The following is a 576716-nucleotide window of genomic DNA, read 5'->3' as shown; positions in this document are numbered from 1 at the left end:
GTCATGGAGAATCCCCTCTTTAAGTTTTGCTCCAACTGCCACCATACGTTTATGCAGAGTGTTAGAATCCGGGTTCTCTGGTTGGTACAGGTAGGTACTTGTGACAAGCAGGGAACCTTTCCTCCAGTCAGGGTAAGGGGTTACACTCCTGAAATAACCCCTGCTCACCCTCTAGGTAGCTTGGCGCGAGCAGACAAGGATTATCTCAGAGCGTTATAGGTTAAGCATTTGTGAACACATACAGTAACCAAGTGACAATACTACAGATGGACACCACACAGGTTTTTATATTAAAAATAAGAATTCTTTATATAGAGTTACCACAAGACCATTAAACGACAAAAATACACAATACTGTTACTTTAGATGGTAGAAGTTTGCTTAGCTCTCTTTAGTTATTAAATGCGACACTTTAAGTCAATGTACCTTAGATGCGACATGCAGGGCAACGAAAGTGTTGCAACAACGCTGATGCGATGAAGTTTTTGGTGCAAAGAAATAAAGACGTGAAGATCTTCCAGATGCGTTACGCTTCTCCGATGTTGCAAGAAGACTCGATGCGTCAGCTACAGCGGCGTCACCCCTTTACGCGATGCGACGACAGCGGCCTTGGCAGCGTCACTCTTCTCCGACGTTTGCGAGACGCTTCCGCTCGATGCGATGCTGCAGCGGCGTCACCCCTTTACGCGATGTGAAGACAGCAGCTCCGACGGCGGCATGCTTCTCCGTGGATGCGAGGTGCTTTTCTTGATGCGGTGCAATGCGACAACTGCGATGGCGACACGCTTCTTCCTCGATGCGAGACACTTCCGCTCGATGCGATGCTGCAGCGGCGACACCCTTTGCGAGATGCGACGACAACAGCTCCGACGGCGGCACTTTTCTCCTTCTCGAGTCGCGCTTCCAGCTCCTTGCGACACGCAGTCCCTTAGAAGGCCCAACAACAGCCGTAGGCACTTCCAAAAGATTCTGGGGAGCTGGGGGGTGAAGTCCACTGGTCCTGGGACTTCGTTCAGGGGGCAAGCTCAGCTCAAGCCCTTGGAGATCTTTTAAGCACAAGTTGAAATAAAGTCTTTGTAGTCTTTTCTCCTCTCCTTTCAGCAGCAAGGCAACCACTGCAGGCCAATCCCCCAGGTCAGGGACAGTACTCCTCCTTACAGCTTTCCCAGTTCCTTCTCCTCAGGCAGAGGTTCTTCTTGTCAAGCAGGATCTAATTTTTTGGGAGCAGGGTCCCAATACTTATACCCATAATTCCTTTGTTCCTCTGGGGTAGAGGGGCCTTTGCCCAGTCCAAACCAGTTCTTAAGCACTTTGTTGACATGACTCTGCCTTTCTATTCAGGGTGCAGGGCAGAGACATCAGCCGCTCCACAGGAGGTGGAGCCAGTATTGTGGTGGCAGAGCACAGCCCTATTCAGAGTCCAGGTGCACTCCTTCCACCCATCTGGATGTCAATCTCTCTATTCACCGCCAGGCTACCTAGCCCTGCCCCTCTGGGTTTCCCCAGCCCTGTCACTCACACAAACCAGACAGGCAGATACACATCATAGCAGAGGCGGGCTGAAATGGTTAGGCAAGCAAATACCAACTTTCTAAAAGTGGTATTTGCAAACACCGAATATTAAAATAAACTTAACTAAAAGATGTATTTTATTATTCTGAGTTCAGGCATACTAAACTCGATTTTCTACCATGTTCCCTGGGTCTGTTAGGATCATAGGATGTAACAATTCTAACAGCCCATTCTGGCCTATGGAGAACAGGTAGCCTTACAATAGTGAAAAACGAAAATGGTTGTAATTCACTATTAGGACATGCCACACACATCAGAGCTTGTCCTACCTTATGCTTACAATGCACCCTGCCCTTGGGCCTACCATATGGGTGACTAACATGAAGTTAAGGGAAGGTTTAGGGACTGGGAAGTGGGTGCACTTGCCCAGTCAGCATGACAGTACCAGACTGCACGCAGGTTCTGCAATGGCAGACCTTAGACACATTTTACTAGGCCGCTTCTGTGGGTGGCACAACCTGTGCTGCAAGCCCACCAGCAGCATTTGTATTTACAAGCCCTGGGCACTCCTGGTGCACTTTACTGGGGTCTGACAGTAAACCAAATAAGCCATTCATGGAATCCAACCAACATATACATTTTAAATAGGGAGAGCATATGCACTTTAGCACTGAACAGCAGTGGTAAAGTGCCCAGAGTCATAGAATAGCCAACAACAGGTCAGAAAAAGTACAGGTGGAAGGCGAAAAGTTTAGGGACCATCCGGCCAAAAGGGCCAGGTCCAACACAGAGGGATCTACATGAGGACTGCAATCTGTATCTGCCGAAACCTTGAGGACGAAAGTTGTGAGGCCTACACCAAATTTGTTCCAAAGACACTGACGGGAACGCTCAGACAACAATTAGAGCACCATGGCATAGCTAGCACCCACAAGCCACAGAAATCCCTCAGAGACCTTTGTCTCTCCAGCAAGGATGAAGAGAACCTCGAGGAAGCCGAACAGCGCAGGGAGAGGAGGTGGACGCCAAAGGAGACGCCACCAACAAGATGGCGGCGAAGAGGAAAATGGTGACAGATGCCGAAAGAAATCTGCAGAAGATAAAGGTGACAGAAGGCCCAGGCACTAAGTCTTCGGACTCGCAAGTCATCAAAAGATGCCTTGGCATGGAAGCACCCTTCGACTAAAGGCCAGCACAAACATAAGGAGTCTCATGAGTCCTAACCGAAGGACACCAATGGAGGCAAACATTTGCACCAACCCTCAATGCAAGCGGGTGCACGAGAGGGACTGAAGGAAAAGGACAACAAGTCAGAGGCAGGAGAACCGCCTGCTCTGCAAAGGAAGACTCCTCCTACACCTGATGCCAAACAAAGCACTGTAGGTTGAATGCAAGAACTTAAGACTAGGCTGAAATGGCAGCCTTCCTTCAGAGAAAAAAAAGGAGTTTGACAACTCCTTGAAGGACTTTTGCGTCCTGGCAAGCTCTTAAAGGACCGCAGAGACGGAGGATGAGCAGGCGTACATTGAGGTGTCCTCAACCTGGAGCCACACTAGGAAGAACGGGAGGTTTCTTCAAGTTCAAGGATGGCGATTCAGCAGCGTTTGAGGAACATGGCCAGTTCGAGGACATGACACGATCTTGGCGCGGTCTCACCCAAGAAAGGCATGTATAACTCTCCGTCGAGGACTTTACCACCATATGACTTGTCCTTGTATAACAGCCTCATCAAAGGGCGGTAATTGCATATCGTGTCCAACTGAAGGAGGAAAAGGAAGACACTTGCTTCCTACTGGAAACCATAATTCCCTCACAGAAGGCAAATCTTTACCTGCCTATGCTCTTCAGCATCCTTGATCAGGTTGCTGGAAGCCTTTAGAGAACCATCCATGGCAAGTTCAATAACCCCCCTGTGGAGAAGTGCAAATATTCCATGCAAGACCCACAATTCATTAAGAGGAATGTCCCCACGGACTTCATTATTGTAGCGACCGTAAGAAAAGGAATAACGCCCCCATATCAAGGTAGTCCGCACCAGAGAAGCAGAGTAAGAGATTGGATCTGGTAGGCAGGAAGATGGAAAGAGAAGCAGCCACACAATGGAGGATAGCCAACTCCAATGCCCTCCTCAACCGCTATGAGCACCAACAGTGGACGAGAAGGAGGGGCTGATGCAATACCTCCCGGAGGAGCTCAGTAAGCAAGCCAAGGCCATATCAGGAAGAAACATTGCCTACATATGTCTGCGCTGTTTGCGGTGGACGCAGCCAGCAGACAAATGTGCACGTGCACCACACTCAGAAGGCACCCCTGGCTGAGGATCGCAGGCTTCAAACCAGAAGTACAGGCATTAGTTATCAATAGGCCTGCAACAAATCAAAAAAAGATAACCCTACAAAAACTTTGGGGGCACTGCAGAGACTCCCTCAGAAGAGGAGAGACAGCTACCAGGAGGCCAACAGGCAGTATGAGTTTCTCAACAGATATCCATCATCACCAACAATAGCTTCAGCCAACAGACGACACAGCATGTGGCAAGCCAACAATGGCAACACCCAGCAAGGCAGCCCTTTTGAGGAAGGGCAAGAGTAAGAGGACAGTCCCCAAGAGGAGTGGGGACCAGCAAACAAGTGTCTCCCTTGCCCCACAGCCCCACCAGAAAAACCCAAGCGGGGACAGAATAGGAGGATTCCTCCAGGAGTGGAGGTCAATCACCTCAGACTATTTGATCTTAATCATAATAAGACACGATTACTGCATAGAACTCACAGGTTCCTCCAAGAGCAAGAACCTTAAGAGAAGAGGAACCTACAATTGTACTAGAGGTGAAGGAATTTCTACAATCACGAGCCATAGAGGGGGTCCTACCAAGGGACCCTCAGTGTAATTCCTAGTGCTAAAACACGACTTGACATGGAGACCGATCATGGACCTTAGATATCTAAACAAGTTTGTACGAACGCAGCACTTCAAAATGACAAGGTTACAAGAAGTAATCCCACTCCTAAAAAAGATGTATTACAAGGCCACCTTAGACCGAAAGGACGCCTAGCTGCGTATACCAATGAATTGTAGGCACAATAAGTACCTCACCTTTGTTGTGGACATGGTACACTACCAATTCACAGTACTACTTTTTGGCATAAAATCTGCACCAAGAGTGTTTACGAATTGCCTAACGGCAGTGGCAGCACACCTGTGAAGACGGGGTATACATGTCTACCCATAGCTGGACGATTGGTTGTTAAAGGCAATCTAAATTAAGATGCTGCCAAGACATGCAAACAGTCATTAACGCGCTACAATGTCTCTGGTTTACCATAAACCACAAGAAATTATCACTACACCAAGAGCGGGTGAAGTTGCTCTCTGGGGACAAGCCTGAATTTAAAAAGGGCATGGGTATACCAGTCCCTACAAGGGCAACAGCAATAGCAGATCAATCTCGCCTCTACCAGGAGAGGCAGTCTCTCACAGTGGACTGTCATGAAAATGATGACATAATGCATCCCCTCGTACTGCATGCAAAACTACATATTAAACCCATTCAGGTATGCATCCGCAAAGGAGCTGGGAGGATCTAGTGGTTGTCAAAGCAAGAGTGCAAAAGGAGATACAATGGTGGAACCCGACAAACATGAGGATAGAGAGACCTTTCGTCTCCCAGCTCCCACTGTGACCATAACGACGGCACATCCCAAAAGTCATGGGGAGCACACATGGACAGTCTGAAGGTCCAGGGCCTCTGGAGTCCTGTGAGACGCCATGAGGCACATAAACTACCTGGAACTAAAGACGGTCTTCTTAGCTCTGAAAGCATTCCAGGCGCACATAAGAGGGTTAGACAGTGCTTATCCAAATGGATAATACAACGTCTAGGTTCTACCTCAACAAACAGAGCCACAAAGTATTTCCTGCTGTCGAAACGCGCATGAGATATGAAAATCGGTGCTCCAAAAGAAGACCTTGACAATGCACCTTCCACGGAAACGAAACACAGAGACAGACAAGAAAACACCTCCCACAAATGGGAAATAAAGCAGGAAGTATTGAACAGCGTATTCAGATGCTGGGGCACACCAAGTATAGACCTTTTCAGAAGCTCATAAAATTCCAAATGCCAAGACTTGCACTCAGGTTCGTAAATCACCAATCCAAGTGGAATGTTTAGTCGCTAGACTAGTCGGGGAGATTTGCATACGCCTTTCCACCTATTCAACTGATCCCAAGGGTACTGGACAAGGCCAGATTACTGTGAACATCACTTGTACTTATCGCACTGAAGTGAGCCAGACAGGCATGGTATTTGCACCTACTAGCGATGTCTAAAGGACAGATCCCAAACAAAGCAACATAGTTACCTGTTCACTATGCAAAACGGAAGAGTGTGCCAACCACCCTCAACCAAGCAGCGTGGCTCCTGAATACCTACAGTTTGGATACTTACAGCTGCCGCCCCAGACAATGGAAATCCTGAAGGAGGCTAGAAAGCAAAACGCTAGGAATTGCTACATGGACAAGTGGAACAGATGCATACACTGGTGCTGGGACAACAGAAAAATGGATACCAGGACAGAACATAGTACGATACTAACATACCTCAACCAGCATCCTGACCTAATCCTCACTAAATGTCCACCTCGCTGCCATAGTCGCATGCACAAGAGTAACAACTGGTAACAGTCTCTTGACACTACCGGTAGTGAAAAGATTCCTGGAAGAATCCTAGAGAGTGGTGCCCCCAAGATCAGCACAAATGCCATTGTGAACCTTAACACAGTACTCACACAGCTAATGAACCATTTGGGCCAATACACAAAAGGTTTTTAACACTAAAAGACAGCACTCCTAGTAGCGATCAACTCACTTTGCAGAGTCAGCTACAAACACTCACGATCCAGAAACCATGCCTTCAAATCCACACAGACAAGATTGTCCTGCAAACAAACTCTATGCAGAGGGCACACCCTCCTAGGAGGTTTATACCCACGTCCCCTCGGATACCATGCCTGGCTGTACATCTCTGTTTAAGCCAGGGGTCAAACAGCATCTTCTCAACATCCCATTCGATGAGGAAACCTCTTTGCAGCAAAGGTTGCCGAGTTGCTGGAGAAGATCAAGAAGGGCACCATACATCGCGAAATAAATGGGTATCCACCAGATTCCAACTTCCCCCAAAGTGTCTGAACTGGACCGGGCTGGACTGTTCCCATGAGACACAGGGTCAAGACTGATTTGCATATGGCCAGGTCTAAACTGGGGTGGCATGGTGAGCAAAAGAATGAAGAATTTAACCCAGATCTCTTGACTGGGGGTCAATGTTTTGATTTGTTCTGCATTCTGTCCCATCAATTGTGTCTTTTGCTTTGTTTTACACTCCGATGAGAAGCAACAGAAGTCCTTACACCAGCAGGTGTGCAAGGGATACACCAGAAGCACCTACAGGGGTAATGAAGCTAGGAGTAGAGAAGGCTCTGGTAAGGGGTCCCCCACAGTTGAATACTGACTTGCCCCGCCTTCCCCCCCCAATCACGTCAGGGTAAGACTAGAAGATTTCAGCTCCAGCTGGAAGGAAATCACTTTAGATCAGTGGGTTTTGGCAATACTCTGTCATGGCTATTACCTATATCTCCTCAGCACCACCCCAACATCCCACCCCAGACACACAACCTCAGCAGAATACATATTTGCCTTCTACAGAAAGAAGCACAAGTGCTCCTCCACAAGGTTGCAATAGAGAGAGTGCCCCTTCACCACCAGGGCAAGGGTGTCTACTTTCTCTGCTTCCACATTTCCAAGAAGGGCGGTTCCCTCAGGTCAATCTTGAACCTCAGGCCCCTCAATAAATTCATCTTGTCGGAACAATTTCACATAACAACCCTACGGTACGCCATTCCTCTGCTCCAACAAGGTAAGTACATGACTGCGTTAGACATAAAGGATGTTTACTTTCACTTACCATTCTTTCAAGCCCACTGAAGCGACCTCTTTGTGATGAGTGTACAGCACTACCAATTCAAACTACTACCCTCAGGTTATCCCTGCCCAAAGAGTCTTTGCAAAGTTCCTGGCAGTGGTGATCACTCATTTAGCCGGGAGAGAGGCAGGTCTGCTTCGCCATGCCTGAGTGCAGCAACAGAATGTGAATATTCTTATATACTACAATGAAGAAATCTAGAATGTAATATATTTCCAATAGACTGTATGACTTCGGAATATCACAAGCCTTGAGAAAGCCATGGCTCAATCTGCCACATAGGGCGAAACACGTGCCGGCTGTCCCATTTTTAGGTCTCGCCTGGCGTTAGCAGCGCATGCGGTGCCCTCGCCATGCGAGGGCCTTTTGCAATCAATTCAGATTTGAAAGCTACATGTGCACGCGTACGGATGGACAAAAAAATGTAACGCGTATGGTGCCTTGGTGCCTCCTGTTCCTTTCATGGCACGGACAAACAGATGTGGATGCGCGCTCGCCTTGTTGCCTTCTCTTCCTTTCCTGCACGTGCAAACAATCTCCTTTCAAATCGGTAAACAGTAGCTGACAATGGCGAAGAAGCGCGATCCAAGAGGAAACACCAGCCGCTCAAGAAGGAATCACCCCGGGTTCTGGCCTGCCTAACGCGGATATATCACAAAAGCCTGCACTAAGCACTCCGGGACGCTGAAGTGTGAAAGGCCCACACCCAGGACTAAGCTTTCACAATAACCCCACTCTTAATATATCACAAAGGCCCGCACTAAGCTCCCTGGGACGCTATAGTGTGAAAAGCACACACCCAGCACTAAGCTTTCACAATAACCCCGCAGAGTATGTGTCGTTTTAAAGTTAAAAACATTTAACATGTGTTTGTGATTCACGCTTGAGGAAGAACACATTTTTAATATAAGCAATATACAAACGTGCACAGTGCCTCAGGTCAATTATAAAAACATTTTCCTGCACACAATATCAACACAATAACCCCACTCTTAGAACCCCGAAACCAGGCACTGGGGCTTCCCTCAAGCACTTAAAGGCCAGCAATAAGCTTTCCGGGATGCCGTAGTGTCACATGCCTGTACACGGCTGCTCTTAATAATTCACAGCTCATCTAGGACCTAATCTGCACAGGGGTCCTCCTCACACACACACACTGCATGGTGCACACAGACGTGCCGCACACCATATGTACACCTGTCCTGCTCTCAAACACCTAGTTCAGAGGTACAGGGCCCAAGTTTACTCGCACACAATTCTAATCAGCTCGCCTCTGTACTCATATGCCATGTTGCGCACATGCATTTCCCTGTGTCAGTCACTAAAGGAAAGAGATACCTTGCCTGCACCCGTAGACACCTCAATGCTGCACATAACCCCCCCCCCCCCCCCGACTGTAACTGCTTTTACAAGCACCATATTCTGCACAGGCACGTCTCCTTATTATTTATTATGTTACTCTCACACACATTAATTTGCGCAGATGCATGTCCTCCTCTCATATTGTGCACATGCGTGGCCCCTTTTCTTTAGAGCACCTATAACCACCATACTCTGCATACACACACCTCTGCACGATTCATGCTGTCACAAGATACAGTATTCCGGGTGCACTCTCTGCCGTTTCCAGGCCCTATAGGTCTTGCCTTTCATTAAGTTAAAGCCATTTGTTTTGCTATACAATACTATTAGCAAAGCAAATGGCTTTAACTTAATCTAAGGTGAGACCTATTGTATTTTCAATGCTTGTTCTGAACATCCTGCCATAAAACATGATTAAAAAATGAGTGGAATGGCTTTAAAACGTGATAAATGGAAATAAAACATCTTCCTTCACTAAACTCTAACTGGACTACTGTGTTGTGTCACAAAATAAAGGAATGAACCTAATAAAAAAACAGACCGACTGAAGGGAGGAACATATGCTTATACCCCTACTCTCACTTGTCAATACGAGGCTGAAAGGTCCAGAGCCAACACCAGGATGTCTGGACCGATCTTTTTCTTTGAGCTCATTTAAGAAGTGGTGGCACTCATCTATTTCCCTTTGTCGACGACTGGCTGATCAAAAGCGCAGATAGGCAGGCAGGGATGTCCAGTCCACGCTAGCTGCAACATCCCTGCTCTACAGCCTCGGATTCACCAGAATAGCCACAAAGTCCTACCATCAACCCATGCAGATCCAGCTCCTCCTGGGTTCCATCCTAAACACCATTACAGGCAAAGGCTACCCCACCCAGAATATGGTGCTGTCATTTCAGCAGCTGCTATCTCTTTTTCAGCCCAATTGTCTGCTTACATACATGTTGCCCAATTTTAGGCTCCACATCTATGCCTGTGGCATGAGTACCTTTTGGTGCTGGTGCAATGGTGGCAAGTGGATGGTCATTGGAAGGATCGCGTGTTGTTGAAGGCCAGCTCCCATTGATCTCTGTTAAAGTGGAACAGCAACAACCTATTGTAGGGAAGCACTTTGGCAGACTTCATCCCACAGGTGATCATTACCACAGATGCCTCTCGCTCGGGCTGGAAGGGAGTGGGGGGGCAGGTTAGTGTTCATCTAGACAACATGACCACACCAGGGGTACTACATCTACTAGCTCAAGCTACTGGTCATATGCCTAGCTCAAAGCCTTCTTTCAGGGCAAAGTAGTCCTCATCAAGACAGGCAACATGACTGCCATGTAATACCTCCAGAAGCAAGGTGGTATCAATTATATCCAGCTGTCAGCACTACTGTAACAGATGTAGCACTGGCCATCTGCCACCTCATACACCTGGCAGAGTACATTTCAGTGATAGACAATGACTACGCCAACTTGCTCAGCAGGATCCATCAACAAGTCCACGAGTGAGAACCACAAGTTCTATTGACGTTCCTCATTGGAACTCCCACAGACAGACCTGTTTGTCAACCACAACAATGCAAATGCCCACACTTTGTCTCCAGGTACCCACACTCAGTCCATGTACAATGCTGTATGATGAACTGGTCAAGGGCCCTTGCCTACACTTTTCCTTCTCCATCCATGCCTTGTAAGGAAGATGCCCCAACCATTCCTCATACTAATCCTTATGTCTCACACTTGGGCCAGGCAGCCTTGATACTCTTCGCTCTTTGATATGTCCATCGGCCCCCACAAGAAACTCCACAATAGGCTGGACCTTCTCACGCAAAACCAAGGCTGAATCGGGCACCCGGACCCCAGACAGCTCAACCTGGTGATCAGGCACTTTGTCTTTTAGAGTTTGACTAGCTTAGCCTCCTGCAGAAGTGTATAACTATCCTGACAAAGTCCTCAGACCTACTTCCTACGCATGTTATGCTGCAAAGTGGAAAAGGTTTGTCTAGTATTACTTCCACCCAGCATCTAGACCCTCTAAAGCCTATCGTCCAGTACATCATATGTTACCTCTTGCTCCTACAAACGTCAGGGCTCTCTTACACTTCCATACCGCTACACCTGGCTGCTATTGACACCTGCATATAAAACGGGGAACATGTTCCTTATTTTGAATCCCTGTCATCAATGCATTCATGGAGGACCTCAAGAGAATCTACCTTACTGTTGCGCTCACCAGACTCTGGTCCTCCCTTCAAGCCCTTGCGCTCTTGCCCTTTACACTTCTTGTGACTTTCATCGTGGCCATAACTTCCTTCAGGTGCATCAGTGAGCAGCAGGCACTTACCCTACAAGAGTCTTTCTTTCAGGTTCACAGGGACAGAGTTCTTCTCAGAATTAATCCCTAGTTCTTACCCAAGGTGTTATCCCTTTTCTACCTCAATCAGACTAAGACCTCCAAGTCACCTGGTCAACTCCACATGCATTTACCAAGCCCTATTCTGTGGATATCTTAGCTGTCAGCAGGCTGTGGTTGGCCAGACAGTACTAGGAACCAGGCATCTGCACCATCCATTGGCTGACCACCACTTATAGAGAATAGTGCTTTACAGTCTAAGCAAATCATGTCTACAGCCACACATGCTAAGAATAGAAAATGTTATCTACCTTTTTTGAAGCATGTAGTGATGTAGGTTCACATGCATCCACCTTCTTTGCTGCAGATATCTATTTTTGTCACAACTCGCAGTGCAGGCATAGTGTGTATGTATGTATATGTATATATATATATATATATATATATATATATATATATATATATATATATTATCTACTGGCGGTCGCCAGTAGATAGTTATAGTTAGGACCGTGTTTCCATAGGAAATCTGAACATTCTATTTTGAATAACTTTGGCGCCGGTTGATGAATCCTCGCGAAATTTTCAAAACTAATGGGGCGCTCAGCTCCTACCCTGAAAGTCTCGGGGTGATTCGTCAAGCGGGGGCATTTTTCCATAGGACCTTTAGTCGAAGGTACAGCCCGAACGGCTGAACAGAATTACTTGAAATTTGGCAGAGAGGTAGTCCTCAGGTCAGGGAAGTGCCTTTTGCAGGTCTGGTGTCAATATGTTCAGTAGTTCCTGAGAAAATAGCATTTAAAAGCATATACATATATATATAGCCGCGCACCGTGCGAGCACTCTAACGTGCGCGAGCGTAATTCTGATTGGTGGTTACATGTTAGTCAACGTTCGAATCGGTCAAAATCAGGAAGTGTCGGCCGCCATTTTGTTTGTTTTCAGTGCGAGAGTGAAAAAGGATGGTGGCGAACGTGAAAAGGGGGCAGGGTAGAGAGTTCCTGACCCCCTAGCCTTTGTCAGGGAGTCCCTGAAGGACCCCGAAGGCAAAAAAAAATTGTAAATTTTTTTTTTTGTTTTTTAAATCGCGGGGGTGCGCGCACCGTGCGCAACCAAAAAAAAAATAATACATACATAACTTAGCATTTAAAAAACCGTACAAATTCACTGAAAAAACCATAGAGAGTTATAGTTGCCTGCACTAACTATAACGGGGGAATTTCATTGGTTTTTTACGAGTGAAATGTCCAGCTAACTATAACATGTGTGAAACCTATGGTTTTTTCAGTGAATTTGCAAGGTTTTTTAAATGCTAATTCCTAACTATAATGTGTGTGAAACCTATGGTTTTTTCTGTGAATTTGTACGGTTTTTTAAATGCTATTTTTTTTTGGAGATTTTTGGTAAACCTAATATATGTACTATATCCTGCATTATGGAATGGTTAATTTTTTTTTTATGCATTTTTTTCCGTGCGCGTACGGTAAGCTGACGCTACGCGCTCCGTACGTCATAAGTACAGTGCGCTTACGTGATACGTACGTGACGTACACGCATGCGCGTTGCGCGGAAGCAACGTCGCGGTTACGCAGGGGCGTGTAATGCGCATGCGCGAGTGCGTCTTACGTACGCGCTCCGTAAGCGTCACATTTGCGCATGCGTACTTGTTTACGAGCGCGTACCGTAAGCTTACGGAGCGCGCACGGTAGGTCATGTGATCCACAAAGAACACTTTTCATTGGTTGAAACTACTTTCAGTTCCAGAAACTTCCCACACCACACCCATTCCCCTCATTACTGCTTGAGATCCCCTAGGAGAAGGAGCTGAATTGACATTGAGATACAATGGCAGAGCAGCAGACCTCTTCTGAGAGTGAGCCTAGCAGCACCATCATCAGACAGAGAAGGAGGAAACAAAAGGATTCTTTTGTGTGGGAGTATTTTACTTTTCCAGAGGGGCAGAAAAAGGTCAATGCTCCATTGGTCACTTGCACACTTTGTGACCGTGTTTTATCTAGAGGAGATCCAAGGAAGAAGTATTCCTTTGGTAATCACTCTATGAAGAGACACCTTAGGGATAAACATCCCAGGACCTTAGTTTGACATACTGAAGAACTCTTCAGTAAGTCACCGGAGCCCAACCTCAGAAGCTCAGCCGAGTACATCATCGGCAGCTCAGCTGAGCCCTTCCTCTGAGGTGGGAGCATCACCTTCTTCTGCTCCTCTGGACATTAACCCTCGATTTCGGAGGGTTTCAATGAGGTGTACAACGTTTTGTGGTCTTATTGTTTTTGGGGAGACCAGTGTTTCCCTTATTAACAATAAGATAGACCAGCACGTTTGTAGACGCTCATAATATTCCCATTCTTTCTTTCCTCCATCCCTGTATTAACCCAACGGCTCTTTTAAGAGCCAACCCTACCTCACAATTTTTTTTTTTTTTTTTTTTAAGATTTCCTTTTTGAAAAAAATTTACAGCCGTGCGCGCACGGTACGCGTAATCGCGGAATAGTTACGCGAAGTTCGCGTATTTTTCCTCGCGGAATTTCTCGGTTTACGCCGTGCGTGTACGCTACGCGCATTCGGCGATTTTTCGAAAAAAAATTAAAATTAATTTTTGCCCTTGGGGGTCCTTCTGGGACCCCCTGACAAAGGCTAGGGGGTCAGGAACTGTCCACCCTGCCCTCTTTTCACGTTCTCCACCTTTGTTTTTCACCCCCTCAGACTGCGAGAGACAAAATGGCGGCCGACACTTCCTGGTTTCGACCGATTCGAATGTTTACTGAGATCTAACAACCAATCAGAATCGCGCTCGTGCACGGCGGCGTGCGCGTACGGTAAGCCTACGGTACGCGCTCGGAGCGCGCCCATAGATATATATATTGATTTAAATGCTATTTTCTCAGGAAATACTGATCAGATTTACACGAGACCTTCAAAAGGCACATCCCTGACCTGAGGGCTACCTCTGCCAATTTTCAAGTAATTCTGTTCAGCCGTTCGGGCTGTAGCTCGGACTAAAGGTCCTATGGAAAAATGCATGGGGAAAACGCGTTTTGGGACCCCCCCTTTTTCTCAGCCCCCGCTTGACGAATCCCCCCGAGACTTTCAGGGTAGGAGCGGAGCGCCCCACCTATTTTGAGAATTTCGCGAGGATTCGTCAATTGGCGCCAAAGTTATTCCAAATAGAATGTTGCGGATTTCCTATGGAAACACGGTCCTAACTATAACTATCTACTGGCGACCGCCAGTAGATAATAGATATATATATATATATATATACTTTTTTTAATGGCATGTTTTGCTGTATATACACATGATTAGCATACTCCTGCCATCTAGTGTTGACAAGGTGTTTTTCTTCAAAGAAGTCTTTCGAGTCACAAGGTATAGCAACTCCTCCCTTGGGTGGCAAGGTGCACAGGCATTGACTCCATGTTAGATTGTGTTTTTTCCCACCATCAGATTCGGACATTTACAAACTGGGCTCCATGATCTTTGTACCCTCAAGGACTTTCATCGATCCTGAAAATTTCAGAAAAGTCTTTGAACAACCATCTTGTTCTCTTCACACACAGCAGATGCCAGCACACCTCAGTGCCTAATCATGAGGTCCTTAGGCCCCTGCCGGGTCTTTTGCCTCAGACTTCTAGACGAAAATACAACTAGAGGGATGAAAAGAACACCTTTCCAAAAACTGCCCACAGTCTCATGCAAAATATCCTTGTACTACCACCATCCGATCTGCAACCTGTGCCTCTCCCCTAAGAACAATGAGACCACCTGGAAGGCTGGCCTCTGTTATAAGAAAATCCTTTGCTACAGACAGGAGCCCAGGTGAGCCCATCGAAGGATGCAGTCACAGAACATACAAACCCCAACATCTTTGGCTAACAGGACGTGAGGGTGAGGGACAGTATCAACCCGAGACATTCACCATGGAAGCTGCTGAACTATCTGCAAGTGCGGAGGCAGAGCTCTCCTCTGAATCCAAAGAGGTATAACAGCAAAGCTGTGTGAGGCCATTATGACCAGGAAGACAGCAACTGTAAGTACTATGGCCTCCGAGGGTCATATTGGTCTAGCCCAGAGGCCCTGAAAGAAGATTGATCAGCAAAGACATTGGGCATTCAACCTAGCCCCAAAAAGACTTTCTTCCGGACCACCATGGGTGCTGTGCACAAACTTCAGAGCGGATACCAGTCGCTGTGTCAAACCCAAACCACTTTGAGCTCGAAATACCACACAAGCCATTGAAGCCGAAAGACTGTGTGGCTCCGGCCTCGAAATCCAGCCAGGCACCGAAACCGGTATCAATACCAAAAGCTCCATCGCTGGCCAAGGTTACAGCAAAACCAACAGAGGCCTTCACATGGAAAAGGAGACTACCCTTTGGGGTGCAAATTGCTCTGGAGCAGACCCACCAAAGCAAATAAAATTCGAAGACAGGGACACTAGGTGGCGTGGCTTGCCAATGTACGAAGATGGCTGTTTCCTGAAGCAACTCCGCAAGTCTACCTCCCAAAACCACCTTAAATCCGTCATAAATCCGACTGAAGTCTGCTGGAGATGGTGGTAAAAGGTGGCAAAAAAGCGGACCAGCTGCGGAGCGCATCGGCTGGCAGTTCGTCGACTGCCTCTGTGGGCTACCGAGCTGGGGCCTAGTTGTCTTTCTGGATACTCTGCCTAAATTTCAGAGGAGCGGTGTGCTCCTAAACATCCCGAGGCTTCGGAGGTGACGAGACAGCAGATGCAACAGGGGATGTAGCTGGTCCATTAATCGGGGAGGGCCTCGAGGTTTGCCCTTCTCTGATGATTCAGGTGTAGGATTATTGCTGAGATGGTCCCCTGGGTGCTGTGCCTGCCCTGGCATCAAGAGGCTGTACCCCCCCCTCCTCCCAGCAGCCGAAGGTAACCTGGAGCCACTGCCGGGGCGGTTGAGAAGAGATACATCCAGTCATGACCGGGGGCAGGAATAGCTGGAGGTGTTCTGCTGTTGGTGGGGGGAGACGCTATGATCCGGAGAGGCGGACCACTGAGGCAGTGCAAGAGATCACAAAGTGTGAAGTGCTAAATCCCTGGCGTGGTTGGGATAGCTGGTCGGGCTGCCACTGCCTAGGCTACAAACCCCAGCGCCACATAAAAGCTCAGGGAGCAAGTGGGAAAGTGCTGAATGCCCAAGAACCACAAGGCAAAACAAGCGTACCTCCATCGATACAGCACCTCTTCAAGAATATCTCCACTGCTCCCAAAAACACACCTAGTGATCATATTTAAATAAGCCATGAACTAGTCCACGAGCCTCCTGTAAGGATCCTCCAAGTCACGAGAGTCCCAAAGCGGCGGCCAAACCTGTGGCAGCATTGATAATATAACTAGAGGTGAAAAAACAAGTAACAGCACCAATTGAGATGCTCTGTGTGGGATTGACCAGACCAACCAAAAGCTCGGGGAGGGGGGGACATCTGAGACACCTTGACCAGCTGCAGTGGTTACCTTTGTGACTCCTGGCAGGCGGCAGCAGCTGACCCTGTGTCCTATACGACTCGCACCACAAAATCAACTGAGGTCGCACTCAGGGGGAGACACGAAGATCAGCCACCTAATGAGACTGGATAAATTCACTCTCCAGAAAGGAGCGGAGGCCCAAGAAATTCACCACGAGCACCTGCCCCTCGAGTCACCGTAAGCCCCCACTGAGGGTACACTATCCCTCCACGACATCATGTAAGCCAATACGAGGGGTGCATACGGCTTTGGAGAGCCGGATAGACTCAGTCACGATAGAGGTCTCGTTGATCCGAGCAGACCTACGCAATATCGGGGCGAGAGTAGAAGGCTCCACTAAGACTCTACTCCACGATACCACAGTGCTCAAGGCTCAGATGGAGGAAATGTAAACACTCGAATCTAACCTGGAAGCCAGACTCGAAGATCAAGAAGGTCGGTCACGACACAATAATGTTCGAATTCTGGGGATCCCTGAAGGGGCAGAGGGACCAGCAACAGATCTATTCGTTCAAGACCTTGTCTGCAAGTATCTCCAACCGAGGGGGCTCTCAAAATTGTTTTCAGTGGAAAGGGCCCATTGGGTGCCGGAGGGGGCGGCCCAGACCTGGGGCCCCGCCTAGACCCATCATAGTGCGTCTCTTTAATTATAGAGACCGTGACGTGATACTCCAGACAGCCCACACTGCTCCTCCAGTCCTATTTGAAAACGCACAGGCCACCTTCTGCCCGGATTTTACCCAAAGACACAGAGGCTGAGATGCAGTTTGTTAGCAGTTAAGAAAGCACTTAGAGATAAAGGGGTAAAGTACTCGATGCTCTTTCCGGCACGCCTACAGGTGGAATCAGAAGGGAAGGTTTTGATCTTCACAACACCAGAGTCCTCGTCGGAATGGCTTGAGGGTTGGAGGACAGTGGAAGGCCCCGGTGTTAAGGCTCACCGCGGGAGACTAAGGAAAACAATGGTGCCTGGAGATCGAATAACAGAGGACACCTACCTCGGGAAAGAAGCATAGAAGTGTTCGCTATCGATATACTGACTGTCACTGGGGTAGGGGGAGGGCATGTACTCTACCTGAATCCCATAATGGACTCAAGCCTAAACGGGCCTTGAAGAGGAGAAACATATTGAACTAGATGGCAACTCAAACTCCATCCTTTCTGTAGGGGAAATAATCATAGGGCCGAAGGAGGGAGAGAGAGGGGGAGAGTTAGAGGGTAAGCCTACATTCCCGATGTCCGTTCGGTTGGGATGGGTCGACAGGCTCTCTGCTGAGTTGGGGGGCGGGCAGTTGGAGCACCGTCGGGCAGGGATGCGGCTTGGGCAGTGGAACAGGAAAAGGAAATGAGGGGGGTGTTCAGAATCTTTTAGCAGTTTTGCTGTGTATTTTTCTATGTTTAATGAGACAAGCAGTAGACATTCATTACCACAACCCGAGCATTGCAGTCAACACCAATATTTTGACAGTGACTCACGGGGGAGGGAAGGATCTGAATGGGCCACAAAACAGGGCTAAAACAGATAGGATGCTAGCCACCACATGACAGGACAATCTCCTGCTGAACCTAAATTAATGGCCTGGAATGTAAACCGGTTAGGGAATAAAGTCAAACTGGGTATAGTACTCCACTTTATAAAAAGACACTCCCCTGAAATTGTTTTACTGCAGGAAACCCATCTCATGGGCAACAGGTGTAATGCTCTGAACCAATGGGGATACAAAATGAAAGTACACGCAGGGTACACGTCTGGTGTCAAGGGGCACAGAGATTCTTCAAGACAGGACTCCTTATAATTGAAAGGACTTGGTCGGATAGTCTGGGTAGATATGCGGCACTCTCTGGGACCTGGGCAGGCGAGGTGATAAATATCCTGTCGATGTCCCCCCCCCCCCCGACTCTAAAGGGCTCGAATTTGGCTGACTTGGGGGCTCTTATGCTTGATCTCCCAGTGGGACGTCTTTACATAGGAGGCTATTTTAACATGACAGGATTGGGTTACTGGATCGCTTACCACCTAGGGTCCCACACCCCACCCAAACACGCCTGACGGAGTTTCTCTCGGCGCTAGGCCTGATTGATATTTGGAGATCACTGAATCCCAACACATAAGAATACACTTTTCACCCAGAGGGACATGGGAGCCACTTGCGAATAGACTTTTTAATATCCCTTGCTTCACATGACCCCATTTCACGGATGTGAAACACCTGGCGAGAGGGATCTCCGATCATTCCCCCTTATCGGCAAGATATAAAGTGGGTGACCCACATCGATCGGGCACAGTTGCTATTAACCTTTGGTATGTTAAAGTGCCGGCAATAAGGAAAGAACTTATTGAGGCCACTGAACACTACTTTCAAGACAATACACATTCAGCTCCATCAGCGCAGGTACTGTGGGAGGCATATAATGCAGGGGTCAAGCCGTCTCCCTGATTTCAGGGTACAAATAAGAAAAGAGAGCAAAAGTGACTGAGCTCGAGCAAGACATTATGGACCTCGAAGTTCAATTAGTGAGAAAGGGCGATGACAACCTACAACATTAACTAAAACTTAAACAACAAGACTATAGAGATTGGGTGACAGAAGAGGCCAGGAACAAACTTAAAGTGACTACTCCACAGATTCGGTATCTTTGGAACAAGACTCTCTAGCGTTCCTTGCAGATATCCCGCTCCCGGTCCTGACTGCGGAGGAAAGGCCGCTGCTAGACAACGACCTTATTGAGGACAAAATAATTAGAGCTTTAAATTCGGGTAAGGCATTGGGTCAGGATGGTATCCCAAAAAGAACTATATAAGCTCACAGCACATTTGCTGGCAAAGTTTGATGAAAGCAGGACACTCCGCAAGCTCTTGATAGATCAAAGTCAAAGGCTAGGCACTATAGTAGTAATACATAAGGAGGGAAAGACATGGGACCAATGTATCTCCTACCGACCTATCGCATTGCTCAACGCGGAAGCAAAGTTTCTAGCAAAATTATTAGCCCTACGACTTCTTCCAATGCTTCGCACCTTAGTTCATCCAGACCAATCTGGCTGTATGCCACGGTGCAGTACAGCCCTAAATCTTGGACGCCTCCATGGGGTGCTGGGACGTACCAACCGGATCCGAGAGGATGCTGCGGTTCTATCTCTTGACATGCACATGGGTTTTTGACACCATTGATGGCCTACTATTTTTGCGGTGCTTAAGCGAATGGGCTCCGGACCGCGCTTCCTGGATTGGCTCAGTCTCTTATACACGGAGCCCCTAGCACAGGTAGAGGTCAATGGGAAGACATCAAAAGTGTTTCCCTTACAACGAGGCAGGGCTGCCCCTTATCCCTCTTAATATTTGCGTTAATGATAGAACCGGTGGCAACCTGGATCTGAAGAAATCCACTAGTACGAGGTCTTCGCTGGAGAGAGGACTGGAAAGACAAAATATCCCTGTATGCCGATGATATCCTTTAATACGTTGCCTCTCCCTGTTCCTCTATCACCAGAATACTAAACATCTTTGCTACTTTCAGTAGGTATTTGGGTTACACAATGAACTGTTCTAAATTGGTGGTGTTTGTAACCTGCGGGCAGAGGCCCTCTCTCCCCACAGAATGTGAGGCGCAAATAGCTATGGAGGGATTCTGATATCTTGGAATTTGTAACAGCTGACCCAGCGCGTTTTCAGGACCGCAATCTGCAAGGCCCCCTGACCGACTTAAAAATGATGACCAACACTGGCGGTCTCTCCCCCTCTCCCTCCTGGGTAGACCGGCACTGTGTAAAATGATGGTCCTACCGCGATTTCTATACATTCTGCAATATACACCATTTTGAATTCCTGATACATACTTTAACTCAATAGATAGTGCTGTCCGAACCCTCTTATGGGATCAGCAAACTGACCAGTAGCTGGTACTAGGGAGGAACTGCATTACCCAACGTTCAAACTTATTATAGGGAGACTCAACTAGCAACTATAAATCAATGGATTCACCAACCTAAATCAGAACCTGCTTATCGGATGGATTGGCTGGTTCTCCAGCAGAGGGGATACCTCCAAGCGCTCTATACTGATCCGCGGCGCCTCTCGCTGGAAGGGCCCACGGCACTAACAATCTGCTTATGGCACTCAACCCTTTCTAAGCTAGGATGGAAGAACAAAATCACCAAGGTAACGCCCTTCTGGGAATCCCAGCAACTGGATGCATTGGGAACTAGAAAAGGCTTTAACAAATGGGACTTGATCGGAATCTCACAAGTGGGCGACCTACATACGTGGATGGATAGTATACCATTCGAACAGAAACAAAGAATTTATGAACTGGCCCACACTGAAACTTTCCATTATCTACAGATCCGACATGCCATAGAGGCAGAAGTGCCCTGGGGCAATGACCCTACCTGAATTGTCACCATTGGAATGCAGGCTCCTAGAAGAACACTTAACCCTTAGGGCGATTTTACTAACATATCAGAAACTCATTAACCACTTCCCCGACACTCTTATAACCCTGAGGGACTGCTGGGGACATGACATCACAGACCTACAAGACGAAGACTGGCTGGAAGCCCTAGCGTCCCCAAGAAAAGTAGCCATTAGAGCCTGCTTCAGATTGGTCCAGCTTAAAATCCTCCATAGAGCCTACATCTCCTGTAGTAAAAATGGGTAGAAAGACAGACGCACTTTGTTACAGAAGTTGTGGGGAGGAGGGGTCGTTCTACCATACCCTGTGGGCATGTCTAAAAATTCACGACTAGTGGAATGCTGTATAGTTGGAGAGGTGCTAACATTCTTTGACCAAATGGTGTCTCCTTGATGTTTGGGAAGATGCGGTTCTGGGACGAGCAGATCAAACCTGGATTACATTAGGTCCAATGTTAGCGAAACATAACATAGCCCGTTATTGGGGGGTATATGTCCCACCAACCTTTTGGGACTGGAATAGAGACATGGATTGGTGTATGGTGGCAGAAAAATCAGTTTATGTGAACAGACGGTGCCCAAGAAAATTGGGGAAAATATGGGACAAGTGGAATGCATAAAGAGGGAATCCATGCACTGCCCCCATGGGAGGGATAATACATTCCCTGACTAATCTGGATACTGATTAAAAGTTGTAACAGATCAGACAAAGGTGAATAGATTTCGCTCTAGTACCCGGTAGGCGCAGATTAACCAACATTATACTGTAATATTCTATTGTCATGTTTTTCATAATTGTGATGCGGCGCTTGTCTCACTGCTCGGTGCTAATAAAAAGATACATTTGTTTTAAAAGATAGGGACGCTAGCCCTTAACCTGCTATTCTTGCTTCTCCTCCCTCTGCAACCACTTCCTCCAACCCCACCACCTCCCAACTGCAGAGGGGCCTCTGGGAGGAATACAGTAGCGAGCTATCTGAGTAGACCCAGATGCCTACCCGGCTAGACCCTTCCCACCGGATGGCACCACCTCCTATCACAAGGTGATCCAAAGGGCACTAGCTATTACAAAGTAAGCAATCATGTCCTATAGAATGATGATGTCTTCCTTGTAGAGACGTTATCGAAGACACAACGCTCAGTGTAATTCTTACCGATGCTCAAAGGAATGCATAAAACACCAACTTTAAAGATCTGGGTGGATGAAAGCTCTAAAGCATCCCCTAGTGATCCCATTTACATCATGGGACGACTACTGCATGACTTTTTAGTGGTGCGTACTGCACGTAAGCATGTAAATGTCCAGGCCAAATGGGGCACACTGCCCCTGGACAAAGAAAATCTATGCTGCAGGATAGAGGGTCGCTGTACAGGCAGCAACACATTGGAGAATTGCCAACTTGGTGGGACTGCTCTGGCGGTATGACAGGGTGCACATGGATGAGGTACAAGATCTCAGCAAATTTCTCCCAGAAGAGTACAGACAGGGGGGGGAGGAGCTGGTGACTGAGAGAAAACCATCTCCAATGCAGCCATTCGATGTGCCCTAGATGCTGCGTACACTGCAGCACGAGGTATTTACACCAGTATCCTCATTAGGCGGCATGCTTGACTGCGGGTGTCAGAATTTAAGCCAATGGTCCAGTAGCATTTGTTGAACTTGATGTTTGATTGGGAACACCTCTTTGCGCTACAAAAAGATCAAATGTTGGAGAAGTTGAAAAAGAACATAGAGACGGAAAGAAATATGGGTGCCATTCAATCTGCACTTCATAGAGGGTCCATTCAGAGACCGCACTAAAGGGCAGGCAGCAAAAGTAACTCTCCAGACACATCTGCACCCTACGATGGACAACAGAATTAGTATTAACAAGTCACCTAGGGACTACTCATGAGGAGGGTTCTGTAACAATAACATGGGTAGAGGCTAAGGAGCTGCAGGGAAAGGTGGCTTTGCCAACAGTGACTCCCCATCCCCCCGCCCTGACCGCTTAACATCTGTTGGTGGAAAGCTCCAGTACTTTCACCCTGCATCACATCAGACGTTTGGGTGCTGCTACTGCCTAGAACTCAACACAGCACCAACAAACATCCCCTACGCAAGCGGCATAGGTATCATCAAGCCGGTGCTTCGCTCTCAGTGGGGCAAAAGAGTTTACCCAATATATTTCTTCGTACACAAGAAAGAGGCACGCTCAGATCCAGTCTAGATCTGAGATGTTAGAAGGCGACCTCAGAGGGGCCCGGAGGGGGCCCTGACTGCCCTGAGACCCACCCTCGAGGTATCGTAGCCGGGCACTGGCGGGAGACTCCTCAGGGGAGGAACCTCATATCTAGGATCGCACACTCAGCACCACACGACAGAGAGACACCACATGAGGAGTTCTTAAGAGCAAATCTTTATCAGATTGGAGTGGTAGGATCTTTATGATCGGCACGGCAAATATATACAAGCAGAGCGTGGGCTCTCAAAGTCTTGGAGGGGAGTAGGAGGGAGCGGGACAGTCTTTGGGGATATGGATCAAATGCAGGAGCGTACCCGTCGCACAGCTCACAATCCTCGAGCTGGGGGATACGCTTGTCGTCGTGGGGTCCGGCGGGACCAAGAGAGTCTGTGGGAGCCGCGAGTCACTCAGCAGGGCTCGGTTACAAGTTCGGTGGTCTTACGATCTTCGAGGAGCCGCGAGTCACTCAGCAAGGCTCAAGCACAAGTTCGGAGGTCTTACGATGTTCAGGGAGCCGCGAGTCACTCAGCAGGGCTCAAGCACAAGTTCGGAGGTCTTACGATCTTCAGGGAGCCGCGAGTCACTCAGCAGGGCTCAAGCACAAGTTCGGAGGTCTTACGATCTTCAGGGAGCCGCGAGTCACTCAGCAGGGCTCAAGCACAAGTTCGGAGGTCTTACGATCTTCAGGGAGCCGCGAGTCGCTCAGCAGGGCTCAGGTGTTCCAAGGCGAATCTGCCGGAGAGTCCCAGAGCACCCCTTGTTATAGGGCGACCCTTCTTTGATGTCCGGAGCCTGTGCAGGCAGGGGTCTTGTCACCTGGGGGTCGCTTGTTGGGGGTTTCCTGCCATTGTCTTTTGATCCGTTCAGGGCCGGGTCGGGAGGAGTCCCAGACACCCAGCAGGCGTGGAGCCAGCCCTCGGGGAGGCCGGCAGGTCGATCGAAACCCACCGTCCCAGGGAAGCGCAGAGGTGTGATAGAAACTGCTCCTCCCTCTCTCATCCCAAGGGGAGCGTGATGTCCTCCAGCCGGAGTGGCGCCTCTAGGCCAGGGTCGCGCTGGGGCCGGGCGGCCATCTTGTTGCATGAAGTGGGCACGCGGGCCCGGTGTGGCCGAAGGGCAGAAGGCCACGGACGGGGAAGTCCGGGTTGGGTGCGTGCGAGTTCTGGTGGGAAGGGTCGGCTAGGCTGTGGGTTTGGGGGCTGGTGTGAGGTGCAGGGGTCAGGTCTAGCTATGTTACGAGGGCCGGGTCTAACATGAGACCTCTCAACAGATTATTCTCAGAATACTTTCATATGGTGACATTGCAGAATGCCATAGCTCTCCTCCAACAAGGTGACTACATGGCAGAATTAGATCACAAACACCCCTACTTCCACAACCCAGGCCACGCAACCCATTGGCGGTACCTAAGATTTGTGGTAAGTGATCAGCATTATCAATTGAAGGTGTCACCACTGCCCCAAGGGTCTTCACAAAGTGCCTGCGGTAGTTGCCGCACATCTGAGGGGCATTCCCGTGTTCCCCTACCCCGACAACTAGCTAATCAAGAGTGAGTGCAAGCTGCCAACAGTGCCTACAGCACACCCAAGAGACCATCTCACTGCCCCACAATCTGGGCTTTACCATAAATACAGTCAAGTCTCATTTGAAACCAAGATCCATCCTTTTCTAGAAGCAGTCGTTAACGCACAAACGGGCAAAGCCTACTCAAGCCCCCAAAGTGTGGCCACAATGTCATCTCACTGTTAAGACAGTAATGCGCCTTTTAAGCATGGTGGCTTCTTGAATTGCGATAGTTCCCCATGGTCAGTTGCACATGCATCTGCTACAACCGTGTTTAGCAACACAAAAGTGTCAACCAGAGGGTCGCATAGAAGATCTAGTGCTGGTAACGGCCAATGTCAGCAACAGCCTATTGTGTGGCAGGCCTTTCCTCGACCCCATTCTGCAGACTACCATTACCACTGACACCTCACAAGCCGGGTGGGAAGCTCACCTCATTCCCAGCACAGTTCATGGTCTCTGCACCCCTGCTCAACACATTCACCATATGAACTACCTAAAAGTCTAGGTGATTCACCTTGCTCTCAAGGGTGTCCTACCACTCATTCAGGGAAAGGTAGTCTTCATTTGGATGCAAAACATGACTGCCGTGTACTACCGTCAGAAGCTGGGAGGTTCAGACTTGTTGCCTCTTTGAAACCTAGCCCAGACAATCTGGCATTGGGTCATTCACTACCACTCATTGAGACTTCACTCCGCAGTGATGGCTGAGTATAGTTGTGTTTTGCAACAAACTAACCACTTTGCTTAGACCTCTCTACTTTGTGATGAATGAGTGTAGTTTGCAATAAATTCATCTGTTCACCAAGACCTCTCTCTAGGGTGTTGGCTCAGTGTCTTAGTGGTTTGCAGCAGACTGACGTCTCTGCCGACACCTTTCTCCAAGAAGAAGAATTTTACTAGTGATTTGTGACACAGTGGCCTCTCTACTGGGTGTGTGTTTTAGGGGTTTGTGTAAAACTGACTTCTGTACTAAAATGTCTTTCCAGGTTGACGAATGGTGATGTTGTGGTTTGTGATAGAATAGCCTGTACTGTTAGACGTCTTACTTTGGTCATTAGTGTTTAGAAAAGACTGGACTATCCACTTAGAACTCTCGCCCAGGTAATAAGTGAGTGTAGTAGTTAATAAGGTTACAGTGAGCTTTCTGCTATATGCCTCTCACCCATCTCCTTTTCTTATTTCAAAAAATATAAATGTCATTTTATGAAGTATATTGAAGTTTACTTTGCTGGATGATGTCATCAGTGCTGTCATTTGAGATGTCATCAGTGATGTCACTGACCATGTCATGAGTGATGTAATATGTGAGGGTCATAAGCAGTGCATTGCGGGGGCCGTAAATTATAGTTCGCTCGGATAAATATAACTGCTGAATTTCTGTGGTGTCGTGTATATACTTTGTCTAAACCGAACTATGACGTCCCTGTAACCTTTGTTTTTTTTCTTCAGGTAATTTCTAAGGTTTTTTAAATTCTATATCCTAACTATATATAGTCCCTGTAACCTTTGTTTTTCAGTGAATTTCTATGTTTTTTATTGCTATTTCCGAACTATAACGTCAGAGTAACATTTGTTTTTTTAGCAAATGTCAGTTTTCTTAAATTTAAATGGTACTACAATTTGACCCATACGTTCAATTTACTAATATACATTTTCACAAGTTTATTAAATATATTTTATTCACAGATTCATTCTTATTACATATTTTAAAATTAAAATTAAAAAATGTGTGTGAGGTAGCTTATGCAGTTCTCTTTTTTTAAATTCATTTTATGGGTCCATGGATCCCTTCGCAGCCAAAAGCACGCATTAAATACTTGTACAACTCAGGTAATTCATACATATTCTATTGAAATTTCCATGTGTATCACTGCCTTCTGCGTGGTTGTGTGAGTAGCTGCGGGAGCGTATAAGTGCATGTGGGAGTGGCTATATGGGTGTGTTAGTGACTGTATTAGTGTGTGAGTGGCTTTCTGGGTGTGTGAGTGGGTCTGTGAGTGCATATGTCTGTCTGTCTGTGTGGGTCTGTGAGTGGGGGTGTGAGTAGGTATATGTGTTTTTTTCAATTGGGGTTTGACTCCGCAGATCCGCCACAGAGCATATGGGATCGCACTGAGCGCCACAGTGGATCCGCGGACCCTTGTGCATTAAAAAAAAAATGTTTTCGACAGTTTCTTGCCCACGAGGTGTCCCTCACAGACCCCTCCATCAGTCCCATGGTACCTCTACCCTGACCCCTTCTATCACTTTAAATTTTTATTTTTCTCCCTGGGAACTGTGAGAAAGTGGCTCTGTATATACTGTTCCCAAATAGGTACAGGGTGTACAGAGTCCACAGTCCCCAGAGGTTTGGCAGAGGCTAAAGTTAGATATAACCTTACTCTCTAAAGTGGTAGCTTGGTCGAGCAGTAAGGCAGTATCAGAGGACAGTGTAAAGCATTTGTTGCACACAATCAGACAGCAAATGGTCTCACAAACTCAATAACTGAACTCCAGGCCAATGGTTTATATATAACAAATATATGCTTGTTTTATTTTAGAACCAACAATAGGTATTAAAATACACTTTCTCAGAATGAGATGCTTTAAATAAATACTTTTGCAATATGCAATTGACTTTTGTAGAAAGTTACAAGTGGTTGCAACAGGCAACACAATTTTAAACACAATAATGCATTGAGTTCAATGGAAGTTTCAAGTTATTTGCCACAGATTACTTTTAGGATTACTTTTGGAATTCCAGGACTGGATCCTAGATTCAGTCCTGGGTCAGTACTTGGAATCAAGTGATGAAAGTCGACTTAATTACTGTGATGATTTTTAGACAATATTTTGCTATTTTAAAAGTTGACACTTAGAAAATATTTGATAGAAAACAGTCAATGATTCTCTATGGCAGAAAATTCAAGTTGCAGGTATAGTATGATCTCGTTACTTTTGTAATCCAGTACTGGGTGCCTAGACTCAGTACTGGGACCTTTATCCAAAACAGGTAAGTAATTAAGTTTTCAGAAATTATACGATTTTTAAAGAATATTTAAAGATTGCAGAAATTGACAGAAGAAAAACAGTCAATGATTTCCTATGGGAAAAAATTGGGTTACTGGTAAGTACAGTTGTAAGTATTTTTCAGAGTCAGTGCTGGGCACCAAGATCCAGCACTGGGAGCTCACCTAAGAGCAGGTGAGTATTTTTGTTTTCGTTACTCGGTTGATTTTGGGCGAATATTTTAAGTTTTGAAAAGTCCACACTTAGAAGAAATTTCAGGAAAAGTCAGTCAATGTTACCCTATGGAGAAAATATCGGTTTAAAGGTAAGTTCTCGACTGGCAGAGTTAAGGTTCTGGGCATAGACTCAGGGGTCTCCCAGGGTCAGGTAGGTACAGTTGGTTCACCCTCAGCGGCACAAGGGCAGCCGGGTGCAGAGAGAGTTAGGCCCAATGTTATCCTATGAGAGGTAGGGGGGCCTTGGTTGGTGGCTGCTGACTAGCAGGCCACGCGGCTGTGGGAGCTGGGCTCCTAGTCACTTACTCAGGGCAAGTGGGGAAGTAGATAGGTGTAGAGGTTACACTGCCAGGGCGGCTGGGTGCAGGGTGCTTTTGAGCCTTCGGGCGCTCAATTGATTTCAATGGGAAATCTCCGGTTTAGAAAAAGACTACAAGCTCGGGGACGAAGATTCTTCAGGCGCCACCAACACTTTGAGAGGTAAGTTGGGTAGTTGGAGGATAGGTAGGTACCCCCTGATTGGGCACAGGGGGCCGGGGGGCGCCGGGTGCAGGGGTGGCTTTTAGTGTCGGGAATCTTACCCTCTGTTGATCGCGGTTGGGGGGGGGCACCTGGTTCTGAGGCTGCAGGCTTCTTCAGGAGTGTCGAGGGAGGTCCTTGGTGCCGGACTCTGGGTCATAGTCGCCGTGGGGTCGTCCTCATAGTCTTTGTTCACTCCGGCACAGGCCTTTTGAAGGTTCCCCCTGCCCATCCTGGGGGAGGAGATTTAGCACCTCGCCCAGGATGTGCATTGTTGCAGACCCAGGAGAGCAGGGGCTCTCCTACCCAGGGGTCCAGCAACATGTCTGCTGTGTGGCAGCCTAGTCAGCCTCAGAACAGACGTGGATTGTAGGTTACGTTTCAGGGGGCATCTCTGAGATGCCCTCTGGGGTGCTTGGTACATTAAATACCACACTGGCATCGGTGTGGGTTTAATGTGCTGAGCTGAGAAGTTTGATACCAAACTTCTCAGCCTTCAGTGTTGCCATTATGGTGCTGTGGAGTTCGTGTTTGACGAGCTCCCAGCACCATATACTCTTAAATGGCAGCACTGCACTTACAGTGCCCAGGAATGGACCTGGGTACTGTAGGGGCACAGGGCTCCTGCTCCTGTGCCCACACCATTGGCATAGGGCACCCAGCTGAAGGGGTGGCTGATGTATGCCATGGCAGTGTAGGTGGTGGGCATGGCACACAGGGATGTGTGCCATGTCGACTCTTTGTTTTTTTTTTTTTGTTTTTTTTTTTTTTTTTAAATTTTTATTAAAACAATAAATCAGTTACAAGCATGGGCCTACAACCACCAGGGCCGGCCGCTAGACTCAGAAAGGATCGTACATTAGTTAAAGCAGTAGGCGACACCTGGGGCCCAGCCCCGGAAATGGCTCAGGATAGCTCGAGAGAAGCAGGAGACATACATTTAACATAGATAACAACAAAAAACAAAAGGCGAGGCATACGGGCAAAAAGCGTGGGTCAGGCTACATCCGGGGGACTTTACTCCAAACCTTCAATTAGCTATCAACAGGAGGGAGTACTGAAAGATCGGGGGGGGGTAAAGGGGAAAGGAACATCTATATTCGATTATTACAATCAGTTGCAAGGAACCATCAAGGGTCAGGGGGACAAGGCAATATCGGTGTCCACTAGGGGGGGCGTACAGATACTCCCACGGTACACGTTCCATTGCCCCCAAATTTTACCCCATGCCCCGGGTTTACCGCGGGCCACATATACAGTCTTCTCCCTGAACATACACCAGTCCATGTTTTCCTTCCATACTGACACGGTGGGTGGCCGCTGGGAGCCCCAAAGCTGCGCTATATCCCTCTTAGCAATCATGTAGCCCAGGGCCGCCCACCGAGTCTGCGCCGCGTTATAATCATTGGGCTCCCACACATTCAAGACACAGCGACGCACCTCCGGCAGCAGCGCCACCCCGGTGACTTGTCCCATGACCCCATGAACCCGACGCCAGTACTCCGCCACCTCCCGGCACTCCCAAAGGATATGGAGAAAGGTGGCACTGAGCCCACACCCCCGCTTGCAGAGCCCATCTTCCGAGAATCCCATCGAGACCAGACGGGGGCCCGTCACATACACCCGGTGGAGAATCTTTAACTGGACCAGGCGGAGACGGGCTGGAATGGCGACTTCCTTGGGGGACGATAGTGCGGACTGCCAGTCCTCGTCGTCTAATTCCACCCCGTCCCCCGTCCACGTCTCCCGAAGGCGCACCAATAGGTCAGCCCGATTATTAATGAGTTTTTTATAGATTAAGGAGATAGTACTGTCGGGAACATGACCATCAAGTATGCGGTCCTCGAGGGGCGAAGAGGCCGGGATCTTGGTCCCCTCCCCAAAGACAGAGAGCAGGGCATGCCGAACCTGGGCGTATCGGAAGAACTCCTTTTCCGTGAGTTCGTATTCGCTCTGGAGCGCCGCGAAGGTCTTAACCGCGCCCTTCATCCATAGGTCTCCCACTCTACTAATGCCAATCGTGTCCCAACGGTCAAACCCCTTCGTTGTCCAGAGGCTTCCCAGTCGGTCGGAGGCAAATAAAGGAGTAGCGCATGTTAGTCGCTCACTCCAGCCCATGGCTACATTGGCCGCCTTCCAAATCCGTACCGCGATCTTAGTGGGGCCCGTCAGGGTCCGTCCAGCCGAGCGGGAGTAAAGCGCCCTGTTATAGTTACCGCCGGGAAGCAGGAATTTATCCATCTCATACGCCGGGTTCAAGCCAGGCGCATACGTGGCATGGTTAATGGCTGATAGCTGTGAGGCCCAGTAATACCTGCGAATGTCGGGAAGCGCGATGCCACCGTCGTACCAGGGGAGAGTGAGTTTGGCCAGGGCAATACGCGCCCGTCCGTCCCACACCAGTCTCCCCTGCAGGCTCTCTACTTCCCGAAAGTAGGCCACTGGAATGATGTCGAAGGAGTTCTGAAGTGCATAGAGAAACCTGGGAAGGGACATCATTTTAAACAATGCGGCCCGACCCAGTGGGGACAAGGGCAGCCTACACCACCGAGCCGTGTCTTCCCTCAAACGCCGAAGTGGAAGCAGGAGATTGTGCTCATAGCGAGCTACCGGGTCCAACGAGATGTGTATCCCCAGGTATTTAAAGCCGGACAGAGATATTTGGATCGGAAGCCGAGGCGGCAGGAGAGGGGGGCCACCGGAGATAGGATAGACACAGGATTTAGACCAGTTAATCGTGAGACCCGAATTTCTCCCGTAGGAAGTCAGAACATCGAAGAGAACGTTAAGCGACTGCCGCGGCGAGGTAAGATACAGGAGGATATCGTCAGCATATAACGAGACCCGATCCTCAAAGCCCGGGGCCCACCGGATCCCCCTGATCGAGGGCTCCCAGCGGAGCCAAGCGGCGAGTGGCTCCAAGGCGAGAGCAAAGAGCAGAGGGGACAACGGGCACCCCTGCCTCGTACCCCTACCGAGAGCGAAGGGCCGAGAGACCCGCCCATTAACCACCACCTGAGCCATGGGTCCCGTGTAGAGAAGCTTCACCCAGCCAAGAAATCCCTCCCCAAAGCCGAATTTGGTCAAGACAGCCCAGAGGAATGGCCACTCGATGGTGTCAAAGGCCATCGTGGCATCTAAAGAAACCAGCACGGCCGGTTCGGAGAGGTACTCTGCCCTGGCGAGGGCGCCATGGAGACGCCGCAAGTTGAGGGCGGTGTTGCGATGTGGGATGAAGCCGCATTGATCAGGATGAATCAAATCGCAGATGACGCTCAACAAACGATTGGCAAGGACTTTAGCCAGGATTTTAGGCTCTGCATTTAGCAGTGAGATAGGCCTGTAAGAGGCACAGCGGTCCCGTGGCTTACCGTCCTTGGGGATCACGACTATCGTGGCCAGTCGCTGGTCGACCGGAAGGGAACCAGCCTCAAGGGACTCCTGAAACATACGACGGAGGAAGGGCGCTAGTTTATCCGGGCGCAACTTATATAATTCGATAGGTAGACCGTTGGGACCCATGGCCCTGCCCGAGCGAAGGGACCGAATCGCAGTCGCGATTTCATCTACCGACAAGGGAGCGTCCAGCTGCTCACGGTCCTCGGCAGAAAGGCCAGGCAAAGCAATGTCCCTCAGGAGAAGGCGAGAATCTTCCTCATCCCTATCAGTCACCGGGGAGTACACAGTCCGGAGGTGGTCGGCAAAACATTCCACAATCTCACCAGGCTCAGTCACACACACTCCATCCGAGACACGCAACTCCGGGACCACACGATTCACTCTCTCCTTCTTGTCCAGCCACGCAATCAGCTTTCCCGCCTTGTCCCCGGCATCATACAACCGACCCTGCTGCTCCCTATACATAGTTTTGGCAGCGTCGGTGACAAGAGATCTGTATTCAAACTGTTTCAGGCTGAGGGCATGGAGCCCGTCCGGAGTGACACCCGCCTCCAAGGCCGACTCCAGCCCCGAGATGTCAGTCTCCAGCTTCACCACCGCCTCACTCCTGAGCTTCTTAGCCACCACTATCTGGGAGAGGGCGTGTCCGCGGATTACGGTTTTAAAGGCTTCCCACAGGGACATTGCAGACAACACAGACCCCTCGTTTTCAAGAAAGTATTGGTCCATAGCCTTAACCAGACTCTCGCGGGTCGTAGGGTCTCGCAGGTACCACGGGTTAATGGGAGCGATCCGCCCTGCTGACCGCGACTCGGTGTCAAAGAGAAGCCACAGCGGGGAATGATCGGAGATACCCCTCGCCAGGTGCCTGACCTCTCGAATTCGACCCGTCTGCGCCGCGGGCATAAGGAAATAGTCTAACCTAGAAAGACTCCCATGTGCCCCAGAGTGAAAGGTGTATTGACATTGGGTCGGATGCATTAATCGCCAACTATCCACCAGGCCGAAGGTCTCCAACAGACCACCTAGCCAAGCCTGGGCAGCGGGGAGGGCCCTGGGTGGGTGACGATCCAGGTCACCCGAAACCACCGAGTTAAAATCCCCGCCCATAAGCAAAAGGCCATCCGGAAGTTCAAGCAGCATTCGACCCAAGTCCGCGAAGGTGGAGTTCTGGAGGCCCGGTGGGACGTAAATTGAGACCAGGGCAAGGGGATGCCCCTCCCACCTCCCAGTCAGACAAACATAACGCCCTCTGTCATCTGAGACCACCCTCGTGATCTCCAACGGAAGTGAGGATCGCAGGAGAATGCCCACCCCCCTGGAGCCAGTTGTGAAACCAGAGTGAGCCACGAGGCGGTATCCCCCCCTGTTCATTGCATGGCAGACATTGCCAACCAAATGCGTCTCCTGGATAAACACCACATCAGGAGTCAGACGACGCAAATACTGCAGAACTACACCCCGTTTGATACGGTCCCCCAACCCATTGACGTTCCATGACATCAGCTTCAACCCGTCCCCCCCCCATCCCCTCCAATAGATCAGAGGTCCCCCCGCAAGTAGCACAAGTCCCAAAGGTGGCAAAAAATCAATACCTCGCCCTGCAAACAAAAACCACACTACAAAACAACCCCTCCTTCCCCCCCACCCCCCCCAACACCCAACTCCCCCCACCCTGCACCCCTGCGGGCCAAAAAACCCCCCCAAATTGCAGTGTGCCTGTCGCCCAACTAACCCCAGTCTACAAAAAGACCCCGGAGGAGGAAAGGGACCCGTCCCCGCCCGCCCCCCATACAGGTACTAGCAAAACACACTGAACCAAAGAAGTACAACCCAGCCGAGCAGTGCAAATTGGCAAAATCAAGGACCAAGAGTCACTCCAAAGGGGACCCGTCACCGCTGGCACCTGCAGAGGGCCCGGGACGGCCACCTCTGTCCGGCAGCGAGTCCAACCAGTCACTCACGGCCACAGGAGAGTCAAAGAAGGCAGTCCGATCCTCATGTTCCACTCGGAGTTTGGCAGGGTAGAGCATAGAGTACTTTAGGCCCAGCTCACGAAGACGACGTTTCACCCCCTGGAATCCCATCCGCTGTTTCTGGACAAGTTGAGTAAAGTCCGGATAAAAGTTAATGGATGAGTTCTCATGTCGAACCGGGCCATGGACCCGCGAGGCCTGCAGAATCGCATCCCGGTCTCTGTAGTAAAACAGTTTGGCCACGATAGGCCTCGGGGGGGCCCCTGGCCGTGGCCGCCCGCCCGGAACTCGATGAGCCCGTTCAACGGCAAAAAATTTACTCAAGCCCGCAGGGGTCAGCTGTTGGAGGATGAGTTCCTCGACCAGGAGATCAACCGGGTGGTCGTCGGAGGACTCCGGTACGCCGATGACACGGATGTTGTTGCGTCGGGCCCGTCCCTCGAAGTCCTCCAGCCGCCGGGCCATCTGCTCATTGACCACCTTGATGTCGCCAAGCGCGGCCTGCAGGTCCGACACATCCGCACCCAGGGTGGTGGTCCGCGCATCGAGAGTTTGAACCCTCTCGTTTGTTTTGGAGAGGTCCGCCCGTATTAAGGTGACATCGATCGCCACCGTATCGATCTTGCGGGCCAGGGCCTCGTATTGCGTGGCGATGGTCTCCCTGATGCCATCAATGGCGCCCATGATGTCCTGTAGGGAAAGTTCCGAAGAGACGGATGTGCCACCACCGGAGACGTCTGAGGGGGGACCGGCCGTTCCAGGAGAGCCTCTGCCCTGAGTGTAGCGGTCCATGTTGTTGGTCTGGACCGATCCTCCACGGAGGGAGGATTTAGTCTTGCGCCCCTCGGGGCCCCCCTTGCCCCCCATGCGGCCACGGACTCCGAGGGGGACCGCCGATCAAAAGTAGTTGGGATACCGGCCCTGGAAACCAGCGCCTCACCCGAGGCCACAATATGGCGGTGCGGGGGGACCCAAGGCGATAGGCACTCTAGTGGCAGGTGGTAACAAAGCTTTGTGCAGAGGTCAGGGAAACACCCCGCCACCTCAATCGCTCCACCGGCCAGCCCCCTGAGGTCTGAAAGTGAAACCGAAAGTGGCCGATCGGCCCCTGGCACCGCGCCGCAGCCGTTGTTGTTCAACTGCGACACGGCCCCACGGCCCACCTTCGCCCCGGGCACCTCCGTCGGGTGGGTCCCAAAAGTTCAAACAACGATAACTCAGGATCCCCGGGTCCAATTAAATTTCTGAAAAGAGATACGTGCTCAGCCGGTCGTCATCTCCCAGATTCCATAAACCAAATCAGGATATTGTCAGGATAAATTCCGAGGAGCAGCGAGGGTCCGGGGAGCCCTGTGCTCACGCGACCATCTTGGATGCGCGCTAGGCTCCTCCCCCGACTCGACTCTTTGTTTTGTCTTGTATCCAGACACCCAGCCTGCAAGGTGTGTGTGTGTGTGTGTGTGTGTGTGTGTGTGTGTGTGTGTGTGTGTGTGTGTGTGTGTGTGTGTGTGTGTGTGTGTGTGTGTGTGTGTGTGTGTGTGTGTGTGTGTGTGTGTGTGTGTGTGTGTGTGTGTGTGTGTGTGTGTGTGTGTGTGTGTGTGTGTGTGTGTGTGTGTGTGTGTGTGTGTGTGTGTGTGTGTGTGTGTGTGTGTGTGTGTGTGTGTGTGTGTTACTATCCTTGTGGGGACTTGGGTGTGATAACACACTCACGCTGTGGGGACTTGAGTGCACTGTGGGGACCTGAACCCAGGTCCCCACAAGGCAATGTCTTCTAAATGATAAAAAATGGCTTCAGGAACATCTGTGTCGATTTTTACAACTTTTGAAAAAATTGCCTTGTGGGGACCTGTGTTTCATCAAGTGTGTTTATATTTGTGCTCAGCTCTGCCCCCGTAGACTGGAGATGGTACTGCAGTCTTAAACACACTTTGCATTTAAACACACTTTGCTCACCAGAATCTCATGCTAGCAGCAGAAAGGGCAGATATTTCAAAGGGAAAGCTGCATAGCCATGTGATTATTCAATTATTTTAATGAAAATTAACAATTTTTCTATTTATTAAAATAATTTTTTTATTTACATGAAGCAATTTAATTTAGACTTTTTGTATCTGAAAATTGTTTGTGGTTTTATAAATATTGCTAAAGGCAATTAGGGTCAGTTTCTAACCCCAGAATACTTCACAATTGTCTTTTGATCTGTATCTGCAATTAAAGAATGATGGTGCACTGCGCTGAGATAGGATATAAACTGATCTGAGTGTTTTTTGTAAATAACCTTGAGGCATAAATGCCTATTGTTACATTTTAATGCTTCTATCAGGAATTCTGAGTTTTTATGTTGCGTTGCCTTTGTTCACATACTATGATGCACTATGGAATATGTTCTTTGAGTTGATGGCTAGATGTGTGAGTGACTAGCGCTGTATTGTGCTAAGGGCTACGTTCTTGCATACAGTGAACGGAAGCAATGTTATGCACGCAGCGTGTGGAAGTATCTATTTAAAAGACAAGGGATGCTCTTCTAAAATTAATTTACTTCTTAAAAGATATATTTGATTTTCAAAATAATATTTATTTTGAGTTATTTAAAGAGCAGAACAATATGCAGAGAATAAAGCTAGCACCAGAAATTTGTGACAAGGGACAGTGTGGGATGCACAAATTGCCATTGTGCCAAGTTGTTTGATACCTTTGCAGTAGGTCAGCGCACCTGAGCATCTTTTTTATGACTAGAGAGTTAAACAGAATGTTCGAATTTCTGCCTTTACATGAATTGTGAAAATTATGGGTTTCTTTTGTAGGAAATGGGTTGATTACATGCACTTAAACAAATAGGATTAAAAGATGTTGATTGGCCGAGTATACCACATTTATGATCAGCCAGACTACAAAAATGCACTGCTCTGTCATGACATATTCATACACAAAAGCCAAGCCATAGAGAAAATTAGATTCCTACGATGGAACTTTACATTTCACATTGTATGAAAACTGCCAATTATTTAACTAAGTTACTGTTTGCATAGCGACTTGTCGGGAGGGGGCAGTGAAGAGACGTAGACCAGGTTTGCTCGTGTAAGGTTTTATTCCCTTATATTTACTTTTGCCATATAAGAGCTTTTGTTTGTTCAGTTCTAGGTAGGGGTCCGTCTTCCTTCACTTCTTGATTTGTTACACAGTCCTTTCTCAAAGGTAGCGTTGATTTTCGGCCGTCCTTGGATCGTCTCGTCTGCCGGTCGATCCCTCACGAGGTGTAACCCAGAGAAAAAAAACAAACGGGAAAGGGTCAGTGGACGGTGTATACTATCTCTAAAAATACCCAAGGGACCAGGATTGAGAGGATACACCCGAAGTGGACAACTCTTTTCTCTCGTGCACGGAAGTTATCAAACGGAGTTGTGAGCGCCAAATTCTAATCGGGAAGGGAAGGAGAGATGGAACAAGGCACTGGCGCAACTCTTAATAGTGTATATTTATTTCGATTTGTAACTCCGAGACTCTACTGATGCGCTGTCCCGCCTTCCCAACACCCTTGCCATTCGCTCCCGTACCTGTAGAAGCCACGCACCCCTTGGTACGTGGCTCGGGGATTCGCCGTGTCGTTGGCCTCCTGGCTCGCCGTCCGCTGCTCCCTCTTCCTCGGGGATTCCCGTCCGCGTCCTCACCACGGTAGCCCGCTCCTCTGATTTCCGACTCTCCACCTCCTCTGTGGTCTTCTCTTCCGGTTTCCTCGCTCTCGGTGTACGCCACACCTCCTTCAGGGAATCCCGATCTTTATCCAATGCCAGTGCCATGACGCTGCTGGCAGGCGGTGCTTCGTATTGACTCTGAGTCTGGTTAAAGGGACCGCTGCTCCACTCGTGGGGAGACGCCGTCTCCCATTCGTCCACATTGTCTCTCCAGTCCTCCTGATGGGGAGAAAACAGAGGGGCTAAAGGTGCATATGCAGACCACCAGTCGTTAGAACGGGTAGGGGTAGTGTCTGGCGCGGCCCCCGTGTTACATACCTCCCCCCTTGGACTCTCCCGTTCGGGGAGAGAAGGAGTTCTGGAGAGATAATCTGCATTCCCATTCTCCTTTCCTTTTTTATGTCGCACTTGAAAGGAAAATGGTTGAAGGGACAAAAACCAGCGAAGTACCCTGGGGTTCTGAGTCTTATTTCTGTATATCCACATTAGTGGAGCGTGGTCGGTGTATAGAAGAAAGGGGCGACCCTCGAGGTAGAACCTCAATTTATCTATAGCCCATTTTACTGCTAGGCATTCCCTTTCTATGGTGGAATATTTACACTCCCTAGGGAATAACTTTCGGCTTATGAAGAGTATAGGGTGTTCCATCCCATCGTCTCCCTCCTGCGACAAAACCGCCCCCAGCCCTGTGTTAGAGGCATCTGTAGTGAGAATAAACTGTTTGTGAAAATTGGGGGAAATAAGAATCGGACTGGTGGTTATCAGGTTTTTCAGGGAGGTGAAGGCTTCCTGCATTTCTGGAGATGGGTTTACAAGGTGTTTGACGTGGACCTCTTTCCGTAATACGTCAGTTAAAGGGGATGCTATGTCGGAAAATCTGGGGATGAACCGGCGATAATAGCCTATCAACCCCAGAAAGGAACGTAGCTCCCGTTTGGAAGTAGGAAAAGGGGTACTGGTGATGGCTCTTATTTTCTCCGTTTGCGGGGCTATCATACCATCCCCCAAGACGTAACCCAGATATTTCACCGTGTGAAAGGCCGCCCTTGATTTCTTGGAGTTGATATGTAGTCCCGCACGTTGGAGGGCTTGTAGGATGGTGTTCAGATCCTGTAGGTGTCTTGACCAGGTTGGACTGAAAATGACAATATCGTCCAAATAGGCAGAACAAAAAGAAGAAAAAGGCAATAAGATGGAGTTCATTAGCCTTTGAAAAGTAGCGGGAGCGCCATGTAAGCCGAAGGGCAAGACATTGAACTCGAAGAGACCCTCATCAGTTGAGAAAGCTGTCTTTATTCGGTCTTCTTCTTTCAATGGCACTTGCCAATAACCTTTAGTAAGGTCCAATGTGGTTATGAACTTGGCGTCTCCTAGTTTTTCGACTAGATCGTCTACCCTTGGTATTGGGTAGGCGTCAAAGCTTGAGATGGCATTTAGGGCTCTAAAATCCATGCAAAAGCGTGTGCTTCCATCGGGCTTGGGTACCATAACAATCGGGGAGGACCAGTTACTGTGGGACGGTCTGATCACACCCAGGCGAAGCATGTCTTGCACTTCTCTCTTTACGTCCGCACGTCGGGCTTCCGGTATCCTGTAGGGCTTTTGTTTGACATGTTTTCCTGGTTGCGTTTCTATATGGTGTTCTGCCAGAGTTGTTCATCCTGGTAGATCTGAGAAGATAGGTTCGTACTGCCGGAGGAGACGTTGTAGGTCTTCTTTCATCTCTGCTGTCAGTTCCTCGTTTATGGGAAGCTGAGATAACGTGGTGTTTCCCGAGGTGGAAGGTAGGACTAACTGGGCTTCTTTCGGTGGGGGTCCTAGCCATTTTTTTAACAAATTAATGTGAAAGCACTGCGTCCGAGTGGGGGTCATCAGTAGTCGGTACGTTGTTTTTCCTATTGTACTACGTACTAGATAGGGGCCGGACCACTTGTTGCGAAACTTCTGTGTAGTGGTTGGTAACATGACTAGGGCCCAATCACCTATCTCCAATGTTCGCCATTTTTTTCCTTTGTCATAATTTTTCTTCTGCCTCTCTTGGCTTTTTATCAGGTTACAATGGGCCAGGTCACGTAGTTTTCCCAGCTTCGCTTTTAGGCGGCATGTATATTCCAAAAGGGATCTTCTGTCCGTCTCGACTTCGTTTTCCCACGCATCCCTGGTGATTTCTAATAATGAACGTGGTAGTCTCCCGTACAGGAGTTCAAAGGCAGAGCAGCCGAGGCTACTCTGTTCCTGGGCCCTTATCACGTATAAAGCTAAGGGCAAGAGCTGGTCCCACTCTTTTTTTTCTACCTCCAACATTTTCTTCAAAGTGCCTTTTAGCGTTTTGTTGTACCTCTCCACTAATCCGTTGGTTTGTGGATGGTAAACCGAGGTTCGAAGATGATTCAGGTTCAACGTTTTGCATATCTCTCCCATGAGCCGGGATGTAAATGGAGTACCTTGGTCGGTTACGATAGCCTTTGGAAACCCTACCCTTGAAAACAGCTCGACCAATTTTTCACTAATGTTTTTAGTGGTAGGGGCTTTTAACGGGAAGGCCTCTGGGAACCTGGTGGAGTAATCCACTATAACCAAGGCATACGTGTTGCCCTTTGAGGTCTTAGGGAGGGGTCCTATTAGGTCCATACCCACTCTTTCAAAAGGGGCTCCGATTACAGGTAACGGTTGTAGCGGTACTTTTGGGGGTCGTTGAGTATTCCCCTTTTGACAGATTTCACAAGTCTGGCAGTATTGTAGGGTTTCTCTGTACACACCAGGCCAATAAAAGAAACGGAGGAGGTGTTTTGTCATTTTCTCTGCTCCTGAGTGTCCTGCTACTTGGTGGGCGTGAGAATAGAACAGGATCTGTTCCGTCCTTTGGTCCCAACAATTGCAGGGGTTCGCCTGCCTTGGCTTCTCGGTATAAGAGGTCATTACGGATTACAAAACGAGGGTACACTGGGTTTGGGTTGTCTTGGGTCTGGTGGGCTGTTTCCCAGGCATTAAAAAGGGTGGGATCATTGGCTTGTGAAAACTTAAAGCTACCATCCAAAACCCAGGGCTCTGAGGATGTAAGAGCTATTGTCTTTTTTTCCCTCTCTAACTGCCTTTGCACCTCAGAGTGAAAGACAGACAAAAAATGGGGCTTGTCGATTCCCAATATCAGGTCTTCAGGAAGCGATTCAACCACCCCCACCCTTACAGTACACGGTGAGTGGTCTGTGGCGTTCACCGTCAACTGCACCACGGGGTAGACCTTGACGTCTCCGTGGACGCATTTGATGTGTACCTTTGCAGACTGGAGGATCTGCTCGGGCTGCACTATGTCTTTCTGGACCACCGACTGTCTACACCCCGAATCTAGTAGGGCCTTTACCAGTTTTTTATTAACCCAGACACTCACGTAAAAAGGGGGCCCCATTTCCGCCGAGTATAACACCGCCCGTGGAATGTACCCAACCTCCATGGGTTCCTCCGCTGGTTTTCGGCGAGGACACATCCTGGCGATATGGCCCCATTCCCCGCACTCGAAACATTGGGGACCCTTTATTGGTAGGGGCTCTAGTCTACCAAAACGAGGTTTGGGGACCTCGACAGTGGGTTTTATTTTCCTGTCGGTTCTGGTGTGGGAGGCTCCACCTTTGCCTAATTTGTCCATGTCCCAGGGTGTCATTCTTGGTTGTGCACGGGAAAAAGTAGTCGCCATGTCGACTGCTTGTTCCACTGACAGAGAAGAGTGCTGTCTGAGCCATCGTTGGGTACCATATGGCAGAGCCTCTATGAATTGTTCCATATAGACCATGTTCATTATTTCTTCCTTTGTACTAGTAGCGGGTCGAAGCCACTTGTCTGCGGCCATCTTCAGTCTAATGAATAAGGTCTTGGGGTTTTCTCCAACGTTGCCCTTCTCCTTTCTGAAGCGTACCCTGTATGCTTCGCGGTCAAGTCCCAAGTGGTCCAGTACAACTTCCTTCACCAAGGCGTAAGGGGTATCCCCTGTGCTATTGGCCACTTGGTATGCAGCCTGTGCTTCTCCACTCAGGAGAGGGGCTAGAAAGAATGGCCATTTCTCCTCCGGCCATCCACACGCTCTGGCAACGCGTTCAAAGTTGGAAAGAAAGGCGTCGGGGTCTTCTCCCACGGTGTATTTCTGCAAAGAGACCCCGGAGTGATATGTATGGGCTGACCTCCCCTCTGGCGGCTGTAATGGGGAGACCGGTTGTATGGCTCGCTGTAGACCATCTATCTGGGCTGTAACAGTGTCCCGAAATGCCTCTCGGTCTGCTTGGGCCAACGTCAATTGTTGACTCACTGCCCACTCCAGCTTTTCTTGCCCGACTATTAGTTGTTGCACGACGGCCTCCATCACGGGTGTACTGATGGATGTTGGTAATGATCCCACTTCTGACACCAGTTGTCGGGAGGGGGCAGTGAAGAGACGTAGACCAGGTTTGCTCGTGTAAGGTTTTATTCCCTTATATTTACTTTTGCCATATAAGAGCTTTTGTTTGTTCAGTTCTAGGTAGGGGTCCGTCTTCCTTCACTTCTTGATTTGTTACACAGTCCTTTCTCAAAGGTAGCGTTGATTTGCGGCCGTCCTTGGATCGTCTCGTCTGCCGGTCGATCCCTCACAAGGTGTAACCCAGAGAAAAAAAACAAACGGGAAAGGGTCAGTGGACGGTGTATACTATCTCTAAAAATACCCAAGGGACCAGGAGTGAGGGGATACACCCGAAGTGGACAACTCTTTTCTCTCGTGCACGGAAGTTATCAAACGGTGTTGTGAGCGCCAAATTCAAATCGGGAAGGGAAGGAGAGATGGAACAAGGCACTGGCGCAACTCTTAATAGCGTATATTTATTTCGATTCGTAACTCCGAGACTCTACTGATGCGCTGCCCCGCCTTCCCAACACCCTTGCCATTTGCTCCCGTACCTGTAGAAGCCACGCACCCCTTGGTACGTGGCTCGGGGATTCGCCGTGTCGTTGGCCTCCTGGCTCGCCGTCCGCTGCTCCCTCTTCCTCGGGGATTCCCGTCCGCGTCCTCACCACGGTAGCCCGCTCCTCTGATTTCCGACTCTCCACCTCCTCTGCGGTCTTCTCTTCCGGTTTCCTCGCTCTCGGTGTACGCCACACCTCCTTCAGGGAGTCCTGATCTTTATCCAATGCCAGTGCCATGACGCTGCTGGCAGGTGGAGCTTCGTATTGACTCTGAGGCTGGTTAAAGGGACCGCTGCTCCACTCCTGGGGAGACGCCGTCTCCCATTCGTCCACATTGTCTCTCCAGTCCTCATGATGGTGAGAAAACAGAGGGGCTAAAGGTGCATATGCAGACCACCAGTCGTTAGAACGGGTAGGGGTAGTGTCTGGCGCGGCCCCCGTGTTACACGACTAAAACTGGAGGACAACCAGGCTTCCTACAACCAGACACACACCTTTCCATCATAGTGCAAAGGGGTCTGTGTCATGTCTAGCATAGGTTTCCAGTAAAAGATCTTTGCCTAGACAAACTTTAAAAATTTACCCACTTTAGATGTGTGCTGCACTGTAAAGGCTTTGGAGAAATAAAAGTATTCCTCTTTTTTACCCTTTCCTCCAGGATGCATTATTTTTTGGGCCAAACCGTGCCTAATAGTGATAGTAGATAGGGTTTTACATCAAAAAACATGGGTGGTTGCACACGAATGTCGATGTACCTCCATGGCACTCTCCTTTGATGCAGTGATGCAAAACACTGCATTGCGTTACTTACAGGCAAATTTCCATGACAAATCACTTTTTGAGCAGGATAGTAAATTCAAAATAAACATTTTGTACTAGATTTCCTCATTTTTGTAAAGCAAACCCAGTGCAAAATGTTGGTACATCTGCCCATGTCTTCAAAAAGCAGCATAGTCGATTTGTTAAAAAACAAATCCTAACCAGACTTAATCAATAAAACTAGAAGAACTAGTAATGGCAAAATTCCCCTTCGATTATATCTTTCTAAAGTTGCAAATAGTTCACACACAGTAACTACTTAACCATGTTAGAATAAGTATAAGTAGCACTGCTTTAGAAATCAAGTTTTCACAAGATTTTTATACATTTTTAAGTCACTTTTGTCATTGGTTTCTTCCTCCTACACATTTATTGGTTATATTTCCAAATGCGTTTATGTTTAATATCATTAACCATAACCTAAAATATCAAAATAAAACAAAATTATAAAAAAAATGCTGTCTTGGCAGTGCACTACACCTGTCATTTAGAAGATGGTTAAAACTGATCCCTGATTTCCCTCAGTAGAAGTATGCTGTTTCTTACAAATTGCAAAATTGTATTTCTTCTAATGCAGTAAAGTACATAGGCAATTTAGCACTGATGTTTGCATTGAGATAAAGCACTGCAAACTCAAGTGATTTTGGTAAGTAGTAGACTACTTTCCGAATATTTGTCCTTTTATTTAGTCAGTTTCATGAATAATAATTAATAGAATGGTATGTGAGCTCAGTGGTTGAACATGTGCTCAAGAGATTATAATGTAATGTGCATTTCCAAGTTTACATGTGTGGCATGGCTGGCGCCACCTTTTCCCCTTGATACCATTGACTTATGTCATGCAGTCATGTTTCATAACCGTGCTGAAAGCTGGATGCACTTTGGGTAAATATCTATTTAAAAAGAGGTATTAGTAATCATATAATAAAGTTATATTTTCAAATGCATTACTCCTTGTAAACCTTGGCCAAGACTGACCAAATTTTGAAAAACAAAAACTGGGGCATACCATAAACATAAAAGGAAAGCTACAATTTGGCAGCGACCATGGGCATAGAATGGATTTCTGTGTAACACTCACCAATATAGAAAACGGATGACTTAGAGGCACTAAGCATAAATTAAATGTAACTTTTACACACCATATCATATTTAATTACATAATTTCTTATAAGGACTCTTAACTATTCTTGCCCTGGTGCACATTAAGACATGCTTCCTGTGTGTTTAGTTGACCATCTTTAAAAACCAGGACATATGCTGAATTCAAAGAAATTGCCAGGACAGATGCTGAAAAAACATAACTGTCCTTGCAAATTGTGATTTCTGGGCACTGTACCTAACCTACACCCAGTAGCGGCTCGCATAGGGCGTGCTGTGGGGTGGTGGGGTGGGGTGGGGAATGGGTAGGGTGGGGGAATGGGAAACACGGACATAGGAGGGAACGGAGGACAGTAATTATTACGTTCCTCCGAACTGTCGTATGTCCGTGTTTGCTTCCCCCAACCTGCCCCTCCCCCGCCCCTTCGCCGTGCAGCACACCCTATGAGAGCCACTACTGCCTACACAGATGTTTCATACAAACTGACAGTGATGTTCCTTCTTGCATAAACATTCTTATTTATAATAGATGCCAAACTCCTCACTTTCAACAACATGCATGTCCAAATGTAAAATATAACTGTTTTATTAAGATTCATAGTGGTATTGGACTGTAAGTAAAATGTTGCTGTTTGTCATTGATGCTGATGTTTGCCAATTTTAGACATTGGTTTCTTACATAAGAGACAGCACCCCAGGCTGAATCATTGCTAAATATTCCCAATGTAGAAACAGTAATTTGTCACAAAGTCCACAAAAGTATGGCCGCCACAGCTGGGCTCCTAGCACACAATCTTTTGTAGGAACTTGTTGATACTTTGAAAAGTAGAGCTACACAATTATGTTGAGACAGTCTGTACAAGAGAGTAGGCCTGAACAAAATGTTGTTATGCCCGGCATAATCTTTTCTGCATTTTGCTTTATGCTTTTTACCTGAAATTAGACTGCTATGCCACTGTGATATTTTCCATTTATTTGGGGAGAAAAATCCTATTGTGGGAGTACTGGAATAACATGAATGAATCGAAAGAGAGCAGCTGCTGCTCAAGTCATGTGCAATGTGCATGTCAAAGTGGACATGAGGATGCATTTCACACTAAAAGATAGCACTAAATACCAGCTTTTCAGCTCATGTAATTGTGTGTAATTTCATATAATTTTCCATAAAGTCGTCATAATTATGCAAATGGGGAATTATGTGAATTTCACACACCTCTACCATCAAGGGAAAGACATCCATTAGGTAAAATATAACTTCCTTACAATACAAGTCAGGCTGCAGCCCTGTAGTTAACTCCAGCTACAGCCCTTCAGCCCTTAAGCCCAGGTGAGACTATATCCCTGTGACCAGCTCAAACTGCAATCCTATGCCTACCTGAGACTTCAGGTCCTTGTCCAGCTCAGGCTGCTTGTATATGTTCAGTTGAGACTGCAGCCCTGTGCTCAGCTCTGACTTTTTTTCTGTGCCCAGCCTGTAGAACTATGCTCAGCTCAGAATTCATTCCCATGCCCAGCCCTGACTAAAGGTTGGTGTCCAACTCTAACTGTGGCCACGTACCAAACTCTTCCTGCAGACCTGCACCCTTTGCAGGCTGCAGACCTGTTTCCAATCTGAAACCGCAGGTCTGTGCTGAGAAGAAACTGCAGGCCTGTGCCCAGCTCAGACTTCATGCCTGTGCCTATCTCTAGCTATATGTCTGTGCACAGCTCTGACTGCAGCTCTGTACCAAGGGCAAACAGCAGCCCTGTGTGCATCGTTAACTGCAGACCTGGCCCCAGATCATCCTGCAGCCCTAGGCAGAACTGAGACTTCAGGCCCTTGACCAGCTCAGATTGCATGCTCTTGACTAGGTCAGACTGAAGAGCTGTGCCCAGGTCAGAAATGTAATTAAGCAGAGTACGAAGAATAAGGCTCAAAGACGGGATGAAGCACCAATGTACATATTTGGTAATAAAATCACTCTTTGGGCTCCACTTATCACGAACATACTAAGAAGTGCCGCTGCCATTGGTCCACTTAAATCCTGGTCCAATTCTATTATCGTTCCCATCTTTGAAAAGGGCGACAGATCACATACATGTTTCTATCGCCCTATTTCCTTGATTGATTCCACATGCAAGCCGATGTCAATATGAATAATGGCACATTCATGTATAAAAATGAAATCGCATCTTTGTCAAATTTATCGTTTGTGAACTACACGTCAACCCTGACTCAGAAATACGAAGTTATTAGGCCCTGAGACCCAGGCCAGAGGTCACTAATTGGCAGGTGACAGGTGGGGTGGCACATAGCAGATCAATCCCACAGATAGGTGCAGAGACACCACAATGAGCCAGGGAGATTGGCCCCAACCTTGATTGATTCCACATGCAAGCCGATGTCAATATGAATAATGGCACATTCATGTATAAAAATGAAATCCCATCTTTATTGTCAAATTTATCGTTTGTGAACTCCACGTCAACCCTGACTCAGAAATACGAAGTTATAAGGCCCTGAGACCCAGGCCCGAGGTCACTAATGACAGGTGACAGGTGGGGTGGCACATAGAAGATCAATCCCACAGATAGGTGCAGAGACACCACAATGGGCCAGGGAGATTGGCCCCAATAAAGCGCACATTGCCAGAGGGGTGCGTGTGTTCCCAAAACACCATAAAGGCAGATGCCACATGAAGTTAGGAACACATAGCCAAGCAGGACACAGCACACACAGTACACACAGTGGTCATGCTCTCCCCTTGCTACACATCTAGACACATTACTCACTGGCCACATTGTGTCTACGCAAGTTCAAAGCCCACCTGGATTCCTCCTCCAATACATTAATTTATGTCTCCAAAGATAGAGGTTCACATTCCTTACCATAAAAGTATCACCAGAACTGTTTTATTGCATTCAAGGAACTGTATAAAAATCCATGTTCTACCAATTGTAAATTGAGACAGTCCTCAGACCCTACGTCTGTGGCAGTTAGACCGGTTGCATTGTTTAATAAAACAGACTGTTCTGTTTTGCCAAAAGCTTCTTGTCTCTTGTTTTTTCAAGGTATTTCATGTTCAAGCAACAAAGGTTTTGGGAAGGATCGTGTTAGCTCATTTGGAGGCCTGGGTAGCCGCAAAAGGTAGCTTGTCCCCAATACAGTACAGGTTCAGAAGGGTCTCGGCACGACAGAGCAGTATCTAAATCTGCGGTTGATAATTAGTAAATATGCACAGGCTAAGAAGAACTGTCTCTCATTATCTTTATATACCTTACTTCTGCCTTCGACTGGGTGGATATAGGCAAGCTCTAGGGCGAAATGTTTGTCATGGGAATGAAGGAAGCTTTGGTTCACTTTTTGGTGCAAATGTACGAGGATTTGCCTGCACATATTAGGCATGGCACTTATGGGAAATATACGGACCCTATCAAAATGCAGAGAGGTATGCAAAAAGAGTGTGTGCTGGCTTTGTTCTTTTTTTGTCTATATATAAATGATTTATAGGCCTCGTTGAATCTGGGAGAGGCAGACACTCCCAGGGTGGGCTCAAGAAGACTCCTTGCTCTGCTATATGCAGATGATTGTGTCCGATGTCAAGGACAGGGATGGGCTTATAACTCTTGTTAAATAGATTTGTCTCCTACATGAGCAAACTGGGCCTGCAGACAAATATTGCTAAATCTCACAGAGATTTTAGGGTGCACTATCTTGAAAACCAGAGCTCTCTATATTATTAAAGAAAAACTTGCCTGTGTAACTATATTTATTTATATGGGCATCACATCTTGTTCGCACTTAATTAAAGTCCGCCATGCCCATTTTAAATAAACAACAGAGGCCCTATTCCGGTTTGCTGGGAGGCTTGAGTGCAAGCCGAAGGATGCAAGAAGAAAAAACTATACGGCTCGAGGTAGCTCTGCTATGGTCTATCACACTGGGGTGTGGGGTATTTGTGACACTGGCCCCCTTCAGGTGACTGAAAACATGTTTGCCAGAAAGCTTTTTTCTGTCCCTAAGTCCCTGCACTCGTTCATTTGTCACACGGAACTAGGCCTGTTAAACCTAGAAGACCGAATTAAGCTGGCACCACTAAAGCTCTGGCACTCGGTGTGGGAAAAAGATGAAACTGCCTAAAACAAGGACATTATAAAAGATTGTCAAAGTTTAGAAAATGCCCACTGTATATCCTGGCCTTTTGCTGGCAGCGACGGCAAACCAGGGAGTTGGGGAAGCAAAGAGTGTCCACCTATATTCCGCTAGTGACTATGGACCAGATGAAACCTGATCTATATTTTCCTCTACAGCACTTCCTGGTCTCATATCCTAGCGAAGCTTTTCCGGAATCCAAGCTCATGTCCTATCCTTGTGACTTAAGCTCTTCCCAGAATACACTTAATTTATTTTTATTTCGCAAGTTACATATTATTCCTACGGAAAGGTTTTTACTCCCACTCTTCAGGGGCCAAAATCCTAGGTTATGTCGGCCCACGCTGCACCAACTGCAGCTGCTATCATCTCAATACACCTGTTTGATGGTGCATAAATTCATCTCTGCTTCTGTTGACTGAGAAAAATGGTGGGAAAGTTAACTGCAGATTATATTCTGCTGCTATAGGTGTGGGGGGGATGTTGATTGATTAACAGTGAAACATGATCAAATTGTACCTTTTTGTATATTTATTGTGGTATTTAAAAAAAATGTATAAGCATGTTTTAATGAAAATTTCTTTTAAGTTGTATAATGTATCATATTCAGTATTTTAAACATGAATCATGGCTTGGATGACTTTGGTTTTATGCTTATCTGGTTTTTTATCAACCGAATAAAGCTTCTTATGACTGACTGACTACAAAGAAGTGACACACTTCTGCTCTTTCCCTGCATTGGCACAATTTCAGCAGCCATGCTCTAATGCAGACACCCTTACAGTGCAAGGGTGTCTGCGTTGTGGTCAGCATAGTTTTTGTGCACGAAAGGGTCCCTTTCTGCAGAAAAAATTTGCTTTACGGTAATTTTCTCTTTGGATGTGTGCTGCAGAATTATTTCAAGAGACAGCAACTCATTGTATGTAATACATTTTTTTAACAGAGAAGGCACCTAATTTCCTTTATAAGATCATTTTGTGCTAACCATGCACACCCATGCTTAATAGAAAATAGTAAAGTTCTTAATGTGTTGCTCTCTAAGGATGGCATCACTTGATGATGGCTAAAGTAACATTACTCAGAGTTGACTGAGTTGTGATTACCAAAGAGCAATTTTCTTTTTATTTACAGGGAAATTAAAGACAACCCACTTTATTATGGAACAATTAATTACTCTGTAAATATTAGAAGTGATGTCTATATACTCTTTTCTACTGGATTTAACTGTACTGTTTATGGACCTCTCAAAAGTTCTACATTGCCCCTTGGACGATGTCAGACAAAAAAAATATGTGAATGGAAAAATAATAAATAAATAAACTGATCTTAACTACAAAAATGTTAAGTGCACTTTAGGATATTCTCCGCAATATCATTGTTTTCATACAAATATATATGTGCACTCTCTTTCTCTGGTGCCTTTTAAAAGCTTGCAGTCATTTTCTAGTTTACAGTGACAATCACTTTGCCTTGTGAAAACTTTATAGAACTTCGACACATAACATTGGGTTATCCATACTTTGAAATCAGGGTGGTGTTTTATGGGTAACAACCAAACAGACATAGATAAGGAGGCGCAGAGCCTGTGCGGGCTGGAGAAGGTTCTCACTGTCTGACATCTTTATAAATGGCATCCATGGTAGGTAAGGAATGCACTGCAATGTAAAGATGGGGAAGCTGCGAAGCCTCGCACCAGCAGCGAAGCAGAAGCTGTGTCAGACACAATACCAAGGAGTTCTTGTTTGATAACAGTAGAACAAGCCGCCATGCAGTGCATCCTGAATGTTCTCCAATACAGCAGTGCACTGAGGCACAACCTTTTTATGTGCAAGCATAAGTCTCTGTTGCTTTGTTGCTTTCTGTTTACCACAAGCTGAAACAATAGGGTGAGGCGGAGCCTAGGGCTGGATAGGTTGGTTGACATTATGCTGCATTTGTCTAGTCTGCTACACTATCTTTTATGCCTGCTTAATGCCTCAGCTTCAGAAGGAGGGCCACCTGATGAGAATGTTTTTGCACATTAAAGCCAAAGCAAAAGCAGTAGTTCTGGCTTACAGCTGAATATGCAGGCCAGACCGATTGGCTTTGCCAATGCTTGTTGCATTGTGAGGCTTATTGTTCTGCATTTGCAATTGGAAAAGCTAAACTGCAAATTACATAACTTGAAGGGTAATAACAAGATTTTATAGGCTACTACTATGAAAGCCCAGTGTGAACATGCTCAGCTTCCCATTTTAAAGGGAGAGACTTGCTACTACCCAGTGCTGAGAAATCGCACATACAGCACAGAATGAAAGCCAAACATTATCACAGAGGAAATTCAAACCAGAAAAAAAATGCACGCACATCCAAAGCTTTCAAAGTGCTCTGGAATCTCTCGCAGTAATGCATGGGTTGAGATTGCCTTTAAAAAGAAAAATATATCATACATGCCAACATTTCAGAAGAGCAAAGTAGGAGATACTTTAAATAAAAAATCGGGAGAATGGGGACTTGAATCGGGTTACTGTCATGTATGGGCTTTGAAAGTGTGCTGCTGCAGGATCAGACATTTGAAACGCAAATGCACGTTTTTTTCTTACCTTTCAGAAGCATGGAGCGCAATGGCAGGCAGAGAGAGGGTGATGCAAGTGTTCTGCACTCACTGGCCTGGCAGGTTGCTGGCAGTGCATATACCAACACCACCCCCACCTGTGTGGCAGCCCAGGCACACACACAGCCGCCCGAGTACTTTACAGGTCTTTAAAAGATCATTCGCTTGTTAATGGGGCTTTGTTGGTTTTTCACCCCTTCTAGAGCCCCCACATCGCCAGTGGCAGGTCTGAGACACAATTTACAAGCTGCTTCTGTGGTTGGCACAACCCAGTGCTGCAGGCCCACCAGCAGCATTTTGGTTCACTAGCCCTGGGCACACACAGGCCACATTACTAGGGACTAACAGGTAGACCAAATAAGCCAATCAGGGATACATCAATTCATATGTCATCTTTACACAGGGAGCATCCGCGCTGCGGCACTGAATGGCAGTGGTGCAGCGCCCAGAGCATCTATCACCAGAAAAAAAGAGGAGGCACAGCAAAAAAATGGAAGGGAGACTCACGCCAATGGTGCCAGGTCTCACAGGTGGTATTCCTAACTTTTTCTATTGCTCACTGGATCATCTTCAATTGTATCACTTTGAAACAAGCGGTGCTTTGTATAACAAAGCTGCGTGAATATGAGACATACTTTTTCAGTGAGTGTTAACTTTACTAGAATAGAATATCATACTTCGTACCTTTACCCAGCTTTGACTACAGGTCTGTGTCACCCATGACTGCTACCCTGTTCACAATATGAGACTGCAGGCTTCTAGACTTTTCAGACTACAACCCTGTGCCCATCACAATCTGCAAACTTGTTCCCAAACTGAAACTGCAGGCCTGTGCCCAAATGAGATTGCTGCCATGTGCCCACATCAGACTGCAAGACTGTGCCCAGCTGATGCTGCAGTCGTGTTCCCAGCTCAGACTGTAGCCTGCAGCCAGCTTAGACTTATAGCCTTTGTCAAGCTCCAACTACATGTATGTGCCCAGCTCCGAATACTGGTCTGAGCCCAACTGAGACTGCAGTCTTGTGCACACATCAAACTGGCAACCCTGTGTGTTTTACTGCATACTAGTTCCCAGCTGAAACTGCAAATGTGTGCTCTTCTGAAACTGCAGGTGCATGCCCAACTAATACTGCAAGCCTGTGCTCAGTACAGGCTGCAAAGCTGTGCCCAGCTCAGCCTTCATGCCTGCATCCAGTTGTGACTACAGGCCTCTGCCCACCTTCGAATATAGTCTTGCGCCCAGGTCAGACTTTAAGCCCATGCTGAGCTCTGACTACAGGTCTGTGCACAGATCTGATTACAGTCTTATGCCTGGACTAAACAGATGCCATGTGCCCCTTTTGACGTTTCAGGCTTTTGGCCAGCTCAGACTTCAGACCCTTCACTAGGTCAACTGGTCTGTGCCCACATCAGATTGCAGCCTTGAGCACAGCTTAAAGTGTAGTCCTGTTTCTAGCTCAGACTCTGTCCAATGACATACTGAGACTGCAGGCTTGTGGATACTTCAGACAGCAGACCTCTGTCCATCACAGACTGCAGACCTGTTCACAAACTGAAACTGAAGACCTGTGCTCACATGAGACTGCAGGACCGTGACGAGCTCTACTTGCAGTCCTATGCCCAGCTGAGTCTGCAGTCCCTATATCCAGTTCTCAGCTCAAGGAGCAAGCTGGGCCCAGCTCAGGCTGCTGGCCTGTACCCGGATAAGACTGTAGCCCAGCAGCCAGCTCAGACTTCATTCTTGTGCTCAGCTTCGACTATAGGTCTGTGTCTAAAAGAGACTGTAGTCTTGTGTCCACTTCAGACTGGCATCCTGTGCCCAGCTCAGACTGCAGGCCAGTCCCTAGAATAAACTGCAGGCCTGCACCCAGTTCTGACTAGATTATTGTGCCTATCTCTAACTGCAGCAGTGGTCGAAGTGGGCGGGATCGGCAGGGCACGTCGTGCCCCTACTTCTGTAATTCTATAGATTCTGTTCCCCTACTTTTTTATTTTGAACATGCGTCCCGGGACGTAAGAAATATCCAAGGCCTGCAGAGAAGGCTCGGCATTAGTGGCTGTTCGGGGAGGGGCGGGGAGCAGAGCAGGAAAAGGTCTTCTTCTCTTGCTTCCTGCCCAGACGAGACAAGGAAGGTGTCCGCTTCTGCTCTGCCGCTGGCAGTTGCCCCGTTACCCACCCTCTTTCTTACTCCTATTCCCTCTGTCTGTCTAACTCCTCCTCACTTACCGAAAACCATGACTCAAGAAATGGTTCTCATCCTCTTTCTTCCTATCGTTCATTTGTTCGCCTGTGGAAATGGATGCAAAAAAGAAAACTTTTGCTGGAAATGTCGTTTTTACATTTTTCTATTCAAAAGTGCAGCCTCGGAAATAAAAGATTCATAATATGAAAAATCAATTAAAAAAACAAGACGGAGTGTTAAAGTGGCCAGATTTGTTTTATTCAAACCCCAAAAACATTAGCGTCACTTTACCGAGTTTGCCAGTGAAGCGCTGTTTTCCCCTGGTGGGGAGGTGCGCCAAACCTGGAGGTACTGCAATACCTGGTTGATGGGTGGATTGGAAAAAAAAAGTAAACGGCTGCTTTGTATTCACGAATGTGGTCTTTTTAAACCATACTGCTTACGTTTTATAAGCATATAAGCAGTGGACATTGAAATGGGTCCTTTCTGGGCCCTGTAGTTAATCGTTAAATAATCATGTGTATCCATTGGTTGAATTACATAACATAATAAGCTGTAACTGGTCAGTGAAATGCCAAACAAATACTAAAGATCGGGATGTTTTGTCAATCCCGGCCACACCTCTAACTCCGCCCACTGACCCCATCCTCGGGTTATTCCCGCCCTCTGCTTCTCCGCCCACAGTTCCTTACTTTTTTTACCCCACTTCGACCACTCAACTGCAGTAGTGTGTGCAGCCCAGACTGCAGATCTGTACCCAGATCAGACTACAAGCATGTGCCCAGCTGCAAGTACAGGTCTGTGCCCAGCTTTGACTGAGGCCCTGTGCTCAATTGAGAAACCAGGCTTGTGTCGACCTCAGACTGCCACCCTATGCCCAAGTCAGATGTCAAGCCTAAGGTGAGTCGTGCTCAGGTCCAACTGCATGCTCTTCCCAAGCTCAGCTAGCTGGTGTGTGCCCAGCAAAAATGTTAGGCCCTTGACCAGATCATATTGCAGGTCCTTGAATAAATCAGACTGTAGGTCTGTGCCCAGATCAGTTAGGAGTCCTAAAGGCTTCAAGCCAGTGGCTGGCTAAGGATGCAACTATACGCCCAGCTCAGTAATCAAAGGTTAAACACATTGTAAACATGTATGATGAATTCCTGGATCTGTGTGAGTACGAGGACTATTTAATTCTGAAGGACCAGAAAAAGATAAAAAAAGACTGAACTGTTTCTAATTTGCATATGATAAACAGAGACATTAATTGCGAGCTTGATTTTGAGTTTGAGCAAACCTGGCTCAGTCCCAGTTACAATGGTCATGTTTACCCAAATGAAGCCTTAAATGAGCTATTTTTACAGGAATTCTAAGATATAAGCATTTTTCATTAACTAAAGATAAAGTTATCCATTACCAGTCACTCATCCTTCCTTTTTTGCTTTCTAAGGCTGGTTGTCCTTAATTTTCAATGTGTTAATCTAAACTACTAGTTCCTTAAAGAATAAAACCAGCATTTCATAGGCTACTCTTTGCAAGTCGAGTGCGTATGCGCTAAACTTACTTTTTAGGAAGGGTAACCAGTCCTTGGTGGAATTTAAGTTTCGCCGCTATCCTTTTTGGAATTTCTGGAATGCTGTATTATGCCTGGTATGCAAAAGTCCTAAAATTATGCTACTTTGTGTAATTGCATGCAATGTGCTGTTAATATTTACTGTGAGTGCGCAGTTTGCAGTAGAAATGTATAGCGAATGCATAGGACCAACCGATTGTAAGTTGCTGATGTTTGAGGTGCTTGTTTAAATGCATCCTCTTGCCCAATATTTTTATGTGAGGATGCATTTTGCACTAAAATGTAATGACAATTGTGAGATTTGCATTTATCACAATTACTCCCAATTTCACTTAAGTTTGCCATAATTTTTCGCAATGACCCAAAAGCTAATTTCACTATTCGACTATTTCCACACACCCCTTGCTAGACCCAAGTGTGGGGAAATTCGATATGCATCACCCAATAGAATATCTTTAAAGCAAACCCAAACATTATATAGATAACATTCAGATCACAGGAAAGGCGCAACTACATCCAGAGCAGGTGAAAGTGTGCGTTTTCAGAAAAAAACTTCAACAATAATGCAGGAGCAGAGCTTTTCTTAAAAATAAATATATTTAAATATTTGAAATAAGGCATCTTTTGTTTTGCTTGGGGTGCACTCCTATTTTTAAGATTTAAAAAAAAAAATTCCATGCCAGTCTTTCAATATGCTGAAATGCGCCTTCGCACAGTCTAACATTGCAAGGTCTCTTTCCCCGTTCGTCAAACTAGAGAAAAATACACTTCTGAAGGGAAGAAGGGAAGAGCTTGATCCCACCTCCGTCCTCTGTAACAGACCCTTCCCCCTCCTGCTGATGTGCAAGGTGCAGGCTTCCTTTGTAATCCCAGTGGCCGAGGAGGAAGAGGTGCGAATGCGCGCTGTCCCAGGCACCTCTGAATGACAAAGGGCTAGACCTTGACACTCCCAGCTCCCGCCGAGGCAGCCCAGCCGCTTTCACCCCCTGGCCCCAGTGTCATTAGATTACTATGAACTGCAGTGACCTCTCAGATGCGTCAACTCACATTAGAACAGCATGCTTAAAGTATACTCAACAGTGGAAAAAAAGTTCAAAGCTGCAACAATTTAAAGTTCTTTAATTTAAGTTGAAAGGCTGGGCTCCACAAAGGCAATTGCCCTACAAAACAAATGTATATTGTAATTTGGCATGATTACTTTTTTTCGGAAGCAGAAGCAAAGCCAATAGCTCTGACTTAAATATGCATTTATACACAAATGTTGACTGTGCGCCAATGTTTGTGTAATTTTTTACGCAAGTCCTTTGCAATGTAATCAAGTTTAACTGAGCTAATGGTCTTCTTTTAAATATAATAAAACCATGACAAGAACACGCTTTAACAGCATTTTCTTTTAGTTTGAAATCTTTCAGTGGACTAGTCTTTTCACATCTCATGGAGTTCTGCCCCATTGCCAATAACAATTGTACAGTAATAGGTAGAGCGCAGGCCTTTATAAAAGTGCATGGCTACTGCTCATTTCACCAACTCCCATTCTTGCCGATTTGGCATCATTTTACAGGATTTTTGCCTTGTGCATGTTGCCAATATTATTACCAGAACTCCGATTATAGCACTTTTTGAGATATATGCATTCAGCAGCCTGCTGTCCCTTTGAGTAAGCTAAGACTTTGTTGCTGCCTATATGTTTCAGTCCGAACTATATTAACATTTACCTATCTCTCACAGCTCCTGTCTATCCACAGGCACTGCGACCCAAGACAAGATAGGGAATGTCTATGATCACAATAAATGCAACATTCTGCCAAAGACACACTCTCATGGCGCAGCAAGCTACTCTCCAAAATTGTGCTTCTGCACCCCACATAAGGCTATGCAGCACTGTGTAAATGCTACAGTACAATCCAATATAATGATAGCAGCATCTTAATACTTAATGCCTGAACCAGGCTGCTGTTTGCTCTTCCCCCTGCAGGTGTCCAGTACCACTGCACCTACTGCACTAATGATAATCGTACATTTGTGGGCCATGTTTGGTTTTGGAGGGCATGTGGACTTTAGCCAGTGCTTAATTTGTGCAGGTACTTTCCAGTGCTTAGCACCTGCACTTATTTGACAGAGCAGGGTCTACATAACACCACCCGCATCTGCAACTCTGACTCTGCATGTCATATAATTGGTCATATGGCAGGCAATGTGAATGTCAGTCAGTATATAAAATTAAATTACCTCAGACTCGGTGTGCGGCACGCATCACATATGAAATAATGTAAATGATTCATATTACTGACTCCAAAGACCGTCCGTCCGACTCATTTTACTTATTACAATGATGCAGATGATGATGCATTTCAAATTTGCTTTAGGCTGCACGGTGCCGCGGCGGATGGCCTGCGGCCCTTCAGTGCTGCTGTCAATGGGCAGGTGGCAGCCACGGGACACCGATTGGGCAGGGGGCTAGGGCTGTGCTGTGCGGCAGGCAGGGTGTGCATGTATTTTATTCAGTTTGCCATGCACACCCGCCTGCACGCACATCTTCGCCATCACTCATCAGCTGTTCACCGGCAGGTGATTAACCCGACGTCAAATGCAGGCAGCAGCAGGCCTAGGCCGCCTATTTAATAAAGGCAGCAGGCCAGTGCCCGGCTGCCCACCACCACCAACAGTAACCGTAAGTAGCAACGCTGCTTTTTTAATTTTGGACTGGAGCGTGGTGGGTGGTGTGACACTGTCTGCGACCGACGGTCAAGGGTGTGGTAGGCGTAGGCTAGCTCCGACTCCCGCTAATTGATGAAGTGCAGCCCTCCGGGGTTAACTTTAAAGACCCTGCAGGCTGCACTCCTCCTGGCACTGGCAGTCAGTAGAGTAGACCTTTGCAAATTTCCTTCACATGGGCCAGTGGCTGGCTTCCAAATCCCTGCAGTTTTTACTTCCCTTTCTCAGATTTTGTTTCTTGAATAATATGGGTTACACGGGAAAGGCTCTTCACCTCCTTCTCCTCCGGTGCCACTGTACTTTCTGAACTAATGATAAATAAATCCTAGTGCTCTATACTAGAAGTAGGTTGCTCTGGAATCTACTCACCCATATGCCCCTGTTACTGCACCAGCTGCACTAATACTAGCTGTCTGAATTCCCGTGCCTGAAGCATGCTGCAGTGATCTCCTCAAACATCTGAGCCCTGGTGTCACTGCACCTGCTCAATTGTTATCTCTAAGGCTTCCCAGTAGTACTTCTTAAAAGAAAACATTTTAGGAAAAGTGGTGATTTTGGTATTGTCTTTACATCAGTCGCCATAAACATTATTATAATTGTTAGCAACTTGTTCTAACTATATTAAAATTTGCGTGTCTATCTCTCACATCTCCTGCTCCACTCGTAGGCACTGCGCCCCAAGACAAGATAAGAGCATCTCTGTGGTTACTTATCCATGAAATCAAAACACTTTCTGTATCAAATGATAATAAATACAACACTCTGACAGCCACACACGCCCTCAAGGTGTAGCATGCTACCTGTCCAAAAAGGTGCTGTGGCACCACACATGAATCACTATACAATACAATAGCAGCTCCCCAATCCCTAATGTCAGTAGCAGGCTGTTGTTGGAATTTCATCCTGGCTCTGCCTGGCACCACCGTACGTGCTGCAGTACTGATAGCTGTGTCCTTATGCTCCATACTTGGACTTTGACTAAAGTGCTGAGCGCTATTCGCCTCCTTCAGCTCAGGTGCCACTATGCCTGCTGCACTAATGATGTTTGTACCCCTCTGCTCTGTCCTAGGAGTAGTTTGCACTTTGATACTCATTCTTCTGGGCCCTGGTAGTGGGTTGCTCTGGGCTCTTCACACCCATACGCCCTAATGTGACTCCATGCTATCTGCATTCTCATGCTGGGAGCAGTCTGCAGACGGCTCCTCAAACAAGAGCCCTGGTGCCACTTAACCTGCTCAATCCCTATCTCTAGGGTTTCAGAGCTCTTCTCACAGATGAACAGAGTTTAAGAAAAGTGGTGATTGGGTATTGCCTTTACATCAGTCGCCATTAGATCATCATTGAAAGATTGCATGGCAGATCCAGGGGTGGCTTCACTAGCATTCTTCTCCTTGTAACTGAATATACTCTCATAGATGTATCAATTAAATTTGGGGTGGACATAAGTTGTGTAATTTCCTTTCTTGAAACTACACATAATTACACAATATGCAAATCCAGCATTTAGCATTATATTTTAGTGCAAATTGCTTCTTCGTGCAAAAAAAGAAAAGTTCCGCGAACAGCTGCTGGCGCTCTAGTTGTTTGACAACTTCCCACGTTCACGTAATATGGTTTTGGTATGAATGGGTGTAGGAGAGTAGGGTCTGCTATCCTATGGTCACCCCAAATTTTTGCTTTTTGCTTCACTGGTTTTTGACATATTGAGGCTGTGGGCCTGCCAATCGGACCCCCAGCCTGCTGTTCTCTCTACTAAATTAAAACTATGCACCCTAGGTGCATAACCAATTGGAAGTGGATCACCCTGTCAGCCCCTGTACCAGTGTACACTAGGTACCCAGGGCATTGGTGTACCCAAGGCCTGCCAAGGGCTGAAGCATGTATTATGCCACCCCAGGCTTGGCCTAACAATTTGACACAACTGGCTGATCACTCAGCTGGGGTAAGTTGGTGTAATCACCTCTTACTTAGGTGTAGTATACCTATACCTAACCTTAAATGGGACACCTGGTAACCTATAAGTCACTCCTATGGCAGGCCTTAACAATCCTGAAGGCAGAGTGCGTGGTTCCATGTGAGATGGTGCTCTGGCATGAGCTGAGCCTGTCTGCAGTGGTCGGAACAACTTCCTTCTACTGTTTCCAGATATCGTCATACCATATACTCTTAAGTGCATTATGAACCTCGCGGTTAAATGCTATCTTTGGTTTGGCTTTATCAAAACATGTCGAGTAAGGTGTCATACGAATTGGAATACTAACCCCTCGCCAATTCTGGCGACGGGGTTAGCATTCCACCCTTCTAGAGGGACACGACATGTACAGTACCTGAAACCCGGGTAAAATCAGACATAGCCTCAGCTCCACAAAATGGATGCTGCCACCACAGACACAAGTCTGCCCTCCTGCTGCTGGGAGTCCTTCCAGCTTGGGAGGTGTGGACAAAGGGTTTCCTGCCAGGGGAGGTGCGTGCACCACCCCAGACAGGATTTTGTGTATTGGTCAGGTAGGGCTTGAAAGAAACCAGACATGCCTGTGGCTCACAAGGAGCCTCGGTGCATATGCCAGTTCAAACCGGTCCTGGGGCACACCAGTCCCGGGCCTGGGGCGAGCTGGACAAAGGATTGGGGGTGTAACCACCCCCCTTCCTGGTCCCACCCATAGGGAGGGACCTAGCAGGTAGTCCGGCCCCTAGAATCCGAATAAAGGTAGGAGCTGTGTCCTAAGACTTCAGACATCCTGGAATCAACTTAAAACTAAGAAGAAGACGGGAACTTCGACGCTCTGCTGCACAGAGGACTGAAGCCAATCTCCCCTGTGGTCAGGGAGTGACCACCTTGCTAACGCAAGCACCATCCAGCGAATCAACGTCTGCTTTGCCGCCGCCTCCCGCCGGAGCCCGAGCCCAGAGACTGACAAGACCTGGACCTCCAGACCTCTCACCGCCCGATCCACAGTCCCTGCAAAGAGGAGACCCGTGGAGGCACCGAGACACGTGGAGCCAGCCATCTTGAAACGACTACGACAAGCTGACCAGTGCAACCACCGAGGCTCCCTCCAAGTTGTGCTTTGGGTCCTGAGAAGCCCAACCCTCGAGCAGCATCTGCACCAAAGGTGAGCCCTCCAGCATCTCCACGATCTGCGTGGGGCCCTTCTGCATTTTGCCACTCGACGCGCCTAACCGGTTGCTGGCCCGCTGGCTAGTGGCCATCTTGGCGACGAAATCTACAACAAACACCGCTGGTCTGGTTGCTCCAGACTGGCCCTTGCTCCCCTCCAAAGGAGCAGTTCCTCTGACCTTGCTGGTCAGAACCATCAGCTTAAACTCCTTGCCTACAACAATTGCTTTTGCCAAGGCTTGTTTGCTTCAATCAAGTCGCCGACACCGCCGACAGCGAGAGCCTGCGTGGGACAGCTCGTGACTCGACTCCTGGACGTCGTCGACCTTCAGGGACCACGTGGCTGCAGAGTCAAGCTACATCTGCCTTCCTGTTTGCACCCGACATCGCCTGGTACCCACCTGGTGCCACGCTGGTCACTGGCTAGTGACTGTGAACACTGTCCCCTCTGCTTACAGGTCTTCAACATCTCCGATCCACTCTTGGATCCACTGCATCTCTTCCCGACCGACCGCCTGCAGCACTTTTGTCTACAGGCCCCACGGAACAGATAGAAGAAACCCGACGCACTTCGAGGCCTATGCACCCGCTTCCTGTGGGTGAGGTAAAGCTGGCACTCCTGTGCCCAAGTGTAGTATTACATCTCTAGTGCCTGTGTTCCAAATCTTAAGTTCCTAGGTCATCCGGAAGATTCCTTTTGCAGTAACTTTGTACTTTTTACGCACCCATTGAAACCTATGGGAGCACGCGTGTGACTATTTGCTCTGCACACGCCACCCGTGGACCTCCTGGTCACTAACTGACGTTAGCTCCTTGTAGGCCCAGCGATTCTAGAGGCCCTAGGCCTTTTCCCTTTTCTGTTCGTGGTACTTATACCACTATTTTAGTATATGGTTTGAGTGGCCACCAGGGCCTATCCATATAACGTGCAACTTCTGTGTATTCTGTGATAATCTTGTTTGACGATTTGTGCTCCTGTGCTCATAAAGAGACTAGGGGTTACTTTGATAAATAAATACATATATATTTTGAATATATATCTGTGTGGTGTCCTTTCATTGGTATAAAAGGGGGTTACTATTGGTAAAACAGCTTGCTTAACACGCTTCACGAGTTTAGCCTCAAAGACTGCTTAGCCTACGCTACCACTAGGGCAGCTAGTCCGAAAAGGTTGACTTACAACCACACCATAAGGGTTGCTTGGCATGGTACAAGGTGATCACTTTAACTAGTGAGCATCATATACCAGGCCAACTTCTCACATTGGTGAGCAGCGGTTGGATTTGAGCTTGCTGTGTTTTACCATTGTAATCTCTTGGTTACCAATTGAAAGATCACATAGGTACCTGTAGGTACATATAAAACAAGATTAGATATACTTAAGTTCTACTGAACTTAGTTGTTGTAGAGCAAAGGGAGTAGCACACCCTGACTACAACTACTAGATAGGTTTAGTAGGTAAACCCAAGTGTAGGTAGATTGCAACACATCCACCCACACTTAAGAGCAATGGCCGGGGCAGAGGGGTCCACTGTACCCATCTCTGTCGAGAGTGACCCCCAGAGGGCACCAACCAGCTTTGCTACCCTTAATCAGAATGAGCTCAGGCATTTGGCAACTCTTAGAGGCCTTAAACAGCCCAAGAACCCAAACTCTGCTGAGCTCAGAGAGCTCTTACAGAATGATGAGAATCAGAGAGCACTCAAGAAAGCTTCCCAGTTAGCCCCCTTAGGGTCAGGAACAGGAGGCCCCCCTTCTGAAGATGCCACTGAAGTACCCCTTCCCAATAGTCACCCCTTAGATGGGATGCCTACCACAGAGGAGGAGAGTGAAAAGGATACTGACAGTAGTGAGGATGAAGGGAGAACTAGCCCAGTGCCAAGTGTTATACTTGGCCCAGCTAAACCAAGGCTATTGGGGACTGACAGTGGGTTCAACCCACTGGATCTCCCCAGTGGACTTAACACAGGGCTGGGAAGGCAAAGGAATCGCTCAGGTGACTCCAATGCTTCCCATGGCTCTAGAGGCTCTCAAGGTCACTCCAGGAGAAGGATGACCACCCCTCAGAGGAGGGAACATGAGGCCAAGATGCAAGAGGCTCAGCTGAGGATCAGGAAGCAGGAGCTAGAAGTAGCCCTGATGGAAGAGAAACTTAGCAAGGCTAGACAGCATAAAGAGAGTGGGTCTATACCCACTGGTGGCAGCATTGTCCCTAAGGACAAAGATAGGGTTTTCGACAATAGAAACCTGTCTAAGGTTGTGCCCCCCTACAAAAGTGGGGATGACATCCACAAGTGGATAACTGCTCTTGAGAGAGCCTGCAAAGTACAACAGGTTCCTGAAGACCAGTGGGCAGCAATCCTCTGGCTCTCCTTTGAGGGAAGAGGCAGAGACAGACTCCTCACTGTTAGAGAAGAGGATGTCAGAAACTACAGAGTCCTGAAGAGTGTTCTAGTTGATGGGTTAGGCTTAACCACTGAGCAGTACAGGTTAATGTTCAGAGACACCCAAAAGACACAGACTCAGGACTGGTCTGAATACATTGAATGTGCCACTAAGGCTTTGGAGGGTTGGTTGCTGGGAAGTAAGGTATCTGATTTTACAGGATTGTATAATTTGATGATGAGAGAACAGATTTTAAATAACTGTCAAAACCAGCAACTGCATCAACACTTGGTTGACTCTGATCTGACCTCTCCCCAAGAATTGGGAAAGAAGGCAGACAAATGGGTCAGAACCAGGGTTAAGCAAAAGAACCAGAACCAGGGCCAAGGGGGTGATCAGAAGAAAACAGACCAAAAGGGTGGAGATCAGAAATCTAAAGACCAGAAGTCTTCAACAGGGCCCCAAACTACTGCTAAGGAGGGTGGGTCCCAACAACAGTCCAAAAAGAAGAAAGAAGGTCAAAAGAAACCCTGGTGCAATCATTGTAAAAATACAACTCACTGGACTAGTGATTGCAAAAAGGGTGGAGCCCCCAACACTGTTGCCCCTAAGGCACCTGCTCCCAGTACTACTGTTAGCAGTGTTGGTCCCCAGACAAAGGGTGTAGTGGGAATCACTATGGGAACTGAAGGAGATTCTGACTTAGACAGAACCCTGACACAGGCAGTCTTGATCTGTGATGGGGACATTGATTTGTCCCTGACTGTGAGCCCCAGTAACCTGGGCAAGTACAGACAGACTCCTTTAATTAATGACAAAGTGGCTCAAGCCTACAGGGACACATGTGCCAGTGTCACTATGGTGACATCAGGCTTTGTGGACCCTGGACAGTACATACCAGGTGAGAACTACCTGGTGACCAATGCCAGCAATGCCACTACTTCACACAGTGTGGCAGTTGTTAACTTCTCATGGGGAGGGGTAACTGGCCTCAAAAGGGTTGTGGTTAGTGCAGACCTCCCAGTAGAATGTTTGTTGGGCAATGACCTAGAGAGTTCTCTATGGTCAGAAGTGGAGTACAGGACTCATGCAGAGATGTTAGGTATATCATCACATGTCCTTGCTGTGACCAGGTCACAGGCCAAAAAGTGCCTCACTGAACCTCAGGTCTTGGATCCTGGAACAATGGACCAAGCACCTACCAAGAAGAAGAACAGGAGGGTCAAGGCTGTGCCTTCCCCCCTGCCTCAGAGTGATGATCAGCCTTCCCAGGAAGCTGATCTAGAGGACCCTGAAGGAACTGTCCCTGAAGAGCTTGAACCTGACCAGGTTGAGTTTCTGGGGACAGGGGGACCTTCAAGGGCTGACTTGAGGCAGGCTCAGTTATCCTGTCCCTCTCTTGAACCCCTCAGACAGCTGGCTGCTGCTGAGGCTGCTGGGAATGCTCAAGGTACCCATAAAGTGTATTGGGATGAAGGGCTCCTTTATTCAGAGGCTAGAGACCCCAAGCCTGGTGCTACCAGGAGGTTGGTCATACCTCTGCAATTTAGGGGCTTCCTTCTTACCTTGGCCCATGACATTCCTTTAGCAGGACACCTAGGCCAGAATAAGACCTGGGACAGACTTGTCCCTCACTTTCACTGGCCTCACATGAATGAAGATACAAAGGAGTTTTGTCGCTCCTGTGTTACCTGCCAAGCCAGTGGCAAATCAGGTGGCACAACAAAGGCCCCCCTAATACCACTACCTGTGGTGGGGGTCCCCTTTGAAAGAGTGGGAATAGACATAGTGGGTCCCATGGATCCTCCCACTGCATCTGGGCACAGATTTATACTGGTGGTAGTGGATCATGCCACCAGGTACCCAGAGGCAATTCCCCTTAGGACCACTACAGCTCCTGTTGTGGCCAGGGCCCTGCTGGGAGTATTCTCCAGAGTGGGGTTTCCTAAGGAGGTAGTATCTGACAGAGGTACCAACTTTATGTCAGGATACTTAACAGCTATGTGGAAGGAATGTGGTGTCAACTACAAGTTCACCACCCCTTATCACCCACAATGCAATGGGCTTGTTGAGAGATTCAACAAGACCCTAAAGGGTATGATCAAAGGATTACCTGAAAAGCTCAGGCGAAGATGGGACATCCTTCTACCCTGCCTTCTGTTTGCTTACAGAGAGGTCCCACAAAAAGGAGTTGGCTACAGCCCCTTTGAATTGTTGTTTGGGCACCCTGTGAGAGGCCCACTGTGTTTGGTGAAGGAAGGCTGGGAGTTACCTCTCAAAAAGCCTAAGCTAGACATAGTGGACTATGTACTTGGTCTCCGCTCCAGGATGGCTGAGTATATGGAGAAGGCATCCAAAAACCTTGAGGCAAGCCAGGCCTTACAGAAAGCTTGGCATGACCAAAAGGCTGTCTTGGTTGAGTTTCAGCCAGGACAGAAGGTATGGGTGTTGGAGCCAGTGGCCCCAGCAGCACTCCAAGACAAATGGTCTGGACCCCATACAATCCTGGAAAAGAAGGGAGAGGTCACCTACTTGGTCGACCTAGGAACTCCCAGGAGTCCCCACAGGGTACTCCATGTTAACAGGCTTAAAGCATATGTTGACAGGGCAGACATGGGCTTGCTCATGGCTACAGATGAGGGGCAGGAGGAAGAGAGTGACCCTCTCCCAGACCTGTTGTCTCAGAACCCTGAAGATGGCTCAGTTGAAGGAGTGACCCTTGGAGGCAACCTCACTGCCCATCAGCAGACTGAATGTAGACAGGTTCTACAATCATTTTCACATATGTTTTCCTTGATACCTAGTCAAACTGACTGGTGTACCCATGTTGTGGACACTGGTGACAGTCTGCCTGTAAAGAACAAACTTTACAGACAACCTGACCACGCCAGGGACTGTATAAAGGCTGAGGTACATAAAATGCTGGAATTAGGTGTCATTGAACCCTCAGAGAGCCCCTGGGCTAGCCCAGTGGTTCTGGTCCCCAAACCTCACACCAAAGATGGCAAGAGAGAGATGAGGTTCTGTGTGGATTACAGAGGACTCAATGCTGTCACCAGGACAGATGCACACCCTATTCCAAGGGCAGATGAGCTCATAGACAAACTAGCTTCTGCAAAGTTTTTGAGCACATTTGACTTAACAGCTGGCTATTGGCAAATCAGATTAGCTGAGGAGTCTAAGGCCAAAACAGCATTCTCAACCCCAGGTGGGCATTATCAGTTTGTGGTGATGCCCTTTGGTCTGAAGAATGCACCTGCCACCTTCCAAAGGCTGGTGAACCAAGTCCTTACTGGGTTGGATGACTTTTGTGCAGCATATCTTGATGACATTGCTGTCTTTAGCTCCACCTGGGAGGATCACCTGATCCACCTGAAGAAGGCTCTTGAGGCCTCACTATCAAGGCTACTAAGTGCCAGATAGGGCAGAGTAAGGTTGTATATTTGGGCCACCTTGTAGGTGGAGGCCAAGTTCAACCACTGGAGAGTAAGATACAATCCATCAAGGACTGGTCCCCTCCAACCACCCAGACTCAAGTTCGAGCTTTCTTGGGCTTGACTGGGTACTACAGGAAGTTTGTTAAGAACTATGGGTCCATTGTGACTCCTCTTAATGATCTGACATCCAAGAAGATGCCCAAAAAGGTTCAGTGGACAGTAAGCTGTCAAAAGGCATTTGATGACCTGAAGAAGGCCATGTGCTCTGCACCTATCCTGAAAAGTCCTGACTACTCCAAAAAGTTTATTGTCCAAACAGATGCTTCTGAGTTGGGTGTGGGAGCTGTGCTGTCACAACTTAATGTAGATGGTCAAGACCAACCCATTGCTTTTATTAGCAGAAGGTTGACCCCCAGAGAGAAGAATTGGTCAGCTATTGAGAGGGAGGCCTTTGCTGTGGTGTGGGCCCTGAAGAAGCTGAGGCCATACTTGTTTGGCACTCACTTCAAGATTCAGACCGACCATAAGCCCCTCTTGTGGCTAAATCAGATGAAGGGTGAAAACCCCAAACTGCTTAGGTGGTCCATTTCCCTACAGGGGATGGACTTTACAGTGGAGCACCGGCCAGGTACTGACCATGGGAATGCAGATGGTCTCTCCAGGTACTTCCACTTAGGACATGAAGACGAGACTGGTCAAGGCTAGTTTAATGTCCCAGCGTTTGGGGGGGGGTTGTGTAGGAGAGTAGGGTCTGCTATCCTATGGTCACCCCAAATTTTTGCTTTTTGCTTCACTGGTTTTTGACATATTGAGGCTGTGGGCCTGCCAATCGGACCCCCAGCCTGCTGTTCTCTCTACTAAATTAAAACTATGCACCCTAGGTGCATAACCAATTGGAAGTGGATCACCCTGTCAGCCCCTGTACCAGTGTACACTAGGTACCCAGGGCATTGGTGTACCCAAGGCCTGCCAAGGGCTGAAGCATGTATTATGCCACCCCAGGCTTGGCCTAACAATTTGACACAACTGGCTGATCACTCAGCTGGGGTAAGTTGGTGTAATCACCTCTTACTTAGGTGTAGTATACCTATACCTAACCTTAAATGGGACACCTGGTAACCTATAAGTCACTCCTATGGCAGGCCTTAACAATCCTGAAGGCAGAGTGCGTGGTTCCATGTGAGATGGTGCTCTGGCATGAGCTGAGCCTGTCTGCAGTGGTCGGAACAACTTCCTTCTACTGTTTCCAGATATCGTCATACCATATACTCTTAAGTGCATTATGAACCTCGCGGTTAAATGCTATCTTTGGTTTGGCTTTATCAAAACATGTCGAGTAAGGTGTCATACGAATTGGAATACTAACCCCTCGCCAATTCTGGCGACGGGGTTAGCATTCCACCCTTCTAGAGGGACACGACATGTACAGTACCTGAAACCCGGGTAAAATCAGACATAGCCTCAGCTCCACAAAATGGATGCTGCCACCACAGACACAAGTCTGCCCTCCTGCTGCTGGGAGTCCTTCCAGCTTGGGAGGTGTGGACAAAGGGTTTCCTGCCAGGGGAGGTGCGTGCACCACCCCAGACAGGATTTTGTGTATTGGTCAGGTAGGGCTTGAAAGAAACCAGACATGCCTGTGGCTCACAAGGAGCCTCGGTGCATATGCCAGTTCAAACCGGTCCTGGGGCACACCAGTCCCGGGCCTGGGGCGAGCTGGACAAAGGATTGGGGGTGTAACCACCCCCCTTCCTGGTCCCACCCATAGGGAGGGACCTAGCAGGTAGTCCGGCCCCTAGAATCCGAATAAAGGTAGGAGCTGTGTCCTAAGACTTCAGACATCCTGGAATCAACTTAAAACTAAGAAGAAGACGGGAACTTCGACGCTCTGCTGCACAGAGGACTGAAGCCAATCTCCCCTGTGGTCAGGGAGTGACCACCTTGCTAACGCAAGCACCATCCAGCGAATCAACGTCTGCTTTGCCGCCGCCTCCCGCCGGAGCCCGAGCCCAGAGACTGACAAGACCTGGACCTCCAGACCTCTCACCGCCCGATCCACAGTCCCTGCAAAGAGGAGACCCGTGGAGGCACCGAGACACGTGGAGCCAGCCATCTTGAAACGACTACGACAAGCTGACCAGTGCAACCACCGAGGCTCCCTCCAAGTTGTGCTTTGGGTCCTGAGAAGCCCAACCCTCGAGCAGCATCTGCACCAAAGGTGAGCCCTCCAGCATCTCCACGATCTGCGTGGGGCCCTTCTGCATTTTGCCACTCGACGCGCCTAACCGGTTGCTGGCCCGCTGGCTAGTGGCCATCTTGGCGACGAAATCTACGACAAACACCGCTGGTCTGGTTGCTCCAGACTGGCCCTTGCTCCCCTCCAAAGGAGCAGTTCCTCTGACCTTGCTGGTCAGAACCATCAGCTTAAACTCCTTGCCTACAACAATTGCTTTTGCCAAGGCTTGTTTGCTTCAATCAAGTCGCCGACACCGCCGACAGCGAGAGCCTGCGTGGGACAGCTCGTGACTCGACTCCTGGACGTCGTCGACCTTCATGGACCACGTGGCTGCAGAGTCAAGCTACATCTGCCTTCCTGTTTGCACCCGACATCGCCTGGTACCCACCTGGTGCCACGCTGGTCACTGGCTAGTGACTGTGAACACTGTCCCCTCTGCTTACAGGTCTTCAACATCTCCGATCCACTCTTGGATCCACTGCATCTCTTCCCGACCGACCGCCTGCAGCACTTTTGTCTACAGGCCCCACGGAACAGATAGAAGAAACCCGACGCACTTCGAGGCCTATGCACCCGCTTCCTGTGGGTGAGGTAAAGCTGGCACTCCTGTGCCCAAGTGTAGTATTACATCTCTAGTGCCTGTGTTCCAAATCTTAAGTTCCTAGGTCATCCGGAAGATTCCTTTTGCAGTAACTTTGTACTTTTTACGCACCCATTGAAACCTATGGGAGCACGCGTGTGACTATTTGCTCTGCACACGCCACCCGTGGACCTCCTGGTCACTAACTGACGTTAGCTCCTTGTAGGCCCAGCGATTCTAGAGGCCCTAGGCCTTTTCCCTTTTCTGTTCGTGGTACTTATACCACTATTTTAGTATATGGTTTGAGTGGCCACCAGGGCCTATCCATATAACGTGCAACTTCTGTGTATTCTGTGATAATCTTGTTTGACGATTTGTGCTCCTGTGCTCATAAAGAGACTAGGGGTTACTTTGATAAATAAATACATATATATTTTGAATATATATCTGTGTGGTGTCCTTTCATTGGTATAAAAGGGGGTTACTATTGGTAAAACAGCTTGCTTAACACGCTTCACGAGTTTAGCCTCAAAGACTGCTTAGCCTACGCTACCACTAGGGCAGCTAGTCCGAAAAGGTTGACTTACAACCACACCATAAGGGTTGCTTGGCATGGTACAAGGTGATCACTTTAACTAGTGAGCATCATATACCAGGCCAACTTCTCACAATGGGGTATAATTGCATGATGTGGTATTCTGAAGTAATTCCAGAGATGAATTCCACATAATAAGTATAACTTGAAATTCCCCAAAATATGTGAAGTTACACAGGCGTGCTGAAAATTTCACCCAGGCCTAGAGTAAATAAAAGAGATTTAATTGCAGACATCAGGAAGATTATTTTATGCCAAGATTCATTCAAAGAAGACGAGTAGGAGGCAGAGGTTAGGTTGCAGTCCTGCATCACAGAATCTTACTTCCTAGGTAGTACTACAAGGAATGGAGATTCATCCCTCGATTTGTAGACCAAGATGTAAATTCAGGGCCTGAATCACATGAGTTAATAAATATTTTACAATTAAGACCCTGATTACAATGCGGTTCGGACCACAACCGACGGCTTGTCGATTGCGGTCCAAACCACATCAACTGCTGCGTTCTGACTGACGCATTATGATGCGTGCGGTCGGGGGCAGCAGTCGTAGGGTCTGACTTATACAAACCGCCCATCGGTTGGTCAAAAAGGCCTCATAATCCCTTAAGGACGGTATTTCTGCTGTTGTCTTGTTTCCGACAGCCTTTCCATGTTGGCCTTTCCGACATGGAAAGGCTGGTGGAAAATGACAATGGGAGCCTCTAACAGGGCCCCTTTGCCCCCTGGCCCCCTTAACATCCCTGTACCGTGTGCCAGACAGAGCAGGGATGTTTTAAATCTTCCATTTTCAATGGGAGCTTTTGCTGTGGGCAGCTTTGGCCCGCCGCACAAGCTCCCATTAAAAAATGGAAGTTTGCAACCGCACCATGTGTGGTCACATCCTAATTGCGGAGTCAGAACCGCCGACCCGCAGCATCCAATTTACGCACACCTCCGCGGCTCACCGCACCCAGGCGCGCATAGATGCGATCTTTGTCACCGTGATGGATTGTTCCCTGATTGTTTATGTCTGCATCCTTCATAGAGGAATTTCCAATCATTCCCCGGTACTTCTTAGCTCAGGGTCCCCTCCGCTCGTGGCCCGTCAAACATGGAGGATGAACGCCTGGTTTCTTCAAGATAAAGATTTTAAGCAAGCGGTGGGGAAGGAACTCACACAATACTTTGCCACCAACGAAGGCTCGGTAGCTTCTCCGTGTACCCTATGGGAGGCAGGTAAGGTGACCATACGGGGTTTCGCCAAACGGCAGCTTAAGGTCCAGAGGCAGTCACAGCTGCAAGAGATTTCCTCCAAGGAAGCACAGGCGCTTCGCCTGGAACAACTGTTATCCATGACCGAGGACGCAGCCCAGGCCCGACGCTTGGCGATCATCCGGGAGGAGATCAAACCGCTCTCTCTGGATGCGGCTAGACTCCTCTGGCAGTCCTCGGTCGCACAAGTCTACGGTTGGGGGCACAAGAATGGTGTGATCCTGCATAGGTTGGCCACATATCGATTTGGGAAAAAGGGGGTGGTGATGGACAGAGTTTCTGAATGATGCAGAATACTCTTACCAAGTCAAGAGATCATGGTTTTAATCCATCACCGTTTTTTAGCTCACTGCACCATCCCAGCTCAGAACCTGGCTACATGCAAATTAGTCTGTACCTGTCCCAGTGCATGATGGGAACAGGGCAAACCAAACTACCAAGCCAATTCTTATACTGGGAAGGAAACAAGCTTCCGGGGACCGGTTTCTGGCATCACAGCCTTCGTCGGCCCGGCTTGCCTGAATCCTGATGGTGCAATGAGCAAGGGACTCACGTCTGAGCATACCCTCCCACACTGAGTGTGGATAAAATCGATTTGGGAAAAAGGGGGTGGTGATGAACAGAGTTTCTGAATGATGCAGAATACTCTTACCAAGTCAAGAGATCATGGTTTTAATCCATCACCGTTTTTTAGCTCACTGCACCATCCCAGCTCAGAACCTGGCTACATGCAAATTAGTCTGTACCTGTCCCAGTGCATGATGGGAACAGGGCAAACCAAAATACCAAGCCAATTCTTATACTGGGAAGGAAACAAGCTTCCGGGGACCGGTTTCTGGCATCACAGCCTTCGTCGGCCCGGCTTGCCTGAATCCTGATGGTGCAATGAGCAAGGGACTCACGTCTGAGCATACCCTCCCACACTGAGTGTGGATAAAATCGATTTGGGAAAAAGGGGGTGGTGATGGACAGAGTTTCTGAATGATGCAGAATACTCTTACCAAGTCAAGAGATCATGGTTTTAATCCATCACCGTTTTTTAGCTCACTGCACCATCCCAGCTCAGAACCTGGCTACATGCAAATTAGTCTGTACCTGTCCCAGTGCATGATGGGAACAGGGCAAACCAAACTACCAAGCCAATTCTTATACTGGGAAGGAAACAAGCTTCCGGGGACCGGTTTCTGGCATCACAGCCTTCGTCGGCCCGGCTTGCCTGAATCCTGATGGTGCAATGAGCAAGGGACTCACGTCTGAGCATACCCTCCCACACTGAGTGTGGATAAAATCGATTTGGGAAAAAGGGGGTGGTGATGGACAGAGTTTCTGAATGATGCAGAATACTCTTACCAAGTCAAGAGATCATGGTTTTAATCCATCACCGTTTTTTAGCTCACTGCACCATCCCAGCTCAGAACCTGGCTACATGCAAATTAGTCTGTACGTCTGAGCATACCCTCCCACACTGAGTCCCTTGCTCATTGCACCATCAGGATTCAGGCAAGCCGGGCCGACGAAGGCTGTGATGCCAGAAACCGGTCCCCGGAAGCTTGTTTCCTTCCCAGTATAAGAATTGGCTTGGTAGTTTGGTTTGCCCAGTTCCCATCATGCACTGGGACAGGAACGGACTAATTTGCATGTAGCCAGGTTCTGAGCTGGGATGGTGCAGTGAGCTAAAAAACGGTGATGGATTAAAACCATGATCTCTTGACTTGGTAAGAGTATTCTGCATCATTCAGAAACTCTGTCCATCACCACCCCCTTTTTCCCAAATCGATTTTATCCACACTCAGTGTGGGAGGGTATGCTCAGACGTGAGTCCCTTGCTCATTGCACCATCAGGATTCAGGCAAGCCGGGCCGACGAAGGCTGTGATGCCAAAAAACGGTGATGGATTAAAACCATGATCTCTTGTCTTGGTAAGAGTATTCTGCATCATTCAGAAACTCTGTCCATCACCACCCCCTTTTTCCCAAATAGGTTGGCCACATATCCCAGGGCGAATCGTATCATTCAAGAGGTAGCGGATGAGATGGGAGCGGTGCAGCCTGCTCCCGTGGCGATGGCGAACACCTTTGCGGCATATTATCGGAGGCTGTATACAGCGCGCACCCCTGAGCTGACCGTTGCGGCCCTCCTTGACCAGGAGGAGGTGCGTCTCCCTGTGTTGGACCCTGCGGCTCGGATAGACCTGGAGCGTTCCATCTCCCTGAAAGAAATTGAGGAGGCGTTCACTCTGGTCTCTCCGGGTAAAACCCCAGGTCCGGATGGCCTCCCACAGGAATATTATGCGGCCTATCGGGGCATCCTAGCACCCCAACTAGCCAGCCTGTTTGACGAGGCCGTGGAAAGAGGTGCCTTTCCACCGGAAATGGATATTGCTACCATTGTAGTTCTTCCGAAATCCCAGCCTCCCTCCCGACTCTGCGCAGAGTACCGTCCCATCTCCCTCCTTAATACTGAAATTAAACTTTATGCTACCATCTTGGCCCAACGGCTGAAGCCCTATTTGGCCCTCTTGTCCATCCGGATCAATGCGGGTTCATGCATCAGCGTGGGACCCGTCACTGCCATAGACGGCTGCAGACGGCCCTGGCGCATCGGCATCTGCTTACCCCATACTTGGCACTCCTATCCATCGACTTCGAGAAAGCCTTCGACTCGGTGGACTGGACGTACCTGCGGGACGTGCTGCTTGAGATGGGGTTTGGGCCCTACTTCTGTTCTCTGGTCCGGGTCCTCTACGCTCACCCGAGAGCGCGAGTGCTGGTCAACGGGGTGTTGTCGGAGGCCTTCCCCATCGCCAGGGGCACTAGGCAGGGATGTCCCCCCTCCCCATTATTATTCGCCCTGGCGATGGAGCCCTTGGCATCCCTGGTGCGGGCGGAGGACCGTCTACACGGATGGGAGTGGCCCCATGCGGTCGCGGACAAGACTGCATTGTATGCGGATGACGTCCTTGTCTTCCTGTCTGTTCCAGCCTCCTCCGGACCACAATGCCTCCGGATTTTGCAAGCATTCGAGCAGGCCTCGGGGCTGCGGCTAAACCCCGGGAAGTCAGTATTGGTCCCCTTGCATCTCTCTAGAGAATGCTTCGATTTGCAGTCTGCCATACCATTACGGAGGCAGTCGTTTAAATATCTGGGGATCTGGGTCGCTCTTCTTCCTGAGCTGGGCTCGTCCCTTAATGTGGCCCCGTTGGTCAAGAAGGCCAAGGCAGACCTTCTCAAATGGAAGGCGTTGCCTCTGAACCCCTGGGGAGGGTACCTTGTTTAAAATGATGATCCTCCCCAGGTTCCTTTACGTCCTACAGAACACCCCCTTTTGTTTTTCCAAGGCATGGTTCAGGGAACTGGGCAGTCTAATCACCAAGTTTCTCTGGAGCGGAGGGCGAGCCCGCGTGGCTCTGTCGACTTATCAGATTCTCTCTTATGATGGAGGAATGGGGATGACGTACCTGTATTTGTATTTCCTGGCGGTGCGTCTACTGGTCATCCATGACTGGTTCAATGGGGGATGGTCAGATCCAGCGTACAGGCTGGAACTCAGCGAACTGGGGTTTGTGGACATCCATTCCATGATGTATGGGGGGCCCATTCCGACCCGACTGCCAAGTGTAACGCGCTCCATGTTCTTAGCCTGGCGGGCAGCGCTCCGCCATATCGGATGGACGGGGAAGGTCACCCAATGTACCCCCCTCTGGCATGGGGCGTGGCTCCAGGAGGTTAGTGGGGTTCAGAACATGGGCTTCAAATGGAATTCCATAAAGCATATTATCAAGCCCATTATCGCCGTTTTAGCGGCAGTTTTCTGCCGCTAAAGCGGCGATAATTTTATCGCCTGTCTTGATAATATGCCCCCTGGTTGTTAGTAATTTCTATGGTCATTAATTTCTCTATGCATCTCAAAAGCTAGCAACTAGACAGTATTTGTAAAGCGCAGCTGCTACCCAAGGATATTTTCATTTTATTTCCATACAATGCAGCAAACAAGCAAAGCGGGGAAAATATTGGGAAATGTAAATATTTTTCCACGTTAAGCCTGCCCCGAGGAGCCATATTTTTGTGGGGCTAATTCCTCTCCACAAATGTTAGTAGATAGGGATTTGTGTCAAAACCCATGGTTGGTTGTGCCTGGAAATGCCCATGTACCACCCATGGAACATTCCCTTGACATAAAGCAAGAAAAACTAACCCATAGCACAACTTTGCATTACTTTAGGATACTTTGCAATGCAAATTCTGGTTTGAGTTGGATAGCATATCCCAACACTTTGAGCTGGGTTTGCATCATAAGAGGCACAAAGCCTGTGCATTGTGTTAATAAATCTGGGACTCAGTGTACTTCATTGACTTATTTAATTTACCTATACGTCCCTAGTATAAGGCACTAAGTGTACCCAGTGCCTGCAAGTTAAATGTCACAAGTGGACTCTAGCACATGTGCCATCACTAGAGTGAGAATGAAAAACATGGTTGACGCTTGCCACCAGTAAGTAACCTGACTGCGCAGGTTCAAAAATGCAAATTCAACCTTTCTAAATAACCCCTTTTAATGGACCTAAACCCTTCTGTTTAGTGAAACCACAGAATAAAATGACAGTTAATTTCTCAGTTCATATCATGACTATTGAGATGGTTAAACTATATCTGTGCAAACATTTTATTTAGTGATTCCTTGTTGCACTAATTAGTAAAATTCAGTTGTTTGAGACTGCATAGATGATATCTCACCCATGAGACTGTTTCTGCTGGAACCTTTTATTAAAAAAAAAAAGTCAGTGGAAGTATTTCTTTTTGTGAGAATTTCACTCACAATAAAAGCAAACCAAAGTTTGCGCAATTTATCATAATTTCCCATTCTTTGGGGTGGAAAATTACGCACTTTTGCGTGCTCCTAGAATTAATTTTTTACTGCGGCAGTCAATCACCTTGTGGTCCTAGCTATATATATTTTCTAGATAAAGGAATGGTAGGTGAGCAATGTAAATGTGAACTATCGGCAATGAATTATGTGTCTGTTTTGAAATGAATTAGTCAGAGGTAGCACAGGTTATATTAATAGAACAGAGTTTCAGAGGAAAAGCAACACACTACTTATATTACAAGACTATAAATGTCAGTGTCAAAGTTCACTAAACGCTCAATGTTGGCAGATAAAGCGCATTCAATCATTTTCTCAGATTCACTTGATGTTCTGAACTGAGAAAAGTGGGACTATAAGTTAACCAGATCCCTAAAAGTAACAGCACAAAAGCGTGCATCAGAGAAAGAAAATGTTGCAGGAGGAAATCTGAATTATTTCCTTACAAGTGTTTCTAGTTACTGAGAACACACCCAAATCAGCTGTTTAGAACAGACAGCAAGAGAGGTGCTTAATCGCGGATAACAAAAGCTTCATTAGCATCACTAGAGAGGCCGGTGCAGACTTCCAGACTGGGGGATGGGCCTAGCTGTAACAGAACACACCTTTGTATAGTTGAAAGCAGGCTGCTGTATGGCTGCCTGAGGAAAGAAAGAATAGAGACACCTGAACGGAAGCGCTCCTTCAGCAAAGCTTCCAGCTTTAAGCTATGTTTCGCGCAACAATTAAATGCCATGCAAAGTTCTATGTGCACAGGCACACAGTTTTTGTGAAAAATATGCGTTTTATTTCTAAAGAAACCACTTCTCCTGTCCAAGGACATGCTTTAATGAAAGGGATACATGACTTTCAGAGACCCTTTCACGCATGGCTTTTGGCGATATTCACATTATTTTTAAACAGGTAATTCTCTGGTACCTTTCAAATAACCTGCCCACAGCTGAATTAGCTGCTCCTTATTTATATTAAATCCCATGAAGTATGAGTGTACAACGTCAGCTCCTCTTCGAGGCTGTGGGAGCTCAGCAGGATTATTCTTTAACAAATTAAGAACACCACAGAACTTTATTGGCGAAACTACATTACAGTAGTCTTCCTTCTGCTAGGAAAAATGTTGCCTCATCTGAAAGAGGCTATGAAAATAGGTGACACTAAACGTAAATTGTAGCTAAATGGCTTTATCTTTTGTTTCTGATACTTGTGGAACTGCATTTAATATTGGAAAACAAAAAATTGACAGATCGTGACGCAAATAAATACATCAGAGCTGAGCGAACACTCTTTCAAGTACAAGTCGGGAGCTGTTAAAATGCAGAGAACAAGCAGGATGAAGACACTATTGAGGATATTCCGCCACCAGGAAAACTGAGGAGAACCGCATTTCACGGGGACAAATGCATGGAGAGCAGGGCCGGACTGGGATCCAAAACCGGCCCTGGCAAAGTGCTCGGCCGCCCCCCTTCCCCTGCGGGGGATTGGGGGGTGCCGCCGAGCTCTTTGCCAGGGCCGGTTTAGGGCCGGTTTAGGGCCGATTTTGTTACAGGGACGATTTTGCAGCTATGCTGCAAAAACGGGCCCCCACCAGTACGGCGTACCGGGGGATTGCCCGGTGCCCACTACGGCCAGTCCGGCCCTGATGGAGAGCAGGAATTAGTGTTGCATTTCTAACTGTTTTCCTGCCTCATTACACACAATACTTAAGTGTCGACACTAGTGACTCTTTTTAGTTTGTGACACTGCAGCCCCGGGCAGGTGTCTGTAATCTGGTGAAGGGCAGCAAACGTGCCCTCTTTAGCGAGTGTGACTACTGTGAGCTTCACCTGAAAGTAGCAGTGGTGCATATGTATTTATTAAACGCACCGTAAGGGTATTCCGGCGCTGAGCAGCTGTGTGGGCCTAGCCCTGCCTGCAAACTTCTGGCCATGGGTAAATTGTCTACTGGCCTTGCCATGATATTGTTGCCCAGCCTCATGTAACCAGGGGCCAGGTGTACGACCATTCAATTTTGCGAGTCATAAATTGAGACATTTTGCGTCAAGGAAAACGGGATGCATTTAAAAAAGAAAAATGAAATGTTTTGGTTTCATTTATTAAGTGCATGCAGTAGTCCTTGGGACCACTTCCTGCTCTTAAAAAATAATTTTACTACCAATCACAAAGGGAGAGGGTCTCCTGAGGACCCCTTCTCGTTTGTGAGTGGCTTACCACCTACTTGAAGTAGGAGGTAAACTGCGAGTGTTTTGCGACTGCAAATGCGGTCGTAAATCAATGATACATACTACTCTGACTCGCTATTAGGGAGGGGCGCCCTTGGCACGCCCCTTCCTAATAGCGACTCGCAAACACTATTAAATAGCAACTGTACATACCAACACCCTTTTAGCGGTTGCAAACAGGCTGATTACCCGTTTGTGACTGCAAAAACGGTCATACATCTGTCCCCAGGACTTTTGCTTCTTCAAGCTTATATGTGGCATGTGTGTGTGGAGCTGGTGTCTGGTAGTGTGAGCCAGATGTTCCGTTTGACAGTGGCCCCATGGAATTCATCTTGGATAGCCATTAAAAGACATGCTATACAAACTTGTACAAGTGGATGTAGCTTACCAGGCGAGCAAAGTGTTTTGTTTAACTTCCTATACTTATTGATTGGGAGAATGGAGACAGTTTGCTCTTTAGAATTTTTCTTAGTTTCTTTGGAACTACAAGGTCTGTCCTGTGTCAGCACTTTTGTTCTTCTCCAGATGTCACTCCCAAGCAGTTGAGAGGTGCACCTGCGAAAGCTGTTCTCTCTTTTGCACTTATGTTCTAGGAGTATGTAGGTAGTGCCACCCTTCCTTTAGCATCACCCAAAGACACAGAATGTGTCTGGATTGAACAAAGTTGGATACACAAACCGATCGTCAGGCCTGATTAGTTTCAAAGTACAGATGAGGGGGCTACAATCCCTGTCTGGATTATGAGTATAAGAAGAGAAATGAAGCATGCAGTCATTGTTCCAGGACTTCACACTTACAAGTATTGCTCCACAGAGTTGTGCAGGAATCCTTGAAGACCAGGACTAGTGTTCCTGATAACCAGTTTGCCAGTTAATCGAGGTGTTAACACCTGAAATATCCTTCTGGAGAAATTGAGGACTGGAGTGGGGTTAGAATGGAGTAGAGTATGGAGTAGTGACATTTAGTGTAATAGTGAAGGGTGGAGTGGTGTAGATTGGAGTGGCATAGAGTGGAGTGATGCAGAGTGAAATAGTTTAGAGTGTACTGGCATAGAATGGAGTAGCATTTACTGGAGCAACATGGAGTTGAGTGGTGTAGAGTGGAATAGCATTGCCTGCAGTGGCATACATCAGACTGACATAGAGTGGAGTGCCATATAGTGGATTAGTGTGGAGTGGCGTAGAGTAGAGTGGAGTGGCGTAGAGTGCAGTGGCATCGAGTGTAGTGACAGAGTGGAATAGCGTTCAGTGTACTGGCTTAGAGTGGAGCTGCTTACAGTGTAATAGCGTAGAGTGGAAGAGCATAGAGTGGACTGGCATAGACTGGAGTGTCATAGAATAGAGTGTAGTAGCGTACAATGGATTAGCTTAGAGTGGCGTGGCATATAGTGGTGTGACGTGGAATAGTGTAGAGTGGAGTGGCATAAAGTGGAGTGGTGTACAGTGTAATAGCGTAGAGTGGAGGGGCTTACAGTGGAGTGGCATAGACTGGAGTGTCATAGAATAGAATGGCTTAGAGTGTAATAGTGTGCAGTGGAGTGATGTAGAGTGGAGTGGCGTACATTGAAGCGAGGTACAGTGGACTGGTTTACAACAGATTAGCATACAGTGGAGTAACATAAATTGGAATGTCATTAAGTGGAGTGCAGAGTGGTGTGGCAGAGAGCGGAGTGTGGTATTTTAACAGATGTAGTGTGAAAGTGGGTGAACCCATGTAGATGTAATGTGGCCAGAACATAGATTAAGGAGTGTAAATATTCATTTTTGGTAGTAGGTGTAAATAATTTAAGTAGTGTTAAAGTTTTAACTCTACCGATACTTACTTATATATTGTGCTGGTGTACACTATGGTAACTTTGCGGTATAACGTTGTGAAAACAAGGTAGCATATGACTGGCTAATGGCTGTGTTTATAAAACCTATTCGGCATCCATGTAGTTTTTAGCACACTTTGGCTCCGTTCTGTGTTAGGGCCTTAGATATATGTAAGAATTAATTTTTTATTGTTGTACTCTACCTATTCCCACTATATTAAGGTAGATAAAGGTACTAAAAATGTATTTATAATTGTTGCTATATTTTAAAAACAGTTTACATACCACAGTAGTTACAGGAATAATAAAAACAAAATTAAAAAATACAATGTAGTACACTATATTAGTGAAATTTAATGTAATACAGTGTATTTATACTTTTTTACCCCAAAAACGTTTTTTAAAATGTTTATGTAGAGTGGTAATTTGTATGTCTTACTGTGGTACTCTGTACATTATTTGTAAAGAATTTAATATTTAAAAAAAATAAAAAATATACTGTAGTATACTTAGGCCCTTATTGGGAGGTCGATCGGAAAGCCTCTGACCGCAGGTCGTAGGCTTTCCGACCAACATCCTTTGTTTGAATTCTTACTGCCGTATTAGGATTACGGCAGTCAAATTCAAACCGTTGGGTCATTCCGGCTTGCTTCTGACGGGCTCATGGAGCTCGTCGGCCAGTCGGAAAACCACCATAATCCCGTGCTGATGGCTTTTTCCTCTGTCGGGATTATGATGTTGGTTTCCGACAGGCTTTCCATGACCGGCTTTCAACATGGAAAGCTGGTCGGAAAGTGACATTGGGGTCCCTAGCAGGGCTCCCTTCTCCCTGTGGCCTAGGGTTGGGGGCCGAGGGGGCACCTATGGTGCTCCCTTGTAAATCCGTGCACTGTATGGCAGGCACCATGTGGTGCCTGCTACGCGGTGCAGGGATTTACACAAACTCCCATTTCTCTATCGGAGCTAGTGCTGCCGGAGGTTTCCGCTCGGCGCACAAGCTCCTGTGGAGAAATGGGAGTTAACGACCGCACCATGTGTCATTCCATCGAAATATGGTGTTTGGAACCACCAACCTACAGCTGGTCGGTTCCCACACCAAGACTGTGTCGATTGGAGGACACTCTGACCGACATCGTAATAGGTGCCTATATGTGTACTACAGTGTAGTGTTACGTTTGTTACACATTTAATAAAAAAATAAAAAGTACTGCCGTTATGCCTAAGTAGGCGAAATAAAGTGGTAATAGGTAGGGAAAAAGCACTTTTAATATGGGAAAAAGTGACGCACCAATGGCGCAAAGGGCTTGTAGATAAGCCCCTATATTTTTTCTCTACCTATTACCACTTCATTACACCTACGTAGGCATAACTTATTTGTAGTTAAAAATCCAAGGAATTTCTATCTTTGGGAATCAAATCACACAACCTTTATGCCATAGTGCAACGGTATGTGCATTTTTCAAAGCATAGGCTGTGCAAAGGAAGGGAACCCGTTCTGTACATTGACTTTATTTTAAAACTATTTCCACTTTTTATGTGTGCTATACAAAGATGCACACATGCAAAGTGGAAAAAATAAGGTAAATGTAAATATTTTTCCTTGTTAAGCCTGCTTCGAGGAGGCGTACGTATGTGGGGCAAATTCCTCTCTACGAATGTTAGTAGATAGAGATTTGTGTCAAAACCCATGGTTGGTTATGCATGGGAATGCCCATATACCACCCTTGGTACAGCCCATGATGCAAAGTAGATCAAAGTAGCTCATAGCACAGCTTTCTGTTACTTTAGGATACTTTGCAATGCAAATTCTGGTTTGCTTTGGATTGCAAATACCACCCCAAAATTTTGACCGGGTTTGCATCATAAAAGTGACACAAGGCCTGTGCATTGTGTTAATTAATCTGGGCCTCAGAGTAATTCATTGATTTATTTAACTTACTATAAAGTTAAATGTCACTAGTGGACTGTAGCACGTGTGCCATTACTACAGTGAGAATGAGAAACATGACTGACGCTTGCCACCAGTAGCCTGGCAGTGCAGGTTTAAACTACAAATTGAACCTCTTTAAATAACCCCTTTTGACAGACCTAAACCCTTCTTTTAAATATTACTAAGTCACCTATAATTTAGCCTTAATGCCCAATATGGCCCGGTGCATGTTATTCAAAGGTAGGACATCAAAAGGTTTAATGTAAAACAAGTCCTTACAGTGACAAGTACCCCAAAGCTAGTTTCACTGTGGCAAGGTTAACTGTTCAAAGGAAAGCATTAGGAGTTTTAAAATTAAATGTTATCTCATGACTCGCATTGCACACGATCTCTAAGGACACTTGATCATGACTGTCACCTCACACTATCTCAGTGGGAACCTGAACATGATTATATTCACACACTATTTCTGTGGGGACTAAGGCATCACTATCATAACATACCATCTCTAGTGACTTCTAAATGATTATCATCACACACTATCTCTGCGGGTACTTGAATATAATTATAATCACATAGTATCTCTGTGGGGACTTGGGTATTGATATCATCCCATACTATCTTTGGGATGCCTTGGCAACACTATCATCTCACACTATCTCTGTGGAACATGGACATGACTGACATAACACATTATCTCTACAGAGACTTGATCATGGCTATAATCCCACACTATCTTTGTGGGGCCCTAGTTGTCACTGTCATCAAACACTATCTCTAGTGACTGCAACATGATTATCATCACACACTAGCTCTATGAACCTGAACATGAATATACTGACACACAATTTCTGTGGGGTCTTGGGTATTGCTGTCATCACTCACAATCTCTTTGGAGACCCGGGCATCACTATCATCAGACACTATCTTTGTGGGACATGGACATGACTGACATCACACACAATCTGTACATAGACTTGCCACCCAAATACCCACACAAACACTAAACCCTAAAAGATTAATTACCACCCAAAAACCCATACCCATCTTAAATTCTAAAGGTACCCTTGCCACCCAAAACCTACACCAATCCTGAACCCTAAAAATTCAACTGCCACCCAAAAACTAATATCCACTCTAAACCCTAAAATATCTCTAACTATTCAAAAACCCATACTCACCCTAAACTCTAAAACTTCCCTTGCCACTCTAAAACCAATACCCACCCTAAACAATTCCTTGCCACCCAAAAACCCATACAAACACTAAGCCCTAAAAGATTCATTATCACCTAAAAACCAATACCCGCCCTAAACTCTAAAGGTTCCCTTGCCACCCAAAACCCATACCCACCCTCCACCCTAAAAATTCCTTATCACAGGAACACCCTAAAACATAAAATTTCCCTTGCCCCCCAAAAACCCACATCCACCCTAAACCTTAAAAATTCTCTTGCCACCCAAAAACCAATACACCCCGTAAACCCTACAAAATTCCTTGCCACCAAAAATCCCACCCGCAGCCTACATGATAAAAATACCCCTGCCACCCAAAAAACCCATACCTATCCTAAACCCAAAACAATATCTTAACACTCAAAAATCTACACCCATCCTAAACCCTAAAAATTCAATTTTCACCCAAAAACACATACCCACCCTAAACCCTAAAATACCCTTACCATTCAAAAACCATTACTCATCCTAAACCCTCAAAAATCCCTTGCCAGTCAAAAACCCATACCCACCCTAAAGAAAATTCTTGCCACCCAAATGCCCACACCAACACTAAACCCTAAACAATTAATTACCACCCAAAAACCCATACCCATCCTAAAACCTAAAGGTTCACTTTCCACCGAAAACCTATGCCCACCATAAACCCTAAAATATCCCTTACCACCCTAAACCATAAAAAATCCTATACCCCCCAAAAACCTATCACCCTAAACCCTAAAAATGTCCTTACCACATAAAAACACATACCCACCCAAATCCCTTAGGCTACCCTTGCCACCGAAAAACCATACTCACCCTAGACCCTTAAAATCCCTTTCCACTCAAAAACCTAAACCCACCCTAAACCCTAAAAATCCCTTTCCACTTAAAAACTCATGCCCACCCAAAACACTTAAAAGTTACTTAAAACCCAAAACAAATGCTAAACCCTAAAAAAACCCTTGCCACCCGAAAACCCATACAAATGCTAAAGCCTAAAAAAATCATTACCGCACAAAAACCCATACCCAACCTAAACAATACAATTTCCCTTGCTCCACAAAAACCCACACCCACCAAAAACCATAAAAATTTCCTTGCCACCCAAAAACCCATACCCAAATCCTACAAAATCCCTTATCACCAAAAATCTCACACCCATTTTAGATGATAAATATTCCCTTGCCTACCAAAAAACTCATACTCACCCTAAACCCTAAAAAATCCCTTACCACCCAAAAACCTACACCCACCATAAACCCTAAAAATTCACTTGCCACCCAAAAATCATACCCATCCTAAACCCTAAAATAGCTCTTACCACCCAAAAATCTATACCAACCCTAAACCACCAAAACTCCCTTTCCACCCAAATACCCATACCCATCCTAAATCTAAAAAATTCAGTTGCCACCCAAAAACCCATACCCACCCTAAACCCTGAAAAATACCTTACCACCCAATGACCCATACCCACCCTGAACCCTAAAAAAGCCCGTATCCCCTAAAAACCTATACTCACCCTAAACCCTAAAAAATACCTTACCACCCAAAAACCCATAGCCACGCTAAACCCTAGAAATTCCCTTGCCACCCAAAAATCAGTACACACCCTAAACCCCAAAAAAGCCTATGTCACCTAAAAACACATTTCTGTTGTAATTTGATGGCATAACCTTTTTCCCCAGAAACAGTAAAAAAGCCTATAGCATTAACTTATTTTTACATTTAGGTACAAATGTTGACTGCCAATGTTTATATATGTTTTTTTATATATATATATATTTAGAAGCAGGTCCTTTATAGTGCAATTGCCTTCTTTTTCCTATAACATGTCCTACTCTTTATAAGATCATCGTATGAGCAGCACTTCTTTTAGTTAAAAATCTTTCAGAGCATCAGTCTTTCCACATCATGTTGTTCTACCCCAAGTCAACGACATATAATCGTACAGTACTAGTCTGTGTCATTGCTTTTAAGAAAGGTGCATTGCTAATTCTCATATCACCAACTCCCATTATTACGGTTTACCATTATTTTTAGACCACAACAAATTTAAATAAAGCAGCGAAAGTCACATCATTTTTGGAACTTTGCTCTACACTTGCTAAGCAAAATTTCCAAAATTGCACCACTTCACATACTATTGCCATTTGCAGCAACATTTTACTGCAAGCACATGAGAATAATGCAAATGGTCTGAACATGAAGGGCGGTTGCTTGCGCTGCCTGTGTTTTTTCATGCTATCTTTTTATAATGGCACGTATTTTGTTCACCAATATTGCACTCAATGATGGATTCTCATTTTGAGTAATTGCATGTGATTTCGCATAATTTCCCAGAAAATTCGCATAATTGTGTGAAAACAAATTTATCCACAAAGACACAATTAATAATGCAAATTATCCTTAACTGAAACATCAATGTCAATAGCAACAATAACCCTACTATTGAGAGCCGTCTGTCTAAGGCTGCAACAGAACATCCCCAGCATTCTTTGTGCTTTTAAATCAAGACTCACTCTATGGAGCTGAATTATGGGGCTTCCTGCAGCCAAGTGGTCTCACTTTAATTGAAAACACATTTTTGAGATTCCTGATTAAATTTCCCCAGAGCACCCACTAGCTTCATTCCTTTAGACATTGGGATGAAGAATATATCTTCAAAGACAAACATCAGAAACCTGCTAGCTTGGTGGAGGTTGTGGTGCACCCAGGAACTATTTCCATATCGTGCAGTCCTAGAAGAGATCATTTCTCTTGATAGGTAATGTAAAATCATGTGGTTTAGAAGTGTGTGGTCAATGCTAACGCTACTTAACTTTGAAGTGCAATACAAAGATAGGATGTACTTCCAACCACTATCTAAAGAACACTATCCAAAATGCATTGGAATACTGTACCAAAGAAATGACTAATTCCTGACTCAAAAATTACTAACTGCAGCCTTTCTGGATTTTAAATGTACTGGTTCTTATGAATGCTATTTTGACTTTATTACTCTCCTAGTCATCCACCATATTTAACATGTACCCATTTTTAAAATGTCCCTTTTCTCATAAAAAGTGCAGTTAGAGAACTATTAGTCATTTTCTCTACTCCAGCACAAAGGGAACACAAACCTTATTGCAAAATGAGGAGCTTATTTATGAGCCCCTTGTTACACTTTGGCCCGCCGTTGCGTCACTTTTTGTGACGCTGCAGCGGCATAAATAAAGCACCATGTTGCACGATATTTAAAAAGTGATGCGTCAGGTATAATGTATGTAGGGTGGGTGTTCCCCTGCAAAAAGCCTCATAGAAGTGGCACAGTGAAATTTTTGATTTTTTTCTACTCTTGCACAAAGGACTGCAAGCTCCATTCTGGAAATCCACTTACAGAATTTGTGCCCCCAAACACAGTTAATGTTTAAAGATTGTTAAACAAGGTTTATGTGCAAATAAATATATATATTGCAAACTGGGTTTGTGGATTCTGGATTTCTTCCTAATCGCCAGTGGTGCTGGTTTGAGGCGATGCCACATCACGCCTCTAACAATCCAAAAATTCCACTTCTCACAACATGAAGAATGGACCAGCACTCAAATCTCTGGAATAATCCAATTTAATTCAAAGTCAGCATCCCTGAGGGGAGATATATATGTATTTATAGAGTGTGAGCATGGTTGGGAGAAAGAAAGAAGAGTTTTGTGAGGAGAGGACCATTTCATTCTTGAATTATTTAGAGACAAAAAGTAGAAAGATGTGCCAGTTCTTAAATCAATTTCTCTATTGTAATAATCCTAAAGTGTCAGAACAAATCAATATGGGGAGTTTATTACAATCAGAAATACAGTTTTATCTTCTTAATGGAAACTAGAGTTGATAAATGGGGGCTAGAAAAGAAAATGAGAACTCTGATACTTGGATTTGTAAGGAAGTGTAAACCTTCCTGAATGAACACAGTTTAAATCAGTTAATGCTGCATTTGAAGTGGTATTCATATATATGGGATAATTCCAGTCTATCTCTAGTGGTGGCTTGAGCACCACTATTATCACATCATATACTCTCATGTGCATATATAAAGTGCATATTCACACCTGAGGGTATCTTGTTGCTGAATACCATATGTTTCTGTTATCCAAGTAAATAATACTTATTGTATAGACCTTGAAAGGAATAAGTGGTAGCACCAGGATTCAAACCTGTGAGAGAGTGGTCAAACACATATCCCTCAAGTGGATTAATTCATTTAATAAGCCACCTGACTAATATGATCTGTATGGGTTGTTCAACATACCTATCATTACACACATTCCTGTGGAGACTTGAATATGAATGTAATCACAGATTATCAATGTGGGGACTTAAACATCACTATAATCTCACAATATATCTGTGAGGACTTTTACATGACTATAATCATGCACTAGAACTGTATGCTATCCCTGTGCATCCCGTTAATTACACGCTCTGTGGGAACCTGGGCATGTCTATAATCACACACTATCTCTGTGGGGAACTGGGCATGTCTGTAATCAGACCCATTCTCTTTGGCAACCATGGCAATACTATAGTCACACACCATCTCTGTGGGGACCTCAACATCTCTATATTCACACACTATCTCTGTGGGGACCTCGAGATCTCTATAATCACACACTATCTCTGTGGGGACATGGGAATGTCTATAATCACACACTATCTCTGTGGGGACCCTGACATCTTTATAATCACACACTATCTCTGTGGGGACCTGGGCATGTCTTTTATCACACACTATCTCTGTGGGGACCTGGGCATGTCTATAATCACACACATTCTCTTTGGCAACAGTGGTAATACTATAGTCACACAGCATCTCTGTGGGGACTTGAGCATTCCTGTAAATTACACGCAAGCTCTGTTTGGGTTTGAACACCATCAGCTCCGCATTCTCTGTATGGGGCTTTGTGAATACTGATAAGTAGCAAAGTTAGAATTTTGGTCTAAGTTTACATTGTTGAAACTGAAAAGTAAAAAAGTTAGATTTTTTTTAAAGTTTACCATTGTGATTCGGGCCCGATTTTAATGAGGACTTAAACACAATCATCTTCATGCACCATATCTGTGGGGACTTAAACATCACTATAATAACACACTATCTTTGTGGGGGAATGAAAAAAACTATAATAAAACACTATCTTAGTGGGGACTTGAACATCACTATAAAAACATATCTCTGTGAGGACTTGAGCATTCCTGTAATTAAAAGCAAGCTCTGTTTTGACTTGAAGCACCAGGGGGTGCCATGAGGCGCAGGGTTAAGACTGATTTGCATATAGCTGGGTCTAAACTGGGGTGGCAAAGTGAGGTAAAGAACGACGATGGATTCAACCCATATCTGTGACTGGGTGTGAGTGACTGGAAAGTTTCAGCACTCTGTCCATAATCTCCTTGTGTTTGCTTTGTTCGCCCTAAGTTAGCAGGGTATGCCCAGATGTGGGTCCCGTGCTCACTTTGCCACTGGATTCAAGCTAGCCTGGCTGATGAGGGGGTGTTACCTGAAACCGGTCCCAGGATGCTTGTTTCCGGTCCAGGGAAGACCTGGCTTGGCAGTTCGGGTTGGACTGTTCCCATGAGGCACAGGGTCAAGATTGATTTGCATATAGTTGGGTCTGAACTGGTGTGGCGAAGTGAGCAAAAGAACGATGATGGATTCAACCCAGATCTGTGACCATCATCACCTTATGTTTGCTTCGACTTGAACCTCATCAGCTTCACATTCTCTGTATGGGGCTTTGTGAATATTGAAAAGTAGTAAAGTTAGACGTTTGGTCTAAATTTACCTGTGTGAATACTGAAGAAAGTTGTAAAGTTAGACTTTGTGTCTAAGTTTCCCTTTGTGAATAGATCCCTATTTTATTGAGGACTTAACACAATCACCATCATGCACTATCTCTGTGGGGACTTAAACATCGATATAATAACACACTATCTTTGTGGGGACTTGAACAACACTGTAATAACACACTATCTTTGTGAGGACTTGAACATCACTATAATAACACACCATCTCTGTGGGGACTTGAACATATCTATGATAACACACTATCTGTGTGGGGACTTAAACTTCGCTATAATAACATACCATCTCTGTGGGGACTTGAGAATTCCTATAATTACACACAACCTCTTTGTAGACTTGAACATCATTAGCTTCACACTCTTTATAATGGGATTTAAGCTTTGAATGTACACACTATTTCTATGGAGACTTAAACACAATGATCTTCACCCACTATCTCTGTGGGGACTTGAACATCTATTTTGGCAAACATGTAAGCAGCTAATCAAGCTCTGGGTTCCACTTGACCATATTCCTTGGTTCCATAAGTTAATTTCTTTGTGTTAGTTCCCTTATCTCCTTAGATTTTAAGCACTAATAAATAGGTTAAATACAGCTTTAAGTCTCTTTCTTTAAACAAGATATGATATTTTCGGGCACATTAACTTAATCTGTCTTTAATGTCTACCCCTAGTATATATGCAGCAATTCATATATGCTTATATTGTAATGTTGTTTGTGTATATTGTTGATAAATTAAACATTTAGCCATGTGCCTTTGACTGTATTCAATCACAAATAGTGTTACGGACTAGGTCCCCACAAGGATGGTAGCACGTGTTCAAGTCCCCACAAGGATGGTGCTGTGCGCACGATTAAATAACAATATATTTGCAAATTTGAAGCAGGATCCTGTATAATGAATTTTTTCTTAACATTTTTCTGTTATTAGTGTGTTGTAAAAACATTAGGAAAGGTTAGTCCCCACAAGGCAGGTATTCACACATAGTCCCCACAAGGATGGTAACACGTGTGTGTGTGTGTGTGTGTGTGTGTGTGTGTGTGTGTGTGTGTGTGTGTGTGTGTGTGTGTGTGTGTGTGTGTGTGTGTGTGTGTGTGTGTGTGTGTGTGTGTGTGTGTGTGTGTGTGTGTGTGTGTGTGTGTGTGTGTGTGTGTGTGTGTGTGTGTGTGTGTGTGTGTGTGTGTGTGTGTGTGTGTGTGTGTACAGGGCCTCTAAGGGTGGCACAATGAGTGCTGCAGCCCTTAGAGGCCTTTCCTGGTCACAAGGCCCTGGGTACCATTTACCAGGGGCTGACATGTGGCCAGGGCTTGCCAATTTGTGTTTTACGGAAGGAACATAGGCCCTAGGTACCTGATTGGCATGAGTCCAGGGCACACTCAGTCAAAGTACATTCAGCAAAAAGTGGGGGCATACCATGCAAGAAAGATGGCACTTTCCCACAGGAACCAAGTCCCTATGCACGAAATGGCAGGCGCAACATTCCTCTCCGGTTGCGGCCAGCCAATCACAGCATTTCTGTTGGCACGTGGATCCTCTGATTCTCCGCCGTAGATCTGTGTGTCTGGATATACATAAATCCAAAACTATTTAACAGATTTACACCAAATTACAACAAGCATTGGCATAGCCAATAGGTCTTGCCTTTGGGACCTTATAAGTGTTTAGCCATGCAACAGTTGCATAACTAAATACTTATAAGGTCCCAAAAGCGAGACCTATTGGCTATGCCAGGCAACCGTGCGGCTGCGAAAGTAATTGCGATAAACCGCGGCGCCCGCGCACTGTAGCTCTAGGCTAGCCTGGTAGCACTTTTTGGAGCCCTCTCAATAAGTCTCGCCAGACCAGCGCATGCGCTGGGTCAGGCGAGACCTAAAAAGCACTCTTTGAGGACCAAGATCTACCTTTCAGTCAAATTTGGTGTAATTCCATTCAGCGGTTCAGGCTATAGTCTTGTCATTTGAGATGTCATCAGTGATGTCACTGACCATATCATGAGTGATGTAATATGTGACATCATCAGCAGTGCATTCATTGCGCGGCACGAGTTATAGTTAGCTCTACTAACTTTAACGGCCGAATTTCTACGGTTTTGTACGAGTGAAATGTGCAACTAAATATAATGTCCCTGAAACCTATGTTTTTTTTCAGTGAATTTCAAAGGTTTTTTAAATGCTAATTTGTAACTATAACGTCCCTGAAACCTATGGTTTTTTCAGTGAATTTCAAAGGTTTTTAAATGCTAATTTCTAATTATAATGTTCATTAAACCTATGTTTTTTTCAGTGATTTTAAATTATCATTCCATTTTCAACCTGGTGAAAACAGGCGATATTGCCAGTTTTCCAGCAATTGCTTCGTAAATTTGCCACTAATGAGAGCAACAACTAACGCAAATAATATGCAGAGTAGGCGTTCCTGTACAAAAATAACACGAAAACACCACTTCCCGATATTTTCAACGTGGACCTTGCAAAAACGGCATGGCCCCTCCGACACACAATAGCTGAATGTTGCGAGATGTGGCAACCAAACGTGTGAAGGACGCAAGTCACCCACCAATAATAATGCCCACAATACCGAGTGTAGCGGTGATGTGCTGGACAGACCTCACTATGCAGAGTACACACCTCTCCATGTGTACATATACTGCTGGTGCTTGTAGTGTTCTGGACAGTGGATGCAACCATGTTACCTCAGGCAGTGGGGAAGATCTCGGTCATGTACCTGTATTGTCGTCCCCTGTAAGCGGAAGCGCAGTGGGCTGGTCCAACATATGCCACTCCATCGTAGAAGTGTGAATAAATAGGCCGGGACTCTGTGTGTTGTTCACTTGTGTGAAGGCCAACGCGTCTGCCAGAGCAGCGGCCCTCACCCTGCCACGTGGCTGCCACCATGACCGCGAGCCTCCTCGACACAGACCCCCTGCGAACACAGTGGCACAGCACCGCAGACTTATGCCTGTACAGACTTCGATCTACACTGCGGATAGCAGGGCTCACAATTCAGATGGAGTGGCAACTGCAGATGACGCAGTCCAGTAGGCAAGACACATTGCTCCCAGAGCGGCCTGCCCGGACCACGCATCATCGCAGGCTGCGTACACGCTGAGCGCCAGAGGTACCACTAACTCAGTGCACCACAAGTCAATGCCACGTGGCCTTATTAAGGCAGAATTTATTAGACAAAAGACATTGCTACCAGTGCAGTCCGCCCGGACCACGTATCATTGCAAGAGTCCAGTAGGCAACTAACTACAGCGTCCCTGAAACCTACACAATATCCTTTTAGTATCCTTGCTTCAAGAACTTCTTTTATATCAGTTATAGCTTTACTACAATGTCCAAATTCATCTTGCAAGTCCAAATGAACACTGAATGGCAGTCTACACTGCGGACAGCAGAGCTCATATTTCAAATTCAGTTTTGATTTATTAATTGCAGAGTGAACTGTACTCTGTCCTCTGATTTTGTCAGGAGGAAGTGACAAGAGCATTCCTCGATGTCTGAGCTGACTACTGCCTTCGATCTATACTTCGGACAGCAAGGCTCACAATTCAGATCAAGTTGCGATTGCAGATGACGCAGTCCAGTAGGCAAGAGACATTGCTCCCACTGTGGCCTGCCCGCACTACGCATCATCGCTGGCTGCGCACATGCTGAATGCTTCTGATGCCCCTACCTCAGTGCACCACATCTCATGGACCCTTTATGATAGAATCTTTTGTGTGTTATTTCACATCTGGTGCCCCTACCTTAGTGCAGCACAAGTCATGGACCCTTTATGATTGAATCTCTGTGTGTGAACCAATGATTACTGTTATACTTGTTGCCAGCACCAACCATTCCCGAAGGGCTGGCTTACACTCAACCCACACGCATCCAGCACAGACGTCACTGGACATGTGACCCTGGTAATAAAAAGGAGTCAAGCGCATGTGCCCGTACCCAGTTCCACTATCTATCTGTGTCCGTGTGTTGATTATGTATGCAACATGCTGCCCCTAGGCCCTACCACATTACATAGTGCTCTGGACAGCGTATGCAACCATCTTACCTTTGACAGTGGGGGAAAACTTTAGTTATGTAACTTTGTCTCGGTCATTATACAAGTACGTTCGTAGAGACTGCATCATTAGAGAACTGCAAGAAGAGTGTATACTGAATTTATAAGTGCGTGAGGATCGTCAGAGTGATTGTATAAGTACATATGTTGGCGCAGCCTAACTCCGACAACAACATTGTCTCTAATTGGCTGCCCTCCATGTGCCAAAAACTGAAACTTCAACTTTCCATATCCCTGTATTGCTACAGCTGCAACACTCCACTGAATGTGCAATAAACATTCATATCTACACAGATATCTCATGTCCACCATCTATCTTGTGTGGAACTATGGATGAATATAAGGTCAGTAATTCCGTGTACCTTCCATGTTGGCCATATTGTGGGACTTGGCTCACAGAGTGACACTTTGGCTTTTGCAACCCGGGTGACGGTAGCACTCCAACACGGACACCTGCATCCCTCATGGCTGGTATACAACCACACCCATCCAGCACAGGAGTCACAGGACACGTGACCCTGCTAATAAAAAAGACCGGGCGCACGTGCACTACGCCATTTTACAGTTTAGAGTACATGGCCTCACTTCTCACTGAGTTAGTAGCACCGCAAGCACTGAGCGGATGTACAACCTGCGATGATGATCGGTGCACTAGTGTGTCCTCTGCCATGGCCATATCAAGACTCAGTACCAAATGTGAGACCTATTACCTTCCAGAATGGAACTGCATGATGTGGAGGGTGCCGTGACCGCGAAAAGGTGAGCAGTGAGGCCTGGGTGCGCAGCGGCGGGCAGATACCTCTGGGTGGCGGGAGTGGATGGGGTGCAGCAGCCTGAATGCAGAAAGGCTGCACAGCGATTTACGTGTATGCCAGAGGCGCAACTAGAGCCAAATTTCGGGGGGGCTAAAAAAAAAATTCAGGGGGGGCTGAATCTTTTAAGCCATAGGCAGAGTGGAGCTGCAGGTGCTCTTATAAGGGGTGAAACACCAGCGAGGCCTCATCAACATGCAAATGGTCTTTTAAAGACCTGTGAAGTGCTCGGGTGCGGCTGTGTGTGCGCTGGGAAGCTGTCTCATCCCGGGCTGCCACACACAACGGGGGGGGGGGGGGCTGAAGCCCTGTGAGTCCAATGGGTGTTGTGCGCCTGGTGTATGCAGTTGTATATACCCTGCCATTACCCTTTCTTATTGCATTTTGAACAAGTTTTTACAGTCGGAAAAATGTCCGTCGCTACCATATCTGTAGCAACGTAGTTGAGTATTTCTTTTCATTCTTTGTACCCTTAAATTTACCATCAAATTTTCCTTTCTCTGTCTTTTTTTTTTTTTAAGAGGTAAGGTGTGTTGGGAGCATCGAAGCATGCAGACACGAGCGTGACATTCCTCTCACAGCTCGTGGCTGACTCGCGTCGCTTTGGGAATGTTATGTTTTGAATTTGAGAAGGTTGGGAGGTAGAAGTTAACGGGAGTTCAGTCATTCTTGCTTTATGCTTGCTGCTTACAAAACATGTTCTGAGGATTAAACCACATCAAGAGAATTACCGTCTGTCTTTTCATTCCTGAATACTGGTCTTTCCTACAATTACTAATTCTGTACTATCATTCAGATGTGGGAGTTTGAGGGTGCACTATGTCCCTGCACGTGGTTGGAGACACACTGTTGACACAAAGGTGAGCTGCGAAGATTTTCTCTAGTGTCACTCTCTCACTCTTAATCTCTCTCTCTCTCTCTCTCTCTCTCTCTCTTCCTCTCTTCCTCTCTCCTTTTATGTATGCATGACGCACAATCTTATCTTGCTTTTTATATAACAGACTCTGATTCCTAAATTGACGTTCCCCCTCCCCCAACACAACCAGAGCTGAACATGTGTAGAACCTGCGATGTTGTGTGGCCATCCTGGCAATCAACACTCATTCTGAATTGTGAGCTCCGTTGACCACGTGTACTGAGGCTGAGAAGGTTGACTGTCTTTGACACACGCCGGTGGCGGAAGGTGAGCAGAGAGGCTTGTTTGCGCAGCAGCGGCCACTCACCTCCGGCCAGTGGGAGTGGATGGGGTTCAGCAGCCTGGATGCGCAGCGGCAGGCAGTCAACTCCGATTAGTGGGAGTGCATGTGGTGCAGCAGCCTGGGTGCACAGCGACTGTTATACACCTCTGGGCAGTGCAAGTGTATGGGCTACAGCAGACTGGGGACCATAATATCAAGAACGGCGATAACATTATCACCGCTTTAGCGGTAGAAAACTGCAGCTAAAGCGGTGATCAGTGGCTTGATAATATGCCCTTGAGAATTCCCATAGAAGCTCAGGTTCTGGTGTGAAGGACATCAAACCTGGGCTCCTATGGGAATTCACAAGGGCATATTATCAAGCCCCTTATCGCGCTTTTACGGCAGTTTCCTGCCGCTAAAGCGGCAATAATGTTATCTCCGTTCTTGATAATATGGCCCTGAGTGCGCAGCGGCTGTTAGACACCTCTGGGCAGTGGAAGTGGATTAGATGCAGCAGCCTGGGTGCGCAGAGCCGAAACAGAGAATTACGCATGTGCAGTTGTATATAGTCTGCAATTACTAATTCTATACTATCTTCAGATAACTAAACTTGAGGGTGCAGTATGTCCCAGCACGTGGTTGGAGACACACCGGTGACACAAAGGTGAGCTGCGAAGATTTTCTCCAGTGTCAACACTCCCTCTCCATCTCTTCCTTTCTCTCTCTCACACTTTCTCTCTTTCTCTGTCTCATCCTCTCTCTCTCTCATTCTTTCTTTCTCTCACTTCCTCTCTGTCTCTCTCTCTTCCTCTCTCTCACACTGGTTGTCTCTTGCTCTCTCTCACACTGTTTTTCTCTCTTCCTTGTATCTCACTCTTTCTTTCTTTCTTAATATTTCTCTCTTCCTCTCTCTCACTCTTTCTCCCTCTCTCTTCCTCTCTCTCACACTGTTTCACTCTCTCTTCCTCTCTCTCACACTGTTTCACTCTTTCTCTCTTCCCGGCCGAGAGGGAGGTCGTGGGACCGGTCGCGGAGTCACCACCAGCATTCTTTGTCGAAGTCTTTTTCTTCGGGTAAGTATAAGCACCAAAAAAGGCGAAGAATCACCGTCGCTCTTTGTGTTCTCCCCATCCGTCGGCCGACGTGGGATGCGGAAGGTCATCGTCCTTTGGCTCCTACTGCAGAGCCTACTGGGACGGCTACGAGTTTCCCTCCCTTTACAGGAGCAGGAGCGTCCCCTGCCCAGCTTAATCAGTTTTACGAAGCTCTCCACTCTATCTTTGGGCAGCCTGACTCTGCCGGCGCGCCTTTGGGCCCTGCGGACTCAGTTGGGGGGGTCTAGGCCTTTGATGCTGGCGGCTCTGGTGCCGCAGGGCCCCCAGGCCAGGATCTGGTTCGGTGCCGGTCGACCTTACGACACCTCCTCCGGCACCGAGACCTCTGATGACACCTCAGCCGATTCCAACGCTGGTTGTGTCCCCGACCGGAGTCGACCCCAGCCTCCCCCTTGCTTGGACATGGAGTGGCATCGACCAATGCCAGTACCGGCGCCAACAGGTACTTTTGTACCACTGTTATCCCCTGTCATTCCCTATTGCCCTGAGTGGCAGCCAGAGGAAGGTGAGGAGGACTGGAAGGGGTCTGTTGACCCTTTGCCAGATCAACTCAAGGAGCCAGACTGGAGAGAGCAGTTGGGGGAAGCCAGTGGTCTGGATACCTCCCCAGATCTTGGCATGCCATCTCCCCACTACCGTGGCCACAGAGGAGGGAGCCTCTTACGCTGTGGTGTTGCATAGGGCTTGGACCTTGAGCTTCCTAAGGTAGCAGGCAGGACAAATCTCCAGACCGAGGTGCTGCAGCTGGCAGCGGCCTCTTTAGAGCCCCTGCTGCGGTTCAATAAGGCCTTCAGGGACATGCTTCTAGGCACCTGGTCCAGGCCTAGCACAGGGGCCCCTGTGGATAGTATGATTGCCCAACGCCACAGCCCGGCCCTGGGCGACCCCATTTTCCGCTCCCAACACCCTACCCCTGAGAGCTTGGTGGTCCAAGCCTCAACACCTAAAGGCGCGTTCCCTTCTGCTCCCACAGATAGGGAATCCAAGAAGCTGGACCATCTTGGGAAGAAGATGTTTTCCTCCACCAGCTTAGGAGTGTGGTTGGTGAACACTGCATGTCTCTTGGGCTGCTACACCCACTCTGTGTGGGATACGGTTGCGCAGGTGCTGCTGCAGTGCCACTCTCCCATGCGGTCACAGACGGGAGAGAGCCAGCAAAGTTCACCATCCGCTGTGGGCTGGACACCGCCGACTAGCTGGTTAGAACGGTTTCTATGTCAGTAGCTCTACGACACTACGCCTGGCTGAGATCCACTGGCTTTTCTGAGGATGTCCAATCAACCCTTGTGGACATTCCCTCTGATGGCCGTCGCCTGTTTGGCAATAAGGCAGACAGCGCGATCGAGCTTTTCAAGGACTCTAGAGCCATGGCCAGATCCTTGGACCTCGCTACCACCTCTCGCCCTGCGCAGTCTGCTTTTCGCCCCTTTCGTGGCTACGAAAGGGGTTCCCACCACGATCGGCCCAGGGCCACAGGCAGACGCAAGCTACCCAGCTTTGGGCGGCCGGGGACGTGGGTCCCAAAGCCGTGGGTCTGGGGGCCAGTGGGCGGGCCAGTCCACCAGTGCCCCTCTGCAGCAGCCTCTAAGCCTTCCTAGTCTGACCTTTCAGGGCCACCAGTTGCCAGTGGGCGGCAGGATCCGCCATCACCTCCCCTACTGGCACAACATCACGTCAAACAGGTGGGTTTTGCAGATAGTCCGAAGGGGCTACTCCCTCCCCTTCGAGATGACCCCTCCCTTCCTGCCATCAACACTCCATCGCATGTTGAAGGATCACTTGACCCTTCTCCGTCAGGAACTCACAGCTCTCTTGGTACAAGGGAACCATCGAGCGGGCCCCCATTGCAGAAGTCGATCGTGGTTGCTACTCTCACTACTTCCTGGTGCCCAAGAAGGACAAAGGCCTGTGTCCTATCTTGGATCTCAGGGACATCAACCGCTTCCTATGGAAGGAGAAGTTCAAAATGTTGTCTGCCCTCGACCCTGGAGACTGGATGGTAGCGTTGGACTTGCAGTATGCCTATTTTCACATCCCCGTCCTGCCTGCCCACCGGCGCTACCTATGGTTCATGGTAGGCCGCGAGCATTTTCAGTTTACCGTGCTCCCCTTTGGCCTTACCAGTGCCCCTCAGGTGTTCACCAAAGTGATAGCGGTGGTCTCGGCTCATCTGCGCAAGTCAGGGGTTCCAGTCTTCCCCTATCTCAATGACTGGCTGTTGAAGGCGGGCTTGTCCCAGGCTGTTGTCTCCCACCTCCAGACTACGGGGGACCTCTCACATTTGCTGGGGTTCACTATCAACGTGCCGAAGTCACATCCGATTCCCTTCCAGAAGCTCCTTTTCATCGGAGCAGTTCTGGATACAGCGCAGTTTCGGGCTTATCCTCCCGAGCAGCGAGTCCAGGATATTCGGGCTATGATTCTGATGTTTCAGACTCTATACCGGATTTCAGTGAGATTGACCTTAAGGCTTCTGGGCCTCCTGCATTCTGCTGGTGGACCATGCCAGGTGGCACATGCAGGTTCTGCAGTGGGACCTGAAGTTTCAGTGGGCACAGCATCAGGGGAATCTTTCCGATGTCGTCCAGATCTCGGAGAGCACTGCACACCAATAGCAGTGGTGGCTAACGAACCAGGATTGGGTCAACAACAGATCCCTCTCCCTTCCCCAACCAGACTTCACAGTGGTGAGAGATGCGTCCCTTCTGGGATGGGGCAGCCACATGGGAGATGTGGAGATCAGAGGCCTCTGGTCGCCGGCGGAGTCCGGGCTCCACATCAACTGAGCTCAGGCGATTCATCTCGCACTGAAAGCATTCCTTCCTTCTGTCAAGGGAAGAGTAGTGTAGGTGTTCACGGACAACACCACCGCCATGTGGTACTGCAACAAACAGGGCAGGGGGGTTTTGGACCCTATGTCAAGAGGCCCTTCACCTCTGGACATGGCTGAAACATCAGGGCATGTCCCTGGTGATTCAACACCTGGCAGGTTCACTGAACGCCAGGGCTGACTAACTCAGTCGCCGGTGCTTGATGGATCACAAATGGCGTCTTTACTCTGAGGTGGTGCAAGGTCTCTTTCAGCAGTGGGGAGAGCCTTGGTTAGATCGGTTTGCCACCGAAGAGAACGCGCAATGTCAGCAGTTCTGCACGTTGGAATTTCCAAGGCGGCACTTGCTCAGCTACGCTTTTCGTTGTGAGTGGCGTTGCGGTCTTGTATATGCTCTTCCGCCTATACAACTTCTGCTAAGAGTGCGGAAGAAGATCAAGCGCGACAGGGCCCAAGTCATTCTTGTGGCTCCGGACTGGGCACGAAGAGTCTGGTATTTCGAGCTCTTGAACATGGCCATCGATCCTCCGATCAGACTGCCTCTTCAGGAGGATCTTCTGTTGCAGCAACTGGGGACGGTCCTCCACCCGAACCTATCCAGCCTCCACCTCCTGGCGTGGAGATTGAGTGGCACAGTTGACCGCTTTCGACTTTCCTCCCAAAGTCTGTATTGTAATCTTGGCAGCCAAGCCTCCCTCCACTAAAACGGTATACATCTGTAGATGGAACAAATTTGTGGCATGGTGCGCAGCAAAGGATGTGGATCCCCTTTCTGCCCCCCTTTTAGAGGTTCTCTTTTCATTCTCTCTTTGGCCCAGAAGGGCTCTGCTCTGGGCACCCTTAGACTATATTTTGGCCATTTTGGCCTTTCTTCGCCTTCCTGATCAGCCTTCTCTTTTCAAGTTCCTTATTGTAAATAGATTTCTTAAGGGCATTATTCACCTCTTTCCTCCTATTACTTTTGTAATGCCCCAGTGGGACTTGAATCTGGTTTTAACGTAGCTTATGTGTGCTCTTTTCGAGCCATTGCATAATTGTCCTCTCAGACTCTTGACTCTAAAAGCTGCTTTTCTGGTTGCCATCACCTCTGCTCTCAGGGTGAGTGAGCTTTCAGGCTCTGTCTTCTAAACCTCCTTTCCTTGCTGTTCATCTGGACAAGGTTGTCCTTCGAACTCGACCTTCCTTTCTTCCCAAAGTGGTTACCTCTTTCCACATAGGACAGACCATCACTTTGCCCACCTTCTTCCCGCCCCTGCATCCATCCAAGGAGGAAGAGACTCCACCGTCTGGATCCAAAACGTGCGTTATCATTTTCTCTGGATCGCACAAAACTATTCCGGGTGGATGATCAACTCTTTGTTGGCTATGTGGGTGCCAAGAAAGGTTGGGCAGTGCAAAACCGGACCATCTCTCGATGGTTCGTCCTTTGCATTAAAATCTGCTATTCCTTGGCCTCCAGTAGGGTTGCGCACCCATTCCACCAGGGCGACGGCATCCTCTACTGCTTTGGGACGTGGAGTCCCCCTCAGTGACATCTGCCAGGCAGCCACATGGGCATCACTGCACACGTTCACTAAACATTACTGCCTGGATTGTCAAGTCCGGAGAGACGGCTTCTTTCGCCGTTCAGTTCTCCAGGATTTTCTGGTGTGAACTTAGTTCGCAGACCCACCTTCGGGGTTGGTATTGCTGGGGTTTCTATTCAAAGGTAAGGAAACTATAACTAATAATCTCTTTCAGATGAACAAGTTACTTACCTTTGGTAACGATATATCTGTAAGAGACATATATTAGTTATAGATTCCTTACCGCCCCACCCATCCTCCTCGTTCTGTGAACTGACTTCTAGGGTAAGGGACTCCCTTTCAGGGCCCTAGTTTTGTGCACCAGTGGTCAGTGTCTTGCATGGCTCTGCGATTCCGGCGTGGAATGTCGTGTAAAGACCTGACGTTAGCACGCAGGGACGGCGTCTAAGTAGATACCGCGACGTCATTCCGGCGTAAACTATGCCAACGACGGACGTGGAGTGGACAGACGCCACCTACTAAAGCGCCGAGGTACTGCTAAAGAAAAGTTCTCCGGATCCAGTCTGACGCCTGGGGGTAATTCTAAGGTAAGGAATCTATAACTAATATATGTCTCTTACAGATATATCGTTACCGAAGGTAAGTAACTTGTTCCTATATGATATATCTCTCTAACTACCTGCTCCTCTTCTGTGTCTATGAGCTAGACAGCCTCAAGAATCTTTTACCCAGCCGCATGGTCATCTCATCAACTATGGCTTGTTTGTCTAAGAAATGGTGCACCTGAGGGAGGATGGTCTATACAGTCTTATGAGAATAATATGGGCCTCGGCGTGAATTGAGTAGAATGATGAGCAGTGCTACCTCTCCACCATCAATTGGTCTCATATTCTCAAAACCATGGAGGACAACTTCATTGATTCCATTAAGGATGTGAAGGATGGTAGGGACATGTGTCTTAGCACCGTAAAGGGTAAAAGCTACTGTCCCACCACCATCTTGAACGATTTGTACCTCAACCGCTGCTGGAAGCAAGACTAATCCCAACAAGCATTGGCATAGCCAATAGGTCTCGCTTTTGGGACCTTACAAGTATTTAGTTATGCAGCACAATATCCTTGGTGCAACAACACTATCTGTTGCATGGTTAAACACTTATAACACTTCTTAATAAAAATGTTGAGAAAGATCTTTCCTTTCATTGGGCAGGAATTACAAAAGACAGTGGTGGTGGCTCTCCTACTATCTAAGCTTGATTACTGTAATGGCTTGCTGCTGGGATTAATAAAACCCAGATTAATAGGCTGCTCTCACTGCAGAATGCCGCCGCGAGGCTCCTACTAAATATACCTAGAGGCCAACCAACCTCTGCTGGAATTAGAGCATTTCACTGGCTTCTCATAGAGCAACGTGTGGAATTCAAGGCGCTATGCCTGGTCCACAAAGCACTTTTGTGGAGCTAAAGACATCCCAAAAATGTTCAGGCTCTATACCCCAGCTCGTGCCCTAAGAGCCAGTAAGTTGGGTCTTCTCCACATTGATAGGGTTAGGAGAGTGAGATGGGGGTGGAAGAACCTTTTCCAACTGTGGAATAAAATGCCAACAGACATGCGATTTCAGTCTAACAGACAATCTTTTAGGAAGGAACTAAAAACCTGGCTGTTTACCTCAATATAGCCCTTGTAATGTAGGCTGCACCACTTCCACATACACCAGCGACAAGACGCCACGGCATTCGAGCGCTTTATAAACACATATCCTATTCTATCCTATAAGGCCCCAAAGGCGAGACTTACTGGCTTTGCCAATGTGTTTTAGCCATGTTGTATACCAGCATGGCTGCTATTCAGTATGAATAGAAGTTAGTGGCATGGAGTGTCAGAGTGGAATGGCAAAGAGTGGAGTGGACTGGTGTAGAACACATAGGCATAGAGTGTTGCAGAGTATAGAGGCGTGGAGTGCAGTGGCTTAGGGTGCAGCGGCACAGAATACACCTTTGTAGATTAGAGTGTTGCATAGTAGAGTGCAAGGCATACAGTAGTGTAGAGTGGCGCAGAGTAGATAGCAGTGGCGTAGAGTATGCATGGTGTGGTAGCCTGCGACTATTACAGACAGCACATTTAAAATTGAAATGATTATTACATTTGCACAAGCATCCAGATTTACTAAGAAAACGATACAGTTTACAAATACTTAGACAGTTCATTTAAATGTGTGCTAGAAAATAAATTACTACCCCCAGTATCCAGCAAGATTGTCACATAAATATTCTCACTTTGAAGTCAGAGAGAGAGTGAGAAAAGTAACCATTAATCTCACTCGAAGAGAGAGCCTGACATTTTACCTTGGTCTTTGAAAGAACAGAAAATGTGACAAGATAAGAACAAGATTTAAAGGCCTGTTTACAGAAAAGAGCACTTGTGGAACACTACAAGGAGGTAGTGTGAAAAGGATTTGCTCCTTGGGAGAGACAAACTCACTCTGGACAGCCTAAAGCATAAAAAGCCATCAAATAGAAAGCCTAAAATGTGAGTTACAAACCACAATACCAATGGTAAGCAGAACACAAACCCAGGGAAGCTTTCTGAATGCCCTGAAGATATTTTTAGCAAACCAGACAGCTGGAACGTTTTAAGTACGGCCATTGTTTTCAAAATAACAAAAACATTTCACCTTTCTTGGTCTCTTCACAAAAAATCACCTTCAACGAAGATTAATAAAACGTGGGTCATTAGAGTGGATAAAGTACAACAGTTATGATGTTGCTGCAAATTTAGACCGTAAGTAAACTAACACTTGGATAAATTAAAGTCCTTGTACAACACTAGGATGGACAGCCTAGACCCTGCAGAGCTGAGTTGGATTGGGATAAAAAATAGGCATGGGCACTATAAATAAAAAAGCGGCCCATATTTGCGAATTGCGCATTTTCGCAAAACAATGTTTTTGTTTTAAGTATTACAAAAAGAAGGGGGTCTCTAAAAGAGGCATGTTTTCTTAACTTAACTGAGATAATAAAAATGCAGATATTACCAGGGCTCTTTGTACACAGATGAGTTCACACTGGTGAATCACACCTGAATATACACGCTCAGGGACCCCGCTCAATCTGAATACATTTATGGGACGACCAAGCGAGAGGCTAATTGATACCTACTCCCTGCTGGTAAAAGCGAGGTAATAGAGTCCCATCGGCCTCCGGAAAGGGCGCTCAGGTCCGCGCTGGGGCATTTTAACAGCACAAACACAGCCAGAGGCCCACAGCTTCAACTCCGATACCAGCCCATCGCTCGCCTTACCAAGCCAACCCTGCTACAGAGCAGTTACTGTGCTAATGCTGGGGTAACAGGACGGAATTCACTAACAGAGGTATTTTCAGAAAATCTTTAAAAGGGGAGAATGCTCTATTGTAATAAAAACATCTGCATTGTCACAATCGCTTAAATGAATGTAGAAACAGAAAATGAACTTAGTCTGAGCAAAAGGGTCAGTAAAGATGAAGAACAAGGGCGGTCCGTGTTATCTGATATTTATGAATAGCTACGGTAACAAGGTGTAACAAAGGGAGGCTGCGAGAAGAACAGGTGGATAGTGCAACAGAGGAGGAAGGTTAGGAAGGAGGAAACAACTTGGATGCAGAATAAACGGATACCTTGAACGAATCCGAAATCTACTTTAACCGCCGAAAAGCATTGCAGGAAGCAAAGGGAGCGCGATTAAGCACCCTCCCAGATACGGTGCTTCGCCGTGATCTCCGGTGCCGGAAAGGGGGAAGCGCTTGCATGATGTCACAGGAGCACTGATAGCGCAGGACGGCTGTGAAAAATGTTACTTCACGCTGTCAGCTTTCATATCAGCCAATGTTCAGAAGTGCGGGGGGCAGAGGGAAGAAAACTGATAGAGAACAGAGTAGAGAAAGTTCAAGAAAAGAAGAGGAAAGACAACGAGCGAGGGAAGTGGGAGAGAAGAGGAACAAGCGCGCTTTCAAGAACCGTCTTCCAATGCCAAAGAGAACAGAGTAGAGAAGGTTCAAGAAAAGAAGAAGAAAGACAACGAGCGAGGGAAGCAGGAGAGAAGAGGAACAAGCGCGCTTTCAATTACCGTCTTCCACTGCCAAGTAAGGGAGCCAGAGAGAAGGAGCAACAAGACCCGCGGCCGCGCTCTGTGGTGGGGGAGGGGCGTTGAAGCACGAGGCAGAGAGGCGGAGCGAGGCGTGCGCACTTGGGAGAGCGAGAGGAAAGCCAGATGACGCCTCTGCTTGTGCCTGTGCGCATAACCGCACGCAGTATGCCACCCAAAAAGCTGTGGTAGGCTTTTAAAGCCCACTCGCTAAATGTCTCGCCAGAGCAACGCATGCGCTGGCTCAGGCGAGACCTAAAAAGTAAGAAGAAAGGAGAAATTGTAATTTTTGCTTTGCTGTGCATTATATATAGCCTTGCAGTTTTGCATGTTGTGCATTAATGTATCATTGTCTTGATTTAAGGTGTCCTAAGAGGTACTTCTTTTTAGAATAATTTTTCTAAACATAACTGGTACTCTGATACCAGCTGATGGATTAATTTTTTTCACTCTGCATCCTGTTTCATTCAGTAGAATTTCCCTGGGGGAAACATTTGGTCAACGTTTTTATCTAAGCTTCTTCCATTGTTATAGATTCCCCCTTCCCAGAAAAACCCTGACTTGTATGCCGTACCAGGATCCAACTTATGATGCTATGTGACTTGTGATCGCAAATATCACCACTGGAAGATCCAAGGATCAGAATTCACTGTCACCAATCTCAAGTACTTAAACCCTCATTTAGTTTGGTAAAATGTGATGCCAAGTCGCTCTTTCTGAAGCTTCACCAATGTCACCACCCACTTCACTGGCTCGCCGGAGATGGGAAGCATTGTACCTGGGTGTAGGTACTAGAAATACTCTGCACTCATAAGGCTAATAGGATAGCAGCAAGTACTGGAGGGTTGTGTGGTTACTTGAGCATAAGTATTGCAGAACCAGCCATATCTTACCTGCCCAAAGATATAAGTAGTTACTTTAAACAAGGTATGTAAAGTGCATGTATATTTATGTACTACATATACAGGTATGAATGGGCCTGAAAATATTATTACATGTATATACATATGGGTGTAGATATGAGTTTACGCATCAGAGATGTGACTGTGTATAGGTGTGCATGTATATATACATCTGTGTGTCTATATACATTTTCTATATTAAGAGCATCTCCCACGTCACTTTCTCTCAATTCTGACTCATACCAAGCATTTCAGACTACAATGGCCTCCCAAACATGCTTTCAAAACTCTTCTCTCTTTCTACTTACTCATTCAGCTAACCAGCATGCATGTCCACCACTCCCAATTACATCTCACATCTTCCCTTTAATAATCCACTTCTATTAATATATCCCTGTTCAAAACACTAGAGTAAATGCATGACATCTCATGAGGCCAAACGTAACACAACTAATGCTACAGGGAAAAGGAAGGACGTATTGCTAATCTACTATCATAAATTCTTTATTTCGACTTAAAGTCATCAAAGTTCACATACAGTACAATGATGTTATTAAGAAAGTACAACAGAGTGCAGATCTTAAGCTAGGGCTATCTAAGACAAGCAAAAGTGCATCAATAGTAGTGAGGATTCTGCCATTGATAAAGTGGTTCATGACAATCAACAATCCATAGAATTATATACTTCAACCTTGAAGCTTTGCGAAAGAGAAGTAAAAACCTAAGTTAATGACACTACATAAAATACACATTACAATTAGATACAATCAATATTATAAATAAAGGGCAGCAATTGTACGCGTCTGCTCCTTAAAACCAATAGCATTCAGAGGTAAACTGTTAAAGGTCAGCCCTAATAAATATATTAAGAGCAACAAGTCTGTAATAAAAGTACATCAAATTTAAAATTCATTAAATACAATAAAACTATGAAGGATCCATAGAATAAGATCAAAGTACCAGTGTGCAAAGTGCTGCCTTAACAACCCTGAAGGGGCGCCATCTACAAGGGACTATTAGTATTATTATGGCTCATAGGATTTAAATAAAGTATCACCTATTTAGCCAACCTTTGGGCCCTCCCTCTAATACCCTACATTTGACCCAATAATTTTGCCACCGCACAGGCGAATAGAGGCCTAGCATCGGTCTTCAGGATCCTCAATGCGATCCGATAATTGTTTGTTCCTAATATCTTACAAATCAGGATAAGCCAATTTTTCCTTGGTGTTGTATAAAGTGGGCAGGCAAATATTACGTGGGTTAGAGTTTCGTTGTAGTTTTCCCAACCCGGGCAACTAAGGGTGGCTTGTTCCTGCGAACCAAATTGCTAGTGAAAACATTAAGGGGCAATGTACCAAGCCTAAACTGGGTATATAATTTCCTATCTCCTGGATGTTCTATGAAGTCAATTTATCCTTCCGGGTAACGAGTTAATTTATGAGTCTGAAAGTCTACTGTAAGCTTCCCCTGTGTCCTGCTCAATTCCTCCTGGAGCACCCATCCCCAATAAGCATTCTTCAGATCACATTTCTGAGGAAACAAGGTGGGGTCGTTAACTTCCCATACCTTGCCCATCCCGATTGCTATAAGCAATTTCTTAAACCCTCTCAGCCAGCTGATTTTACTGGCTGTGTCCCTACACTTTACATCCTCCATAGCACGAGCATACAGAAAAATTCAGGGGTTGTCTTGATCTTAAGCCAAAGTAGCAAAGGACGTAATCTCAGTTTAGAGGTACATGAGTGTGTACCCAAATCTAGCGAGAGGGTAAGAAGGGGGTGCTCTTAGGTAACATTCCTAGGCCTCTTGAGTACTTAGAGTCTAAGGTACTAAGCTCCTCTACACATTCCAGGCCCCATAACTGCACCATATAACACAGAGCTCACCACTTTGGCATCATATACCTAGAGTGCAGAACTGATCGGTTTGCTATAATACAACCGGTTTTCTCTCCCTAGGAACCCGGACAGCAGTGCATGCTTCAAAACCATCTTGCTAATATGAGGTTTCCAAGAAAGATTTTCTGCAATCTTTAATCCTAGGTAATTAAAGGCACGGACTCTTTCAAGCTGGATACCTCCGAGCTTCAGACAACCCCAAAAAGATTTTTTGTAGGTTCCGGGCCATAAATTTGGTTTTTAGTGTATTAATTATTTTGGTATCGCAGAATTCTTGGAAAATGTATAGCAACTGTTGAAGCCGTCCAGGTGTTTTAGATACCAACAAGGTATCGTCTGCAAAAAGAAGAGAAACTACCTTTCCCTGCCTAACATAGGAGCGTCTGTTGGTTTCACACTAAGAGACTGTACCACACTGTTAATGAACAATGAAAAAAGTGTTGGGGCCAGAACGCAGCCTTGGCGAACATCCTTGGTGACAGAGATTGGGTCTGTAAGTTGACCTTGCGAACCCCATTGCACTCTGGCAGAATTTCCATCGTGCAGGCGAATGAGCAAAGCTACGATTTCCTCCCACAAACCTAGATCTCTAAGGGTTTGCCACAATTTCCGCCTTGGCACGAGAGCGAATGCTGTCTTGAGGTCAATAAATGCAACAAACAGACTGCCTTTCCCAATTAGCACTGTTTCCCAGGAGAGAGAGAGAAAGCGGAATACTTGGTCAACAGTCCCAGTTTTAGCTCTAAATCCAGCTTGGTATGGCATTAAAATTTCGTTATCAGTAGCCCAATGCTGGATTTTATTCAAGAGCACCCTGCTGAAAACCTTCTGCAGCGCATCAATGAGACTAATTGGTCTATAATTACTTGGAAGTGACATATCTCCTTTTTTAAATATTGACACAACTTCTGCAATTTTCCAAGAATCTGGAATAGGGGGCCCTTCAGCAATTGTGTTAAATAGTATGTGCATATATTGTGACCAACCAGGGATATCTCAGAGGAAAAGGTCACCTGGTATACCGTCATGGCCTGGTGCCTCGGCCAGAACTATAGCACTAATTGCAGCCAATATGTCTTCCACAGAGACAAAGTCCCCAGTAGATGTACGGAGTTCGCTCAATTGTACAGACGACAGTTTGGGCGCTTCTTCATCGGTCATATATAAAATAGAAGAATGAGCGTAACAAACGGCAGACGGAATATGATTTCCCAAATCAATATGCCCTAGATCGGCAACCCGAGCCAGTAATGACCAGAATTATTTGCTCTCTCTGGCTTGGCAAGCTACCTTGAGTGCCTGCCATCTAGCTTCATCCCAGTCCTGCTTTGCTTTCCACAAGTTCCAGCTTGTAGATCTTCCTTGCATTTCTTATTCCCCCGAGGTCCCTAGTTTTAACTGCTTGTACTAATGATAATTTGGAGTGCCTACAAGCCTAATTATACCACGACTACCGTGTATACCTGGGGTGTTTATTAGCTAAAAAAGAAAATAGTGGCTCAATTGCATGAAAAAGGCAGTGGAGCCTTGTTGCTGCAGACCTTCCTTCCCCTGAAAGCTCTACTGCAGCAGTGTCAGCTGTGACAATCACTAAGTCGCTCTGAATGCTCCTTGTCCTGGTCAGTAACCAAATTATGCCACTTAAGGCGGCGCCTGTCGTTAGTGGGGCACATTTCTTTTGTGACCATACCCTGGCTCTTTGGCAGGGCATCCATGGAGCCCCATAAAGGTAACAAAGTGAGGCAAAGAGGGTTGTGGTCACTATCTATTGTATCACCGACCACCATGTCTTTGACCAGATACCACAGCCTTAGATCCAACAGAATATAATCGATGCGACTTTGCCCCCCCGGTTCTATTAAAGGTGCTAGCCCCAAACAGATCTGATTTGGTCCTGCCATTAACTGACCTAAGACCAAATTACAGTGTCATCGCTTTAACTTGCAGAACTATTTGGGTTCACTTTTGAACAGGCTTCAGGTCCACTGGTGGCACCAGCCATTTTTTTCTTCTAGTGCTTCCAATATCTCATCCCCATCTAATGGTTCGAAAGTTATAATAAAATCCCCTGCTATAATTAGTGGTGGCGAAGGGTTTCTCAAGTTTAAATATTCCTCCAGTAGAGTAATGGGTGGCGAAGGTCTACCTCCTCTTGTCCCTCTCACGTAGGCATTAAAAATATCAATAGTGGTATTCATGGGGCCCTTAAGGCGAATTCCTATGATATCTGGGTTATTCACAGGTAGCTGTGAAATACTTCTGCAGAGACCAAGCTTGACCCACACTAGAAGACCCCCGCTTGGCAGCCCATTTTGTTTTTACTAGCAGGTACGAAAAAGTAGCAAATCCTACAATAAAAGCTGGAGTAGTACTCCAGGTCTCTTGGAATAGGCATATATCAAAGTTGTCCATGAGCTCGATCCAATGCGGTAGCAGCAACTTAGTCTTGATGCCCGCCTCATTCCATGAGATCAGTGAGGATGCTTCTTCGCTCAACTGGTTATTTATCCAAGGCATTACCCAGTTATAGTTAGTACTATCTACGGGAGTCTGAGAATTTGAATATGTGATCTCTGTTGAGATTCCCAGTGGATCCAAAGATACCTCCTTATCCCTTAGGCCCACGAGACAACTAGCTGCGGATGGGGGCTCTAAAATATCCGAAGTGGCCAACAGTAACATAGTGGGTTCTATATTAGCGCTGGGGGTAACCATCCTGCCACTTTGCCCTGCAATTCAGTTGACCTACCTCAATGGTGACTTGGGTGGCGGCCCCTTCAGGTGGCCATTGGGGGATTATCTGCAGGCAGTGAACTAATCTACACTGGATAGCCGAAGGGGCAGGTGAGGGTGTTCTAAACTCCTAAGCAACTAAATCATCGGCCAATTTCCCATTAACCAAAGTTGGCTCCAAGCAGTCGGTGCCAGAATGAGGGATCACATGCCTTTTGACTCTTACAATACCTTCCCTAATTAGGAATCTGCACCCTCTCATTTGCCGTATCCAGTGTGTCACCTTATTTCTCAGGGAATCTTCGTTCTCAAAGCCTCTCTGTGGTGCAAGCTTTTGAACGCAAGTCATAAATACTTTGCAAGGGTTATAATTTGTTGGACACCAGTGGGAGGAGGGTCTTAACTCCATGCTTGTGCTGCTGCTGGGTAGCCCAACCTTCCGAGGTCTAGGAACCTGCTCTGGGGCATGCCCTCCCGAAGTGCTTATTTTGTTAGGATAATGCTCTCTCCCTGGCCTCCATGATGTACCATATCCCTCTGGTACAGTATCTTGGTCAGGGACAGAATGCAAGGTAGGCTTTCTAATGCCCACATGTGGTACATGCATGTTCTTAGCAGCCGGTCGATTAGTTTGAGCCTCGAGACATGGGTGCACCAACTTTTTGACAGCCATTAATTCCCCCAGTAATAACAATAAGGTCACCTATCATAGAATTTAAAGTAGTAAACTCAGCTTTTAAATCACTAACAATATCGTTACTGCTAGGAGTTGTGGTTGGGATATTTTTTGAGATATTGTTACATTGGCTTAGGGTGGAGACTTAGTGCAAATAACTCTATTTTTAATGGGGATCTCTAGAGGCGCAAAACGATTTCTGCATGCAATTGGCGAATTCATTATGCTGTTAAATTGTACATCATGATCAGTAGTAACTACTATTTCCTGGCGTGTATTTGACTGTTTAGTAGTGGGTGCAAGGTCCTTTTTCTTCCTAGGCATCAAAAACATCTTGGGTATAGTCCGGGTTGTGCCAAGGTTAGGGATGTCAGAGGAGCCAATACGATCACTTAAGCCAGCCTCTCCCCCATTGGGATCTAGGATGTCCTCGCACTCAACTAGTAGTGTGTCAATGCGATCAAGGACGCAATTACTTCCTACATGCTTGACCAATCTCTCCTTTTTTTAGGTTTCACTGCATTTGGCCCACCCTCTATCACCTTCCTTTTGGCCATTACAATAAAGAGCGGAAAACAAGCCTGTCACAAATAGCAGCCCCGCCAAGCCACTACAATCACTAGTAACCAATTCTAAAGCCAATGGGCCAATGTGCATCTGCTGCCCCTGTAAGCCCTCAAAAAATGTAGCAAGCAGACAAGTAGAAGTATGCAACAGAGATGACCCCTTATAGTCCAAAAGGTGAAAAATGTTAGGGGGGTGACCCAGCCCAGCCTTCTCCGGGCACAGATGAGCCAGCTTGTGTGCATCCCGTGCTACGGGAGAGTTCCGGCACCTTCATGGCGCGTCAGGAGCTTGGCCCTGCCCCCTTCCGGAGATCGTGCTGCACTGGGGGACCGAGTCCCACCCCAGCAATGAGGAAGCGAAGAAAGGAGCAAGGTGGATCGAGGCGCGGCAGCAACGCCACACAGCAGGTAAGCTTGTGGCCTCCACTGGCCCAGTCAGTCGTCTTACTATCTATTTACCTCTAATCTTGCGTTCCGAAGTAGCTTGCTACTCACTGTAAAGGTTTTCAATGCCTCAAACGTGATAATAAGCGCTATATAAATACAATTTACGATTACTATATATTTCTTTTTTACAACAAAAAAAAAAAGGTTACGTTGACATTTTAGGTTGGTGTTGTAATAGTACAAAAACTGTTGAAAAACAAAAACTGAAATTCACCAATTATAGTTTACTGAGCTAACTATAACTTGCATCCCTGCCATGCACTACTTATGACCTAAACTATCACACATGAAATGTTAAATGACATTGATTACATCATTAACTTTAACCTTTGTATTTTTCAGTGACTATCTGTTTTTTTTAAAATCCTATTCACTCAACTTTCCCGATCAGCAAAGATTTAAACTGTGTGGTGGGGAGTTGGACGCAGAGCCTGGCATGTAGCCTCGCCCTGTGTCCAGCCCTCCGGCATGTACCCAGTCCATGCGTAGCAAACTACCTCTGCCCATGAGCTGTGTAGTGTTGGCCGCAGGGTCTGGCCTGTGGCCAAGTCTCTGCGGACAGCCAACACCTGCCACGCACTGCCTTTACACAGCATGATGTTCGCCACAAGGCCTGCTCCCACTGTGGGCTTCCAACTCTCCACCCTGCATTTTACATGTTTTTTGTTTTTTGTCAGTACGGCCAATCAGCACAAATCCCGTACCTATGAGAGCAAGTCACCACAAGTCTGTTCAAGAAACGTAGTCTACCTGCATTATTCTTTGAGAAAAAAATTCAATAAAATAATATTACTAATAACAATTGAATAAAGTTGGTGGGCTACGTAAACTGAACAGATTTATGTTAACTCGCTCTTATTGGATTTATGCTGCTTGTTTAAAGGTGAAGTCCTTGGCATGTATAAAATTTATCGGATCCATTTGGTTTTCTTGAAGATATGGAATAAACATAGATACAGTGCAGTACAAATTACTAAAGGAGCTACGTCTTGTATGTATATATCATATGACCCACTCATTTTATATGGTGTTCACTGGGACAACTGAAAGTACTTACCAAGCCCTGAAGAAGCAGGCCTGTTGGCTACACGCTACATATATCCACTCCCAAAGGCTGTACTTGGTACTTAACTCCTTCATTCTTGGAAAACCTGTGTTCCACTATGGCTCTTCTTTTCAGGGCTACAAGCTGCATATACCGCCTCCAATAGGTAGCAAATTGGTCGCAGGCTACGAACTACACCTATCAACTTCTTAAAAAGTGCCCTTGATGCTAAATCCTTTGCCTTCATTCTTGGAAACCTTGTGTTCTACAATGGGCTCTTCGTTTTGGGGACAACAAGCTTCATATATTAATTCCGACAGGTTGCAAATTGGTCTCAATTGCGCTCTGGAAATTGTGGGTTGCTGTGGACTCTTTTAATCAGAATTAACTACACTGAAAGATTATATTGATGAGGAACTTTATTCTGATGAATAATTAATCTCTATTGCAATCTGATTTTATGGATTTTTGTTTTTGAATTGATAAATTATATTTTGCAATATCAATGAGCACTGGTTATATGAAAATGTGGGTATTTCTTTATATCTTTCTCCTTGATTAATAAACATTTGAAACCAAACTCCTGGAGTGCTGCAATTTTGTGATATTAATCCTACCTACTGGCGATAACCAGTAGGTAGTTATAAGTAGGACCAACTTTTCACACAGAAAAAACGTTTTTTGTTTTGTTAATAACTTTGCTGCTGTTTGACGAATCATTACACGATTTTCAAAACTAGTGAGCCAGTTACTTTATCTGCTGCCTGGAAGATTTCAGGGTAATTTGTCAAGCGGGGCCAAGAAAAAGGGCTGGTCCCACAGTGCTTTTCTCCCCCATGCAATGTATATAGGGATTTTGCAATTTTTAGGCATGACTGCAGCCCGAACCGCTGAACAGAATCGCACCAAATTTTGCAGAAAGGTACCTCTTGGCTAGAAAGAGCCCTTTTTAGGTCTCGAGCCTAGCATTGCAGTGCGCAGCGCTGCTCGCGCAGCGCGAGACCTCATGTAGGGGGTTCTAAAAGCTAACCACACGCTCCCGCGTGTGGTTTTGCTTTCGCCGGCTGCCATTGGCTTTAGCGTGTTTTTTTTTTAAATAAGGCACGCAATTGGGCAAAGGTGGGCGCATGTCCCGCCTTTGCTCCGCCCATTCCATCGGTGTCTATTACGCGCAGCAGAGCGCGTTCGCCTCGCTGCCGCACTCCCTCGCCCCCACTCCTCTGTGGTGCACGCACCACTGGCGGGCTTGTTCTTTTTTGGATCCATTTCACAGGTAAGCAACTATCCGGTTTCATAAACACCCTGGAATTAATTGATGTCTTCCGCTGTGGGGCAAGAGGTGGGCACACACATAATCACGTCACATGCTGGCAGTGGGAAGTGACTCTTTAAAAGATAACCCATACGGGGCATACGCCATTCCTGACTTCCAGGCGAACTTCCCTCCCCAAAACACCAAGACATGCCAATGTTCACTGTCAGGCCTTTTAGGCCTGCGCCCTGTTGCCTGCTTCAGCCATCCAGTGTGGAACCTACATTTACAACACCGCTGTAGAGAAGCGACCTCCGAGCCAAATGTAGCACAGATTCCTTCGGCTCCGGACCTCCGACAAAGTACAACTTCACGCCCAGAAACAAAACAGACATTCCCTGCCAGCCGTGCCTGCTTGCATCTAGACACCCTGTAGTTTTCTGAGAATTGTTTTAATTCCTTCCAGCTTTGGCCCCGTTGCACTCGAATGTGGCACCTGACTTAGCTTCCTATCGGCGCTTTGGTTGTTTGCTTGCTTCATTTACATTATTTTGTTACTTTCAGTTATCAGGTTTATCTTTCTGTAATATTTTCATTACACTGTTTTGTTTTTCATTTATTCAAATGCATTCTTCAGATTTTCTAATGAACTTGCGTTGTCTTTTAATGGACTGACTACTCGTCCATCCATTTGCATTACATTTGGAAATCCAATTCACTAAAAAAGAATATACTGGCAAGGTACCAGAGTTTGGGATCCATGCCAATTTTTGTGTACCAAAAATCCCGGTAGGCTAAAGGAGTTAAAATTAATTACCTAGAAAAATGCATCTATTGTGGCTATTATAAAAATAAAACCTGGTCTCCGCCTTCCTGGACCTACTTTGGGCACCTCTGCAGTAAAACCATTCAATGCATAATTTTCACTTTTAAACATTGAACGCGTCTTCTTTGTTCCTAAACCCTTGCTACTACTATATGCAAGTTCATATTAAAAGACAGGCAAAGGGAAAAGACGTGGGTACTAAGATCGGAGAAGGTTGGTAACCTGGTTGTCATTCTTTGGAGAGATCCCATCCCAAGGCTGTTCTTGAACTCGCACAAGTCCACAAGAAAGGAGATTGCCTGATGAAGCCTGACTGTCTTCAGTTTAGAGGTAGTGTGGCCAAGAAAAACTCTATATGACCATTTATTTTTGGTGTGTATTAGGCTCTGAAGTTTGAAGTAGTACCCGGTTTATAAAGCTCACAGGAAAAGAATGAATGGAGTATTTATTGTAGCGTATTCACCATAGGGGCAGCTTGGCCCTGAGAGTGAAGGAAGGATTGAATACAGAGGCACACTTCTCAAAAACTGTAAATCCCCCAAAAATGTAAAGCTTAGCAAGTGTATCAAAACATAGCATTAAAAATCATTGCCTCCCCTTATCATAAATATCCCTGTACTCACATATTAATTTGTTTATAACTCTTAGGAAAGACATTTCAAATCAATGTTTTCAGTACTACAGTTACATTTATCAAATTTTACTGAACTAAGAGACTGAATACAATCGCAACATCTAGCATCATATAATGCTCCTGCTGTTATCCTTCATACCCAGAACTCTCACTGCACTTGACACAACCATAAATAATTAATTACTCAACGTCCTTTTCATTGCCCCCTCCAAGCTGAAAGTAATATGTGCCACAGGCCTCCCTTGTGTTTGTTGCCTATGATCTCGCTGAAGGACTCTGCTTCCTAGCCAGTGGTTAATTTGTGCCGGTGCTTTCCGGTGCTTAGCACCGGCACTTCTTTATCAGGGCCGGGTCTAGACATACCTGAGCGCCAACTCACATAGTGGCAACGTGTGTCACACAATATCGGCACTTCATTGCAGCCTCCGGTGAAGAGCCAGTTGATATATCACAAACTAAAATAAATCCATGCCTTCAGTCAGTGTTGTGCTGGGTGGGCCACTGACTGGGCAGGATTTGGTCTTGTGTGCTGCAGTGTAACATTTTAAAAATTCAACGCTTCCCTCCTTGTCATGACGCACACACGCAAGACGCACTATTCAGTCAGTCAGGCAGTTCAGTTGAAGCAGGCAGCAGCGTGTTGTGCTGTGCAGCAGATTGCAGGCCTCGGAATCAGATTAATAAAAGCAGTAAGTAATTCTGCTTTTTCTTGAGCTTGCCGGCCATTACAGTTTTATGTCAGCCAGGTGAAGTGAAAATAATTTGTACCCACGTCGCTCCTCCTGGGAATAATACCCCGTCATTCATAGCAGCTAAGCTGAAATATGGGAGATTTCATTGGAGACAACTAGTTTTGTCGTGCTCTAGAGACGACTCTCTAGCTGATCCTCACTTCCGGGCTATACTTAGGAATATTTTTTTACTGGATGCTTGTTTTGGCTTCTGATGTTCTAAACCAAGCATTGCCATTAAAAATTAATATAGTGTGGATAGCTGAGTTGATTAATGTGCATGCTTTTTATAACAACACATTTGTATGACGTTTTCATCTTCCAACAGTGACAACTCTTTCCTACTGCGTGCCCCTCCAAAACAGTTCATTTAATTTGGTATGTGCTTCTCTTTAAATTGAATCAGAGTGAGACCAATTCGTGATTGGGTGGGAGGCAGGTAAATTGCTACCGAGAGTTAAATCTGTATGAATTAATATGTTGGGATCCCTCCCTACTAATCCATACATTTATATGACGCCTAACCAGCAGACTCTAGAGATTCTCGTTTTATGATGTTGTGTCCCAAGCTTTAAGATCAGCAGTTTACACATGTTCTGAATTGCCTGAATGGTTGTTTTGCCGCCTTAAAAAAACGTTTTGAGTGCAGAACTGAGGGGTTGTGGTGCAGCCCTTGTGAATATTCAGCCAGCAGCGGGCCCCTGCGGGGCTGGTTTAAACTGTTGATAAAGGTGATTTATTTAAAGTGTGCCATGTCTGGGTGCAGAGTTCAGTGGGAAGGAACCAGTAGAGCAGAGGGAATGCGCCTGAAAGGCAGGGCCAGACTGGCCGTAGCGGGCACCGGGCAATCCCCCGGTGCGCCATACGGGTGGGGGCTGGTTTTGGACCCCTGGGTGCTGGTTTTGTTACAGGGCCGTTTTTGCAGCATATCTGCAAACTCGGCCCTGTAACAAAATCGGCTGAAAACCGGCCCTGGCAAACAGCTCGGCGGCACCCCTGCCGAGGGGTGGGGGCCGGCCGAGCACTTTGCCAGGGCCGGTTGTAGTTCCCAGTAAGGCCCTGCTGAGAGGCCTTGCAGCAATGAGCACGTCTAGTGAGGCTGCTGGTATTGTAACTTGTGACTGACAAGCAATCACACTTGAATGCAGGATACCGGGCAGACCCCCAGGAGGCTGGAAGGTCGGGGCCATTTCTGAAACAGGGGGCTGGCTTTGTTACTGGAGGCCTATTTTTATTTTAGCAAAATCGGCCCACAAAAATCGGAAGGCCACTGTGACAGGCTAGTCTGCACTAAGCACATGATGCTGCCAGCCTCCTCTTCTCCTTCCCGACCGGCACCAGCAGCAAGCACATTGTAGAGCGCAGGCTCAGCGTGCACACGCTTCACACGGTATGACCTTGCATTGCTTTTTTCCCTTTTTAAAATAAACATCACCCCATCCATATGGGGCATCATTCAATTGGGTAGCGCAAAAGCGCTTCAAATTGAATTGCTCTAGTGTGGTTGGTCTGCCTTGTCCACGTGGCATCTGCCCTCACAGTCATCATGGAAAGCATTTGCATATTGTATAATGCTTATGCTCGCACAGAGCATAAGCTTTAAATAATATGGAAATGCGTATCTGGAGACCCCAGTAGTTCATCTCTGCAATATGCTGGAGCTCCTCCCTTCTGATATGTAATCCCTTTCTGGTTACCCCCTGCCATGCACACGTGTACAGGGCTCCCTGGGCGCTTCTGTTCTGAGGCAGAGTGACCTCAAGTTTTGGACCAAGACTGTGTGGCACTTTCTCCAGTGTCGTCGGGCCAGGAGGGTAGAGGGCGGCACAGACAGAGCATACTGGTGGTGGTGAGTATAACCTGCTAAGTTTGCATTGTCTGAACTTAGTGTGTGCCATTTCAATGCTTTCTGGCCTGGGCCATAGGTACTGGAAATAGGGTTGTGGATGCTGCAGCAACTCCAAAATAATCAGGGTAGATGGGGGAATGGATAATATAATGCCTTTACGTTGTTCTCTTTTCATCTTGTAACATTTGCTGTGCATTCAAAGACAGGTCAAATGGCAGGCAATGTCATCTGACAAAGTGCTGTTTATGCTTTTTAAATGGATAGTGGTGTTTACTTTTATTTTTGTGACTGTAAAGTTAGTGGCTTTTGTAAAACAAACTATCTGTAAAGGAACTGCATTAACATTTCAAAAGTATATCCGCATTTCGAGAAGTGAATCACATTATTTTGTTAATTCTGAAGTGCAATGAAAACAATGATTTTAATAGGAACAACATTAATCAAGACACCTTACTTGGTGATGTGCAAATTGTAAATATTTTCTAAAGCCCAATTTCCATTCACTACTGTTTGAATGGCACATCGTTTTATCAGTAAAATTGCATGTCAGTGGGACTTTTTGGCAATTTGAATGGAAAATTTGCTGTCAGTAATTGACAGAGAGCTGCCACAGCATGTTTTAGTAATATTTTTGCAACAGTGGTTTCCAAAATGCCCCACTGCTTACACACCCTCACCACCTCCACCGGAATTTGCAAAGCTCATTTGCTATGCTTGTTCTTTGTGTGATACTTGGATTTTTCACAATCCTACCACTTTAGTGATGTCATTTTCACTTTAACCAATTTCTTCCAAAATTATACTTTAAATGCACTTATGTTTTCATTTTCAAAAGTGGTCATGGGTTAGAGGAACCTCCTATCAAAACGTTATTTGAGGAAGGCTCCCTTGCTGAAATTCAGATCGGTTATTACATCTGCCTTTCAGCAGTGCCAGTTGAGGATGTGGGTGGAGCCGATAGAGTAAGAGGGTGGGGCCAGTGGAGGTAGTGGGTGGAGCCGGGGAAAGTGGGAGTGGTCTCTTAACACAAATTTGAGCACCTGGACTTAATATTTTACAAATTAAGCACTGGTGATAGGGAGAGAAGATGTCTGAAGAATGTGAGGGAAAGGGAATGGCAGTAGTCCCCATCAAATGTTACTCCGGTGGGAACCTTGAAAAAATACAAAAATACCTGCTTTTAATAAAACCGAGTTCTAGAATGGATCTGCCTTTGATGTCAGCCTGGCCCCAACTTGGGTGTCTTCTCTTACTTGGATGCCACAAAGAAACAGAACTAGTTTATGTAAGCTTTTCACTGGTAAGCAGGAAGAGGTGTATCATTCGAACTGATCCAACTGTCTGCACTACTACAGTTTGAGCAGGCGTTTACCTCTTGAAAAAGCCCTGAAATGGTAATTCTTGAGATTGTTTTACCAAATGTTGAGGAAAGGGTTGGAAAGGTAGGCTTAGGCCCTCCATCCAACACTACCTAGGTACGATGCTGGGCTTTCACTTGGGGCTTCCCAACAAGTAGACATCAGACCACTACATGATTTGGAACAAACAAGCAGAAATAAATCGTCTGTTGTACTCAGGGAGCAGACGTGGGCCTTTGCCTGCTGTGCCTTGTATCCAGCCAATAGAAGCATATCTCAGAGGATCAGGGAAGCTGGCCTCTGTTAGTCTGCTGATACATCCTGGACAAGAGAGGGCATCTTCGAGGCAGGACTCGGCAAGCCCAGTAGAACTGAATTCTGGACTGAGGTCCTAAGGAGCAGTTGTGACTTTCCCTCGGATCTGTAACTGGAGACTCCCAGCAGAGTCTATAGAATTTGGAAAATGTTTGGATATGTTAATCATAGGGTTTTTGCAAATAATCCAATTTCCTTTCAGTTCATATATACATCAACCTCATGTTATTGTAATATATGTGTTGCTGCAGACGTTTACTGTCAGATTCAGTTTGGGGCCAAGGGGCAAGGAGGGCCTACAGGGCCTCAACCCTGGGATGGAGGTTGTTTGCCTGTTATGTCCTGTCTGTTCGACTATGGCTCTGCAAACTGAGCCAAGTACAACCCCTTCAGCACTTGACTCTCATTGGTATCGATGGTGAGTATTCACAGGCTTCTCAGGGAGGTAGCATGGCTCTGCACAAGCTCAGGACTCAAAATCACATATCAAACACAGTAGTTGATTGTGCATTCCGGGGGAAGCCGCAATAACGACGATGGCTGAACCATGTATTGCCTTTGCAACGTAGTTGGAACAACAAATGCGCCTTAACCTTGCATTCCTTTACCACGCATGTCATTACAACAACATGCTTTTGGCAGAGAGGCATTGGACTTTAAAGTCCAACATTTTTCTCACTGTTGCACAGGCTGGAGTTAGAATAGTAATGTATACTGTTCCAAAGTTCAGTGCTTACTCTAAGGCAATTCACTGTACAGACTTGCGCGGTAAATGAATGTGTGGTTAAGACGCTTCATTGTTCTGACTTCTTTGTTAAGGCACGCATGGTTTAGCCATGCGTGGTTCTGTAATACAACCGCATTCATTCCGGTGCTTCATTTTCTGGAAAAATATTTTAATGCATGCTAAAACACGATACCACACACAAAATTAAGTGAAGCTGAATTTAGTGCCCTGGGCACTATCTCTCTCTGGTTCACCACTTTCTGTTCTTGGAAGTTCTCCCCAGGGACTAAGGCAATAGCATGATTATAAATTAGGTGCAGATCTCTCCTCCATTATATTTTATGCTCAGTATCTCACAGTTCAGTATGCTCAGTTCTTACTCTGCCCGGTTGGAGTTTGGACTGCAACAGCAGTATCTGCAAAGAAGGTATGTATCAATACAAACATGATACAAAATCTGGATTAGTCGACAAAACACACTTAACAATGGTCTCTGGAAGGCACAAGAAGGTAACCCCCAGTTAGTCTACACCAAATACCTACACTCATCTTTAAAGCTAACGAACATGAAAGACCTAGGCAACAGAACGTACCATTCTCGTCTTTTCAGCAAATACTGAAGAATGCAGCAAGAATGCACTCATTAAAGGCTGACAAAATCATTTTAAGCAAGCGTGCTCATGTATGGATGGTCTTGCAATCATACACGAAACTGAAATCTGCAACATACTGGGGCTTGACATACTCCCCCTTCTTAAAAACAAAACTGCTAGCTATACGATTCGGTTCGCTACCGTCCAATGCTGACCAACCAAGCTGGAAATATAACGGTCAAAGGCATGTGGCCTCTGTGGAGCATCAAAGCAGGACTTCATCCATCTAATATGCATTTGTCCAGGTTTAAAATCATACGGACGTTTACTATTAAAAAATCTTTTTTTTTTCTCAAAGGTGTTTTTTTATTAAGATATAAAACAAGGGAAGGGAAAAAAAAAGAAAGAAAAACACACGCGGCAATCCCGCAACAATTCCCACGCAGGGGAAACGCACAAATTGGGGGGGGCCGCTATGACTAGCAAATGTCCTGCTGTCCGGCCCAGCTAAGCTATAAGTCTAAAGGAAAATAAGAGGGTCCAAGTCCAGGCCTCCAGCACAGATGCAATACGGGCGGCGGAATCCTGCCCACCAAGAACGTACAACAGCATTGAAGGTACCGGGGCCGGACCAGCCAATCCCAGTACTGCGGGCTCTCCCCTCTTGTCGTTTAGGACTGTCACAGTAACCCAAAGAGAAACTAAAATGCAACCCGGGAAAAAACCCTACGCTGCCCAAAACGGACCTTGTACCACTTTTTCAATTTTATGTATTATTGAAAACTCAAAATATTTTTTTTTATTTAAAAAAAAATAATAATTTTATTGAGATTTTTATGCACACAAAACTAAAACATTTAGTCGTACAAAAACATAAAACATGCACAAAATCTGCGATTTCTAAGATCTGCAGTACCTTCCGTAACATTCAATTTTCTTTGTAGCCTGCCTTCCCCTTCTACTCTAATAACAGTTCTCGGGTGTGTAGGTGGGGGGAAGCTACCTGTTCTGCGGTGGGTTTAAAGGAGCACCGTGAGAGATAGAGGGAGCTTGGTGTGTTATTATAGAAGCTAGGCGGCAGGTGTCAGTCACGCCTTCTTCAGGGGGGTTCAAATGGGCCTAGGTACTTATCCATGGATGTCCACATCCCTCTGTTAGGCTGTCTCCACGGTGAGTCTCGTAGGGACAGTGCGTCTGCCCCCCTAAGGTATGTTACCCAGTTGAGCCACCCTTTGAACGATGCCTTGAATGTGTCCTTCCACTTGTTTAGGATCAGTTTAATCCCGGCAGTTAGCAAAAGGTCAAGTAGATCCCTATCTCTTTGAGACAATGGGTCTGTAGTGATAGGTGTAGTTACTAGGATTGCGAACTCTGGATTAAGGGAACATCCTAGCATGTCTGTTAGAAAGCTGAAGATTTTCCCCCAGTAGTTTTTAACTTTAGGGCAATAAAAGATGAGGTGTGCAAGATCTCCCTTCTCGCTGTACAGTTTCAGCATAGGTCGCATGTGTTTATGCCCAGTTTCACCAGACGAGCAGGAGTCCAGTATAGTTTATGTAAGATCCAGAATTTTGTCTGAGCCAGTACCGGGGTAATTTTACTGTGTGGGGGGGAGGGCCATAGTGTTTGGCTTTCCTTTTCATTTCATCTGGTTCAACTCACCTAGCTTTACTGGTATTGTTATGGTTCTAATTAACTTAAACTATAAAAAATGCTCAGTTTTTACCCCCAGCTGCACGGCTTTATTGCTGCAAGCTACTCCTCACTTCTGGGTTGTCTTCTCATCTCTGGGAAGCTGGCTGTCAGGCAAAAACAGCTCAGTGCTGCACAGCAGTCCCATGAGTACTCTGTGGAGCACTCCATTCCTTGGCAATAGAGGTCTTGGAATCGGAACAACAAGTGGGCTTTTGGAGTACCAGTTTCATACAGGAAAAGCGACAGCAGCTGTGCATCCACTGTGTTCACTTTCAGAACCAGTTTCACTGCTTCTCTTTTTAAGTGTCCTTTCCAGGCTACTTTACAGACACATTAAACAATAGGACTGTGTTGGCGTTCCTTACATGGGCGCACTGCGTTGAGATTCAATTGGTACTGATTTCCAGATTTCCACAAACTTAATCAATGTACTCCAAAATGTTATTTTAACTTGATTTATTTTTCAAATGCTAAATCACACGTGAGATGGTAAGTCTTAAACTGCTTCTCATGCCTCAGATCTGCTAATCCAAGCCTTTTTCTGGGCACGCCACTAGACAAAACACATCTTCAGAAGTGAATCGTATATTACCCGATGCATTTCGAGCTCTAAAAAGCTCTTCTTCTGGGGTTTCACTACAAATGAAAGAACATGTGCCAATGACTTGCAACTCAAAAATCATTAAAACATGCACAGTAAGCATCGTTTTTGTTGGAAAAAACAATACATTAGAGAGTTTTTAAATCTATATCGTGAATTACAGCTAGCCAAAAAACAGCGTTTTCCCTCTGCAACCGTAACATTGAAGTTACCCAAACAATGTCCTAGGAATCCCTTACTCTGAGTCAGTCACATTGCCCTGCCAATTCACAAAAAAGCAAGAGCGGTTACATGAAAGATGATGAAGGTATGTTTACAGAAGGTTGTTCTCGCGAGTTTGGGCATCGCGCCACAGAAGTATTGTGTGGGTTGATGTTTATGCTTGTTTGAACATCAGTATTGTCGAGCAGAGAGGGCAATGTGACTGACTCAGAGTAAGGGATTCCTAGGACATTGTTTGGGTAACTTCAACTTCAACATTATACAAACAAGGAAATTAATTACAGACGGAGCTCAAAGTCTTTAATTCTTGAATGTCCGCCATGGAGAATGGCGCCTGCTGCTTTTAATCGGCAAGCTGAAGGTCCCTGTTGATCAGCAGGGCATCTCGCGCTTATTTATTTGTGGGCTTGTCCCTTATATGTTGATTTAGAAACTCCTTATTGACTGCCAACTTGAGCTTCTCTCTGGCCCCTCAACAACTCTGAGGGGCTGATGAGTTTGGGCTAGCAATTGAAAGAGACCAGCTAACCAGCTGAGCAGTATTTCTGACAAATAATAAGGTGCCCAGACCTGTATATTTTCCTCAATTTCAAAACCCATCCTAAAATTATCAAAAAGTCAATTGTATGAGCCCTATACTTTTCTGTAATAAGAGCTACTTATGTACAGTGAAAATCATACCAAGCTACTGATGAGTTTATCTTGGTAATAGTGATAATGTCAGGCACGTTTACGTAAGTGGCCTCCCCATGCAAGATTAGTAGCAGTGATCACCTCAGTGCATCAGGCAGGGTTACCAGCAGTAATGGGAAAAGGGCTTTGTCAATTTGGAATGCCTATTTATATATAATACATAACAGATATGGCTACAATGCCCCTGGCACCAAGGTAATAATAATATTATTAGGCCTTCCAATGCCTCATGATTTATCGCTCAGATATCAGCTTTAAAATATATGGAAATCCACCCATTTTTCTCCAAACGTCAGGTTTTGGGTTCTGAAAAATAACACATTTTTGTCTTGAATACACCATTTTTTATTTTGGTACACATGCGTTAATTGAACCAAGTAAAAATGTCTAAATTAGTAGGCTAAGCTGCTCTATACTATTAGGTCAGACATTTATTAAACCCTTTTGGCAGTGGCCCGTATTTCCAGCCCTGCAGTTTCCAGGCCAGCTGGGATACCATCTTATTAGTTTGGGAATGATTAAGAGTGCAGTATTAGTAATGTATTGGGATGGGTGTAGTTGTAATGGACAACTGCACATGCATTGACATGCTTGCTATGTTTTACATGTCATATAGATTGCCATAGCATCCATGTACGACTTGCTCATCTCTTTGCAGTCAATTGAGGGCCATAAACACCAGGGTGATTCTATAATTTCGAAATCAGATGCAATAAGTTCTTACAAGTTGAATACAACATGAACCTGTTTCAGGGCCGGACTGGCTGTAGCCGGCACCGGGCAATCCCCGGTGCGCCACACGGGTGGGGGCCGGTTTTGGTCCCCTGGGGGCCGGTTTTGTTAAAGGGCCGTTTTTGTAGCATAGCTGCAAAATCGGCCCTGTAAAAAAATCGGCCGAAAACCGGCCCTTGCAAAGAGCTCGGCACCCCCAAGCCCCGTGGGGGGGGAAGAGGTGAGGGGGGGTGGTTCTGCCGGCCTTGCACTTTGCCAGGGCCAGTTTTGGTTCCCAGTCCGGTCCTGGCCTGTTTACGGGGTTTAGACTGTCAGAAATGTGGGTTAATTTGAGAGGCTTCCCCAACTAATTAAATAAACCCACTATGGTTGGGTCAAAACACATTTCTTAGAGACTCTGTACTCAACCCCTGGTACCTGTGGCACAAGCAGCAGGGAATTCACAGAGAAGTGTGTGTTAAATGTAAACAGTACCAATATTCTAAAGTAAAGAACTTACTTTTCTGCTTAAGTTATCAAAAAATCTTATTTCACTATTAAGTCAGATTATGAAAACTATGCAGGAAGCATTCTTTTGGCCCTTTACTAAGCTGTGGAGGAAAATGAAGACTTTAATCCAACCTAGGCCTATATAGGGAAACGTCTAGCCTATAGAGAGAAATAGATTTTGTTTTTTATTTCACTGTGAGGGCATACTGACCCCCAGGGCTTTAAGTGGGCTGGGTCCCACCGGGTCTGAGCACTGCCAGTTTTTTAAAGGAGACCTCGAAACAGGTCTCTGTCGGGCTCTCCATTGTGCCCTGGCACAGGCGGTTCGATTTTTCCGGACTGTAGTGACAGCAGGCACATCGACGTGCGCTGCTCACTTCTCACTAGTGGAGAAGTTATGGCATGACGCCATGCCAGGTGAGCGTTGTAGGGGAAGGGAAATCCTTTAAAGAGTAATTTTCTCTCTGGATTTCCCTTCTCTTTTTGAAACTCAGGAGCAGCAACATTGTTGTGGTGTCACTAGGGCTGTAAGTGGACGCTTTTTCAATATTATATACAAGCTATAGTTGCTGCTTATTTATCTTATGCAACTATTATTTATCTTATGAAATTAACAACCATTGACATAGCCAACAGTCCTGACTTGCTGTATGTATGATGTTACTTTTTGTATCATACCTGGATGTAATGACAGAAACAAAAAAATAAAAGCCGGTAAGCCCCCTATGCTAAAGACAGATTTTTTGGCTTATGTGTTTTAAGCCACGCCCTTAATCACATTGCCCACGCCCCTTTAGGAGACCCCCCCCAGTGTTTCCATTCTACTTAAAGCCCTGCTGACCCCAATATGGAGTGTGCTTTTTAGTTCAAGCCTGGGCAGCGCATGCAGTGCTCTGCGGCATGCTGTATTGGAGTTTGGAATAGAAGCCCTGCCCATTCCCCGCACATATTTGTAATTGGCTTGTATCATTATCCTTCATAAATGCAGGCTTCTGATTCATTAATAGGCTTGTTAGTCCCTCCTTAGTACTGCCTTGTCATTTGTAACCTTCCATAAGGACTGGCCTTTTTACTTCGGTTGTTACACGGTTCGTCTTTTTTAGCATGTAAGCACTATTTTCTTTAATGAGTTTCTCCAACTGCATGCACAACATGCTTTCCTGCAACATTCAGCGCGCCATGCACGCTTTCACTTTCCGAGCAGCCGGGACAATGGCGGCCGCTTCTTTGAATAGGTCTCACATTTACAAGAGTTTGCGCTGTTGCTATTGTAAATGACAATGCCTTTTATTTTTACGTTAATTAGCTAAACAGATAAATAAAAGGCATTGTCATTTACAATGCAATAGCTTAAACTCTCGCAAATGCGAGACCTATTCAGTGGCGGTGCGTCCATTAAGGGCGCTGGGGCGTTGCCCAACAAGCCGCCCGCAGCTCCCTCGGTGTCTGTGAACTTAAGTAAACTGACTCCTTTTACTTAAGTTCAGAGACGCCGAGGGAGATCTAACAGTCATGTCAGTCAGCATGACGTCGGACCGCCCACCCCCTTCAGAGTCTGAAGGGGGTGGGCGGTCCGACGTCATGTTGACTGACATGCATGATGCATTGTCAGACCAGGGGCAGGCAGCACCAGAAGTGCGCATGACTGGTGAAGGTCGGTGAATTTTTCCGCCGTGCCCAGGCATGAGCACTAGTGTCTGCTCTGGCTGGCGCATGCACATTAGGAGAGCGAGGGTTGATCAAAGGCTCAACCCTCGGTCTCCTAATGGGCAGCGAGTAACCCTGCTCTAAGCCAATCCTGGCGCTGCTGGAGCAGCGTCAGTATTGGCTGAGGGGTTGCCACTCCAGTGAAGGTGCCAAGGGCCCAGCAGAGGCGACGCAGACCGGCGGTCAGGTAAGTTTTCTTTATTTTTTTTATTTTTATTCCTCGGCTCCCACCCCCGCGCGACCCCCCCCCCAACACGAGTCCTGCGATGCGAGCTGCGACTGGTCTTAGCCCCAGGGCTCAAAAAATGTCAAACCTGAAAAGGCAAGGAACATAGTAAATATACAAAACAAAGACTAAACTCACTCTTTTAAGTACAAATAGGTCAGGAGACTCCACTCAAATCCAATGATACAAGTTTTGAAGCTCTGTGTTTAGAGGCCGGCTATTGAATGGGCACACTATAGGTCGTTTCTCGTCCATCGAAAAACTGAAATACTTCTGCAGCCCACTTTGGTTTGGCCTTGGAGTGCGCATTCAGTCACCTTGTTTCGTCAACACGGTATGCACCCATAATCATAATTTGCTCTCTGTAGATTCGGCTGCTCAACAGTAACATCCTGGGTATCATTTATAGCGTAACTTCATGGGTACATGACATTAAATTCTTAGGGCTTGACGACCTGCTACTGTATTTAGTTATAAACAGTGATATTTTGGATACGGAGCCCTGCCAATGTACACAACTCTACTGTAAAGCTGTGGCAGGTAGATTTGTTCTTTGTTCCGGGCTACACAGTAAATTATTGTGGTATAAAATACCACGTACGTACTCATATCTGTACAGTGAACACGTTTCGTTATGGGTTAGACCTGCTCCTGACCTTCGTGCTGTGCAGTAAATCAGTGCCCAGCATACATAAGTGTATTTGTGCTCCGTGTACAGCGAAACAGCATTAGTGATACAGCGCTGCACTTGATCGCAGTTCAGTTCAGTTCATAAACTTTATTCGGGTAACTTAATACCCATAAAAGAACAACATCATAAAAAATGAATAGCAAAATGGAGGATTGACAGTACACGATAATCAAACATTTATAATACTATAACTATAACATTTGATAAATTTGATGACAAATAAAAAAATAAAAAAAACTTCATTGGTGATAAATAAATAATTTACTCTTAATAAAACATTATATCAGAGTCTTGCAGTTAAATAAGTGCCATTTATTCAGAGTTGTAAAGTGCAGCAGTATCAGGTAAAGTGCTGCCCATGGACTCCGTATAGATTGATACGGCGATGTAGATGCGCTTGATACTGAACACTGAAACATGTTAATTTTAAAAAGTGATATCTATGTTCTCTCTGTTGTACAGCACAAATCTAGCAGTGTATACAGTGCTGTAAAGTAGCATTATAATATATTTCGTTCACCACTAGCACCGTACTTGGCCCTAAAGCACGTAGGGGACACTTAACTCTGGGCATGTTCCTATCGATGTTGTTACACAGAATTAGGTACATGTCTCGTTGCGCATGAGGTCATCTGTCCCCATTGACGACAGATGGAGCACGCGTGCATGCGTAATATTTTTTCCTCGCCCCTTGAGGAGAAATTACTGCAGTTACTAAAATTAAGTTTTAAATTTCGTCTTCCACTTATTTTGCATTGCTCTCACCTGTAATATGAAAGGGTGTTTTTTATTTTATTTTATATAAATAAATTGAAGCGCAGTGTCATCTTGGTTTGGCTGGTTTGCAAATCCCCACGTTCAGAAACACTATGTTTAGTTCGAAGCATCATTGGAGTTCTGAAGCATGCATGCTCCTGTGAATGCTGTCAAGTTATATCCGAAATGTCCCTGTGCACGTTTTCTCTTATTTTGCTCAGCTGGTTGTGGGGCACTTTGCTCTTAGTTACGCCTGTGCTTAGATCTAAACTGTTTAGGTTTTCACAGATATTTCCGTCCAACCTGTGAGAGCCTTACTTGCAGGGACATGTAATAAACACGATCATTACGGTGTCGCAGACTTGTCTGTAATCACGGAGCCTCTCTCTAATATATTTTCCGTGTAGATTTAGATGCCCCGGCACGTTAGGATAATGTGTCTGGCCCCATGGGGATTGAAAACGAGCGTTTAGTAGCAGAGGGTGATGGATTATATCCCTTGCCTGCAGGAGCTTCCCATTCGTGTGCCCATCTTGCTCTTGTGCACACACAATTACAGCAATGTTATTTCCTCCTGTCACAAATGGGAATAAAGTATTACATTATAGACACTGACCCCAGTCTTCCAACGCACTGAAGCACTCGGATGCCGATCAACCACTCATCCAAAACTTTTACACCTCCCCACTTTCAAATGTCACCAGCCACCACTGGACCTATTGCATTGCAAATGCTTGTTTGTATATGCACTCTGAGTTTTGTGATTACAAGACACATTTTAGGGGTCACTTATGAGGTTTTTAATTGGCAAGGGTATTTTTCAGGGCATTTAAACTGCAGCCCAGCCAGAGAGCAGTGGTGTTCCAGCCAGACATATATTTTTGTCACATATATGGCCAGTGGACACACTGGCGCCAACAAATGACATATAGCTTTCCATGCCACGGATGCACTAAGGCACCATTTACAATAGATTTGTAGGGAATTTAAATAGGACAAGTAGAGATTTCCAATGCACAGCATATGTTTTTGAGGGAAGCATATGCAGTTTATTAATGTTTAGCAGTGGTGAAGTACACAGAGTGCTAAAGCCAGCAAAAATCGGGTTAAAAAAAAGGCAAAAATTCTGAAAAGGCGGGTTTACAACACAGAATATGCACAGAATGTATGTGCAAAAACAATAAAGCAAATGGAATACAGTGCGGTTTTACAGGTTACAATGACATTATTCCTATTCCCCAGTCCCACCAGGGAAACACAGAGTCAGGTACAGAAAAGTGCCTGACGAAATCTCTTGACCAGGTAGATTTACTTCGAACGTCTACAGTTGCAGTCTGTGAGGCCACATCAGTGCTGATTGCTATCACAGGTGAGAAATTATCCTATTCCCGAGTTTACTAGATTTGCCATCTGCAGTCCTCCATTTTCAGTAGTCCCAGCAGGGATAGACAAGAAGTCACCTGGGTGGATCAAAAGCTATAAAAATGGATTTACATGTCATTACATAAAGCCATTTGGTCAACATGGTTTGGTGTGGTCACTCAGTGTTTTGATGTGGCCACTCAGTGTTTTGATGTGGCCACCCAGTGTCTGCACTTGGATAGGTGGGTGGCACTTATCTGCACTCTGAGAAGTCACGTTTTGGGGTCCTTAAAAGGCCAACATTTAAATTATTTCGAAACCCTCTTTGGTAATTCATAAACTCAATGGCCTTTTTTTACCATCAATAGGAGGATGATACACAAATGTACTTTAAGATTAATACCTACACTGCACTTATGTCTTTCCTTGTGCTGGCCACTTAATCGCCCTTTTTCCAGGCTGCAGTTTTCCACATGTTGTAGGGTCATTTGGTGATGCACGCCTTTCAGCATTCTCTTCTTCAGAATGAAGTCTGCCAACTCCAGCTAGACCCTGGAGCCATTTGGTATCTGGCTTGACCGTGACCTTCACTAGTGACACTTCCATCTGCTCTGCCCAGCTCGTGGGAGCAAGCTAGGATCAGCACAGTCTCAAGCTTTTGGTGAAGCTCTCAGAGTACAGATGATTTACACCCTTGGATGACCAGGGCATGCATTTCCTTTGCCGCGTTAGTGCGTATGATCACCAGCTCACGCAGGCAGGAGTGTGTAGAATTGATCAGAAGTCTTGCCCTCTCTCCGCTTGGCGCAATTTGAAATGATTGGGTTTAGTTTGAGGTTGAAGTGTGCAAAGAAGGCTGCAACCCTGCGTCCAAGCCATGGGGATCATCTCTAGTGTTTAGCAGGTTTTCATAAAGTTTGTAAATTGAGTCCCCAGCGAAGTGCAGTAAATGAGACCGCTTCATCGTTGGGTCTGTCTCTCTTGTGGTTCCAAAGTAATTAGTGAGTCTACTGAGCCAGGTCTTCCATCTCGGTACAGCAGTTGCCGGATCATCCAGCTCACTAAATGGCGGGAGGGCCCAACGAAGAATGAGCAGTCATGCCTCGGGGGTTGTTCGCTGCTGTGCCTTGTGGGGCTGGTGGGTAACTCCTCGGTGTGGCTGGTCATCAGCCCTGGTGGGGGGGCAGGACACTGCACCATCACAGTTCTACAGTGTGTCCACAAAATCACTGTGCAGGGAAGATTTAGTCACTCTACCGCCCTCTGCGCTGCAGGGGCTGCTCATGGGGGACACTGGCACCGGGGCCTCCCGAGCGCTCTGCACGGCTCCTCAGTGCAACACGGGACCTTGTAGTGAGGGCAGCTGGCTCCATGTTCTCATCGCCAGTGTAGCATCCTGCTTCCGGCTTAAACCCTGAGCCAGAGAGCAGCGCAGACAGACACGCACCTCACACTGCATCTATGTGGGCTGGAACCATGAACCGTCCCCTGCCTTCTAATTTACATCCATTGACCATGCCATGGGTACAGGCCACACATGGGTCCCCCTCCGGGGAGGCAGGTGGCTCACTACTCCAGGTGGCGCTTTGATGCACCATATTCATGCTATTTTGCACAGCTTCAATGCGCTCACTGGCGCGGACACGGTGCAAACGTTATCAGGTTGTACACCACGTGCTTCAGTGTACAGGTTGCATGCATCTGTCACCATTTTCTGTGGCTTCCACCACATCTCCTCTAATACCTGAAGGGGAATCCTTTGAGATAAGGGCCTGCAGGATGCTGGGCCTAGGTGTGTGCATCCTTACTTTACTGCTCTTGCAAACATCGTGAACTAACATATAGCCTGGCATCATTCTCAAAAGTTCTGCAGCAAGGCACTTTTCATTTGGTTATTTTCCCTTCTCTACAGCTTGTTGATTTCGGCCCATCCATAAAATAACGACTACTTGAGTGATCATGACAACCAGATCGTTATCACTGCTAAAACGGAAGCTAAACAACACGAGAGGGGCTGTTATCAACAGATGCGCTTCCTGCGAAGAGGCCGTACAGTAGAAGCGAAGCTGAAAAGGGTTAAAGGAGGAGTAGGCGAAACCTACTTCCTTCTCAACCAGTCCCTTCCCCTCTCCGTGACGACGAGTGAGCGAGAGACGTGTGCGTGAAAACAAGTCTGTTCTGCCCACCAGAAGGAGAACACGGAACGACCGCCGGAGCTCTGTAGGTGCCGGCCTGCTGCAGAGGGGACCCCAGGAGGCGTCAAGGAACGTCACGAATCACCATGCCTTTCCGGAGAGGTACGATTTCGTGTGCGCGAGCTAGCTTCAGACTGGGAGGTGTGTGGCGGGCTGGGCTGGAGTGAAAGCATGGAGGTGTGGCAGGCCGAGCCCTCCAGCGACTGCGTTTGAAAACAAACGCCACTTTTTGCAAGCCTTCCGCACGTTTTATTTTTTATTTTGTTTAGGACTGGACGTCCTTATATGGACCTCTTTCTACAGCATTATGAAACAAGCATTTGCAATGCAATAGGTCTCGCATTTGCGAGAGTTTAAGCTATTGACATTGTAAATGACAATGCCTTTCATTTATATATTTTGATAATCCACACATTCCCAGTGACACAATTTGGGCACAAAAACGAGATTTATGCATTGTGTCTTGTGAGGTATTAGTGCTAAGGGAGTAAGGCGTGAAGAAAACTGATGCAGTGTCCTGTGAACTATTTGTAACAAGAAAGTGAGGCGTGAAGAAAACTGATGCACTGTGTGACTTGTGAACTATTTGTAACAAAAGAGTGAGGCGTGCAGAAAACTGATGCACTGTGTCTTGTGAACTATCTGTAACAAAAGAGTGAGGCGTGAAGAAAACTGATGCACTGTGTCTTGTGAACTATCTGTCTGTAACAAGAGAGTGAGGTGTGAAGAAAGACTGATGCACTGTGTCTTCTGAGCTATCTGTAACAAGAGAGTGAGGCATGAAGAAAGACTGAGTGAGTGTAATAAAACAATTCATCTTGGGTAATAAGCACTACATAAATGCTAACACCGTACCATCATAGTGTGTGACATCGCAGTGCACTAGCAGCAAAATCGACATTTGTGCCATGCCCTGAAGACATTATGCTTACCCCTCAGGGAGCAGGCCACCGCTGCCCTGAAATCCACCGGTGGCACAGAGGACTTGTGTTGGTGAAAACCTGTGTCTGACACTTTATAGCGTCAGTTATTGAACCCCTTACACAGGTCCATGAATGCCAATATACCGAGGTACACTGTTGACCCTTACTCTTAAGAACTAAATATACCCGCACTCCAAACCTACGTGCACGTGATAAGTGAAACATGGGCACTTCCTTTCAACAAAACTTCTGCACGACCACCATTCACCAAACGATGTCCAACACGCGTGCTTTCAGAGTACACAAATTTCACAAGTCGACCGGTGTACTATCTTCCACAGCCAGTGGTCGAAGTGGGGGGAAAAAAAGTAGGGGAACTGTGGGCGGAGAATCAGAAGGCGGGAATAACCGGAGGATTGGATCAGTGGGCGGAGTTAGAGGTGTGACCAGGATTGCAAAACATCCCAATGTTTAGTATTTGTTTGGCATTTTACTGACCAGTTATACCTTATTATGTTAGGTAATTCAACCAATGGATACACATGATTATTTAACGATTAATATGAGTTATTGACATTAAAATAAATTCACAAAGTGGGATATGTTTCTAATCACAGAATGTCCCAAATATGCTTAAAAGTGGAAGCACAAGCCATTTGTTTCCGAGCCATGGATTTTCTGTCGTCAGCAATATACACAGAGACAATCAATTTTACGTGTGTAAATCACTGTATGGGAAATGTTACATAAGACAAAGGACTACAAGGTGTAGAAGTCACATGACAACCATATTAGTAGGCAGTATAGTTTAATAGTGATTGATCTGGAGAAACACAAACTCAGAATTTAAAACTTAATACCATGATTGGAGGTCACTTTAATAATCTATATTGATTTCTATCCAAATGAACACTTTTTGCAACATCAGGATAATTAAAGGCTTAGGGAAAAAAAAACATAAAGCTCTAGTTTATACCTTGCAGTTTGTATGCAGCTCTAAGGTGAAAGTTAATAGCTCACTGTTCTTTGTTAGGATTTTAACTTATAAACTGCAAGTAGCAAAAGGATCTTACTGACAAAAGCAGTAACCCACTGACCTATTTACAATATGTGCACTTTGTGATGGGCATGGTACATGTTCTTAGCAGCAGGCACATTAACCCTCTGCTCTATCTATGCTGAGGAATTGCCTAGTACTTCCAAACCTCGTGATATTTGGGGCCTGCTCACTGCATAATCCAACAACAAAAACCTGGCAGTAAGCGGCACTTTTCATCAGTTCTTAATATAAATACGTAGGATCACTCATAGGGTAATGTATGTATCTATTTCCCCTAAATCAGTAATTCTTTTCATGAACTCTGAAATAATCCCCTGTGCCTTACAAATTAATATTTAATCCCACAACGTGAAGAAAAACCAGCCAAGAATTGAGTCACTCAACCAGCACCCATCAATTTTGAGAAGTGTTATATCACAGAGATTGTGATGTGCCAGAAAAAAGTGTGGAGGAATGAGAAAGTAGCTCACGTGCGCACCACCAGAGGAGCTACTGGCAGGTACTCACCAGCTTGCCCACGTACTTATCATCATTGATAACTTTCTCATGAAAAAAAAATTGTGTCCAGTGTAAGAGAAGTGTGAAAGGTTTTGAAAAAATAAGCAAAACCCCAAAGAAAGAGACAAGTATGAAAATGATGAATTTGCCGTTACCTTTGAAATAGGCAATGAAACATGTTGGCCATCCTTGATGTGGTTAACAACATGCTGTGTTTTTAACCTTGGGATAATTCACGTAGTGAAATAAAGACGTTGAAAGTATATACGTGAGTTGAACCCAATTTTACTTGAGACTTTACTTGTCTCTTCTTTCTTTGGGGTTTTGCTTATTTTTTTAAAAAATGTTCACACTTCTCTTACACTGGACACAATTTTCTTTTAATGAGAAAGTTATCAATGATGATAAGTACGTGGGCAAGCTCGTGAGTACCTGCCAGCAGCTCCTCTGGTGGTGCGCACGTGAGATATTTTCTCATTCCTCCACACTTTTTTCTGGCACATCACAATCTCTGTGATATAACACTTCTCGAAATTGATAGGTGCTGTTTGAGTGACTCAATTCTTGGCTGGTTTTCCTTCACGTTGTGGGATTTATTACATATTAATTTGTAAGGCACAGGGGATTATTTCAGAGTTCATGAAAATAATTACTGATTTAGGGGAAATAGATACATACATTACCCTATGAGTGATCCTACATATTTATATTAAGAACTGATGAAAAGTGCCGCTCACTGCCAGGTCTTTGTTGTTGGATTATAATGTCAGTGGAGGGTGGCCTGGCATTCATTACCCCTCTGTAGCTCCTTGTTGGATTATAGCCTGCTCACTGCATACCTGTTGACTATCACTGATGTCTGATTGCTCATGTCATTAATGTACTGTAATCCTCTACTGCCACATTGTATACCTGATTGATTACTATCAAGTGTTTCTGTCTACGATTGTCATCTAATTCATTGTAGCTATCTCCTGCCACCCCGAGTGTACGAACTGTTAATGTGTCATCAATTGCTACAGCATAACCATCTGTATGTGTTCTTTTTTAATCTGAAATTGAAATAAATTAATTTTAAAAAAATTAAACCCTCTGCGCTATCTTTCCATGAGTCAGAACTTCCACTAGACAAAACTCCGAACTTGCTCAAGGAAGACTTTTATTCACCGGAATTATCATGTCATTTTTATTATTGACGAAAATTGCTGTAGGCCAGGAAGGAGGCAGCAAGTGCTTTTAAAACCATAATATACAACGCCCCCACTCAAAGTCAGCAACCGTTGCGGTCACACCGGTCGCACCGCCTTAGAGCCAGCTCTTCTGAGGGGTCCTTTAACCTCAGTGACAGAGTCACTGTTGCTCTAGGGTCTGCTACTTCGTAGGCCTGCCTGCAAGACTGGAGGTGAACTTCAATATGGATTGTGGTGGGCAAGCCTTCAAGGTGAACCCACACTTGCCACTGCTAGGGTCCACCTGCTGGTGTTAAGACACCAGGGCTATTCCGGATTTGCGGGGACTTCTAAGGTCTAGCATGGAAATGTGCTCCCTCAGGAGAGTGGTCTGGGGGACTGCTCATGAAGGCTGAACCTGGTTCCCCCAGTTCTAAATTCGGCATCTCTGCCCCCAGTGCTACATCCGCTCCCTCACTGAACACCATACTGCCCCACTGAGAGAAAATCACACTGCCTTCAACTACAATCCAATTTGGCCTTCTATAAAGAACTGGATGCGACTCAATTCAAATTACGCACTAGGCAAGAGCAATATGGTCCCTAAAGGAAAAAGTAACAACATCCTGGAAGAAGCAAACAGTCATAGGGAATGAAAGATTAAATAAAGCATGTGAAATGTAAGCAGGAACAACATGGTGAACTTAATGCTTTTACACTGACTAGTCAGAAATTAGTGAGTGCTTCTGCCTGAAAACTACAGGGCCCAGAAAGGATCCATTTCAATGTCCATATGTTTACAAAACGTAAGAAGTATGGTTTAAAAAGACCACATTCGTGAACACAAAGCCGCCGTACACATTTTGTTTTCCAATCCACCTATCAACCAGGTATTGCAGTACCTCCAGGTTTGGCGCACTTCCCCACCGGGGGAAACAGTGCTTCACGGGCAAACTCAGTAAGGTGACGCTAATGTTTTTGGGGTTTGAATAAAACCGATCTGGCCACTTTAAGAACACCTCGTCTTGCTTTATTTAGTTATTGATTTTTCATATTTTGAACCTTTTATTTCTGTGGCTGCACTTTGGAATGGAAAAATGTCAAAACGGCATTTCCAGCAAAAGTGGTTTTCTTTTTTGCATCCATTTCACAGGGGAACAAAATGAGAGACAGGAAGAAAGAGAGGGTGAGAACCATTTCTTGAGTCACGGTTTTCGGTAAGTGAGGAGGAGCTAGACAGACAGAGAGGGAATAAGAGTAAGAAAGAGGGGGGGGGGCAGCTGCCAGCAGTAGAGCAGAAGCGGACACCTTCCTTGTCTCGTCTGGGTAGGAAGCAAGAGACGGAGACCTTTTCCCTCTCTGCTCCCCGCCCCTACCCGGACAGCCAATAATGCAAACCTTCTCTGCAGGCCTTGGATATTTCTAACGTCCCGGGATGCATGTTCAAAATAAAAAAGTAGGGGAACGGAAGCTATAGAATTAAAGAAGTAGGGGCACGCCGTGCCCTGCCGTTCCTGCCCACTTCGACCACTGTCCACAGCACACAAGACCCTTCCTGGGACCACAGACAGTTGGTAAATTGTGCAGTCAGGGTTAAGTAACGCCTCAAAAGTGAAAGCATCAAAATACAACTCGCACCACGCCATAGTGCAAAGAAATAAAAAGAGGGAGTGCAGAGCACACACACCGTGTGTTCTTCAACACTCAACATACACATCAAACACAACACAACCTTTCAGAAGCAAAACCGGCGAGCAATCTCCCAGCTGCTTGTATGTACACAAGGACGGTATGGCACCCGGGCCGTGCACGAAACCTGCGTGCATAGAGCCGATCAAAGGGAGCCAGGCTAGAGGGGCGGCCTGTGTAATACACTGCCACCGTGGTGAGCAGGAGGGTGGGGGCACCTCTGTGGAAGAGTCAAGACAAGGGGGGCGTGTGCTCTTCAACACTCAACAACATAACATCAAACACCACACAGCCTTTCAGAAGCAAAACCTGCGAGCAATCTCCCAACCGCTTGTGTGTACATAAGGACGGTATGGCACCCGGGCCGTGCACGAAACCTGCGTGCACGGAGCCGATCCAAGGGAGGGAGAGCAAACAGACACAACAAACACCGGGACACAGAGACAGCCTTTCAGAAGCAAAACCGGCGGGCAATGTCCCAGCCGCTTGTGTGTATACAAGGACGGTATGGCACCCGGGCTGTGCACGAATCCTGCGTGCACAGAGCCGATCAAAGGGAGGGAGAGCAAACAGACACAGCAAACACCGGGACACGAAGCGGAGGGCGAGTGCACTGCTGGGAGCCAAGCTAGAGGGGCGGCCTGTGCAACACACTGCCGCCGTTGTGAGCAGGAGGGTGGGGGCACCTCTGTGGAAGAGGCAAGACAAGGGGGCTACAAATTAGCCTCTGACACAATAAAACAAGCACTCACCATCTGTTTTCACTCAGCCCCGTGTTTACGGGGCTGAGTGAAAACATATGGTTCCCACAAAGATAAGAAATACCTTCACCACAGAAGGAAAGCAGACGAGCCGGTCTGGGTGAGCCGGACAAAAAAATGAAAAGGAGGCAACAAAGAAAGTTTATTTCCAATGGCAGCCCACCGTTTACCATAAACGGTGACGCAAGCCAATGGAAATAAGGGGCGGGGCTTAAAGCCCTTCTCTCACAGTCCTCCTTGACAATAAATCTCGCCAAGCGAGCTGAGCTTGTGCGCAACAACGCTAGGCGAGACCTAAACACGTGTACACCTTTGGTACACGAAGAAGTCAGCATACATGCTATTATTTTGAAACAAGAAAGAGGGAGATTTAGAAAGAAAACGAGGGACTTCATTTTCTCCATTGATATACATTAAAGCAAAGTCACTTTCAGACCTGAGAGAACAAAAATGAGACCATTTTGGCTTTAAAGAATTGTGCTAATCCGGGAGCTACATTATTTTTTAAAAGACTTTTAATAAACTGATTAAATTGGATTGTAGTGTCAATTTACTGTAACGTGCAAGTACTAAGGCCAGGACAGAACAAAATGTATCAATAATACGAGTCACCTGAATAATCAAGCGATTTTTAAAATGTTATTTATTGTTCACATCTTATTTTACAAATTTGATCTAGAGTAGTGCGAATGCTGCAGCTGTAGAAGTCTTTTAGTTCCACATCTTAGGAGTTTCACATGTCCCATCTCAGCAGGAGTACCTTTATCCAGGTCTTATGAATGAATGAAAGGAATGAAAGGCAATTTGTATCGCGCAAACTAAGCCCGAAGGTATTTTTCCATTTTACAAATGTGGGCCTGCCGGCCACCATGTGTTGTTTATAAAAGCCAGGGCTGGATAAAGGTCCACCTGATCACATGGGACCAGTTACATTTCTGCGCCTGCGCATCCTAATAGGTCATCTTAACCCTCTCGATTTAAGGGCAATTGATAAAACACAGAGACTGACACAAAGGGTTTGTCACCTCCTCATCAGGTAAAAACTTTTCTTTACAAAGCTGTCAAGTAACCTACTTTGATGTGTGAGTAGCTCATGCCGTTCAGGTATTTTTCGTTGCATTTTGGGATTTGTAGTCCTTCTAAAGAGGCATGCCCCTTTGTGGATTAGGGTGACCAACAGGCATGTGTGCAAATTCAGGATGGTCAGTGTAAAAATTCAGGACAAGGGGTCAGAATTCAGGACAAAAATTCAGGACAGAAGGTCAAAATTCGGGACAAAAATTTGTGACAAAACATACGTTTTACAGACATATCAGAGGAGGTCGCACAATAGTATATAAGTAAATAGACAACCAAAATAAGTACAAGTCAAAATAAGTTTATATAAGGTTGAGACAATCGTGCATTTCACTGTTTTTCAGTATGCATGCAGCTTTGCAAAGGCCTTTTCTGCAATCAAGATATGTGCAGGAGAAGGCACACCACATGCTGTCACTATAATAGGGCCAATTGTCATTCTATCTGTGATAATCGTCTGCAGTCTCAGAATGACAATGGGCCAGTCCACAGTCTGTGCGAGGTTCGGGAGGGGCTGCTGCAGGTAGCCTCAGTCTACAGATTAAAAGATAAGTGCGTGAGGCCCCGAGTGGAATCTTTTAAACTCATGGGGCCTCTCGCAGGGGAACAGCATAGCTTCCTTAAATTCCCCAATTTGATTTTAGTATGATGTCTGGACACCTTACAGACATCATACTTAAATAACGGACGGTCCGTGAAATTTACGGACGGTTGGTCACTCTATTGGGGATTCATGGGAAGAGGGAACAGTGGTAGGTGGTAGAGCTCGTGAAAGGTTGAGAAGTCAGCCTATCTGAGGTAGTAGTCCTTGTAGGGGCGCGTTTTTGGTTTCTTCCTGAACTGTAGGCTCTAATGTCGTACAAGATGTTTGTTGTTCCAAAACCCAGGGGCGTAGGCTGAGTGGGCTTGATTACTCTTTCCTACACTGCATTAGTGATGTCATGAGTGATGTCACTGACCATGTCAAGAGTGATGTAATTTGCGAGGTCATAAGCAGTGCATTACGGGGGTATAAGTTATAGTTAGCTCAGGTAACTATAACTGCTGAATTTCACTGGTTTTGTACGAGTGGATTCTGAGCCATCCTATATATATATATATATATATATCTCAAAATCCCAGAGGAAGACCTCGCCGGGTCAAATAAAAGGGCACAGACTCCAGTTGTAGTGCTCAAGATGTTGATTTATTAGACAAGCATGGCAAGAAGATGCGTTTCGACCGCAAGCCTGCGGTCTTGTTCACATAACGCGCTGCGATGAATGACAAGCTCTATATAAACACACACAAACATATGCCTAGGAATAGTGAGTGACTTTTTCATTTCCATAGTGAGTAAGGCAACAATGACGTGGCTGACATACAAGTGCTGAAAAATCCAGAGTCATACATGTGAAATGACATCATTGGCAACCACAAAGCAAAACAGAGACTAACATAAATAAAAGACTGCCGTTTTGTAAAAATAAATTACCTAGATCCTCGCAACATATATTAACAGTGTATTGACAACTAAACATAAGGCTCGAAAATATGGTACACACTGCGCTGTTATGCCACAGGCATGGACAAATAAAATTAAGAGGCACGGAGGTGTCCTGTTGAAGATGTCGAAGCTGTGTACGTGGAGGTCCTATGGTGGACTGTTGCTGTCCTCTAGTGTTGGTCTGCGGACAGGGGAATCTCATTTGCCGCGGGTTAAGTCAGACTCCCATGCGAAGGGCGGTTTGTGAAAAGGTGCCGTTGGTCTAGATGAACCATTGAGGATGGAAATGGCCAAGGAATTAGTGCAAAACCGTCCCCAGGATAGCTCTGACGGGTGTTAGAGGGCTGAACCGCAGAGTGAGTCATAATAGAACGTTGTTGGGGGTATGTCGGCAAGGAAAATTGGCAGGTGCAAGCTTGTGCATGCCCCGTAGGTTGCCTTGTGGGTGGCGCGGTGATACAGTAAATTCGTCAGTAAAAGGTCAGCACAGAGGTAGTTGGTGGCCTATCCGGATGAAAGTGATATCGGGCTCCTAGAACATTCGTTTGATGAAAATGGGGGTGTAAGGGAAGGTGTGCTGGGCGTGTGAGTGGGTGATATGACAAAGTGGTAGTGTTCCCATGAAGGCAAAAAAGGCTAAAAGTGGCCTCAAGTGTGTTAGGTAACGTGTGATAAATGTGAGTGCGTTAAAAAAGTTAAATAAAGTTAAACAAACAACCAACCAGCCAGCAGTAACACATGAGACTCATTGTGTGGTACAAGTTGGAACTGACTAGAGTGATCGACAGCAAACATAGCGGTCATAGTGATCATACTGATCTTCCTGAGGTGAACTGCGAAATACTGTTGTAGACAGGTAGGAAACGGAGCAAAAATAAATGCAAAATATCTACAGTGCGGGTTAAAATCACATGATACACAAGGTATATAGTACAGGTCACAGGAAAATAGGCAAATAGACAGATGGTACATCATGACCTTACGGGTAGTGTGGAAGTATGCATGATGGTGTTTAAAGGAAATTGTGGAGATCTTCATTCATGTTGAGCCCTGCCGGTGTCTTGGTATTAAGCTCAATGATGTATCTCAATTCAAGTTGCCTGAGAAGCTTTTCCCAGTTGCCACCCCGCCTGAATGGTGGTATGTGGTCAATGACAAAGTATTTGAGATCACTCAGGAGGTTGTTGTGAATCTCCTTAAAGTGTCGTGCTACAGGGTATGTGGCATCGTTGTTGACTATGGCCCTGAGCTGTCGCAAGATATGTTGGTGTACTGGCAACTTGGTGCTGCCTACGTATCTAAGGCCACAACTACACTCAAGCACGTAGACTGCGAATTCCGTTCTGCAGGAAAATTTGTGTTTGATTTTCAGTGTATCAGTGCGAAAGGGGGCTATTTATACCAAACTTGCAGGCCCTGCAGCTAGTGCATTTGACAAACCCGGTGATGTTAGAAAGCCAGTTGGTCTTGGAGGAGTCCTCAGGGCTGCTCCTGACTAGGGCATCACGCATGGAGAAAGCTCTCCTGTAGGTGATGTCCGGGTGTTGACGACAATGTGACCTAGGGTGTGGTCGGATTTGATGATCCCCCAATGCCTGTTGATGATGGACCTGATAGCCCGTTCCTCAGTATTGTGGGTGATGATGAGACGGGTGCTGATAGGCCCTGTGTTGAGTTGGTCAGTGTGTATCTTATCCTCCTCGGTGACAATGAGGGTGTTGCCATGTAACAGAGACTCTCTAGAGGTGGGATTAGCTTTGGTAATGGCATTGGTGATGGTTTTGTCTGACTACCCCCGTACTTGGAATCTGGCATGTGCCTCCCCATTGACAGGTGATACGGTCAGTGTTGGAGTGCAGACTCTGCATAAGCGCAGCATTTCTCCATAGGGAATGCTGGAGATGAGGTGTTTGGGGTGAAAGCTTGAGGCGTGGAGGGTAGAATTGCCAGCAGTAGCCTTTCTGTGAAGTGTGGAATTCAGAGTGTTATTAGTGACATATAGCCTGACATCTAGGAAATCAACCGTAAGTTGTCCATGTTGACATTGAACTCTAGGTTGAACTCATTTTGGTTGATCTCGGCAATGAACTCCTCAGCACTAGCAATGCTACCCTGACAGATGACAAAGACGTCGTCCATGTAGCGGAGCCAACATTTAATGTTATTGTTCCATGCGTCCGAGTGATTCACCATGAGAACCTGCTCCTCCCAGCATCCTACATGCAAGCATGCATTGCTGGGTGAAAAGCAAGCTCCCATGGCGACACCTCTGAGCTGCTGATACACCTTGTTGTCGAACATGAAGAAATTGTGTGTCAGACACCAATCAATTAGAAACAAAATCAATTTGTTGTGTTATATATACACATACTATACAAATACTACTTCCTAACTACAACATCCCTGTAGCTTTTGTTTATTTAAAGTGAATTTCTAAGATTTTAGAAACAGTGTTTTTCACACATTTTATGGATTTGCTGTATTTTCCACATAATCCATCATCAACTGCATAATCTGCAGATAAAAAAAAAAAAACAGTTTTTAGACCAAACGGTTCAAAGGTTATTGAAAACACTGTGACGTGTTGCCGCGCATTGGAATGCTCTTTGCCAAGTTTGACTGGTTACCTTACGGTTGCTTATTGCTATCTTTGGGTTTTGAACTGGTACCTATGAGACGGGGGCCGTGTTGAGGGGGGCTTGCAAGGGTCAGTTAAGGAAAGATCTTCAGACTTGCACTTGATTGTATTGGACTGTGAATGCTGGGAATACAGTGGACACAATGTTACCAAACATCTCCAGCCTAATACGCTGTACAAAAGCAAAGCGTTTGAAAGGACACTAGCTCACCCATTGGATTTTATGCAGTTAATCTGTAGTTTATGCGTAACCTTTGTGGTGCATAACACTAGGAAGTATGGCAATTACAATATGATGCATTTTACAGTCTAACCACTCATTAGACCACTTGCAAACATATAGCAAGAGCCCTCTAAAAGGTTTATTCCTGCACACATCAGCAGCCTTTACCTGTAATTTCAAGTGCTGGAGGTCAGTGCAAATTTAGAGATGGACACCTCCTCCAGCAGGCACATGCATCCTTGCTACACCTCTGCAGGATGTGCTTGAAGCACCCTCAGTCAGACAGCTGAAGAAAGCAAAGCTCGGAGTAAGAATGTAATGTCTTGGATGGGACGTAATGGCCAGAGCGGGCAACTTTGGAGTTGGAGAACCAGGTTTGAGTCTCAGCGTTGGCTCAAAATCCTGTGTTTCTGAGAAAATAACTTAATCTCCCCATGCCTACCAAAAGAATGTATGTGTCGTTGTGTAATATAACTGGTGCTCAAATAAAGTGCTCCAATACCTTCAAGCCTTTTGCGCTGTCTAAAAAACACAAGCAAAGAAACCTGGGAAAAAACATGTTGTGAGGGGTGGGAGGTGCTGTTGGGGGAACGGCTCGGGGAGATTAACTGACCTGGGAGCAGTGCCAGAGAACTGCATAAAAAACAAGCTGCGAGGGGTGGGAGGTGGTGTTGGGGAGGGGCTTGGGGAGATTAGGTAACCTGGGAGCAGCACCGTGTGCCAGCGATCCCTGAGGAAAGAACAGAAGGAAAAAGTAGTGCACTGAAACTAAAACATATGGCCAATAGTGAAAGGATCCATGTAGCAGCGGCAGTCTGCATGGCGGAACAAAACAGCCAAAAGGCGGGATACTATTAACCAATAAAAATGAAGGCATTTATAAAGGCAGACGAAAGAACCAATGGTAAGCGCTAGACGTCTTCAAAGCCGATAGCACTGAGTACCACATGTGTTGAAGACAGTGCATGTGCTGCCTAGGCCCCCCTCCTGTGGCTGGTTTGAGCCCCAGGGACCACCACTTCCCCAGGGCGTTATTACAAAATTGGATGGGGGCAGTGCGGATACCCCTCTTGTGATTACAGCAGCCATGGGGACTACAGCTTCCCTGGCTCTTTAAAACAAAATTGGAGGCCTAGTAAGGCCCCAGGGACCACCACCTCCCCGGAGCCAGAAATAGAAACTAAAGAGGGAGGGGGCCATATTCAGCCCCGGGGACCACCACCTCTACAGGGCAGGCAATTGAAAATGAAAGGAGGGGGCAGCGCCCCCCCCCCGCTTCTAAGGCCACTAATGGCCCTGTGGACCCGCCAACCCTTGGAAGATAGCAGTTTGCTCTCGCTTGGCGTATGTCAGCTCCCAGCTGCCGGAGGCTGGAAAACTGCTCCTGACCGCTGGGAGCAGACTTTTCATCTGTTTGTGAGTGGACGTACAAGAGGTTGTATGGGGGTGTGAGTAGGGGTGTGAGAGAGTTTGTTGAAGTCATCAGTGATGTCATTTGAGATGTGATGAGTTTTGTCATCAGAGGTGTCACTGACCATGTCATGAGTAATATGTGAAGTCATGAGCAGTGCATAGGGGGGTGTAAGTTATAGTGAGCTCAGGTAACATTAACTGCTGAATTACGCTGGTTTTGTACGAGTGAAATCTGAGCCTAACTATAATGTCCCTGTAACCTTTGGTTTTTTTCAGTGAATTATACACACACACACACGCACACACACACGCACACACACGCACGCACACACACACACCTATATATACACACACACACCCTGCACACCTATATATATACAGACACACACCTATCTATAAATATATATATTTCTTGTCCCCTGAATGCCTCCTTACACCTCCACTCAATTATCCTAGTTGCTCCCATCCTCTGCAGCTCCTTCTCTTTTCGCTCTCCTTTGCTCTCTGTCCACTCTCAAAACCTCAAAAGATATCCTTTGTCCTATGTCTTATCTTTTATTTAATCAGGCTGTCCTCGGCTCTCACTTATTTATTTATGCTTCTTGCCACCACCTATTGCTTGAATTTTGTCCCCATTACCTTACAGTGTCTCAGATAAATGTTTTGTCTTAACCCCTTCAGCGCTGCGCGGATTTCCGCGCAGTGCTGAAGGTTCTGAGCGCGGGCGGGGCCATGACGGAACGGTTCCGTCATAAGCACAGCCCAACCGACGTGCATGACGGAACCGTTCCATCATAAGCGTCGAAGGGGTTAAATCCATCAACATAGCAAACTCCCAGAAGCACACCCACATACTCTACACACACAATGCAGTTATTATTTTCTGTATTTTTGTATCAGACCTCCCTGTGGCTGCAGAAATCACAAATTCAGAGTTGCAGTTCCATGAGCTGTGCAGTTTCCTTTCTTGTGTTGTCTTGTGCACTAGGTTAATAATTACACCACAGAATAGTGGGTGAAAGAAGCATACGCTAGACATAAGATTAAGTCACCTTTGGGATTGATTTTGTTTCAGTGCAAAGATCATCACTCGTGAGAGCTCTTCCATAGGATTGTGTCCAGTCTGGCACGGGTACCTCGAAGAGGGACTGGATCCAGTTGAGATGGGGCTACAGAAGAGCCCAATTCATACACGGTCCACCTCACCTCCACAAGAGTGCGCTTTCATTTTCTCTAAAACACAAAGGAACAGAAACAAAATCTATTACGGTGACATCTTACTTTTCAGCAGAATCGTCAGCACTGTCTAATGAGCGGGCCTTGGCCAACAAGCCTACCCTGGAAGGCAACACGCAGCTGCTACAGTAGTTAAAGCTCCATATAGACCACTCGTGTCTTGGGGAGGAAGGGAACGATCCTCGTGGGATTTCAGTAAATAGCTACATTGTGATGCTTAACCATTTGTTGTCCGGATGATCATGCTTCTGGTTAAACAAAACAGAAGAACGTTAACAATCAGCATTTTACCCTAACAGTTGTGGAGGAAAACTAAATCTGGCCTAAACTTAGGATCCGACCTAAAGACTATCCTGTCTGGAAGGAATTTTAGACCGAGAGAATCGTTCACAAAAGAGCCCAGATTGACTAATATTTTTGCCGATATTATGGCTATCAAAAAGCCATTTTTGTCGATAACCACGAAATACCTGCCGAATCCCAGGGTTCAAATGGTTTCTCCTGTAAACCCTTAAGCACAACAGACAAATCCCAGCTAGCAGTTGGATATGGACTACTGGAATTTTTAACCTGAAGCTTTTCAAATGTTTGAAAACTAACAGAACGACCTTGGAAATATCCCCAGATGCCTCTCTAAAACCTCTAATTAACACCATGAGTTCTAGGTAAAAGGGGGTAATGCCAATAAAAAAATCCCTCAGAAAATCTAATCTGTGGAACTGGTTGCCTGACTTCGCTTCATTTATTTTGTCATAAAATCTAAAACTTTTACCAATGTCTTAAAAAAAGTTGCAAGCCTTGCCAGCTTTCTACAAGCCTCAATGTCAATTGCAACTTCTTTACAACAACCTATCCCTTGAAGGGCAAGGTATTCTTGAATATCACCTTCTTTAAGGATAGTATTTGTGACCCTTTATTTTGTAAGGATTGAATCTTGTTCTCTGGCAGGCGCGCCTGTTCTTTCCAAGTGTCTATGATGCCCCAATGAATATCTTCTTCTGCTTAAGTACAAAACTGGACTTCTGATGAGCCCAAGAGATACCAGGCAGGCACCAACTTTCATTACACTGGACTTCACCTTAAACAAAAAAAAGAAGAGCCCGAAATGAGAGTTATCAAGGAATGAAAATAAATGTAAATCCTTTTAATGTAGGGATGCCAGAACTGGTGGCAGTACCTTCCTAAGTACATTGTCATGCTGCCAGCCTGAAAGGGAGGACTCTGAACCAAAAGTGTTGCCCCTGTATTGGCAATCTGTCCTCTTTTATAGGCACATGGAAAGATGCATCTTGTAAACCCAAGGTCACAGGCAAGTCTCCTATTGACAGCATTGGAATTACCATCTGAAGTGTCAACATTCTGAAGGGTGTGTAACAGATACATTTGTTGTGCTATTTCAGGTCCAGAACGGGCCTTTAATTTCTGCCTTATTTTAGTAGCTAAAACTTTATCGAGTATACACTAGACTCTCTCTGCTAATGTGGTACTGGGATTTTTGCCCCCTTCTGTAACAGAGTTTTCACTGCCAAAACCACTGCTTGTCTCTTGGTTGGGAACTGGAGTGGACTGAAAATGATGACCTTGAGGGCGACTTGAAAACTCAATGGGATAGCCCTCTCTTATGAGGTCCAGAACTCGTTCATCTGTTTTAATACGTACCCATTTTGCATAGTAAGTTCTTTGTTAGCAGACCCCCAGCCGTCACCCCGACATAGTCTGGATTTACTGAATTGCTGATGATCTGACTGTGTTCATGATTTGGAGAACAGCATGCTTTCTCCCTTGAAAGGGATGATTCTTGTCCTGTAGTGTTTTGAACAGGATTTCTTTGAAGGAAAAAACGTTTGTTTGATATAGAGGTAATGAATGGATGCAGCTTTTTCCTTTCATCAATTGATTTCTTCACTATTTCATCAAATTGAGAATCAAATATCTGATCATCTTTTAAGGGAAGATTGTGAACGAATCATCTCTGTGATTGTTCACCTGCCTGAGCTTCAGCTGCAGTAGTCTCCTGCCAGCTGCTTATATGCCAGTCGAAGTTGCAGCTGCCCATAAAGAGACAAAAGGGACCCTTTGCTAACAATAGGAGAACGAGTGCAGGGCACCGTGGGTATTTTGCCATTTGGGACCTTCACTTTGCTACTTTGGCTAAATACTGTGCTTTAAGACATTTTTGAAAGCCCTGGGGCTCTCTCGTTCATTCGCTAGTTGGGACCCCATATACATTTTATGAGGAATTAATTTATATACATTTCTCTCATAGTCCTGGGTTCGCAACAGCAGATGACTGTGCGCAGTCTGGAGTTTTCCAGGTTTTGGGGACACACAATATCCTTTAAATGAATCCAGGGTAACAAAGGTACAGTGTTCGCATGGTGATACACGCTCTGAACAATTACGGTTTGTAGGAGTAAACTATATTCAAGATCGTAATGGATCAAACCTTGGAGACTATACGTTTTTTGAGACACTGCACACTGATGACCATCGGTGTTGCTCTCGGGCCACATACGTCCTGATATACTACCAAGAACCCCTGATGCAGTTCCCGTGGCACTAGGGAACGAAACGCGTTGGCTGTGTGCCGGTTTTAACTAAACTACACCAATAAAAAGTAGGTTTTTGGATAACGTTCGCTTCCTGATTAACCTCACTTAGAGTGCACCTTCCTTTCTTGTAAAACGTGAAAAGTCTTTTAACATCGCCTGCGTGGCATATGATGAGTGTTGGCCCCGACAGCAAAATGTGCTGCTGAAGATCCTATTTACATGGCACTTTTGGCCTCCCTGCCCACCATAACCAGAAGGGATTACTCCTCTTATTCCAAAAAGGATGTTGATGCCATACTAACCTAGGCGACTTGAGACTGTCCTCAACCTGCTCCAATCGATACTACCTTCCCATAAGAAACCTCGCAAATTATGCTTTTTCCAGTTCTGTTCACACCTTTAGCACCATATTTTTGATAACCTTATGAAAGGGCAGGGCTTTAGTTTGAAGTGCACAGTCCTGTGCAAATAAACTGTCCTCCTCTAGGGTTTTATTGGAATTTAGCACCTCTCTATATGTGCTGTAACCACGAACGACTGTCTCCAGGACTTTAAGTTGGATGAAAAAACTGGGGGGAGGGGGTGGTGTGTCATAAAGGGGCGTGGCCAATGTATTTAAGGGCGTGGCTTAAAACACATAAACTCAAAATCTGTGCTTAGCAAAGTGTGCACCCGACTGGTATTTTGCTGTTTCTGTCATTGCACATAGATATATGATACTTCAAGTAACATTATACCTACAACAAGCCAGGACTATTGGCTTTTTCAATGGTTGTTAGTTCATAAGATAAAAAAGCAGCAACTATGGCTTGTATATAATATTGAAAAAGCTTCCACTTAAAGCCCTGGTGACACCACGACAATGTTGCTGCTCCTGTGTTTCAAAAAGAGAAGGGAAATCCAGAGAGAAAATTACTTTTTAAAGGATTTCCCTTCCCCTACAAACTCACCAGGCATGACGTTATGCCATAACTTCTCCACTAGTGAGAAGTGAGCAGTGTGAGCACGCGCATATGATGTGCCTGCTGTCAGTACAGTCTGGGGAAAAAAGGACCGCCTGTGCCAGGGCACAATACAGCCCGGTAGAGACCTGTTGCGAGGCCCCCTTTAAACAAGCATTGGCATAGCCAATAGGTCTCGCCATTGGGACCTTATATGTATTTAGTTATGCAGCACAATATCCTTGGTGCAACAACATCAACTGTTGCATGGCTAAACACTTATAAGGTCCCAAAGGCGGTAGAGAGGTAGAGAGAGAGAGGTAGAGAGAGAGAGAGAGAGGTAGAGAGATAGCGAGAGGTAGAGAGAGGGGTAGAGAGAGAGGTAGAGAGGTAGAGGTAGAGAGGTAGAGATAGAGAGATAGGTAGAGAGAGAGGTCGAGAGGTAGAGAGAGAGAGGTAGAGAGAGAGAGGTAGAAACACGTTTATGTTCAAATCTGTCTCGCTCTGCGAAGAAAAGATACAAAAGACAGATTACGTTTTTTCAGCATGATACAGACAAAACAATGACTTGAGAGCTAATTGACATCCACCTATTGTGCAGCTGATTACACATAGTTCACAAAATACCACAATAAAATAATTAATACTTTCAAACTTATAAAATTGCTCGAAGATGTTGAGTTACAAGTAGGCCTCCAAGTTTTCTTACTGGTTTCTTTCAAAGAAATACAGACGGAAAACAATGTGCTTCTCAACTCCAGGGACCCCCGTGACGGCTAACAATAGTAATAATGCAGAAACTGGGTTATTTATCTTTCAATTTCCCCAGGGGCTGTGAATGTATTGAATGCCACCTACTAAGTCGTGAGATGAGATTTTAGGATTAAGCTGTGAAACCTTTAGGGGCAGAGTAATGAAAAAAATAGTTTAAAAAACTGAATAATACAAAAACAGGACTTCTTTGAGTGACTGCTAAGGTAATATCTATACAGATTGAAAGCACAGGGAGATAAAAAGGAGCCAGATTTACTTAAAATACTGTTCATGTGCTTAGTATTTGCATTACAATGCTTACGTTTACAGGAGTGTATTTATTTTATATACAGCTTCTAAAAGCCTACAGGCAACCAATTATAAATGCACATTTGTCATTATAAAATGTGGATATATGCTAGCTGCAACAGTTTTCAAACATCACAAAATACACATAAATACCAATTAGATGAGAAAAAAAATTAAAATGCCTCAAAACAGACAGAAATGTTAAACAAATACTGGTAAGGAATACATAGGAAGAGGACGTACATGAACGGACTCCGCGCAGTTGCCTTTGTTGAACTGCGTGTTATTTATTTTACGGAAGGGAATGGCTAATAAAAGGCATCAATTGAAAACAATTATGAAATCGCAGGCACTTCAAAACAGTAAAGGAATTGCCACACAACGTTGTAAGCCATGGCCGCTTGCGTTTTCGTTTAACTAAAATGCACAGAAATAAGAGTTAGTGGAAATTTTCACAAACGCGCAGCGAGGATAGTACTGGCGTGAGCATGCAGTGCACAGAGCAAAGGACTGTGTTTGAAGATGGCCTCGAGGCGCTGGCAGCAGGGAGGCAAACATTTTCCAAGTGATGAGCGTGAATACATGGCAGAATCATAAGTGTGTTCTATAATTTATTCCGCACTTCTCTCGGCGCTAAACACATTAGATTTCCTTTGAAGGTGGGCTCTAAATAATAATAAGCGTTAACAAAGTAAATTGTCTTTATTAACAATGCGCATGTGCACGGTCGGCAGCAACGACGCTAGTTTCGCTCATATGAACTGACATGACCGCATCTGTGAAAATTCCTCTCACGGAGCAAGTACTGCAGAGGCAGCTGAATTTACTGCTTCTTCGCACACAGGGCTTGGAGCACAGTCATCAGTGGGTGAAGATACACGGAAGCGCATGCACAAAAGGATTGGTGGCTTGCAAAGGGAGAGATCATGAGAGCAGTAGTAAAGAGCAGTCCTATTAAAACTGTATAACTGTACAGTGCACGTCTCAATAGTATGATGTTCTCCCATGCATTGTGGAACAGAGATCTACAGATCCATAAACATGGGAGAACGTCAAACTATTGAGACGTGCACTGTACAGTTATACAGTTTTAACACAACTGCTCTTTGCTTCTGCTCTCATAATCTCTCCATTTGCAAGCCACCAATCCATTTGTGCGTGCACGTGCATTCCGTCGCTCTGCTTATTTTTAGAAGCACATACTCGTGCTTGTGGCTCGCCGCTGCGCACTCCCGCAAGCTGTATGCTGCCACAAGCGCAAGTATGTGCTTCTAAAAAGAGCTGACCGCCGGCTAAAGGTCTCCAATGCAGTGCATGCGCACTGCGTAGGCGAGTCCTAAAAACTGCCAGTGCTTAGCACCGGTGAGACCCAGCCCACTTAAAGCCCCGACTGTCTCCCTTGAATGTATTTTCCTTTTGGCCCATTATCGAGCTCATTGTCTGCATCCACGTGCTGCTCTAATCAGGCGGTTGCACAGTGCTGTGTTCACCGCCTCCTTAATCAGACATTCCAGCTCTGACGTAGATAAAGAAACCACCTCTCCCATCTCTAATTCTGTTGCTGGGACTGGAAGTTCCTGATGATTTCTCTTCTGTGAACTCTTTCCGTGCTCTGAATCGATTCCTTCATAAACCGAGGAAGTGTTACCACCAAGCATTGGTTGTCAAATGAGCTGCTATCTTGACTTACTAAATATGGGGAAATTATTTAAGAAAAAAAACATTGTGAGTGCTATTTAAAACTATAATTACACCCCGCTGGCTATTTGCCTTAATCACTACACTCGCTCTGTTTGAGCAGCGAGCGGAGACCAGGACGTGGACATGGACGTCGCTCTCAACTGGGCACAGAGTCCCTCCTGCTGTGTTACCCGCCCTAGACGTGAGCAAGGAGCGCGACAGGCACTTTATCTCCAGGTATGCTCCCTGCCATGATCATCAGCAAAAATATAAAACTAACGTCTTAAAAAACATTGTCCTTCACGTTGGGCTTGTTGGACAGAAACCAGCGGGAAACGTCAGCGGGAGGAAAGGGTCTAATGGGAAGCCCGAAACAGTAGTAGGACTAACTCTTACTTACATCGAACTGACATGTAAAATGGCTGACTGGGGGGCAGGGTCGCCTCAATAAAACATGATGACTGGGACGAGGAGGGCTGATAAGGAGGTAATGGGGTGATGCATTGTACAGCTGAGCTTTCCCTTTTCTCTCCAGGGCAAACTAGCAGAACGTCCCCGCTCCTCACTTCATTTGTTTCACTGACACAGGCACGAAAGCAAATGAAGGTTTGATTTAGACAGAATGTATGGGGTCTTTATTTGTTAGGCAAGCATAGAAAGAAAGGGAGGGATTAAAAGCAAGGAGGGGGAGGGAGAGAAGCAAGGAAGAAATGAGTGGAAAGACAAGAGAGCAGAGAGACAGGCAAGTACACAAAAATGGTTGGAGAGAAGGATGAAAGTGATCTGGGAATAAAGATGGGATGAGGAAAGGAAGTCACAGACGGAGAAAGAACGGAAGGAGGTGATGAACGAAAGAGAACTGGAGAGTGAGAAGAAAGACAAGCGTACAAGTATGAAGGAAGGTATCGAGGAAGGAATGGGGAGGAAGAAACCAGGAGAAACGGAAAGTGCAATGGAAGCAAGGGTAGATGAAAGTGTGGGTAGGGCGAGGAGTCGGAGGAAGGGAGTTGGGAACAGGTGCGCAACTCCAATTGGTTTGAATGGGCTTTACTCCACCCCCTGCCGTCGCGTATCTCAGCCCAGGCTGCTGCAGCTTGAGCTGCTTGGGGCTTGGCTGGGCAGTGTCTGGAGTCTTATCTCCACACGCCCACGTTTTTCACAGGTCTTTAAAGACCATTTGTATATTTACATACCTTTGTAAACTGGTTACCAAGGCTTAGTTTTTAGGTTGAGCCTAGCGGCAGTGCGCATGCGCTGCTCACTCTGCGAGACATGCTGTAATAGAGTATGCAGTGGAAGCCCTGCCCACTCTCCGCCCATATTTTTAATTGGCTGGTGTCATTGTCCTTCATAAAAGCTGAATTCCAAATCATTATGAGGCTTATCTAGTGGGTGAGCACTATTTTGTTTATTGACACTGATGCGGATGGCCTACTCCCTGCACTTCCCTCTCGCATCAACGTTTTTTTTTTTTAAAGTAGGAATCTACCCGATCCTGGCATTTGCATGTCTTTCATTTTTGCTCATCAGACGTCAATGGCGCCTGCTCCATGCACTTCCCTCTCCCATCCCTATATTTTTTTTTTGTTTAATCATTTTTTTATTAAATGTTCAGAAAAAGAAAAACATATATTAGTCAAATAAATACAATATAAATGAAATATAACAATTAATATAAAGAGAAAAAATGAGCAAGCTATTCAAAAGAGGAAAAGATATAAAGGAGGTAAAAAAAGATAGAAAAAAGAAGAGGGAAGAAAGATATAGAGGAGTGGAGGAAAGGAAAGATAGAGAGAAAAAGGAGGAATAAAGAGGAATACAGAGAGTAGGAGAAAAAAGAAAATTAGGATGCAGGTGCATGAGTAGAAAGATAAGAAGTAAAAGGTAGCCAAATAAGGTCAGTTTTAATTTTCTGAGAAAGAGTAAGAGAAGAAACAGTAGCAAATTCGTCACAAATATAGTTCCACCTAGTTAATATACATAATTTAGAGTTATCTTTCCGACAGGATAAAATCACTTTAAAAGCTATAGCAAGAAATAAATCAAACAACAAAGTAATATGATTAGGAACATCAAAATCAGGTGAGGAGGAACCTAGAAAAACATTTTGTATTGTTAATGGAATATTACATTGAAATATTGTCATACATTTAGACCAAACAGATTGCCAGAACTTTAATACATTCGAACAATCATACAGTTGATGAATTAAAGTCCCATTAGATTCAGAACAAGACCAACAGAGGGAAGAGGAAGTAGGGAAAAACTTGGATATATGAAGAGGGGTAATAACAGCTCTACTATAAATAAAGTAAAGAGATTGGGTAATACGTGCGGCAATAGAAGTTTTAAATAACTTGAGCCATATTTTATCCCAAGAGGAAATAGGGAGTGACAGAGATAAGTCAGTTTCCCAAAGTAATTCAACAAGGGATTTAGGTTGTTCAGTAATAGGTGATAACAACATCTTATAAATAAAGGCAGTCTTAGGCCTATGCTCCTTAGAAAAACTATATAACGTGAGGGTGAAGTGAGTAAGGGAGAAGATAAGGGGAAATTATTGGAGGATAAATAAGACTGCAAAGCTTTTGATATTAAAAGATACTCATTAAAAAATTAATCAGGTAAATTATATTGTAATTGTAATTCATGGAAGGGAATAACAGAGTTGTGTTGGATTAATTGATAAATAAAAATAATTCCCTTCTCCTTCCAGTGTTTGTAATAAAATGATTTACGTTTATATGTGATAAATTTGTTGTACCAAATAGATGAAGACCAAAAACATTGATATCAATCTAGACCAACAGAAAAGATTTTATTTAATAATTGTCTGGAGTATTTTAGAATAGGATTATCTGATATGAAGGTGCAATTAGACATATATATTATATCTCGAAAAGAAAAATCTTTTAATAGGGGACGCTCAAAAAGAATCCAGCGAGGGATAGGGATATCAGCAAAATCATAAGTTAAGGCAAAGAATTGACGAATTAAAAATGCAGAATGATAAGATTTAAAGTCTGGAAAACGTACACCCCCTTCTGTTTTGCGTCGTTTGAGTTTCATAAGAGCAATGCGGGGGTGTTTGTTATTCCATAAAAACTTTGTACAAATGGAATTAATCTGCGAAAAAAATGAAGCAGCAATTCGAAAAGGTAACATGGACAAGGTATAAAGGACATGGGGCACTATCATAATTTTAATAGGATCAAATCTACCCTACCATGACAAATAAAGGGGAGACCAAGTAAGAAGAAGTGATTGTATCTTGGTAAATAGGACATTAAACGTATAACTAATGGTGGAAGCTAAGGTAGAGGAAAACCAAATACCAAGAAATTTAATTTTGGTGGGACACCAACTAAAATTAGTATTATTAAACATATATTGATAACAAAGAGAATTTAAGGGTAAGACTTCTGTCTTAGAAAAGTTCAACTTATAACCAGAAGTACTAGAATATAGCCGAACTTCTTCCAAAAAGGGAGGGAGGGAAGTAATAAGGTCAGACATATAAACCAGAATGTCATCAGCATATGCTGACAATTTGGTTTCAATAGAATGATGAGAAAAGCCAGAAATACTTGAATTAATTCTAATACGCTCAAGGAATGGTTCAAGGCACAAAACAAATAACAAGGGTGAGAGGGGACAACCTTGGCGAGTGCCTCTATATAATGAAAAAGTTTTTAAAAAATGGTTATTAACAAAAATACTAGCACGAGGAAAAGAATACAACAGTTTAATATAAGAAATAAAATTAGGACCAAAACCAAACCATTTGAGTGTACTGAACATATATTGCCAGTTTATGCGATCGAAAGCCTTTTCGGCATCTAAGGACAATGCTGCAAGTGGGAGCTTAAATTTTCTCCCGAAGGAGATAACATTTGCAAACATGCGAGCATTGTCCGAAGCCAGTCTGCCCTTAACAAAACCAACTTGATCTGTCTTAACTAAAAGTGAGATGGTACTCTCAAGGCGAGTGGCAAGGATTTTAGCAAATACCTTACAGTCATAATTGATTAATGAAATGGGGCGATAGTTTTTACAGAGAGATTGATCCTTATCAGATTTGGGAATAAGGACAATCAAAGCCTCCATGAAGGAGCCAGAAGCTTTGGAGTCAGCAATAAATGAGTTAAAAAGGGCAAGAAGTTTTGGAGCAAAGATAGAGGCAAAAGTGGAAAAAATATTCAACGGCAAGACCGTCAGGACCTGGTGCTTTCAATTTTTTTAAGAATTTAATGGCTTCCGTTATCTCCTGAAGAGAGATCTCTCTTTCAAGTAATTCAAATTTATCAGGAAGCAGAGGTGGACTAGGGAGGCCCGAGACAAAAGGTGTGTAAATTTTGAACAGAAGGGTTCGTATCATCAGAATATAATGATTGATAATATACATAAAATGCAGTAGCAATATCTTCATCAGGGGATGCCTAATTGTTGGTAGATTCGTTTAAAATAGGACCTATACTTTTACGTTCAGCTTTAATTTTTAAGAAATTGGCCAACATCTTGCCAGCTTTATTTTGGCCTCTGTGATATTTAGATTTCATTTTAAGAAGAACATTGCATGCATCAATTGTGGCGAGCTTGTTAAGAGCAGACTTGGCTTTAATCAATTCATGAAGAACAGAGGAGGAGCTAGAAGTAAAGTAATTATGTTCTAGCAATTTAAGTTGTTGAAGTAAAGTAGCATACTTGGCTTTAGCGTTTTTCTTCTTTTTTGCTGAATATGAAATGACAAAGGCATGGAAGGCGGCCTTAAAGGCGTCCCAATTGTTAGTAATGGAGGTGTCCAAAGGGTTGTTGATAGTAAAAAACTCATTAATAAATGTTGTAGCTTCAGTAACAAAAGCATTGTCTGACAACAAAAAATTATTACATTTCCAACTACCAAATTTTGGAGAACTCATGGATAAATCCAAAACAGAAAGAACGGGGGCATGGTCAGAAATAAAAATAGATCCAATCTCAGAGGATTGAATAGATGGGAGTAGGGGTTTGCTAACCAAAATATAGTCAATCCTAGAACGAGTATGGTAAAAATTAGAAAAAGAAGTAAACTCAATGGTATCAGGGTTATAGGTCTTCCAAACATCGTATAATGGACGAGAAGTAATGGCAGACTGAAATGATTTATGAGTTTTATCAGGATTAAATTTACATTTGGATTGTCTATCAGAATATGGGTCTAACCATTGATTAAAGTCCCCAGCAACAATAATATTTGGACCATCAATAGAGGATAGTAAGATCTTAATACTATTCCAGAAGTCTGGGTCTGGTTTAACAGGGCCGTAAATATTCAGCAAAACAACTTCTTTATTCTGTATAACAACTTTAGCCATTACCCAGCATCCATCACTATCTCATTGCGTAGATACATTTTGTACATGGATCGTTTTATGAAATAATATGGCTACACCACCTTTCCGATTAGAGGCAGGAGAAAAAACAACTTGACCCACCCATTGCCTCTTCAATTTAAGAGATTCTACATCATTACAATGCGTTTATTGAATAAATGAAACATGAGAATTCAATTTAGACAAATGAGAGAGTACCTTTTGTCTTTTGACGGGGTGTCCAAGACCACGAACATTCCTTGTGACAACATTACACATAATGGAGGGAAGGGAGGGTACGACATGAATGGAGATGATACACTTCAGGTGAACAACTGGAGCAGAAGAAATACCACTTATTAGTTGAGTACAAAAAGCAAAATGTACAACAATAAGTAACATTAATAAGCACAGGCATCAAGCAACATATTAAAAAAGGATACGCACTGAAAAAGATATAATGGAATACATTAATATAGACAAAAGATTGATAATGACAATGCACCTTAAAAAAGAGGTAAGAAAACAAAAGGATGCTAGACGAAGAAAGAAAGAGTGGAGAGCGAAAAACAGAAAAATAAGGAAAGTAAGCAGATCAAGGAAAATAATCCAGATCTGAAGGAGAACAAGCAACAAGACGAAAGGGGCATGGTGACGACAAAAGCAAAGACAGAGCAACGTGTAAATAAAAGGTGATCAGCCTCAGAAATAAGTAAATTAGCAACAATAATAAGAAATAAAAACAGAGAGACACAAAAATAAAATAGTTTAAGGGAAGAGCAAACAAGAGAAAGAAGGTAACGGTATAACTATAGGAGAAACAGCAACAATGAACTAGTAAAACTAAGCAAAAATTAGAACATTAGTTTTCCATATTTCGAGAAGAGATGTTACTGAGAAAGAGTTTCAATTTAGCAGGATCATCAAAAGAACGTGACCTTCCTTCATGAGTAACTTTGCAGAGACATGGATGAAGAATACCATATTGAATGTTCAAATGTCTCATCTGGGAACAGAGAGCCAGAAATTCCTTACGGTGTGCATTTGTAGCATTTGAAACATCTTGTGAGATGAAGATATTATGACCTGACAAAGTGAGACGTTGTTTGGATTTAACTGCCTTAAAGACATGCATCAATTCAGTAAACTCTAGGAAAAGCATGATGATGCCACGTGGTTTGTTAGAGTTAGGTTGAAGATGACCCAAACGATGCGCCCGTTGTAAGTTAAGTGTTGATGAGGATTGAAGATCTAAGTGTTCCGGCAAGAGTTTTTTCAGAAAGGATAACATGTCAGGACTTCAATATTTTCTGGCAAGCCATAAAGGCGGAGATTGTTCCTTCGGTTGCGATTTTCCAAGTCTTCGGTATGTAGCTTAAGTTTATGAATTTCTTGTTCCAACAAGGGAATTTTAGTAGAGATATTTTGGAGGTCACCAACACGCTGTTCGAGTTCCACAACCTTACCCTCCATGGTTATCCAGTGGTCTTCAATTTGTTTCAACTTTGCGTTAGTGGTGACCATAAAGGGGTTGAAGACCGCGTACCTGCTCCAAAATAGAGTCGAGAACAAGATTTTGTGAGGTATGAATGGGAGAAGGTGGATCATTTTTCTGTCTTTTTGGTTTAGCGCCAGAAGATGATGATCTAGATGATGTGTGAAGGTCATTCGCATTCTTGAGTTGAGAAAAAGATCGATGGGTAGTAATTAAGAACGGGCGAGTGTGACCCATGCACCGCAGGAGAGGAAGGCAGGAATAGTGACCATCCAAAAATAATAAGCACTGTAGTAAAAATACTTTTAGAGAACAGAAAAAAGAAGAAAAAAAATGGATGGTACGTATTTAACGCATGGCAGCGACAGCAAGGAGTTCTTCAACATGCACATTCCAATATAATTGTCTCAACTTGGGAGAAACAAGCTGCTTTGAAAGGCTGCATCCGAAGCAAGCAACAACATGAAGGAATCTTCACTGTGTTTTTTTCTTTTTTTTCTTCCTCTTTCCCCTCTATGTACCTCCTCAATAACATTCAGAAAAAGGAGGAAGGGGAACAGCCAATAAAAGAGGGAAAGAAAAATCTTCTCTGACACGCCCATTTTATCCTCTCTTAGTGCCAGATATAAAGAGACACAAAAGTAATAGGAGCAGCATTTAGTTATATGTGAAGTAGCTAGTTGTGCTTCACATAACAGCAGCAAAATACCCAAATCGGCAATTCTGACTGAAGAAAATTAAACGCGGGCGCCGCAATACAAAATGGCGAACGCCCACGTTTCTGTGAAAAAAAAACGGCACCGCAGCGGCTTCCAAGCTTCGTGCTGCACTTACAGACAAAAACAAGCTGCAACAAGACGCACAGGAGTGTCAGAAGCTCGGGGCCATCATCCTCACCGAGAAACTTCACAGGCTGAGACAAATATTATGCAGAAGGCTCCTCGATGCGGCGGAGCTCACACGCCGTCCGCCATCTCGCTGCGGCGTCCAAGCCACGCCCCCCCATCCCTATATTTTTGTACAGCCGGAATTTACCTGATCCTGTAACTATATTTTTAGGTCTCGCCTGGCGTTAGCAGGGGGCATGCGCTGCTCTCGCCATGCGAGACCTTCTTGGAATCAATACGGATTCCGAAGCCTGTCTCAGCTCCGCCTCCAAATTAGATTGGTATGCGTCGTTTCTCGTCACTTATTATTCCAATCCGACTTTGTTGATTGTCCCGGACGGTTTGTAGCCCCTCCTGGTTGCCACCCTGTCCTTGTTAGGCCATGCCCAGCGGGATTGGCTCTCTTACTGGCGGCGTGACACAGTAGGCTTAATATTGACTTGCTGCACTTTTTTTATAAACCATTGCATGCGTTTGTCATGTTATGTTATGTTAAAATAATTTTATAATGCGCACAGCTACCCAAAAAGGGTTTCCCAGCGCAGACCTGAAGGAACTAAGACAGTGAGAGATTATTAATTAAACAGCCAGGTTTTTAATAGTTTCTGTGTGGAATGGCATTGTATGCTTGTACGCTACTTTGTTTTTTATTATTACTCTACTTTGTTGCTGCCCCAAACCGGCACTCCGACCACAGAGGAAAACACCAGCGAGTCCGGCTCCCTCTTCCTTCCTGACTATCTCTTTCTCTCGAACTGTGAGGCTCCCCTCCCATGTCCCAAACAGCATCAAGCAGCAATCGCGCCGGTGGCTTTTTTATTTATTTATTTTTTCAGCACGTGTTGTTAAGTGGTGCATGCTCGTATTCCTAGACTCCTGCTGCCTGCTTCACTGTAGGTGCTGATGTTTTCCGATGCGTGCAGCAATAGCATTTCTCCTAAAAAATCCAGTGCGTCTGCTAACACGTTTAGACTGTTGTTGCAGTGCCTGCAAGGATTTTCAGCCCTCTGCAACACCGTGGCTTCCCTCCCATGTACCAAACAGCATCAAGCAGCAATTGCGCCGGTGGCTTATTTATTTATTTATTTATTTAGTAGAGCGCCGTAATGCCTTTCTGCACAGATCACCCCTACCCCCTCCCAAACGTCAACCAGAGCGATGCCGTGGCTGGTTTCACTTTCTTTGTGGTCTATTTCCAAGCTGCTTCCTCCCCCTCCCAATCAGTCATGGGGCTCCATCAGAGCAGCGGAGCCAGGGGGACGGAGAAGGTGAGTTATACTGCCGCCTTAGAGCACGGGACACTGGTCTTTGTCTGCTCCTAGCAGCTGACCCAGTTGTGGGCTTTACAGTTTAGTACCCTCCTCCAAGCTGCCCTCTGATTGCCCACTCGAACTCGCGATTGGCGTACTTGTTGACACCGTGTTGTTACTGGTGCCGCTGTGCAGGATCACATAGGAAGCAACTGGGGGCCAGGAGCAGCAGCAGGCGACAGAGTAACACGGGCTCGTCTGACCGTCGCACACCTCGCAGAGCAGCACTAGAGCCACATTGAGTTATGCAGGCAGAGGACCTCCATCTCTGCACTCATACAACCCTGATTTTTTAGATTGCATCTTTCCGACTTTTTTCAGGTGAACCAGCAGCACGGGTTAAAAGCATTTCATTTAACTTTCCAAGGGGGATGCACTCTTCGCAACTCAGCGCTTTTGGAGCAGCCCCCAATTATTTTTCTTTGAGGCACGCTCGCCGTGAACCAGCGCTGTGCTGAAGATAAAATGCCACCCCTCGCTGTGCTTTTGAGCCACGCTGCAGGTACAGAGTTCATTGGGGGCGAAAAGGCTTATGGTGACTAGTGGGCTGAGGCTCTGCTTTCGAACCCCTCCCCCCTTAGAAAGTGTTGGGTACTCTTCGCAACTCAGCGCTTTTGGAGCAGCCCCCAATTATTGTTCTTTGAGGGACTCATTGAGTTAAAGCCATTTGCTTTGCTATACAATCCTATTAGCAAAGCAAATGGCTTTAACCTAATCAAAGGCGAGACCTATTGCATTTTCAATGCTTGTTTATTATATTTTAATGTAATTGATATCATCCCCATGTGTTTTGAGGAGGCAACGCGGAGACTTAAACCCGGATCCCCAGGCACAAAGTCCTCAGCTCTGCTTGTTAGGCCATTTAGCTAACATGTTCTGCTTTCCCTCCTAGTCAGCGGGCTCCAGCAGAGCAATGGAGCCAAGGCCGAGGGAGAAGGCAGGGTATGCTTCTGCCTCCCTTAGAGCAGGGCGGCACTGGTCTTTGCCTGCTTTTCGCAGCTGCCCAGCCGTGGACTGGCTCTGGTCTCTGGGGAGAACGGCAGGTCTGAGCTCTTTACATGAGCTCTGTTTATCAGCGTGGCGCCTGTTTTACGAGAGCCATGCTGGTTTTGCTTTCACTGGCCTGTATTTTCAACTAGCTCCTCCACTGTCTCTGCTCTCCCCCTAGCCCTCCCTTACAATCACTGACGGGTACCCAGCTTGCGCCTACCTCAGAGCAGAGTCGGGGAAATGCAGATGGAGGGCTGAACAGTAGTTGATCAAGAGTCGGAAATGTAGCAAAACTTCTTTAGAGCGCATCCAGTTATAGTATTTTTATTTTTGATCATTGTATGTTGCCTTGCTTGATAAATCCTTCTGTGCCGCTCCCCCAGCTCCACGATGTAGTGATGAGCTGTGGTACGGGGAGCAGCGCCTTATACTCCCCCCACAGTTTTCTTTCCTGCCACAAATGGGCGGTTGCTGCCACTGCGGGAGGTTCGAACATCACCTGCCCCCCCCCCCCCATTAGTAAGGCGGGGCCGGCATCGGACCTGCCGATGATATGGCGGTCCTGCCGGCCCCGACGACACCGGAGGCGGGCTTGTCGCGTCCCTTGTGACGCCACGGGCTCGCCCTCCAATACGCCCCCAGTGAGACATGGTCCGGAAGTGGAAGTTCCACTTCCGGGTCATGGAAGTCGCCAGGGCCCGCCCCTCTCGAGGGGCGAGCACTCGCCACTAATAAAAGGCTGGGGAGCAGAGGAATCTTCCTCTGTTGCCTTCCGTGCTCCCCAGCCTTATTGTGTGACCTCCTTAGGAGGGCTTTTGATAATATTTGCCCACCCACCATCCCCTAGAGCGAAAGGTTGTGTTATGTACATATAATTGTCTTATTGTTTTCCAGATTGTAAGGTGTGAATATCTTGTGTTTTCCCCTTTTTTAGGTAAAAAATTGTCGTATTTTAGTGCATTTCCGTGGTCAGGCGGTAAGGTCATGATTGGTGAGCAGTAAATTTAAGGTCCTTAGGGGGGGCGGCACCATTCCTTGAATGGGGTTGCCCAAGGGAGTCCACTCCTAGAACTCTCCAGGAGCAGTTACAGCCGTCGTGGCTGTATGGGCGCGGGGGAGGGGGGAGTTACGCTTTTCCTAGGCTGTTGGCCATCCCGCACGTGCACAATGGCACCAGTAAAGGGCGCAGAACTGCAAGGGCCCCCGATGGAGAGAGTATACAGGGCGTACGGGGGTAACTGGGGGGGGAAGTACCCTCACGGTGAACGGGCCCTCTGCGCATGCGCACTCAGGCTGGAGGGCGGGGTTTAAGGGATAAGGATCTGACACCAGTTATTGACCTTGCCGTAGGCTCAAACATGGATACGCAGAAAATGATTGCCATTATGATTATGATGATGTATGCTTAGATTCGGATAGGAAATAACTTGTATTAGAGCGATGTTAAGGTTAGCCATCTGATATCTGTACATATCAATGTAATCGAATGTCAATAATATGATTGTCTGGGTAAAGACGAAAATTAATATTTAATGTTTGATGAATTTTGTTAATAAAAATACGGCCGGGGGTTATCTACGACCCCCTTTTCCAACTAAACCACCCGTGTCCTTGATATTTTGTGGGGTGGAACAATGGAGGAGGGGGTATAGGTAGTACCAGGCCAAATGGCCAGGTGACTAAGCGCCTTTCTGGAACGAGTTTTGCCGTGGCAGAAGCACCCCTTCTGCTTCGGGGCGCTGACCGTCGGCTAGAACCGGATCCTTCCAGCGCTCTGGCGTCCGATATGGCGCCGGCCCTCGAGGCCCCCTTCGGGGGTGGCCTCTGCAAGAACATTAGTTGATCAAGACTCGGCAATGTAGCAAAACATCTTTAGAGCGCATCCAGTTATAGTGTTTTTATTTTTGATCATTGTATGCTGCCTTGCTTGATAATTCGATTTTTTTTCACCATGCAACACTTTTTCATGTGGGAAGAGGTTGGCAGAATAAAGTTTGTTTTATCGAGATAGGTGCAAATACCTGCAAAATAATAATATTCTATCGCAAGGCAGACACTAAAATGAACAAACCAGCAATGAAATCGAAATACTCAGGGTCAAAAGCAGAGCACGTGAAAAAGTGAATGTGAAAACGGTTCAAGAAAAAAGAATGCATTTAAATGTTTGTATTTATTCCAGCGTGTAACCGTCTCAGCATTATTTTTCCTCACCACAAACCGCAACGACTCCCACGTCCCCTCAGAAGTAGTTCAAAATTAGATTTATCTGAATTCTTCTAGGTTGTTTTTACACTGCTCTCTTGTAGACGTGATCACATGTTAGGAAATTTACAAGCCGCCAAGGTCATTTGTTTGTATTGACATACTTGTTTTCGATCCCCTGTGACACACACTCAGTATTTGCGATTGGTAAACCTTTGAGTGTTAATTTAGCATTTTTTTCTTTCAATCTGCCGTTGATAGATTGCGTGTGCCGTTAATAAGTTTCCCACTTCGCTAGTATTTTTGTAAATATGCTCCTTCCCCCTTCAGCACTTGTGCGCATGTTGTAGTAGATAATAGTGAAATCCGACTATTGTTTGCCTGCGGATAGCCTGTAAACAGTTTGATACCACATGTTTAGTGCATTTTCTCACTCGTTGAGGGACGGTCGTTGCACACAAGTATCTCATGGTAACAGCTCCTTAGGTAAGCGCCTTCGGGTAATCAGCTAGATAAGCAGCGCTTGTTGATTTTACTTTTTGTCACTTGTTAGTTAGCGTATATCTTTTTATCAGTCAGCCCCAAAAGCAGTGAAAAGTGATGGAGTCTGAATTATTGTTGCCATTTGTGACAGTTATTTTATTTTAACTTTGCTATTTATAGAGTTCAAATTAATCCCTGTCACCACTGCAATTGCACCACAAAAACAAAGAGGTACAGAACACGCACTGAATAGCCTCTAGGCACTGCTGCTGTTTCTGTTGTTCTGACCTACTGCACTAACTTCACCCACTGGATTTTTAGGTCTCGCCTAGCAAATGCAGCGCATGCGCTGCTTCGCCTTGGCGAGACTATTGTTGTCGGTTTTGTGCGCGAAGGGAGACAAAACATGTGCGCGCCCGGACAGCTGATGTGCACGCTCACGGCATCTGCATCAGCTTGTACCCGGACAGCACATGGGCATGTCTTTCAGCTTGTTATTTTGCCGTCTGCTGATTCAAGCTGGGATTACATTTGTCATGATTTGAGGCAGACAGGACACTGCCTGATGATGAACAAATCAAAACAGCTGGCAAGTTCTGAAAGCTTTCTTCCAAGTCGGCTCCGATTTACTTCAACAACTAAATCCTGACCAAGCCCTAATAAAAGCGGCTGGTGCGGCGTTGCCATCAGCCAGGCAGGGGGCCAGGGCTAGACGCAGAATGCAATCAACTGAACCGAAAGCTACTTTGTGTCTAGCAGAGCATTTCAAATGCTAGTGTGTGCTAACTTCCCACGCCGCCCATTTCTTTACCATCACTGGAAGGAACGCACATATCGGACAATTTTCGAGAGCATTGGGAAACCACAAATAAACAGCCACAGGCATGCGCACGAGGGACTGTTGACACTGTTAGAACATTATATGAACTATAAAATGAAGAAAACTCAAACAAGGTTACCTTCTCCACCTTTCCGCCATTGATGTCAACCGGTAGGAACTTCCTGCCAATATTTCTTCGATCTGTCTGAAATTAAAATAATACACAATTATTGTCTATGCGATTTCTAATTAAGAACTTAAGTGTATGAATAAAAAAATAACCTATTTACTGTGTTACAAGTATATCCAGGTTAAATTAAACAATGCCCATGGCCTATGGAATTAAGTGTCGGGGGAGGAAAAAATTATGCGGCACAAAAAGCCAACTTATGCAGCGTAATGAGGTACATTTTGTGACAGTATTATTTTGTCATTTTTAGGTGGAGCCTGGGCAGCACATGCGCTGCTCTGTGAGGCATTCTGTATTGGATTATGCACTTGAGATCACACCCACTCTCCGCCCATATTTGTCATTGGCTTGTGCAATTGTGCTTCGTAAATGCTGGCTTCTGATTCGTAAATAGGTTTGTTAGTCCCTTCTTAGCACCGCCTTGTCTTAATTTGTAACCTGCCATGAAGACACCCCCTTTTACATATGCTGTTGCTCGGTAGGCTTTAATTAAGCCTCTTAGCACTATTTTGTTTAATGGTTTTCGCATGCCTGCTATAGAAGGCAGGGCACGCTTTCTCGCAAAAGCTTTTTTTACATAGCACGGCACGCCACGCTGTTAGTGGCAGACGTGCCTTTGCTTTGCTTGCTGCGCCAAACGCGGCTGCAGGTTTTTTTAAACTTTTTTTTTTTAAATTCCCCATGCCGCAGATACACTTTAATGTCAGCTGCGCCCCTTTCCTTAAAGGATCAGAGTCTAAGGAAAGGGGCATAGCCGCCTTAAAATAAAAGTGCGGCATGGGTCGCATATACAAAAAAAGCATTTGTCAACATGACAAACACATTATTTTTTTTTAAAAGCACCCCATACCATGCTTTCACTTTAATGGCGAACACGCCACTTTCTTTAGACACCTCTTGTCTAAAGAAAGGGGGGTGGACGATATTAAAGTTAAAATGCCGCATGGGATTTTTTACAAACTACCATTTGTAATGCAATAGGTATTACATTTACGAAACTCTTGTAAATGCGAGACTTATTGCATTGCAAATGCTTGTTTAAGTGTGAGCTGCAAGTTAAACCACATACAGATATGTGGTCTAACTTGCAGCTCACACTTAAACAAGCATTTGCAATGCAATAGGTCTCGCATTTACAAGAGTTTCGTAAATGTAACACCTATTGTATTACAAATGGTAGTTTGTAAAAAATCCCATGCGGCACTTTAACTTTAATATCGTCCATCCCCCTTTCTACAGAGAAGACGCTCAACCAACTGACATATCTCGTCTTCACAGTTATTACATTTTTTCCAGCCAGTCCTTTCCTCAGAGCCAACCAAACACCACCAACTCAGCCTGCCAGAAAGTCTGTAGAATCATAATACACTATGGCCAAATTGGAAGTGGAGGAGAGGCTGGTAAAATATTGCTTCTCCAAAGGCAGCTGAAATTCTAGTGCAAGCTCCGCCTTTTATCTGTTGACACGTGGAGCTGGCTGAGCAATTGCTCCCTGCATACAGTGGAACTTCCACCACGCTTACGTGTTAGCCGCAGCAGGTTCTTTAACCTCCTCAGTGTTATGTACGAGAGGAGGGAGATGCATCTGGCTATTACATCACCAGGCCTGGAACCAACAAATAAAGATTTATTCCATTCTTCCTCATTTTACAAAACTAAATGCGTGACCATTGCCAAGTCACTGTTTCTGGTGAACCCATTTCAGGTACCTGCTTAGTTAAACAACATTTACAACACATTGTTTACAACGCATGCCATTACAACGCAAGTCGTTACAACGATGCGTTGTTACATTGCATGCCATTACAACGCAAGTCTTTTCAACAACTTGCTGTAGGGGGCAGAAGCTGTTGGATAGGTTGGATTTTCAATCCAACACCTTCCCTAGTGTTGCACACACTGGAGTTGGAATAGAAAATTATACTATTCCAAGCTCCAGCGCTCCCCCCCTCTCCCTTAGCAAGTCGTTGTAACGACTTGCGTTGTAATGGCATGCGATGTAACAATGCTAAGTTGTAACGACTTGCGCAATACATTGTAACAAGTGCTAATCACCTGCTAACATTGGAGCAGCTTGGGGATATACATACTAACTATTAAGGTTTGTAGAAAAACATGCACAATTGCTTGCATAATAAAAAATGCACATTTATATTTTTTGGCAATAGTCTCAGATGTGAATGGCTGTGTTAAGAAGCCCGTTTGATAAAAATGCCCCCTGCACACTCTCAAAATGTGGCCCAGACGGAGTGAATACCGTCTGCAGGTCGACCATCCTTTATGTAGAGAACTGACACGCTGTTTCTAGGCTCTTGCAGACATATCGTCGGTTAATGTATATACGAGTCAAGAATCCACCCCTCTTTGTTTCCATTTGTTTGCAGGTAGAACTGGTGCGCAGTACCCCTACTAATGCTGGTCACACCCATGTGCCCACTATACCACTCCTTAGAAAATGTCTTACTCATCAGGTGTGACAAAGCTTCTATTTTCACGTTTCGCGCCCGCCTACCACTGAAAAGGCCGACTTGACCATAGTTGTTAAGGCAGTAAGATAGGATCATGGCAGACACAGACTGACATTCCAACGAAGGCAACACAGAAACATGTACATCAGAATGCAAAGACACACATATACAAACATATCAAAACAGACAAAGATGTAGGCCCACAAAGGCACATAGTTACAAAGGCACACTCTTTTTTGAGGTCGAGCTACACAGTTTGAGAGTTTGAGCTATTACATTGTAAATAACAATACCTTTTATCTATGTGTTTTGAAAACCTGCAAGTGGAGCGTAAACACACACTTTGTACTTATAGTCCTTGCTTACAAGAAGCAAGGCTGGCCGTAAAAGAGGCGCAGTTACTGTCAGCTTTGCTTCTCGTAAGCAACGACTATAAGTACAAAGTTCTTTTGTACGCACCGCTTGCAGGTTTAAAAAAAATAAAAATAAAAGGCATTGTCATTTACAATGTCAATAACTTAAACTCTCGCAAAAAATGCGAGACCTATTGCATTGCAAATGCTTCTTTTTTGGTTCCAGTACCCCCTGGGCCCCCACTTTGCCTATTCCTTACATTGTATTTTACATTTACTGTGTAGTGTGAGAATGCATTTCATAAAAAGGAATATAAAGTAGGGTTGCCAAAAAATAAAATGCCAGCCATGTGTTGTTTAAAGCGCCTGCGCAAACCTTGTCTTGACACTAAATAGGGTTATACATAAAAAGCATGTATTCATTTGTAAAATGACATCTCTGTCTTTGTTCCCTTTAATAATTAGTCATGGATCTTCAGGCAGCCCTAGAACACAATTAAAAGTGCTTTCTATTTATATTTGCTGTTCGAAGTATGCACAGAGACGTGCTGAAAATACAGCTTTAGGTGGCTGTTTAATTTTGTACCGGCTGGGACATCAGAATAATGAGCTGGCAACCCTAATCCTAAAACTGGAAGTTTGTTGCAGGATCAGCACATTATTTATTTCCTCTAACCTTGATCCCTGATTAATTCCATAATAGCAGGGCTTTAAGTGGGCTGGGTCCTGCTTGTGCTCACCACCAGCAGTTCGTACAAGCAGCCGCCTTGACGGGTCCCTATCGGGCTCTCCATTTTCACTCAGACTGGAAAAAAAATCTTAACTCTGCAGCAGTTCACTTTTTTTATAACTGTTTTGATGTAACTTTTATTTTTTTGCAGTTCTGTATTGCTAAACTTGAATGCTTTACATGAGCACCAAAAATGACATGTTCATTTATTTTTTGGTAGGCAAGGACGATTAAGTGATTTGCCAAGAAACACAGGATATTGAGCTGACGCTGAGACTCAAACCTGCTTCCTCAGCTCCAAAGTTGACAGCTCTAGCTATTATCCCACAATCTCTTGCACAAGAACTAAAGCATTTTCAATATTATATACAATGAAGCCATAGTTGTATGTATGCTTGTAGTAAATGTATCTTATGCAACTAATAACCTTTGACAAGCCAATAGTCCTGGCTTGTTGTAGGTGTAATGTTACTTATGTGGAGGCAATAACAGAAGTAGTGAAATACCAGTCGGGCGGCACATTATGCTGAGCACAGATTTTTAGCATGAATGTTTTAAGCCACACCCTTCATTATATTGCCCCTTTGAGAGGCCCCTTGTAGTAAGCTGGCACTGTATATAGTATACCAAAATGAGGTATAGTGTGCACCGAGTCCAGTGGAACCCCCAAGGTACGCAGAGGTAAATGTAGATGGCACCTAACTCTCTATTTGTGGTAGTGTGGGCGAGCAGTAAGGCTTTATCAGAGGGTAGTGTTAAGCATTTATTGTACACACTCAGGCAAGAGATGATTGCACACAGTCAAAGACTGATCTCGGACCAATTTGTTTGTATAAAAATATTATTCAGTTATTCTATTTCTGAAACCAAGCCAGACCTGGTGCAGATAAGTAAAATAATATTTTGCAAAATATTATGCAGTGATTTACAGCTGAATGCAGGTTCAAATGCAGTTTGTTGATTAACAGGTAAGTAAACAGTTTGAAATTACTTTTCAGTTACTCTACAGATTACAGTTCACGTTACCTTTTAGATTACTTTTTAAATTACTTTTGCTAATCAGTGTGATATGCCTAGATATCACACTGAGACATTTACTAGACAAAAGGTAAGTAATTCTGTTTTTACACATATGCATTTTTTCAATGTTTCATACAAACCAACTCCACACAAAATAATTTTCAAGGAAAAGCAGTCAATGCAATCCTATGGGAGGAAATGAAGCTATCGGTTTGCAGGTAAGTACTGGTTAGTGGGAGTTGATATTCAGGGTTAGAATCAGGGTTCCCCCAGGGTGAAGGATGCACTATCAGAACACCCTCAGCAGGACTAGGGCGGCCGGGTGTAGAGTGCTGAGGCCCAATGTTATCCAATCAGGGATGGAGGCCACCGGTTGGTGGCTGCTCACAAGCAGGCCACAAGGTTGTGGGAGTGAAGCTCCTGGTGTTAGACTCAGGGCAAAGGTGGGTCTGAGTTAGCATACAAGGGGCACCCACAGCGGCACAGGGGCGGCCGGGTGCAGGGTAATGTTTTGGCGTTGGGTGCCCTGTTGTTTTCAATGGGGATTGCCGGTTTGGGTTTTTGGCTGCAGGCTCGGTCTAAGAAGACTTTCCGGAGGAACCAACAGCTGGGCAGGTAAGTTGGAGGGCTTGGCGAAGTAGATACACCTCGGTTTATCTTCCTCCGGGCGTAGGGGTGTATTTTGAGGTAAAATATCACCTAACCGGGACACTCGCTGTTGGGGGTCTCCGTGCAGAGGCTGAAGGCGATGTCGGAGGGTCCAAGAGGGGTCAACCCACAGTGGACGCGGACTCTGGGGTACTGGGGGACCTCGCTAGGACCCGTGTGCCACCCAAATTCGGGCTGTAGGGGTCGCGTGCAGTGATGGTTCCAGGCGTTGGGTGTCTTTGTCCTCAGCAAGTTCAGAGTCTTTCTTGGGAGTTTCTTTTGAACAGAGGTGCTGTTCACAGGAGATCTGGTCTTTGTTGAAGGCAGTCTGTCCTCCCAAGGGTTCTGGAGGTCGCTGGCTGCAGGACAAGGTGACTTTTGGCACAGGATCTCTGAGAATTGCAGATGGGCCGGTAGGGCTGGGGCCAAGTCAGTTCTTCTGTGCAGTCTCCTCTGCTGGGCATCTTCTTTTGTGGAAATGTACCTTTTTAGGGGTACACTGGTGCAGGGTCACCCTTTTGTCCATGGGTTCAGAGACCAACAAATAGAGATCAGCACTGGAGTTGGAAATAAATAACAAGTTTATTAATCACTCATGAGTGGGACCACATCCACACAGCACTCTCAAGTGCTGCCTGAGGTAGTACACTGAAGTCACAGAACACAGGTTTATACAGGTTTTCTTTACTGTAAGCATTTGAACAGAAATAGGAAGAACAAGTTTTAGAAATAGTTATCATCAAACAAGGGTAGATGAATAACCACTTGGTCAGCAAAGTGGGGAGGGGGGAGCAGGAGTGCTTATGGCAGCAGTAAATGGTGGACAGTTAACATCTGAGACCAGGTGCTCTGGCAGCTACAAATCCTCAGCATTTACATTGCTTTTAGCTAAGTCAGGAAGTCAACTAAAATAGATAGCACAAGCAGAGTGAAAAGACAAAAGAATTACGAAGGAAACTTAAATGGACACCGCAGCCAAAAAGGCTGTCGCTTATGCCAAGTAAAATATTACACGTTTTCCACAGACGGCCCATTTGGAATAAGCTAAGACATTTTCTTATGGTTTAAAAGGGGTACGATAAATATCATGTATATCAATCAGCATCATATCGCTGACTTCTCGGTCTATTGCTAAACAGGCATTTACATTTTGGACATTCATTTTAGATGGTAGATAAGTAGTACAAGTGGAAATACAGAGGGAACAAAGCATCGGCCCACATTGGATACATAAACAACAAGAGAAGAGAATTGCAATAATTATGAACAAGGCGGATAATATTTTTAAGCCCCATTCAGAAAATATGTTCCACAACCATCCAGCCCAAGTCCATGTTCCTGAGTCTTGATGTACCTTAGTAGCTATTTTGTGTAGTTTGGAGATGACCGTACATACAGAAGGTGAATTGTTCGATTTGAAGACACAACAGCTGGATCCGATGATACAGCATGCTCCAGTCTACATTGTTCCCATGTGATCTCTGTCTGGTTGACTACAGAGACATCGATTGCACGTTTTCCTCTACAACCAACATAGTGATCGAACAATTGCAAGTCTTGATGGTAGGTTGGGGGAGCTAAAAACACAGGTGGTAGAAGGAAGGCTATGTAACAGGTACCAGACCAGCCTGGAGGTAGGAAGCAGTATGCCTTAGTTCCACAAACAAAATAAGTGTGACGTGATGCAAGGAAGCTGCTTCGGCCTCTCGTAGACATCTGCAACACAGTAGTACAGTTACTGTGGCGCACTGGCACAAATCGCTTGTACTTTGGACACAAAGGGGGCCAGTGGTCAGGGCAACAGAGATAACAAGGGGTCCATTTCCTTTAGCCGACCTAGAATTTGGATACACATAGTTTGTTGCTGCACTTCCTTTACTATATTCTTCCATTTCTAAAGCAGTCCCTTTTGCTTATGGGTCCCCATCTTCGTTGGGGTAACAGACTTTGTTCATTAGAGGCATATAGAAGTTTGAACCAAGCTGGGCATGAGCCATTGTGAGAGAATGGCAGCAGTGACAACGGGATTCCTTTTATGTTCTGATGAGGAGGAATCTTGCCACAAACCCAAAAGTTAGTAGCATTGCTTAGCAGGTGTGTCTGATGCAACATTTGAAGAAATGAATTGTTTCTCAGATTTTGCCGGTATCCCTGTTCATGTTGCGGCAAATCAAAATGATGGTGCTCTTTTGCAGCAAGTGATGTAACAGTAATGTTAGGTAAGGAGGCTCCAGGCATTACTTCCTCCACATTACAGTAGCGATGATGGCAACAGTCAAAGTCAGACCAAGGATGCAGATTATACAGCCGTTGCATGTTGTCGCAGCGATCTCCTTCTTCTTAGGTGAGCTCATTTTCATCGGCAAACAACAAAATAGATGATGCCCTAAGGTCCTGGGCAGGCATTGGTTTCTTCACCTACGTTGAGACGAGTAGTCCCTAATAGGATACCCCCCTTTGTAGTCAGTCTATAACCACCCAGGACAGTGGCTCAAACAGACTCTTTCTGCAATGAAATGTCTTTCTTCCTGGATCGAAGCAGATATCTAGATGTATCAGGGATTGTGTGGTCCGGGAAGACTTCCTCAGGTCTATCAGGTGACACAGCTCGTCCTCTCTCGGTGACCAAAATGTCACAATGATCTGTCAACACAGCAGGGCTCACGAAGGAAGAGCTTCCTGCACCTGCTGATAAATGGAAGACAAGCTGTCAGTTAACTGGGACAAATAGTCACTCATCAACATATCTGGGGTACCTAATACTGGTGCAGAACAAAGGGCTTGGCGTAACTATTGGAAGGCGCTCTGGCACTCTGCAGTCCATGGGAGGGGCATCGCAGTGTCTTTAGTCAAAAGGGCCAACAAAGGTATAATAATGTGTGAAAACTGCCTACAAAAAGAAGTGAGGCCAATCAGTGCACGAACATCCTTCTGAGTGCGGGGTACAGGAGAGTCTAGAATGGTCTGAATGCGGTTTGGTGTGAGTGCACATCCCTCCCTAAATAGGTAACCTGCTGTCTACAATATTGCAATTTCATTCACGAGACTTTGTGATGATGGGAGGCAGGAAATGATAACAATAACAGTGTTCCTTCTTCACACTAGGTAAGGACGCCAGAGCGGCATCCTCATTGATAAGACAGGATATCTCAACCATTGGATAATTGTTATTTAAAATAACACGCGCACCTTCCGGAGAACAACGTTTTATAGCACGAAAATATTTAAGCATATCGATACCCACAATGTTGTCCGGCGTGTTAGGGGAAAGAAAAATGAACATGCTGCAGTGAATTTGTCAAGTCCAAATTCAAGTCTGTGAAAGCGGGCTAGGTGTAGGTGTCCCATCGAATCCTATTGATGTTATCATTGTGCCGGACAGGGGAGCCCTAGGAACCAATTTTTTAGACAGAGCACTACGGGTAGCCCCTGTGTCAACCAGAAACCGATCAGTAAATCCCAAGATGTTTGCCTCAATATAAGGACCCATTTGATCTACTGGCACCTCAACCGGTTCCTTACTCCATTCTAGACATCCCTATGCATAGTTGGAATCCGCAAGGGCATCATCAGAATAATCAGACATTTGATATTGATTTCGTCTATCAAAGGTATTAGAGTAATTTGGTCCTTGTTCAACTGATTCAAATCTGGAGTGAGCTCCTGTACCTCCCCTGTTTCCTGAATTCCCTGGGCGTCCTCTCATACTTCCCCTTCCCCGCTGATACTGCTGACCTTGCAAAAGAGGGTACTCAGAACGCCAATGCCCAGTTTCTTTACAATAAGCACACTGTTCAGGGGACAAATTTGCTCGAGGGAGAGGGGGTACTCCAGGTGTATACATTGCCTGTCTGCCTCTTCCACTTCCCCTAAACGGTGGACCATATATTTGAGCCAACATAACTTTTGTCTTTAAGGCTTTATCCTTCTTATCCTCCCTGCCTTTTGCTTCCTGGTCCTGTCACTCATAATATTGTGCCATAGTCAAAAGGGAAACTGGGGAAGACGTGGTCCAAGAACTCTCGCTGGTCTTCAAGCGACTAGCTATTTCCGGTAACATGTTAGCGACAAATTTATCGACAAACAAATGCTGACCTGTATCATCAGCCAATGACTGACCACTAAAATCATGGAATGTTTCTTCAAACCTTAAAAAGAAATCAGAAACTAACTCACCATTTTTCCGTTTACAGGACGCTAACGTAGTCCAATCTATTTTCTTAGGAGGTATGAGAGTCTTTAACTTAGTCACAATAGCTTTAGGAAGATCTAATATCTCCTTCTGAGGTTTCTACGCAGGTTCCCTTTCCGCATCTATTTTTCTAAATGTTCCCAGGTATCACCATATGCTACATTGTCATCTATTTTATCTATCGTTCTCCACATATCAGGGGGCAAAATAAGCCCGAAGAACATATCAATATCTGGCAAGGTCATTGTGCAGGAGCTAATGGCTCCTTCCACCTCCTTATAGAAGGCGGCAGGATTTTTCCGGGGGTCGGGCAAAGCAGCTTTAAGAGCCATCACGTCAGCTGTACTCCAAGGAGTGTAAACCCAATTATATATAAAATAACCCTTTGCATCATCTGAAGTTTTATCATCATTTGTTCCCGCACCCTGAGGAGGAACATAAAGGGGTGCAGCTTCATGCATAGGTTTTATAGCAACTTTACTACTAGCAAGTGCAACCTCATTCACCGGAGCATCTACTTTTTGTGCTGGGGATTGAACTGTTTCTACACCTTTCTGTTTTCTAGCTAATTCTTGCTCCTTTCGTAAACGCAATGTTGCGTCTCGTATTGTAACCACTCGTCTAATCTTATCAGATAAGGCAGAAAAAGGGAAAGCCCCCTCTGTTAATCGTTTATAATCAGTATTTATATCCTTTGGCTCTAATTCCTGAGAAATTTGTCTATAATCAAATATTACATCCCAAACAAATTTTTCTACAAAATAAAATTGCTCCATATTTTGCCACCGTTGAACCATAGTTACAATGAGCGATGCAGCGTGAGGCCGGCGAGCCTCCTCCCTAGCAGCGGTTTTTAATTTATCTTTTTCTGCTCTAGTCAAAGTAGAGCGAGTCTGTCACCCATTTTGTTTATCTTGTTCTTTGTCGTCTGAAGACAAATGCTCGTCGTCAGAAACCTCATCAGGGGCACTTGGAGTGGGAAATTTATACGGGGTGGGGGGCGTTCTAATAGGATGCAATCATCCTTAGATTTATTTAGTATGGGATAAATAGGGCGCGTAATAGGGTTCTGGCCATTTACCTGTAATCGACGTTCCCTATCTTCTTTTTCTGTTTTTTCCTTCTTTTCTTTATTTTTTAATTCTAGCTGTTTTTGATATATCGTTTTTCGTTGTTCTTTTTCTGCTAAAGCTCCTGCTCTCTTCACTCTCTCTCGTACTTCTTTCTCCCACAAACGCACACAATCAAATATATCCTGTCTACTTTTTCATTTAAGTAAACACTGCTCTACATATTGAACCTTTTTAGAATCGAATGACCCATTCACTGGCCATTGCAAATCAAAATCTTTTTTGTGTGTATTTGTTCCACAGTGGACCGTACATTATGGAAGAAATACCATATTTGACGTATATGGCTCTATCAGGTATCCCCTCTGGGGGAGCCGACTGACTTTTTTTTTCAAGTTTACTTTGGTACCACCAGAGCAGCAACACCACCTACAGAGTGTGCTGGGAAAAGGCATGCTTTACCAATATGTGTAAAATATTACTACTTCAAAATATTTCAAAAGGAGAAAAATCTCCACATTACCTGCCTTCAAACTTTGCAAAGATTGAACAACAAATTCAAACATAAAGCCCAGGCTTAACAAATCAAGAGTGCCGCTTTAGCGACCTTACCAAACAGAAGACTCCAACTCCCACCTGCTGATCTCCGGTTGACCTAATGGTCACTTCAAAATTGCGCCAAAGAAAACCCCAGTTGAGACCGGCCATCACCTGGAGAGTCAAATTGGGAAAACCGGAAAAATCACGTCGGCCTGCAAAGACAAAGGTCTCCTCGTGCAGTGCGCTTTCTCAGTGAGATTTTGATCCTCCGTCAAGACCACTCCTTCGGACGGCCGCGTCTCCAATGGGGCCCCACGAGTCGGGGGCCAACTGTGGAAATGTACCTTTTATGGGGAACACTGGTGCAGGCTCACCCTTTTTGCCACGGGTTCAGAGACCAACAAATAGAGATCAGTACTGGAGTTGGAAATAAATAACAAGTTTATTAATCACTCATGAGCGGGACCACATCCACACAGCACTCTCAAGTGCGGCCTGAGGTAGTACACTGAAGTCACAGAACACAGGTCTTTTATACAGATTTTCTGCACTGTAAGCTTGTGAACAGAAATAGGAAGAACACGTTTTAGAAATAGTTATCAGCAAACAAGGGCAGATGAATAACCACTTGGTCAGCAAAGTGGGAGGGGGAGCAGGAGTGCTTATGGCAGCAGTAAATGGTTGACAGTTAACATCTGTGACCAGGTGCTCTGGCAGCTACAAACCCTCAGCACGTCCATTGCTTTTAGCTGAGTCAGGAAGTCAACTAAAATAGATAGCACAAGCAGAGTGAAAAGACGAAAGAATTACGAAGGAAACTTAAATGGACACCACAGTCAAAATGGCTGTCGCTTATGCCAAGTAAAATATTACACGTTTTCCACACTTTTATCCTTCTTCTTCTTTGGTGGTTGCAGGAATCTGTCTTCTTGGTTCAGGGTTGCCCCCTAAGTACTGAATTTAGGGGGTGTTTTAGGGGTCGCAAGGTCAGTAGCCAATGGGCTACTGACTGAATTTTAAAAAAATTTAAACTTCTGCTGTATAACTTGGGATCTATGGATGCTACTGTACTTTTCTGGTTTGTGCTTATTTTGTATGTTATATTTGTATGTGCTTTTTAAGATATCTTTTTATCGAAATAAAGCTTATTTCAATTCATACTGACCTTAGAGTGACTACACCCTTGGTGGGTTCACCCCATGTGGGGGAGTGGGCACAATCCCTAATCCTGATTGGTGAGTGCCTGCCATCTGCAAGATGGCGAGCACTGAAGAGTGGGCTTTACCTTGCCTCCCCCACCTGAGGGGTGGGATTGAGAGAGGTGGGCACGCCTTCTGGGCTTGGCTAATCTTCCCACCGAAAAAGAGGGGAGACAGGAAGGGCGACTGCTCCTGACAGCAGGAGAGGCTGGGGGACGCGTTACAAAGGTAGCAAGGCCTTTGAAGCTCCCTTGCCACAGATGGCTCTTCCTGGCCTGGGGGAGGTGTGACCACTTCTACCCAGGAAAGGCTTTGTTTCTGGGCTCAGGAAGTGAAGGCTCCCACCCCAGGGGTCCAGAAACCTGTCTCTTGGTGGCAGGCTGGTGTCTGCTAGTCAGCGGAACACACCAGAGGCTGGTCATTTTTCAGGGGGAATCTCTAAGATGCCCTCTGAGTGCATTGTATAATAAATCTGACACTGGCATCAGTGTGGGTTTATTATGCTGAGAGGTTTGCTACCACACTTCCCAGAATTCAGTAATGCCAATATTGTCCTGTGGAGTTTGTAATGACAAAGTCCCAGACCATATACTCTTTATGACTTTACTGCACTTACAGAGTTTAAAAGTGGACCTAGACACTGTAGGGGTACAGTGCTCATTCAACTGTACCCTTACCAGTGGTATTGCACACCCAGCTAGAGGGGTGTCTTACCTATACCATAGGCAGTGGGTTGCAGGCATGGCACACAGGAATGTGTGCCATGTCGACTCTTCACTTTTATCTGCACCAAAACACGCAACCTGCAATGGCAGTGTGTGAGTGTTAAGGTACAGGACCTCTAAGGGTGACACAATATGTGCTGCAGCCCTTAGAGGCCTTCCCTGGTCACAGTGCTCTTGGTACCCATGGTACCTTTTACAAGGGACTTACATGTGGCCAGAGAGGTGCCAAAGTGGGGGTACAAAGGTACAGTTTTGGGAAAGAACACCGGCCCGTGGAACCTGATTGGCAGGGACCTAGGGCACATCAAGGCAAAGTGCATTAGAAATCTAGCAAAACGTAGGGTGGGTTACTGCAACAGAAACCCAGCTTTCTAAACTCCCCAGATTGTTCATCCCACTTAAAGCCCTGCATAATAGCAATAGTTTAACTTATATTTGAAACTCTATGCCGTCGTCAATAGCATACCGAGTTGCTTCAAGTCTTAGAGATGTGCCAGGATAAGTAAGAAAAGTCATAGTCTATAAGGAATTAGATCCATTTATTACATCCAGTATTCTTTGTGTATAGCTGGGACTCTTTAGAACTTCAGAGTCTTTTACAGCAAAGAAAAAGTAAAAATCAAAGGTTTATGACGCAGCCAACACATGTTTTGCCCCCTAACAATGGCCTATTAGCCTTGGGCCTCCTCAGGGCTGCCAGGTTCAATAAGGTAAACACAATTTCCGTCCATAAATAGAGCATTATTATGTTTCGCATCATAGAAAAAAAATATATATACAAAGAGAGGAGTTTTTTTTCATCATAGCGAGAGAATTGAGCCATCAGAGTTAGGTTAATAGATGGTAGAGGATAAGATCAGTTAAATGGTGAAGTAAAAGGAAGGTAAATAAATTACAGGAAAGTCATTGTAAGAATCATAATGAAGCAGGGGTATGATACATACATGTAATATTTAAGTAAGCGAAGCATGTACATATGTTATGTCGTATTGTTTTGTAGAACGGTAGACATGGATCCTTATATAGGTACAAATGACATATAGAGGTGCCACAACATTAGCATATATCGCAGTAGGCAAATAATTACATTCCATTAAGTATGTGAAAGAATGTGTGCTCATGAGTGGTGTAACAAAGGCCACTCTATTCGGTGGTGAAGTTAAGTAAATTCCAAAATTAGTATTTATACCTGCAAGGTTGACTAATCAATTTTAATATTGCCCTGATATGATCTACTATATGGGAGTTCTGTCCCTCTAAATAAGATATTAGCCACGCAGTGATGGGGTGATGCCGTATTATGTGGAGCCTGGTGGACTTTAGCCTTTTCTAGAGTCATGTTCTTAAAAATGTGGCCCTTCACCGTTGGTAATGTGTGATTCGGCTTACGTTAGTGCACTCAAAAGTTATAATCAAGTAAGGGGTTGTCAGGGCTCCCAAAGGAACATCCACTACGAGTTAAGCTGGAGGGGTTTAGTTCTGGGGAAGACAAGATCGATAGTACGATAAACATAATTAGAAGAAATCGTAAGGGATTGGGTAAAAATTATGGAATCAAAAAGGGTAGGAATTATGTAGTACGCGATTTTTCAGCGGTCTTACTTCTAAGCATGGTCTTCAAGTGTCTGGGAATGCACCCTGCATTCAGACAACTCACTCCTCATTCTCGCCCTTCACTTTCACACTCACCCTGCACTCACAGCAATCACAATGTACTTACAGCGATCACAATGCACTCACACTGATCACCATGCACTCACCCTGATCACCATGCACTCACCCTGATCACCATGCACTCACACCAGATCACCATGCACTCACACCATTCACCCGCTACTCACAATGCACTTGCGCTGTTCCTGCTGTAGTCACACGAACACACTACTCACCAGCACTCATGTGACACTTCACTCACCTGTACCCCTCACTGCTCAATCTGCAGTCTCACTCAGAAAGGCCATCACTAACCATGCATTCATTCATCCCACTCTGCACTTACACCTGCACCATATGGTCTCCTCACTCACCCTGCAGTCACTCCTCTTACCCTACTCTCACACTGTCGCATCACTCCCCGTGCACTCACATGGGCACTCCTGCCACCCACACAGTGCAGAGGATTAATGTGCCCGCTACAAAGAACATGTACCATGCAGATCACAGAAATGAGTGTGAGTGTAATATGAGTAGTGCTATAAAAAAATGAAGTGCTTGTCAGAAAGGTGCTATAGAGAGATGAGGTGCATTGTTGGTGAGTGGTACTGAGGGAATTCGTGAAAAAGGAGGAAATGGGGCACCAAAAACAAATGTTGCACCGTGTGCGACCAGTGCTAGGGCCAGCCCTGGCTGGGGGTGTTAGCCCCCCAACCCCGAAGTTTGGGTCTAGTTGCGCCCCTGGTTGGAAAGAAATGGTTTGTTAATGAAAAACAACAAAGAAGCTAGTCAGGAGAGAGAAAATGAAGGAAGGACCCAAGAAACCATAATGACGAATGTACAGCTGGCGGAGCGCACAGTAATGAAGTGCAGCCCAAATACAGCTCCTGCACTGATCAGTGATGCCTTCTTCACTAGCATCTGGAGCACCGAGTGCAAGAGGAGATGGTGTCGGTGCATTTAAATTGAAAACATAATGAAAAATGAAGAGACGTCCTGTGTTTTGGTATGATATTGCACTGCACAGCGGGTTACTTTATTACCATCAGGAGGGTGGAGGTCAGTTCTCCCGATAACTTAACTGAAAGAATGAAAGCCCACAATAAAATAAAACCTGCTATTGGCCCAGGAGCCTGAGCACTAAAATGCATTACACTGGATGTGCACATGTAAAATGCTGTCACCTGCAGTGAGGGGGGGGGATTATTGTAGTGTGCTGAGTCATTGCCTCTGCTGTAGCTGTGGTAGGCGGAGTCAAATGGTGATTGACAGTTTAACAGACCAATAGACAAAGACGGCTGACTAAAAGCAACTATATATATATTATTCTTAAAAAGAAAGCAACAACTAGCTAGTCTAGTGAGACAGCTGAAGCTGTCTCAAAGACCCGCCACAGGAAGGAGAGACATGATTATGTGTAAACTACTTTAAGAGTGCATGAGAATTTCAGGTACAGAGGCCGGCATCAGCCAGGGGGTAATAGAAGAAAAAAATAAAAGATACACATCTGGCGATCTACCTGGATCTGGGAACTTCTCTGTCTACAAGTGTAATCTGATAGAAGTGGCCAATATTGTAGCCATCTTTGGAATTTCTAAAGTCTCATATGCAGATGACATCCAGCTGTTGGCTTCTCTTGTCCCAGACTCGGCCACTTTAATATCTAATCTTGGACCCTGTCTGGAGCAGGTAGCTAGCTGGATGATAGGTTCTGCCTGAAATTCAGTGGATCAAAAACAGAATTAATGAGCCTTGGGAATAACTGCAACAGACAACAGGGTCTGGGCTGGCCTATCAGCCTTGGTCCCCCGCCAACAACTAAATCTATCATAAAAAGTTTAGGGATGTGGCTTAAATGTACTTTGACCACAGAAGCCCAGGCCACAAAAATGGCGGCTCTCTGTTTTGGAATGATAAGACTGCTACGCAAGATCTGACCCTTGCTCCACCAGACTTCGAGACAAGTGGTAATTCAAGCCTTGACACTGTCTTGTTTGGACTATGGTAACTCCTTATATTTGTGGGTCCCAAAAGGAATTATCCACAAATTACACGTGGTGCAGAATGCGGCTGCACGCACACTGCTTGGAATCCCTAGATCACAGTCAGTTAGACAGGTCCTGAGGGATCTTCATTGGCTCCCCATTGCCCAAAGAGTAGAATTTAAATCATTGTGCATTGCGCACCTGGCTTTGCAAGGCTATGGTCAACCTATCCTTCACCAACTGATCACTCCCTATACTTACAATGGACCACTCCAGTCTGCAAATTTACATCTGGCTTCTGTCCCAACTATGAAAAAAATGAGAAGAGGTGGTCGGCCCTTCAGTTTTATTGTAGCAATGCTTTGAAACACCTTACCAACAGCTATTGGTATGATAGAAAATGAGCAGCTTCCGGAAAGCGATCAAAACCTGACTCTTCAGATCGCTTAATCCTTGAGAGGCTCGGTCCTCCTAGTTGGTTGGGATGCTGCCTCTTACTCAGCAGTGAGATAGATGCCTTTGGGTCACCATGCGCTCTATAAATTATGTAAATAGAAAATGAAGTAGCTTCAAGTTATTTTTGTAGGATGAGTTTATAAAGTATTTCCGCAAAACCTCAGGAATCGGTGAATCAATCACTACTAATAGCGAAATGCATTGCCCAGGGGTGCAAATTACAAGCCCCATAAAATAATTATGTTTTGAAAGGTTTTACAGCACCGTTTATTGTTGAAACAAAATCGCTACTAACCAATTTTCTAGTCTCAGCTACAAGAGTCCGCGGATCTGCAGGTGGCGGCGACGCTCAGCTCTTTCTCTCTCTCACTCACTCACTCACTCTCTCTCTTCTCGCGCATGTATCTGGTTTCTAGCTTTATTACAACGGGCACGCAGCAACCTGCCTTTCATGGTCACATGTGGAAAGGCAGCACAGTGCGTGTGAACGGTTGTCAGCCAGGACTGATCGAACCAGCACTAATCATGTGACATGCTGCTTCACCGGGAGTATCCGAAAAGCATGTGCGGCACTCCCTGAGAGACGCTTTTAATTTAGGCAAGTAAACTTTGTAACATGACACATAAAGTTTGGTGCCCAGCTTGTCTTGAGAAAATACAGCGATAGCAAGCATTATTAAAGCCAGTAGGTCTCCCCTAGGAGAGCTATTTATTGGCCTTACAATGGCTTTTACAAAAATAACAGTTGATGGACAGAATGCAGAACAATGTCTTACATTCACCCCAGTACAGAAATCTGGGCCTAAATCCATCGTTTTTTGCTCACCATGCTGTTCCAGTTTGAACCCAGCCATATGCAAATCAGTCTTGACCCTGTGCCCCATGGTTACAGTCAGTGGTCGAAGTGGGGAAAAAAAAGTAGGGGAACTGTGGGCGGAGAATCAGAGGGCGGGAATAACCCGATAATGGGGTCAGTGAGTGGAGTTAGAGGTGTGGCCAGGATTGGCAAAACATCCCAATCTTTAGTATTTGTTTGGCATTTCACTAACCAGTTACAGCTTATTATGTTATGTAATTCAACCAATGGATACACATGATTATTTAATGATTAATATGAGTTATTAACATTAAAATAAATTCACAAAGAGGGATATGTTTCTAATCACAGAATGTCCCAAACATGCTTAAAAATGGAAGCACAAGTCATTTGTTTCCAAGCCATGGAGTTTCTGTCGTCAGCGACATACACAGCGACAATCAATTTTACGTGTGTAAATCACTGTATAGGAAATGTTACATAAGACAAAGGACTACAAGGTGTAGGAGTCACATGACAACCATATTAGTAGGCAGTATAGTTTAATAGTGATTGATCTGGAGAAACACAAACTCAGAATTTAAAACTTAATACCATGATTGGGGGTTCTCTTTAATAACCATTATTGATTTCTATCCAAATGAACACTTTTTGCAACATTAGGATAATCAAAGGCTTAGGGAAAAAACCATAAAGCTCTAGTTTATACCTTGCAGTTTGTATGCAGCTCTTAGATGAAAGTTAATAGCTCACTGTTCTTTGTTAGGATTTTAACTTATATACTGCAAGTAACAAAAGGATCTTACTGACAAAAGCAGTAACCCACTGACCTATTTACAATATTTGCACTTTGTGATGGGCATGGTACATTTTCTTTGCAGCAGGCACATTAACCCTCTGCGCTATCTTTCCCTGAGTCAAAACTTCCACTAGACAAAACTTCGATCTCTCTCTCGGAAGAAGTTTATTCACCGGAGTTATCATGACACTTTTATTATTGCAGAAAATTGCTGTAGGCCAGGAAGGAGGCAGCAAGTGCTTTTAAAACTATAATTTACAACGCCCCCACTCAAAGTCAGCATCCGTTGCAGTCACACCGGTCGCACCACCCTTGAGCCAGCTCTCCTCAGGGGTCCTGTGACCTCAGTGACAGTCACTGTTGCTCTAGGGTCTGCTACTTCGTAGGCCTGCCCACAAGACTGGTGGTGAACTTCAGTATGGATTGTTGTGGGCAAGCCTTCAAGGTGAACCCACACTTGCCACTGCTAGGATCCTCCTACTGGTGCTAAGACACCAGGGCTTTTCCAGTTTTGCAGGGCGTCTAGCATGGCAATGTGCTCCCTCAGGAGAGTGGTCTGGGGGACTGCTCATGAAGGCTGAACCTGGTTCCCTAGTTCTAAATTTAGCAGCTCTGCCTCCAGTGCTACATCCACTCCCTCACCGAACACCATACTGCCCCACTGAGAGAAATTCACACTGCCTTCAACTACAATCCAATTTGACATGCTATAAACCACTGTATGCGGCTCAATTCAAATTGCGCACTCGGCAAGAGCAATATGCTGCTTAAAGGAAAAAGTAACAACATCTTGGAAAAAGCAAACACTCTTAGGGAAAGAAAGATTAAATAAAGCATGTGAAATGTAAGCAGAAACAACATGGTGAACTTAACGCTTTTACATTTATGCAGAAATCAACGAGTATTTTTGCTTGAACACTACAGGGCCCAGAAAGGACCCATTTCAATATCCACTGCTTATATGCTTACAAGACGTAAGCGGTATGGTTTAAAAAGACCAAGGGGCATATTATCAAGGACGGCGTTAAAAATTATTGCCGGTTTAGCGGCAGAAAACTGCAGCTAAAGCTGCGATAATGGGCTTGATAATATGCCCTTGAGAATTCCAATAGAAGCCCATGTTCTGGTGTGAACCTGGGCTTCTATTGGAATTCTCTAGGGCATATTATCAAGCCCATTATCACCGCTTTAGCGGCAGTTTTCTGCCGCTAAAACGGCGATAATTTTAAAGCCGTCCTTGATAATATGCCCCCCAATTCGTGAACACAAAGCCGCCGTACACATTTTGTTTTCCAATCCACCCATCAACCAGGTATTGCAGTACCTCCAGGTTTGGCGCACTTCCCCACCGCGGGAAAACAGCGCTTCACTGGCAAACTCAGTAAAGTGACGCTAATGTTTTTGGGTTTTAATCAAACCAATCTGGCCACTTTAAGAACACTCTGTCTTGTTTTTTTTATTGATTTTTCATATTATGAACCTTTTATTTCCGAGGCTGCACTTTGGAATAGAAAAATGTAAAAATGGCATTTCCCGCAAAAGTTTTCTTTTTTGCATCCATTTCACAGGCGAACAAATGAACGACAGAAAGAAAGAGGGTGAGAACCATTTCTTGAGTCATGGTTTTCGGTAAGTGAGGAGGAGCTAGACAGACAGAGAGGGAATAGGAGTAAGAAAGAGGGTGGGTGGGGGGGGCAGCTGCCAGCGGCAGAGCAGAAGCGGACACTGTCCTTGTCTCGTCTGGGCAGGAAGCAAGAGACGGAGACCTTTTCCTTCCCTGCTCCCCGCCCGTCCCCGAACAGCCACTAATGCCAAGCCTTCTCTAAGGCCGTGGATATTTCTGACGTCCCGGGACGCATGTTCAAAATAAAAAAGTAGGGGACTGGGTACAGTCCAGCCCGAACTTCCAAGCCAGGTCCTCCCTGGAATGGAAACAAGCATCCTAGGACCGGTTTCGGGGTTTCACCCCTCTTCAGCCAGGATAGCTTGATTCCAGTGGCATGGAGAGCACGGGACCCACGTCCGGGCATACACTACCCACTCGGGGTGACAAATGCAAAAACAACAGTTGATGGACAGAATGCAGAACATTGTCATACATTCACCCCAGTACAGAGATCTGGGCCTAAATCCATCGTTTTTTTGATCACCATGCCGTTCCAGTTTGAACCCAGCCATATGCAAATCAGTCTTGACCCTGTGCCTAATGGATACAGTCCAGCCTGAACTGCCAAGCCAGGTCCTCCCTGGACTGGAAACAAGCATCCTAGGACCGGTTTCGGGGTTTCACCCCTCTTCAGCCAGGATAGCTTGTTTCCAGTGGCATGGAGAGCACGGTACCCACGTCTGAACATACCCTTCCCACTCGGGGTGACAAATGCAAAAACAACAGTTGATGGACAGAATGCAGAACAATGTCATACATTCACCCCAGTACAGAGATCTGGGCCTAAATCCATCGTTGCAATGGCTTTTAGCCATGTTGTACATCCATGCGGCTGCTGTGTTAAAATATGTTCAAAACAGCACTATGAAATGGCCATCCCGAATGTGTTTTTTCTTTTTTTTTAACTTAAAAAACAAACAAGTGGGGGTGGGTTGGAGGAATGAGATAACATGGAGAGAGCATAGGTTGGATAGAAGAATGCGGTGAGGGAGAGGACACGCGAGAGACAATTGGAAAGCCCATGCACAACTGAGAGTGAGAGGGGCTGGTTATGCAAACGGACAATCGAGGGTGGGCGGGAGGGGCTGGGAAAGCAAGCTGACAACTGAGGGCGGGCAAGAGGGATTGGGGAAGCAAGCTGACATTGGGCAGGAAGACTAGGGTACCAAGCTGACATGGAGGATGGGCAGAAGGGGTTGTGGCACCAAACTAATAATTGAGGGTGGGAGGGGCTGTGGTAGCAAGCTTACAACAGAGGGCGGATGGAAGGAACTTAAGTAGCATGGTAAAAATAGTTGGGGGGCGGGAGGGGCTGTAGCAGCAAGTTGTCAAAGGTGTGCTGGGCTGGGCCATACTGGCCGTAGCAGGCATCGGACGTTTGCCTGTGAGGCTGGAAGAGTGGAGGCCAGTTTTGGAGCAGAGGGGGCAGTTTTGGAGCAGCGGGAGCCAGTTTTGCAGCAATTCTGCGATATCGGTGCCCAGTAACAAAAGCAGCAGTGCTGGGGACTGGTTTTGTTAAGCAGCTGTGCTTCATGCTTCATGCTTCCTCGTCTTTCTCCCCCTCATGGGTCGGGGCCAATCCAACAAAATTGCCAGGGCTGCTTTGGGTTCCCAGTCCGGCCCTGGTGCTGGGGAAGCTAGCAGACAACAGAGTGTGGGCGGGAGGTGCTGAGGATGCAAGGTGACAATGGAAGTTTTAGCAAGCTTGCAACAGAGACACGTGCAACAAACTGAAAAGTAGAGGGCAGACAGGACAGGTTGTCAACCGAGCTGACAAGGGAGTGGCAAGGGAAGCAAACTGAGGAAGCAAATGGAAAATGGAAGGAGGGCAGCAGCACCAGGCTGACAATGGAGGTTGGGCAGGAGGGGTTATGTCAGCAAACTGACAACAGAGGGGCTGGAGAAGCAAAAAAACAATCGGGGGTTGGTGGGAGGGGCTGCAGCAGGAAGCTGACATTAGAGGGAGGGCAGGAGGGGCTGATGAAACAAGCTGACTTGGGAGATATTGGGCAGGAAGCTAAAACAGTGTGGATAGGATAGGATGGGTTGGTGAAACATGCTCATAATAAAGGACGCAAGAGACAGAAGCAAGCTGACAACAGAGGTGGTGCGGTTGGGGCTGAGGAAGCAAGCTGACAACAGAAGGCAGGCGATTGGGGCTGAGGAAGGAAACTGACGACAGAGAGTGGGTGTGAGGGGCTGAAGCAGCAAGCTGACAACAGGGAGGGCATGAGGGACTGTGACACCAAGCAACAAGCATTGGCATAGCCAATAGGTCTCGCTATTACATCAACACTGTGGGGAAAAGGACATGATTCTGAACAACAGAACTCTTAGTGCAGAGGCTGTGACAACTCTTAAGTTATGAGAAAATGGCTTATGGCACCCTGGACTTGGACAAATTCAATAAAAGTTGGGGTTTAGTGCTTACCTATCTTAATAAAGACTACAGGGGACTGACATACCCGAAGATGCTGAAGGTGTTAAGCCTTTTAGAAAACAAAATGTATGGGACCTGATGGATAACGAAGATAAGCCCAAACAGCGGGAATTAAGCCAACACTGAACAGTCTTAGGAAGGCATCCTTTGGAGCATAAGGGAATCTGTGCTAGGAAGCGACTAGAGATAAAGACATGTGAACTAGGAAGTTCATGGGAGGGAAGGTGAGAAGGCAGGCTTGGTGGGTGGATATGGTCTCCTTGTATTATTGTACTTTTTAAAATTCCAATAATATGATTGAAACTAAAATACGCTTTTACCTGCACTTCTCAAACTTTCCAGGTCAAAAGTAGGCCATCTGACAGATTCATCTTGCCCAATGTATTTGACATAATGAGCAACACTATGTTTCGTATTCCAGGTACATTATTTACTAACATAACCCACTTTGGTGTTTCTTCTTTAGTACAAATAAACAAAAAACTAGGTTGCACCAGTATTGGACCTCTACAGTAATATATGTCGGGCATACCGAGACATCCTTTAATTGCCACAATTCTGCAATTAATATGTAGGTTCTTCCCCTGCTACATTAATTTTCTGATTCATTTTTCAATGTCCATAAACTTTTCTGGATTTAGTAAGACACAGACTACTTACTACATATATAGATCTTAGCAGAATATTTATTTTAGGATGTTAATTCTTCACTTTACATCAAATTTTACAACGTAAAGCCTATTCATACCCACTGTGAAATGGTCTATTATTGGTTTAAGGAGAAGTGAGATATTTTCTATGGATGAGTATCCCAAAACAAATTTATGGTCTCTTTCATTGCCAGTCCATCATTATCTGGCTCGATCACATCTGCCTATTAAAGCTAATTTCTTTAGTTTTCTGATGACTGGCTTGATAGCTTGAAAATATGCCAAAGTGATTAATGAACAGATATGTCCAGGTAAGCATTAAAGGATCTGGGCATATCTGTTCAATAGTTCTTGAAGTCACCATGGATAATGACCTTATATTCTCTTCAAAATAGTGAGAGACCGCTATAATTCTCATCTTTTCATAAAACTTCTGACACTGAAAAGTAAATCGGAGCAGAAGCAGACTTGTTTTGTACCTCTTCCAAAGTGACATTTAGATGATAACTTTATATTATATGAACTCTAGCTTCAGGACTGACATCTAAAATGTTTACACTAAATACTAGTGTTGTAATCTTAACTATGTAAATGCTCTCATGGCATGGAGTGTAGAGCACTGTGTTTAGTGCATTCCACGTTCCACCTGAACCAAGAGATTCTGTGCAAGGCAGTTGAAGACTAGCTGGCCTAGGGGGAGCATCGCTTTCCACGCAGGTTGTCACCTTTAATAAAAGAATCTTCTAACCTCATCTCCTGTGTTCCTCAGATGATTAGAAGTACCCAACTTAACATTGGCGACGAGTTGGCCAGCGTTCCTGCTGTGGTAGCGGCTCAGAATCCACGCTGTATGCGACCTTGAGGAGGACTAGTATCGGACCAGACGTGGCGCGACCTTCGGGTATCAAGACTCCACCAATGTCTCTCCGGATGTTGAGCGTGAGCTAATTGCAGAGATCCTGTGTGTTTGGAGGAGTAGACGGCAGTTGGTTGGTGCTGGTGCTCGAGCCACTATTCGCGCGTGCACTGCGGCGCGTGAAGCTTCGATTGCTTCTTGCACTCTCCTGTGTGCCCAACTTCCTCGTGAAACAACGACTCAAGCACGTCTGGTACGTTTCTGAAACAAGCTCTATCGCCTCTAGAAAGCACATTTAAACGACGTCGGCGGACATCTTAGTAAAGTACATCTTCGAGTGTTCCTTCAATCGTTTTACCTGTATCACAACCGCAACTCGTTTTTTTTTTCTCGGCGATCGCAAATTAAGAACTTTTCTTCACCTTGAGGTACTTTTTGATTTTGAGTTTGTGTGACAGTGTCTTCTTCTCAAGCTTTAAAAGTAAAGTGCTTGCTAGACTGTTGGTGATTTTCATGAACTTGTGTGAGCTCTACTCATTTGTGATTTAAAAAAAAAAGAGGGCTTTGTTCATATTAATTGAATTTAAATCATCTTCATTTTAACAGCATTTCAGCAATGGAATCACAGGGCTCAATCATTTCACCGCCCATTTTTCTAGCTTCTTCGGGACCTTTACCCATCGATTGGGAAGATTGGCTACCCATGTTTGAAAACTATATTGATGCACTTGACGGTGCTAAGTTCAGTGCTACAAGGAAAAAGGAACTTTTATTGAACAACCTTGGCAAGGAAGGTCAACAAATCTTTAAATATCTTCCTCTTGCTACCTTACCTAATGGAAATGCCATTGAAGATGTTTTCATTGAAGCAAAGAAACGTCTTGAGACCAGATTTGCTAAAGAAATCAATATAGTTATGAATAGGTATCATTCTTATACACACAAGCAAGAAGAAAACCAATCTGTTGATGATTTTGTATCCAAGCTTCATGAACCATCGTTGAAGTGCAACTTTGGTGCAATGACGGATGAACTAGTTCGTGACCAACTACTTGTACAGTGCAAATGAAAGAAAACGCAAGAGTCCTTGAACAATCTCAGTATTGTATGCGTGAATTAACCAAAAGACAAGAAAATATTTTAGACAGTGTATCTATCGTACCTAAAGATGAATCAGATGTTACTGCTGTATTTAAGTCAGGTAGAGCTCCACAAAAGAGTAGACAACAAATTAGGCAGTGTTATAGATGTGGAAGCTCGTTTCACAATGCAGATTTTCGCAAATGTCCTGCATTAGATAAAATTTGCAAAAAATGCAGACGCAGGGGACATTTTACTAATATGTGCAAGCAGTCTTTCAAACAAAGGGTTGCCATAATAGAAGATAATACCATTGCAATGTCTCCTAACACTGATCCATCTTGTATAAGTAATGCACCTATCCAACATATTGATAAGATCTTAAGTGTAGATGATCCTACTGACAACATATTAAGTATTAATGAGCAAGAAGGTAGAAAGAATAGACCCAAGGCAGATTTTTTAATTAATGGGAAACCAGTACAATTGATGGTGGACTGTGGGTCCATGTACACCATCATTCCAAAGGATACATACAATATGTCATGGTCTGAAGTTTCTCTGTTACCCAAAGATATTAATCCTGGGGGCTATCAAGGAGAAACAATAAACTTGTTAGGTTACATGAATTCCACTATAGAGTTTAGTGGCAGATCCATACAAGGTAAAGTATATGTTGCCACTGATGGTCCACCTATTCTAGGATGGGATGCACCAATATGATCTCTCAATCATAGTTGATCCCAGAGCTCCTACTCAAGTAATGGTAATTGAGAACCCATCGTTGGGGAAAATTTTAGAGGAAGCAAAAGATGTATTCAGAGATGAACTAGGCTGTTTCAAAGGATATGTACACAAAATAATCCTAAAGTCCAATGCCATTCCTGTGCAACATAAGGTGCGTAGAACACCCTTAGTTGCCAGAGAAGCTGTTAAAGACATGTTGAAGGACATGGTCACTTCTGGGGTGATAGAACCAGTGGAGAGCTCTTTGTGGGTTTCTCCGGTGGTCATCACTGAAAAATTGGATGGAAAATTCAGATTTTGCATTGACCTGAGGTTGCTTAATCAAAATGTAGTAGTTGATACATTTCCCCTACCGAACATCAATGAGTTGATTCTGGCTATAAGTGGTGGTTCATTTTTTTCCAAATTGGATTTAAAAAATGTGTATCATCAGATTAAATTACATGATGAATCCAAGCCACTCACAGCCTTTATCACTATGGAGGGCATTTTTCAGTGTACCAGGATGCCATTCGGTCTTTGTTCTGCCGCTAGCATCTTTCAAAGAATGATGAATGTTTTGTTTAAAGATGTTAAAAACATTGTTTACTTTCTAGACGACATCCTAATTTTTGGTGACACTGTAGATCAACACAATTATGCACTCAGAGAAGCGCTATGCAAAATCAAAGAATCTGGCTTAACCCTTAGACGTGAGAAATGTAAATGTTTTGTTGATAAAGTTGACTATCTAGGGTATGAGATTTCGGATCTTGGGGTAAAACCCAAACAAAACCTATTAGATGCCATTCGCCTAGCTCCCATTCCCTCGGATAAGGACAAACTGAGGTCCTTCCTAGGACTCATTGAATATTATTCAAAGTTTGTCACGTACTTTTCTACCAAAACAGCCAGTATGAGATCTTTGTTAAAGAAAGGTGTTGTCTTTGTTTGGGGTACAGATCAACAAATAAGCTTTGAAGACATAAAGAAAAGTATTTGTGAGGCGGTTATTCTCACACCCTTTGATACTAAACGCCAATCTGTACTGACAGTAGATGCTAATGCCACTGGTTTAGGTGCAGTCAGCTCAACTGCACAATGGTCATGAGAAGACAGTAGCATTTGCATCCAGAACACTGACTAATTCTGAAAAAAATTATTCGGTCATAGAACGTGAGACATTAGCGGCTGCTTGGGGTTGCGAGTATTTTAGAACCTATTTGTGGGGTTCCAAATTTACTCTTAAATCAGATCATAAACCTCTCATCAAAGTATTGTTACCGGGAGGCGCCGCCAAGTGCTCAGCGAGGTTAGCCAGGTTCGCATCTCGTCTACAAGAGTATTGCTACAGTATAGAGTATATCCAGAGTTGGAGAAATGTGCAAGCCGACTGTTTGTCGAGATTGTCTCTTGACTGAGAGACAGTTGACAGAAGTGCAGTTCTGAAGAGACAGAGAGAAGGAGCAGTTGTGTCTGTTCAGGATGTATTAAGTGTTTTTGATTCTCAAGCCTTAACCAAAGCAGATTGGATCAAGGAGATGTCTACAGATAGTTCCATGTTAGATCTTAAACAATTAATCTTACTAGGTAATAGGAGAGAAAGCTCAGTTCCTCCTTCCATCAGACCGTACGTTAAGGTTCTAGATGAGTTATCTGTTTGTGGCGATGTTATTGTCATGCGAGAGGAGTTGTTCATTCCACCTGTAGCTTTAAGACGCAATTTAATCAGCCTAGCTCATGAAGGACACTTAGGTCAAACAAAAACAAAGAAAAGATTGAGAATGAATTGGTGGTGGCCTGGTATGGATTCTGATGTAGATTCTTGGGTTGTGAAGTCTGAAATTTGCAAGGAAAGTGACAAGCGTTTGAAGGTAGGAGCTCAAGCTTCCATGGGTCACATAACCGATCCAGGTCAACCATGGCATACTATTTGCTTAGACTTCATTGGACCTATGAATGGTCTCAAAGAAAGTTTGCGCTTTGGTTTAGTAGTGGTAGATGTCCATACTAAGTGGCTAATAGTTAAGTTTTTGAAAGATATTACTTCCTTAACTGCCATCAACACCTTGAAGGAAATTTGTGGGGAGGAAGGCATACCATCAATATTGATTACAGATAATGGTACTCAATTGACGTCTGATGAAATGCAAAAGTTTTTGGGTTCTTTTGGCATTAAGCACATTCGTACCACTCTGTATAACCCACAAGGCAACGGTATGGTTGAGAGGGCTAACCGTCTTGTCAAAGGTGCTATTCAAATGGCAAAGTCCAGTGGGAAGGAGATCAGTTATTTGGTGTCGGAAATGCTATGGGCCTATCGCTCAAGTGCATGGGGTGACTGTTAAGACGCATTTTGAAATGATGCATGGTAGACTTCCCAATACCAAACTTGTTCCCACTTGGATAAAATATATTGTCTTGAGAGATTCCACTCCCATTGACATTCCTTCTGTTGACCCTCAACAAGGTAGGGGTACTGATAAGAAAGCAGAGAAGCGTATCACCGCTGGTGATTGGGTGAAAGTACGTAGTGGTAGACCGGGTACACGTTTCTCGAAATCTTTGGGACCTTACAAAGTCAAACACACTTTACCTTATGGGGTTATTCTAGAGAATGGGGACAAATGGAATTATAGACGTGTCGCTCTGTACCAGAAAGATTGTGCAGGTGCTAAGGTTAGGGCTGATGTGCAAAATTCTAGTTCTAGCAATATCTTTTTATCGATGTCAGACAGTGACCTCATGAGTAGTTCTTGTGCTAGCGGTTCCACTCATATGGGAAGGCAAGGGGGTGGTGATGCTTCTGTCTCTCCATCTGAGGTGGAACCAAATGTCCCTGCTGCAAGAGAAGTGAGGCATGTTAGAGGTTGTTATCCTCCAAGCTATTTGAAAGATTACATATGTACTTAACTTAATCTTTTATTCATTAGTTCTTTTAAAATTGTTAAATGATAACTTATGCTTGAAGCACCATTTGTACTGTGTAGGTTGAAAAGTTTTAGACTATGTACTTTTTGGTTTCTTTTTTCTGTTTCTATCTCATCATACCTTATTCACTCTAGTCCCTTTTGTTTCCTAGGTGTGTTCTTATTTCGTTCTCATTTGATTGTATAAGGGGGAGGATGTGTTGTAATTTTAACTATGTAAATGCTCTCATGGCATGGAGTGTAGAGCACTGTGTTTAGTGCATTCCACCTGAACCAAGAGATTCTGTGCAAGGCAGTTGAAGACTAGCTGGCCTAGGGGGAGCATCGCTTTCCACGCAGGTTGTCAACTTTAATAAAAGAATCTTCTAACCTCATCTCCTGTGTTCCTCAGATGATTAGAAGTACCCAACTTAACAACTAGCTTTGCACCAACGTTTATTTATTCAATCGGCAGAAACAGATCATCTCACACAACACTACTGAAAGCTTTCTCTGCATCTAGACACATAACAATTCACAGAGGTTATGTTTAGTAAATCTATTAAGAAGCCTGGTGAAATCTTGTTCCGTCCTACCATTTCTGCAATGACATTGATCATTGTTAATCAGTTTTATTATTTGATCTTTAATGCTCCTACAACAGACTTGAGAGAATATTTTACATTTCACATGAATTATTAATATGGTATGAAACTTAAAACATGAGGGATATCTACCTGATTAACATATTATATCAATGACCGGCTTTCATTTTACATCTAAACTTCTCTTTACTAATACTTTCATTCTAAACTCTTAACAGTCGTTATTAACTCCTTGTTAAAGATACTCTAGAACGCAACCAGAAATTCATAACCTGCTTGATTTGTCTCATAAGCCTTTTAATTGTAGTATTAAATCTCTTCTCAGTTATGTTCAAATTGAATTTAATTATTTCCACTGAAGAAAAACTGCTATCTGTGCTATCTAATAGATAAAATCTGCAGTGATTCATTACCCCGATTTTGCATGTCAATACTGACTGACCACGTTAGTTGGATGCCTATAAAAATATAGAACATTTACAAAAAAAGGGATGGGTCAATAATAACAAGATACAAAAATACGACTCACATGGAGGATTCGTGGGGGAATTTCACAGCGGACTCGCACACAGAGCTCACAAAGGAGAAAGAACTCCACGGAGGGCTAGCTTAAACTAAGCACACGCCGACTCCGAATAGTTACACTAGACACAAGACTTACACAACAAGCATGAGCCACCGGGCCAAAGCGAAAGTGATCGCGGGGGAAGCATGCGAGTGGTGCGCGCTCAGCAGTAATCACGCCATATGGCGCCTCTGCTCAAGCGCGCGCCCGTGCACATGCACTGCAAGCTGTGGCCGGCGGTAGCATTTTTTGAAGCCCTTACTTAAAGTCTCGCCAGACCAGCGCAAGCGCTGGGTCAGGCGAGACCTAAAAATGGAAGGCGGGCAGGAGGGGCTAGGGCACCAATCTGATAACAGAAGGCGAGCAGAGGGGTTGGGGCAGCTAGCTCTCACTGTAAGGCAGGAAGGAAGGGGGCAGCCAGCTGACAAAGAAAGGTGGGCGGGAGGTGCTGGGTCAGCAAACTGACAATGAAAGGTGAGTGGCAGGGGCTGGGTAAGCTAACTGGCAATAGGGCAGGGAAGAGAGGCTGGGGAAGGACATGGACAATGGACAGCAGGCAGAAGGGGCTGGAGAAGGAAATGGACCACAGAGGTTGGTTGCATGGGGAATGCGGTGTAAACTGAGAATGGAGGGTGGGTGGAAGCAGCTGGGGGTGCAAGCTGACAATGGAGGGTGGTTGGGTGGGCACTGGGGGAAGCAAGGTTACAACAGAGGGTATGGGGAAGCAAGCTGACAAAGGATGGTTAGTTCGAGGGAATGGAGACGCAAGCAGAGGATGGAGCGTGGAGCGTGGGCGGATGGAGGATGGGCCGCAAACTGACAACGAAGGGTGGGTGTGAGTGAATGGGGAAGCCAGCTCAAAACAGTGCATGGGAGGGGCTAGAGAAACACATGGACAATGGACGTTGAGCGGGAAGAGCTGGGGAAGCAAGAAGACAATGATGGGTGAGTGGCGGCGCAAGAGGACGAAATGGACGAGGGGTTGGTAGGGAGCAAGAACAGCAAGGGAAGGTGGGCGGAGAGGGCAAGAAAGAGGAACACAGTGGGGGAGAAGTACATGGGGAGACAGCTGGAAAATGCACAACACACACTCTCGTATGCTTAAACAGAAAACAGGAAGGAAGTGGAAGGACACAAGTAATGCGTCCATGCTCCAGGGGGAAGACAAGCACATGAAGAGGAAGGCACACTTATGGAAGCTGTTGAATAAGAAACAAGCAAGCGAGACAATAAAGCCAAAGAATACTAAGCACTGGGTGAACTCTAAGTACATGGGCTGTCTTAGTCAAGACCTAAAAATAGACGATCCTGTGCAGAAAGGAAAAGAGTATCAGAAGGTCCAGAAGCTTTGTGTATTTTTATATTTTTGAGTAGCTTGTCATTTCCAAAGCCAATATCTCAAACTCTCGCTAATGCGAGACCTATTGCATTTCAAATGCTTGTTAATCTGGGGTGGGGACAATACAGAGGGGCAGGTGGGCAGTTAACACGGACCTGTTGGCTATGCCATTGCTTGCTTTTTTCTTCTTCTAGACGTTGTTCCCGAAATGCTTCTTGACCTTGGGAGCTTGTTAGCGACGAGGGAGACCAGCCCACCTGTGTGAAACTTACAAACCGTGAGAGTGTTCGAGGACGTGAATGCGGGCCCTTTGTTATCGCTCTGTATTTCCCAAGAATGTCCCAGCCCCCACCTCTTCCGTTTGCTGGAGTCGCAAAGCTGTGGGTTTTAAGAGCGGCTTACCGTGGCGCTCTGCGCGCTGACGGCCTCGCATGGGGGTTTAAGTGGATTTTCAATTTATTTTAGAATAATGTTTTTGAATGTGTTGCTGATGGTCTCAGAGGACTTATTTCCTAAGAGGTAGGAACCCGGTGGGCCTTTGCCCAGTGTGGAAAATAATGAGCGCATGTTGCCTGAAGTGGTGAAACCTCCGTGCACTGCTAAAGAGCAGCTGCACATTTCCACACACTCGCGCGCTCTGCCAAATAATGCAGGCTTTCTGGTTGTTTTTTTTATTATTGTTTTGCTTTTGCACAGGGCACGTTTAAGTGTATGTTATGTATCTGGGACGATTGTTTTGAAAACAGCCCTTCTCTTATTTTGAATCGCAAAAATGTATCCTCCGTTCCCAAATTCCCCATATTCTTTTAATACAACCTTTTCTTTGAGCTACGTTAGCAGTCCCCGCTTAAACAGGTTTATCCAAATGCAACGAAGGCATATGAAGAACATGTATGGAACAGACTGCCATTTCATTTCTGTGCAGGAAGGATGCGAGAGAAAACAGTCTTTCATTTGTGACTTGTGGATGTTGGCATTCTGCTGTTTCGCTATTTGCCATTTTTGGTGCAGAGCTACAGAATGAATCGCACGTAGGTTATCTTCGCCGTGTTTCAAGGAAATAAATCTTTTATTTACTATCCTTGACTTTTTTGCCCACAGGCGTCACGTTGCAGGATTACACGTATTTGGTTCCGACAAAGTGCAAAACGTATTTTTTGTTTCAAGTTGTTCTCGTCTATATTAGTGTTGCTACTGCCTTTTGCTCCCCGTTGCATGAGCTTCGTTAGGTTTTGTATACCGTTGGTATGCACAATTGAGTGCGTTTTCTATTGTTGTCCATCCAACAACACACCTGCCACTGACAGCGAGTTACAAAACAAAGGTGTTTTAGTTCGTCATAGTTCGCCACATTGTACTCTTGTCTTTATTGATGTGATAATAGTATCCAAGTAAGTCAGTTTGCATCTAGTCAGTTTGCTGTCACTAAGGTGCAGGCCGAGAGAACCTATAGACTGTGATGGTTCCTCAGTGCTAAGGAAAGAATGCTGGGCCCATAAACAGAAGGGACATTTATATTTAAAACAAGCGGCAGTGAAAGCGATCGTTAAAGCGATCGCTATTGTAAAACAAACACGCCCGCGAGTGGTGCGCACGCACGCGCCACAGCAAAACATGTGGTTTCAATTATCGTGCCCGTGTCTGGGCATGATAATTGAAACCACATGGCCGGCGGTGCGCGTAATTGACACCAATATGCCATGGGTGGAGCAATGCGCCCGCCTTTGGCAAATTGCGTGCTGTCTTTAATAAAAAGACGCACGCAAAGGCAAATAGCATGGCCCAAAAGGAAAAGCACACGCACGAGCGTGTGCGATTCCTAGGGTGATTTTGAAACCCCGTACAAGAGGTCTCTCGCTGCACGAGCAGTGCTGCGTACTACAACGCTAGGCGTGAGACCTAAAAATGGACAGTTCCATGTAGTCACACATGGAAATGTGAAGTTGTAGACATCGGACTGTAAGTTGAGAGGCCTGGACATTTTTGTGTGCATCAAACAAGGTTACCCTGTTTTAACACCTAATTTTGACTCATTCATAATGTCTAGTAGAATACCATAGTAAAATAACTTGCATGTTTTTTTCACATTTCCATTTGGTATTGTAGTAGCAGTAAAACATTATTTGATTTTTCTTGAAAATCACAAAAGTATACATTTAAAATACATAACATAGAAACCTTCACACTGCACAAACTCCATTGTAAATGATAAAAAACGGAGAAGGACAGAAGACAGCAAAGCGTCAATAATAAGTCTAAAAAGGTCACAACATTATAAAAACAAGTAAAAGATAAAATAAACCCAATTGTTTAAAAAGGGGAACAGATAGATACAGGCTATCACCTCCCATTGAGAACCACAGATAAAAGGCGAATCAGATAAAAACAGAAGGTAGGTGAAGTTAACATCTGCAAAAAAAGATGGGCCCGCCTAACTTAAAGTTCAAAGGCAAAAGGAGTAGACAAATGAATTTAAAATGCAGATGGTTGAATTGAGGGCATAGCATGACAATATGGAGAGTATCAGGGTGATAAACACCGTCACAAAGGCAGGGCAGAAGATCTGAGACTTTATACCAGGATCCCTTGGGTAATAAAAGCTGATAAAACATAATAAATATTGGCAGCCAGGGGGCCCATAGCCGCATCACTTAAGCCAAGTTGCCCACCTCAAAATGACCAGCTACCAATTGGCCATACATTAGACACTTTAGAGCATAGATTGATGGGCAATAAAAACCAAAATGTAGTAGACAACAATTTGGACACAGGACTAGAGGAAATCTCTGCTTGTAGTTTTTTCTTTCTTTCTTCCATTCCTTTTCAATAAGCGCAGCCAGCGCGCTTCGCCTAAACATAGGCTTCCTCAGTGCTGCAAACATGCAAAGAACATATAACAGACATAACTAAATGTGATAACCAAATAATATACATTTTCATACAAAAAGATATACCACATAATACCACGAATATAACTGTCCATACAAAAACATGCGATGTCACAATTAAATATTTAATAAAAATAGACTAGGGACTTGAGACACCATGGTTAACAATCACTCACACATGCTGACCACAATACTAAACAAAACATCTAAAACTTATTATACTAAAAAAGCAGTTGAAAACGTGTCTGACATTTTTTCAACTTTCCTCTTCAATTGCCTACTTTTTTATATGTTCAGGTGGGCCCTAACTTAAGGGACTACGCAAACACAGATCTCAATAGAAAAACATAGGGCTCCTGCTCGGATAAGCATACCCTTAAAAGTGCATCCAGCAATGAGTTATCAAGAAGGCATTTTTCCTCTCAACACAGTTAGTGTGCGGTTACTGGACAGTGGCATTGATTGTTTTTGGAGGTACAGCACAGCTGCTCCAGAGGAAAGAGGTATACCACTCATCCTATGTAAAATAGCCTCTGAAGCGGGGGTGGGGGGGGGTGAGTGAAAGCGTAAAGAAAGCTTTGTGCCGCTTTTGTTGCTGGGGGACGATTGCAAAACCACCCCCCAGGGGTCTAAAGCTGGTCCCACCCTGGCGGCCCACCGGCGAAACGCCTGGTGCCAGCTATTGGGCCCTGCTCCAGCCAGATTCATCCGCCACATCTTTCCATTTTCATTTCATCCAGCAATCTACAAATACTCCACTCAGCAATCTACCTTGAAAATGAACCCATGGAATATGGAATTCATCACTCATGGCTTCCCCAATGATGTGCGAGAAGCACAGCCCTGCTCAGAATGTCCCATAAGGCCTACCAACAGTAGAAGAATGCCTATGAAGAAGCAGTTTCATCCGAAAACCTTGCACACAACCTGACGGGCAATGTGGTGATTCCCAAATGCCAAGAATTTAGAATATAACCAGGCGATCCACTACAACAATCCAATGAATGAATGAAGATTATTTATATAGTGTATCTACTCCAAGATTGTCCCGGCGCTTATGCATCAGAGGCAAAAACAGAGAAGAGAATATAGCCGGTGTCCCCAGTACCCTAATTGCTAAAGAGGTATGTTTTTAGCCTTTTTTTAAACTGACTTTCTTAATCAATAATCTCAGAAGTGTAGGCAACTGGTTCCACAGGCCTGCAGCCAGGACTATGCTGCTTTTTAAAGCAGGGTACTGTTAACAGCCAAGTCTGACTGGAGTGCAGCATTCTCTCAGTTGTGTAAGCGTTGATGCTTTAGTTCAGATACGAAGAACCCCTGTCTTAGAGACTTGGTGTGTCAAGGTTAATGCGTTGAACATTACTCGCTTGTATACTCGAAGCCAAGGAAGCTTCTCACTAAAAAGTCATACAGGTGAGTGCCTAGGTAGCTTGTACAGTAAGCAGACCACCCTATTTTGCACTACCTGTAGACGATAGATCAAATATTCTGAGGTGTCCATATACAAAACATTGCTATACCCCAGCTGTGATAGTATAAACATCTTAACCACCGTGACCTGTGCATCCTGAGGGATCCGAGGCAAAGGTTCCTGAGGAGACAAAGAACCCAGAGACAGGATTTAACCATGATGAGACCTGGCCCATAAAGGATAGATTCAAATAGAATAGAAAGCCCAGGTTTCTTGCTACCTCCATGGGGAAGGGGGGGAGGGAAGGGTGTAAGTGGTACATTATCCATCCCAGTAGGGTCGTTAGGCCTAAAAAATATACTCGGTCTTGTCTGGGTTACACTGAAGTTTGTTCTTCCTGAGCCAGTCAAGCAGCACTTTTAAGTGGAGAGAAAAATCTTCTTTGCCACTGAATCTCCTTCGTAGGTTAGTAGTAGCTGTGTATCATGCGCATAAATAATGATCTTAATATCGAATGATTCCACAAAGTATGCCAGAGGGGACAGGTAAATGTTGGAAAGGGTAGGGCTCAGGGCAGAAACCCGAAAGAGCCAACCTTGAAGAAGACTTGTGACGAACTCTTAGTGCTGCATGAACTAGAGCTGTGCAGAGCCTATCTTTTCAATGCTGTACCCAATTCTTAGGTTTTGGCCATGACTGCTGCTGTCTGTTTGATGGCTAGAATGCTGGCCTACAGTAGGCCCCTGGTCAGCCACAGGAGACTTGAGGACCTTCCCAGGCCCACCTGAAATCCATAAGAACACACTTACTAGAGATGACGATAAACTGCAGGTGAGTGGATCTACTGGTGTGGTTATTCAGCATAAGCTCCCCTGAATGACACGGAAATGCCCCTCCACACTTTATCACCCCAGACCCAAAATCCCTCTAGCCCCTGTCAAGTATGGCATAGGAACAAGCTTAGACCAGCCTTGGGCCAATGTGTATCCCTGAACCCCACTAGGGGTTTCCCTGCTCAGCCATAGAGAGACAGTCCTGGGTGTCCAGGTCAGCCAGAGGCAAGAAAGTAGTTACTTAAAACACTATTGGTAGGCCGAGGGAGGCAAAGTGGAGGAGGCGCAAAGTGACAAATCCGAACCAGGGGCCCAAGATCCCCGCAACAGCGGTTTGGTCAACCCTGTTCTTTTGTGCCGCCATTCCGGAGTAAAATGCAAAGGTGTGTAAAAATAACCCAAATGTAACAGAAGAATATTCCAATCTTGTCCTGTGTCATCCTGAAAGTAATGTAGTAAAACGTCTGCCTGCCAGTTACTTGAGAATTTAATAATCACGCAATCCCCAACGAAAGACTTAGAAGAGTGGCCCAGCCAAACCAATCTCCTCACCATGATGATATCTCTTGCGCAGTGATGATCAATCTTGAACTTCATGGAGAGCCAAGGCAGAACTTTGTTTTTCAAATGCGGGTAGCTCTATGTGATCGAATTCTTTAGAGGAGAGACACTGCCCATAACCACAACATAAGGAGCTGCCGCAGGGGGGAGATGAATAGTCGCCTTACTGGAAATAATGCCGGTATGAGGGGTGAGGGAATTCAGCTCATCCTTCTCTAGTCGAGAACTACCGAGCTAGACTGAGAAACATTCTCACTCTAAGGATTGTGAGGGTGTGTGCTAAGACGGTCAACATGTTTCTTACCTATTATCTATTGATGGCAATTCCTCAGGACCAGACTAAATACTACCTACACTTTTTTGGTGGTGGTCAAGACCTCAATGAAGTATAAATAATGACCACACGTACAGCACCCTAAAAAATGTGTGGTACCAGTAGATCTACACCAAGACCCAGGTTGGGTCAGTGGTTAGCGGCATCGAGTACCGGTAGAGGTAAGCACTAAAGTGTAGTGACAGTTACGATGTGTGGAACCTCCCGTATTCCTACCCATTCACTCTACCGGACCGGGCTGCTTCAAACAATCAGAAGGCCTGTTCGAGGCACCAATAAATACATCCTGATCATAAACCTCTTACTCCCCTGCGCATGATATGACAATATGCACTTTACAGCGTGGTGGGTGCTACACAAAATGTATGCATACGTTGCTTACTTATTGTTCTTGACTTGGTGTAAGTTTTTTCCTTCCAGGGTCTTTTCCATCAGCCATCATGCATATGAGTAAGGGAATCCTGTTACGCATATTCGTCTTCCTGCCTGCCAACGGAAGTACTCGCATGAACTGGACCCCGCCAATAGTTTGGTGAACCTGGAGGTTTCCCGGAAGTAGATTAACCTAGTGGCAATGTGGAATGGCTGCACGTGTCAACTGTTAACAGTAGGGGAAACTGAAAGAAAAGGCAAAATAGAGGCAGAATTGTGTTTTCTTTGTGTGGAATTATGGTTTTGAAAGGTAGTTGTTTGAAGTGAACAGTTTTGTTAAAAAGGTTTGTGTATGTAACACAGAAAACCAGCTTGCTGAAACATGTATTAAGAGACATTTTATAATAAATTGATGACCAGGGGTTTCAGCAGCGACCACATTAATGCAAGGACAGTAAAGGTGGGTGAGCCACTAAAAGCTTGATGCCGGGCTGTCACTCGTCTCAAGATCTTCTTGGACCCTGTAGCTCGAAAGGAGCCGAGCATTTGTGTGCCTTCCGCCTGCCTCGCTAAAACGCTGAATGCTAAACCCACTCGCCCAAAATTAAAGACAAGCATAAACATTTGATGTAAAATAGGAGAGAGAAGGAGATACCCATCCAGTGGCCTAGTTGCACAATGTGGAACCACTAAACCTAGGATCAAGTCTGGCAACCCTGCTTGACCAAATTGTGTGATTCTAGGCAAATATTTTATTTCGCAGAGCCTCCTTTCCCTTCATTATCACTTACGAGGGAACATTCAAATACAGGGATTCAGGATGAGTGCTGTATACAAACCTCTAGTGTTTGTTTAATAGACTGAAATATCGCTCCTCCACATATAGGGTACACATGACTGAGGGCTTGCCTCTTAGTTCATTAATGGCATAGCTCGGGGGTAGTTGTTGGGGGTTCACAAATGTTTTAAAGTTGATGTTTGAAAACTATCACTTTAAATAAAGATCTCTCAATTAAGTAATATAATCTGATGTACTAAGGTGACACGCTTCTCGATGTTAAAGAAATACATTTTTTATTACTTTGAAGAGACTTTTTTTTTTTACAGGATTTTTGTTGCTTGAATTACGTGGCAAATATTTTTGAGGCTTGACGTGTGCGTGGGCTCCTAGAGCGGAGCGAGACCCTCTGTTGATTTGTTGACTCGTCTGCCTCTAAAAGACAGAGTTGGGGACTCATGTGGTTTTGCTACCGAATTTTGACCGAGCCGAATCTATTGACTTGAAGGGTTCACTCCAATGCTATGTGCGTCTTTATTCTGAATGGACAAATTCTGGTTGGTGTATATAACTGATGTCATTAGGGTTGGCCTTAGTACCTGGAGAAGTAATGTAAATGTATTGGAGGAAACAAGTAGGATCGCCTTAAACACAGAATTCAATTTCCAATACTTTAGCATATGTACATCTGATTAGTTGAGAAATTGCATCCTTTTATTCATTGTATCCAAAACTGCATTATTTCCAAGTAAAACCGAAATATGCTAACACACGATTCACCCCTCAATGGCCAGTTTCGCGGCAAGCTTTCTCAATGCTGTCTATTTTGAGGATAATCCATTTATTACCGTAACAGGCCATTATTACTTTGGGCTCATTACAATGTCAGTGGGGCAAGTGCCTGACCGACATCGCAGTGGAAGTGAAACCGCCCAACTAGTTGTAGGCGGTTCCACTCCTGGTATTCCAATGTAACCGCCAGCACGGTGGTCAAAGTATGCTTTTCCAAATGCAGCTTGTGCCACGGCCTGAAAAAGGGCTGCAGCTCAAGCTGCAATTGAAAAAGGCATAATTTACACATCCATGGCCCTTGTGCCAGGCACCACAAGGTGGCGGGCACACACACTGTGCATAAATGTGCGGAGGGGCACCACATGTGCCGCCCAACCCCCATAGCAGAGGCCCATGGAGGAGGGTGGCCCTGCTAGAGGCCCCCAAAGTCCCTTTCTGTCTGCCATTTCATGACGGTTGGACTGCCATGAAAAGGCAGAGGGAAACAGGCATTGTAATCCCTATGGCGGTTCCTGAGCAGGCACCGCCCCTATTGTAGTCCGTACTGTCAGTCCACTGCACCGACTTTCTCCTAGAGCACTTCGGAAAAGCAGTGGTCGGTCCCCCCGCCCAATGACTCAAACCGCCGGATTCTGATCGGACCGCTCATGTAGATGTCAGTGGGCCCGCCACCGACATTGGAATAAGCCTCTGAGTTTCATTGTAGTCAACTTCCAGAACCAGACAGAATTGAGACATGCGAATATTGGACTGTTACTGTTTAGAGACCTGAATAAAGGGCCTGGTGGTCTAGATATGTCTACAATAGCTTTTGGTCTCAATGTATAGAGATGCTTCTTTGCAGCCTTTTCAGCAAATATGATCTTTGTAACTGATTTCACAATCTATAAATCAACTGTTCTAGTCACACACTGTACAACTGCGGCTTTGGTCTGACCTCTTATTTATTGTTATCTTTCAAAGACATTTATTACTCCCTTCTGTAAGTCCATACATGCTGAGTAATGCACTAATTTCCCAATGAGCCGACAAGAGAGCTTGCACATTGCTGAGGGAGCCACAATCTCTTTGTATTATTGTATTATCTGAAGACCACTGATACCAGAGAGCCAAAGCCGTGTTTGACCGGACTCAAACAATCAAAATTTAGGTTTTTTAATATTAGGACTTCATGCTATGCTCTGGATTTGGTACAAATCGAATACAATCTTAGGGCAGCTGATTCAAGAAGTATGTTTATTTCCAGGAGAACACAAACTTAAAAAATATTATTTATATTACTTATGTTTCAAGTTTTATATAGCCTGACCATTCATGTTGGAGAAGGGATTTAAAAACATAGGCAACCTATGTATATCCCCCTTGCCGTTTTCTAGATTATGTTCTGGAGCTTAAATAATAGGAGCTGCCTTCCAACTAAAGACAAAATCCTTACGTTTTGTTCCATAAAATTGGATTCTGGCAGTACGATCTAGCTCCCAGAATGGCTAGAAGTAAAATATTTTACGCAGAGATCATTTGCACGAGCTTGAATTACCTCTGGCAAACAACGCATAGAATGTTACCATAATTAACCAGAGCCCAAGTACAGTCTGGCGTCTGAGACTTGAATAAGCAGAGAGAGAGCAATATCTATCTGCCCTGTGGCAGGACCAGCTGTAAAATGCATCAAGTAAAAGTGCTTCTTGTGATAAATGGAGCTTTACATAATCTCTGCATGTAAACAAGCAGGAGAGGGGGCCAGGTGTTACGCCCACTTGTAATTATAGGTTACTAGATGGTTTAATGCTACGTTTTACCTTGTATAGATCTTTAAATGCGTAAGTATCAGCTAGTAAGCTGCAGACTTTACAGCACGAGATCTTTTGGTGTCATTTTCCTAACCTTTTTTGTCGCTGTTGCAGCTACGACCCAGCTTCCAGATCACCTAAAATATATATTAGGCCTTGAAGCTGAATCACTTGCTCCTGGAACTCAGTGTACATGCACTAGTCGCTGTCTGGGCGTTTAGTATATCACTGTTGGAACCGCCAGTACCGAAGCCACCATTGGAACGTCTGACTATGGTCAGTACTTTCTGTACACTATCCAATGACATCAAGAAAAGCATCAAAAAACATTGGCGGATATTGAACAGTTGCCAGGAGAAGATAGCGATGCCACTCTTTGCCTTTAAAAGATCAGGCAATATAAAGGACCGATTGGTCCATACACGACCACCAAGTGGGCCCAGTAGACCACTGGGCACTTTATGGGACCTACCAGCTGTGACAGGACACCACCCCTGCGGGGGATGTTCGGTGTGTCCACAAACTACTCACAGCTCTTCAGTGGATATTGGGACCAACAGACCTTGGATGCAGACCCACTTTACCAACTGCAATAGCAGTAATGTCATCTATCTACTCACATGTCCGTGTCAGACTAGGTATGTGGGTATGACTACCCGTAAGGTGAGGCTACGTATGCTAGAGCACAAGAGCACCTTCAGGTGCCGCAAATCTAACACAAGACTCACCAGGCACTATACTGAAGTCAATCATACTGCAGATGAGTTTCACTGGACAATACTGGAGAAACCAATTATTCCACAACATATCAGCGATATCTCCAGGTATCTGTTCACCAAAGAACAAAAATGGGTTCACAGGCTCTGTTGTGACACTTTGGGACTAAATGATGATATTCCTTGGACCAGCATCCAGCATTAAGCATTAGCTTTCCTAAACTATGAGGGTAAGATCCCTTAGGCATTTTGATACTCTGGGTCATAGTTGATAACACATGCAGTTTATTGATGCAACGGATGATGAACTAACCTAAGCTCTTCGCTTTATTACTGTTTTGACTCTTAGTACTGCGAGAGGGTGAGACAAGATTATGAGCTGCCAATCACCCAAAACTAAAAATAAATATAAAAACTATTAGACAAGAGCCAATTAATTATAAATCCCTGCGGTACACCAGCATGTACGGAACACCATAGAATACACTAAGTCACTACAGTCATTACTAGATACAACGTAGGTATCGTGACATTTATGATATTAGCTGAAACTCGACATTCACAGTGTGTTTCCCTTTCTATAGCTGCTTTGCAATAACATCAGATTGTATATGGCTTATAGCTATAGTTTTAAGTACATTAAAATCGATAGAGGAACTTGCTAACTCGTTATTGACTACATTACCCATAAGGCATCTTACATATAGGAGCCTTCTTCCCTCTGCAACGTTACAATGCCACTGCTCGGTGGTTTCGCCACTCAAATGGGACTTCCGGGTTTGTCTTATAATGGATTGGATAAATAGACAATACTAATATTTGGAAAAGATTCAAAGGGGGCAACGAAGCGGCAACCTTGTACTAGAAGTGTATTGCCTTCCCCCGGCATTGCGCGTATATATTTTTGATGCGCTCTTACATGCTGACTACATTTCCCATGAGGCAGGCTACTTTTCCGTAGTTTCGTAAAACTGTACACGGCGCCCTCCGTAGTGTCCGGTTACGCAGCGTGAGGCGTGTTCCGTGAAGTTACGGTATTTCAACACACCCCCTGATCCTGCACGCTGCCTCCCACCCTGCTTAGGAAAGCTTGGGGCAACGACGGACAGGTGAGAGGTGCTGCTAACCGAGTGTTGAATTCTCGGTGTTTTTTCTGTCTCTTTTTTTACTCGTTTCTAGCAGATTTAGCTGAGACGTGTTTAGATGCCAGCCTCACTCGTTTTAATAGAGGCACCTGACAAGTGCAATTAGGCAGACTGGCAGTCATTCTTCTGCATTCGAGAACTGTGAGATGCAGGCAATGACAAGATAGATATTCGTTCTCTTCACAATGGCCAAATTATGCACTTTTGTAATTTTAATGGTACCACCTCTGAGAGTTGGGGTACTGGGATGGGGGATTTGTACTGAAGGGTTGAGTATACTACTAAAGCGTTAGGAGTTTTTTTGCGTTTAATTAAACGCGAAAGAGCAATGGGGAGTGATTTTGGCTCTTTGTTGTTCCACATAAAAAATAAAAAATAAAAAATAAATAATAATTTTGTCTTTTCACCCACGATTTAGAGCGGGGCCTCCTTAACCTGAGCCAGGTTCCAGGGTAGGTGAGGTGAAATCCCTGATCACGCTGGGTAAGCATTGCGTAGATTCCTTCACAGCAATCAACCAGGCATATTTAATAGATTTGCCTGCTTGCAGACGGCACATTTTTTCTGAATTGGTTTATTATGTGTGTTAACTGTCCTGTCTCCTCAGGTGATGCTAGCACCCAGTGATATAGAGGATTAGGACAACGTGAGGTTGTATTTATTACTACTTCTCTTGTTATGTTAAGTTTCACATTTTTTCACATGCACGATTTGAATTCCATCAATTGAATGCAGTAGCATAAATGTATATAGGTCCTGAAGAAAGCCGTGGGCTATAATCCCGTGAAGGCTGAAACATGTCGACCCTCACCTAACAGTGACTAGTTAGCACTGCTTGGTATTTTTGTTACACACTTTTTTAATTGAGATGTGCGGAGTGAGTTGAATTACATCGTACTCTTCACACAATCTCTTTTTAAAATGCACATTTTCCTTTTTGCACTGCCCTTCCACTTTGTCTGGTGGTCACAGTTTGTCACGTGCCTTCTGGACTTTTCTTTATCAACCCAAGGGAGCAATAGAGCCTTGAATTAATGGGGCAGTCTCTATGATCAAGAGGCATACCTCAGCTCTAGTTGGAGACCATATGATATAAACTGATCATGAGAGGTGACTTTGCTCTCAATATTGGTTTCATTGGTTGAGTCAGTTTGATGGTTTTCCGTGCTCTGCTTTGACAACGTATGGGTTGATATTTCACACACTCTATTCCCTTTCTTTATCCTTGTGCTGTCTACTATCAGACCCCCTATTCTGTTATGTGTGTATAGTCTTATAATGGGGATTAGAATTTGGGCAGGTCTTTAAAAAATGTTTTCCCTTAGACCCTTCTTCCAGGTGATAGTTTTGACGTTTAGTATATTGCCATTCTATCGTTTTAGTAATAAACAATAACACTCCCCACTAAACCTATCTATATTTAGCAGTGGAATTGATCCAATGTGGAAAGACCTTAACAAAATGTTCCATTTACACTTTGCTTGATTTGTTTTCTAACAATATTTTTTATTCTCATATATATCATTTTCACATAAACTTTTTTATTTACATCAATACAGTGCTTACAATGCATACACCACTACACAAAATACAAAAACAAAACCATACAATACTTCCTAATGAAATGTTATAATTACCCCATTCGCACGTCACACAATCACGCTTACACCGCCATGACACTCCCCGCAGGGCCACAACTCGATCCACCTAACACTCCGCATAACTGTTGCCGGGTGCACCTGACAGACCCCTACACTACTTCGAGTAAAGTACACCCTTTTACCCCACCCTATCCTTGACCCTCTACTGTCATGTAACTTCTTGACCTCTACCCCCCACCTCCTATTAATAACCTGTTCAACGAGGGTAGCTGCTAACTTCCCCCCAGGCCCCTTGTCACTATGCGATCTTTTGTGAATGCGATACGAATCAGATCACAACGTGACCCAGAGTCTGCATGTTATGTTTGGTACTTAGTGAAACATTGTATGGGTTGTAGTGCTTTAAATGTTATGTTCTACTGTTATGTTCTATGGTTGCTATGGTATGTTTCACAGATGTGTTCCGTGACTGGCAGTTGTATGCTGGCTGTATTGGGAATACCAACGCTACTCTTGTGCTCTGAATAAAGTACTTGATCAAAAGAACTTCTTACTGATTGCTGTGACTATCTTTGGATTACAACACTGCACCATTATACCTGCTGTTCTACCCCCTTTTTAGAACCACTCTTTGAATACTGAAACCGGCACACCGATGACCTCCAACTTAGAGCTGACCCTGGAAAACAACAATAACATTTTTAGAAAACGGCCTGTCTTAGCAAAACCCCCTCCCTCCCTGCCTGAGCACATAGCTAGCTGCGTTTGCTATCTCTGACCCCGCGCTCCTCATGTCTCTGACCAGCCACCGTGAATACCGCAAAATGGTGGCTGGCCGAACAAAATGGAGGGATTAATATCCCTTGGGCTTCAAAATAGCCCAATCAGCCCAACGAGGGCGGAGAAGGCACCTGAGCTGCTTCCATTCCCCAAACACCCCCCGGGGGACAGACCTCACTACGCCGGCTGCCCCCAAGACCCCCTACAGCTTTGCCTGGTTGTCTGCTCTTAGGTTGCCTTTTAATCCGACGCACCTGCTGCCCCCACTGAAATTGAACAGCAGTCTGGTGTCCAGTGCCTCAAATCTCCTTCAGCCCCTGTGGCTTCACTGGGCATTTTGATTCTTTGAGACTGGCCTGCATTTTTCACCCTTTGCATCTCTTTTGGCGCCTTACACTCCCTTTGCTCCTTTTAAGGGGGATCACCTCTTCACTTCTAGCTCCCTATGGTCCTCTGTGGACCCTCTCTTTTTGGCAAGCTGCCATTTACTCCATTCTCCCTCACTCTCCACGCTTTTACGCAGGGAAGTTGTCAGACCATATTTTGCTGCATTTTATTATGCGACACTTAACACGCACTTGACTGCCTGTCCATAGATTAATCTGCCTTTCAGAGGGTTTTGTGTGCCTATACTACAGACAAGTCAGCCTCTGACGGTGATGAGGGTGTCTAACTTGTCTGTGGGGCACAAGCATCTGCTTCTCTGCTTTACTCTCATGAAGCCTTAAAATGAGTGTTGCTAACACTAAAATATGCCTCATTGGATAGGTTGTGTCCACTGACATTTGTAAACTGAGATGGCGAGTAGGTCTGTGGTAGACCAGGCATGAATGAGTGAGAGTGCATCAGCCACATGCAGCCTTCTTCCTTAGCAGGTCCTGGAACTTGTTGTGGCCCCTGAGCACAAGAGGCCTAAGAGTAGGGATGCAGTAGTGTTGTACTGAACTGACCCTCTGGTGACCTCAGCGAAAGGGTGGCCGCAGTCATAATCGACTACGGATAGAGAGACGTGTTGAGGAGTTACTTAGCGCTCAGCTCAGAAGAGGTGATGAATGCCTCAAAGATGAGACCCCACCTAGCGTACATGCCAGGACCCAATGGCAGTTAATGTATTATATTTTAATTCTATTTATATAATACTTTTGTTGGACTTGGCCCTTTTTGCAGGGTCATCCCTAAACCTTTTGCCTTCCTCCTGCATTTTTTCTGACCTGTTTTTGGCTGTTTTATGACTCTGGGCACTTTACCACTGCTGTTCAGCGCTAAAGTGCATATGCTCTCCCCATTGTAAAATGTACATGTTGGTTGGATTCCATGATTGGCTTATTTGGTTTACTATCAGACCCCAGTAAAGTGCACCAGGAGTGCCCAGAGCTTGTAAATACAAATGCCGCTGGTGGGCTTGCAGCACTGGTTGTGCCACCCACAGAAGCGGCCGGGTAAAATGGGTCTAGGTCTACCATTGCAGAACCTGCGTGCAGTCAGATACTGACATGCTGACTGGCAAGTGCACCCACTTGCCAGTCCCTAAACCTTCCCTTAACTTCATGTTGGTCACCCCTATGGTACGCCCAAGGGCAGGGTGCATTGTAGCATAAGGTAGGACAAGCCCTGATGTGTGTGGCATGTCCTAATAGTGAATTACATTTTCGTTTTTCACTATTGTAAGGCTACCCTGTTCTCATAGGCCAGAATGGGCTGTTAAGATTGTTACATCCTATGATCCTAATAGACCCAGGGAACGTGGTAGAAAATCGAGTTTAGTATGCCTGAACTCAAAATAATAAGTTACATCTTTTAGTAATGTTTATTTTAATATTCTACGTTTGCAAATGCCACTTTTAGAAAGTTGGCCTTTGCTTGCCTAACCATTTCAGCCCGCCTCTGCGTGATGTGTATCTGCTGTCTGGCTTGTGTGAGTGACAGGGCTGGGGAAACCCAGATCGGCAGGGCTAGGTAGCCTGGTGGTGAATAGGAAGATTGACATATAGATGGGTGGGAGGAGTACACCTGGACTCTGAATAGGGATGTGCTCTGCCACCACAATGCTGGCTCCGCCCCCTGTGGAGCGTCTGATAGCTCTGCCCTGCACCCTGAAAGAAGAAGCCTGCATCGCATCAACAAAGTGCTCCAGAACTGGACTGAACTAGGCAAGGCCCCCCCTGGCCTGAGAGAACAAAGGATTTGTGGTATAAATGTAGGAGCCCTGCTCCTAAGAAACTAGATCCTGTCCTGCCAAGAAGAAACCTCTGTCCAACCTGAAGGTACTGGAAAAGCTGCATGGAGGAGTACTGTCCCTGACCTGGGGGATTGGCCTGCAGTGGTTGCCTTGCTGCTGAAGAAGCGGAAGAAAAGACTCAAGGAACTTTTATTTGACTTGTGCTGAGAGATCTCCAAGGGCTTGTGAGTGAGCTTGCCCCCTGAACGAAGTCCCAGGACCAGTGGACTTCACCGCTGTGAGATCGCCTTGGAAAACGGACCGTTTTCTCTGCATCTCCGACTCGAACTGCTGCGTACGTCTCGCTGATCGCAGCGTGCCCCCTGAAAGCTGGTATCCCGCTGTTCGGCCCGAACAACGTGACTAAGGCCCCTCTACGAGCCGTAGCTCGCACCGCAAAGGAAGGTATTGTCCGGCCTGAGCAATGCGACTAACAGGCCCCTGGAGCCGTAGCTCGCACGGTAACGGAAGGACTACGAACCGTACTTGATACTATCCCCTACGAACCGCACTGCCGGCGTACGCTCCTTTCCCCTGCTTTGGAAAGGCTGCAGTGCGTACGGTAGTCGCGTACATCTCCCCTGTGCGGAGCGTACTGTTCGCTAGTACCCAGCACTTCGAATCAAGATTGCTGATCGCATGGTACGGCACGAACGCTGCGACGAACATTGAACGTACCATACCTACGCACCGTCCCCTAAAGCCCTGCACGCCCGAGGTCTAACATACCGTAGTACGCATCGCACCAGGAGGACAACGCACCGTACACCGCGCTTGATGTCAGCGCAGCATCCGTGACGAACTCACCAAGTAAAGGTACTGTGCCTGTTCGCACCGTAGGGTGTACGCTTCAGCCCGAAGCGCCTACAGTGCGTGTGAGACCCGTTCACAAGCAGTGTTTACCGCGTACGAAGCGTACGGACAGGAACGAAGCGCACAGAACTTTGAAACTACGCTAAAACCAAGAACTCATTGTCTAATAAGTATTGTGGGCCGTTTAAACGTTATCTGGTCTTGTGCTAAGCCTAAACTATATATATAAAGTATTATTTTTCTATATCCCAGTGTGGAGTCCATTTGTGGGGTTGTCACCGAGTTACTGTGTGTGTGTTCACAAATGCTTAACCTAAACGCTCTGAGATAGGCCTTGTCTGCTCGCGCCAAGCTACCTAGAGGGTGAGCAGGGGTTATTGTTGGAGTGTACCTCCCTACCCTGACTAAAGGAAAGGTTCCCTGCTTGACACAAGTACCTACCTGTGCCAACCAGAGAACCCAGATTCTAACAACTTTCTACATGTGATGTGGCATTGGTGTGATTGACGTTGAGTTGCACGCTACCCCAGTAGGCTTAAATGAACTATGTGACACACTGCTCCCCGATAATGTTGTGAATTATACAGCACTGCTTTGGCAATCACAGCTTTAAATAAAATGTTTAATCGTGTCCTGTACATCGATCATTAGTGTAGGGGGCATAGCCTAGTAGGCTTTCTTTGCGGAGGGGTGGATACCCTTAAAGGTTTTCACAATAGCTATTGCTCGTTGTCTACTCCCTAGGTAGTGTCTTCTCAGTATTCACTGCCCAATCACTACTACAGATACTGCAGTTTGTTAGGTGTTCTGCCTTCTGTATTTCCATTCAGTAAACTCTTTACGTTCCACTGCAAGCTCTTCCCCCTTCTCTATTTAAGTCAGCCTTGGCGCTCTTTACGTCTCTGGCTGCTGGGGGCAGTATTCTACACTAAAAACATGTATGTATGTATTCTTCTACAACAAAAACATGAAAAGTGCTTTAGACAAAGGTCAAAAGCTCAAATCACTCGCCTACTAGATCTGTAATAATAATTTCCATTTAGTGTTCTTGATCTAAATGAACAATAAGCTTTAAGTCTGTAGTTGATGTGGCCCCCGGAAAGACTGTAAGCCACATCCCTACTTATACCACGTGCTGCCACGATTGCTGAGTTCCTGAGTTTTGTGTTCAGCTCCGAAGATGTGTACAGAAGCAAAAGGGGTCTAGAAACCTTTCATAGGGAAGCTATAGAGACAAAGTATCCAGCGAGTATCACACGTTTTATGAAGACCAGGGACTAATGCCCAGATTACCAGATGCAGAAATGTGGTGCAGGGAGGCGTCAGACTTGAGCCAAAGAAGTGGATGTGCTGAGAATCCATGCCCTCCCCAATCTCTGCAGAAGTATTGAGCACACTGATACCTCACAAGAGAAAGAAGGTGAAAACTTGGAAGACGAAGAGAAAGCACAGATGCGCTTGCTGTGAGGCCGTTGGTAAGATCCTCTCTGGGCTGTGTCTGTTAGCGGACTGGTATGCTGACTGATGGTAAAAGGCACAGTGTATTCTGGATAGAGGTGGTAAGCGCCAGAAAATCTGCCAACATGTAATAGAAAGTATAAAAGTGTACAACTTAATATCTTTCACTGCCAGGGTGAATATCTTGCCCTGATCCAGAGTGGGAGAGATGGTAATGAGACCAGATGCCAGCCAGGATAACAGAGCTGATACCCAGGATGTGAAATAGCAGAGACATTTTCAAACAGCAGCAGCCAGATGGTAGACAGACAGCTCATAAGCAACAAGAACAAAGCAAAGAAGCACAAGGACAGAGACTAACTCGAAAAAGGTGAACCAGGAAGTTAAAGAAAAGAGGTGCTGGGATGCAAAGTTGAGTTAACAAACTAAGAGTGGTTAGCCCACGCTTCTACAAATCATCACTAGGCAAACAGCCATGCGTGCAGTGTGGTTAAGCATGCTCGAATACTAGTGACCAGAAGTAGAACCCTCTTTTAGGAAATTCCTACACGTGCGGTGGTTAGAGGTCTAGCACATCCAAGACTCCATCACAAAGCCCCCCAGAGTTTCCAGTCTTTTCCCTGCCGTGGGGTGATGATGTGATAATGATGTTTATGTCAGGTCCCAGCAGATCTTATGCTGTGCAACTGACTCCATGACCCATTATCAGTGTATTTCTGGACTGAAATCCTGATACTGGGAGGCTGGACAAGCTGAATCCAGTTGGTATTTCAAAAATTCCGCAAATATGTTCTTTGTTTGGAGAAAGAGGAATAACCGCAGACACATTTGCAAGCTACTACGAGAGACTATGTACTCCCACGAAAGTCAGGACAGGTGAAGACTTGAAGAGTTTCTGGATGACCTTGCCCTACAGACCATTGCCAAAACAAAAAAAAGTGACGAAAGAGAGGCCATAGAGGCAGAGCCGACTACTGAGGAACTGGCAGTAGCTAACTGGAACCTTCGAACTGGAAAGGCTGTGGGGCCTAATGGCATGCCCATAGAGTTACTCAAGGGTCTGGCTGACAAGGTAGCTAAGCCCATGCTGGAGATGTTTGGGGTGGAAGGCGAAAACAGCTGCCTTGCCGAGGACAAGCGAACATTCAAGATTATGCTTATACACAAAACAAGGAAAACTCCGACAGAATGTGGTTCATAGCAGCCTATATCCCTACTCAATGTAGAGGCTAAAGTGTTGGCAAAAACTCTGGCAACACAGCTAAGTAAAGACATCGCTACCATTGTGCATCCAAACCAATCTGGTTTATTGCCACATAGGAGCACTCATCGTAACCTGACACGTCTCTATGGTGTGCTCCACATGACTGGACAGCCTTGAGCAGAGCAAGTGGTGCTAATGGCCCTGGATGCGAAAATGGCATTTAATAGCATAGACCAGATTGGGTTTTGGGCCAAACTGCTGAAGTTCTGCGGGTGGGTTAGACTTTTATATCAGGCCCCCCTGGCCAAGGTAAGAGTTAATAGGACTGCGCCTCGGGTCTTCACTCTACAGAGGGTGACTAGGCAGGGGTGTCCTCTCTCACCCATGATTTTTGCCTTGGCACTCGAATGGCTTGTGACTTGGATCTGTCAGGATCCACTCATTTGGGGAATTAGGGTGGACTGAGGCTGGGAGATGTAGGTCTCCCTTTATGCCAATGATGTCCTACTATATGTCACAAAACGCTACTTCTCAGTAGCCAGAATCTTGACACTCTGATCTTTTCGGCAGCTACTCTTGCTGTCGAATAAACTGGACTAAGTCCATGATATACCCCTTATTGAGCCAGCAGCATGACTTCTTACTGACTGTATGGCACCCGTTATGACGGAGGGATTTCAATCTTTGGGTATCTGTCACCAGTGACCCACATGTATTTCTGCATCATAATATCTTCTCCTAACTTGACAGACTCTGCAATGATGTTGTGGCATATTGGTGCACTCCATTTTCATTAATGGGCAGAGCTACCCTCTAGAAAATGATGACCCTCCTGCCCCTCCTGTATGTGCTCCAATACACGCCATTCTGGGTAGCGCCGGAATACTTCAGGAAAGTAGATCAGGAGCTGTGTGTGCTCCTGTGCAATGGAGGAGCTCCGTACATAGCCCTGGGTAAACTGCAACGGGGAGTGTATGATGGGGGTGGGCTAGCAATCCCAGATATTAGGAAATACTATTGGGCATCAGAGCTGTTGGTGATTAATGACTGGGTCTTCACAGATAGGCAGGATCCAGCTTACTGTGTTGATAGATACGTGATAGGTCGTGGTGACTGTGAGGTGATTCTCTACTGTAAGAGAAGGGAAAAAACACACAACCACCACACATGGGGACAGTGTGCGAGTATAGAGGGAAGACCAAGGATACTTGGGTTTGAAAGATAAACTCACACCTCTAACTCCATTGTGGCACAGTGACTTTCTCCGAGAGATTGGTACCCTGACGGGCTTTTCAAAATGGGCAACAATTGGCATAGATCATGTGGGGGATGTGTGGAGGGATCAATCCTACATTAAATTTAAAGCTCTCCACCAGGAATTTAGGATGGCAGAGACCGAGAATTACCGCTATCTCCAGCTGGGGCACGCGTTGGGAAGACACATCATTGAGGAAGAGCAGCTGCCAGAGGCCTCCCCTCTGGAGGATCGTGTGCTCATGGAGACAAATGGGTCCCCACAATCTATAGGAACCTGGTTAATAATTCCCCCGACCTTCTGGGACCCCTGAGAAGCACCTGGACTGAGGACTTGCGGGACATGGACAATGAGGACTAGGCATGGGCTCTCCAGAGCCCATTGGAAATAGCCAGTCAAGCTGGGTTTAGATTAGTCCAGCTTAAAATTCTAAATAGAACATATTACCCAAGGACTCTCTTACTTTAAAAAGGTACGGTCGAAATGCTGTTGTGCCCTACGGGCTGCAAACAAGAGGGCACATCCCTCCACGTCCTCTGGGCCTACCCAATGGTTTAAGAGTCTTGGCACAAGGTGACGTAGGTAATGTCCCGAGTTATTTCCCTAAGGGTGCCCCTTGGTGCAAAATGGCTACTACTGACAGTGCAAGGGGAACAAAACGGGCCCAAATATGACAAGATTTGGGTGATAATTGCGACTGGTGTGACCAAATGCAATATAGCTATAAGATGGGGCTCAAATGCTCCCCTGAGCATCATAGTGTGGGAGTCAGACCTTGACTGGTGCCAGAGGGCATAAGAAATGCTCTATCAGAGCCGTGGCTGCGCCAAAAAATGGGGAAAAGTGTGAGGGACCTGGAGAGATTTTAGGGGGACTGATGGGTGGTTCGGCTAAAAGGATTAGGGACAGGTGTTGCATTTTTGTTGTGTTAAAAGCAATGATGATCTTCTGTGAAAAAACAGGACGTAAAAGCTCTGTTTGTGATCTGCACTTGGGGAGTTGGAACTGTACAGCCTTTAAGTAACAACTTTTATTTTGATAACAGCTGTACTTATCTCTGATATGCAATGTTTAATGAGCAATGTTTAAATAAAAAGAGTTTTTTTTAAAAATTGAAAAAGAAGAATAACCACATGATCCTGGGAATTCAGGTTCAAGTCTGTGTATTTTTCTCCAGTTCTGGGAAAGAAATTTACACCCTTAGCTGTCTGCTCAGAGAAGGTGGCAGATGTCACAGGGAGTGCCGTTGGTAGCTTGGGTGGGCATAAACAGCTTGCGGTGGGGAAGTAGGCAGCTTGGGGTCATGGCAAGACATGGTAAGGCCAGGAAGAGTGCTGTATGCACCACCATTGTGCTGTTGTACCAGATGAAACTGGGCCAGACACTGTGTCTGTAGGCCTGGAAATATTGGTCCCAAAGACATTTGGTTGCTCATAAAGGTCTGGGGCATTATAAAACAAGCATTTGCAAAGCAATAGCCCTCACCTTTACGAGACTTTGAGCTATTTGCACTGTAAATGTCAATAGCTTAAATTCTCGCGAATGCGAGACCTATTATATTGCAAATATTGTTTGTTTCTAAGCACCCCATGCCACGCTTGCACTTAAAAGCGGCCACATCCCTTTCTTTAGACGAGCCTTGTCTTTAAAAAGGGGCGTGAGCACTATTAAGTGCAAGCGTGGCATGGGGTGCTTCGAAACAACCCACAAAAAAAATTTGTAAAGCAATAGGTGTCGCTTTTGCGAGAGTTTAAGCTATTGTCATTTACAATGCCAATAGCTCAGACTCTCCTAAATGCAAGATCTATGGCATTCCAAAGAAGCGGCCGCCACTGTCCTGGCTGCTTGGAATATGAAAGCTCGCATAGCGTGCTAAATGTTGTTGCAAAGCACGTTATGGCTGCAGTAAGACAAAACTCACTAAAGAAATATTGTTTACAGACGAAATAACACAGACGGTGTAACAACAGAAGTAAAAGGGACAGTCCTCATGGGAGGTAACAAATTAAGACTACGCGGTGCTAAGGAGGAACTAACAAGCCCATTACCGAATCGTAAGCCAGTATTTACAAAGGACAAAGACACAAGCCAATCAAAAATATGGGCGGTGGATAGGGTGGAGCTTCAAGTGCATACTCTAATACAGTATGCCTTGCAGCGCATGCGCTGTCCAGGCTCGACCTAAAAATTTGTAATGAGGTGCTAAGTAGAGCTCACTCTGTTAATTTAGTTGGTGAGCTTGATAGACCAGAGGGGCTGCTTATCGGTCATCTAGTCCTATTTAATTGCCTGTCGATGCGGTTATACCGCAAAAAAAAGTTTGATCTTAACAAGCCCTGTCAGGGTGGTGGGGGAGGCGCACATCCATATAATGCTATGGAAGGAGAGTGCATGCTTACTTATGACTGGTTGGACAGCTCCATTTGTTGGGTCGAGTCAACCAGTAGTACTTACTCGCTCTTGTCGCTTGACTTCTTGTATGTTCTCTGTTTGCCCTGCTTAATCCTTGGGACAGGGCTATGCGTAGGAATGTTGTGTCTGCCATGACGTGGTGGGCGAGTGGATGTCCCCTGAAAATTCGAACAAGTGCATGGACCCTGCCCTTGTCATGCTCAAGCACTAGCCCATCTGCATGACGAAAACTCCACCCCCTTGCCTATTACTTGTCGTCCTCTCCTGGATGTACAGCTGATTGCATAGGCATATAATGTACATCTGTGCTGTTCTATGTGACCCTGGCGTCATTCAAAGCTGTGGCTGGGAATTAACGAGATTAATGCAAAGGTCAGATGCAGGCTCTGCTGCTCCCAGTGTGCCTGGAAGCTCTTCAAGCTGAGATGGATGAAGGGAGTTCAAAGCACTGCAGGGGGAGGGGGGTGGGTGCCAGGTCACTCCTCACCAGCATTAGATACAATGCAGCACATCCATACCCCTGCACTGCAAGTATTTTACTGACAAAGATAAACCCATGGTTTTGTGTAGTTTTGCAAGTGTGTATCTTATTATTGTTTGGCCATTCATTTCTTTTACCCCGGTATGGCACGTTGTGATTTGTGTAAGTAAATGTATCTCATTCGAATCCATTGGATACTTACATCTTATTCACTGATCCTGCTTCTGCGTTTTGCTCACATCAAGCCAGAACCAATGGGAAATTCCGTTTAAAGTTCTTTGTTCTTCGTGTACCGTCAACAATTTTACTAAACATGGCGCCGCTTTTCACACGCCCTGGAGAAAATGTTGTACAGATTGTTGTGGTTTTCGAAGGTTTCTTGATCCATTTGGGTGCAAGATAGATGCCACCTTATTGTAGGATACTGCAGACGCACGTGCTTCTATATACTGGCAAAGTACCACTTTGTGGGTGATCTCTCTGTGGACCCCCACCTTGGTACAGCCACTTTCACATGGAATTCATTTTGGTGGTCTTAAAGTATTGTTGTTAGATATATGAAACACTTCACATTCCCATCATACATTCACAGATTATATGTGCACTGTGCCCGTTTCAATGATGTGTGCAAAACGCATGGTTACTTTACAGTTTTTTTCAGTCGTGTGTCAGACATACGCTTGAAGAAACGTTTAGGAAACCAGCAGAATGCATACTTTGGCTTATATCCAAATAATCCGGATTATGTCACTAACACTCTTAAATTCTTATAAAATACATTTCATGCATACTCCATAGAAACACTTTTGTTCTCTTACCATTTAATTCGTGGTTGCATAAGATACTTTCCTACTAAGAAATGTACACAAATGTAGAAGTTTTGTTAATTACTTGAAAGTTGCATGTGTGGAGAAATGAATACTTTACTGTCCAAAATGCTGATAAGCATAGCTTTATAATACATGCAGCTATATGGTTAGATTAATTCCTCTGAGATGCATTCAGACAAATGAACGAAGACCGCTGTTTGAATGTAGGATTACACCCACTCTGCTCATCCGTCATTCTTAAAATATACCATCTGATTTTAAGCCAGTTTGTTTTAATCTTCTGTACCCCACTTCTACATTGGTGAAATGCGACCTTTTGCACTAACTACTTCAACAACCAAACCACACCTCATAACTGAATCACTAATTGAGGCTACTTGGTACCTGATTTAGCAGTACTCCCCTTCAGCAGTAAGCACCTGACTACCTGTATCACTAGGACTAGGCCATTTGTTGGGATTGGAATGTCCCCTGCATTGTGAACGGGAGTACCCCATCCTTGATTGATCGACTGCATGTGAAAGTGGTTTGCTGACTTTTCGTTTGGCACTGTCATCATGTGAATCTAGCATGCTCAAAGGCCTCGGCTTGTGTCTGCTAATGCGAGGTCCAGAACCTGTTCTGTAATGTGCAAGGGCCCACAAAGCATGCCCTCGTAGACGGCATAGGTCAAATGCCCATGCCCTGGGTAAGTTGCATAAAATGGCGGCGGCAGCTTACTGAGTTTTTGTGAGTGTTTAGACCTTTTTCTCTTGACAGGACAGAGTGCAGTCAACTGACCCGAAGTCATAAAGTTCAACTTTAATGCGAAAACAGGATCATGTGCTATCCTTCTGTGTGTGTGCTGAGTGTATGTATGTGCAGCGAGTGTACTGGGAACTGGAGGGCCCTAGTTTAGTATGCCACAAGATGGAGGGTGGATACAGCTTACCCATACAGTGGAAGTGTATTGACTGCACTCTTGTGACGGGAGGGTGGAGACGCAGACACTGATGTGAGGAGGATGGAAACAGGGGCACAATTAAATTCAATGAGTACCCTGTTAGCAAAGTGCTGCTAAGTAGTTGTTCCTGAGCACTACCATTTAGTAGATGTTAGGGGTGATTGGTGGGACTGCAGTTTCTGTTAAGGGCCTGGTGGTTTGTTTTTCCCTGATTACTGCTGATCAAGGATGATTCAGAGATGGTACACTTTAGTATGTTCTTGTTTTGGATACTCCTATTTGACGTAGCATCATCCGTACCTGCTCTGATAGCCGTCACCTTGCACAAAGGCTGGTTCAGAGAGTCAGCCAGAAAATCATATTTGCAACAAAAACCAGCACAAACCGGTTCTGAAACCTAAGTTAATGTATCCGCATCCCTCTGTCTGGAACATAAGTGTAAAAGTCAGATCCAGACTACCCTACTTCATCCCAGTTCCATGTTCTTCTTGACCAGTCACCAAAGTTCTCCACAGAGTACTCAAAGGCCTGCTGTGTTCCCAGATCTGGTGTAGGCATGATAGACAATATCTCATGGGTGAGGGGACATCACTGAAGTCTGCATTTTCTGCTGGAGGAGCTGATGGTCTGCCTTGAGTATATAAGTTGGCCTGCCTGTTTAGTGAGGGAAGAAGAGTGCCTCACCCTGCAAGAGGAGAAACTGCTCAGGAGGAGAAGCCCAGCATCTTCCTGGCATGAAGAACACACAGAGGAAGCAGACTTTCTAAAGAGGGAGAAGCCAGGAGCAACCTGATTTGTGAAGGGGTCCACCTTCACCTTTCCACCCAAGTTTTTCCTGTTGTGAGCTGTGCCAAAACATTTAAGTGCCAAACATCACTACTTTGTTCGTTATCCTACTGTGTGCCTGAGAGACTGCTGCTGATGCTGCCAACAACATAGTCAGAGTTCTTTTGATGCCATGGATAGGATGAGTGACTGAAAGTACAGAAGAACTCTTTGGTACGAATGTTAGACTTGCCAGGGGAAATCAAATTGGCGAAAGTTAACTGAACTGGTTTGTTCATCTAAACAGTCGGGTACCTTTGAGAGAACTGCACTTTTACGTAATCGGTGCCCATAGCCATGCTATACACCAAGGCCAGTAGACACTAGAAAACTTCTATAGTGAGGAGAGGATACCGCAAGGAGTGTAGACCCTTGCTGAAGATTGCAAATAAGATTACACAACCAAAATCCTTTTGAACCATGTGCTATTTTGTTTTGTCGAGAGAATAAATTACTTTCTTTTACCTAAAAGATAAGTACTTGGCTGGACAATGCGTCTGTTGGTTGACTGTTGAGATCTGAGCTCTTGTCCCCCATCCTACCTTTCTGAGGAGCCTGTGACTGCTCTTCCTTGCTACTTTGAGAGTAAAGTGTGCATAGGGTGTACTTGTCCTAGTTTGAGTGGTATTGTATGGTGGAATCAATGTCGCCATTGGAAAGTAATATCAACCACACAGTTGGAGCCCAAAGTCCCTGTGTGCCCAGTGACCCCCTGAACAGGGTCCGACACCCCACCACCTACTTGAATCATCAGACTTCATATTACTCCTCTATACAAGAGCGCATGTCAGGCTTCTTCCCAGCTTTTGACATTATATGGACCGCCTGACAGTATAAAAAGTGATACTCATTGTGTGAGGAATATGCTAAGTATTTGGTCTGAGCAGTGCTTAATTTGAGCCTGTGGTTTTCAGTGCTAGGCACTTAATTGTCAACACTGGTGCTTGTGAGAGTCTGCCACAAGGTGGCGCTTTCTGGCACATTTAGAGAGGACCACAACAACATTTAATTATAAATTCAATATACATTAAAAATTACTGTTACCTGCTGCCCAAACCATTCGTATAGTTTTGGGGATCTGATATAGTCTGGAGTGGCACACTTGGAGGAGTATGATGCTTAGTAGCTGTGTTGGTACTGTCATTGACAGAGGCAATGTGTGGTGCAAGCTGCAGTGGCCTCCTGATGAGAGCCCTGGCACTTATTTGTATTTGTTAACAAATCAAGCACTGGTCTAGTGGGGGACAGGGATACTCATAGGACTAAGACTGGTCTAAGCTTGCTCTCATGCCATGCTTGACAGGGGCTAGAGGGATTTTGTTGCGGGGTTCATAAAGCGTGGAGGGGAATTACCTTGACATTCAGAGGAGCCTATTCTGTAAGCAGAATAACCACACCAGTAGATCCCCTCACCTGCACTTTATCGTCATCTCTAGTAAGTGTCATCTGATGGACTTCAGGTGGGCCTGGGAAGGCCCTCAAGTCTCCTGTGGCTGACCAGCGGCCTACTGTAGGCCAGCACTTCCAGCCATCAACAGACAGCTGTAGTCATGGGCAAAACTTCATAATTGGCCACAGCATTGAAAAGATAGGCTCTGCACAGCTGTAGTCCATGCTGCACTTAGAGGTTATCACAGGTCTTCTTCAAGTTGGACTCTTTCGGGGTTCTGCCCCGAGCCCTACCCTTTTCAACATTTACCTGTTCCTTCTGGCATACATGGTGGAATCGTTCGGCATTAAGATTATTTCTTAAGCGGATGATACACAGCTACTACTAACCTGTGAAGGAGACGCAGTTAGCACCAAAGAAAATGTTGCTCTCTGCTTATAAGCGTGGCTTGACTGGCTCATGAAGAACAAACTTCAGTGTAACCCAGATAAGACCGAGCCTATTGAATAGGACTCCCAAAACCCCGTACCGGGATGTACAGGAGACGGGCTGAATGATATACTGCCTCTGCTGCTCCCCATGGAGGTGGCAAGAGACCTGGGCGTTCTGTTCAATTCTAATTTAACCTTTAAGGCCCAGGTATCATCGGTGGTGAAATCTTGTCTCTCGATTCTTCTAGGTCTGCTCAGCAACTTTTGCCCCTGATCCCTCAGGAAGCACAGGTCACAGTGGTTAGGATGTTGCTACTATCACGGCTGGATTATATCAATATTTTGTATGAGGGCATCCCAAAATATTTAATCCAGCATCTACAAGTAGTGCAAAATATGGCGGTCCGCTTACTGTTCAATCGCTTTTTCGTGAGACGCTTCATTGGCTTCCAGTGCGCAAGCGTGTAATGTTTAAAGCATTAACCTTGACACACCAAGCCCTCTATGACAGGCGGCCTTTCCATCTGAACAACAGGAGCAAGGCTTACAGAACTGGGAGAAAGCTGCACTCCAGTAGGGCTGGGCTGTTAACACTACCCTGCAGCATAGAGGGGTGTTTTCCCTTATGGTCCTGGCCACAGGCCTGTGGAACCAGTTGCCTATACATCTGAGGTTAATGATTGAGGAAATCAGTTTTAAAAAAGAGCTAAACACATACCTCTTTGGTGGTTAGGGTATTGGGGACACCGGCTAGGTTCTGTTCTCTGTTTTTGCTTTTGATGCTTTAGCGCTGGGACACTCTTGGAGTAGCTGATCTATATAAATAACCTTCATTCATTCATTCTTTGGATTGTTGTAGTGGATTGTCTGTTTATATTCTAAATTCTTGGCATTTGGGCATCACCACACTGCCACTCAGGTTGGGTGCCAGGCTTTGTTGTTTGCCGATTAAACTGCTTCTTCATAGGCATTCTTCCAATGTTGCTAGGCCCCATGGGTTTTGTAGAGGCGCAGGCATTCTGAGCAGGGCTGTGCTCCTAGCACGTCACCGGGACCGCCCCTGAGTGACGAATTCCATATTCCATGGGCTCCTTTTCGAGGTAGATTGCTGATTGGAATATTTGTGGATTCCTGAGTGAAATGAAAATAGGAAGAGGTGGTGGATGGAGCTGGCTGTCTTGCAGAAAGGCACTTATCGACCATCTTTCACAAACAGCCCGCATTTATAAAGCAAACTCCAACCACATACTCAGGACTGTCACACACTGTAGAAAAGGGAACTGGTTTCTCATACAGAGGCTACTTTACATGGGATGGTTGGAATACCTCACTCCTGTGGAGCAGCTGTGCTGTACCTCCAAAACCAAACAATACCACTTTCGAGTAACCGCACACTAATGTTGTTGAGAGGAAAAATGCCTTCTTGATAACTCATTGCAGGATGCACTTTTGAGGGTTCGCTTATCCGAGCAGAAGCCCTATGTTTTTCTACTGAGGTCTGTGTTTGTGTGGTCCCTTAAGTTAGGGGCCACCTGAACATATAAAAAAGTAGGCCCACAGCGAGGAAAGTTTTTTTTATTTAAAAAAGACAAAATGGAACAGCTGGTGCAAACGTGAACTTCCTTTTCTATACTATATCACTTACCTCAACCACCAGAGCACATATCTTGTGCCACTCACTAGATCCCATCTCTGTGCAAATAACTACACCGAACCCACCACCCTACAGAACATGCCTCTTGCTCTAAATGGCAAACTTAAATGTGTGCCTTAACCACAATTACCTCAATCACCAATCCACATTCATAGCCTAAACAATCAAACCTCACCTCCTGCCTCAATAACCATGGCATAAAGGACAGAAATAAACCCAGGGGAATATGCAAATACTTTTGTTATACAAATGTACACATTTTGTTGCTGCACAAAAATAAAATTCTTATGTACTCTGCCAAGTCATGAAAAGAGACTCATACCCACATATTCGCAATCATTACTTGCTTGGTGCGATATGTGGCCTACATTCAAACACTTTCCAAGGTTATATATTGCAATTGCAATTATATAGCGCTTACTACTCCTGACGAGACGTCGAAGTGCTTTTCGGCGAGCAGCACAATACGCCAGAAACGTAAAAGGATTAGTGGTGGATTGGTATAGTGAAATATGTGTTAATTTGAGTAGCATACATGCAAGTCTGTTAGTTGGATTGAGTAGGATAATGGCGGGATAGAAGAGGGAAGAGTATGCAAAGTGTTATTTGGGAGATCATAGTAGTTAGATGAGGTTTGGGATGAGTGAAAGGAGATATGGAGGAGGGAAGAGTCTCTAGAAAGGGATTAGGGGGATCATAGTAGTCAAATGAAGTCTGGGATGAGTCAAAGGATGAATTCATAAGGAAAGAATTCAGAAAAAGTTATTTGGGAGATCATAGTAGTGAAATGAGGTTCGGGTGAGTCAAGGAAGGACAGAGGAGGGAAGAGTCTAGAAATTGTTATTTTGGGCGTCATAGTAGTAGAATGAGGTTTGAGATGAGTTAGAGAGCGGAGGTAGAGGTATGGGGCGAGACAGAGTAGTGCATTTCAGAGTCTCAAAGATTTTTTATTTTTATTATTTTTTCTACTGTAGAAGTAAAGTAATAAATATATAGTTGCATAACTACCTAGAATGCGCATACATGTGTAAGGAAGATAACATATAGACATTGAGTGCTACAGGGAAAAGTAAATGAAACGCCTGAACACAGGTGTTTGCCTTGACAGCTGGCCACAGGGGCAAGCCTTTTGCATACATCGACTGTACTTTTATGTTAAAAGAGAAATAAAAGGGGAGCAAATGTCTTCTGGCACTGACTTGTAACAGTGTATAATCACTAAAACGTGCCTCACTATGGTACTAAGATCATTGCGTGAACATTAGTACTTTGAGGAAATTATCTAGTTGTAGTGAAATTAAGTGTGACAAAAGAAATGTGTATGTTCTTGTACCTAAATAGTGACTTCATTTCTGCTTTGTTGTTCAGTCAACCAATAAAAGTTCAACAAAGCTGCATGGATAAAGACACAGGACTGTGGGGTGGGGTACTGCAATAGAGAGTATCAATCTGCAGCCCCCAAGTCACTGCCATCAAAAAGATTGGTGTCATTCTTCGTTTTTTTCCCTATTCTTCTTCTCTTATTCTTCCATGTTAGTCGACATAAAGACTATTGAAAGTGCAGTGTATACAGGAGACCCCATCCTCTGAGTACTGCTGTGACTCCGAGCTCAAAAAACAGAATAGAATGCATGTAAACAGAGCATGCACTAATGGGGATATTAAGATTTCAATGCAGTGAGCGGAGCCAGGGGTGGCAGCCTGCACCCGCATTCCCTCGGAGGGATCTCTGCTTGGACAGGGATTGGCTGGCCCTTACTGCTCCCATCTCTGCATCAATAGAAGACACTGGAGCCCTCGAGGCACCTCACCACCTGTCCAGAAAACGACGCAGGGGAGGAGGCAGCTCTTTATTTTCATATTGTTTTCATATTTTAGCCAGGTTTTTTTTTAACATTATATGTCTGCCAAAGGCAAAAATTTCAAAAAAGGCCAAACGTTTCTTTTGAGATCTCACATAGACAGTACATGCATTGTCTCTTTCAGACATTTTATGTTATAAACAGTTGACTTAGAGCTTACCCATTGCTTGACTTGATTGTCACTCGTATTTCCTTCCTTCTTATTGGTCAGCTGCTGTTGGCTTCCTTCCACTTCATGTGTTTGTCCCTCCCTTGGATCATGGATGTATTACTTCTGTCCTTCTACAGTAGGTTTTTCAGACGCTGCTTTTTTCTTCGTGTTTAAGCACTCTACAAGTGTTTATGTTTCCCAGCTGTCTCCTTCGTGTACTTCTCTCCCATCCCTTTGTTTGCCCCCAGCTCTTCTCTCCTGCCATTGTCCATCTCCTTGTCCCCAGCCCTGCCATACAACTCTACATTGTCCCTCTGCCTGCCCCATCCGGCGTTCTTGCTCACAGCCCTTCCCACCATAACTCCATTGTCTATCTGCTTGTGCTTGCTCCCAGCCCCTCCCTCCCTTGTTCATGTTGTCTCCTGCCCCTTCCCGTCCCACAATAGAAAAAAGTGCTATGACACAGCCAGCACTAGCTGTGTCATAGCACTTTTTTTTAACCAACAACCTCCCTTGTCACTGTTTCCCCCATTCACCCTCCCTTCTTCTGTGTTGCCTCGTGCCCTACCCTCCCTCCAGCAATAAAAAAACACAAGCAATGGCAGTAATTCTCAACTACAAGAGAGCTATTGGATTTTATAATAACTTCAGCAACTTTGTAGGCAGCTATATGCTTTGCCATAAAGCTGTAAGTAAAAAAAAAAAAGCACTATGACGTGACCGCTGCTGGCTGTGACATAGAATCTCTTTTACCTGCAGACCCTGCGATCCATACACAGGTGTATCGTTAGTGCCTCTTTGCATTTCATCCTTTGGAGGCTTGTTAAACGAGCACCTTTAACTGTTGGGTAATAATAGCAGTCACTTTTGAGTGACATTAACTTTGAAGTGCCAATAGGCGTTTCCACCTGCAGTGCAGTGAATGACTTATCTTGTCTTATTAAGACCCAGGAAGTCTAGTGGCCGTATTTAGCCAAACTGTGCAAATGAAAACCTGCCAAAGCGAAAAGGGTCCGAGCTCTGGTAACGTCATAGCTTTTTTTTAGGTTTTGCCTGCACAGCTCTTGCACTGTGTGCTTGTGAAATCTATTGTATTTAATATAAATCTTAAAAGGAGCTTTCATCCTGTCCCCTTGATTTCCTTACTTTTCATTGGTTCCTGTGCTTTCCACTTACTTTTTCTCTATTTCTATTGGCTGTAGCATACTGTTTCTGGTTGTTTTTCGTGATTTCCTTGTGTGCTTCTCAGATTCTCGGTGACCAATTACTGTTTTAATCCGCTTTTGTGGAACTATTTTTGAAGGTTTTGCATGCACAGCTCTTGTTTATTTTTTTTTATTGGCCAACGCCTGCACACCATCTGCATCCCCGAGCCCCACCCTCGTCCGACTCTCGGCTGTGCGTGCATTCTTTTTTCTCCCATGTAGGTTGTTGCTGTGATGTTCTCCGTCTCGCAGGCAGGCTATAGGTGTGCTACCTTCCCCAGTGATCCATGTGCTCTCCCTGAAATGAGCCGGTTGGCCTTGTGCGCACACCGCTTACTCCCCACGGCAGATGCGGCCATGGCGAAGAAGGGCTCCGGGGCGGTGCAGGACAAGTTATAAGGCCGACGAGTGTGCGTGCTGCTGACTACGGCACCCTAGAACTGGCTGTGCACTGAGTGGGGCTCACATGGTGTCACCTACGTGGACAACAGTGAGGGCAACTTCGTGTGCACCTCCTGCTCCGGCGACCTGTAAGTAGTAATGCCGTCCGGTTTGTGTGAGGACTCTCAACTACTTTATGCTAAATTATGAGGCCGCAAAAGGCAAATAATGCGGCACATTGTGTTAGCATTACCTTATTATTTTGCCTTTTTTTAAGACCTGTAAAACCTTTCTGTTCAACTGATTTACCTAATTATTACTTATTTGACACCAAAATACAGAAATAAGCAACGGAAAGGTGCCCAGTCAAACTTAGGATGGACATCCACTGTACTTCAACACATGATGCTGCATTTTAGGTTACTTTTGTTCCGTGGGAAATATTTTTTTTGTTGTTTTTGAAGTCCACAGTTGATGGGTTATTTGGAGAATGCAGCAAATCTGTAATTATGAGCAAAACGCTGCAGACGCAAAAATGCATAACTCCGGTGGCTCTGGTTCGAGCATTGGCTTGCAACGTGGTTTCGTCATGGGCGTAGCTTCAGGGGAGGTGTTTGGGGTTTTAAACCCTCCTAATAAATGTGTTCTCTGGTGAATAGTTGGGTACAGGTGCTTACAGTCGGGTATGGTGAACAGCCTTTCAGATTTCACCTAGGAGTTTTGCATGCATGCACTGACAAAAACACAGACACACTCTCTCTCCCCTCTGTTTTGAAAGTTCTCAAAATGTTGATTATTTTACAAAATATTGTGTTTCGCTCACTTAGCACTCCTATTAATCTGCATTCCTCTTCCTTTCCACTGCCCTTTAAATTCTTCTCAAGCAGCCTGCTTGTCGTATAATGTATTTTAATATTATATGCCAGCGTGATTGTTCGGAAAGCTGACCTCTCACACCCCCAATCTTACCGACTAAGCTACAACACTGGGCTTCACCAAGCACATTAAACCCAAAGATAACATCCTTTTTAGTCATGAGTATGGCCTAGAAAGTTGTTACAAACAGCGAACTACCCACCATCGTTCCTTAACAATGTGAAAGAGGTACGTGTTTGTGCTTTCATAATGACTAAACACAACTGCGGGAAAGAAATGCAAGAAGACCAAACACCTCTAAAAGTACACAATCAATATGTTGTCAGCAGAAGCACACTGAGCTTAAGAAAATGTGTACTTTACAAATAAGAGGCGTGTCCTGCGGTGTGTTGTTTGGACTGATACAGGCTAGTAACACAGTTTAGAAATACTTCTTATCAGTGGCGGCTGGTGACATTTGAAAGCAGTGGGGCGTAAAAGTTGGGCATGATTTTAAGCCCCAAGCAAAGCGAGTAAGCGAAGCTAATAAAAGTGGGTACAGGTTTTGTCCTCCTCCAAAGAGAAAATTGGAAAAAGATTGGCAAATGGTGATTTTTAAAGCAAAACTATTCTGCTGTTAAGTGGCTGAAGAAGATTTGCTTTCAATGCAGGAATTCCTCCCTGCCAAGTAATAAAACCTTCCTACTGAACAAAAGCCACACTTTACATTATCAATACCGACTCAATGGCAAAAAACACTGCTGGCATGGAAAAGCTATTAATTTAACAGTATGACGTATGGGTGCAACACAAGCTTGGCTCACACCCGCTTTAAACACTTATGTGACTATAGGCGCCTCAGTGCGGGGATTGAGTGACGGCAACGGGTGTGCATCACACGCTCATTGCTACTGCTACTGACATCATCTAACACCTGCAAGACAGTTGGCACTGCTTGGCAAACACGGTGGCAGCATTAGAGGCCGACAGCAAAGTTAAGGAATAACCCCAATCAATGACCTCTGTGGTTTTTAAGGCCCGCTGCTCGTGAATCTGGGTTAGAGCTGCCAGGGAACCTTAAGGGGGTGAGTCACTTAGAGGCTCTTAACATACCAAACAGAGCTGAAGACAGCCCTCTCAGGGCTCCAGAGAAAGCTCGCTACGTCTGCTCGTATCAGCCAGCAGGCAGGGTTTAAGGCAGTACAAACAATGCAGTCCCTACAATCTGTGGTGCCCAAGTGTTGCTAAAATATAGCGCCTCTGTCTTCACTCTCCGAGGCAGGTTCATGACAAGAAGCTCTTACACTCGAAACCACTGGACTTCAAACACAAACAGTGCGCACTCCACCCTGTGTGAGAAAAGACAGCCCACTCGCACGTCACGTGTTCCAAGAGACACGAGTGTGCATTAGCATTGAGCACCCTATGCGACCTCTGTTTCAAACAACTAAGAAACAGACCCCGGGCTGCCTGAATAGCACACCAGGGGTGTTTATGTAGGCAGGTGGGAGGCGGGGACACAGGGCCAGAAGTCGCTTCTGGTGTCTAATGCTACAAGCAGCCTCCAGCCCTCCCTTTAACAGACCAGCAGTGAGAGCAAAAACTGCGCTGGTGGTAACTGTGGACTCTGCAATTAGCGGCTGTAATCTCACAGCTGATGTATAACACTCAAAGTCCTCAAGTCTTAAACTCCTGGAAACCAAAACAGCGCGAGATTAATGTCACTAAACAAAAAAGACAATGAGCGCGAGATTAATGTCATTGAACAAACAAACAACACAGCAAGCAATTAATGTCAGAAAATTGAAACACAACACAGCGGGTTAATAATGTCATTAAACAGACACTGAAACGCCTCTTCCATAGCACGGGCGGAGCAGGAAATAAAATGAGCACAATCCGTGGTGAGACTGAGAGCACATACTGCCACCCTTCACTTTTCACTGTGATACAAACTCGCAGCACCAGTGGTTGCGGGTCCACTCACTATAGTGCACTGTTCACCACACTGCGAGCCTGCTTTGTGCTCCCGCTCTCTCAGCACCACGGGTTGAGAGACAACTTAGTGCTTGGCATTACCCCAGTCCCCAAACTAAACACTCGCGCAACACGTGAGTGTGCACACTTTTTAACTCACGCTGCCAACCAAAATGCCATGTGCTATAGAAGTGTTAAGTGTAGATACCGTTATTGAGAAGGGCCGGTACATTTCCATTAAAAATATTGAACGCCCACTAAGAAGTGTAGGCACCAGCGGCGGCCGGCCTGCTCGAGGGAGACGGGGAAGGGGGGAGTGGGGGGGGGGGCCGGCCGGGTACCGCAACGCCTCCGCTCCAGGCCAACGGTTTAAATGCAAAATGTGCATTGCCTAGTCAGGAGGTGGTAGTGGGACGGGGAGGGAGGAAGGAGGGGGTTAAAAAAAAGTTCACTTACCTGTCGGCTGCCTCCGTCCTCTCCCTGGTTCTCGCTCGGCCATCCCATCATTCATTCCCTATGAGGGCTCCTCGTGCTGCCAATTCTTACATTACTCGCGAGTCGCTTTTCTTCATGTCCAGGCCCGCGTTGGCGCCTCTCTGCGACTGCCCCTTCAAACGGCCCAGAACACCACGTCCCCGTGACGCAACCCGGCCCTCAGCCAATCCTGGCGCTGCAGCAGCGCCACTGATTGGCTGACGGCACAGCCTACTCCTCGCCCGCCGCCTGCCCATTTAGGAGACCGAGGGGCTCCTAATGGGCATGCGCAAGGCAGCAAAAATACAAGTACGCATGACTGGGCACGGAGTAAAAAATTAAGCTCCATGCCCACTCATGCGCACTTGTGCTGCCTTTCCCAAAGGCGTCTGACAATGATGTCAGTCAACATGACACCCGACCGCCCACGGTCCGACGTCATGCTGACTGACATTCACAGAGGGAGGACTCGGGAGCTGCGGTTGCGGTCGGACATTCACAGTCACAGAGGAGGGAGCTGCAGCTGCGGGCGCGGCGCGGGCGGGGGGGCTACGCCCCCACGCCCCAATGGACGCACCGCGCCTGCTTCTTATGGTCTACACTGAATCTGTCATGACTTATTTGGTAGTCAATGACTGTTTGTGTGCTGTGTGAACCCTTTATATCAAAGCTGTGCTTTTGGCGGTGGCTCAGGCCTCAGCAAGTAGGACCCAGTGCTTGGAAGGGGGTGGGAAGGCATGGACACACAGTGCCATATGAGCCCTTTTCACACACATGAAGCTCTAGGGCCCGCTGATGCTGCTCGGTTTGTACTCAATTACATCAGTTCTTTGCACTGAGATCTGGTACTGGGTTGAGTGGCACGGGAGGGCTTGTTCCAGTTTGAGGACATTTTGTTGTGCAGTCTTTAAAAGCGGCCTCTTTCGCTGATTACTGTATGTTGTAGTGTTCAGAGCAGCACACACAGGACGCGCTGAACCCATTGATTCCTTGTTATGATGTGATGTGAAATCTAATGAGTACATTTAGGTTAGAACATAGTGATATATGGATTTTCGTAGGGCATATCTTCTCTGTAACATCTGAGGAATTAATTGTGTGCCCAAGATCAAAAGAAGTGTTGTTGACGACTGGGCAGAGAAATCTCAAAAGGTGAGGCTTGGAAGTCCTTCCTTGCACGAATCAACATTCTCTACTCCATTCATGTTTTATTGTGGTGTGGGAACTTCAAAAATGGCCCCGTCCCCTTACATTTGTTTTAACACTTGCTGCTGTCGTGTGTTTCTGTTAAATTCTTGAAAGTTTTAGTTTGGGGCTCCTGCCTGTCCCTGCAAACAGCTGAAAATGACAGGGCTGTTGCTTTTTGCTTGGTCGTAACCCTAGCCTAAGCAAATATTGTGTGCACTCGAAGAATGCCCGATTATTCACCTGTAATATTCATTACTCCGAGTCCTGGTCTTCCAGTCCCATTCCTTATCAGTGAGCAGCTAGTCTGCGCCCCAGAACCCTATACCTAGAAGAACTTTTTAACACTTCCCCCAATATGGCGCCACCAATCAGGTGAGCATATAGGGGGAAGTGCGTCACACAACTACCTGAGAATACCAAAGAAACCCAGAAATAAAAACAATCACCCCCCCCCCAAAAAAACAGGGAGGGAAGGGCTCATGAATGGGACGGGAAGACCAAGACTCAGAGTAATGAATATTACCGGTGAGTAACTGGGCATTACCTCCTCGTCAGGTCTTCCCGTCCCATTCCTTATCAGTGAGCCCATACACAAGCACACGGTGATTGAAAAAACAAAGACCATAAATTGAAGCAAAACAGGTCAATTTAATCAAATGAAAGCAGTACAAATCGAGCATCATGTACAGCAGACAAAACATGAGAGCCAAAGGCAGCCGAGGCCGCCATCCCCAACTGAAGATGGTAATGAGAAACAAACGTATGGTAGAGGCCCAAGTGGCAGCATTACAAATGTCACGCAAGGAGGCACCCTTGAGCATGGCCCAGGAGGAGAATACACCCCGGGTAGAACGACCCTGAACCGAAGAAGGGAGAGGACAGTGAGCCGATTCATAAGCGGAAACCACAGCACATTTCACCCAACGTGACAAGGTGGATAAGGAAGGACGATGCCCCTTCCCTGAGGTCCCGTAGGTAACAAACAAAGAATCAACCTTACGAAAGGCACTGGAGCGATCCATATAGATGCGGAGAGCCCACAACACATCCAAACTATGCAGAACCACCTCCTCCGGGGAGGAGGGGTCCGGAAAAAAGACAGAGAGGACAATATCCTCCGGACAGTGGAAAGTAGACAAAACCTTGGGCAGAAAGAACTGAGAAGGACGAAGAATTGCTTTGTCCAAGCAGAAGCGCAAAAAAAAAGGAGAGGTCATCAAGGCACCAATCCGCCGACCAGAAGAAACAGCCACCAAAAAACAACCTTAGCCGTAAGGAACTTAAGGTCCACCGAAAGCAAAGGCTCAAAGGGGGGCCCAGTCAAGGCCTGCAGAACAAGGGGAAGATCCCAGGCCGGGACAGGAGAGCGAGAAACAGGTCGCTGAATCAAAAAACTCCGCAGAAGGCGGGCCACCAAAGGGGAGACAGAAGACACATTAGAACCCCGAAAAGCAAGAATGGCAGCCCATTGCGCATGGAGCGTCGAAACAGTGAGCCCCAGGACAAACCCATCACGCAAGAAGTCCAGCCCCCGAGCAGCCGCACAGGAGGAGGATGAAAAAAAAACCCCTTCCCAAGGCACCAGGAGGAGAAGTTATTCCAATGACGGTCGTAAGACCTCAAGGTGGAAGGACGTCTAGACAACTGGATACTCTGGGCCAGTTCGTCAGAACAACCCTGGACCAACAAATTTAACCTTTCAAGTGCCAGACCCCCAGCCGGAGGCGGCGCAGAGAGGACACCCGGAGAAGAGGAATCCGCAGAGGGGACGGCCACAGAGGAAACTGCCAATGGGGGCAAACCAACAAGGACAACAGAAGGGGAAACCAAGACCGCCGGGCCCACTCCGGCACCACCAGAAGAATCTCCGCCCGATCCAACCGAAGTTTCCGGAGGACCCGGGGGATCAAAGCAAAAGGCGGGAAGGCAAACAGAAGACCCAGGGACCGAGGAACCGTGAAGGCGTCGATCGCCCACGCAAGCCGAGAAGGAACCAGGCTGCAAAAATGGGGAAGAAGGGCAGACTCCTCGAAGGCAAACAGATCCAGCCAGGGAAGGCCGAACTGGAGGACAATCTGACGGAACAGAAGAGGGGACAGACACATCGCTCCAGAGGAAGGGAACACCCTGCTCAGGCCCATTCTCCGTCCCTGGAAGATACACCGCCATCAGAGACAACAGATTGTTCTCGGCCCAAAGACCGATTGTCCTGGAGAGGAGAAACAGAGACTGGCACATGCCCCCTTGGCGATTCACATAAGCCCGAACAACCTGGTTGTCGGTCTGCACCAAGACAGCACGACCCAGAAGAAGAGGAGCAAACCACAAGAGAGCCAACCAAACCACCCTCAACTCCTTCCAGTTCGACGACGAGACTCGAACAGGAACCACCGACCCTGAACCTTGAAAGGACCCATGACCGCCCCCCCAACCAATGGCACTGGCATCCGTTGACAAAACAGCCACAGCCGGAGGTGGAAGCAAGTCGAAGCCCCGGGAAAGAGACTGAGGTGACAACCACCACTGGAGGGCAGCCTGAATCCCCGGGGTGACAGGAATAAGAGTCTCGTAGTCCTGAGAGGCAGGATCCCAGTGGGCCAGAACGTGATGTAGGAGGGTATACAAATGCAGCCGGGCCCAAGGGAGGAGATGCAGAGTGGAAGCCATCTCCCCCTGACTCTGCAACCAGAGCCGGGCAAACACCGTGGATTGGGACAGAACCCAAGAAAGGTGACGGTACAAAGTCAACTGCCGCTCCTTGGAAAGGAACACCATCCCCAGATCCATGCGGAACAGAGCCCCCAGGAACTTCAGAGACTGGGTGGACATCAGGGACGACTTCCGGTGGTTGATGAGGAACCCAAAGGACCCTAGAAGATGACACACCTGGTCCACATCCGACAGAGCCTGAGAATAAGAAGGAGAAACAATCAACCAATCGTCAAGAAAGGGAAAAACCTGAAGACCTCTGGAATGGAGAATACCCACCAGAGAGGCCAAGAGCTTCGTGTAGCTCCTGTCCGCCCTCCTTCTCGGGGACATGGTTTTGGCTACCGCCGTGCCTTTGGGCCTGCTGCTTGGGGTGCTTCGCAGCCCTTTCGTGGCCGACTGCTTGATCATGTCCTCCAGCTGAGGCCCGAACACCTTGGACCCCACAAAGGGCAACTTAAGTAGGACCGCCTTCTGAGAAGACTCAGCCTTCCAGGAACCCATCCAGATATGATGCCTCGCAGCAATCGAAGCACCAGAAGCAGCCGCAGCAGCACTCAAATTGACAAAGGAAATATCGGACAAATAGTGCACCTGCAACTCCATGAGGGCCAAGAGAGATCAGGCATTCTCCCCATCCTGCAAAAGAAGAGCCAGGGACTGGAATTCCTTCAGCAGGGATTGGACCATGTAATTAGAATAGGCCGTCGCCCTGACAGAAAAGTTGGAAGAAGCGTAGGAACGCTTCACTGCCCCCTCAACACGTTTATCCACAGCGTCGGAAAGAAGGGCGTCATCAGACAGAACCAAACCCTGTGAGGAAAGACCAGCCATCAAATTGTCCACCTTGACGGCCTGCGGAAACTCAGCAGCAAACCCCTCCAAAGGATAACGTCTGGATAAAAAGCGCGGGAAGGTGGACTTATCAACCTCCTTCCACTCATGATCCAGCACCTTGCGCACAGCACCATGCAAGGGGAAGGATTCTGGAGTCGTTGGTGATACTGGGTAAAGAAGTCATCCTCCAGGACCTCAGATGCAGGAGACGCGAACCCAAAATTATCACGCAGATGGGAGAATAAATCAGAGAGCTCTGCACCCTGAACAAAACGCCCACGCACACACTCCTCCTCCTCAGTCAAATCGTCAGCAGGAGCGTCAGGTGGATCAATAGACCCACGAGGCACCTTGGCAGGAGGGCCAGCAGCCTCCCGAGCCCGGAAAGCAGCAGAGACAGCCTCATTAATAATGAGGCGCAGGGCATCCAAAGTTGGAGCAGCAGAGCACGAGGCACCCTGGTTCATGGAAGCAAGGATGCAAAAAGCAACACAAGGCACTCCAACAACCAGTAAAAGGTCGGGGACCAACAGAAAAAAGCCCCCATTTAAAAGGAACGAAGTCCCGAGGCCCCCGACCTCTCGCGCAACTAACAGAGAGGGCGGAAGTTGAAAGGGAGAGACCCAGCTGGCGGAAATCCCATAATGAGGCGGGGAACCCAGGAGGACGCTCCATGCTGCAAGGAACCACCGAAGACCCCCGCCCGCTATAGCAGGGCGCAACGGGAGAGCCAGTAGGTGAGCGGCCGCTACAGCATGCCGCACACCACACGTGAGAAAACGGGCACAGGCGGCCGTTAGAGCGAGCCGCGCAAACAGCACAATCCACACAAAGCAAAAAGCAATAAAAAGCATAGAAGAAGGCAGCCGCTACAGCAGGCCGCTCAAAAAAATTATTAAAATGAAAGGAACGATACACTTACCGGACCCACGTCCTGCTAGGCAAAGAGACTGCGAAGGCAGAAAAAAACGAACAGGTAGTTGTGTGACGCACTTTCCCCTATATGCTCACCTGATTGGTGGTGCCATATTGGGGGAAAGTGCTAAAATGTTCTGCTAGGTATAGGTTTCTGGGGAGCAGACTAGCTGCTCACTGATAAGGAATGGGACGAGGAGGTAATAAGTACTAGAGGACGGACAGCTCGGTTCTCCTTTGGAGGGTGGGTTGTGTTGGTTGGCCTGCATATAGTCACTTTTAAGAGTTTGTTTGCATCAGCAAACATTAGCTTTGCCTGCTGGCACCTTATTCTTTTTTTTTTCTCTGAATGAATTTAAGGTCAGTGGGTCGAAGGCCAATGAATATTCAGCTTCCAGTACCACCAGGCATTTGTTTGCAAAGGTTAACTGTTTTTTACACATGTCGTACTTTATTTTGGCTGGACGCTGAGGCACCGGGAGATACAATTTGCTCTGGAGCTTACAAAGTAACGAAGTAAAAAGCCTGGCGTTATAGCTCTGGTTCTATAATAGACAGCGTGGACACCATACCAGATTTCTTACTGAAGACAACACTCTTTAAAAACATAACTAAAGTGAATTTAGGGCAAGGTTAAAAAAGAAAGAATGGAAGCCATATTTTGCTCTGTCTAGCCCCATGTCTCGTAGATGTGCCGCGGGCCATCACTCCTGCGCTCCACCAGTGCTCCTTCTCGGGCCCTATTCTCTGTTCAGGCTTCACTTGCAATGACTGTAGAAGGTACGTGTGATGGCGTGCACGGGGAGCGGGTTGTCTGTACCTGGCCTCACGCTCACTCTGCATGTTGCATCATCACAGCAGGCAGTCTGTATAAAGCCTCCCAGAGGTCTGCTCTTTCAGTTTATTCGGTTATTTAACCCCTTCGGTGCTCATGACGGAACGGTTCCGTCATGAGCCACGGTTGAGCTGTGCTCATGACGGAACCGTTCCGTCATGACCACGCCCGCGCAGAAAAGATCAGCACAGCAGGGGAATCCGTCCAGCATGGAAGGGGTTAAACATTTCCTGTTGCAGGATGTAGTTATCGACTCTGTTCCTCATTACAAGTAGTCTTTTAAATTCCAATGGGACCAGTAACAGCAGTTACCTGCCCCTTTGAATACTGTAACATAAACCCATAATTGTTCCCAGCTGGAGGGACCAAAGAATTCTTATCGAAAGCAGTCCTTCCCCCTGTAAGATGATATTTACCTTGATTGTTAAGTATGGTCAGTCCATGGTTGGGGATGTGGGAATGCTGTTTTTTTCCCCAGTATCATGTACACCAGTGCCAATCCACCTGTTATGCACAATATATTGCCTTTCTCAATAAACAAGTCATAACACTTTTACGGAGTTCCTTTAAATTATATTGCACAACTGCTTATCAAGCTAAAACTTAATAAATAGATATTATTAATCACATAGGCGAAGCCTAGTGCATTTACCAAATGCTTGTTTTATTAGTGGCTGAGGGGACTGGTGGAACGCAACAGGAATGGAGGGGAGGTGCAGGGGAAGGCAACACGGACAAGTGACAGTGTGGGGAAAAAGTGACTTTCCTCCCTCTGTGTTGCCTTTCCCCCTAAGCCCCCCACCCCGTGTTGCCTCCTGTCCCACAGTAAACAATGCCCTGACTCATAGTATTTTTTTAAGATTGAAGAAATGATCCTTATTAAAAAGTGATAAACCTTTCTCCAACTTTGTGGCTGGCCACCTCTAAATGAGACACTTAGGGGCATATTTACCAGCCCCTATCGCCACCACATCACTTTCAGTGACAATGGGATGGCGATAGGGGCCTCGCCTTATTTACGAGGCAGCGTTAAGCCATTTAACATGGCTTAATGTTGACTTGTAAATAAGGCACCCTTTCACGCTGTGTTTACCGTGAAAGGGGGGGGGGCAATGGGTGTTGTGGTGGGCGTTCCACCGCAACACCCATTGATTTTGACATTGCCTCCTGTTTAAAGGGTAGTGTAAACAGGAGGCAGCGCCAGAATTAAGCCCAGGGAAAACCTGGTCTTAAAAACGAGGAGAAATGCTTTATTTCTCCTCGTTTTTGCTGTTTCCGTGTGTGCTGCCTTGTACAGCACACATAGAAACAGTAAATTGCCTCTTATTGTTCATGTGTAGGAAGGTCTCCCTTCCAGCACATAAACATTCATTTTTTAGGTCTCGCCTGACCCAGCGCATGCGCTGGTCTGGCGAGACTTATTGAGAGGGCTCCAAAAAGTGCTACCAGGCTAGCCTAGAGCTACAGTGCATGTGCGCGGGCGCGCGTGCCGCGCTTTACGCGATTATTTTCACTTTTACGGCCGCTTTGATGTTTGATCGCGATCACTTTCACTTTCGCGGCCGCACAGCCGGTTTGCATAGCCAATAGGTCTCGCTTTTGGGACCTTATAAGTATTTAGTTATACAACTGTTGCATGGCTAAACACTTATAAGGTCCCAAAGGCGAGACCTATTGGCTATGCCAATGCTTGTTTTAAATGCTGTTTGCAACTACTATGTGTTCTGCATTAAGCAGCACACATAGAAGTTACAAAACCGCATTTAAAGATTGTTTATGTGCAGGAATAGGTCCCTATTCCTGCACATAAACAATCTTCCCCTCAACACAGGCCCCCTTGCATTATGGTGAAAGGGTGCCTGCGCTGGCGCTAGGCAGCTAAAGTTAGTGCCAGCGCAGGGGGAAACGCAGGGCTGCACCATATTCTAGCAAATATGGTGCAGCCCTACGTTTCTAAAGTGACGAAGCGTGCCGTTAGCCTTCTTGGCTTAACAACACGCTTTGACACTTTATTGTAAATATGCCCCTTAGTTTCTAGCTCAACCAGTTTGCTATTAAAGATATGTGGTAGGTGGAATAGCTTCCTCTTGGTGGCACAAAAACGTATTTTTTTTAATTAAAGGTGTGGGAAAAGCATTCCAAACGTACCTTAACTTGAATAGATTCCAATTTCCTGACTGGGACAGTAGTTTGTCAATCTCATACGGTCATTTTCGACGGCCAGAAATTGTGGTGGTTACTATGTTATAGTGAAAAAAAAATCCAAGCTGTTCTAGGAACACGCTCTTCCCTCCCAGTTGTATGTAAGCGTGTAACTCGAGTCTTGCTGTATTCCCACACGTCACAATATCGGAGCCGGAGTGTATTAAGTAAGATCCGTGACTACCTGTTCTCCAGCGTGTTTTCCCACTTCTCCTAATGTTGTTTCTCTGGGAGAGCGGATGTCGCTGCCCTGTAACTGCAGAGGTAGCAAACAGGTTTTCGTCTCTGGCTCACCAGGAATGCCGCTGACCGCGGCCCCCGCAGGGGGCCAATCGGCGGTCGGCGCCTTAGTGGCCCCGGGGCCCCGGTCACCCCTCCCCACTCCCTACGTCGGGGGGGGGGGGCGGGAGCAGGGATGCTGATTGTGCCCCCCCTCCTTGTTGGGGCCGGAAGTGACGCGAAAGGCGCGTCACTTCCGGGCCCAGGTGTGAGGGGAAGGCTATTTAGCCTTCCCCCACCCTCACTGGCGACCTCTTTGTCGCCCACCTCGCCTTTTGTGACGACGAACCGGACGCAGCGTCGTTTCGCGGGGGCGTCGTCGTTGCCTTGCTGAGGGACTTCTAATATTCGCGGTGAGTTGCCGGATTGCCCCCTCGCCCCGGCCCTGTCCCTGGGCAGTACCAGGAGACGGGGCCCTGTGGTCGGAGTGCCACGGGCGGGGGGGGACCGTGCTCGGAGCAAGGCTCGTGTTTTATTAACGTTGACCGGGGCGTGCGATGGTTGGGGAAGCTGTGTTTTGTTCGTCTCCCTGCCACGATGCCTAGCGCGGGTGGGCGCGAGGAGTCGATCGCAGGACGCAACCGGCAGGGAATGCGGCGTCCATCTTGCGTGTGGGGGCATATTGGCTCCCATCTTGGTTGTGGGGTATAACATGTTTCTCTTTGCGGCCAGGGGTCAGTGTGAGCCCTTGTCCGGCCCCGTCCGGTCGCTTTATCTCCCCGTGCTTGGATGTGTCTAAATACGGTGCAATAAGATCGAGTTCTCTTTAGAGGAAGCTTGTGCGTAAAAGTTACCGTAGTTGGGGACCAAGGCTCCGGGCTTCATAGGCGTATGAGTCGGTGCTTTCGAGTCTCGGGGCCGCGTTTGCTGCCTGCGATGCGGGGTATGTCCCTCATTCTTCCCGTGCTTATATGGGGGGGAAAGAGGCGCGACGGGCTCCAATATCTATGGGTTGGGTTCGCTCTAAATATTGAAGTTATGCTTAGGAACTAAGCGTACAAAGGGCCGGGGCTCGGGTCCACAATATCGAATGGTTTGGGCGTTGTTGAGTCGCGGGGCAGCGGTCGCATTCCTGTGATGCGGAGTATATCACATATTCCCCCCGTGCCGATATTTATGTGGATGCGGCGCGATGGGCTCCAACACCTCCGGGTTGATCTCGCGCTAAAGGGTGAAGTTACGCTTTATAAATAGGTGGGGGTGAGCCGTGGCCCGCGTGTGCGCCAGGGCACGGACATCTGGTATCGGGGGTACAGCTATAGCGCTTTAAATAACCTTCGCGCTATTTAAACAGGGTAGGGTGTTAACGATCGACCTCGCATAAGTGGTGCCATTTCACGGGGGTCGCGGTGCTCAACGGTTTTAGGGGGGCCAGGCTTACGATTTGCCCGTTGAAGTCGCGAGTAAACCCACTTTCTTGAAATCTGTCGCCGCAGCGATCGCGGAGCGGCGTCTGTCTTCACGCGGTGAGCCTGGGGAGAGGTAGGGGATGCAGGCTGGTCTGCCGTCTACGGCAGGAACCAGCATTTGACCCCCGGGGGCGCGTCTGCTCCGGCGCCCGGTTGGGCAGGGTGTCGCGTCTGTTCCGTGTGATCCCGGCCAAAGCTTTTATTGTCTCCCGGGGCCTGAAGTGCAATGTACATGCGGTGCCCTCATGCAAGCACTGACTATATACGGGCCAAATCTGTATACATACACATGCAATTGTATCCCTCGGCGGCCTGCCACTGCTAGGTTTGATTTGTCTAGTGGGATCGGCGGGGGGAACGGCCCCCAGCAAGCGTAGCCAAACAAGGGTTTGGGGTGCAGCAATGCCGCGCGCGGGTCACCGGCAGGGGATCGCGTAGTTGCCGGGATGTTAAGGGCGGGCCCCGTGGCTGAAGATGTAATGTAAAGTGCGCCAATAATTGCAAGAGCGCTCGCAATATAAAGGCGAATCAATGATTTTGGACATGTGCACTTCACGTGAGACAGTGATTTTGGGGCTAAATGGCCACCAGGCTGTAGTATGGGGGTGGGGCGCCAGCGAACTCAATGCTGCTGGCCAGGTTCGAAGTGGGGAATGGTCCAAAAGCGAACGGGGTGTGCATGGTAAAGTAATTGTACGAGCACCCGTGTCCTTCCCCCCCCCCCCCCCCCCCCCTCCCCCTATTTTTCTGCGTTTCAGTCTCGCCCTTTTGTGTACGCATATTTCTGGGGCTTATTCTGGTTTTTTTTCTTTCAGTACATTCCACGCTTTCGGTGACTGGAGGTTTTATTAATTGCCGACTGAGAGACGCGAGCCAAAAAGATCATTCGTACTCGGGGGCTCGGAAGGGAGTAAGTACGGGCAGTTGGGGGAGGGGGGTACCTCTCGGAGTAGCATGTGGTACTCAGGAGCGAAGAACTAACCTCAAAGGGGACGAACAGGCGGTTAACTTTCTCTCTTTCCTGATTACAGATAAGAGAGAACAACTGCTAAGTGATGGACAGCCAAGGATTATCCCCCCCCCTTTTCACACCAGGGACTCAGGTTGAGGAGTCCGCGACGGACACTTCGGAGGAAGCACGGATTGCCGCTTTCCTGGAGCTGACGAGGGCCAAGGGTTTAGCTTGGGCGACGGAACTATTGAAAGCCAGTACCCCCCCAGATTCTGGGATAGCGATGGAAGGTCCGGCTACGGATAAGGATGTAGGGGAGGTTGCGGGCCCGTCACGGTCAAAAAGAATCCGCCGCCCCACGAGCAAAGACTTTCCGGTCGAACAACCACCGGCTCGGAATAGAGCGGCCCCTCCGCACAAAGCCCCAGCCCCCCCCCATGCGACGGTTAGCTTGGGGACGGGGGCGCACAACGGACTGCCCGGCCCGCCCCAGGCGACATTTGCCTCGGCAGAGGATTTGGGTAAGCTTTCAGACACTCTAAAAGACTTCATGGCTGAGGTCAGATCCGGTCTGCTGTCTGCCAGGTCACCCCTAGGGGTTGGTCCGCTCGCCCCACCGCCGCCGACTGCCCCCCCGGCGCCGGGGGGCTTCACGCAGGTTTGGTGTCCGCCGCAGGCTGCGTTGGAACCTCCTCCGCGGCCCACACCCCCAGCTGCTGCGGTGGCCGAGAGCGCGGCAAGTGCGTTTGACTCTGCAGTAGTGGTTCCCCCAGTGGTACCGACGCCGGCACCAACGCCAGCAGTAGCACCTAAGCCTCTAGTTACCACGGCCCCGCTGGTATCGGGCCGCTGTTCTCTCGCTTGGATGGTCCCCCTAGTGGCCAAAGAAGGGATTTGGCGCAGGGAATTTATTGATATTTTCACCCTTCTGATGCATGGGGCGGAAGGGGTAGATACTAGGAGGATGGGCAACAAGGAAGAGGACAAGCGGGTGCGGTACCATGTGTATCCCACCAAAAATATTGTGACTTGGGGTCAGGCCTTTGCCATTTTTGCAGCAGTGATAGTGGAGAAATTCCCAGATGAAGGGCCTGGCCTCTTCCACTATGCAAGTGTGATTACTGAGGAGGCTGCGAAGGGTGGGGGCATGGGATGGTACCACTATGATTGTGACTTCCGCAGACAGAGAGCAATCTGCCCAGATCTTGAATGGGACCAGTTGGAGGTCCGCTTATGGGTAAAACACATGGGCAAGCATACTGAGGGGTCTACGACGAAGTCAGGTGCAGAGAGCGGGGTGAAGAGCAAGGAGAAAGAGGATAAAAAAGAGAAGAAATGGGAGAGCAGGAAGTCCTTTCGGGGTGGGCGTGGGGGGGGTCGCAGGCCTGGCTTTCGGGCACGGTCTCCTGGAACTTGCAGGCTCTTCAATGCAGGGTTCTGCTCTTGGGACAAATCATGCCGTTTTGCCCACAACTGCAGCGTGTGCGGGGCTCCCCACGCCGCGACCGCATGCTCCAAGCGCGACACCCCCGACAAGCCTTCATCGAGCAAGTAGCCCGGGGGTTTCCCCCCCTCCTGCGCTTTGGCCCCCCGCGTACTCAGCTGCCAGCGCGCTTGACCTAGCCCCGCACGATCATGTGAAAGGCCCCTCTCCCATCTGCGTAAAGAACCTCCTCAGCGCACTTCGCGGTTACACTAGCAAGGAAGGGTCCCTCATTTCTGAGGGTTTCTTAGACGGTTTCCGCATTCCTTATCAAGGCCCCTTAGTGAGCAGGGATGCGGAGAATCAGAAATCAGCTAGGGAACACCCGGAGGTAGTGCTGGATAAAATAGCAAAGGAGGTGTCTTTGGGCAGGGTGGCGGGCCCATTTTCCTCACCCCCTATGCCCCATTTTGTGATTTCCCCACTGGGGGTGGTACCTAAAAAGGAGCCGGGGGCTTTCCGGCTTATCCACAACCTTTCACACCCAGAAGGGGACTCCGTGAATTCCTGGTTGGACGAAGGTAAATGCTCAGTGTCCTACTGCTCCCTAGACCTGGCAGTCGACATGATCAGGAGGGCAGGGAAGGGAGCCTGGTTGGCTAAGTCTGATATCGAATCTGCCTTCAGGCTCCTGCCAGTACACCCGGACAGCCAACACCTTCTGGGCTTCAGGTGGGGGGACCAGGTCTTTTATGATAGGTGTATGCCCATGGGATGCTCGGTGTCTTGTGCGTACTTTGAGGCGTTCAGCTCCTTCCTACAGTGGGCCTTAACAAACAGGTATGGCATTGAGGGAGTGACCCACTACCTGGATGATTTCCTGTTCATCGGGGGAGCTGATTCGCAAGATTGTGCACGGGCGCTGCAATGTTTCAAGGAATTGGCAGGACACTTGGGCGTACCTTTAGCTCCTGGTAAGACCGAGGGTCCGGCGCAGGTTTTGGTATTCTTGGGCATCGAGTTGGACACGGTAAACGGCGTGTCCCGACTCCCTGCGGATAAGGTACAGGCCCTGCGTCAGGAGATCTGCGATCTACTGGGTAGGGACAAGGCTACTCTAGGTGAAGTCCAATGCCTGCTAGGAACCCTGAATTTTGCGCTAAAGGTCATACCCATGGGGAGGGTCTTTGCACGCCGGCTGGCTAGGGCGACGGCTGGTGTAAAAAAGAAACATCACTGGGTCAAGCTGGGGACAGGGCTGAAGCAGGATCTGGTGGTATGGAGCGAGTTCCTCGCCTGCTTCAATGGGACGGTTATTTGGAAGCAGCCCTGGATTGATAGTCAGGAACTTTGCCTTTTCACAGATGCCTCAGGCAGGGAAGGTTTTGGGGCTATCCTGGGCGAAGAATGGTGCGCGCAGGGATGGCCCAATGTTTGGCGCAGGCGTGGGATCACCAAAAACATTACTGTGTTGGAGCTTTACCCGATTGTTGTTGCATTACACCTCTGGCCGGCGGCAATGGCTGACAGAAAGGTGGTTTTCTGGTCCGACAACTTGGCGGTCGTTCAGGCAATTAACAACCAGTCCGCCAGGTGCCGGCTGGTGCTGTGCTTGCTAAGGGAGTTGGTCCGGGCTTGCCTGCGCATCAATGTAGAGTTTAAAGCCAGGCACATTGAGGGGATTCAAAATGTGGCAGCTGACGCTCTTTCTCGTTTTCAGTGGCTCCGATTCAGGGAGGCCTGGCCGCGGGCGAGAGCGCAGATGACCCCATTCCCGGACCATCTATGGAGGATCCTGCAGTGGGACTGAGCCTGAAAGCGATGGGAGAAAGAGCTCTGGCCCCAGGTACCAGGAGGCGTTACAGCGCCCACATGGCAACATTCAGAGCAACTTCTGTAGCACTGGGTACTTCAGGGGCTGCGATGGTGTCCCAGGTCCGAGCATTTCTGGTGTGGGCGAGGGGACAAGGGAAGAGCCGTTCATGGGTGGGCAGTCACTTGGCAGCCGTAAGCCACGACACTAGGTTGTCTGGCGGGGCGGATCCCACTAACTCCTATCCCATCCGGGCCGCCTTGAAGGGTTGGGCTAGGGAGGAGCCCAGGGCCCCTGATAATCGAGCGCCCATTGATTTTGAAATCCTGAAAGGCATGCTAGGGGCCCTTGAGTCAGTCACCTACTCTCATTACGAAGCCACGCTGTTTTCAGCCACATTCTGCTTAGCGTTTTTCGGGGCTTTTAGAGTCAGTGAGTTAGTGGCTAGGTCCAAGGTCGACTGTTCAGGAGATGCGCTGGGAATTTCAGATGTGTCTATCTCCGGGTCACTGACCATTCTTTTACGCAAGTCCAAGACCGATCAGGCGGGGCGGGGGATCAGGGTGGTTCTCCAGCCTCTAGGTGACCCCAGGTTCTGCCCAGTACAATGGGTAAAGGCATTTTTGGAGCACAGACCGCCTGGCCCGGGTTATCTCCTGTTGCATTCAAATGGTACCCCTGTAACTAGATACCAGTTCGAGCAGGTAATCAGGGCTAGTTTGGCCAGGGCGGGGCTCGCACAGTCGGACAGAAGGTATTCCAGCCACTCCTTCCGCATTGGCGCTGCCACCGCCGCTCACCTGGCGGGATTAGAGGCCGCGCAGGTGAAGAAACTGGGGCGTTGGGAATCTGATTGCTATAAGTTATATGTTCGCCCGTGAGGCAGCATTTGGTAAAATGTTTGTGATTTACGGTGTGTATCGTGGAAATCACCCTTTCTGATTAAATAACTTGTGTGCACACCATGTCTCTTCTTTTATTAGGACGAGTGGTGTGGGTGATCGGCCATTCATTTGTCGCCCGGGCGGCCCAATGGGCACTGCACCGACAGTGGATGCGACACTTCCCTCAGACCAAAGTGGAATGGATGGGGGTGCCGGGGATGAGATGGTTCGAACTCAGGAATAAGATCGAGCAGAGACTAAGAGCACACGGGTCCACCTTGCCCCACCTGTTGGTGATACACCTGGGCGGTAACGACCTTGTTACCTTGGGGAGACGGTTGCTGTTATTAGCCATGAAAAGAGACTTAGGGGAAATATGCAAACGTCTGGGCGAGTGTGAGATCGTGTGGTCAGAGATCATCCCCCGCAGGTCTTGGCGGGGAGCTAAATCATTAGAGGCGGTAGAGCACTCCAGGAGGCGCATTAATGGAGCAATGCGTAAGTTCACAGCCCAAAGGGGTTTGGGCTTTATTCGCCATGAAATGATTCGGGGGAATGTGAAGGGGTACTTCGACATGGATGGGGTACACCTCTCCCAAATAGGCATGGACCTGTTTTTATTGGATTTAGGCGAAGCATTGGTGAATAGCGGGTGCAGGTAAAGATCTAGGTTGGTGGGGGGCCCTGGTTGCGACGGTTAGCCGCCTCCAGGGCTGTGGCGGAGTTACAGGGCGATCTGGAAGCAGGCCGGTACAAAGGGTACCTCTGCGCGGCACCACGTGGTGCCTGAGCCGAAACGAGGAGCCTCCAGAGAGGTCCCGGAAGCCGGTCGGCGCCCCGCTAGGCCTGTGGGCGGTTGTGGGCCTGAACAACCGGGGGTTTGCTATGCGACGCTCCGCCCCGAGAGGGGGGGCGTGAGTAGAATGACAACGGCACGTGATCGAAAAAAGAATCACTTGGGGGGCAGCGCTTGCGGGTCGTTCCCGTGCTGCCCGGCTCATCAGGCGGGGCAGGTGAAGTAGATGGCCGCCTGCCCCTGGATCGCCCGTAAGATAACCCACCTATTACATATCCTGGAATTATGTAATAAATCCTGCAGCATTTGTTACCCAACTACAACTGTTTCTTGTGTCTTCTTTGGGGTAACCTAATTTGGGGGAGGGGGGGCAAGCGGGGTGCCCCTGGGGGTACTATGCCGCTGACCGCGGCCCCCGCAGGGGGCCAATCGGCGGTCGGCGCCTTAGTGGCCCCGGGGCCCCGGTCACCCCTCCCCACTCCCTACGTCGGGGGGGGGGGGCGGGAGCAGGGATGCTGATTGTGCCCCCCCTCCTTGTTGGGGCCGGAAGTGACGCGAAAGGCGCGTCACTTCCGGGCCCAGGTGTGAGGGGAAGGCTATTTAGCCTTCCCCCACCCTCACTGGCGACCTCTTTGTCGCCCACCTCGCCTTTTCCCCCCCTTCCGCTTACCCGGCGTGGTGTGGTGGGGTGGGGTTTTTGGCTGAACGTTTTAATGTTTTCTTTTCGTTGCAGGCGGAGTTACAGGGCGATCTGGAAGCAGGCCGGTACAAAGGGTACCTCTGCGCGGCACCACGTGGTGCCTGAGCCGAAACGAGGAGCCTCCAGAGAGGTCCCGGAAGCCGGTCGGCGCCCCGCTAGGCCTGTGGGCGGTTGTGGGCCTGAACAACCGGGGGTTTGCTATGCGACGCTCCGCCCCGAGAGGGGGGGCGTGAGTAGAATGACAACGGCACGTGATCGAAAAAAGAATCACTTGGGGGGCAGCGCTTGCGGGTCGTTCCCGTGCTGCCCGGCTCATCAGGCGGGGCAGGTGAAGTAGATGGCCGCCTGCCCCTGGATCGCCCGTAAGATAACCCACCTATTACATATCCTGGAATTATGTAATAAATCCTGCAGCATTTGTTACCCAACTACAACTGTTTCTTGTGTCTTCTTTGGGGTAACCTAATTTGGGGGAGGGGGGGCAAGCGGGGTGCCCCTGGGGGTACTATGTAAAACTCCCCCGAGCAGCTAGGAATAACTTGAGGCCAAGTAAAGGCTGCTGTGCTTCACGTTGTTGTGAATCGCGATCTGAGCTCCAGTTTCCAAGAATCGCCTGAACAAAGACATGAGCGCACGCGCCGTGTTTTCGTTATTCTATTGGACGAGCCAACGGAGAAGGCGCGAGGCCACGTGTAAGCAAGTTTTACCCACCTAATGATGGGGCTATTTGTGAACAGCAATGGGGTGGACTGCAGGACACGATGGAAAGTTCAGCTGACCGGTTACAAATAGTTCCCACCGAACCCAGTTTTTGAAATATTTTACAGAACAGCTGTGCTAGTAGTGGAAACAAGAACACCCACCTAAGTACAACCATCTTGTTGTGCTGGACATAGCAGAGGAGCCAGGTTTATCGCCCTTGTTACTACATGCCTGCTTCCTTTGTGAAACTTCTTGTGTTCGCCGCTCTGATCTTTCCTTCCCTACTAACAATGACAGTGAAACCGCCTGGCAGGGTCATGGATGGGGCCGGAAGGAGGATTCCACCTCGTTCACGCGCTACACTGCAAACCAGGCCACTGGAGGCTGCAATAAGGGTTTACACTTGTATGGAGGGGCGAGGACGGCAGTATGATTGATTTTTATTTTTAATGCTCACGGTCGGTTTATATACTGGCATGAATGGATTGCCAACAAGTTTGTCGCTCACCCTGGCATGTGAAGTGTGTTTGTATTTGTAAAGGTTTATGAAGTTGCAACGTCCATGGACTTGCAACTTTGCAAATTGCACTAAAAATGAAGAGCTTACTAGGTGCACAGCTCGTGCTCACGAAGGAGGCCCTTTGTGGTAGCGGGAAACAGTTCTCACTGCTGCGGGGAGTGGGGAGGGCAGTGGCTGTATAGCCCCCCTTCTGAGCTCCCTTCCCTGGCATGTACCTAGAGTTCCCCTCAGAGAGACCCGTGCCAGGTGAGACCTCCCTCCTCTCCCCGGGTCTTGGCGTGCACCTCTCCTCCGTGCACCTCTCCTCCGTGCACCTCTCCTCCGTGCACCTCATGATCACAACAAGCCATGTCCGAGGTTTTAAGGACATGGCAGTGTGTTCCAGTAGAATACACAATTGTTACTGGATTTCAATCGTACTCTAGCGACTTACTGCGGCAATCACACAGTGTCTTGCACACTCATCAACATAGTCAGGCTCACATTAACATGTCACGTGCACATTTTTTCTAATGCCGGCGAGGGTGTGAGAGCATTTAGCACCTGCACTGGGGAATCTGCTGTCTCCTTAATTCTTGTGCTGTACCCAGCATTGCATCCTCCAACTTTAACTTTCTCAAAACTTAAGCTTTTAGGAGAATCATTATGTAATTGAAAAACATATGGTAGGGAATGTTACGTTATGTTACGGTTGTGACATAAGAACTAAAAACCTCTGCAAGTGGGCTGTTATGCCTGTCTTCACCCTGGTGCACCTTCAATGTATGCTTTTTTCTGTGGTAGTTTGCATATGACCATGCATGCATTATGACTCTAGAGAGGTTAACCATGATTGTCCAGTTGCAAAGGATATCTTATACATTATAATAACATAAGATATCCTGATTTATGTTTATGGTTGGGGTGGAATAGTATACTCCGTATAGTCAGTCGGTGCCACCGGAATTTGGAATCAATTCAGGAGCATATTATGGAAAAGATTGTGTGACTTGTGCACTCATTATAAGTGTGTGTGCCATCGGGGATATTTTAACATTGAATAGCTGTGTGCAGACAGAATAATCAAGGCCTACATCAGATATTACAAATTCTCATTAGAAACACTGGAAGCTAAAGCAAACATAGCAGCGGCAAAAGGAGCATATTAAACAGCACTATTTCCGTCAACAAGTGCCATGACATAACTGTCATTCGTTTATCAGAAAATTGAAATAAAGTCACCATAAGTGGCAACGACTAGTGAAGAATGAAGATTACCCAGTGTTAAAAGGAAGAGAAAAGCAAGTGAATACTTACACGTGACAAGCACACGTGGAAAGAAGTGTGGGCGTTTCAACCAGGAATTAAAAACCTACTGAGTGGTGGTGTACCTTTATACTCCATGTTGCATTTATCGCTAGCAAATATGTATTTCGACCCGCTCATGGCGAGGCATCATTGTAATGTGTAACATGCTGCAGTCAGTGTAACCCATAGGATATACTTGAAAAGGCAGCTTCAATGAATGATGCTCTGCATAGGGCAATAACCTCACCTCCTCAGTGTTTTTATTGTCAAGGTTTGGTACAATTTCCCACACATACATGCATCATTGGTGATAAAGGCGGTGTGCTACTACTTCAGAACATCACAATACTCAACTTACCTGTACAAGCAGCGATAGAGCACTATTGCTGGTGTGTACCTCCTACTGCGCGTCTGTGCGATTCATGTAAACTGTATGATTCCTAACGTTCACAGCGTGATACAGGTGCTATGTTGGATACCTACATGGAAGTCGTTTCAGCATCTGATGCGATAGCAGCTCTAGGAGTCCAATGCATGTAGTTCTAGTTGTTTTCTTCTGTTGCTTGCGCTTTGGCATCTTGTAATACATCTTATACTATTAATAGCGGAGGCCTACAAGTATCAGGTTGCAAACTAACACATGTATCAAATGAGCCACCGGAGTATGTTTACACCAATGGTGCACACCCAGCAAAACGTAATTCTGTTCCTGGTGATGGAACAAGGTGGCAACCACCATCAATCTTTCCAAGTCTGCAGGCGGCGCCATCGTCTTAAGCGGGGTCTCCTTCTTAAATACTGAAGATCAGCCAAGAGCAGAAGAGGAGGCTATTTGTCTGTTGCAGGATCCATTCGAGGGAGCGCAGCTCGTTCCGTACTTTGAATCTTGGCACAGATCACACATTGAGCAGGACCTGGTATGCCAGTGTATGAGAACAAGAGTTCTGCTCTTCCGGTCGCTCTGCATGTCCTCAGGCATGTCTGGCATGTGGTGCTGGCATCAACAACACATTTCTGTACTAGCACTGCAGTGCTGACTGGGCACAGACGCTCATCAATGTTTTCAAAGGATCCAAAGGATGTCCTGCTGATGCAGACAGACTCAACTTCCTGGACGCATTCCGGTACAGTAACGGAGCTGGTCAGTTAATACGCTGGGGACGTTTGTGTCCAACCAGAAAGTCACAGGTTGACCTTCGGCTGGGCTGATGCAGCCCTTCGCCTCCTTAAGTTGATATACAAAGTAGCTTTAAGTTGAATGAATATTTACTGTAAACTGATCAACTCTAGATTTTCCCAGATTTGTAAGAAAAAGATCCTGGATCGTGTGGCAATAAAGCGATTTATCAACAATCACACAATTTGACCAGCCGGTAATCACAATTGTGCCTCCTGCTTCTGAAACCTGTTATTTGGTACAAAGAGGCAGCTGTATTTCGATGATGTGGTATATGGATTGTCAGTGCCTATTAATAATTATAAAGTAACTATGTCAAGGACCTAAAGTTGCAGGGCCGAGGAGAAGGGCAGCATGGTAGAAACACTTAAATTGCTAGAGGTTTAAATGCAATGTACGAAACAAGCATTTTTGCACCTTAGGTATCATCGCAGAATTAATACATCTATTGTGGCAGCAAAACCACATAAATAGACAGGGGTGTAATCAGACTTCATAGGCCCTACTGCATAATATTTACGGCATCCCATTAAGTGACGGACTCTGTGGCCCGCATACTGGCAGAGGAATGGGACACTAGAGTATGTCCACACACCCTGGTGACTTCATCACATTCCATCTAAAACGAGAACTGCAGAATGTTGAACAATTTTAGGTGGTGGTGGGGCCTTAGGAAAACATAACTTGCCCCCTTACCCTGCCAAAACTCTGGAAAAAGCCATCAACCGCCAACTAACCAACTACCTAGAGAACAACCTCCTGGACCCATCCCAATCTTGGTTCCGCTCGAATCACAGCACAGAAACTGCCCTAATAGCAGCCACTGACTGCATCAAGACTCTCCTAGATGAGGGAGAAATTACCACCCTCATCCTCTGCGACCTCTCGGCAGCTTTCAACACTGTGTCCCACAACACCCTAATAAAAAGGCTCCATCATGAATCACAGCACAGAAACTGCCCTATTTGCACCCACTGACTGCATCAGGACTCTCCTAGAAAAGGGAGAAATTGCCACCCTGATCCTCCGTGACCTCTCGGCAGCTTTCAACACTGTGTCCCACAACACCCTAATAAAAAGGCTCCATCAGATGGGGATTCAAGGGGATGACCTCAAGTGGATCGCATCCTTCCTCACAGGAAGAATCTAGAGCGTCCGCCTTCCCCTCTACACTTTGGGCCCCAAAGTTATCATATGCAGCGTCCCCTAAAGGTCCTCACTCAGGCCTACCCTGTTCAACACTGATATGACCCCACTGGCCATTTTGGTCAGGACCTATGGAATGAACATTATATTATGTGCTATTGACACTCAGCTCATCCTCTCTCTAGCTGCAGAAGCCGCCACCACCAATGCCCCCTTCCACCTGTGCATGACCAGCGTCTCCCACTGGATGCAAAATAACTGCCTCAAACTCAACACCAAGAAAACAGAGGTACTCATCTTTGGGAGCAATACATCCCCTTGGGATGACTCCTGGTGACTGGCAGAACTGGGACTCTCACCCACACCCACAGAACACGCCAAAAAGCAAGGCATCATACTGGACAGCAAACTCACCATGAAAAACCAGATCAACGTAGTATCCTCAGCCTGCTTTCTCACTCCGAAAAGTAATGAAGAGGCTCCCTGCCTACACTAAACGCACCATCACCCCGGTCCTCGTCACCATCTGCCTGGACTACAACAACACAGTCTGTGTAAGAATCATCTCACACCTTCTAAAAACACTACAGAGCATTCAGAACTCAGCCGCCAGACTCATCGTCGACCTCCCAAGAAGGGCCACATCACCCTTCACCTCAGAAAGCTTCACTGGCTCCCCGTCCTCAAGCGATGCCAGTTCGAAATGCTTACCCATGCCTAAAACGCCCTTCACGAACAACCACCAGCATACATTAATCACTGGGTGAAGTTCCACCCACGAGCCCCTGACAAATGTGCTCTGCCTCACTCGCCCAGATTACCCGCATCTACTGAAGCAAGAGTGGTGGTCACTCCTTCTCCTACCTAGACGCCAAGACCTGGAACAGCCTCTACCTCTGGACCGCTGGACCCTCCTTGCAGGAATTCAGAAAGAGTCTGAAGACCTGGCTATTCGACTGGCTACACTCAGCAGCAAAAAAAAACACTGTCTGGATACCCTCACATGTGAAAAGCAGCCCTATACAAATCCTATTTGATTGATAGCTAGGCCTGTAGCAACAAACACACTGTTAAACCTCAATTTAAGTGTAGGTACTGGGACAGGAGGCTTTTGAATATTGACTACAGGATCATAAAGTATCAGAGTCTCAGAACCATTGTAGAACATGTCTTTGTGTGCTTTCCTGTTGACTTGGAAGCGATCCAAAAGAACATGCAACCCCCCAAATGTCTTTGCAAATCAGGCAAAGCATCACAACACTTAAATAAAGGATACCCAGTTTGGCATCAAATATGCCTTAGTGGCCCACACAGTGCTTAATGGCATGAGAACTCCTTCATAATGTGTCTGCCAGCCTGAGAAATGCAGTGGGATATATATCATATATAAGCCATTGCTTGTGGGACATTTTGGGGGCTTAGAGCCTGCCCATTGCTTATTATTGGTTGGCTTCACCTTCACTCTCATTTCGTAGCTTCTTTCTGGTTAGCCCCCTCCTGAACTGAGTCCTAGCTTCCCTTGTATCCTTAACCCCTCCCTCTGTCATTTCTCGCCCGTCTCCCCATTTACCTCTCCCCAGTCATTGCTTGCCACGTACCCTGCCACTGCTTCCCCTCCACTCATCGTTGCTTGCCACATACCCTGACACCCTCCCCCATTATTGCTTGCCCCTTTCCCTTTTCCCTCCTGCCTGAAAAAAGTGATACAACACTGCTAGTATTGCCATGTAATAACTTTTTTCCCTAACGTTTAGCCTTGCTGCACAGCAGTCCACTGCTGTGCAATGTGGATAAAGCACTTTGACAAACCAATAGCTCTTGCATAGGTGAGACCTATTGGCTTTGCCATTGTTTATTGACTTTGTTAGAGGTGATAAAACAAACACTATTTTGGAGGTACAGCTGTGTATTCAGCAAAAAACAGTATATATTTGGGACTTTTGGTTTATTAAGGTAACACTTTGTAATGTGGATTTCATCCTCTAGAAGCAATTACTTTCCCCACCATGTTTTTCATTGCACCATTTATACATGGGACATGATCACTCACTTTATACGGTGTAGTGCCCTACAGATTACCCATATTAACCATAAGGTGTAAGCCTATAAGGTCTAACAATATTTTGTTGTGTGTGTATTGTCAATCGCTGGCAGCGTCCAGTCGATTAGCTGAATTGCCAGGTCTTCAGTAACTTTCCGAACTCAGGAAGACATGGGGAGGTCATAGATGAAAGGGTAGCTCATTCCATGTCTTGGCTGCTAGGTAGGAGAGACCTCCGCATTTGTTATGATATGACGGATGTGTGGGGTGTGGGTTAGAGCAAGGGACGCAGAGTAGAGGTGTCTGATGAGTTAATGGAAGTTCAGGTGTTGGTTCAAGCGGGTGGGTCCGCAGTTGTGCAGGGCCTTATATGCATGGGTCAGGAGCTTGAACTGGCATCTGGTCTGTACAGGGAGCTGGTAGAGTTCCCTGAGGTATGGGGTGATGAGGGTTTGTCTAGGGAGATCCAGGACTTGTCTGACGTGTTCTGTATGGTCTGTAGTCGTTCGAGGAGGTGAGCTGCGATCCTTGCGTAGAGAGCATTGCTGTAGTCAAGTGAGCTGGAGTTGAGGGCCTGGGTGATGGTGCGTCTTGAGCTATGGGGTAGCTATTTGAATATCTTACGAAGCATGCACAGGATGAAGAAGCAGGAGGAAGGGACAGAGTTGACCTGAGTCGTCATGGTTAGATTGTTGTCCAGAATGATGCCTAGGTACCTATTGTCATGATGCTATGGTTTGCGTAACACAATGTTTCTTAACAAAAACTATATAAACAGCTTGCGTACAGCGATAATAATAATAATGTATGCAATTCACTAAAGGCTTTTTTTAATGGAGTTTTATATAGCCCAAACTTGACCCGAAGGTATCGGGTATCGGAGCGCTTTACGTGAGCACCAGTTGCGCTACATGAGGACACATTTTATGTTGCGTGCTCTCTATGATAAGTGGTTGTCATTCCACCATGCCCAACTGCAGGTCACTAAGTGATTAGCCCAGTAACTTGTAACTAATTACATCTAAGTGTTACTGAGTGCAGCCCCCAGCAAAGGATTTCCTTGCCATCTTTACCAAGCAGACACTGTTTACAGGTACAAAGTCTACATAAACCTGTCTTTTTTATGAGAAGGGGAAGTTCCAACTACAAATGTGCAAACCATTCTCATCCCAAGGGCATTACTGCCGATGAGCCCGTGGCCCAGTCACCCTGGTCACACCAAAGTATATACGTATATGTTTTGAATAGCCTGGGAAGTCTGAGAACACGCATAGGCTAGGATTCTCCCAGCTGAGCAATAATGTCTGGGGTTTTTATTCTTTTTGCTCTGGTTTTGTTTGCCTTTGCTAGTGTTTTGTATTATAATCGTAATCCCTATTTTCTGTAAATAGTATAGGGTATTATAAATCTGTTGAAGTTACTCCTAAAGAATCACAAAGGGAGACGCTGTTGTTCCAAGAGTTTAATACAGTAGAGAAATAGGATTTCAAAGACCACCAACTCAACTTGAGGCTTTAACCACTCTAGCTCTCCAGCTTGGAACCTTTGTATAGAACACCTATGACTTCCAATAGATTGCTAATGACATAGGTACCAAGCATCAGGACAATACATGTCCTTGTGAACAAGCCAAGTACTATTGCAAAACCACCATTCAGATCCAGACCTTACAGGAAATAGCAGAAGTTCCTCAATCTCACTGCTCTTCCTCGGCCTAGAACTCCCCAAATTCTTTCAACGTGCTACAAATATGGTTACTATAGACAGATAATCCTTAAATCGTGGAAGCATAATGATAAGGAAACCTCAAACCTGAGTGACTGCCTGAGAGTTAGTGTCCTTTAAAATCAATGCCTCAAAAACAGCGACCCATGTTCTGATCCATGGGATGCATGCATCTCTTGGGCACCGGTCTTGCACAGTGATGCAGTGCCCAGAGCCCTGTGTGGGTCAGGCCTAGAAAGAAGCTCCTCATCCGGAGGGATGCTCTACGCTAGACACACGCGTGAAGAAAAGAACGATTCAATGTTCCTTGGAGCCACAGGACTCTCATGAGACTTGGAAATGGTGGCAGCCATCCTGAATGTATGCAGTTCTTCTCGGCCCATAGCATCCTTGCTATGCAGGTGTGATAAAGTTGCAGCCCAGACTTAGTTGTCAAAATTCCTGAAACGGGACGGTCTCTTGTTGCTTGGAAATCGATAAAAACCCGAACTAGAGCCAGAGAAGTATTCTAGCGGAACACTCATGTTTAAACATATAGATTGCACTTTAATTTTGTTTTCAGAAGTCATCCATTAAATACTATGAACTCTTATATTTGCATGTTTTCTTCTACAAGAGGAGTGAAAAGGATACTAATCTATGGTAAATATCGTATTCAGTTTATGAACCTGTTATATTGAAAGGAATCTGGACAACCGAATATTATTGCATACTTTTGAAGTTCTAGGAGACACCATTTTATTCAACTGTAGAGGAAAAGCAACACTTTATCTTCCACAATTATGTGTGGACGTAATCATTCAAATGATGTGTCATTTTCAGGATAGTCACCGAGGGACATTCCCCCTCACGCTGCTCGATTATCTAAAGTTCAATAGACCACAATGGTACTGCATACTATGGTTGGTCCTTTCAGCTGTATCACCAGATAGGTCCAGGCATCTGGATGTTGATGGTAAAATACCTGTCTGTAGAACTTTATACTACTGTGTGTCTTCCTGACTGCGGCACTCTGTGGTCCATCGGGTTCAGCGATTGGATTGTGATATGGAGTCTTGAGACCCAGGGGCATATGTATCAAACTATTTTTTAATCGCAAACGCTGCGATTCGCAAAATAACAGCGTTTGCGATTAAAAAATCACTAATCGGAATGTATGAGCCAATATCTCATCGCAAAATTAAGGAATTGCTAATTTAGCGATTTCTTAATTTTGCGTAAGCATTTAAGAAATCGCAAAATGCGATTTGTTAAATGATATGTAACACGCACCCAAGTTGTGCGAATTATCCTTAAGAAATCGCAAATTACCACCAACTTCTAGTTGGTGGTAATTTGCGATTTCCTTTAAAAATGCACTGTTTTGAATTTTACAAAGTGCCACGTGCGGCACATACATGCCCTTGGGGCATGTATGTGCGCTATATGCGCACACATGCTCATTTCAGGGGTGCATCAGGGTGTCATCATGACACCCTTGCACCTTTGAAATTATTCTCAAATTGCGATTAGCGAATTGCGAATCGCAATTTGAGAATTACTTCACATTCATTCCTATGGGTCTCCTGCCCCTAGGAATGAATGGGAAGGTATTCCTTAATTGCGATTTCGCAATTTGCTAATCGCAATTAAGGAATTTTAAGAAATCGCAAAAGTTTTGCGATTGTTTAAATACATCCCGTTTTGCAATTCTCAAATAGCGATTCTTTAAAAATCGCTATTTGAGAATCGCAAATGGAGATGTTGATACATATGCCCCCCAGTGTCCCTGCCCCGTGTCATGGAGTATAGAATTGATTACATATGTTGATTTCATGTGCTCATGTGTGCCGTACATACCTTTCAGTAAGCTCCACTTTCAAAATGGTAGCATGCCTCAAATGTAAGAAGCATGTGTATTGCCTGGAAACTTGTCTGGCAAGTTTTGGAAGCAGTATTTTGTATCACAGAGTGCCTGCATGTTTATGGAGTGCATGTTTCCTGTTTCTTCCTGTAACCATGTTCCATGTCAGCAGGTTGGACACATGTGAGGTGTGTGCCACATATGACACAAGGGAAATTAGCATTAGCATATTGAATTCTGGTTTGGAGAACGTTAGCAGGTTTTGTGTGAGGGCCTAGACTGCTTCCAAAGCACGTGGCAAAAACGAAGAAAAGCAGTTTTTGAGACTTCAGCTACTGCTGCACCTTTGCTCTGGAAGTATCTAGAGGACATCAGCAGAGTACAATTACTTTTAAGTGCACTGGTAGTGCATGTGACCTGTTGTAGGCTGAAAGATAATATAGCTTGTTCAAGGAGGTTTAATATAATTATATTGGTTGATATCATTTTACTTCTTAGTCTATGTCTTTGCTCTGTGATGCCCTCTGATCTGTCCCACCTTTGCTCCCCAGGCAGCCTTCCCCTGGGTTCATTTGGTTCCAGTTGCAGCAGCTTAGGTCTCTGTTGGTGCATTACACCTTCAAGTGCATCTTACTCAGGGATAGTGGGAGGACTTTTATATGGGCCTCATCATAGTCCATTGGTTGCCTCTCTTTATGGCTGGTGCAACGATTTGGTGCTATGTCCACGTGCGCTGTGTAGTAGTAAACATGACATTAGGGCATTTTACTTGCTGTTAGTGATGTTGACACTTTTCAGTGTATCAGCCCAATTACACTCACTTTATATATATTATTGGGACATTGAAGCAATACAATTGTATGTTGTGCAATGACTAATGGAGTTTGGACACTGATGTGATGTTGTGTTCCAAAGTTAGTTTATGCTAATGTGGCACTGTTTTTGCGCAGCACTGTATGTTAGTAGATCGGGACCTAAAAGTGCTGTGGTCTGGAAAGATCTACCCAGCCATCACTCATCTTTGTTTCTTCTAAGGGTAAAAATAGTGATGTCGGGGACAGGGGTACAAGGAGTCCTGTGCCCCAGCTGCATTACTCCCGTTTACTGTGCTCTTCCCAGTACTCCCACACCATGACTGATACTAAATATATGCCACTGCACATACGCATCTGCATTGACTAGTTGTACCCACAATTTTTATCTGTGGACCCGCGTGTGCCTCACCACTCCTTCATGCCCATGCCCTATAAAAGCGCCTATGAAAAATCATGTCTACAGATGTGCACAGATGAAGTCACTGCCAATTAAAGCCTTCTAATGGCTACATAAAAAACGCACTGGCAAAGCCAATAAGTGCCGCCTAAGTGAGAGCTATTGGCTTTGCCAATGTCTTTTATCCACGTTGTACAACAGCGTGACTGCTGTTCAGCATGGCTAAAAGTTAGTGGTGTGGTGTGGTGTAGTGTAGAGTAGAGTGACGTAGAGGAGTAAAGTGGTGTGAATTCGAGTGGAGTACAGTGGAGTGGAGTGGTGTACAGTGGAGTGGCATAAAGTGGAGTGGCATAAGGTAGGGTGACATAGAGTAGTGTGGTACAGTAAGTTTGTGTCCCAGTGGAGCTCAATTAGAACAGACCAATCAGTACAGTAGATTAATCAATAGTGAAATACCACCATATAGTCTTTCCAACAATGGATGTGCTTTTATTGCATCATAGTATTTGAATTAATCAATTTATAAAGTACAAAACAAATCCTAAATGGATATATTCTTTCAGAAACAGGTGCACAGAGGAGTGAGGTGATAGGTGTATGGGAAGGATTGTGAAAAAGGACATTGGTGCGTACATATATACATCAATAAGATAATTGCAAACTATCCTGACAGTGTTTACTGTCCAATCATTAAATGGCAAGTCATAACACAGTTACAGATAAACATTCTCTGTCGTATATGTCTAACAAAAATATAAACAGAAGTGTTGACGTTTCGACCCCTAAACGGAACAGCCAATTTCATGCATTGTGGGCGGGATCTTCATCAGGACAAAGGTGAGGGTAGGGGAGTGGGCACCTACGGATAATAACATAAGGTTAGTCGGGTGGTGTGTACAAATAAAGAAATATATGTATAATAAAACGTCATAGGGATTTACCAGTAGAAATAGCTATATTGCTTCAGGCTGTAATTGAGAAAGGCTGGGCTTTTAGGCTCCTGTGAAAAAGAGAGGAGACGGTACACTAGCACCTTTGTTCCCAGGGCTACTGAGGTGTAACACTTACAGGCAAAGAATATATATAGGCTCAAGAAACGAACGTACTCAGACTTCTTAGAGATGATCCAATTACTCGAAAAGGAAAAGGGCCCAGGTTGATAAGTAACCTGTGGCTGAGAAAGGTAATAACCTATGTCACACACTATACCTCTTGCAGAGGTCGAGTTTAACAGGGCATGCTGGGTATGAGAGCGACCCATTATGTGCCAGAACAAACAAACTGGCATATTAGAATAAACAAAACCAATGATTTATAGGTTAGTGTATAATACATGTGACATGCCTAGCCAGCATTTAAAGACCACTACATGCAAAGTGGTATTGAATAGGTGTTATCTATCCACTACTAGACTGTCTCCATGGCTAGTGAAGAATAAGATGGTAATTACACTAGAATCGTGCTTGGTTAAAATCAAGACCGGTATTAATTCAAAAATTGTATAAAACATGCACATATTCTGCTCATGTCCCTGGCTAGTGAAGAATAAGGCACTCAGTATCATAAATGGTAATTACACTAGATTTGTGCTTGGGTTAAATTCAAAACCAGCATTAATTCACACATTGTATGCAACATGCACATATCTGGCGCGTGTCCTTGGCTAGTGAAGAGTAAAGCACAATTTATCATAAATGGTGAGGGCGGCAGGGGAAGCGCGCTCTATTAAGCGTCCCAACTATGATTTAATTGGTCCCCATTAGCGCTATTTCAAGTGTCTCACATGCGATTTTGTTAAAGAACGGAATAAATAAATAAATCAAGAGGCCGCGCCACTAAAAGCTTAAACCAACATTAACATAATTAAAACACGAGCGGTGTGCGGCCAATTGAACTTGATATATTACGGCTCCCTTGAGCCACCGGGCTGACGAGTCCTGGATCAGCACCCGCGCGCCATGAGAGGTACTCTACCTGTTTTTAATTTTTGGCAGTCCACGCGGCACCCCTTTACACTTACCTGCTCCCTGCTGACGAGAGGCAACTACCTCGAAACACGTGTCCAGGGATGGCTAATGCGACACATACTTTTTTTTTACACACACCGTGGCATAGGCGTACTCGCCGTCGCCACTACATTGACCACAGTTCCTTGGGGCAACTTGCTGGTGTGACGAGCGGTGTGCGGCCAATTGAACTTGATAATTAAAACATTGGGAGTCAAACCGGACTCAGTTTCCCTATCCTAGTACAGTAGAGTGGAGTGGAGTGGTGTAAAGTGGAGTGGCATAAAGTGGAGTGGCATAAGGTAGGGTGACATAGAGTAGTGTGGCATGGAGTGGTATTAAGTAGAATGGAGTGGTGAACAACACAGTGGCATAGAAAAGAGTGGTGTACAGTAAAGTAGAGTTGCATAGACTTCAGTGACGTAGAGTGAAGTGACGTAGAGTAGAGTGGCAGAGTGGAATGTAGAGGCTTACCGTGGAGTGGTGTGCAGTGCAATAGAGTGGCGTAGAGTCAAGTGGTGTGGAGTACCATATACTGGCATTGTGTGGAGTGTAGTAGCATAGAGAAGGGTGGCATAGATTAGATTGATATACAGAGGAGTGTGGTGGGGTGGCATAGAGATGAAAAGAGTAGAGTGGTGGTATAGAGTGGAGTGGAGTAGAGTGGTATGGTGTAGACTAGGATGGCGTGGTTGGAGTGGCTTTCAATAGAATGGTATAAACTGGAGTGGTGTAGAGTAGCGGTCACTAGAGTGCCGGAGAGTACACTGGAGTGATGTAAAGTAGCATAGAGCAGAGTGGAATAGAGTCATGTGGTGTGGAGTACCATAGACTGGAATTGCGTGGAGTGGAGCAGCATAGAGTAGAGTGGCATAGATTAGATTGGTGTGGAGTGGCATAGAGAAGTAAAGAGTTGAGTGGCGGCAGAGAGCAGAGTAGAGTCGAGTGGCATAGAGAGGTGTGTAGTGGCATAGAATAGAATGACATAGAGTGGGGTGAAGTAGAGAAGAGTGGAGTTGCATAGAGTGGCGTGGAGTACCACAGTGTGGCCTAGGGTGGCATTGTGTTAAGGGTAGTGGTGTAGAGTGGAGTAGAGCCAAGTGGCATAGAGAGGTGTGGAGTGGCATAGAATAGAATGGCATAGAGTGAGGTGGCGTAGAGTGGGGTGAAGTAGAGAAGAATGGAGTTGCATAGAGTGGCGTGGAGTGCCACAGAGTGGCTTAGGGTGGCATTGTGTTGAGTGGAGTGGTGTGGAGCGGCATGGAGTAGAGTGGCGCGGAGTGACGTAGAGTGGAGTGGCATAGAGGGGTGTGGCATGAAGTAATGTGCTGTGGAATGCCATAGATTTGCTGTGTCCCATTCCAATAGATAGCCAGTATGGCCTGTCCACCACCACTACAAATGTATCACACCTTTTTGTTTTTAAAGACAAGTGGATGCCTCCTGTAGGTTATAATTGTGCAAGAAATTATTAATTTTGGAACCAACAAATTGGTTTGTGCCTCAGGGCATAGCAACAAATAGGCAGACACGTTAAATGAACATGTGACAAAATGGTACACAACCAATAACTAGGGCAGGTGTATGAGCCAATGACAGCAAATCACCCGGAAGGCATGACAGCACACTCAGTGCAAAATAAAATGAGAAACTGGCACCAGCTAGTTATTCTGCGACTTTGGCATCTGATTCTGGGTGTTCTCATTTTCCGAGTTGTTTCTTTTTTATCTCCGTTCATGTCAGTCCTGCTTTCTACCCTCCTCTTATTGAGGCAGAACGTTGTGAAATTAGTTTCTCGGATATTGTGAGCCAGTAAGATGCAGAAAAACAGCCATAGTTGTAAAAGAGAAATATGCAAATATGTCTGCATTCAGAGATGAGTAGTTTTAGGGATTAATGATGTTTAGTTGTTAGGTAGTGCTTGTCTGAGGGTATCCGGCCGCTATTTCTTTCTAAAATGATTTGATTGTGTGATATCTGGAAGTAAGGGGTGTATTTACAAGCGCATTGTGCCACCAAAACATCACTTTTTTCGACTCTCCAGTGGCGCAATGCCCTGCTCCATATTTACAAAGCTGCGTTAAGCCACTTTGCTTGGCATAACGCCTCTTTGGAGAAATCGTCCCCTTTCACGCAGGTATCTGCGTGAAAGGGGCGCGCAATGGATATTGCTGCAGGCATTTCAGTGCAAGACTCATTGCTTTTTGAGGCTGCCCCAGATTTACAAGGAGCAGTAAATCTGATAAAGCACCAAAAACTAACGCCACTGAATAGCAGGCGTTATATTGGTGCACTGAGGAGAAATACTTTTATTTCTCCTCGTTTTTGCTCTTTCCGTGTGTACAGCACACATAGAAAAAGCAGATCGCCTTTAAAGATTGTTTATGTGCAGGAAAGTGTCCCTTCTTGCACATAAACAATCACCCCTGCAACACAGACACCCTTGCACCATAGTGCAAATGTGTCTGGGTTGGCGCTAGGCAGCCCAGGGGGAGACTCAGGGGTGCGCCGTATTCTTTGAAATATAGCGCATCCCTGTGTTTTTTAAATGGCGCGGCGCTGCTAAATTGCGTGCAGCACCGTTTTCGCCATTTCCTTGTGAAAATCCCTCTAAGATACTTGTGCTCTATTTGAGGAATTTGCTGAATATGTTTGGTTGAGTAACACAGTCATGTAGCCTTCAGAGTAAGTGATGATGCTTTTCTTTCATTTGTGGATGATCTGCTTGATCAGATGCTGGATGACGGCAGTAAGGGAAGGAAGTGTTTCATTTCTATCAGTGGTCCTTGTGGGTTTTGGTGTATTGTTTGTTTTGCAGTAGCAGAGGTCCTCAAAGATTCTTCTGGAATAATTTGCTGTGTGTAAGGGGGAAGGTGGATTTACAGATTGTGGGATTATGTTGATGTATTTGAGGAGCATCTTTTACACTGGTAAACTGCAAAGAAGGTAGACTTTGTAAGCCTTAAAATAGTATTGTGCTGTTCAGAAAAAATGGCAATGGAGGGTAAGATATTTTTTGGGGTGGCGACATACATTTTCTGGTGGATTTCAGCCCTTTAGACACTGCATTTGTGAATTCAGTGTGTTGTTGTACCTACTATTGCTTTGTGGATCAGTGGGATGGTATTGTGTATGCTTTTTAGGGTGTGAGTATTTACTGTTATCTTTATAGAGCACATTCACCATCCATACGGATCCCTACAGTCAGCTGCGGGCTTTACATGCCCTTCTACATTCCTCTGCAGAGCGTATTTGCCGTATAATATGAAAACGTGTTTAGGATATTGTATTGAATTGTGCTGCATTGTATTGATTATTAAGTGGCTCTTTAGCCCATGTGAGGCCCAAAGCACTTTTTAGATTGTGCAGTTGTATCATTTACATAATGCTTTATAATCAAGTGAAGGGCTGCGTTTTGCGTCCCATTCCCAGATGCCCTTTAGAGCACTGGGTGCAAACGGTGTTCATTGTAGTTTGGCATTCTATGGGACATGTTGGATGTGGTGCGGGAGGAGTGACAAAGTGGTGCAAGTGTGCGAGTTGCATGCCACTGCACATAAGCATGGCATGCTGCTGGGAGTGTGGGAAGAGATGCAGTGCCCCAGCAAGTACTTACCATCTCTATGGGCGGACAGTGTATGTGAAAAGGGTCATGGATGTGCATCAATGAATTCCAGTAGCCAAGACCCAACTGATGAGCGGCACTATTAAAGTACCAAGGGAATACTATATGGAATCCTCTCAGGAGTAACAGAATACCAACCCTACTGCAGGCAATGTTCGGCCACCAGGGAGTATTGGACGGTGTCAGCTCGAGAGCGACCGGGCATTTCTTAACTCACTAGTACACACTGTAGAGAGGGGGATGGTCCAGACCGAGCCTAAGGGAAGCACGTGGTGCAACACTGAGGGTTTGAAGATCAGACTTGAAGCTGGTGAAAATAAATAAAATCTGATTTTGTTAGGGTCAAACAGCACCAGATGCAATCACTGGCATGCACATCCTATGTCTGACACTTCTCATATACACCAGGGTTTCACTTTCAACTGATGCTGCAGCAGGGAGCACCTAACTTAAAAGCCTACTTCAATTGTTGAAGCACTGTGCCACAACTGTACAAACTCCACAACCAAGGCCTGAGAGGGGTGTGAAGCTCCAACATTGTGCCATAGTCACATATCTGCTCTCATCATCCCTTGTGACCAGTGCTTTAAGAGGGATGGGTGTAACTAGGCGTCCCTTTCAAGAGGCTGGGCCTACGTAATTAAGGCTGTGACCTAAAACATGAAATACTAAAATCATGTGCTTTACAAAGTATGACACCTGACCAGTATTTGGGTGCCTCTCTGTTAATTTTGTTACGGCATCCAGACACATAACACAACATACAAGTAAATCAAGCCACACCTATTGACTTTGCCAATGCTTGTTAGCAGTATGAAATAAACGGGTAACAACAATGATTGTGTTGGAAATAATTAAAAGTGAAAATGTTTCAATTCTGAAAATGTGAGCCTGAATTAAACATTGCTAAGATCTGTGGGAGGGGAGGTGGTCTCTAAAGTGTTTCAATCACTTCTGCTTCCCTTATGCCACTTTCCTCTGCCGTTTCTCGGTATTAAACATTTACTCCCTTTTTTCTCCCCGCATATTTTGAACATTTTGTTCTCCATCTGCTTATCTCACACATCATAATTTTTAAGGGGTCTGTGGAATTTGTGGAATTTGCTTTCGCTTAGTTGCACAAAATGAAAATCTATGATTTAGCGCTATATTTTAAAGTGAAATGTGTCCTGGTGCCAATTTATCATGAAACCCTAATAAAACGAAAAACACAATTGCTGCAAACAGCAGCTGCTCGAGTCCTGGTTGTTTGCATTGTTCCTGCACTACATTTTTACAACGAATGGCTGCGTAATTACGTGACTGGTGCAACATGAAGTTCCCCAATTTACAAGAATTATCTGGCGTAGTTTAAATAATTTTCGTCTGCACAACCTCTTGCCACTTTCTTCATCTGTCATCCACTTTATCGCCACCCCTACACAGCCAACCAACCAGTGGTCGAAGTGCATTAAAAAATGTATGGTAACGGTGATCCTGTGTGCGAAGGGGGTGAAGTCAGTGAGCGCGGGGCAGGGACAAAGGGCATGGCAAAAAAAATATTCTGTAACTATTTTGTTGGTCTTTCACCTTCAGGTAGGTAACTGCCCTCTAAAATACTTCACATCTTAAATTAATAATAAATGCAAGTTAAAGTAAATAGTGGGAAATGCAGTATTTCATGTGATGAAACCTCTACGGGTTAATGCGATCACTGACCATGTCTGTGTGTGTAACCTGAGACCCACAGACCTGAATCCTGGTTGGTGCAGTGGGGAATAGTAATGCATTTTTAGTGCTACGAGGTCCCAGCTTGTGACAGAAAGAACTAGGAGTGTGTAAGGCATTATTTTAAAAAACTTGCGTGACACACAGTATCGCATAGGCTGCCACAAAATGCACAACAAGATTTAGGTTCAAGATAAAACCAAAAATCCTTCCGAAATATAGATTTTAGCATACACAGACTATTGCACACATTTTTATAAAATTTCACTAAAAGCAAGCATTTCACAGCTCGGCGATTAACACCCTTACAATACCTCTCAATAATAACAAACATTTGTTATTCAAAGCTTCAAGCGATAACATCAATAAACCCAATCCCAGCTTCCTAGCAGCCTGTACATGTGGAGTTGACCAATTGCACATATGTGCCTTTCTTTCAGGCACCAATCATCCTAGCAAGAAGGCCTATTTCTTGTTTTGCTTTCTGTCTCTCCCTCTCTTCACAGCCTAGTAGACTTCCTCCCTTCCATTAAAACTGTGTCAGAATTAACCAAACCCAGGACGGTTGTCTTTTAAAAACAAAAAGTAGGGGAACTGTTTTTGTTAAATTAAAAAAGGGAGGGCACTTTGTGACCCACAAGTCCCACCCAGTTCGACCTCTGCCACAACTCATCTTTACGCACTGCATTTTTCCTATGGCACTGTTAGTATTTCAACAGCTGCTCACCTCCTTCACACACTGTTCCATAGAATAACAATTACAATTGACACCTATGTGGCCATTGGTCTGTGCAGTCTGCAGTAAAGTCGAGAGTTGCACATGCATGAAGTCTGAACACCTTTATGACATACTGACAGGCACTGTGTGAGAAATTCACACTTGCTTCAGACTCCTCTCCAGAGCTGTCATTTGTACCTCTTCACCAGTGCTTAATTTGAAATGAATAAGTCCTAGGGCCTAAAGTTTTCCTCAGAAGCCTAACAGCAAAACTGTTGAATGTTCGTGTGCCGAATACCAAAGCTGCCTAACCTTGATTTTACCTCATGCCTCATATGCCCACCACCCTACACAGCCTTTCCTTTTTATGGTCTGGCTTGACAGTGCAGCGGTCGCCATACAATTATGCGGTCATTACTAGGAAGGGGCATTGGCTCTGTTGGGAGCGAGGAGTACATGTTTTTGGGTGGAAGTTCACAACTTCTGCCCAATCAAAAGTGTTTGCTCTCCACGCAGTTGTAATCATTTTGATTATTTATCCATCTGGCGAAGCTTGAACTTTCAGGGATACACACATGACATTGAAATGCTGTAAAAGTGTCTTGGATAGCTAGATAGGTTGTGGTGTTTGTCTTTCTTTGGCAGCAGCACAGATGGGAGGACAGTCATTAACCGACACAGATTTTTTGGTCTGGCTTGATAGTGAAACTGTCACTCAACTTTTTAACTTACAATGACATTACTATACAGCTCTTTGCTTCCACACAAACACATATTAATTCCCATTCTATGTATTTGTAGTGGTTCATATTACCACACACCATTCCTTTAAACCAAACCTATTGGCATTGTCAATGATGTTAAGCTCGAGCCTAGCAGCGCGCATGTGAGGCATGCAGTATTTAGACAGGTTGGTTAGGCCACGCCCACAGCTTTCCATTTGTTCCTTCCTGTGTCTTTCTTAATTCCTTTGTTCTTATTGGCAAGACGTTTCTCTTTGGCCCCCTTTGGGTGTGTTTTTCACTTTGTGGCGACCACCCATTTTACACGTCCCCTTACATTTTGATTGTATTTCCCGTGTTTGCTGCACTCTTTTTTTCACTCATTTGAACCCGTGCTGTGAACACAGCAGCTCTTTGTGTCTTCCCTGCCACGCACCTTTCAAAAGTTCCTCATTTATTTATGTTTTCCCTCCCCTGCCGCGCACGTTTCAAAAGTCCTATTTCTTTACATGCTAAAAGCGGCTGCCCGCCATTTACTTTCGATTTCATTACTTTTGATACAATCGCGGCACCCGCGCGGGTGCCCCGATTGCATCAAAAGTACGAATTAGAAAAAAAATGCTTTTCTATTGCTTACTTTTTATGCAATCGCTGCACCCGTGCAGTTGACGCGATTGTAACAAAAGTAATGAAAATGAAAGGAAATGGCTGATGGCCGCTTTCAGCATGTAAAGAAATAGGAAACGAGCATTTGCAATGCAATAGGTCTCGCACTAAGTAAGTTTAAGCTATTGGCATTGTAAATGACAATGCCTTTTATTTATCTTTCATAAGCCAAAACATAAATGAAAGGCATTGTCATTTACAATACCAATAGCTCAAAGTTGTGTAAATGCTAGACCTATTGCATTGCAAATATTAGTTTCTCACTGTTGCAGGTCCCTTTCCAGCCCTGCGTTCTCCCTTTATCATATGTGGAGAAGTGTGGCTCACTGGTTAGAGTAGGCAGACCTGGAAGCAGAGGTCAGCCCGGGACCAGGGTTCAATTCCCGGCTCGGCTGGGTCTTGAGTCCATAAATTGTCCATGGACTCGATAATTCTCGCTCCAGTGCATACTCAATTCATGGGTTCACACTCTGCGACTCTGGGCAATAGCTTGCTTAATCTCCACAATGGCCCCTCGCGGCGGGATGCCTGGCTTTCACCTTGTGGATGCCCTGCTGGGTTATCTCACAGGGGAATACCAGGACGGGTTCCCTAAGCAAGCGCTTAGAGACCGCTTGGTGATTTGCGCTATATAAAATATCTGCACATTTACATTTACATAGTTTTTCTGTCTTTTAATTCCTCCTCATTTTCTGCTTTGCTGCTTTTCTTTGTCTTGTTCTTGTTAAATAATTATGATGATGAAAAATAAGTACTCTTCCCCAAAAAAGAGTGCCGGTGGACCCCACCTGCAACCATTGGCTCAAACGAGTTGAGTTTAAGGCAATGTGCACCAGTCACAAACTCATCAATGGTGCCGGCCCTGCCGCCCTGAAAGACCTTGTCGCCCCCTACAAAGCCCCTAGGGCACTGCGCTCGGACGACGAGCATTTGGCCATCGTCCCTAAATTTAAGAAGGCTCGGACCGGTGGCCGTCGCTTTTCGGTCAAAGCCTCCTCAGGCTGGAACGCACTGCCTCGCCATTTGCGTCTGGAACCCTGCCACGCTCTCTTCCGGAAAAAACTAAAAACTTTCCTATTCCCCAAATAATCATCCGGTCCCCCCTCCTCTTGGGTTATCATAGCTACATAGCGCGGGGATGCCTCCGGGTCACCAGGCGCTTTATAAATTTATAAATAAATAATAATAATAAATAAATAAATGAAGCACTGACACTCACCCACAACCAGGACTCACTCCAACTCTTGGTGTGACTCGGATCACAAAAAGAGTCATATATTGCATGAAAAAGTACAGAAATTCAATATAAAAAAACCCACTTAAAATGCAAGATGAAGTAAAAATTAAATGTAAACAGGAACTGCAGCATTGTTATGGATTACCTCTTTCTACAGTCGTTAAGAATTGTTTTTCCCTGTAAGGGACATGAATTTAGAGCCCACTAGGTACCCATTTCAAAACTAGTTTTGAAATACTGCCCAGTCAGATTCAATACATTGGGCCCTGCCTACTTATCACACATATATTCAGAGACAATGCTACCATCCCAGTACCAGTCTGCAGAAACAGTGCGTTAATGTAACTTTTGCTGCAGACTGCCGACCCGAGTTTGATCGTTAGGTCATGACCTAAGAAATTATTATGGGGTTGTCCTACTCCTTACAACCCCCTTTAACGAATGACAGTGGTGAGCATGACGTCTAGATGTGTAGAAGAATGTTAGTAATTTTCTATATATAATAAGCTATAACTGACTTTTCATGTAAAGATCAGGGGCTTGATTATGAGTTTGCCATGGTGGCGCAGGGGTTGCAGTGGGGCTACCGCCATACTGGCAGTCTGACCACCGTATTACAACTCTGGCGGTTGAACCGCCATGGTACCGCCGCAACCGCTGGGGAACTGCAATCCCTGGCGGGGAGCGGTGGTGTAAGGCAGCAATATGCTTGGTGGTGTCGCTGCGGCACTGCTAAGCATATTACAAGTTTCCTCACCACCAGCGCCCTCCTGGCGGTGCATACACCATGAAAATGCTGGCGGTGTGGAAACTAAGGGGGGCCTGCAGGGCTCCATGTTGCCTCTGGGCCTGCAGGGGGCACATGGTTGTCTCCCTGTGTCCATGCACCCCCTTTCCTGCACAGCATGGACTGCACAGTCCATGTCGTGCAGGAACGGACTTGGGCACTCCCATTGCCGTGTCTTTCTAATAGGCACCGCTGTGTGACCGCTAAAGGGCCGCCCGCGAGACCATGATGAAACTAGCAACCTGGTGGGCGACCGGCGGTCAGGTTGGCGGTGTGGGAGCGGGGCAGCCCGCTCCCACACCGCCAAACTCGAAATCAGGCCCTATGTCTAATTATCTGCTCTTAGCCTATGACAGCCAGTCTGATAATGGATGACCACTCCCATCTCCCGCTGCCTCTTAAGCTTATCCAACCTTTTGTGCTGTTGGCAGATTCTGCAGAGCAGATATCTGTAGATTCCTCAGTACCACCACTTTCTTAAAAGTGCAGTATATAGACTTTTAAGAACAATATTCTTTTTTAAATTAATTTATTATAACCATCCTAAATGTTTTGTTATATTTTATGCATTGTGTTTTGCAATGAGCACATTTGACTTTGCACGTTAGAGAGTGCCAGGCAGGCAGAGGAGACAAGTCTGCCGTACAGGGAAGAGCTTAATGGAAGAGGTGGGTGGGTTCAATTATCAGTGAAATTACTAACCCTGGGCATAGCACTAAACTGTGTGGTACAACAGGTAGTATAGCAGCAATATCAACAATACCCACAAATGCTTTGATAAAGCAAATTTACATGCTATAAAGCATATAACCAATTCACCAAAGTGAACTGTGAATCAAAGTATTAGGCAATGAGAGAGGTGATGATTTTGGGGTCCCCCCTAACCTAGGGGGAGGACCAAGCAGATGCCTTGAACACAAAGAGCATATCATGCTGGTGAACGATTCAGTGGTGGTCACTTCCTCCTAGGACCACCCCAAGCACAGTTATGGGCAAAAATAGAATCCCAAACAAAGGCCCTGCAAAGCATTATGGGACGAGATTAGCAGTGGGCAGTGAATATTATAGTGTCCAATATGAAAATAATTCTACAAAGAGCTGCAGTTCAACTAGTCCTTACTAGATGTCCCTCACGAGTCAAATGCAAAAGCATTGCAATTATTATTACATCAAGCTGCAGTTCCACTAGTCATTACTAGATGTCCCTCACGAGTCAAATGCAAAAGCATTGAAACTCTTTCATGAAGCTTTTGCATTTGACTCGTGAGCAGCTTGATGTAATAATAATTTCAATGCTTTTGCATTTGACTCCTGAGGGACATCTAGTAAAGACTAGTTGAACTGCAGCTCTTTGTAAACTTATTTTGATATTGGACACTATAATATTCACTGCCCACTGCTAATCTCGTCCCATAATGCTTTGCAGGGCCTTTGGTTGGGATTTGTATTTTTGCCAATAACTGTGCTTGGGGTGGTCCTAAGAGGATGGGACCACCACCGACTCGTTCAAGAAGATGTGCTTTTTGTTTTCAAGGCATCTGCTTGGTTCTCCCCCTAGGTTAGGGAGGATCCCAAAATCATCACCTCTCTCACTGCTTGCTAATTTTTCATTTTCACTTTTGTGAAATGACTATATGCATTTTAGCATATAAAGATCTGATCCCTGAAGGGCTGGGTCTGCGTCACTCTGGCTTGACCGGAGCCAGGCTGCGTCACTAGAGGTGAAGGGTTTTTGGAGGGCATATAATGCTTGTCCTCCCTGCCTTGAGGGACTGGGCCTTCATTCTCTGGCTTGACCAGGGCAAGGCTGACGTCTCTGGGTAGGGTGGGCAGGAAGAAAATCCAGAAGAAGATCTCTTGGAGACCAACATTGCAAAAGGGGTCACTAGCTTTCCCTGAAACTGCGGGGCCGGGCCTGTGGCACCTGGCCTGACTGGGACCAGGCTGCACACCCCAAAGCTGAAAGGGCATCTAGGTGACACCCCCACGACAAGTTGGGTGGAGGAGCAGTCTGCTCCATTTCGCCCTGCACTCTCCACCTGCCAGAGGATCGGACGACTTTGTCTGCGGTGTCCCAGGGAAGCTACCTACACCCCCACCCCTCCCCTGGCCGCGCAGATCACGCTGGCCCCCTCATGACAGAGGGAAAGGGAGGGGAATGGGGGACGCCTCATCTCATCGTGGTCTTGCCTGACATCTGCTACTGTTGCCACGAGTGTCTCCATTCGGAGGTAAGACTGGACAGAAATAAAAGCTTTAAAACCTCTGCTTTTCCTTTCTTGGAGGAGCACGCTTGTGACATTTCTACAGAGGCAACGGGTGGATTTCATTTCCGATCCCATCACGCTCCTTGGCCTCGGATCCCCATTTTGTATGCAGGTGAGACTGCCTGTTATACCGGAGCAGTGGCGGACGCCCGCTCCCATAGTTTATTTCGATTTTCTAAAACTCCCCTGAACACTTCTGTTTCTGCTAATACACAGCACGAAAAAGCCGGCACGCCTGCTCCCTCAATCGCACAGGAGCTCGGTGGGTGCTGATAGACATTAAGTTGAGATACCTGCTGGGGGCTTACTCCCCCGCCCTATCGAGGCGATTAGCATGGCCTCATATGCATGCATGGCTGGCAATATACGCTCATCCGATTACGTGCCAAATACAGTGCTTGTGGAAATTGATGAAGCTCAAAGGAAGGAGAAGAATGTCTTGTTTCTCATTTAAGAAGTGTTAAAGAAGGAGTGTCATATATCGGAGAGGGCAATTGAATGTGTGCAGGACTTCTCCAACAGGGGCGTGTTTGATGTTACCTTCTCTAGTGAGTCTATCTGTCAAGGTTTTCTCCACAATGCAACAGGGAAACAACACAGTAATGCTTTCTATGGGCTCTCTGTAACCCCTATGTTTGTGCCTAAGGAGACTGTGCTAGTGGTACATATGTACAACCCGTACACGGATCCCAGGCCAATTGAGGTGTTTTTGAGTCGGTACTGTGCCACCATCAGAGGGGGGCAAAAGATTACAAACCTGTGTGGGATTTGGAATGGGAAGAGGAAATATGTGGTAACATTCAAGGAAGACCCTGAAGGAGTACGTGGGTTGGCACATCCACCACAGACATTCACTCTGGGAGCCAATAAGGGGTTTTTGGTTTACTCAGGGCAACCCCTTTTTTTGCAGACTCTGCCTGCAATTTGGCCACTCCAAGGAACAATGCTCAGGGCTCATTTGCAGGAACTGCAGGGGGGGGGGGGCAGTTCATAAGGCCCAGGACTGTGTTGCTCCAAAGAAATGCAATCTCTGTGGTAGTGAGGAACACCTCTTTAAAATGTGCCCCAGGGGTAAATTCTCCTATGCCTCAGCAGCTGGCACCCATTCCACGCAACATGCTCCAGCCGCTCATACCACCCAGCCAGTAGCTTAACCAGAGCTACAGACCCGGCAGGAACAACCATTACTGACTCTGACATACTGGGTTGCCTTGATGGTATAGATATTAGAAGGTGTAGTGCACAAACAGAGCAGGAGGGGGAGCCAGAGGCGGCAGTGCCTCCCATAGACACGGAAGATCCTCCTAGCCCCGTTCCTCTGCTGTCTCAGCTGGCAGGGGATGAGGTGGAGCGCATAGAAACAAAGAGGATTAAAACTGCAGCTTTCAAAAGAAGAGCGCGGCGCAAGCATCTTAAATCACAGGGCGCAACTTCCTCCGCTTTGCCTGGTGCAACACCTACCCTCGCAGAGGATGAGAGTCCGATCACTGAGGTCCCTGATTCTGGTGTCTCAGTGATCCCCCCCCCCACAGCGCAAGTAATTGTTAAAAACATCACCACAGAGCAGGCAGTACAGGGTCTGAGGCAGGCTGCACTGGACACTGCTCTTTCTTTGCATTCCTCGACTGTGACCTCAGAGAGGGGGAAGGATATGGAGCACAGCGGGTGGACTACGTACATTTCCAACAAACGCAAAACGAGATGTACTAAAAGCCCAATGGACTCACCTGCTGCCATCCGCTCCAAGCGACGTCCTTCTTCCTTGGACCGCCTTCCCCGAGGGGGCAGGTACGGCCCTCTACTTTCCCTCTCGGATACCGAGAAGGGTTTATCAGATGTTGCACAGGTCATGGACGTCAGTGATGGCCTCATAATAGATATAGAAAGCACACCAGATTTGGAGGCCCTGTTCTCAACCTCCATAATCACCAGTTGCGAGCGGATTGCATCACTGAAGGAGAGTCAGTGAGGGCAACTACCTCTTCCAAGGTGTAAATATGGCTGATTCTCTTATGGTTTTCATTATGGCAGTAACAGTAGCCTCTTGCAACGTGAGGGGCATAGGTAATGCTGTCAGCAGAGCAATTGTATTGGATTATTTTGCAAACACACAAGCTGATGTTATATGCCTTCAGGAGTGTTATCGCCCCCATCAGATGCGCTACACCTCATTCCAACAACAATGGGCATATGGGCCATCGACTTGGTCAGGAGGAGCTAATAGAAACGATGGGGTGGTCATCCTCCTTAAAAACAAACATTGGCAGATCTTGGAGGAAAAGGTTTTATACCCAGGAAGGTCTCTTTTGATTTCAGTACTTATGGATGGTATATCATTACGTATTTGTGTTGTTTATGCACCAGCCTCCAAAACAGAAAGAGAGGGCTTGTTCAATCAAATCAAACCTTTATTAACAGGTGCTATACCTCTCTTATTAGCTGGGGATTTCAATTGCATCACACACAGCAGGGACAGGCAATGGTCCCAACAAAATTATGTACTGGATGTTACGTCAAAACTGTTATTAACTCTCATACAGGATTTACACCTATATGATACTTTCCGGAAGCATCATCCGCCAGGTGAGGGCTACACTTGGGAGGCGGATATCGGCCTCACACGATCACGCATTGATTATGTGTTTGCTTCTAAAACTCTCTGCGCCGATAGCAGCTCTGTTACACCAGTACCCTTTTCAGATCACCATATAATCACAGTCTCTTTGTCAGTTCCTGATCGACCTCAAAGGGGTCCTGGATCATGGAAAATTAATAAATGACCTTACAGACCAGCCGATTTGTGACAAATATGTGATGAGCTACCAGAAGTAGGCCCAAAGGAAGGCTCACTTCCCCAATGTATGCCAATGGTGGAAATGGGTTAAAACTAAAACACGGCTGTTCTTCCAAGAGCAAGGGAAACTCCGACGCAAACGGGAATGGCAGGACTTCCAGCGTTTACACAGGAGACTTATACTCCTCCACCAAATGGGAGAAGCTGGGGGTGATGTTAAAGACAAGGTACGCTCTACGAAACTAGACATGCAGAGATGGTTAAACAGACGGAACAAAAATGCTATCTTCCACTCAAGGGTCAAGCATTTCCAAGAAGATGAAAAGTGTACTTCTTTTTTCTTTAAAAAAGCTCACGCATCGCACAAGCTGCTAACTAAATTACAAAATGCGAAAGGGGACATATTACAGGGGGTAGATGCATGCCAGACCATTGCTTTGGACTTCTATCAGTCCTTGTATGATGCTTCTGTCAAAACACCTTCAGCTTCAGATTTAGAAGAGTACTGTTCTTTACTCTCAGGAGGGTTAACATTAGATCAAAGTAACTTCCTTGGGCAACCTTTTGGAGGTGAGGAATTTCTGGACGCACTGAGATCCTCCCCCAAAGGCTCGAGCCCAGGTTTGGACGGTCTAACTTGGGAGTTTTACAAGAAGTTCTGGGGACTGTTATTCTCTGACTACTTGCAGGTCCTGGAAGAGGGTTTTCAATATGATTGTTTTACACATGATTTTTCCGCAGGGGTTATCACCCTCCTTTATAAAAAAGGAGATGAAACATCACTCCAAAACTGGAGACCAATTTCACTACTAAATGTGGATTACAAATTGGTATCTAAAGTCCTGGCTTGTAGGTTCAGGAAAGTTCTTCATTCATGTATCCACCCTGACCAGACATGTGCAGTTCAAGGACGCACCATCGTTGACAGTTTGGTTATCATTAGGGATGTTCTGTGGTATGCTCACGAAAGATCTCTGTCACTTGGGGTTTTAAGTCTGGATTTCCAGAAAGCTTTCGACCGGGTGGTCCACCCATACCTTTTTGCTGCACTTCAACACTTGAATGTACCGCAAAATAGCCTAAGCATCCTACACACTCTGTATAACACAGCAGAGTGAGCATCAATGGTTTCCACACACGAGAGTTTCCCATCCGTGCTGGGGTGTGACAAGGATGTCCCTTGTCCCAGCGCTCTTTGTCTGTGCTTTAGAGCCTTTCCTGTGCAAGCTACCAAGTGACAAAATCATCAAAGGTGTGTTTGTACCAGGTGGGGGTGGTACTCCTGCCAAAACGGTTGCATACATGGACGATGTCACAATCTTGTGCACGGATGCACAATCTGTGCGCAGAGCTCTACTACAGGCTTCACTCTTCCAAGAAGCATCAGGTCTCCGCTTAAATGTGGACAAATGTGTGTGTCTCACTATGGGTCCCTGGGACCGGCTAACTAATCTCCCAGTTGCAGTTACCACAGAACCCACAAAAATACTAGGGGTGCACTTCGCCACTGATACTCATATAGAGAAAAACTGGAAAGAAGTGCAGGAAAAAATGAAAAAAAAGATCACCTTCTGGAAATTGCGCAAACTCACCATCGAGGGTAAGATCATGGTAACAAAAGCTGTTCTTCTTCCTATTCTGCTATACCTGTCTATGGTTTTCCCTCCACAGGCCCGCACATTGCAGAAATGCTCCAAATTGATTTTCTCTTTTATTTGGAGTTCGAAAATGGAAAGGTTGAGCAGGGAAAAGATGTGCACGAAGTTGGAAAAATGGGGGGAAAAGTATGCCGAATATCGAAGTGTTTCTCTTTTCTAAAGTATTATGCTATGCTGTATCGCGGACTAATGTGGACTCCATGTCTGTACCAAGTTTCTTCACCAAGTATTTCTTGGGAACTATGCTGCGGGGATATGGATTGTTTACACACTCAAATTTAATGCCATTTGCACTGAATGTACCCCCGTATTATAATGGACTTTGCAACTTTCTAAAGACTCTGGACTCCAGCATACTCTCTAGAGCGATATGTTCCCATGCGAAAAAACTGAAACAGGCTTTGGTCGCCCGTGAAAAACCCCAACAAGTGGGTCTCCTGTCAGAGACTCAGTCCTTGCGTGTCTGGAGAATGGTGGGTCACCGAGGTCTCACACACAGCCAGAGGGACTTGGCATGGATGAGCATACACAACTGCCTGCCAGTGAAGGTGTTCCAGCATCACAGAGGATTGGCACCATCAGCGCAATGCCCACGTTCCCGCTGCGGCCACGAAGAAACTGTCTTGCGCCTGCCTGCCTGCAGCCCCAGAACAGGTGAAAGCCTTTTGGACTTTGGTAAAGCCTTTTCTTCTCCATATCGCAGACATTGCTGTGCTGAATTGAGACACTGTTCTGTATGGACATTCTATCTCCGAGAAACGTCCTCCCACGGCTTGGAGACTTTTGAACTGTGGTAAAGAATCCCTATGGGACTCAAGGAACTTGTTCCTTTTGTTGCATAAAGAAATCTCTGCCACTGATTGCAGGAACCTCTTCCTTAACAAACTAATGACTTATGTTTATGTTGACCGAGCACTTTTGGGGGGAGGCAGAAGCTGGTGCACTCTGGCATACGAACAAATGGAAGGTGTGGATCACTTAACACAGGCTTCATGTTTGCGCCTTTCTGATGCATAATACCCTGCCACCGGGTTATAAGGATTGGCACTTATATATATATGTATGTATATATATATATATATATATATATATATATTTATTTATTTATTTTTTCTGACACCTGCGAGTAATGTAATTTCGTAACGGGATTCTCACATATTTTGAGCATATTGTAGATTGTCTTTTTCCTGTATTTGTACCTTTATATATCTTAAATAAAGATTTTTTTTTAAAATATATAAAGACAGAAATACTTATTTTATCATAACTTGCACTGTGCAAGAAGCTGTATGCAATTATTGGTCAGAGCAAATAAGCACACAGTGCTATAAGCTACTACGCATACCCCAGGGTTAGAATTGACCTGATGTTGGGTTCATGTGGGAGAGGGGCAGTGGAAAATAGTTACACAGACAGCAGCAGCCTTAATGGTACAGAGATCGGCCCTATACAAGTTGCATGTAGCAGGTCGTTGTGCCATGCAAGGAGGGGCTTGCACTTTAATATATCTTGTGCTTTTAGGGACCGTGGGATACAAGAATTCACCGTCCCACTTTGTCAGTCCGAGATCCTTCCTAATGTCTAAAGCAGTCTTCATCATACCGATGACCTCACGCCCGCCCCAGGGAGCTTTGATTGCTTTCCCAATGAGAAACAGGCTGGCCTAAAGCTTGTCTGCGTATGGCTGACTCCTGGTCATTCGTCACAGCTTTTCAGAGGAAGTGGCCTGTTGGGAATATTGCTACTGCCTGCTAGATCACTAAAACCTTGAGTTTGAGCATCTCAACCATTTAAAATCATAAACACTCATTGCCACCCGTCATTCATGGTCACTGCCGGGGCACTTCTATAGGGCTTGTGGGACTCGGTGGGAGTTAGGCGATCCTTGTGAAAAATACGGCTGTTGTCCTTGGAACCAAGGAGCGAGGGAAACACTACAAGTGCACAGAAATGCCAGGTATCTTCAGTTTACACTTTAACTTTGAGGGTGCAGCAGCCTATTGTAGATTAGTGGGTAACCTCTTCACTCAACAAGCATTGGCAAAGGCAACTGGTCTCTCTTTTAGACCTATTGGCTTTGCCAAGAGTCTCTAGCTATGCTGCACAGCATGGCTAAAGGAATTAGATGCATGCACACGATTACAAAATAATGTGAGTGCTTTGTTTTTCTTTTCAGTTACCAACCCATGTAGGATCAGTAACTACATAGAAACAGAACCTTGAAAGCATGTTTAGGCGGAAAGATGGGAGCAACATGAGGGTAAAACCAATGGGGTGCAGAAGATACACAGGGACTCGCTAACAATGTCGTGCAACAGCGCCTGCCCTTTCTAGTAGGCAAGACCTAAAAGTGCGAGTGAAGTCAGTTTCAGGTGGGAGACCCAGTTAAGGGATTGGGGAATTAATACTTTTTTAGAGATTGACCTAGTTGTGAAAAGTGGATGATGACAGTAGTGTCAATGTAGGCATTTTGTTTTTCAGACAGGTGAATAGAAGTAAAAAAACATGGTGACACTCGCTAAATGCGAGTGTGTTGACGGATATGTTGGAGAATTAGTGTTGTGAGAAATTCAGAATTTAGCTAGCACATGTTACCCCTCACAAAAAATATATTGCCCAAGTAGTGATACTATGCTTAGTAACTTCTGGAAGTCTTGTAGAACATACCTTACTCGGATAAATATCACTATTGCCCTGGAACTATTACCATGTCTCAAGGACGTACGAACATATAAGGAGGAGGGTTCCAGCTACGATAACAGCCAAGTGCAGCCCCTTATTAATGTATCTATGGTCACACCTGCATATATCAGACTCAGTTCTGCAGGTGCAGTGCACTCACAGTTCTTTGTTGTGTTGGTAGAGGGCATTCAACCTGGGCACTACCTGTGCCAACAGCGGCCTCTCTTATGTCTACATGTATGTTTCGGAGGTAAAAGAGGTCACAATCTTAATTAATAGTAATAAATGTATGAGCAGCAAGGACAGATGTACTTGGACCTTCTTGTCGGGGGCGGGGGGTGCTACTGAATGTCGGGGCACCAGAGAAGCAGCGGCAGGGCCTGAAGCTCCTGGGCCTGCATGCTGAGGGAATGAATCAACACAGCTTGTATATATCATGAGGCCAACATTGCAGGACAGAAGCACACAGGCCTCTGTGTAGGGTCCAAGTCTCTGTCAAAGAGGCCTTCGGGGTGTGCTACTGAATGTAGAGACACACAGACCCTCACTGTAGGTCGTGGGCACTTCTTCATACTCCTAGGGGTGCTGCTGAACAAGTGGGCACCCAAGCCCACCATCTCTGATTTGGGGCCTCTCACAGAGACTGCCAGGCTATCGGCAAATATGGAAGCACACCAGTCTCGCTTTCGGTTGGGGGTTTCTTATGGACACTTTCAGGGTGCTGAGTGAACAGGGAGGTTCATGGGCCCTCTCTCTGGGTTACAATTGATAGTAGACACATTTGTTAAAGAAATGCTATGGTTGCAATGGTACCGGGCACTCATACATGGTTACCTACACTTTTGGGGGCACCATGGCGCATGGAGTCAGCTATACCCCCCCAGTGCAGGATGCATTCACATGTGTGGGCTCTCAAGGACATTGCATTTTCTGATGGGCAGTGGTTGCAGGCCAAACTAACAACAGTGCGCTGGACACTAGAGTCTGGCTCCAGTCCAGGGAAAAGCAGTTTCCCTACACACCCTGCAATCTATCTCCTTATCTTCCTCGGACAGCAGCACCGTCTTCTCTTTGGTTCTGGGGTATATTCCCCTATGCCGCCAGTGAAGAGCAAAGATTAATGTCACTGGCTCTAGTCCACCACCACCCAGGCGAGAAGAACACGTCTTAGTAAAATGTGAAGACCTTAAAGCCAAAGAGAATCTTTTTTCCAGGACAGTGTAAGTTGCCCTCCAGCTAGCTCCTCAAATTCAAAACTGTTTACCATCTCTTGAACCAAGCTACTCCATCAATATCCCATTTATTTCAGGTATTTCACAGGTCAGTGGCAACCCAGCTGCTAAGAAACTGTCATTCTAATTTTGTCGATTTTACTCCAGAAGATCTTGTGGCCAATCAGTTGCTGTTGCTTGGCTCTAGCCTCACCAGCAGAGCAGGAGACAGGATGCAGAGATGTGTGCCTGGCAGCCCACCTCATTCTTCTAAGTGTGCATTTTTTCTATGCCGTGAGCAAAGGTCATTGTTCACGTGCTCTTACTTCCAGGCTAAAGGCTGACCTGCTAGAAGCGTGGGTGGTACAGAAGACGTAACCAAAAAGGATCTCCCTAATCCATTCAGTGAATTTGATTCCCTTTCAGACATGGACACTTAGCTTTACAGTGGTTTCTGCTGGGAGTAGAGAAACAGAAGGAACCATGGACGCAGCCCGGCAGGTAAGAGGCGAGACACCATCTATCACTGATTACCACTTACGCCTATCGCCTCAGGGGTTCTCAACGTTACAGAAGCTGTTCTAATCAGATAAAATCCTCAATTTAGCTCTTGGCTGCAGCACTGTCTAATGACTTTTCCTTCCTATGGAAGGAGACCTACCTGCACGTGTTTCCATTTTGGGATCTCTCATTCTTTTGAAAAGAATATTGGAAAATGTTGTCCTTGTGAACTTCATACACTGAGATTTCCTCTGTTATTCGTCTCTTATTTTTCTAAAACTATGGTAAGTCACTCCTTTCCTTGTAGCCAACAATATTCTGAGTAACTAATTTAACGCTTTTTAGGGAGGTGTAAGGTACACCTGTTATGAGAGTAGTCCCACCTAAAATATAGCTTCTGTGCTTATAACGCGAATGACAAAAATATTGTGTCAAACATATTGTAGAAGGGAATATCATCGGAAACCAGGTAAGAATATCGACTTTTTGATCAATGTATACTGGAAAGTAAGTTTTTAAATATTGCAGTTAAACATAGTGCAATAAAACTACATCGTTTTAATCAATTATATATATTTTTAAAATAGCAAATACATTTTTTCAAATACATTAAAATAGTAAAATTAAATCTAATTACAAAAATTAGAACTATTATACAACAAAAAATACATTACTAATATTAAATATTAGAATAAACATATTACAAATTGTTTTATTTAGCGTTAGTTATAGTCACGACCTAGTATCTGTAGGAAAAGTGTTTTTTGTTTTGCTAATAACTTTTCTGCAGTTTGACGAAACTTCACAAACTTTTCAAAACTAATATGCCAGTTACTTCAGCTGCTGTCTGTAAAGTTTTGGGGTGATCTGTCAAGTGGGGGTAATGAAAAAGGGTGGGTCCCAAAAAGCATTTTCCCCATGCCATTTTCCAAAGAGATTTTAGACAAGACTATATCCCAATCCCCTGAACAGAATTGCACCACATTTGCAGAAAGCTAGATCTTGGTCCTGAAAGAGTGCTTGTTGTAATTTGGTGTAAATCTGTTCAGTAGTTTTGGAGCCATTAAAGTAAAAAGATTTATGGATATCTAGAGAAGCTGATCTGGACGGATTTGCACATTCACGCTCTAACATCAATGCTGTTTGGCTGGCCTCAACCTGAGGGAAAATTTGTGGCCACCATTTTGTTCATTGCGACTCTGTTCACAGTGGGGAAAATAAAATGCGAAAGTGATAGCAGGGGTCAGGGTAGAGATACCCTGACCCCATGGGACTGATGGAGGGGTGTGTGAGGGACCATTAATGGGCATACTATAACTTGCGCCCTTGCCATGCACTGCTAATTACCCACATATTACATCACTCATGTAATGTAATGGTACATTTGTATAGCGCAATTGTCACTCTGAGGATCATCATAGCGCTAAACAGAACCCAGAGATGGAAGCAAAAAAGCCTGGTTAACTGCTAACGGTAAGAACAGGGAATCAGATCAGAGTTTTGCAGAGAGTGTCCGATGCACTGAAGATCCAGGTTTTTAGGACCTTCCTAAACAGGGACTCGGATGTGATCTGGCGGAGCTGTAGAGGAAGTTTGTTCCATGCCTTTGAGCCTATCACTGTAAGCGATTTTCTTCCCTTCGATGCCAATCTGAAAGCTGGTATTTTCAACAGATTGGCATTTGCTGATCTTAAACTTCGGGAGGGAAAGTAACGCTTGAATCGTGTTTGGAGATATTGAGGGCCCAAGGAATGGAAGGCCCTAAAAGTGATGATGAGGACCTTAAACAGGACACGTTTATGGATAGACAGCCAGTGATATATGTCTAGCGCCGCCCGATGCAGATGACCTCCTCGGCCACTTCAGTACTAACCGTGCTGCAGCATGCTCGACCATTTGTAGCTTATGTAGGACCGACTTGTTGGTACCTGCGTAGAGGCTATTACAATAATCTAGCCTAGATGTAATTAGGGCGACGGCAACTGTTTGCCTTGCTGAAATGGGAATCACATCGAAAAATTTCTTTAGGCTTTTTATGATGTGAAAGCAGGTGCCAGCAACTGCCAAAGATTGCTGTTTAAATGATAGAGTGGTATCAAATTGTAATCCCAAGTCCCTGACCATGTTTACTGTGTTTGGAGGAGGGGTGGTGTTCGCTGGCCACCAGGGTTTGGGCGAGAAAGATTTTTCTTGGCCTAAAGGTAGAATTTCCGTTTTTTCTGAATTACGCTTCAGGTGGTTAGTGTTCATCCAACTGAAAGTGGCAGTAAGGCATTGGCGGAGGTTTTTTTCCGCCTGGGTGGTGTTATTTTACAGGATCAGAATTAGCTGCGTATTGTACGCATATGAGATGGTATCTATATTAAAGGACAATATCAGCTTGATCAGTGGAGCCAAATAAGCATTAAAGAGGGTCGGGCTAAGGCTCAAACCTTTGGGTACCCCTGAAAGAAGTGCCTTTTCTTGTGAGTTGTATTGGCCTAGTGTGATCACTTGTCTGCGATCTTGGAGGAAGTTCTTTATCCTCTCTAGGACAATACCAGAGATACCAAAGGATGCGAGTCGGTCTAAAAGAATGGCGTGTGAGACCATGTCGAAAGCAGCCGACAGGTCTAACAACACCAGGACTGCTCATGACATCTTCTATGATATCCTTGATAATATCACTGCAACATTTGCAGTGAAATTACTGGTGAATAAATTGCACGGTGGGGGCGCTAATTATAGTTACTTTAGGGCACGAGTTATAGTTACTTGAGATAACTATAACTGCTGAATGTCTATGGTTTTGTGTGGGTAAATTATGAACCTAACCTTTTTCAGTAAAAAAAAATATATATATGTTTATTTATTATCTTTTTTTACTGGCGGTCGCCCGTAAGAAGTTATTGTTAGGTCCATATTTCCATAGGAAAAGCGTTTTTTGACTTGCCTATATCTTTGGCGCCTTTTGACGAATCTTCAAAAAAAATTCCCAAAAAGTGCCCCCGTGAATCTTATTGTGCATGCCAAGTTGCGGGGCGATTCTTCAACTGGAGGCTGAGAAAAAGGGGGTAAAAAATGTGTGTTTCCCTTGTTAATTCCCATAGACTCTGTAGACATGCCTGCAGCCCGAACTGCTGGACAGAATTTCACCAAATTTCGCAGAAAGCTCGTTTTTGGTCCACAGATTGTGGTGTAAATCTGTTCAGTAGGAAGTGTTGGCAGCCATTTTGGGACTCGGCTTCAGGTGAGTCCCTTAAAAAAATACCCTGACCGCCCAAGCCTGGGTCTTTGTCCCAGAGAGACACCATCAGTGTAAAAAGACCCTATTTAAAACAAACTGCCATGAAATCGCAACAGATTTGTGAATTTGCAGCAAAATTGAGGAAAAAAAACAAGCGCGGTCTTCTGCGCTTGTTTATACTAAAGCCCCCAGGTGGGCCAGGCCCCAGGTGCATGCGTGTGTAATAAAAATAAGGAGGGAGGCACACAGGCCCCCTCCTATGGCATTTTTTCTGCCCCTTGGACCACCACCTCCCCGGGGCTTTAAAATAATAAATTGTGCAGGGGACCCCTACAGACCCACGAGCCCACCACTTCCCTGGGGCCATATAGAAAGAAATGGGGGGGGGGGGGATCCTCGTGGACACCTGTGCTCCAGGGACCACCACCTGCCCGGGGCTAAATTGAAAGTAATGGGGAGGCCATGGACCCCCATGGCCCCAGGTACTACCACCTCTCTGGGCCAAAATAACTTTTCAAAGATGGAGGGGTGCCATATACGGCAACAGGGACCGACAACTCCCGGATCTCGCCTGCGAAGAGCAAAGGAGGGGGCCATGCAACCCCTTCTCCTGGAGCTGTATATGGCCCTGGGGACTGCCACTCCCCAGGGCCGGCTACTGCTATGTCCCTGGGTGCCCACCCCCGGTACATAGCTGTTGCAGTGACTTAGCGGGAGCTGTGACAGCTCCCACCAAGTCAGAGCAAACACAAACTCTCCTCTCAGCAAGCGAGAGCTGTGAAACCGCTCCTGCTTGTTGAGATCAGTGTTTTTTTCTGTTTGCCTGCATGCTGTCAAGAGGACAGGGAAACAGACAAAACTATTGCTCTCACACAGAGGGAGCTGCATGTTTAGCAGCTCCCTGTCTGTGAGAGCAATGCTGGCTCCTGCAGGAGGTGGGTAGTCGGCAGGGACTGCGGGGCATTCAGGCTCTACCAGCGGTCCCCAGCGGTGGTGATTGGGTGGTCTGGGTGGGCTCAAGGACAGGCCCCGGTGGGGATGGGGTCCCCGGGGCTAAAGCTGGCCTGAGGAGGGGGCGGCCCTCCTCCCTATTGTATTGCGATAGGGTCGCCGGCACTAAAATCGGCCCGGGGAGGGAGGACAAGCTGCCCCCCTCCCCATTGAAATTACGACAGCCCCCCTCCCCCATTATATCGGGAGAAATTAAACAAAATAATAAAACAGAAAAAGCAGAAAACGACCAGAAAAGGATAAACAGAGGGCAGAAAAATGAGCAGAAAAGGCTAAAGAGAGGGCAGAAAAACAAGCAAAAGAGGCAAAACAGAGGGTAGATAAACGAGCAGGAAAGGCAAAACACAGCAGAAGAGGGCAACACAGATGGCAGAAAAACAAGCAGGAAAGACAGAACAGAGTGCAGAAAAAGAACCAAAAAAGGGAGAACAGAGCAGAAGAGAGGAAAACAAAGAGCCCTTAGAGACTCACGCTCCCACTCAAACTCATGCACCCACTCACAGACACATCCACTCAGAGACTCACACCCACTCAGGCTCATGTGCCCACTCATTGACCCACTCCTAGACTCATGCACTCACTCACAGACCCACACACCTACTCAGAGACTCCAGCACTCAGGGATGCACTGAGAGACTCAAACACTCATTCATACACCTAATAAGAGACTCATGCACTCACTCACAGACCCACTACGACACTCACACACCCACTCACAGACCCACTAAGACACTCAAGCACCCACCCACTCACAAACCCACTCAGACTCACACACCCAGTCAAAGACCTACTGAGACACTCACACACCTACTGACAGACCCACTGAGACACTCTCACACCCACTCACAGACCTACTGAGACACTCATGCAAACACTTACACACTCACTGTCGTAGGTTAGTGGTTACAGATAGGAAATAAAATTCACAAAGCCTTAGAAATTCCCTTAAAAAACCCAAGGTTACAGGGACGTTACCATAATGTATGACTTGGAATTCAATTTCAAATTACCAACAGACAGTATGTCTTATTTGTATGCTTTACCTTGAACAATCACTGGCACTTGTCACTTTAAGAATAGAAAAAGAAAAAAGAGAAAAAAATGTATAAAAACCTACCATGTACCTTTAAGCGCGTCATGTGATCAAGACTCTGCGGTGTCAAAACGCGTCATGCTGCTTGTGCTTGTTTAATAAAATAAAATTTGAAATCTGCACCCATTTGTGGTCTGTGCTCCTGTTCCTTGGAGACCAAGTCCTTCGATGGCTGCCATCACTTCCTGGTTGAGGTAGTTACAGCCAGTCAGATCTCAGAATGAGATTTGTCTTTTCCGTGGCGTGGTAGATACAATTTTTTTTACCTTATTTTTTCCAAAACCACTACATGGATTTACACCAAAAAGCACTGTTTCTGGACCAAGATCTAGCTTTCTACCAAATCTAGTGTAAATCTGTTTGGGCTGTAGATGTGTCAAAAAGTTTCTACAGAAAAAAAATGGGAGAAATGCATTTTGGACCCCTCTTTTTCTTGGTCCCCGCTTGATGGATCATCCCGGAACTTTCCATGTGCAAACTAGTTAAACAAAAGCACAATTTTGGAAACGTTCGTTGAGATTCATCAAACGGCTTCAAAGTTATTAGCAACACAAAAAAGGCATTTCCTCTGGATAGACAATCCTTACTATAACTACCCAGTAATGTGTGTACACACACATCTATTTCCCTCAACATTTGATGACAAATGAAACGCCCTTCCTCTCGGGTCGGGGCTTGTTGTCTGGGAATGTCACCGCTGATCTATTCAAAAGGAAAATACTCTTTGCTTCCAAGAGCATAAACGAGTCTCGCCATCTTGACTGGCTTGAAATATTTAATTATTAATTATAGCAGACATCCAAAATTAGTTCCAACAGGCATCCAACATGACGCGTTTTGACCTACTAACGGTCTTGATCACATGGTATATGTACAGGTCAGTTGCCCGAGTTCTTTTAAAACCAACCCACAGTGAGAAAGGACTTTGGTTTTAAGTTGATCTTATCTGTTTAACCAATATGTTCAGTATTGCACTTAGTAGCTCTTAAAGAAAATCAGGGAAATGTTCGATCCTTAAATCCACAATGATACTGGACAGTCACATAATCAATTGTCATCCACATATTACTGATTAAATCAATTAAAATGCAAGATTTTTTCATACTGCATTCGTGAGTCACTACAATAACCGTAATTCCTTGCTTACATGCCAAGTCCTTCACTCACAATGTTATCACTTTTGTAGTTGTATAGAACAAAATATCCCCTTCCAGCCTCTAGAAATAATTTCATGTTGTGCTTGGCGGTAATAATGTTCTGCACACATAGTCCAAAAGTAACTGCAGCATAATCCAGGTTAAGAATGGAACTCTGCTGCTTATAAAATACTCCTCTTGCCAGACAACTCTGCACCATGCTAGGGAATTTTCCCCTGCAAACCCTAGCTGCAATAAACACTGGGCACCACCACCATTAACAGGTAGCTTTACCTCCATATCCTCATTCACATTGAAGCGGTGCTCTTGTCCATATACTTCCCTCGACATTTGATGTCAAAAAGAACGCGCTTCCTCTCAGATCAGGGCTCATTGTGCGGGAACGTCACCGCTAATATATCCAAAAGGTAAATACTCTGCTTCCAAGAGCATAACCAAGCCACACTATCCGAAACTGGCTTGAAATTTTAATTACGGCAGGCATCCAAAATTAGTTACAACAGACATCCAACATGGCACACTTCGACTTAGTAATGGTCTTGATCACATGGTATATGCACAGGTCAGTTGTTCGAGTTCTTTTAAAACATACAGACAGTGACAAAGGACTTTGGTTTGAACTTGATATCATCTGTTAAACCAAACACGGTCCTGTTTGCACTTGGTAGTTATTAAAGAAAATCAGTGAAATGTTCAATGCTTATATCAACGTTACTGGATAGTCCACATGCACAACACTGATTACATTAATTCAAATGCCAGATTTTTCCATATCGCTTTGGTGAGTGACTGTAGGACCGCTGCCTCTGACAGGATCATCTGATCCCGATTGGACCGCGGTCTGAATTGTACTCTTGACAAGACGTGGTGCCGAGGCAGGCACTGCCATTGGGATTACGATGTCCCTTTCCGACAGCCTTTTTCCAACAGCCTTTTTCATGGCGGTCCGACCGCCATGAAAAAGCTGTCGGAAAGGTACTTTGAGGGCCCCAAAAAAGGTCCCTCGTGGTCCACTCCAAAGTGGCCCAGGGGGGTCAGTGGCGGCTCCTCCGCTAAGGCGGAGGAGCCGCTAAGGCGGAGGAGCGTCTCCCCCACTACTCTGTGAGCAGTAGTTAAAGAAAACTAAAATGATAATAACTAGCGTTATTATCATTTCAGTTTTCCTTTCCTGGTGCATGGTGGGGTGGGGTGGGGCGGGGCTGGGCTGCCAGAACAGGGCAGGGGAGGAGTGGTTTGCCCACTCCAAGTGCGCATTGATGCTTTGACCGGCCCTCTCGGGCCCCCCAAACCAGTCATGCGCACTTTGCATTTTCTGCACCCACATGCCCCAGGCTCCCATTCCCTGCCTGAGCACTGATCCACAACACTCAGACCAATCACACCGCTGCATTGCAGCACTGGGATTGGCTAGGGGAGTCAGGAACCGGGGTGCTTCCTGTTCCTGCTTCCAGGTCCGAGAGGCACCGAGCAGACCGAGAGGGGGCGGCCGGCCTAAAGGTGAGTGGGGTTTTTTTGTGGTTTTTTTTGTCATTTCGAACACTCCCCATCCCCACGTCTGCCCTGCCACCCCCGGTAAATAGCAGCCGCCACTGCAGGGGGCATATGTAGTGCCCCCACACACATTTATGCACCGTGTGCCCATTTATACTGCAGCTTGTGCTGTGGCCCTTTTCCAAACTACTACTAAACCAAACCAAACTACTTTTGCATGTTTCTACCTCCTAAGAACACTGAAAAAGATATTGCAGTTCAGCTCTTTAGACTTACAAAAACCAATAATCACCTCCTTAGAGCTGTTTAAGATTGATTACTGTAGCAATCTTTACTTCGGCCTCCAAAAAAACAGACTTAAGCAAATTACAGGCAGTGATGCCGCTGGATGCTGGTGAAAATTCCTAAACACTCTTCAGTTTCGCAAACTATCAAGCAGCTGCACTGGCTGCCCTTGGGAAATAGAGTTGCTTTTAAATTTGTCTGTTTGGCTTACAAAGCACACTCATACAAGCACTTCATGATATGAGCTCTTACTATCTGAAGAAAGTCTTTTATTGGTATAAGCCGAGCAGATTTATTTATTTATTTAATGCGATTTTATATTGCGCGAACTTTACCCGAAGGTGTCTGAGCGCTTTCCAATAGGACCAGTTACATTACATAAGGACTTCGGAGTACATGAGTTACATAAAAGATACAAACAGATAAACTCTAAATTCACATAAGAATGGTAGTAAGTACATACGTCTACTACAGATACTAGTGGTTAGAATTACAGAATATATGCACAAGTTGGAAATTCACTCAAGATTACATTTTAAAAAGCAATTAGGGTTGGACAATTATACATTACACATTTACAGAGCTTGACATTCTTGCTGTGTTCAGTCAGGCCTTCAGGTGCTGTTGCACTCAAGGCGGTGGTCTTGGGTCTGGAAGGATCCCCGAGGTGGAGATGGCTGTGGGGGTAGAAGGCCGGATGGTGGTGGGCGGAGGCAGCATGCTGGATCCCCTGTCTGAACTTAAGCTGTGCAGGGCTCCATCTGTAGGAAGAGGGAGGACGCTCAGTGCAGGTGGATCTCTGCCACGAAGTCAGTTCTCCCACCTGGCTCAATCACCCACAGTGAGGCCCCAGCAAGCCCAGCGCGCCAACACCGCATTCAGACCTCAGGGTAGCCGGTCGAGCCGCCAGGCTTGCTCTTCCGAATGTCCGGACAGCAGACAATCTGGGCTTGCATGTCCACCAGAACTCTTCAAGCTTCCCGGTCCTCAGCTGGAGCCTCCCCAACTGGGAGTCTACTGATGAGCGACAACCCACTCCACATATGTTAGACAGAATGGTTGGTACCGTGCCTAGTAATCAAGGCCCTGCTAGGCCCACTAAGCTTCCCTCGCTCTCAGGCCCCAGGGTGATCGAGCCAGGCAGCATCGCAAGGCTCAGCATCTCGAAAGCAGACAATCCGGCGCCCGCAAGGACGTCGGCACTCGCCTGCTCCTTCCGCGACTCTTGCGTGTGCTACCACGACAAGAAGCAGAGCCGGCGGTAGGTATGGGCAGTGTGGGCAGCTGCCCAGGGTCTCACCCCCAGCTGACAAACATGGGGACCCGCACCTCTAAGACCCCTGCCTTGGGCCTCAAAACTGTGATGTAGAGTTGCGAGGCCCAAGGCCTTGCAATGATGTGCATCGCTAATAATAATAATTACAGGGTGCACTTTCCTGGGCCTCGACACACTGTGCCATGACTGCGAGGTACAGGGAAAGGGCGCCCCATCCCCTGGGCCTTGCAGCTCTACACCATGAGTGCGATGCTCGGGGAACAAAGGGCCTCTCCCAGGCTAATCATAGCCTGTGATTGGGGACATGGGGTGTGCTGCCCACACAAAGGCACGACAGGACACCCCATGTCCCGCACTTTTAACTCTTCAAATGGCAAGCAAATCTTTTTCAGCTTTTGGTGAGCTGTGAAAGAGATGCTTGTGTACGGCAGACAGGGAGGCTTTGCAGCACACCAGGGGTCCTGCACAAAGCAGCTTCAGTAGAGCCTTCAGCTAGCGGGATGCAATCAGCCCTAAATGAGTGCATGAAACCTATTCTCAGGACCTGTACTGAGAGTATGCCCTGTAAGGTTACTTCAAAGTGCTGTCACAATGTTAAATCACTAAAGGAGGCACAGGGAGATTATTATCTGCCCAGGAACAAACAGTTGATTAAATTAGTAGAGCTAGGACACTGACAAACTTCAACTCGGTGCAAAGGATATGCACAGGGCCACTGTAACTGTGCAGCAGAGGACAGCCAAATTGTGTCACAAGGTTCACTAAATTATGTGGTAAAAATGTATGCAGTGTAATGCAATACATTTTGTCATAGTATTACTTCATTATTCTCTCATTTTACACTTGTTAACACTGTCGGTGGATAGGCTGCCCCTCATTAGTATCAGTTTAACACCCAAACATAGTAATAAGCAACCAATAGGTGACCAGTGAACTTTCAAATGGGCCTTCCATTGCATGGCAACACGTGTTGCTGGGTTTTTAGTAACTTTTGAACCGTTTGAGCAAGAAACATTTTTAGGGTTAAAATCTGTAGATTATGTAGCAGATGATGGATTATGTGGCAAATGTGTCATGGCCGCTCAATTGCATAGTTTCAATGGCCCTGGCTATACATTTACCACTATATTGCATTTAGGTGAATATACCATGTGACTGAGCACTTCTCCTCTGCCAGGTAATATTTCGGGCCTGGTTGTGGCTTTGGTGGTCCTCCTGTGGAGCGCCACACAAGTGCTCCACGGGGAGGACTGCCAAAGCCGTCCCTACACCGCCTGCCAAATTACAACTGTAATCCTTGGCGGGCAGATGTGCTGCTGGAGGTGCCTCTCTAAGGCTCATTGGAAAGCCTTAGAAAGGCTCCGCCTTGGGACTCACGCAGTACGTTCCTGCATGGGAATGAATGCACCATCTCATGCATTCCTTACTGTGCAGAAACTGAGGGTGCAAAACTACAGGTGGGCAAAACGCCCCCCCCCCTGCACGCACCCGAACGCACAGAGGCACAAGAGGGCCCGTTGCCTCACCACCACCCTTTTCATGGCAGTCTCACCTCCATGAAAAGATGGTGGTGAGGCAACTCGTAATTTGCTCGGTGGGGCTGCAGCGGCATGGCCAGCATAGTGCAGCCTCTGACCTGGTGCAGCTGTCCTGTGGGAGTCCAACAACCAAAGTCATAATACTGCAGGTGGACTGCCACGTTGGCTACGGCGGTCCAATGGACAGCTGTAGTCGTAATCAGGCCCTTAGTCCATATTGCAATCATATGCTTTGTAGCAGTTTTTAAATGGAATCAAAATACTCCCAATCTTGCCCCAAAAAAAGAGCACAGCAATAAATTCAGAAGAGTGATTGCCCAGGAACACACAATTTGTCCAGGTGGGAGGCCGGGATAAAATAAAGTGGCTCCCCGTTCCACATTTACAGCTAATCCACTGGAACACAACTGGAGTGTCAGTGTTTCCTATGGCAAGGCCAAGGGGATGCCATTCTCAGGGAAATGTCATTCTATAATAATGTCTAGGTGAAATTGTAAAGCTGAGATTAGATGTCAAATATTATAGTTCCCTGGCTAAAACATGCCCACTGGACATGGTCCTCTGGCAGGGGTTACTACTAGAAACTGATATTTGCTACTGGTGTTTAAAAGCTTAGGCAATTCATTCCATTTGAATACCAGAGTTGATTTTCTAAACTTGTCACTCATAATTTGCAATAGTGAGGAGTAAAGGCTTACTCAAGGATGTGGTACCTGGATCAGAAATCATATATAGTATGAATAGCAATAACAATCAATAAACTCTATCTCCATCTGAATTATTTTAAGATGGTCTGTGTCGGAGGCAGAGATTTAAAATGAAGGTCAAAAATCTTTTATGTGCTAGACCACGCATGTGAGCTCCAGGGGACCCCTCTCCTGGGACTCACAGTGCTGGGTCATATCCACATGGCCCATGAATGGATACTCTTCTCCTCTGAGACTTGCAGCATTAGACCATGGATGTGAGGCCCAAGTCAGTGGGGCCTCCTCTAATGGCCTTGCCACACCTGCCAGTAGATTTGAGGACCAGAGGATGGGACCTACCCTGGGGATGGGACCCCCGCAGTGCTAGACCATTGCTGGGGACATAGTGGAGTGGGACCATACCTCCTTGGCCTCACAGCACTAGACCTTAGAAGTGAGACCCAGGGAAAAGCTCCTACCCACTCCCCAGGCTCTCGTAGCTCTGGATCATGAGGGGAACAACTAGGGGAGGAAACCCCCATTAACTGGGCTTGCAGCGTCAGACCATTGTTGCGAGACCCAGGGAAGATGGCTCCATCACACTGGGCTCCGCTCTCCTGGGCCTCGCCGCTCTAAGCCATGGTTGAGAGGCCCAGGGCAGTGTGGAGTGGGGGGCACTCTAGGGCGCAAAGCCGTGGTCCAGTGCTGCAAGGCCCAGGAGAGTTAGGCTCCCTCACCTACACCTAGTACCGAGCCAGGGGTATTAGGTACCCAGATTATGGCAGCATGTTATTGTGCAGGCAGTGGTCAAGGTTGAGGAGATGCTTTTCCTTTGCACCAGGGCCATGGCACCATTGCTATGTAACTTGCCTCTCTTCCACAGGCCTCACAGCCATGTTTCCGCACTGTGAGGTTGAGGGCAGATTCTCCCCTGGGCCTCTCAGCCATGGTTGTATGCCCAGGGCAGGCAGAGCCCACCCATGTGCTTTGAGGCACTGTTCCACGGCTATGAGACAATGGGGTGGGGGCTCTCTCATGGGTGTAGCTATCAGCAGTGCAGCAGGTGTTGTGGCACCAGGGTTTATGGGTGGCAAGGATCCAGTGCACCAACATGAATGTTGTGTTTTACTGTCCAGCTTCATTTACTTGTATCAGAGCCCATCCTATGCCATTGGTCCCTTTCCCCATGCACCTCGGAGCCATGACCTAGAACTGCGAGGACCAGGAAAAGCCTATCCTCTCCCAGGCTTTCAAGCCTTGGTCCGGTGCTCAGAGACCCAAGAAAGGGAGCCTTCTGTCCTAGGCCTCCCAGCACTGAACCATGGCTCCGAGGGTCGGAGCTATAGATAGCATAGCAAGTGCAGGGTCACGCTTGCCTGGTGGGTTTTTGGGGTCAACGCACTTAAATTATGGCTGTATTTTACTGTCCATTCAGTGGCCGGAGGAACAATTTACCTTGTTTGCCCAGGGCTCGATGCCCCACTGATATGGCAAAGGTTCCCCTCCCCTCTCAACCATGTTCCTACGCTAAAAGGCCTCGCATCACAGGACCATCACTGTGATACCCCTTGTATGGGCGTAGCTAATTATGGAGCAGCAGGTGCAGTGAAAGTGGAACTAAACTATGGTAGTCTTTTACAGGACTATGGCTGCGAGGCCCATGGAATGTGGCCCCTCCCAAGGTCTTAGGTATCATTAGTGCAGAAGGTACAATGGCACTGGAGCCTGGGTGTTTTGGACTATAATTACCAAAATTATGGATGTACTGTACATCCATCCTGGGGATCGGGCCGGGGGAGGGAGAGAAGAGTGGTCGATTTACATTCCCTTAACCTCCATGACCCATGGCACTATTGCTACACTGCTGGCCCGCTCATTTACGCCTCACGACCATGATCCAGCGCTGCGAGTCAGGAGAGGCTTTCACTCCCAGGGACATCACAGCCATGGATGCCTACCAAATTAGGATGGCAGTGTGCTGGCTTGCTCTGCTCTTTCTTTTAGATGTTTGCACAGCATACTGTAGTGAGTTCCTGCAGGATATCAAACGTCTAACCTTTTGTGCTAGCCAAGGCACTGATTCATGCAAGCTGTCTAATCAATATGGGTTATAAAACATACAGTTTAGCTGGAGAGCCTGGAGCAGCCCAGCCAAGTGGCATATCTTAACACTGGTTCCCCTGTACGGGGGGCAGCATTTACTAACATGGTAACTGGGATGGAGGACTTGTACCAAAGGAAGTGCCGTACACAGGCCACTTTATTAAACATGTTCACCTTTAGAGTTGCTAAAATTGAGGAATGTAAAAAATGTGAATGAATCACCCCAGAACGAGCAGCACTCACCATAAAATCTTTACGATAATGGCCAGTCAGCCCATGAGATAATGGCAGATAAGGAGTTAAAGTACAGGAAGAACATGATTTGCCCAAGATCAAACAATTTGGTCAAGTAAGATAACCAAGATTGCTTGTTTGAAGACGCATAGGTTTCCCAGTATGCTTTATATGTTAAAGAGAATAGGAGCCTGATTTAGGACAGGGCGTAGTGGAATGAAAACCTCAACATGAACTTATTGATTTTTGGTAACCTCCATATATACACCTTCTTGGTGAACCCACAAGCACGCTAGGTGTCCTACAAGGTAATAATAGAACGTTGACTTCAATCCCGGGTGGATGCCTAGGGATAGGGTGGGTGGAGGATGTTCTTCACCTTTAGAATTTAGGGATTGGTTCTCTTCATCAAGGGATCCCAGCCATGGCCCAATGCTACAAGTTCTAGGGGAGGAAGAGCCCTCCCATGCGCTTTGCAGTGCTGGACCATGGCAGGAATGGCTCAGGGATAGGCCGACCCTTCTGTGGGCCTCACAGACTTGGTCAAGTGCTACATGATTTGAGGGGTCCATTCCCTGTCCTATATAAATACTGCATGCATATATACATATCTAATTCACTAATCTGGAAACCATCTGATTGAACGTATACATTTTGAAGAGACCTGGCCAACCCTTTCCATCCAGTGTGACTAACATAATGTATTTCCAGTTAATTGAAATTTAAAATATATGTGCTTATTCTATTAGTGTTAATATATATGTTATTGTTTTACTGATATACGCAACAAGAAAGTTGATTCTTGCAAAGTCGCTCAAAAATAGACAATTGGTGCCACTTCCTATGATGTCATTTTCTGTGAGTTCACGCTGTATGCAAATTAGGGGGGCCTCCTTTATTGCCCGGGGCCCCAAAAGTCCTAGGACCGGCCCTGGCAAGAAGCACACCTTGGCTTCGGCCCCTCTCTAGCCGCAGGTAAGGATTCCCCCGCCAGCCAGCGGAATAAAGGTGCCAGGAATGCAGGGCAATGGCCAGGGCAGCACAGGATGGTGACGGGTTTCACTGCGCGGAGGCCGGAACTCAGGTCGACCCTGATGCTCGCAAAAATGTCGTATTACTTTTGCGACACACTGAGGCGCCAACACATATACAGAATTCTAAAGTACTGCTCCCGTTTTCATTGCCCCACAGAAACGAGACGTGCACCCTGAATGCCGCTGGCTTCTGGGAGCGAGTCCGTTCCAGTTATACTAAATGTATGGCATGCCCAAAATTTAAAAGAGCCGCCTGGGGAGGGAGAAGTTTTAAAGATGTCACCATTAAGTTATGGAATACGCTCCCTCGAAGTATCAAAGCATCTTTTAACCTCCTGCAGTTTAGGAAACAACTAAAAACATGGCTCTTTTCACAAAAGGAGATGCCTTAATACCATCATCTCTGCCTATAGATCTGTTCTTATTCACGGACGACGCTAGCGCCTAGACGCCTAGACGCCTTAGGGCGTTGAGCACTCTGCCAACATATTTAATTTGATTCAATTATGGTAGTACCTGCACTTTTACCACAGAGGGGAATATTTTAATACGAGCAGGTGGTACCTATTCTTTTGCCACATAAAAAGGAGGGAGGTAGTACCAGCGGTAGGCAGGCCTAGCACATCTCGCGGGAGAAGCAGCCCTTCGCCGCAGCATGCAGGGACTCCTTGTTTGGACAGAGCTCCAGGCCAGGCGTGCGTGAAAGTGACACCAGGCTTTAGTGCAGCGCTGCTCAGCAGCATCTGCTCTAAGTGTGCACGTGCACAGCGAGTGGGCTCTGGGTGCCTCGCGCGGGGCCACCACAGGTCTTCCAAGAACACTGGGCGCGGGGGCCTGTGCCAAGGAGAGAGTAAACAACTCCGGCGGCCGGTCACTGGCTGAAAACAGAATGTGTAAGTTGACACACTTCAGCGCTGTACTGTACTCAAGAAGGTCAATGCAAGTTTATCGTCCATCTGCCCCTACCCCAACGAATTGAAGCAATTAAACCAGTTAGCACCACTTTAATCCGCCCCTGTGCATCGCAAAATGTGTTCTGATCAGAGAAAGAACCAAACCCTGTTTGAGTCTTATGAAATGTCGTTTATTTGCATTATTATTATTAGCTATTGTGGTGTTATGTGTGCTTCCCTAGTTTTATTACCATTTGTGTTGCCTGATAGTGCCATAACAACCTGTGAGGATCTAGGGTACTCGCTGTTGACCAGGAGCCAAGGCTCTGTTAACATATTGTATATTCATACCATGAGCTCCATATTGTTTTCAGGCTGGTGACTCATTGAACAGTGGGCAGCAAAGTTAGACTAGACTAATATATTGTTTACTGACACAGGTATAACGTAGAAAGGCCCCCAACCCTTCAGGGGGCTGCCATACAGCCTAAGCCCGATGACTGTGAGATATGGAAGGCTGCGAGATCTCCTATCACACTCTGCCCTAGGTCCCATCATGTTGCATTACGCCACTGTTTACTGCTGAATTATATTGCATACAATATCAGACCACAGGAGGTAGCCCGTAAACCACAGTGAGACTGGGGCTGTACATTATATCAAACAACAATGTCTCAATGTGGGTTTCATTTTAACCCCTTCCATGCGGCGCCGATTCCCGCCCAGTGCTGACCGTTTCTTGCGCGGGCGTGGTCATGACGGAACGGTTCCGTCATGAGCACAGCTCAACCGACGCTCATGACGGAACCGTTCCGTCATGAGCACCGAAGGGGTTAAGGACCAAATATAGTAAACAAAAATAAAGTTTGTTAAGGAGTAAATCAACGTAGGGAGAGACACAGAGAGACAAATCAGTTGAAGTTTTTGTATTTTGAAACACTTAAAGCATGTTGGACATATTAAGCATCATATGTACAAGTCACATGGATAGGAAGCACTGCGTTACATTACTGGAAATGTAACCAATAAAATACTGTGCACAAGTGCTCGTGAAGGTTGTGATGGCGCAAGTGACACCAGATAGACACGGCCTCGGAAGGATTTGCGAGTTCCGTGTGTTCAGTCGGGGAATGTGAAACAAAGGGCGGCTCGGAACCCAGTCAATGGGTACTGATTATCAGACGAATGAATCGGGCACAGGAACATCCGTGGCGTGCAGAGAGCCGGCGTTAGTCAGGCAAGGTCCGTGTCTATCTGGTTGTTACCCCTCCCCCGTGTAGCAACAACACTGCCTTAAAATTGTATGTAACCAGTCCTGATGATGGCCTAGATTTCTACAGGCCGAAATGCCGTCGACTCCAACAGCGTTAATTTTGGCGCTCTTATGCTTTGGGCATCCTATTTATTGTTCTCCATAATCTTTCACCATTGATTGTTTGGATGCCCTAATTCTACAAGACTTATTGTATCGCTTTACTCCCTGTTGCACCCTGTTTCACTGCTGTATATATCACTTCATGTGTCACTTGCGCCATCACAACCTTCACGAGCACTTGTGCACAGTATTTTATCGGTTACATTTCCAGTAATGTAACGCAGTGCTTCCTATCCATGTGAATTGTACATATGATGCTTAATATGTCCAACATGCTTTAAGTGTTTCAAAATACAAAAACTTCAACTGATTTTTGTCTCCCTGTGTCTCTCCCTACGTTGATTTACTCCTTAACAAACTTTATTTTTGTTTACTATATTTGTTCCTTAAAATGAAACCCACATTGAGACATTGTTGTTGAATTATATTGCATGGTGGCTCCTGCTGTGATCTGAGAGAGTATCGTGTGCACAGATGTGTATTCTGAAGGATACTGATTTTACGTTTGCTCTGCTGGGGTGTACGGTTTCCATTGCTTGGACCCGAGTGGCTGTTATGTTCCAAGGCATCTTTGACCATAATATGGCTTTGATGCAATTCTGTCTGTGTGTAGGTGTGGTTAATTCACATCTATTTCTTCTGAAGTATTGACTTGTAGATTGATTGTGAGCATAACAATATGTTGAGTTGTCAATACATAGCCCGTGACGTGGCTCTGTCTTGTGTGCCTGATGATGCTACTGGTGTCATGAAAAGTATGAGATGGATTGATCCAGATGTGTTACTGTGGTGGCAAAATCTTAGCCAACTATATGGTTCAGAGCTGTGCTCTGTGTGTGTTGGTGGCAGGGTTTCTGTTGAATGTTTATGATGTCCTAGAGTGAGGTATGGATATTACTTAACACAGATGCGCTGCTGGTGGCGCAAATGCATAAATACCTATACTGCTTGGATCCATGTGTGCGTTGATGGCTCTAGGGTTGTGTCTAAGCGGTACTATTGGTGTATCGTGACAGGTAGGTTCAGGGAACTCTTGCTCACTGGGTTAAAGGTGGTTTGGTACCACAGCAAAATCTGATGTTTACCTGTTGAGTTTTGAGTTGTCCTGTGGAATAAAAGCATATAAAATGCATCGAGGGTATTCACGTCTAACAATCATAGATAATTTGATCCCTTAGCAGTCTTCCAGAATATTATTAATTAATTAATAGGCACATTTGCTGGCGTTGGACATGAGAAAACGACCAGTGATGGAAATCTCTGGGTGTCCTACTTTGTTCTGGTCCTTTTGCTGCTCATCCAAAGCAAGTTCTTCTCCTAACATGGGTCTGCCATGCAACCACTGACTGCAATGCGGCGGGCCCTCGGTCCCGGGTTCACATCATTATTATTACCACCCTCTGTGCAATATTGAGGTGGCTTAGACAATCTGAACTAATACAATGCAGGCATCAATTGCTGCTGTATGCCCACTTGAAGTGCTCCTGTGTTAAATAAAAGTGCGATACTTGGACATGAAGAACGGGCATGATGAGCATCTTTAGCTGTATGTGGGGGTGAGTTTGGAAATCCAGTTAATTGAATGGTAACTACAGACATTTAGTGATATTCAGGCCACTACTTCCAATCCTTGAAAGATCAGCTCAGTTTTGTGGGGTCAGTAAATTAAGCAGTATGAAACTGGAACGCTATAATCTCTGTTACATACTGTGCTTAGAGGCAGCAGAAACGCTACAATGACGTATTAGGTTAGACTTACTACTTACGTGTTAATAGAGATCCGTATGTGTTAATATGAGCCATAATGTTTCGAGGACAGCAAGGTCTGCTTTCCTGGCTCACCGCTGTTTATTCGTTTCTTTATTTGGGGATGAATAAGTCGACCAGGAAGCATATTAGCCATGGCATTTAAAGACGCCGGTAAAGCCCCCGTGGAACAGGAAGCAGCTATCCACCGCAACAGAATCACCCAGACTAGTCGCACTGTGAAGTCACTTGAAAAAGGGTTTGCTGATCTCATTAGGGGTGCTAAACAGAAAAACCTGAAAGTGAAGGGACCAGTTCGCATGTCTACCAAGACTTTGCGTATTACTACTCGAAAGACCCCTCGTGGTGAAGGTTCCCAAACTTGGGGTCGTTTCCAGAAGCGTATTCACAAGCGCTTCATTGACCTCCATAGTCCTTCTGAGATTGTGAAGCAGATCACATCCATGAGTATAGAGCCTGGGGTAGAAGTAGAAATTACCATTGCTAATGCATAATTTAATCTTTTAATAAAAGATGAACCATAAAGAAGCTACCTTTGAAAGGTTCAGCGTTTTTTTCTATTTGCCAAACTATTCATTGTGAAGCAAGTCGACTTTTTTTGAGCGTAATGACACATTCTTTTTTGGTTATCACATTTTTGTTTGAGATTTCTGGACCACCATTTAAATTGTAGCGGTCTAAAAGCATTACCACCATAAGCCATAATTGTATATTCTAAGTTTTCGTGATCCTGATAACGCTATATATCTACATGGTGATGTATGCGGGGAACTGGGTTATATATAATCTGACATGAATATATGGTCCCATTATGTTTGTAATCCAAACGAAAGCCTGACACATATGCAGAGTGCCTGGGACTACCTAACACTGAGGTATTGAGGTATAGGGTTTCCCAAAAAAAGGATGAAGGCCCTCATCCACCAGGGTGGCTTGCTTCATCAGTGGGCCTCACTTCATTGAAGTGTTCTCAAGGTATACATGATGGGCTCTCACTGGAGCTGTATATAAAGAAATACAGATTTGACTTCCTGCTTGTGAGGTAAGTGGGACCTATTGTTCGAAAAGAAAAGCATAAGAGGTGGTAAAGTACTAAAACAACTTTATTGATGTATCCCTTATGCATCAATAAAAGCAATGCACTAAGCAGTCTGTTCAATGCAGTCCCTGAATAGTGTCAACATGTTTCTGCCTCCTTACTGCTGTGGCCCTCACTGTCCCCTTTTAACTAAGAATACTGGTTATGAGTGGATGCAGAGGAGAGGAAATGTAAATTCAGTGGTTACAACTTGCTTGTTTGGTGCAACAAGTGGTGATTTGACCAGGAATAGCTAAATATATAGCCAACAGCCTAAACAGCAGCTCCTCCTTCTCCTCCTCCTCCTCTTCCTTTCTCCTATTCCTCATTTTTTAGGTCTCGCCTGATCCAGCGCTTGCGCTGATCTGGCCGAGACATTTTGTATACAGGCTTTACGAAGTGCTGCCGTGGCCTAAAGCTTCAGTGCACGTGAACGTGCACGCGCGCAGCGCCATGTGTCTTTCCTAGCACGCGATCGTAATCGCGATCACTTTCACTTTCGCGGCCGCGTTGCCAAAGCTTGTTAAATGTAGCATCCTACTCCTGGAACAAAAAGCTATAAAAAGCACAACAGCCTCACCTGGGCCGAGTCTGAAAGGTTAAACTAGCATAGCAGCGAGGTGGATGATAGTTACACCTGTTATTTAGAGCGCCAAGAAGCTGCAAGACTCTGGGCCTGATTTAGAGCGGGGTGCACGGATACTCCGTCCAAATCGTGTACGGGATATCCGTCACTTATTACAAGTAAAGTAGAATGCACGTGCATTAGGATATACCCGTCTGCCAATTCCATACTCTAAATCAGGCACTCTGTCACCAAGCGCTATAAAAAAGGTGTATAAAATATTTATAGAGTTTCACGGGCACCTGCATCATAGCTACCTGTCTTGGCGTAATAATGAGCGACTGGTTCCTTTTCATCAAACACGTTAGAAATGCTCGACGTTGTAAGCAGTGAATCTGTAAGCTTTTAGTTTTCATCGAGGAGTTGCAGTCAGCCGAGGCGTGGTCAGACCTCCAAGCAGAGGGAAAAGAGGTGCTGCCAGAAAGCGGCATCTCACCCATGGCTTTCCCAGGCTGTGGATGGTCTTAATTTCTCAAGCCTTTACCTGGAGGGTTAATTCTACTGAGTAAGGAAGCACGATGCTTAATGTGCATCCTGGCATTATTGGGGCATGGCTTTACTTTTGCATCGGACTGAAATACACTGCACTCTGGGTTATGGGGATGGGTGGCCACCGTGGCCTATTAGCTGAGCAGTCTAAGAACTACATTCTAATTCCTGCTTCCCCTCGAGAGCGCGTTGTGTGAGTGACCCTGAACGAATCACTCAATCAACGGGTGCGTCATTTCCTTTACCCGTTTTTATTTTGTTATGAAAACATTGTTTTTCCGTGTCAAAAAATAAGTTAAAGATGCATTTAAGAATATACTTTGGAATGTATTTGTGAGTGTGTGCAAGAGGGTATTGTTAGGGCGTTGGGAGACTGATGGAGGACACTGGGGGCCTTTGGTCTGTGATGAAATGTATATTGCCATTGATGGGTGGCAGTCATGGGCGGTTGATGGCAAGATAGCAGGCACCAGAGGGAAAATTTAACTGTGGGGCATTAGTAAGAAATGATTGATCATTGATTCCCGCTTTAAGCTTTCCTAAATATGGTCTTTGTAACTTTACGGTTGTGGGAACAGATTTGTTACCACTTTTGTGCCCGGCTTGCATCACAACAGTTGAGGTGACAAACCCAACTAAAAAATACAATCTCGACTGATCTATCATAACTAATTCTCTTAATAATATAGCTCCTCCATAATCTACGTGACAGCGTTCTGTAGGTAAATATGCACCATGGTTCAGTGATAAACTTCGCTCCCTAATGAAAGCACTGAAAAAGACAGCGAGAGTATGGAGGCAATCTAACTATCATTCTAATATAATGCACCATCAGTTATTGTGCATGCCATCAGCTGCTTCAGAAAGTGTCTGTGGAGGAAATAATGCCCCATCATATGTTATCATGTCTATAAACATGGCACACCAATTATTGTGCCAGTTATCCTACCCCATTAGTAATTTTACATGGAACAATATCACAACAGTTACAGTGCATACAATTTTGCTCCTTTCCACTTATCTTTGCTATAAATTATGCATTACAGTACATTTAAAATATCGGTATGCTATAGAGCAGTTGTGCGGTGCGCCGCTCAATCCATACAGGGGCTGAATTTCACCCCGTGTTTCCCAGTACGCTAATGAACAAAACATATTAAAACATAAAAAACTGCAGCTAATATATATGGTATGCTATAGGGCATTTGTGCAGTGTGCCACTCTCCACATACAGGGGCTTAATAGCTGCATTTCTCGTTGGTCACGTGCTTTCGCTTCACTTTTGGTTGTTATCTGCTAATGAAATTTATGGCCTTTCTAGTCGCTGCCGCCCTTGGTTAACCTAGTTGGATTTCTGAAATGGGTCACCCTATTCCAGACCCTTTGTTTTACTTTATCAGCAACCAAGCTCCGTGTCTTGTGTTGGTTCTCTTCGCCCCCGTGCCTCCTGCCAGCTGTTTCTGCTTGCTTTCCCACTGCCTGCCACCCCACCCTACCCTCTATCCTGCTTTACTACCCAACATTCCTCCCTTGTTTTTCTGTGCTTTTTTTATTATTGTGAAAGCTTTTTAAAAAGCACTGATGCGCATTGCTCGGAGCTAATCGGAAAACTCTCTGGTGCTCCACACAATAAACAAGCATTTGCAATGCAATAGGTCTCGCATTTATACGAGTTTGAGCTATTGGCATTGTAAATGACAATGATTTTTATTTAAGTTTGGTTTTTTAAAAACATAAATAAAAGGCACTGTCATTTACAATGCTCATAGCTCAAACTCTCGCAAATGCGAGACCTATTGCATTGCAAATGCTTGTATTTTTCTATTACCCCTCCTCTTACCTCTTTCTTCCTCCTCTTATTTCTTTTTCTTTATTGTTTCTGCCTCCTTTTTCTGTTTTACTCTCCCTTTCTGCATTTCTTCCTCTTTATCCTCCTCTTTCTATTTCTTACTCCGCCTCATTCTTTTTTATTCTTCCTCCTCCTCCTCCTTTTTCTCTTTTTTCCTCCTCTTTTTTATATTTCTTCCTTCTTTATCTTTTGCTCCTCCTCCTGCGCTGCTCTGCAAGGTTTCTTGTATCTACTTTGTGTGGGTCTGACTCCTCCCATGCATTGGATTGGCTTTTGCGTGTGTCTTTTTAGAATCAAAGCCTGCAAATGGCATGTCCCACCTCTTCTGAAAGGTTCACTCCCACGGCGTTTTGACGCAGGAGCGAGCAGCGGCGTGCAGGGCGGCAGCTGCAGTGCCTCCTTGTCTCTGTGTGCCCGCCCCCACCACTCCTCTTTGTGGCCCTGTGCCGTTTTGCTTGTCTAACTTAGAAAACATAAATCTGCACTGGACAGAGGGTGTGAACGCGCCATAGGAATCAGACGTCCTGCTCGGGAGCTGCTGCCTGAGTCTGCAGACGACGCCATCCGGAGGGTGTGTGTGAGAGTGAGGCCTCTGGGGAGGCACTCTGACACTCAGTCAGGCGCCCCTCGCTCTCTGGGGATGCGCTGTCGGCCATAAATGGCAGCTCTCCTTTATGTGTAGAGGAGAAGAGGGCTTGCGAGGCTAGCGCCAAGCCTCTTGGAGGAGCCAAGAAGACTTCTACAAACCTGCCAGAAACGCTAAAAGGATGTCAAACGAATACAAGTTTTGAACGAGCAGTTCAAACGTCTCAAATATTAGCGGCAAAGACAGCCCGCTGCTCCCCACTTGCCCCCTCTCCCGGATGTGGCTCTTCCTCAGCCTTCCTCATCTTTGACGATTGTCTGTGGTCTCATTTTTTGCTTGTTATTTCTTTCTTCTGTTTTTGCACACACTTGATTGAAGCGATGATCTTCATGATTCCTTCTTTCTTTCTACCCTTGCTTCATTCCATTCTGACTTCCCTATGTATTTACTCCCCACTCTCCTTCCTTGCTTCACTCCTTTCCTTCTTTATTTCCTCCTTTCCTTCACATCTTTATTTCTTCCTATCTTCATTCTTCCCCTTTTCTTCCTTTTTTTTCTCCCTAACTTCCCTGCTTCCTTTCTTTTTCCCTTTCTTGTTTCCCTCATTCTCCTTTCTTCCCTTTGTTCTCCATCTTTTATTGTTGCCTGTTCATTTCCATCTGTCTTTCTTTCTTCCGTCCTTTTATTCTTCCTTCCTTCCATTCCTCTCCTTCCTTTGTTTCTTCCTATTCTCAGTTTTCATGCATTATTTCAGTCCATCATTTCTTCCTTCTTTATTCATTATTTCATGCAATCTCTTCCTTCTTTTGCTTTTTACCTCTTCTTTGCCCCTCCAATCAGTCATTTGTCCCTTCCCTACATATACATTTTTTTGTGTGTATTTTCACTGATTTCTTTTGTAGCTTACGGTGTGGTAAAAGACAAAGTTACCCACTTTCCACTTTATTAATAATTTTTATGCCTTTAACCTTTTTTTAGTTCACATCAGAAATTATCTCGAGATTGATGGGTTCGATGTTAACAATGATATTAAAGCTACCCAGATAAGAAGGAAAACACAAAGGATAAAAATAAGCATTTGCAATGCAATAGGTCTTGCATTTGCAAGAGTTTAAGGTATTGGCATTGTAAATGACTGCCTTTTATTTATCAGTTTTTAAAAACCAACACATAAATAAAAAAGGCATTGTCATTTACAATGCCATTAGCTCAAACTCTCGCAAATGCGAGACCTATTGCATTGCAGTTGCGTGTGGTTTCAACCTACCACAACGCAGCTGTCTGGTTCGCTAAAGACATCTTGGAGCCATTCAGAAAATTGACCTAGGAATGCATTCTGCCCATTGCTTACCATTGGCTTTGTAGTTTGTAACTCACATTTTCTGATTTTCTGTTTGTTGGCTTTATTTACTTTAGGCTGTACAGCTCAAGTTCGTCCCACCCATGGCCCAAACCTTGTTAGCTATATCTTTCCACAAACACGCTTTCTGTAAACAGGCCTTTAAATCTTACTCTTATTTTGTCACATTTGCTGTGCACTCAAAGACAGGGGTCAAGTGTCAGGCAGTGTCTTCCAGAGAGCTTGGTGTTTATTTTTATTTCTCTGACTTGAAAGTGAGAGGATTTAAGTGACAATCATGCTGGCTAGTGGGGGCCTGATTGAGGAAGGCTGTACAGACTGTGCTGACGATCAAATCAATACATTGGATGAATATATTTCCACACATTATCATTTGTGCGCTGTATACTTTTATCAGTAAAACTGTATGTGAGTGCAAATGTAACGGTCATTTCAATTGAAGATGTGTTGTCTGTAATGGCAGTACGCTACCATTCCACAGATACTCAACATTACGCCACCACACCCCACTCCACGCCACTGCACGACTCCACACTTCACCACTCCACTCTACACTGCGTCATTGCACTCTTCTCTACACCATTCCACTGTGTGCCTCTCTACTCTACAACACTCCACGCTACAGCACTCCAGTCTATTCTATACCAATGTATTCTACCTCACACTACTATGCACCAGTAAACTCTTCACCACTTTGCGCAGCTCCACTCTATGCCACCTTACTCTGCAACACTGCACTCTATGGCACTGCACTCTGCATCACTTTACTCAAAACCAACGCACTCTACGCTAATCTACTTGGCACCAAATCACTCTATGCCACTATACCACTATACTCTATGCCACTGTATTCTACTCTTCATCACTACACTGTATGACGCTCTATTTTACTCTGCACCACTGTACTCTACACCGCTTCTCTCTACATCACTCTACTCTGCGCCACTGCACTCTGCATCACTCTACACCAATGCACTATACACCAATGCACTCCACACCACTCTACTATACACCACTGCACTCTACTATAGTGTACTCTGCAACTTTACTTTATGCCACTCTACACCACTGAACTCTACGCCACTGTATTCTAATCTACTCTGCAACATTGCACTCTGACACTGTACACCACTGCACTCTACGCCACTTCACTCTACTCTGAAACAATCTACTCTGCCACTGCAGTCTATGCCACTCTATTGCACTCTGTGCCACTCCACACCATGCCACTCTATGCCAATGCACTCTATACCAATGCACTCTACACCACTTTACTCAAATCCAATACACTCTATATCACTGTACTCTGTCAATCTGCTCTGCACCGCTGCACTGTACGCCACTATACTCTACGCCATTGCACTCTATGCCACGTTACTCTGCACCACTGTAAGCCACTGCCCTTTACACCAATGCACTCTATGCTACTCTACACCACTGCACGGCTCTCTACTCTGCAGCACTGCACTCTCTGCCACTGAACTCTATGCCATTTTACTCTGTGCCACTCTACTCTGCTCAACTGCATTCTACTTTGTACCACTCTATGCCACTCTTCTGCACTCTACGCTAATGCACTGTAAGGCACTCTAATCTACTGTGCATCACCTCACTTTGACACTACACTCTATACCACTTCACTCTATGCCTGTCTACTCTTCATCACTCTACTCTATGCCAGTGCACTCAACTATGCACCACTGCACTCTACAGAAGTCCACACCACTCCATTCCACAACAATGCACTCTATGCCAACGCATTCTACAGCACTACTCTATACTACTCCACGCTACCTTGCTTCACTCCACTCTACGCCACTTAACTCTACTCTGAAACAATTTACTTATGCTACTGCGCTCTATGCCACTGCAGTTTATGCCACTCTACTCTGCTGCACTCCACTCTATACCACTGCAATCAAATGCACCACTATTCTCAAAGTCCACTGCACTCTATGCCACTGCACTCTACCCTACACCACTATACTCTACCCTACTCTACAATAATCTACTCCATACCAGAGCACTCTCGGCCACTCCACTCTACGCCACTGCACTCTGCGCTATGCTGCTCTACTCTACACTACTGCACTCTACACCACTTTACTCAAACCTAATACACCCTACGCCACTGTTAGTATGCCAATGACTTTGCACTACTGCACTTTACGCCATTATCCTCTACAACATTCTACTCTATGCCTCTGCACTCTACGCTACTGCATGCTACGTCACTCTACAACATTGCGCTCTATGTCAGTGCACTCTACGCCACTCTATTCTACTCAGCACCACTGTACTCTGCGTCACTGCTCTCTAAACAAACAAGCATTTACAAAGCAATAGGTCTCGCAATAGCAAGATTTTGACCTATTGGCACTGTAAATGGCAATGCCTTTTATAATATTAAAATGCATTGTCATTTACAATACCAATAGGTCAAACTTCAGCAAAAGCAAGACCTATTGTATTGCAGTACGCGGTGTCCCTGAAGCGGGCGCCACGCTCAGCAAGCAATTTTTTTATTTAAAAACAAAAAGTGAAAAAACGTGCTGTGTCCATGAAGCGGACGCCGCGTTCTTCTAAAAAGTAGTAATATTAAAAAAAAAGCTTTGCCATTGTGCAGTGAGTGCTTTGGGGGTGGGGGGCAGTCGCTTTTAAAGTTAGAGCCGCATAGTGCTCTATATGGAAAGCGGTGAGCCCGCTGCAAATACAAACAAAAAAGCAGCCGCCATTGTTTGTCCCCATAGTCAATAAATAAAATAGTGCTCACCCACATATACACAGACCATGTAACAAGCCAAGTAAAAGGTCCAGTCGTTACGGGCGGTAACCAATGCAGACAAGGCGGTACCAAGGAGGAACAAACAAGCCTACTTACAAATCAGAAGCCGGCATTTATGAAGGACAATGACACAAGCCAATGACAAATATGGGAGGAGTGTTGGCGGGGCTTCCAGTGCATACCATAATACAGCATGCCTCGCAGAGCGAGCAGCGCATGCACGCTGCCCTTATGTTCGACCTAAAAAGGGGCAACTGTGATGTAAGTGCTGCACATCCCCACCCTTACAGCATAATGATTACAATAGTTTTGTTGCTCACACACTATTCCCACATCTGTTGCCATGATGGGTGTTTGTCAGATCCTGGACAGAAACATTAACCATAGCCCAAACTATATCACCAAATTGATTGTGGAGCACTCGTTATACGTATGAACAGATTAGCTTGTAAAACTGACACCCTATTTAATGCAATTACAACAAAATGTGTAGAACAATTTTCAACAATTGTGTATTCCTTAAACAATTAAAAGTCCAGAATTCATGTAACATAGTTTTACTTCTTCTCGATACAATCACACAGTCAATACAGTTGTTCTGGTCATGACAATTTACAGATGATTCAGCTGGAAGTAACAAATTACAGATGATTCTGCTGACGTGTTATGTCTCGTCTGCACCACTCTACGACACTGCACGTTATGACACTCTACTCGGCATGACTGCACTCTACACCACTGCACTCTATGCCACTCCACTGCACTCTTTGCCACTCTACTGCACTGTATGCCACTGCACCACTCTACTTTATGTCAATGTGGTTTACACCACTCTACTCTGCACCACCCCACTCTATGCCACTTCAATCTATGCCACTCTACAACACTGGTCTCTCCACCACTGAACTCTATGCCACTCTACTCTGCCTTGTTCCACTCTACACAATTGTACTATACGCTAATCCACTCTAATCTACTCTATACCACTGCACTCTACAACACTTCACTCTACTGCTCTGAAACAATCCACTCTATGCCATTGTAGTTTAATCCACTCTATTCCACTCTGCGCCAATCCACTCTATGCGTCTCCAAACTATGCCACTGAATTTTATACCACTGCACTCTATGCCACTGCACTCTACACCAATTTTCTCTACACCACTTTACTTAAAATCAATACAAGCAACACCATTGCACTCTATACCAATCTACTCTGCACCACTGCCCTGTATTCCACTATACTCTATGACACTGCTCTCTATGCCACCCAACACCATTGCTGTCACTTTACTCTGCACCACTGTACGCAACTGTACTTTACACCAATGCACTCTATGCCACTCTACTCTATACCACTGCACACTACAACACTCTACTCTGCAGCACTGAACGTTGTGCCACTCTACTCTGCATCACTTTACTCTATACCACAGCACTCTACTGTACTCTACGCCAATGCGCTCCACGCCCCTCTAATCTACTGTGCCCCACTGCACTCTGTGACACTAAACTCTACACCACTCCAGTCTAGTCCATTCCACTCTGCACCACTCCATTCTGCAACACTGCACTCTATGCCAGTGCACTCTACGCCACTAGACTGCACCACTCCACTCTACACCACTTCATTCTACTCTGAAACAGTCTACTCTATGCCCCTGCACTCAATGTATGCCACTGCACTGTACACCCACTCTACTCTGCACCACTCCACTCTATGCCACTGCAATCAATGCTGTGCCACTCTACTCTATGTCACCGTGCTCTACCCTGCACCTCTCCACTCTACCCTGAACCAGTCTACTCTATGCCACTCTACTCCACTCTGCCTGACTGCAGTCTATGCTATGCCATTGTACTCTAAACCGCTGCACTCTATACCACTTTGCTCACAACCAATGCACCCAATGCCACTGCACCTATGCCAACTACTTTGCACCACTGCTCTTTATGCTATTATACTCTACAACATTCTACTCTATACCACTGCACTCTACGTCACTGCACGCTACATACCTCTCCACCACTGCACTCTACTCTGCATCAATCTACTCTGCAACACTCTACTCTGCAACACTCTACGACCCTGCACTCTGACACTTTACTCTGAATGACCGCACTCCATGCCTCTGCACTCTACGCCACTGCACTCTGCACCACTCAATTCTATGCCACTCTACTGCACTCTACAGCAGTACACTCTACGTCACTCTACTCTATACCTCTGCATTCTACCCTGCACCATACCACTCTACGCCACTCTGCTCCACACCTCTGCATTCTACCTTGCACCATTCCACTCTACACCGCTCCACCACACTATACCACTCCATGCTACGACACTCTACTCAACTCTGACACTGTGATCCACTCTATGCTACTCAACTCTATGCCCTTTCACTCTATGACACTCTACTCCCTCCATAATATATGCTACTCCATGACACTGCACTTCCCTCCTCTCCATGCCCCTCAACTCCACTGCACGCCACTCCATAACACTCCACTCTACTCCACTTTACGACACTCCGCTCCTTGCCACTCTCCTTTACCCTATTTACTTTTAGCCATGCTGAACAGCAGCCACTCCGGTGTACAACATGGCTGAAACATACTGCCAAAGCCAATAGTTCTCTTTGGTCTGTTTAAGCTAGAATGAGTACCATTTGGGACAACGCAGTGAAACAACAAAAGACAGTTAATAATTTTGGTAATGGTGTATGCTATATAAGAAATGAAAATTGATCATGGTGTTTGCACTGTGTGCCAGGGTAATGATCTATGAACCCCCATAGTAGGCTGTCCTTCTCACAACATTGATACATCATGCTCTTTGATCGGTTGAATTCTGATGTCGGTTTTGAGGAACTGCATTATTATAGCCATGTTTTTTTTTTTATTGAAGAACAGCGCTGTTTTTTCACAATGAATGTCTTTCTTTTTTTAGGTAAATTTCGGGAAGGAAATTGTTTTGCAAAACTGGAGTTGTTCCAGTACATTATCAAAAAACACAACATGGACAACATCGTTTTTTTCGGTCTGTAGAACACCGTTTGCCACCCCGTTCTCGGAAGGCATTAGGTGTCTTTATTCCCGTGCGGTAGGGGAAGTGGCCCTGGGGCCCATGGAAGTAGTGGGCCTACAGAACGCCCAATATGGCGGTCTCCTATTTCTTTACGTGGATTAGGGTTACAGAGAGGGTGTGCCATTTTCCTTCCTCACATTAGCGACGGCACCGCCTCCATTTGTTCGGTCCAGTTAACGGGAGAGATGAGCTATGGTGTCCGCAGCCCACAGCAAGGAAAGCCATGCTTGAGGCGCGCTTTGTCAAAGCAGCAACCATGCCACACTTGACATCCTAATAATGAAGGCAAAGTGCCCGTCTGTTACAGGACCCCCTCCAGGCTCTACCTGGTGACCGCTAATTGTGCCTGGGCGTGGAAAACCACAGGCCGTGGTGTAACCGGAAAAGCGCTCAACGGCAGTTGCACAGCCGGTGTTGTAAAACACGTTGCATCGTTTGTACGCACGTAGAGCACGTATTAAATCTGACGGTTATCCCCAGCCTGGGGTTTGTTGGGTCGGAAATTTGGGTGGCAACTATGGCCTCCCCTCGTGGGGCTTTTAAGGAGAAGAAGCTTCGATTATTTAGCTGTGTTTTTGGGGACTTAACTTTTTTTTGTCTTGTCTTCATCTCTTATAACTTTTCCAGTCGCTCCTTCCCTTGTAACTCCTTGGATGCGGTCACGTTGCGCGAGCGCCTCCGGTCGGCGCTGAGGCCCATATCCGGTTGTGACATGCAGACTCAGGGCACCCCTGGCACTGCGGGGCTTCTGGAGCCCACCTTCATAGGAAAGTCCAGCGAGGTCACGGAAAGCTGTGGCGGGAAAACAAGTGGGAGAACCAAGGTGGCCATGTAAGGTCGGCCTGGCAGCATACACCCTCCCAGGGCAGCCCCTAGGCTCCGCCTGAGAGAAGACCACTAGTCCTGCTGCGACCCCCGCCTGCCGGCACGGATACCATTCAGAGCTTCATTTGTAATAAATATTCAGAGCCAGGACCCTCATCAGGAGGCCACTGCAGCCTACACCACACATTGTCACTTCCAGCGCTGCCAGTGACTGTACCGGCACAACTACTCACCATCACACTCCAGTTACTGTGAAAATTCAGACTATTCCAGGCCCTAAAGCCTATAAGATTAGTGTGGGCGGCAGGTAATAGTCATTTTTAACCTATATTAATTAGTAAACATCTGTTGTTGTGCTCACTCTAAATCAGACAAATAGCCCACCATATGGCAGACTGTCATAAGCGCCGGTGCGACCAATTAAGTGCCAGTGCAGAGCACCGGAAACCACTGGCTCAAATTAAGCACTGAATTGCTTACAGAACACTGAAGCAACAAGTATTTGCCACTGGGTTGCCCTGTGGCTTCGGCCCAGCCTGGGACCTTTTGGCTTTGAGGGGCAGAATTTTTTGTCCAGTCACATAATGGTTATTATTTCAGTACTCCTGCTGTAAACATTTACTCTTATGCAGGCCCTAGAATCTTCATCCTTTTGGCTGCTGCACTAGTTCTAAGGGTGCCTATGTAATATTTTTTGTATGATATGATAGCTGTATGCCTGTTGGTCTGTGGTATGGGTGCATGTATGCCTGCCCAAGTGTGTGCATGAGAGCCTGTATGTTTCTCTTCTGTGTGCATCAATGTTGGTTTGTGTGCATGGCTGCTTCCAGGTGCTGCGCACTGTGCGACCATGGATGCCGTTTTATGCGTTGCTCTGTCTTCACGCGTGAACTTGTGTGTTATCTGTGTGCTAGTGCGTGCATGCATATCATGTGTCTCTGTGTTAATGCACTGTCCGTAGCCGCAACTAGAGCCCAATTTCGGGGGGGGGGTGGCTACTAAACATTTCGGGGGGGGGGGGGGGCTGATTCTTCCAGCAATATGCAGGATGGAGATACAGGGGCTCTAAGAAGGGGTGAAAACACAACAAAGCCTCGTTAGCAAGTAAATGGTCTTTTAAAAACCTGTAAAGTACTCGGGTGCAGTTGTGTGTGCGCCCGGGAAGCTGTCTCAGCCGGGCTGACACACACAACAGGGGGAGGGGGGCTGAAGCCCTTTCAGACCAATGGACGTTGCGCTCCTGGTCTGTACAGAAGGTAAACCTCTTGTTTGGTTATTGCCTGTTCGGGTACTTTGTAGGTAGGTAGATTTGATGGCTGTGCCTTGGTTCGCATTCACAGATCTTTTAGAGGCCTGATTATGAGTGGCTCGTTATATTGCGACCCGTGCGTAAACCCCTGTTTATGCGTTGGTCGTAATATAAAGAACCACTCCTATGATTATGAGTGGCTCGTTATATTCCGACCCGTGTGAAAACCCTTGTTTACACATTGGTCGGAATATAACGAACCACTCCTAATCAGGCCCCTAGGAGATTTACAGAGGGGCCGGAATTACGAGTTAAAAGGTATTTAGGTATCTGATCATTATCGGATGCATTAACTACCCCAAGGTTTGTTAAATTTTGGCAGGTCAAGCCTGCCAAAATTTAACAGGGAAAAAGCATACAGTATTTACCACAGCATGCGCATTTTGGTGCGCTAAACACTAAATTCCCCTTGGTATCCCCTATAAATTCGTAATAGGTGCTATTGTTCGCACCCGATCAATAACGAACTCAGTGGTTTTGTTATTTATCACTTGCGCTAAATAGCACCTACACTGGTAATCAGGGCTAAGTCTTCATAAAACATAAGCAAGCCGGGACCCAAGCAGTGCCCACATGCATAGAAAAAAATGAATCTGGCCGTATGGTCTGGTACTGCCTAATCCCCCTCCCCTTATCAAACCAAAGACCCTTGGGGTGGGGACCCTCCCGGCTCCCGTGGGGCTCACCGCCCCCCTTTCCCCCCAAGGCAAACAATTCAAAACACCACAACTGTTTGGATTAGGGGTCGTAAACCTCGGGCGTATTTTATTACATAAAATGATCAAACATTGAATGTATTATTATTTAAAATATGTACAATATGCAGAAAGTCCAATACATTGATAGGTACAAGATGTCAATTGGCTAACCTTAACATGCTTCTAATACATAGCCTATTCTAACAAAACAAGGGGACCCAATAGGTAGTTGAGGACCTTGGGTAATCGTTAATTTCAAACAAACAGTGGTCCTCAAAATAGTTTAAGGAATAAAGGGAATAAATATAGTACAGAATCGAAACTATATTAAGAATGTCCAGCCGGACACCCAGTTTAATTCTTCAATGAAACACAACCAATAATCAACAGCAAAACATATGTGGGACACAGTCCTGTATCCGTTGGGAGAAAAAGACATATACAAAACAAACAGACATTGCAGGCAAGGCAAAGGAGCTTAATTACAAAATCCAGTGTTTAAGCTTATTCCATACAGACAATGCACTTTTTTACGTAATGGGTTAATGTGCACGCTGTTTAGATTGGGTGTCGACGACGTTTCGATCCTATTACAGAGATACAAGGATCATCATCAGGACGGAAGAATGTACAAGCCTGGTATTGAAAGAAATTGCCTGTAGGAAAATGAGAGGGAAAATGGGAGTGTAAAGAGGGGAAAAAAAGGGAAAATTAGAACTAGGATGAGGCAGCGCGGAATTTTCAGCCGTGATTGTGCACAGTGCACATGCCACTTGTGAGTGCATGCATATTTGGAGTATGTTACGGTCTTTAGGAAGCTAACGGGTGAGCTGGTGCAGTAACGGGATGATTTCTAATTCAAGAGGAAGGCAAGCATTAGATTTGCGCCGAAAAGAGAGTGCTACGAATGGTTTCTGAGGCCAATGGGTGGCGAGATACGAGCCGCAAAGTGTGTAAACACAATAAAGCAAGCATTGAGTAGTGACTACCGGTCTTAAAAACGGGGTGTGGAGTAGCCAATTGGCCCGCTTACCGTAGTGAGTAAACCGGAATGCAGACGTGGTCAAATGGCGGAATAAAAGAACTCGCGTCTTGTGGTAAAATAAGGGTCTGACAGGCTGCTCGTAGGTGCGGGGGTAACCGCAACGATAGTTGGGGAAGGAAGGAAGGCACGTGAGGCAGACAGCAAGTGAACGAGTGGCGCCGGGGCGGTAGGGGCGACCAGGGAGAGGTACCTGTTTAAGTTCAGAAACGGGCAATGCGATTATGTTGCTCCGATCCAAGAATTGGAAATTAGGTCCGAAGGAAGGTACCAGGCATCCAGAGTTAACGGGCAATTTCGATCAAATTGCAACGATGAGTGATCCGTGAGTTTGCACTGGAAGGGGGAAAGTACAGGTAAGTGAAATGGTCAATGGTGGATGAGCCCGTGAGGGGCAAAGAATTTGAACGCTTACCGAGATCAAGTGGCGTCCTCAGTTAACGATGCACAAGTGACGAGGAAGGCCAGGGAAGCGTGCTGGTATACATGCAGCGTGAGCGTGTGGGGCACTAGAACGTGAAAACGCGCCGCCATGATGGGAGAGGAGAGTAAAGATAGAAGAAAGATTTACCCGGAGGGGAGTCTTTGAAATCTTAAAACAGTACATCAATAGACGAAACATTTTGCATGTAGGCAATCCAGAGTAAATTATTAAGTGCCAGAGTGTGGGAATGAAAATAAAAATAAAAACATCATAAAATGCAATTCCTTCACATCACTGCGCCGTATTATCACAACTACATGCTGGGGGAAGCAAGGAGATGGAAGAGGCATAATTAGAGATTCAGCAAGGTGAAAACATCAAAATTGCGACGAGTATTAAAAAAGTTACATCAGTGAGGCAAACACATTTTCGTTATTCAGTAGTCAAAAGGAGAGTAAGGATTTCTTAATAAGCGCCACAATATGACAGACAGAAGGAACTTATGTCATATAAGGACAGGATATTTCATCACAATGAGAGAGTATTTAAGAAGAGTCAATCTAAGTCAGACATAAGAAATTTCAATCACAACAAGGTGTGGATTTTAGAAAACCTCTGAAGAGCTGTGAAACAAATTGTAATAGGGGGGGAAAAAGAAGCGGAGCCATTAAAGTGAGGATTAAATGAGATTGGTCCAGTCCTCATTGCGGTTCAAACCATCTTTGATGCTGTTGGTACGAATGATCATTCTAAGTTCTTCTTTATTTAGGATTTTGGCGATGTCCCCACCCCTTGGGGGTTGTTTGATGGTCTTGATAATTGTCCACTTGATGTCATCCTCTGTATGCCCCATTTCAGAAAAATGTTCGACAAGAGGGGCGTTGAGGGTTTTGCAGCGCACTCTACTTCTGTGCTGGCCAATGCGTAGTTTGACTTTTTGTGTAGTTTGGCCAATGTACACTTTGTTACAGGGACAGGAAATCAAATAAATGACATTGCTGGTGTTACAATTGGAAAACGAAGTCAAAGTGATAGAGACATTGTTAAATACAAAACTCTTTCCTTCTATGGTCATGCCGCATACATTACAATTACCACATTTAGCATGACCAATAAGGGGTGCAAGACCCCAGTGTGCATCCAAGGTCGCCATGGGACGAGTGGAAGGTAGGGTGGCCCTTACTAAATGATCCTTGAGATTACGGCTCTTTCGGAAGGCAAACAAAGGTCGCTCTATTGAAAGATTACCCGCATTTAACACTGGCCAGTGTTGCAAGATAGATTTCCGAATTTGATTAGAGGCGGGGGAGAAAGTAGTGACACAAACTATACGGTCGGTGTTGGTTTTAGTTTTAGGGGATAAGAGAACTTCCCTTGGGCAATACCATGCTCGTTTTTGAGCGTTACGTACAAGTCTCTTAGGATACCCTCGGTCTCTGAGTTTTTTGCTAAGAGTGGCAGCTTCAAGAAAAAAATCCTCTTTGGAGAAGCAGTTGCGTCTAATGCGCCAAAACTGGGAGTATGGTAGCGAGTCTCTTAAGGCTCTGGGGTGATGACTTTCATAATAGAGTAAAGTGTTTCTCTCAGTACTTTTCCTGTAAAGTTTAGTGAGTAGTTCGCCATTGGAATGATATATGGTGAGGTCCAAGAATGGGATGTGTGATCTGTCATACGTGTTAGTAAAATTCAGGCCTGAGCAGTTATTGTTCAACCAATGGTTGAATTGACATAGTGTTGTCTCATTGTGATGCCAAATTAAAAAAATATCGTCTATGTAACGACGCCATAGGGTGATACCAGAAAGGAATGGATTCGTGGGAGAGAGGATGGAAGTCATTTCTAAGTGGTCCATATAAAGAATGGCCAGGTTAGGCGCAAAAACTGCTCCCATCGATGTACCTTTCACTTGTTGGTAAAAATCATTCTCAAAGGAAAAGAAATTGCGGGTGAGACAAAGTTCTAACAGCTGGATGATGAACAGTGTGGGGACACAGTGAGGGCGTGGTCTGGAGTCTAGAACCTGTTGAATTACAAGGAGTGCTGGGATTTGTGGAATGTTAGTGTAGAGTGATTCTACATCCATGGTGCATAGAAGATCATTGACTGGGTCGAAAGGGTGGTGTTCAATGAGGTTAATCATAGACATGCTGTCTCTGATATAACACTGGGTGAGGGGTACGAAGTCCTTAATGAAATGGTCTATATATTGACCAAGGGGCTCAAGGATGGAGCCACAACCAGAAACTATCGGGCGTCCTGGTGGGTTACTCTGATTTTTGTGAACTTTTGGGAGAGTGTAAATGACTGGGGTGCGGGGAGCTTTTACATTAAGGAAGAGAAATTCCTTCTGACTGAGGAAGCCCTGCATTTTAGCTTCTGTAGTTAATTGCAGAATTAGTGTCTGTAATTCTTTGGTGGGGTTTGTAAGGAGTCTACAATAGTGATCAGTATTGGATAACTGTCTAAGAATTTCTGCTGTGTATGTATCCTTTTCTTGTAGCACAATACCCCCGCCTTTGTCCGCTGATTTGATGATTAGGGATTGGTTCAACTTCAAGGAAGAAATGGCATTTTTCTCTAGAAGGGTAATGTTGTAGGGGATAAAGCGTTTTTTAGATTCCAAAGTAGATAGATCTTTAAGAACCAATTTCTCGAAGGTGGTGATTTCACTGGGTACCATACTGGTAGAAGGGGAGAAGGTAGATGGAGGTCTGAAGGGAGTGTTACCAATGGGTGGTGTGGAAGGATTCAAAAGAAAAAAAGTGTGTAGACGTAACTGTCTAAAAAATCTGAGCAATTCTGTATGGAGTTCTAGGAAATTAGGATGAGTGGTAGGGACGAAGGATAACCCTTTACTGAGTAAGGAAACCTCAGGATCAGTGAGTACATGTTGGGACAAATTAAAGATGGGTATGCATTGTGAGTTAACTTCGTTTACCATTGGTAAAATTTCTGGCGAGTTTGGCGTTCTCCTGGTGGATTGTACCATCTTTGAGGTTGTTTGACACGGCCACGTTTTGGCGGTTCGTTGTGACCTCGACCTAAAAAATTGCTATTAGGGCCAGAGTAAGGAGGGCCAGACGGGCAGTTAGATGCACTAGTACCCTCACCTGGGTCTGAATTATCTGAAGAATCTGCAGAGGTATCGGAAAAACCCACAAGATTGTTACGTCTATTGAAGCGTCCCCAAGGTCTACTGTTTTGTGGATTGGAGTATGCCCTGTTGGTGTAAAAATCCTTCTGAAGATATGGGTAGGTGCGCTCAATATTGTATGTTCTGATATCTTTGCGGACTTTCACTGACTTTTTGTTTTGTTCTATTCTTTGAAAATCATCGACTGTCTTTTGTATTTGTTCAAGTAATTTCTTACTGTCTGCAATTGAGCATGATTCCTTGATTTGTTTCTCAATTTCAGAAATTTCTTCGGCTAATTTCTTGAGTGACTCAATGGCTGTGTCGATGCCTAGCACCAACCAGTGTCGAGAGCAGGTGGTATCTATGTAGCTGAAGCTGTTAATGTACTTAGGGATATCAGTGAATATTCCAGGAATATTACGCACTTGCAACCCGGTGGGAATAATTTCGGCTTTCAAATATTCAGTGAGCATCCGAACCATAAGTTGAAGACGAACCTGTTTCTTTTTACATTTTTCTAGTTGTTCAGTGAATGATGCATTGGCAGTGGAGGGGGAATCTGTTGTCTCAGAGAATAGGGAAGGGCCTTCACAAATTTTCTTGATGTACTCGTCAGAATAAAGAGGTGCGTGATCAGACATAACAGAGAAAAAATTGGTGGACAGGGGTTTAGACGTACGTGAGAAACAAGGAACCCACTTACTGGTAAGGGGATAGGTATCCTGACCCTTGCAATCCAGCGATTGCGCTTAACATATTCTAACAAAACAAGGGGACCCAATAGGTAGTTGAGGACCTTGGGTAATCGTTAATTTCAAACAAACAGTGGTCCTCAAAATAGTTTAAGGAATAAAGGGAATAAATATAGTACAGAATCGAAACTATATTAAGAATGTCCAGCCGGACACCCAGTTTAATTCTTCAATGAAACACAACCAATAATCAACAGCAAAACATATGTGGGACACAGTCCTGTATCCGTTGGGAGAAAAAGACATATACAAAACAAACAGACATTGCAGGCAAGGCAAAGGAGCTTAATTACAAAATCCAGTGTTTAAGCTTATTCCATACAGACAATGCACTTTTTTACGTAATGGGTTAATGGGCACGCTGTTTAGATTGGGGTCGACGACGTTTCGATCCTATTACAGAGATACAAGGATCATCATCAGGACGGAAGAATGTACAAGCCTGGTATTGAAAGAAATTGCCTGTAGGAAAATGAGAGGGAAAATGGGAGTGTAAAGAGGGGAAAAAAAGGGAAAATTAGAACTAGGATGAGGCAGCGCGGAATTTTCAGCCGTGATTGTGCACAGTGCACATGCCACTTGTGAGTGCATGCATATTTGGAGTATGTTACGGTCTTTAGGAAGCTAACGGGTGAGCTGGTGCAGTAACGGGATGATTTCTAATTCAAGAGGAAGGCAAGCATTAGATTTGCGCCGAAAAGAGAGTGCTACGAATGGTTTCTGAGGCCAATGGGTGGCGAGATACGAGCCGCAAAGTGTGTAAACACAATAAAGCAAGCATTGAGTAGTGACTACCGGTCTTAAAAACGGGGTGTGGAGTAGCCAATTGGCCCGCTTACCGTAGTGAGTAAACCGGAATGCAGACGTGGTCAAATGGCGGAATAAAAGAACTCGCGTCTTGTGGTAAAATAAGGGTCTGACAGGCTGCTCGTAGGTGCGGGGGTAACCGCAACGATAGTTGGGGAAGGAAGGAAGGCACGTGAGGCAGACAGCAAGTGAACGAGTGGCGCCGGGGCGGTAGGGGCGACCAGGGAGAGGTACCTGTTTAAGTTCAGAAACGGGCAATGCGATTATGTTGCTCCGATCCAAGAACTGGAAATTAGGTCCGAAGGAAGGTACCAGGCATCCAGAGTTAACGGGCAATTTCGATCAAATTGCAATGATGAGTGATCCGTGAGTTTGCACTGGAAGGGGGAAAGTACAGGTAAGTGAAATGGTCAATGGTGGATGAGCCCGTGAGGGGCAAAGAATTTGAACGCTTACCGAGATCAAGTGGCGTCCTCAGTTAACGATGAACAAGTGACGAGGAAGGCCAGGGAAGCGTGCTGGTATACATGCAGCGTGAGCGTGTGGGGCACTAGAACGTGAAAACGCGCCGCCATGATGGGAGAGGAGAGTAAAGATAGAAGAAAGATTTACCCGGAGGGGAGTCTTTGAAATCTTAAAACAGTACATCAATAGACGAAACATTTTGCATGTAGGCAATCCAGAGTAAATTATTAAGTGCCAGAGTGTGGGAATGAAAATAAAAATAAAAACATCACAAAATGCAATTCCTTCACATCACTGCGCCGTATTATCACAACTACATGCTGGGGGAAGCAAGGAGATGGAAGAGGCATAATTAGAGATTCAGCAAGGTGAAAACATCAAAATTGCGACGAGTATTAAAAAAGTTACATCAGTGAGGCAAACACATTTTCGTTATTCAGGAGTCAAAAGGAGAGTAAGGATTTCTTAATAAGCGCCACAATATGACAGACAGAAGGAACTTATGTCATATAAGGACAGGATATTTCATCACAATGAGAGAGTATTTAAGAAGAGTCAATCTAAGTCAGACATAAGAAATTTCAATCACAACAAGGTGTGGATTTTAGACAACCTCTGAAGAGCTGTGAAACAAATTGTAATAAGGGGGGAAAAGAAGCGGAGCCATTAAAGTGAGGATTAAATGAGATTGGTCCAGTCCTCATTGCGGTTCAAACCATCTTTGATGCTGTTGGTACGAATGATCATTCTAAGTTCTTCTTTATTTAGGATTTTGGCGATGTCCCCACCCCTTGGGGGTTGTTTGATGGTCTTGATAATTGTCCACTTGATGTCATCCTCTGTATGCCCCATTTCAGAAAAATGTTCGACAAGAGGGGCGTTGAGGGTTTTGCAGCGCACTCTACTTCTGTGCTGGCCAATGCGTAGTTTGACTTTTTGTGTAGTTTGGCCAATGTACACTTTGTTACAGGGACAGGAAATCAAATAAATGACATTGCTGGTGTTACAATTGGAAAACGAAGTCAAAGTGATAGAGACATTGTTAAATACAAAACTCTTTCCTTCTATGGTCATGCCGCATACATTACAATTACCACATTTAGCATGACCAATAAGGGGTGCAAGACCCCAGTGTGCATCCAAGGTCGCCATGGGACGAGTGGAAGGTAGGGTGGCCCTTACTAAATGATCCTTGAGATTACGGCTCTTTCGGAAGGCAAACAAAGGTCGCTCTATTGAAAGATTACCCGCATTTAACACTGGCCAGTGTTGCAAGATAGATTTCCGAATTTGATTAGAGGCGGGGGAGAAAGTAGTGACACAAACTATACGGTCGGTGTTGGTTTTAGTTTTAGGGGATAAGAGAACTTCCCTTGAGCAATACCATGCTCGTTTTTGAGCGTTACGTACAAGTCTCTTAGGATACCCTCGGTCTCTGAGTTTTTTGCTAAGAGTGGCAGCTTCAAGAAAAAAATCCTCTTTGGAGAAGCAGTTGCGTCTAATGCGCCAAAACTGGGAGTATGGTAGCGAGTCTCTTAAGGCTCTGGGGTGATGACTTTCATAATAGAGTAAAGTGTTTCTCTCAGTACTTTTCCTGTAAAGTTTAGTGAGTAGTTCGCCATTGGAATGATATATGGTGAGGTCCAAGAATGGGATGTGTGATCTGTCATACGTGTTAGTAAAATTCAGGCCTGAGCAGTTATTGTTCAACCAATGGTTGAATTGACATAGTGTTGTCTCATTGTGATGCCAAATTAAAAAAATATCGTCTATGTAACGACGCCATAGGGTGATACCAGAAAGGAATGGATTCGTGGGAGAGAGGATAGAAGTCATTTCTAAGTGGTCCATATAAAGAATGGCCAGGTTAGGCGCAAAAACTGCTCCCATCGATGTACCTTTCACTTGTTGGTAAAAATCATTCTCAAAGGAAAAGAAATTGCGGGTGAGACAAAGTTCTAACAGCTGGATGATGAACAGTGTGGGGACACAGTGAGGGCGTGGTCTGGAGTCTAGAACCTGTTGAATTACAAGGAGTGCTGGGATTTGTGGAATGTTAGTGTAGAGTGATTCTACATCCATGGTGCATAGAAGATCATTGACTGGGTCGAAAGGGTGGTGTTCAATGAGGTTAATCATAGACATGCTGTCTCTGATATAACACTGGGTGAGGGGTACGAAGTCCTTAATGAAATGGTCTATATATTGACCAAGGGGCTCAAGGATGGAGCCACAACCAGAAACTATCGGGCGTCCTGGTGGGTTACTCTGATTTTTGTGAACTTTTGGGAGAGTGTAAATGACTGGGGTGCGGGGAGCTTTTACATTAAGGAAGAGAAATTCCTTCTGACTGAGGAAGCCCTGCATTTTAGCTTCTGTAGTTAATTGCAGAATTAGTGTCTGTAATTCTTTGGTGGGGTTTGTAAGGAGTCTACAATAGTGATCAGTATTGGATAACTGTCTAAGAATTTCTGCTGTGTATGTATCCTTTTCTTGTAGCACAATACCCCCGCCTTTGTCCGCTGATTTGATGATTAGGGATTGGTTCAACTTCAAGGAAGAAATGGCATTTTTCTCTAGAAGGGTAATGTTGTAGGGGATAAAGCGTTTTTTAGATTCCAAAGTAGATAGATCTTTAAGAACCAATTTCTCGAAGGTGGTGATTTCACTGGGTACCATACTGGTAGAAGGGGAGAAGGTAGATGGAGGTCTGAAGGGAGTGTTACCAATGGGTGGTGTGGAAGGATTCAAAAGAAAAAAAGTGTGTAGACGTAACTGTCTAAAAAATCTGAGCAATTCTGTATGGAGTTCTAGGAAATTAGGATGAGTGGTAGGGACGAAGGATAACCCTTTACTGAGTAAGGAAACCTCAGGATCAGTGAGTACATGTTGGGACAAATTAAAGATGGGTATGCATTGTGAGTTAACTTCGTTTACCATTGGTAAAATTTCTGGCGAGTTTGGCGTTCTCCTGGTGGATTGTACCATCTTTGAGGTTGTTTGAGACGGCCACGTTTTGGCGGTTCGTTGTGACCTAGACCTAAAAAATTGCTATTAGGGCCAGAGTAAGGAGGGCCAGACGGGCAGTTAGATGCACTAGTACCCTCACCTGGGTCTGAATTATCTGAAGAATCTGCAGAGGTATCGGAAAAACCCACAAGATTGTTACGTCTATTGAAGCGTCCCCAAGGTCTACTGTTTTGTGGATTGGAGTATGCCCTGTTGGTGTAAAAATCCTTCTGAAGATATGGGTAGGTGCGCTCAATATTGTATGTTCTGATATCTTTGCGGACTTTCACTGACTTTTTGTTTTGTTCTATTCTTTGAAAATCATCGACTGTCTTTTGTATTTGTTCAAGTAATTTCTTACTGTCTGCAATTGAGCATGATTCCTTGATTTGTTTCTCAATTTCAGAAATTTCTTCGGCTAATTTCTTGAGTGACTCAATGGCTGTGTCGATGCCTAGCACCAACCAGTGTCGAGAGCAGGTGGTATCTATGTAGCTGAAGCTGTTAATGTACTTAGGGATATCAGTGAATATTCCAGGAATATTACGCACTTGCAACCCGGTGGGAATAATTTCGGCTTTCAAATATTCAGTGAGCATCCGAACCATAAGTTGAAGACGAACCTGTTTCTTTTTACATTTTTCTAGTTGTTCAGTGAATGATGCATTGGCAGTGGAGGGGGAATCTGTTGTCTCAGAGAATAGGGAAGGGCCTTCACAAATTTTCTTGATGTACTCGTCAGAATAAAGAGGTGCGTGATCAGACATAACAGAGAAAAAATTGGTGGACAGGGGTTTAGACGTACGTGAGAAACAAGGAACCCACTTACTGGTAAGGGGATAGGTATCCTGACCCTTGCAATCCAGCGATTGCGCTTAACATATTCTAACAAAACAAGGGGACCCAATAGGTAGTTGAGGACCTTGGGTAATCGTTAATTTCAAACAAACAGTGGTCCTCAAAATAGTTTAAGGAATAAAGGGAATAAATATAGTACAGAATCGAAACTATATTAAGAATGTCCAGCCGGACACCCAGTTTAATTCTTCAATGAAACACAACCAATAATCAACAGCAAAACATATGTGGGACACAGTCCTGTATCCGTTGAGAGAAAAAGACATATACAAAACAAACAGACATTGCAGGCAAGGCAAAGGAGCTTAATTACAAAATCCAGTGTTTAAGCTTATTCCATACAGACAATGCACTTTTTTACGTAATGGGTTAATGGGCACGCTGTTTAGATTGGGGTCGACGACGTTTCGATCCTATTACAGAGATACAAGGATCATCATCAGGACGGAAGAATGTACAAGCCTGGTATTGAAAGAAATTGCCTGTAGGAAAATGAGAGGGAAAATGGGAGTGTAAAGAGGGGAAAAAAAGGGAAAATTAGAACTAGGATGAGGCAGCGCGGAATTTTCAGCCGTGATTGTGCACAGTGCACATGCCACTTGTGAGTGCATGCATATTTGGAGTATGTTACGGTCTTTAGGAAGCTAACGGGTGAGCTGGTGCAGTAACGGGATGATTTCTAATTCAAGAGGAAGGCAAGCATTAGATTTGCGCCGAAAAGAGAGTGCTACGAATGGTTTCTGAGGCCAATGGGTGGCGAGATACGAGCCGCAAAGTGTGTAAACACAATAAAGCAAGCATTGAGTAGTGACTACCGGTCTTAAAAACGGGGTGTGGAGTAGCCAATTGGCCCGCTTACCGTAGTGAGTAAACCGGAATGCAGACGTGGTCAAATGGCGGAATAAAAGAACTCGCGTCTTGTGGTAAAATAAGGGTCTGACAGGCTGCTCGTAGGTGCGGGGGTAACCGCAACGATAGTTGGGGAAGGAAGGAAGGCACGTGAGGCAGACAGCAAGTGAACGAGTGGCGCCGGGGCGGTAGGGGCGACCAGGGAGAGGTACCTGTTTAAGTTCAGAAACGGGCAATGCGATTATGTTGCTCCGATCCAAGAACTGGAAATTAGGTCCGAAGGAAGGTACCAGGCATCCAGAGTTAACGGGCAATTTCGATCAAATTGCAATGATGAGTGATCCGTGAGTTTGCACTGGAAGGGGGAAAGTACAGGTAAGTGAAATGGTCAATGGTGGATGAGCCCGTGAGGGGCAAAGAATTTGAACGCTTACCGAGATCAAGTGGCGTCCTCAGTTAACGATGAACAAGTGACGAGGAAGGCCAGGGAAGCGTGCTGGTATACATGCAGCGTGAGCGTGTGGGGCACTAGAACGTGAAAACGCGCCGCCATGATGGGAGAGGAGAGTAAAGATAGAAGAAAGATTTACCCGGAGGGGAGTCTTTGAAATCTTAAAACAGTACATCAATAGACGAAACATTTTGCATGTAGGCAATCCAGAGTAAATTATTAGGTGCCAGAGTGTGGGAATGAAAATAAAAATAAAAACATCACAAAATGCAATTCCTTCACATCACTGCGCCGTATTATCACAACTACATGCTGGGGGAAGCAAGGAGATGGAAGAGGCATAATTAGAGATTCAGCAAGGTGAAAACATCAAAATTGCGACGAGTATTAAAAAAGTTACATCAGTGAGGCAAACACATTTTCGTTATTCAGGAGTCAAAAGGAGAGTAAGGATTTCTTAATAAGCGCCACAATATGACAGACAGAAGGAACTTATGTCATATAAGGACAGGATATTTCATCACAATGAGAGAGTATTTAAGAAGAGTCAATCTAAGTCAGACATAAGAAATTTCAATCACAACAAGGTGTGGATTTTAGACAACCTCTGAAGAGCTGTGAAACAAATTGTAATAGGGGGGGAAAAGAAGCGGAGCCATTAAAGTGAGGATTAAATGAGATTGGTCCAGTCCTCATTGCGGTTCAAACCATCTTTGATGCTGTTGGTACGAATGATCATTCTAAGTTCTTCTTTATTTAGGATTTTGGCGATGTCCCCACCCCTTGGGGGTTGTTTGATGGTCTTGATAATTGTCCACTTGATGTCATCCTCTGTATGCCCCATTTCAGAAAAATGTTCGACAAGAGGGGCGTTGAGGGTTTTGCAGCGCACTCTACTTCTGTGCTGGCCAATGCGTAGTTTGACTTTTTGTGTAGTTTGGCCAATGTACACTTTGTTACAGGGACAGGAAATCAAATAAATGACATTGCTGGTGTTACAATTGGAAAACGAAGTCAAAGTGATAGAGACATTGTTAAATACAAAACTCTTTCCTTCTATGGTCATGCCGCATACATTACAATTACCACATTTAGCATGACCAATAAGGGGTGCAAGACCCCAGTGTGCATCCAAGGTCGCCATGGGACGAGTGGAAGGTAGGGTGGCCCTTACTAAATGATCCTTGAGATTACGGCTCTTTCGGAAGGCAAACAAAGGTCGCTCTATTGAAAGATTACCCGCATTTAACACTGGCCAGTGTTGCAAGATAGATTTCCGAATTTGATTAGAGGCGGGGGAGAAAGTAGTGACACAAACTATACGGTCGGTGTTGGTTTTAGTTGTAGGGGATAAGAGAACTTCCCTTGGGCAATACCATGCTCGTTTTTGAGCGTTACGTACAAGTCTCTTAGGATACCCTCGGTCTCTGAGTTTTTTGCTAAGAGTGGCAGCTTCAAGAAACAAATCCTCTTTGGAGAAGCAGTTGCGTCTAATGCGCCAAAACTGGGAGTATGGTAGCGAGTCTCTTAAGGCTCTGGGGTGATGACTTTCATAATAGAGTAAAGTGTTTCTCTCAGTACTTTTCCTGTAAAGTTTAGTGAGTAGTTCGCCATTGGAATGATATATGGTGAGGTCCAAGAATGGGATGTGTGATCTGTCATACGTGTTAGTAAAATTCAGGCCTGAGCAGTTATTGTTCAACCAATGGTTGAATTGACATAGTGTTGTCTCATTGTGATGCCAAATTAAAAAAATATCGTCTATGTAACGACGCCATAGGGTGATACCAGAAAGGAATGGATTCGTGGGAGAGAGGATGGAAGTCATTTCTAAGTGGTCCATATAAAGAATGGCCAGGTTAGGCGCAAAAACTGCTCCCATCGATGTACCTTTCACTTGTTGGTAAAAATCATTCTCAAAGGAAAAGAAATTGCGGGTGAGACAAAGTTCTAACAGCTGGATGATGAACAGTGTGGGGACACAGTGAGGGCGTGGTCTGGAGTCTAGAACCTGTTGAATTACAAGGAGTGCTGGGATTTGTCGAATGTTAGTGTAGAGTGATTCTACATCCATGGTGCATAGAAGATCATTGACTGGGTCGAAAGGGTGGTGTTCAATGAGGTTAATCATAGACATGCTGTCTCTGATATAACACTGGGTGAGGGGTACGAAGTCCTTAATGAAATGGTCTATATATTGACCAAGGGGCTCAAGGATGGAGCCACAACCAGAAACTATTGGGCGTCCTGGTGGGTTACTCTGATTTTTGTGAACTTTTGGGAGAGTGTAAATGACTGGGGTGCGGGGAGCTTTTACATTAAGGAAGAGAAATTCCTTCTGACTGAGGAAGCCCTGCATTTTAGCTTCTGTAGTTAATTGCAGAATTAGTGTCTGTAATTCTTTGGTGGGGTTTGTAAGGAGTCTACAATAGTGATCAGTATTGGATAACTGTCTAAGAATTTCTGCTGTGTATGTATCCTTTTCTTGTAGCACAATACCCCCGCCTTTGTCCGCTGATTTGATGATTAGGGATTGGTTCAACTTCAAGGAAGAAATGGCATTTTTCTCTAGAAGGGTAATGTTGTAGGGGATAAAGCGTTTTTTAGATTCCAAAGTAGATAGATCTTTAAGAACCAATTTCTCGAAGGTGGTGATTTCACTGGGTACCATACTGGTAGAAGGGGAGAAGGTAGATGGAGGTCTGAAGGGAGTGTTACCAATGGGTGGTGTGGAAGGATTCAAAAGAAAAAAAGTGTGTAGACGTAACTGTCTAAAAAATCTGAGCAATTCTGTATGGAGTTCTAGGAAATTAGGATGAGTGGTAGGGACGAAGGATAACCCTTTACTGAGTAAGGAAACCTCAGGATCAGTGAGTACATGTTGGGACAAATTAAAGATGGGTATGCATTGTGAGTTAACTTCGTTTACCATTGGTAAAATTTCTGGCGAGTTTGGCGTTCTCCTGGTGGATTGTACCATCTTTGAGGTTGTTTGACACGGCCACGTTTTGGCGGTTCGTTGTGACCTCGACCTAAAAAATTGCTATTAGGGCCAGAGTAAGGAGGGCCAGACGGGCAGTTAGATGCACTAGTACCCTCACCTGGGTCTGAATTATCTGAAGAATCTGCAGAGGTATCGGAAAAACCCACAAGATTGTTACGTCTATTGAAGCGTCCCCAAGGTCTACTGTTTTGTGGATTGGAGTATGCCCTGTTGGTGTAAAAATCCTTCTGAAGATATGGGTAGGTGCGCTCAATATTGTATGTTCTGATATCTTTGCGGACTTTCACTGACTTTTTGTTTTGTTCTATTCTTTGAAAATCATCGACTGTCTTTTGTATTTGTTCAAGTAATTTCTTACTGTCTGCAATTGAGCATGATTCCTTGATTTGTTTCTCAATTTCAGAAATTTCTTCGGCTAATTTCTTGAGTGACTCAATGGCTGTGTCGATGCCTAGCACCAACCAGTGTCGAGAGCAGGTGGTATCTATGTAGCTGAAGCTGTTAATGTACTTAGGGATATCAGTGAATATTCCAGGAATATTACGCACTTGCAACCCGGTGGGAATAATTTCGGCTTTCAAATATTCAGTGAGCATCCGAACCATAAGTTGAAGACGAACCTGTTTCTTTTTACATTTTTCTAGTTGTTCAGTGAATGATGCATTGGCAGTGGAGGGGGAATCTGTTGTCTCAGAGAATAGGGAAGGGCCTTCACAAATTTTCTTGATGTACTCGTCAGAATAAAGAGGTGCGTGATCAGACATAACAGAGAAAAAATTGGTGGACAGGGGTTTAGACGTACGTGAGAAACAAGGAACCCACTTACTGGTAAGGGGATAGGTATCCTGACCCTTGCAATCCAGCGATTGCGCTTAACATATTCTAACAAAACAAGGGGACCCAATAGGTAGTTGAGGACCTTGGGTAATCGTTAATTTCAAACAAACAGTGGTCCTCAAAATAGTTTAAGGAATAAAGGGAATAAATATAGTACAGAATCGAAACTATATTAAGAATGTCCAGCCGGACACCCAGTTTAATTCTTCAATGAAACACAACCAATAATCAACAGCAAAACATATGTGGGACACAGTCCTGTATCCGTTGGGAGAAAAAGACATATACAAAACAAACAGACATTGCAGGCAAGGCAAAGGAGCTTAATTACAAAATCCAGTGTTTAAGCTTATTCCATACAGACAATGCACTTTTTTACGTAATGGGTTAATGGGCACGCTGTTTAGATTGGGGTCGACGACGTTTCGATCCTATTACAGAGATACAAGGATCATCATCAGGACGGAAGAATGTACAAGCCTGGTATTGAAAGAAATTGCCTGTAGGAAAATGAGAGGGAAAATGGGAGTGTAAAGAGGTGAAAAAAAGGGAAAATTAGAACTAGGATGAGGCAGCGCGGAATTTTCAGCCGTGATTGTGCACAGTGCACATGCCACTTGTGAGTGCATGCATATTTGGAGTATGTTACGGTCTTTAGGAAGCTAACGGGTGAGCTGGTGCAGTAACGGGATGATTTCTAATTCAAGAGGAAGGCAAGCATTAGATTTGCGCCGAAAAGAGAGTGCTACGAATGGTTTCTGAGGCCAATGGGTGGCGAGATACGAGCCGCAAAGTGTGTAAACACAATAAAGCAAGCATTGAGTAGTGACTACCGGTCTTAAAAACGGGGTGTGGAGTAGTCAATTGGCCCGCTTACCGTAGTGAGTAAACCGGAATGCAGACGTGGTCAAATGGCGGAATAAAAGAACTCGCGTCTTGTGGTAAAATAAGGGTCTGACAGGCTGCTCGTAGGTGCGGGGGTAACCGCAACGATAGTTGGGGAAGGAAGGAAGGCACGTGAGGCAGACAGCAAGTGAACGAGTGGCGCCGGGGCGGTAGGGGCGACCAGGGAGAGGTACCTGTTTAAGTTCAGAAACGGGCAATGCGATTATGTTGCTCCGATCCAAGAACTGGAAATTAGGTCCGAAGGAAGGTACCTGGCATCCAGAGTTAACGGGCAATTTCGATCAAATTGCAATGATGAGTGATCCGTGAGTTTGCACTGGAAGGGGGAAAGTACAGGTAAGTGAAATGGTCAATGGTGGATGAGCCCGTGAGGGGCAAAGAATTTGAACGCTTACCGAGATCAAGTGGCGTCCTCAGTTAACGATGAACAAGTGACGAGGAAGGCCAGGGAAGCGTGCTGGTATACATGCAGCGTGAGCGTGTGGGGCACTAGAACGTGAAAACGCGCCGCCATGATGGGAGAGGAGAGTAAAGATAGAAGAAAGATTTACCCGGAGGGGAGTCTTTGAAATCTTAAAACAGTACATCAATAGACGAAACATTTTGCATGTAGGCAATCCAGAGTAAATTATTAAGTGCCAGAGTGTGGGAATGAAAATAAAAATCAACACATCACAAAATGCAATTCCTTCACATCACTGCGCCGTATTATCACAACTACATGCTGGGGGAAGCAAGGAGATGGAAGAGGCATAATTAGAGATTCAGCAAGGTGAAAACATCAAAATTGCGACGAGTATTAAAAAAGTTACATCAGTGAGGCAAACACATTTTCGTTATTCAGGAGTCAAAAGGAGAGTAAGGATTTCTTAATAAGCGCCACAATATGACAGACAGAAGGAACTTATGTCATATAAGGACAGGATATTTCATCACAATGAGAGAGTATTTAAGAAGAGTCAATCTAAGTCAGACATAAGAAATTTCAATCACAACAAGGTGTGGATTTTAGACAACCTCTGAAGAGCTGTGAAACAAATTGTAATAGGGGGGGAAAAGAAGCGGAGCCATTAAAGTGAGGATTAAATGAGATTGGTCCAGTCCTCATTGCGGTTCAAACCATCTTTGATGCTGTTGGTACGAATGATCATTCTAAGTTCTTCTTTATTTAGGATTTTGGCGATGTCCCCACCCCTTGGGGGTTGTTTGATGGTCTTGATAATTGTCCACTTGATGTCATCCTCTGTATGCCCCATTTCAGAAAAATGTTCGACAAGAGGGGCGTTGAGGGTTTTGCAGCGCACTCTACTTCTGTGCTGGCCAATGCGTAGTTTGACTTTTTGTGTAGTTTGGCCAATGTACACTTTGTTACAGGGACAGGAAATCAAATAAATGACATTGCTGGTGTTACAATTGGAAAACGAAGTCAAAGTGATAGAGACATTGTTAAATACAAAACTCTTTCCTTCTATGGTCATGCCGCATACATTACAATTACCACATTTAGCATGACCAATAAGGGGTGCAAGACCCCAGTGTGCATCCAAGGTCGCCATGGGACGAGTGGAAGGTAGGGTGGCCCTTACTAAATGATCCTTGAGATTACGGCTCTTTCGGAAGGCAAACAAAGGTCGCTCTATTGAAAGATTACCCGCATTTAACACTGGCCAGTGTTGCAAGATAGATTTCCGAATTTGATTAGAGGCGGGGGAGAAAGTAGTGACACAAACTATACGGTCGGTGTTGGTTTTAGTTTTAGGGGATAAGAGAACTTCCCTTGGGCAATACCATGCTCGTTTTTGAGCGTTACGTACAAGTCTCTTAGGATACCCTCGGTCTCTGAGTTTTTTGCTAAGAGTGGCAGCTTCAAGAAAAAAATCCTCTTTGGAGAAGCAGTTGCGTCTAATGCGCCAAAACTGGGAGTATGGTAGCGAGTCTCTTAAGGCTCTGGGGTGATGACTTTCATAATAGAGTAAAGTGTTTCTCTCAGTACTTTTCCTGTAAAGTTTAGTGAGTAGTTCGCCATTGGAATGATATATGGTGAGGTCCAAGAATGGGATGTGTGATCTGTCATACGTGTTAGTAAAATTCAGGCCTGAGCAGTTATTGCTCAACCAATGGTTGAATTGACATAGTGTTGTCTCATTGTGATGCCAAATTAAAAAAATATCGTCTATGTAACGACGCCATAGGGTGATACCAGAAAGGAATGGATTCGTGGGAGAGAGGATGGAAGTCATTTCTAAGTGGTCCATATAAAGAATGGCCAGGTTAGGCGCAAAAACTGCTCCCATCGATGTACCTTTCACTTGTTGGTAAAAATCATTCTCAAAGGAAAAGAAATTGCGGGTGAGACAAAGTTCTAACAGCTGGATGATGAACAGTGTGGGGACACAGTGAGGGCGTGGTCTGGAGTCTAGAACCTGTTGAATTACAAGGAGTGCTGGGATTTGTCGAATGTTAGTGTAGAGTGATTCTACATCCATGGTGCATAGAAGATCATTGACTGGGTCGAAAGGGTGGTGTTCAATGAGGTTAATCATAGACATGCTGTCTCTGATATAACACTGGGTGAGGGGTACGAAGTCCTTAATGAAATGGTCTATATATTGACCAAGGGGCTCAAGGATGGAGCCACAACCAGAAACTATTGGGCGTCCTGGTGGGTTACTCTGATTTTTGTGAACTTTTGGGAGAGTGTAAATGACTGGGGTGCGGGGAGCTTTTACATTAAGGAAGAGAAATTCCTTCTGACTGAGGAAGCCCTGCATTTTAGCTTCTGTAGTTAATTGCAGAATTAGTGTCTGTAATTCTTTGGTGGGGTTTGTAAGGAGTCTACAATAGTGATCAGTATTGGATAACTGTCTAAGAATTTCTGCTGTGTATGTATCCTTTTCTTGTAGCACAATACCCCCGCCTTTGTCCGCTGATTTGATGATTAGGGATTGGTTCAACTTCAAGGAAGAAATGGCATTTTTCTCTAGAAGGGTAATGTTGTAGGGGATAAAGCGTTTTTTAGATTCCAAAGTAGATAGATCTTTAAGAACCAATTTCTCGAAGGTGGTGATTTCACTGGGTACCATACTGGTAGAAGGGGAGAAGGTAGATGGAGGTCTGAAGGGAGTGTTACCAATGGGTGGTGTGGAAGGATTCAAAAGAAAAAAAGTGTGTAGACGTAACTGTCTAAAAAATCTGAGCAATTCTGTATGGAGTTCTAGGAAATTAGGATGAGTGGTAGGGACGAAGGATAACCCTTTACTGAGTAAGGAAACCTCAGGATCAGTGAGTACATGTTGGGACAAATTAAAGATGGGTATGCATTGTGAGTTAACTTCGTTTACCATTGGTAAAATTTCTGGCGAGTTTGGCGTTCTCCTGGTGGATTGTACCATCTTTGAGGTTGTTTGACACGGCCACGTTTTGGCGGTTCGTTGTGACCTCGACCTAAAAAATTGCTATTAGGGCCAGAGTAAGGAGGGCCAGACGGGCAGTTAGATGCACTAGTACCCTCACCTGGGTCTGAATTATCTGAAGAATCTGCAGAGGTATCGGAAAAACCCACAAGATTGTTACGTCTATTGAAGCGTCCCCAAGGTCTACTGTTTTGTGGATTGGAGTATGCCCTGTTGGTGTAAAAATCCTTCTGAAGATATGGGTAGGTGCGCTCAATATTGTATGTTCTGATATCTTTGCGGACTTTCACTGACTTTTTGTTTTGTTCTATTCTTTGAAAATCATCGACTGTCTTTTGTATTTGTTCAAGTAATTTCTTACTGTCTGCAATTGAGCATGATTCCTTGATTTGTTTCTCAATTTCAGAAATTTCTTCGGCTAATTTCTTGAGTGACTCAATGGCTGTGTCGATGCCTAGCACCAACCAGTGTCGAGAGCAGGTGGTATCTATGTAGCTGAAGCTGTTAATGTACTTAGGGATATCAGTGAATATTCCAGGAATATTACGCACTTGCAACCCGGTGGGAATAATTTCGGCTTTCAAATATTCAGTGAGCATCCGAACCATAAGTTGAAGACGAACCTGTTTCTTTTTACATTTTTCTAGTTGTTCAGTGAATGATGCATTGGCAGTGGAGGGGGAATCTGTTGTCTCAGAGAATAGGGAAGGGCCTTCACAAATTTTCTTGATGTACTCGTCAGAATAAAGAGGTGCGTGATCAGACATAACAGAGAAAAAATTGGTGGACAGGGGTTTAGACGTACGTGAGAAACAAGGAACCCACTTACTGGTAAGGGGATAGGTATCCTGACCCTTGCAATCCAGCGATTGCGCTTAACATATTCTAACAAAACAAGGGGACCCAATAGGTAGTTGAGGACCTTGGGTAATCGTTAATTTCAAACAAACAGTGGTCCTCAAAATAGTTTAAGGAATAAAGGGAATAAATATAGTACAGAATCGAAACTATATTAAGAATGTCCAGCCGGACACCCAGTTTAATTCTTCAATGAAACACAACCAATAATCAACAGCAAAACATATGTGGGACACAGTCCTGTATCCGTTGGGAGAAAAAGACATATACAAAACAAACAGACATTGCAGGCAAGGCAAAGGAGCTTAATTACAAAATCCAGTGTTTAAGCTTATTCCATACAGACAATGCACTTTTTTACGTAATGGGTTAATGGGCACGCTGTTTAGATTGGGGTCGACGACGTTTCGATCCTATTACAGAGATACAAGGATCATCATCAGGACGGAAGAATGTACAAGCCTGGTATTGAAAGAAATTGCCTGTAGGAAAATGAGAGGGAAAATGGGAGTGTAAAGAGGTGAAAAAAAGGGAAAATTAGAACTAGGATGAGGCAGCGCGGAATTTTCAGCCGTGATTGTGCACAGTGCACATGCCACTTGTGAGTGCATGCATATTTGGAGTATGTTACGGTCTTTAGGAAGCTAACGGGTGAGCTGGTGCAGTAACGGGATGATTTCTAATTCAAGAGGAAGGCAAGCATTAGATTTGCGCCGAAAAGAGAGTGCTACGAATGGTTTCTGAGGCCAATGGGTGGCGAGATACGAGCCGCAAAGTGTGTAAACACAATAAAGCAAGCATTGAGTAGTGACTACCGGTCTTAAAAACGGGGTGTGGAGTAGTCAATTGGCCCGCTTACCGTAGTGAGTAAACCGGAATGCAGACGTGGTCAAATGGCGGAATAAAAGAACTCGCGTCTTGTGGTAAAATAAGGGTCTGACAGGCTGCTCGTAGGTGCGGGGGTAACCGCAACGATAGTTGGGGAAGGAAGGAAGGCACGTGAGGCAGACAGCAAGTGAACGAGTGGCGCCGGGGCGGTAGGGGCGACCAGGGAGAGGTACCTGTTTAAGTTCAGAAACGGGCAATGCGATTATGTTGCTCCGATCCAAGAACTGGAAATTAGGTCCGAAGGAAGGTACCTGGCATCCAGAGTTAACGGGCAATTTCGATCAAATTGCAATGATGAGTGATCCGTGAGTTTGCACTGGAAGGGGGAAAGTACAGGTAAGTGAAATGGTCAATGGTGGATGAGCCCGTGAGGGGCAAAGAATTTGAACGCTTACCGAGATCAAGTGGCGTCCTCAGTTAACGATGAACAAGTGACGAGGAAGGCCAGGGAAGCGTGCTGGTATACATGCAGCGTGAGCGTGTGGGGCACTAGAACGTGAAAACGCGCCGCCATGATGGGAGAGGAGAGTAAAGATAGAAGAAAGATTTACCCGGAGGGGAGTCTTTGAAATCTTAAAACAGTACATCAATAGACGAAACATTTTGCATGTAGGCAATCCAGAGTAAATTATTAAGTGCCAGAGTGTGGGAATGAAAATAAAAATCAACACATCACAAAATGCAATTCCTTCACATCACTGCGCCGTATTATCACAACTACATGCTGGGGGAAGCAAGGAGATGGAAGAGGCATAATTAGAGATTCAGCAAGGTGAAAACATCAAAATTGCGACGAGTATTAAAAAAGTTACATCAGTGAGGCAAACACATTTTCGTTATTCAGGAGTCAAAAGGAGAGTAAGGATTTCTTAATAAGCGCCACAATATGACAGACAGAAGGAACTTATGTCATATAAGGACAGGATATTTCATCACAATGAGAGAGTATTTAAGAAGAGTCAATCTAAGTCAGACATAAGAAATTTCAATCACAACAAGGTGTGGATTTTAGACAACCTCTGAAGAGCTGTGAAACAAATTGTAATAGGGGGGGAAAAGAAGCGGAGCCATTAAAGTGAGGATTAAATGAGATTGGTCCAGTCCTCATTGCGGTTCAAACCATCTTTGATGCTGTTGGTACGAATGATCATTCTAAGTTCTTCTTTATTTAGGATTTTGGCGATGTCCCCACCCCTTGGGGGTTGTTTGATGGTCTTGATAATTGTCCACTTGATGTCATCCTCTGTATGCCCCATTTCAGAAAAATGTTCGACAAGAGGGGCGTTGAGGGTTTTGCAGCGCACTCTACTTCTGTGCTGGCCAATGCGTAGTTTGACTTTTTGTGTAGTTTGGCCAATGTACACTTTGTTACAGGGACAGGAAATCAAATAAATGACATTGCTGGTGTTACAATTGGAAAACGAAGTCAAAGTGATAGAGACATTGTTAAATACAAAACTCTTTCCTTCTATGGTCATGCCGCATACATTACAATTACCACATTTAGCATGACCAATAAGGGGTGCAAGACCCCAGTGTGCATCCAAGGTCGCCATGGGACGAGTGGAAGGTAGGGTGGCCCTTACTAAATGATCCTTGAGATTACGGCTCTTTCGGAAGGCAAACAAAGGTCGCTCTATTGAAAGATTACCCGCATTTAACACTGGCCAGTGTTGCAAGATAGATTTCCGAATTTGATTAGAGGCGGGGGAGAAAGTAGTGACACAAACTATACGGTCGGTGTTGGTTTTAGTTTTAGGGGATAAGAGAACTTCCCTTGGACAATACCATGCTCGTTTTTGAGCGTTACGTACAAGTCTCTTAGGATACCCTCGGTCTCTGAGTTTTTTGCTAAGAGTGGCAGCTTCAAGAAAAAAATCCTCTTTGGAGAAGCAGTTGCGTCTAATGCGCCAAAACTGGGAGTATGGTAGCGAGTCTCTTAAGGCTCTGGGGTGATGACTTTCATAATAGAGTAAAGTGTTTCTCTCAGTACTTTTCCTGTAAAGTTTAGTGAGTAGTTCGCCATTGGAATGATATATGGTGAGGTCCAAGAATGGGATGTGTGATCTGTCATACGTGTTAGTAAAATTCAGGCCTGAGCAGTTATTGCTCAACCAATGGTTGAATTGACATAGTGTTGTCTCATTGTGATGCCAAATTAAAAAAATATCGTCTATGTAACGACGCCATAGGGTGATACCAGAAAGGAATGGATTCGTGGGAGAGAGGATGGAAGTCATTTCTAAGTGGTCCATATAAAGAATGGCCAGGTTAGGCGCAAAAACTGCTCCCATCGATGTACCTTTCACTTGTTGGTAAAAATCATTCTCAAAGGAAAAGAAATTGCGGGTGAGACAAAGTTCTAACAGCTGGATGATGAACAGTGTGGGGACACAGTGAGGGCGTGGTCTGGAGTCTAGAACCTGTTGAATTACAAGGAGTGCTGGGATTTGTCGAATGTTAGTGTAGAGTGATTCTACATCCATGGTGCATAGAAGATCATTGACTGGGTCGAAAGGGTGGTGTTCAATGAGGTTAATCATAGACATGCTGTCTCTGATATAACACTGGGTGAGGGGTACGAAGTCCTTAATGAAATGGTCTATATATTGACCAAGGGGCTCAAGGATGGAGCCACAACCAGAAACTATCGGGCGTCCTGGTGGGTTACTCTGATTTTTGTGAACTTTTGGGAGAGTGTAAATGACTGGGGTGCGGGGAGCTTTTACATTAAGGAAGAGAAATTCCTTCTGACTGAGGAAGCCCTGCATTTTAGCTTCTGTAGTTAATTGCAGAATTAGTGTCTGTAATTCTTTGGTGGGGTTTGTAAGGAGTCTACAATAGTGATCAGTATTGGATAACTGTCTAAGAATTTCTGCTGTGTATGTATCCTTTTCTTGTAGCACAATACCCCCGCCTTTGTCCGCTGATTTGATGATTAGGGATTGGTTCAACTTCAAGGAAGAAATGGCATTTTTCTCTAGAAGGGTAATGTTGTAGGGGATAAAGCGTTTTTTAGATTCCAAAGTAGATAGATCTTTAAGAACCAATTTCTCGAAGGTGGTGATTTCACTGGGTACCATACTGGTAGAAGGGGAGAAGGTAGATGGAGGTCTGAAGGGAGTGTTACCAATGGGTGGTGTGGAAGGATTCAAAAGAAAAAAAGTGTGTAGACGTAACTGTCTAAAAAATCTGAGCAATTCTGTATGGAGTTCTAGGAAATTAGGATGAGTGGTAGGGACGAAGGATAACCCTTTACTGAGTAAGGAAACCTCAGGATCAGTGAGTACATGTTGGGACAAATTAAAGATGGGTATGCATTGTGAGTTAACTTCGTTTACCATTGGTAAAATTTCTGGCGAGTTTGGCGTTCTCCTGGTGGATTGTACCATCTTTGAGGTTGTTTGACACGGCCACGTTTTGGCGGTTCGTTGTGACCTCGACCTAAAAAATTGCTATTAGGGCCAGAGTAAGGAGGGCCAGACGGGCAGTTAGATGCACTAGTACCCTCACCTGGGTCTGAATTATCTGAAGAATCTGCAGAGGTATCGGAAAAACCCACAAGATTGTTACGTCTATTGAAGCGTCCCCAAGGTCTACTGTTTTGTGGATTGGAGTATGCCCTGTTGGTGTAAAAATCCTTCTGAAGATATGGGTAGGTGCGCTCAATATTGTATGTTCTGATATCTTTGCGGACTTTCACTGACTTTTTGTTTTGTTCTATTCTTTGAAAATCATCGACTGTCTTTTGTATTTGTTCAAGTAATTTCTTACTGTCTGCAATTGAGCATGATTCCTTGATTTGTTTCTCAATTTCAGAAATTTCTTCGGCTAATTTCTTGAGTGACTCAATGGCTGTGTCGATGCCTAGCACCAACCAGTGTCGAGAGCAGGTGGTATCTATGTAGCTGAAGCTGTTAATGTACTTAGGGATATCAGTGAATATTCCAGGAATATTACGCACTTGCAACCCGGTGGGAATAATTTCGGCTTTCAAATATTCAGTGAGCATCCGAACCATAAGTTGAAGACGAACCTGTTTCTTTTTACATTTTTCTAGTTGTTCAGTGAATGATGCATTGGCAGTGGAGGGGGAATCTGTTGTCTCAGAGAATAGGGAAGGGCCTTCACAAATTTTCTTGATGTACTCGTCAGAATAAAGAGGTGCGTGATCAGACATAACAGAGAAAAAATTGGTGGACAGGGGTTTAGACGTACGTGAGAAACAAGGAACCCACTTACTGGTAAGGGGATAGGTATCCTGACCCTTGCAATCCAGCGATTGCGCTTAACATATTCTAACAAAACAAGGGGACCCAATAGGTAGTTGAGGACCTTGGGTAATCGTTAATTTCAAATAAACAGTGGTCCTCAAAATAGTTTAAGGAATAAAGGGAATAAATATAGTACAGAATCGAAACTATATTAAGAATGTCCAGCCGGACACCCAGTTTAATTCTTCAATGAAACACAACCAATAATCAACAGCAAAACATATGTGGGACACAGTCCTGTATCCGTTGGGAGAAAAAGACATATGCAAAACAAACAGACATTGCAGGCAAGGCAAAGGAGCTTAATTACAAAATCCAGTGTTTAAGCTTATTCCATACAGACAATGCACTTTTTTACGTAATGGGTTAATGGGCACGCTGTTTAGATTGGGGTCGACGACGTTTCGATCCTATTACAGAGATACAAGGATCATCATCAGGACGGAAGAATGTACAAGCCTGGTATTGAAAGAAATTGCCTGTAGGAAAATGAGAGGGAAAATGGGAGTGTAAAGAGGGGAAAAAAGGGAAAATTAGAACTAGGATGAGGCAGCGCGGAATTTTCAGCCGTGATTGTGCACAGTGCACATGCCACTTGTGAGTGCATGCATATTTGGAGTATGTTACGGTCTTTAGGAAGCTAACGGGTGAGCTGGTGCAGTAACGGGATGATTTCTAATTCAAGAGGAAGGCAAGCATTAGATTTGCGCCGAAAAGAGAGTGCTACGAATGGTTTCTGAGGCCAATGGGTGGCGAGATACGAGCCGCAAAGTTTGTAAACACAATAAAGCAAGCATTGAGTAGTGACTACCGGTCTTAAAAACGGGGTGTGGAGTAGCCAATTGGCCCGCTTACCGTAGTGAGTAAACCGGAATGCAGACGTGGTCCTACCGCCCCGGCGCCACTCGTTCACTTGCTGTCTGCCTCACGTGCCTTCCTTCCTTCCCCAACTATCGTTGCGGTTACCCCCGCACCTACGAGCAGCCTGTCAGACCCTTATTTTACCACAAGACGCGAGTTCTTTTATTCCGCCATTTGACCACGTCTGCATTCCGGTTTACTCACTACGGTAAGCGGGCCAATTGGCTACTCCACACCCCGTTTTTAAGACCGGTAGTCACTACTCAATGCTTGCTTTATTGTGTTTACACACTTTGCGGCTCGTATCTCGCCACCCATTGGCCTCAGAAACCATTCGTAGCACTCTCTTTTCGGCGCAAATCTAATGCTTGCCTTCCTCTTGAATTAGAAATCATCCCGTTACTGCACCAGCTCACCCGTTAGCTTCCTAAAGACCGTAACATACTCCAAATATGCATGCACTCACAAGTGGCATGTGCACTGTGCACAATCACGGCTGAAAATTCCGCGCTGCCTCATCCTAGTTCTAATTTTCCCTTTTTTTCCCCTCTTTACACTCCCATTTTCCCTCTCATTTTCCTACAGGCAATTTCTTTCAATACCAGGCTTGTACATTCTTCCGTCCTGATGATGATCCTTGTATCTCTGTAATAGGATCGAAACGTCGTCGACCCCAATCTAAACAGCGTGCCCATTAACCCATTACGTAAAAAAGTGCATTGTCTGTATGGAATAAGCTTAAACACTGGATTTTGTAATTAAGCTCCTTTGCCTTGCCTGCAATGTCTGTTTGTTTTGTATATGTCTTTTTCTCCCAACGGATACAGGACTGTGTCCCACATATGTTTTGCTGTTGATTATTGGTTGTGTTTCATTGAAGAATTAAACTGGGTGTCCGGCTGGACATTCTTAATATAGTTTCGATTCTGTACTATATTTATTCCCTTTGTTCTAATACATAGCCATCCTATCGTAAGCTGAAGCGATGAAGATATTCTCTTTCTGCGTACCCCTGTTAGAGCCTACGGCAAAGTCATTGACTGTCGGCCCCAGATCCCGATCAAGCTAGGTCCCAACCTCCTACCGGAGTGACCTTGACCGTGCGCAGGGGGTCCAGTTTACCGGATGGATACCTCCCCCAGGCCCCCCTACGCCCTCAACGTTAACTCCATAAACGGGCCGCTGAAGTTATGCATCCTTGCACCCTTGAGCGTATGCGCGTGCGGGGATTGGCCAACCAGCCTACTGGAAGTGAGACTTCCCTTCCCCCCGCACCCCTCCAGCCTACCGGCTGTAACTGCCCCTGGAGTTCCATGAGAGACCCTCTGTCTCCCCCTCGGGCATCCCCATTTGACAATGGTGATGCCCGCTAAGGACCAAAAACTATGCTCAGAAATCATGACCTTCCTGCCTGACCAATGGAAACACATACAAAATACGACAAAATAACTTTCCTGAAAATTGAAACAATTTAGTTAAGAAAAAACAGAATAGTTGGGGCCTCTGACTGAGGCCCCGACCAGTCTGTGATGTGCAGGCTGGGGAGCGGCGAAAAGAGAGTGGGGCAAGCCGGTTCTGACCGGCTTGCCAGACGTTGGCCGGACGCACGTACTGGAAGCACTTGTAATTGCTTCCGGTCCACGCATGCACAGCCAATCACGTGAGGGTCTCAGGGCGCCACGTCACTCTTGTGCGTGGCACGCCCCGCCTTCCCTGAGTGCCGGGGCTCGGCGCGACCGCCCGAGTACGTGCCCGCCTTACAATGTGTAATGTAACTGCTGCTCATGTGAAGCGCTCCAATTCATTTGGGTCGAGTTCGTGCTATATAAAAGTGCATAAATTAACAAATAAATCAATATAATTCTAGGGGAGCATGGCTATCAAAGAACCACAGGCATGCAGAGGAGGACAGTGAGTGCCAGTTGCACTTACTGTCTTCCCGCCACCCCAGTTCCTCCATGAACCTACACCACACCCCGTGCCCCCGCAGGGTTCTGAAAGCTCCCAGCGCTCCTGTCTCCCACAGGAATGGGCCTGTTGGCTTGGCACGGAACTTTAAGAGGGCTGTTCCACATACATTTTGCCACCTTTTATCATGTTGTTCAAGTGCGGCACAACTATACGACATTTTCCAGCATACAAGAGGCATCTTTCATTGAAGAAAATCAAAGACACGTTGTGTCATGTTCTTGAATCTTCACTGTGATGCACTAGTAATGATGTAAGTAGTGTCAAGGTGATAAATGTGTTTAAGCAGTAGTCTCAAGTCCATCCATCACACGAGTGAAAATACCAATTTACAGGATAAGGCAAATAAACAAACCTTCCTCGTAACCCATTGGAATGCAACATATATTACATGTGCATTGTATGTGATGCTCTCACGCAGATAACTCACAAGCAGCTCGCAATAAGTGCTTTGCCTTTAACACTATTATTTTCAGCAGAAACCCTTGCAGTAGCACAGTGATGCTACTAAGGAGTCAGGATAGGTGTTTGGTGACCCAGGATTGGGACAGTGACAGTGTGACATTACACAGCTGCGCGGATGTAAGGAAGGCAGGGCCTGCGTGCCTAGGAATGCGCCGGGCTGCAAGCCCCGGGCACGAAGCTGCAAACAGAATGAACGGATTAGACGGGCTAAATCCCCGAATTAATCGCCTGACATCCTGCTGTAATGATATTATTAACGTCAGCATTAGCGTTCATTTGACATTGTTGGACCACTGCTAAGGTGACTGCTGATGATGGACTGTGGTAGTTCGAAAACAACAAGGAACGAGGCACATTCACTTGCTGTGTCCCCTATCCTCACCTCCTGACTCCTACATTAAAACATGTACATGGATGAGCATTTGGGTATCTTCTGACTTCCTATAACTCTTCTAGCTGCATTACGGGTTCTCAATTGTATAACCTCCATTCCTTCCACCTTCCGGCCTTCCTTCCTTTTGTTTCCTTACCTTCTCTACCTTTCCTTCTCCACCTTTCCCATTTTTTCTTTTCTCCTTTGTTTTCGATTTTCTCCTTGCCTCCTTCCTTCCTTCCAGTGTTCCTCCTTCTTTCGTTCCACTTTTCCTTCCTTGCCATTTGCTTGACTTTTTATTGTACTTTTCCTCATGTTTTTCTTTCCCCTTTTTCTCATTTTTCCATACACTTTTCCTCATTCTTTTCCTTTCCCATAACATATTATTTTCCATTTTCTTTCTGCGTTTCTTCTTTCCCCTCTCACTTTCCCTTTCACTTTATCTCGCCTTTCCATCATGTCCTCCCTGGCTTATCCCATCGCTCCTGCTCTTCTTTGTTTCTGGCTTCCTCACAGTATCACAGTCAAAACTTCTGCTGCATTGAACAAGCGGAGACTTGGAGAGACTGTCTGTTGAGCTTAAGTGCTCATAGAATCCTGCAAGACCCATGAAAGTTGGCAGTCCGCAAAACCATGCTAATCTGAGCAGGGCCAGTTGCATGTCAAATTTATATGACATTCCACTGACTCTCTCTTACTGGCCTGTCTGTCAAAGCCCGATTACAAATTCGGGAAATTCCCCAATGAGCAAAATTCTCAAGTTTCCCAGTTCCTTGGGTGAATAGTTCATCCAGTCCAGGTTTTTGCTTTGCATTCTGGGTCTTGTAGTCCTGATTGCAAAATAGATGAACAGGAGTACAACTTCAAGAATGTGAAGGAAAAAAACCTGAACTGGATTAGCTGCCCATGGAACTGGAAATCGTGAGAGGTCTACATGCACATGTCTGTCTGTAAGGATTATGCAAATGTTCTGTCTCATTTTAGGTATCACCTACTGACATGATTTTACTGCCTGTTGTCGAAAGAGGACTTGTGAAGCATACCAAAAAATTACAATGGGCTTAGAATCAGGCCATTGGTTATCATAGGTTGGCTGTATGTTCAGTCTCATTATATTGCTTCTCATTGTATGACTTGTATTCCTTTTCTTGTGCTTGTCCCTCCCCTGGAGCATAGTTTCTCGACTCTCCTTTTGATTGGATGTCTTGTTACTTTCCACATCTCTCTCTCTCAGGGAACTTTTTTCTTTTCCTTTTGCACTGCATAAGAATGCATAGGTTTTCTTGCTCTCTCTCGTGCTCTGCTTTGCCCTCAAATACCTTCTTCTCCAACCCCAGAACAGTCATAGCTTCCCCTGCTTGCTCTCTCCATCATGTGCTATTTACTTCTCCCCACGAGCTGTTTGTTACTTCTCTTTCCTCCCCTCCCAAGCTTTTTAAAAAAAAAAAAAAATGTTTCCTCCTATGTGGCGAAGCTGCTCTGTTGCTTCCTGCACCCACTCCCCATTACTTCTCCTACGCTCATCCCTACCCACTCTTCTGTTGCTCCCCTAACTATTGCAGTCTTTTAAATATTTTTTTTCCAAATTGTTTTGAAGGGCTCTCGAGTTGCTATTTGCTGCCCTGCCACTCCATTTAAAAAACAACAAAAAAAGCTTTTTCGAACAAGTAAAAGTATTTTTTTATTTACCGCAAACAAAATGTCATGTGTGTCACTCTGTAGGTGCATGCATACTTCATCATGCGTGTGCACACATATAGACTGAACAGACATGACGTTCCACCAATGTCAGAACTTTTTATTTCGCCGATGCTGCACAGCTTCTGCACAACATCAGCAAAAAACATTGGCAAATTAATAGGTCAAAGAGGCGAAACTATTGATCTGGTCAGCGCTTTATATTTTTTTTACTAAAAAAACCGAGTTAATGAGTAGTATCAAAGATGGGAGTATTACCATTATTTCTCCCCCACCTAGAGGGGGCGAGGGATGGGTTGTATTCAGTGCTTCAAATGGGCCGATACTCTCCGGTACTGAGTACCGGCACTTTTTTATTTTGAGAGGGAGAGTACCGGCACTTCTCAAGAGTGACGTAATACTTTTAATTGGAGAGTACCGGCACTTCTCAGAAACAAGCAGGTACTCTGGTACAGAGTACTTGCACTTCGATTTTTCTATTTCAAGCACTGGTTGTATTAAAAGAAGCTCCTTTCAGTAGCTCCCATATTTAAAGTGACTGCAGAGTCTAAAAGTGGACCTAGGACACGTTAAGGGTACATACACTGTGTCTTATGTTTAGGAAAGGTGAAAGTAATAATCCAGCAGCAGAACGCTTTGCTTGATTCTTCCTGAAAGCTGTTTTTGTTAATAGATGTCGTTATCACCTACAGCCATGGGCCGCCACAGAAAAAGCTAATCTGATGTACAATGATACACGGTTGGAGATTGGGCTCTGGACCAAAACGCGTCGACGTTTCAAGCATATGCCTGGGGAGATTAGGTTGATACAGGGGTGTATAATGCTACCTGGTTTGCAGAATTTCTATTGCTCCAGCCTATCACAGGTTAATGTTACGGCCGACTTGGAAACCCTATAATGTGCTTCTTGAGTCTTCTAGCGCTAACGATTGCTGATGACGTGGTGGTGGTGTCAGAAATGCCTCTTGGCTAAGAGAGACCAGTAACTTCTTTGACATCTTGATACCATGAACATAAAAACCCAATTACCTTGTCTCTAGCCAAAGTCTCATGCTCTGAAACAGGTCCTAGTAAATGTAGATGATTCTTGTACAACACGTTGCAGCCTGTGTGTATCGTAGTATTACTTTTTGATTTGTTGCTGTCTTGGAAAGCAGTGAAACCTGTAATTAATTCCAAAATAACTTCATTTTGCCCAGCTGTTACACACATCTGTGGTGTTTCACTCGTCATTCGGGCCCTGTCCCTTTTCCACAATAGGATGGCATGTAACACCTTCATGATATAATTCAATTCTATATGCCTTGATGTAAAAAAAATCCAAAAAGTTGGGATTAAATACTGTTTCATGTCTCCGGCTGATAAAATTGTATGTTATTTTGTTTTGTATAAATTGTTTCGTTTGTCTGGTATTGATTTAACCACATGATATACATTGTTCCTTGGCTGAAGCAATATGACATCAAATAATACTACCGATGTTTAGAATCGCCTTTAAAGTTTACTCCGAAGAACCCCTCTGATCCAATTCTCTATCCCGGGTCCTTAGGCACAGAGGGCCGCCGCTTGTACAATGTATCACAGATATTTGCTACATGAATGACATATCACGTTAAAGACAAACTTGATTACTTGCAGTTATAAATTACAACTTCAATAGCAGGAAGTTTCTGAATGAAAATAAGCATTCATCAATTTATATTTAATTGCTATCCAGTTGTCCGTTATTTCATATGATGCAAACAGTTAAATGTGTATAAATGCTTTGATTATGCTTTAACAATAGACTTGTTTATTGTCTAAGACATCCATAGATGCACATGTCTGTTTAGCTTAGATATGAATACATACATTGTTTACACATTTGTTCTTTATTTAATATAGCAAATACTGCACCTCATATGACTGTAAAATCGGTCTGTTCCTTTTTAAGTGAAGGATATCATAGGGGTGTCACATCTCTCCCTTTATGTGACAACCATTTCTGCAGTGTCACTGCATGGCACATCATTGCAAATTGCATATGCTAATTAGATACCCATTCTTTTTAGGTCTCGCCTGACCCAGTGCATGCGCTGGACTGGCGAGACTTATTGAGAGGGGTCCAAAAAGTGCTACCAGGCCAGCCTAGAGCTACAGTGCATGTGCGCGGGCGCGCGCGCCGCGCTTTACCGCGATTACTTTCACTTTCACGCCCGCTTTGCATAGCCAATAGGTCTCGCTTTTGGGACCTTTTAAGTATTTAGTTATGCAACTGTTGCATAGCTAAACACTTATAAGGTCCCAAAGGCGAGACCTATTGCCTATGCCAATGCTTGTTTAGGTCTGGTCTAGAGTCAGCTGTAGTATTCTTAGCAGCTTTGTGTGATAAAAACGTAAGCAATCAAGCAATCATAAATATAAACTACACACACATATATACATGCATGCACACACATGGGTTTTGGCCAGTCCTCTTTAACCACTTGTGCTTTCACCTGTCATTCCCATTTTGCTTTTACCCATCATAGCATTCAGCATGTGGTAATGGGTCCGCCCAATTCATCCATTTGTAGACTTGCACTAGAAGTGAGAACATTTTGTTTGATCCTATTTGCAAAACTGCCTAAAAGGGAGCATGCAATAGTGCCAAGGGTGGTGAGACAATACTTTTCCTTGCCAATGCTTTTTTTGTTTCCATACTTTTTATCCCTTCTTTTTTTAGTTATCCTTGCCTACAAAATAAAAAGTAACCAACATCATAGGATGGATATCCCTATAGCCATGCAACATGTTACATAATCAAACTCATTAAGGCAATTGCAGGAATGCATATAACACATGCATACCAAGGAAGTAGGAGGCGTGACACGGTTTTTGATGGAAAAAGTTTTACTGCAGTTTCTAAAACAAGTTAAAGGGTTAACGTATAGGCAATGCAAAGGCAGCCAATGATGACACAACCTACAACAGACTGCCAGCCTGAATAAACAACACGCAGCAGTGCAACATACAACTGATGCACTACTCTCATGGATTCAAATGGGTTTACCACACGCCTGGAGACCATAGTCAAGTGAAACATAGCTCCCACCAAAGGTGGATTGATCACAGACCAGCCCTCAAGCTGCTCAGGCTTGAACTTGTTCCAGGAAATATAGGGGGCAGTCGCTTTCACCAGGCCCCAGTGAATGACTCGAGAAGTTTTGTCTAGAAGCCCCCTCTTCTTGGCACTTTTTGAATGATTGCAGAGGTACTGTCACAAAGAGTTCTCTTCTAGGCACATTGTCTTGGTTGATTTTGATTACACAAAAGAGTTGGATTGCCCTGTAACCCTGACAAGCCTTAGGGGGCAGCAGCCGCGGGCACGGAGGCAATTAACTGTTACCCTGAACCACTTGTAAAAGGTAACCAACCAGTGTCCACCTCCTCCTGGTTATCAATGGAAGATGACGACCCTGGTGTTGGATAAGTGACCACCTCATCTGCACACTAGCCATTTGTCCCCGTACGGATGAGGTTCTGGCTTATAGTGCCAAAGCCTCTGTGGCACAGGAATACTCTCTAGAGTAGAGGGCCCGCCAGTGGAAAAGCTGCCTTGGACAGGGCTCAGAAGCCGAACTAGGCAGGGGTGTCCTTTGCAACCAAAACTGTACGTAATTTACTGACCAAGCCAGCCCCGCATATACCAGAGGAATCCGAGGACCCAGTCCTCATACTATGCCTCAGAATGTCAGTGGGGTGGACCAGTCAGTGAGTACTTATCAAGGGCACACAACGAGTTAAAATATGCCTTTTTTTCATCCCAAACAATTAACTACATGATTTGCTGTTGATCGAACCCCCAAGTAGGGGTTACCTGCACCATGAATGACTCCCACTCAGTATATGGGCATAGTTAATATTCGTACGTCACATAAGCTTCCATGTAATTGCGTGGAAACCCTTGTTGCTTTTCTAAAAGGTTATATAGTGCCCTCTGGGTTATGTTAGGCCTTCAAAGGTGGATCACTATTTTATGTTTTACCCATATGTTGCGATAGTGTTCCAAGATTCTGATTCTCCTTCTCTCTCTCTCCCTTTTTCTATATTTTTCTATCTTTTTCTTTGCGTTCTTTGCTTTCCCCTGACTAATTCCCCGTTCTCTTCTTTCCCTCAATTTATATTCTTGGTAAATCCGCCACATCCGTTCTCTCTTTCTCCCTTTCTCCTTCACTCTTTTTCACCTAATTTATTCTTGACTGTCAAATCACTCTAGCCTTGAAAAAGCCCAAGGCCAATGGGCCACTAGGGCGAAACACGTATCGGCTTGTTGCTTTTTCTCTCACAATCTATACCTGCATTTTTTGTCAAAAAATAAAAACAACACAAGTAATTTCATTTTGAGCAATGCTCTTGATGTTGATTATCCACTGACGTGGACCAATTAAGAAGGCACTACCCTCCACCGTTTTCTAACTATAATTATAACCAGCCGAATACTTGCACACTGTGCCTGCATGGCAGGTATATTCTCTGAATAAAGGCCTGAACCCTGCCAGAGGATGCAATAACAACTTTGATTTGTGGTACATGTTTAGAGGCCACTTAGGCAAGTCCAAACCATCTGTTAAAGTAGCTGTCATTTATTGCTTCCGCCCCCGCAAAAGAGTTTGGCCATGACCTCCATTGGGGGTGAAACATCATGCTCCACCCCTTGAAGGGACTTAAGGTCAGGTGGCATGATGGGAGCCCATTGGCACAGTTTCCACCGTGCACAGGCCTCCATCCCAAAAAGAACAAGCATTGGCAAGGCCAATAAGTCTCACCTTTGAGACTTATTGGCTTTGTCTATTACTTGTAGACGTGCTGCACAGCATCTGCAATTCAATTTACACACTGCAACTGTAGGTTATTATGATCCAAAATTAAAGAAGCATTTGCAGGAAAGATGGTTTCTGCTTTCCGCCCGCCCGAGGTCGGGAGATTGCTTAGCATGAATTTCATAATACTAATGTATGTGATTTACAGCACTAAGAAATGGCACAGTGCCGCAGTAAGTATTATGTTGTAAGCGTCATATGAAAACAAGTCGTCACACACGTAGACAAATTGGTCCTAAATTTCCAAACTCTTCCTTTTTGGGAAAATCACTGAATTCAGCAAAGGAAACGGCTGGGGTTTGTAGATTGCGTCATGAGGGGAAATTCCAGCCAGGGGAGTTCGACCTATCAGAATCGCTTTGTCAGCAAACAGCATGAAAACGCTGAACTTGAGGCCTTCGAAAGCACTTTGTTGGCAGGACTCTTAGATGACTCATTCATCCGGGATTTCCCCTCACAAACGGGCTGTCCTGCAACAAAGGTCTTTCTCTCATGGACTCAAGTTGCCACTCCCGGTGTGTGCATTTAATAGTGCCCCCCAGGCGTCGATTTCTTCCTAGTCTGATCCGTTGTGATCTGACGAAAGTTCCTTAGCTAACGGCGTTGTTCTGTGCTGCGTATGCGCCCTATTCACAAAGGCATGTTTACGATCCAAAATAAACAATTCATGTACGCTGCCATGAATTCACACAAGGAATCTTGGCAGGTATAAATGGTTTTCCTCTTCCATTTCTCCTACACAAGAATGAATAGCCACTAGATTTGTTGGAGTGCAGGGGTGGATGGTATGGATGGGGTTAGGAGGGGATGGAATGTTTTTTCTGCAAAGAGAAAACAAGCATTGGCAAACCCAATAAGTCTCGGCAGTAGGGTGACCAACCGTCCGTAAATTTCACGGACAGTCCGTAATTTCGTCCGTCTGTCCGTGGAGGATTCTTTAACGGACGCCATTTGTCCGTAATTTTAACCGGGCACCGGTCGCACCACCCTAAAGCCGGCACAGCTTCCACCCACCTCCCTTCTTGACTCTGATGCTGTACCAAAGCTCAGATACCCAGCAGCATTGGAGAGGCACAGCGGGATGGCCACCCTCACACCTTCCGCCCTTGATGAGCTGTTAAGAGGTGCTTGAAGGTGACTGAGGGAGGGGCTGCAGCTTCAGGAGCAGGGGGCATCTATTCAGATGCAAACAGCCCTGAATGCCTCATGTCTCTGCAATTTAGAGGGGCCTCGCACATTCCCTTCCTGCCCAGGGCCCCAAACATCCTAGAACCGGCCCTGGTTACCCCGAGGCAGCACCTGGTTCTCTTCACAAAGCTTAATTACTGTCACTAAATTGTAAGCAAACCTCGGTTCTTCAAACATGCGGTCTATAATGTAATAAAATAAAGAAATGGGACAATCGCACCCACACTGATTAACAAAGTATGGAGGACAATCAGTTAAATCAGTTCTCTTGGAGTATCTCCTTTAAGTACTGTACATCACAGTAGGGGAGGGCAAAACTAACATTTTGGAAAGAGAGCCTATCTTCTCCTTGTCTTGTCCAGGAGGGGGGTGAGGAGCCCTACCCCACCCTGGAAGAGACCAAGATGATACTAGAATACTGCATGCCCACTCCTGTGCCCACCCTGGTGGATCCTGTTCCCCCTCCTGTGATGACTCCTGCCCTCCCCCCACCAGTGATGGCTCCTGTCCCCCATGTGGTGGCTCCTGTCCCCCCTGTGGTGCATCCTGTCTCCACCCTGGGTGGCTTCTGCTCCAGCCCTGGAATGGCTCCTGCAGCGAGGGTGAAGTTCTCAAAAAGGCTCAGCTCAAAATTAATATGAAAAGGTGGGCGAGTGAGTAAGTGAAGGGATGGGATGGGTGGATGGCTGGATGAATTAGTGAAAGGATGAATGGATGAATGAACGATTGAATAGATGGACAACTAGAGAGGTTGGATGGATTGATGAGTGAGTGGAAAAATGAGAGATGGTAAATAGCTGGATGTATGGGTGGAAGGGTAGCTGGATGGGTAAAAGGGTGGATGGATGAGTGAAAGGATGGATGAGTGAAATGATGGATAGATTGATGAATTGATAAGTGCAAGGGTGAATGAATGGATGGACGGATGAGTAAAAGGGTGGATGTAAGGATGGATGAGTGAGTGAAAGGGAGGGTAGATGGACAAAAGGATGAATAGATGAGTGAAGGAGTAAAGGATAGATGGATGAGAGAAAGGATGGATGAGTCATAGGGTCAATGGATGGTTTCATGAGTGGATGAGTAGATGGGTGGATGGATGGAAGGAAGGATGGCTAAGTGAAAGGGTCGATGGAGAGAGAAAGGGAGGATGGATGGATGACTGAAAGGGTGGATGGGTGTAAGGATGAGTGACTGGGTGGATGGATGAGTAAGTGAACGGATGGCTGGATGGGTGAAAGGGTAAATGGCTGGATGGATGAGTGAATGGGTGGATGGGTGGAAGAGTGGATGGATGAGTGTACAGATGGATAGGGTGAAAGGGTGGATGGATGGATAATGGATGGATGAGTGAAAGGATGGATGAAGGCAAGGATGGATGAAGGCTAAAAGGCTGGATGGATGAGTGAATGGATGGATGGGTGGAAGAGTGGAGAAGTGTGGCTCACTGGTTAGAGTAGGCAGACCTGGAAGCAGAGGTCAGCCCGGGACCAGGGTTCAATTCCCGGCTCGGCTGGGTCTTGAGTCCATAAATTGTCCATGGACTCGATAATTCTCGCTCCAGTGCATACTCGATTCATGGGTTCACACTCTGTGACTCTGGGCAATAGCTTGCTTAATCTCCACAATGGCCCCTCGCGGCGGGATGCCTGGCTTTCACCTTGTGGATGCCCTGCTGGGTTATCTCACAGGGGAATACCAGGACGGGTTCCCTAAGCAAGCGCTTAGAGACCAGTTGGTGATTTGCGCTATATAAATATCTGTACATTTACATTTACAAGAGTGGATAGATGAGTGTACCGATGGATAGGGTGGATGGATGGATACTGAATGGATGAGTGAAAGGATGGATGAATGGATGGAGGGACGGATGAGTGAAATGATAGATGGAAGGATACATGATGGATAAGTTTGCAAATGGTTGAATATATTTGGATATGGCTGGGCCTACTTATATACTATTGTGCGACCTCCTCTGATGCGTCTGTAAAACTTACCTATTGTCCTGAAGTTTTGTCCTGAATTTTGACCTCCTGTCCTGAATTTGTGTCCTAAATTTTGACCCTTTGTCCTGAATGTTTACACTCACCGTCCTGAATTTGCATGAATGCCAGTTGGTCACCCTACTCAGCAGTCAAGAGCTATTGGCGTAGTCAATGTTCTTGTCTTTTAGCCATGTGTTATGGAGTGGAGTGGATGTATGTGGTGTGCAATTAAAATATGTGTAGTGTAAATATGTGGCATGGTGCAGAGTGGATTTATGTGGAGTGTAATTATGTGTATGGATTTAAGTAGAGTGAATTGTGTGGCATGTAGTGGAGGTTAATTATGTGGTATGATTTTGAATTATATTGTGTGGAGTGCAAATGTGCAGTGTGAAATTATGTGGGTTGTACTACAATTGTTTGTGGAATTGGGTTGGGTGGAATTGTGTGGCATTGTGTAATGGAATTATGTGGCATCTTGTGCAGTGGAATGATGTGGATAGTAATTACGTGGTTTTGAGTGTAGTGCAATTATGTGGACTGGGATTGTGTGTCTTGGAGTGGAATTATGTGGACTAGTATTGTGTGTCGTGTCGTGACATGTAGTGGAGTGGAATTATGTGGTGTGGTTTTGTATTATGTGGCACAATGTGGAATTCTCTGGTGTGGATTGGATGTATGTGGTGTGTAGTGGAATTTTTGTTGTGAAGTGGAATTATGTGGTTTGGTGTAGAATTATGTGGTGTGGATTGGAATTATGTGGTGTGGAATGGACTTGTGTGGATTTGAATTCTGTGTTGTGTAATTGCCTGATTTGTAAAGAAGAATGTGAATATTTAAGTACATTTCTGCTTCTCTGCCTGAACCAACTTTTACACTTTCTTTCTTATTCACCAAACAAGGGAAAATACATCTTTTAAAACGTCGTTACAGGTACAATAGTGCGCCTAAAACCTGCTTCTTCCCAGGTGTATTGTTACACTAGTTTTGTGACTGGTGCAAACTTGTGAAAGTAAGTTCAGGCGGAGTTGTAGGACTATGCCCGTAGTCTCAAACTTTTCTGCATCCTCCAGAATCAAATAAAACCAAAGGAGAACTAGGGACCAGATTTACGATTGTTTGTGTGGTGTGTGTGGGGGGACAGAGGGGTAGATAATTTCCCAGGAAGGCATTTGCCCTAAACTCAAGTTCAGATTTAGGTGTTTAATAACCCTCCTGACTCTTCGTATCTCACCCCAGTGGATGAATGCGCTTCACAGCAATGTAGCATGGACTTTATCATCAGGATATGGATATGCATGTACACACTGAGGCCATGCCTCCCCAGTGATGATACAGAGATTTCACTCAACTAAGACAGTATGCTATTGGTAAATGTATGTATTTTGCTGGTAAGATAGCTCAGTACATTATGGGCCCAGTGCCCAGGTCTGTGTGCAAACTCATGGTTGAGGATTTTATCCCCTGAAGGGGCTTGCTCACTATTTCATTTGGCAATAGCAATACCCGATAGAACTACAAAACAGCAAAGATGTGGTCGAAAGCTCTATATAACCATCTATATATTGGCAATGCCAATAGGCCTGGCTTGCATTTTGAGTTCAGACTAAACTAAATAAAAAACAAGCATTGGCAAAGCCAATAGGTCTCACCTATATGAGAGGTATTGTCTTTGCCAATGTCTTTTAGCCATGTTGTTTAACCCTATGGCTGTTGTTTATCATAGCTAAAAGTTAGTTGCATGGTGTAGACTGCCGTGGCGTAGGGTGTAGTGGCATACAGTAGAGTGGCATAGATTGGAGTGGCATATAGTGGAGTAGAGTAGAGTAGAGTGAGATAGAATAGAGTCATGTGGAGTGACCGAGTGTAAAGTAGAGTGGTGTAGAGTGGCATAGAGTTGCATGAAGTGGTGTAGAGTATCAGAGTAGTGTGGAGTGGAATAGAGTAGAGTGGCATAGAGTGGGTGTAGTGGAGTAGAGTGGTGTGAAGGTTAGTCGCCTAGAGTAGAGTGGCAGACTATTGTGGCATGGAGCACAGTAGCATAGAGTGGCATAGAGTGGCATAGAGTAGAGTGACACAGAGTAGTGGACTGTCAGAGTGAGTGGTGTAGAGAGGAGTGGCGTAGAGTGAAGTAGAGCAGTGCGGAGTGGCGTAGACTAGAGTGGTGCAAAGTGGAGTGCCGTTGAGTTGCATTGTGTGGCGTAGAGTGGCATGGAGTAGAGTGGTGTGCAATAGAGTGGCACAGCATGGTGTGGCGTAGAGTAGAGTGGCGTGCAGTGGAGTGGTGTAGAGTGGCATTGTGTGGAGTGGACTGGCGAACAGTAGAGTGGAGTGGCGTAGAGTTGCGTGGAGTAGTGTGGAATGGACTGGTGTGCATTGGTGTAGAGTGGAGTGGCATAGAATGGAGTGGGGGAGTGGTGTAGAATAGTACAGTTGTGGGTGTAAGTAACTAAAGTGTCAATAGAGACACCAGATAGAGTGAAATTAACATGAATAAAAAGCTGTATGCCTATGTTAAAAATGGGAAAGCATATTGCACGTCCAGGAATATTATCAATATGCTTAAAAAAAAATGTGCATTGCTAAAAACCGCACATGATCAAATACGAGGAAAAACACATGTACCTGGGCCATGCTCCAGGGAGGAGCTACCACATGAAAGGAAGGGAAGTCTACGGGAGTTCAGAAACCAAAAGATTGCAAATGAGAGTGACAGCGAAAACAACTAATGCTTTGTTGTGGGCAGGTTGTTAGCCCACTTAATTGTAAACAATATGTTTCGCAGACAGTGCATGTGCTGTGTAGGCGAGACCTAAAAAGCCTTCTGCAAAAAGAAAAACAAATAAAGTTTTCTGTATGTAATGTATCTACGAGATAAAGATTGTAAATTATCATGATTCACTCTAATTTTGAGGTGTAAAATAGCCCCCATATAGAGGCAGAATTATAGACCAAACAGCCATTAGCATAAGGTGAGAGACAAAAACTTTTGGCAGAGCCAAATGTCACTATATGTATTTTTTAAAGAACTGGTAACAATCGGTCTTGCAGACAGCTGCACTGACAAGTCAAACCTAACATGAGTTATTGCTTCTGAAAGGTTTGTAATAAAGCTGGACTGTATTTTGGAGGTTTATCTGCTGTGCGCATAATTCATTTGTTTTGATTGCATGAAATGGGCTTGGCAAGATAGGCAATGCAAAAAGGTAAAAAATAAAAATAAAAAAAATAGAGAAATTAAATATTAGTCGAATTGCTTAGAATACAAATTTTGATTAAACCAGAAGTACTATGTGTTAAAGAATATGCCATCCAAAAATTACAGTACAAGGTGCCCAACAGTTGCTTACATACATGGGGTTATTTGCACTTATTGCAAGGGAATCACAGCACTTTCAGTAGTACAGAGAAACTTCACAAATGGCATTATGGTTTGCATCGCAGACAAGAGTCTTAATCATCTCATGACAAAGTGGTGACAGCCGGGAATTTATCAAATTGTTGTTGATCCCCAAACCTGGTCATATGTGTGGATATGTACCTTCATATTTATATATTTTCTTCCCACTGCAGAGATTTTTTTTTTACATATCTCCTTAAAGCACTACTTCATGACTCATCCTATTCCTCTTTCAAAATACCCCCTCCTTCCACTCTGACTCCTCCCACACCTCTTTTACTACTATGAACTCCCAACCAAATAACCCTTTCTAAACTCTTCCCTCCTCTATCCATTCTTTATCCTATTCATTCAACTAACAGGCTAACATGTCCACTAATCCGAATAACAATTTATATTTCCTTCTACTAATCCACCTTGGATTCCGCAATAGAGTGCTACTCACTGAAAAGCGATTTAATGCCTCATCAGTGATGCTACTTAAATACAATTACTATATAAGCAGGCCCATCGAGGCAAGAGAAGGAGCACATGTTCCAGGCAATAGAAACATAGGTAAGCTGTTTATGTATGAATTTAGATTAGCTCCACCAACCACTGCTGGATACCTACACTGCTCTTGCCAGAAAGCAGGGGACAAGTCTTTAAAAAGTGTGTGGGGAATAATGTGAAGAAGCAATTAAGTCACTTCATCACAGGACAGGCTGTTGCAACCTTCTCATAATCTCATTTTCATTGAGATACAGATTTGACAATGTGTATTATGTAAACAAGGGAATATACACCATACATAACAGGTCAGATCTGTAATACTTAACGGTAGGCTATGCATGCTACTTGGATTCGCATGTAAAATGCATAACCAGCCGTTTAAAAGTCCACAAACACATCTGACCTGTATTATGCGTACTGCATATCCATGCCCCTCTACCTTTCACTATAAAGCAGTGAATGTTTGATGCAAGACAGAAGTATGCATTTATAACATAAGCATCTCTAGGCATTCAATTATAGCTGTCATGCAATGAAACACAAACTAAAGAATGCACCTAATGCTCTATGATCTTGTGAATTGGTGTTTTCCTTTATATTTGCAACTCATCATATTAACATAAGCGATGATGTGTCATGATAGGTGCACTTATTTGTGATAGAAAATTTGAACCAAGAAAAATAAACGTGGTTTTATATGTAGGTAACTCAGAGGTTTGTGATCCTATCGGGTTTTGTATCGACTCCTAAGTGGAAATCTTATTGTGTGAGGGCTATACAAATTTACTAGCAAACTAGATATCATAAATTGAAATGCAAAAATGCTTAAAAGTTACTTTATGTATCATAATTAAGATGTATGTTTTCCACATATTAAGGGACAGGTGACCTTATAAATGAGGTATTATGGAACCGTTTTAAAATAAAGGGTTGTAAGCTTGGGTGGTACTTTTAAAAAGGGCCATTAAAACCAATTTTCTGAATGTAATATGCGGAGGCTAACCATCTAGCAATGGCTTGCAATTATAGCATTATACATGCGTCTGGAGCAGCAAACCACTTTCTTGCAAAGGTTCCCCCTTCTCTGCTCACACTGGCCAGGGATAAATCTTTGTTACTCCCTCAGCCTGAGACAGGTATGGCCAGGATCAACAAAGTGAAGATGCTGGCCTCGCGCTCTGGATGCCACTATTACATAAAGTATCGGAGGGGCAAGCGTTTCAGCAGCCTTAATAAAGTGGTGGCCCTAGGTATAAGTAGCCTGCATGCGTATGTTCTTATGTTAGGGGAATGTGCCATATTCAATAAGTTGTCGAAAGTTCTTGGTATTTGAAAGGTCAGTCTGGAGGGCTGGACCCTATTACTAGGGCATCTTCAGGGATAGTAGGCATGAAGCACGCGTGTGTGTGATGCAAATTAATATGAGTGCTATAATAGCTAATTAATGGTATATTTGATCTATATTCAGTGTTCTGTCTTTCACTCTCTATTCAGTGTTGACCTTTTTATTGAAAAACGACAATTACATACAAGGCAATGGAAAACAGGGAAATCAAGTTCAGTAATAATCGAGATAAGTAAAATAATCACTCAGGTGGTCCAGGTTCTTCACATGGCAGGAATTGTGAGGTCTGTGGCTGTCATGGTTGAAGCGCAGTAAGATGTTGGGGTAATATACTGTTTGCCACATGAGTAGCTTCATTGTGGTAAATGAAGGCATTGAGAGCTGCCATCTTTTCAGTAATTCAGGCAGCATACTATCCCGGCATTAAAACATAATGCAGTCTGTGTTCATGTCTCATCTGAAAATATTTATTTTGATTGCAGAATGAATGCCCTGGGCTCAAACATATGTGCGACCCATTTTTGTCTTGTGGCTAGTGGAGGCCTGTACTCAGAAGAACATTCTTGGACTCCCTGTCCCCTCCTTTAAGCATATTAATAATTATTATTTTCTCATCATTAACCTCTAAGCCCAAGTAGAGAGGTGGTAATTGTTATTATTCATGCTTTTTCATTTCTTTGACCAATTTACTTTCCTTAACTTTTTTTCTTTGACGTACAGCCCCACTGGCCAGCTCTAATTCTTAAAACACTTCTCCCTCAGGATCTTTGCCATAATCCTTGCCTCTAGTCTTTACATGGACAGGGCTGTGTGTAATTTGTGAAATGCTCTGTGATAACATGGATCTTCTCATTGCCTCTACATGCGGCAACAAATTATAGGACATCAATAGATATCTGATTATAAGGTGCTATGGTTTCAAAGTGATCCACTGCTTCTGTTGACTTTGAAAGTCTTTCAGTTCATGCAGCGAGTACACTTCTGAGAATTCTTCCACACATTTTGGCTATTTGAAGTTAATAGAGCTGCTGTCAGACCTGGTTAAAGGTTTTGTTGATCCAAGATGCCAGTTATTACCATGTGGTGACTTAAGCATCTATCCACAATAAGTTTGTGTGGCTCAAGCAATTGGGTCAGCAGGGATAATGGAGTGGATTGCTGGATGAGCGCAGTTGACCAGCAGTTCTGGTTTACCTAGATTTTTGCCATTTAATATCACAGCATACTAGGGTCAGCCATACCTGAACTGCTCTGATGTCTTCTCCAGAATGATGGTCACATATGCAGATGTGATTATTTCAGAAGCTTGCATAGGTTTTCTGTGAACTGGAAATGGCTAATTGGGGCATGTTTTTGATAGGTTCCTGCAGAGACACTTAAGCCCTCCTTCAAATGTTGCATCCAATAAGACTCCATTTTTGGGATGAGGAAGCTTAGAGAGGGCATCTAAATTAATATTCCTCCTTTTCTGGCCTTTATATCAGTTTAATGTCATAGGTGATAATGTAGATTTTCCTAATAAGTTATGACGGAAAGTCTTAATTTTATTAAAGACACGGAGGCGAGTATTATGCATTCTTTTCTTGCTTTATTCAAATAGCAGCAAGATAATTAGAAAAAACTACACTCCCCAGAAGGCTGCAGGAGAAAACTACTGGCCAATGGGGAGAAAGATTGCACAAAACAAACCAATCAGGTCAGGCCAACCATATAAGGACCTATCTGACCGCAAGCAGTCCTCTTTTCTTGTGCGAGTTAGGAAGAAGTCGAAAACAAAGGAACCAAAAATAACAGTATATAAACAGTCAAAATCCAGGTAAACAGTTCTTGAATCAGGAACACCATGGACGAAACATCCTGAGGAAACCACGTTGGCAGACAGATGGATGTGGACGCCAAGAACTCCGGTGAGGTATGACGATTCTCACGAGGAAGGCGGTTGCAAAGCTGGAGTACCTAAGAGGGGGAAAGAAACAGAACGAATTAGAGCTGTTGTGGAGGGATAATACTCGCCTCCGTGTCTTTAATAAAATTAAGACTTTCCGTCATAACGTATTAGGAAAATCTACATTTTATGACAAGACCGGAGGCTCCTATTATGCTAGTTCAAAGCATATCAACAACCAGAGAAGAAGCAGTAATCACAGGTTTACAATAGAAGGTCTTAAACACATTATCATTAGACCAATCCGCTGACTTTAGGATATCCTCCAGGCGTGAGCCTGACCAAAAGGCTTTAGAAGCCATGGCACCCCTGGTAGAATGAGCACCAAACACAGAAGCATCAATGCCCGCAAGAGACATGATCCAACGGACCCAACGGGCCAGGGTAGCAGAAGAAACAGGGAGATGGGGTTTGCGGAAAGAAATGAGCAATTGCGTATGGGAAGAAGAACTAAAGTCAGCAGATTTCTGTTCATAGGCTTTTAAGCAACGACCTACACACAATTTCGGTTGAGCTGGAAAGTAAGGATAAAACACAGACTGTAAATTTGTTTTTGTGCATCTCTGCACCTGAAACAACAATCCAGAAGGGGAAAACTGCCTTGAAGAAAGATCTAAAGCCCTAACATCAGAGACGCGTTTAATGGAGACTAAACACAACAACATAGTAAGCTTAGCAGACAACATTTTCAGAGAGAGAGCAGTATTGTCAGGCCAATCAATAAACAATTTAAAAACCAAATTAACGTCCCATAAAGAAGAATACTTAGCCAATGGAGGTTTGGAAAAACGAACTCCTCTTAGCAAACGGCAAACTAGCGGATGAGATCCAACCGGTTTGTTGTCGATGGGATGATGATTAAGTGAAATAGCTGATCTGTACAGAGTCACTGTGCGATAGGACTTGCCGGCACTGGCCTCCGAGGCCAGAAAATTAACCACAAAAGTTACAGGGGCTCTTATGTTTTAGTTATATTCTCAAATATAAGACAGGGTATTGCAAGGAATGGTCATTTTTCTTAATTGTAATAGAACAAGCAACTTGCACTTTGACTAATCTCACACAACAGAAAAAGCACCTTCTATACATTCAGAATTGATTATTTTTAGTATAGAAAATTTTAATGTCAGTTTTATTAAAGGGTATAAGGTTTATAGAGGACTGTTGAGTCATAATCTACCATGTAATTCTTTTTTAATATAGGAATCTGTTTTTTTGTACTTGGCGATTCTTTTACTTAATGTTTTTGATTACATGCCTAAGAGAAAACTACTTGCATCTATGGCATGTTTGCATCAAACTGGATTGTATTTTTGCACTGAGATAATGTTAACCCTGTATGGAAATAATATGGTAGCCATGTTCTCGTGATAGGGGTTTAAGGTCTGTCGTTTTATCATGAAAAAGGAGAGCTTTTAATCTTTTTAGCAACAGAAGGGTCCGTTTAATACCGAGTACTGGTTGATTTTAAATGCTTGTATTTGGGCAGGTAAAGTTTTTTTGTATATTCGTACCCAAACAAATGTTTTGTCTTACTTGAAAAGTATATGTTTTTTATGATTTGAATTATGTGTGTATATGAACTGTTTGTATGGCTTTTTTAGGCCTGACACCAAACTGTTAATAAACTGAAACTGACATTCCTATTGCATTCAGGTTTGATTCCGATTATGGTTGATTTATTAAATTCAGGCAAGCTGCTGCCTTGGGTATTCTGTCTGTGACTGAATTTAGAATGTGGAACGTGCTGTTTTACTAGACGTGAATTATTTGAACAGGTTGCACCTGGGTCACATAGAATACTATGTTTGTAGGGGGGGGTGCGTGTGTGTGTGTTACTGATTATGGAAAATGTGTGCATGTGGCTTTATTGGGCTCATAGTGATTCGTTTTGTGATTATTCGTGACTACTTAGACGGCCTATTACTATATTTGGGTGAGTAGTTTGTGTATGTCCTGAAAGCTCATACCTTCAGAAATTGGTCGAAAATAGTTTCTCCTTAAGTATCAACAGATTTACTTCAATAAACCAGTTTTAACAGGCTGGATAGTGCAATAAATGTTTTGTAGTCATAGCAGGACTTCCCGTCTGTGCCAAGGTATGCTGTTTACATGCTGTAGACGGAGAGCTGGTAAACTGTGCACGAGGGGAATGCGTGATTCGTAAATGCTACAGCAGTGAGAGTGAAGACAACCAATGAGAGACCACTAGGTCCGTGCACGGTGAGACCCTGTTAGTATCGCATCGACACAGAGCTGGGCGCAGCCAATAAGAAGCCAAAAGGCCCTGCCGGCTCACGAGAAGCAGGCGTGAACTGCTGTGCGATTGGCTGAAAGGCGCATGAAGCTCGCAGACCAACCGCAACCTATACACGAGGAGTAGGCGTGCAGGTTTTGCGATGATGACCGGCACCTCCCTAAGAAATTAACATTGCTCTAGATTCAAAATGGCCGCCGGGTTTACGTGCGGTCATTCACGTCCTACCTTGCAGTATTAGAGCTCCTCAATGTATCTCATGTTTGATCATTATTTCTTGGGGCTGCGTCGGGTTGGCCCGTTTCACTCTGCGATCGAAGATTCCTTGCTAGCGCTAGGCTTGCTCGGAGGGGGTGCAAATGCCTCATTTCACTGTTCGGTTTTAAAGTCGCTGTACAATTGCGCCCCCACAAATCCCAGAGCACGAATTATTTCTCTTTGCTAAGTAGCCTAGTGCGAAGTTGCTCGCCTGCAAATAGCCCCTAGGTGTGCTTCCGCCTTCCTAGTTACCCTCTACTCAGAAGCTTTTGTCTGCTTCTTCCATAGAAGTCAGGAGGACGTGCCATAAATTGGGAAGTGCCCCTGAGACTTTAAAGATGCCACAGACTGCGAAAGCGGAAATCATTATTCCGTAACGTGTTTGAGGGAAGTATCGGACGCTCGGAACGTGAGCGACGTGCACCGACAGTAAAAAGCTGAAAGGGAAGCGTCTGTCTGGCGGGCACGACTGACTGATATACAGTCTTAGATGCACCTGTGTCTGGGTTACGTATTGCTACAGTGGCAAAGCAGAACCACATAATCCACCCGGCCCTCTCCCCAGTAGTTTTAAGACAACAGTGTATCGGCGTAAATGTATTTCGGATTCAATCTGTATTTAATTTGAGGAATGTACAAATCTTTTCTCTGTTATAACTGAACATCATATCTTTGTAGTTCGACGGTCACCCAGTTAATAACCAAATACTTGATAATAAATATGCATCCCAATAAAGTGTTGTTGTGACTCTTGTAGTTTAACATAAGAGGGTAGTACTGTACTGATCGTTACATTCTCGCGTGAGACTAATTAAATGCGCAGTACATCACTAGTCCCAGCCCCTGCCATTATGGTCTCTTCCAATTCGGATTTCACAATCGCACCCTGTGTAAACGCCCCATTCTCGCACTTTCTAATGCTAATTCTCACCCTGATTTTTAATCCCGTTCAATGCTTACTTTCCAATTGGGAATAAATCCACTACCCTGACCAACAACAAACAGCATTATGCCAACACAAACGGTCAGTAATTTAGTTGCTGTCCAGTATATGAATATGGTAGACACGCCTCATCGTAGCTGAAATTCCAGTTGACCAATCATCAGGTGTTTTCTACGTGATACAAGTAGTTTACGTGAGCTGTTGATCAGGGGAGAGGATGTGGCGTTACGGCCAGAGCTGTCAATTTGCCCCTGGGGAACCAGGCTCGAGTGGCAGTATTGGCTCAACATCCTGCGACTGTGGTCAAAATTACTCAGTCTCACTGTGCCTAAAAAGTGAATATGACCTTGTGTAATGTAACTAGTGCTCATGGCCTTTGGGTTGAGTTTGCGCTATATAACCCCTCCCCCCCAATAAATAAAGCAGTTGAAAAAAACCCTCTTTTATTCGCAAGTGCTTGTGGCTGAATTAAACCTAGGCAACTGGTGTAGTTATGTAAAATATGCATAAACAGAATTCAATTACAACGTCCTGGGCTCACTGTGCCACTGGAATCAAGCTATCCTGGCTGATGAGGGGTGAAACCCCGAAACCGGTCCTAGGATGCTTGTTTCCGGTCAAGGAGGACCTGGCTTGGCAGTTCATACTGGACTGTTCCCATGAGGCACAGGGTCAAGACTGATTTGCATATGGCCAGGTCTAAACTGGGGTGGCATGGTGAGCAAAAGAATGACGGATTTAACCAAGATCTCTTGACTGGGGGTGAATGTTTTGATTTGTTCTGCATTCCGTCCATCAATTGTGTGTCTTTTGCTTTCTCGATTACAATGGACAGGCCGATTTGAGAAGGATGTTTTACGAAAATTAGCATTGCGATAGTGGAGTAGACTAAAACAATACTACATACGCCTGCACACACTTTCGACCACAAGTGCTCAACGTTACAAAATAAATTCAAGACTTAATTGAAGAATGCCAGCTGAAATCATGGTAAACCAAAAGAACAATTAGAAAACAGATCCAGAATGGAATTTCAACATGAGACTGGAGGTCAAGATGTGTTGCATTCATTTCCATATTTTTTTTCTAAAAAAGTCGAAGAGCATAGGTAACACTCAAACATCAAGACAAACCTCTCAAAGGCTTGGACTAGGAGTTAGTATGGGGAGGCACACCAGGATTTTAATAAAAAACATTATTTTGAAAATAGAATTCAAATGAAAACAGTAATTATAATTTGGGTTTTACATAGCATTTTACACAGCATTTACTTTTTTTTAGCACGGTAATGGCCAGGTGCAAATGGTACCCATTTTAATAGCACTTCGTTTTCTGGCCTTGAAAGAATGTAAGACTGAGGTGACCTTGATCAGATATTGATTTGTGACCTTTGGATTAGAGCTCATGGCAGCAGTACGCATTTAATACAGTGAGTTATTCATAAAATGTAAGGCCTTTGTACTCCAGCAAAAGGAAAACACTTGTGAGAAGAAGAGAATGGCGTGAAAGCCTCTGCCATTTAAACTGGCTGGTGATGAAGGGCCCAGTGAGATCTTGATCCACCTCTGCTTCCTTGGGATTCACTTGAGATTTCTGTTGTGACAGTTAGATGAAATTGTTGCAGAAATTAAATATAGAGGATGAGTATGGGCCATCTTGGAGATACCCCCTGTCCAAGGACTTCCAGAATACTTTAGGACCACAGGGCCATAACCTCCTCAGAAGACGACGAAAAAGAAAGCAACCCGTCTCTCGTTTATTTCCAGATTTCATGTGTTTGCTGCCAATACGGGCAGGGCCGTACTGCCTGTACTTACTCTCAGGTTAGGTATTTTGAGGCCTGTCTCTCCCGACCGTGTCACTCTTCTCTTGAACTCAGTGCGTGGCTTTCAGGTCTGGGACTGGACATTGTTATCTCTTCTTCGATGCAACAGTAGAAATGAATCATTCCACAAACGTGACTAGCAGGTACATAGCCTTCAACAGGGTATGTATCCTATACATGCTCCTTGTTGGACTGCTGGGGTGACACCTACAGCCCATCTTCGGATCAAAACATATCAAGACACTTAACTTGGTGAGGCCCAAATGATAAATCTTAACTGAAATTTGATTTCCACACATTATGCTTTGTGTGCAATACAGTTTTAGCAGTAAAATTGAATGTCTGTGCAAATTTCAATGGAAAAGGTGGTCTGTAAATGCCAGTTTGCTAGCACACGATACTTTAGTTGCATTAAAAAAATGCTCGATTCATTCCTATTAAAGGTTGGTTGTGCAAGTTTGGCATTTCAAAAATTGGGTTGTGGTTCTAAAAGGTTTGGGAAGCACCGGATCTAGGTGGACTTTTAAATCAAACAGCTGACTGGAACGAGTGTCAAGGGCTGGGGAAAAGTGCTGTTTACAATATCTATGCACTCAGGGAAATGTCTCTTCGCAGTCTGGGTGCCTAAGGTGGTTTTTGTGATATTTACACTTGTTAGAATTTGTCTCTCTTTAACGGATGTAGGACAGGACCTTATCACACCAACCCAGCCTGTGTAAAATCCTTTCTTTCATGCTCGCAACTCTGCTGCAGTCGTCCAAGGACTTGTCTGCGTACTATTTTCTTTTCCTCTAGTCACTGGGTACAGTTTTTGGGCTTTAGGAAGGACTGGGGAGCTGCAGAAGTTTTCCTCTCCAGAAGAAGTGGAGTCACCAGTGCTTTGTGGCAGGGCCAGCTTTAGAGCTGTTGGTGCCCAGAGCAACAATCATTTCCCTCCCTCTCCAAATGACCACCTCCTCGGATTCCCTCACGACCACAAGGCATAAGTGTCCCTCATCTCTCCATAGCCCCTCCAGCACATACATTTCATTTGTTTTAAAGCACTGGTAAAGGCTGACTTTACTAATGAGAATTGATATCTACCCAAACAAACACTTTTCAGCAACATTAGGAATAGATAATGAAAGACTAGGGGGAAAAACAGGACATTCCAACCTAGTGTATGCATTTTGCATGCTGCCCTTTGATGACAGTTCGTAACAGTTACTGTTCTGTATTATGGTGGTATTTTATGAAAGTGTGCGATTAGCTAGAAGTGACTGTATCATTTCGTCCTTTAACTATTTACCAGTGCAACAAATCGATTGCGTTGCTTCAGTGAAGACGTGTCTGTTGGTTACAGCATCAATGTTGGTGAGCAGGTATGGGAAAAATGCGCCAGTAATCCTTAAACAGTACCGAGGTTTTTCGCTAGATGGCAGGCTAGTCAACACAAGTTATGTCTCCTGAGCGAGAAGTAAAATCCCTGGCTTGGACACGCCCCTCTGTGACGTAACGCGCCCTGCCTTGCCGGCTGGGGTTTTTCTAGCAGCTCGGGAAGCAGCTGGGATTCAGAAAATTCAGAGAGCAAGTACTGCAAAGCCGGGAGGAAACAAGGAGCACGGATCTCGTGGGTCCATTGTACCTGCGAGTGCGTCAGATACCCGGTCCAGCTGAGGAGACAAGGGCTCTGTTTGGACTACTGTGCGGCAGAGGAGACGGCAGCAGCATGGCCAGCACTGTGAGAGGACAGTGGCAGTGAGGCGCCGGCAGCCAGCACCCGTAGCAACGAGACTTTACCCAAGCACTTTACTTCCACGCGCACCCCGTACCCTGAGCAGCTGAACGCCCTTCGGTCACCAACCATGCCTGCCATGGAGCTCACCCAGAGCCGAATCCAGAAGATCTGGGTCCCCAAGGATGACCGCCCTGCCCTGCCACTGAGGGGTGAGTGTTGGAGCCCTTGCGCAGCGCACAGGGGGGGGGGCGTGAAGGAATTCAGAATGTCTGAGTGTGCATGGTGTGCACTGGCACACACAAGTGAGGGGCAGAGCCCGGTGCAGGTCTGTAGTACAAGGGGCCCGAAGGCATGTGGCATCGGAGAGTGATGCAAGCTTGTACGAGGTGAGCGTGCGAAAGGATGGTGATGCGGGCATGCGCAGAAGAGGCCGGCGTGCCGGTATTCGGAAGCCCCGATGAGCAACTGGGACCCTGCATTCGCAGTTAGCCGGGAGACTTGCTTATGGGCAGGCGTGAAGGGCGAAGAGAGTCAAGAGACGTTGTGTGAAATGATGTGGTCGTCCTAGAGGGAGGCGCGCTTAAATGAGAGGCATGTGGGGCGCCATCACTTCTACATTGTGTGCTAATGCACAGTGTGTTATGGTGAATTGCCTGAGACAACACAGCCTAAAGCTGGGAAGCCGGGGGTGGTTTTCACTCTCGCGCCTTGACTCTACAGAGCACCATTTGAAGCTGCATTTGTGGACACTAAATGCCTCGAAAGTAGGGTTGAGACCAGTCTTGCTTCGTCGTATTGCCTATGCCAGATCTTCCAGGGTGTCTGCCGTGATTCCCTTTTTGCAAATGGAGCATGAGGGAAGATAGCTCATTACGTGGACATCTGTTTAATGCACAGAAAACTAGTCTGTGATGTGTGAGTAAATAGAGCACTGTGCACGTCGAGGGTGCATGCAGGGTCGGCAAGCATTGCGGTCAGGTCCCTTTACCTGATAACTCACGGGTGATGCTGGCCAGTCGTGCTGCGTTCGCATTGATCAAGCTGTGCTGGTGGCGGCGGCGGTTGCCGGTAGCTATCGTGTTTCACCGGCTAGTGGGTGGGGCTAAGAGGCACGCAGCTGCGCCTGGCCACTGCTGGCACTTGCCGGCAGTGCCTCTGACAGGACTGCTGGTGCGTCAGTGGACGCCGGCGTCAGTGCGCAGTCTGTTATCTGGTACCCGGGCAGTGCAATGAATGCCGACGCGAGACTGCCTCGGAGAAACTTTGCCTACGTACCATGAGCCTCAACATAGTTTGGTGGGTTGATGCACCTGCTGGAGAAAAAAGTATGCAACCTGAAGGACGCAATGGGGACGGACGGTTCGATCACTTGTCCCTGCTCGTCACCTTATGTTTAAGTGCTAATAAAATGCTGAGTACGTGGGACGTGTGACATATCTATTTTTAATCCGGCGCCTCCCTTCAAAGACTGATTCTGGCCTAATTACATAATCTCAATATCTTGCGTTTCCTGCTCCTTCTAAACGCTGGGAGCCTGAGCAGGGGCGTTTAAAACTAGTTTAGCGCCCCGATAGATTAAATCCGAGGGGCTTTCTGCTGCAGAGACCCACGTGTAAGACTCGTGTAGCTGATTGGTTGGCATCGGGGGCTCGCTCCACTGTCCTGTCATACCACAGTTGTGTTCGGTCCACATAACCCCTGTTAAGCTCGGTGTAACTGCATGATGTGCTCTGCGGTGATTGGAAGAGGGTCTGTCGCCCACCTCCAAGTCACGTCAGATCTGGGGGAGGGGGTTGCACACTGCCTCCTCCTGGGAGGTCTTGCTCATCTTGAATGAGTCACGGTTCAAAGTGGGGGAAGGGCTTGCTTCTGCTCTGTATGGCCTTAGTCGCTAGGGCTAGCTTCTCACCAGCCGCGTATAAGGGAACCAGGGTGGGTTCTGTGCATCCCCTTGAGACAAAGCGCACGTTTATGTTCGGTTTGCTCTGGTGTGACAACCGTAGGTGTCTGCGCTTCTCAGGTGTGTATCGCACGTCCTGTCAGAGGTTCTGGTCTCTTCTAAGCACCCACCTGGGGTTGTTCGCCTACTGTAGCGCATTGTGCTGTACGCTACGTGTTTTGATTGCAGAGGTTGTCGTCGTGCGTCTGCACAACTCGATTGCGGTAACCAGCTTGGGTGAAGGGAACCTGCCGTCGGGTCATCTGCATGTATGTAGCGGCAATGCAAAAGTACAGCTTTTAAACGTTGTTTCCAGAAAACATGCGTGGCGCATTTTATCTTTACCCGCAGGGCAAGAGTAGTCAAATACATTTATTTGCCTTCGCGGCGTCCACAGAAGCATCTGATGTCCCAAGGGCTCAAGTGATAGCAAAACAAAAAAAAAAAATCAATGGTGACACCCATTTTTTGTTGGTTTCGACCCCACTCTGCTTCCCTGGCCTCCCCTGAACACCAGATCCCCCTCATACCTCGCGTTTTTTCGCTTTGGGTGTGGGCAACAAGTGGCAGAATACAAACCGGAGCGAGTGTGGGTATATATGCGCACCTCCTCGCCCCCAGGTTCCAGTGCCCAGCGAGGCGCTATCCAGCCGTACTTCACTCGAACAGGAGGCGCCGCGAATGGATCGTTGGAGACCTGCTTTATAAATACCAGGCCTCCTATTGGTGATCAACGTGTTAATTGTAGCTGTGATCCTTCAAGCGAGCTTCCGGTGCTCGAAGTGCGATACCACTGCTTTGTAACTATGTATTCGGTTTGCAATCGAACTGCTCCTGATTCGATTAACATTGGAGCGCTAGAAATGTTGTCGGAAGTCTGTGCAGGCATTATGAATTATTGTACCGTTGCGTAGATTTATTCATTGAGGGGGTGTTGTAGCGCATTGCGTAGGAAACGTGTCGCTACGTTGCATGAGAGCCTCCTGGCCTACTAAATAGTGATGCTTCGTGTTTTGGCCCATCGTCTCATCACAGCAGTGCGCTCGATCGACCCTCTTTGTCCGAACCCTCACCAGCGTCAATTAACAATGCTGTCTTTGATTTAGCCCGTAAATAATGACTGAGGTCTAGTCCTCTTTACTACTACAATTTCCCACCCACCAAGCACCCGTGAGAAGCCCCGCCGCCTGCCTGCAGTGGGCCCACTCCTGACACGGCAGACGTCACATCCACTGTATGGCTGGGCTCCAATCAGCTTCCATGATGGTGGCGGGAACAAGGTGGTGCTGTTGCTGGCGCAGAGCCCTTACCTTCCTCGCATTGTAGTCCAGGCCGGCGTCGAGGCCCAGAACAGAGATGCCATTGGCGCTGAGCGCTACCCAACTCCCCCCTTGTGGTTTGGGCTGACTTCGAGGCCCAGCACGGGGCTGTGATTGGCGGAGTGAAGTGACCCCCCCCCCCCCCCTTTGTGGGCCAGACAGACTTCGAAGGCCTGCACAGAATTCTATATTGGCGGAGAGCCCAGAGAAATAGGCTGGGCGAGGGAGGGGCTATTCCGGTATCATGATCCCAGTCTGGGGAAGCCGGCTGACCAACAGCTGAGTCAGCACCCGGCCTTTGTTAGAGCTCACTAATCGTGTTTCAGAGTTAATGTGGTTAAGAGACACACACTGTCTTAAAATAACCATGTATTGCGTGCAGTGGACTGAAATAAACTCTAATGGGAATGCAGCTTCTTACACCGCCGCGTGCGCTGCCAGTAAACGTGGCGTTTGTGTGATGTTTGCGATTCCCGAACAAGCTTGGGGCAGGGGAGAGGTCGCCCTCGTCTCGACAGCCACATGCAAATATTTTTTTTGCCCAGCGTAAGCAATTAAAACAAAAGTGTGAAGAAGTGGCCGAGACTTCGTCTGTTGGTGCACTTAAATATTTCTCCAAATGGTCGGAAGCACCTTCTCAATCCAGTCTGGTTCACTGCTCAAGAAAGAATGAGTCTAGAAGTTGTCACTACATCGACAGGTGGGCAGCGGGTCAGACACCGGGATATGGCATGAGGGGGGGGGGGGGCAAGGTGGCAGCCGGAAGGGGGTCTTAATAAACTGCTGGTGGTGGAGCAAAGGGGCCATTTAAACCACTGGCCTTGAGGGTAGCTGGGGGAGGGGCGGTGTGGATGAGGGTGTCGTGGGATGTGTACGCTGGTGGGCAAGTCTATTTATTCAGTTTGCCTTTAGTCGCCAATCTGTCACGCACTGATGGCATGGACATCGACTCCTAAATGAGTCTTGAAAGGCTCGCGATGCAGCACGTCCCTCACGTTCACAGTGCACGCTGTTGCCATGGTTACAGGACCCTGTCCATTCCACTGAGTCATACATGCTGTGTGACTCGGAGCATTGCATCTCGTTCCCAAAAATGTGTAATTTGTAGTTTTGTTTCTCTACTCCGCCCTGCTACTATTCTTTCGTCACGTTATATTGAATTCTGTTCACGGTCGGCAAAAGGGATTCCCCACAGAAAGAGGTTGTTTTGGGTCCTTTTTGTTAGGAATATTTAATCGAGTTAGTCGCACTCTGTTGTTTCCTGCTCCTATTCATTGGCAAACGCGCTCAGTGGAGAGGGGATGTTTATTTAGACACCTTAAATAAATATTGTCTGAGAAGTCCCTTCGGCATCCTGTATTCTCATGGGTCTCCTCTGCTACAATGTACCAATTGTTCCTTTTCGTAAAGGGTAAATATTTTCCCATGAATAACATTCCAGTACGAGTAACACTTGTTAAGACTAGATGTGAAGGTTGGTACGGTTTTGTTAATATTGATTTAACACAAACTCGAATTAAATTGGAGTGAAGGGGAGCGCTTGCTTACTAACTCTTCCTTGAGCAGATGGCGATGGTTTTACAAGTTGCCTGGCTGCTGGAACTATGCACCACCATGGCAAATAGCCCAGATTGGAGATTTGCCACATAATGTAATTTCCGCGCAGTCTGCTGATTTGAGCAAATATTTTGCTTTCTTGTTTAGATACAAACTATCAGGAGCTAGATGTTGTTCTGCCCAAATGCGTCTTTTAGCTCTTGTGCTGCAGAAGATTGGATTTAACACCTTGAAAGTGGTGGAATGGGTGGTGGAATGGTGTTAACAATCCAGTAAAACGAACCTGCAGAATTCCGAAGTAGCTGACCATAAAAAACACCTTAAAATAAGGATAGATGGCACTTTACAGGGCCACCACTGGAATTATGCAGCTATGGAGGAATCAAGTGCAAAATATGCTGCAGGTTCTCTGGCGATATTGTTTTCATTTTAGCACAAATTGATACAGTCTGGTTAAAGGTTTCACCTTTTAATACCAGTCCAATGCTCCCATACAGTAGTCGGCATCTAATATTTGACCAGTTAACTTTCGCAAAGATCGAACACTGCACAGTACCACATGCATTGCTATTTTTTTTTTTTTACTAACTTTTTATCTCTTTGCACTAAACATTTCACTGATGAAATTGCATATTATGCAGCAGCTGTTGAATCATGTGAAACTTGTGGTGACAATTATGCGAACAACCTTGCAGGTATGGACCGGCGTCATTCCAGTGGTCTGGACTAAATAGCAACCAACACACTGATCGCCCCTCAGCTACGAGGCCAGAAACCCAGATACAAAACATCTTTAGAATAAAAAATAGTGTAAATGTTCCTAGTATGTGTGTCCTCAACCCCATGGTTTGAGTTGAAATGCCTGCCTTTAACACCGGAGAAAAAATGCATCTTGACACAGATGCTTCTGTTTTAATTGTAATAGTGCCGCTAGCCCAGGCTTCTTTAATTGGGGGCTACCCTGTAGTCACTCTAGGGTACCCCAAGACAACAGTATGGTACCACCAGCAGTAATCTGTTCTGCTCTCTGTGACCCCAAATTTTGGCCCTTCGAATGTACCTCAATTGGGCTTACTCCCCACCTTGTTGGATTTGGGGTGCAGAAGCCTTGTTAGGGTGAGCCTAGGCAGCGCTTGCACTGCTCTGCGTGGCCTGCTGTATTCAGTTAGGGACTTGAAGCTCCCCCCATAATTTTCATTGGCTTGTGTTATTGTCCACTGTAAATTGTAGCCTCCAAGCACCATTTTCTGAAATAGCTTTGTCCTGCCTGCTGTTGCAGGCGGGACAAGCTCTCTCCTAACGTTTCGATTTTGTTTTTTTTATAGCACAAGCGCCTAACGCATTTGCAAGGCAATAGGTCTCGCATTTGCAAGAGTTTAAGCTATTGGCATTGTAAATGACAATGCCTTTTATTTATCTGTTTTAAAAACAACACATAAATGAAAGGAATCGTCATTTACAATGCCAACAGCTCAAAGTCTCGTAAATGTGAGACCTATTGCATTGCAAATGCTTGTTTTTAAAAGGGATCCCTTCCCTGCTTGTGACTTAGGGTCTGTGGGCCCTGTCCAGCAGTAGGACTCCTCTGCTAGTTTCTTGCCGTATCTGCCCCTTCCACCTGGCGGCGTTATCAAGGAGTGTGGTCCGCCAGCAGTGACCATGTATGGAGTCTTGGAAGCAGTTATTTGTTAATCACTGACTGTTCTTTTCTTCTCAATTGTAAAGCTCTGGTTCTCTGTGCTTAGAAGGCATCTAATTCATTCATGGCCATCAGGGGGTTCGTGCCACGCAGTAGCCTCGGGACAAAGATCATGACGGGACGTGCAGTGGTCTTCTGATAAAACTAGTCTGGATGTTTTGTAATATTTCACTCACTCGTTGGTTCACCAACTGGCTTTACTTAATCTGCCTCTGTGCTGCAGAAATGCCTTGGGTGACTCTTGCCACGCGGAGGTCTCGAGCTGCAGGGGGCAGAGATGATGGTTTCGGTCACATATGGCGTCCCAATCTCCGAATTCCCCCAACACCCCCGCCCCCCCCCCCAACACCTAATCCAACAGTGCGGTCTTCAGTGACTTCCGGTCTGCCGCCCGCCCAGTGAGAAGCTACACCTGTCGTCCCGTAGCCCTCCGGGGTTCCAAGCGTGACACCGCGCCTTCGTACCCGGAATGTCACAGGAAGCTGTGAATGTCCCAGACACACACGGGCTGCAGCCGCCCGTGTGCCATTCAGTATTTTTAATGTATCACGGAGCTGCAGAGGCTGGTCCCCGTTACAGGTACTGTGAGTTACAGGTATAATGGCCGGTGTGTGCGGAGCTGCGCAGCCTCTGCTGGCATCACGCCGCTCCCCACAGCGCGCTTCGCCTGGATCCGTGATGCCCTATAAGCGGGAAGTGATTATCACGCAGCCACGAATGAGGCTAGCTTATGCAGGCTCGCAGGGATTAGCCAGTCAGCGCGGTTCTGCCAGAAGCATCAATTTGATCCACGCGACTTCACTGACGAGGCTTCTTTTTGCTCGCACGCACGGCCATAAGTGGGTTACTGTCGGGCAGGCCGATCACGTGGGCTGTTGGTCATTTTGGTGAATGGCAACGAGATTCATATATTGGCCGCCCACTGCTGAATTCCGTCTGCTGTTGGAAAGGCACGCAGGTCAAAGTCCCAAAGCACAGAGGGCCACCAGAGTATTAACTTAAACTACTTTAGACACCAATTCTTTTTCCACCCTCATTTTTGCTAATCCACTTAGTTGATCGGTCACATACCTTTCCTACATTACACATAACAAGTTCAATGCATTCTTTTGTAGGATGCCTGGCTGTTTCCCAGTTCTTTGAACTCTACGGTTTGGTGCTAATATTGTGCTGCCTCTGCCTGGGGCGGTGGCGATTTGGTCCAGGTTTGAAGCACAACCCAAGGCAGGTTGTTTTTATAAAGCGAAACCGGTTTAAAGTCCCTGGCTCCTGTTAGACACTTCATTTGCGCAGTGAGCTCTCACCCTTTGCAGGGATTCAAGGTAATGCTCCGTGCCTTGTTTGGAGTCTCTTGTAGGAGTTCCTGGGGCAACCTGCATTTATACCCAGATCTCCTGTGGCAGGAAAAACCTGCAGTTTTGTGCTTTTCCAGTGCTTGGTGGATGATGGAAACATTCAGATTTATACCTATTTTGTAGATGTATCAGAATAAACATTTTGAATAATTATGCTGATTCTATTTACCCCAGCATCTAAGGACATTTAAATGTGTGATATTGGCTGATGGTCATCACGTTGTATTAACTTTTTAATTTTCACTTGACACGCTTCTTCAAACATCTAGTTGATGTCAATGACTTACTTTCTTTCTCTCCATCTCGCAGCTTGCGGACCTCAGCTTACCAATTCTCCCACTGTGATTGTAATGGTTGGACTTCCAGCAAGAGGAAAAACCTACATCTCAAAGAAACTGACTCGCTACCTCAACTGGATTGGTGTCCCAACAAAAGGTGAGGATGATGCTCCAAGGTTTGGTAAATGTAAAGAGAAGGAAATGTGTCCACTTCGGTTTTCTATGCCAAACCGGTCTTAATTGTTTCATATTCCAAATAAAACATTAGCTTCTCTCTTTCCATCGGGAAGGGGTGGGGATGTGGAAATCTTAACAACTCTCCTCTTGTGCTTACTTGTAGTTTTCAATGTTGGAGAGTACCGTCGTGAGGCAGTGAAACATTACAGCTCCTATGATTTCTTTCGTCCAGACAACGAGGATGCCATGAGAGTCAGAAAGTAAGTTTCAGACTTCAGTGAATCTTGAAAGATAAGTTTTTTCTGAATAGCATGCTTTCATCTTCAATATATCCCTGCCACCATCTTCCGTTTCCACCCTACCAATCCTGTTGTCAACTCATACATTCCTTTGAGGTTATCAAGCTAGTGGTTTGTGGGCCTCACGTCGTTTTTGACTGCTTGAAATCTTTAGCCTTGTCTGATCGTTTGGTGTACATCTGGGGCGGGAAGAAGGATGGGGTTCTATGTAGATTTCTAAACCTAACTTTTTTTCTACCCCTTTTCTACAGAAATTGTGCCTTATCTGCCCTGCGAGATGTCAAGTCTTACCTGACTGAGGAAGGTGGCCAGATGGCTGTAAGTTTCAAGTTTTGGTATTGTTTCTTCTGTGCAAAATATTTTGTTATGGCAGTCAGTTTGTCAAAATCTAGTTTCTTACTTGCCATGTTGGTTAATCAGGGGTTTGGGCCTTGTTTAGCCTCGATGAAAGGAAGTCCTAAAAGGACATTTCATAAACTTCTTTGAAGATCCTTATTCTTAAGAATGCATTTTGTGATCAATTTCTACTGGGACACCCACTCTTGTTCCAGAAGAGGAGTTCCCCTAAAGAGGGATAGGCTCTGTAATGAAGAATGAAATGGTGGGTGCAGACGTGAGGGCTTCAGTAGAAATTTAATTGGGGGTGAGGTAGTTCTTGATGAAGCATTGTACAGTATATTTGTACTCTGTGTGCTTGTTGTTTTATTTCTTACCTATTTAATGTTACTACTAGTTCTGGAAATAACTGTTTTGTAACTTCTAGTCCACTGTTGAATTAATCTTTTAACCATCATTTCATTTTGATTCATGATTCTGAAGGTTTTTGATGCCACAAACACAACCAGAGAAAGAAGAGGGATGGTTGTGAACTTTGCCAAAGATCATGGATTTAAGGTTGGTAACCCCTTAATTCTTAACGTGTAACTCCAGGTCCTGGAAACCCCCAACATGACATTTACTGTTGTGGCCTGTTAACCATAATGCATTTGTACCCCATGGCCTTTCAACCCCTAGCTTGGAACATGTACCCCCGGCCTGTATCTCCTGGTGCAGGATCGGTTATACCAGGGTCTAGAAAATCCTGACCCACAACTCCATACACCCCTCCCCCATGCAGGAAGTTTATGGTCTCCAGGCCTTTTAACTATTGATACACAACTCCTATTTCATGGACTTTTAATCACTAATGTTCAAGGCTTAGTTCTGAGACCTTTGAATTACTAATAAATATGTACCATTGGGACCTGTAACCCATTTTGTTACGCTTTTCCTGGACAACTTCTTTCCACATGAATCGCTGAAGAGGTTAATTTCTAACTCTGCCGCTGTCTTGTTTATAATGCTGGTGTGCGCTGCTTTGCACTAAGCTAGGACCCAGTTGCTGGTATGTATGTAGCTGCTGATGCAACTTCCTTATGTGGTAAGGTAGTTGTAGGATAGAGCATAGCAAAAGGGGTAGATAGAGAGACCCTATAATACTTACGAGAGGTCAGAATAGAGGAACCAATTACTGGTCCTTCCACAAAAAAAGGGATGCCTAGTCACTTGAGGCAGATGTGAAAAGAGCCAGTTCACATTTTCATACAGTGTTCTATTTAACCTTTTTAACACAAAGCGAGAGGCATCAGAACAAAGTATACACAGCGAGAGTTGTCAATGACACAACAAAAGCAAAAAACAATAATACGACGAGTGGGGGTCCTTTGCTTGTTTTTGTCTTGTTACTCGTGTTCTTCTTCGAAGGATACAAACAAGTGCAGCCAACACGTTTTGCCCCATCACAGGCTTCCTCAGGGCTGCAAACATTTAAGGAACACTTAATAACTAAATAATGCATGGTGTGATTTGACACAATATGTATGTAAAAGAACCAGCAGCTTTAGGAACACACACATCACAATAAAAGCAAAATAATTCTGAGACATTAGACGTGTCTTATTTTTTGCTTTTGTTTTTTTCATGTAAAACTCTCTATGTATACTTTGTTTTGTCGCCTCGCTTTGTGTTCAAATATATCTAATGACCAATTAGTAGCTGGTCATTTGAGGTGGGCAACCTCTGTTTGAAACATAGTCAGTACTCCAGGTGGTGTGGCAACAGGTCCCCTAGCTGCCAGTGTTCGAGTTCCTTATATTTAGTTTTTCCCCTCTGCAAAGCTTATGGTTGTCTGTGTACTAACATAATGTGGTGTAAAGCTAATACATGTGGAATCGGGGGCTGTCCTGATCTGCACGTTTGTGAAGCTGGTGCTTATAGGTCATGCGATACAAAGTTATGTCAGTGGTAGGACATGTAATGAAGATACAATTTTTAATTACTTTTTGTCTTCAATATTAGGGGTGCAAATAAGTGCAAAGGGCATGCTTCACAGTATGTTTTTTTTTTTATTGATTTATTTCTCTGTGTAAATTATGGTGAATCCTTATGTTTTTTTGGATTGTCCGGGGACGCACAAGCCTACTTCGTTGCTGTCCTCTGAAAATGCATACATGGGTCTTAAAATGTGTGCTCTGAATCAAGATCTCTTTACCTTTCAGGTGTTTTTCATCGAATCAGTGTGTGACGATCCAAGTGTTGTGGCCACCAACGTCATGGTAAGTCACTAATGCTGGAATGTTGTTTTGAAAGTGCACTCTATCGCTTTCTTAGCTTCCCAAAAATCTTTCTGACACATCACCATCTGCACTCTTTCTGTTAGCTTTCCATTATGGTTAAGCTAAGCTTTTAAAACCAGACCACCTGCTGCTTGCGACACGTTGACCGTAGATGCCATCATATGGCTCAGCCTCTTTGTTTTTCCCATGAGCACATTCATTGCCTGTAAAGCAGAATTTAGGAGAATATTTTATCTCAACAGGCCTTCAGTATATTTAAACAGGTCTTTGGAGCACATCATTTTACATCCGACTGTCTTGCTGATAGTGGATTATAGAGAAAACTATAGAATTTCTGAACTACGGTGTAGTCTATTCTTGTCCTTGCATCCATTCACCCCAGTTAAGATGGAGAGTGCACCTCTTAGTCTTCACTGTGAAGCAGGTGTTCTGTGCTGGATAGGATGTGCTAGTGCACCGAAAGGTGATACCCCTAAATATTCAATGGGAGCCATCTCTCCCACTCATTGGTTCTCATGGCTGTCAATCTGCCTCTTTCGTTCTGTTGTCAGTCCTAATTTAATGTGGCCTCTGGAGGAGCCTGAGGATGACACACAGACTGATTTGAAGCTGTTGAATGTATTCCATAGTAGAAGTTTGTTTAAATCGAGTATCACACAATGCTGGGACCCTGCCACTGATTTACCCACAAACTTGACCTGTAACAGCAAAGCCTCATATTCCTCATCGTATCCTAATGTGGTAAACCTGCTGGTGGGAGACGATGTCTCTGTGGTCTCATTTGCAGGGAGTGTACCCTAGCAGTTCGGGTTGGTCTGTGCTTGTCGGGGTGCAGCAAATGCAATGGTTAAGCCCCTCCTCTGTTAGAAAGATGGGCCTAATGGAATGAAATGCTACCATGAGGGAGGGATTCCAAGTGGTGGTTATTCATTGTAATATTTCTATCCTTTTGTGCTGTGAAATTCCAAAAAAAGAGACTGCACCAACAAAGGCAGGTGTCATTAGAATCTGTCTAGTAAGCTGTCGGTGTTCCCCAAGGTATGCATTGTAACAGTAAATATTAATTTTACAATGCTGCATGTTAAGACATTGCAACTGGAGCCAGTGTAGGCTTAAGAAACCCTTGTGGTTGGTTTCTTAAAATGTGGGATACTAGAATATCGGTCAGCGGGTTGCATCAACAGATCTGCACGAGGGGAGGTTATTTGGCCAGTTTAGTAGGGGTGGTGGGGAATCACTGCAACAGAATGCCAGGAATATAGCCTGAATAGAGACTGAGCAGTATGCAGCATGCATTTTCTTCAGCAGCGCTTTGGCTATACACATGGGAGAGTGTCTTTGCTCAACCCAAGGCTGGCTTTACTAGAGCCTTTAAATGTAATTTCCTAGATGCCTTAGGACAATCATCCTTGTCTCATTCTACTGCCATTGGTACCGTCGTAGATTCCATAGCTCCCTAACTGCTCTTCAAAGATCCCTAAATATCCTGCTGCATGGAGTCCCTTCAGTCTGCAGCTACTGTTACTCCCTCAGTTAAGCCCTGACTCTTACTGCACTGGGCATTGAACAGCCAATGGAGCTGCTTGCCTAGAGCCCCCATAGAGCTTCTAGCTACGATACGGTATGCAAGGAGTGAGCCTTATTTTTCTATGCATGGTTGCTTCAGCACAAAGAACCTGGTTTGAGTGCTACTGTGGAAGTCTGCAGCCTTATTCGCTCTACAGCACCCATTAATGTCAAAGGGAACAGCCCTGGTCTGGGTGGCTGTAAAGAGTTCCCTGGAGCAGAGTGAACACTCCTTCCACCGCCCTTGGTAAGGGTTCTCTGGCCTGCTTGTTTCACAAGTGTCCTCTAGCCAAGGTAGTATAGCAAATCCCCTCTTAGATGGGAATGACCACAGCAGTTTCAAGCATTCATGGAAGGGGTCTGATCTGATGCTTACTGCTACCAGGGGGTTTGGAGGGAAAAGCTGAGTAACAACCTTGCCATGCTGCACACGATGGCTCCCGGACTATCTCTGGTTTCTCCACAGGCCTTGTAGGAGACCTCTTCAGCTTGATGGCGGGACAGGATGTGACGTCTCTGTCTCGGCGGGTAAGGTGGCCCAAGTCTGATGGGAGTGTCTACTATCCTGGGATGGGGTGGCCTGTAGAGTGGAATTTAAAAATATGGACTCTTGCACTCGGTTACTGGCCTGGCTTTCCAACTAGTATGTCATATCTGTTGTGTCATCAAGAACTTGTGGAAAAAAACTGAGGTTAGCGAATATGGATTGTAGGGACTGACTCTGAAAGGCAGTTGAACCCACGTCCGGGTGACCAGTGCCTTTAGGCCACAATGTGCCCAAAGTACATACTTTGGAATATGTCATGGCTTAGTGCACTCTAGTGAAATCCTGGTGACTTAAGCTATGAGCCTGTTAATGGCATTCTGAGCTGGCTATATTTGCAAGAGCTCTGCACACGCTTTGGGCCCGCAGTGAGTGTTATTTAAAATACTTTATATGCTGCTTTGTGTTTGGCCCATTTCATAGGTGCATTTCCCAATGAGCAGTTTTGTGATGTATGCTTGAAAGCTCCGACTGCTGTCCTGACTTACTCAGCAGCGAGTAACCTCCTAATTGAGCTGCAGACAAAGTGCCTCCCTCACTCGCTTTGAGCTCTCCTAACACCACCTTTGTTTTAAAGGAGAACTATTTTTGCTCCCTTTCCACTGTGAAGATGATGCGAGATGCCTTCGTTCTGTGTGGCTGCATCCATCCTTCTTTCATGTGAAGTTAAAAAGTACAAGTCTTTAGAATCGTTCAACGAGGGGACTCCTGGCTGTTGGTTACCATTAAAAAAAATCCAGTTGTTTTATAATCGTTTAATGGGGGTGGCGTATCATGGCTTTAAGCGCCACTGTAAAAAAAATAATTTAAAAATCTCACGCTGGAATGGTAAAAGGAGGGAAAGAAGTGCTTGCTTCTTGGGAGTGTTCACTGGATTTTTCATTTATGGTCGTGTTTTTTCGTATTTTCACAGGAAGTAAAATTGTCAAGCCCCGACTACAGAGACTGTAATTCAAATGACGCACTGGAAGACTTTATGAAGAGAATTCATTGCTATAAGGCTAGCTACGAACCCATGGACCCCGATGCCTATGACCGGTATGAGCTAGGGTTCCTGGCCCTTCTGATAACTTCTTTTAACTCAGTGATGTCACTCCCCATAAAAGAAGCCCCGTAGAACACATGTATGCTTTTAACCAGTTTTTGTATCGATAAGATTCTGAGGATGTTGGAAACAGATAAAGAAGCTATTTTACCCACTTTTTTTCCATAGTACTTTTTATAGTTTTGTGTAATTTCGTTTATCTGATGCCCTTTAAAAGCAATAAAGTAAGAGTGTCTGCAAATTAAGGTTGAGCCTTTTTCTTAACTGCCGTACATTTCACTCCAATCACCCGAGCATGGGCGAAGTTCTAATGTTTGCTGTTTGGTTGTCAGAGACAGTAGTGCATATTTTTAACTGCCATTTGGATGGTCACTTAGAAGTGCTTGGCAACAGACATGCACAGTCAACTTTGCATAATGTTGTTTAGCAGTGTATGTTGCAAAAACCTATTGCTTGTTCAAGAAATCCAGATTTGGCTAGCACCTTGAAGTAGCTGCTTTGAACACTTTCCACTGCAGACAGAACAGCTTTTCTAGCAGTTTGATATTGGATAACAATTGGTTGTTTGTGCCCCTCCTAACTCGCGTTTTGGTGTTGCAGGGATCTCTCTTTAATCAAGGTGATTGATGTTGGCCGGAGGTTCCTGGTGAACAAGGTCCAGGATCACATCCAAAGCAGGATAGTCTACTACTTGATGAACATTCACGTCCAGCCCCGGACCATTTACTTGTGCCGACATGGAGAAAGTGAATCCAACCTGAAGGGGAAGATTGGAGGAGACTCTGGGCTGTCCAATAGGGGCAAGAAGGTATGGGAGCTGTTGTCATTGGTGCTGTGGTTTTGTAGTAAGATCTTCCTAGAGGGCAAGCATGTTCTCCAGAAGACCTTCTGAATTAAGCTAGCGAGGGCATAGTGATGACAATACCTAATGCATGTTATTGTGCTTTTTAGTTTACCACTGCATTGAAGCATTTTGTGGAGGAACAGAACTTAAAAGATCTGAAAGTGTGGACCAGTCAGTTGAAGAGGACCATCCAAACAGCGGAAGCACTGAAGCTGCCATATGAGCAATGGAAAGCACTGAACGAAATTGATGCGGTAGGGATCTGAATAGTTTTTACTTGTCAGGTTGGTCCAGACTTTGAACTGGCTCAGCTTGTAAAGGTTATTTTTCTGTATTTAATACCCTGACTCAAAACGAGGCGGCGCTTTTCTGCAGCCGTGATTAATTCAAGTACAATTATATATCCTACCATCCACTCCCAAGTTATTACAATGTTGAGTTTGTCGTTAATGTAAATTATGGCCGGTTTTGCAGCGCTCTTTGTTTTCATCCACATGAATAAGCGTCCCGTACTATTTAGTGTTGTAATGAAGCGATATGTGACGTAGGGAAAGGATATCAAAAGTGCAAATTAAGCCCTTGAAAGTCCATACTGTGCAGTCTTTGAATGGATTATGCTGTTTATCTTGTAATTGTACAGTACAGTACAGTACACGCTCAAAAGCTTGAAGGCCATCTCTCAATCCAGTCTCTGAACCCTGGATTTCAGAAATACCTGGTTGAACACTTTAGAAATTTTAAATCCTAGCGTCGTCCTTTAGACTGACTGTCTGTGCCAAAAACCATCTTCAGTCTACTTATGCATTGGGTGCTTTTGCTTCCTGTAGGGAGTATGCGAGGAGATGACCTATGAGGAAATTAAAGAACAGCACCCAGAAGAGTTTGCTTTGAGAGACCAGGACAAATACTATTACCGCTACCCCTCGGGGGAGGTAAGTTTTAATTTCATTGGTTTCTTTTTTCAATTTGTCTTCTTTGTGGTTTAATAGCTCAGTTTAAAGATAGACACATTCTCCAGACCACTGCCCTGTATACCTGTAAGCCTTGGAGCAGGACTTTGGAGCTGTGTTGAAGCCAAGATCAAGGCGTCATACCTGTAAAATGAGTCTCGCCCTCATTTCAATTTACCTATTCGTCCTACGCATTCAGTGGTAGCAGCATTGGGGAATCTTATAGAAACTATCAGAAAGTGAAAGGAAATTGGTTGTAATTGCTCTTTTAATTGGTCCATGTGCCTTTCTTTTTTCAGTCGTATCAAGACCTGGTGCAGCGTTTGGAGCCGGTCATTATGGAGTTGGAAAGGCAGGAGAATGTCCTTGTGATCTGTCACCAGGCGGTGATGAGGTGCCTCCTGGCCTATTTCCTGGACAAGAGCGCAGGTGAGCAGAGAAGAAAGTGAACCATGAGTTTCTCCCTCCTCATTTCAATAAGAAAATGTAAATACTTCAGAAAATGCTAATTTACACCCAATGCTCCAGTACACCAAGCTGTAAACCGGTCATTTCATTTGATTTTTGTACCCTCTCGTACAATACTTTTCTACTAAACGTTATGAGATATCAAATGCATAAAATGTGGCCTTTTCTCACCCATACTCCTCCTCCTTCTCATATTCGCTTTCCCACCCCATACATACCTGTGTACCCATGGGCCTCTGCTTTTTTTGAGGGAGGGAATATGGAGAGGAACTATAAAATATGAAAAGCGATGGACTGGAGGATTTCCTTATTTGTTGATATAAGATGTTCTCTCTGGCCTGTTGCAATACCCTGACACTGTTTGTGTTGCTATTGCAGATGAAATGCCCTACCTGAAATGTCCTCTCCACACTGTACTGAAGCTCACGCCTGTTGCCTATGGTAAGAAGTTAGACCTTTCTGAGCTCTGCTCGTTAAGCTCCTATTGCTGCTCCATTTTCTGCCTTAGGGTTGTGTAATGACCTCTCTCCTCACTCTTTCCAAAGGCTGTCGAGTGGAATCCATCTGTTTGAACATAGAAGCCGTGAACACACACCGGGACCGACCAGAGGTGAGGCATTTAGTTCGGAATCACTTTCTGCAATTATTATTCACTTTTACGTTTCTGTTATAAAAAAAATCCGATTAGTTCCTTACTTAGGACTTTATTTTTTGAAAGTGCCAAATAACACGGTGGTTTATCAATCATCCCAGAATTTCCAATAGCCAGAGGTGGGAGGGGGATTCATTTTAAGGGTGGAACTAGGACTACTAATCTGGAAGTACCCACTCTTGTAACTTGGTATAACTTCCTGATTTTTAAATATTTAAATTCTCCGGGTTCACTTCGTTCCATGTCCATCATGAAGCTGCTGGTAACGCTGGGAGCGGAGCGGGCGCTGTTATTTACATACATATATTACTCTTTCATTTAGAGGTGGTTATTGGGGTGCTGCTTCAGAAGTTTTTTACCAGTTTTCTCTGATGGGTGCCCAGTCAAATTGAGGTTGTCAACATAAGCCTGTTAATGGCACTTTGAGCTATTCTTTCATCTTTGGTCCCTGTTTAGCTTTAAAGTTCCAATTAGTATTGGTGAACCATGTGTGCGGAGTGTAATAAAGAGCACAATTTTTAGAAACTCAGTGTCCCAGGTTGAGGTGGAGAAGTTTGGTAGACCGTGTTAAGATTCACCACGGGGATGAAAGCAACAACAGTCTGCAGAAAAAGGCAACATAGTCCAGTCTACTCATGTTCCTACTTGTTAAAACACTGCAGGGTCCAGGCTGGCCCCTCTGGACAAACATGACATTCTCAAGGCAATCTTCAATTCTGCCTTTGTTTTACCTGCCCTGTATATTCGTACAGTGATACGGAGCGTGATTCCTCCTTCGCCAGCCATGGACTAACCGACTCTAGTGGAATCACGCATCCCTGACATTCTACAGCGCGTTACAAGGAGAAGGGACCGGGTAGCCTTTAATAGAACAACCCCATCAGAAATCCCAGGTATAACATACTGTAGCCTCTTGTCTCTATCTGCCTCCATCATATCTGTGAAAGACTGCTTTCCTGTCTTTCTCCCGGGGTCTGTGGCACCCTTTGACCCTCCTCTGATGGGCTTGCATTACTCTGAAATCTGCGTCTCTTCCATGGCATTGGTAGCTTTAATGATTGAATGCCTTTTCGTGAATACGGAGACCAGAATGTGATATCTACTATTAAACCCGGTTTGATGTTAAATTCTGTTCTTAAGATAGCTTAGGATCGTACTGAATGTCACCTGCCCGAGTTGGTAACAGCAAAAATGTCAGACTCTCCTGGATCTTGCTTAATTCCACTTTCTTGATTTTTGAAATATTTACATTTACTCATCTTAACCTATCCCCATCTGCCAAGACTAGGTGTAACTTACACCCAGTTTAAAGAGCAGGCCTAGTTCTGGATGAGTTGGAGGAATGTGGGTGCTTGCTTGCTGCTATAAAGCTTTGTACTAACTTTGGCCACTTATTATTTTTTTTTAATTTCATTTTGTTTCCTCTTTGTAGGAAGCAAGGAAGGGACCTAACATTCTCATGAGACGCAATAGTGTTACCCCACTAGCAAGCCCAGAGCCCACCAAAAAGCCACGAATCAACAGCTTTGAGGAGCACATGGCTGCTGCTTCGGAGGCGCTGCCAAGCTACCTGTCGCAGGAGGTGCCCTCGCCGTCCATGTCTGTGCAAGTCAGTTTCATTCTTCTGCCTTCATCCGTTTATGCTTTTGGTTGTTTGATTTTTCTGCTTATGTATGTACATTGAGTGTACGCAGTCTCATGATTGTGGGCATTTCTGCTGCCTCCAAATTGCCTTTCTTTGCAGCTAATGTTTTACTGCCAGCCTTGCTTGAGAACAAATGGTGCTGTCTGTAGGCTATTTATTGACTCTTTTTATTGACTTGAATATTGACCAAAAATATCCTAGACAATCAGAATGAGTCTAATATTTGCAAAAATCAACGATTCAGTGTGGGTTAAGTTCATACATGATTAGTAAGTACCTGAATAATCGATATATGACCTATTGAATGAAATATGTGCGTACGTTATTTATACCACCCGAGCGTTAAGTAATCAGGCCGGGCAAGGGTTTTGGTCAGAGTTGGTAAGGACGGGCCATTGGTAAACATAAGTTGATTTTAAGCGAATCTTCCTGCAGCCGTTATGTGCACTTAAGTGGCAAGTGTTTGCAGAAGATCTGTGAACAAAAGAATGTATTTTATCTGCATTACCTATTCCGGCGAGTCCCTAAAATGTGTATTGTATCTACACCGCCTATCCCGGCGAGTCCCTCAAATATGCTGCGCATTAAAGAGACCAAAGCTAAGGACCCACGCTCTCTTCCCGAAGCAATTTCCACTGCAGGAAGCAGGAGGAGATGGGCGGAAAGTTACCTCTCTTCTGCTGACTAGGAGCCTACCCTTTGCTCGACGTCTGGCTCCTCACGCTGGCGTAGTGCTCCATTGAAGACTGGTTAAGTACTTAGGACACGCCTTCCGACCTCCAACAAGGCGTCACTGTAGCCACGCAGAGGCACGTTAAGACGTGCTGCTAGCAGAGCCAATGACAAGCTAGCATTTTCTCAAAAACACGGAAGCACTAGAATGAGTAAACCATTGCCATGGCGATATTGTGAAGCTGTTCTGGGTTTTCACGACGAGTTGGTTCAACTGTGCAGGCATCGCAGGACTTTTTGCAGATCTGCTTAGGCTGGTACTTCTCACAATACGAACATGACTTCGGAGCAGATTTGTATAGCGCGAACTCAACCCGAAGGTATTGGAGCACCAGTTGCCTGACACATATATTTTTGGGTAAGAACGGAGAGATTAAGTGATTTTGCCCTGGATCACAGGAAGCTGAGCCAATGCCGAGGATCGAACCTGGTTCCCCAGCTCCAAAGTCGGCAGCTCTGGCCGTAAGGCCACAACTTCTCCCCAAGAATTCACTTGACCTAATGCAATGAAAGTAAAGTGGCGATTATATGCTGTTAGGGATGGATATGCCTCAAGATATAATTCACCTGTGTGCCAGGATACCTCGACTGCCCTAGAAGTCGGCCATTAGTTTTGATTTGGTATTAAAGCAGCACCATTTATTTCATTGCACTACTGAATGTTGACACTAACAATATCGTAGCATACTGAGAGGAATGAGGTGTTCTATGGTGTAGTTGTGCAACCTCGTTGTGTAATACACTTTTAGGACTTTGAGGTTTCGCCTGTCAAACCCTCCACTCAATACGGGGTAGCTGTGGCTCTGAGCAGCAAGGCTTACACAGAGGAACAAGTGTCCAGTAGACTGTATTTTTATAAGAATTCAGACACTATTACGAAAAAGATACATTGGAGGGTTCTGGAGATACAGATTTTTTTATTTTTTTACAAACTATAATAAATCAAAGCAATTTCACTTGACCACAAACCGGCCTTGGCAAAGTCCACAAATTGGACACTTAGCCAAGTTTTCTCTGAAAAAGTTTTAAGTGTCACTGCGGTTGCCTAGAACTACATGGGGCAACAAACTCCAGCAGGGAACAAGCCAGGTGGACGGGCAGGGTCCGCAATAACCGTTACCATCACAGAAGAAGCAGTCCTCCAGGAGTTTCAGACACTTAATCCACGATTCAGTGGTCCTAAGGAAAGGGATGAAGGATTTTGAAGATGCTGTAATGATACTATGGATGCGACACAGTCCATGGGGTCCTTCCTGAAGGGATTCCTCGGTCCACGAAGATGGTGACGGGGTCCTTGTTGCCTAGTTGGAGTCCCACTTGGGCCTTTCCGAACTGGCCTAAGTCCAATCGCCACTGTACTACCAGTCGCCCGGTGTCTCAGTCACAGGCCAATCCTCCCTGGTTCGATAACCCACTTTCTGAGAGTCCAATCAACTCTGACAGCACTCCCAGGTTCAGCAAACTGGGGTGCAACTCTGGGCGTCAGGTCTTGGTCATTGGTGTGGCACAGTGGCTGTGGTGGTGGTTTGAAGAGTTTGGGCTACCACTTGCCCCAAGCAGACTTCTTCAGCTGTTGCGTCCCTTTGCTGTGAACAGGAGGCCACTTGGCTGGCCCTTTGAGTCTCTTGGCTTGACTGGGCTCTGGAGACAGATTCTCTCTGAGAAAGAAACTGCAGGCACAGTTCCCCTCTTCGCTAGCCACCAGGTGAAGTCTTCGTTGGTGCAGACTCTTTTTGCTGGTGTCTCTGTGAAGCAGACAGTCCTTAAGTACCTCTTCCAACGGATGATTTACACAGCGGTACAGGGGAAGTGGTGGCTTTGCCATTGCTTACCATTGCAAAGTCGGACTGGTAGTGCACAACTGCTCTACCAGTCTGCAGTGATGGACTTGTTTTACATGGGGGACCTCCAGGGTGGTACAGCCAGTGTTGCAAGCCCTAGGGTACCACTCTTAACATACATGCCCTGGGTACCAGGGTACCATATAGTAGGGACTTGCATGTAAATTAGCCATTTCCAATTGGGCACAGCCAATTCCACATACACTTTAGGATCAGGGCACTGGCACTGAGGTCTTAATATCAGGTTTCGATGCCCTCTCAGAGTTGAAAAAACAGCAGCATCAGTCAAAAAACTTGGTGATGACCATACAAAAAGAGGCATTTCCTTACACATACTAATATTGGGGACAGAATATAGAGGAATAAAATATTGAAAGGTAAGTTCATATAGGGAAGTAAAGAGTTTGTTATAGACAATCTAGACTTACTTGTCGATTTGTTTAATTTTTAATATTCTTTCCTCGCTATTCTGTTCCATTAATATTATTGATCCAGTATTCAGGAAGCACACCGTACCAGTCACATTCTTATTTCATAGCCCTTCCTTTAAACCACAACACTACTTTTTAAAGCTTATTTAACCAACATGTGCAATTCAAGGCTCTGTGCTACACGCACAAATGTTTATCAAATATAGCACCACTGTACCTTAAGTCTTTAGTGACCTTGTATTCACCTGCATGCTCATTGCGTTTAAGCCATCGTAGGTTACCGCAATGCCCGGAATTCAGAAATATTGCCATGGAGACAGAGCTTTTTTTTTTTCTTGGACCCAAAACTTTGGAATGCTCTGCCTCTAACATTAAGCCCGAACCACTCACTCTGTTTCACAAGTTGCTTAAAACGTGCTGGTTCAACCTCTGAAATTTTCATAAATGTTTCCTCTTGGACAGCACTCTGGTGCAACCTTCATTTCGCAATCAGCTAAGCACTGGGAAACCGTAGCCATGCACTATATAAAACACGCATAATAATAATAATAATTTATGTTGTAGAATGAAAATGTAACATGAATGAGTCCCGTCCGTAACTTTTCCACCTCAATGCCAATATGGGAAGTACACTTTTGCAAACGCTGAGAAATGTTCATGCTTTGATTCTTGCATGTGTCTGTCCTATATCTTGTTTCCAACCTGCTCCTTGAATAACATTTCCTCCTCCTTTCTTCCTTGTAGCCTTTACTAGAGCAGGCATGTCTGTAAGTACCTTTCTTTCTCTTTCCTCTTTCACTTTGTACTAATGTGGTGTGCACTCTTGCTTTTAACAGCTACTTTTTCCCTTTGATTGGCCATACTGGAAAGCATGGTGTCTTTCTCACGGTCTGCTTATTGGAACTTACTTATATTGCTTTTCCGCAGTCTTGAATTGATAACCAGGTGTATTCATTTAAAAAAAAAAAAATGGTATATTGATATTTGAAGTATTTTGACATGCTGTATATCACAGTAGTATCTCATTAGATGTGATGACCGCAGGTTTGTGTGGAACACATAAAGGTGTTGGGAATGGGCGAACGAGGAGTGTTGAAAAGTAACACAATACATACATTTATTGAAGGCGATATTTGGTGTCTGTCCACCCTTAAGTGTTCATGTTAGCCACATGCACTTCTGCTTTTGGTGGGATGGAATGTCTTTGATGTCTCTTCTTCTTTAATGCCTTTGTATATATTTCACTCAAGGTCAAGAACTTGTTACGTTGAGATAGTTGGTCCTCATGTTGAGTGTGACCGTGCAGAGTTAAAAGATCCAGTGTTAAGACCTGAGAGACTCAGTTGTGAGGCTATTTTAACAGTCCAGGGTTTGTTGGACATCCGATCTTTTTGCTGCAATAGTGCTTTAATCTGATCAAAAACATGTATAGATCTGTTGCTACCAAACGTTATGGTGTTCGGTTGTCACTTATGCGCTACAAACTTGATTGTTAACCTTGAGTGGAGTAGTGTAAATTTGGGGGTTTCTTCCCTAAAGAGGAAACTGCAACCTTGGACCTCATTAATAAAAGTTGTTGATGTTTGACTTGAGGACGTTTGTGTCACAATTCCATCCTCCTTAAGACTCCTTTCCATATCCGCTCAAGCCTTCTTTCCCCATCTACCCCTTTGCTCTGCGAGAAACCTTTGAGCCAAAAAAGTCAATATACCATCCCTCACAGGACCCTATATTTTTGTCAAGCTAGCAGCGTCCACATCTCTACCACCCAACAATGTCACAACCCTCTTCTCTGGACCACAGATGGTGCCATGTAGAATAACAGTCAGGGCTATGCTTCGTTCTCCTGGTCACTCCTATTAATGGTACCTTTGGTAGGATGTTGCCAGAATCCTTTTCTCCCTAAATTCGTCGGCTCCACAACCTGCCTCTTCCTACCCAAGCCTTTCTCCATCCCAGCCCGATAATGAATAGTGTGATACTGGAAACACAAAGGGGTTTTTGGCTTTGCAGTAAGCGACACTACTTTACCTCTCTTTCATTCTTCCACAACTTCACCCTACCCTCTATCTCCAACCCAAATATAAAATTGTTAAAGTTGGAGACACCAACACAGTCTAAAGAAACGTATTCTTTTATGAATTGAGAGAACAAGAGTATTTATTATTCTGCAAACGATTTCTGTGTATTTTTGTGGCTTTCCAAAATAGGTTATAAAGATGCAAAGGAAAAGACACGCTTAGTGTATAAAATGTGATTTGTACATGTTTTTTCCCCCGGTTGCCACTTCTGCTTAGAGCAAGTAAGTCTGCTTTCAGTAGGGCTTTGAAGTCCCTGACCGCTTTCTGCTGACCCTACATTGGCACATTGAGGCTTCAAATGCTGGGGTTTGATTGGTGAGCCTTCAAATCCTGAAAATTTGATTGGTCAAACAGCACGTTGGCATTTGAATGGTTAAAGGGAATAACAACCCATTTACACATTTACTCCAAAGGACTTTCTGTATGCATGTTCTGCCTCTCTATCTTTAAAGCAGGAACTATGCGGATTTCCAAAGCAGCCCAAAGATTAAGCACTTATTGTAGAACGGCCCCACCAATTTTTTGGGTTTTGGCATGACTAAAAAAGGCGTACTTGAGACCCACCTACCACACAAAGCTGAAAATCCTAGTGTCTTAAGTCTCCCAGGGCTCGCTTTGTAAGGCTTGTGGAAGTAGATCATCAGAGAGTACTTTTCAATAACGTAAATGTTTTAAATGGGTTTGTGTTCCCTTTCTAAAAGCATCTTGTGTTATGGTTGTTCTGCAGTGACATTTGTTTGTGCCAACTTTGCTGATTAGCACTTGATATATTGCCTTGCCTTAAAGCATCTAATTCATTTGCATGAGATGATTCCACCATTTATTCCCAATTTCTGTAGATACACCACACGGAAGTCTAACTAGATTTCTCATTTCCTTGCAGAACATGAATCCCTTTCTGAAGCAGTCTTGACCCACCAGGGATCCAACAAGTCAATAAACAAGACATTTGTGTTTTTCATTCCATTACGTCTCTAAAGCTTGCGTGTAGACCCTCCTATGGTAGGCTCGATGTCAAGCCGGGCCAATGGCTACTGCTGTAGTTGACCTTTGAACTTACTGGACTTTCAAGAGAAAATGGCGGAAGAAAGTAGCCTCCTAAACATGAGCCATAAGTTGTTGCTGAAGACTCTGGAGTCATTCGTACCACCCTGTTTTGTTCTCCGAATTTCATCTCAACATGTCTTGAAGTGTGTACTTTTCTACTCACAAGGAAAATGCAGGGTAAGAAGAGGACTTGTAAAATTAAAACCCGCCTGTACTGGTGCCACTCTCCCCTACGAGTAACATGACATTGGGCACCGAAGGGTTACTCCAAGCACCAGAAAAAGACTGTACAAATGGTATCTGACGTTTTGCACTGGCATTGAATGGTCTCTCCAAAGGCATGATCATTTTATATTTTTTCGATTGAAGTGAGTTTTTGGGCTTTTGGAATTTAAACTCTTTTTACCACTTTAAAGCTACCACACCCCCTCTCTATCGTTTATTCCGATTGTACAAAGGCTTTAGTTATATATGGCTTTTTAATATCGTTTTTTTTTTAGGTTTTTTTTTGACGGCGTATTTTATGTGCACTGTAGCATTGCGCATATATTGACTCTTACCTCCGTGTACGCATGGTGAAGCATTTTATTTCTGCCGAATTTTCTATTATTTTATTATTCATTTTAAAGATTCTTGTGCCTGGAGATCAGACACATGGAAACAAGTTTGAACCTCTTGTACCTGTCCTCTTGTATCGTATACTGGCTTGCACTTTATGCCGACTAGGCAAGTTGGTAGAATCATGCACAGAATACTGTAGATGAAGCATAGACACTTTTGTATGGCACATCTGTGTGATGAATGAATGAATGAATGAAAGGAAGGAAGGGAAGGTGACCGGCAGTTTGCCCTATTTGATAGGAGTATTGTATTTTGCAATGCAGTATAGCAGAAGATCTTTGGGACGCTAACTGTGACAAACTAAGCACCTTAAGTGTTTTTTACTGGCCCTATCTACTCACTTCCTACTTATCCCAGACAGTTTTTTAGGTCTCGCCTGACCCAGCGCATGTGCTGGTCTGGCGAGACTTATTGAGAGGGCTCCAAAAAGTGCTACCAGGCCAGCCTAGAGCTACAGTGCATGTGCGCGGACGCGCGCACCGCGCTTTACCGCAATTACTTTCACTTTCGCGGCCGCTTTGATGTTTGATCGTGATCGGGTTCGCGATCACTTTCACTTTCGCGGCCGTACGGCCGTTTGGCATAGCCAATAGGTCTCGCTTTTGGGACCTTATAAGTATTTAGTTATGCAACTGTTGCATGGCTAAACACTTATAAGGTCCCAAAGGCGAGACCTATTGGCTATGCCAATGCTTGTTCTGTATGTGGTTAGTTGAGTTTTTTAACCAGTGTTTAAGGTAATACAAAGGTGTCACATGCCAGGACGAGAATGGGAAGATTCCCTGATTACACAGGTGTTAATGGTGGAGCAAGTCCGATGAGCTGAGATCACCAGGCTTGTCTTTTTCTTTCTTCCCAATTTTTGTATTCTGGGGTGAGAAGCGAAATGTATCTGACTGGAAAAAGTGGACGCAACTTTAACCTGACGTAGGGCGGCTTGAGTCTGCATATAAAGATGGGCAGCTCATACTACGAGTAGTCTATTTCCTCCTAAGGGCCCAAGCCATATAATGACGTTTCTTTTTTGATTCTTTTTGCTTGCCTTTAGTTGTGCACATTGTGGGGTTGAAAATATGCTTATTAAGGTCTTTGCAGGGACTTGATGTTTTAAATTAACACAACTTTTTTTCTGGTAATTGGTACCCTGTAGCTGTGTGCATAGCTTACAATTTCCAACACCAGTGCCCTCCCGTTTACGTCACACCGGAGTCGCAAGGGGTTGGCAGAATGTGCCTGGTTATCAGTGTGGCCGCACCCACTAAGAGGTCAGATTATCCTTGGCCACAAAACTGTTATATTTGTTGTATAGTTTGTGCTTGGTCATGTGGCTGATGACTTTCTAAAACATTTATGTTGCTAAAATGTAGTTCTTGACCCTTGTTATCTAGTTAAGCGCAACAAAATCCAATTGGGTGTAAATAATGAGCAACAGTTAACCCATCTGCAGTTTTGGACTACAATTAAATTAACACTTCTTGTCCCCTTTACAACCTCAAATTTTGCTCTTTATTTTGTCATTGTTAGCCCATAAATCCACCGTGGAAAGGTCTGGTACATTAGTCCTTACTTTACCAGTGGGTTTTCTGTAAGGTGACCACAGTGCCTAATGTGTCGGTCTAAAAAAGTAAAAATGCTTTGTATGTTTGAGGACTTATCATGATTGATGGCTGATGTATGGCTCGAAACTCCTACTTATCTACCCTGAGGGTTTAAAATGGAAGCCTGCCTGTGTGAGGGGGTTTGATAGACCTTGTATTTATGAATGAAAGGATTCGTTATTGTCTCCCCCTTGCATATTTTATCGTTGCTTTAATGTTCTTCAGTGTGTAATGAGTTTGGTCTCCAAATTGTTGGACATGTGTTGCTAAACAGGAATTAGTCTTGTAGGCTTGATCTGTAGTGTCCCAAGAAATATGGAGTTGCTGAATTGCCAAATGGAGGCAGTCATGTGCCCTCACACCCAATTATTTATTGTCTCCTTCTGGGGCCTGATGTGTGTGTATTTATGTGTGTGCTGTCTGCAGTTTCTTTTATGAAAACATCTGGATTTGCACTAAAGGGGTGTACAAAGGAGTCATTTTAGAAGTAAGGGTGGGAGCAAACATAAATGGGTTCTGAAATATTCTGAGAAGATTTTGCGAACTGTTATGAGACGATCACCCTTCGTTTGTAAAGATGGGCGTAACATCGGACGCTCAGCACAGAGGCACTTGATAATGCAGGGCCCATAGGACTCTGGTTGCATTAAAATGCTCTCCCCATTTCTTGAAAAGGACAATCCTTTCACTTAATTTTTTGTTTTCTTTTTCCAACACGGTTTTCATTTTGCTGATGGAACAAGTTACTTTTTCCGTCTCTGATTTTGATCCCTTTTCAATTTTGCTCAGTTGATATTAGTAAGGACTCCAATATTACCATCTGAAATGCAGTTCTTTACCTGAGACAGTGTTTTGTATTGCCTATTCGACTTCAGGATGCTGAAAGACCACGATTCACTGTCTTAATTACTTCAATTGTGTTTTAGATGTATTGAAGTCTACCTGAGGGGAAATTGGGATCAGCAACATATAGAAAGCAATTACATCCCTTCTTCTAGTTATTATTCGTTTTTTTTTTTAGGTTTGTAGAGTATATTTGTGCAGCCTTGCTGTCAGAAATTGCAGAAATATTATAACCAAAAATGCACAAGAGTGCACCTTTATGGAGCATTTGTATTTGGACGGCGTTGGGTGGCGATATTTAAGGCCAATGAATTTCCTGTTTCATAACTTAACACTTGAAAACTTTTTTTTTGTTAACATTTTATAAATAGAGTTGCTATTTATTTATTTAATGTCTACTACAGAGCTTGAGAGATGAATATACATATATTCTTTTTTTCTTTGACTTGTAGTTTGCCATCTGTAAGTGTAGCCTGTGTATGCATTTGTCTAGAGTAACTGCCAGTGTTTCAAGCTATGCCAGCTAAAATGGTATGCCTTTCAGAAATCTCTGTATATTTTGCATTTGCAGGACCAATAAATTAACTTGCTAAAGTATTTATCGCTGAACATTTTTTGTGTCCATTCCTTTTGGGAAAAAATATTAAAGGGGAATAAATGTAGCAACTTTAATCACCCTGGACTTAATCTTGCCTCTGATCTGCGGATGGATCAATTATTACTACCGTTGGACAATCTGAGGAAACAGGTTTATCCTTTTTCAGTAGGTTTTATATGGATTGGACACGTTGATGCGCTCAGCCCCAACTAACCCTGAATGCCAGTCAACCACTAATCCCTCCCCCCCCCCTCCACCCCCCCACCTTTCCCGGTAAGAAGAGCACCTGAGTTGACTTTGTTCTTTGGGTATTGATATCAAATCTATGGACTATGTAACTATTAAAAAATGTACTTCATAAATGCACACTTTTTACTCTAAACATATCACACATCAAACCTATTTACATGCTTGTGACAGCTCTTCCTTTTTACAGAGTACGTTATATACAGCCCATTTTTAGGTCTCGCCTGACCCAGCGCATGCGCTGGTCTGGCGAGACTTATTGAGTGGGCTCCAAAAAGTGCTACCAGGCCAGCCTGGAGCTACAGTGCATGTGCGCGGGTGCGCGCGCCGCACTTTACCGCGATTGCTTTCACTTTCGCAGCCGCACGGCCGCTTAGATATTTGATCGCGATCACTTTCGCGGCCGCATGGCCGCTTGGCATAGCCAATAGGTCTCGCTTTTGGGACCTTATAAGTATTTAGTTATGCAACAGTTGCATGGCTAAACACTTAAAAGGTCCCAAAGGCGAGACCTATTGGCTATGCCAATGCTTGTTTCCCCATGCGAGAGAAAATTCTGTGAGATCATGGTTTACCCTTCAGCCTGGTTTCTGTGCCACTGCTGCAGTTTGGATGGTCCTCCCCCTAGCTAAGCAGACCCTCTCTCTTAGGCGACAGTCGCTGCTCTAAGTTCCTGAGGGACTACCACTGTTAAGCGAGGTCTTTGCTGGTCCTTGTGTTTAAAAACATGCAGGAGGTCTGCTCACCTGAAAGCAACTCTACCTGGGGCACCCCCCACATCGTCAGTGGGCCAGCCTGAGCATCTTGGCCATGTCTTGGTCTCCTAGCACAGACCACATCCTCCAACGCCCCGGGGGCAATGCCGGAAATGCGTATGTGCGTCTTTGGAGGTGGGTTAAGGGCTGCAAAAGCGACTAGCCACACTTCACTAAATTGCAGATGCGTTACCAAATGCTACAAGCACCGTCCAGTGCATCAAACAAATCTCTGCGGCCCAAATATACCAAATGATTGTTGCCCAAATGTAAAATGATCAGAGCCAGAGGCAGAAGCCCTCTTGGTATGAGTTTTTCCACCACCATCCTCAGGTTTTTGATCTTAAGGCCACTCGGGTGTACCACCACATGATGAATCCGCTTTCTCTGGCATGCTCAACAAAGGCGCCCGACTGATGCACCTCCTGGGCCCTCCATGTGCAGGGGTGCCCCAACACCAAAGCTTCGCTAGGGTGCATAATACTTAGTGTACCTAATACAAGATCTAGAGGAGGAAGATCATACCGTTACTACTGGTGGCCTTAATTAGACAATGTGCAAGTGTGTATATTGTTTGTTGGCCTATCTTTTTAACCATGTGACCATCCAGCCAAGACCCTGCGTCTGAAGTGGCTGTCCCTATACGGAATAAGTGAGCACTACAGTTAGTTGGATCAATCCCTGCAGCAATTAAAGTAATCTTCAAGACTCTTGGAAACTGAAATTTAGACAGTGTCAATCCAGACGCATGTAGAAATAGAGCCCCTCCCAGTCCATGCTGGCGAACCGCAATGTATTATTGGAGGGTCCGGACGGGGCAAAAGTCGGAGCCTAGTAAATGTAATGTCCTTACCCTGGCCCTTCTGGTCTGTCTTCTAAAATGGCAGCGTTACAACCATGGATCTACCCGGCCAGTTGACAACCCCCCCCAATCGAGCAGGTGCCCACCATGCATGTCCTTTCTGGAACCTGCCAGTAACTCTTACTCTGAAGGCCCCACAGAAGGCCAAACAGAAGGCTGCCTTGAACAGCCGCACCTCAAAATCAGTCTGGCAAACCGCTGGAAGCATAGAGACTGTAGCCCAAACGTCTTATATCTATGGGACTCTTCTCTCTTCACATTTCCCTTCAAACCTTTGCCTACCCTTTAACGGATTTTTAATCAAAAAGGGCCCTGACAATCGGTGTGACCCACAAATCTTTTTAAAGGATAGTGCTGCTGCTTGCCATCTGGTGTTAGCCACAGAATGGTCTTCCTGCCTCAGAGTGAGTAATGCGACCCAAGACTCCTCGGAAAACACCCCTACCCTGACTTCTTGCCCCAGAAATGACACATAGTGCTGAAATGCCCCCTTTTAGACTGTTCTTGACTTTGGCGCTAAACTGACTGCCACAAGGCCTGTTGGGACAGGGCACCAAGCTTCCACAAATGGTCTGGGAATGTTGGTCTCTTTGCAGATTCCTGGTAGAAGTCTCTGAAGTCTGCAGCTGGAAGTAAGATCGAGGATCTTCAGCGTTATTCAATACTCTTGGTACATGCTTAGCCATGTAAGTGATATTTTGCAGCGTGAATCTTTCTGGATTCACTATGCTGTGCATTATTCCGCGATCTTGTGGTTGGGTCCGGATTCGTAGTCTTTTCTTTGGGTTTTTTTTTTTTTTTTTTGTAGCCCAGGTGGGCGTCGACGTACACCATTTGGTGCACCTCCCGTGATGTCGTCGTGCTTCCTGCGGAAGTCCCACCTTTGGGGCGCCATCTTCAGATTCTTTTTTCCGCCGTTGGGTCTGGATCGTCATCGGGAAGCTCCAGAATTACACTCGAAGGAAGAAGGAAGAAAAGCGAGTTTCGTCGATAGAAACACTAGAAGATATCAGGAAGGGAAAAGATTTCATCAGGAGCGCGAAGAAAGGAGGACCAGCGCCCTTTTTCTTCGACGGCCTTGGAGAATGCACGCTCAGAGACCCTGAGCGCAATGGACAAGACGCCATTCAAGTTCTGCCCAAACTGCCACCACAAGTTCGCGCAGAGAGACCAGCATCCGGTCTGCAACCTCTGCCTACCGGTCGATCACCAGAGTATCGACTGCAACGCCTGCTCAGCCTTCGCGCCGAAGACACTCAGGGTGAGAGAGCGGCAGAGAAGGGCCAACGCCAACATGGATGGCAAGGGGAAGCCCCCGACGCTCTACGCTCTGGGCCTCTCCTCAGACGACAAGGACAACGTCGCCGAGACAGCCGAAAACTTCACGGTCGTAGAGACCGACAAGAAAAAAGAAGACGAGGTAAGAGAATCGTCGAGCGCAAAACAGAAAGTACCTCGACAACACGAGGGTGACTCGAGAAAATCTGAGTCAAAGTCCACGAAGGGAGCCCCGGCGCCGAAAACTTCGACGTCCAAAGGGGGAACCACGGACAAGAGGCCGAGCGGATCCTTAGATAAGGACTCCCTGGTGCCGAAAGACGCCGAAAGGCAAGGGTCGTCGAAAGCATCCCATGAAACGGGCCGATCGACGCAGAAAGAACGTTCGACGTCGACGCAAGTTTCATCGAAAAGACCCGCGGTCGACGCCGAAAGCATCTCCGAGATGGAGAAAAAGAAGAGGCGGCTCGAGGCCGAAATGGAGAACATCCTTCAAAGAAAGAAGGAGTTCGACGCCAGAATGAAGGAATTCAAGATTCCAACGGTTCCATCAGCGGACGTCGAGGAGGTCGAAGACGAGTTCGACGCCGAAGGGCTGACAAGGGAACTCGAAGAGGAAGAAGAGCCCTATTATGAGGGAGAAGCCGAGGAAGAAGACCAACGGTCGTTCTACGAATCGGCGGCATCTACCAGCAACGACGTCGAATGGCACGATCTCGACACCGAAAACCCGGAGGAGCCCGTGGACACGTACCCTTCGAGGCCTTCGCCACCCGACGACATCGGGGCCTACAATATGGTGGTCAGGAGCGCAGCAATGGCCTTCGGCGTCAAACTCGACGAGGAGAAACCGAAAGCCGATTTTCTCGTCGAGACACTGCTCCCCATCCAGACAAGGAGCCAGTTCCTCCCCATGCTACAAAGCGTGATGAATCAGGGGAGAGAAGCCTTCAAGGAACCTGCGACCTGCCGGTCGATCACGCCCAGGACAGAGAAGAAATATAAGCACTCCTCCCTGGACCCCCCTTACATCAAGGGTAGCGTGACCGCGGACTCCATCATAGCCTCCACGGCCAGGAGAAGGGCCAACGTAGCAGCAACTTCGGGCCCACCCCCGGATAAGGAGAGCAGGAGGATTGACCTCACAGGAAGAAAGGTCGAGAGGAACGCCGCAATGCACTGGCGCATGGCGAATTCAAATGCACTCCTCAATAGACACCAATACCAACACTGGGATGAGATGGGGGAGTTAGTAAAGCACCTCCCCGAAGAATACCGGCAGAGAGCCTCTCACCTGATAGATGAAGGCAAAAACATCGCCAACTCCTGTATAAAGACGGCGTTGGATGGGGCAGAGACTTCAGCAAGACTCATGGCCATAGGGGTCACAGAGAGGAGGCATGCATGGATAAGAATCTCGGGATTCAAACCGGAAGTGCAGAACAACATCCTTGGCACCCCCTTCAATGGAGAGACACTGTTCGGAGCAACAGTGGGCGACAAGCTCACCCAGCTGAAAAAAGAAAACGAGACGGCGAGGTCCATGGGGGCCCTACAGCTGAGGGGAATGAGGCGAGGAAATCCCTCGAGAAGACCCTACGGTAGGGGAGGAAGCCAGCAGGGGACGTCGCACCAGGCGTTCCAACAAAGTCAGCAGGGTGAAGGTCACGGACAAGGTCAGCAGAAGCAAAACTGGCAATATCAACCTCGGGGCCAGTCCTTTCGCGGGAGAGGGAACGGACGTGGCCAAAGGAGGAGAGGGGGCGAACAGCCCTCGACGAAGTGACTCCGCACGCAAGAGGACGCCTACCCTCGTCAGGACCCCAAGGGTGAGGCGCAAAAAAGTGTCATCAGGGGGAAGAGAAAATTCAAGAGCCTACGAGCATACGACACCAGTAGGCGGAAGACTGAGGTTCTACCTTCAGGAGTGGCGGCGTATAACCACAGACAAGTGGATACGGAACGTTGTGCAGTACGGGTACTGCGTAGATTTGGAGAAAAGACCTCCAAACAGGAAACCAAGGGGAAGACTGAGATCGGCCCAAGAACTGGCAATACTCAGAGAAGAAACGCGGAAACTCCTGCAAAAGGGAGCCATAGAGACAGTGCCGTTCAGAGAACGCAACAAAGGGGTCTACTCAAACTACTTCGTGGTTCCGAAGGTAGACGGAGACCTCAGACCCATACTAGACCTCCGTTACCTAAACAAGTTCATCAGAACGCAAAGGTTCAAAATGACTTCACTGCAGGAGGTTCTGCCACAGATAAAAGAAGGGGACTTCATGGTCACCGTGGACCTCAAGGATGCCTATCTTCACATCCCAATAAACAGAAGGCACAAGGGCCTTCTAAGATTCAACATCGAACAAGAACACTACCAGTTCACGACCCTGGCCTTCGGATTAAAATCAGCACCAAGGGTCTTTACAAAATGCCTGTCGGCGGTAGCGGCGCACCTACGAAGGCAGGGAATACATGTCTACCCCTACTTGGACGACTGGCTGGTCAAGGCAAACTCACGCGGAAAGTGCGAGAGGCACGCAAAACGCGTAACAGACACCCTCACAAATCTGGGATTCTCGATCCACTGGGGAAAATCATCGATGGAACCGGAGCAGGTGAAGATTTTCCTGGGGGCGAAGATCAACTCCCGCAACAGTACAGTAGTGCCCAGCGAGAGGAGGACAGAGGCTCTACTGAAGGAGGCGAAGCTCTACCAGAAGGGGCGAGCTCTGACAGTGAGGGCTGTGAGCAAGATGATGGGGATGATGGCGTCCTGTATCCAGCTGGTGCCGAATGTACGCCTGCACATGAGACCATTCCAGGAATGGCTACAACAACAATGGTCACAAGCAAACGGAAGCTGGGAGGATCTAGTGGTTGTTACGCACGCAGTGCAGGAGGAGATAACTTGGTGGAACAGAGACAACATAACAGCAGGGAGAAGCCTGACACCACCAATCCCAACAGTGACCATTACCACGGACGCATCGCAGAAGGGATGGGGAGCGCACATGGACAACCTCAGAGTGAGGGGTCTATGGGCCCCAGCAGATGCGGTCCGCCATATCAACTACCTCGAGTTGAAAACAATCCTGCTAGCCCTGAAGGCATTCCAGAGGCACCTGTTCAACAAGAGGGTGTTGGTCCAAACAGACAACACCACGGCGATGTTCTACATCAACAAACAAGGGGGGACACAGTCGTTCCCACTCTCATCCCTAGCTCAGGAGATTTGGAGATGGGCCATACCTCTCAGGATAGATCTACTGGCAATTCACCTACCGGGGAAGGACAATGTGGAGGCAGACTGGCTAAGCAGGCAGACCTCAGCATCACACGAGTGGGAGCTCAATGGCCAGGAAACGGAGAAACTCTTCCAGAGATGGGGGACTCCCACAATAGACCTTTTTGCAACACGCCACAATGCAAAATGCCAAAGCTTCGCGTCCAGGCAACCAGATCAGCAGTCCAAGGGAAATGCCCTATGGATAAGCTGGTCGAGGACATTTGCCTACGCCTTTCCACCGATACCCCTGTTGCACAGAGTGCTCGACAATTGCAGAACCAGCAACATGACCCTGATCCTGGTGGCTCCGCAGTGGGCGAGGCAGACATGGTTCTCACAAATTCAAGAAATGGCACAAGGCGACCCATACAGGTTCGAGAGGAGGAAGGACCTGCTCTCAATGCAAAACGGAGAGGTCCTGCACCCAGAGCCAGAGACCCTCAACCTGGCGGCATGGCTCCTGAAGACCTAGAGTTCGCACACCTAAGATTACCGCCGAGCACGATGCGAGTGCTACGGGAGGCGAGGAAACCAACTACACGAAAATGCTACAGCGCAAAATGGAAGAGGTTCACTGTGTGGTGCCGGAAAAAGGGCCTGCAAGACAGAATGACAAGAGACTCAACAGTACTGAGGTACCTCACACACCTTCTAAAGAGTAACCTCTGCTCGAGCTCACTAAGGGTACACCTAGCGGCCATCGTGGCCTACACCAGAGGTGAAAAAGGTGGAAGTTTCTTCAGCTCGCAGGTGGTGAGGAGATTCATGGAAGGAGCCAAAAGGATGGCCCCCCCGAAAAGGTTGCCGCCGCCGGCATGGAATCTGAATGTGGTCCTGACGGAGCTCATGAAGGCACCGTTTGAACCCATTCACAAGGCCACACTGCAGATGTTGACTATGAAAACAGCCTTTCTGGTGGCCATAACCTCACTACGCAGGGTGAGCGAGCTTCAAGCACTAACGCTGCAGGAACCCTACATTCAGATTCACAAAGATAGAATAGTCCTGAGAACGGACCCACACTTCATGCCCAAGGTAGTGTCGGCGTTCCACATAAATCAGGCTATCCAGATACCAAGTTTCTTCCAAAACCCGACTACAAACGCAGAAAAGGCACTGCACACCCTCGATGCCAGAAGAGCGGTGATGCACTACATTGAGAGAACCAAGGAACTCAGGAAGTCGAAACAGCTGTTTGTGTCCTTTGCTACTAGCTTCATGGGTAGACCAGTGACTAAGGGCACCATCGCAAGGTGGATTGCCCTCACTATTCAATTCTGCCACAAACAGGCTGGACAGGAGCTAGCGGAGGGGCCGCAGGCTCACTCCACAAGGAAGAAAGGGGCCACCGTGGCCTTCCTGGCGAACACGCCCATCCAGGACATATGCCTCGCGGCAACTTGGGCATCTGTGCACACGTTCACGAAACACTACTGCGTGGACATTCAGATGAACAAGGAAGCACAGGTTGGACAGAAGGTGCTTCAGCACATTTTCAACGACCAACGCTCATCTACCACCCAGCCGCCACAGAACTAGGAAAACCGCTACAAAATCGATGCACAGCATAGTGAATCCAGAAAGATTCACGCTGCAAAACGAATAGTTTCTTACCTGTCGGTGTAGTTTTGCAGCTTGAAGATCTTTCTGGATTCACTAGCGAACCCACCCACCTCCGCCAGGAAGATGAGGCTGGAGGAAGAGGGGGTAAAATGGAAAAGATCAAAGAAATACAAACATACAGATAAAGGGACAAGAAGGATTAATCAATCGCCTAGGGTTAAAAAAAAAAAAAAAAAAAAGAGGAAAGGAAAAAAGAACCCGAAGATGGCGCCCCAAAGGTGGGACTTCCGCAGGAAGCACGACGACGTCACGGGAGGTGCACCAAATGGTGTACGTCGACGCCCACCTGGGCTACAAAAAAACAAAAAAAAAAAACAAAGAAAAGACTACGAATCCGGACCCAACCACAAGATCGCGGAATAATGCACAGCATAGTGAATCCAGAAAGATCTTCAAGCTGCAAAACTACACCGACAGGTAAGAAACTATTCGTTCTTTAAACCTAGCAATATCTGCTCCTTGGGCAGTCTGAGCACCATCTTGCAGCTAACCAAAACCGGCATTTGCAATGCAATAGGTCTCGCATTTGCAAGACTTTGAGCTACTGGCATTGTAAATGACAAACCTTTTATCTATGTGTTTGTTTTGAAAACAGATAAATAAAAGGCATTGTCATTTACAATGCCAATAGCTTAAAATTTCGCAAATGCGAGACCTATTGCACTGCAAATGCTTGTGTAATATGGCTGGCAGATATAGGACCAGCAAAAGGTCCCCCATGTCCCTATGTCCATGGCAGGGGCGTAATGCAGGCCCCTGCGGCGTAAGCGGGAGGGAGGGAGGGTGGGGGAACAATAAAATAAAAATAAACCAACCACCTTCCCTCCAGTGAACTAGGACCACAGACCCGCAGAGGGCACCCAGATTCTGAAGGCACTATGCAGCCAGACACTTTGCAGTAAGCGCTGTACAGAAGCAGTCGTTTACCAGAATATTGTATACAGAAATATCGCATGACACACACTGTCCTAGATAAAGTGTACACAAATATCTTCCCATTCAGTGTAGATTTTCTATTTTCAATTAATAATTTAGGACACAATATTGATCTCATACAATAGTCTGGAAAACATTTACAGCGCCTAGAGGGAGCTGTTAAGTCCTGTATAAAAATCAAGTTATTGTCCTGTAGAAACCGGTGGGGCACAAGATCTAACCCCAAAGCAGCCCCTCCGCTGTGCCCGGCCCCTCACTACACCCACAAACTCCGAAAGCGCTAAAGGGCAGCTGGAAACGGTGGGGGCGCTATATAAACGCACCTCGTGACACAAGCAATATGTGATCACCAGTGGTGCCGGCAGGTGTGTGAAGTGACGGCTCCCTGCTGCCGACTGGTGCATCACCCGCCATGGTGGGGGGGCGTAGGCAGATGTAGGGTGCAACCTGTGCTAACTGGGAAGAAATACAAGTTCAAAGTAACAGAAAACATGGCCATTGTGTTTCCGGTTAGTAAAACCCTGAGAGTGAGTGCTTCCCAGGCAACCCCCTCCTCCCCCCAGTCACCATTCTTCCACACCGAGACCCCCCCCCGTCACTGTGGATAACTAGACCAGGTTTAGTGAAACATTTTAACAAAGCTTTATTTGTGCGAATCCCGCCGTTTCTTCTGGTTCACCCAAGGATCGAAATTGGGCTAAAATTTCACTTTAGTGTCAATGACAGGAAAGAGGCGAATTTCTAGATCGAACCACCAGGACAAGACAGAATGAAAACAAGACATTTGTGATAAAAGCGTGGCACTTAACGTCTGCTGGGCACTGAAAGTTGATATAAGCCCAGCCCAGAGAGTGGCGAGTGATTATGTCCCTGCAGACGCGAACACACAGAAACATTTGAATATGGCGGCCATGGTAGTCCTAGTATGAAACACAATTGGCACTGCTGCCGGCGCATACAAAGAAGGAAGGCTCGTACTCACGAAAAAAACGAGATCCCTGCGCACAAATGCTAGAACTACTCCTAATTTATAGAAGTATAAAAATGTTATATACATAACGCACGCCATTGTCCCACGAGTGCGGGGGGGAGAGGGGGTTGTTGGCTAATATGGCATGCAAGTAGCACCCGTCATCCCTCTAGTGCTGTGTGGGCGCGCTGCAAATTCAAGCACAGTGCTTAAACAAAGTGCCGGGGAGGATACAGCATGGTAGTGAAAGCAAGGGTATTGGAGACCCTATTAAAATAAAAAAAACAAGCACTTCTGCTATTGGTAATGAGAATTGTATTGTAAAGGAGAATGGTTTTTAGGTCTCGCCTGAGCCATCGCGCATGCGCTGCTCTGTCAGGCTTCTAGTAAGGACTTCGAACTTGGACCACACGCTCGTGCGGGTTTTTGTTTTGTTTTGCGCATGCTGCTGGCCTTCGCGTGCATGTCTGGCATAGAGACAACTTCAGCTGTTAGCTCACTAATTTTTTAAAAATATAGAAATAAAACAATCTATCAGTACAGAAAGACTTTTGGTAAGTGGTCTTCCCATTCGTCTGTTAAACTGGTATTACATTTTACTCCATGCACCACCATAGCATACCGTATGGTACTGGGTCCCTTCACTGTGAGTAAATCCCTGTGCACATTCGTCCAAAAATAGCCCATTTTAATATCGGGACTGCTTTAATGTACCTTTGTTTACTACTTCCACACTACAGAGGCATTTGTTTATAGCGGGTCCCTTGCTTTGAGTGATTCAGTGCTGCTGCTCCAGAAGGTGTCGACTCTGCATCCTAAGGTTCCAGTCTCCATTTTCGGCCAGAATAAACTTGCAGCGGTTTCGAGGAATTCTCTTGAGACTTGGACCGTAGCAAATTGTGGAGTGACATGTCGGGCATCTGTATGTGAGCTTCAGTCACTCAAGTGAAGCACTTCCCCTTCGAAGAGCTTCCAAATGCTTTTTATTGACCCCCCTCCATGCCTATCTGTCCCACTCTGGAGCCGGCTGACGTTAGTGTTCCGCCCCTTCCCACTCCCAGACAGCAATAAATGTTCGTTTGTTGTAAATCAATAAACACCCACTGCAACGCACTGCTTACTTTGTTTGTCCCAAGCACTGTAACGCTTGTGCCATGGCTCCCCTCCCATTTGTAGGTCGTTGACTGGGACGCTGAGTAGTATGAGGGAATTGCAGGCGACTAGGAACATAAAAGCGGAATATTTTCAAGCCCTGCTAAAATGAATGACGCTTTTGGACGTTACAGAAATTTAATTAAACAAAGATGATGATATGCGAAGATCCCTGTTAAGGAGTTGCATTTAGGAACGCCATTCACTCTCTTTTTAAGTTCTCTTTTTTAAATTTCCTCTGGATTGCTATTCATTCTTGTTCGTCATAAACGCTGCCTTACGTGAGGACTGATGAAGCTAAAAGGGATCAGTGCTCTTTTTCGATAGTCACAATGTAATGAGAAACTGTCACCTTGTAGTTACAGAGCGATTTTTCACAAATAGTAGTCTATTTCAGTCTCTAGTCTGGCAACAGTATCCAAGGGCTTGCTGTCTGTGCTCTGCCTACATTGTCAGACAGTTGTCTTGGACATTGACCAGAGGGTACATATGCTGCCCTTATGGGTAGGACCGTGTCATTACCAGTCCTTAAACATTCTTTAGAATTCTGGGGTGCACTGCTACTATCTGTTATGGATAACAAGCATTTGCAATGCAATAGGTCTTGCATTTACGAGAGTTTAAGCCATTGGCATTGTAAATGACAATGCGTTTTATTTATGTTTTAAAAATCTAAAATAAAAGGCTTTGTTATTTACAATGCCATTAGCTCAAACTCGCGTAAATGCGAGACCTATTGCATTTCAAATGCTTGTTATTCCTATAATTGAAAATGTGTAAGAGGTGTGTAAATATGCATGGTGTTGGAAGCAGCGCCACTGCCGAGCAGTGTGCAGCTGAAATGCTAATTATAACAGTGAGCGCACCTCCGGCCAGTAAGCTACAAAACAATACCATTACTGCTGAGACTGCTGCAATGTTTAAGAAACTGTAACTTCGCTAATAAGTGTGCGTGTCTGGCCATCGATGTGGGAAGCTGTGCTGCTGCTGAGCAGTGTGCGAATGAAACAAAATGGTGCTTACGCCTACATAGAGGACAGTGTAACGCCGCAAACAAACAATACAGCCACCTAAAAAGGAGACAGGGCGGTAACAAAGAAGCCTCATTTTCAATCGGAGGCCACTGTTTAGCATAAAAGATGACGCCAGCCAATGAGAATGATGGGGCTTCAACCCCACTTCTGAAATCTCCTCAATTACAAAAAGCCTCGCAGAGCGAGCAGCGCATGCGCACTGCAACGCAGATCTGCGAGACCTAAAAAGGATTAATTGGTTGTGAAGCTCGCCAGGCTGTACTTTCAGCAAAACTACTATTCGTAACCGCTCCAAGAAGGCTATGTTTTTCACTAAAGCAGACTCCACCCACTCCTAGCCGTATCAGTGAAAAGACCTGAATCAACATTTGACCTGGAAGCAGCTGGCCACACCACTGACCGTTGAACTACTACAAAAAGCCTAGTCTTGTGATGTTTTTGCTTAATGCCAGACGTTGCTAGCACTAATGATCTGGAGGATGGGCACCCCATGGGTTTAATGCACAGAGCAAAATTCTGTTACCCCACCAAAACCTGCATTTTTGGGAGTGTCATTTCTCTAGCCCCAGGCAGACATTCAATTACTCTCTGAGCGGTGTCACCTTCTCCTAGCTTGGACACTCCTATCACTTAATCCAGCTCTATACCCAGGAAAATGACTTTTGTGACCAGACCAAATGTTTTTCCTTTGGGCTAAAAGGACTCAATCTATTGAGAAATATAACTAACTCCTGGAGGGTGATTTGGGTAGGCCCGGAAACAAGAACTCATCCAGATAGTGAGGAACCCATGGATAGTCTGCTCCTACCTTGACAACCCAGTCGGGGAAGGAACTTAGTTTCTAAAGTATGCACAAGAGACCAAATACCCCAGTGGTATGCATTTATCAAAGTAGTATGAAATCCTCAGGATGCACAGGCAATAACCTAAAAGCAGATAAAAGCATATTTTCGCTAACAGTTTTTCCGGGCCTAACTTCTGTAGCATAGGGATGGCATGATCAAAAGAAGCCCATACCTCAGAGCAGCTGTGTTTAAATTTGCAGCAACCTAGCTGCCTGGTACAGTCCTTCTTGTCGTAGCCCAGTAGACCCCTCTTTTCTCACCACCCTACCGCAATCCTGATGCTGGACAAAAAGTCTGGTGCACATTGGCTTCTGGCTTTGTAAGCATCTTATGGCGCAGTCATGCACTGATGTCGGTTTGATCCCAGAACAATGTGGGGAATGTGGTTTTCTTTCTCCGAAATATTCGATTATACCCTTTCCTGAACCCCCCCAAATGTCATGAACACAGTCTATCTAATCTGGTAACATGACAAATGCTGACCCATCTCGGGGAACTTTTCAACCATAACTGCATGAAAAATAGTGAACTCTTTCACCCAATTTATCAATGTTTCATCTCCTTTCACTCTGCGATGCGTGTGAGAATAGTCTTTTGAGTGTGAACACTTGCACCACTTGCCCTCTTCCCTCACTGAGATGCCTAAAATCAGATCACATATCTCCACAAAAGCCCCATTCAATTTTTAGGTCTCGCCTGACCCAGCGCATGCGCTGGTCTGGCGAGACTTATTGAGAGGGCTCCAAAAAGTGCTACCAGGCCAGCCTAGAGCTACAGTGCATGTGCGCGGGCGCGCGCGCCGCGCTTTACCGCCATTACTTTCATTTTCGCGCTTTACCGCGATTACTTTCATTTTCGGATCGCGATGACTTTCGCGGCCGCTTTGCATAGCCAATAGGTCTCGATTTTGGGACCTTATAAGTATTTAGTTATGCAACTGTTGCATAGCTAAACACTTAGAAGGTCCCAAAGGCGAGACCTATTGGCTATGCCAATGCTTGTTTTTACTTTCACCTCGGTTGAAAGATGTCTATCTTACTGGTCCGTACCCAGCTCCATACTAGGCAGCAGAAAAATAGTACTTGATGAGGTCTTTGGTCGTAGCTTGCTGTGCTCACATTGCGCCCCTTCTGCCTGTGTGCCAACGGGCACACTGGGTACAACCGATTATGCCGCTGGCTCTAGGAGTGGTGCAGGTGCAACTGCTGCAGAACGGCCCTCTCCTTGAGAAACCATGACTGGCTATCCTAGCCCATGTTGGCCAGCTCCAAATTGGGCAACAAGCTACCGTGCCCTTTCCAGATTGTCTACTGTGCTTCGCTCTGTGACTCACCTCCCCCCCCCCCATGAGAGCTGGAGGCAGACCCCCGACATTAATAACCCAGAGCAAGATGCTTACTAGATTTGCCTACTGGCCTGGCTGTTGCCCCTCACTGCTGTGTCCTGACCCTAGTATGGCTAATGCCCTGCTTACTGCTATGCAGTTGTCCCCGCTCACCACAATGCTAGTGGGACTGCTAGTTATTGCAGACAGCCCAGGCTGCCACGCTCTTCCCGAATCGGCAGTAGAAGGAACACTGCGGGCATCCATCATCATAGGAAAACTGTTCCCTTCATGTCCTTGCCCCCTCATGGACTTTTTAGTAGGGTTGGGTGGAATTGACTGAGTTTGATTATGCGGAAATCATGCTGAATTGCATAAAAAATTTGTTGGGGTTGTGGAATTCCGCAACTAGGCAGAGTGGGCATTTGGCACTGTTTTCTTAGCGCAAAATGCACCCTCATCTCTAAAAAATGGATGCTTGGATGCATTTTGTGCTAAGAAATTTGCAAAGCCAACTAGAAAACCTCTGCATATCGGTCAGCTCCCCTAAAATGCTCTGCAACGATTAACTGTTTGCATGGGCACCAAGTGGTTTTGCAGAGTGAATCCTTTTATGGATTCACATGCTGTGCATCATTCCGCCATCTAGTGGTTGGATCTGGAATGGTCTTTCCTTTTTTTTTCTTCCTTGTTTTGGTTGCTGTCGACCACCATTTAGTGCCAGGTACATACCCTGTGTGACGTCAGACAGTATCCTGGAGGTCGACGTGCGTGGTTGCCATCTTCGGACTCTCTTTTTCTGTTTTTCTTATGGTCTGTAATCCTTGAGATGGTTTTGATAAATACTGATGTAGTCCTTTGCTTCCCCACCTGTTTGTTTTCCTTATAGGGGAGGCCGGATGGGTCGCATGTGAATCCAGAAAATTCTTCAAGCTGCAAAACTACTCCTACTGGTAAGTAACCATTTCGTTTTGCAGCGTGAATCCTTTTCTGGATTCACATGCTGTGCATCAGATTATGTAGCAGTTACTCCTGTGTCTGAGGCTGTGGTAAAAGGAAGACCTTTCAAACAGGTGTTGTAGCACCCTCTGTCCAATTTGAGCTTCCTTATTTATTTGTCTGTCCACACAATAATGCTTCGTAAAGGTGTGTGGTGATGCCCATGTTGCTGCTGCGCAAATGGAATCAATGGGTACATTGGTCATAAAAGCCAGCGTTGCTCCTTTCTTTCTAGTGGAGTAAGCTATTGGTTGCATTGTTAGTTCCTTTTTGGCATTGGCATAACATAATTGGATAGCTTGTACTATCCATCTTGCAATAGTTGCTTTTGAGACAGCTGATCCTGTGTTGATGTGTGCATAAGCAACAAACAATTGTTTTGTTTTCCAGATTTATTCTGTTTTCTGCAAATAATACAGTAACGCTCTCCTTACATCCAGGGTATGGAGGCTTCTCTCTGCTTTAGTTTTTGTGTGTGTTTTTTTTCGATTTGTAAAATATCAGCAATGTTTTTTATATAAACAGTTTTTATTTTCAACAAAATAATATCGGTACAGAGCAATATCAAAGCCGTCGTCAGGCCCCCAATAAATGACTCCATCATCTTTACAACAACATGATGATAGTTACAGGTTCCACCATGTCGCCACATCCGGTCAGTGTCGAGCCACCTATGTGGCGAATCACTAAGCAGAGGAAATACATACATCAGTAAAGTATAAGATGAATGAGGCCCTACGGAGATATCCCCCCTTAATGTGTCGAAGAAGAGGGGTCATCACTATCTGTTAGCAGAGACATCAAAGTGTGTCTTTCACACCGCATTTCTATAGTAGGTGAGATGCAGATGTCCCCTCTGTATTTGTTCCATTTCCCCCATTTATGGTCCCAGTTCCTGGAGCAGCCTCTACCCTTCTCTGCAATCATTGCACTATCCATGTCTTTGGCCCAGTCGCGTAAATTGGGACAGTGTCCACCCCCTATTTCTGTGCAATATTCCGTTTCGCGATGGCCCAACCCATCAACGCCCACGCCTGCTCCGCCTGGGAAAGGTCAATAGCCTCCCATATATTAAGCAGACTAAGTTTGGGAGATGGCTTTAGGGACTTATCGTATGTCCTTTCCATTTGCTGTGTGACTTTATCCCAGTAAGGCTTAATTTGTGGACATTCCCATAATATATGAACGAAGGTGCCAGTCTGATTACAATAACAGAGGCAGAGCGGGTCAGGCCGCCTACCCAGTCTAAATAGGAGTTTAGCATCAAAATAGACTCGGTGGAGAATTTTCAGCTGGATGAGTAGTAGTCTCATGGGGATGGCCACTTCCCTGGGTGAGGCCAGCGTGTCTCGCCAGTCCTCATCCTCGACACTTCCCAGGTCCGACTCCCAGCCCATACGTAATTACTGCATCGGGTCAGTACGGTTATTTACCAATTTTTATAAGTGAGGGATATTGCTTCTTGGCCCATGGGGGGAAGACTCAGGTAGGGGAGCCCCTTTGGCATGGCCGCCGAAATGGCGTGACTAATCTGGAGGTATCTGAAGGTCTCAGTGTGTGTCAACTGATACTTAGTCTGAAGGTCGGCGAATGTGGCTAGCTTCCTCTTCACCCACATGTCCCCTACTGTGGATATCCCGATTGTGTCCCATTTATCAAACCCATGGCATTTACTGAGTCGTCCCAATATGTCGGGTTCCAAAAGTGGTGTTGCTTTAGTCAAGCGGTTGTGCCAACCCAATTTCCTTGTTACTCCATGCCAACCGTACGGGCTGTAGAGCCTGTCAAGCTAAGCTTACGGGGATTGGTGTATAGCGCCCTATTATAGCCGCCCTGTCCCATGAGCCAGTGATCTGTACGGAAATTTGGGTCATCATGTGGACCAAACACCCACCTATTTGTTGCAGTCAGTTGTGAAGCTTGATAATAGAGTTGTATGTCTGGTAATCCTATGCCCCCGTCATACCATCCCATGGTGAGTTTGTTCACAGCAATACATGGTGGACGGTTCTCCCACAATAGTCCCCGCACAACGCTATCTATTTTGTAGAAATAGGAGTCTGGGATAGAATTGGGAGTGCTCTGTAACACATAGAGAAAGCGCGGGAGCGCGAGCATCTTAAAAAGAGACGCTCGCCCCAGGAGAGTAAAAGGGAGAGATCGCCTGTGTAGGACATCCGATTTGAGACGTTGGAGAGGCCCCATCAAGTTCTGTTCAAAGAAAAGGTTAGTATCCAGGGTAACAAAGATACCTAGGTAGTAAAAGCCCTGAGACGCCACCGGAATCATATAGCCCCGAGGACTGGAGGGGGGTCGCCCAATAGCACATACATCTGAGATTTAGACCAGTTAATCTTGCATCTGGAATGGGCACCAAATATGTGAAGTACACGCCGCAGAGATCGAGAAGGAGTGGCCAAATAGAGAAGAATGTCATCCGCGTACAGCGAGTTGAGGTCCTCATGGTCTACTGTCCATTTCAGTTCTCGTATTTCTGGATCACCCCTAAACCAGACGGCCAGTGGTTCTAATACAAGGGCGAAGAGCAGCGGAGACAGCGGGCAACCTTGTCTCGTGCCCCGTTGGGGGGAGAAGGTAGCTGAGCGGTGGTTATTGACGGTGACATGCACGGTAGGTTGCGTGTACAGCAGCCTGATCCATTTTATCACCCTGGGTCCAAACCCCATGCGAGCTAATACAGCAAAGAGGAAATCCCATTCAATAGTGTCAAAAGCCATGGTGGCATCTAATGACAGCAAGATCGTTTCTTCCCTGAGAGTTCCAAGTCTACCAAGGGCCCTGTTCACCAGTCGCAGATTACGGGCTGTGTTCCGTCCCGGCATAAATCCGGACTGGTCCGGATAAACAAGTCCTGTGATATAAGGAAGAAGTCGATTGGCTAATAGTTTGGCCAAGATCTTAGCTTCAAAATGAGCAGCAAAGGTGTCGGCAATTTGTTGGGGGTCAGTAAGAAGTGCGCCATCAGGTCCAGATATCACATGGACCCATCTCGAGGCTTGTTCCAGCCGTTCCATCCACACCAGGAGTTTACCTGTGCGTTCACCTTGCTCATAGATTCTGTGACGGGTAGCTAAGGAGCGCACTGTTGCTTCTTCTAAGAGAAGTTGCCTATAGCCCTGCGTCTCATATTTAGACTATGTTGGGCTTCAGGATCGGGGCGCGTGTGATGGCCTCTTCCTTGGTTAACATATCTGTTTCAATCTCTACCACCCTCGTAGAACGCTCAGTTCTATGTCCCACCATTAGCGACAGTGTACTGCCCTTGATAACAGTGCCAAACGCTTCCCAAAGTGTCTCCGCAGAATCAACGGAACCCACATTTCCCGCAAAATAGTAATCAGTATCTTTAAGTAGCGCCTCCCTGATGTGTGGTATCTTTAGCGTCCACGGTTGTACAGTAAGGGTACCGTGGCGCCTGGCCTGCTTCAGGCTGAAATTCGTAAGGATGAGCGAATGATCAGATATCCCGCGTGCCAAACAGCTGGACATAGTGAAAGCATGAATATCTTGTGCATGTGTAAACATGTAGTCGATTCAAGACTGGCTAGTGTGAGCCCCTGATCGGAACGTGAAGTGAGTATGGAGCGGGTTCAGCCACCTCCAGACGTCCACTACGCCGAGGGCGTTAGCGAACTCGTTGAGCTGTGAGCCCCATGGCGGATCATCTCGGGGTGGGAGATGGTCCCGAGATCCATCCATCGTTAAATTAAAGTCACCCCCCAGTATTAACACTCCTATGGGTAGTTCCATTAGTAAAGTCCCTACGTCTCGTAATGTCAATCGCTGTAATCCAGGGGGGGGCATATACAGAGACTATGTTAAGGACTCGTCCCTCCCAGGTGCCCGTGACAGCTGAGTATCTACCCTGTGCGTCAGTTCAGGTGTTGTGTATCATATATAGCAACCTTTGCGGAGGAAGATCCCCAACTCCTTGAGCCTGAGGAAAATCCTGAGTGAACTGTCATTCGATACCCCCATCTATTCAGGGCCCCACAGGAGTTCCCTACCAAGTGCGTCTTCTGGAGCATCACAATGTCCAAATCCTGCCGTTTGATATACTGCAACACAATACCCCTCTTAATCTTGTCCCCCAGGCCATTAACATTCCAGGTCAATAAGTTGAGAGCTACGCCAGATGTCATCTAATCATTTTGTTGGGAAAAGAAATCATCTTGAGGATCCCAGCCGCTAATGGGCCTCCAAAGCACCCCTCCATCGCATGGGAAAAGCTCGGCGGCAGACAAGAACGGCTCAAATGGAGTTCATATTCACAAGGGACAGTGGGACCAGTTGCTTCACAGGAGAGGCAAACATGGCAATGTACGATACAAAAATAAAAGAAACATAAACAACACACCACTTACCCCCTCCCAGTGTGGACCCCCCCCACCCTGTCTCCCTGCACAGCGGGTCTAGAACCACCCGCAACTTGCAGATTGCCTGTCGCCCTCCCGTGTCAACTTCGGGTACGTGAACAACCCCACTCCCTAGAGCAACAATCTACAAACCTAAAGACTAGCCCAGCCAATAAGCCCCGAGGGCGGAACATACTCAAACGAATGTCGGGTTACACAGTGCAAGACAAAGCATATGTATCTGACATATCAGGTCGACAAAGGATCATACAGAAAAAGTTTGATTCCTCCAGTCAATACGAGGAGAAACTACAGATGGAGTACAACACTTACTCCCCAGCTGAGTGTGAAAGTCAAAGACTCAACAGGCGCGCCTAAGGCAAGCCCGTCTGCACCCGTCCGCGGTTAGGACGCGCGGTGCGGCTCAGGAGCCTGCTGTGCGCAGGGCGTGGAATAGAGAAGAATTATGTTCTATTGGTGAGTCCCTGACTAAATGCCATCATGTGTGGTCGGTAATGGATAACATTGATAAGATCTGTACTTGCTGCAAGTTTGGTTTTAGCCCTTTAGGGGACTACCTCAGTTTGCCCTTGTGTATCTCTCCTCCCCCTGCGACTGCTCATATGATTAATGCTGCCCTGATTAATACTCGCTCTATGGTTAAGCATGCTTTGGATATTTTTGAGCTTCTGGTGGACAATCGGTTAGATCTTTTATTTATTACCGAAACCTGGCTTAATTAGTTTTCTGCACCGACTATCTCCCTAGCTATCTCTACGGGCTTTAAAATTGCTAGGTTGGACCGTAAAATAAGAAGGGGGGAGGGGTGGCGGTTGTTTATAGGGAATGTTGGGTTTTTACACAGCTGAACTATCAGGAAGTGGTGGAAAGTGAAGCCCTTGATTTTTCTCTCTCTATTTCCCCTCATTTTCTGTTGGGAGGCACACTAATTTATCGGCCCCCTGGGGCGACCAGCTCATTTCTCAAGATGTTGGATGAAGCTGTGGCACAGAGATCTCTAAAATATTCTTACTACATTTTGCTGGGTGATTTTAATATTCACCTTGAAAGTAAGGAAGCTCCGGAGACACTTTCCTTCTTAGATTCATTGGACTTCGCCCAGCTTACTCAGTGGATCAAATCTCCTACTCACAGTGGAGGGCACATTATAGATGGGATCTGTTCTAATTTCCCTCTACTTGTGTCTGATCCTCTTCCTGTTATGTGGACGGATCATTTTTTAATTCCTTTTTCCTGGTCCACTCTTTCGTCCTCTGTTCCTCCAAGTGTATTAGCAGGTAGACCGCCCCCTCGTATTGAACCTGAGATATTTCGGTCTATTTTAGATGACACTCGGTCGGACCTGCCAGGCAACCTTTCTGAAGCTGTAAATGGATTTAAGCTATGGCTGTCAGCTGCAGCTGAGAAATTTGTCATCCCTTCCGATCGCAAAAGAGCGAGAAATTCTCCTTCTCAACCCTGGTTTTCTAACGAACTTAAACTACAAAAATCTGTCTGTAAAAAGTTCGAACGGTTGTGGAGACATGCGTACACCTCCCTAGCTAAATCAGCTCTTAGAAAGGCTCAAAGTTTATTATGCCATGGTAAAGACGGCCAAGGGGGTATATTATGCGGAGCGTATTGCACAATCAAAAAACAACTCTAAAGAAATTTTCTCAATCGTGCAGAGTTTTCTGGATCCTAGAGCGGAACATAGGCCCCTTCTAGGCTCGAATGACTGGTGTGAAAAACTTTCAGTTTATTTTGACAATAAAATTAAATCCATTCAGGATGGCTTGGTGACCGCCAGCCAGCCTCTGGAGATACAATTATCCCCCATGATGGCCACGGCAACCTCGGTTGGTCCTTCCCTGACCACCTTTTCGGTTGTATCCCTCTCCGACACTCTGGCGGTACTTAAGTCGCTGAAGTCAGGTTCCCCTATCGACCCCTGCCGTGCTAGGCTGCTAGCAGCGGTGGCTGAGACAGTGAACCCTGAAATGAATAATATGGTGAATCTGTCGCTTCAGTCTGCTTTGGTTCCACCGGAGTGGAAGGAAGCTAAGCTCCTTCCGTTACTAAAAAAACCCTCCCTGGATCCAGAATGTCCTGCCAGTTACCGCCCCATTTCCCTCCTTCCGGCTGTGGCTAAGATCTGTGAGAAAGCTGCCCATAAACAACTCTCTGAGTATGTTGAGACTTCTGGGGCTCTCCACTATGCCCAGTCAGGTTTTAGAGCTGCTCATAGCACTGAGACAGCTCTGGTCGAGGTGACTGAGGCAATCAGAGATTGCCTGGATGCGGGCGGTAAAGCAGCGCTGGTGCTTTTAGATCTTTCGGCTGCATTTGACACCGTGCCACACCAACAACTTTTGGCACGGTTGTCTCAGATTGGTATCTCTGGGCAGGTATGGAAATGGATCGAGTTGTTCCTTGCCAACAGATCACAACAAGTGTGGTTGCCACCTTTTTCTTCGACCCCGCGTTATTTGGACACGGGGGTCCCGCAGGGTTCCACACTTAGCCCTCTGCTTTTTAATGTCTTTATGACTCCTTTGGTGTATTTAGCTGAGGAGCTGTGTGCGAAAGCTATAGTCTACGCAGATGACACCCAGCTCCTCTTTACTTGGAGTAAAACGGATTTCTCCCCCTTGACTGCCAGGACATGCCTTGCGGAGGTTTTTAGGTGGCTAGCCAAGGCTCAATTAAAGTGCAATGAGGAGAAATCTGAAGTGCTTCTCTATGGGACCTTTCCTTCCAATTTCAGGGAGGAGATTTGGTCTATTGGCTTTCCTCTTCCGAGTGCCTCTGGCTGTCCAGCTAAAAATCTCGGGATTTGGTTTGGACAGGATCTGACATTCAATACTCACATCAGCAAGCTAGCAGGGGCATGTTTTGGGATGCTCAAAAGACTTAAGAAGTTTCTGCCATTGCTCCCTAAGGAGGCCAAGGAAATGGTTACACGGGCACTTATTCTGTCGAAGTCATTGATACATGCCTAAAAAAACAATTACTTTAAGGTAAAAACCGTATTGACCTTGGTTGCGGACGTTGTGCAGAGTTAAAGGCATATTAATTAAAAGTCTGTATCTTCATTTTCCCTTTGTTGTAAAAGCTTCTTCAGACAAATTAGAAATATCCGGTTTGAAACACGAAATGGCGAATGCGTAAAGAGTTACATTGGATACCAAGAGAAAGAGCTTAAGGTACATTGGTAGCAGTTGGAAGTTTGAAGCAAATGGGATTGTTTGTGGAGTGATTAGGTAATGGTAACACAAGCACTTTTTTTCTTTTATTTGTAGCTCAATCTCCAGGTCCTGAGGATAACCCCAAAGTATCAGTGGGTTTGAAACGTGTAGACCGTTTAGTACGTCCAAACAAGTATTTTGTGAAAAATTTAGAGTATCAGGTCTATAGAACAGTGTATCAACTATGAATGTAAGTTTCATACGACCTGAATACACAACTGTTTGGTTTAATCCCTTCTTGGGTCGGTGTTGCTTCAATTTATGATTTTCTTTATTTTCTGACCTTTCCCTTGGGTTTCCTTACTTTCTTTTTTCTTTTCCTTTAATGTTTCATGGATTTTGAGCGTGTTCATATTGTGTAAATAATTTTGAGTATGATATGTGGTGTAGGGGATGACTTGGCATAGCCATATTTGATGTTATATGTTTGTAATGTTATTGTGGTCTAAAAAAGTTTTGTAATGTTCATGTAAATAATAACATGAATGACTTGCTGTCTTTCTTAAAAATATTGAAAAAGTAATACAAGATAATAAGAATAAAAAAATATATTTATTAAGGTTTACAATCACTACGAGTGTCACGTGTGATTGGTATGAGTGAAGTGATGACTAAGTGTCAGTATTGGCAGTGTTTTTTTTATTTTATGAGGCCAACAATAGCAGCCCCCAACTTAGAGCCAGGCCACCAAGACGGAAACAGACGGAAGATGAACTGGATGAGAATAAAAGGGGTAAAATAAAATGGTACCTCTGGGGAAACCTGGGACCAGCAAATACAGAGCACTGAAGGTGTAAAAAATTGCTGGGCCCGCTTGCCTCCAGTGACAGGAAATGACTGTAGTGCAGGAGGAAGTAACCACCATGCAGGCGCTTATTCACCCCGCCACCCTCTAAGAACCTGCTAGGAAATGGTAACCGGCCTGGAGGGTGGGCAGGTAAGTGCACACCAGAGAAAGGAACCCACAGAACTCCTAGGTCCGGAGGTCCGGCGTACTGGCGGTGTACTCCAAAAGAGGGAAATTAAGGTGTTCACTGAAATTCAGGCCAGCACAAAAAAAGAGAATCAGCCCTGCCCACAATGGCTCCTGGCAACTCTGCTGCTTGTCTCGGCAGCAGGCGGTGATGTCTTCATGGTGAGGTGGTCCGCAAACATGTTGTGACTTAACTTGCTGTCCCTTTTGTTGTGTTCACCTGTCGGCCATACCCCTCCCCTCCCTCCCACACACATTGAGAGATCACCCATGTGCTACAGGAGACCTAGTCCTGCCAGACAGCGAGCCATGCCGCCGAATCACGCAAGGCCTGCTATCTTGCAAGGGCCAACCAGTCCTACCTTGCCATTTATGACGGTTCTTGCCATCTCGGAAACAAACATGGGACATTGTTTTTTAGATCACGCCCAGCAAAGATGTTTTGAGCCACATGGAGAATTGCATTTGTCTTTTAATTTGCAATGGAAGAAGGCAGGTGTTTAATAAAAACTTCAGGGCATATTTACAAGAAAGTGACGTAGCGCTGCGCTGAGCTGCGTCATTAGGAAAGTGCAGGGATGCGTCGTATTTACAGCAATACAAATCCCGTTCTTTCCTCTGTACCGGTGCACAATTGGCTGCCTAGCACCAATGCAAGCACCCTTGCACCATGATGCAAGGGTGCCTGCGTTGCAGGAATGATTGTTTTTGTGCAGGAATTACACCTTACTGCACAAAAACAACCATTAGTGGAGTCTTCCTCCTATGTGTGCTTCATAATGCACCACACATAGAAAGACCAAAAAAACGAGGAGAAATAAAGGCGTTTCTCCTCGTAGCGCCACTTTAACAACTCCCTTGGGGAAGCTTTAGAATCTGATGCATTCCCAGGTTTACTAAATCTTGGAAATCTGGAACTGCAGCAGCATCCATGGGTGTTGTGTGGGAACACCCATAGCAAAACCCGTGGAATGCCCCTTTCATGCAGAGTAATGCGTAAAAGGGGGCCATATTTACAAGGCCATGAAAAGACACACAAATATGGCTCAGCATTGTGTGCCATACGTCCCCCAGTGTTCTGATGCCGATGGAGTCCCATGCCCTGAAGCCCTCAAAGGCCACAGTCTGAGAGAGCGAGGACCCAGTCCACGAGAGCGAGGACCCAGTCCACGACGGCGTCATGTTGTCAGTACCTCGTGCCATCCGATCCATCTCGGCGACTGGTGCTAGGCAAGCAGAGTCAAACGGTGGCCTGGGACAGGTTCATGGGGATGGTACATCCGCAGAGAAAATTGCATTCTTTTCTATTTTTCTCTTTACAGAATGTCTGGGTGTCGCTGCAGACACAGTAGATGACAACCTGTTTTTCCATTTTAGAGTGAGTGAAAAGATAAATCTGCGCTGACTAATTCAGAAATTTAATGAGCAGTGTTTGGTTCCACATTCAAAAAATATGTGCACTCTTTATTCAGGGATTGAACGAAACGTTCACTTATTCATTCTGAATGAGGCCGCTACATAGAATTGTCCTGTTTTTAAATTGGCTGTTGGGATAACGGAGAGCTAAAAAAACACTATTTCCTTTGCTGGGAGCAAGCCGGGTTATCTTGGAGATAGCAGTCTTGTTTAAAACAAGCATTGGCATAGCCAATAGGTCTCGCCTTTGGGACCTTATAAGTGTTTAGTTATCCAGCACAATATCCTTGGTGCAACAACATCAAGTGTTGCATGGCTAAACACTTACAAGGTCCCAAAGGCGAGACCTATTGGCTATGCCAATGCTTGTTTTGAGTGAGTGGCTCGTGCAGGTATGCCACTGTGTGATCGAGGTCCTGCGAGTGCTTTTACAGGAGCCCCTGTGACATTGCGCCTCTTCAAAATGTATCTTGGGTCTAGTGTAATACTTCTAGCCCCTATTCCCGTCTTCTCGCACCCAATGCATCCTTAAATGTCCCATGTAGAGCCGGGGTTGACACTCCTATTACCCCTGCCCTTCAGTGGCACTTTACCTGTCACGGGTGGTGGACATGGTGGTGGTTGTGGACATGGTGGTGGTGGACATGGTGGTGGACGTTGTGGTGCTGGTAGTGGACATGTTGGTGGACGTGGTGGTGGACGTGGACATGGTGGTAGTGGTGGACATGGTGGTGGATATGGTGGTGGTGGACGACGTGGTGGTGGATGTGGTGGTGGGCATGGACGTGGTGGACGTGGTGGTGGTCGACATGCTGGTGGACGTGGTGGTGCTGGTGGACGTGGTGGTGATGGTGGACATGGACGTGGTGGTGGTGGATGTGCTGGTGGGTTTTGTGGTGGATATGGTGGTGGTGGCCTTGTTGGTGGTGGACGTGGTGGTGGTGGTGGATGTGGTGGTGGGTGGACGCGGTGGTGGATGTGGCGGTGGACGTGGTGGTGGGCGTGGTGGTGGTGAACGTGGTGGTGGTGAACATGGTGGTGGACGTGGTAGTGGACGTGGTGGTGGTGGATGTGGCGGTGGTGGACGTGGTTGTGGACATGGTGGTGGACGTGGTGGTGAGTGACGTGGTGGTGGACATGGTGGTGGTGGATGTGGTGGTGGACGTGGTGGTGGACATGGTGGTGGACATGGTGGTGGACATGGTGGTGGTGGATGTGGTGGTGGATGTGGTGGTGGGTGTGGTGTGGCGGTGGTGGACATGGTGGTGGACATGATGGTGGACATGGTGTTGGACATGGTGGTGGGTGTGGTGGTGGTGGTGGACATGGTGGTGGTGGATGTGGTGGTGGACGTGGGGGTGGTGGACGATGTGGTGGTGGTGGACATGGTGGTGGGCATAGTGGACAGTAGTGGACAGTGGTGGACAGTGTGGTGGACGTGGTGGATGTGGGGGTGGTGGACATGGTGGATGTGGTGGTGGTGGACGTGGTGGTGGAGGACGTGGTGGTGGTGGACTTGGTGGATGTGGTGGTGGTGGTGGATGTGGTGGTGGATGTGGTTGTGGACGTGGTGGTGGTGGACATGGTGGTGGTGGTGGAGGTGGTGGTGGGTGTGGTGGTGGTGGACGTGGTGGTGGTGAAGGTGGTGGACATGGTGGTGGACATGGTGGTGGGCATGGTGGTGGCGGTGGACATGGTGGTGGGGGACATGGTGGTGGGGGACATGGTGGTGGTGGACATGGGGGTGGTGGGCATGGTAGTGGACATGGTAGTGGTAGTGGACATGGTAGTGGACGTGGTGGTGGGCATGGTGGACAGTGTGGTGGACATGGTAGTGGTGGTGGACATGGTGGTGGTGGTGGACATGTGGTGGAGGACATGGTGTTGGATGTGGTGGAGGACATGTGGTGGACGTGGTGGTGGTGGACGTGGTGGTGGTGATGGACGTGGTGGTGGTGGTAGACATGGACATGGTAGTGGTGGACATGGTGGTGGTGGTGGGTGTGGTGGTGGAGGATGTGGTGGTGGAGGACATGGTGGTGGTGGACATGTTGGTGGACGTGGTGGTGTGGGCGGACGTGGTGGTGTTGGTGGACGTGGTGGTGTTGGTGGACATGGTGGTGGTGGACGTGGTGGTGTTGGTGGACGTGGTGGTGTTGGTGGACGTGGTGGTGTTGGTGGACGTGGTGGTGGTGGACGTGGTGGTGGTGGACGTGGTGGTGGATGTGGTGGACATGGTGGTGGTGGTGGACATGGTGGTGGTGGATGTGGTGATGGATGTGGCGGACGTAGTGGTGGTGGACGTGGTGGTGGTGATGGACGTGGTGGTGGTGGTAGACATGGACATGGTAGTGGTGGACATGGTGGTGGTGGTGGATGTGGTGGTGGAGGACATGGTGGTGGTGGATGTGGTGGTGTTAGTGGACGTGGTGGTGTTGGTGGACGTGGTGGTTTTGGTGGACGTGGTGGTGTTGGTGGACATGGTGGTGGTGGATGTGGTGGTGGTGGATGTGGTGGTGGTGGACGTGGTGGTGGACGTGGTGGTGGACATGGTGGTGGTGGATGTGGTGGACATGGTGGTGGTGGTGGACATGGTGGTGGTGGATGTGGTGATGGATGTGGCGGACGTAGTGGTGGTGGTGGATGTGGACATGGGGGTGGTGGAGGACATGGTGGTGGTGGAGGACGTGGTGGTGGTGGAGGACGTGGTGGTGGTGGTGGACGTGGCAGTGGAGGACGTGGTGGAAGTGGTGGTGGGGGCCATGGTGGTGGACATGGTGGTGGTGGACGTGGTGGTGGTGGACATGGCGGTTGTGGGCGTGGTGGTGGCGGGTGTGGTGGTGGTGGACGTGGTGGTGGATGTGGTGGACATGGTGGTGGACGTGGTGGTGGTGGATGTGGTGGGCGTGGTGGTGAACGTGGGGGTGGTGGTGGAGTTGGTGGACATGGTGGTGGATGTAGTAGTGGTGGTGGACGTGGTAGTGGTGGTGGACGTGGTAGTGGTGGACGTGGTGACAAATAGTGAGAAAAGGTAAAAGCAAAACACAGAGTGAATGATAAAAAAAAAAGAAAGCAAGATAGAGCACGAGGGAAGAAGTGATGAGAAAACTGTCACAGTAAAAGCAAAACACAAAGTAAATGATAGCCGTGCACGAGTGAATAACTAATGCTGCTATTTTAAAGCACACGCGTGCTTGTCACAGTAAAAGCAAACCACACTGCTGGCAGTGCGTGCGTGTGTGCCTGTGTGCACAGTTTGCTCTTTTTCGAAGCCCATACTCGTACTTGTGGCATGCCCCCTACTCGCTCCCTGCAAGGTGGATGCCGCCATAAGCACAAGTATGTGCTTCGAAAAAGAGCAGAACGACGGCTAAAGGTCCTCCTATGCAGCGCTGCGTAGTCGAGACCTAAAAACCTAATAAACACACACCCACACTGAAAATCTGTACAGTCAAGGGCAGCTCCATAAATCAAAAACGTATTTAGTATATACCAACGAAGCAAACGCACTTGAGTTTTTGTTAATGTATATCCCATCAACCGTACTTGCTCTTATCATTGTAAACTACAAAACAGAAGCCTACCATGAGATTATCCACACGTTTCAATGTTACAAAGCACTTCAGCATGTGCGACAGACTACAGTTATGGGGAGGGCCCTGTTCCTTTGGTTTACAAATTGAGATCTTAATTTTAACTCCCAATAATAGGGCTTTATTACGAGTTACCCATGGTGGCAGTCTGACCACCGCAACACTGCGGTCCGACCCCCACAGGACCATTGCGACCACCGGGGATCAAGGATCCGGCAGTGTTCGTGAGCACTAATATGCTGGTGGTGCCGCTGCGGCACCACCAAGCATATTAGGAGTTGCCTGTTCACCGCCCTTTTCATTCAAAAGAAAAATAGGGCAGCTGTCTTTGTATAGTATAGTAAGGGAATGTTTGAAGCAGTAACAAATGTCTACATATGGAGAGAGGGTTCAAAAGCCACTGGGAGGGACGAAGGCAAATGCAACTAAGACAGAAGGCAGGAGGGAGAGTGCAAAGGCAACATGTTAGAAGAAGTCTATCTAACATGCAGCAAAAACACAATTTTCTCTGCTACGCTGAAACGTGTTTGAAGGAGGAGAGGGAGTAAGGGAAACAGATGGCCTGCAAACAGATGCAGTATTGTGGAGCGCTTCCTCATAGACGCACTATTGTGGAGCGCTTCCTCATAGATGCAGTATTGTGGAGTGCTTCCTCCAAAAGAAACAAGCATTTGCAATGCAATAGGTCTCGCATTTACGTGAGTTTGAGCTATTGACATTGCAAATGACAATGCCTTTTATTTTTGTTTCCGTTTAAAAAAAAAAAAAAAGGCATTTTTATTTACAATGCCAATAACTTAAACTCACGTAAATGCGAGACCTGTTGCATTGCAAATGCTTGTTAACATTAAAAGTAAAGCGCCGGTGCCCGATTATAGCAAAAGCGCCTTCATGAAGTACCCGTGACGGAGACATATGGCGGCTGCGCGCGTTCACACGCACATGCACGCAGGCTTTAGGCCAGCGGCTGCAGCACTTTGAAAATCCCCTTACAAAAATTCGAGCAACAGCGCATGCGCTGTTCTAGGCTCGACCTAAAAACGACTGCTGATGCTCAGATGAGAAAAAGGGTTCGGAATTTTACTGGGTGACCTGACATTTCTGTCTGAGAAACATTATCTAATTTTGGGTAATTCTGCAGCTACTAGGTGCATTTAGAAATATTATATAGCTTATTATTCTTTAGTTTGAGAAAACAAAAATACGTATGCATTCGGTCCTAAAAGAAAATTCTAACCAACCTGAAGTCAATGTGTAGTTTTGGGAGCATGTTTTTTCTGTTTATTTGATGCAAGCAGATGGCACAGTGGGGGTCAGTCTAAGCCTGGTGTCTCAAAGAGGCGAGTCCCCTGTGTCTTCTAACTCCCCCTCAAATACCCCTTTTAAAAGGAGGTGCATTTTGTGTCACCTTCCTTTGAAGTGGAAGCTGCTGTCTCGCTCGCAGTGCTGAAGACAGTGGCTGCTATTCACAACATACAGAGCTAACGCCAATCACACTGCCAAGTGTGAAGAAGCAGGCTGGAGTCCATCAAAGCCACGTCATCAATCCCTTCAGACCAAAGCAACATGGCGCCAAGAGTGTAGACAGAGTCAAGAACTTGTCACTTCCATTAGAGCTGAAGCAATTCAAAGAGAAAGGCGCACTCTTCTCAACAAAGACAGCAAGGCCTCGGGTTGCTATTTCATGGTGCGCCATGTTCAAACTGCGATATTCTCACCAGTCAAAGTACGTTTTGCATGCCACCCGTTTAGAATACCCAAGAAGTAGATTTGGCGGGAGAACGTGAGATTGTGTTTTGTAATAAATTGGGAAATTCACCTTTCTAAATAGTGAAAGTGGAACGAGCACACTGCATAAACATTCAAAATGCCTCAAGCTATTTAAAAAAAAAAAACTAGTGTTGAGCAAACCCGGCATTTTATATCACAGCGTCCGTTGCGGCCCCAGCCCCCACAGCACTTGAGGCTTCCAATTCCCTACACCTGGACCAAACGACTCCCACACGCACAGTGTGCACCATCGGGCCTGCTCAGTTTGGGGGATGGGGAAAGCGGGCGCCGTGTTTAGAACTTCATTGAAAAGCACCTGCTGCAGAGTTCCTTATGCGTCCTGCAGTTTTCGAGGCAAAAAAAACAAGCATTGGCCGCACGCGCGCCTCGCGCTTTAAGTTTAAAAAAAAAACAAGCACAGTAAGGCTAAAAGAAAACCTTCTGCACCCACACTACCAAAAAAATATATATGATCATGAATTACTACATTATCATCGTTAGGTCAGAGCTTGGCAGGTATTTAACGGTGATTGTTTTTCTTTTCACACTGCCTTGTTAGTAATAAAAGATCCCCGGTGCTGGAAGCATTACATTCTGCCACTGGAACTCTCCGAAAAAGAGTAAGGCACGACGAGCGCAATTCTAACAGTTTGCTTAGTAAGTTTGTTTCAGTTAATTAAAACCATTTCGTTTTTCTGAAACAAAATATTGAAAACCATAGCAACTTAGAGATGTTCCATACGTCATTATTAAAACTGAATTAATAAACAATATAAAATTCAGCGTTCTAACAGCAGGGGCTGAATAGCGTCGGATTGTCATTTAAGTAATCTCCGGAGACCGGAGGAAAGCTAAAATTGTACAAGACCTCGCTCCAACACGTTAAAATACTTGCAGCCACACTCTGGATAATACTTCATTATAAGGCAACTCCTTAAAGCTGAAATAAATGATATGGCTTATTGATCTTGGTGTCAGTTCCTGTTGCAAAAAACGTCAGAGAAAGAGGGAGATGTATACAAGGCCCTCTACTGATACTTAAAATTTAAGAATGTGGCTTAGATTTCCTTGTATGGGTCGATTGTAACACTTTAAGCCAGGTTAAAAGAGAGCTGCGCACTATAGCATTTTTTCGGCAACATCCTACATGGGACGTGTGATCAACCATTCGCACCGAGAACAATTTATGTGTTAAGCCAATGTACGAGATAAGCGCTCAGCTGCTTGCAGCACTTCGGGACGGATAGCACACTGAAGATAGTGATCCAAATGAGAATAAAAGGGGCGGGTGAGCCACGGGAGTGGCTACGATGTGCCCCATGAATACTTTCTTTCACTTGTAGCTTTGTGACGGAGCAGTGGCACAGACTGACAACTACCACTGCAGGCGGCAGGGGGGCTATTCTACTTCCGTGGCCAGTGGTGGGAGCAAAGGTACAAGTGACAGCCCAACAGCTTCAGGACAGGAGTTAACAAGCACTCTAAAAAAAGTTAAATAAATAAACGGAGCGTGGTGACCCTAAATCTGGCGCTGCGCTCCGAAATAAAGTAAACCAGCACTGAAAAGGGGGCGGGTAGCGGTGGGGAGGACGACGGGGTGGGGGGGGGGGGGAGTATAAGGGGAGAAATAAAAAGCACGTCCGCCATTGTTTAAGGCAAACGCGTAATACGAAAAACAAGGTTAAAATGAAAATGAAAAAAAAAACATAATAGTTAACCAAAAGGTACTTGCACCTCGGTCTGCACGTGTACCTACTGCTCGCTTACTGTAGTCCGTGGAAAAGCAAATACGATTGAAAGTAAAATGCAGGCGGAATAGAGAACTAGGAGAGGTGTGCCAGCAGGGTGCCACGCAGGGCACTGCACTCTCCAGGGCACTGCCTACTCGCAGAGCACAGCTATAAAGATAAAACACAAGGACAAACATCTAAAGATAAGCATCGCGATCATGATAAAACATCAAAGCGGCCGCGAAAGTGAAAGACAACGAGTGCTTTCAGGCTGCCAAATGGTGCGCGCGCCCGGCACACATGCACAGTAGTTGGCGGCCTGAAAGCACTCGTTTGCACTTCCAAAAGTGCTTACTATAAGTCTCGCCAGAGCAGCGCTAAAGCGCTGTCTCAGGCGAGACCTAAAAATGGGCAGCCGTCAGCAGCAGAAGGACAATCGGTGAGAACAAAAGCAGTATTTTGGCCATGCGCAGCAAGTGGAACAAACATGCAAAGAAGAATTAAAATCAGGACGTGCTAACCAAACACAAGCACAGAAATAAGAGTGACAATGAAGCCAACCAAAATAAAACAGACTTAAACGTGGTTTAAAAATGAACATTGAAGCTAAGTGTCAAGTCATCTAAGAAGCAGGTGGTAAAGCAATAATAAAACAGTATGACGGAATGGCAAAATACATAAATGTCAGGTGCTCTTAAAATAAATTATCGAGTGGCCCAAGAGACATTAATATCTTAAATAAGACTGGACTTTACAAATTCATAAAAATAGCAAAAATACATTAAAGTGATTTAAAAATAAACATTGAGGCCAAGTCTTAAGTAATCGGGGTGAAGGAAGTAAGGCGATATAAAGTGGTATGACTGGAAGGCAAGCGTTATTCATTCATGCGTCCAGTCCAGTCAGAGTGAAGTGATGCCCAAACTAAGTTTACTTTAAATTAACACACATACTCACGAGATATGCAGTAAACCAAATATATGGGTAATTTTTCAGCTGTATTTACTTGCTTCAGGGTATTTCTAAGAAAATATGTTTTTTTAATACTGTGAGTGGCAAGGCACTGCAGTAACAGACCAGACTGAACCTGTTTCCTTTTTTTTTTGCAGAGTTTTATATAGCGCGAACTTGACCCGAATCCAACCAGGTATCAGAGCGCTTTACATATCACCAGTTACGTTACGTGAGGACGCACATTCATTCATTTTTTTTTTGTTAGGCACGGGGAGATTACGTGATTTGCCCAGAATCACAGGAGGTTTAGCGTCGTTACCGAGACTCGAACCCAGTTCCCCCAGGTCCGAGGTCCAGCGCCCTAACCTTTTATAGTGGTGGTTCCATAATGTTGAAAATGTCACCACCCAGCAGTGACTGAAAAATAGCTTTGCAAACAGCATATCCTATGTGAGGTGAAAAACAGTGCTACTTGAAGACAGCCTCAAATCGCGTTACATAGAGGAGAGACCCTGGAAAAAGCCAGAGGACGGACTCCATTGTGAAAACTATACAGACAGGGATTGCCAAATACGCAGTCCATACCCAATACATTGGAAGCATAGACATCCTGTGATTCTCTGCAAATAACGTAAGCTTCCGTGCCTAAAGGAAAACATAAACGTGACCCTGTGTAATATGGATGCCCTTGTAAAAGCGCTCCAATCCCTTCGGATCGAGATCTGTCCCATAAAACTGAAAATCAAACCCATGTCTAAAAAACATACCCTCTTGCTATTAGAAATTAGCAGACTCTAATAAGACGAAAGTATGTTGTTTTCAGTTTTAAGGGGCAAAACTGATCCGATGCGCAATTAATATACAGACCAAAAAGGTCAAAAAGGGAAAAATACACGACGCATTTTTTAAGCCTCAGCAAAAAATGATAAACTACAAGTCAGCTGTTGCGGATGAACATTAGGAGCTAGGAAATGGAATGCATACATTTTAAGTGTACAAATACGCAGCTGCCGAGTTACAATTTACCTGTGCTTATCTCCAAAAGAATGCTCAGTGAGGCCACAATTAAACCAGGAAGATCACTGCTGCAGAACTAAATAATATATTAGAAGCGATGCAATGCAAGAATAAAATATAACCTCCTCGAGGTCACTAGAGCTGGCGTGTGAGAAATGTGTGCTCAGTGAGGGGGCGTCAATTTGCCCGCCATTTCGGACTACAATCCGATCCCACTGTTTTCCTGACCATGATTTACCTCAAAGCAATTCGGAAACAGGGGCTGCGAAATCCTAGAGCTGCTGGTTGCTGAAAAATGCACCTGAGAAGGGCAAAGAAGAGCAGTCATTCTCCTACTTCGCACACCTCTTCGGTTTTCCGGCCGCGTAACCCTCGCCTGTTCCTTGGTGCACAATAATGGAGAAAAATCACCTCCAACTAATGGGTTCCATAAAACATGGGCATTGCATTGAAATCCCCCTAAACACGAAGCCCAAAAGAATGTTTTGCAAAGCAGAAGAACTAAAACATTTGTAACAGAAAGTGTAAGACTTTTCGAAGGGAGCAATAGAGAAATTCCAGGAAAGGAACAAAATCAGGGTGTTTGCCCCATTTACTTCCTCATCTCAAAACCAGGCCCAATGTTCAGACCAATAATGGATGTAAGCTTTATAGGCAAATTTGTCAAGGCACAGAAAGTCAAGATGACAACCCTACAGGAAGTTCTTCTCTATATTGCATAAGGTAGACTACATGACGACTATCTATCGCAAGGATGCATACTTCTTCATCCCAATGAACAGGAGCCAAGTATGTCAGATTTGTAGTAGGAACTCTCCCTGCCAGCTCAAAGTTTTAGTGTTTGGGATAGATTCAGTACAAAGAGGGTTCTTAAACTGTCTCACGGAGGTGGCTACATGCTTTCAAGATTGGCGGTACATGTATAACCCACCCTAGACGACTGATAAGGGCAAGGACGCCTACATAGTGCCAGATCAGCATGTATCAGGTAATGAAAACACTCTACATGCTGGGTTTCAGAGTTAGCTTCTAGAAATCCATATCCTACCCGATAAAGAAAAACACTTTAGGAGTAGAACTAGACTGGAGCAAGGCCAACACCTTCCTAATCCAAAAGAAAGTTGTGGCACTTTTATAGGGTTGCATGTAACCTTTACTGCATGGTATTTACCACATGATACATTTACCATGCAGACTTAAGCACACATGGGTGCCGATTCCGATCCTGGAAAAACCGGGTACGAACCGTCGGTCGGAGGGTTTTCTCCGTCCGACTCGTACCCGGTAAAAAAACATTACAAACATGGAAGTACGATTCGCACGGAAACACCATTTCCGTACAAATCGTAAAAAACACCGACCGACGAAAATATACATACAAATGTGATCCGGGAAAGCGCCGACGTGACGTCGGGACGCAGTCAGGCTCCGTTTCACGAACAAGGAAGTACGATTCGAACCAACACCAGTCCAGACGGCAATATTTTTACAGCACCCAAAAAGTGCCGGAAAAGCGAAGTACGGCGCGATGCGAGCGGAATTGGGGGCCTGGTACGCGCCAAACCCCCCCCCCCAGACCCCGCGGATGTACGTGCCGTACCCCCACCCGTGTATGTACACCCGTGTATGTACGAGTCGAACCCCCGCCCGTGTATGTACGAGTCGAACCCCCACCCGTGTATGTAGACCCGTGTATGTACGAGTCGAACCCCCACCCGTGTATGTACACCCGTGTATGTACGAGTCAAACCCCCACCCGTATATGTACACCCGTGTATGTACGAGTCGAACCCCCACCCTTGTATGTACGAGTTGAACCCCCACCCGTGTATGTACACCCGTGTATGTACGAGTCGAACCCCCACCCATGTATGTACACCCGTGTATGTACGAGTCGAACCCCCACCCGTGTATGTACGAGTCAAACCCCCACCCGTGTATGTACACCCATGTATGTACGAGTCGAACCCCCACCCGTGTATGTACGAGTCGAACCCCCACCCGTGTATGTACACCCGTGTATGTACGAGTCGAACCCCCACCCGTGTATGTACGGTGCGTACTCCCAGCGATTCGTACGGGGAAAATTTCTCCAGGATCGGAATTGGCACCAAGGTCTTTTATAACACCATGCATAAGGTAAGTATGGTAATACTGGTAGGTATTATTTATAATTAGGTTTTAGAGAGGTTTACTCACACGTTAGGTCTGGTAATATATATATATATTTTTTAATTTAAAAGGGAAGGGTGGTTGAGAGTTGCATGGGTTTACCTTCCAAAAAGAGATATATATATATATATATATTTTTAAGCGGGGACGTTAGGTGGGTTTACCTTACCTCCGTAATAAGAATGAAACTTGTGGATTCTGGGTTGAGTATAATACTCCATTAACATTTTGTTACAAATTGGTATAAATAATTGTATTTAAATTTTAAATAATGGAATATGTGTTATATAGAAATTGTATTCGAGTATATATATTTAATTAATACTCATTATTTTAATCTAAAATATTTTGAGAAAAAATTGTAATTTATATTTTAGGAATTGGGTGTAAGTACTATAGGGGAAGGGCATAATTTAAAAAAAAGTATTATTTAAACTGTTTAAGAGGCCTTTGAGTTATAAAAATACTGTTATTTAAATTTTTGGAACAAGATGTAAGGGTGTGAGGTCCAGGGTGCGAAGTGATTTAAAAAAGTATTATATAAACTGTTTAAGATATTTTTGAGTAACAGATAATTGATCATTTAGTATATTAATAAAAGAATATTTAAAAAATATTTGTATTAGAAACATTAATTTCATTTAGGGGAATTTGATTTAAGCGGCCTAGGGGTCCAGGGTGGGGGGCAATTTAAAATGTGTAAGAGGCATTTAAGCATTAATAAATATTTAATATTCTAATATTATTGAAAAAAATGTGAATAAAAATAGTCATTATAAAAAAAGTTCTTGCATTTTTAAGGACAGGATGTCCTGGGTGGGGAGTAATTTAATATTTTTGATAGCGAATGTTTAAAAAAAAATACTGCAGTATTATTTTTATTAAAAAATACATTATAGTATTTTTTAGATTATGTAAAAGGCCATTGAGTACTAATACTTACTTAATACTCTAGTATCTAAAAAACGTTTTAGTAAAATATAATTACATTTTAAGGAAAAGGATATAATGGGGTATAGGGATATAAGGTGGGGTTATAATGTAAACATTGTATCAGATAATAACCTGCAATATTTTTTTACTAAATACTCTATTAACATTGTTTTTTGCATACTTTACACCACTCGCTTGCCTTTCAATCAATCAATCAGTGCATTTGTAGAGTGCATTACTCACCCGTGAGGGTCTCAAGGCGCGGGGGGGTAGTTCTGCTACTGCTCGAACAACCAGGTCTTGAGTAGTCTTCTGAAGGTCAGCAGGTCCTGGGTCTGTTGCAGGTGGATAGGGAGGGTGTTCCATGTCTTGGCGGAGAGGTGGGAGAATGATCTGCCACCATTGGTCGTTCGGTGGATGCGTGGGACAGTGGCGAGGGCGAGGTCGGCGGAGAGAAGCTGGCGGTTCGGGTGTAGAAATTGAGTCGATTGTTGAGGTATGCTGGTCTGACGTGGTGGTGTGCTTTGTGAGTGTGGGTGAGGAGCCTGAAGGTGATCCTCTTGTTGATGGGGAGCCAGGTCTCAGGTGATGTGATGTGGCTGTGGCGGGGGGTGTCGAGGATGAGGCATGTGGGGTGTTCTGTATGCGTTGAAGTCTTTTCTGGAGTTTGGCCGTGGTTCCCACGTAGAGGGTGTTGCCATAGTCCAACCTGCTGCTGACGATGGCCTGGGTGACCGCACTTCTGGTTCCGGTAGGGATCCATCTGTAGATCTTGCGAAGCATGCAGAGGGTGCAGAAGCAGGAAGAGGAGATGGCGTTGACTTGCTGGGTCATTGAGAGTGATGAGTCCAGGATGAACCCTAGGTTGCGTGCTTGGTCGGTGGGTGTCGGTGCGGCTCCCAGCACGGTTGGCCACCAGGATTCGTCCCAGGCAGATGGGGTGGTGCCGAGGATGAGGACCTCCGTCTTGTCTGAGTTCAGTTTCAGGCAACTGTTCTTCATACCTCCAAACCCGTGACCTCCCCAATACAGGTTTCGAAAGATCTCTGTGATAACTTCGCCAACTTCTTTAACGACAAGATTACTAAGATCGAGCACTCTCTGGACACCACTAACATTCAATCCACTAAGAGCACCATGCCCGGGGCGGTCCTTGTCGCGCCTTGCCCCTCCTCCAATTCTTGGCTAAGCTTCCGCCCCATTGAGGAACATGAGATAACCACGCTGATTTCCAATTCCAAACCCTCCTCCCATGTCCTTGATCTCATTCCACCCCTACTAACCAAAAAGCTGAAGCACTCTATAGCACCGCATTGGTGCGCGATAATAAACAGCTCCATGAAAAATGGAGACGTCCCAGACTGCCTTAAAGTAGGTCAAGTCACACCCCTGTTGAAAAAACCCAGCCTTGACACAACGGATCTGAATAACTTTAGACCCGTATCTAACCTTCCCCTTCTGTCCAAAATCCTAGAAAAGCGCGTACTCCAACAACTAACCCAACACCTGGATAACATCAATCTCTTGGACTCCCACCAATCTGGCTTCAGAAAAGGCTGTAGCACAGAAACCGCGATCCTCAACATCATCGACGATATCCACCACTCACTTGACTCTGATCAATGCTGCCTCCTCATTCTCCTTGACCTATCGGCAGCATACGACACAGTAGACCAAAAACTCCTCATCAGGGCTCTCCAAGAAAGAGCAGGTCTTGGTGAGGCGGTCCTCCAATGATTTTCCTCATTCCTACACAATCGCACTCAATAAATAAAAATTAAAAACTTTGCTTCTGACTCGCACCCTGTCAACAAGGGAGTCCCTCAAGGCTCAGTGCTGTCCCCGCAACTCTTTAACATCTACATGGAACCTCTCACCAGACTACTCAGAGCAGCCAACATCCGTTTCCATCTTTACGCAGACGATACTCAGATATATCTGGAAACCACCTCCCTAAGTGACATTCAAAGACTCAATGACGGGCTGAGAGATGCCCAACACTGGCTGTCATCGAATCACCTTAAACTAAACCCCGACAAAACCGAGATACTTCTCATTTCGAACAAGGAGGAGAACCCTCAAATAGTTGAAAGTCTTAAGGCCGTGGACGCGCTCAACGGGAATCTCACCCTAGCTGACTCTGTCAAATCACTAGGCATCACACTAGACCCGAAACTAAACATGACCAGACATATCAAGAATTCGTCCAAGAACGCTTTCCTGAACCTTAAACTACTGAACAAAATAAAACCCTTCATTCCGCCTAGTGATCTCAAACAGACCACTCAAACACTGGTACTGTCAAGACTGGTCTCTCAGGAATTGCAAAGTCACACCTAGCTCCCATCAGAACAACTCTGAATGCGGCAGCCAGAATGGTCACTGGAATCATGATATTTGACCACATCTCTCCTGCACTCAGAGATCTTAAGTGGCTCCCAGTTGAAATGCGGATCAGCTTCAGAACAGCCTGCCTCACTCATAAAGCCCTACATACCGGCAAAGCCGAATACCTTGCGGCCAAACTCATAAAAGCCGGTCAGGCCAGGAAACTCAGAAGCTCAAACTCTCTCCTTCTCATCCCACCAAAAACTCGAAAACGAAAAACTGCAGCTCAACCCTTCGCCGGAAGCGCGCCCAAAATCTGGAACTCCATTCCCCCTCACATCAGAACCATTCCCTCTTTTGTAAAATTTCAAAGCCAACTCAAAATCCTATTCCTTAATCGTGCCCTAGGGATTAGATAGGAGCACTCAGAATGGGGGTAACAGACACCCCGCATTGCTCCAACATCATGTCCGCAAGACTACGAAGCAGATGTTCCCTGGACTGGAAGCAGACCCCTCAACAACGCCCTGCATTATTATTGTGTCATTCTCCTGTCTCGTTTGTTGTAATCTCTGCAATGTATCCTCTGTAAAGCGCTCCAATACCCTCGGGTCAGGCCAGCGCTATATAAAACTTCTAAATAAATAAATCCATTCAGCAACGGCCTTCATTCCTTCGTGGAGGTTGGTTTTGGTGGTGGTGGGGTCCTTGGTGAGGGAGAGGATCAGCTGTGTGTCATCGGCGTATGAGACAATGTTGAGGTCGTGTGATCAGACGATGTTGGCGAGCAGTGCCATGTAGACGTTAAAGAGGGTTGGGCTGAGGGATGATCCTTGGGGTACGCCGCAGATGATCTTGGTGGCTTCGGATCGGAATGAGGGGAGGCGGACTCTCTGGGTCCTGCCGGTGAGGAAGGAGGTGATCCAGTCCAGGGCTTTGATGCGTATCCCGACGTTGTGGAGGCGTGTGCGTAGGGTGTGGTGGCAGACAGTGTCAAAGGCGACCGAAAGATCCAGGAGGATGAGGGCCACAGTTTCGCCTTTGTCCAGCAGGGTCCTGATGTCGTCGGTGGCGGCGATGAGGGCGGTTTCGGTGCTGTGTTTGCTGCGAAATACGGATTGGGATGGGTCCAGGGTGGTGTTCTCCTCGAGGAAGTGGGTCAGTTGCCTGTTGACGATCTTCTCAATGACTTTCGCCGGGAACGGGAGGAGGGAGATGAGTCGGAAGTTCTTGAGGTCCTTAGGGTCGGCCTTGGGTTTCTTGAGAAGGAGCGTTGATCTTGGCCTGTTTCCATTTCTCTGGGAAGGTGGCGGATTCGAAGGAGCTGTTGAGAATCTTCCGGAGATGGGGTGTGATGATGGAGCTTGCTTTGTTGAAAATGTGGTGGGGGCAGGGGTCGGATGGCGAGCCGGATTGGATGGTGTTCACGATTTTGATGGTGTCGTTGTCGACCTGGTTCCAGGAGAGTAGGAGGCCGGTGTGGCTGGGGGGCAGTGAGTTTGGGGTGTCGGTGGCTGTTGGGGGCTGGGAGTTGAAGCGGTCGTGGATGTCTGCGATCTTGCAGTGGAAGAAGGTGGCTAGAGCGTCGCGGAGGCCTTGTGATTACGGGATGTCGTTGGAGCAGGAGCTGGGGTTGGCGAGTTCCTTCACGATGTTGAAGAGGTCTTTGCTATTGTTGTCGATGTGTTCCTTGAAGGAGGTCCTTTTGGCGGTTCAAATGAGTTGGTGGTGCTTGCGGCTGGCGTTCTTGATGGTAGCGTGGTTGTCCGGTGTCTGTTCGTGGCGCCACTTCTTCTCAAGTCTTCGACAGGTCTGCTTGGATGCCTGGAGGTCGGTGGTGAACCAGCTTGCCCTTCTGTCGGTGCGTCTGTTTGAGGGTTTCTTGATCTGGGCGAGAGTGTTGGTGCAGTCGTCAAGCCTTTGTCTGAGGTTCCGTGTGGCTGTGTCGGTGGGGTCGGCTGGTGGGTCTCGGGCGAGGGTGGTGATTAACTGGTCTTCGGTGACCTTGTTCCAACTGCGGTGGGGGATTCGCTGAGGATGATTGTGCGCAATGTGTTTCTTGAAGGAGAAGTGGATGCAGTGGTGGTCGGTCCAGTGGAGTTCGGTGGTGTGGCTGAAGGTGACGTGGTTGCTGGAGGAAAAGATGGGGTCGAGCATGTATCCGGCGGAGTGGGTGGGAGTCGTGAGAAGCTGTTTGACTCTGAGGTTGGCGAGGTTGTCGAGCAGGGTGGTTGAGTTGCTGTCGTTGGCATTCTCGAGGTGGAAGTTCAGGTCTCCGAGGAAGATGTAGTCTGTGGAGGTTAAGGCGTGTGGGCTGACGATGTTGGTGATGGAGTCGCTGAACTGTGGCTGAGGTCCGGGGGGGTCTGTAGACGAGGGTTCATTTGAGGGTGGTGTTGGGATCCATGTGGATCTGTAAGACCAGGTGTTCGACGGTGCTGAGGGTGTCTTCGGTGCTGGTCGAGATTCTGAGGGTATTCTTGTGGACGATGGCGATTCCTCCTCCCGGTCTGTTGGCGCGGTCCCTTTCCACTCTAATAAGGCCCAGTTCCTGATCATAGTTAATAACATTATTATTGCATGATCTCTAGCCTTTCTTTTGCAATTCCCAAACTAGAGCTGATATGTCCTCTGCTGGTCACACACAAAGGTTCTAACATTCCAGCCCACCTGACCACTGAAACACTAGTTTCTATAAAACCCATACTTCCCTGACTCTTGTGCTTTTTCATCTTTCTGATCAGATGATTTGCATGGGGCATTGCTCCATCGATGGGTCCCTCGGCCCATAGGCCTGAGATCGCACAGAAATTAGATTTCAGCATCACTTAAAGAAGACTTTCATGCTCATCACAAAAATTTTACTTTCAGCCTTTGTCTTTTTTCCTTTTATCTTATCGGTATTAGATGTATGACCTCACACATTTTGTACTCTAGCTCATGCATGACTCACTAATTTTTTTGTTTCTCTTGCACTATTGCTTCTAGACAAGTGCGACCACTGTCCACTAGTGATCCATTCTAACTACATCAAGAATTTGAAACTATACAGTTTTAATATTCTGTTGATTATTATCACAGCCTTGAGAAAAAGCCCCAGGCCTGTGCCAACAAGTGGCGTAAAACGTGTTGGCAATGAGATGTGGAGCTCTTGCCATATCTCAACATCAAACCTGAAAAACAACAGCATTTACCTTTAATATGGAACATTTCAAAATGGCGAGCCACCGGATAGGTGACATCCTTTTTCATGATGGCCTGCATATGTTCAAGAATGCGTTTTTTTGTGGGATGGATAGTGCTTCCTATGTCGGCAGATAACCTACAGATGATGCCAATCGTTTAGTGATTATCTGGTACATAGCCACTATTGTTCCACCCCTCCCAAAACAGACAGTGTCACCTACCCATTCATGAAGTGTAAGGCATGCAAATATAGCTGCACAGTAGTCAGCTATAAGGGCATACAACAAGACTGGAGTAACCAGGAGTATTAAACTATTACTGATTTGTAACTCTTAGTACACAGTTGATTGCTTGGAATGCCCCTGTCCCAAACGCTACATAGGAAGCACCATCCTTCCCACAAAAAAACGCATTCTTGAACATATGCGAGCCATCTCGAAAAAGGATGTCACTTATCCAGTGGCTCGCCATTTTGAAATGTTCCATCAAAGCAATTGTGATCTCCTCAAAGTCTTTTGTATAGACCTAGTCCCAAAGCACGAAAGAGGGGGAGATAGAATAAGAAAATTGCATATATTAGAATCACGGTACATCATAGACCTCCAAACAAAGGCCCCATCGGGACTCAATAATGATGAGGAAATGTGTGTACACCTTGAGTAGCAAGGGATAGTAGGGCGCACCTAATAATACGGTACTCCAGGTCCTGCTGGGATGATGGGCCCCCTCCCCTCAACATTTTTTTAAACACCATTACAATGGGTAGAGGTGGTAATTTATGAACCAGTCAACTGGGTTTCCATAAAATAAGAAGGGACTGTTCATACGAACAACTAAACATTTATCCTCCAGTACAGGAATCTAATGAGGACAATGGACGGCTAAGGGTAGGCCCTCCGACCTCTGAGCCCCAAATGTAACAATATAATACATATCCGTGTATTGGCACTCACACTCTGCAACTTATGTAAGATTGCCCATTCAGGGTGCAAATATGAATGGACATGGGAGACGTTCCTTAGGCATCTTTGCAGACTAGTATTGTATACAGGGCAGAATTATGGTAAATATGAATGAATTTTCTAAATGAATTTTTCATCCCCTAGGAAAATTCAAGACTTATTAACTGTCTTCATGGTTGTCCGAATTTATCTCACTTGATTCACTTATGATTTTTTTGTAATTTGTTAACACATGTTGAACTTAAAACCATGTTACAAGATGGCCGCCATTGAATTTAGTAACTCACCATGACAAATAGACCATCTTCTCTTTTTATGATTTACACATGATGCACTGTTTTTAGTAAAATGGCTCGGTGGAAAAACAGAAACTGACATAGAAAAAGGCGTAGTGCCAAAACGCATCTGTCAGTGCAGGAGGCTTGCACATTAAAAGCACTTTGACAAGAATTTCCATGTGTGCTCTCGTTTATGGTTTCTTGGAGTGAATCGCCATTGTGGTCTTGTACATAGTGGCTCACCACCGCTGGAGTTAAGCACCCGGGACGCGTGGTCCGGCCGCGATGACTCTTCGTGTTGCTAAATATTACCTACTGGCAGTCGCCAGTAGGTAGATATAGTTAGGACCTATTTTCCACAGGAAATCCGCAACACTCTATTTGGAATAACGTTGGCGCCGATTGACGAATCTTCGTGAAATTTTCCAAACTTTTGGCCAGCTCCGGTGCGCTCCTATCCTGAAAATTTCACGGTGATTCGTCAAGCGGGGGCCGAGAAAAAAGGGGGGTCCCAAAACGCGTTTTCCCCAAGCATTTTCCCATAGGACCTGTTGATGCAGCTACAGCCCGACCTGCTGAACGGAATTACACCAAATTTGGCAAAGAGGTAGTCCTCAGTTCAGACTCGTGCCTTTTGCTTAAATGGTGTAAATCCGTTCAGTAGTTCCTGAGAAAATCAAAAGTAAAATCATAGATATATCTATGGCCTCGGAGGATCCGCGCACCCTCCCCGCACCCAGCGCGCACCCTGCCGTGCACGAGCTGTATTCTAATTGGCTGTCAACACTCCAGATCAGGAAGTGTTGGCAGCCATCTTGTGCCTCGGTAGAACCGAGGCACAAGAAACCTATAAAACAAACGCGAAAAACGCAAAAAGGGGGCAGGGTAGAAACACCCTGACCTCCTAGGCCTGCTCAGGGGGTCCCACAAGGACCCCCAGGGCCCAAAAAAGCATTTAAAAAGAAGAAAAAAAACAAATCGGCGAGATTCGCGCACCCAGCGCGAATTTCGACGGAGAAAATAAAAAAAAAAGCGCGGAGTTCCACGCTTCTTTGGTAATTGGCCCCTGGGGGGGCCAAATCCTGGGGGCAGAATTAAAACAAAAGGTGGGGGGGGTCCCACACTGCCCCAGGGACTGGCGTTCTTGATGGTAGCGTGGTTGTCCGGTGTCTGTTCGTGGCGCCACTTCTTCTCAAGTCTTCGACAGGTCTGCTTGGATGCCTGGAGGTCGGTGGTGAACCAGCTTGCCCTTCTGTCGGTGCGTCTGTTTGAGGGTTTCTTGATCTGGGCGAGAGTGTTGGTGCAGTCGTCAAGCCTTTGTCTGAGGTTCCGTGTGGCTGTGTCGGTGGGGTCGGCTGGTGGGTCTCGGGCGAGGGTGGTGATTAACTGGTCTTCGGTGACCTTGTTCCAACTGCGGTGGGGGATTCGCTGAGGGTGATTGTGCGCAATGTGTTTCTTGAAGGAGAAGTGGATGCAGTGGTGGTCGGTCCAGTGGAGTTCGGTGGTGTGGCTGAAGGTGACGTGGTTGCTGGAGGAAAAGATGGGGTCGAGCATGTATCCGGCGGAGTGGGTGGGAGTCGTGAGAAGCTGTTTGACTCTGAGGTTGGCGAGGTTGTCGAGCAGGGTGGTTGAGTTGCTGTCGTTGGCATTCTCGAGGTGGAAGTTCAGGTCTCCGAGGAAGATGTAGTCTGTGAGGTTAAGGCGTGTGGGCTGACGATGTTGGTGATGGAGTCGCTGAACTGTGGCTGAGGTCCGGGGGGGTCTGTAGACGAGGGTTCCTCTGAGGGTGGTGTTGGGATCCATGTGGATCTGTAAGTACAGGTGTTCGACGGTGCTGAGGGTGTCTTCGGTGCTGGTCGAGATTCTGAGGGTATTCTTGTGGACGATGGCGATTCCTCCTCCCGGTCTGTTGGTGCGGTCCCTTTCGACTCTAATAAGGCTCAGTTCCTGATCATAGTTAATAACATTATTATTGCATGATCTCTAGCCTTTCTTTTGCAATTCCCAAACTAGAGCTGATATGTCCTCTGCTGGTCACACACAAAGGTTCTAACATTCCAGCCCACCTGACCACTGAAACACTAGTTTCTATAAAACCCATACTTCCCTGACTCTTGTGCTTTTTCATCTTTCTGATCAGATGATTTGCATGGGGCATTGCTCCATCGATGGGTCCCTCGGCCCATAGGCCTGAGATCGCACAGAAATTAGATTTCAGCATCACTTAAAGAAGACTTTCATGCTCATCACAAAAATTTTACTTTCAGCCTTTGTCTTTTTTCCTTTTATCTTATCGGTATTAGATGTATGACCTCACACATTTTGTACTCTAGCTCATGCATGACTCACTAATTTTTTTGTTTCTCTTGCACTATTGCTTCTAGACAAGTGCGACCACTGTCCACTAGTGATCCATTCTAACTACATCAAGAATTTGAAACTATACAGTTTTATTATTCTGTTGATTATTATTACAGCCTTGAGAAAAAGCCCCAGGCCTGTGCCAACAAGTGGCGTAAAACGTGTTGGCAATGAGATGTGGAGCTCTTGCCATATCTCAACATCAAACCTGAAAAACAACAGCATTTACCTTGAATATGGAACATTTCAAAATGGCGAGCCACCGGATAGGTGACATCCTTTTTCGTGATGGCCTGCATATGTTCAAGAATGCGTTTTTTTGTGGGATGGATAGTGCTTCCTATGTCGGCAGATAACCTACAGATGATGCCAATCGTTTAGTGATTATCTGGTACATAGCCACTATTGTTCCACCCCTCCCAAAACAGACAGTGTCACCTACCCATGCATGAAGTGTAAGGCATGCAAATATAGCTGCACAGTAGTCAGCTATAAGGGCATACAACAAGACTAGAGTAACCAGGAGTATTAAACTATTACTGATTTGTAACTCTTAGTACACAGTTGATTGCTTGGAATGCCCCTGTCCCAAACGCTACATAGGAAGCACCATCCTTCCCACAAAAAAACGCATTCTTGAACATATGCGAGCCATCTCGAAAAAGGATGTCACTTATCCAGTGGCTCGCCATTTTGAAATGTTCCATCAAAGCAATTGTGATCTCCTCAAACTCTTTTGTATAGACCTAGTCCCGAAGCACGAAAGAATAAGAAAATTGCATATATTAGAATCACGGTACATCATAGACCTCAAAACAAAGGCCCCATCGGGACTCAATAATGATGAGGAAATGTGTGTACACCTTGAGTAGCAAGGGATAGTAGGGCGCACCTAATAATACGGTACTCCAGGTCCTGCTGGGATGATGGGCCCCCTCCCCTCAACATTTTTTTAAACACCATTACAATGGGTAGAGGTGGTAATTTATGAACCAGTCAACTGGGTTTCCATAAAATAAGAAGGGACTGTTCATACGAACAACTAAACATTTATCCTCCAGTACAGGAATCTAATGAGGACAATGGACGGCTAAGGGTAGGCCCTCCGACCTCTGAGCCCCAAATGTAACAATATAACACATATCCGTGTATTGTCACTCACACTCTGCAACTTATGTAAGTTTGCCCATTCAGGGTGCAAATATGAATGGACATGGGAGACGTTCCTTGGGCATCTTTGCAGACTAGTATTGTATACAGGGCAGAATTATGATAAATATGAATGAATTTTCTAAATGAATTTTTTCATCCCCTAGGAAAATTCAAGACTTATTAACTGTCTTCATGGTTGTCCGAATTTATCTCACTTGATTCACTTATGATTTTTTTGTAATTTGTTTACACATGTTGAACTTAAAACCATGTTACAAGATGGCCGCCATTGAATTTAGTAACTCACCATGACAAATAGACCATCTTCTCTTTTTATGATTTACACGTGATGCACTGTTTTTAGTAAAATGGCTCAGTGGAAAAACAGAAACTGACATAGAAAAAGGCGTAGTGCCAAAACGCATCTGTCAGTGCAGGAGGCTTGCACATTAAAAGCACTTTGACAAGAATTTCCATGTGTGCTCTCGTTTATGGTTTCTTGGAGTGAATCGCCATTGTGGTCTTGTACATAGTGGCTCACCACCGCTGGAGTTAAGCACCCGGGACGTGTGGTCCGGCCGCGATGACTCTTCGTGTTGCTAAATATTACCTACTGGCAGTCGCCGGTAGGTAGATATAGTTAGGACCTATTTTCCACAGGAAATCCGCAACACTCTATTTGGAATAACGTTGGCGCCGATTGACGAATCTTCGTGAAATTTTCCAAACTTTTGGCCAGCTCCGGTGCGCTCCTATCCTGAATATTTCACGGTGATTCGTCAAGCGGGGGCCGAGAAAAAAGGGGGGTCCCAAAACGCGTTTTCCCCAAGCATTTTCCCATAGGACCTGTTGATGCAGCTACAGCTCGAACTGCTGAACGGAATTACACCAAATTTGGCAAAGAGGTAGTCCTCAGTTCAGACTCGTGCCTTTTGCTTAAATGGTGTAAATCCGTTCAGTAGTTCCTGAGAAAATCAAAAGTAAAATCATAGATATATCTATGGCCTCGGAGGATCCGCGCACCCTCCCCGCACTCAGCGCGCACCCTGCTGTGCACAAGCTGTATTCTAATTGGCTGTCCACACTCCAGATCAGGAAGTGTTGGCAGCCATCTTGTGCCTCGGTAGAACCGAGGCACAAGAAACCTATAAAACAAACGCGAAGAACGCAAAAAGGGGGCAGGGTAGAAACACCCTGACCTCCTAGGCCTGCTCAGGGGGTCCCACAAGGACCCCCAGGGCCCAAAAAAGCATTTAAAAAGAAGAAAAAAAACAAATCGGCGAGATTCGCGCACCCAGCGCGAATTTCGACGGAGAAAATAAAAAAAAAAGCGCGGAGTTCCACGCTTCTTTGGTAATTGGCCCCTGGGGGGGCCAAATCCTGGGGGCAGAATTAAAACAAAAGGTGGGGGGGGTCCCACACTGCCCCAGGGACTGGCGTTCTTGATGGTAGCGTGGTTGTCCGGTGTCTGTTCGTGGCGCCACTTCTTCTCAAGTCTTCGACAGGTCTGCTTGGATGCCTGGAGGTCGGTGGTGAACCAGCTGGCCCTTCTGTCGGTGCGTCTGTTTGAGGGTTTCTTGATCTGGGCTAGAGTGTTGGTGCAGTCGTCAAGCCTTTGTCTGAGGTTCCGTGTGGCTGTGTCGGCGGGGTCGGCTGGTGGGTCTCGGGCGAGGGTGGTGATTAACTGGTCTTCGGTGACCTTGTTCCAACTGCAGTGGGGGATTCGCTGAGGGTGATTGTACGCAATGTGTTTCTTGAAGGAGAAGTGGATGCAGTGGTGGTCGGTCCAGTGGAGTTCGGTGGTGTGGCTGAAGGTGACGTGGTTGCTGGAGGAAAAGATGGGGTCGAGCATGTATCCGGCGGAGTGGGTGGGAGTCGTGAGAAGCTGTTTGACTCTGAGGTTGGCGAGGTTGTCGAGCAGGGTGGTTGAGTTGCTGTCGTTGGCATTCTCGAGGTGGAAGTTCAGGTCTCCGAGGAAGATGTAGTCTGTGGAGGTTAAGGCGTGTGGGCTGACGATGTCGGTGATGGAGTCGCTGAACTGTGGCTGAGGTCCGGGGGGGTCTGTAGACGAGGGTTCCTCTGAGGGTGGTGTTGGGATCCATGTGGATCTGTAAGTACAGGTGTTCGACGGTGCTGAGGGTGTCTTCGGTGCTGGTCGAGATTCTGAGGGTATGCTTGTGGACGATGGCGATTCCTCCTCCCGGTCTGTTGGTGCGGTCCCTTTCGACTCTAATAAGGCCCAGTTCCTGATCATAGTTAATAACATTATTATTGCATGATCTCTAGCCTTTCTTATGCAATTCCCAAACTAGAGCTGATATGTCCTCTGCTGGTCACACACAAAGGTTCTAACATTCCAGCCCACCTGACCACTGAAACACTAGTTTCTATAAAACCCATACTTCCCTGACTCTTGTGCTTTTTCATCTTTCTGATCAGATGATTTGCATGGGGCATTGCTCCATCGATGGGTCCCTCGGCCCATAGGCCTGAGATCGCACAGAAATTAGATTTCAGCATCACTTAAAGAAGACTTTCATGCTCATCACAAAAATTTTACTTTCAGCCTTTGTCTTTTTTCCTTTTATCTTATCGGTATTAGATGTATGACCTCACACATTTTGTACTCTAGCTCATGCATGACTCACTAATTTTTTTGTTTCTCTTGCACTATTGCTTCTAGACAAGTGCGACCACTGTACACTAGTGATCCATTCTAACTACATCAAGAAATTGAAACTATACAGTTTTAATATTCTGTTGATTATTATTACAGCCTTGAGAAAAAGCCCCAGGCCTGTGCCAACAAGTGGCGTAAAACGTGTTGGCAATGAGATGTGGAGCTCTTGCCATATCTCAACATCAAACCTGAAAAACAACAGCATTTACCTTGAATATGGAACATTTCAAAATGGCGAGCCACCGGATAGGTGACATCCTTTTTCGTGATGGCCTGCATATGTTCAAGAATGCGTTTTTTTGTGGGATGGATAGTGCTTCCTATGTCGGCAGATAACCTACAGATGATGCCAATCGTTTAGTGATTATCTGGTAGATAGCCACTATTGTTCCACCCCTCCCAAAACAGACAGTGTCACCTACCCATGCATGAAGTGTAAGGCATGCAAATATAGCTGCACAGTAGTCAGCTATAAGGGCATACAACAAGACTAGAGTAACCAGGAGTATTAAACTATTACTGATTTGTAACTCTTAGTACACAGTTGATTGCTTGGAATGCCCCTGTCCCAAACGCTACATAGGAAGCACCATCCTTCCCACAAATAAACGCATTCTTGAACATATGCGAGCCATCTCGAAAAAGGATGTCACTTATTCAGTGGCTCGCCATTTTGAAATGTTCCATCAAAGCAATTGTGATCTCCTCAAAGTCTTTTGTATAGACCTAGTCCCGAAGCACGAAAGAGGGGGAGATAGAATAAGACAATTGCATATATTAGAATCACGGTACATCATAGACCTCCAAACAAAGGCCCCATCGGGACTCAATAATGATGAGGAAATGTGTGTACACCTTGAGTAGCAAGGGATAGTAGGGCGCACCTAATAATACGGTACTCCAGGTCCTGCTGGGATGATGGGCCCCCTCCCCTCAACATTTTTTTAAACACCATTACAATGGGTAGAGGTGGTAATTTATGAACCAGTCAACTGGGTTTCCATAAAATAAGAAGGGACTGTTCATACGAACAACTAAACATTTATCCTCCAGTACAGGAATCTAATGAGGACAATGGACGGCTAAGGGTAGGCCCTCCGACCTCTGAGCCCCAAATGTAACAATATAATACATATCCGTGTATTAGCACTCACACTCTGCAACTTATGTAAGTTTGCCCATTCAGGGTGCAAATATGAATGGACATGGGAGACGTTCCTTAGGCATCTTTGCAGACTAGTATTGTATACAGGGCAGAATTATGGTAAATATGAATGAATTTTCTTAATGAATTTTTTTATCCCCTAGGAAAATTCAAGACTTATTAACTGTCTTCATGGTTGTCCGAATTTATCTCACTTGATTCACTTATGATTTTTTTGTAATTTGTTAACACATGTTGAACTTAAAACCATGTTACAAGATGGCCGCCATTGAATTTAGTAACTCACCATGACAAATAGACCATCTTCTCTTTTTATGATTTACACGTGATGCACTGTTTTTAGTAAAATGGCTCAGTGGAAAAACAGAAACTGACATAGAAAAAGGCGTAGTGCCAAAACGCATCTGTCAGTGCAGGAGGCTTGCACATTAAAAGCACTTTGACAAGAATTTCCATGTGTGCTCTCGTTTATGGTTTCTTGGAGTGAATCGCCATTGTGGTCTTGTACATAGTGGCTCTTCACCGCTGGAGTTAAGCACCCGGGACATGTGGTCCGGCCGCGATGACTCTTCGTGTTGCTAAATATTACCTACTGGCAGTCGCCAGTAGGTAGATATAGTTAGGACCTATTTTCCACAGGAAATCCGCAAAACTCTATTTGGAATAACTTTGGCGCCGATTGACGAATCTTGGTGAACTTTTCCAAACTTTTGGCCATCTCTGGTGCGCTCCTATCCTGAAAATTTCACGGTGATTCGTCAAGCGGGGGCCGAGAAAAAAGGGGGGTCCCAAAACGCGTTTTCCCCAAGCATTTTCCCATAGGACCTGTTGATGCAGCTACAGCCCGAACTGCTGAACGGAATTACACCAAATTTGGCAAAGAGGTAGTCCTCAGTTCAGACTCGTGCCTTTTGCTTAAATGGTGTAAATCCGTTCAGTAGTTCCTGAGAAAATCAAAAGTAAAATCATAGATATATCTATGGCCTCGGAGGATCCGCGCACCCTCCCCGCACCCAGCGCGCACCCTGCCGTGCACGAGCTGTATTCTAATTGGCTGTCAACACTCCAGATCAGGAAGTGTTGGCAGCCATCTTGTGCCTCGGTAGAACCGAGGCACAAGAAACCTATAAAACAAACGCGAAAAACGCAAAAAGGGGGCAGGGTAAAAACACCCTGACCTCCTAGGCCTGCTCAGGGGACCCCCAGGGCCCAAAAAAGCATTTAAAAAGAAGAAGAAAAAAAAACGGCGAGATTCGCGCACCCAGCGCGAATTTCGATGGAGAAAATTTTTAAAAAAGCGCGGAGTTCCACGCTTCTTTGGTAATTGGCCCCTGGGGGGGCCAAATCCTGGGGGCAGAATTAAAACAAAAGGTGGGGGGGGGGTCCCACACTGCCCGAGGGACCGCCACCCCCCGGGGCTCAAAGATAGTATATGCGGGGGTGCTCATGGCCCCCCGCAGCCCCGGGGACCGCCACCCCCGGGGCTTCTTGAAAATGGATGGGGGGCTCGCATCCCCCCCCAGCGCTGGGGACCGCCACCCCCCGGGGCTTGAAGTAATTTGGGATGGGGGGCTCTTAGGCCCCCCGGGGACTGCCACCCCCCGGGGCAACTTGTCAATGTGGGAGGGGGGCCACACAGCCCCCTCCTGGAGCCTTGAATAGGCCCTGGGGACCACCACCCCCCAGGGTCAGCTCCTGCAGTGTCCCGGGGTGCCCACCCCCGGGACACTGTAGTTTGCACTGTCATTGCAAACTGCTTTGCCTCATTGAAGCGAGAGCAGGGAAACCTGCTCTCGCTTCAATGAAGCAAAGCTGATTGCTTTTCCACATGGGGAGCATGTGGACGCGGGGAGCCGGCTGGGACCGTGGGGGGATTGGGGACCCCCCCACGGCCCCCAACAGAGGCCAGGCCCCGGGGATGGGTTCCCCGGGGCCATAAGTGGCCTAGGAGGGGGTCCACGCGGCCCCCCTCCCAGATTAAAAAATTAAAGAAAAAAAAACAATGGCCGACCCCGGGGGATGGGTCCCCGGGGCCTTAAAGTGGCCAGAGGAGGGGGCTACGCAGCCCCCCTCCATAAAAAATAAAATAAAAAAAATTATGGCCTCGGGAGGGGGGGGGGGGTGGCACGCGGCCCCTTTCCCGATTTTCTTTTTTAATAAACAAAAATTGGGGGGATGGGGTCCCAGGGCCCAAAAATGGAAAAAGAAGGGGGGCTACACAGCCCCCCTTTTAAAAAAAAAAGAAGAAAAAAAAAAAGACCGGGATCGGGCCGGAGGCCACGCCCCATCCTTACTCAACTCTGCAAACGCGCACCCTGGCGCGTTTGCAGAGGGGGAACTTATTCCCCTTGAATACTGGGGGTCCCTGGGGGCCAACTAGCCCACCAGGAACCTCCAGTATGTGCCAGGGGGCTGCGTTGTAGAGAGCCATGCCCCTTTTTACACCTCTCTGCAAAGCAGCTCCGTGGCGCTTACTGGAGGTACCTGATGGCCTAGTTGACCGTCAGGGGACCTCAGGATTCAAGGGGACTTAATCCTCCAACTTAAAACGCGCCATGGGGTGCGTTTGCACAGTGGTGAAGGTAGGGGGCGGGTCCTGAGGTGATACTCTGCAAATACGCCCTGTGGCGCGTTTTAAGTTGGGGAATGTATCCCTCTTCAATCCAGAGGTCCCCTAGGGGCCAACTAGCCCACCAGGTACCTCCAGTAAGCGCCACGGATCTGCGTTGCAGAGTGTTGTAAAAAGGAGCGTGGCCTCTGAACTGAAGAGGAATTCATTCCCCAACTTAAAACGTGCCACAGGGCGTGTTTGCACATGTCACCTCAGGCCCCGCCCCCTTCCTTCACCATTGTACAAATATTCCTCTAAAATCAGCCGAACTACGAATTCCAATTTACTCACCTGTTATCAGGAGAGAACCCAGGGCTGCACCTGTTAGCCCAGCACTGACCCTGAAAAGTAATTCTAAGCGTACTTACCAGTAACTTGTATTTCCTTCCATAGGAATCCATTGTGTGGTTTTCACCAGAAAAGTTTCTAAGTGTCCAATTTTGAAACGTACAAATATTCTTCTAAAGTCAGCCGAACTGCGAATTCCGATTTACTCACCTGTTATCAGGAGAGAACCCAGGGCTGCATCTTTTAGCCCAGCACTGACCCTGAAAAGTAATTCTAAGCGTACTTACTAGTAACTTGTATTTCCTTCCGTAGGAATCCATTGTGTGGTTTTCACAAGAAAAGTTTCTAAGTGTCCATTTTTGAAACGTACAAATATTCCTCTAAAATCAGCCGAACTACGAATTCCAATTTACTCACCTGTTATCAGGAGAGAACCCAGGGCTGCATCTGTTAGCCCAGCACTGACCCTGAAAAGTAATTCTAAGCGTACTTACCAGTAACTTGTATTTCCTTCCATAGAAATCCATTATGTGGTTTTCAACAGAAAAGTTTCTAAGTGTCCATTTTTGAAACTTGCAAAAATCAGCCGAACTACGAATTCCAATTTACTCACCTGTTATCAGGAGAGTACCCAGGGCTGCATCTTTTAGCCCAGCACTGACCCTGAAAAGTAATTGTAAGCATACGTACTAGTAACTTGTATTTCCTTCCGTAGGAATCCATTGTGTGGTTTTCACAAGAAAAGTTTCAAAGTGTCCATTTTTGAAACGTACAAATATTCCTCTAAAATCAGCCGAACTACGAATTCCAATTTACTCACCTGTTATCAGGAGAGAACCCAGGGCTGCATCTGTTAGCCCAGCACTGACCCTGAAAAGTAATTCTAAGCGTACTTACCAGTAACTTGTATTTCCTTCCATAGAAATCCATTATGTGGTTTTCAACAGAAAAGTTTCTAAGTGTCCATTTTTGAAACTTGCAAAAATCAGCCGAACTACGAATTCCAATTTACTCACCTGTTATCAGGAGAGTACCCAGGGCTGCATCTTTTAGCCCAGCACTGACCCTGAAAAGTAATTGTAAGCATACTTACTAGTAACTTGTATTTCCTTCCATAGGAATCCATTGTGTGGTTTTCACCAGAAAAGTTTCTAAGTGTCCATTTTTGAAACTTACAAATATTCCTCTAAAATCAGCCGAACTACGAATTCCGATTTACTCACCTGTTACCAGGAGAGAACCCAGGGCTGCATCTGTTATCCAGCACTGACCATTAAAAGTAATTCTAAGCGTACTTACCAGTAACTTGTATTTCCTTCCATAGGATACCATTGTGTGGTTTTCACCAGAAAAGTTTCTATTTTCACAAACTAAAAATATTCCTAAAAAATCGTCTGTATAACTTAAACACATTCTTTCAACTGTTTAAAGGAGATTGGCCAGTGCTGGATCCAGGATCCACCACTGAGTAAGAAAAAGTAAGGATAACACTACTTACCTGCTAAGTGAATTTTCTGCCATAGGATAACATTGGTGATTCTATGTGAAAAATTTTCTAAGTGTCAACTTTTAAAATACAATAATATTCCTTAAAAATCACTACTGTAACCAAAAGGCTTTTACTCAACTGTTTACAGGAGATGTCCAATGGCTGAATCTAGGATCCAGTCCTCTGGTTAGAAAAGTAATCCATAAAGTAACTAATTGCATTTGACTAGAAATTCACATTGAGCTCAATGTTGCATTGTGTTTGAAATTGTGTTGCCCATTGCAACAACTGTAACTACTGTACTTAAGTCTATTTCCTCTTTGCAAAGTATTTAAACTAAAGTAATTAATTCTGAGAAAGTATATTTTGTATTGTAATGTATAATGTAATTAAGAAATAAAATATCTAAAAATAAACAGTTTACAAAATGTAGTAAATCAGTATCAAAATAATCAGTATAACAATTAATACATTAACAATTATCATTTACAAAACCTTTGAAATTCACTGAAAAAACATAGGTTTCAGGCCTGATATAGTTAGGAATTAGCATTTAAAAACCTTAGAAATTCACTGAAAAAACAATAGATTTTAGGGGTGTTTTAGCTAGCTGGACATTTCACTCGAACAAAACCATTGAAATTCCTCCAATATAGTTAGTTGTACTAACTACATCTCGCGCGCCCGCAATCCACTGCTGATGATGTCACATATTACATCATTCATGACATGGTCAGTGACATCACTGATGACATCTCAAATGACATCACTGATGACATCACTGACGACATCATACATGTGACAATCAGATACACCTCATCATACACTAGTATAACCTTTCATCACTCACTGTAAAATACAGAGTGCCAGATTTAAAACCATTGACACACCAATACAAGTTTCTAAACAACCACTCAGTGATTCCTAGATCTATACACACATGTAATCACTTACCTATAGATTCACTCATACATGCTGTCAATGATCAATAGAACACTATCAAATATACTTATACACCTACATCGACATTACACACCAGCACACATCCTAATCACTTATGAAGTCATCCTACTCACTTATGCAAACAATGGATCATACTTACCTTTACTTAGCTATACACTTATAAAAACACCACTTCATCTATTCATATAGATAATAACTCATACTTAGTGTGTTATAAAAACACTATTACAAGTATACAGTTATCCATACAGTCACTCATACAATCACTGAGTCTTATGTATACTTATTTATATACAACAACTGACACACACACTGGCTTTTATTTTTCTAGTTTGTTGGACATGTACCATTGAGACATATATTTGCTCATCGCCACACTCATAAAGATATTCACTCACCCAAACAACTGTTAGAACATGTAGTTTTAACTTCATATACCTACTGAATCAACTATTCACACATCTTTGGGCAGTCACACCCCCCCACCAAACCACACACACATTCACTCTCCCATACAAATACTCAGTTAACTAATCAATAAATAATATAGACTTTCACGTAGCTAGTAACCAACTAGTGCAGCAGGTTACGCAACAACTGACAAAGGGATACAGATATTCACACAGTTTAGTCACTATCCAATATATTTAGTGAGACACTATAAATTAGTCAAGTAAACAGTCAATCACACTGTACACTTAAAGAAACCTTTTCTAGCATGCAACCAATTGGACTTGCCTTGCACCTCAGGACTGCTACTGACTAACAAGTCTGACATATTAGATGTTCTGCGAAAGGTTATAGAGGGATTGTTGGGTAATAACTTACCTAAAATTGAATCATCCCTTACTATGGGCCAATTTCTTCTAACAATAGTTCTCAACTGTTTTTCCGGTTTAGAAAAACCCAGAATAAGTCTTATGGATAACTGATCATTCTCCATATTGGAATTCCCTTTGCTTGCCTTGGAGGTACTATATTTCAATAAGTCAGTTCTGGCCTTTTCTTTGGATTTTCTGATAGCTGTGTCTACTACTGTTGAGCTATAACCCCTGGCTAGAAACCGCTCCCTACATTCCCTCTGTTTGATATGTGTGTCCTCTTCTTCACTGCATATGCGACGGATGCGTAGCATCTCCCCATAGGGGATGCTATTGATGAGATGAGAGGGGTGTGCACTGGAGGCATGTAGGATTGTATTGCCTGCGGTTGGCTTTCTGTGGAGTGTGGTAGTCAGGCAATCATTAATAATGTTAATCTGTACATCTAAGAATGTCACATCAGTATTACTAATAGTGTGAGTAAATTTGAGATTAACATTGTTGACATTTAAGCCTTGTATGAACTCCTCTCCACTTTGTTTACTACCTTTCCAAATAATAAACAAATCATCAATAAATCTTAACCACAAGACAACCTGTGCTTTAAACAACTCTTCGTGTTTCCTCATAAGGACCAGCTCCTCCCACCAGCCCATAAAGAGACAAGCATAGCTTGGGGAAAAGCTGGCCCCCATAGCTACTCCTTGTATTTGTTGATTCATATTGTTATTAACCCCTTCCATGCTGCGCAGATTCCGCCGCTGTGCTGACGGAATCTTGCGCGGGCGTGGTCATGACGGAACGGTTCCGTCATGAGCACAGCTCAACCGTGGCTCATGACGGAACCGTTCCGTCATGAGCACCGAAGGGGTTAAAAGTGAACAAATTATTCTCTAAGCAAAACAATAACATAGTTATTAACATTTTGTTGTGTTCTGCATATTCCATAGGTCTATTGTTCACAAAATGCTTTACCGCTCTAATACCATCTACATTTCTAATACAGGTGTAGAGAGAAGAGACATCCACTGCTATTAATATGTAGTCCCTTTGCCATTGTATATCTTTAATCTTTCTCAGAAAGTCACTCGTGTCTTGGACATAGGACTGCAGAGTTTTTACATGAACTTGCAAGAAAGAGTCTATGTATTTGTATTGGCATTTATAAGGCGCATAAATCACCCGTAGGTATCTTGACATGTTTTCTAGTGGTCCTTCACAAGCTGCGATGATCGGTCTACCTGGGGGTTTATCTGCATTTTTATGTATTTTAGGGACCAAATAAAAAACAGGAGTAATAGGAAACTCTTTTTTGAGATATTTGTATTCATCCCAGTCAATGAGGCCTTTGCTCTTCCATGCCAATAAAAGGGAGTAGAACTTTTCTTGCATCTGTTTATATTTGACTGGGGAGCTTTTCTGATAGCATTCAGTATCGCCCAATTGAAGGTTTGCTTCAGCCAAGTATTCCTTCAGAGGCCAGAGTACCAGGTTGCCTCCTTTGTCTGCTTTACGAATAACCACATTTTTGTCTTTGTTTAATTTACTCATACTTTTTTCCTTATAACTCATTTTCTTTTTACTTTTTTGCGTGGTGATGTATAAGCGTTTAGTTTGTGCCACAATTTGTTCACTAAAAATATCCAGTGCATCTCGCGGCGTAAAAGGAATAAATTTAGATTTGGGCTTGAAGGAGGTAACCGGTTTTGCTGAAGTGTCCGGGAATATAGTGCTGTTGCTGCCCAGACTTGCTTCCGGTTGGGAACCAATGTCTCTATCGGAGGCTGTGGTGTCAGTGCCCCTCCCCAGATCTTGTAAATCCTTTAGAAGAGCCAAATCCACCACCGTTAATTTATGGGGGTCCATTTGTGTTGTTTCTATTATTTCAGTGTTAGTTTAACTCCCCTTTTGAATGTTGTATTTCGCCAATTTCAATTTGCGAATGAATTTGTAAATGTCCGCCCTGGTGTTGGTATAATCGAAGTTAGATTCAGGGCAGAATGACAAACCCAATGAGAGAAGTTGTTTTTCTGCTACCGATATATATATATATACTCACAAAGTCTGTCTTTCAGCTCTCTGAATGCAGCCATTTCTTCTGGGTTTAGTTCTAATGGGTCTTTCACCTCACTTTTGGTCAATTTAATCAATGGTTTGGCAATCAGGGAAAAATTACTTATCCACTGACGACAGTAACCCACCATTCCCAGGAACATTCTCACTTCTCTTTGTGTCATTGGGGCTCTCATTCCCCTAATGATTTTGATTCTGTCAATAGTCACTTTTCTCAGGCCTTTCTCAATATTGTGTCCCAGATACTGGACTTCTTTCTTACAGAACTGCAATTTGGCTGGAGATACCTTTAATCCTCCATCTGCCAAGTGATTCAGTAATGCAATGGTATCTACTTCACAAGCTTCGCGTGTTTTTGATGCCACAAGTAGGTCATCAATATACTGAACCAAGACTGAATTTTCAGGCATTGTCAGACTTTCCAGAGATTTCTTTAGCAATTGATTAAATATTGAGGGGTTCTCTGTATACCCCTGTGGGATTCGGCACCATGCCAAAATCCGCTCTCCAAATCTAAATGAAAATATTGGCTGGCTGTCATGATGCAATGGGATTGAAAAGAAAGCATGACATAAATCAATTACCGTATACCATTCTGCATCATGGGGAATCTGATACAAAATCACTGATGGATTTGGCACAATAGGACAACATGGCACAACAATCTTGTTAATCTTTCTCAAATCTTGTACTATTCTGAACTTTCCATTAGGTTTCTTCAGTCCCATTATCGGTGAATTACATGGGCTGCTCAATATTTCTCTTAACACCCCTTGCTGGATCATCTTTTCAATTAAGGGTGTTATTCCTTCAATTATTTCAGGTGTCAATCTGTATTGCGGTATATTTGGGTAAGCCACTCCCTCTTTTACAGTAATCTTTACTGGATCTACATTTCTCATCAGGCCCACATCTTCTCCAGTAAAATCCCAAACTGCTGCTTTTACTGTCTGTTTCAACTCTGGGGGTAATGCATCAGGATTAAATATTGCATATGTTCCCAAAGCCTCACATTCTCGGTTATCCATGGTCATTCTGTATAGCACATCCTCATCAGGTGTTTCAAAGGTTATTCCATCTGGAGTACAGGAAATAGTGCAATTCATCTTGCACAGCAGATCCCTGCCTAACAAGTTCACTGGACTGGTGTCACACACCACAAATCGGTGCATGTCTGAAAATTTCCCTATTCTAACCTTTACTGGTTCAGTAAGTAATGTTTTGATCTGTGTGTTGGACACACCAACCACTTGGATTGCTTCATCCGAGAGAGGAAGATTCTTTATATCTTCTGACCTGACAGTTGATCTCGTGGCCCCAGTGTCAACTAGGAAAGTGATACTTTCACCATTAATTTTTCCATCTACAAAAGGCCCTGCCTGGTCTATTTCTAGAGTTGCGCCAAGTACGCACTCCTCCTCCTCTCTTCGGCACCGTCAGAAGTCTCCCTCAGAGTCACTTCCCTCATTTTTTAGCCAGTACTGAGATACAGCGCTTGCGCGTTTTGGTTTGATTACCTGCTCTTCATCGTAGAACTCCGATTCTTGGCTGTACTTCTGGGATCCTTTTCTCTGTGGCAAGGGTGGTTTTGGCACCTGATTCTGCTGCTTATCAGCCTTCTGCTGTTGCCGATGCTGACCACACCCCTCGCTCTGCACCTGCGAATTCAATGATGAATTATCATCGTTAGTGGACGGTGGATTCTTACACTCGGATTTCCAGTGCCCCAATTTTCCACAGTTGTGGCAGGGAAACTTTTTCTTTGCTTCCTCTATATTCCCTTTTCCTTTTCCTGAACCAAACCTAGGTTTATTTCCTGGGTTATTTGCTTGTTCAACCAACTGAGCTTCCTGTCTTTCTGCAACTTTCATCTGTGCCCACATTGCCTTTTCTTTTAGTTTTCTCTGCTTTGCCTCAATCTCATCACTGAAGTATTTTGCATGTCTCAAAATCTCATCAATCTTCTTACTCTGCCAATCCACGGTATGCTGCCGTATCATGTCACTGATTTCAGGCCGCAAACCATACACAAATCTGTACACAAAATGACTCAGATCCTTGTCACCCAGGTGTTCATCTCCACTGAACTGCTTAAAAGCTAGTATCAGTCTTTCATAGTAAGCATGGACTGATTCTTTCAATTCCTGATGTGTTCGGTCTATTTTAACCCAGTCTGTCTCCTTGGGGGGTACTTTATTTTTCAAGAAGACCATAACCTGCTCATACTTTTTCATTACCTCCGGGTCTGGAGCTCCTGTTTTTGGATCTCTCGGGTATTCCTTAGTGGGCCAGTCTATGACTATTTTACATTCTGCCCACAGGTCTGCTGGTACAATTATATCAAACAGACTATTCAGGTCAATCCACAGTACTTTTGACAGCTTTACAAATCTGTCGACTTGTCTGTACCACTCCACAGGCTTTTCCCTTAATCGAGGGAAATCATTCGTAAATGATAAAATATCCTGTCTGGTCCATGGGACATGTACGTACCCACCTCCTGGAATTTCTCTCATGGGGTAAGCTGTCACTGCCTTCTCTTTTTCTGTCAGGGGAAATGCTGAGTAGGTTCTATCCACTCCATCCTCTCGCTTTCGATACCATCTGTCTTTCCATCTTTCTACATCTCCCCATTTCCTTAACAAGGCAATCATTTCCTTAATCTGCCCTGTTCGGCCTGCATTGTTCAGATTCTCAATATCCTTGTCTGAAAAATCCACTCGATATGTTTTCTGTAAAGCTTTCACCTTATCCATGTCAATTCCCACTTCACTAGCTATTCCTTTCAACCTGTCGTGTATGTTCTTTGCTCTCCATGTGATACTCTTACACAAAAAGAGGATCTCCCCTTCCTGATAATTCTTCAGTGTTTCTGTAGGTATGGTTCCTACTATCAATTCTTCCATTTCCATACGTAGCCTAGCTACATCCATTCCCTGTGACTCTTTCTCCTTTTTCCGTAATGTTTTCAGCCAGTCATTCAAATCTTCAGCAGTTATCACAGATTTTTCCGCACCCCCTGGTTCTGCCACCCTTTGCGGTTCCAAAATTGATCCTCTGTTCCCTTCCATACATCCAGAATTCAAACTTGAGTTAGTCTGCACACTCATTTCCCCTCCACATACCGTGTGTCTCCACTGATTTTCTCCTGTTCTCCACTGTGTTTCTCCCGCTCTCATTTCTGACTGTTCCGGAGGTACAATCAACCTATTGCCCACATATGGCACCGTCAAACCATTTTCACCCGTCCTCTGCTTGTCAAAAATCGGCATAACCGGGCCTATTGTCACAGGCACTGTAACAGCCTCCAGATTCTTAGTCAGCTCCCTGATTTTCTCTGTTAGTTCAGATGTAGTTCTCGCTAGTTCTCTGGTCTTTTCATTTTCAAGTTCATTCTCTCTCTCTATCTCTCTTTCTCTCTCTCTCTCTCTCTCTCTCTAACTCTCTTACTCTCTCTCTCTCTCTCTCTCTCGCTCTCTCTTTCTTTTTCTATCTCTCTCTCTCTCTCTCTCTCTCTCTCTATCTCTCTATCTTTTTCTCTCTCTCTTTCTCTCTCTTTTTCTCTTTCCGCCAGAGAACAACCGCTTTTCAGCTCAGGGGCTGTAGCCTCTGTCTTTATAATCCGCAGGGTGTTTCTCATTGGGGTAACTGCTGTTCCTACCTCTGGTTCTCTTCTATACGGGGGTGGCCTTTTGTAGAGCATGTCTTCTAAGATATCATCATCAGACTCATTTGCCCCATATCTTCTGGTCTCTACATTATGTTCTTTTTCTGTACACTTTCTCCCTCCTGATTCCTCTGCTGTTCTTACAGGATATAACCCCTCGATCATACTGGCATCTCGCCACCTTCTCATTCTGTCATGATGGGTTTCGCGATCATACTTTCGCCCAAACATGTATCGGTAGCTACCCCCACCCCTCTGCTTTTCTCGTTCATGCATTTCGTCTTCCCATTCAGTTAATGCCTCAAATTGCGTCGGCCTAGGCCGAGGCTCTAGGTTCATCATCTGCTCTCGTAAGTTCCTCAGTATGGCCAGATTAAATGAACCATGTTCTGGGAACGCTAACACTCCGTCATCTTTGGTGTATTTCACCCAGTTATCCAACCAAATACAGGTATGATACCCATACTTCGCAACCATGAAGGATGCCGGGGTTCTTATTGGGGGCAATAACTGTCCTTCCCTTGTCACTATGTCCTTATCCTTGTCAAACCAGGTTTTGACCTTACTAAACAAGGACTTTTTCTTCTTTTCCTCAGCATGGTAATACATCTTCTTATTTTCCACTAGCTGTTTACTCTTACTACAGCTGTACGATCCTTTGTCCAATTGCAGCGCGACTCACACCAACGCACCAATCCTGGAGCGTCTACGTCACACTGTATGTCTCCCAATCCTAGCGCGGCGTACACTAGCACACCAATCTCTGCGCTTCCTCCGTTCTAATCCACTGTCCAATCACAGCGCGGTCTTCCTGACGTCAGCAGTTGCTGCAGTCACTTCTGCTCCTGTCTCCTGTCTCTTCCGTCTACCCCTCCTTTACAAGACTACTTGGTAGACTTTGTTTCAACTTCTACGAGTCAGTTAGTTACAACATACAAACATCTCCATTGTCTGCTTCGCTAGCTACAGAACAGCAAAAGACCTTTCCCACGAGAATTCTGCCTTTCCCGAGAACAGTGCTTGCCTCTGCTCTACTACAGAATCGTTACTTCCGTTGATAAAGTAGCACATCCCTCTACTTTACCCTTCTAACAAGCATCAATTAACTGTTTTCCTCCGGAATGTTCCTAAGAGTTTCACAATTAACCAGAATGCCTTCTCATTCACGCACTTACACACCAGAAAATGTAGTACATCCACACAGAATTCTGTCTTTCCCGAGAACAGCGAACAGTCTGTCCTACTACAGAATTATATCATACGTTAACAAAGCAGTGCTTACCTCTGCCCTGTCCTTCTAACAAGCTCCGAGAATACCTATTACTTCTCCAGCGGTAAGCTTTAACGGAATACCTTACGGATCCCTGGGACTTAAGACCAGAGTTTCACAGATAACCTTTGCTATCATATACACTTCTCTCACACAGAAATACGTTTCTAATGGCAACACCTGGCGATGCTACCTTGTCGAACCCAGACAATGCGACGCGCAACTTCAATTGTCACACGTTTTTCCCTGTCTGCATACAGGGCTAACAATCCCGCCTTTTTCCGAGAGCAACACTCCCTCTGCTCTACTACGGAACTGTCACCGACTCCCTACATCCCAGAAGACGTTCACAATACATAGAACTCAACACGACTTCAACATATAGTGTTAGTACAAATATCAATCAATAATCAACAAGCCTATATACACGCAATTTCGCTAGATCAAGACAATAGCTAACCATCATTCTGCTACCAAGAAACTGGTGCAGATCAGAGCTTCCGAATCCCCTCTACTTCCACGGACGGAATGATTACACAGTCACACATGCATACACACATCATACGCTGGTGGGGCCCATTACACCAACATTCACCCTAAATCACACTATCCGTGCCCTGTAAAGGAGAAACACCTTTTACATATGCTCTATCTAATCTGCCTGTACTTTGAGGTCAATGCGACCAGCTAGTTGCTATGGATCTAGTAAAATACATTTCAAAGGATACACAATAAAATCAATAAAACATGACCAGAAATAATCACCCGAGACAGGAATTCAAACAGATTGTTCATTTATCTAAAATTTCATGAAAAGCCAATTAAATGCAAATTTCATTTCTCTCATATTTACCTATTCTGTCTAAATGTCAGATCCTAAGTCAGAACCGGTCCTCTGGAGAAAAATTAGAGTTTTCTGCCGTCATGTAGAGTCTTCGTCCTCTCCGTCAGCATAGGGACCTCGCATCATCAGCTCGGGAAGAAGTGGCGCTAGACCTCTCTAGTCTACTATTATTTATACTGAAATTTACTTTCCAAAAAGTAACATTTCTTTATTCATAACGGATGAATGGCGGAAATAATGTCATTTTGGTACTTTTTCGATATTATACGGGAGGTTCTCACACATAGATTGTCCCAAATAATGAATAGCAGAATTGAACGTCCATGACTAATTCGCTACATCAACGGATGTCTCTTCGAGGTGAATTTGTTTCAAAAATGGGTTCACACTAAGTTCGTATCAACTTTTTCGTCTTTCAGGGGCTTTTGGCAGATATCCTAGACTTGTCATCATGTTTATGGCTTTTCAGTCCATCGGAGGTGCAAGGTCACAGGCAGAGCGAAGCCTTTCTGTAAATTTCCAGCAACTCCAATGCAGGCTGCGGGTGGTGGCCATTTTGTGGCAGGCCACAATGGACAACTTTAAGCAAAATAGACATAAAACAGAATTACTGCATAGAAATGATTATACAGTGTTATTCCCCTGCTAATACCCTTATGTGTGTGTATTTATCTAGCCATTTGCAACATCAGAAGCCATTAATGCATATTAATTATAAGCGCAAAACACCATAACATTACATAAGCAACATCGTTTTCTGTCAGTTTGCTCACCAACTTAGTTCACTTGTTATTTAGCCATGCAATAGCATTCCCACGTGTAATTCTCTTGTTAATAAGGTTGATTAGACAACATTTGACAGACTTTTAATACTTAATAATTAATCAGTAGTACTTTTAGTTATAACATGCGAAAATGAAACAGGTATTCGGTTTTAAGTAAAAACCCTGCTCCATCACAGCTACTGAAGAGCATGAAATCTTTTTGGTTAAGTTGAGCTTTTGTTAGACTGCACACATCAAAGTTTGGGTGGATCTGGGCAGCATCTGGATGTTGCGGACAAATGATTGTAAGATACAGCTGTGTGTCAAAAGCATATTGATGGAGCGAAGTCAATGGGCAAGCAGGGCTCACATGCTTTATGTAACAGCTGATCATCATGGCTCTAATTATGCTGTTAGCCACTGCAGTTGACCAAAAGGGGATCTAGAGAAGTTGTTTTAATAAATTGATATCTGTCAGAAAATAACTGAACCAACCCAAGACAGTGCTGGAGATACCCACATACAATACAATTGCTAGCAAGTGCTACTGAACAGTGCCAGATTTCAACAGCTGGGCTTTGCTTTATGTGTGGACTTATGGAAAATTGAAAACACAGAGGTGGGTTTTAGCAATGGCAACCAGAGATGTGAAATCTGAGAATGTTTTGATAAGATTGTTTTTTTTAAGACCAGTCTAAGGTGATGGACTAGAAAGTACTTGAAACAAGCATTGGCATAGCCAATAGGTCTCGTCTTTGGGACCTTATAACTGTTTAGCCATACAACAGTTAATGTTGTTGCACAGAGGATATTGTGCTGCATAACTAAATACTTTTAAGGTCCCAAAGGCGAGACCTATTGGTTATGCCAATGCTTTTTTTTTTTAAGTTAAGCATTGTCCCTGTACTCCTACCCACCTCTGAACCATAAAATGACAAATTTCATCTATCCATCGCCTAAGCCTAAAATAGAACGTAACTCCTTTTCCCTTTGCACGTCCCTAAACCTTAAAATCACCCATACTTCAGTTTACCTACCCCAAACCATAAACACTAACAGTGCCCTTACTTCCTTTTACCTCTACCCACACCTATACCCTAAAATTGCACTTACCTCTACTCTCCCCTAAACCCTAGAATAACTTCCCTCCTTTACCTCATCCCAGCTCTAAACCTCTAAAAGTGCCCTCCCCTAAACCCTAAAGTCTCCCTTGTCTCCCTTTACCTCTTCTCACCCTTAAACTCTAAAAGTACACTTACTTCTCTTTACCTCAATACCCTAAAATTCCCCTTGCCCCCCTTTACCTCTCCCTGCCCCTAAAAACTCCCTTACATTCCTTTACCTCTACCCACCCTAAAACCCTTAAATTACCCCTACCTCTCTTTGCCTCTCCCATTCCTAGAGCCTAACATTACCCTTGCTTCCCTTTAGCCGCACCTTTACCCCCCTATTTTTTTTTTAAACTATAAAGAATGATGCTTTTACCAAAAACAGCGTGGTAAAGGTTAACAATGCTGACCTGCGTGGTAAATGTGCTGCGTGACAAAGGCTGGTTCCCCTTCCCTATGTGCCTGAAAGTTTCCTGCTAATGCCCTTTGGCCCTGGTCTGCTAATTGTATCACATCCCTGCCTCTGGACCTGCTAACTTGCCCCGGAAGTATTCTGAGATGGTGCCTGGAACTGACGCTGTAAGTTGTGCCTATTATGGAGGGTGGACCATGTTTGTCCTGCTAATGTGCATCCATCCTGCCCTAGTGACATCATCGGGCCCTGCCTTTCCAATGTGCCAGGGCATTGTCTGCTGTCTTGTCTGACCCTTGCTAATATTAGAACACCCGATCCTCCTAATGTGTCTGCATCTTCTGCTGCTGATGGCGGTGCATTTTGCTCTGGGCACACGTGCTCTTTGGATTGTTAATGGTGTCTGACTGACACGGTTCTGTTAGGAATAATCCATCGTCCCAGCTCACCGCGTAATATGTAACCAGCTTAAGTGTCTCCAGACAGGGCTTTTTTTCAAATCCGTTACGACAACGCAGAAGGTTCTCGCACTTCAACTTCACGAGCCACCCCGTTACACCTGTCTGAAAATTCAAACGAAACTTCTCGTTTCTTTTTAGTAACAAAAAAGAAAAATAACACTAAAACATTGAGCCAAGCAAACAGAATGTTTTGCATTCATTGATCAGTGACAGAAATCAAAAGCCTGGGAGGATGAACTTGTCGTTGGACTTGTTTTGCAGCATTCAAAATGGCTATTGGTGGTCTGCAAATGGCTATTCTATGAAGAGCACAATGTAAGCACCTCCCCTGCACAGGTAGGGAGACCAGATTTTCAGAAGCCAAAACCGGGACAGGTCAGATATAAAAGTAGGACTAAAGCCTTTTGTCTCACTTTTATGTTTGGCCTGTCCCGTTTTTTTCGGAGCCTTGTAAATGTGTGTGTGAGTATATACATACATACACAAACACACATTTATCAAGGCTATGTTCACATAACATTATATATGGCAAGACCTCCACCCTACGCCCTACTCCCTACTCTGTCTCTGCTGCTGGGATAAGGCAGCGGACTGTGCTGCAGGTCAGAAACCAATAAAATACTTTAATTATTCAAGACTTTAGATGTGTATGTGAAAGGAAAGCATAACTTTCTCTTCTGATTCCCAGGTTGACCTGACCTTTGTCCCAAAAATCGGGACATTTAGTTTAAATTGACAAAAGTGTCGGGGCACCGGGACAGTCTTCTGAAAACCGGGACTGTCCGGGGAAATCCGGGACGTCTGGTCACCCTAAGCACAGGAGTGGGCTCTTCCAAGGACCCTATTCAGTTCAGGCCCCTTTGTGTATTTATGAGATGACAATCGCAGGAGCCATCCAAACTTTTGAAGTGAAGGGGGGGGGGGGCATTTTGCATTAGGCCACTGGACATGCTTTCTAATGAGTCTAGCTGCTAAGTGGTTCAGTGCACTGCGCTGCCAGCCTTATGCTGAACACTGGCCTGGGTCTCAGTCCCATGCATAATTTATCATGTCATCCTCTCCCACCTGTCATTGACAGCAGTCACCTTGAGGTGCATTGGTAATTACCGCACCCCCTCACTTGTGGTCTCAGTCAAAGCTTTGAATACACAGGGGGAATCATTCCTCTCCCATCTGGCTGGAATCAGATATCAGAGGTGCAAGCAGTGACCACTAAGGCCAGGAGCAGGGGTGGGGAAATGGTTGGTGTGGCCTAGCCAGGCGTGCCGCTTGCCAACTGTGTGTCTAAGTGCCGGAGTGAGCCTCCATCTCAAAGCTTTAGCAACAAAATGCAGTGCAGAGACTCTTTCTGAGGTACGAGAGGGTCTGGGTGTGGAGTGTTAAAGGAAGCACTCAATATTGGCTCCGGTAAACAGCGTTTACTATGCATGCATAACAACGCATGCCATAACAACGCGGTCGTTACAATGACCGCGTTGTTATTTCGCATACCGTTACAACGCAAGTCCAAACAACGACTTGCGTTGGGGGGCAGAAGGTGTTGGATTTAAAATCAAACACCTTCCCTAGTGTCCGCACAAACTGGAGTTGGAATAGTAAATTATACGATTCCAACATCCAGCGCCCCCTAACGCAAGTCGTTGTTACGACTTGCGTTGTAACGGTATGCGAAAATAACGCGGTCATTGTAACGACCCCGTTGTTATGGCATGCGTTGTAAACACCTGCGGAAAAACATTACATAGTCATTGGTTCACACTCCATTTGAACTGGAAAGGCGCATTGTGAGGCGTGGAAGAGCTTATAGCAGAGGTAAATATCTCTCTGGAGAAGCTTTTGGTGCGATTAAAAATCACAAAAACACAAGAATTATTAAGGCAAAGCAGACTTGAGAAAAGCTTCATTTATACTCTGGTGGAAAAATCTCAAAATATAATATCTGGAACCTGTTCACTATGACGTCACAGCAGAAGGGTGCAGTGGTCTATAGTTAGTGCAGTTAGGTGTGTCCAATCAAAGGAAACTTCCAGTGCTATATGGTAGAAGATGACAGCTCAAAGCTGTAGTTTTGCAAACGATTTTTCTAGTCACGGTCTCTGTAGTGTGAGGCCGGCTTGAACACTTTTTCCAGGATTGATACTGGTTTCCCCTCTTGCCCTGATTGCATATGTAGCACACTAGTACCAAATCAGCTGGCTTTGTTTGTATTCGTTTCCTTGAACAATCCACACCCAAACCCATATGCCCTCATTTATCCGTGGCCTCCCTGTCCGACAACACTTGACATTGCAAAATCCTTACACTTCAAAACCTTATTGTTTCACTTCAGCCTCATCCACAAAACGTTCTTCTTTCACCGTGCTTACTAATCTATGAACCTTTCTTAAGAGCCAATGACTTTGCCGCATTATGTTCCTTGAAAATCACCACTATTAGAGACACTCTGACTACACTATTCTCTGCTCCACCTCAATCCACTCCCACCCTCATTACAACTCCACCCTACTTATCTACCATGCCACACTCAGTCACAATATCATTCCAATGATAATGCTTCCAAGCCTTCTTTTGCCTCTTCTTCTCACATACAACATTCTTGTCTCATGTCTGTATTCCAATATACCCTAACACTTGTCACCTACTCTACATGTTTCAAATCTGCAGCAGTTCTACCTCTTCTTAAAAACCCAATATTGCCTCCAACTATGCCAGTGTCTTTACTATGCTTTTTCTACGAACTCTTTGAACAAGTTGGACTTCCGTTGCCTCAATGTAGCCTATAAGAGTTTACTTAATATCCTTGGATACGATTTCTATCCTTCCACGCAGTGGAAATTGCATATCCACAAGTATTCCTCCCAATTATTATGGCCCTTCACAAACATCTCTAGTCCACCCTCATACTAGTAGGCCCGTCCACTGTCTTTATAACTGTTGACCATCCTACGCTATTATTGTTACCCGTCAAGCTTCTTGCCTTATTTCTACTTTCCCGCATCTGGCACTACGTCACCCATACTGCCCTGAGTCTGGGGGTGGAGTTGTGTGCCTTCCCATGCTGCCTTGCGCGGTCCGTTTAAACCGGGCGTCTTCCTTCACTACGGCGCTTGGCTTTCTTCAGCTGTGTTGGACCACGCCTTGTGTTCACTCCCCTGCATCACCGCTCGCTTTCCCGACCCTGGGAACGCTTGTATTCCTTTCGCTGCACCCTGCAACGCCGCTCGCTTTCCCGACCCTGGGGACGCTTGTCTGCCTTCGCTGTATCCTTCAAAGACCGTTTGTCGAAGCTTCGACAAATGAAACCTGGATTCTTTGGCTGCCTCCTGACCCCCTCGGCGTCTCACATATCCCGACAAGCGTAACAACTTCCCCCTTCGCGGGGAATCTTCCTGTGACATTTCCCACACTGCTACCGCTCTGGAAGGGGACGCGCTCTCCTTGCTTGAGACGAACGACCAGCAGACTCCCTGACGACAACCCTGCCTTCTACGGACCCTTCGTGCCTGCTGAGATCAAGAGTCCGGTATTTTTTGTTTTGTGTTATTTTCGTGTCTGTAGCCCTGAATGTGGCTAAGAACATTGTACATTCGGAAAGACACTTTGTTTATGTGTCACACAACCAGGAGTCTTTCTGAAACACTGCTTACTAAAGACTGAGTTCTGTAGAATTCACTTCATGGACCTCGAGTGAATGCCAACTCCGGGTCAAAGAACCTTCGTTTCCTTTGCCTTATTTTTGGGGAACTAGAAAAGTTTGGGACCTTGTTTAAACTTTGGAGAATTACCCACTAGGTGAGTATGAGGAGGTGCACAACTGGCCTTAGTTAAAGGGGAACTCCACAAACGACGTCTCTCAGTCCAGAACTAACCTGTCCCCTTTGTCTTTTGTCTCTCCTGTTTATTATTTTGTGTGCTACAGCATTATCCCTTCAGCTCCCTGCTGCCCTTCTGATTACGTGGTCCTGTTGTCGTCTCCTCCCTTCCTAGAGGTATCTTTCTCTGGTCGTGGACTTTTCTAGTACCGACCAGTAGACCTACCTTACGGGAGGGTGGGGATCCTATCCTCGCTCCTGTGGACCTGGCTTGTCTCCGGATCTCACTTCCTGACCCGACAGAAAGCCAAGCCCACTGTTTTTAAATCCCCCGAGCGAGGATGGATAAGGCAGCCGCCTTTGACCCGCTTATGGCTGGGTCTCTGCCTTCAGAAACAACTATGCACGAACTGACGTCCGTAGTTGTAGCCTTGCAATCTGAGCTTAGACTATTACGAACTGAAAACCAACAGTTACATACAGAATTAGACATCATGAAAACACGCCAACAAGTAGAGGGTACTCCCACATTTAAGAGAAATTATATTCAGCCTGCGCAATTTCGGGTCCCTACGCCTTCGTCTCCTGTTCCTTCTTCTTTGGGGAGTGGGGCTCTTCCTGTTAATGTAACCGTGGTATCTCCTACCCCCACTCCATTAGCTATGCCTGAAAGATTCAGTGGAGAGAGTAGTAAATTCAGCGTTTTCATGAACCAATGTCATTTGCAGTTTTTATGCAGAGCGGCATCCTTTCCGGATGATGCCGCCAAAGTGGCTTTTATCATTTCTTATCTAACGGGTAACGCTGCACAATGGGCTGTGCCGTTAGTGGAAAATGATGATCCTGTACTCTATGACTTATCCAGCTTCAAGGAAAGAATGAAGAGTCTATTTGCCAGATATCTGTATATGCAGGCCAGTGATAACGAGCTCTTAAGTCTCAAACAAGGTTCCAAAGACCTTTTGACCTATTTCACTACATTTAATAGGCTTATAGCTGAGACTCAATGGCCCGAAGACAAGAGAACGTCTCTCTTCTATAGAGGCCTTCGGGAGGACTTGAAAGACATCCTCTCCCAGATAGTGAACCCTCCTGAAGATTGCGCCTCTTTCATTGACTTGGTGGTAAAATTGGATCACCGCCTCAATGAAAGAAAAGGGGAAAAAACCAAAGCAGATTACCCACGGTTTGTGTTGCCGAAAGGAGAGAAGAAAGAGGTGAAAGATGTTAGCGAACCCATGCAGATAGGGGGAATAAAAGGCCCTCTAACACCCGAGGAAAAAGAACGAAGGCGCAGACTCAATCTTTGTTTGTATTGTGGTAAAGGGGGACATTTCGCGAGAGAATGCGCTGCAAAACCCAAGACGCCTCTTAAGACTCCATTGGTAAAGACCGGAGCTGCTACACTGTCGGAAAACTAGCAGACTTGGAAGATAAAGAGATCGCTCTTCCAAGTCCTCTGGTAATGCAGATCTCTCCCACAGTAGCTCCTACAGTGGGTCTAGTGCCCAAACACTTTACGTTGAATGTGGTATTGATCATACCCTCTCAACACCGAAAGACACTACCCATATTGTTAGATTCTGGGGCCACTGGTAATTTCTTGGATATCACATTGGCCAGAGCATTAGGCATAGATTTCCTTCCTAAGCCTCAACCTGAACAAGTACGTGCGGTGGATGGGACTGAATTGTCGTCAGGCTTAGTTGCCTATCAAACTCCAGTCCTCACACTGAAATGCGACAATGGCCATTCAGAAACCATAACATTTGATTTAATTGATACCCCCACATTCGGTGCCATCCTAGGAGTACCCTGGTTACAGGTACACAACCCTCACATAGACTGGGTATCACGGAGGGTGACCTTGCATTCCCATTACTGTATTTTACATTGTTATAAAGACACATCAAAAGACCTCTCTTCGCTTTGTTGCGCTACTGAGACTCTTTCATCATCTGTGTTACCTCCAAGATACAGTTCTTTTAAAGACGTGTTTGATGAGGTCAAGGCAGTGACGTTACCACCTCATAGAACGTATGATTGCAGGATTGACCTGGCTCCAGGGGCAGATCTTCCGGTTAGCAGAATATATGCTCTCACGGAGCCTGAAACTAAGTACTTATACGAGTATCTGCAAGACATGCTCAAAAAAGGATTTATACGTCATTCCACCTCACCAGTCTCATCTCCTATATTTTTCATACCAAAACGAGAAGGCGGTCTACGCGCATGTTTGGACTACCGCGCTCTCAATAAGGTCACAATAAAGAATCAGTACCCTCTTCCGCTCATCTCTTTCCTTTTGGATCAGGTGAGAAAGGCCACCATCTTCACAAAATTAGACCTTCGTGGGGTTTATCACCTGATTCGTGTGAGGGATGGAGATGAGTGGAAGACGGCCTTTCGCACCAAGTTTGGCCTCTATGAGTAGTGTAATGCCCTTTGGATTATGCAATGCCCCTGCGGCTTTCCAATGTTTTGTTAACGACATATTAAGGGACTATCTTGATGTGTTTGTTATAGTCTATATCGACGACATTCTTATATATTCCCAGAACGAAGAAGAACATGAGCAACACGTAACCAAGATTCTACAACGCCTGCAAGACAACCACATCTACACAAAACTAGACAAATGTCTCTTCCACATCACTACAGTGGCTTTCTTAGGGTTTGTGATTTCTCCTGAGGGGATTCTTATGGATCCTGCTAAGGTCTCTGCAATCACTTCTTGGCCTAGTCCCACAACGGTTAGGGAAGTGCAATCATTCCTGGGCTTCTCCAACTTCTATCGGAGGTTTATAGATCACTTCTCCGACCTGATCACTCCCATCACTCGGCTGTTGAAAAAGGGAATTTCTTTCGAGTGGGACAAGGCCGCAGAACAGGCTTTTCTAACTCTAAAGGAGAAATTTGTGGCTGCCCCCATTGTACGACATGCGGATAGTTCCCAACCGTTTTATGTCGAAGCTGACGCCTCTCAGTACGCGGTGGGTGGGGTGTTATCCCAAAGAGATCAGACAACAGGCGTGCTGCACCCTGTGGCCTATTTTTCGAAGACTCTATCCGCGGCTGAACAAAACTATACCATTGGGGAAAGAGAATTACTTGCCATAAAGAGGGCTTTCCAGGATTGGAGACATTATCTCCTGGGCTCCCCTCATGTCATTACTATTTTTTCCGACCACAGAAATCTCCAGTTTTTTAAGTCTGCTAAAGCCCTTACCCCCAGACAGATGAGGTGGGTGTCCTTTTTTAGCGAATATAACTTTGTGATAACTTTCCGCCCAGGAGTAAGACAAGGCAAGGCTGATGCGCTTTCTCGTATAGGGAAAGACGAAAAACACAACCAAGAGAACCCCCCTCTCATCATTCCACACCATAAGATCGCAACCGTGGGAGACGGGTTGGCAGGTGGTTAATTCCTAGAGAAACTACTCGCTGCCTATGCCTTGCTCCCTAAGGAGGAATGGACGGCTAATCCACTGAACAAGATAGTTGATCACTTGTTTTATCATAAGGATAAACTGTATCTCCCTTCCCTAGAACTGCGTTCTACATCATCAAGTGGTGTCATGCCCTGCCTATGGCCGCTCATCCAGGTAGCGAAAAGACCATACAATTATGTCGAAGATGGTTCTGGTGGAAGGGAATGACTCAGGACATAAGCGACTATGTCAAGGCCTGTCCCACCTGTGCCCGACAGAAATCTCTCCATTGCGCTCCTGCGGGCCTGTTGCACCCTTTGCCTGTCCCTCCCTCACCCTGGTATTCCATCAGTATGGATTTTGTGACTGATTTGCCAAACACTAAGGGGTTTAACACCATACTAGTGGTGGTAGACCTGCTCTCCAAGATGGCTCATTTCATCCCTTTAAAGAAACTGCCTACGGCTAAAGAACTAATAGAGGTGTTTATAACACACATAGTTCGGCTGCATGGCTTGCCTGCTACCATTGTATCTGACAGAGGCCCCCAATTCATCTCCAGGTTTTGGCAGGGAATGTGCCAAGTGTTGAAAATAGACCATCGTCTTTCTTCATCCTATCACCCCCAAACTGATGGTCAGACAGAAAGAACAAACCAAACGATGGAAGCCTACCTACGCTGTTTGCTGTCTACTGTCACTAGTGATTGGGTACAAGCCCTTCCACCGGCCGAGTTTGCTTATAACAACTCCCAACACTCCTCTACACAGGTGTCGCCCTTTTTCTTTTCCTATGGTTATCACCCTCAATGGTTACCTGTGCACTTGCCTCTCTCACTGACACACATCCCCGCAGTAGCAGAACATCATACACAACTGCATAACATTTGGGATACGGCTACTTTTCACTTACATGAGGCCAAGAAACACATGAAAGAACAGGCAGACAAACATAGACGTCCTGCCCCTGCTTATAGGGAGGGGGATTTGGTATGGCTATCTACCAAAACCCTACGACTAGAAGGACCTAGAAAACTCCAACACCGTTTTGTAGGTCCTTTTCCGGTCAAGAGTCTTGTTAACCCCGTTGCCATTAAGTTGGATCTACCTCCTGAGTACCAGATACATCCCGTTTTTCATACCTCATTACTCAAACAATACGATCCTCCTTCCCATCCCGAACCCCCTCCTCCCCCTGTCATCATTAATGGAGAGCAAGAGTTTGAAGTGAAGCGAATCATGGATTCTCGCAGACTTAGGGGGAAGTTGCAGTATCTGGTAGATTGGGTGGGTTATGCCCCTGAGGATATATCATGGGAACCTGCCGAAAATATACATGTCCCTGTTTTAGTTAGGAGATTCCATGCCCTTCATCCCACTAAACCCCGCCCGGTGGGTAGGCCCTTAGGGGGGAGAACTGTTACCCGTCAAGCTTCTTGCCTTATTTCTACTTTCCCGCATCCGGCACTACGTCACCCATAATGCCCTGAGTCTGGGGGTGGAGTTGTGTGCCTTCCCATGCTGCCTTGCGCGGTCCGTTTAAACCGGGCGTCTTCCTTCACTACGGCGCTTGGCTTTCTTCAGCTGTGTTGGACCACGCCTTGTATTCACTCCCCTGCATCGCCGCTCGCTTTCCCGACCCTGGGAACGCTTGTATTCCTTTCGCTGCACCCTGCAACGCCGCTCGCTTTCCCGACCCTGGGGACGCTTGTCTGCCTTCGCTGCATCCTTCAAAGACCGTTTGTCGAGGCTTCGACAAATGAAACCTGGATTCTTTGGCTGCCTCCTGACCCCCTCGGCGTCTCACATATCTCGACAAGCGTAACAACTTCCCCCTTCGCGGGGAATCTTCCTGCGACATTTCCCACACTGCTACCGCTCTGGAAGGGGACGCGCTCTCCTTGCTTGAGACGAACGACCAGCAGACTCCCTGACGACAACCCAACCTTCTACGGACCCTTCGTGCCTGCTGAGATCAAGAGTCCGGTATTTTTTGTTTTGTGTTATTTTCGTGTCTGTAGCCCTGAATGTGGCTAAGAACATTGTACATTCGGAAAGACACTTTGTTTATGTGTCACACAACCAAGAGTCTTTCTGAAACACTGCTTACTAAAGACTGAGTTCTGTAGAATTCACTTCATGGACCTCGAGTGAATGCCAACTCCGGGTCAAAGAACCTTCGTTTCCTTTGCCTTATTTTTGGGGAACTAGAAAAGTTTGGGAGCTTGTTTAAACTTTGGGGAATTACCCGCTAGGTGAGTATGAGGAGGTGCACAACTGGCCTTAGTTAAAGGGGAACTCCACAAACGACGTCTCTCAGTCCAGAACTAACCTGTCCCCTTTGTCTTTTGTCTCTCCTGTTTATTATTTTGTGTGCTACAGCATTATCCCTTCAGCTCCCTGCTGCCCTTCTGATTACGTGGTCCTGTTGTCGTCTCCTCCCTCCCTAGAGGTATCTTTCTCTGGTCGTGGACTTTTCTAGTACCGACCAGTAGACCTACCTTACGGGAGGGTGGGGATCCTATCCTCGCTCCTGTGGACCTGGCTTGTCTCCGGATCTCACTTCCTGACCCGACAATTATCGTCTCATGGCTTACTAGGCATAAGTGTCCTAGATCTCATATTGCTATCCTCATACCTTTTGGGGCAATCTTTTTTATTGACTTGGAACTTCATGATATCAGTATCTCCCTCACTTTCAAAATATTTACCATGCAGTTCTGCCCGTGCCATCTCATTTTCTTGCTATTGGTCACCACCTGTTTGGGATATATTATGACCGTGTATCACCGTTATACTGATGACACTCAAATCTTTTTATCTTTTCTTGCTATTACATCCCCCCGTCAATCATGTGTCTCAGAGTATCTCAGTGTCACCCAAGACTGGATGAATCGAAGGTTGATCATGTTACATTCCTCCAATACTGTTGTGCTCAACCTTCTCAATTTATCAGCAACCATCTATCTAACTCATCCACCTACTACTTCCAGACAATCTAAAATGCGTCACCTCTACTGTAACTTTTGTGGTTCTTTTCTGGGGATCAGTGAAGTTGGAGTCCTGTATATCCAACACAGTAATTGCAACACAAGACCAGATATTAAATATATGTACACTCCTGGTCTGCTCTCTCATGACATTCAATACAGACGAAACACTGAAATCACTAGTACTCAGAAGACTTAAATTGTACAGTAGTTGACTAGTGGGCCTCCCCAATATTTCTCTGCATCACTAGAGAAGGTCCTAAACTTCACCAACAGAACTTTTCACAGTCTACCTAAGTATGCATCTACATCATCATACCATTACTAAACTACTCGCTCTGCCACTTGTGTTCAGAGCAGTGAATGGTATGACCATTATCTGTTTCTCAGACATCCTTTCTTACTACACGCCTTCCTGGAATACCCTATATACTTAATGTAACCTTATTGTCATTCCAAACCACCAAACGCAACCGCCACGTTCTGATCTTCACCTACTGTGCCCTCTCCACTGGGATTCTTCGCCACCAAGCAGTCAGGCGGGCCCTTTATCCAAGAGAACAGAACAGTATTGAAACCTCGTCTTTTGCACCTTGAAGGATGCAAACATGTATTGCCCTCACATACTGATATAAAGATGTATAGTTTATGTCTGTATGCTTAAAAATATTGAGCAATGCAAGTACTGTGGATATATGTCTGCCTACATCAGCGATAGCCACACACGTGTTGCTTTTTGAATTTTTTATTAACTATTTCCCCATCACTGTTGTTGATACCATCATTGTGGCCCTTGCAACACCTCTCTGATTGACATTATTATGCAATAAATCGATAGACCAAGATGTCTTTCTTTAAAGCTCGGTTGTAAGCAATAGTATTACACATGGTTTATCGATCCATATTCTTCAGTCTACCCTCCCCCCACCCCCCTTTTTGAGTAATATGGACTGGACCACATGTTTGTGAAAATTTTACGCTACATAAGCAACTAAAATGGTGCCCATGGAGTTGTCCTGCTTTTTCACACTGTTGTGAGTATAACAGTTCTGTGATGTGGTCCTGAAATTTTAATGGAATGGTACTGGATTGGCCTATGAACTCAACATCCTTTGATTCTGGATAAACCACTTAATCTCCCGGTGCTGAAAAAAGAAATTAATCTGGCCTTCCATAATGTAAGTGGTGCTCATGTAAAGCACTCCCAACACCCTTGGGCCGAGGTTGCGCTACATAAAGTAAACTCAGGGCTCGAGTCGGGGTACCACGCGGGTGGACGGCGTCCCCCCACTTATTTTACCGGGTTTTTACCGGGTGGACGCCGTCCACCCTGCCCAAAAGATGGAGCCGGTACCCGAGCCTGCGCGCGCGCTCAGCACTCACCAAACCTAACCTTCTATTGTCGAGAGAGGGCGAACAGAGCTCTTTAAGTTGTTTCACGTAGATGGAGCCGTTCAGTATGACAGACGGGCGCTCGTGGCCGTATATTAGAAAAGGTCAGTATGTGTTTATGCATTTCAGACGGAGACCGGCAAATTTACTGTGGGCAATAAATACGCACCGAACAAGCGCATCTTTAATTTCCCCGCTCCTTTGAGTGTCAATACGGTGACTAATTCCAACGTAAACATTCTCCTTTTCCCTTTGAACCTGCCCCCATCGCCTTCTAACCTTTGTTAATTAGTGGGGACTCCATCTCGTGACGTCACTTCCGGCTGTGAGGTCACTTCCGGTGACACCACCTAACTTGGAGCGTCCCCCCACTTCTTTTTTTAGGACTTGTGCCCTGAGTAAACTGAATTGATAGAATATGAGAGCCTAGAGGCTCACAGCTCGGAGTAGATCGTTGCTTTGTTTGTGGGGCACAGCCATGCCGGCTGCACGCTTTCATAACAGCCATGGGGCCACAAAAACCTTTAACCAATAGTCCCTCATTACTAGGGGCCTCTTAACTCCAAATGGGGCTGGTACCGCATCACCGACCCACTGCAGTCATGAGATGTGCAGTATTTATGCAGATCTATTTATTTTCACGCTGCTGTAGTCAAAATATCTATGAAAATCCAGGGGAAAACGAAGAAGCATCGCGTGAATCGGCCCCGGAAATGCAGGCTCTTCACTTGCAATGGCCCTGCTTCTACTTACCGCCACTTTCACACCCTGGCCTGGTATCAGTAACTCAGGTTAACCCGGGCCGTTTCCGGCTCACTCTTAACGAGGGCCTAACGTCTCCGATTCGTACTAAAGAGATAACAACCCCTCCCCCCTCCCATGCCATTGTTCCTGGCGGAAGCTGATCCCCTCACTGGAGTTTCCCAGCTTTGGGTGGCTCATTTATCGAAAAAGCCTTTGTTGAGTGTCCAGTTACTATGGCGATCGGGCAGGGTCACTGAGGGCACTGTCTTTTCCTTGGGAGCTGACGTCAGCGGTGAAGCCTGGGCCTGGTTGTCAGGGCAACCTAAGGAAGAAAAGATGCCGAAGGGGAATCCTTCCATATACAGTGAATAAGATGCATAGGGCGTTGTCAGTTCGATTCTACTAAAAATTCAAATTCTGCCTTTTCGGGCAGATATGGTGCCTCACAGGCGTTGTTTCTGGGGAAATGAATTCAGCATATGCAGTTCATGATCAGAACTAGCAGGCTCATCGTTATGTACTTTACTCAGCAGCTAAATCTTCACAGGTTTAGTTTCCATCTCTTGTACTAGCAGACAACAACCCCTTCCTCCCAGACCCAGGCCTTTCTAGTGACAACTCTAGGACAGGTCTTGTAGAGGGTGTCAACACTAGAGGCTATAAACAATTAGGTGCTTATTAGCTCTGACTGGGATATGTACTATTTTATGTATTACTCGGGATAAGGAAGGTACACTTATTAGCCCTCGAACACACAATTAGACAAGCGAGAAGTCAGGATCTAAACCCTGGGCGCAGGCAGCAAATCTTGCACATGAACAAAAAGTGAATTTTTGTCAGGTCCCTTATTCCTCATTCAGAATTAGGTAAACCCGTTTTGCTTCCAAAAGTATAAGATAATTGGCCAGACTAGATTCCATATGGAGATTCTGGGCGGCTGGGATTTCCGGGACTAGCTGTCATCTCTGCATTGAGTTAATTCCTGCAGTTACGGAATAGGGATTGTCACCTGGCAGGGGCACCATTATATTCTCGCTCCTGCTTTGGTGGAGGGTCGGGCAGGGCCCGCTATGACGCAGCCCTTTCCCAAGAGATTTTACCAGCTGGAGTTTCCGGGAGATAACATCGGTTCCGACTCCCAAAAACATTACAATGCGGGAACAGCGGCCAGAATATAATTGTGCAGATCAGTACCCTAATGTGGAATTCTGCTCAGCACTACACCCAATCAGAACTAAAGACTCTTGCACCAGGAGAAAAATGGAACAAAGGTATTGTGAAATCACGTCATATATGACACACATTCCTTATAAATATTGTTTCTGCAGTTTCATAGACAAAAACATTGTCCGTGAATTGCTTAGTGCAAGAATGGCTGAGAATGGGGTTTTGGGGGGGGGGGGGGGTGGTCGGGGGGGGGGGGCATGGCGGCCGCCCAGCGGGGGCCTGCCACCCCCGGGGAGTTTTGGGCCGGGGAGGCAGCCTTACCACGTGGGGTGCAGCTTTGGGCTTGTTGGGCTTGTTTGGCTGGTTGGGCTTGTCTTGGGTGGTTTTTGGGCTGGGTGGGTTTAAAGCCGGCCATTTCGTGTCGTGAGCCACCATTTTGGTGGTCGCGACACGACAGCCGGCTGGGGAGGCTCGGGTGGCATAATTTTTGATAATATTTGATATTTGTGGCCTGGGGTCAGTAGGTTTTGGTGGGGTAGCGTGGGTCTGGCAAGCTGTGCGGGAGTAGCGTAGGGGAGCGGAGCGGTGGAGCACACACGCGGCGTACGGACGGTGCAGTGAGGACTTGCGGTTCGGCGATTACAGGTGGCGGTGATGGCGCAAGAGGAGGATCCGCGCGTCGTGGTGGCGCTGAGGCTGTTGGAGGCGGCGGGCTGCCTGGATATAGTGTGGCCCGGAGTAAGGGTGAGGCCACCCAGGCGCGCCGCGAGTGGGGTGGCGGCAGCGGTGTTGGCTTGCGACCCGCCGCGGGCGCAGAAGCGCACCCCGGCGGAGGAGGGTGGCGCGGCCACGTGGTGCACGTGGCCGCGCAGGTGAAGCGCCCGCGGGCGGGGAAGCGGGGGCAGGTCCGGAGGCCGAGGTTGGTTTTTCAGGACAGGGTGGGAGGGGCGGTCGGGGAGGGTGCGGGGGGGTCGCGAGCGAGTGGGGCAAAAGGTGGGAAGCGGGGCCAGGGGCAGAAGGGCGGGAGAGCGGCTATGGAGCGAAGGCGGGATAGCGCTGGGGACGCCCCCGCACCAGGGCCTAGCGGGGTGGTGTCACCCCTGCTGATTGAGAGCGAGGGAGAAGGGGAAGGGGTAGGGGGAAGTCAGGTTGGGAGCTACCCAGCAGGGCGGCCGCAGGATCAAGGGTGTGTGGGGTCTGGGGAGGGGGGCAGGACTGGGGGTCTGCAGGCTGGGCCGCCGGGGGAGAGGGGGGGGTCCGGCAGGCAGTAGGGGGAGGGAGTAGCCGTGGGAGTCGTACGGGGCGACGGATGAGGGGTGACACTAGGGGAGGGGGCGGGGAGCTGGCACGTGGGGGTTCTCGGCCTGCATTGGGGGTGGAGGGCGGGAATGGGGGCTTTGGGAGGATGGGACGCGGGGGCGTGGGAGGGGCGAGGCCGGCAACGGGGCCGTGGGGGGCAGGGGCAGCGGGAGGGTCGTAAGGGTTCGGCGCGGTCCGGCGGGAGCTGAAGTCATTGGCGTGGAGCGACGGGGGGAGAGTGGGGGTGGTTGGGAGGATGGGGGGTGGAGCGGCTGGGGTAGGGCTGGGACTCTGGGGGCAGGGACGTCTACGCCGTCGCGGCAGACATTCCTCGGGTGGCGGGAGGGGCTGGGGGGTCGGGGGGATGCTGGGGAGTGCGGCGGTTCGGGGGATAGGTTTAACCCTGGTATGTTGGACACCACTTCTTTCTTCCGACAGGTAGGCGTTGTGAGGTGCTCAGGAGAGCTTCATGCGGCTCCAAGCCACCGAAGAGATGGGCTGGCTCTGCCTCATGCGGGCGGTCGCGCTCCCACAAGGGACCCAGTTGTTGCGCCATACAGGAGGCGGGCGGTAGGTCCCCGCCGGCCTCCCCCCGAAGGGTCGAGGCGGCCTTCGGGGGACGGGGTCGGAGTTGCGACAGTCCAGACCGGGCACACGAGGAGCTGCGCACAGGGCGAAGGAGTGGGAGTGTGGACTTGGGCGAATTGCTGCACACATGTAGGGAGCGGGCGGGGTTGAGCAGGCTGGAGCCCGGTGAGGGCGGCCTGTGGCCAGACCACGTGCCAACAGGGCTGGAGTCCGAGGAGGGCGGCCCGTACATTTTGGAAGATGATGAGGAGAGTATGGAGGAGGGGGAGATACGGGAAGGTCGGGTTGGGGGGGGAGGGGAATAATGCTTGTGCTTGTTTTTTGCAGCACCAGAGATTCAGGAAGGATAAAGTAACGGCCCCTCCTGCGGAACTGGTTAGGCGGCGGGATCCGGTGCGGACGCCGACCTTGACGCCAGGTAGGCAAGGCAAAAAGTGGGGACGGGCGGTTCCTCCCAGGTGGGGTTATCGGTAGGCACGGATGCGAGGGGAGAAGATGGAGGGTGCGTTTGAGTATGGGAACGTACGTGAGGGACACAGGGGTGGGGACAGACGGCGCAGGGGCCGAGGGGACGGGGACCGCGCAAAGCACAGGGGATGGGGGATGCCCGCTAAGGGTAAGGAGGGGAAGGAGAGTCATGAGGTCCCGGTGCGCAAACTCCCGTATATGGGCATTGCGAAGCTGTTGGGGGCGCATCTGTCTTTGGCCACCAAGGAAAAGATCTGGAAAGGGGAGTACGTGAACATCTTGAAGCTCCTGCATAGGGAGCTGACGGCAAAGGAGGGTCTAAGGAGGAAGAGCTGGAGCTGGCTCGGCGGCCCAGAGTGCCCTTGAACATAGAGAATTGGTTGGCGGGTTTCTTGATCTTTGCGAGTGTGTACTGTGATAAGTACCCGGAAAGGTCAGTTGCGCTGTTTAAATATATGGATGTGATCCGTCGGGCTCAGGTAACGTACGGGGGTTACGCTTGGTCGCACTATGACAAGGAGTTTCGGGCGCGTTTGGCCTGGGACCCGGAGGCGAAATGGGGGGAGATTGATTCGGACCTCTACCAGCAGACTATGGGCAGGGCGAAGTTTGGGAAAACGATTTACACGGCCAGTGGCTTGCCGCTCGTGCCTCGTCCCTTTCCGGCCCTTTCCGGGGGGGGGTGGGGCAAGGAGAGATTGCTGGGGGTGCCAATGTGGGAGCATGTTGGGACTACAACAAGGGAGGTTGCACGCGGCAGTATTGCAAGTTCCACCACAAATGTTCTAAATGCGCAAAGCGGCACCCGGTGGTGCACTGCTGGGGGACAGGGGGCAGCCAGGGACGGTAGGGGGGGGCAGGGGGCTCTGGGAAAGGGCTCATACGCCAGTTAAACTGGACCGGCTGGAACCCTTCTTGGCGTCTTATCCACGGACTGAAGACGCGGGGCTGTTGCGACGGGGGTTTGGGGAGGATTTCCGGCTGGGGTATGAGGGACCGCGGATCGCGCGGTGGGCCAAGAATTTGAAATCGGCACAGACGCATTAGGCGGTGGTCCGGGAGAAACTGGGCAAGGAGGTAAGGGAGGGACGGATGGCAGGCCCCTTTCGAGGGGCCCCTATTCGGGACCTGATCGTCTCCCCTATAGGGGTGGTGCCGAAAAAGGAGCCGGGACAATATCGCCTGATACAACATCTGTCGTGGCCCAAAGGGGCGTCGGTCAATAATTACATAGCGGCCGAATTGTCGTCGGTGTCTTACTCGTCGGTCGATGTGGCGCGGCGATTGGTGGCATCGGTGGGGTCAGGCGCCTTCATGGCAAAGTGTGACATCAAGTCCGCTTTCCGGCTGTTGCCAGTGCAGCCGGAGGATTACCAACTGCTGGGGATGCTGTTCGACGGTTCCATCTTTGTGGATAAAGCGTTGCCCATGGGGTGTTCAATGTCCTGCGCGTTGTTTGAACGTTTCAGCACCTTTCTGCAGTGGGCCTTTTCGTGGCGCACGGGTCATGAGACAGTGACGCACTACCTGGATGACTTCTTCCTGGTGGGACTGCCCGGTTCGGCGGACTGCCAGAAGCAGCTGGACAGTTTTACAGAGCTCATGGGCTACCTGGGTGTGCCCCTGGCACCAGAGAAGACGCAAGGTCCCAGCACGGTGCTGTCATTTCTGGGAATAGAGCTGGACTCGGTGGCTATGGAGGCACGCTTGCCGGGGGACAAAAAGATGCACATGCTGGAGTTGGTGGACAATATGTTGGGGAAGCAGAAAGTGACGGTGAGAGAGGTGCAGGTTCTGTTGGGACATTTGACGTTTGCGTGCCGAGTGGTGCGGGCGGGGCGCACGTTTTGCCGGCGTTTGGGGCTGTCCTTGTCCGGTTTGACATTACCGCACCACCACTTGCGGTTGTCGGCGGGCACGAAGGAGGACCTGCGTATGTGGCGGGCATTTCTGGAGCGCTTCAATGGTATCCCCATGGCTCCCCCGGTGGAATGGGAATGGGACGTGACCATCTCCTTGGATACGGCAGGGGCGGGCGGTTTCGGGCTGTACTGGCAGGGAAGGTGGTGTGCGGAGACATGGCCGCTCACTTGGTAAAACGGGGGGAGGAGCACTGCATTTCTGGAACTGTTTCGCTTGGTGGTGGCGGTGATGGTGTGGGCGCCGGAGCTCGCACACAAAAAGGTGATGTTCAAGGTGGATAACATGGCGGTGGTGCACGTCGTGAATCGACAGTCGGCCAGGGATCCGCAGGTGCTTAAGCTGTTGCGGGTTTTTGTAATGCAATGTTTGCAGCATGACATTTTGTTTCAAGCATGTCATGTGCCAGGGGTGGACAATGACATCGCGGATGCTTTGTCTCGTTCACAGTGGCAGAGGTTCCATGGGTTAGCCACGGAGGTGGACGAGTGCAAGACGCCGGTGCCAGCCGGGCTGTGGTCAATAGGAGACAGAGGGTCGCACAATTGGTAAGGAAGTCTGTGGCCGTTTCTACCTGGAAGGCGTACGTGCAGGCATGGCGGGAGTTTGTGGCGAGCGGCGCAGTCAGACACGACAATCCTTGGGTGAGGAGTGAGCAGGTGGTGCAGTTTATATTGGCAATGATGGACAGGGGTAGGTCGAAGGTGACGATTGCCGGCAAATTGTCAGCCATAGCTTTTATGGGGAAGATGTTGTGGGGCTACGCACCGTCAGCAGGCGAATTGGGTGCGCAGTTGTTGGAAGGATGGGTGCGAGAGAGGGGCGGCAGGGCACCTCAGTGCCGCCCCATCATGGGGGGTATTCTCGGTGGCTTGATACGGCTCATGCCGGATATCTGCCGCAATCGGGAGGAGGTCCGGTTGTTTTCCACGCTGATGTCGTGGATGTATTTCGGGGCTTTTCGAGTGTCCGAACTAGTAGGGCCGCGGGGAAAGCAAGGACTGCGGTGGGGGGAGGGGAAATTGCGGTCGCGGGAGGTGGCGGTTCTGTTGCAGCGCTCGAAGACCGATCAGAGGGGTGAGGGTAAGTGGGTGGTCCTGGGTCCGGTGGTTGATCGGGAGGTGTGCCCCGCGTTGTGGGGGGGACGTTTAGCGGGCGGGGGAGGGCGGAGGACGAGGAGGTTTTCCACTGGACTGACGGAGGACGGGTTACGGTGGCGCAGCTGCTTTGGGTTCTACGGCACGCTTAACGGGCATTGGGTGAGGATCCCAGAAGTTTTGGGACGCACTCGTTTCGCATAGGGGCGTCAACGGACGCGGCGCGGAATGGGTGGGGGAGAGAGGAGCTTATGCGCTTGGGGCGGTGGAAGTCGATTGCTGCTTTAAGCAGTACATCAGATTGAGGGGGTGCGGGATGGAGGAGGAAGCATGATGTGGGAGTCAGTTGTTTACATGTGTCTCTCTTCAGGTGCAGTGGCGGGCCGGACGTGGAAAAGCTGTCGATCATCATCGTAGGACATTAGTTTGTGAAGCGGGCGGAGCACGCTTAATGGGATAGGCACAGGAATCTCAATTTAGGACTGGATCCTAGGCTTTTCAGTTGTCGGTGGCAGGGAAAGGGGAGCATGAGGTGGCATGAGTTATTTCCGATATTGAATCAGGTGGTCAAGGGGGGGATTTGTCCGGATGTCTTAGTTATTCATTTAGGCGAGAACGACTTGGTACAATGGAAAGGCTTGGCATTGTTGAAGCAAATGAAGCGGGATTTGATGGAGATCCGACAGCGGTGGTCCGGGTGCCATATAATATGGTCGGAATTTGTACCCAGGAGAATTTGGAGGGGGGTGGAGCGTCCTGCGGCTATAGGTAGAGCGCGTAGAAAGATCAATAGGTATATGCGAGCCTTTTGCGATAAGGAGGGTGTCGGGAGGATGGAGCACCCGGAGCTGCGCTATGCGGCGGTATACTTCTTTAAAGAGGATGGGGTCATCTGTCCCGCTATGGCATGGAATTGTACATCATACAGCTTAAGGAGGCATTGGACAAGGCACTGGGGGTGTACAGACACCCGAAGCATACGGATTCCTAGGGGGGGGGGTCGAAGGGTGTCCAGGGTTGGATGGTTACAGTTATGAACCGAACATACGAAGTTTACCTAGTTAGGTAGGTGTAGAGAATTTAGGAATGGCCAGTTGTTATAATTGTTGCGGGGGGGGGGAAACATGTTAGGGGACGGGGTGGGGGTAAGGTAGGAAGACGTTATTTAGTGAGGCTTCGTTTTGTACGACACAGGCCAAGGGAATTTGGATGTAAGGTGCACCTGTTTCCAATAAAGCAGCCTTTTTCACACCAAGAAATGTGTCGTGGTATGTGCTGCCTCCCAGGTTATGCCCAATGGGGTTTTGGGGGGGGGGGGTGGCAGACCAGCGGGAGGCCTTCCACCCCCGGGGAGTTTTGGGCCGGGGAGGCAGCCGTACCACGTGGGGTGCGGCTTTGGGCTTGTTGGGCTTGTTGGGCTGGTTGGGCTTGTCTTGGGCGGTTTTTGGGCTGGGTGGGTTTAAAGCCGGCCATTTTGTGGCGCGAGCCATCATTTTGGTGGTCGCGACACGACAGCCGGCTGGGGAGGCTCGGGTGGCATGATTTTTTCCCTCCCTCCCACCCTGGTGGCGGTTATCCTTTTTGGAGGGGTAGCCCTCGGGGGACTTGGCTAGTTCATGCAGTTTTCCGGTTGGCTTTTGGGGGAACAGGTGCATCGGGGGGGGTTCATGTTATGGGGGTTGTCGCTGGAACAGGTGCGGGTGTGGTGAGCTATGATGTGGGGGCGTTTTTCCTAGTTCATTCGGGATAAGGTTGGATGGTTACAGTTATGAACAGAACATACGAAGTTTACCTAGTTAGGTAGGTGTAGAGAAGTTAAGAATGGCCAGTTGTTATAATTGTTGCAGGGGGGGAAACATGTTAGGGGAGGGGGTGGGGGTAAGGTAGGAAGACGTTATTTAGTGAGGCTTAGTTTTGTACTGCACAGGCCAAGGGAATTTGGATGTAAGGTGCACCTGTTTCCAATAAAGCGGCCTTTTTCACACCAAGAAATGTGTCGTGATATGTGCTGCCTCCCATGTTAGGCCCAATGTCGTCTTACTGTTTATCTGCACATTTTTGGGATCGGAAATGCTGCAAATTATTTTGGCCCCATCCTTTTCCAGGAAACCATGGATGCTGGTGAAGAATGTGAAGCAGACGTGAGAGAAGCCATCCGTTTCATCGGATCTTTTTAAAATGCATCTTTGGTGCGAACAAGTGCGTCAAATCTTAAATACACATAATTTGAATATTAAATTAGTACGTTTTATTAATTGTTATTCATACACGTTTTAACTAAAACTCCCAAACTCCTTGGATTGGACCCCTTACCTTTCGGCCTATATCTACAAAATGTAAGAATCCACTATTTCTAGGCGTCTAAAATAAATTCTGATTCTCATTTGGCTAAAACCCAATGTATGTCTTGCGCTCACCAGCAACTTCACTTTTCTGTAAATCACAAATAACGATTCATGTTAAACTGGGCTATACCATCACACCTTCCAACACCTCTTACTTTGTGTGCTTCACACTGTGTTCCCAGATACATCCCTGCTATGCACCCACATATTAATAATACATGTTAATGTAATGAGCACATACCCAGGCCATCTCACCATCACCACTGACTGCTTTATAGATTGTGTGTGTGACTCTTTCATTATCTAGATTACTATTCTGCACATTCATTGAAACTTCAGCAAGGCATTTCATATTTAGTAGTCATATTTCACATTTAGTATATTTTTCCAATAATTGTGTTTCTCACTTGCTGCTTTTTTCATTATTTGTTTTGAATGTATTGCTTTTCTCTCGTTCGCCCCTATTAAACTTCTCAACTAATCCTGATAAACAGATTTGCTCCATTTCTTACTTAGACACTGCTAAAATAGCGCAATAAGTTGCATTCTAAGTGGCATATTTTCAAAAGAAGTAGAGGAGCGCGGTGATAGCTGCTTGGCTTAACGCCGTGCTCTGCCACTTCCGAAACTCAGGGCTGCACCGTATTTACAAGAATATGGTGCAGCCTTGCGTTTCCCCCTCAACTGGCGCTAATTTAGCTGCCTTGGTGCAAGGTTGTCTGTGTTGCAGGGGAAGATTGTTTATGTGCAGGAAGGTGTCCCTTCATAAACAATCTTTAAATGGGGTTTTGTAACTTCTATGTGTGCTGCTTAATGCAGCACACATAGAAGTTGCAAAACATTTTTTAGGGGGAGACACCTTCCTGCACAAACAATCAATGGCGTTTTGCTGTTTCCATGTGTGCTGTACAACGCAGCACACATGGAAACAGCAAAAACGAGGAGAAATTAAACATTTCTCCTCATTGCCCCATATTTACGCCACCCTTGTAAATATAGGGCAGCGTCAAAATAAATGGGTGTTTGGTGGAACGCTCACCGCAAAACTCATTGCCCTCCCCTTTCACGTTAAATATAGCGTGAAAGGGTGCCTTATTTACAAGGCGGCGTTAAGCCACCTTAAGTGGCTTAACGCCACCTTATAAATAAGCAAAAAGTGACATAGTGGTGGTGATAGGGGCTTGTAAATATGCCCAGAGTTTGAAACTAAGCATGGTAAGTACAATATTTTCTTTTACTCCAGTTGCAAAAAATGAGAATAATGGGTTTGATTTATTTGTTGAACATTTAAAAATATTACATATTGAGGCCTCTCAGTTTCCAAATTCTGCAAGCACCAGTTTAACCAGTAGTTACTACACATTTCTTTAGAGCCAGGTTGGAGGGAGACTGCTGCAGGAAGGTCCTGTCCCCTTCTAAAGGTGGGCACCCTGGGCATGGGCCCAGCTCGGCAATGCTAGAGGCTGGCCCTGTGCTCAATATCAGATACGGTCCACTTGTGTTTTATTTCTATTATATTTTCTTAATGTTAACCAGTCTTTTTCATAATAAATATTCACGATACAGGGTATTAAATATGAATATAAAAAATATAAAAAAAGGGATTTTTGCTTTTAGTAAAGTCACCCAAAAAAGTACAATATTAAACATTGGTGTGGGCCTTAAAAAAGAAAAAGAAAATGTTTAGACATTACGACATCTCATGTTTTAATGATTTTAGTCACTTAAAATATATCTTTTTAGAACAACCACCCATTTTTGGAAAAGACCATAGTACAAGGATGGAAAGTGAATGAGTACACCTACCTTAGTAGATTTTCTTAAGTCAGGATATGTGGAAAACATGGGCAAATTCTGAACCACAAATCAAAACCCTGAAAACAGCCATGGCAAATATGAACATTTGAGTATTTCAGTAGAGTCATAGAAAAACATAAACCATCATGACTTTTCTCTTCGTAAAGGGGTCAATTTTCGCAGAACGCAGTTTTTACTGAATGGCTGCTCTATAGAACCCTGGGGCTTTAAAATAAAATTATTCCACACATTTCAGCCAGTTGTTTCAGATGCATGTTCCAGACGACGGACAGCTGGGCGCATATGATATGATATAGAAGTGTCCGAAGCTGACTAATTATTGGAGAGAAATATTGGAGCACTGTCAGGCTACATTAAGCATAGATTTGCCATAGGATTCACAATTAATGCTAATAAGCTACCCTTCGTATATAGGGATAAACTTAAGCAATTAGACAAAGTTGGTTATAGCAACTCTTGTAGCACATCTCTATTATTGCAGAACTGGAGAACAATGCAAGTACCTACGTCTGTACAGTGGATAAATAAAAATGTTCAATGTTAAAGAATACGAAAGGTGATATGCATTAAGGTCTGGGCTATTTAGGATATTTTGGGATTTATGGTATAACTTTGTTTGAAAGCATAAAAAGAATCATATTGTAGTTTTCTAATTGTTATTGCAAGGTTAGGGAAATTTATTCTAATTTACTAAGGGGTTGTATAGTATGTATTGAATGGTTATATTACCACAAAAGGGAGTGCAGTAATCCATAAATTCTGACCGCTGGATATGTGTAATTTGTATTAATTTACATGTATTAATGATAAAATGCTGCTACGAGTTGAATGGCTGCGATTTCTTCCACAATAAACATTCACAACTTCAAGTTGATGCATTCAAAATAACGTAATCATCATTATTAATATCATCAAACATTTCTAATTCTATTGTGGCTTTCATCATATTCTGTTATACCATGACAAAAGTACATAATCAGACGTGAATAAAATACAGGTACTGCACTAATCAAGCTAAACAACGTATCCATTCTTTGTATCATCCTCTCTCAGTATATGATGCAACATCCTATTGTGTCAATAAGAGGCCTTGCACTCAAGTACGGTTCGACACAATCTTAGACTAGCCTTTTAAGAAGAGTCTTCTATATGGTATTCTAACTATCCATAAAATTCTTTTGGAAAGAAAATTGTAAAATCTAGCAAAAAACCTGGTCTCAACTATCCCCCTCTGATACCCTCATGGCCACTGACTGACTTGACATTCTCCAGGTTCATTATATTTACAAGCCCCATGGTATCGCTATGTTTTAGAGCAAACACCAAAGCACTTTACCACACTTCATCTCTATTTAAATTACCACACAAGTAAGTATTGATCAGTAATTAATAACATCTTCTCATAATCACATGGTACCATTCAACTCCCTTTGTATTAGCAATAAACACACACATCTTAATGTTCAATGGATAATATATAGAGAAAATCCTTGCTTTACTGTTGATAGTCATTCTCTGCGTCAGTTTTGAAATTTAGAGCCACATGCCTTTAAATTCAAAAAGGAGCGTGGTCACCCTAAGCCCATATCCTACTCTAACTCCAACATATCATGCACTGCCACCCAAAACATTCATGATTGTGTCTCACCTTTCCTCGTCGGACAGTTCATTCTTTAGATTCTCAAACCATCACTGGCCTGACCCGTCACCTTAAATACCACTGCAGCGTAGAATGGCGTGGGATATCATTAACTGATCCAGTAGCACACCAGTGTCCAAAATTTGTATCCTGAGCTCTAATTGGTCCACTGTCCCTCAGATTCCAACCTTACCTTATATAACCTCTAGCCTCATAATTCGCACAACAACTCAAAAAGTATACATTCTCCAAGTATTCATTAGCCTGCTGTTCACAATTTATTTTAAAAGAATTGTCAAGATCGTAATTCAAGAGAAAACTAACACTTATAACCAAGAGACAGAGTGGCCACAATCCACGGAAACAAATGTTATGATTTACATTTACGACTATTATAGGCAGAGATCGGACCCATATCAGACAAAATGAAAATTCTTAGTTGCCACACCACCTATTCACCCCACTTGATATTTGCATGGGCAGGCAGTACACTAAAGAATCTTACACAAATGTTGATAAGGTTCAAGTGGCAACCAAATAAAATCCAACCATTAGACTATGCCATTTCCCTCCTATGTGAATAGATAGCTTTATTAATCCAAAAATGTAATAATAAGAAAAGCCATAACAATGAATACTAATTTATCATTCCATCTAGACCAACTAAATAATTTTACACTTTCTTGACAAGGGGTTGGCTGGAATAGAATGCTACCCTTCCTCTATTACGGTATTTACGCCTTAAGAGCCTGTGCCACTCAAATGTCATATACAAATGAGAATACATAGTAAGCCTGTACTATTACTGGTCTCAACTATCACAAGAAAAAAGAATAAATTCCAATGAAACATTATCATTACCTCATATGGTTAGGATTAGGAATTATAAAGTTCTTTGTCTATATTAACACACTTCCCCACTGTTCTTGGTGTATTAATCCACCACGTCTCTTTAAGTGTTAGCCTGTGCTCCCGATTTCCTCCTCTTGGGTTCACCTTAATATGATCACTACCCACATATGTATCTTGTCTCAGTTCAGTTGTTCTGTGTTCCCATAAGATTTAAATATACAGGGTATCTTTTCTCACGATTTCTGACTGTATTCAAGTTCTCTTTCTACTCTCCTTGAGTGGTTGTTTTATTAACCCAATATATTGCAGACCACGTCAACATACAATCCCCTGAGGTACTCTAGAAATGTACCTGGTTTAAAAATATTCTTTTGCCTGGCAGTGTTTCATGAGACCTGCCATCGTAAATGGCACCCCCTGTGTGTCACATGGTATTAGCATCCTTCATATGGGCACTTGATGAAGCATTACCACATGGTTAGCAATAAGATAAGCTGTAAACCCTTTACACAGCAGACTAGTTTTCAAGTTTGACCTTGCAAGCGCGTATTCACATTTTTAGTCCTTGCACAACATACGAAGCAGCCTCCAATTCCTTTCTTTGTTGTGCTAAGAAGGGTTGCCAAGGCCTTTTCAAACATTCAAAAACACCAGCCTATGCCAGCCAGCCTGCTGAGGCAGTGCTAATGACCCATTGCCATGCCTCCTCCAATCCTTTTTCCTCTGCTTCTTCAATTTGACATTTTTAGGTCGAGGCCTACCAGACAGTGAAGTTGTCTGGTTTGCAAAGGCGTCTTGGGGACATTTGGATAGCTTCCCTGGGAATGCATTTTTCCCATTGCCTACTATTGGCTTTGTGTTTTTTAACTCATAGTTGCTTGCTTTGTATTTGCTGACTTTATTAGTTTTAGGGTTTCCAGAATGTCTTTGCCCCTCCTGTGGAGCATATTCTTTCACTAGTGCTCGCTTCATGTAAACAGGCCTTTAAAGTGTGTTCTTATCTTGTCACATTTGCTGTGCATTCAAAGACAGGGGTTAAATGTCAGAGTTTGGTGTTTACTTTTCATTCACTGACTTCAAAGTCAACTCTTCGATTCAATCGCAGAAAACCACGTCCTGGACACCCCCCAATCCGGTTTTCGAAGCAACCACAGCACCAAGACCACACTCATCGCCGCCACCAGCAGCATTCGCTCCCTCCTCGACCGGGGCCAAACCACAGCCCTCATCCTACTGGACCTCTCGGCCGCCTTTGACACCGTCTCTCACAGCACCATAAATCAGGAGACTCTACAACGCCGGCATCTGTGACAAGGCACTGGACTGGATATGTTCCTCCTTAACGACCGAACACAGCCAGTTAGACTACCCCCATTCCTCTCTGAGCCTGCAGAGATCAGCTGAGGATTATACCAGGGCTCAACCCTGAGCCCCACCCTCTTCCATGTCTATATGGCTTCCCTCGCAGCCACCGTCAGAAGCCACAGACTCAACATCGTCTCCTATGCCGACAACACTCAGCTGATCATCTCCCTCACCAATGAACCTACAGCCACCAGAATCAACTTTCATAATGGAATGAAGGCCCTCACTAACTGAATGAAAGACAGCTGCCTCCAGCTCAACTTGGACAAGACCGAAGTACTTATCCTGGGACCTGCCTCCTCAGCCTGGGATGACTCCTAGTGGCCCGCCGCACTAGGAACCCTTCCCACCCCTACGGACCTTGCACATATTGGCATCATACGGGACTCCTTGCTCTCAATTAACTGGTAAATCAACACAGTCTCTTCATCCTGTTTACACATCCTCTGCTGCGTCTAAAGACATTCAGATGGCTCCCCACAGAATCCAGAAAGACGGTCACCCATGCACTCATCACCAGCAAACTTGACTACGGCAATGCACTGTACACCAGCATCACCCAGAAACAGCTCAGGAAACTACAGATGTCCAAAACGCCACAGTCAGACTGGTCCTCGACATCCGCTGCGGCAGCCACATGACAACACCTCCGACAACTCCACTGGCTCCCAATCAACAACACAATCACCTTCAAGCTCCTCATACATGAAAACAAGGCTCTCCAAGATGTAGGACCAGAATATCTGAACCACCGCCTCGCTTTCCATACACCAGCCAGACAACTCTGCTTCGCCCAACTTTCCTTGGCCTCCGTCCCAAGATCCTTCTGCTACCTCGCCGCCAAGAGCTGGAACACTCTGCCCCTCCACCTCAGGCAATCCACATTGATGACCCAATTCAGGAAGTTCCTCATGACCTTGCTGTTTGACTGAACCTCCACACCCAGATGGATCAGCATCTACCCCCAGCACCTTGAGACCCTCACAGGTGAGTTGTAGCGCTTTACAAATCCCCGACTGATTGATTTAAAGTGAGAGGATTTTTTTAAACATTCTTTTTATTGAACCATTGCTTCTTACAACTTTCAGGATATCAAAGTTACAGGGTGAAGTAGAGAAGGCAGCAAATCAGAAGATCCATCTACAAAAAGGTCCCACATCTTAAAGCGTACATTAAAAAGAGGAGATTATCAACTTTAAGCTCTGATTTACATACCTGCACCCCCCACCCTGTTCCACCCATCCCGGCTCCTCATGACCCATACAGGCCATATCTTTTCCCACATGGCAAATCATTTTTTCGGCTTCCTGGCACCAGCCCACATCTCGCTTCCAGTCTCCAATCTTTGGAGCCATTGATGCCCCCCAGGACCGTGCTATGTTCCTCTTTGCTAGCCTTTCTACAAGTCTAAGTCAAGTTTTCATGTGCTTTGGTCAATCTGTCTCCCCTGACACTCCTGATATTCCATCGTGCCTCCTCTGGGACCTGGAGACCCACTACAGTCAACATTACGCGGGTGACTTACGTCCAAAATAACTGGATTGTGGGACAGGTCCAAAGGATTTGAAAAAACGTCTTCGCATCCCCTAGCACACCGTTTTGCGTCACAACGGCCCATGTGGTGTTGAAGTGTTCTGGGGACTTTTGATCTATGTAGGATTCGCAGTTTTATCATTCGAAACACGCCCATATGGCAATTTCCCTAGGGCACTGTGTGGGCTTCTCCCAGCCGTCATCCTTCAAAAGTCCCACATCTGCCTCCCACGCTTTCCTAGGTGGGCCTAGTGGGTCAGGAGATTTATTCATAATCTTGCAGTATGGGAGGGAGACTGCTTTGTCAATCATCATATCACGTAGAAGCCTGTCTTCCAGTTGGGAGTACGCAGGTATTTGTTCTCCCTCTGATATATGGCTTCGTAAGGCGTGTCTCAATTGCAGATAGCGGAATCTCTCCCCATATGCCATCTGGTATTCAGTCTGTACATTTTCAAACGTGATCATAGTCCTGCCGAGCCAGACGTCCCCCAGACAGGCTATCCCAGGGAGATCCTGCTTACCGAAGCCCTTCAAGTGCCAAACCTAGTTTGGTTTCCTATCCCAATAATTTTGTGGCTTTGCGCCATGCCTGCGCCACCATCAGAGTATGTACTGGGGGTGACCTATCTCGCCTTTTACTGTACAGCACAGCCGGGTATCCACCATTTCCCATGGCGAGGCAGTCTGTTCGGTAGGAGGGCTCATTGTATGTTGCATAGACCCAGTCATTGACGTTGACAAGCTGTGATGCCAGGTAGTAGCTCCTGATATCTGGGACTGCCAGGCTGCCCTCATAGACCCCCGCTGCAGATTACAAAGTGCAATTTGTGGGCTGCCTCCCCCCCACAGCAGGTTACGTTGGTCCATATCGATCGCCTGGAAGAGGGTCTCTGGTACTCGGTATGGAGTATTTTGAAGCACATATAGTAGGCGGGGGAGGGCCATCATCTTGAACAAGACCGCTCTGCCCATCAGGGAATCCGGAAGGTGCCACCAGTGGGCCATGCCTCCCTGCAGGCTCTCTTGTTGTGTGCAGATATTCCAAACCATAAAGTGATCCTTCGATCTGGTAATCCAGATACCAAGATACTTGAGCTCCTCCTGTCGAGTCAGAGCCGCACAGGAGGACGGGAGGGGTGGAATCTCACATGCCAGGTTGAATACTAGGGATTTATCCCAGTTTATCTGGTAGCCAGAGTAGCTGCCAAAAAGTTGGAATATATGAATAAGTCTATGAAAGTTCTGACGGGGCTTATGTGCGTAGAGCAGAATGTCGTCCACGTTTAAAGAAATGCATTCCTCCCAGCCCCCCCCCCAATGTTTATACCTTGAACAAATGGATCCCCATGAACCCACACCACAAGAGGGTCAAGTGCCAGAGCGAAGAACAGGGAGGAGAGCGGGCAGCCCTGGTGAGTACCCCTGTACAACAGGGATGATCTAGATACAGACCTGTTCACACGAACTCTCGCTAGTGGATCATAATATAAAAGTTTGACCCAAGCACAGAACTGTGGTCCGAAACCCAACCTGGAGAGGACTGCAAAGAGATACAGCCTCTTGATATTATCGAATGCCATTTGCGCGTCGAGTGACAACAGTGCAGCAATCTTGGTCAGACAGGCCGCCATCCCTGCTTGGCTCCATATAGATGGTGAAGATTCAGCCTGGTACTTCTGTGTGGCATGAATCCTGACTGATCTGGGTGGATTACTGTAGTCACTACTGGGCCCAGCCAATTGACTAGCACCTTTGCTAGAACTTTGACTTCAACGTTAAGCAGGGAGATAGGCCTGCTACATAGCTCCGAAGGCTTTCATTTTTTCAGAATGACAACAATGGTTGCCATTCGTAGATCCTCTGGCAGCTGTCCCTCATCGTGTGCAACCGTGAACCTGTTTAGCATCGGCTGGGCCACTCCCTGTACCACACATCTATATAGTTCTACAGGAAAACCGTTTGGACCCGCCTCCTTCCCAGATTGTAAATCCTGGGTGGCCCTCACGATCTCTTCTGCCGTGAAGTCTCGATCAGTTGCCTCCCTATCCTCTGCCAAAAGCACTGGTAGGGGAATTTCTTTGAGCAGTTCAGCGCTGTTTTTTCCTGATCTGCCATAGACCGACTGGTATATTACCTCGTAGTAGGTTGCGAAAACTCCAGCTATTTCCGCTCCGGTCCTCTTTGGGGGGGCTCACTGGGTTTTCGGAGCTCTGAGACCCAATTTATTTATTTTTATTTATTTATTTTGAGTTTTATAGAGTGCCAACTTGACCCGTTAGGGTATCAGAGCGCTTTACAGGAATCGGCAGCAGTATACAAAGACTTGCAGGGGTGGAGTGGGGGGGCTGGAAACAAAGGGATAAAAAGGGACAAAGTACAATTACATTTACAGTTCACAAGGAAACAAGGGCCCCCAAAGGCAATGGTGGGAAGCCCAGAGCTGCCTGGAGGATAGCGCATGTGTACTCCCGGGGATGCATAGAAAGGAGATGGGGCAAGATCTCATCTCTGGGTGAAATAACAGGCAGAGTTTAGGTGAGGAATTTGCCCATTAGGAAGGTTTTGGCATCTTTTTTTAAGCGAGCCAGCGACGGGATTCTTCTGATGGCAGGTGGGAGTGAGTTATATATTCTTGGTGCGGCCCCAGAGAAGGCCCGATTGTAAGTTTTCTTTTTCTTAAAGCGTGCAGGTTGGAGCAGGAGGTCTCTGAAGGACCATGAGTTTCTGGTCCCTCCGGATAACACGAGTTTCTGGGCAAGATATGCAGGGGAGTTTGTGTATAATGCCTTGTGCGTCATACATGCCATTTTGAGTTTGATTCTGGCCTGTAGAGGAAGCCTGTTTAGTGCTTTCAGATGTGGTGAGATATGGTCGAACTTCCTTGAGCCTGTTAGAAGGCTGGCGGCTGCATTGTGGCAGGCTTTTAAAGGTGCCAGCGAGATCTTGGGTAAACCCGAGAGGGTAGAGCAGCCATATTCCAGTCTAGAGATGACCAGTGCCTGGACTTCCATTTTCAGGTCGGGAGTGTCGAGGAAGGGTTTCAGTTTCCTTAGATAGCTCAGGTGGAATCTTGCTGATTTAGCCATCAAGTTGATGTGGTCCCGCATGTTCAAGTTGCCGTCCAGGGTTATTCCGAGGAATTTGGCCGAGTCCACGATGGTTGAAGGGCAGTTTAAGGCTGTGATGGCCTTGATCCATATCGGAGTCTCAGGGTTGGTTTTGGGTGGTGATATTAGAAGAAATGCTGTCTTCTTTGCGTTGAGTTTGAGTTGATTGGATTAGAGCCATTGGACAGCCAGTTTCAAGGCTTCATTCATGGAGAGAATCTCCTTGATGGAGGAGATCTTGATGTAGATCTGGGTGTCGTCAGCATACATGTGGTACGAGATATTTGCGGTGTGTAGTACTTTGGCAAGCAGTTCTAGGTAAAGTTTGAAGAGGGTGGGGGACAGGGTTGAACCTTGGGGGACTCCAACCGTGACCGGGGAAGGAGCAGATAAATTGCCGTTAATCAGGAATCTCTGCGATCGGTTATGGAGGAAGGACCTAAACCATTCCAGGACACAGGAACCCATTTTCATCCTGAGTTTGAGGCGTTCTAGAAGTTTCTCATGGCTGACTGTGTCGAAGGCCGAGGACAGATCTAGGAGGATTAGGAGACAGGTTTTTTCTTGGTCTAGGGCTTGGCGGGCATCATCCACAATGTGGAGAATGGTGGTTTCCGTGCTGTGCCCTGGCCTGAAACCGGATTGGAAGTTATCTAGTAGGTGGAAATTGGTGATGTGTTGGCTCAACTGCTGTTGCACACACTTCTCCAGAACTTTAGCTAAGAGTGGGATGTTAGAGATAGGTCTAAAGTTTTCAGGGGAGACAGGATCAAGTGACTTTCTTTTAGGATGGGGTGAACTTGGCCAGCTTTTAGCGAGTCGGGTATGGATCCCTGAAGAACGGAGGCGTTTATTATTGCAGTCCAGCTAGGAATGCTAGATTGGGCGGCGGCAGCTAGGCAATTAGCGGGGAGTAGGTCATTGAAGTGGTTGTTCGGGTTTAAGGCGGAAAGGATTTCCGAGAATGCGTGTTCGTCATAGCTTTTGATGTCGGTCCAGTGTGCATGGTTCTTGGGTGAAGCCTGTGGAGGCGGCACGGAGGGGGGAGGCAGATCCGGAAGGGGTTGGAAGTAAGTGGCAGATCTAAGTTCGTTTCCTAAGACTGTGATTTTGTCAGAGAAAAAGGAGGAGAATTCCTCAGAGGATATTAGTGACTTGAGGGTTTCATTAGATGTTTTGGCCCGTTTGTTTGATTGGTGTTTGACCAGTTCGAATACCTTGAGGGGTCTGTTCTTGGCGTTCCCCAGTTCAGATCTGAAGAATTCTTTTTTTGAGTTGAGGATATTTCTGTTGTAGGTATTTCTGGCCTGGCGGAGAAGTTTTAGATGTGCGGCAGAGGGGTGCTGTCTCCAGATTCTCTCTGACTGCCGGAGGGATCTCCTCTCGCTGTTGTGGGACCCATTGAACCAGGGGTTTCTGTCTTAGATTTGGATTATTTTTCATTTTAGCGGCAGCAAGGTCATCAAGAATGTTAGTTATAGTTACCGAGTAATGATCATTAAGGTCACTGACCTATGTGAGGCGAGGGGGGGGCAGGTCAGACTTGCATCGAGCTGCCAGTTCACTGGGATCCAAGTTCTTGGTGTCTCTAACCCAACGTTTGGGGATCACCTGTTGCGGTGCTCTAGTCTTCCGGGCGTCAGGTAGCAGGAAAGTGATAGCGTGGTGGTCGGACCAGTCACAAGGGTCTATAGCGATAAGTTTGACTCTTGGTTCCTTAGCGATGATCCAGTCTAAGGTGGCGCCTTTCGAGTGTGTGGGGAGTGAGCAGACTTGGGTTAGGGCCTGTGCAGCTAGGACATCTTTGATAGCGTTGACATGGGGATCCTTGGGGTCGTTCCAGTGCAGGTTGAAATCACCAAGGAAAATGTCCTTGGAGTTGGCGGAGACTTTGGCTGTGAAAAGTTCCATGAGGTGGTCGGTAAATGCGTCATTAGTGCCTCGGGGAGGTAAAAGATGTGCAGATTGCACAGTTAAGTGGTGTTATTGCATATGGAGAGTGCTAGGTATTCACAGGAGTCTGTGGAATTTGCCAGAAGTTCCGTGACACGGAGGTTAGAGCGATAAATGCAGGCAATGCCTTCTCCTTTTTTGCTGGATTGTCTATCCAGCCTTGCAGCTTTGTAATTGGGAGGAACTAGGAGGACCAGGCATGGAGATGAGGATTCGTTGAGCCACGATTCGGGCAGGATTGCTAAGTCCAGGTTTTGGCTCAGTATGAGATCTGCAATATCGGCGGCATGTTTAACTGCAGAGCGGCAGTTGATTAGGAGGCCCGACAAAGGGGGGTCGGAGAGAGTGACTTGTGATGGGGCGGACAGGAGTACAGGCACAAGGTTGCTATCAACCACACTTCTATTGCGGCGGGTAGCTGATCTGTTGGGGTTGATTGCGACCGTGCATATGGCATGTTCGAACTCCACGACTGGTGGACTAGGGGCTGCTGGGGCCGGGTTATAGGAGAGAATTTCCTCCTCAGTAAGGTCTGGCGGACTCGGGTGGCAAGGGTGGAGTTGTAGGAGTGGAGGAGGGCTAGAGTATCCTCCTCGGAGAGGTGGCATGGTTGCTTGCGAAGGCGAAGGTGTCTTAAAGATAGCGCTAGAGGGTGAGTAGCGGGCTCTGCGAGGGAGGGGGGTGGGGTTCCACATAGGCTTGAGTTTAGAGAAGGCGAGTTCAGTGAGGTGAAGGAGGTTCTTTAGAGCTAGAATGAAGTTATGGATGCTCTGCATTAATTTGGCTGCTCTGTGGTGCAGGGTTTCGATATCCATATAGGTGGGAGGTGCTTGAAGGCCGGGGAACAGCGGTTTGGTAGCGGTTATATAGACATGCGTTGGTAGCAGGGTAGAGGGGCGGGGTCGACTTGTGTCGTAGGCCAGTGGCGGAGTTTCAGTTTCAGAGTCAGGGGGGGAGGAGCTGGCGGAGAGGAGACCAACGGTCTGGGGACGAGTCTGTTGCTAAGCCCCGGACGAATAGTGTCGTGGGCCTAAGGAAGAGATTCAGACTCAAAGTCGGAGGGAGGAGCTAGCGGGGAGGAGACCAATAGTCTGGGAGCGATACTGTTGGTCGGCCTAGGTAGACTTGTGTCGTAGGCCAAAGGAAGAGTTTCAGGCTCAAAGCCAGAGGGAGGGGCTGGCGGGGGGAGACTAAAGGTCTGGGAGCGGTTCTAGTTGTGAGCCAAGGTGGAGTGATAGAAGGGTTAGGTTGACCTGAGTTGTCGTAGGACAGAGGGTGAGTTTTAGACTCAAAGTCAGAGGGAGGAGCTGGTGGGGAGGAGACCAAGGTTCTGGGAACGGTACTAGTTATGAGTCCAGGTGGGGCTGTAGAAGGGTTCGGTTGAGCTGAGTTGTCGTAGGCCAATGGATGAGTTTCAGACTCCGAGTCAGAGGGAGGAGCTGGCGGGGAGGAGACCAAGGGTCTGGGGACAGTTCTGTTGGTAGGCCCATGTCGATATGTGTCGCAGGCCAATCGAAGGGTTTCAGACTCAAGGCCAGAGGGGGGAGCTGGCAGGGAGGAGACTGGGAGCGGTTCTGATTGTAGACCCAAGTGGGGTGATAGAGGGGTTAGGTTGAACTGAGTTGTGAGCCAATAGAGGGGTGGTTTGTGGGTGGCTGGGCATGCTACCCAGGGGGTCGTCGGGGCGAGTGTTTGTTAACCTGCAAGTGTCGTGCACATGGTTTTGAGTAGGGAGAAAAGGTCCGTAAATTTATTGAGGTTTCTGGTGGTAGCTTGGATCAGGACGATGCCATTTTTGAAAAGGGTGATGGTGAGGTCAGCTTGCAAGATTGCAGAGGGCGCTAGCGTGAGCTTGGTCCCGTACGGTATGGTCCTGGTACCATGTGCATTGAGGAGATGCACAATAGTTTTGGGCCAAGAAGCTGTTCTTCTGGAATAGAAGATTAGAAAATGTTGGTTCCTATCTCACCTTTCTAGCCATGCTATTAAATTATTGGCTTTATCACCAAAATCATATATTCGTCTCTGCGTGGCTACCGCATGTACACAAGCTGCATTCTCCTCCAAGTCTCTGAGCTCTCCCTGTTTCAGACGCTACTTGTGTCTTAGTGCCAGGTCGGTCGCCCATTCCTGCCCCAACCACATCTCCAAGTTTGATATTTCTTCTTCTATTGTATCGCAGCGGGTGCACCGCTCTTTTCTCTTGCCCCTAACTACTGTTTGCACAAAACCCCGTGCTACCACTTTATATGCTTCCCAGAGAGTGCTATGTGAGTCCACAAGCCTGTATTTTTATTGAAGTATTGCTGTGTTCATTCCTGAAACTTGTCTTGGAATTTGCGATCCCTAAAATGCCAGGGGTCTACGCATGGTGGGAGAGTATAGTCTTGAGCGGGGCCCTGTAGAAGCACCTTGACTGGAGAGTGACCTGATATGCCACTTGCCATGTGATGTGCCTCACAAATTGTCTTGCATACATAATCTGAGTGAAGATGCAGTCTAGACGGGAGCCACTACCATGTGCCACCGAAATGTGCATGTATTGACTAGCAGTCAAGTTGTAAGCCCTCCATAAGTCCGTAGGCCCCATCGCTTCAGCAAATGTATGCAATGGCTGTGGTCCCATCCCTTGAGAGGGCATTGTTGCCCTATCTTGCTCTACTGACATTGTGGCATTCATATCCCCTCCCAGTATGGGGATGCTTTGGGGCATATCTAATAGGAGTTTACAAAGTTCTGGGAGAGCCTCTATGTGTAGCCTCGGGGGTACATAGGTGGAGCAGATGTTGATGGTCTGGCTCTCCCACAACCCTGTGAGCACCACATACCTGCCCACTGGGTCCTGCCACATGCGCTGCTATAGGAAAGGTATCGTGCTTCTGGCAAGGAGTGCCACGCCCCTGGAGCATGATGTATATCCCACATGAGCTAGGAGTGTGTATCCAAACTGATTTGGTGCCAGGTAGGTTTTTGCCCTTTAAATGCGTCTTCTGGAGAACGAGGCCAGGGGATTGTTGGCACAGGTAGTGTAGAACCATAATACACTTCATTTTACCTCCCAGGCCATAGACGTTTCACGCCATGACCTTCAACGCCGTTTTATGTGGCGATGTCATAGACATTGTGGAATAGATTGCAGCCCTCCTGTCTCCCTCCCGGTTGTCCCCAGTTCCCCCTGTCGTTGTATGGCCGAATATCATATACATTAGATATTGGTGTCTCTGAAGCTAAATCAAGAACAATATGCATCTTATACTACATAATAACACAGAAACAAGTACCCTCATAACACCCCCCATCCTGCAACCCTGCTCCATAGGCCTTAAACTACCCATATCTCCAATTTGCAGAGCGCCTGTTGCCCAATCAGGCTGTCACTATATGCTGGGGACGGCCGGTGCCGCTTCCTATAGATCATTAGCAGCTCCCCAGCCCCCACTTTACCTGTTATTCTAGTACCCAATGTTTGTCCTTCCCTACATTTGTTCACAAGAACCCCAACACATATGAGACATTTAAGTGTGGAGAAGTCCATGGCTCGTCTCGAACAAGAGTCAGCATGGTCCCATTGCTCAGCACAGTTCGTTTCTTTTCTGCCCCATTCTACAAGCAGGGCTGAGTGTCCTCTCTTTCCAAAAATGCTCACCGAGCAGAGCCCCCCGGGCGAGGTTCTGGTAAGAGACGCCACCTGAAACATTGTCTTGTGCCCCATGAGGGGCATCGCCTCTCTGGTCCACGCAATGCCGTCTATCTCGCGGTCGCTGTTGCTTGTTTCATCATCCACCTTCAAGCAAGTCTCATACCACCCTGGGCGCAGTAAAGTACCATGACTTGTCATTGTCCAACACCCTGATCTTCGGCAGGAACAGCATCACTTTACTTTAGGCCTTCGGCCAGGAGTTCCCTCTTGGCTTCATCGAATGTGCGTCGCTGTCATTTCAACAGTAGTGTAAAGTCTGGGAAAACCACATCAGTGCATTTTCATAGGGCAGATCTCCCTTGAGGCGTGCGTCTTGAAGTATCCCGTTGCAATCTCTGTAATTCAGGGTCTTGGCACGGATTGTCCTGGGTGGGGCTCCCGGCCTCCTCGGAAGTACATCGCTCTGTGTGCTCGTTCGACTGACGTAAAATTTGATAGACGTTTTGGTTTCCGATGGTTCAGAGTGAGATCCTCCTAAAAGAGGTCCATGGAGTGGCCCTCTCCCTCCTCCGGGACCCCCACCACCCTAATATTGTTCCTGCGGGCCCTTCCTTCTCATCTTCGAGTTTCGCTGCCATTATTTTGTGCTGGTGTGCTAACCGCTGTACCTGATCTTCCAGTTTCCCGGTGGCCGATTCAGTGATGCTCGTTCCTGCTGCTGTGACCTTCTCAGAGGCTTTGTCATGTCCGCCCGGAGGAGGTTCACTTCTATTGTGACCTTGTCCATTTTTGTTTCTAGGGTTGTTCCCAGGTCATGAATGGCTGCCATTATAGCTACAAGCAAGGGTTCTACCACCTCCTCCTGACCTCCAGCCGCTCCTCCATCCACAGCCACCTGTCTGGGCACAGCATATTTGTCCAGTTTATGGGGAAAGGATGTAGTTTTATGGCTAGAGCGGTCGACCTCGAAGCTGGGGAACCAGGTTCGAGTCTCAGCATCGACGCTCAACATCCTGTGATTCTGGGCAAATCACTTAATCTCCCTGTGCCTTACAAAAATGTATGTGTCTATCTGTAACAAAACTGGTGCTCTTGTAAAGCGCTCAGATACCTGATACCTTCGGGTCTAGTTTGAGCTATATAAAATACTTTAAAAAAAACATTGGACGTTGGTGGTTCTAGTGTGGAGCTCATTCACCTCCGGGCTTGCCCCCTGCAATGCGCCCTTCTGTGGCTAAGGGCCGGAATTGGTGACACCCGCTGAGTCAACACCAGGGCGGTGCGACAGAGGGGCCTACAATGATTCTTTCCAGGCCTTAATTCCCTCACTCCACTCTGCGGTAGAGGACCCGCTTCCAGCCAGGCCTTATCACTTCCAGTGTAGACTTCTACATTTATGCAGTTAACCCAAACCACTGATCTGTTGTCACCAGGCTTCAGTGCCCCACCTAGGGCCCACAGATTGCCACTATTCCTCACCCCTCATTGAGCCCAATAAGCCTTACCCTCTACCTGTTTGCTGGCTCTTGTTCTTCTGGGTATGCATGGTGTAGTTTAGCCTTGTTTTGCAGCCTTCTTATCTCCCATCTCTTATGGCCTCTTGGGGCATTTCTTTGCCTGCTTGCGCTGAATGGCCCTCGGGGCAATCCTACCGGTCAGTGTATTTTTCTGCCGTTGCTCCGTGCCCCCCACCTCAGGCGTCTTGACCGTGGCCCTCCTCATCCACACCCAGGGGAGAGGGCTGACAATGGTGCTCGATCTCAGCCGCACCCCCTCCCCTCCGTGCACTCATCACTCCTCCGGCAGCTGTGAGTGAGCGGCCGGGGGGGGGGGCGGATGCAGCCCCTGCCCAGAGTTGATGCCCCCAACAGCGGACACCACCAGGTGCCAGTCTGGATCGGGGCAGCCTGCCCCATCAGTCGTTACTCGGCCTACCTTGCAGCCCTCGGGGAAGCTCTCGAGCACCGTCCAGCGTCGGAATAGGGCCCAGTCTCCGCAGTGGCCCTGGAGCGCAATCGGGAACGCAGCAGCAGCTCCCAGGCAGTCAATCTTGGGACTGGACACCCTGCTCTGCTCTGTGGGGCAAATTCAGGCGGATGTGGTCAGAGTTTCAGGGAAGGCAGGGGGGCCACCGTGGAGCTCTTCGGTTAGGCAGCTATCTTGGCTGGTGCCAAGCCACACCCCTAAAAAGAGAGGATTTAGATGATAAGCATCCCGATACTGGGGGTGTGCTGGAGGAAGGCTGTACAATGTTATTTTTTCTATCACACAACAAAATGTTAATGTCTTTAAATTAAATTAACTTTACCAATATTTCAGAGTATATCAGAATTCTGAAGTATGGTGAAAACAAATATTGTAATATGATTAAAATAAATCAATACACTAGGAGATGCCATTTCCACACATTATCGTGTGAGCACTGTAACGTTTTATCAGTAAAACTGTATGTCTGTTCAAATGTAATGGGCATTTTGATTGATTCAATGGCAGCGCACTAGCACATCCTCTATTCCAAGACACTCTACAACACTCTACTCCCCTCTATGCTATGTCACTGCACTTCACACCACTATATGCCACTACACAAAACTCTACATCACTCCATGGCACTCTACTCCACTCTATGACACTCCACTCTACAACACTCTAGTCCATTCTATGCCACTCAGCACCACTCTATGCCACTCCACTTTGTGCCACTCGATGCCATTCCGCTCTATAACACTCCACTCTACAACACTCCAAGCCACTACACTCTACTCTACTCCGCAATGCTCTACTCTACAGTGCTCCACTCTTCAACACTCTATTCCACTCTACGGCACTCCACTCTATGACACTCTACTCCACGCAGCACCACTCTATGCCACTCTACTCTATGCCACTTCACTCTAGGCCACTTTACTCCATGTTATGCCACTCCATCCTACAAATCTTTGTTTTACAATGCTCCACGACACTCTTATCTACTCCACTCCACGACACTCCACTATACAATACTCTATACCACTCTACACTATGGCACTCCACTCTACGTTGCTTTATTCTACTCTACCCCACTCTACTCTATACAACTCCACTGTATTCCCCTCCACTCCACATCACTTCTATCTATGACACACAACACTCCACTCCACTCTACAACACTCCACTCTACCCCAAATCACTCTACGCCACGGCACTATGCGCCTCCACTCTATACCCTTCCGTTTCCCTTCACTTCTTTATTTATTTATTTATTTATTTTATTTTATTTATTTTGAAGGTTTTATATAGCGCTGGCTAGACCCAGAGGTATCAGAGCGCTTTACAAGATAAGGATAGTATAAGGCACATAGGGTATAAAAGCATATGAAAGGTAGCGCAACAAAAATTTGAAATATACAAAGTACAAACATCATGAACATTATACAAATCAAGATAAATAAACAGGGGCAGGAGCTATACATTTAAGTAATTAGGTAAATGGTGAACAGGGGAACAGGGTATATATTACTGAACAAGTATAGTATGATTGGTAAGAGATCAGGAGTAGGACATAGGTTAGGAACCCCAATAATAATTGAGGAGGTGGGTTTTGAGGTCTTTTTTGAAACTAGCATAGGAGGGATTACAGTGCAGGTTTTTTGGGAGGGCATTCCAGATAATAGGGACATTGCCAGAGAAGGAGCAAGATTGTGTGGCTTTCTTTTTATGCAGAGGTGCGATTAGGAGTAGGGTTTTGGTGCTTCTCAGAGGTTGAGTGGAGCCCGCAGAGTGGAGTTTCTTTGAGAGGTAATGCGGAGTGTTTTGGTGGAGGACTTTATGAGTAATGCAGGCGATTTTGTAGGCAGATCTGCCTTTGATAGGGAGCCATTTAAGAGATTTGAGAGCCGGGGATATATGATCGAAGCGTTTGCAGTCCGTGATGAGCCTGGCAGCAAGGTTGAGCACAGCTTTGATTGGAGCTAGGTGTACCTTGGGGATTCCATTAAGGATGGCATTACCATAATCAATACGTGACAGAACACGAGACTGAACTATAAGTTTGAAATCATCGGTGGGTATGAATGGTTTGATTTTCTTGAGGTGACGGAGAGTGAAGAGGGCTCCTTTGGCAGAGTTTTTGATGTGAACATTAAGGGTTAGGGTGTTGTCGATAGTGATGCCAAGAGATTTGACGGAGTTGGACAGGGTGAGTGAGCAATTGAGTGCATTTAGGTCAGAGATCCAAGATTGAACAGGTAGAGGGTTATTTTGGGGGGAAAAGAGAATGATTTCAGTTTTGTTTGGGTTGAGTTTGAGATGATTGGAATGGAACCAGGTTTGGATCTTGATAAGGGTGTTGTTCAGGTGTAAGATGTCAGCATGAGTTTTAATCTTGTAATAGATTTGGGTGTCATCGGCGTAGAGGTGGTAATTTATGCCTGCTTGGTTAAGAATGAGGGTGAGGGGTTCCATATAGAGGTTAAAGAGGGAGGGAGAGAGAATAGATCCTTGGGGGACTCCAAGGGAGACAGGAGTGGGGGCAGAGAGACAGTTTTGAATTTTGATTTGCTGAGTACGGTGTTGTAGATAAGAGATGAACCATTTGTAGGTGGTGCCATTAAGGCCGAAATGGGTCCTAAGCACATTAAGTAGGGCTGAATGGTTGACTGTATCGAATGCTGCTGAGAGATCAAGAAGTATAAGACGGCAGGTCTCACCATTGTCAAGCGATTGATGGATGTCATCTATGACATTGAGCATTGCCGTTTCGGTGCTGCAGCCTTTTCTGAAGCCAGATTGAAAGGGGTCGAGAAGCTTGAAATTTTCTATGTGTTTGTCTAGTTGTAGTAGGACACATTTTTCAAGTACCTTTGAGAGAAGGGGAGGTTAGTGATGGGGTGGAGATTATTTAGGTCATTGTTATCAGCATTGGGCTTTTTGATTATGGGTGAGATAGGACCAAGCTGAAGGGAGGTGGGGACACAGCCCGTGGATAGAGAGGTGTTGATGATTTTGGTCCAGAATGGGGTGATGATGTGCTTAAGGGCAGGGACATGGTTGGAGGGTATTGGGTCTTTTGTATGGGAGGATGGTTTTAGATTGCCAATTATATTAAGGACTTCAAGCTCAGTGACGGGGAGAAAGTTGAGCAAGGAGGCATTGTTCTTAAGTTGAGATTTAGGGGAGTTGGTTACTGAAATGTGGAAGGTGAGAGGCCTGTGGAGTGGTGGGGGGGTATGGAAATGGGTGGATGAGGAGGCTCGCTGGGGAGCGGTAGGATAGAGGGCAGAGGAGAGAAAGTGTCATCTGGAAGGGGGGATGTGGAGTAGGCATTAGAGGTGAGGACAAGATTGGATTGGGAGTTGGAGGATAGTTGTGTGGGAATGAAGGATTGATCAATTTTGGCAATTTTTTCCGAGAAGAAGTGGGCAATTTCTTCACATCTGTCTGATGAGGCTGTAAAATTTGGAGGTGCGGGGGAAGTTTGGTTTCTGATGATTTTGAAGAGTTCCCTGGGTCTGTTTTTGGCACGATCAAGTTGAGTGCGGAAGAAGGATGCCTTTTCTTTGAGGATGTGTGTTTTATAAGTGGATCTAGCACGTCTGAGAAGTGCAAGATGGAAGGGTGAGGGATGGTGTCTCCAGGTTCTTTCCGACAGTCTGAGTGCCCGTCTTTCATTATTTATCTCTGTATTAAACCAAGAGTTTGAGGGGGTGTTTCTTTGGTTTTTGAGTTTAGGTGGGGCTAGTTGGTCAAGAATATCTGTAACAGTATTGTTAAATAGTTCCGTGAGCTCATTCGCATTTTGTGAGGGGGGAATGAGAAAAAGTTGAGCTTGGAGTTTCGATTGTAGAACACATGGGGGGATGCCTTTTAGGTTTCTGGTCAATTTCTTAGGTCTGATAGTTTTCGGGGCGGGGAGGTTTGCTGAGGTAGCAATGGTGATCAGTATAAGGTGATGGTCGGACCAGTCAGTGGGGTTGATATTGGAAACGGAGGTCAGATCTTCGTTGGACAGAATGACGTCAAGTATGGATCCTTTAGTGTGAGTTGGAGATTGGCATAGTTGTTTTAGTTCGTTGATTTCAAGAAGTGTAGTGAGGAGGGAGATGGTGGGGTCATTGGTATCATTCCAATGGAGGTTAAGATCCCCAAGAAGGAGATTTTTTGAGTTGGATAATGCTGATTGCACCAGTAGATCCGATAAGTCCTCAATGAAGGGCTGTGGTGGTCCCGGGGGGCGATAAATGTTGTGGAGACGAATTAGGAGGGAGTTTTGAGTTAACAGTTCGGCTTCCAGGTATTCTTGTGAGGAGTAGCCTGGGTTAGTGACAAGGGAAATCTGAAGTTCCTTTTTGAAGATAATGGCTAGCCCTCCCCCAACTCTGTTAGGTCTGTCTTTTCTAAGAATAGAGCATCCCGGGGGGGAGAGTAAGTCAAGTATGCTCGTTAAGTGGTCATTTAGCCAGGTTTCAGTGAGGAATGCAATATCAACGGATTCACTCAGGATGGTTTCCGAGATTTCCGTGGCGTGTAGGACCGCGGAGCGACAGTTAACTAGCATGCACTTCAGTGTTGTGGGGTTGGGTATGGAAGGTGGGCAAGAGTGGATCAGCGTAAGTTGGGGTGGTGGTCTGGGGGAGGAGGGGGTTCTATTTGTCCCTATGATAACAGGGATGGGGGCATAGAGGAGTGGAGGGTTTGTGGTTGGCAGATTAGGAAGGTAGGAGTTACCTAGGTCAGCGAGGTCGGACGGGGAGAGATGGTTCGAGGTGCGGAGAGGTCTATGCTTACGGCATCGGAGAGGGAGCGATCTCCAAAGGTTGTGCTTGTTAATGGGGATGTTTGAGGGAGGGAGGATGGTGGTTTTATGGTGAGGGAGGGTTCTGGTGCTGTGGAAGAAGAAATCTTTTCTGAGTCAGGCAAATTCCGTGGTTAAATTAGATGTGTCACATTCAATGTTGTGTAGGATCTGGGCAATTGAGGAGAGGGGAGGTATCGGGAGTACGTGGTCAGTGTTATTTGCAGAGGGTGGATTAATGTGTGAGAAGGGAGATGTGGTAGATGGTGTGGGGTGAGGGGTGACGGGGCTGGGAGGAGTGAGGGGTTCGGAAGTTAAAGTAGGTAGGATGGTTACAATGTTGTGTAGGCTCGGGGTATTTCGGGTACAGGGAAGGCATGAAGGGACGTAGGAGGTGGGAGGAGAATGGTCTGGGGATAGGGAGTGGTCGTGATTAGTTGCGGATGGAGGCCTGCTGTGTGAGGGGGAGATAGGGTAGTAGGTATGAAGTGATGGGTGGCAGAGCTGTTAAGTGTGAGTGGAGGGGTTAGGTTATACAGGGGGCAGAAATCTTCAGGTGATGTGGTCAGAGAGGATAAAAGGGCATGAAGCGAGTGAGAAACGAATATATTGGTGTGATGGGGATGTGTGATTATGAAGGGTTGGAGTGAGGGGGTGTGAGGGAAATGGGTGTTTATTGGGGGTTGAGGTGAGGGGTTGGAGGGTTGGGTAGGTAGAGCCTGAGGGGGGGGGGTAGAGAGGAAGAGGAGGAGCAGAGGGTGTACGGGATTGTTAGGAGTAGGGGGGTGAGGAGTTGTGATAGGTGATTGCGGGGTAAAGACGGTGGAGTAAGTCAGTGGTTGGGTCATGGGGAGAGAGGTTTGGGGGACAGGGGGAGGGCGGGTTATGGGAGGGGAATGATAAGTAGGTGACAGGAGTTTGGGGTTACCGTTATTCAAGGAGGGGTCCAAGGAGTAAGGGTTAAGGGGGTTAGGGGAGAGAGGGAGATAAGTGGGGGATGAGAAGTAGGTAATTGGGGATGGGGGTAGTCGTTATCAAAGGGGGGTCCAGGGAGGGAGATGGTGAGGTCAATTTTTGGAGGTTGAGAGTGGAGGTAGAGTGGGGGGGAGGGGGGAGGAAGAGGTTGGAGGGGTTCTGTTTGTTTGGGGAGGAGGAGTGTTAGGCGCTGAGTGGTTAAGGAGGAGAGACATAGTGCTAAAGTGGTGTTCAAAGATAGAGAGGTGGGATGGTGAGGCTTGTATGAGGATGTTACCTGTTTTGAAGATGGAGATATCAATATCACCATGAAAGGCTGGGGAGGGAGCGGTGGATATTTTAAATCCATATGGTATTTTGGTTGATTTAGAGATAGGGAGGTGTTGAAGGAAGATGCTCTTCCATTTGGAACGGCGTTTGGAGTAGAAGATGTAGTTAGTAATAATGGGGGAGGTGAGGCTGAGGTAGTTATCGACAATGAGTGTTTCAGGGTTGCGGATGAAGAGTCTATGTTTGAAATTTTTCCTAGCGTGTTTGGAGAGATTTGGGGGGTAGAGAATGGTCCAGGAGTTGGGGCCGTGTTTAGAGAGGGTATGGTCCTGTGGGTGATGGTCAGTGCTGTGAAGGGGCATGTTGGGTGGACGTGAGAGGGAGACAGAGTGAAGAGAAGGAAGTTAAAGGAGATGGTGGTAGGGGAGGAGATGAGGATTGGGAGCCAAGGGGGGGGAGCGCTGGGAGAGTGTGGGGTCGAAAAATAGGGGGCAAAATTAGGAGGTAGTGTTAATCAAGAGAGGAATAAAATCAGGAGCAGATTCGATAGCAAAACAAATTACATCACTGATGTTCAGTGGGTTAGAAAAGGTAAAACAAGCACGGTAGATATGATGAATCAAGCAAGGGGGCAAATAAGCGAGGAAATACAGTCAGGCGCAGATAAGATAGTAAAAGAAGATTCCAGTGCTAATATGGTTCACATTAAATAGGTAAACAAACACGATAAAATAAGGGAGTAGGATAAACAAGGGAGGAATTAAAAATCAAGAGCAGATTAGGTAGCAAAACAGATTACATCGTAAAATTGGAGCAGATTAAATAGGTAAACAAACACAAACCTCAAAAAGCAAAAGATAAAATCCAAAAACAATAGTCTTTGGGGGAGCAATATATTATATTAATATTATAATATTATATCATATTTTAGCAATATGAAGCAAGTAGCTTGGTTTGATAGGCTCGATTTCCAGGGTTTACTCAGAATTTACGTCAATGGCGATCCCAAACCTCCGGGCCCACAAAAAGAGCTCAGTCTACATTGGCATCTTTTAGACGGTCATACAATGCTCCCAGCACTCACATCAGGCTGCGGCCCCCAGACAGCGCCTCGTCCGGTGCTGATTTGTACCAGCCACTTTCCTTTAATGTCCGCTGTGCCAGTAGGCGCTCCTCCGCAATCAACCCTCAGGCCCTGCTCCACCTCTAGTCTCAACTGTAATTATTTAGCAAGTTTTCGTGCCTCAAATGAGAGGCGAGACTGGGTTTAACTGTTCTCCCCATTGCAAACACCATTAGGTGCAGCCCCTATTCCGGTGAGGCGAAAGTACAGATGTAAAGAAGTGCGCACTGTACAATCCAGTAACCAATTGTAGACTGAATAAGACAGGGAATCCCAAGAATGAGCTTCCCAGCAAACTGAGATCAGGGGGCCACACGGGATAGGCGCCAGAGGGGGAAGACCCAGCGCGAACCAGGGGTGTTTTGGTTCGCGCATTTTGGTGCTTGTTTTTGTCCGCTATACAGTACTCTGGGTGAGCCCCCGTCTGCCCCTATCCACGCCGCTTACTCGCTGATCGGACCAAAATGCCCCAATGTTAAATACGGCAGTGACCATCCATTCAGCTCTTCAACACAATCCAGTCAAGCACGGAACCCAGTAAGTATCTCCAAGTGCAGCCTGTCACGCCCGCCACACTCAGCCCTCTCTGTGGATTCCTCACCTTCCAAACATCGCACTATGCTGTATTCATGTGTCTCTGCCTCCGTCTAAGGCCATTCTGCCATCGTACTTGTAAGGGCCAATAGAAAGTGTCCCACTGTATTCTAAAGCAATATAGCCGGTTTTTATAATCAGAGGAGCCCTCTACAGTCCGTTTCCTCCTCTGCCTGTATCCTTACACCATCCAAGTACCAGGGCAGGGCAGCTTAGAGAGCTGTGGAGTGGACAGGTAAGGGTGCAGTGAGGGCCTGGCATCAGAGACAGCCGTCAATGCACCGTGCCACAACTGGGCACCGGGGGCAACGCATGTACTTACACATTCATCAGCTTGGCAGACTCGTAGACTCCGACGGTCAGGCAGTCCTGCCTCCGGGCTGCCACCAGCAGCTGCTCCAAGGCCTCGCCCATGGAGGGCATCTTGTGTCCTGTGCCCTCGCAGTGCATCAGCTCTCCCAGGGTCATAGTGCAGCGACAGTGCACGGGCTCGCTCCAGACAGCGCTGTATCCAGGCGGATCCACGCTACTCTGCTCCGCTCTACGCCACTCTACAACACTCCACTCCACTCTACAACACTTTACACTACGAGACTCAACTCAAAGCCACACCACTCTATGCCACTCCAATCTAGGACACCCTACTCCATTCCTTCACTCTATGCCACTCCACTCTACTCTACTTCACACCCTTCCAAGGCCCTCTACTTAATGAACCTCCACTCTGCCACCCTCCACCCAATTAAACTGTACGACACTACCCTCTGCGCTATTTCACTCTACATCACTACACTCTATGCCACTCTACGCACAAATAGTCTACTCCGCTATATGCCACTACACTCTACTCTATGCCCCTCCACTCTACGCCCCTCCACTCTACGCCCCTCCACTCTACAACACTCTACTCATGACACTCTACACCCCTTTACTCTACGCCCCTCAACTCTACAACACTCTAAGCCACTCTCTGCCATGACACTCTACTCGACTCTATGTCCCTCAACTCTACACCTCTCCCTCAATGCCCCTCCACTCTACGCCACCCCACACCACTCTACATCACTCCACTCTCTGCCACTGTACTCCATGAAACTCTATGACACTCAAAGTCAGTCCACTCTATGCCACTCCATGCTACTCTCATCTATGCCACTAACCTTTAGCCACGCTAAACAGCAGCCACACTTAAGTACAACATGGCTAAAACACATTGGCAAAGCCAACAGCTATGGCTTTGCCAACGCTTGGGATACTTGTTCAGAGGGGCAAGACTATTTGGGTGCAGATACAGTAGTTAAATTGGCCTGTTGTGTACAGGTACATGCAAACTTATAAAACAGCAGTGCATATAAAGACACACAACTTGATAGGTAAAAGAGGCCCTGTCTCATGGGCGACATTCTTCATCCAGATTTGTGGCCAGCAGCTTTGTGCCCGATGTGAATTGTAAGCGTAAATAGATAGGAATTGGTAACATCATAAGTACAAATTTCAGAATGCAAAGTTCTGCTGGCTTTAAAAATAGAATTGGTATAAGGTGTGACACACGTGGGTCAGTTACTACCTATGCACATTGGAAGAAGGATGGAAAACAAAATAAAAAAGATACTTTTTGTAACACTGAAAATACAACTTTTTTTTTTTTTGCTCCTATAAAGCGTTCTCTGCTTTTTCGGTGCCCCACATTATGAACACAACATAGGCCTATTACAGTTAACCCCTTTCCTTTCAAAATTTCCTTAACACATTCTTACATTTCAAAGCAGGCATGAAGGATCCCATTAAACAATATTTGTAATTTGATGTGTGAAGGGCAAGAGACTTGTTGAACCTTGTTACCATCTGCAAACGCACCATCTTACTCAAATTACATATGGGTTGGTTTACACATTAGGTATACACAAATGATGGATTACACAGGGTAACTCCCACTAGACAGACCCTCCAGGATTTCGCGATTTCACGGCTTGCCGCGTAATCGGCACTTTTGTAAAAATGCCGCGATTTTTACAAAAGTGCCCGCGAAATCGGCACTTTTGTAAAAATGCCGCAATTTTTACAAAAGTGACCTAATCCCGTAGTTGATGATGAAAGGTTTCTGGAAAGTGGCCACAAAATAGTGTGCCTTTGTCCATCAAAGCATGTGTAACCACAGAGGTTTAAGGGTGCTCAAAATCTTCTTGTTCTGGAAAAACAACTCCGCTGTCCCGTTTTCAGGTATTTCATTATTCAGCAACCATTTATTGGGACGCAATGTGTTAAAGAAATGGTAGAACAGTGCGATGCCAATCCAACGCAACCTGAGCCCACCCCAGATCTGCTCCGCCCTCCCTCAGGCCACTCAGCCAGCTCCTGGCTGCCCCTGTAGAGCTGTGGTGTCCAAAGACAAGTTAATGTTAATCAAGGCCCAAAGTGGGGGCGAGAGTGTGTAACGATGTAAGGAAAGAGGGCTCTAGAGAACGAAGCTGTTACAAGTTAGCTCTGATGCGAAGAACAGCGGCATGTTTACCAAAACAGACATTACTCCGGAGTTGAAAAAGCCCTGTCCTCTACACTTTCAGTGATTCATTATTCTACAGATGGCAAAGTACATATATTCCAGAAATAGAAAAGAATGGAAGCGAGGAGGATACCTGAAAACGGTGCAAGAATGCACCTGTGTGAATAAAAGGTTCGCGCATTTTATTCCCATAAATGAATACATTGAAGTCTTATACTTGACTTTGTAGAAGTTCCCTGTTGAAATCGGAAGGGGGATAATTAAAGGCAAGTCAGTTTTTGTTCTCTCACCTTCCGGTCAATAGAGAGTTCCTACCTGCCGCCTGCCCCCGTGCCGGAGAGGGCCAGCCTCTCCCGACTATTAAGGGCTGAACCTACATCACTTCCTTTCCATCACACGGCAGTAAGAGTCTCATTTCCACCTGTCACTCTCATTGATCTACATGCATAGGAGGCTTTGCTGCAATTGTTTTATTATTTGTATCTGGGAAGCAGCCAATACTCTTGATCAATAAGGCAGTGAAGCATACATTAAAGAGGTGCAGTTGTCGGTAAGTCTCTGCATTCTCGCCCGGAGTACTTCAGGGCCCGCAGAGGGGCTTCTCTGGGGATGCTTCTGATACAAGACTCTACACACTGGCATTAGAGACGGCCAAGAATGATCGACTGACGTTGACATGTAGAGGTGTCAGAGGGTGTAGAAGAGGCAGTGGGGCCAAAGGTTTAAGGGTGCTCAAAATCTTCTTGTTCTGGAAAAACAACTCCGCTGTCCCGTTTTCAGGTATTTCATTATTCAGCAACCATTTATTGGGACGCAATGTGTTAAAGAAATGCAAACGTGGTATTAACATATAAATATTGATCTGAGTCCATTGGGGACAAGCTTGTAACTGTGTTCTCTGCCTCTTGAAGGTCTCAGAGCATCTACAAAGCTAGCTTCTGTGAGAAATGCCTTCTGGGACAGAACAAGTAGTCTACATTTATAAAGTGCAGGGCTACCCGAATGCGGGTTCCCGTCGCTACCAATAAGGAACAGATGCTCTTTAAAATAAATGGGCAGTGGTAGGATTTCAAAAGGTTTGCATACTAATAAAGTCAGTTATTTTTCTCACAGTGGACCTTCTCGGTCCTGCTCAAAGGGCCATGGCCTGTCCACGAAAGCGGTGTCCAGCCGCCCTCAGACCTTAAGGTGAGAAAAGGGTTACGGATGTGCCAAACACCGGTCCCGCAGTGTGTCAAAAGGTGTGATAACTGCTACCAACCTATACTAAAGCAAATGGAGAATTGCATTTCCAAAGGATAACAGGCTTCACCTGTGGGCTGCTTCCTCTGTTCCATATTCCAGGTTGCCTATTCAAAGTGGAATACTCTGCTAAAAGACTTTCCATTGATTTAAGGCTGAAAATGAATGATTATGAGTAAAATAAAGTGCCGCAAAAATGCCGCTAAATTTCCATATTTGTGCCGCTAAATTTCCATATTTGTGCTGCTAAATTTGCGAATCCATGCCGCTATATCCTGGGGGGTCTGCTAGAGGGATGGGTAGTGGGTGTTTTATTGGCTGTTACTCCATGTGAGTGTATTAATGCCCAAACACAAACCCTCTATGATTGCTCGCCCTGCAAGTAATGGTAGATTATCATCAGTCAATGGCAGAAGTAAATCAATTTCCAATATGGAAAGGGAAACCAAACAGCCTCAAACTTCATCTGGGGTGTAAGTGAAGGAGTTTCTGCCCAGGGAAAAAAATATTTCCCCATGCTCAAAAATGTACACTTGCAAAGGCTTGCATTTCCCAGTGCAAAATTGTACTGAGTGTACAATTCTTAATTGGGGGGAACGTGCATGACAGCAAGCATTGGAAAGACCAATAGGTCTCTCCTACGTGAGATTTATTGGCTTTTGTGGAGTGAAGTAGAGTGGCGTGACATTGTGTGGTGACGAGTGGCATTGTGTGGAGTGGATTGGCATTGTGTGACATGGAGTAGCATTCTATGGATGGAGTGGCATTGTGTGATGTGGAGTGAAGTGGTATTGCGTGACATGGAATAGAGTGGCACTGTGTGGTGTAAAGTGGCATTTTGAGGCGTGGAGTGAAATTGTGTGATATGGAGTGGAGTGGCATTGTGTAGAGTGGAGTTCAATAATATTGTGTGACGTGAAGTGCAGTGGCATTGTGTGGAGTGGCATTATGCGGAGTGTAGTAGGATTGTGTGGAGTGGCATTGTGCGGTGTGAAATGGAGTGGCATTGTGTGGCATAAATTGAAGTGGAGTGGCATTGATTGGCGTGGAGTGGCGTAGCTTGCTTCATTGTCTCATCAGGGGTAGTAAGCACTACATAAATTCAATTATCATTGAATGGAGTGGAGTGTCATTGAGTGGAGTGGCATTGTGTGGAGTGGAGTAGCATTGAGTGGAGTGGCACAGAATGGAGTGGCAATGAGTGGAGTGGCATTGTGTGTCATGGAGTGGGAATGCATTGTAAGCAATGGAGTGGAGTAGAATTGTGTGGAGTGGCACGGTGTGGAGTGGAGTTGCATTGTGCGGCGTGGAGTTGCATTGTGCGGCGTGGAGTGGCATTAAGTGGTGTGACATTGTGTGGCATGGAGTGGCAATGAGTGGAGTGGCATTGAGTGGGGTGGAGTGGTATTGAATGGAGTGGCACTGTAGAATGGAGTGTAGTGTCATTGTGTGGCATGGGAGGGCCTTGTGAGGTGTAGAGTGGAGCAGCCTTGTGTGGTGTGGAGTAGCATTGTGTGCATTACAGTGGAATGGAGTGAGTGTGTGTGTCTTTTGTAGGGTGGAGTGGCATTGTGTGGCTTGAAGTGAAATTGTGTGGTGTAGAGTTGAATTATGTGGCACTGTGTAGCATAGAGTGTATTGGAATTGTGTGGCAGGGAGTAGCATTGTGTGGCATAGAATGAAGTGGAGTGAAACTGTGTGGCATTGAGTGGACTGGAATTAGGTTTCATTGTGTGGCATGGAGTGGAGAGGTATTGTGTAGATTGGAGTTGTATTGTGTGGCATGGAGTGGAGTTGGATTGTGTGTCATGTGGGGTGGAGTGGACTTGTGTGGAATTATGTGGAGTGGGGTGGAATTATGTAGCATTGTGTGGCCTGGAGTGGAGAAACATTGTGTGGCATGGAGCGGAATTGTGTGGCATTGTGCAGCGTAGAGAGGAATTTAAATTGTGTGGCACTGTGTGTAGTGGATTTGTGTGGCACTGTGTGGTGTGGAGTGACATTGTGTGGCATCGAGTGGAACTGTGTGATATTGTGTGGCATAGAGAGGAATGGAATTGTGTGGCAGTCCATGGAGTGGAATTGTGTGGCATTGTGTGGAGTGGAGTGTGGTGGAATTATATGCAGAGGAGTGGAAAGGAATTATGTGGGACTTTGTGGAATGGAGTGGAATTGTTGCATTGTGTGGAGTGGATTGGAAGTGTGTGGCATGGTGTAGCGTGGAGTGGACTTGTGTGGAGTAGAATTGTGTGGCGTGAAGTTGAATGAAATTGTGTGGCATTGTGTGAAGTGGAATTGTGCACCATTTTGTGGAGTGGAATAGATTGGAACTGTGTGGAGTGGAATTGTGTGGTATTGTGTGGCATGGAGTGGAGTGAATTGTGTGACATTGTTGGGCAGTGAGTGAAGTAAAGTAGAGTGTTGTATTGTGTGGAGTTGAATAGAATTGTGCGCAGTGGGGTGGAAATGTGTGGCACTGTGCGGAGTGGAGTGGCCTGGAATTATGTGGCATTGTGTGGAGTGAAGTGAAGTGTAATTTTGTGGCATTTAGTGGAGTGGAATTGTGTGTCAATGTGTGACATTGTGTAGTGTGGAGTGGCATGGAATTGTATGGCCTTGTGTGGCATGGAGTATAGTGGAATTGTGTGGAGTGGAGTGAAATAGCACAGCACTGTGTAGCGTGGAGTGGAGTGGAATGTGTGGTGTGGAGTTGAATGGAATTGGAATTGTATGGCATTGTGTGCTGACAAATCTCTCCTGTCTGAATTATACTACCGCTGTCAAATCTCACCAGAGTTGATCATAAGGTTGCATTAAGCTTTTTGTGATGCTCCGGGCAGGCAGAGCTGTTGAATATTTTTCAATGCATTTTTTACTTTGCTATATGACGTGCAGTTCTGATGAAAAGAGGTTCAAATTATGCATAGCATTAGATATTAAAATGCAAGGAGCTTGCATTTTTTTACAGATGTTAAACAGCGCAGGTCATCAAAGATGTAAGATGTTTGCACACAGATTAAATTATAGCAATTAAATGCAATGTGCTGGACATACGAGTTGCACACTGCAGATGTTAAGGAAACAGCAATGTGGCTGATTAATGACGTTCCATACCGGTTTCAGGATAAAGTGGAGCATGAGCATAACAGCAAGTATGTGAATAGACTGACGAGTTGAAGAGGGCATTTTAAGAACTGTAGCTGAATTCTGTAAACTTACTGAGGAAAACAAAGAGAAGGCATGGGAGGAAGGGAGGAGAAGCACCGCAGACACCGTGGGTGGGAGGGGAGAAGAAAAAATACCTCAGTTGCTAATCAAGATGAACCAGCCTGTGCTTGGTCCATGCTCCAGAGACGAAAAAGGAAGTGACAACCGGCAAGCGCTGGCCAATTAGGAGGCAGGAAAGGTGAGTGACCATGAAGCCAATAAATGCTAAGCAATGAGCGAGCTCCAAGCCCTTTATTGTAAACAATGCCCCTCCCACTGGACAGAGCATGTGATGTTGGCAGGCGAGACTTTAATGTTTCACATGTCTATAAATCTGCAACTAGGGCAGCTTTTCTGGTGTATTGTCTTGAAGGTTTTGTAAATTCCAAAAACAGTGCAAAGGTATGTTGAAGCACATGAATAAATCTTCAAACATACTTTTACACTTTTTTTGTCAATTGGGCACCAGGTTTCTTTCCAACAGCCCACGAAAGAAAACATTAGATGCATTGTTATCATAGTGAAAGAGTTAACCTTCACTCTTAAATCATGTCACTTGCATGGCAGTCTCCATCAGCCCTTTCAACGCCAGCAATGCCACTTAGTGCACCACGACTCCTTATTTTGATTATAGATCCAAAAGGCGAGACATGAAAACTGCACATCCATTCATTATGCCGAATCTGAAGAAAATTACTTTGCTTTAACTTCAAGAATGGAAGTATCAGAGCTGAGAAGTAGAACTATTATTATTTTTATTTTTTTTAAATTAGAACACTTTCAAAATAAAATACAAGTAGTGGAACTTTCTTCCTGCTCACTTTGATCACTGTACAGAGACCTATGGGTCACTGAATGATGTAGCAAAACAAAGGTTCAAATTGCAGCGATGGATGAATGGAATCCGATTTTACATCCCACGACCAGATTTGCAAGTCCTACTGAACTGGGTGAAATGTGGCCTGTGTTCAGGTTGCCAAATCTGGATCAGTTACCAGATGACCCAATTTCTAATAGCAATGTCTATACCGGATCAGGTTGACATACACACTTTATCTGCCTCTCTCAACATCCGTAGCATAGTCAAGAGATTATGGGCTAGGTTCAGTAATCGGCAATTTTGCGTGGACATTTTCGAGGTGGATCAGTGTAAACAACGCAATGATATACCAATGTATGTGAGAGTCTATGTAAAACTTCCCAGCGTGATGCTCTCGATGGAATCTGGGCCATGGTGTTCACATTAGGAAATGATATTCCTAGAAACATTAAAGACCATGCATGCAGAAATGTATGGAGTTTGACTATCTTCATTTGGTAGGTGTGTGAGCCACTGGCGTCCCACACTGTCCTGAAATAATAATTCATCTCGTACATCATGATGTGGGTGGAAGATGCCCCTTCAATCATCGTTTCAATACGTCATCCAAAATTTCTGGAAGCAGGATTTTGGAAAGGAGTCACTGTGGCCCGATTCCAGTTTTGCTCCACCTCATGGTGCAGATTTACAACGTAGAAAGCTCTGCGTGAGTACTATAGAACGCTGGGAAAGGTATAGGTTTCCAGGACAACTTATTGTGAGATTCTCTTTTTACATTTGAAAATAAATACAAACGTATATTTTTGTAAAAAAAAAAAAAGGATAAGCCTCAATGTCGCTCACAACCTCACAATTTTTGGGAGGAGTGGGTTTCCTCTTCTTATGCTGGAAACCGTTCCAACCGTTGACGGTAGTAAACCCTCAAAGAGTTTCTAGGAGGGAAAGGGTCAGAAAAGGGGTTTACCTGTATGTCTGTGATATCTTTCTAACGGGGAACTAGACAAAAAGCAACAGTGGGCCGCCGTTGAGAGGCAAACGCAGGAGAGTACCCACCATTGTTAACTCTGTGGGCAAACGTCCAGGACATTCCCGGCCTGGAACACAACCCGCCCCCAAATCACACCGGGAGAAATGACGTCACGTGGAAACCACGGACCGAATCAATCTTTTTACACTGGAATTTCAACTTTTGCGAATCACTCGAAAAAAAAACACAGCTATTTTCGCTGTACTTTCGATTTGAACATACAAAAAACGTGTGAATCGGACCCTCCACCAGGGGAAGACTAGCAGGTTATAATGGTGACCTGTTGGTAGAGGAGGAGTGATTCACGAGTGAGTATCACGATCATTGCCCGTCCCCCGCCAAGTCAAGTCTACCAGTTTCAGGCTATCCCCAGTGTCTACCACAAGATGCCACTGAAACAGGTTTAATACTACATCAGCGCAGTGCATAATTATTTACTGATTATGTATAAATTATTACTATGATTTGTATAACGAACGATCAAATGATAGTTTCTGCCCATGTTGATTTGCAGTCTCGCCCAAAGGATACAGAGCCAGGCCTTCAAAACTGACCTCAAAGCTCTCCTCCTTCAAAGACACTTCCAAATTTAATTCACGCCCTCTATTTTCTGAAGGAAGTCCTTCCATTATAGGAAATTCTGTTCTCCATGCTTATAGAAGTGCCTTCCCAGTGTGTTTTTGTGTTTTGAGTGTCTGCCATTTAGTGCAGTATTATACCTCTACTTGCACTTTGTACTCTTTTGTAACATGCACACGTCACCTTTCCTTTTGTAACGTATCGTTTGCTACCTCTTGTATTTTGTTTGCTTTTGATACATGCACAACGGCCACCACTGCCTCATGTAACGTAACTTTTGTTTTAGTGTTTTGAGTGTCTGCCATTTATTGCAATTTTTTACTTCTGTGTACTTTGTATGCTCTTGTAACCTGCACACGTCACTTTTTCCTTTTGCAACGTATCGTTTGCTACCTCTTGTATTTTGTTAGCTCCTGATACTTGCACAATTGTCACTATTGCCTCATGTAACATAACGTTTGATTTTGTAACATGTTCACGTGTAATTTTTCTCCTTATGTATCATTACTGCTCCTATTGTGTAGCGCTCTGACACCTTCGGTAAAGTCCGCGCTATATAAAAGCGCATTAAATAAATAAATAAATTAAATAAATACATAAATAAAGAGAGCGCAGATACGGGCTGTTCGCTAAATTGTCGACCTGTGAGGTATGATGCACGCCAGTTCTCCAAATTGTGCGATGCTCTATAAATCGCTTTTATACCTATTTCTCTATTCCCGTCTCTACCAAGGATGGGAGTTTTGTAAAAGGCTGAACATCTGTATTAAGAGTAAAAGCCAGGCCTGTGGAATTGTTTTGTTCACATACATTGAATGCGCGGGTAACTTCCATTTGGTTTCATGAAGCCGGTCCCTGAACCAAAGAAGGAATGCCTGGAATGTGTGACTCACCCGCCCCGCAGCACAGGAAGCCCTATTATCACTTGAAAAGGGCAGCTGGCGCGCGGCCTAACCCCGGCAGGGAGTGCACTGAGATGGGAATCACACCCCTGCTGGGATGAAAGAACCGAGCTCAGTGGACGTTGACCCCCGGAGATAATCTGGATTGTATGTGGAAGGAGGAGGGACAGCCCCTCGCACCCTCCTTTACACGTAAGAGGAAAGATGTTTAATTGCCGAACATCTCGGAAAGGTGTCCTTTGGCCAGCACAGTAGTTTCAAAGACGCACCGCGTGAGATAATGGCGCAGTGCTAAACTGCTGTGTGGAATAGGAATCAGGTATGCCCCCCCCCCCCCCCCCCACCGTCCCCTCGAGGCGGAGCCGTAACAATTCAGTATCTCAGAGGGGAAAGCATTGGCAAAGGCAAGAGGTCGTGCCTTTGTAATACAAGTGCCGAGCTACTGACTTTGCCAATGTTTTTCTGAAAAGTTTTATTACAAAAATAACAATAGAAAAAAAATCTCAAAATACTGCAGAAAAAGCAAACACACATCTTAAGGGATCTCAAAACTGCACATTGAATTCAATATTTATGAATCACATGATTTATTTTTCGAATACTTTTCACTCACAAAACTATATAAAAATAACATGGAACTGTCAGAATATAAGGGAAAATGTGCGTGGCAACTTAATTTACTTTCCACAGGATTCAGCCATTTTGTCCTCAGTAGTAGCCCAGTGAGGAGATTTATGGGCCTCCAGGAAGAGTGTCATGCTAAGTACACCCTGTGCCTCAGATACTAGTTGTAGGAAAGTGGGTTTCCGTTGCAGTAACCCCCCACACTTTTTGCCTGATATCTGATGTACTTCGACTGAGTGTGCCCTGGGTCCCTACCAATCAGGTTCCTGCGTTCTTTCCCAAAACTGTACCTTTGTTTCATAATTGGCACACCTCTGGCTCACATGCATGTCCTTTGTATAAGGTACCAGTATTAGCAAGGGCTTTGTGACCAGAGAGCTTAAATGCCATTAGACCCGATTCAGGCGGGAGACTACCAATTTTTCAAGCCAAAAATGGCTTTATTTTAGCTGTCTCACGCCTGAAATTGCATTTTCTACAATAGAAGTCAATGGGGAATTTTCATTTTCCCGATTTTTTACTTTAAATCTCCTACGTCCCTGTTCTAAAATGTTGGCATGTATGCCAGAGAAGGTCTCTAAGGTATGCATGTATTTTGCCAACCTCAGAGGCCCCTCACAAAATACATAAATACAGCCATTGCAGACAGTGTGTTTTGGTGCAAACAAAACTTCAGAGTCAACATGGTACACTGTGTGCCATGCCCACCAACTATGCCTGTGGCATAGGTAAGTCTCCCCTATAGCAGTCCTCACAGCCTTAAGGCAGGGTGCACTATACCACAGTCAAGGGCACAGATGCATGAGCAATATGCCCCCACAGTGTGTGTGCCAGTCACAGATATTGTAAGTTCAGCGGAGCCATATTGAGTACACGGGCTGAGAGTTTGTCATTACGAACTCCACAGCTCCATGATAGCTTCACTGAATGCTAAGGAGTTTTGTATCAAACTCCTCTGAATGCTAAGTAGTTTGGTATCAAACTCTTCAGCATAATAAACCCACACTGATACCAGTGGTGGATTTATTACAAAATGCACTCAGAGGGCATCTTAGAGATGCTTCCTGAGAAATGACCAACTCCCTCGTGTCCAGCTGACTGGTCTGCACCACCCTTTCACACTCAGACATGTTTTTGACCCCCTGAGGTGGAAGGCCTTATGCTCTCCTGGGTTACGGGCAAAGGCTGATTGGGGTGGAGGGGCTTCACACCTACCCCCAAGCAGGAACAGCATTCAGGGTGGTGAGCCTCAAAGACATCCTGCCCTTTGATATGCTAGCCAGGGCCTCTCCAGATAGTGGAGATGCCTGCCCCCATGACCAAGCCCCACTATTGGCTGAAAGGTCAGCAGAAAAATTAGTAATCAGGAGCAGTGTGTCCCCTCTCTGCCAGGGCCACCCCTAAGGTGCCCTGGACTGAGGTGACTCCCTCCTTAGGAAATCTTCCATCTTGAATGGAAGGATTCGACCCAATGAGGTTAGGGGGATGCTCCCTCCCCAAAGAGAGGAGACCACAGCCTGACTGGGAATGGAAGCCAGTCCTGGCTGCTCCTCTCAACTGGCCCCATTGGTGTTCTACTGAGAACCTCCGGTCCTCATTACACCGGTGCTGCATTTGTTACAGGGGGCCGATATTGCAGTACTGCTGCAAAACCGGCCCTCAGTAAAAAAACGGCACCCATGGGCCAAAAACTGGCCCCCACCCTTCCGGCCCACCAGTAAAATACCCGCTGCCTGTATGGCCAGTCCGGCCCTGGAGGGGACTTTCTAAGGGTGTAGTCACCCTAAAGGCAAGTGGCCCATTGGCTACCACCTTCATACCCTGTAACGCCCCTAAATTCCATATTCTGGGGAACCCCTGAACCTTGAGCCTCAGATTCCTACAACCTAAGACAAAGACGAAGAGGACACCATGCAGCAAAGTAAGAAGAGACCTACTGCCTTGACTCCAGCCCTACCAGCCTGTCTCCTGCTTCTCGAGCCTGTGAGGAAGACAATGCCTATCCTGTGGCCAGCTACTTCCAAGAACCCCCTGAAGACTGCCACTCTTCAATAAAGACCAAATCTCCCAAGGACAGCGGTCCTGTCCAGAAAACTCCAACACCAAGGATTCCGGATCCAGGCGGATTTGCGACCCGTGCCCACTTTACACCCAATGCCCATGTTTGAGTGGCTCACTTTTCCGGTGAAGTTACCCTGGCGATCCTGATCTCATCTCCATTGGTGGCTGACCCCACAAAGTTGCCTGCAGCCTCAACACAAAGAATTCCTCTGACCGTGACCGGCTCCAACCCAGAAGATCCGACATCAAAAGGTACTCCTGGATCCTCAGCCCTCTGGCCTTGGGGAGTTCAACCAACGGTGCCTTGACCTCCCCCAGCTCTCCAACCTACCTGCCTAGCCGGTGGTCACCTTCAGCCAGCCTCCTGGTCCGAGCCTGACAACCTCCATTGAAATGCATTGGACTGCCGACACCAATTTTGCACCCTACACCCGGCCGCCCCTGTGCCGCTGGTGGTGTAGCTTTGGTATTGCTCTGTGGCCCCCTGTGCTGAACTTAACCCATAACTTAACTTAAGGCCTGTGCCACAGGCACTCACCTGCAAACCTTGCCTCTTCGAAATGCCCCAGCCTCCACTGATTTACACTGGGCCCAGTGACCTCTGTACCCGACCTCCTTAGTGTAGCTGGTGGTGCAGTGCCTAAATGAAAGTGAACCTTGCCCACTGTTGGTCAAAACCCTCAGAGACCTGGTTTGTAAGTCGAATACTCACCTGTTAATGCATAACTTTGTGTTCCTCCCTAGGGATGCATTGCATTTACAAAGCCTATCGCATGCAAAAGTCTATCTGTTTCTATTCCCCAGTTCTACTGTTCTAATCTGATTCAATAAAAGTAATTCCAATACTGTAAAGCACTTTCTACTGCCTTGCAAAACAATTCTTACTGTACTTGAAAAGGATTACTACTGGCAAAGCTATTACTTATCTGCAACTGGGTTCCTAGTGGTTCTAGAAATAAAATAATCACGTTTATACAAAACAATTGGTCCGGATTCAGTCTTTGATTGTGTGCTATCATTTCTTGCCTGAGTGTGTACAATAAATGCTTAACTCTACCCTCTGATAAGCCTAACTGCTCGACCACACTACCACAAATAGAGCTTTTAGTATTATCTACTTGAGCCTCTGTAAGCCTTTGGGAATTCCCTTGTAGAGTATACCTTACTTTGATATAGTATATACCACGGGTACTCATAGTACGGCCTGCGGGCCGCCAGCGGCCCGGCAAGCCTTCCTTGGCGGCCCACAGACCTTGCAGGCATCGTACCTGTGCAAGCACCGCCGGTTGCAGCAGCGCGGAGCTATAGGGGCCGGGCGATTTTTTTAAAAGCCATTCACTTGTTAATAAGGCTTTGTTGTATTTCACCTCTTCTTAGCGCCCGTGCATCTCCCCTCTGCGTTCCAGGGAAGCTGTCTCAGCGCGGGGTGAGGTGTCGGACGGACGGGGGAGCGGGGGGGGGGGGGGGGGGTGGGCGGACAGTGGCACCCGGGCCCAGAACAGAGAGAAGCCTACTGCACCCGAGCATTGGCAATTTTACTAGCAAACAAGTTTGTAGGGTGGTCCGTTTCATATGCACACGCTGGGGCTCCTGCTACTCGCTGCTTCCGCTGCCCTCGGGAACACTTGAATATGGATTTGCCAGATCAGAGTATGGCGGCCTTCTCCGAAAATATGATATAGCGCCATGTCACTCCCAGGAGCATCTGTGCGCTTCATAAATCTGTCTTCATCATCCTATCAGCGTTCCAGTATTCTTCGACCCTGTGGTTCCAACTGACCCTTCCACTGTCCCCCACCATCCTCTGGCTTGTTCAACAGCACTCCAGCCCCCCTCACGCGCCCCTGACCCTCACCTCTATCCCCACATCCGGTTTCTCCCCTGCTTCTTGGTGTTCCTCCATCCTGAGGACCCTCCCCATGCACCTCACCCAAAATTCCACCCACTACTCCCGGCGCCCTCGGAGGCCCTCTGCCCCGAGCCTCCTTCCTACCCCTCACCCTCCCAGTGTCCCCTCTTTCCACCCTCCCTCACCCACGCAATATCACTCACCGTTCCCCGGGCCTGATTCTCCCATCCCTCTGTGGCTTCCCTTTTTCCAGTCTCATTCCTGATTCCAGAATTTCTCACCCCCCACTTTCATTCACCCCTCCCGTGTCCCTCACTCCTTCCTACCCTCCCCCCCTCCGCCCCCACCCTCACTCTTCCGGTGGCCCCTGAGGCATTGGGTGGCCTCCGGATGTCCCCAGAGGCTACTGAACTTGCAAGGATATAACCAGTGTTCCCTCCATATGCGCACCCACTACCAGATTGTGTTAGTTTGTGCTGGGAGCCGTGTGTGTATTGCGGGTTGTGGGGGGTGAGTTTAAAAGGGGAGGAAGACAGAGTGCGAGGGGGGGAGAGGGGGAAGACAGAGCAGGAGACAGGGAGGGAGAGACAGCGAGAGACAGACAAGGAGGGAGAGGGAGGGGGACAGAGGGAGACAGAGAGGGAGGGAGACAGAGAGGTACGGAGACAGAGAGAAAGGGAGACAAACAAAGTGAGTGTGACAGGGAGGGAGGGAGGAAGACCGAGAGGGAGTGAGACCGAGGGGGAGGGAGACAGAGAGAGAGGGAGGGAGACAGAGAGAGAGGGAGGGAGACAAGAGGGAGGAAGACAGACAGACGAGAGGGAGGGAGACAGACAGACAAGAGGGAGGGAGACAGACAAGAGGGAGGGAGACAAGAGGGAGACAGAGAGGGAGGGAGACAGAGAGGGAGGGAGACAGAGAGGGAGGGAGACAGAGAAGGAGGGAGACAGAGAGGGAGGGAGACAGAGGGAGGGAGACACAGAGGGAGGGAGACACAGAGGGAGGGAGACACAGAGGGAGGGAGACAGAGGGAGATAGAGGGAGGGAGACAAGAGGGAGGGAGAGGGAGGGAGGGAGGGAGGGACTAAGACAGAGAGAGGGAGGGAGACAGAGTGAGTGAGACAGAGGGAGACAGAGTCTGAGGGAGGGAGAGAGAAAGGGAGACAGAGGGAGAGAGAGAGAGAGAAATAGATGGAGAGAGAGGGAGACAGAGAGAGGGAGAGTGATAGAGGGAGAGTGATAGAGGGAGAGTGATGGAGGGAGGGAGGGAGACAGCGATAGATAGATAGAGATGTGTGAATGCCGGGTCTGGTGGCTCAGTGGACGAAGGCGTCTGCTGCAGGGGCCTGTGTTCAACCTCATGGTCACAGTTTTTTTTTTTGCTCTAGCCCCGCCCCCTCCCCCACTGCCCCCGCCACCACCGGTGCGGCCCTCGGCCACAAACCACACTGTAAATTTGGCCCCCAAGAGAAAGTTTGTGAGTACCCCTGGTATATACAGAGCCAGCTTCCTACACCAGTTACCTGAGTGCAGCAAATAGCTATTTTCCCACATGCAGCTGTTCTGCAGCATGGCAAAACATAATTTTAAAAAAGTGATATCGCACGTTCAGCAGTAATGTGTTTTTTTAATTAGAAAAAAACAACCAATAAATGGGAGAGTGGGTTGAGAGACCAGGCAATACCATACATGGCAACATTTTGAAACATGGAGATAGTTTAAAAAAAAATTGAAGTAATTTATTTCCCCAATTGACTAACATTAAAACAAAGTCTATTTGAGGCAGAAGACAGCTATAACAAAGCCATTTTAACAATCGTGAGTCTCCCGCCTGAATCGGGTCTATCGGCATGCATGCAACATGGGGGGAGGGAGAAAAGGACACAGGTGGGTGTAGAGGACAACTGAGAGACAATGGGGAAGCACGCAGATATTGGAAGGATGCATTGGGGAGGCAAATGAACAACAGAGGATGGGTAGGAAGGGCTGGGGAAGCAAGCTAAGAATTGAGGGTGGGTGGAAGGGGCTGCAGAAGCAAGCTCACAAAAGAGGGCAAGCAGGAGGGAGAGTGAGAACAAGCTGACAACAGACATCGGGTGGGAGGGACTGGGGCGCCAAGCTAACAACAAAGGGCAGGTTGGAGGGGCTGCAGCAGCAAGCGAACAATGGAGGGTGGTCAGGAAGGACTGGGGAGCAAGATTAGAATGGGAGGTAGAAGGAAAGAACTGGGGCAGCAATCTGACACTGGGGGGGGGGTGAGTGGGAGGGAAGGGGTCTGCAAGCTGACAATGGAGGGTGGGCAGTAAGGCAAAGAGAGACAGATGACAACAGAGGGTCATTGGGAGGGACTGGGGAAGCAAGGTGGCAATGATATGTGGGCTGGAGAAGCAAGCTGACAATGGAGAGTGAGCAGGAGGGAGGAGATAGGGTGGCAAGCTGACAACAGTGGGTGGGCTTGGGTGGGGAAACACAGACAACAGAGGTTGGGCGGGAGGTGTTGGTGAACAAACAGCACAGAGGGTGGGCAGACAGGCCTGGGGAGCAAATGAGCAAGGGGGCAGTAGGGAGGCAAGTACGGCAAGGGAAGGTGGGCGGGGAGGAAGTAACAAAGGCTATTGAGAGAGGGTGTGAGAGAGGAGCACAGCTGAGGAGAAGTACACAAGGGAGACAGCTGGAAGATACATGTAGTCTTGTACAGTGGTGAAACAAAATAGAAAAAGTAGTGCCTGAAAAATGAGCAGTGAAAGGACATAAGTAATCCATCCATGCTCCAGGGGAGGGTAAAACACGAGAGTAGGAAGGCAAGCTTATGGAAGATGATCAATCAGAAGCAAGAGAGACTGACAACCAATGTTAAGCAATGGGCAGGTTGTAAGCCAAGTGTAAGCTAACAAAATGTCTCACAACACACAGAGCGTGTGCTGTCTTAGGCAAGACCTAAAAATACAGTCATTAAAGTTCGGTGTTTAGTCATACAGCAGCACAAATATTTCTGTTGATGTGCAGGAAAAAATGGCAAGGAGGAATCAACATCTCTTTTTCTTGGTCATAGGGGACATTGAATTACCCTATCAATAGTCTAATCACAATTCATGAAGAACGCATTCAAAAAACACATATACCGCGGAGACAGACTTTGAAAACATCAATCATTATTTTTGTTTTTGACAAAAAGAACATACAAATACATATATATATATATAGACATTTACATCACTAACATTTATAAAGCAAAACCAAAATAAAACAAATCTGAGTTACCAGTATCCACTTATTTCTATAGTGATGAGTGTTCACGCGCTTAATCACGGTGAAAATCGGGGTGATACACTGCGAGGTAGTCTTCTATGCACACAAGGTTACAACACCTCTACAAACATCTATCAAGTGTGCTTTACAAATACAATAACTATTCTTGTAATCTAACGGACTCCTCCCATCAAAGCTGTCGACGCGGACACATTTCGGCCCCCAATTTCTTCCGGGCCTCCTCAGGACAAGGGTAAGGAAACTGCTGCAGATCGGCACATATAAATTCTCCCTACTTCCACGGACAGAGTAAATCCACAGTCACACGCACATACACTCATCATACGCTAGGGCCCATCACACTGAAATTCACACTATTACTCTATCCACACTGTATATAGGAGAGAAACCTAAACCAATCTGCATCTAAACGAGGTCAATGCGACCATAAAGATATTGTCCTGAGTCATAATTTTAAACATAGGAAATACATCTGGAATTCAATAAATGACAAAGAAATAACCACCCGACACTGGAATTCAAACATATGGTTGTTTATCTAAATTAGTTCAAATGCAAGTCAATCAATAGCAAAATCATTATTCTCATAGTTACCTATTCTAGCTAAATGGGTCAGGACAGGTCTCTCAGTAAAGTCTCTCGAGCTGCCGTCCTCAGCATAGGTTCAGGAAGAAGTGGCCTCAAAAATCTCCAGACCCTCTCTAGTCTAGTAATATTTATAACAAAACTAGCGAAATAAAAGTATCAAACAAATTCTGAATGTCCGTTGAGCCGCTGAGCAGAGCGAGCAGGAAAGGATGTCACTTGGTAACATTTAGAAAACCTCCGCTCAGGAAAAATCACAAAAATAAAAACACGGAAGAAGGAAACTCGAGTTTGCAAGCGATACATTTATGAATGCTCTTCCTTGGTACCATAGCAGAGCCACCGCAGATTTATCGTTGTTCATTGTGGCTTTATTCTTTTCCAAGGGCAATTGGAAGCATGCCCGGAGCTGCTGTCCTCACGGAAACTTTTAAATCAGACAGAGGCTGTGGTCAGGTGACTTTCAACCATGTTCAGCAAGGCCTCTCGTCACATCTCAATCACTCGAGCGCAGGCTGTAAATAGCAGCCATCTTTGTTTAGGCCAAAACGGACCATCTTAATTAAAAGAAACACAAAACAACGTTACCACATCATAATGATTATACAGTGTTAATCCCCACTAATACCCTTATGTGTATGTAATTACCTAGCCGTCTGCAACACAAAGAAGCCTTAGCACACGTTATTTTTAAAGCGCAAACTCGAAACAAACAGCACTTTTGCAATACTCATTTAATTAATTTGCACATATTATTAAGCAACATATATGCATTCCCACGTGTAGTTTCTCTCATTAGTAATATTGGTTAATTAAGATTTTTAACGAAACGAATAATTAGTGATTATAAATTAGTAATTTTAATCATAACATATAAACAAAACTGGAGCTTAAAACTCGATAAATTTTCAACAGAAAACTCTGCTCCAGCAAAACCAACCTAAGTTAATCCAAAAATGTATACATTTGTACACGCACTTAACCAACTGTCCTCTCAATTACACTGGGCATACTGGGTCTACACCATGCAGGGAACTAATAAATAAATAAACAAAAGAAATGGTGTGGAGCAAATCCATGTTAGAACTATGGGGCAACACCTTGAAAGGTGGAATACAGCCGTGATGGTTAGGTATTCTAATCCAGCTAAAAAGCGATATAGTGGTGTGTCAATATCCCAGTACTCACGTGTACCCATTGAAAAGTGCCAGGCCAAGTAAAGTGCAGGAATAAATAGAAAAGGGGTTGTGTATGTGATCACCCGTCACGCGGGAGGACCACAGTGAGGTGGGTGGGTTCTTGCACTGTCTGGGAGGTGAGACTTAAAAGGGCAAAAAGAAAACAGATCTGTGGCTTTTTGACACAATTAAGAAACAGCAATCCTGTCAAATATTTTGTGTTTTCAAATTGTTATCAACAGAGTTTGTGTTCCCGTGCTGTGCTATTTATCAGCATTCTTGTTATATATTCGCTAAGAATGTGTTTGCCTACATTCAACAGTTTTGTCCCGCAGAAAATGATAAGAGGAAAAGAGAGGGAATGGGGGGAATTGGTTCGGGGAATGCCTCGATAACTTCCCAGTTATCTTTATTCTGCAGCATCAACAAATAACGCACACAAAAGTATGGTGCATTTCCCACGTTGCCTCTCACAAAATCTCCATGACAAGAACTGCACATATTTCATTCTAAAATGCTTTGATCCTATGGTTGACGTTCTCTGCGCACCACCTGGTATAAGAACCCCTCCAAAGGGATCCAGGAACCTTGGGAAGAACCTCTGTAAAGTGTGTATCGTCTGGGGAAGAGTAGGTCTAGGACTGGTTCCAAATCTGAGACCCCACTCTTTCTTGTTCTCTACAGAAATAGTGACATATATTGAAAACGGGCAGATTATGCTTATCTTGGTTGTTGGTTGTAGGAATCCAGGTTATCCAAATAAGAAAAATTCTCTAACTAAGATGATGAACTAACTTCAAATTAGACAATCATTGTTTCTCGAAGACAGTAATATCTGCCCTCTGGTAGCGACTTCTATGTTGTTGTCCATATGTACCATTGTTATATTAATCTACTCTGCTACCACTGATTTAATCATATCATACCTCCAGTTTATCATTGTAGAGGAATCCATTCTCATCCAATGTATAAACATCCTATGTTTAACTAACATCAATTTTAAAGTGTGCTGTCCTCTTTTGAATTTTAATGTTAGTGCTGAAGGGAGATTTACTCCCTTCCCAGGAACTCTGTAATGGTCTTTCAAACTACTTGAATAACCAAATTGAGAACAAATATAATAACTTCGAAAAGCAACCGAACCCTGAGGACATCATCAGCAAACTGCACACCTACCTATCGCTCGGACAGACACCTAGCCAACTGGAGAACACTCACTGAGGAAGACACCATCTCAATCATGAACACCAACCATTCTGGGTCCCCCACAGACCCATTTCCTCACCATGTTTACAACCTAGGAGGACCTGTGATCAGCAAATTCCTCACCCACATCATCATCTTCTCCAACCAGTCCACAACTTTCCCCGAGGAGTGGAAGCATGCTGCATTCACAGCCCTCCTTAAAATAAATTGGTTGATCCGAACGAACTCTGCAACTTCTAATGCAACCCCTTTTGCCATACATAGCAAAGGTGATAGAGAAAGCAATCAACCAGTAACTCACCAACTACCTGGAATGCCACAATCCTCTTGACCACATCCAATCCGGCTTTTGTAGCAATCATAGTATGGAGACAACACTTATCGATGCCACAGATGTGATCCGCATCATTCTAGACCGAGGAGAAACCGTCACCCTCTTACTGCTGGACCTCTCTGCAACATTTAACACTGTAGCACACTACAGCCTCATCAAAAGATTACATACTAAAGGAATCTAAGGCCCAGCTTTTGAATGGATATGCTCCTTCCTCACAAGGAGATCACAGCGAGTCAGATTCCCCCCTACACATCAGAGCCCAAGGACCTGATCTGTGGAGTCCCTCAAGGGTCATCCCTCAGCTCCACTCTGTTCAACATTTACATGACTCCACTTGCGGATTTTATAAGATCTCACAGCATCTCCTATGCCAATGACACCCAGCTCATTATCTCCATGCCAGAAAAGTCCCTCATGACCAGATCTAACTTCTCCGAATGCATGATTCACGTAGCAGAATGGATGAGAACCAACTGCCTGAAACTCAACATGGAAAAAACAGAAGTGCTGATTATCAGGAACAAGAACTGCCCCTTGAACTCCACTTGGTGGCCATCAGAGCTCGGTCCAGCTCCATTGCCCACCAATCACGCATGTAACCTGGGGATCATATTAGATGAGAAACTCCACTTGGCAGCACAGGTGAACACAGTAAGCTCCTCCTGCTTCCACATGCTGAGCATCCTCAAAAGAATCTTCAGATTGATTCCGAAGAGCATCATACGCACCGTAGCTCAAGCCCTAATTATGAGCAGACTTGACTAGGGCAATGCACTCTGCCGGAATCCCCAACTACCTCCTCCACCATCTTCAGATAATCCAGCACGCTGCTGATAGACTCGTCCTGGACCTCCCTCTGTGCACCCACATCACACCTAACCTCACATCACATCACGCCTGGTGGCCGATACACAATCGATGCAAATACAGACTCCTCAAACACGTATACAAGGCACTGCACAACATTGGACCAGCATACCTCAACTGTCGCTTCCACGCCCACCAGACATCTACGTTCGTTCTCTCTCTCTCTCTCTTTCTTTCTTTCTCTCTCTCTCTCTCTCTCTCTCTCTCTTATACCTTGCACCCAAAATGCAGAACGACCTCCTGCTACATATGAGGGCTTCCTCCTCGCTTCTGGAATTCCACAAGTAACTGAAGACCTGGCTCTTCAACTAAATCCCAGAAGACAACCTTCACACCTACTTTAGTGCCTAGATCAGGCACTCACTGTTTCTTCAAGACAGCCATATCTGCCCTCTGGTAGTGACTTCCATGTTGTAGTCCGTATGTACCATTTTTATGTTAATCTATTCTCCTACCACTGATTTACTCATACCTTACATCCAATTTATCACTGTAGAGGGATCCACTCTCATCCAATGGATAAACATCCTATGTTTAACTAACATCAATTTCAAAATTTGCAGTCCTTTTATGAATTTTAACGTTAGTGCTGAAGGGAGATATATTCCCTTCCCAGGAACTCTCTGTGAACCTTTCTACTTGGAACAAAACCAAGTCATGTGTAGGAATAATGCTTCTGTTGCATTACCTTTTCGGTATATGCGAAATCTAGCTTCTCTTGCACCGTTGGAGTAACACAAGTTTAGTGTACCATGACAAACTTCATGTAGTAGAAACTATTGTTGTGAGGCTCGAAGTAGAATCCCTTAAAAAACAGAAGACAAGGCGCGTTTGCCAAAATACCAGAACAATTTGTTTAATGAACCAGTTCATCTGGGAGAACAGTTACAGGCACTAGGTTGGAGGACGGTCTCCATTTACATTGGGTTGGTATCCTTTTTATATACACAAAATACAATAGGTAATAAAAAGTTTCCGGCATACCATATATGGTGAGGAATGTTGGTTGCCTCCTTTACAGTCATAAATTTATATCAATGGTTACTTCAGGTGGGTCTCGACCTTGTGTGGACACAGTGTGGCCACTGGTGACTGTGTACAGATGTCTGGCATGGGGCGCGCATGATCACTATGTTTGCTCGGTCCTGATTGGCTATGTGTTCCTAACTCTTGTGACATCAGAACTTATAGTGTGTTTTAGGAGCGCGTGTACCCCCTCCGGCCATGTGTGCTTTATTGGAGCAATCTCTCCTGACCATTGTAATGGTGCTACACCTATCTGTGGGATTCATCAAGCATTTCTTGACCTAGTATTTACCTGCCAGCTAAGCACCCCCTCACCTGTCACCTATCAATCAGCAATCTCTGGGCGTAGACCTTAGAGCATGCCTAACACATGTTTGCGAGTCGAGGTTGATGTAGAGTTCACAACGGGTGACTCTGTTATAAGAGATATTTCATTTTCATTGATGTATGCATCATTTTCCGTATTAACATTCTCCCCTCTAGCTGATTTTTCAACTACACTACCTGACCCATGGATTTCAACATTTCTGTACTTGGGGCCTGTTCCTTTAGTTTGCTACTAACAACCATTACCTCCCTATTTACTTGCATTGTACCCAATTTGATAACTGCATTTTTACAGCAGGTGATTCCCAATTGTACAACCCCCCCATACCAATAGAAACACAATGATATTGGACAACAGTGATTTACATAAAAAGTACTTCCATCCTGGTAGCCAGGAGAACAAATTCTAAAACAACTCCTGCTCAGGGGCACCTCCTTTTTCAAGCATGCTTCTCTGTAGATTATGCAGTGCTTGGATGGCAAATGGCAATGTTCCATTGTCCATGTCGTTCCATGGGATGAACGTGCAGCAGGTCGCGCCGATCTTTGCATAGACCCGTCCCTCCGTTGTGGTCTTGAAATTCAGCACATAGCGGTGCTGCATTACCATGAGGTGGATGGCTCACATTTCTTATTTGACTGAATTGAGGCAGAGCTTAGTGATGTTCATGATTTTGAGCATTTCTCACTGGGTGGTCTGGAGCCAGCAGGCATTAGCTTTTGTCTGCAGCTTGAAGAAGGGTATTAACTCACCCTGCCCTTAGCTGTGCATCCAAGAACAGTCTAAATTCTTCTGGAATGTCTTTGAACTGAGCCCAGCCAAAATAGTCCACCGCTCTCCTTTCATGAGCTTGGTGCAGCTAGGTATTATTTTTCATTAACAAGTGCCGGTACAAATCTCCAGGAATGACCAGGGTCGGGGTGTGCGTGGTTACCAGGGAACACATAACTATCCACCTGGGAACCAGCTGAGTATAGGTATGCTTATTGCACTGCAAATAAAATTCCATAAGTGTGGAGGGGCCTCATTGCATATCCAGAATACATAAAATCACTTTACAGTTAGCATTTGTGCCCATCGGAAGTGTTCCTTTTCCTCTGAAACATAAGGATCGACGGAATGCTGATAATGCAAACATTCTCCCCCAGTCAAAAGATCTGGGTTAAATCCATTGTTCTTTTGCCCACTACGCCACCCCAGTTTGGACCCAGCTATATGCAAATCAGTCTTGACCCTGTGCCTCATGGGAACAGTCCAGACTGAACTGCCAGGCCAGGTCCTCCCTGGACCGGAAACAAGCATCCTGGGACCGGTTTCAGGGTATGTCACCCTTCTTCAGCCAGGCTAGCTTGAATCCAGTGGCACAGTGAGCAAGGGACCCACGTCTGGGCATACCCATCCCACTTAGGGTGAAAAGTTACAGCAAACAAATGATGGACGGAATGCGGACAATGCAAACATTCTCCCCCAGTCAAAAGATCTGGGTTAAATCCATTGTTCTTTTGCTCACTACGCCACCCCAGTTTGGACCCAGCTATATGCAAATGAGTCTTGACCCTTTTCCTCATAGGAACAGTCCACTCTGAACTGCCAAGTCAGGTCTTCCCTGGACCAGAAACAAGCACCCAGGGGCCAATTTCGGGATAACACTTCTCATCAGCCAGGCTAGCTTGAATCCAGTGGCAAAGTGAGCAAGGAACCCACGTCTGGGCATGCCCTGCCAACTTGGGGAAAACATAGCAAACACAAGGAGATGATGGAGGAAGCGCTGAAACTTTTCAGACACTCATTCCCAGTCACAGATCTGGGTTGAATCCATCATCATTCTTTAGCCTACTTCGCCACCCCAGTTGAGACCCAGCCATATTCAAATCAGTCTTGACCCTGTTCTGCATGGGAACAGCCCAGGCTGAACTGCCTAGTCAGGTCTTCCCCATAGGGCGGCAGTTAGGGCTGGCTGTTTCCTAGATGGTGCCTGCAAGGTTGGAGCAACGTAAGCAGACTATACTTGTAAAGGAGGTCCACCCTGGAAGGGCGTCCATCTTGGTGCCCTGCGGTCCATCTGGACCGGGGATACAGACTTGGAAGCCTCTGTCCCTGGCACCCCCTTTCCCTTAGGACAAACCCTGCCTTGCAAGGTACAGTGAACCCCCAACTGGAGTCTCAAGCTCGTCATTATGCTGAGGTAGAGTGACCAAATTTCATTCCCCCAAAAATCAGGATATTTTCACAAAAATAGAAATAGGTCTACAATTTTGCAACGCAGAGGGGTGCAGAATGCCTGGAAGATGGTGCTGAGTAACGGAACCAACACAGACCCCTAGGCTCTGTGGGACATATGTGGAAATCTGGAATAATGTCCGTTAGCATAAGCTGAAGCCATATTGGTTGTGGCATCCATTTTGATGGCTTTGTAATTCTCCCATCCTCTGCTGCTCGTCTTTTTCCCTGCCTGTGCTGTCTATTTTAGTTGACTTCCTGACTCAGATAAAAGCAATATGCATGCTAAGAGTTTGTAGCTGCCAGAACACCTGGTCTCAGACTCAACTGTCAATCTCCTACTGCTGCCATAAGCACTCCTGCTCCCCCTCCCACTTTGCTGACTAAGTGATTTCCCATCTGCCCATGTTTGTCGGTAACTATTCCTGTTTAGGCCTGTACCTTCTATTTGTATCCACATGCTTACCAGTGCAGAAAAAGATGTATATAAGGCCTGTGTTTTTTTACTTCAATGTACTACCTCAGGCAGCACTTGAGAGTGCTGTGTGGACGTAGTCCCACTCATGAGTGATTAATAAACTTGTTATTTGAATTCCAGCTTCAGTGCCAACCTCTATTTTGTTGGTCCAAGGACCCGTGGACAGAGAAGGGTGACCCCTGCACCAGTGTGCTCATTAAAAGGCACATTTCCACAGTTGGCGCCCGACACGTGGGTCCTCATCGGAGATGAGGCCGTCCGACGGAGTGGTCTTGATGGAATAGTGGAATATTGCTGAGGAGACGTCCTGCATCAGGAGACCCTTGTCTTTGCAGCCCAAGTAATTTTTCCTGTTTTCTCGATTTGACCCTCCATGTGTTGGACGGTCCCGACTGAGGTATCCTTTGGCGTTATTTTTGCAGTGACCATTTGGTCGACCAAGAGATTGGCAGTTGGAGGTTGGAGACTCTAGTTTGGTAAGGTCGCTGAAGCGGCACTCTTGTTTGCTTGGCCAAGATTCTGGTTTTGTTTGTTTGATTTATTTTTTGCAAAAAAAAAGGCAGGTAATGTGGAGATTTTTCTCTACCTTGAATATTTTGAAAAGTAATATTTTACAAAAAATGTATAGCATGCCTGTTTCCAGCACACTCTGTAGGCTGTGTTGCAGTCTTGGTGGTACCGAAATGGATTTAGAAAGAAGTCAGCTGGCTCCCCCAGAGGAGACACCTAATTGGCATATGTATGTCAAATAACGTATTTCTTCCATAATGTATAGTACACTGTGGAACAAATATACGAAAAAGGATCCTGATCTACAATGGCCAGTGAATGGGTCATTTGACTTTAAAAAGATGTAGAACAGTGTTTATTCAAGAGAAAAAGTCGACAAGATATGTTTGATTGTGTACGAATGTGGGAAGTGCAAGAGAGGGTGAGGAAAGAAGAAGCTATAGCCGAAAAAGAACAGCAAAAAACGATATCTCAAAAAGCATTGGAATTAAAAAAATAAAGAGATGAAGGCAATAAAAGAAAAAGAGGAAAGAGATTGTCGTTTAGAGGTAACTGGCCAGTGCACTATTAGGCGCCCCATTTATCCCATACTTAATAAACCCCAGGATGATTCCATCTTGTTAGATCGACCTCCAACCCCGTATAAATTCCCTTCTGCTCCTGAGGATGATCTTTCTGAAGAAGAACATCTTTCTTCAGATGATAAAGACTTAGATAAGCAAGATGGGCGGCAGGCTCTCTCTACTTTGACTGTTGATGAAAAAGCCACTATCAGATCAACTGCTCGCAAGGAAGCTCGTGGGACTACTTCTGCTTCAGAGCTTGTAGCGCTGGTTCAGCTGTGGAAGGATTTAGAGCAGTTATATTTTGCAGAGAAGTTCACCTGGGAGGTAATACTTGGTTTTAGAAACGTTTCTACAAACTTAGAGCCCAATGATGTTAATTCTGATTATAAACAATTAAATGATGGAACTTTGCTTTTGTCAAATATACCTGATTTAATTAGGCGAGTGGTTAAATTAAGACAGGTTACACTACGTTTAAAAGCGGAGCAACAATCAGCTGGTAAAGTTAAAACTGCACAAACAGTTCAGACCCCAGTGCAGAAAGAAGAAATTTCGGGGACAGATAATGACCCTAGTGATACTGTAGTTACTGTAAAACCGATGCGTGAAGCTGCGCCTTTGTATGTTCCTCCGAAGGGTGCGGGAACAAGTGCTGATAAAGATCCAGATGATGCAAAGGGATATTTTGTCTATAATTGGGTCTATACTCCTTGGAGTAGAGCAGATGTTATGGCTCTTAAAGCTGCTTTGCATGACCCGCGGAAAAATCCTGCCGCTTTCTATGAAGATGTGGAAGGCGCAATTAGCTCCTGATCTATTACCTTGCCAGATATTGATATGTTTTTTGGACTTATTTTTCCCCCTGATATGTGGAGAACAATTCGAAAAATAGATGATAATGTAGCATATGGTGATACTTGGGTGCATTTAGAAGAAATAGATGCGGTTATAGAGCCTGCACAGAAACCACAACAGGAGATATTAGATCTTTCCAAAGCTATTGTAACTAAGTTAAAAACTCTCATACCCCTAAGAAAATAGATTGGACAACGTTAGCGTCTTGTAAACAGAAAGCGGACGAGTCAGTTTCGGATTTCTTTACACAATTTGAAGAGACATTCCATGACTTTAGTGGACAGTCATTGACAGATGACATGGGTAAGCATCTGGTTCTGCGACAAATTTGTTGCTAACATGTTGCCAGAAATAGCTAGTTGGCTAAAGGCCAGCGAGAGTTTATGGACTACGTCTTCCCCAGTCTCCCTTTTGACTATAGACAGTTTTATGAGCGTCAGGAATTGGAAGCAAAAGGCAAAGAGGATAAGAGGATAAGAGAGTTAAAAACGGAAGTTATGTTGGCTCAAGTATATGGTCCACCATTCAGAGGTGGTGGTAGAGGCGGACGTGCAGTATATACCCCTGGTGTACCCCCTTTCTCTCGATCAATTTTGTGTTCTGATCAGTGCGCTTATTGTAAAGAGATTGGACATTGGCATTCTAAGTGCCCCCTTTTGCGAGGTCAGCAGTTTCAACGGGGTAGAGGAAGCATGAGAGGACACCCAGGGAATTCAGGACATAGGGGAAGAATAGGAAATCGTCCCAGGTTTGAGGCAGTTAAACATGGGCCAAATTATTCTAATACTTTTGATAGACGAAATCAATATCAAATGTCAGATTATTCGGCTGATGGTCTAGGGGATTCTGATTATGCATAGGAATGCCTAGGCTGGGGTAAGGAACCGGTTGAGGTCCCAGTAGATCAGAAAGGTCCTTATTCTGATGCAAATGTATTTGGCTCTACTGGTCCGTTTCTGGTTGATACAGGAGCTACTCGTAGTGCTTTGTCTAAAAAATTGGTTCCTAGGGCTCCCCTGTCTGGTACAATGATAACATCGATAGGATTCAATGGGACACCTACATCTAGCCCACTGTCACAGCCACTTGCATTTAGTCTTGATAAATTCACTGCAGCATGTCCATTTTTGCTCTCTCCTACCACGCCGGATAATATTGTGGGTATCGATATGCTTAAACATTTTCGTGCTACAATACGTTGTTCCCCAGAAGGTGTGCGAGTTATTTTATATGATAATTATCCAATGGTTGACAGGTCTTGTCTCATTAAAGAAGATATCGCTTTGGCATTACCTAGTACTTTATGGGCTACATCAGATACAGATGTGGGACAAATGGTTATTCCACCAGTGCATATTCAAGTGAAGGAAGGTGCTTCATTGCCTCGACTGCACCAATATAAAATATCCCGTGAAGGCGAGGAAGCATTCACGCACATTGTTCAGGATTTGATCAAGGTGGGGGTTGTGGAAAAAGTCCCTTATAACATTTGTAATAGCCCTATCCTTCCTATTTTGAAAAGAGACACTAATACTAAAATTTACAGATTCATTATTGATTTACGAGCAGTTAATAAAATTGTGGTGCCCCAATACCCGGTAGTCTCTGACATCACAACACTCCTTACTATGGTTCCTCCTACTGCCACTACATTTTGTGTCATTGATTTAAAGAATGCATTTTTTTTTAATACCTATTCACCCTGATAGCCGTTATTTGTTCGGCTTCACTTTGAATAGGGTATACAGAGAGTCCTAGCATTTATAGTCAAGCATTGAAAAGGCACCTTGATTCTTTTCCTGTGCCGAAATGGGTGGCTCTTACTCAATATGTCAATGACATCTTGTTGGCTGCCGATACCCATGAACAGTGCAAAAAAGGAACACTGTCATTATTATCATTTCTTGCTTCTCATCATCACAAAGTCTCTCGGAAGAAATTGCAATTTTGTAGACAGCAGGTTACCTATTTAGGTCACCTCCTGTCTAAGGAGGGACGTGCACTCACACCAGATTGCATTCAGACCATTTTAGACACGTCTGTGCCCCGTACTCAGAAGGACGTCCATGCATTGATTGGCCTTACTTCTTTCTGTAGGCAGTGGATCCCTAGCTTTTCATACATTATTAAACCCTTGTTGGCCCTTTTGACTAAATACACTCCGATGCCTCTCCCATGAACTACTGAATGAATGAAGGCCTTCCAACACCTTCGTCAAGCTCTTTGTTCTGCACCAGTATTAGGAACTCCAGACTACACTAAGACTTTCACACTCTATGTACACGAGATGGAAGGTTGTGCCCCCTTGGTTTTAACACAGACACACGGTGATAAACAATGTCCTTGTGCATATTTTTCAGCTGTCCTTGATCCAGTTGCTCGCACGCTGCCTGGTTGTTTCTGAGCGGTGGCGGCAGCAGCTGTGTCCATACATCAGAGTGAGGGAATAGTCTTGTCACATAGATTGTTTGTGTTAGCACCTCATTCAGTTGATGCCTTGCTAAAGCAAACAAAGACCCAGCATCTGACTAGTGCTCGCTTGACAGGCTATGAATTGACACTTTTGGCCCCTCATATCACGTTGAAAAGATGTTTGACTCTGAATCCTGCTACATTATTGCCACTTCCAGCTACCCAGTCTCAGTCACAAGAGCTACATGATTGTATATCTCTTACTGGAGCACACACAAAGGGTTGTGTTGACCTACAAGATACACCTCTTTATAGTGTTGATGGGGAATTGTGGGTTGATGGATCCTGCCTGAAATTGCCTGATGGCTCGACATCTGCTGCTTATGCAATTACAACATTTCAGACAGTAGTTGAGACAACTCGTATCCCACAGAAGTCAGCTCAAGCAGCTGACTTGATAGCACTGACAAGAGCATGTGAGCTTAGTACAGATTTGCTTGTTAACATTTACACTGATAGCCAATACGCCTTCGGCGTGGCACATAACTGCGGGCAGCTATGGAAAGAAAGAGGCTTTCTCACTTCACATGGGACACAAATAGTGCATGGGGAATTAGTAAATAATCTCCTTACTCCCTTGACCTACCCTAAGAAAGTGGCAATTGTTAAATGTAGCGCACATAAGAAAGTGACCGATAAAATAGGAGCAGGCAATGCCTTTGCCTGCTCCTATTGACCGCAATGCAGCGAAGTACCTCATCTGTGTATGTAGTTAAATCACAGGCTGAACGTTGGCATGATACCAGGCAAGAGGTCCTGGACATGCAACAATCTGCCTCTGTTGATGAATTAGACCAATGGTCCAAGGAGGGAGCATTGGATGATAAGGGCTGTAGGAGGAATAAAGAAATGACCAAATGGAAGTTACCCACAGCCTATTTACACCCTATGATTCACATGGCACATGGCACATGGTCCGGCACATGTTGGAGAATCCTCAATAGCAAAGCAACTTATGCAAGTTTGGGATCATCCAGAGATTGTCGGTACGGCTAAGAAAATAGTCCAGTCCTGTCTGATTTGTCTCCAGTATAATCCTGGAAAGGGAACACGAACTCCAACGGGAGGGTTTGCAATACCTACTGCACCTTTTGAGGTCCTGCAAATGGATTACATCCAGCTTGAGCACTGTAACAACGTGAAGTATGTCTTGGTAGTGGTTTGTGCCTTTAGTAAATGGGTGGGGGCATATGCTACGAAAGATAATACAGCTCTTACTACAGCAAAGGTGCTCCTAAAGGCGTTCTTTCCCCGATTCGGCATTTGCCGAGTTTTGTGGAGTAACAACGGACCCCATTTTATTGGGCAAGTTGTTGAGTATCTCATGAAAGGGTTGGGAACTAAGCAGAAATTTTATGCTGCTTTTCACCCACAATCAGCAGGACTAGTGGAACGTTACAATTCTACCCTCAAATTGAAATATGCCAAGATACAGGCTTCCATATCTTTGTAGTGGCCTGATGCACTGCCTTTAGCATTGCTATCCATTAGATCAATACCACATACGCGATCTGGCCTCACACCTTTTGAGGTGATTTTCAGAAGGCCAATGAATATTTGGGGGATTCCTAAGCCATGCCCTATACATGATGTACCCTATGTATTGATGAATGACTGTTTGTCTCAGTTGACTGACAGTTTGTCTTCTATTTATCAACAGGTTCGGGAGACTCTTCCAGACAGGTCGTAAGGTGAGGACCACTGCTTGCGCCCTGGCGATAACGTGGTAATCAAGTCCTTCCAGAGAGAACCAGCTCCCTAGCACAGAGGTGGCGAGGACCAGAGCAGGTACTATTGGCTACCAGGACTGCAGTTCGAGTGACGAACCGGAAGAACTGGGTCCATGCGACACACTGTCGAAAAGTGTTGCAAGACCTAGTGAGCCCAGCTGCATTGGCAGATCACCGCGATATCCTGGTCACCGAGAAAGGACAAGCCACGTCACCTGAAGGATCTGAGGAAGTCTTCCTGGACCACATGATTCCTGGAACATCCTGATATCAGTTGCGACCCAGGAAGAAAGACACTTTGTTGCTGAAAAAGACTGTTTGAGCCACTGTCCTGGGTGGTTAAAGACGGACTTCAAAGGGGGGTAGTCCTTTAGTGACTATTTGTCTCAATGTTAGTGAAGAAATCAACGCCCGCCCAGGACCTTAGGACACCATCTGCTTTTGTTTTTTTTTTGTCTTGTGGTGTGTTTTTATATGTTGTATTTATGTTATTTTCTCTTGTGATTATTACATCCGTGATGAAGTCCCCCAGGGGACGAAACGCGTTGGCTGTCTGCCAGTTTTAAAATTGAACCTAATTAAGGAACATTTTCTTGGAATAATATCTGATTGAATTTACTTACTTGACAACGAGTGCGCCTTCCATCTTTTCCTATGATACCATCTGCTTTGTTTATTGACTAAATGAATATGCCTAAGGAGAAGAAACCAACTATTGCCGGAGTTTGTAGCAAAAGAACAATGATTGCTACTGGACTTACCTTGACTGTTGTTATTTTTGCTATAATAACATGGATTGTAGAGGAAGTAGCTCCTGTCCGAAATCTACTGACTGCTGCTACTACTCCTGTCCCCATTGAACATCATTACTTTACTCTTCCGTATCATGAGCAGAAGCACAGAATGTCCTACCTCAATAACACTTTCATTCAGATGTTGCACCATACACACAATGCTACGAACATTACCAATTGCTGGGTATGTGGAATGATGCCTGCTCATCAGAAAAAGAGAGGAACACCTTTTATTCCTTTGCCGTTTTCACATAATGGCTCCTGCAGAGCTTGGTTTGCACTATTGTGGGCTTCTCATATCACTAATATGACTAACTTTAAGATATAGGAAGACTTAATCCTCAGTTGAAAAAAGTCTGTTACCCTGATGAGGAAGGAGATCCACCAGCTAAAGGAAATGTATGGGAAATGGAGGAGTATCGTCGAGGAAATTCCTCCACACACTATGTTTTCCCCAACACTCGAACCATCAAGGGGAATGGGCCTCCTGTTATTACTGTTACTAGAGCTCGAGCGGATCTTTGTGTAAGCAGTATTGGCAATATCCCTGTGGGAAAAAGTGACTGTACTTTAGTGTTAAATATTACTGGAATGAACAATAGCAGTTTTTGTGCTCACACAACACCTATTTCATTTGCGGAAGTATAGGTTATTATCATCTACCTATTGGTTGGTCCGGCATCTGTTATGTACCCTTTTTGCTTCCACCTGTGTTTTTGGCACCTGCATCCTACCATAAAGACTATAAACTGTAGAATGACATTTCTAAGAGTCGATTCAAGAGGACAATAAACAATGATGAGGTGGATCAAACTGATACTGCACTACAGCAGTATATTGACTTTAATTTGGGACTATTCTTCTTTGTTGGTGCGGCCTTAAACAGCAGAAAGATCCAACACTTGACACGTGTTGTAGAGGCTGTAACCAATCAGACAGCAATGGCACTTGGAAATATCACAGAAGAACTACAAATTGCGAGAATTTTGATGCTCCAAATTAGGATGGTGCTTGATGTCATCCTGGCTGACCGTGGTGGAGCATATCGCATCATCAGGAGTAGCTGCTGCATTTACATCCCTGACCACGCCCCTTCTGTTTTTGATGCAATTTCCAAGATGCACAAAATAGCCACTGAAATCCACCAGGATTCAGGGACATGGACCCTTGACTGGATGGCTATAGAACATGTTTACTGTATGGGGCTGGAAATTATTGTCAGTCCTATGCACAATTTTTGCTATTCTTTTTACTTGTTGCCTATGTACTCAATGTGGCCCAATGCTTTGTTCCCTTTGTGTTTCTACTTGCACCTCGTGTATACCGACTAAACAGAATGTTATGAATGTAAATGCCCGACTAGCAAGTGATCAAGAAATTAATTAAATGATGCAGATCGATGTCAGTGATATTTTTCGTATTCCTTCAAAAGTATAAGAAGATGTCTTCAGCATATGCTAAAAGGGTCGTCTGTGGAAATCTGAAATAATTTCCGTTAGCATAAGCTGAAACCATCTTCGTTGTGGCATCCATTTTGTTGGCTTTGTAACTCTCCCATCCTCTGCAGCTCATCTTTTTCCCTGCCTGTGCTGTCTATTTTAGTTGACTGCCTGACTCAGCTAAAAGCAATATGCATGCTAAGAGTTTGTAGCTGCCAGAACACCTGGTCTCAGACTCAACTGTCAATCTCTTACTGCTGCCATAAGCCACCTGCTCCCGCTCCCACTTTGCTGACTAAGTGATTTCCCATCTGCCCATGTTTGTCGGTAACTATTCCTGTGTAGGCCTGTACCTTCTATTTGTATCCACATGCTTACCAGTGCAGAAAAAGCTGTATATAAGGCCTGTGTTCTGTGACTTGAAAGTGCTGTGTGAACGTAGTCCCACCCATGATTGATGAATAAACTTGTTATTTGAATTCCAGCTTCAGTGCCAATCTCTATTTTGTTGGTCTAAAGACCCGTGGACAGAGAAGGGTGACCCCTGCACCGGTGTGCTCATTAAAAGGCACATTTCCACACATAGACTAACTATGGGCTTATAATCCTTAAAAATGCGGAAAATTCCCCAAAAACTTGGAAATCTTCTGTGACAGATGACCAAAAATGGGACTGTCCAGGCAAATCTGAGACGTCTGGTCAACCCACACCGAGGCCTCTAGGCGTATTGACTCTTGCGTGCAGGGGTGGGGCTGTGGAGTTTGCTCGAAAATGGGGACCTTTTTACTTGGTAATTGGACTGCGTCCTACAATACTTTGGCTGCGGGACCTGTGTTTTTGCTTTTTAAAATAGTTTTCTTTCCCACCCCTTAGTCAGACTGCCCTGCTACTGGGGTGTGGTTGATAAACCCCGCCCTGGGGGATCAGCAGCAGAGTGGGGCCTAGTTTCAGTAGGCGCTTTAGGCGACCTGATTATTCTGTGCTTCCACGGACTCACTGTCAATGCCGAACCTAGTGTGAACACCTGTACAACACAGCCCACACCAACCATGAATTTTCTAGAAGCAGGTAAAGCATTTTTGAATCCCCAATGCTGTCTGTAGTCTTTTCTGTTCCAAAAAAGGGGGCAAAAGAATGCGGTTTGTCTTTACAATCGGAGGTGAACTACTGGGGGTTAAGTCGTTGGTATAATTATTCTTTCCTGTCTTTATTTACTGTGGGGTCCTATTTTACTGTTACTTTGGCTCTGTGATTGTGTGAGGGTGCTACCTCCCCACACTGTCACCCCTCCCTGCTGGGGTTGTGGCCCCGGGTCATTTAGCATTGGGTTCTCTGTCTGTCTGCTGCTGCCACATGCTCGTCAAATTGCTTGATCCCTGCTGCGGTTGTGTTGCAACCGTGGGCCTCCCTGCAACTGAGCATATGGCACGTTCTGATTACTCTATGGGTGATACTGACAAGAGATGTTCTTAGGGTTTTGTGGTGGGTGGCCCTGGCTCACTAACCTCTGTTGCTTTTGCTGCTCATGGTATGCCTTTATCCAGCGCCTCTCTACCAAGTAACCTTGCCTATGGCAATAGTAACACTTTCTAGGGTCTGGTTGCACCCAGCCTTCCTGATCTCCACTACCTGGTCGTGCTCCTGGACTGCTTGTTTGGAATCCTGTGAAGTTTTGCGGTGGAGCCCTCATTGTGACTTGTGCCATCTGCACGGTTGTGGCCATCGCTGCCCCCTCGAGAGCAGTATTTTTCAAGGTATGTTAAAATCGTTTTGCTGTGTCTCTTTGGGCCTGCTCCTGCTTCTCTCTATCCTTTTCTTGCCCTTTCTTATGCTAGTGGAGTATATGGACTTGTATCTCCCACCAGGGTTTGGTATCTAAACCATCTACGCAGTCCAGCCCACTCTGTATCTCAATTGGTAACCCTTTCTTAAAAATATTGTAGAAAAATGTGACTTGTGGGGTCGTATTGGTTCATGGCTGTCTGGATTCTTGTCCCCATCTTTCACTCATCCTATTCAGGAAATCGGTAATGCTTTCCTCTGATGTTCATGGTGATTTGTCGAAGAGCCAGGTCTTGAGGTCCTTCGTGAACTTGGAGAGTGTAGGAGTCTGTCGGAGGTGGAGGGGAGGGACTACCATGCTCAGGCCGAGAGGAGGAAAAAGGAGCGGCCTCCTGTTCTTCACTTCTTGATGCGTGGCACCGTAGCCAAGGAGAGTTGGGCTGAACGGAGGGATTTTTAGGGTGAATGGAACATGAGTCAGTGGTTCAGGTAGGCGGGTCGGGCATTGTGAAGGGCTTTGTGGGCGTGGGTGAGAAGCTTGAAGGTGATTCTTTCCTCAACGGAGAGCCAGTGTAGGGTCTGCAGGTGTTGGGTGATGTGGCATTGACACTGTAGGTTGAGGGCTAGTCTGACGGCGGTGTTCTGGAGTTTGCAGGTGAGGTTCTTGTTGATCCCAGTGTATTGTGTGTTGCCGTAGTCCAGTCTGCTGCTGACGAGGGCTTGGGTAATGGACTTCCTGTGTTTGAGGGGAATCCAGTTGAAGGTCTTTCGTAGGAGGCGGAGGATGTGGAAGCAGGAGGAGGTCACAGCGTTGATTTGGCGGTCCATTTTGAGTTCGGAGTCTAAGATGATTCCGAGGTTGCGTGCGTGGTCGGTGGGGGAGGGTGGGTTCTCAAAGGCTGGGGGGCCACCAGGTGTCGTTCCAGGCTTCAGGATGTAGGCCCATGATGAGGACTTCGGTTTTGTCCTTGTTTAGTTGTAGGCAGCTGTTCTTCATCCACTTGGCGACTGCTTCCATTCTTTCTTGAAAGTTGTATTTGGAGGTGTTGGGTTCGTTGGAAAGGGAGAGGATGCGTTGGGTGTCATCTGCGAACGATATAATGTTGAGTCCGTGGGATCTGGCGATGGGTGCGAGCCGAGCCATGTACATGTTAAACAAGGTGGGGCTGATGGAGGATCCTTGGGGGATTCCGCAGGTGGTCGGTGTGGGATTAGAGAGAAAGGGGGTGTCTGACCTGCTGCGTTCTGCCAGGGAGGAAAGAGCAGATCCGGTCGAGGGTCTTGTTCTGGATCCCTGCATCATGGAGTCTGCGGGCTAGGTTATGGTGGGAGACTGTGTCGAACGCTGCAGAGAGGTCCAGGAGGATGAGGGCTACAGTCTGTCCTCTGTCATGGCGAGTAGGGTGCTTACGGTGCAATGGTTTTTCATGAAGCCTGAATGAGAGGGGTCGAGGATGACATTTTCTTTAATGGAGGCGGCGAGTTGGCTGTTAATGGCTTTTTCAATGACTTTCGCTGGGTATGGGAGTAAGGAGATCGGTCTAAAATTCTTGAGGTCGGTGGGTCCACCGAGTATTTTCTCAGGAGCGGGTTGATCTCGACGTGTTTCTAGTCATCGGGGAAGGAGGCAGCTTCAAAGGAGAGGTTGATGATACTTTGCAGCTTGGGGCGATGATGTCTGCAGCTCTGTAGTAGATGTGGCAGGGGCAGGGATCCATGGGGGCCCCGGAGTGGGTTGACTTCATAGTCTTCAGGGTGTCTTCGATGGTGAGGGTAGTCCATCTGTTGAGTGTCGGTTGCGTGATGAGGGGGGCGGTGGGTGTCGGTTCTGTGTGTCGGTGGTCATTGAAGTTGTCAGATGTTCTTGATTTTGTGATGAAAGAATGTGCTAAGTCTGTCGCAGACGTCTTGGGAAGGTGGGATGTCTGTTGACTCGCTGTTGGGTTGAGCGAATTCTTTGATGATGCCAATGAGTTCCTTGCTGTTGTGTGCGTAGGCGGCGATTCTGTCCTAGAGCGCTTTCTTCCTTGCGTGTCTGATGAGCTTGTGGTGGGTGGTGGTGGCTGCTTTGAAGTTGTTGAGGTCAGCCGTGGTCTTGGAGTTCCTCCATACTTTTTGAGGCATATGCATGTTCGTTTGGACTCTCTGAGTTTGGTGGAGAACCAGCTGACTCTCTTGGTATGTGATTTGGAGGTTGGCTTGAGGGGGGCGATGGTGTTGGGGCAGTCAGTGATCCAGTTGTGTAGGGTCCTGGTGGCAGTGGTTGGGTCGTGATCTGTGGCGGTGGGAGCGGAGTGCTGAGGGAGGCAGTGAAAAGGTTGTCAGTGGTCTTGTTCCAGTTTCTGTGTGGGAGCTGGTGAGGACGTTTGCGGGCGATGTTTCATTTGAAGATGAAATGGACGCCGGGTGGTCCATCCAAGGGACTTCGGAGGTAGGGCTGAAGTCGATGGAGTTTCCTGCTGGGACGATGGGGTCGAGGGTGTGTCCTGCTGCGTGCATGGGCTCTGGTCCGATGCTGAGGAGATTGTCCAGGAGGGAGGTGGAGTTGGGGTCTTGGAAGTTGTCGAGGTGGAAGTTGAGGTCTCCTAGCAAGGTGTAGTCAGCTGAGGTGTGGTATCGGTGATGGCGTCAGACAAAGGTGTTCGGGGTCCGGGGGGGGGGGGGTCTGTAAATGAGGGTGCCTCGGAGGGTGGTGGTCAGGTTGGTTTGTACCTTGAATTGGAGGAGTTACATTAGGTCTGTGGGCCCGTCAGTGTGGGTGCTCAGTCAGAGGTTGGAATCATGGGCGATGGCGATTCCTCCTCTGCGGCAGTCCTTTCGGGTGATCTTGTGGCCTTCCGGGATGGCGATGTTGGGTCCTGAAGCGGGGTGCATCCGGATTTCTGTGAGGAAGGCGATGTCGGGAGAGGTGCTGTTGAGGAGGTCCCAGATTTCTGTGGCGTGTCTGTGAAGGGAAAGAACGTTAAGGAGGATGCATTGCAGGCTTTGGGGTGCAGTGGAGTCAGGGCGGGTGGGTTGAGGTGGGTCTTGGTGAGGGTGAAGGAGCGACGGCAATGGTGGCAGGAGAAAGGTCCGTGGGTGTTGGTCGGTGAGGAGAGACTGCAGTTGTTGTCCTGGCCGGGGTTGAGTATGTGGAGGCCCGAGGAGCTGTAGCATTGGTGGGTAGGAGGACCAGGGTCCCTGGCACTCTTGGCAGTCGGGTCGCAGACAAGCTTGTCTTTGGCATGCCGGCAGCGCAGTGGCCGCCATTAGGTAGGGGTCGGGGAGGGCGGTAGCGGGAACACACGGGAGGGGTCGGTGGGAGGGCAGGAGCGGGTTCACGTGGGAGGGGCCGCAGGGGCAGCAGCAGCGGGGTAAAAGGAAACGCAAAGGAGAAAAAAGGGAAATAGAGGGAAAGGAAAAAGAGGCAAACACAAGTAAAAATAACGAGAAAAAAGGCCACTAGCAAAAAAAGGCAGCACAGAGCGCAGCAGTAAGGGGGACAGGCTGAACGGTGAGGATCAGATTGGGGCACAGGGGCTTCCAACAGCGGACAGCGGTGGGAGGAGGCACTCAAGGTGGAGCTGCATGCCGGGAGAGCAATGTCCTGGCCTGGAGGTCAGGGGTCTTGATCACGTTGGCGTGCAGTGGCTGCCATTAAGTAGGGTTCAGGGGGAGGGTGGGAGCGGGAACACACGGGAGGGGGAGGCACTGTGGGGGCAGCAGTGGTGGGGAAAAGGAGAAAAAGGGAAATAGAGGGACAGGAAAAAGAGGCAAATACAAGTAAAAATGAAAATAAATAGAAAAGAGGCAACTAGCAAAAAAAGGCAGCACAGAGAGCAGTAGTAAGGGGGACAGGCTGAATGGCAAGGATCAGAGCTGGGCACATGGGCCTCTAACAGTGGATAGTGAAGGGCGCCAGGGGAGAAGGCTCTCAAGGTGAAGCTGTGTGCGGGGAGAGCAATATGCTGACCAGGAGGTCAGGGGTCTTGCTAACCTTGGCGCGCAGTGGCCGAAATTAAGTAGGGGTCGGGGGAGGGAGGGAGTGGGAACACACGGGAGTGGCCGGGGCCCGTGGGGGCAATAACAGGAGGGGGAAAATAAAACACAAAGGAGAAAAAAGGGAAATAGAGGGAAAGGAAAAAGAGGCAAATACAAGTAAAAATAAAAATAAAGAGAAAAGAGGCAACTAGCAAAAAAAGGCAGCACAGAGATCAGTAGAAAGTGGGACAGGTAGAATGGTGAGGATCAGAGCGGGGCACATGGGCCTCAAACAGCGGACAGCGGTGGGCACCAGGGGAGGAGGCACTCAAAGTGAAGCTGCGTGCCTGGAGAGCAATGTCCTGACCAAGAGGTCAGGGGTCTTGCTAACCTTGGCGCGCAGCGGCTGCCATTAAGTAGGGGTCGAGGGAGGGTGTGAGCGGGAACAAGTGGGAGGGGCCCTTGGGGGCAGCAGCGGCATGGGAAAAGGAAACACAAAGGAGAAAAAAGGGAAATAAAGGGAAAGGAAAAAGAGGCAAATATTATTAAGATAAATCATGCAACTAGCAAAGAAAGGCAGCACAGGGAGCAGCAGTAAGGGAGGCAGGCTAAACGGCGAGGATCAGAGCGGGGCACAGGGGCCTCGAACAGCGGACAGCGTTGGGCGCTGGGGGAGGAGACACTCAAAGTGGAGCTGCATGCCTTAAAAGCAATGTCCTGACCAGGAGATCGCTAGAATGATTCCTGCAGTGTTTTTCTCAAAACATGTAATTAATTTCTCCACCCGTCCAGCAATGACGGTAACTTTATCCTCAACCCCTCTTTATCCATCTGGGACCATGGCACGTATATAATCCACGTCATGCCCTTTTATAATAGCAGGCACAGTCTCATGGTAGGTGACTCTGAGGGTTTCTCCTCAACATAGCGTTCTCCTCTTACGAGGCATTGCTGCATGTAGAGGAAGTCCCGCTTAGGGTTTCCTCCTTCATGCCTGATTCAATCCTCCGCTACTGCCATATTCTCTGGCTCAAACGATCCTTCCCTCTGCCAAGACCTGTCATATTGGTCCCTCTCCTCAGCCCAATCTGCTTATAGCTCGTAAAATGGGAATACAAAGGTCCTGTCTTCCCTCTTAGCTATTATCTCCCTCAGGGTTTGCCTATCTTTGTCGTGCACTCATGGGGAGCAATGCATGTTTTCATCACTGTTTCCCTCGTGTGCACGCACTGATGTCATTTTCTTTGTCCTGCATCGCGGGTAGGTAAATACTAGGCTGCCTTGTTCCTTTATCTCTTGGTCAGTCCCTTTCCTATGTCGACTGAATGATGTGGCTCTGAACCCTGCTAGTAGTCTTTTATCGACCTCCGACTCTTCCCAGTGCAGCGCTCTATACCTGGCTTCGCTTTCCTCATGAAGAGAGTGTGCCACCCTATACTCCCGTTCTAACTCTTGGTTGCGCGCCCTCTCTCTCTCTCTCGCCTCCATTCATGCCTTTCTCCCTTGCGCAATCTGGCCTGTCCCTTTTGCGCAGAGCTATGTGTTGATATCACTAGCCTGACTTCACCCTCAAATTATTTCTCCTCCTCGTCTACCTGGGCAAACACTGTAGCCCCACCCTCATCATTGATTCCCAGCGGACTGGAGTTACCTTCATCTCCCGAGCTGGTTGAGTCGCTATTAAGAACCACCACAAACTTCCCTGACACATGTATGCTTGCCTGATCCAGTGGGAATGTGTATTTTACCTGCCTTTGAGGTGTCATGTCTCGAGTATGGTGGACGGGAAGTCGAGCTTTTGGGGACCTTCCTTAGGAATGTGTGTTGCGATAATGGTGTCTGGGCTCGCTTGCTTTTAAATTTCAAGGGCTTAGACCTGACTGACCTTCTTTTGGTGGGGGGCTCATCAGCTTTTGCTATAATTGGGATTGAATATCCTAGTGATGGGGGAGCTGGTGTAAGTATATCCATCTCTGCATATGGTGGGGGAGGTGCAGATGCCTTGCTCGATATCAGCATCGAGGGGTTGTCAGAGTGAACCTTTTCAAAAATAGCCTACACTTCTAACACTGACTCCCTTTTGTTTCTCTTCTGCCCTGCATATTTAGTTTGTTTATGTGTTTAGGTGTGTTCAATGTTCCTTCCTTAGGCCAGGGAAATGTTTGTGCCTTCGTGTGTGAATGCCACTCTTTATTATTATTATTATTATTATTATTATTATTATTATTATTATTAGGGGATTTGTAGAGCACATGGCTGCCCTGAGGCTTCCCAGCACTGCAGGTCAAAAACTGAGTAGGTCGTCGGTGACTTAGAGATCTTGCTTGAGCAGCTAAGTCTTGATTTCCTTCCGAAACTGTAGCTCTCTGTCTATCAGTCTGTATTCCAATGGCAGGGAGTTCCAGAGTTTGGGAGCCAGATGGGAGAAGGATCTTCCTCCCCAATTTTCCCTCCTGGCCTTTGTTTATGTTAGGAGTTCCTCTGTGCTAGAACGTAGCCACCTATTTTGGATATATGGAGATATTAACCCCTTCAGCGCGGCGCGGATTTCCGCGCCGCGCTGAAGGTTCTGTGCGCGGGCGGGGCCATGACGGAGCGGTTCCGTCATGCGCACAGCGCAACCGACGTGCATGACGGAACCGCTCCGTCATGTGCGTCGAAGGGGTTAACTTCCTGATTTTTTCCGGACCTTTATTATGGCGTGCTCTGTGAGTGATGACCAAGACTTTGAATGTTATTCTTGCTTCTATCAGCAGCCAGTGGAGGTCCACTAGGTGCTTTTTACTGATTCCCGTGTGGGAACATTACAGAGCAAACTAGCGGCTGCATTCTGTATTACCTGCAATCTGCGCATGACATATATAGGAGCCCCCAAGAACAGTCAATTTCCATAATCTAGTCGAGAAGTGACCACCGTCTTCCTGAGCTGTATTGGCACCCTATCCAGTATGCTTCTCAGTAATCCAAAACAGGTTGCGGCAACCATCTTGGCCTGTGTCGCCATGCAGAGGTCAGATTCTAGCCAAAATCCTAGGCTTTTTAATATTTCTGTAGGTATAGGTTGATTACCTAGGCAAGCAGGCCAATCTATGATGGGCCTGGGTATTGATTTATTTCTGAGACATAATATCTCAGTTTTCTCCCCATTCAACTTTAGACCGCTTCTTGTCGTCCACTCTTTGACAATTATCAAGCAAGAGGACATTTTCTCCCCGTCTCTGGTATTTTTGGGGTCCAATGAAATAACCAGCTGCGTTTTGTCGGCATATGAGGTCATAGATATGTCAAATTCTTGCACAATCTTGGCAAGGGGCTCCATGTATACATTAAAAAGGGTTGGGCATAATGCTAATCCCTGTGGAACGCCGCACTTCAGCAGCATGGTTTTGGAGAGAGTGGAATTTTCTGGTACTTGGAATGTTCTTTCATTCAAGAATGACGACAGCCATTTGAGTGCCATGCCCTGAATCCTAATATTTGACAGCCTTCTGCGAAGTATTTGATGGTCCACCATATCAAATGCGCCGCTCAAATCCAACAAGAGCAGCACTGCTGATTTTCACTGGTCTACTGATTGTCTCAAGTCTTCTACCACTACCAGCAGGGCAGATTCCGTGCTGTGTTGTGCTCTGAAACCCATCTGAGTTGGGTGTAGGCACTGGTTGACCTCTAGAAAATCAGACAGATTTCTGTTGACGTGTTTTTCTAGCAACTTGCCTACAAATGGTAGCTGGGAGATCAGACGAAAGTTCCTCAATTGCCCTCTGTCTGCATTGGCTTTTTTTAGCAGGGGCTTTATCACTGCATGTTTCCATGCCCCTGGGACTTCGCTCTAGGGATTGAGTCATAACTCTCATTAGATTTGGTGCAATGATGGGTGCTGAGAATTTGTGGGGGGGCTGGGTCCAGAGGTGAGCCGGCCTTCACCTTCTCCATCAAAGCTTCTTTATCTTTCTGTTCTATAGATGGGAATTTGGTGATCACCGATTGTGGGGGAGCTATTTCCAAATCTTCTTCCCCCTCTGATTTAATGTCTCCCTTAGTGTTAAAGCTACTATAGATGTCTGTTACTTTGGAGAGGAAGTATGTGGCCAGGTCATTACACCTCTCCTCTGAGGTTTCGGTAGGCCCAGTTTCAGTACTTGGATTAGTCAAGGTCTTAATTACTTGGAACCATTCCTTTGAGGAATTCTGAGCCCTATAGATTTTTTTCCTCGAAGAATTTAGCTTGACTCATTTTAATATTATCATGATAGTTTCAAATAGCTTTTTTATACTCTAATTTGAGTAGAGGATCGTACGTTTTTCTCCACTCCCTTTCAAGCCTTTTACATTTTTCTTTAATTCTAGTAGCTGGGAATTGAACCATCCTTCTGCTCTAGTTCTGGGTGTGGGCTTTAGTACAATCTTAGGGGACACAAGATCCAAGGATTGAGTAATCCATGATTCCCATCTTGAGTATCCCTCTTCGGCTGATCCTGGCTCTTCTGTGTCCGAATTGGAAATGTTAGTTAGGACATCCCCCCATGCTAGATGATTGATCTTGGTCCAGCACCTTTTCCTTGTTGTTGCCATAGAGGAATCTTCCCTGTCCTCCCTTCCTAGCTTCCATATCTCAATAGGGATAAAATGATTGTCCGACCATGGGACCGATATTGGTGTGGCCACTTTCATATCTGGGTCATTAGTAATTACCACATCCAGGGTGTGTCCCTTGACATGTGTGACCGTTGTTACTAGCTGGGTCAGACGTATGCTTTCCAATTCTGACAAAAGTCTTTTTTTACTTGAATGGCTCTTGTTTTCCAAGTGCAAGTTTAGATCCCCCAGAATAGTAATGTGGCTTTTTTTTAGCCAACACTTCGGGCAGTTCTTCTAAGTACTCCCCATAAGAACCTGGTGGGCGGAGGATTAAGAGGCCTGATAGGGTGAAGTTCGGAGATAAGAGAATTGAGAAAGAGAGACATTCGTATCCTTTCAAGGCCAGTGACTCTGTAGTGCACTTGTACCCCTTTATTTAAAAGAATGGCTACACCACCCCCTAGCTGGCATGTTCTGTCCAGCCTGTGGACTCTTGGAAAACGTATTAAGTCTTTTTATCTGTTTGGAGAACCTAATCTCTATTAACCCTGGGGTTGCAGGCGTTGTGCCTCTGAGCATATTTCCACGGAATTTTAAAAAAGCTCAGTGGAAATACGCCAAGCTACGCCCCCTCCCTCCTCCCAAAGTCCTTTACAAACGTTTTAAAAAGTCACTTACCTGTTGTATGCCGTCTCCCCTGCCTAGCCGCTCCCCGTTCTGCTCCTCGGGTCTTCTCTAATAAAAAAAAACACTACGTTCTATGTCTGATGCGCGTGCGTTCGCGTGTCAGACGTAGAGCGTAGCGTTTTTGTATTACAGAGGACGAGAAGAGCATGACGGAGGGAGGGAGCGAGCGGCTAACTCCGCTCCGCCACGGAGGCCGAGTTTTTGCCTAGGCCGTGTTCGCCACGTACCGCGGAGTAGGCAAATCCCCGCAAACTCCGCTGGCAGAGCGGAGTTACCCGCCCAGGGTTAATCTCAATATGCTTTAGTGGGGAATCCACTGCAATTTTATTAATGTGTATAATACAATTCAATTGATGGTTTTCTAGTTTTGTTTGCTGAATAGTAGGGGCAAACTGTGCATCTTACACTCTTACAAATTATGTACTATGAGCTCAGTTATTACAATTTTTACATCAAACAGTTTCAACGAGCATTTCAATAAAACAAGATAAGACTGCATATTGTAACACAAGGCGATTATGCAATATGTTAGATTAGCATCTGCTCGATCTCAAATTTTCACACAATACAGTTTTCAAAGACAAACAATGGAATATCATCACATACAAGAAAACATTTCAATTATGGTTGACAGAAAAAAATTACTGTGTAAAAAAAAAGTGTATGTTCATTACATATTATCCTCTAGCAAGAGAAGATTAGCGTGGAATACATTCCTAAGTGAACTGGATAGTCTGCCACTATAGGCTCCTAGACAAAGGTGCTAATCATAGAAACCATTTAGTAATAACTCTGGAATCACTGGCCCCTCTTGAAAACACACGAGTTATGGACAGTTTCCAGATCCAAGTTTCCTTAAACAAATTCCACTCTAATGCCCAGGGTCAAGCTGGAGGCACATCCCACACTCCTTCCAGATAATATGGGTGTTAAGAAACCACTTTAGCACTGGGAAATCGTTAATCTAAAAAGCCTAGGAGACTGAGGTGTCAACTTCGTCCAATCAGGATAGCTGTGCCACAAAAAACAGCTTAGTAGGAGTTATCAAGGGTTATACTTATTATACACTATATTCAACTTAGCTAGCGTAAGCTATCGAACAAAGGTGAATTCCACAGGAACACCTCTGAGGCTGCTTTGTAAGTGATACAGTTAGGACCCATAAAATAGGTAATATGCCAGACACTGTCAGGGTCGGGGCGCTTGGGTTATCTTTTTACGCTTCTGCCTAGTTTGCCATACGCCAATTGCTTTAGACTATGTTTTAGTTTCGGATGTAGTCTCTTACCCTCTGTGACGACTGCTTGAAGATGGACCTCCGCTCCAGGGATTCAGCAGAACTTCCAATCAATTGTAGTCTCTGACCACCTTTATTTTTGCGCAAACATAAATCCATCGGGGCGGGATCACCTTCCATCGGCTGCAGTCGGGTACAAGGTCCCAATCCTCCTGGCTGGCTTGCCAAAATGTTGCTCAAAGTAGAATTTCTTAAAAAACAGAAGACAAGAGGTGTTTGGCAAAACATGAACAGTTTGTTAAATTAAACAGTTCAGCAGGGAGAACAGTTACAGGCACTAGGTCTGAGAGCTGTCTCCATTTACATTGGATTGGTGTCCTTCTTAAATACAAAATACAATAGGTAATAAAAAAGACTAATATATTAATGGTCAATGGTGACTATAGGTGGGTCTCGACCTTGCGTAGACACAGTGTGGCCAGTGGTGAATGCATCCAGATGTCCGGCATGCGGAGCGTGGAGAGCCTGTGACCACTCCATGTGCTTGGTCCTGATTGGTTATGTGTTCCTAACTCATGTGGCATCTGACTTTATCGTGTTTTTTTAGGAGTGAGTATACCCATTCCAGCCATGTTTGCTTTATTGAGGCAATCTCCCCTGACCATTGTAATGTTGCTGTGCCCATCTGTGGGACTGATCAAGAGTTTGCCTGACAGCTACACACCTTCCCACCTGTGACCTATCAATCAGCAATCCGTGGGCCTAGGTCCCAGAGCCTGCCTAGCTACATATTTGCAAGTTGAGGTTGATGTAGAGTACACAATGGGTGAATCTGTTAATGGAGACGAAATGACATTTTCATCAATGTATGGATTGTTTTCGATTTTAACTGTTGCCTGGTGTTTTCTGATTATTTTCTTTTAATGTTTTTCACACCTTCTAGGTAGGATTTCCTCCCCATATTCTTGATCCCATTTCAGATACAGCTGTAATATTTATTTTGGATATTTTCTATTACTGCCCTATATAGGTTCATAATCAGCCCGTTGGACATTTGTTGAACTATAATTGCAATTATAGCTCAACAAATTCTCCATATGTCCCTTGTGAATTTACTATATTGCAAAAAATTACTCAGTCCTACTTGGTTGGCCGTTTTCGCCTCTTATTAAGATATCAGGTCATCATTTGTATATAAGTCTTCCCTATCCCTACATCCATCTGATTTCCACTGAGACTTTGCCATGTCTCTGGCTGATTGAGTGAAGAGTAGGAGTGATCACCGCAATTCCCACAATGTTTATGGGAACAGGGTCTTGCATTATCTCAAATTCTCCTTCAAGATTTGTTTCCCCAGTCGCACCAAATATTTGAATTATCATCTCCCATTCCCTTGATCAACAAACTGTTCACATGGTTCTCCAATAATCCTAATCCCTGTAGCAACTCTCTTTCAGTATTGTCTGCTGTATTCATATATGTTTACATAAAACTCAGCTGCACATCTAGGTAATAAGTTTCCAGGTCAGGCAATTGGATACCACCCTCATCATGTATCATCATCAAATTAAGACAAACCGATTAGGATTTCCGTTCAAGATCAGATGAGACAGTATACTATCCAATTTCTTAAATAGTGATGCCAAGCGTTGGTGCATACTACACTAGAATAGGTACCTACTTAGGTAGTACCAACATCATAGCCAATGAAACAGTGTCTGCAATCGTCAGCAGTAATGTATTACAAAATGCAACTGACTTCCAGAGACCTTTATCAGTCTAATCATGTTCAATGTATGCCATTTTTTCCAAGTGTGCTATCTGAATTCCTAGGTATTCCTAGGTATCGAATTACTTCTGTTTTCCCACTTAACCCAAAATATTCATTTTTTTCAAGAATCAATCTTAATATGAAAAGTAATTTTGATCCTCCCTACATGCCTCCTGGTTCTCTGCTGACCCCCATCCCATTCCCCTACTTCCTGGTGTTACTCTCACATTGACATCTCTATCCCGCCTGCTCCTACATTTCTTCCTCACCCCTCCTGCTGCCGTCTTTTCATTCTTTACAAAAATGCTATTTAAAAAAACATTTGGAGGGCTACGCGGCTAGAATTTACGGCTGGGTTTTCCATTTACAAAATTTACTTTTGCACACATTTAAAAAAAATATTATTTCCCTTGCCAAGATTTCCATCCATCTTGAAATAGTAATTTTGTTTCTACAAGGCTGCTTCATGTCTTTTGTGCAGTATGTGTGGTGATGCTTGCGCGCATATATGACATAATTCTAGGGTACCATAGTGTTCTGATACGTACACGTACATGCTTAAATTATTTACGAATAATTCCATTCCTCCGAGTCTAAAATTCTGTTTTCTCCACAGATAAGTCTAAAAATGTCAAATCTCTTGTTCAAATTCAATTCAACATTTTCCCACCAATAGGTGTGTACAGAGCGACGTTCCTAAAAAACAGAAGTAAGAGGACTGACCAAGTTAGGCACTATGCATGTGACATCATGGCACATGCCACATGCCATCACGGTGCTGGACATTGCACGTGGTATCAAAGAAAGTGGCATTACAACCCATGACCTCACAGGAAGTGATATTGCAAGAAGTGACATCAGATCTTAAGACCTTACACATATGTTTACCAGGTCTAATTTGAGTACATTTGAGCGCATTACAATATCTACAATATGAGATTTTGCGTTGGGGTTGTGCCAAAAAGGTGAAGCAACTCCAACGTATAATAATCTGGGCCTCAATTTATAATTTTTTTTTTTAAACTACCACAAAGAAATTGCCAACAAAGAGAAATGTGGCAATAAATCTCTTCTGCTTAATTGAGTGCAAAGTCTGCATTTGAAAATATCTTATGGGTTTAATGCTCCTGCTGCAGAGATCTTTGTGTGCCCAGTAAATCTCAGGGAATATTGATAATAGTAAAATAGCTCTGGAGGCTAACACACTTGTCTAGACCCAGTTTAGAATTAAAGTAGCATTGAGGGTTAATACGTCTTCTGCACGACACACGTAACATGCTGATGACAGATTTTTTTGTGTAGATAGGTAAGTGGCTTACTGCTTTTAACACAGAGATTCTTTTGTTACTTGCAGTTCATAAATGATACTGCTTCTAATACAGCACTGTGATTTATGAAGGACGTGAGACTCCTACACCTTGTAACCCTCACTGTTTTATCATATCCTATACATTGATTTACTCACATATGATTTTTTGTCATGTAATTTGTACATGTGATGTAAAGTGCTCTGACACCCTGCATTGGGATGAGTATCACTATAACATAAATAATACGGAATAGTGGTTTTTAAATTATCATTTGTGTAAATCCTGGACAGACCAACACATCCGACATTCTTACAGTGCATGCCGATCTCATTTACAGGGACTGAACAAAGTGAAAAGCTTCCTTTCTTAAGTATTTGAGAAGTAAGAACAAGCTGCATGTCTTTGTTTCCCCTCCACTGCTGTTGCATAGAGGTGTGAGGCTCCAGATAGCTCCCAGCTAGGATACTCGTGCCCAAGGCGGTTGATGGCCCCTTAACTACGACATTTGTTTTGGGTCCAGTTGTAATTTAAAATAACTATGTCTTCTTGCCCTGCACATTGCTGGAAGGAAAGCAGCCAAGTGCAGGTGCTGCTGAATATGGCCATATTTTTAGCATATTTCAGTGGGGCCCAACTTCTTGGGCACCACTGAAATACTTGGGTAGACGGCGTTCTCTCTGTGAATATAGTACCTCCAACGTGTGCCCTAGGTGTAAGTACACCTACCCTCTACCTGTGACCCTCTCTTCATTTGTGTGTCTGCAGATAGCTGAGTACGAAGCATGGGCTGCAGTGTATGTTTGGTGGAGTCCCATGACCTTTGCCAGACTTGGGCTGTGGTTGACATGAGAGGAGGTGCTGGACCTGTTGACGTACCAGGGAGACGCCTCCACAATGAGAGGAAGAAGGAATGGGACAAAGAAATAATGCATGATGTTGGCTGCATGTATGTTATCGTGCAAAAATAAACAATCCATGACCCTTGAAATAGTGTAAAAGGCCAAATTTATTAGGACATGGTTGCATAAATATAACTTTATTAACTGTTAACAGCAACTTATAACTTAAGATCTAAAAAAAAAAGCAACTTCACTCGCCCAATCACATCTCATAGCAGCTTTGAAACCCCAACCATCTTTTCTCATTCCATTCTTTCCCGACAAGGTACCGTCCCCGGCTTTTCCTTCTTCGCACTGTTCTTCCTCCCCTGAGGTGTGTAAGGGCCAGGATGTGACCTTTCATCCCAAAAGTTCTGCCCGCCTACTACTACACTATGCAACCCGTCCTAATATTGGCGTGAACAGACTTTCACAACCCAAAAAAAAACCACTCCGTTGACCTTTTCATAATGTAGGGTGGGTGGGTGTACAACTGTAAACTTTCCCTTCCGAAACCCCCCTAACCTGGTGATGCACAGGTTTCGGAAGAGGCCGATTAGGCCTCTGCGGAGCCTTATATGCACATCACTTTAACTTGCCCCTTCCCCTCTAACTACCTATACCTAACCATGTCCTGTGTGGTGAACGAATACCCCCGGGGAAAGACTAGACTTTCTTTTCCTGGGGGCATAGAATGTCCTTTTTTTAATTTAAGCATTTTTTCTCTTTTTGCCAATTGTTAATTAAGTGGGTATAATTGTATTTTAAGTTAATAGTCGTTTTATTGTGTTTACCCTATTGTATAGAGGGTATCCCTGGTGGATATAGCAATGATGAGCTGCAAATACTTTACATTCAATCCATTTAGAATGAAGGCCTTCTTGTAATCGTAAAGGGATTCGGTGGCAGGAGGATTAACCAGGGGCAGAGTGTCAGAAAGACTGGTATTTACTTATTTTCTTGTTTGTCTTTCGTGGGCATGTGGAAGGCTAAGTGAACCTTCAGAAATGCACATGACAAAACCCTCTAAAGTCACATAATGGCTCGGAAGGGCTCGAAAAGCAATGGCAGTGGCAATTACAGCCTGCGTGGAGAACATGCCCTCCCCTACAGCCCCTGGCTGAGCACCATGTAATGGCGTAAGCATCTTTACACTGCCCGCTCCCACCTTCAGTTCTGGTGCTGGGATGTTATTGACCCTACCCACGTGTGCCCCGCCTCCTCCAGGAACCCCTGTGCCTGCCCCCCAAACAACATACAATGTATAAACAAATGATTCTGTTGTTTGAGAAATTATTGTTACTTATATACTACGCAATTTAATTTCTTTATGCGAGAAAGAGCCAGCAATCAAAACCACATAGGTCAGTGAGGCTAATTAAATAGCATGTTTTTTTAGAAAAACCCAGTTTAACTTAATAGAAACATAGGTGCTTCAACAGTGTGGAAGTGTGAAGGTGTTCATACAGAAAGACAATATTAAAATTAAACACAAACGCAAAAAGAAGGCCAAAAAACAAATTGAAATCCTTTAACAAAAGCCTGTCCCATATATCAAATTATAGTCTCTTTTATTTATAGGGCCCGATGTATCTGTCCATAATTGGCCCAGTGAATGGAGAATCATTACAGGCACAGACATTGTCGACGTTTCAACTCTCAAATGTTGCTTGATTACTCTGTGCATCTAGGTGGGTCTTCATCGGGACTGAGATGGGGGCGACCAGAGATCGACGAAAGACTATGAATGAGCTTCCTTGGACCAAAATTCGATTCTCCCATATCCAGATAATGGATAAATTCAGAGTCACGGGTGACGTCTTTAGATGCTCTAAAATTCAGGGAGTACCGTGTGACTTACTACAAATTCCTTACAAGGAGCCAATAATAATAATACTCACGTGACTCTTCCCAGTCCATCTTGCCTTATGTGTTCCCAGTGACCGTCTACCGCCTGGTGGGATGCTGATTCAGTCACAGGGTGCACTCACACAAGGTACTCCCAAAATGTATGTGCAAGATACAAGCCCACAGAGGACCCTTCTCCTAGTGCAAATACACACAGATTGCTTTAATTATTTCGTTGCAACCGATGTGGGCTGAACGCTGAGGAATTCTTATTTGCTTTACATGCACATTTCAGGAACTGATTCGCTGATAATTAGCATCCCTGGCTCATTGGTAACATTGCTAGAAGCGGACACCCTTCAAAGAGGCTGCAAGAGCAGAAAGCACAAGTCAGCTATATGCTATTCAAATGCGTGCCGGACCGGCCCCAGCTCAGACTTTGCATTGTGTGGGAACCTCCCCTCCCACCCCCCAGGACTGCTGGTTGTAACAGCGGGTTGTAGAAATGGCATTTGAATGTGACTAGAGGCAAGATTAGCGCCCAATCTCACCATGAGGATGGAGGGGCTTGGGGAGAAACCGAGAGGGGGCGGGTCCTGTTTTTTTAGAACACACAGGCCCTGGTTGACCCCACCGCCCTGGAGCGTATGTGAATGGGCGCACATCCCCACCGTGGCTGTGCGCGTGGGGTCCGGGCCTGCGCATTCCATTCTCCGTCTGTGCAGGCTGTCACTCAGCGCCCCGGCTCCCCTCCAGAGGCGGGACCAGGCCTGATCAAAGGCGAACCCCGAGCCTTACCGCCAGCAACACGCTACGCTTACGTATTTAAGTGTAATGTTATTAGTAGAACTTCGCCTTCGGGGGACCTTTTCATATTCTCACTTACTTGCTCTCCAATCAAATTAAATACTTTTATGTGCAAATTCCACCCTGAGCGGATTAATATTAGTATTATTACAGGTTAGTCCACGCTGCTTATTTATCGTTTGCTTTAACCCCTTAGTTGTGGCTAAAATCTTGTATTTGTTTTAGCCAAGATTTAGATTTTTGTAGTACAGGTGAGGATTGTTCCATCACTGCGAGTCTACTCCTCTCGGCCTTTGTAAAATGTGTCCTACCTATTTTTCATTCTTTGATATAATAGTTGTACGTGTTACTGTTTTTAATAGTATCTGTTTCACTCGTGTGTGCTATGCAATGACTATTTCGCATTAAAAGTAACAACCTGGGGGCATATTATCAAGGACGGCGTTAAAGTTACCGCCGGTTTAGCGGCAGAAAACTGCCGCTAAAGCGGCGATAATGGGCTTGATAATATGCCCTGGAGAATTCCCATAGAAGCCCATGTTCACACCAGAACATGGGCTTCTATGGGAATTCACAAGGGTATATTATCAAGGCCGCTATCGCCGCTTTAGCAGCAGTTTTCTGCCGCTAAATCGGCGATAATTTTAACGCCGTCCTTGATAATATGCCCCCAGGTTTTTTGTACATTTTACCGCAAACATACTTTTACACCGTAACGAAATAAAGAACGTGTTTTAGTTATCAGGGTGGCACGGTGAGTTAAACATGTTAGCCGCAACTGTTCGGCGAACTCACCCTTCTGAGGGCGAGTAAAATGACTGCTGTCAAACCTTCTAAACAGTGCTACCTGCTGCTTAAGCTCAGAAACTGTATTTCCCTGCCCCCCAACCCCCTGCCCCCACTTCACCTTCCGCAGTCCCGTCATGTTATCTGTTTGCCCGAGGCTCCTAGAAACATTAGATTGCAAACGGATGGAGGGGCTTACGTCATCCTTTCAGCCATTCTTGCCAAAGGGAGTCAGGTTGTATAACGTTGCGTCACTCCTGGTTCAATTATCCAAATAAAAATACATTTTATATAAATAATTGTACATGGAGGTTTGGGGTGCTTCTACGAAAAAATTCACAAGAGATATCAATGATGGGCGGCCAGGCAGTAGTCAGAACACGTTCTTCTTGCTTCACTTGCGCCCCCTGCTGGCCGATGCCATTGAAATGTAAGTAGTTTGCCTGATTGCACGACCCTAATAAAATGGGTTTGCTTAAATGCTAGCAATAGAATAACTGAACAGTTTTTCTTATGGAGGATACATTGCAACTCAGTCGGGGGCGTCACGCAGCCCATACATGCCCTGCGCGGCAGTGGCTGGGTGGTTGGGGCAGGGGGGACGATCTCACCCGCCACCCCTCAAGAGCTCCCATTCATTGTTTTTATTTAGTGCATTTTTATAAAGCGCGGACATTACTCGAAGGTGTCAGAGCGCTGTACAATAGAGCTAGTTACGTTACAAGAGAAAAGTGGTACAAAACAGAACATTACGGTAGATATGAATATCTGTGGGATACAGAGCTTTGCCGCTCACCACATTCTGAAGGTGGGCCCCGAGCTGCAGGGGGCCCCCTCAGCACAGTACTCGGGCCTGAGCGCTCCGGATAAAATCCGGAGCCGGCCCCCTCCGTGTACGTTGCAGGGGGCCCCTTAAACTTTCGTTACGCAGTCAAGTTATGTCACTGAACTGAATCCCGTGGTTGCACTTGGGCAGGCGCGCAACACCCATTGGACTCACAGGGCTTCAGCCCCCCCCCCCCCCCCCCCCCTCGTGTGTGGCAGCCCGGGATGAGTGAGCTTCCCGGCGCGCAACACAGCCGCACCCGAGCACTTCACAGGTCTTTAAACGACCATTTGCATGTTAATGAGGCCTCGCTGTTGTTTCACCCCTTCTAAGAGCCCCTGCAGCTCCACTCTGCCTATGGCTTAAAAGATTCAGCCCCCCCCCCCGAAATTTTTTCTTAGCCCCCCCCCCTCCCCCCCCCCCCCCCGAAATGTGGCTCTAGTTGCGCCTCTGCACTTGGGAGTATTAATGGTCTGCATCAGTGCTTTAAATAAATCGACTGAGGTGGCCTTGAGGGTTCAGTGGGGGCATTTAACATATCATCATTTTCTTGGCATCTTTCCCAGGGTGGTAATCCTTGCGCTACGTAATGCATTTTACAACATTTTCACAGAAATTAGCAATAAATTGCTACGTTTTGAAAGGGCGCCATACAAACATCTTGCAGCACAACAAAAAGATAAAGAGCATTGCATGAGGGTGTGTTCTCATGAATGACTGTAAACGTGTCACCAGGAGACCCACATTCTCATCCCACTTGTCCACCTACACCGATCTTGTGTGTTTTAGCCACATTTACCGAAATTAGGTTTTCTCGCAGTCTGCCAGCTCCCTTTTCTGCCCCACCTGACTGGCATCGAGTGCCTTCATGTCCCACATCCCCAACTCAGACCCTTGGACTGTGGCCTCCACATCATTAGGCTGCTCAGATAATACAGCACATTCGGAGGTTTCTATATGTGACACAATGGAAGATTCAGGATTTCACCCACCTCCGGCTGATTGTTCAATTACCAACATTTTATGTAATGGTAACTGTTAGAAATGGGGTCTCTAGTTGGCCATGGTTTGCACCCTTTCCAAGTAGGTAGGGACCCCCACACAAGTCTGGGTAAGGGACTCACACAGCTAACATAACCCCCGCTCAACCCCTTGGTAGCTTGGCACGAGCAGTCAAGCTGATCTCGGAGGCAATATGTAAAGCATTTGTACATACACACAATAACAGTGAAAACATTACAAAAGGAGTCCACACAAGTTTAGAAAAATAGTCAATATTTATCTGGATAAAACTAGACCAAAACGACAAAAATCCCAAATACACAAGTCAAAATATCACTTTTAAAAGATTAAGCAAGTTTAGTCCATAGAAATCAATGGATGTGCACTATGGGGCATATGCATCAAAACTTAATTTTGTGATTCCCAAATAGAGGTTATTACCGAATTGATATTTGTTAATTGCAAATGTCAATGCATCAAAAAATGCACATTGTTTTGCGATTCTGTATAATTCGCAATCGCTATTAGCGAATTCAAAAATGTGATTCACATTTTTTGCGAATCCGCTATTAGAGAATCGCTAATAGCGAATCCGATGCAGCATGATGACCTCACAATCAGGAAGCGAGCCATCCCATGCTGTTACCTGTGTACTGAGAGTGAGGAGGAGGCAGGCTGCTGGAGCACAGCACCAGGAACCCTGTTGGGACTGCTGAACCTGTGCAATTATCCAGCATGGCATCAGGGACCCCCCAGAAGCAGCGCAAAAGAAAGCTGAAGTTCAGTGAAAAGGAGTTGGAAATCCTCATAGAGGAAGTGGTGAAGAGCCATGAAAAACTTTTTGGCAAACAGTCACTGCAGGTCCCAGAGTCAGAAAAAAGAAAAATATGGCTGGGAATACAATCCAAAATCAGCGCAGTGGGGGTCACACAGCACCCCATTCCGGATCTGCGCAAGCGGTGGTATGACCTGCGGAGCCGGGCCAAGGAAAGGGTTGTTGCAAAACTAGCTGATGCAAAAAAGACTGGAGTAGGACCATCCACACAAACAGCCCCCACATCCTTAGAGGACCTGGTGGATTTCACCCTTCAGCCTGAGGCTGTTGTTGGAGTGACGTTGATCGATTCCTCTGCACCACCCAATACTTCTTAAGGTAAGATGTATGCAAATGACCATACCTTGCTAGAATTACAAAACATACTCCGTAAGTCAGATCCGGCTTAGTGTAGCGAATAGTACTCCAGACCATATTTTACTTGTAACACACAAATGCATTATGGGAAGAGTTGTCAGCAACTCCAATTGGAAAGGCAAGTGGGTAGCAAACCAGCATAGGTGCAATCAATTGTGACCAGCAAGTTTAATATCAACCCACAGTGTATTGATAAATAACTTTATTTAACAACACTATGTACAAGATGAAATACATGTCTAAATAGGCAAACTGAAATTGCACTGTTTAACATCACAGATGCACCTGCGCAGGAGCCAGATGACAGTGAAGGCCATGCCCCCTTGGAGACTCAGCCACAGTCAGGAGAAGACATCACAGTGCCACCACCTCCCACAACACCTGCACCCACAAGACACAGGATCACAGTGGCACCATTGCCTGCACTAGAAATAGAAGAGGAGAGCCAACCTGACCCTCCAACAGCACAGTCTGGGAAGGCACCCACATGAAGACCACGTGTCCAAGTGCAACGTCGGAATGTCCGCATCAGGAGGCGCAGGGCAGGTGCACAAATAAGAGCTGAGGAAGGCGACAGTTCAACGTCTTTCAGTGGGCTGGAGAACTTAATGTTGAGGGTACAGCGCCTGCAATGCAAACACATGCTTCATCTTTTGTAAGGAACATGGGAGAAATTAGTGACAGCATCAAACAGCTCACAACTGCTGTGCAGGAAGGTCGCAGGGAAACCAATCAACACTTTGGTGACATGACACAAGCACTCAACATAACCCATTATCCGCTAGCCAGCGTTTGCTTTCCACTGAGAATGCTCCAGTCTGCCCGGAGCGCGCCCCAGATCTATCTAGGACAGTGTCCATTACCAGGTTGAAGTCCCCGCCTACCAGGATTGCGGAGTCGGGTGAAGAGAGAATATCAGAGAGTGCCTTTATGATAAATGGTTCTTGGTGAGTGTTTGGAGCGTATATGGTGGCGAGTGTAAAATAGGAGGATCCCCATTGCACTCTAATCGCCAACATGTGGTCCTTCACCTCTAGTGAGGTTGCAATTACCCTGCCCTTGAATCTTGCTCCTAGAAGTATGGCAACTCCATTTGCCTTGGAAGGGCCTAACAACCAGAATTGGCTAGGGAAGCGCTGAGACCACATTCGTGCCGTATCTCTAGATAGCAGGTGTGTTTCCTGAAGGAGGCATATATCACCCTCCGAATTCTCGAGAAGGGAGAGGAGCGCCGCACGCTTCACCGGGTGATTAAGGACCCTAACATTGAGGCTGCTGATTTTCAAATCCCTGCCTATGGTACCTCTGAATAGAAATAGGAGCTATAGTGTATGCGAGGCCAGGGGTAAGTGCTAGTGAGAACCCATTGTGATGTAGTCTCGCTACTACGCGGATTCCGGCAATTGGGAGGGGATGAGTCGGGCGCCATAGAGCGTGTCCATCGACTATTGGTGCAGGAAAGGCCCCCCCCCCCAAAAAAAAGGAACCCAAATAACCCACTATTAACTATGCAAACTAAAAACGGAGGCAAAAATGCCAACAGTTCGTCAAGGTTAAACAG

The 576716-nt window shown here is 45.8% G+C and overlaps 2 protein-coding genes, 2 long non-coding RNA genes and 1 pseudogene across 7 annotated transcripts; 3 read left to right on the top strand and 2 right to left on the bottom strand.

The window, feature by feature from the left end:
• Positions 1-132741: 132741 nt before the first annotated feature.
• PFKFB3 (6-phosphofructo-2-kinase/fructose-2,6-biphosphatase 3) lies at positions 132742-402549 on the top strand. 4 transcript variants are annotated; one of them, XM_085653549.1, is made up of 16 exons: positions 373615-374003; positions 381973-382098; positions 382282-382378; positions 382669-382735; positions 383237-383311; positions 384955-385011; positions 388056-388180; positions 388788-388995; positions 389139-389285; positions 389859-389963; positions 390281-390410; positions 390828-390890; positions 390995-391059; positions 392534-392710; positions 396495-396517; positions 398715-402549. In XM_085653549.1, the coding sequence occupies exons 1-16, from the start codon at positions 373922-373924 to the stop codon at positions 398719-398721; spliced, it is 1554 nt and encodes a 517-aa protein (XP_085509675.1). In that variant the 5' UTR covers positions 373615-373921; the 3' UTR covers positions 398722-402549. The 4 variants fall into 4 exon arrangements, with proteins under 4 accessions (XP_085509676.1, XP_085509674.1, XP_085509678.1 ...); XM_085653550.1 differs by lacking the exons at positions 373615-374003; positions 396495-396517 and adding an exon at positions 132742-132878; XM_085653548.1 differs by lacking the exon at positions 396495-396517 and having other exon boundaries at positions 373564-374003.
• LOC146855661 (uncharacterized) lies at positions 141127-255234 on the bottom strand. The gene is made up of 5 exons (XR_014981364.1): positions 255036-255234; positions 166862-166927; positions 158755-158870; positions 146766-146946; positions 141127-143953 (listed from the first exon to the last, which is right to left on the bottom strand). It is a non-coding gene; the product is annotated as an uncharacterized LOC146855661 (long non-coding RNA).
• LOC146855660 (small ribosomal subunit protein uS10 pseudogene) lies at positions 305706-306065 on the top strand (annotated as a pseudogene).
• A 133839-nt stretch (positions 402550-536388) lies between the features above and the next one.
• Positions 536389-571089, bottom strand: LOC146855658 (uncharacterized). Its single transcript, XR_014980863.1, has 3 exons — positions 570596-571089; positions 564787-564985; positions 536389-537039 (listed from the first exon to the last, which is right to left on the bottom strand). It is a non-coding gene; the product is annotated as an uncharacterized LOC146855658 (long non-coding RNA).
• Positions 571090-574698: 3609 nt separating this feature from the next.
• On the top strand, positions 574699-575115 carry LOC146855657 (myb-related transcription factor, partner of profilin-like). The gene has a single exon (XM_085651169.1). The coding sequence runs from the start codon at positions 574699-574701 to the stop codon at positions 575113-575115; it is 417 nt and encodes a 138-aa protein (XP_085507295.1).
• Positions 575116-576716: the final 1601 nt, after the last annotated feature.

Source organism: Triturus cristatus, chromosome 4_1 (genome assembly GCF_964204655.1).
Source record: "Triturus cristatus chromosome 4_1, aTriCri1.1, whole genome shotgun sequence".
In the NCBI taxonomy this organism is placed as follows: domain Eukaryota; kingdom Metazoa; phylum Chordata; class Amphibia; order Caudata; family Salamandridae; genus Triturus; species Triturus cristatus.
This window is presented reverse-complemented; position numbering and strand designations above follow the sequence as displayed.

What these genes read in the sequence shown, in the direction of transcription:
- PFKFB3 (XM_085653548.1), top strand. Translation starts at nt 373,922, where the DNA reads ATGCCTGCCATGGAGCTCACCCAGAGCCGAATCCAGAAGATCTGGGTC. An exon ending in CCCTGCCCTGCCACTGAGGG is followed by an intron (nt 374,004 to 381,972) that starts GTGAGTGTTGGA and finishes TCCATCTCGCAG; the next exon opens with CTTGCGGACCTCAGCTTACC. An exon ending in GATGCCATGAGAGTCAGAAA is followed by an intron (nt 382,379 to 382,668) that starts GTAAGTTTCAGA and finishes CCTTTTCTACAG; the next exon opens with AAATTGTGCCTTATCTGCCC.
- LOC146855657 (XM_085651169.1), top strand. Translation starts at nt 574,699, where the DNA reads ATGGCATCAGGGACCCCCCAGAAGCAGCGCAAAAGAAAGCTGAAGTTC.